A 485,000-nucleotide genomic window follows, 5' to 3' on the forward strand; every position below is an offset into this window, starting at 1 on the left:
AAAGATGCAAAATGACAAAAAAAAGACACAAAATGACAAAAAAAAGATGCAAAATGACAAAAAACCCACAAAATGACTTAAAAAAAGATGCAAAATGACAAAAAAATATGCAAAATGAAAAAAAACACACAAAATGACCAAAAAAATGACACAAAATGACTTAAAAAAGACACAAAATGACCAAAAAAAGATGCAAAATGACAAAAAAAAAGACACAAAATGACAAAAAAAAGATGCAAAATGACAAAAAACCCCACAAAATGACTTAAAAAAAGATGCAAAATGACAAAAAAAACACAAAATGACTTAAAAAAGACACAAAATGACAAAAAAAAGATGCAAAATGACCAAAAAAAAGACACAAAATGACCTAAAAAAGACAAAATGACAAAAAAAAACAAACACAAAATGACTTATAAAAGACACAAAATGACTTTAAAAAAAGACACAAAATGACAAAAAATGTTGTGTTCAAAATGATTTGGCGGCCCCCAGAAATCATCTCGCGACCCCAATTGGGGTCCCGACCCCAAGGTTGAGAACAGCTGGGTTAAAGGAACATTCCTCTGTGGCTGTGAGGCCAAATTTTCTCTTGACTGGAAGACAGAAAGCTCCTTCACTTCTGTGCAATGGAAACTAATGGAAAGAAAACATCCAAAATACACTTTAACCCATAATGAGTGTACAACCGTGTATCTTCAAAAGGTTTTTACACAGCGGTTTGTTCATATATCATTCATGATTTATAGATTTCATTCTGAAAAACATTGCAAAATATATATAAAAACAATGTTTTTTACCCTTTTCAAATGAAATCAAAAGTTGTAAACATCATCTCAGAGTGGCCTCGTATGAATGGATCTGTAATTATATTTACAAAAAAACCCTTCACATCTAAACCGGTTGTACAAATGAAAAACGAAAGCTAACTCATCTCATTCTCACGACAATTTCTTCTTGAAGTAATTATGTGACATTTGTCATATCAAAGTTGAAGACCGTTTTCCACTAAATTAAACAGTTTTAAAACATGGATTTTATATGACTGCCTTTTAGTAAAATTGAGATAAAGCAATTGTTGCGTATGGTAAAAGCATGCCATGGAGGAGGAAATGATTCATAGTTAGGAACAATGAATGACACAGAAGGGTAATTGCTTGTCAAGATGATGGCGGTAGGCAGGTGAATGAAAGAACACGTTCAGAATCGGTTAAAGCAGCACTGAACAGAATCTCACACGCACAGTTCAGATCATACAAAAAAGAAACAAAATGACCAAAAAAGACACAAAATGACCAAAAAAGGAAACAAAATGACCAAAAAAAGACACAAAATTACTTAAAAAAGACACAAAATGACCAAAAAAAGACACAAAATGACCAAAAAAAGACACAAAATCACTATAAAAAAGACACAAAATGACAAAAAAAGGAAACAAAAATGACCAAAAAAAGAAACAAAATGACCAAAAAAAGACACAAAATGACTTAAAAAAACACACAAAATGATCAAAAAAGGAAACAAAATGACCAAAAAAAGACACAAAATGACTTAAAAAAAGACACAAAATGACCAAAAAAAAGATGCAAAATGACAAAAAAAACCACAAAATGACTTAAAAAAGACAATAAAAGACACAAAATGACTATAAAAAACACACAAAATGACCAAAAAAGGAAACAAAATGACAAAAAAAGACACAAAATGACAAAAAAAAGACACAAAATGACTTAAAAAAGACACAAAATGACCAAAAAAAAGACACAAAATGACAAAAAAAAGACACAAAATGACAAAAAAACACACAAAATGACTTAAAAAAGACACAAAATGACTTAAAAAAAGACACAAAATGACTTAAAAAAGACACAAAATGACCAAAAAAAGAAACAAAATGACTTAAAAAAGACACAAAATGACAAAAAAAATGAGACAAAATGACTTAAAAAAAGACACAAAATGACAAAAAAAAAGACACAGAATGACTTAAAAAAGACACAAAATTTACAAAAAAAAGACACAAAATGACTTAAAAAAGACACAAAATGACCAAAAAAAGATGCAAAATGACAAAAAAAACACAAAATGACTTAAAAAAGACACAAAATGACCAAAAAAAGACACAAAATTACCAAAAAAAATATACAAAATGACTTAAAAAAGACACAAAATGAGCAAAAAAAAGATGCAAAATGACAAAAAAACCCCACAAAATGACTTAAAAAAGACACAAAATGACAAAAAAAAGATGCAAAATGACAAAAAAAACCCACAAAATGACTTAAAAAAGACACAAAATGACTTAAAAAAAACACAAAAATGACTTTAAAAAAAGACAAAAATGAAAAAAAATGTTGTGTTCAAAATGAATTGGCGGCCCCCAGAAATCATCTCGCGACCCCAATTGGGGTCCCGACCCCAAGCTTGAGAACAGCCAGGTTAAAGGAACATTCCTCTGTGACTCTGAGGCCAAATTTTCTCTTGACTGGAAGACAGAAAGCTCCTTCACTTCTGTGCAAATGATGTTGGCAAGGAACCACCTGAGCTGTACACAAAAGATTGAGTGTTTTATTGTTTCTGAGCAATCAAACTGAAACTGTGCACCATGGATACTTCTGAAACTAAAGCTGTCAAGCACTGCTTCATTTTCAATTTCCCCTCCTCTCTCCTTCTTCTTTGTTACTTCAGCGCTGTTGTCAGGAATGATTTAAACTTTTTCACCAGTTTCCTTTTCTTTTTTTTTTTTTAAGTTGGGCGACATTTATTTATTTCCTCCTCTTTTTGAGACAGAAATCCAGGCAGGTGCTGCCAAATTGCATCCCTTTTTCTGCGACGCGCTGTGATGTATGTTTATGTGAAAATGAGAAAAGGCTTGGAATGATTTCTCTGTCTTACCTACTGGAAGCGGATGCAAAGAGAACATGTGGCTGTAGGCTGTTAAACAAGGAGCAGCGCTCTCATAAATAACAAGAGGGAAGCTCTTCTTCAGTTCAGATCATACAAAAAAGAAACAAAATGACCACAAAAAAACACAAAATGACCAAAAAAGGAAACAAAATGACCAAAAAAAGACACAAAATTACTTAAAAAAGACACAAAATGACCAAAAAAGACACAAAATGACCAAAAAAAGATGCAAAATGACAAAAAAAACAAACACAAAATGACTTAAAAAAAGACACAAAATGACCAAAAAAAAGACACAAAATTACTTGAAAAAGACACAAAATGACCCAAAAAAGACACAAAATGACTTAAAAAAAGACACAAAATGACAAAAAAAAGATGCAAAATGACAAAAAACAAACACAAAATGACTTAAAAAAAGACACAAAATGACCAAAAAAAGACACAAAATTACTTAAAAAAGACACAAAATGACCAATAAAAGACACAAAATTACTAAAAAAAGACACAAAATGACAAAAAAAAAGACACAAAATGACCAAAAAAAAGATGCAAAATGACAAAAAAACAAACACAAAATGACTTAAAAAAAAGACACAAAATGACCAAAAAAAAGACACAAAATGACCAAAAAGAGACACAAAATGACAAAAAAAAGACACAAAATGACCAAATTCGATTTAAACTTTTTCACCAGTTTCCTTTTCTTTCTTTTTTTTAAGTTGGGCGACATTTATTTATTTCCTCCTCTTTTTGAGACAGAAATTCAGGCAGGTGCTGCCAAATTGCATCCCTTTTCTGGGACGCGCTGTGATGTATGTTTATGTGAAAATGAGAAAAGGCTTGGAATGATTTCTCTGTCTTACCTACTGGAAGCGGATGCAAAGAGAACATGTGGCTGTAGGCTGTTAAACAAGGAGCAGCGCTCTCATAAATAACAAGAGGGAAGCTCTTCTTCAGTTCAGATCATACAAAAAAGAAACAAAATGACCACAAAAAAACACAAAATGACCAAAAAAGGAAACAAAATGACCAAAAAAAGACACAAAATTACTTAAAAAAGACACAAAATGACCAAAAAAGACACAAAATGACCAAAAAAAGATGCAAAATGACAAAAAAAAAACGCAAAATGACTTAAAAAAAGACACAAAATGACCAAAAAAAAGACACAAAATGACCAAAAAAAGACACAAAATTACTTAAAAAAGACACAAAATTACTCAAAAAAGACACAAAATGACCAAAAAAAGACACAAAATTACTTAAAAAAGACACAAAATGACCAAGAAAAGACACAAAATGACTTAAAAAAAGACACAAAATGACAAAAATAAGACACAAAATGACCAAAAAAAGATGCAAAATGACAAAAAAACAAACACAAAATGACTTAAAAAAAGACACAAAATGACCAAAAAAAGACACAAAATTACTTAAAAAAGACACAAAATGACCAAAAAAAGACACAAAATGACTTAAAAAAAGACACAAAATGACCAAAAAAAAGACACAAAATGTCCAAAAAAAGACACAAAATGACCAAAAAAAGACACAAAATGACCGAATTCGATTTAAACTTTTTCACCAGTTTCCTTTTCTTTTTTTTTTTTAAGTTGGTGACATTTATTTATTTCCTCCTCTTTTTGCGACAGAAATCCAGGCAGGTGCTGCCAAATTGCATCCCTTTTCTGCGACGCGCTGTGATGTATGTTTATGTGAAAATGAGAAAAGGCTTGGAATGATTTCTCTGTCTTACCTACTGGAAGCGGATGCAAAGAGAACATGTGGCTGTAGGCTGTTAAACAAGGAGCAGCGCTCTCATAAATAACAAGAGGGAAGCTCTTCTTCAGTTCAGATCATACAAAAAAGAAACAAAATGACCACAAAAAAACACAAAATGACCAAAAAAGGAAACAAAATGACCAAAAAAAGACACAAAATTACTTAAAAAAGACACAAAATGACCAAAAAAAGACACAAAATGACCAAAAAAAGGCACAAAATGACCAAAAAAGACACAAAATGACTTAAAAAAAGACACAAAATGACCAAAAAAGACACAAAATGACCAAAAAAGACACAAAATGACCAAAAAAGACACAAAATGACTTAAAAAAAGACACAAAATGACCAAAAAAAAGACACAAAATGACCAAAAAAGACACAAAATGACTTAAAAAAAGACACAAAATGACTTAAAAAAGACACAAAATGACCCAAAAAAGACACAAAATGACCCAAAAAAGACACAAAATGACTTAAAAAAAGACACAAAATGACCAAAAAAAGACACAAAATGACCAAAAATAGATGCAAAATGACAAAAAAAACCCACAAATGACTTAAAAAAAGACACAAAATGACCAAAAAAAGACACAAAATGACCAAAAAAAGACAGAAAATTACTTAAAAAAGACACAAAATGACAAAAAAAAGACACAAAATGACTTAAAAAAAGACACAAAATGACTTAAAAAAGACACAAAATGACTAAAAAAGACACAAAATGACCAAAAAAAAGACACAAAATGACCAAAAAAAGATGCAAAATGACAAAAAAAGACACAAAATGACTTAAAAAAGACACAAAATGACAAAAAAAAGATGCAAAATGACAAAAAAAAACACAAAATTACTTAAAAAAGACACAAAATGACCAAAAAAAGACACAAAATGACTAAAAAAAGACACAAAATGACTTAAAAAAGACACAAAAAAGACACAAAATGACCAACAAAAAGACACAAAATGACCAAAAAAAAGACACAAAATGACCAAAAAAAGACACAAAATTACTTAAAAAAGACACAAAATTACTCAAAAAAGACACAAAATGACCAAAAAAAGACACAAAATTACTTAAAAAAGACACAAAATGACCAAGAAAAGACACAAAATGACTTAAAAAAAGACACAAAATGACAAAAATAAGACACAAAATGACCAAAAAAAGATGCAAAATGACAAAAAAACAAACACAAAATGACTTAAAAAAAGACACAAAATGACCAAAAAAAGACACAAAATTACTTAAAAAAGACACAAAATGACCAAAAAAAAAGACACAAAATGACTTAAAAAAAGACACAAAATGACCAAAAAAAAGACACAAAATGTCCAAAAAAAGACACAAAATGACCAAAAAAAGACACAAAATGACCGAATTCGATTTAAACTTTTTCACCAGTTTCCTTTTCTTTTTTTTTTTTAAGTTGGTGACATTTATTTATTTCCTCCTCTTTTTGCGACAGAAATCCAGGCAGGTGCTGCCAAATTGCATCCCTTTTCTGCGACGCGCTGTGATGTATGTTTATGTGAAAATGAGAAAAGGCTTGGAATGATTTCTCTGTCTTACCTACTGGAAGCGGATGCAAAGAGAACATGTGGCTGTAGGCTGTTAAACAAGGAGCAGCGCTCTCATAAATAACAAGAGGGAAGCTCTTCTTCAGTTCAGATCATACAAAAAAGAAACAAAATGACCACAAAAAAACACAAAATGACCAAAAAAGGAAACAAAATGACCAAAAAAAGACACAAAATTACTTAAAAAAGACACAAAATGACCAAAAAAAGACACAAAATGACCAAAAAAAGGCACAAAATGACCAAAAAAGACACAAAATGACTTAAAAAAAGACACAAAATGACCAAAAAAGACACAAAATGACCAAAAAAGACACAAAATGACCAAAAAAGACACAAAATGACTTAAAAAAAGACACAAAATGACCAAAAAAAAGACACAAAATGACCAAAAAAGACACAAAATGACTTAAAAAAAGACACAAAATGACTTAAAAAAGACACAAAATGACCCAAAAAAGACACAAAATGACCCAAAAAAGACACAAAATGACTTAAAAAAAGACACAAAATGACCAAAAAAAGACACAAAATGACCAAAAATAGATGCAAAATGACAAAAAAAACCCACAAATGACTTAAAAAAAGACACAAAATGACCAAAAAAAGACACAAAATGACCAAAAAAAGACAGAAAATTACTTAAAAAAGACACAAAATGACAAAAAAAAGACACAAAATGACTTAAAAAAAGACACAAAATGACTTAAAAAAGACACAAAATGACTAAAAAAGACACAAAATGACCAAAAAAAAGACACAAAATGACCAAAAAAAGATGCAAAATGACAAAAAAAGACACAAAATGACTTAAAAAAGACACAAAATGACAAAAAAAAGATGCAAAATGACAAAAAAAAACACAAAATTACTTAAAAAAGACACAAAATGACCAAAAAAAGACACAAAATGACTAAAAAAAGACACAAAATGACTTAAAAAAGACACAAAAAAGACACAAAATGACCAACAAAAAGACACAAAATGACTTAAAAAAGACACAAAATGACCAAAAAAAGATGCAAAATGACAAAAAAAGACACAAAATGACTTAAAAAAGACACAAAAAAAAAGATGCAAAATGACAAAAAAACCACAAAATTACTTAAAAAAGACACAAAATGACAAAAAAAAGACACAAAATGACTAAAAAAAGACACAAAATGACTTAAAAAAAGACACCGCCAGCTGTCTCTGAGGCTCACAATATTTACTTCATCCTGACAATTTACCTCAAAGACTCTCATCATTTGGATCACATATTCAACATCATTTTCAGGTTGTTGTTTTTTTACATTCCCCATGAGAGATTTTTTGATGTGATCTGAAAAGGAAGTGATTAACAACCAGTAACCTGAGATGACTTGATTTTTTTTTTCACATTAATATACTGAGAATCTGAATATGGGAAACCATGTTAAAGTAAAAATGAGAATACACTGTAAAAAAATAATCTGTTTAATTTACGGTAAAATACTGGCAGCTGTGGTTAAACACACAAAATGACCAAAAAAGGAAACAAAATGACCAAAAAAAGACACAAAATGATCAAAAAAGGAAACAAAATGACAAAAAAAAGACACAAAATGACAAAAAAAAGACACAAAATGACAAAAAAAAGACACAAAATGACTTAAAAAAGACACAAAATGACCAAAAAAAAAGACACAAAATGACTTAAAAAAGACACAAAATGACAAAAAAAAGATGCAAAATGACAAAAAAAACACAAAATGACTTAAAAAAAGACACAAAATGACAAAAAAGACACAAAATGACAAAAAAAAGATGCAAAATGACTTAAAAAAGACACAAAATGACCAAAAAAAAGATGCAAAATGACAAAAAAACACAAAATTACTTAAAAAAGACACAAAATGACCAAAAAAAGACACAAAATGACTAAAAAAAGACACAAAATGACTTAAAAAAAGACACAAAATGACCAAAAAAAGACACAAAATTACTTAAAAAAGACACAAAATGACCAAAAAAAGAGAATACACTTTAAAAAAATAATCTGTTTAATTTACGGTAAAATACCGGCAGCTGTGGTTGCCAGAACTTCACCGTAAAAAATACAGTGAGTGGATTTTCTATTCTAAATTTAAATGTAAATATCAGCAAAAACTGTAATTTAGACTGAATAATCCTGTTATTTTTAGGGTAATTGTGTCATTCAATCACACATCATGGTATTTCTCCATACATTTTGCATGAAAATGTTATATTTTTACAGCAAAACTGTGTGTTTCTTCCAGTTTATGACAGAAAAAAGTAAACGTTTTGTGCTATTCTTTGATTTACGGTAATTAAAAGTGTCTAATACGTTGATGTACAATTTTTAATTTTACGCCCCATTTCTGATGTATTTGACAGAGTTTTACTGTTATTTCTACAAACATTTTTGACAGTGTAAATAGTCTTCAGAGTAATTTGTTTTCCAACAAAACAGTGAGTTAACTATTCATTTTTCATGAATAGTTAACTCATATCAGTGTGAAAGTGTTGCTTTAAAACAACACTGCATATATATTTTGTATTATTTTAACAATCCCACATGTTTTAAATTAAATTATCTTCAGAAAACAGCATGTTCAAAGTCTTTTTAACAAGTGTGATGTTCTGAAATGCTCTTTAATTTAGACGTGTGAAAATATACAGCAGGTGTTAAATTATTCCCAGGGACATACAGTATGTGAGGCGTTCCCTATATATGTATCTATGTCTTGTCTCTGGATGAAGAAAGATTAAAAACCTGCATTAGATGATGTGAAACATTGTGATTAGCTTCCTCACCCAATAAATAAATGCTAATGCAATCAGAGTAATAATCATAATCACAACAATAATAAAGCTAAATATCTGAGAAAAGTTGTGTCAAATTAATAATAAAATGATGATGAACAATTCAAACCTTTTTTTTGTTCAAACAATATCTCATTGTACACAAAAGGAACCCAGAATGTTACATTTTATAACAGTTTAACTCTATGGAGAGTCATTTTGTGTCTTTTTTGGTCATTTGTGTCTTTATTTGTGTCTTTTTTTGGTAATTTTGTGTCTTTTTTGTGTCTTTTTTTGGTAATTTTGTGTCTGTTGTTGTGTCTTTTTTAGTTATTTTGTGTCTTTTTTGTCATTGGTGTCATTTATGTATCTTTTTTGTGTCTGTTTTTGGGTCATTTTGTGTCTTTTTTGGTCATTTTGTGTCTTTTTTTTGTCATTTTTATGTCTTCTGTGGGTTTTATTTTTTGGTTATTCTGTCTTCTCATTTTGTGTTTTTTTTGTCATTTTGTGTCTTTTTTGTCATTGGTGTCATTTATGTGTCTTTTTTAGCTATTTTGTGTCTTTTTTTGTCATTTTTATGTCTTCTGTGGGTTTTTTTTGTTATTCTGTCTTCTCATTTTGTGTCTTTTTTGGTCATTTTGTGTCTTTTTCAAGACATTCAAAGATTTTGAATGCTTAAATATCATCTTTGCCCTTTTTTCATGTGCTAATGTGCCCCTCTGATTAAACACTGGCCCCTCCTTGGCCCCCACAGTAAAACTGGTCTAGAACCACCACTGGTCAAGTGCCTCAGAATAAAGTTTAAAACAAACAACACCTGTTTCAAATAAAACCATATTGTTAAGCACGAGTTGTTTGTAGATTTAATGAGTTACAGATTAACGTGACATGTTCATCTGAGCTTCCTCCAAAGGCTGTGCAAATATTTTTATGAATGTTGCTCCCAAACCTTGATACAACTTTGTTTTGACTTGGGATTAATTATTGTTGCTAGCTTAGCCAACACATTCACATTCCACGTGGGACTCTTCCTCTTTGTGTTATTTAGCATGTAAATGAGGAGTCAGCTTTCACTTTGGGATGATTTTCTGCTCATAAACAATGAGACTTCTACCCATTAAGCACTGGAGTCGCTTGAATTGTTGTCAAACCCTGATTTTATTCCTCAAACCATCTCAGCCTTTGTTTTTCTGGTTTTTGATGGGATCCATTTGTTATGTCTGGGCATCTGCTTTGCAGCGTGGAGCCTCTGCCAGCTTTCAAGCAGACGTCTGCTTCTGGCACTGGCTTGTTGGTTCCTTGAGCGAATGAAAGCATGACAGTGCCTGTCATGTCTTAAATGTGTCAGCGGGGACTCATTAACTAAACAAATCTGTGCCATCGGCCCGCAGTCCAACAAGAGTTCCAGACTCAGAGACGGAGAGGGATTGTAAACAAAGGAGCAAACAGCTCCTCTCTAAAGATAGATTAAAATTCATTTTGTTCACCTTCTTATCTCGGCCAAGGGTGAGGTGATCATTATCCACGTCTCAGATGTGAGAGTCTGCAGAGGACAACAGCAACTTTGGGTATTTTTACACCAAAGCTGTTCAGGCTGCACACAGAAACAGGCCTCACTCCCACCTCTTCACATAACAACACCACTAAAGCACCAACCCTGAGGCATGTGTGTATGAGATGCACCAGGTTTCCCATTGACTTTCATGTAATACCATGCACAGTATTAATGGGTGGGTCAGACTAAGCCCTGGCTTTGACCCAGGAGATGTTATGGATGTGTCCTGTGTCAAACCAAGAGTCAGTGTTGTTCGTTTTATGTGTGGAAATCATTCATGGAAATTAGGGCTGGGCGATATGGCCCTAAAAGAATATCACGATATTTCAGGCTATTTTTGCGATAACTATATTCTTGACGATATTACGAAATACTTAAAAAGATATAGAAAATGTAATTTTTTTTGGCTGTATAACTAAATAAAAATCTAAAATGTAGTGTGAAGTGCAAATCTCAACAGTTGCCAAATACAAAAAAAAAATGTGTATGAGCAAAGAATAAAAATAACCATTTAGGGGTTTCGGGGGCATATTTTAATGACATTTTGTAAAGGAGAATAAAGGTTCTTGTATGTTTTATTTAAGGCATCTTATTTTGACAGCCTTCTTGTAAATTCTGGATTCTGTTAACACACTGTGCTCTTATTTTGAAAGCTGCATGTGTTTAGCGACAGAGACTAAGTAGCTTTTTGTGATTAAAACAACTTTAATTGTTAGCTAACATTAACCTTACGCCACTACATCAAGAAGTAGGAATGTTGCCAATATCATGATATGCATTTTTTTTAACCCAAAAAAAATATACTGATATTATCGTGAACGATACGGCACACCCCTAATGGAAATCATTATTTTTTTAAGCCCAACCTGTTCTTTTACCCTAACAATCGTTTCCTGTGAACAAGGGAGTTTATTTTGAAAAGCCAAATTTTAGTAGCGCAAAGTGACACACTGTCCACGATATGAGTTGGCATGAAGATGTGTTGGTCCATCTTGGTGTTCTGTGTTGCAGAGGCCAGTTGATGTCACTGATGTAAACACCTCCAACACTCTCCTCATGCAACCATCTTTGTTTTTGTTTTTTCCCAGTCCACACTTCACCAACCACTGTTTCACTCATGCATACACACTAGCACTACTAACTTACATACGAAATCTGCATAGGCGTAATATTAGCATCCATTCACATTGGAATCCGGCATTGCGGAACAAAATGGGGGGCACTGATGGGTGCATTCAGAACAGTAATGCTGGAAGAACCGCTCATTGTTGTTTCTAGATTCTACAGACTCTAGTAAAGTTGCTCTGTATTTTGCTGAACATGATTTGATGACTGTCAGACTAAATTGAGAGGCGTGTGTTAGTGTGGCTCCGTCTAGTTTTACTTGAAACGCACACTTCAATTATGGAGCATGAGGATGTAGTCGACGCGTGTCTTAAGCCGAAAAAATCCCACAGTTTCTTTCTTATGGTTTATTGAAAACTTTCTGTTTGAGCATTACAAACAATAAACTGCAGCAATCCAAAAAATACCAATAATTATGAGCACGGTCAAAAACTAGTGTGCTCTCCTCGTCTCCATAATCTTAATTAAAACAAAGTAAGCAATTATGACGTTACACACATCTCAGCCAATAAGAAGAGTGCAATTCCTACTAACCAATAGGCATTCTTACAACTTCAATAAAGAACTATGAACTATGAAATACAAATCTGAATTATTTATCAGCTTTTCCACAATATACAAAATGGCTCTAACAGCGTGTTTCTGATGATCCAGTCCACCTTATTCCTTATTAGTGTTAGTGAGTGTTGGCCCTACAAATAACATACGTCACATATTTTCTGTCTGCATTGAAACATCCCGAAACGTTTATTAACGCCCCTTTTACTACGACCGATGTCGGTAAAGTTGGGATCATTTGTTTCCTCATTACGCTTCCTGAATGTTCAGATTGAAGGCGTAAATATTGCGGCTTGGAGCGGCAGTCTGTAAGGGGCTACTGAGAGCTACACCTCAAAACTTTTTGATGCATAGTTGCTAATGTTCATTCATTCAAAATAAATTCATGGTTTCTATTGAAGAAGCCCTTTGTGTCGCCATGACTGATGGTTTAATGTCTTGTCTTGTGAATTGTTACCACCAAAGAAACATTTCCCTCTAATCTTCCGACTCTGTTTTATTTAAATTGAACCGTGAAAATGGATTTTGTAGCAGATATTTGCCTTTTTCCTCTTCCTTGTATCCTCATAAAGCTACTGTTTCTTCTAAAAAACAATTTGATAAGGCAAAACGACAATCAGAGATGAACATTTCATGTGAACATGCTTCTCCACTAGCTTTACCAATCCTCCACGCTCAGTAGGAAGTAAATAAGAAGTTCCTTTGGCTTCCCAGTGAAGGGGATGAGGTACTTCATCACACAGATAAGAATGCAGACTGTGACTCCGCTACAGGAAGGGAAAAGGTTTTTTTTTTCCCCTTTTGTGAAGTATGGATTAGTTCTGGTAAAGTTAGTATGATTTATCCAAGGCTGGGGAGTCGGTGGCTGTGTGCCTCGCTCGGCTGCTGTTTCCCTGCTGTGCCGCCTGGTAAGATGAATGGACTGGGATGTGTCGTGGTGTTGTATCTCGCTCCTCCATTACAGTGTGCGCGTGTTGACTTTGACTGGTAATTTTGTGTTCGGGGAGGGGGGTCCTGTGATCAGTGCTTGAAAGAGGTTTCTGGCCTCGGCACTTTAATATTCAGGACTCATCTTTCAAATGTTTGCATTAAATGATTAAAGAACTTCACGTTAGAAAAAAAGAGTGCATTCTCCACAGCTCTGCCTCTTTTTTTTGATCGGGGTTTGTACATGTTGTACCTGCTGCAAAATTGCATAAATTCTCGTGATCTTCCTAATTCTAAGAGAGATTTGTGCATCACCACCAACGTTACCCAACAACAAATATATATGTGAGTCTACAATGATGTTTACATGCATGTAAAGTGAACCTTGACCATTTATTGTTACTCTGCATCTTTTTCCTCTCCAGTCAGTACACTGCTGCAAAAGCCAACTTGTATTTTTTGGCCTAAAACAGTGATTTAATTTGGTAAAACTTGGAAATATAAATTACTGACATTTAGGGCAATAATGTAAGTTAGCACAACAAAGGAAGCCAGTTGTCTGCTCAAAAACAAGTTGGTGAGTTGTTGTTACTTATATCTTTAAGTTGGGGTTCACAACAAGGGACAATAGTTCTGATAACTCTTATTTCTTTGTTGGGAAATTCGGTCATTAGCGAAAGCTAGCGGCTAACTGATGCTAGCGGCTAACTGAAAGAAGTTTCTGGCCTCGGCACGTTAATATTCAGGACTCGTCTTTCAAATGTTTGCATGAAATGATTAAAGAACTTCACGTTAGAAAAAAAGAGTGCATTCTCCACAGCTCTTCCTCTTTTTTTTGATCGGGGTTTGTACATGTTGTACCTGCTGCAAAATTGCATAAATTGTCGTGATCTTCCTAATCCTAAGAGAGATTTGTGCATCACCACCAACGTTACCCAACAACAAATATATATGTGAGTCTACAATGATGTTTACATGCATGTAAAGTGAACCTTGACCATTTATTGTTACTCTGCATCTTTTTCCTCTCCAGTCAGTACACTGCAAAAAAGCCAACTTGTATTTTTTGGCCTAAAACAGTGATTTAATTTGGTAAAACTTGGAAATATAAATTATTGACATTTAGGGCAATAATGTAAGTTAGCACAACAAAGGAAGCCAGTTGTCTGCTCAAAAACAAGTTGGTGAGTTGTTGTTACTTATATCTTTAAGTTGGGGTTCACAACAAGGGACAATAGTTCTGATAACTCTTATTTCTTTGTTGGGAAATGCGGTCATTAGCGAAAGCTAGCGGCTAACTGATGCTAGCGGCTAACTGAAAGAGGTTTCTGGCCTCGGCACTTTAATATTCAGGACTCGTCTTTCAAATGTTTGCATGAAATGATTAAAGAACTTCACTTTAGAAAAAAAGAGTGCATTCTCCACAGCTCTTCCTCTTTTTCTTGAAGATTTGTATATGTTGTACCTGCTGCAAAATTGCATAAATTGTAGTGATCTTCCTAATCCTAAGCACATGTTTAAGTATGACTTACCCTGTGAATTTGCTGTAAAACTCATGTTTGCATGCTTTTTAAAAAACAGAAATCCAACCTAAGAACATACTGTACAGCACATGGTTTGCAATTTGCACATCCTGCAGTTCTGTAATAGTGTCACACTTTCAAAGCAGAGTAAATGTAATAACTTTAGGTTTCAAGAAGAAAGTTAGAGCCGCTTAATTTCCATGTTTAATGGAATATATGCTCTTGGAAATACAGTTAAAGGATTCTCGCTGCAGTGACACTATGCATTTGCCCCACTTTCATGTTTAAGCTTAAATCTGTTCAAGCACTCTATAGCAGGAGACAGATTACACACATGCTGAAATTTTCTTTTCCTATAGTCCATGACATTAATAATCATTACACATTTGTTACTTCAGGCTTGTTAGAAGTCCTTTGCTCATACATAAGAAGGAATGAAAAATCTCAGTGGTGTGTATACATATAGGAAGAAAATTGGTATTTTGGCTGTGATGAATGGATGCTGCTGATGTTGTTTTGTGTGGGCTTCTTTCATCCTGCCTTTAGAAAAGAGCCTTTGCATTTGCCAATTCAGCGTGGACAACTGTGATTTTCAGAAGGTGTTCCTTCGCCATATGCTTGCATTGTGTTCTTCTCTTTTTCCACATAATAGAAGATGCTGTGAGCGGGTGGGTCCTGTTTTTTTTTTATCGGAACAATGCAGATGCACTAGCTGCTGCAGCATCATGCTTAATTCTGCTCGTACTTTAGGTATCAAAGTGTCAACAGCTCAGCCCATATCAGCCTTGTCAACACAGTTTTCAATAGTTTGTATCTATGGCTGCATAAAAAAAGACTGCAGCGCAATGTGTTATGCTACTGCTGCTTTAAATGGATTCATACAGTGAATATTATGTGTTATTTGAGAGATTTGTGCATCACAACCAACGTTACCCAACAACAAATATATATGTGAGTCTACAATGATGTTTACATGCATGAGAAGTGAACCTTGACCATTTATTGTTACTCTGCATCTTTTTCCTCTCCAGTCAGTACACTGCAAAAAAGCCAACTTGTATTTTTTGGCCTAAAACAGTGATTTAATTTGGTAAAACTTGGAAATATAAATTATTGACATTTAGGGCAATAATGTAAGTTAGCACAACAAAGGAAGCCAGTTGTCTGCTCAAAAACAAGTTGGTGAGTTGTTGTTACTTATATCTTTAAGTTGGGGTTCACAACAAGGGACAATAGTTCTGATAACTCTTATTTCTTTGTTGGGAAATTTGGTCATTAGCGAAAGCTAGTGGCTAACTGACGCTAGCGGCTAACTGATGCTAGCGGCTAACTGATGCTAGCGGCGCTGCTTGTTACAGCTACAAGAGTAGCCATTAGCGTATCAATGCTAACTCAAAATTGTGGTCGCAACATTAGCTGACATTTCATAGCGGCGTTACAATCGTGCCAGAAGAATTCAGAGTTGAGCAAACTCAAAAACAAAACTTAAAATATTTAGTTTAATTGTCCAACTTAAAATTTTATCGAAGTTTGTTGCCTTGAAATTTTGAGTTCACCCAACTTTTCTTTTTTTGCAGTGTAGAAAGAAGATGAGTGAGTGGTCGCCCATATAGATGGAATTATTTTGTTTTAAGACACCATCCTCTGTTAATTGTGCTTTCATTTTCATTGTGATATGTTTGGAAGATATTGATGAAGCTTTGAGAAGATGAACATTTAATCTGTCAAGAATAAATCACATTGTCACAATCATCTCATGGAAAAAATTGTGGTGGCCCTGAAAATTAAGAAAACACAAACAAATAAAGCAACATCTTCACCAATTTGACTCTTCAGAAACCTGTAGGTAATGTCACAGAAAATACATCCATGTTGTTGTTTTTTACAGTCCATCCTCAAAAACAAACAAAACAAAAGAAACTGTTTCAAAGGGACACTGATAAGTGATGCACACAGCTGAGACATGCTGGTTTGAGGCTTATGACGTTATTAAATAGCTCAGAAAATCAATCCACACACTATTTAAATCTGCCAATATGTGTTGTTGTTGCAATATTATGATCTAAAAAACACCTTTGGCATTAAAATGATTATTATAATCATTATTTTTTCAACAATGCCTGAGGAAGAGAAGTTTCAGGCATTTTTTTTTAAAGAAGAAGTAAGAATTATTATTTTAGGTAATTTTTCTAAAGCACTGACAGAAAGCTGACTTCAAAAACTTATCAGAAGCAATGCATGTTTCAGCAATGTGCTTCACTTTTTTCGTGTCCCCTGGAAACATTTTCCGTTGTGTTTGAGCTTCTTGCAGCGCTTTTTCTAAATGCTGAACCGGTTATCTTCTGCTATCAAGTTGGTGAAGATGTTTCCTAATTCTCATGTTGTGTATCTCTTTGCATGTGCTTTCTTAAACTGCAGTGCACTGCAAAATAAAGAAAAGTTGGGTGAACTCAAAATTTCAAGGCAACAAACTTCGATAAAATTTTAAGTTGGGCAATTAAACTAAATATTTTAAGTTTTGTTTTTGAGTTTGCTCAACTCTGAATTTCTCTGGCACGATTGTAACACCGCTATGAAATGTCAGCTAATGTTGCGACCACAATTTTGAGTTAGCATTGATACGCTAATGGCTACTCTTGTAGCTGTAACAAGCAGCGCTGCTAGCATCAGTTAGCCGCTAGCATCAGTTAGCCGCTAGCTTTCGCTAATGACCGAATTTCACAACAAAGAAATAAGAGTTAGCATAACTACTAATGTTGTGACCACAATTTTGAGTTAGCATTGATACGCTAATGGCTACTCTTGTAGCTGTAACAAGCGGCGCTGCTAGCATCAGTTAGCTGCTAGCATCAGTTAGCCGCTAGCTTTCGCTAATGACCGAATTTCACAACAAAGAAATAAGAGTTCGCATAACTACTAATGTTGTGACCACAATTTTGAGTTAGCATTGATACGCTAATGGCTACTCTTGTAGCTGTAACAAGCAGTGCTGCTAGCATCAGTTAGCTGCTAGCATCAGTTAGCCACTAGCTTTCGCTAATGACCTAATTTCCCAACAAAGAAATAAGAGTTATCAGAACTATTGTCCCTTGTTGTGAACCCCAACTTAAAGATATAAGTAACAACAACTCACCAACTTGTTTTTGAGCAGACAACTGGCTTCCTTTGTTGTGCTAACTTACATTATTGCCCTAAATGTCAATAATTTATATTTCCAAGTTTTACCAACTTAAATCACTGTTTTTAGGCCAAAAAATACAAGTTGTCTTTTTTGCAGTGTGGGCCACCGTATGTATGTAAATGCTCCTCTGGGTCATCATCACAGACCACCTTGGAGAAGTTGCCAAACTAGTTACGAAAATCCAAAAAAAAGTGTTCTCATCAGGGTGTCACAAAGCTTCCCAGCTGCTGTGTTGGCTGTCTTTCACTATGATGCTCATCACGGGATAAAATGTCTCAACAGATGCTCGTTTTTGCTCCCCAACAACCCAACATTTGTGGGCCTGGCTGTCATTGAGCTGGAATCATGCTATGTAGTCTGATCTTAGTGTTAACCTTCATGAACATTTGTGAGCCTAGTTAAAATCTCTGCACACTGTCCAGTTTGGATTTGTTTCTTTGGCCAACATTTCCGCCAACGCACTAATTGAAAACAATAATAGATTGTACTGAAGGGCAAGCAAGGGTGCATGTCAGAGGTCCCAACAGATGGTTATTAGTTCGTGCAATTACAGAAGCAGTAGTGTTTGAGTGAGTTTAAAAAGCGGTACAAACACATGGTTTTCACAAGGTACAGGGAGGAAGAAGGGCTTTAACAACCGGGTGTTTTCATAAATGATAAATTATTAATGTATTTGTTTATGTAATCTATTTATTTAAAAAAAGTATTATTTTTTTTGTAAATATGTATTATTTAAATATGTATGTTTAGGGAAAAAACAAGTGTTAATTGAGTAATGGAGAAGGGGTAGGTTTAAATAAGCATATGCTTCATCCTACTCCTTTTCGGACATGTTGCGTTCACATTACAGCTTTTGTTTTGACTATTGCTATTTTATTTTATTTTATTTTTTTGTTTTGTTTTGATTATTCTCATTGGATGTATTTGTTTTTGTGTTTACTTTGTTCTGTTACTCGCACATGTTCGAAATAAAAGCTGAACTGAACTGAACTGAAACTGAACACCATGCATAAACAGGAAATCAGACTTTTCATGTTTGTAATACACACAGATATGGAAAAAGAACCCATCTAACAGAAAACCCATCATGAATGTTTCCTGCTATGAAGAGAAATGGTTTACATTTTTTCCCTATTATAATTAAAAGCTCCTGGGTCCTACTCTTAGCTAAGACAAAAGCTTTAAAGTCCTCTCTTCTCCCATGATGATCTCATTTTTGCAGCTCCCTCTCATTAAATTAAATGAGCTCTGGCTCAATATGTTTTTCAGATCCACCATCAATGTTAATAGCAGCAACGGTGAAACGCTTTGACCTCTTCTCCTGATAAGTCCAGCAGTAAAAAAATAAAAAAAACCCTGTGGAAACACTGTCAATCTCACAGCTTCTGATCAGTTACTCACACAAAAGGGAACTTGTTTGGAGTCAGGACTTCCTGTGTTCCTGTCCTGTCGGCCATTATTCACCGTGACAACTAAGCTACATGTAATGAACAACTTTGGCCCCGTGTTGGAGCCGAGGCTAGGCCTGTCCTAATTTGAGATAAAGATAGGTTATTGATCAATGGTCCTAAACTATTAGCTTTCTGCCTGGATTTCTGCTATGCAACAAACGCGATGGGCAGAATGCTGAGGTGGCGAGAAGAAAAGGCAGAGCTAACGAAGGCGCTGTGGATAAATTAGACAGGTCTGTTGGTCAGCAGAAGGCAAAAGTTAATTATTTTCACACATTTAAGATTGTTGGGCTTTACAAAGCTGCATTACAAAAGGGATCAAGAGGAGGTAAATAGAAACAAGATTAAGAGTCTCAGTTAGTGGCGCTCATGTATTAGCATTACATTTGAGCCGCAGAGGTAAGCATTCATCTCTCTGAAACATAATTACCTGTGCATGAAAAACCTAATGCAAAGGCACATGCTAATGCTGCAGCCATGCTAGCAGCAGAAAGCTAACATGCTCACAGTGACAATGCTAACATGCTGATGATTTGGTCTAAAGCCCCATCTTAAACCTGCAGCAAAGAAAACTGTCATTTTATAGTTTCAGGCTGACAAGTTGTCATTTTTATCTCCAGTACCCAAGTTGTGTAAACCAGCTATTCTAAACCTTGGGGTCGGGACCCAAATTGGGGTCGCAAGATGATTTCTGGGGGTCGCCAAATCATTTTGGAAGTCAGCTCTGTCTCCACTGTGTTAAAGTGTTCATGTGTTAATGTGTTTTAGTCTTTTTGGTCAATTAATTGGTCTTTTTTTGTCATTTTGTGTGTGTTTTTTGTCATTTTGTGTGTTATTTGGTCATTTTGTGTCTTTTTTTGATCATTTTGTGGTCAATTTGTGTCTTTTTTGGTCATTTTGTGTCTTTTAAAAAAATATTTTGTGGTCAATTTGTGTCTTTTTTGGTCATTTAGTGTCTTTTAAAAAAATATTTTGTGGTCAATTTGTGTCTTTTTTGGTCATCTTGTGTCTTTTAAAAAAATATTTTGTGGTCAATTTGTGTCTTTTTTGGTCATTTTGTGTCTTTTAAAAAAATATTTTGTGGTCAATTTGTGTCTTTTTTGGTAATTTTGTTTCCTTTTTTGGTAATTTTGTGTCTTTTTTTATTCATTTTGTGTCTTTTTGGTCATTTTGTTTCTTTTTTGGGTCATTTTGTGTCTTTTGTGGTCAATTTGTGTCTTTTTTTTTAAATACTTTGTGGTCAATTTGTGTCTTTTTTGGTCATTTTGTTTACTTTTTTTGGTCATTTTGTTTCATTTTTTGGGTGATCTGAACTGTGCATGTGAGATTCTGTTCAGTGAGCGGGGGTCACGAACAACATGCATGTTAAATTGGGGGTCGCGACTCAAAAAGGTTGAGAACTACTGACTTAAGTCATTAGATGACATAATCAAGCAGCCATGAACGTTTGTACAAAATATAACAACCCTCCATCTAAAAGACCTTTTTCATGACAGACATTTTTTTGTCAAAGCAGGAAAGGCTCAGGTACATTAACGATGGATGCATTCCATTAGTGAACCAGTCCCAGGGCTCTCATTGTAAATGGTCAGTGGCTGACTGGGACACTTAATGGAATGGAGCCATCGCTAATGCACATGTGAAGTCGTTGTTTTTAAGCCCAACCATTTTCTTTTACCCCAACCTTACACTGCAAAAAAAGAAAAGTTGGGTGAACTCAAAATTTCAAGGCAACAAACTTCGATAAAATATTAAGTTGGACAATTAAACTAAATATTTTAAGTTTTGTTTTTGAGTTTGCTCAACTCTGTATTCAGATTTTTGTCAACTCAACTGTAAGTTGAGTTGCAATCCACACACTGTATTTAAAAAATAAAATAATGAATTCAATATTATGATCTAAGAAGCACCTTTGGCATTAAAATTATTATTATTATTATTATTATTTTAACAATGCCTGAGGAAGAGAAGTTTCAGGCATTTTTAAAAGAAGTAAGAATTATTATTTTAGGTAATTTTTCTAAAGCACTGACAGATGGCTGACTTCAAAAACTTATCAGAAGCAATGCATGTTTTAGCAATGTGCTTCACTTTTTTCGTGTCCCCTGGAAACATTTTCCGTTGTGTTTGAGCTTCTTGCAGCGCTTTTTCTAAATGCTGAACCAGTTATCTTCTGCCATCAAGTTGGTGAAGATGTTTCCTAATTCTCATGTGTTTTGTATATCTTTGCATGTGCAGTGCACTGCAAAAAAAGAAAAGTTGGCTGAACTCAAAATTTCAAGGCAACAAACTTCGATAGGATTTTAAGTTGGACAATTAAACTAAATATTTTAGTTTTGTTTTTGAGTTTGCTCAACTCTGAATTTCTCTGGCACGATTGTAACGCCACTATGAAATGTCAGCTAATGTTGTGACCACAATTTTGAGTTAGCATTGATACGCTAATGGCTACTCTTGTAGCTGTAACAAGCAGCGCCGCTAGCATCAGTTAGCCGCTAGCATCAGTTAGCCGCTAGCATCAGTTAGCCGCTAGCTTTCACTAATGACTAAATGACTAATGAATTTCCCAACAAAGAAATAAGAGTTATCAGAACTATTGTCCCTTGTTGTGAACCCCAACTTAAAGATATAAGTAACAACAACTCACCAACTTGTTTTTGAGCAGACAACTGGCTTCCTTTGTTGTGCTAACTTACATTATTGCCCTAAATGTCAATAATTTATATTTCCCAGTTTTACCAACTTAAATCACTGTTTTAGGCCAAAAAATACAAGTTGGCTTTCTTGCAGTGTAGTCATGTGGTTCTATAGCCTAAAGCACAGAAGTTTATTTTGAAAAGCCACTGAGCATGTGACTAGTGGAAAGTGACACTCAGGATCAAAACTTAATTTGCATACTGTATGCTTTCATCAAAAGTAAAAAATAAAACAAAGCTGGAATCTATCAGACAGGGAAAAAAGCAAAACACTTAAATGCCATACATAAAGGATGATTCATTGTTCCCTTACTGTGAGGTCACTTGATTGATGGGCAACGTCCCTCAGCACTAAAGTAAAAAAAACACAAAAAAAACATCTCTGATCAGCTGCAGTCTACTTGGACTGTTGAACCTGCAGAGGCTGCTTTCATTTTATTGTGTAGTTCTTTAAAGGAGGATGTGAAATCTCCGATGAGAATAGTGGAGGGAGCTTTGTAGGACTTGTGACCTTTCCTTGTGTGCTGGAATATGTTAGCAGCAAATTAATGATGCAAATTATAATAGCTGTGGAAATCCAATAATTCTGGTCATCACAAGACCCTCAGGGCTCTTACTGTTCATCGTACCCTCTTCCAATCTGACTCTTTTAGCTTTATTCATGTCTTCCAGGTCGTTTTTCCGGTTTGAGTGCTAATTATAAAGTGTCACAGTGTCTCTCCCAGGCTTTGGAGCTTCCTCTGGCTCACGTGAGCTTCTGCAACACTCAGCAGGAAGGTTGAACTTGGCTGTGCAGCAGATAAATACAAAAAAAACCCTCTTTGTTTTTCTTTTGTGCGTGGTTAAGACAAACTGCGACCCTTATTACCACTCGTCCCAGAGTCCTTGAACCAGCCACAGAGTAGATAAATTGGAGTTCCAGGGTTCATATATTTTTTAAAACGGCTTCAAGAGGAAACTGTCCAGACACACCGTGTGTGGTTGTATATATATATATATGTGTGTGTGTCTGTGTTAGTGTTCATGTCTCAGGAGGTTCGGGTCCTCCTCACCAGAGGCAGGTTCTCCAACGACAGGTGGATTGTCCAGATTTGACAGCACAAAGAGGATTTAGCTGGCAACATTTCTGCTTCACACCTGATAACGGTGTCATTATCCCCAGTGAGGAGGTCTTTCCTTAGATCAGAGAAGAGCTCCTTCTCATCTGTGTTAACCCCTGCAGCTCCAGCACATTCCTCTGCACGGCCTCGGCACTATCTCGGAGCGCTTTAATCAATTTCCTATGCCGACCTGAGGACCTGCTGTTGTGGTTTTGTTTCTGTGTGTGTCCATCTAAAACAAGCTGCTGATGTGGGTTCATCAAAACACACCAGCAGCACTGCACCTCTCCTCTGTGACTCAGATAAAAGTGTGAGCCCTTTTCATTTTGATAAAGACAGCTATGCAAATACATGCAATCTGCTCTTTTGTTTGAAGGCCAGCGGGCCCCGAGATCAAAAACTGAGAGCACAAGCTGGGACTGTCTTTATTTTATTGCTGCACAACTGCAGCTTTACACAAGTGAGTGGAAAATAACCGGGTGTGAAGAGCGTTAACACTTTGGCTGAAAGAACATACGACATGCTGCAGAACAATAACATGCTCACATGCGTGGGCACAGCAGAGATTAAGGGAGATTGTGATGGAGGGGAAGATGGTGGGAGACAGAAAGAGAGAGAGAGGGGATGAGAGTTTGAGAGGGAGCGGCAGTAAAGATCAAACGTGGAGTGGTGATAAAAACGGGTATATAAAGGGAGAATCAAATGAGGAGTTCCTTGAGAGTGATTAGAGCACATACTGACGGATGATGATGATTTATTTTAGCTTTATATATCCGTCATCTCTTTTTCATCAGCTCTAATCCCTCCCATTCTTCAATCAATCAATCAATCAATCAATCAATATCCTTTATTTAACCAGGTAAAATTCATTGAGATTAAAATCTCTTTTTCAAGAATGACCTGGCCAAGAAGGCAGCACCATGATAAAATAAATATATATATTTTTTTATATTTATTTAAATTTTAGCTTAGCTGCTTATACTGTATTTAGCAAACTGTATTTTTGCACGTTTTTTGCACGTGTATATTTGCACACCTGTTTATGTATTTACACACTTGTATATTTGCACACTTGCTGTAACTGTTCTCTATGAGTAACAGCTACTAATGCACATGGACCATCCATTCACCTTCCTCTATACTACACTGCAAAAAAGCCAACTTATTGACATTTAGGGCAATAATGTAAGCTAGCACAACAAAGGAAGCCAGTTGTCTGCTCAAAAACAAGTTGGTGAGTTGTTGTTACTTATATCTTTAAGTTGGGGTTCACAACAAGGGACAATAGTTCTGATAACTCTTATTTCTTTGTTGGGAAATTCGGTCATTAGTGAAAGCTAGCGGCTAACTGATGCTAGCGGCGCTGCTTGTTACAGCTACAAGAGTAGCCATTAGCGTATCAATGCTAACTCAAAATTGTGATCACAACATTAGCTGACATTCATAGCGGCGTTACAATCGTGCCAGAGAAATTCAGAGTTGAGCAAACTCAAAAACAAAACTTAAAATATTTAGTTTAATTGTCCAACTTAAAATTTTACCGAAGTTTGTTGCCTTGAAATTTGAAGTTCACCCAACTTTTCTTTTTTTGCAGTGTAGGCTATGTATATATATGTAGGTGGAATATGTATGTATACATGTGTTGTGTTGTGTTGTGTTGTGTTGTGTGTATGTTGGCTGCTGGAACACCTACATTTCTCTGCTGGGATGAATAAAGTATTTCTTATCTTATCTTATCTTCTTAAGAACAATCAACCACAATGCTCATACACCACATTCAACATAAATTAAAGTACATACAAGATCAGGGACAAGACTCTATGAAGATTGAAATGAGTACAGTTAGAAATGTTGTTTCTTTTCCTTGTGTTGTTGTTTCTTTTCCTTGTGTTGTTGTTTCTTTTCCTTGTGTTGTTGTTTCTTTTCCTTTCATATGTATGTGTGCGTGTGTTTGGGTATGTAAATCAAAAAATCAAAATAAATAAACTGGTGACAGATGAAAGAATAAACCCTTCTCCCCTCTTTCATCCCCACCTTTCTTTCTTTCCCCTCAGCTCTCTGATGGATTCTGAACACGTGACGTCATCCACCGCCCTCCGTCTCTGTCGACTAATTGGACCCTGTCCTTTGCGTGGCCTTCAGGGACCCAGACATAATTAAAGCAGAGAGACGGGAAGTGTCAAGTTCAGCGCTGCTAACCACACCCTCTTAATTGGTGAGAGCGAGAGGCAGAGGGCAGGGCAGAGGGTTGCCGGATCGGTCGGATTTGGATGCCTCGGCGGCTTCCTCCAGCAGTTGTGACTGGCACTTGAATGTTACGTGTGGAGGAAAGTGATGGTAATGAACCTGGAGTGTGTCTGATGCATAATTACCAGAGAATGAGCATGCTGAGCCACAAGCAAAGAGATGATGTGGGTTTAAATAAGCTTGTGTTCAGGATGGTTATATTTGTGCACATTTAAAGGATGATTCTGGTTTATGGAGAGTTGTGTCCATCATTTCTATCAGTTACTGTAACATTGTGTAAGAGGCTTCTGCTGATTGATGTTGGGATCATAGCAAAGTCATAATAGTTTTGGATTTTTCATTAGCTTCACACTGCAAAAAAAGAAAAGTTGGGTGAACTCAAAATTTCATGGCAACAAACTTCGATACAATTTTAAGTTGGACAATTAAACTAAATATTTTAGGTTTTGTTTTTGAGTTTGCTCAACTCTGGATTCAGATTTTTGAACTTATAATTTTACATTGTAATAACTTTTAATCCTTACTTCTGCTAACTTCTGCAATGTGCTGTTTTGGCACGATTGTAACGCCGCTATGAAATGTCAGCTAATGTTGCGACCACAATTTTGAGTTAGCATTGATACGCTAATGGCTACTCTTGTAGCTGTAACAAGCAGCGCCGCTAGCATCAGTTAGCCGCTAGTATCAGTTAGCTGCTAGCATCAGTTAGCCGCTAGCATCAGTTAGCCGCTAGTATCAGTTAGCCGCTAGCTTTCGCTAATGACTGAATTTCACCGCTTTCCCGCATTTCCCAACAAAGAAATAAGAGTTATCAGAACTATTGTCCCTTGTTGTGAACCCCAACTTAAAGATATAAGTAACAACAACTCACCAACTTGTTTTTGAGCAGACAACTGGCTTCCTTTGTTGTGCTAACTCACAATGTGATGAGCGTTGTGGGACAGTTTGCTGACATTATCAGGTAATTAAATCTGATCAAACTACATCAGCAGATTGTCTTTGATTATAAGCAGCCCTACTGTACAATCATACAGGTTGTAAACAAGTCAACAGATCAGCCGTATGATCAAAACCATTTTATTTGGAGGTAAAACGCCTGGAATACCACTAATAATCTTTCATTGCAAGGGAAAACTGTGTGCACAAAAAATAAGCTCAGACTGCAAGCTAGACCAGGCAGTCAAGTCAAGTTAATTTTATTTGTATCGCCCAAAAACCTTCCAAAACACAACTCTGCCTCACAGCGCGGTATCATGTGCAGGATAAATGGTGCCCCGTAGCTTTAGACCCTCGATCTGGATCAGGAAAAACTCCCTAACAAAATGAAATGTGAGTCAACTTGAGTCTCTCCATAAACTCACATGGAATTCAGTGACGAGAAGATAGAAAACAGGAGCAAGAGAGATGGAAAATGACATGTAACAAAAGGTTCCTGGGCAGTCACGAAATCTGCCACCTGAAGGACCCAGTGATGTCTTCACAATGTGACAGTGTCCTTCAGCTGTCAGCGCTCTGTTCAGCTCTTCTGCTGCATGACTGCTGCCACTCTGCTACGCTAACAGCATGATGTCACTAGCTGCTGCTGCCACAGCTGCTTGGTCTTTGCTTGTGAGGGGTCTAGATGGCAAATATCAACCACAGACTGGATATAAATAATGGACGTAGTCACCGTGGAGGAAGAGAGGGATCTGATCTTATGCTGTACAGTATACAGTGATGTGCTACTTCAAACTGGCTGTTTATATTTAATTATATTGATTATGTACCTATTGTTTGAATAGTTTTCACACATTTAAAATATGAATGAAATTTGCATTCCAGCAACTATGACTTATTACTTTTGTCTAACTATCTTAACTCTTTCAATCATATATCTATTATTCCAGCTAAATATTTCAACCATTTATCCACTACTTTTAGCTAACTCTTTGTTCAACCATTTATCAGCTACTTTTACCTTTTTGACAATGTATTCAATACTTTTAGCAACACCACTTAATGGGAATCACAGAGCATTCTGGGGGAAAGCATACATAGCGGTGATTATCTGTCATTTTGTCAATTGTTTGCCCTACAAAGTCTAACTCATAGACGCCTCCAGTTCAGCGTTATACTCGTCGCCATCTTGTTTCCGATACAGGAAGCAGACCATATTTGGACTGTGGAGGAGGAGAGGGATCTGATCACTGACTACAGCCTCTCTACACCTCAACCTGACTGAGAGAAGCTGCTGCTAATTCATGTTAGCATTAACTGGAGCATTAACTGGGATGTTAGCTTTGGCTAGCAAAAAAACAAAAACAAAATGTATCTTTCTGACCTCAGAAAACTGAGCAGCGACTCCTTGGAGTGTCTGTTAGTCCAACCAAACGCTGAACAAGACATTTAATGAACAAAACGTTCAAATAAACTGTCATTAAGTGAAAATACAGTGAAAGGGTCAAAGTTATGAGACCAAACCGCTAAACGTCCTCTTTTCTATCTATATAACGTTATATATAACTTTATTGACACGTTGTCATAAAAAAAAATCTCTAGATCATGCAAACTGTGCATTTAGAGATCAATGCCTGCCCACTGAGGTCCATTAAATCTAAAGCAGATAATTACCACTGTAATGAAAAATATGACAAAACTTACCTGGTTGAGCTAACATTAATGCAGCTAGGACACGCTATCATTAACCAACAGAGAAGCGTGTAATGCTCTCTCCATCTAATCTTTAACCCTCAACCATGTTCATGAGCCTACGTTAGTGGCCTAAACATGCTGGAAACAAGTGGCCGAAACGAGGTTCCTTTGTGTTGAAGGAGCCAGCTGAGGTAGTTCAGCATCTGTTAAGGATCCTCCTGGGCTCCTCCAATTAGAGTTGCTCCGGACATGTCCAACTGGTGAGAGGTCCCGAGGTCGAGCCAGAACACGCTGTAGGCATTTTACATCTCATCTGGTCGGGGTCCCTGAGGAAGAGCTGGGAAATGTTGCTGGGGAGAGGGATGTGTTGAATACCTTGCTGAGCCTGCTGACCCTGCAACCCGGCATCAGTGGAGGAAAATGGATGGATGGATGGAGTCCTGTCCACACTGCAAAAAAAGAAAAGTTGGGTGAACTCAAAATTTCAAGGCAACAAACTCCGATAAAATTTTAAGTTGGACAATTAAACTAAATGTTTTAAGTTTTGTTTTTGAGTTTGCTCAACTCTGAATTCAGATTTTGGTCAACTCAACTGTAAGTTGTACTAACTTATAATTTTACATTGTAATAACTTTTAATCCTTACTTCTGCTAACTTCTGCAATGTGCTGAATTGGCACGATTGTAACGCCGTTATGAAATGTCAGCTAATGTTGCGACCACAATTTTGAGTTAGCATTGATACGCTAATGGCTACTCTTGTAGCTGTAACAAGCCGCGACGCTAGCATCAGTTAGCCTATAGCATCAGTTAGCCGCTAGCATCAGTTAGCCGCCAGCATCAGTTAGCCGCTAGCATCAGTTAGCCGCTAGCTTTCACTAATGACCAAATTTCCCAACAAAGAAATAAGAGTTATCAGAACTATTGTCCCTTGTTGTGAACCCCAACTTAAAGATATAAGTAACAACAACTCACCAACTTGTTTTTGAGCAGACAACTGGCTTCCTTTGTTGTGCTAACTTACATTATTGCCCTAAATGTCAATAATTTATATTTCCAAGTTTTACCAACTTAAATCACTGTTTTAGGCCAAAAAACACAAGTTGGCTTTTTTTGCAGTGCATGTTTCTGTTCTCATTTGATTTATTTATAGTGTACTGTACGTGCAGATCTCAGCAACTGACGGAGATTACAACGATGCTGCCAAATTGGCAAAGGTCCTTAAATTGTAATGAACCAGAATTACCCTTTAAACACAAGCATCCTGGTCTGATCTCTTCTGCTAACATGGCATTTAGCTTTTTCTCAGCCTTACCCTTTGCATGGTGAACCCTGGATGTGTCAGCCTTGTGTTAATGTTGTCTAAGGGCCAATGTATGTGATGTTTATCTGCACAGATGGCACATTCGGTGCCAGATATCATGACCAGCTAGCTGCACAACACAGCTGCCAACATGCATTAGAGTGGCCACTCACTGTCATAGACCCGTTGTGCTGTGGAACTGGAGCCTTGTGGCATTTTAATGGGACTTTGGAACCCCTTGTGTTGAAAACAAATAATTTAGCCTGCCCTCATCGCTATATTGATGATGTTTTATGTTGAAGTGACCTCCAGACTGAGTGATGGTCTAAGGCCCTTGCCGTTGACAGGGATTGGGCGATGGAGAGAGGTTAAGAGCTGTTATTATGTGCCCTGCATGAAACCCTTGCATCAATATTCATGCTGTGGGGAAACCCTCTAGAGACCGGCTGGCCTCCATGTGGATTTAATCCAATTTACCGAATGCTGCCTCTGACAAAACGCCAATCTCTTTTCTCCCCCTCTGAGAAAATAAGTGACCTCAACACAAGGTTCCTGGAACATAAAAGACCTCAGCCACACTTTCTCTTTCTTGTTATCACTTCTTTCACTTCCACCAAGTTCATAGCACCCAGAGACTAATGGAGTGGAGGTGCCTCTTGGTGCCTTCTAATGGCGAGCAAGAGGTGATCCACTGGTTGCAAACACATGTCAGATTGTATAGAAATCTACTGGAAGGCATTCCAACGATCAAAATGACATTTTTTTCCCAGGAATTTACTGTTTTCAGCTGAGCATGTCGGGAAAAATAAAGCTGTTATTTTCGAAAAGAAGAAAAGTTTTATTTTATTTTTTTTTCGTCTGGGCTGAAATAATCCCAATGTGTTGTTTTTTCAGTAATCCTAATATAGTTTAAATGGATTAGTTGTCATTTAGAGTTAAACATTTAAACGTTGCACTATTTTTTTCCTTCGTTACGAGACAGTTTATCAGTAAACGGACCTGTATTTCTATAATACAGTAGAGGTACTGTAAATTTTACAGTAAAAAGTTTTACAGTGTATTTAATCAGGTTGAGATGCAGCTTATTATAAAGAACATTTACGTTTGTTATTGTTCCTATGTTGTGACCTGTAGTGTAAATATTGAAGGTAGTAAAATAGTAAGTTAGGCGACATACTATAAAAACAAGAAGAAAAAAAAACAAGGCCAGACTGGAGGCCGACGTTCATGTCTCCAGTGAAAAAACATGATCAGCCAACTGTGTTTATGTTTACTTGTAAATTAACTTTGGTACTAAAACAGCATGTCTGCGCCATCTACTGAACTGAATCCAATAGTAAGTATGAACCCAAATACATGTGTTATTTCTAATCCTTAACCAAGTAGTTTTCTTGCTTTAACCGAACTATGTAGTCATGTTTCACACCACGTTTAAAACGGCGACCGTGCATCCGTTTCACGTTAGATGGGTCATATTTTGCAAGATATCACTCATGAGAATATGTAGCTTCAATAGAACATAATGTTAATTTTGTAAATGATCATTTCATTGAAAGTCAAATAGACGATAAAGCAGGTTATGTTAAGCAGGGTGGAGATATAATGATGTCTATCCATTTTCTTTACTACTTCGAATTAGTTATCATATGAGACGAGATATTATCTTTGATTTAGAATATTGTAAAATGGTATAAATGTTTTCTGAACTTGGCAGACTGTTCTATTATTGACTTTTACCCTTTTAGTCATTATATCCACAAAGATGCTTATTTAGCAAAACTCTGTGTGTAAAATATTCTGTGTAAACAACAATGAGCAACCCAACAATATCAAATCAAACTTTATTTATATAGCACTTTTAATACATAAAAATGCAACACAAAGTGCTTTACAAAAAATAAGAATAAAAACAGAAAATCAAAATGACAAAACCCACCCCTCATTCCCCCACATACACATCTGCAAGTATACATACACAAACATGCACACACACGCATTTAGCCATGCACGCACACACACAAACACACACTCAGACTCACACACAGCACATATTGATTGACAGTGTAGAGACATTACTTCGAATAAGTTATCATATGAGACGAGATATTTTCTTTGATTTTGAATATTGTAAAATGGTATAAATGTTTTCTGAACTTGGCAGACTGATCTATTATTGACTTTTACCCTTTTAGATTAGATTAGATTCAACTTTATTGTCATTGCACATGTCACAAGTACAAAGCAACGAAATGCAGATAGCATCTAACCAGAAGTGCATTAGGCAGTAATTGTGAATCATATTCCAATATATACAGGAATGAATTGTAAAAAAATGCAGTATATGTATATATAGGTATAGATTATAAATAAAATTAATTAGTCATTATATCCACAAAGATGCTTATTTAGCAAAACTCTCAGTGTGTAAATATTTTGTGTAAACAACAATGAGCAACCCAACAATATTGTTGCAATATCTCTAATGAGGTATTTTGTCAATCTTATTTGATGTGATATTTGATTTTCTCTGCCAGCCCTCCCTTGAATTGTGGAGGTTGACTTTATTTAACTTTGCACAGAGCAACCAGTTGCCAGTTGCCGTCAGGTTGCCAGTTGCAGTGGGGGTGGTTGAGTCCTCAGGCTCTCAGTCAGATCCACACTCTCGTCCAAATATCGTCACTTCTGGCTCCAAAAAAACAGGATGGCACCCGACACAAAGCCAAACTTAAGGCTTCAAACGACTCGTCAAGCCAGTGGGTGACATCACAGCCACCTTTTTTTTTTTTACAGTCTATTCTTGCATCACTCAAACTGGTAAATGCCAACCAGTTCGCTGGGACAATGTGGTGCTGGGTTAATGAGGTGTGACTGTGATGGGCTACAGGATCGCCTCAACCTTCCCCGTCCAAATGATCACTTGCTAATCACTAATGAACAGGAAGGTATGAAGAGGAGTCAGAGAACAGATGATGGGAAATAATGAGAATTAATGATGATACGGCATGAAGGGCAGATAGCACAAAGGGACAGAAAAGACAGAATGTGGGAGATAAAATGGGAAAGACGACATCACAGAACGCTCATAAAACTGCTTGTTTTAAAATAAAAAACAAGCCTCCGGTGGGTTAGAGTCTTGATGTGGTTGGAAACAGGCAAACAGCACATCATGAGACACTGTTGACTTTGATAGGCGCTATATGAGGCATCACACATTTCCAGCTAAATACAGAAACGACACTGGAAGACAAACCCTGAGTGTGTTTTTCTGCTCTGAAGAGGATGTGAAGACCCTGCAGAGCGAGTGGAACCCTACTGTGATTTAAAGCTCACACTATGTGCGGAAATACAATAAGTGGCTTTATTTGATCTAGAAAACACTCAGAGAGAATATCTATGATTCCAAGATCTTTAAATATTTCATTATATCTTTCCATTTTCTAAATCAGGTTACACTGTGAAAAATGTTTGTAGAAATTACAGTAAAACACTGTCAAATAGCATCAGAAATGGGGCGTAAAATTAAAAAAACTGTATATCACCGTAGTAGACACTTAGTTATCCGTAAATAAAGGAATAGTATAAAACTTAAACTGTAAAAATATTTGAAAAAAATATGTAAAATTGATCACAAAGACACAATTACCCTAAAAATAACAGGATTATTCAGTCTAAATAACAGTTTTTGCCGATATTTACATTAAAAGTGACAGTAGAAAACCCACTCACTGTATTTTTTACCGTGAAGTTCTGGCAACCGCAGCTGCTGGTATTTTACCGTAAATTAAACATATTTTTTTACAGTGTACACTTTAAAAAATGTCTGTAGATTTTACGGTGAAAAACTGCTAAACCACGACAGTAAAAGACCGTAAAATGATGAATGGGTTAATTCAGTTTCACTAACAATGAAACACCATAAATGTATATATCAGCCAAAAACAGTATTTTTTATAGTTTCGTTTTCTGAAACATACACTCCACTGTAAAATACTTTATTCATACAGTAAAAAATGTAATAAACTGGCAATCTTGAATATAAAATCAACATTTATTTATTCTCCTTGGCGTTCAGTCCCAGCTAGGCAAGAATCCTTGGCTTTCTTTTTACTTTTTTTACCCTTTTATTTGTCTTTTGTATCTCTAACTCTGTTTTGGATTGAGTTTTTATTACTATTTTCCTTTAAATATTTCATTATATGTTTCAATTTCCTAAATCAGGTTAGCTTTCATGATGAAATGGCCCTGACAATGGTGAGAGTTTGATAAAGAGAGTCTCTTAGCAGTTTGGATATATGTTAGATAGCTGCAGGGTTCTTCTGTGTAACGTAATAACTTACCTTAAAATAATCAATGCTCCCTAACTTAATTAAAAATATAGATTGGACTCTCAGGAATGATCTGCTGTCTGTATATTTTGCCTTTACGTTGCAATGAACGGGGTCTTGATCAGGCAAAAGAACTATATTTGGTAACTTCAGGTAATATTTCGAGAAAAAAGTTGCAAATTTACTAGATTGTTTACTAGATTGAGTGTCCTATTAAGGGTTAAAGTGGTGAATCTGGGAGAAAAAAGTTTTTTTTTTAGCGCAGATTTGCCACTTTAAATCTCTTAAATCTGCAACTTTTTTTCTTGTAGATTTGCCACTTTAATCTAGTAAATTTCCAACTTTTTTCTCGAAATATCACCTGAAGTTACCAAATATAGTTCTTTGCCTGATAAAGGGTTAGGACATAGGACACTCATTGAAATACTTGCAAATTCCAAATTTCAAACCTAGATAATATTGGAGGATATTACATACAGCCAGAATGTATTAAAAAAAACATATGAAAATAATATTTTGAGAAAAAAGTTTACGAGATTAAAGGGGCAAATCTACGAGAAAAAAATGCACAGATTTATGAGATTTAAAGTGGTGAATCTGGAAGAAAAAACTTGCTTTTTTCCCCCTTTTTTTCTCGTAAATCTGAAACTTTTTTCGCGCAGATTTCCCACTTTAAATCTCTTAAATCTGAGACTTTTTTTCTTGTAGATTTACCACTTTAATCTAGTAAATTTCCAACTTTTTTCTCGAAATATTACCTGAAGTTACCAAATATAGTTCTTTGCCTGATAAAGGGTTAAAGGACAAAACAACTTCAGATGCATCAAAGTTCAGAAGAAATTGTTATTTTTTCACACTATCAAAATGAGCGATTTTGCTTCATCCTATGACTAATTTAGCAAGAAGCTGATTTAGGAAATTAGCAAAGAAACCTGAGTGTAGATTTCTTAATAAAGGAATGATCTGCTGTCCGTATATTTTGCCTTTGCGTTGGAATGAACGGGGTCAAAGTCATGCCTCTTTGACTGAATAAATTGCTCCTGTGATGTTTTCTGTGATGGTAAAGATTTTTCCTCATTTCTGAAAGAAGTGGAAATGTTCTGGCAGGAATTACTTTGATTTATTACACCTCCATTTTCAAGCCACCTAGTTCACTTTGCCGAGGAGGACGGTGTGTGTTGTTAATGCACGGTGCTATCTATAAAAGCCACAGAAGGTCTCCCGCATCTGTTAGGTATTATGTCAAATTAGCATTTGATTAAATGAATTTTCTGACTAAGCAAACCACGGTAAGCAAACTATAGTCTGAAAATTGAAGAAATGCAAACATCATCCCCCAGGGACATGCAAATAGAATAGGAAGTGCACACTGGCTTTTATTCATTTCTATTGGGTGACAGAGGTAATTGAATTCAGTCTGGAAACCATTAAGATTATTTATGACTGCCTTTCTTCAGAGAAACATGAGCAGTGAAAGAGAGCCTCGTTTGGCTGTACATTTCTTCACGACCACTAAAGGCCAATGCAGCCAACGCATGAAGCACATATTGCTCACCCAGTGGGGGATTTTAAATCTCTTTTTCTTCTTGTTTAGAATAAAAATAGATTGTCTTCAAAGCAGCAGAGAGAAAAGACGACGCTCTGATCTGCTTAGTGCCTGCATTCAACTCTGTGTTCCTGTCAAGATATCCCAATCCCACCTGGCCTCGCTCGGTGACATCAGCCTCAAATGATCAATACCGCTGGTTAAATTTGGCACATTCGACACTTCTACGGCACGCTGGAACCTAATTAAGCTCTCAGTTACATCACAGCACAGAGCTTGTTTGTCTCAATTTGAATATTACACGACTAGTGATGGAAATTGTATGTATAGTTACAGTTCTCAAATACTTTACAGTTCCACTCCACTGTGATTTTTTAATTTTTTATAAATGTTTTTATTCATTCGACAGGCAAAAGTACATACAGTGAGAAATAAAGACTTTTTTTTCTTTTTCCAAAAACAAAAACAACCCCTTTTCCCCTCCTCCCCTCCTCCCCCCTCCCAGTCCTACATAGTCTTGTTACAAAACAGAGAAAATGAGAAATAATACACATCCTTCCTTTTTACCATCAGCAGATATAAAAATAAATGAGTACATGAAAAACAACAACATACAGAGATATAGCATTGTCCATGGGTTGAAATGAGGCAGAGAGAGAACTGAAATATGGTGAGAGGTTAATCGTCAGAGGTGAGCATTTAATTTATCCTGTGGTGTCTTCAATTTAGCTATGGAACTAATCATACAGCCCCAAACAGAAACAAATTCGCGAGATGATTTCTGGGGGTCGCCACATCATTTTGGAAGTCAGCTCTGTCTCCACTGTGTTAAAGTAGTCTTTTTGGTCATTTAATGTCTTTTTTTTTGGTAATTTTGTGTTTTTTTTTGTCATTTTGTGGTCAATTTGTGTCTATTTCTGGTCATTTTGAGTCTTTTTCTGGTCATTTTGTGTCTTTTTTGGTCATTTTGTGTCTTTTTTTTTGGTCATTTTGTGACTTTTTTGTCATTTTGTGTCTTTTTTTGGTCATTTTGTGTCTTTTTTTGGTCATTTTGTGTCTCTTTTGGTCACTTTGTTTCTTTTTTGTATGATCTGAACTGTACATGTGAGATTGTGTTCAGTGAGTGGGGGTCACAGACAACATGCATGTTAAATTGGGGGTCGCGACTCAAAAAGGTTGAGAACTACTGCTTTAAAGGACAAAACAACTTCAGATGCATCAAAGTTCAGAAGAAATTGTTCTTTTTTCACACTATCAAAATGAGCGATTTTACTTCATCCCATTACTAATTTTGCAAGAAGCTGATTTAAGAAATTAGCAAAGGAACCTGAGTGTAGATTTCTAAATAAAGGCTCTTTACTCTTATATGTGAACTGTAATCTTAAATTTAAATGTTTTAATTACTTAAACTTTGAAGCCTGAACGTTTCTGAGCCAACAAAGTCTGCTAGTTGATCTTAACATTAAATTTACAAGTATAAAAACATGAAACGAGTTACAACAGCTTCAAAAAATAGCAGCTAAAATCAGAAACCCCTGATCTTATTTTATTTTGCCCTTTATACGCTGTGTATAGCATGCAATGAGACAGCTCTATTTCAAGCTACACTGTCCCAAGGCAGCTGATACATGACCTGCTGTTTTCATAATAAAAAAAGTATGAGCACTCTTTGACTTTTAATATATTCATACATCAAGTTATTATTATTTTTTTTACTCTAACGCATGCATATGCAGGGTTTCTCTGACATACAATCAGTCATACAATCTCTATGTAATTTCCATATCCAGAAATTGGATGTGCAAATTGAGAAATCAACATTAGTGCTCCGTGAACAGCATAATTTGTTTCTACAATTACGTCAGCATTATTTAAAAATCAATGCTGAGAACACTTTGCTGGGCATGATGGATGCACTGTGTGCCTAATTCTTTTCCACTTTAGGATACGTCTGATGTTCTGTTTAGCTCTGACCTTTTTTTCTAGTTCCAGGGTGAAGGGACAGTAATTCAGAATCATTTTTCAAGGAGACATCGGTGTCAACCGGTAAATGCAGAATATCACCTTGGAACAAAACACCATTTCAGACAGGGTAAGAAAGAAAACTAGGGGGTCATCAGTGGCACGAGCATTTATCTAACTTTTCACTTTGAAAGCTTTTAAATTATTTCACCCACCCTTTCATGCAGTGTTTGTAAATGGTGTGTAATTTGGCAGAGCACAATATCAACCAACACAACCACTCCACGGCTGCCTGCAGAAATATAACAATCACCCACACAAAAGAACATCTCTGATAGGAGAATACTTGTCAAACTAAATTGCTGTTCCTTTTCTTTGCTGCTGTTTTGGTGATGGAGGAATCCACAAAAGCTTCTCCCGTGACAAAACTAATGGTGCGGAATGGCTACGAGCAAATATAAAGTACACGAAATGGGCCGCTGAGGGCAGATGATGTTAAACCGACTTGGAAGGAGATAACACATTTGGTTAACATGTGTTTCTCAGGTGCTTGGAGAAGTGTTTCCCAGAGTAGAAAACGGCTCAGTGGTATTAGGCAAAGAGCCAAGCAGACATTGGTGGAGAAGCAGAGGGACAGTTTGGGTGCAGCAGGAGCACAAACACCAGCCAGAATCTCACTTCTGTAAGGAAGAAACAACCTCCCCAGTGCACAAGTTAATCATGTAAAAGAAAAATGTTGTATTTTGCTCTCGTTCTGCCCTAAAAAGGGTTTATAAATCTTTGAGCATGCAGGATCTGTTTTGCATGCATGAAATATATAAATATATAAATATGAATGGACACATATTTACCTAATTAAATGTGGCTATGATGGCCCCCTTCTGTGTATCGTCACAAAAATAGATGCCTGCATCTCCTCCAATCCTGATCTGAACTAGGTTAAGGAGTGCTAATGAGGACAGAAACAAAACAACCCAGTTACCCACTGCTGTGGCGTTATCACACCCTTAGAAAAGATAATAAATATCACATTTTGATTAAAATTATATATTTGTATGTGTGTGTGTATATATATATATACTACTGGTCAAAGGTTTTAGAACACACCAACTTTTCCAGAATTTAATTGGTAAATTATGCAGTTTAATGTCTCAGTACACTCTGAAATTAATGCACATTTGCAACATTTAAAATTCCTTATTGAGCATGATAGTGTTTTGAAAGTAAAAAAAGATTCAAAGTCACATTTTATGTTGGACTAAAGGACTAAAAAAAAGACACAAAATGACCAAAAAGACACAAAATGACAAAAAAAGACACAAAATGACTAAAAAAAGACACAAAATTACTAAAAAAAGACACAAAATGACCAAAAAAAGACACAAAATTACTAAAAAAAGACACAAAATGACCAAAAAAAGACACAAAATTACTAAAAAAAGACACAAAATGACCAAAAAAAGACACAAAATGACAAAAACAGATACCCAAAAGACACAAAATTACTAAAAAAAGACACAAAATGACAAAAAAAAGACACAAAATTACTAAAAAAAGACACAAAATGACCAAAAAAAGACACAAAATGACAAAAAAAAGACACAAAATGACAAAAAAAGACACCAAAAGACACAAAATGACTAAAATCAGACACAAAATGACAAAAAAAGACACAAAATGACTAAAAAAAGACACAAAATGACCAAAAAAATACACAAAATTACTAAAAAAAGACACAAAATTACCAAAAAAAGACACAAAATGACTTACAAAGACATGAAAAGAATTCAAAAATGGACAAAATAGCCCAAGACTCCATAGAGTTAAGTTGTTAACCCATTTCTTGTTCCCTGAAAAAGGCCTACTTGTATAATTCTGAAATGTACATTATTTTCCAGTTTTGGTTAAGCTTACCTTTTTTTATTTACCTCTGGCAGTTCACCACTTACCTTTGGACCCTTTCAAGCTGTTCATTTGACTTGAACTGCTTGAATTTCAATAAAAAACTGGAAAATTTGGGGTGTTCTAAAACTTTTGACCGGTAGTGTAGATATATATATATATATATATATATATATATATATATATATATATGGGTGGACATATATGTTAACATGCTGAATGTGTGAAAAAAAGCAATATTTTTCTCATGCTGTCTGCCTGATTATAGCCGTATTCACCTTATGTCTGAGACGTAGCTCTCTTTTACCACCTGCCCATTTTAGTGCCTGAAAAGCCATCTGCTCTGATTGGTCAGTATTTCAGGGAGATGTTACGCCTGTGGCAGAAAACCTTCTGCCAGAAATCCTTCCTAACATGTGTTTATTGTTGTCAAATGGTCTTTATTTTTTAAAACCTCAACCATTCTCTCATCCTAAACCAAGTGGTGTTGGTGCCTAAACTGCACTGTAAAAAATATTCTGTTTAATTTACGGCAAAATACCGGCAGCTGTGGTTGCCAGAACTTCACCGTAAAAAATACAGTGAGGGGGTTTTCTACTGTAAATTTAAATGTAAATATCAGCAAAATCTGTCATTTAGACTGAAAAATCACTTGCCATTTTATCCCTATTGTGTCTCTTTTTGGTAATTTTGTGTCTCATTTGATAATTTTACGTATTTTTTTGGTCATTTTGTGTGTTTTTTTGATAATTTCATGTCTCTTTTGGTCATTTTCTGTCTTTTTTTTTGGTAATTTTGTGCCTTTTTAGATAGTTTTGTGTCTCTTTTGGTCATTTTGTGTCTTTTTTGATGGTTTTGTGTCTCTTTTGGTCGTTTTCTGTCTTTTTTTTGGTAATTTTGTGTCTTTTTAGATAGTTTTGTGTCTCTTTTGGTCATTTTGTGTCTTTTTTGATGGTTTTGTGTCTCTTTTGGTCGTTTTCTGTCTCTTTTGGTCATTTTAGGTCCTTTGTTAGGTCCTTTGGTCTGCTATTATTTTTAGGGTAGTTATGTCCTTGTGACATTATGGTATTTCTCCATACATTTTAAATGAAAAATCTAATATTTTTTACAGCAAAACTGTGTTTTCTAAAGTTTATGACAGAAAAAAGTAAAAGTTTTGTGCTATTCTTTGATTTACGGTAATTAAAAGTGTCTACTACGGTGATATTACATTTTTAATTTCACGCCCTATTTCTGATATAATTTGACAGTGTTTTACTGTAATTTCGACAAACATTTTTTACAGTGTGACTGTGACCTTAACTGTGACTGAAGAGGGAAAAAAACAAACAAAAATGCCATATTCAAGTCTGAATGGCTTGTTGAATCACATGTTTTCTCACCTTGGCAGCCGAAAGAAACTGACAATATTGTCTTTCTTCATAATATGAACCATTCAATAGCCTTTTCAGGTTTCATGAGCACTTAACACACTGTCTGTGACAACTGGTTATACTCCATCTATTGAAGAAATACTGTCAGGTGCTACCAGGTGGACCTTGAGCCAAGAATTAAAAAACAAAAGGAAAAACCTACTTCCTCTAAGGTTATGAATGCACATCTGCGCTAGAAAACACCTGAAAATTCTGTAGAAATCTATATTTTCTTATCATTTTAACCCATAAGAACCCACGGTGACACAGGTGTCACAAACATTTTAAATGTTCTAGTAATGTTCATGTATGTTTTCTCAAGTACATAAGTGTGTTTTTTAGTGTTCTACAGCTACAGTAGCTTGTTGAGAAGCCGTCCAATAAGGCAGTGTTATTTATATTTATTTATTATCGATTTATTATTATTTTGTTACTTAAAAACAAATCTGAAATGGAATTTGTTGTCTAACAGCACTATTAATGTCACAATTTTGATATATGTTACGGAGATGAAAACAAAAAAGGCAGATGGTTCATGGTTATTTGTTTTTATTTATTATTGATTTAATATTATTTTGTTAGTTAAAAACAAATCTAAAAAATAATTTATCGTTAAACATCGCTATTAATGTCACAATTTTGATAAATGTTGTGGAGATGCAAAGAAAAAGGCAAATTTGTGTTTCTGTAAGCAGAAAAGGTGTCTAGTTTATTCATTTAAAAATAAGAATTATTAATAATTTTCCTTTTTAAGGATTACTGGCTCTGGGTTCTTATGGGTTAACAAGTGAGATTTTAGCAGCGAGCACTACCAGGCCTTGCCTCATTTCTGTGGAACATTTCAAGTTTTGGCCCTCGAGTAATTGTGTGAATAATGTGTTTATTTACAGCTGCTGTGCCCAGTTTTGTTCTGGACTTCACAGGCAGCTGATGTTGTCCTTTTTCCGGTTTTCATTCTGTATTTCTCTGTCGCTCTCTCAAGTTTGGTCATTGTATTCATAAAAGCCTATCAAGTGTGAAGAACTGCACTCTGCAAGTCACTTCACTCCACGGTACATTGCACCCAGGAGAATATTTACCCTCGCTACAATCTGCAACAAAGGAACATAAGGCGTGCCAACCTTCAAAATAAAAGCACAACATGTCTTTAATAACGAAGAAAAGTCAGTAAATATGCAGCTCATGCAGCACTTTCTGAAGAAACGGTGCTTACTGTAGCTATTGAAGACTATTTCCGTCATTTGATGCTTAAAAAAATCTGAAATTCGACTAAACTTAGCGCCTTTGGAATTTATTTTGAAAGTCCAAACCGGACGTTGTTTGTAAAGGTTGCGCGTGCTTGTCGGCAGCAGAGCGCGTGCTGTGACTGTGAGGCAGGTGATAACAGCTGAGAGCTCCGTCTCTTCTCACCGCAGTGAAACGGAGGAGAAACTCCCGGACTTACCGGATTAATACCGGACAGAGACACTTTATCTTTACCGGACTATTTCATCTTAAAACGCGACAACAGAGGACAATGTTTCTCCTGCAGTACACCGGTAAGGCTGCTGCAACTCACCTCTCAGCATCACACGGGGACACTTTCACACAGAAGCAGAAATATTAAGGGGAAATGTATTAAAAGCGTTATGCACTATGCATCATGCATGAAGCATTTTGTTATTTTTCCCCATTTATTGCTGCTGTTTTATGGGGAAACCAGTAGTTTTAGCTAACAACTATTTTTTTTTAATCTTATTTTTGTTGTGAAAATCATATCAGTTGTTGCACTGCTGTAGCTCAATATATCCTCATTTAGAGCCATTTTGAATCTTTTCCTATACGTTCATTTCCTTTAATAAATCGTGATTACTAGTGACCAATAGTAAGCCATATATATATATATATATATATATACAGTACAGGCCAAAAGTTTGGACACACCTTCTCATTCAATGCGTTTCCTTTATTTTCATGACTATTTACATAGATTGTAGATTCATCAAAACTATGAATGAACACATGTGGAATTATGTACTTAACAAAAAAGTGTGAAATAACTGAAAACATGTCTTATATTCTAGTAAGCAAAGATATGTTTTCAGTTATTTCACACTTTTTTTGTTCAGTACATAATTCCATATTCATGTTCATTCATAGTTTTGATGCCTTCAGTGAGAATCTACAATGTAAATAGTCATGAAAATAAAGAAAAAAGCATTGAATGAGAAGGTGTGTGTCCAAACTTTTGGCCTTTACTGTATATATATATATATATATATATATGTCTGTGTTTGTTCAGGATTTTCTCTGTTCAAGACTTAGTATAAACTTAACTCCCTAATATGTGAAAGTTTATATCCCCCTAAAACTTTATTATAGGATTAGTTTACTTCACTCTGTAATGAAATTCATCTCTCTCATTTGACTTTCTAATACCGTTTATCCCTTTTCACATCCTGTGAGCGATGGGGGAACTTTGGGGGAGTGTGAACTAACTGTTGAAAAATCATTTGATTTGGCTTGTATTGAGATAAATAAAGTGAACTTTATCACACTCTGCAGCCATACATCTGATAGGCATGCATGGCTGCAGGATCCCAAACTTCTACTCTTTTTTTGGACACTCTTAACAACCCCTGAGTGGATTTCTAATATATTCTCAGACAGTAATAGATGTCTTTAACTGGGTAGTAATGTGTATGGAGAAACATTTCTTTCTGGGGAGGAACACTGTTTGGAAACTACTTAGCTCAGCCTTTATATGCCTTCTGGATTAAAGTCATCTAGGGTTTTAGGTCGGATGCAGCTGACTTTGTATTTTTCCTGCATTTATTTCCTAATTTTCTTTGTGATCCTTTTACTGTAGTAAAATAAAACTCTTTACCACGGTCACTGAGCAATTGGGGGATCATGCAATCCAAAAAACCTCCCACCAACTGTTTTATTCAAACACTTTGTTCACAGCTTTAGCTGCCTCCAGAGTTTATTTAGCTGTGATTTATTTAGAACTTACTCCAGGTCTCTTACAGCCAGTCTAATGATGGATAAGTGCTCATAATTTGATGATAATTTCCCCCGGTAACTAGCCAGCCAAATGTTGAGAATATGCAAGCAAACCTCTTTTTTTTGAGGGAGAATCTCTGCACACACAGCTGTGTAGTTCAGTCAGTTATACTGCTGACCTGTTGAAAACTCTTACGTTTGTAGACTCAATACTGTATTTCGCACACTTATGTTTTTATGATGATTATTATGATTATGAGTCTTACTCAACCTTCTTTGGGTTTGTCAAATCTGGGTTATCTAGAAGTGGCATGTTTAACCCATAAGAACCTATGGTGACACACGTGTAACAAACACTTTAAATGTGCTATAATCTCCCATATTCAGCTTTATGCTTCACATTTACTCATTAAGTTCCTTAGCAAGACTGTGTGACTGTGACAGGAAGTGACTTCTCCAAAATATAGGTGTGACTGGTAACAGAAATGTGAAAAAAGTAGCTGATTTCAAAAAGCTTATTTTTTGTTACTAGGTTAAGTTTAAACCCATTTAAATATTCTAATCCGTTAATGTCTTGTATTGCATTTAACCTGTTTTGACCATATTTACTGAACAAATTAATATAAAACAAGTAACAAAAATATAGCTGTGACGTATGTGTCAGAAAAAGGCAAATTTGTGTTTCTGTAAGCAGAAAATGTGTCTAGTTTATTTATTTTAAAATAAGAAATATCATAAACATAAATTCCATGAATGCCCAATGTAACGTTTATGTCTTATCACAGATCTTTGACATTTAGGGGTAGAATTTTTTTTTTAAAACATCATAAATGTGTTCTATGTGGTCCACTTGGTCTGTGGTATATCCCCCATGATTTTCCTTCAAGGATAAATAGGTCTGGGTTCTTCTGGGTTAAATAGAAAATCTGTGAAACAGTCCAGCCTTTTAGCAGATATGGAGTGTATAATGGCAAAATGCGACCCATTGCATTATGGGAAATGTATGAGCTAGAATTACAGGTGTGAATCCTCACCTAGACCAAACCGGACCAAATAGAGGTGGTCTCCATCTGGATCCACCTGAACCATGGTCCGATTTGTTTTTTGCATTAAATCATTTTTATGGATTTTTTGGGGGATTTTGAACAAATAACATGAATTTCAAACAGGCTATCGTCAAGTTATAAGACTAAATAATGTCATTGGTTGAGCCAAAGGGAGAAAGGGTGCAGAGAAGTAATCAGCAGTTTTAAAGTGGTAGTAAATGTATATTATAGATTTCAGTGTTCCTCTTAACACTGCAGCTCCTTAGGACCCGAATAAAGCTCCTACGTCTTGCTTCTTGACGTTGCAACAAAACAAAATAAGCTGCAGTAGCAGCTAACTCACAAGTGTCGGGAGATGCTGCAGCAGGTGAAGACGACAGGATGTATACGTGTTTGTGTAGTTCTTTAGTGCGCTAGCATCATTTCATTGTGGAACCAAAACTAAGTGGATCAAAGGTATACAATTAACCACAAACACTAGCATTGGTTTGGACTTTGGTTTGGTCTTTCAGGTGTGAAAACGCCCTAAAAGTGAGGAAATAACGGTTTCTAGCAGGTCAACTTCAGCTTTGTCGAGGTACAATACTATTGGTGGAATACCTGTTTACTTGTTTAGTCTATAGTGTCAGAAAATGGTACACAACACAAGTTTCTAGAGCCCATGATGGTGTCTTGTGTTGTCCAAAAAACTGTCCACTACTCAAAGATATTCAGTATAATATCATACCGAGAAAGAAACTGGTGTTCCAGTCTGAGAAGCAGTCTTTTTTCCCCTGCATATTTCAGAATTGTTGCCTAAAATTTTTCTGTAACTTGATTACGAGATTAACCCATTGACGCCTAAAACTTCCTGTAAAACCTCTGGGCGATTTTAAAATAACCCCCTAAAACCTGAAGTTTTTCTGGAAATTCAACAGAAGTGTCAACGCTTCTACTAAATAATAGATTTTTCAGCCTCTGTAGCAGATAGAAATGAAATTCAAAAAGTATTTGAGAGCTTATAGAAATACTACAAAACAATGTATCCGCTTTCCAGGCTTCAATGGGTTAAATACCTAATCGTTTTGCCTCCATTCATATTCTAAAATCACTGCTGAATGCTTTTAGGGTATGTTGTGTTTTACTTGAACCCTCTCCTGTATTTACATCAAGAAAAAGCAGGTAAAGTGAGTTCTAAAAACGAGGTTTTATGTTAATGTTTCCTGACTTCCTGGTAGCGATGGAACAAAGTCTTCCCCGGTCTCTCAGAATGTGATGGGCGACATCTTGCATCCATCACTATAAGTGGAGGCTGAGTGGCCTCAGGAGCAACCATGGTTGAGTTAAGGTCTATCATTCCCTGTGACAGCCATTTACCTCCACCCTGCACCGATCCTCTCTCTGATCAATGAGCAGGACATTGTTGGATTGCCTTCAGCGGGGAGGGGCTGTCAGAGAGGGCTGACAATAATACAGAGAGATAGAGAGAATGAAAGAGAGAGAGAAACTACTGGATATCTTCTCTGTTTTGCTTCTGCAGTGGCCCCAGGATAATGGTGCTAGTATAGCTAAATTAAAGCACAACTGAATGCAGAGTGAGATATTGTAGAGTGTGAAGAGATTTGTCAGCTTTGGAGAAATCTCCCTTTTAAATGAGGAAACGTAAGCTCAGTTTTGCTAACAATTCAGCAGTAAGTGTGCGTCTTGGAAAAAAAAAATGGCTATGGGGAAAAGAGGCAGCATAATGAAATGTGAAAATATGAGTCAGAGATAAAGGAAGCTCCCCTTCTGTGAGTACCGCTGGCAATATCACTGTTTGGGAATGGAGGATTCAGGAGGGTACGCTGCTGAAAGGCAGAGATGCTCAGCTCTAGTAAACTGGTTCTGGATCATTCAGCAGCACCTTGAAGGCCCGAGAACACACAGTGTCTGCCGGCTCTTTAACCTCAGCTGGACTCCTTCTTCATGTCTTTCTGTGGGCCAGAGTCTTCAAGAAGTGGTGCCAGTGCTGCTATGAAGAGCTGAAGGGTGAAGCTAAATAAATTATGCTTTTAAATTGGGTGCTTTAGACCAGTAGTTCTCAACCTTTTTGAGTCGCGACCCCCAATTTAACATGCATGTTGTCCGCGACCCCCACTCACGCACACGCACAGTTCAGATCACCCAAAAAAGAAACAAAATGACCAAAAAGAGTAAACAAATGACCAAAAAAAAGACACAAAAAGGACACAAAATGACCAAAAAAAGACACAAAATGACTAAAAAAGACACAAATTGACCAAAAAAGACACAAAATGACCAAAAAAAGACACATGATGAACAAAAAAGGACACAAAATGACCAAAAAGACACAAAATGACCAAAAAAAGACACAAAATGACCAAAAAAAGACACAAATTGACCAAAAAGGAAACAAACTTAGCAAAAAAGACACAAAATGACCAAAAAAGACACAAAATGACCAAAAAAAGACACAAATTGACCAAAAAGGAAACAAAATGACCAAAAAAGACACAAATTGACCACAAAATGACAAAAACAAGACACAAAATGACTAAAGAAAGACACAAAAATGACTAAAAAGAACACAAAATGACCAAAAAAAGACGAAAACACATGAATACTTTAACACAGTGGAGACAGATCTGACTTCCAAAATGATTTGGCGACCCCCAGAAATCATCTCGCGACCCCAATTGGGGTCCCGACCCCAAGGTTGAGAACAGCTGCTTTAGACCGTATGACTTTTCTGTTATCTTCAATAAGTTTCTCTAAGACACAGATAAACTAGCCTTGGTATGCTCTGCCAATGAAGAGCTGGAATAAAGATATGTTCCAAGAGAAACCTAGTGACTTTTTTAACCCTTCTAATGCACAACATGGGTCAAAAATGACTCATTCATCCAAATTTGATTTAAAATTAAATTACCTAATACTATAATAATAGTAATTTGTTTCAAATAGTTACTTTCTACACTCATATATTTCATATATTTGATTAGATTAGATTAGATTTGACTTTATTTATCCCACAGCGGGGAAATTTCTTTGTTACAGCCACAGAAAATCACACAATATTAAGATAAGATAAAAAAACAATCTAAGAAAAGACATTTAACAATATACAAAATAATAATAATAATATACTATATACAACTTAGTGCAAATTAAGTGGAGAATGTGCAGAGTGCAGATTATATGCAAAAATGTTTGACATGTTTATGTATCATTTTGTCACACATACAGCGTATCTGGAAGGTTTTCACAGCGCTTCACTTTTTCCACATTTTTTTATGTTTCAGCCTGATTCCAAAATTGCTTAAATTAATTTTTCCTTAAAATTATACACACACAATACCCCCATAATGAAATTTTTGACCCATGCTGTGCATTGGAAGAGTAGCGATACAAAAAGGGTTTTTATTAAAAAAGTAAGAAATGAAAACAAAATATTAGGATGTATGATGATCAAAAACAAGTTGATTTAGGAAAACCTGGAATACTGAATGATGAAATTAATTTGTTGCAAAGGTATAGAACATTAAAAACTCAGTCGGGTCACTTTAGACCATGGGTCTCAAACTTGCGGCCCGCGGGCCAATTGCGGCCCTCGTCACGATATTTTGTGGCCCCCACCTTGATATGAAAGTTTAATGTGAGTTTTATATGAATGACACTTTACTGTGTTGTGTGTGGAAGGTCCCTTTTATTACTTTTTTGGGGTAATTTTGTCTTTTTTAAATAATTGTCTTTTTTAATAATTTTGTCTATTTTTTGGTAATTGTGTGTGTTTTTTAAGTAATTTAGTTTTTTTGGGTCATTTTGTGTATTTTTTGGGTCATTTTGTGTCTTTTTAACGTAATTTTTTTTAACGTAATGTAGTGTTTTTTCAGTCATTTTGTCTTTTTCTGTAATTTTGTGTCTTTTTTTGGTCATTTTGATACTGCCTCCAGCGGCCCCCAGGTAATTTGAGTTTGAGACCCCTGCTTTAGACCCATGTTGTGCATCAAAGGGTTAATTGATAATTGTGCTGCTGATTAAAATCTGAAAATGGGAACAGACTTCGAAGAAATGCTCACACTCTCAGCCATTTACACAATCTGAGACCACCAAAAGAACTGAAGGCATGTAGAGCTGTCCCAAATACCAGGCTTTGAAACTTTGGTACTAATCCACAACAAATATTAGAATATTTGTTTTGTCAAAGTTTGCAAGATGATGCAAGCTCTGGTGGCTCCGGCATGGAGAAAAACAGAACACCACGGTTATTTTAAGCCTGCATGATGTTTTTTCATTGTTGAAACTGAGCAGCTAAGACTGGAACCGCTGGTGTTGAGAGCAAAAAGTTAGTGACTGCACCTTTTGATTTTCTCTTCACCAAGTGTGTGTGCACAAAGTCCCGCCCTCGGTGAAACACACGAATAAAAGGAGAGGAGAAAAACCAACATGGTCTCACAGAAATCCGTGAAACTGACACGGATTTGGCTACAATGCAAGTTAATGCCAGTCATATCCCGTGGCTATTCCAACATACAAAGTGATTATGTACATTCACTGAGTGAATATTTAGAAAATAAAACATATATTTCTCGCTAGAAATGTGATCAAAATCCATTTTTATGCAGAAACAAAGTTAAAATATTATTTTTTTCACTAAAAATGAGAGAACTGTCCACCATGTTTTTTGTTCTGACCGCTGGGACCTTGAAAGTCACGTGACTTGGAACAAACCAATAGGAACAAATATCCATGGAATAGCCACGGGATATGACTGTCATTAACTTGCATTGTAGCCAAATCCGTGTCAGTTTCACGGAAATTTGAGCGATTCCGTGGCTATTCCACGGATTTTGAGTTAAGCGAAATCCGTGGCTATTTCACGGATTTCTGTGAGACCAGGTTCAGAAAAACAGCTCACAACAAAATATGGTGAATATTCTCACACTGAGCTGAAATGGAAACACTGCAACATTTGTCCTTCGGTTTAATTAAAGGCATTGGTTTTCAAGGATTATGTTATTCTACATTATTGCAACAAAAACAAACCCTGACTATGGCAATCTAAAAAAATATCTGAATAGCTGAATACTCAGGTTCAGCCCTGGAAATCTGGCCGGAATCTGTGTGCAGATCTGCCTTAATTTCCAGTATGATGAACCACCCAGATGTCTGGTGCATGGTTATCATAAGGCTTTTGCTGCTCATTTCTATTACTTTAATTCAGAGGTGTAAGATTTATTTCAGCATGCTGGGCTGATAAGTTTAAATTTGCTGTTTTATGTTCCAAAATGCAAATGTTATCTGTCTGTTGAGGACATTTCCCTTTGTTTTTTGTTTTTTTTAATGCCAGTTTTTAACCTTTAATGAGGTGATTGTTACATTTCTTCACACCGGCTAGTCACTGTAGTCGCTTTACCCTCATGGTTGCTCTTCTTATGACATCGAAACCAAGGTTATAATAGTTTTGGATTTTTCATTAGTTTTAGTTTTAATTTCGTTGTGAATTTTTGTTTTCAAATTCAGTTAGTTTTAGTTAGTTTTTAAGAGGGAGTTTTCTAGTTTTAGTTTAGTTTTTATTTTTTGGAAAATGCTTAGTTTTAGTTTAGTTTTTATTAGTTTTAGTGTTAGTTTTAGTTTTTTTGTAATGGGCTATTTGTTGGGTGCGAAATCCAATAAAGTCACAATAAATGTTTCCTTTATTTCCTTTGTCTGATCCATCTCAGCCCCAATAAGTTTATTAAGTCATAAAACCAGATAGATGAAATAGATTTCATATCTTCATATTTCATATATTTCATATATGTATGAAGAAAGTTGACAAAGACGAAAACTAAGGACATTTTCACTATAATTTTAGTTAGTTTTAGTTAGCTATGTAACCACACAATACAGTTTCAGTTAGTTATTGTTTTTTTAAAAGCTTTCGTTTTTATTTTTATTTCAGTTAACGAAAATGTTTTTTCAATTCTAGTTTTCGTTCTTTCGTTAGTTTTCGTTAACTACAATAACCTTGCTTCCTGTGCACCTGCTTTAGGTGTTCTAGATATTAAAGAACTTCAACTTTCTTTTACTGTGTCGGCGTGAAGTAACTCTACTGTTAGTGGGTTTCCCCTTCAAAGCAAGAGGGTAATAATTTAAAGCAGAATCTGAGGAATATTTTAGAAATAAAAAGACTTATGAAGAAAGCAGAGCCTTCCTTCATCAAATTTGGTTCTTGAGGATACATTTTCATAATGCATTTACCACATGTGAAGGCAGCATTGATAAATGCAGTTTGAACATTTTTTTTTTTGCATCTAATTAAAGACAGACATCTCTTTTGAGCAGGCGAGCTGACAAGGAGCTTAAGTGAATCCCTAAACAGCTCTTCTTATCTTGTTAAGTTTCAGAAAAGCACCGACAGGAACCTTATTCCTGGGATAATGTCCTTTAAAGAACCTGGTCTCACAGGAATCCGTGAAATAGCCACGGATTCGCTTAACTCAAAATCCGTGGAATAGCCACGGAATCACTCAAATTTCCGTGAAACTGACACGGATTTGGCTACAATGTAAGTTAATGACAGTCATATCCCGTGGCTATTCCATGGATATTTGTTCCTATTGGTTTGCTCCAAGTCACGTGACTTTCAAGGTCCCGGCGGTCAGAACAAAAAACATGGCGGACAGTTCTCTCATTTTTAGTGCAAAAATCAATATTTTGACTTAGTTTCTGCATAAAAATGGATTTTGATCACATTTCTAGCGAGAAATATATGTTTTATTTTCTAAATATTCACTCAGTGAATGTACATAATCACTTTGTGGTGAAGATCTCGCCAGAAAAATATGACTGTCATTAACTTGCATTGTAGCGAAATCCGTGTCAGTTTCACGGAAATTTGAGCGATTCCGTGGCTATTCCACGGATTTTGAGTTAAGCGAAATCCGTGGCTATTTCACGGATTTCTGTGAGACCAGGTTGCCTTTAAATGTGCTTTCCTGCACAAACAGGTGAAATAAAACATGCTTATTTTGGTTGAGGCAGTAAGAAATGCTCATGGCTTGTTTGGCACTAAACTAGTTTGTAATTTTCACCCTGCGCCTCTTGTAATTGAGCACCTCATGCACATCTGATGTTCTGTTGTTACACCCACAAAAGCAATTGTTTGGAAAATTGTTTTTTTTCGCCCTTTTTTTTGACTTGGAGGGCGTTGTAAGAAATGTCCTTGTTACAGTGAGAGAGACATTTTTACATCAGAATTTTGGTGCATAATGGTGCTTTTCCCACAATTACAACCACTGCAGTGGACAGCTGTGCTATTAAGCTCTGTCATTGTGCATTCACAACTTTGTTGATGGGTTGCTCTCTCCTGGCTGGAGGTGGGCGGTGAGAGAGGCTTTGATTGCATCTATGTAGTGCTCTATTGTATTTTACAAAGTTAAACAAGTACATTATGTCATGCACTTTTCTCTAGTTTTGCTTTATCAGCTATCAGCTATTCTCAACCTTGGGGTCAGGACCCCAATTGGGGTCGCGAGATGATTTCTGGGGGTCGCCAAATCATTTTGGAAGTCAGCTCTGTCTCCACTGTGTTAAAGTTTTCATGTGTATTAGTCTTTTTGGTCATTTAATGTCTTTTTTTGGTCATTTTATGTTTTTTTTTTTTGTAATTTTGTGTTTCTCTTAGTCATTTTGTGTCTTGTTTTGGTAATTTTGTGTCTTTTTTGGTCATTTTGTGTCTTTTTTCGTCATTTTGTGTCTTTTTTTTCGTCATTTTGTGTCTTGTTTTGGTAATTTTGTGTCTTTTCTGGTCATTTTGTGTCTTTTTTTGATCATTTTGTTTCCTTTTTTGGTAATTTTGTGTCTTTTCTGGTCATTTTGTTTCCTTTTTTGGTCATTTTGTGTCATTTTTTAGTCATTTTGTGTCTTTTTTTTGTCACTTTGTGTTTTTTTTGTGGTCATTTTGTTTCTTTTTTGGGTGATCTGAACTGTGCGTGTGAGATTCTGTTCAGTGAGCGGGGGTGGCGGACAACATGCATGTTAAATTGGGGGTCGCGACTCAAAAAGGTTGAGAACTACTGTTATAGATAATGGTGCTAATTAGATTGAAAATGAACAGAAATGCTCAATTTTTGATGGAGGTGAGTTGGCAACCATTCCTAGTTATTGTTTTTAACACCTGTATTTTTTTCAGTCTAGAAATAACAGGCTTGCAGAAAGCTTTGAAGGGCTGTAATCAATTTCATAAAAAAAAGAAAAGTCACCACAGAAGGAAGGCAAGGAAGCACAGACATCTGCTGATTGCAGATTTGTGCAAAAGGTTAGCTGGAGACAACATTTCTGAGCTAACACGCTGAGCTTGGTCAGGTTTCTGAGCTCTGTCTAGTCAAATAAAGGCACCGTTACAAAGTGTCATGATTTAGCTAATTATAAAGAATGAATAATGCTTTTCTGCTGGGCATGTTGTGCAGGTGGAAGCCTTTTTTTTTAGCTTGTCATCTAAAGCCTTTTAAGGATACAATGAAAAAGAATAACGCTTTTATACTTCACCAATTGTAACACTCTCCCAGCGGAAATTAGATGCAAATATGGAGACACTAAAAGTAAATAGAGGTAATATATTATGCTGCAGCAATTGCTGTCTTGGTGTGTGATTTGACAGTCCTTTTGGAGCATCAGGGAATGGTAGAATAGTTTTTATTTGGAGAAACTGGGAATTCTATTCTGCGGCTCCCATGATATTTGAAACGCCGTCAGTATGTTTGTCATCAAACAACTGAATAAGTTAGGGTAAATAATGAAAGTAATAATCAGAAGTGAAATATTCAGATGAATAGCTCTAAGGGGCCATACAATAAAACATCACTTGTTGCTATCCCAGTTCATTACGTCTTGTAGAATTAGAGAAAATGCTTCATGGCTAGAAATGTAAATCTTAAATGAATTCCCACTGTTCTTCCATATTACATTAAGCCAGTAGTTCTCAACCTTTTTGAGTCACGACCCCCAATTTAACATGCATGTTGTCCGTGATCCCCACTCACTGAACAGAATCTCACACGGACAGTTCAGATCACCCAAAAAAGAAACAAAATGACCAAAAAAAGGAAACAAAATGACCAAAAAAGGCACAAATTGACCACAAAATGATCAAAAAAGACACAGAATGACCAAAAAAAACACAAAATGACCAGAAAAGAAACACAAATTGACCAAAAAAAGACACAAATTGACCAAAAAAGACACAAAATGACCCAAAAAAGAAACAAAATGACCCAAAAAAGAAACAAAATAACCAAAAGAAACCCACAAAATGCCTAAAAAAAGACACAAAATTACCAAAAAAGACACAAATTGACCACAAAATGTCAAAAAAAGACACAAATTAACCACAAAATGTCAAAAAAGACACAAAATGACCAAAAAAGACACAAAATGATCAAAAAAAGACACAAAATGATCAAAAAAAGACACAAAATTACCAAAAAAAGACACAAAATGATCAAAAAAGACACAAAATGACCAAAAAAACAAACACAAAATGACCAAAAAAAGACATTAAGTGACCAAAAACACATTAACACATGAACACATTAACACAGTGGAGACAGAGCTGACTTCCAAAATGATTTGGCGACCCCCAGAAATCATCTCGCGACCCCAATTGGGGTCCCGACCCCAAGGTTGAGAATAGCTGCATTAAGCAACCAGTATAATACTGCCCTCTCTACAGGACATTAAAATGCAAGTAGCAGCAGTCCTGTAATTAATCCTAATAAATGCTACCTTTGTAAAACATAGTTATTATTAATTGTGGCCTTCACTGTAGTGTAGAGGTGTTTATTCAGCTCTATAGTCGATGCTGCAGCAGACTGCATCATACTAAAAGGTTTATGCAGTATTTTGTCCAGCAGAGCAAATATATTATAAAAACCTTACAGTATAAAGCAGTTCAGTACAGCTTAATCATCAACCACACTCAAAAAATAACTCATTGGATGAACTCAATTAAATCGTGGGCAGAATTTCCATCCAACAAATATTTGTAGCCTCATTTGTAAACTCAAAACAAGTGCATCGATGCAATATAATGTATTTGAGTTAATGTAGCTCACTTTTTTACATTTGGTCGAACTCAAATTAAAAACATGTATGTATTGTATTTAAATTGAGTTACCTCAACTCATTTATGTCGAGGAGAGCTAAAATAAAGAAATTGTGTTCGTTCAACCTAAAAACATAGAATTGGAAAACTGAAAGTCATTCTTTTTGGGTTGAAGGGAAGGACAGGGGAGTCAATTAATACATTTTAGGTTACACTTCTTAAACTATATTTATTTTGTGTCTTTTTTTGGTCATTTTGTGTCTTTTTTTGTCATTTTTATGTCTTCTGTGGGTTTTTTTTGTTATTCTGTCTTCTCATTTTGTGTCTTTTTTGGTCATTTTGTGTCTTTTTTTGGTCATTTTGTGTCTTTTTTTGGTCATTTTGTGTCTTCTTTGGTCATTTTTTGTCTGTTGTGTCTTTTTTATTTATTTTGTGTCTTTTTTGTCATTGGTGTCATTTATGTGTCTTTTTTGTGTCATTCTTTTTGGGTTGAAGGGAAGGACAGGGGAGTCAATTAATACATTTTAGGTTACACTTCTTAAACTACTTTTGATTTGATTTTAATTGATATATTTTCATTAGACAAACAATACATTAATGTGTCACATCTAAGAAGGGCTTGAATCATTTTTTTGAGTGCACAGCCTCAGAAAAATAGCATAAAAAGAAATCTGCACCTTTGTGACACTGTCAAAAGCAACTCTTAACCCCCTTTTTAATTCCTAATCAGCAAGCCAGTGTAGAGAACTTTTTGAAATTAAAAAAGCTTAAAAAACAAATTGCATATTGATGTTTTTTAAGGTTGCTCCATGTTGGGTTTCATACCTCTGAATCACCGGATGCATCTTTCCTTCAAACCATTTACAATGGGGACATCATATCTTTGTGCCAGAGCCAGAGAAATAGCTGCATGGATAAAAAAAAAATGTCAGCAGAAATCTTGGCACAGAAATGTCAACAATATTGGATTCATGGATGGATTATAGAAGTGGATAGAGAGAGGAGGTCAAAGGTGTAAATGTGGACCATCATGGGATCTTACTGTGGAAGAAACATGTACAGTAATTATTGGAAAGGGTCAAATCATTCTTGATCCTGTTTGAATTGTTCCATGAATTGCACTTATGAAAGATAATGTGACTAATAGGTCTAAAACAAAATGTTATGACGACAAACTTACACTGCAAAAAAAGAAAAGTTGGGTGAACTCAAAATTTCAAGGCAACAAACTTCGATAAAATTTTAAGTTGGACAATTAAACTAAATATTTCAAGTTTTGTTTTTGAGTTTGCTCAACTCTGAATTCAGATTTTTGTCAACTCAACTGTAAGTTGTACTAACTTATCATTTTACATTGTAATAACTTTTAATCCTTACTTCTGCTAACTTCTGCAATGTGCTGAATTGGAACGATTGTAACGCTGCTATGAAATGTCAGCTATCCAGCTAGCCGCTAGCATCAGTTAGCCGCTAGCTTTCACTAATGACCGAATTTCACCTCTTTTCCCAACAAAGAAATAAGAGTTATCAGAACTATTGTCCCTTGTTGTGAACCCCAACTTAAAGATATAAGTAACAACAACTCACCAACTTGTTTTTGAGCAGACAACTGGCTTCCTTTGTTGTGCTAACTTACATTATTGCCCTAAATGTCAATCATTTATATTTCCAAGTTTTACCAACTTAAATCACTGTTTTAGGCAAAAAATACAAGTTGGCTTTTTTGCAGTGTACAACAAACTGCGACTTTCTTGACTTAAAAAATTATCTTTGATATTGACAACTTCATTTTAATTCAAGGAGCCATAGACCATGATAGAGACATCTGTAGAACAGGACACATCTTGGTCAACAGGAAAAAACACGACTGCACATATTTATTGGGTTGCCTAATCTGGAAAAAAGCCTGGGAGCTTGAAACCGTTTTGCTCTATTTGCCAGGTGGCCAATTCTCATTAGACTGAATAGACGCCCCATTCTTGGGTACACTGTAAAAAATGTTTTGTTTAATTTACGGTAAAATACCGGCAGCTGTGGTTGCCAGAATTTTACCGTAAAAAAAAAAAAGCGAGTGGGTTTTCTACTGTAAATTTAAATGTAAATACGATCAAAAACTGTAATTTAGACTGAATATTCCTGTTGTTTTTAGGGTAATTGTGTCCTTGTGACATTATGGTATGTCTCAATTAATTTTACATGAATTGTTTTACATTTTTACAGTAAAACTGTGTTTTCTAAAATGTTGTACTATTCCTTGATTTACGGTTATTTAAAGTGTCTGTTACGGTGATATGTAATTTCTTATTTTACGCCCTATTTGTCATGCAACTTGACAGTGTTTTACTGTAATTTCTACAAATATTTTTTACAGTGTACGGTAGCCAGTTCTGAATAATACATCCATGTTTGGATTAGATGCTCTGTACAAAATGTATTCCCAACTTTTATTCGGTTAACTTATTGAAGAAGGAAAAAAAACCAGCTCCTGAATTAGCATATTTCTGCAAGTGACATGATAAACGTTGCTCCTAGTAACGACCATTGCAACTGAAAATGAAGTCAGTGGGAAGTCAATCACTGGTTAAGGCACAACAAAATAACAGCCTCTTCCCAAAAAGAAATTGCTCAACCACAAAACCATATCAATCTGAATAATGAAGAGGAGGGAAAATGGGAATTCAGCCCGGGGCTCGTTTCACCAAATTTGCCACATTTCGAGTTGCGATTTGCAGCGTGAGAACATTTTCTTCCGTCTCATTTTGACACGTTTCACTCATCAAAACAAACACCATACTCACAGCACATGCAAAAGCATATGAGAGCCTCAAATTCATCATCCATCTTGTGTTTGAATCTCCTTTTGTGTCTGTCAGATTGTTCTTTTTGGCTGCCAGGTGAGATATTCAGCACATAAGTGAGATTTTTTTTTTTTTTTTAACCAGGATGAGAATCAGCTCGTTTCAAGTGCAGTGTGAAGGATTGTGAGGTTGAACATTGTGAGTGTCAGCAGAATCAGCACAAGCTTGGCAGCCGCAAGGTGTTTTTGGATCAGCTCTGGCGCTCTCCGGGGCTCCACCAGCTGATTGATGGAGCTGTTTGTTCCTAATCACTTTAGAGATAGAGTACCATGCAAGGTAGCTACATTGAAATTGGAACTAAGGATTGTGCAGCAGCAGGTTCAGGAGCTACACTAGAGTTTGGGCAATAACTTCACATTGTTTCGTTGCTTCTGCCCCTCATGCTGTTTCTCCCCGTGGCGTGCTTTTATTAGCTAATGGCTGTTGTTGTTTTAGTCCGCCGCTAATGTTCAGATGTCTGTGTTTGCCAGAAACTCCATTTGGGACGGTCTGATTGTTCAGCTTTGTGATCTTTTCGAGGCTCCCAAAGCTGAACAATCAGTAATATGGGGTCACTTATCTAATTCAACAGATAAGTCCATTTCAGTGGAGCTGGTATCAGTGCAGTTGCAGAGTGTGTGTGTGTGTGTGTGGTAAATCAATATGTGGAAGGATTGCCCATCCAGAAATGTTCATGAGCAAACAATCTACTGAGTTTGAAGGGGTCAGATTCAAAAAACAGTGAGAAAAAAGGCAGGATTGAAAAGGGTAATTTATTCACTGTCTCATTTTAAATCTCTTCTTAAAACCCTCCTCTTCTCGTTGGCTTTTAACACCACGTAGAGTGTTGATTTTATGATTGTATGATTTTTTGTTTTTATTGTATTCATGCATATTTTATTTTGTGCGGGCAGTACATTTTACATTTTATTTTATTTATTTTTATCCCATTTTTAATTTATTTTATCTTATTGCATCTTACAAGATATAAGATTTTATTTATTTATTTATTTATTTATTTTTATTTATTTATTTTTATTTTTATTTATTCATTTTATTTTTTATTTGTGTACATGCATATTTTATTTTGTGTGGGCAGTACATTTTACATTTTATTTTATTTATTTTTATCCCATTTTTAATGGCAGCCACAACATATAAGATTTTTTTTTTATTTTTTTATTTTATTTTATTTATTTATTATTATTATTATTATTTTTTATTTGTTTACATGCATATTTTATTTTGTGCAGGCAGTACATTTTACATTTTATTTTATTTATTTTTATCCCATTTTTAATGTATTTTATCTTATTGCATCTTACTGATCTATTGTTTACTACATCTCTTGTTTGTGCAGCACTTTGGAAACCTTGTGTTTGCTAAAATTGTGCTATATAAATAAATAAAGGGGATTGGATTGGATTGATAAGAACACACTGGAGTTTGGCTAAACAAAAAAAAGGTGTAAAGGGAAAGGTGGAAATAGAAAAATGAGCAGAAGTGACAGGAGGAGGTGGAGGAAGCTGGATTAGACGGTTCACCAGGGAGCGGCTCTGTGATTACACCTCAGCAGATTTTTCATTTCTCTTCTCACATATCATGTTGAAAAAGAAGCCTTCACTCTGCTACATCAATATCAGGATTCACCTCAGCCTGTCAGGATAAGCCTCTGTGTGGCAGGAAGGACAGGAGGAGCCAGAGATGGACGGATAGATGGAGCTAAACGTCAGGAACTCCTGTTGACTCTGCTGTTTTAACCCTTCTAATGCACAACATGGGTCAAAAGTAACCCGCATTCATTTCCCATGTTATTTAACCCTATAAAGCCAAGTGTATCATATTAGATACAGTAATTTTTGAGACCTCTACATCATCAAAAACCTGATGTATACATGTGTTGAAGATAAACAAACTGAGCAACAAATTGCACAAAAATACCAGATGTAGCAAAAATGATATGCAGGTTCCACGAGTGGATCATTGCTGCATTAAAAAACTTCATATCAGCAGATGTATGATGTTGTGTTATATGGGTTAGGAAAAAATATGTATTTTGCATGTTTGAGGAAAAAGGAAAAGTTAAAAATGTTGTTGTTTGATGTTTTTGTTAGTTCAAGAAAAACAAACTGTGAGCAACAAATTGCACAAAAAGACCTGATGTATCAAATATGATACAAATTAGAATTCATATATGCAATTTATTTATTTTTTAAAATTTCGTCAGCAAGTTAATAAGCACTCGGTTTTAAAAAAAATTGAATTTTCTGGCAATTATTTCATGGTTCAGGCTTTATAGGGTTAATGCTGCTGTGTGTTTCTGTGCTCCATCTTTTGATATCAACTTTTGTGGCCCTCGTGATGATATTTTGTGGCCCCCACCTTGATATGAAAGTTTAATGTGAGTTTTAAATGAATGGCCCTTTACCGTGTTGTGTGTGGAAGGTCCCTTTGGTTACGTTTTTTAGGTAATTTTGTGTCTTTTTTAAATAATTGTGTGTCGTCTTTTAATAATTGTGTCTCTTTTTTTGGTAATTTTGTGTCTTTTTTTTAGTAATTTTGTGTCTTTTGGTCATTTTGGTCTTTTTTTGTCTCATTTTGTGTCTTTTTACAATAATTTTGTGTCCTTTTTTGGTCAGTTTGTTTCTTTTTTTAAATAATTTAGTTATTTTTCTGTCATTTTGTGTCTCTTTTGATCATTTTGTGTCTTTTTTAAAAATAATTGTGTCTTTTTTGCTAATTCTATGTATTTTTTTTGTCATTTTGTGTCTTTTTTTAAGCAATTTTGTGGGTTTTTTTCAGTCATTTTGTGTCTTTTTGTCATTTTGTGGGCTTTTTTGGTAATTTTGTGTCTTTTTTTATATATTTTTTAGTAATTTTGTGTCTATTTTTGGTCATTTTGATACTGCCTCCAGCGGCCCCCGGGTAATTTGAGTTTGAGACCCCTGCTTTAGACCCATGTTGTGCATCAAAGGGTTAAGAGAAAATGTCAAAACCTGAACCAAAATGCAGGAGATCCCTCCCTCCCCGAGCTTCCTCCACCTTCTGAAATAGAGGTGGTGAAGGGAAAGCTGTTGTGGTCGCAGTGGAGCAGCGAGACTGTAAGAAATATTGCCGTGACTATCGCCTTCACTGCACACTGGCCTCCTTCAAGGGACAAAGTGATGCTGAGATTCTGCTGTGACTCTGGCATTTTTCTCTTCCCAGCAATGCCAGGATAAACAATTGGAAATAACACAACACAAGCTATGATGGATGACTGTAAGGATCAGGAACACTATGTCAGGTGGAGCCTGAGTCCACTGCTGCTGCAGCAGCTGGCCAGTCACTATAGAAACCTCTATACACGGGAATATGTACATAAATAACAGAAGATTAATACCATCAAGGAAACAGTTACAAAATTATATTAGTGGAAAAAATATTTATTTTGTGGAAAAAGAAATAGAGGTGATGCACCCCATTTACAATCTATTTCTTCAATACAACTCATGGGGGCAACACATGCAACCACACATGCCTTTATTAGAGAGCTTAAAACATTATATTACATTGCATTACATCACATTACATTACATGTCATTTAGCAGACGCTTTTGTCCAAATCAACTTACAATAAGTGATTCAACATGATGGTACTAGACATAGACCATAGGAACCAAGTGAAAAAAAACAAAAGAGCATTTTTATTTTTTTATTTTTTATTTTTTAGGCCCCGTTTACATGATGACGGTCTCAACAGAAGACGCAAAAGTGGCGTCTCGTCTTCACTTTTTATTCCTCGTTTAGACGAGCGTTTTCAGGAGGAAATCTGCTGCATACGGTGACGCAAAAGTGTGTGGAATTCAATTGTATGCAGCCAGGCGGCTAGGTGGCGCTGTGATAAACTATCACACAACGCTGCCATGTCCGCGTGCATGCGTAGAATCCGCCATGTTTGTTTATTTCCTGTCCTGGAGCATGTATGTGACGTAAACACATACGTGACGTGAGCAGATCAGATCAGAGTTTTGTGTCTTGTCAGTGTAGACGACACGCTACGGAGGAGAGGATTACACTTTTACACTTTGGAGGGTGGTTTCAGATTTTTGCGCTTTTAAGCCCCAAAAACGCCGTCACCGTCTAAACGAAAGGCACTTCCGATAAAATATTTTGACGTTTTTACCCGCAAGGGTCCTCGTGTAAACGGGGCCTTAATATATATATATGTTAGGTGACCATGACTTAACCCAGGTATTGTTGGAAGAGGTACTATAGGTCTTGAGCCTGCGGCGGAAGATGTACAGGCTGTCTGAGGTCCTTGCTAGCAGTGTTTAGCTCTTTTTTTATGTAACCTTGGTGGCTCTCACAGCTGATGCTCTCTGCTACGTGCATCACATTTACACAGTATGCAGGACAGACACACAGACACACAGCTGACAAGCTGGCAGCTAAACTACAGACGGAGACTCCAGGTGGACATGGCTGCATGTTTCCATGGCATTGAACACAACATCATGGCTGCATGACCAGTTCACATCTGTAGCTGAACACAGTCGCACAACATCAAGTCTTAACTTCACCAGACAGGTGAATTGAAGTTTCAGTTACCAGTTTGTCTGTCAAAAAACCCCCCTCCAAAATATCTTTATAAGCTTCTATGCATGGGACCACATGGTTATTACAATAGCAGCTACTTAAAACTGTAAATGCAATTAAGTCAGATTTACGTGACATTATTGTTGAGTAAAACCTGATATATATATATATATATATATATATATATATATATATATATATACGCACACTAAGAACTCTCATCTACTGTACTATTCACAGCTTTTAATTTGAAAAACTTTCTTTTTGGTAGATTTGTCTGTAATTTAGTCAGATTTACGTGACATTATTGTTGAGTAAAACATATATATATATATATATATATATATATATATAGTGTGTGTATATATATATATGTATGTGTATATATATATATAGTGTGTATAGTGTATATATATATATATATATATATATATATATATATATATATATATACACACAAAGAACTCTCATCTTCTGTACTATTCACAGCTTTTAATTTGAAAAACTTTCTTTTTGGTAGATTTGTCTGTAATTTAGTCAGATTTACGTGACATTATTGTTGAGTAAAACCCGACATATATATATATATATATATAGTGTGTGTATATATATGTATGTGTGTGTATATAGTGTGTATAGTGTATATATATATATATATATATATATATATATATACACACACAAAGAACTCTCATCTTCTGTACTATATACAGCTTTTAATTTGAAAAACTTTCTTTCTTTTTGGTAGATTTGTCTGTTATATTACTTAGATATTAAAGAATTTGTCATAACTACTCGTATCAAACTAAATAATACTTCTCATAGCATTTAAAAGTGCTGTATTAGAATCAGCATCCTCCACCTCTCAGTCCATTTGATGGATTTACTGACGATATTTATATAACATGCCTTTTCCTGAAGACATTGATATGTTGAACATTTTCCCTGTAGACACAATGGAGGAACAGTGAGGCTGTGGTTCAGTGGTTTGGCCCGGGAAACAGCAGCATCCACTGAGATTGCTTGTCTGAAAAGCAGCCATGTCTCCAACATAATAGACATAGGATGCCTTGAGGGGCGTTGAAGGCAGCTCGAGGATGAACAGGGACATGAACACTTGCATGATATAAAAATAGCTTGAGCATTGAAAAATAAACCATAGAGCCAAAGGAGAGGATGCAGACTTTAGAACCAAACATGTTGTGGTAGTGTGGCTGAGGCCTCTGGGTGCTGGCCATTCTTCTCCTCAGGGCCAGTTTGGCAATGAACGGAGAACATCCCTGCACGCTTTGCTGAATGATTTTTATTTTCCTCCTGGAAGTCAAATCACCATGGAAGGGTTGTTTGTGGAATCAGAACTACACCAGATTGATTTATTTAAAAATGAATGAAATATGGAGGAACCTTGGTGATTTTCCATTTACCTAAGGGGGATTTTCTGGGAATCACATATTGGAATTTTTGCCCTGTTTGCTGTAAACCAGGGGTGTCAAACTCTGGCCCGTGGGCCAAATTTGGCCTGCAGTGTAATATTATTTGGCCCGCGAGGCAATACCAAATTATTATCTTATTATTGTACTATAAAAGCTTGGTCATTTTGTGTCTTTTTTTGATCATTTTGTGTCTTTTTTGGTAATTTTGTGTCTTTTTTGGTCATTTTGTTTCCTTTTTTTGGTCATTTTGTGTCTTTTTTTTGGTAATTTTGTTTCCTTTTTTTTGGTAATTTTGTGTCTTTTTTAGTCATTTTGTGTCTTTTTTGGTCATTTTGTTTCCTTTTCTTAGTCATTTGTGTCTTTTTTTTAGTCATTTTGTCTTTTTTTTTGTCATTTTGTGTCTTTTTTTTGTCATTTTGTGTCTTTTTTTGGTCATTTTGTTTCCTTTTTTGGTAATTTTCTGTCTTTTTTAGTCATTTTGTGTCTTTTTGTGGTCATTTTGTTTCTTTTTTGGGTGATCTGAATTGTGCGTGTGAGATTGTGTTCAGTGAGCGGGGGTCACGGACAACATGCATGTTAAATTGGGGGTCGGGACTCAAAAAGGTTGAGAACTACTGGTCTAGAAGAACATCTCTGCACGCTTTGCTGAATGAGAGCGGATTTTTATTTTCCTCCTGGAAGTCAAATCACTATGGAAGGGTTGTTTGTGGAATCAGAAGTACACCAGATTGATTTATTTAAAAAAGAATGAAATATGGAGGAACCTTGGTCATTTTCCATTTACCTAAGGGGGATTTTCTGGGAATCACACATTGGAATTTTTGCCCTGTTTGCTGTAAACATTCTCCCTGTGACAGACCCTTTCATACATACAGAAGAAGCTTTATCTCTTATGTCCTATAGAGCGGCTATGAAGGATTCACTGTGTGAGCTGAAAAGAAGCCCTGTACCTGAGTGTTTACCGTGGCCAGAGTCAGACTTCTGCTGTTTGGATAACTTTGTAGATTTTTGTGCGTTCAGCACATCTTACTGACCAAAATTTGTCCGGTTGCTTTTTAAAGTCTTCTTGTGGAATGGATTGTGGTCAGCATTTACAAGGAAGTGATACATCACTGGTGTAACATTTCAAGAGGAGAGCAAAACAGCTTTCATTGAAGTTGTTAATGCATTTCTCTGTTTCACTTCTGACCAGTAAAAAGCACCTTCAAGTCAGCAGTATGCCCATACATCAGTCCCTCAGACTCTCTTTAACCACCTCATTTCTCCCGTTAGTAAGACTATTCTCACTTTCTATTACTTCTTACACCAGTAGTTCTCAACCTTTTTGAGTCGCGACCCCCAATTTAATATGCATGTTGTCCGCGACCCCCACTCACTGAACACAATCTCACAATTCAGATCACCCAAAAAAGAAAAAATGAATGACCAAAAAGAGACACAGAATGACTAAAAAAAGACACAAAATGACCAGAAAAGACACAAATTGACCACAAAATGATAAAAAAAGACACAAAATTACCAAAAAAAGACAAAATTACCATATAAGTAAACAAAATGACCAAAAAAGACACAAATTGACCACAAAATGATCAAAAAAAGACACAAAATGACCAAAAAAAGACACAAAATGACCAAAAAAGACACAAATTGACCACAAAATGACTAAAAAAAAGACACAAATTGACCACAAAATGATAAAAAAAGACACAAAACTACCAAAAAAAGACAAAATTACCAAATAAGTAAACAAAATGATAAAAAAAGACACAAAACTACCAAAAAAAGACAAAATTACCAAATAAGTAAACAAAATGACCAAAAAAGACACAAATTGACCACAAAATGGTAAAAAAGACACAAAATGACCAAAAAAGACACAAATTGACCACAAAATGATAAAAAAAGACACAAAATGACCAAAAAAGACACAAATTGACCACAAAATGATAAAAAAGACACAAAATGACCAAAAAAAGGAAACAAAATGACCAAAAAAGACACAAAATTACCAAAAAAGACACAAAATTACCAAAAAAAGACACAAAATGACCAAATAAGTAAACAAAATGACGAAAAAAGACACAAATTGACCAAAAAAAGACACAAAATTACCAAAAAAGACACAAAATTACCAAAAAAAGACAAAATTACCAAATAAGTAAACAGAATGACCCAAAAAGACTCAAAATGATAAAAAAAAGGACACAAAATTACCAAAAAAAGACACAAAATGACTAAAAAAAAGACCAAAAACACATTAACACATGAACACTTTAACACAGTGGAGACAGAGCTGACTTCCAAAATGATTTGGCGACCCCCAGAAATCATCTCGCGACCGCAATTGGGGTCCCGACCCCAAGGTTGAGAATAGCTGTCTTACACTACCCAAATAGCTTGAACTCTCGGTGTATATCACCAAATGAGGAGTTGTTTTTCAGTTGTTTGCTTTTGTGGCAGTTTTTATTTGTGCTTCCCTTCTTTATCTCTGTTTATGATCACTGTTTCTCAGTGGATTGTGTTTTATCAAGGATATAACACAGTACACACAACTTATAACTTCAAAGTTCAGCTTGGTACGCATGTTGCAGTATAGTACGCTGTGTCTGTAAAGCTCAGACAGGGTTTCCCAGAGGAAATTAGTTAGCGGAGGCAGCCACAGATGATAAAACATCCTTTAAAGTAACTTTCATGCAGACTGGATAGAACTAACTCCAGCCTTGTGTCTGACCCACGGCCCAGTGGGGACTTCAGCTCCTTGTGACTGATTTGTCTGTTGTATCTACTTTTGAAAATATAAGATTGACTCTTTCCTGATTTTATACATTTTTCTGCAGCATAGGCACGTTGGCAAGGATACAGAAAAGTTTCCTACTGAAACTTGCACACAGTAATCGTAAAATAATGTTTCTGTACATATTTTGTCCTCTGATTGTCTTCATTTTGCAAACATTGTAAAGGTACACAACCGGTCAAAAGTTTTAGAACACCACAATTTTTCCAGTTTTTTATTGAAATTCAAGCAGTTCAAGTCAAATGAACAGCTTGAAAGGGTCCAAAGGTAAGTGGTGAACTGCCAGAGGTAAATAAAAAAAGGTAAGCTTAACCAAAACTGAAAAATAATGTACATTTCAGAATTATACAAGTAGGCCTTTTTCAGGGAACAAGAAATGGGTTAACAACTTAACTCTATGGAGTCTTGGGCTATTTTGTCAATTTTTTAATTATTTTCATGTCTTTGTAAGTCATTTTATGTCTTTTTTTGGTCATTTTGTGTCTTTTTTTAGTCATTTTGTGTCTTTTGGTGTGTTTTTTTAGTCATTTTGTGTCTTTTTTTGGTCATTTTGTGTCTTTTTTGGTCATTTTGTGTCTTTTTTTAGTCATTTTGTGTCTTTTGGTGTCTTTTTTGTCATTTTGTGTCTTTTTTTTGGTTATTTTGTATCTTTTTTAGTCATTTTGTGTCTTTTGGTGTCTTTTTTTTGTCATTTTGTGTCTTTTTTGGTCATTTTGTGTCTTTTTTTAGTCCTTTAGTCCAACATAAAATGTGATTTTGAATCTTTTTTTAACTTTCAAAACACTATCATGCTCGATAAAGATTTTTAAATGTTGCAAATGTGCATTAATTTCAGAGTACACTGAGACATTAAACGGCATCATTTTCACTTAAATTCTGGAAAAGTTGGTGTGTTCTAAAACTTTTTTTTTTCCAGTAGTGTAGATGGAGAAATCTTTGCATTTATGGGTTATATACTGGCAACATTTTTCTTCTCCGCTCATTTTTTCGTCTAGTATTTGACAGAACTACTAAAACTGTATGGTCAAACATTTACTTCCCTGTAACTCCAAAAGTGTTTCTCTGTGATACTATTTTAAAACATGTACCAAAGAAGATTATAAAATAAAGATGGCAGCAAGAGAAATCCAGTGAAAGACATCAGCTCCTATGGTTCCTGTCAGGGCTCATTTATTCACCTCTCATGCTCATGTGAGTCCTTGCAGCCTTCTCGCCATGTGAATCCTCATCTACATTCACATTCCTCCTCCGCCTGTGGCTGTGCATCCAAACACCTTCCCGGTGGGGTTTGCTGTCTGCGTTTCACTGCACCCCTCATTGATTTGGCCTCGTCTGTGAGCCGAGGAGACCTCCACCTGGGTCAGCCCAATCTGAATCCCTCTTTAGGCTTCAGGCTGCAGGTCTCAAACAGTTCAGATGCCCCCTCTGATTATTTTCTGAGCCTGAGGAAATAAAACCAGTGTGATAAAATAAAATTACTCTTTTACTCTATGCCTAGAAACTGTCAATATCTTCCTCAGTGCACAAGTTTGGCCTTTTGGCAAGACCTTCACAAGCTCAGCAGGAAGCACGATGGAGAAAACAGCAACTTCAAAGCCCTGACGTCATTTGGCACTGCGACTGAAAAAAATCAAACTATGATAAAAATGCAGCACACTTGACCAAAAAAGACACAAAATGACCAAAAAAGACACAAAATTACCAAAAAAAGACACAAAATTACCAAATAAGTAAACAAAATGACCAAAAAAGACACAAATTGACCAAAAAAATGACACAAAATGACCAAAAAAGACACAAATTGACCACAAAATGATCAATAAAGACACAAAATGACAAAAAAAAGACACAAAATGACCAAAAAAGACACAAATTGACCACAAAATGATTAAAAAAAGACACAAAATGACCAAATAAGTAAACAAAATGACCAAAAAAGACACAAAATTACCAAAAAAGACACAAAATTACCAAAAAAAGACACAAAATTACCATATAAGTAAACAAAATTACCAACAAAGACACAAATTGACCACAAAATGATCAATAAAGACACAAAATGACCAAAAAAAGACACAAAATGACCAAAAAAATGACACAAAATGACCAAAAAAGACACAAATTGACCACAAAATGATAAAAAAAAAAGACACAAAATGACCAAAAAAGGAAGCAAAATGACCAAAAAAGACACAAAATAAAATAACTCTTTTACTCCGTGCCTAGAAACTGTCAATATCTTCCTCAGTGCACAAGTTTGGCCTTTTGGCAAGACCTTCACAAGCTCAGCAGGAAGTACGATGGAGAAAACAGCAACTTCAAAGCCCTGACGTCATTTGGCAGTGTGACTAAAAAAATCAAACTATGATAAAAATACAGCACACTTTTCTTATACTGGTCCAGGATTTAATTAGATGAATGTTAACTGACTGGAGTAGAGCTAAAAATAATCTAACGTTTCGGGAAAGCTAACGAACAATGACACACACACACACAGCAGGACTCCCCTCCCTCCTACACTCACTGCTTTTTTCCTTTTTATTTCCCTACATTGAGCATTTTGCACCCCCAATCCGCGACCCCCGCTCACTGAACAGAATCTCACATTTCAGATCACCCAAAAGAGAAAAAATGAATAAAAAAAAGACACAAAATGACTAAAAAAAAGACACAAAATGACCAAAAAAGACACAAATTGACCACAAAATGATAAGAAAAAGACACAAAATGACCAAAAAAGGAAACAAAATGACCAAAAAGACACAAAATTACCAAAAAAGACACAAAATGACCAAAAAAAGACACAAAATTACCAAATAAGTAAACAAAATGACCAAAAAAGACACAAATTGACCACAAAATGATCAAAAAAAGACACAAAATGACCAGAAAAAAAGACACAAAATGACCAAAAAAGACACAAATTGACCACAAAATGATTAAAAAAAGACACAAAATGACCAAATAAGTAAACAAAATGACCAAAAAAGACACAAATTGACCACAAAATTATCAAAAAAAGACACAAATTGACCACAAAATGACCAAAAAAAAGACACAAAATGACCAAAAAAGACACAAAATGACCAAAAAAGACACAAAATGACCACAAAATGATCAAAAAAAGACACAAAATGACCAAAAAAGACACAAAATGACCAAAAAAGACACAAATTGCCCACTAAATGCTAAAACCGGCCTGCCCGTGGCCTCCTGCAGGTGCCAGGTGCCCTGTGGGATCTGAGTCATCATCGCTGCATTCCTGCATATCATTCCTCCGGTTTGATGGATGTGCTCTCCACCTCTCTTTGTCTTTTAGAGTGACAATGCATGCTAAGTGCCTGGAATATAGATCATAGTTGTGCTCCTTAATTTCCCCTGTATCTGTGGAAGTCTCTCCATGCAGACCTTGGAGTCCTTGCTCCCTGAGGAGCCTCACAGCTGCAGTGGACAGCTCCCACGGTGCTGCTGCTCCGGTGGAGATAATCTCCTGTCAGCAGCCTGTCTCTTCCCCAGATGTCAACTGATGCCAACTGTTGTGTACCTTCAGTTAGCTCTCCCACAGTGCTGTCAGCAAATGCTCATTTTACCGTTTTCTATGCCACTGATTTTAGCATGCTATCACATGGAAAACTCCACGACATACGTTACTGCACCTCATTGTTAGGACAATTTGTGCAGAAAGGTGTAAATGTATTTAATTACCTTTTAATGCAGGTCCCAGATTTTGCAGTTTAACACAAAATGACCAAAAAAGACACAAATTGACCACAAAATGATAAAAAAAAAGACACAAAATGACCAAAAACAAGACACAGATTGACCACAAAATGATCAAAAAAAGAAACAAAATTACCAAAAAAGACACAAAATTACCAAATAAGTAAACAAAATTACCAAAAAAGACACAAATTGACCACAAAATGATCAATGAAGACACAAAATGACCAAAAAAGGAAACAAAATGACCAAAAAAGACACAAAATTACCAATAAAGACACAAAATTACCAAAAAAAGACACAAAATGACCAAATAACTAAACAAAATGACCAAAAAAGACACAAATTGACCACAAAATGATCGAAAAAAGACACAAAATGACCAAAAAAAGACACAAAATGACGAAAAAGACACAAATTGACCAAAAACGGACACAAAATGACCTTTTGATGTTGGTCATTTAATGTAAAATGATGTTTATAAGCGTTGCTGGTTCCATATTTAATGTTAAAGCAAAACATGTTTGGTATATATTAAAAGGTTTATTTGTTCAATGTTGGCCCGCGATTTTATTCAAGTTTTAAATTTTGGCCCATTGTGTATTTGAGTTTCACACCGATAATATAGGTCAAGCGATATATCTGTGGGTTTCTCTAGTTACAGTAACAGTGTGGAGATCACCAAAGCCTCTGGCCAGGTTGAATATCTGTGCAAACTTCCATAGCGAGGCATCTGATTGTTGCTGAGGAACGTATGTCAGGATAAAATAGGTGGAATGACAGCTAGCATGGCTAGAAGCATCTAATGCCCTTAAGTGTTACTCCCTGATAGCCTCCATATTTTCTGTTTTTCAAATCAGAATGTCAAGTTTATGTCTGTGATGCGGCTTTGGGCGATTCCTTACAGCTGAGTCTATGAAGTTGTTTAAATTTTCTTTTTCCTGGATGCTGTGGAAGCTGAATCTTTGTTGACAGACGCCAGCAGCAGCTGACTTCCATCATGGCGCTGAACACACCCATTACAGACAGGAAGCTAATTGGATTCACAAATCAGCTGACAGCTCCAGGTTTATAGAGGCATTGGGCTTTATGGGTCATATTTCAGGGGCTGTTGGGCAGTTTGTTAGAGGTACTTTGTAGGTAGCAAGAAACTGGCACATAAGAGAGCACCAGGGGAGCATCAGCATTCATTTCTCACCTTTTGTAGTCGAGCTTCTACTGAGTAAAAAACCACTGGTGAGCAATGAGTCACTGTGATAGCACTCAGCCCCAAAGAACCAAGCCCTGCATCATTCACTGGGATGATATATGCTTTTGAAGGCAATTAAACCTTTGACTTACTGTCTGAAATGAAGCCCAGGCTAAGTAATTTCTGATGGGGTTTTTACCAAATCCTCTTGAATCAAAGTGCGTTCAAAAAGCGCAATAATTGACTCATTTGTTTGCTGCAGGTCTGCATTGCTTCCCATTTTTCCCAGTTGCCACTTGCCATTGGGCAACAAGGTCACATTTACATTTGACTTTGTTGCCTTTCTGGTGGAAACGGTCCTGTAGAACCTGATAATGTAATAACCCCGATAATGTAATGAACTCTGCACTTGAGTCCATTGAAAATGTAATAAAACCCGATAATGTAATAACTTCCCAATAATGTAATAAAATATATCGTAATTTTTTGAGCTGGAATGAAAATAGATTGACTGATTTTTCAGCTTCCCAGAAAGCTACTTTGTCAAACATAAAATTTTATTAAATAATATTTATCATTTTTATACATTATCATACATTAAACAAACAATTCTATTACATTGTACAATGAGTCACTGTGATAGCACTCAGCCCAAAAGAACCAAGCCCTGCATCATTGACTGGGATGATATATGCTTTTGAAGGCAATTAAACCTTTGACTTACTGTCTGAAATGAAGCCCAGGCTAAGTCATTTCTGATGGGGTTTTTAACCAAATCCTCTTGAATCAAAGTGCATTCAAAAAGCGCAATAATTGACTCATTTGTTTGGATCAAATTACAAATAAGCCGCAGGAACTCACAAGTCATTTGCCCCTCTTTTTGTCCGACTGCAGCTCTGAGCTGGCAGGATGAAAGACATCAAGAGGAATCTCCTTCACACAGTTTTTTGTACTTCATAAAAGACTGAGGCCATGTGAAGTGAATGGAGAGGTCACAGCATATGGCCTGGCGCAGTATGAGATGACCCCTTTGTCTTGTGCTCTTTATTGTCTTGCTGCCAGAGAAATACTGGTATTGCATGTCCTCGATCACAGGAGAAGAAAATGTGAGAAGTAGCCAAAGAGTCCAGCTGCATCTTTACACTCTTTTACCACTTGATATCTTTGGTATCAAGTGGTAAAAGGGGCGCTTTGGTTGCCGTTTGTATCCTGCTGCATTTGCATCGGTTTGACACACAAAATGACCAAAAAAAAGACACAAATTGACCAAAAAAGACACAAAATGACCAAAAAAAGACATAAAATGACCAAAATAAGAAACAAAATGACCAAAAAAGACACAAAATGACCAAAAAAGACACAAAATGACCAAAAAAAGACACAAAATGACCAAAATAAGAAACAAAATGACCAAAAAAAGACACAAAATGACCAAAATAAGAAACAAAATGACCAAAAAAGACACAAAATGACAAAAAAAAGACACAAAGTGATCAAAAAAGACACAAATTGACCAAAAAAGACACAAAATGACCAAAGAAAGACATAAAATGACCAAAATAAGAAACAAAATGACCAAAAAAGACACAAAATGACTAAAAAAAGACATAAAGTGATCAAAAAAGACACAAAATGACCAAAAAAAGACACAAAATGACCAAAATAAGAAACAAAATGACCAAAAAAGACACAAAATGACTAAAAAAAGACATAAAGTGATCAAAAAAGACACAAAATGACCAAAAAAAGACACAAAATGACCAAAATAAGAAACAAAATTACCAAAAAAGACACCAAATGACAAAAAAAAGACACAAAGTGATCAAAAAAAGACACCTGGCGCAGTATGAGATGACCCCTTTGTCTTGTGCTCTTTATTGTCTCGCTGCCAGAGAAATACTGGTATTGCATGTCCTCGATCACAGGAGAAGAAAATGTGAGAAGTAGCCAAAGAGTCCAGCTGCATCTTTACACTCTTTTACCACTTGATATCTTTGGTATCAAGTGGTAAAAGTGGCGCTTTGGTTGCCGTTTGTATCCTGCTGCATTTGCATCGGTTTGACACACAAAATGACCAAAAAAGACACAAAATGACAAAAAAAAGACAAAAAATACAAAAAAAGACAAAAAATTACCAAAAAAGGCACAAATTGACCAAAAAATGATTTTAAAAAAGACACAAAATGACCACAAAAAGACACATGACTAAAAAAATACACAAAATGACCAGAAAAAGACACAAATTGACCAAAAAAGACACAAAATGACAAAAAAAGACATAAAATGACCAAAATAAGAAACACAATTACCAAAAAAGACACGAAATTACTAAAAAAAGACACAAAGTGATCAAAAAAAGACACAAAATGACAAAAAAGACAAAAAATACAAAAAAAGACAAAAAATGACCCAAAAAAAAGACAAAAAATGACCAAAAAATTATTTTAAAAAATACACAAAATGACAAAAAAGACACCAATTGACCAAAAAGACACAAAATGACAAAGAAAAGACACCAATTGACCAAAAAAAAGGACAAAATTACCAAAAAGACTAAAACACATGATGTATTTTTACTGTTAAAGTTGTTGTAGGACTGTTGAGTATTACTTGTTGGAATGTGGATCCCAGGAAGACTAGCCAAATAAAACAAAACAAACATTTTCCTCCTTTTATCCTTTTGTTTCTCTGAGATGCTGACAGCGATTCCACCAGTGGGGTTGAATGAGGATTAATTGTTTTCTGCAGGTACAGAGGGCAATAACAGCGCTGGGCTTTATTCGGCCCCCGCTGAGGTTCCATATGTTGGGTGAAATCTGTTCTTTTCTCCAGACGAGTTGGCTTGAACACGTTGCTCTGCACTCTGGGGTGAAAAAGAGCTCCAGACCAGCACAGCGTGGCTCGCCTCCCAGCAGAACGAGCTTCCAGACTCAGAAATCATGCCATCCACTTGGCCCAACAGTCTGCAAAGATCCAAATAAAGTATGAGATGACAGAGTTAGAGTGTTTCTGCTGCTGAAGACGTCAGGGTTTTGGTGCAGGAGTTCTGCAGGGCGTCACTCTAATGCAGTAGTTCTTCCTTTTTGAGTCGTGACCCCCAATTTAACATGCATGTTGTCCGCGACCCCCGCTCACTGAACACAATCTCACACGCACAGTTCAGATCACCCAAAAAAGAAACAAAATGACCACAAAAAGACACAACATGACTAAAAAAGACACAAAATCACCAAAAAAAAGACGCAAATTGACCAAAAAAAAGACACAAAATGACCAAAAAAAAGACATAAAATGACCAAAATAAGAAACAAAATTACCACAAAAGGCACAAAATGACTAAAAAAAGACACAAAGTGATCAAAAAAGACACAAAATGACAAAAAAGACACAAAATACTAAAAAAAAGACAAAAAATGACCAAAAAAGGCACAAATTGACCAAAAAATGATTTTAAAAAATACACAAAATGACAAAAAAGACACCAATTGACCAAAAAATACACAAAATGACAAAAAAAGACACAAATTGACCAAAAAAGACACAAAATGACTAAAAAAAGACACAAAATGACCAAAAAAAGACATAAAATGACCAAAATAAGAAAGAAAATGACCAAAATAAGAAACAAAATGACCAAAAAAAGACACAAAATGACCAAAAAAGACACGAAATGACAAAAAAAAAGACACAAAGTGATCAAAAAAAGACACAAAATACTAAAAAAAAGACAAAAAACGACCAAAAAAGGCACAAATTGACCAAAAAATGATTTTAAAAAATACACAAAATGACAAAAAAGACACCAATTGACCAAAAAAGACAGAAAATGACTAAAAAAAGACACAAAGTGATCAAAAAAAGACACAAAATGACAAAAAAAGGCACAAATTGACCAAAAAAAAGGACAAAATTACCAAAAACACTAAAAACACATGAACACTTTAACACAGTGGAGACAGAGCTGGCTTCCAAAATGATTTGGCGACCCCCAGAAATCATCTCGCGACCCCAACTGGGGTCCCGACCCCAAGGTTGAGAATAGCTGCTCTCACCTTTCCATCAGTAATCTCTGTTGCTAAGTGAAGATTATTCCTCTGAAGCCAGTTCTAATGAAAAGCTGTGCAGCTATTCCAGCTCTGTGTGCTTGACTGTAGCGAGGCCTTGAGGGCTCTGCTTTGCTTACTTGGTCAACTTTCTACTGTGTTTTCCCTTTTTCAATTTCTTCTTGTCCTTGCGGTGAAGATTGGTTTGTGACAGTTCCAAGATAAATGGCTTATGCCCCGTGGAACATATTTTATTTTGCTATGTCCAGTATATCATGCCAATAAATCAACAGTATGTGTGTAACCTCCCCGACGGTTGCCAGCAAAGCTTCGAGTATGCCAGATTTGGTCAACAGCTGAATGATAAATTCCCTTTCTGAAGGCCACAGGAATATGTGGGTGTTGCCGGGCTGATTTATTAAAGACAAAACGGATTGTGAGTGGAGGAGTTTCGTTACTGATGGGGTCGAGAATGATATCTGCCATTGCCGCTGGCAGATATGAACGGGGTGATGTCACTGTCGGTGTGCACGGGATCGTCTGATTGGATGAACTGTCAAACCGATGCAAATGCAGGAAGCAGGATACAAACGGCAACCGAAGCGGTTTGGTTGCTGTTTGCATCCTGCTGCATTTGCATCGGTTTGACACACAAAATGACCAAAAAAAAGACACAAATTGACCAAAAAAGACACAAAATGACCAAAAAAAGACATAAAATGACCAAAATAAGACACAAATTGACCAAAAAAGACACAAAATGACAAAAAAAAGACACAAATTGACCAAAAAAGACACAAAATGACCAAAAAAAAGACATAAATTGACCAAAAAAGACACAAAACGACCAAAAAAAGACATAAAATGACCAAAATAAGAAACAAAATTACCAAAAAAGACACAAAATGACTAAAAAAAGACACAAATTGACCAAAAAAGACACAAAATTACCAAAATAAGAAACAAAATGACCAAAAAAGACACTAAATGACCAAAAAAGACACAAAATGACTAAAAAAAGACACAAAGTGATCAAAAAAAGACACAAAATGACCAAATAAAGACACAAAATGACAAAAAAAGACATAAAATGACCAAAATAAGAAACAAAATTACCAAAAAAGACACAAAATTACCAAAAAAGACACAAAATGACAAAAAAAGACACAAAGTGATCAAAAAAAGACACAAAATGACCAAAAAAAGACACAAAATGACCAAAATAAGAAATAAAATACAAAAAAAAGACAAAAAATGACCAAAAAAAGACACAAATTGACCAAAAAAAGACACAGATTGACCAAAAAAGACACAAAATGACCAAAAAAAGACACAAAATGACCAAAAAAAGACAAAAAATGACCAAAAAAGGCACAAATTGACCAAAAAATGATTTCAGATGGATTTGCACTCAGCAGCAAAAGCATTTCGCCTCCATAAACCGAGTCAAACAATCTCCTCATCCGTTCTAATCTCAGCATGCTTCCTTCTCTTTATCAGTTTTACAACAACAGCATTGAGCACATGGCTTAAATCCCATTTCTCACTGATGATTATTTATGTATCCTTGCCAAGAGTAATTTAGTTCTTAATGTTAGAACCTGAGCAGATGATTCATATACTTAATTGGATATAAACTTAATATATAGTACAAACATAATTGGATGATTTGGACTCTCTGCTATGGCCCTGACACATTTTGCTCAGTCAATAAAATATTTAAAGCTGCAGATTGTTTCAGTTCAGCGTGATCATGTAACGCTGTCCCTTGCATTCACATCAAAGAGCTCATTAGTGAAACTCTACTTTTATCTCTGCACGACAACTGCTACATGGGAATATCTTTAGGGCTGCATATATACAAGGAATCCATCTGTACTCAGAGTTCTATAGTGGGACTATAGATGGTAGAATACAGTAGGAATCAAGTAAAGCACATGATGCTACAATGCTGGGCAGCACCTTTGGGTGGATGTTTATAGTTCTGCTGTGTTAACCCATTAAGGCCTAAAACGGCTGGAAAAAAAATGCCTGTAAAACCTCTGGGCGATTTTCAAATGACCCCCTAAAACCTGAAGTTTTTCTGGAAATTCAACACCTACTAAATAATAGATTTTTCAGCCTCTGTAGCAGATAAAAAAATGAAATTCAAAAAGTATTTGAGAGCTTCTACCTATATGTGGCTTTCATACGAAGTTGAGTTTCAACAAATCAACAAACTCAGCAAATGTTACATTTGTCTGAATAAAAAATCCTATGCATAATACTAATACATGCCCATTAGCAAGATGCAAACATGATATGACCACTGGAAGAACAAGACATAGTTCTCATTAGCCTACTGTAATAATAAAAAATAATAATTATCATAATAATAATAATAATAATAAATAATAATAATACAAAATGACCAAAAAAAGACAAAAAATACTAAAAAAATGACCAAAAAAGGCACAAATTGACCAAAAAAGACACAAAATGACCAAAAAAAGACATAAAATGACCAAAATAAGAAACAAAATGACAAAAAAAGACATAAAATGACCAAAATAAGAAACAAAATTACCAAAAAAGACACAAAATGACAAAAAAAGACACAAAGTGATCAAAAAAGACACAAAATGACCAAAAAAAGACATAAAATGACCAAAATAAGAAACAAAATTACCAAAAAAGACACAAAATGACTAAAAAAAGACACAAAGTGATCAAAAAAAGACACAAAATGACAAAAAAAAGACACAAAATGACCAAAAAAAGACACAAAATACTAAAAAAAAGACAAAAAATGACCAAAAAAAGGCACAAATTGACCACCGTGTTTCATTGTTAGTGAAACTGAATTAACCCATTCATCATTTTACGGTCTTTTACTGTCGTGGTTTAGCAGTTTTTCACCGTAAAATCTACAGACATTTTTTACAGTGTAGTGTGTGTATGTGAGTGTGAGAGAGACAAAGAAAGAGTGAGAATGTAAAGGACCAAGCCTAATTGTCGGTGGGACCAATTCACACACATTTTCCCCCTCAACTTAATATTACAGCTCTGGATTGAAGCCTCACATCTGTTCCTTTTTTTTTTTTACTCATTTTGTGTCTTTTTTGGTCATTTTGTTTCCTTTTTTGGTCATTTTGTGTCTTTTCTGTCATTTTGTGTCTTTTTTGGTAATTTTGTTTCTTTTTGGGGTCATTTTGTGTCTTTTTTGGTCATTTTGTTTTCTTTTTTGGTAATTTTGTGTCCTTTTTTTGGCAATTTTGTGTCTTTTTTTTGTCATTTTGTGTCTTTTTTTGGTCAATTTGTGTCTTTTTTGGTCATTTTGTGTCTTTTTGGTCATTTTGTTTCTTTTTGGGGTCATTTTGTGTCTTTTTTGGTCAATTTGTGTCTTTTTTGGTCATTTTGTTTTCTTTTTTTGGTCATTTTGTTTCTTTTTTTGTCATTTTGTTTCCTTTTTGGTCATTTTGTGTCTTTTTTTTGTCATTTTGTGTCTTTTCTTGTAATTTTGTTTCTTTTTGGGGTCAATTTGTGTCTTTTTTTGGTCATTTTGTGTCTTTTTTGGTCATTTTGTTTCCTTTTTTTGGTCATTTTGTGTCTTTTTTGGTCATTTTGTTTCCTTTTTTTGGTCATTTTGTTTCTTTTTTGGGTAATCTGAACTGTGCGTGTGAGATTCTGTTCAGTGAGCGGGGGTCGTGGACAACATGGATGTTCAATTGGGGGTCCCGACTCAAAAAGGTTGAGAACTACTGCTCTATGCTCACATACTGACTATCTTTTTACTGTCGTGGTTTAGCAGTTTTTCACCGTAAAATCTACAGACATTTTTTTTACAGTGTAGTGTGTGTGTGTGTGAGTGTGAGAGAGACAAAGAAAGAGTGAGAATGTAAAGGACCAAGCCTAATTGTCGGTGGGACCAATTCACACACATTTTCCCCCTCAACTTAATATTACAGCTCTGGATTGAAGCCTCACATCTGTTCCTCCCTATGGTACATCAGTATTCATCCTCACATTCAATAAGCTTAGTGTTACACACACATACAGCGTCCTGTAGGTGACCTTCAGCTCGCCATATGCTTGTGTGCACGCTGTACTGGCTGCACAGGAAGCTATACTGCTGAGATGGTGACAGCTTCTCATCCATCACGTCACCTATAGGAGGTTTTTTCCTTCTATGGGTGAAGAGGCTGTTTGTGTTTTCGGGTGTTTATAAGTTAAACGTTGTGGACCCTTTTAATACACGGGTCTCCATCTTTTATTGTTGTGAATGCAGTGAGGAGGAGGTGGAAGGAAAGAGGAGGTGGAGGGTGACTGAAGGATGTAGCGTACTTGGTGGTGTACTCTATGCCAGCTGTTCTCAACCTTGGGGTCGGGACCCCAATTGGGGTCGTGAGATGATTTCTGGGGGTCGCCAAATCATTTGTTTTAGTCTTTTTGGTCACTTAATGTCTTTTTTTGTTCATTTTGTGTCTTTTTTGATCAATTTGTGTCTTTTTTTGGTCATTTTGTGTCTTTTTTGGTCATTTTGTTTCCTTTTTTTGGTCATTTTGTTTCTTTTTTGGTCATTTTGTTTCCTTTTTTGGTCATTTTGTGTCTTTTTTTGGTCATTTTGTGTCTTTTTTTGGTCATTTTGTGTCTTTTTTGGTCATTTTGTTTCCTTTTTTTGGTCATTTTGTTTCTTTTTTGGTCATTTTGTTTCCTTTTTTGGTAATTTTGTGTCTTTTTTTGGTCATTTTGTGTCTTTTTTGGTCATTTTGTTTCCTTTTTTTGGTCATTTTGTTTCTTTTTTGGTCATTTTGTTTCCTTTTTTGGTCAATTTGTGTCTTTTTTTGGTCATTTTGTGTCTTTTTTGGTAATTTTGTTTCTTTTTTGGTCATTTTCTTTCCTTTTTTGGTAATTTTGTGTCTTTTTTGTCATTTTGTGTCTTTTTTTGTCATTTTGTGTCTTTTTTAGTAATTTTGTTTCTTTTTGGGGTCATTTTGTGTCTTTTTTGGGTCATTTTGTTTCCTTTTTTTGGTCATTTTGTTTCTATTTTGGGTGATCTGAACTGTGCGTGTGAGATTCTGTTCAGTGAGCGGGGTTCGTGGACAACATGGATGTTAAATTGGGGGTCGCGACTCAAAAAGGTTGAGAACTACTGCTCTATGCTCACACACTGACTTTAAACTCCTGCAGAGCAATCTGGACCATAGCTGGCAATGTCAGAAAACTTCTTGTTGTCCTTGCTTGCCTTATTGATGGATACATTTTTGGGAAATATGCTTATCCACTTCCTTGAGAGTTGGGTGAGAAGACAAGAAAGACAGACAGAGGCTAGCTGTTTCCCCCTGTTTTTAGCCTTTGTGCTAAGCTAAGCTAAGCTAACTGACTGCTGCAGATTGCTTAATATATGCAGAAAGAAGACTGAATTAAGTGTATTTACCAAAATGTTTATCTATCTTTGAAAGTTACTGTAGTTGCATTTTGCAGACTGTTTATTAGACAGACTCATTTGTAGTGTTTTGTGACCAAGAGATGATTGTAGAAGCTAGAAAATGGGTTTAATGAGTTAAACTTGGGTCATTTTAGGACATTTTTGGCATCCTTTAGGAAAGTGGTTGTATTCTGACCCCAATCTGATCTTCCTTGGCACAACAAAGGTACTGAATACTTTAGGAAAGCCTTTAAGCCTTCTTTTATTGCTTCATAATTTAATCATTTATAACTCATAATGGTTTTATAACTGCTGCACTAGAATACACGAGAAGCCCCCTCGGTGTGGCGGTGGCTTAACAACTCGTAAATAGTCTCCACAAAGATCTGGTGCCTGTTTTTCTTTTTCTTTTTTTTTTCACCTTGTTGGAAAAAGTCCACACTAAACCTGACATTGTTAACCCTTTGATGCACAACATGGGTCTAAAGCATGGGTCTCAAACTGGCGGCCCGCGGGCCAATTGCGGCCCTCGTGAAGATATTTTGTGGCCCCCACCTTGATATGAAAGTTTAATGTTAGTTTTATATTATATATGAATGAATGAATTTTATATGAATGGCACTTGACTTTTTTTGGTAATTGTGTCTTTTTGGTAATTTTGTCTTTTAAAAAAAATAATTTTGTGTCTGTTTTGGTAGCCTAATTCTGTCCTTTTTTTGGTAATTATGTCTTTTTTTTAAATAATTTTGTCTTTTTTTTTTTTAGTAATTTTGTGTCTTTTAGTAATTGTGTGTCTTTTTTGTCTTTTTTGATAATTCTGTGTCTTTTAATAATTTTGTGTCTTTTTTTAATAATTCTGTGTCTTTTTTTGGTAATTGTGAATTTTTTGGTCATTTTATGTCTTTTTAAAGTAATTTAGCGTTTTTTCAGTCGTTTTGTGTCTTTTTTTTCGTAATTTAGTGTCTTTTTTTGGTCATTTTGTGTTTGTTTTTTTTTGTAATTTTTTGTATTTTTTTCTGTCATTTTGATTCTGCCTCCAGTGGCCCCCAGGTAATTTGAGTTTGAGACCCCTGGTCTAAAGTGACCCGACTAAGTTTTTATATTCTATATCTTTGCAATAAATTAATTTCATCATTCAGTACTGCAGGTTTTTCCTCAAATAACTTGTTTTTGATCATCATACATCCTCATTTTTTGTTTTCATTTCTTACTTTTTGAATAAAAACACTTTTTTTTATCACTACGCTCCTAATGCACCAGGTCCTTTTTGACCCATGTTGTGCATTAGTAGCTGTTTATATGTTGTCACCAATTTAAAACCTGACAAAGAAGACACAAATATTAACTATCCTAGGTTGTTAAATTGGTGTTTTTCCAATGGAAATTATTATTTGGTGGCTCTAATAAGTCTCAAATGATAAAATATATGATTTTCCAATGTAATCTGGTGCTTCTAACAACTCTTTTAAAGTTAAACCTTCAAAATAAGACAAACATAGTTACACATACGCTCAAATTGTTAATTTAGTGTATCACTTTTTGTATCACTACGCTTCATTTTTGACCCATGTGTGTAAACTTGACGTAAAAACTATTTTTCTTTATAAAGTATGAAAGGAAAAATGGATATAATGATCTCTAATTTAAAAAAAAAGATATTTTAAAGACACAGCCAGCATGAAATAACATGGGAAATGAATACATATGTTGTGCATCAAAGGGTTAACCTGACTGTATCATTTCAGAATATTGAAAATGCAATGTGTGCCAATGTCATTGTAAAATGCCAAAATATTACATTTAGGCCACCATATAAAAGATGTATCGAGGTGTAAATATGCATTAACTCTAGGGCTGGGCGATATGGCCCGAAAAGAATATCACGATATTTCAGGCTATTTTTGCGATAACGATTATTCTTCACGATATTACAAAATACTTAAAAAGATATAGAAAATATGTTTTTTTTAGTCTTAAAAACGTTTACTCTTGACTCTTGAGTACGAGCAAATAATAAAAATATCCATTTAGGGGTTCCGGGGGCATATTTTAATGACATTTTGTAAAGGAGAATAAAGGTTCTTGTATGTTTTATTTAAGGCATCTTATTTTGACAGTCTTCTTGTAAGTTCTGTGGTGGATTCTGTTAACACACCGTGCTCTTATTTTGAAAGCTGCATGTGTTTAGCGACAGAGAGTAAGTAGCTTTTTGTGATGAAAACAACTTTAATTGTTAGTTAATATTAACCTTACGCCACTACATCAAGAAGTAGGAATGTTGCCAATATCATGATATGCATTTTTTTTTAACCATAAAAAAAAATGGCACACCCCTGATTAACTCCTTGCCAAATTATATCACCATTTCTAGAGAATATGAGAGACGTTGACCTAACTTTTGTAGCAAAACAATATTTAGTATAAACTTGATCTGTATCTAAACTTTGCGTGAAAAAGTGAAACCAGAAAGGAACAGAGCTCCAAAGGGTAAAACTATTGAACCAATACATAATAAGGAGTGTTTAGAGAGCAGCAGAACCACAGTGATTCATCACAGCTGATATAAAAAATGTTTGCTGTGTTTCCAGGTCATTTGCCCACTTTGGCTGTAGAGGAGGGCTTGTTGCAAAAAGCACGTAGCTTCCATTGATTGCAGGTATCAATAATGAAGGATATTTACCGCTGCTTATTAAATGTGCTGGAATTATTTCATAGAATTTCTGACAGTGATTGATGCAATACACTGTGTTGCACCCACATTACCTTCCTTGCTGCCTTGAGGAAAGATGAGATGACTTTGAAGATCTTTTCACAGCCCCAATGTGATGACACACCATCACATCAATAGAAAGAATGCCTACTGTGCCTTAATGCTGTGGCAATGTGCCTTCAAGGCAGCAATAACTCTTTTCATTTACACTTGTGCACACTATCTAGAGATTTCTTTCTGCATTCGTTTTTTTAGCATGACGTCAGATTTATTTTTGACTTTTACAGTGTTTTATTAATGCCCATAGCAACAATAATGGAGGAGCATGAATGTGTATACTGTAGTTTTTCCAAATTGAAAACCAAATGTTGATAGCTTCATCATGACCAAAAAAGACACAAAATGACTAAAAAAAGACACAAAAGGACTAAAAAAAGACACAAAATGACTAAAAAAGACACAAAATGACTAAAAAAAGACACAAAATTACCAAAAAAGGAAACAAAATGACCAAAAAAGACACAAAATGACCAAAAAAAGACACAAAATGACCAAAAAAAGACACAAAATGACCAGAAAAAGACACAAAATGACCAAAAAAGACACAAAATGACAAAAAAAAGACACAAAATGACTAAAAAAAGACACAAAATGACCAAAAAAAGACACAAAATGACCAGAAAAAGACACAAAATGACCAAAAAAGACACAAAATGACTAAAAAAAGACACAAAATGACCAAAAAAGGAAACAAAATGACCAAAAAAGACATAAATTGACCAGAAAATTATCAAAGAAAAAGACACAAAATGACAAAAAAAAACACAAAATGACCAAAAAAGACACAAACTGACAAAATGACAAAAAGACACAAAATGACCAAAAAGACACGAAATGACAAGGCAGCAATAACTCTTTTCATTTACACTTGTGCACACTATCTAGAGATTTCTTTCTGCATTCGTTTTTTTAGTATGACTTCAGATTTATTTTTGACTTTTACAGTGTTTTATTAATGCCCATAGCAACAATAATGGAGGGGCATGAATGTGTATATTGTAGTTTTTCCAAATTGAAATCCAAATGTTGATAGCTTCATCATTTATACATATTTGAATTAGGAGTTATAATGGTTTGGTGTAATCCTACTCCGTATTTCAGTAATTAAAGTAATCCAGAATGGTTTTACGCAGGCGTAACACAACAATATTTTTTCCATTTAACATGCATGTTGTCTGCGACCCCCGCTCAATGAACACAATCTCACACGCACAGTTCAGATCACCTAAAAAAGGAAACAAAATGACCAAAAAAGACACAAAATGACCAAAAAAAGACACAAAATGACCAGAAAAAGACACAAAATGACCAAAAAAGACACAAAATGACTAAAAAAAGACACAAAATTACCAAAAAAGGAAACAAAATGACCAAAAAAGACACAAAATGACCAAAAAAAGACACAAAATGACCAGAAAAAGACACAAAATGACCAAAAAAGACACAAAATGACTAAAAAAAGACACAAAATTACCAAAAAAGGAAACAAAATGACCAAAAAAGACACAAAATGACTAAAAAAAGACACAAAATTACCAAAAAAGGAAACAAAATGACCAAAAAAGACACAAAATGACCAAAAAAAGACACAAAATGACCAGAAAAAGACACAAAATGACCAAAAAAGACACAAAATGACTAAAAAAAGACACAAAATTACCAAAAAAGGAAACAAAATGACCAAAAAAGACATAAATTGACCAGAAAATTATCAAAGAAAAAGACACAAAATGACAAAAAAAACACAAAATGACCAAAAAAGACACAAACTGACAAAATGACAAAAAGACACAAAATGACCAAAAAGACACGAAATGACAAGGCAGCAATAACTCTTTTCATTTACACTTGTGCACACTATCTAGAGATTTCTTTCTGCATTCGTTTTTTTGCATGACTTCAGGTTTATTTTTGACTTTTACAGTGTTTTATTAATGCCCATAGCAACAATAATTGAGGGGCATGAATGTGTATATTGTAGTTTTTCCAAATTGAAATCCAAATATTGATAGCTTCATCATTTATACATATTTGAATTAGGAGTTATAATGGTTTGGTGTGATCCTACTCCGTATTTCAGTAATTAAAGTAATCCAGAATGGTTTTACGCAGGCGTAACACAACAATATTTTTTCCCACATCATTTGTTTTAGTCTTTTTGGTGACTTATTGTCTTTTTTTGTTCATTTTGTGTCTTTTTTTGATCATTTTGTGTCTTTTTTGGTCATTTTGTGTCTTTTTTTTGGTCATGTTGTGTCTTTTTTGGTCATTTTGTGTCCAGAATGGTTTTATGCAGGCGTAACACAACAATATTTTTTCCCACTTGTCCAAACACACAGGGAGTTCAAACATGATGGCATAACATTTAGCACAAATAGGTGGCTCTGCGTCACCATGCTATATAAAGACAATAGAGCCAGACTATTTAGCATATTAAGTTTAGACTACACAACACATTTCCATGCCTCGGGTTAATTAAAGTACGTGGATTGTCTTCTTCCTTCAAGATGTACTCTGACCTTTATAGTGTCCCCCTAACACTGGTAATTGCGGAAAAACAGTTTTTCTGTGTTGTTCTCATTATGCAGATGTTTACAATGCAGCGACAGCAGCTGAGGTGAGCCGGAAGTTGAAGTTTGTTGAGCAGCTACAGACTGAAAAGAATGATCAAAATACTATGTATTCATGTGTGAGTAGTGTGAGCGCTTATGCGCGTGTGTGTGTGTGTATCTGTAACTGTAATCACATCAAAGATCAAAGGCAATCAGATCAAAGCAATCAACAGAATTAACTGACACCTGTCGATTGTTCTGGAAGAGTGACAGCAGCCAGAGGTGGACAGACTGGAATTTCTGGCCTCGAACAGAAAGCATTTTTGACAAAACCATAATACCTATCATTGATCCGACTTCACTTTGAGCGTCCTGAGTTCTTCCTGAACGTCTACATATGTTATTTTTTTAAGAAAAATGAAAAAATAGCTTTGTTAGAGTGATCTAAAAAAACTGTTACATCTCCCTTTTTCAGAAATTTTCCTGCATTTTTAATATGGGAGCCAATGAGGCTGTTGGTGGTGTTGGTGCCGCATCTGTGCGTCCTACGCCCAAACTATAACTCTGACAGCTTTACCAGAGGATTGTAAGGGAGAAGACTAATTTTCCTACGTTTCTATGTATAAATTATTTCTGTAGAGTGGAATTTGCGGCCTGGAGCGCAGTTTTCAAATTTATTTTTTGACAGTTTTTTCTCTCCCTCTACACTCTGGCGATGATGTCACACACTGTGACACGAACATTCCGTGCAATACACACCCATTATAATCTCAGAATTTCTCCAAAAATGATCATGGTCATTGAACAGAGATTGATAAAAAACTATATGACCTATCGAAACGTGGATTAATACACCGATACACAAGACTTGTGTCTACTGTTTAAAGTTTAAACGGAGTCTCTAGGTGAAATTATGCCGTAGAAGTAGACGTTTAAAAATCTCCAATTATTGTTCTTTTTCGCTCATTTTTTTTTTGTCCGTCCCATTCATTTCAATGCAAAATTTTGGGCACAACGTGCGGTTTGATCGGGATCGGTGTGCTATTACTTTTTTCTACAGAATACGAACTTTTCGTTTTGTCAGGTCAAAATGTAAATCTGTCCATTTCTTATTAGACATAATACTTAGATACTATTGCCAGCAGTTCTTTGTTTAACCCATTGAAGCCTGGAAAGCGGATACGTCGTTTTGTAGTATTTGTATCAGCTCTCAAATACTTTTTGAATTTCATTTCTATCTGTTACAGAGGCTGAAAAATCTATTATTTAGTAGAAGAGTTGACACTTCTGTTGAATTTCCAGAAAAACTTTTTAGGGGCTTAGGTTTTAGGGGCTTATTTTAAAATCGGCCAGAGGTTTTACAGGCGTTTCAGGCGTCAATGGGTTTATGCTAATTAGCTCATTTTAGCATGCTAACAATCACAAACATACACATATACATGATTAAAAAAATCACTGTCAGGATGTTGATGTTTGCGTTTACCTTGTACGTAGCACATCTGTGACTGAAAAGCAGCCCACAGTTGGGTAAGAAAGCACTATAAACATTACATTTGCAAATAACTTCCGAGGTGAACTTACTTAACCTTTGGATTATAATTTCTTCAACAATATTTCCATGACTCTGGGTGTTCCCCCAAGTTTATTGTTTGCCTCCAGAGCAGTCACACCTCTGCGTTGATGTGGTTTTCATGTTAGCTCTTGTTCTACAGCAGGCACTCCCAGATCTGTTCACACAGCTTTTTGCTGGGGGAATCCATTTTTAGTTTCAGGGCTTTTCTCCAGCTTCACTTGTGTTAAAATAACGTGATTAAAAAAAACCCAAACATTTTGAGCTTGGTCGTATTAAATGCTGCTATTTCCTCAATTGCCAACATTTGGACATATTTTGTCAGAAACCCTAGTTAAATACAGGAATGAATGTATGGAGAAGTTTAGTCATGTTGTAGCTTCATGAGGAACGCCTATCTAATTAAAAAGTCAGACCTCCAGGCAGTGGATTCTGGCACATTGCTTGTTGTTTTCTCTCATCTTATCTCTCTGTAAGACCAGATAATTAATGGTGGTGTGGCAGGGGAGCCCACAGCCATTAATAGAATGGATTCGGCTTGTTTACCCAACTTACTCTTCGTCCTGGACTTTCTTAATGAGGATGTGGGCAAGGGCAAGCCATCATGCAGTTATCAGGCATTTGGGTCTGTGGCATTTGTCAGGAGCTCCTTGTAGACAATCACTGGGCTCTAGAGAGGAGTAATGATCATGGACTAAATATGATGGCATGCAGTAAGTATCTCTGTGGGCCAGAAGCTGCAGAGTAATGACAGAAATATTCTCCATTAGGATTAGCTTTGACACAGTACTTTTATTCTTGTTATTGTTTTTATTCAACCACAGTTAAATGAAAAGTAAAATGCATCAAGGCATAATAGTTTTAAGGACATATTCATTTAGAAATATATTGCTTTAGAACAGTAGTTCTCAACCTTTTTGAGTCGCGACCCTCAATTTAACATGCATGTTGTCCGTGACCCCCGCTCACTGAACACAATCTCACACGCACAGTTCAGATCATACAAAAAAGACACAAAATGACCAAAAAATGATAAAAAAAAAAAGTCACAAAATGACCAAAAAAAGACACAAAATGACCAAAAAAAGAAACAAAATGACCAAAAAAGACACAAAATGACCAAAAAAGACACAAATTGACTACAAAATGATCAAGAAAGGACACAAAATTACCAAAAAAAAGACACAAAATTGCCAAAAAAAAGACACAAAATGACCAAAAAAGACACACAATGACCTAAAAAGACACACAATGAACAAAAAAAATAAACAAAATGATCAAAAAAAGACACAAAATGACCAAAAAAAATAAACAAAATAACCAAAAAAGACACAAATTGACTACAAAATGATCAAGAAAGGACACAAAATGTCCTAAAAAGACACAAAATGGCCAAAAAAAGACACAGAATGACCAAAAAAGACACACAATGACCAAAAAAAGAAACAAAATGACCTAAAAAGACACAAAATGACCTAAAAAGACACAAAATGACCAAAAAAGACACACAATGAACAAAAAAAAAGAAACAAAATGATCAAAAAAAGACATAAAATGGCCAAAAAAAGACACAAAATGACCAAAAAAGACACACAATGAACAAAAAAAGAAACAAAATGATCAAAAAAAGAAACAAAATTATCAAAAAAAGACACAAAATGACCCAAAAAAAGACACAAAATGACCAAAAAAAAACATTAAGTGACCAAAAAGACTAAAACACATTAACACATGGTGACTTCCAAAATGATTTGGCGACCCCCAGAAATCATCTCGCGACCCCAATAGGGGTCCCGACCCCAACGTTGAGAACAGCTGCTTTAGAGAAGTACACACAGATTTGCCATCTAAGTAAAACAGCATGATATCAATGGTTAATTCAGTTGAATTGACGCTGCTTTTCATTTACTACTTGTTTGTTGATTAGTGAGGAGTTCGTTTCATTGGACGTGCAGCCTTCAGGTAGACGGACCAGCTGAGACAGAGATGTGAGGTCAGGCTCGCCCTGTTGGGAGTTTGCTGCTGAAATCCCAATGCAGAGCAACTATTGCTGACAAAAGCCTTTGAAGAGATGAGCTGTCAGACGCTTAGACAGTCTCACATTAACCCTCCTCACATCTGAGAGACAGGAAACTGTGCAGGCCTTTTAAAACAAATCAATATGAGGAAGAGAAAGTTGGCACTGCCTTATTATATATGTGGTGTTTAATGCCGCTGTACGCACATTACAAGTGAATTACAGTTATTTCGGGGCATATTGAGTGTGTGGTTGTAGCCTGCACTGCAAAAAAAGAAAAGTTGGGTGAACTCAAAATTTCAAGGCAACAAACTTCGATAAAATTTTAAGTTGGACAATTAAACTAAATATTTAAGTTTTGTTTTTGAGTTTGCTCAACTCTGAATTCAGATTTTTGTCAACTCAACTGTAAGTTGTACTAACTTATAATTTTACATTGTAATAACTTTTAATCCTTACTTCTGCTAACTTCTGCAATGTGCTGAATTGGCACGATTGTAACGCCGCTATGAAATGTCAGCTAATGTTTCAACCACAATTTTGAGTTAGCATTGATACGCTAATGGCTACTCTTGTAGCTGTAACAAGCAGCGCTGCTAGCATCAGTTAGCCGCTAGCATCAGTTATGTATCAGCTATGTAATGTCAGCTAATATTGTGACCACAATGTTGAGTTAGCATTGATACGCTAATGGCTACTCTTGTAGCTGTAACAAGCAGCGCTGCTAGCATCAGTTAGCCGCTAGCATCAGTTAGCCGATATCTGCTGGCATCAGTTAGCCGCTAGCTTTCGCTAATGACCGAATTTCCCAACAAAGAAATAAGAGTTATCAGAACTATTGTCCCTTGTTGTGAACCCCAACTTAAAGATATAAGTAACAACAACTCACCAACTTGTTTTTGAGCAGACAACTGGCTTCCTTTGTTGTGCTAACTTACATTATTGCCCTAAATGTCAATAATTTATATTTCCAAGTTTTACCAACTTAAATCACTGTTTTAGGCCAAAAAATACAAGTTGGCTTTTTTGCAGTGTGGATGTTAGGGAGGTGGGCTTGTAACCAAAAGGGGAAACATATGTGGAGAAAGAATCCATCGTTTCCTCCTTGGTTGTGACCTCTGACCTCGCCTCGGGGAAGGTTATTGTGCCTGTGTTTCTCCAGTGGAGTTCCTCATTGGGCAACAATAAGAGAGTAATTGCTTTGGGCAAATCCCAGATGTGGATGCCTATTATTACACTTTATAGCTATAAATAATCATAAGTGTGAACCAAAGACTTTGTGGAAAAGTAGCCTTAAACCATAAAAATATTAAGGTGAAAACACAAGCTGCTTTGTGTGTTTAGGGATTGATTATCTTCTAGTACCATATTCATAATTACAGCCCTTGGATATCATGTCTTCAATGCATTTAGAAAGAACTATGGTTTTTGAAGGTTAAACCTGTTTGGATTTTATTTGTTTTTAATGTTTAATTATTTAAAAAACATATGGCCTTCATTTTATACAACAGATTAGTTTGCAAGGGTATGAAAATCGGCAAACCACGCCATCGACTTCTTTGGCTGTTTAATTCAGTTTATTATGGTCTGTTTGTTTTATATGTTTGAACTTTGAGACAGTACTTTTATTTTATTCTTGTTATTGTGTTTATTCAACCACAGTAAAATTAAAAGTAAAATGCATCAAGGCATAATAGTTTTAAGGACATATTAATTTAGAAATATATTGCTTTAGAGCAGTAGTTCTCAACCTTTTTGAGTCGCGACCCCCAATTTAACATGCATGTTGTCTGCGACCCCCGCTCACTGAACACAATCTCACACGCACAGTTCAGATCACCCAAAAAAGAAACAAAATGACCAAAAAAGGAAAGAAAATGACCAAAAAAGACACAAAATGACCATAAAATGATCAAAAAAAGACACAAAATGACCTAAAAGACACAAAATGACCAAAAAAAGTCACAAAATGACCCAAAAAAAGAAACAAAATGACCAAAAAAGACACAAATTGACTACAAAATGATCAAGAAAGGACACAAAATGACCTAAAAAGACACAAAATGGCCAAAAAAGACACAAAATGACCAAAAAAGACACACAATGACCACAAAATGATCAAAAAAAGACACAAAATGACCTAAAAAGACACAAAATGACCAAAAAAAGCCACAAAATGACCCAAAAAAGTCACAAAATGACCAAAAAAGACACAAATTGACTACAAAATGATCAAGAAAGGACACAAAACGACCTAAAAAGACACAAAATGGCCAAAAAAAGACACAAAATGACCAAAAAAAGAAACAAAATGATCAAAAAAAGACTAGCAGAAACTGAGCTCATAGGACGTAGACCGTGTTCTGGCTTTGCAGGCTAAATCACACTGTGACTGTAGAAGATCGCTGAGGAGGCAAAGTGCAAAGTGTATTTGACAAAATTTAGCCTCCGTCACCATTAAACCATTCAAAATCGACCTTAACGTCCAGAATTACCTCAGAACTTTCTCTGCTGCTGCTTCTACTGATGTTCTGTGTCTTGGGGACATGAAAACGGAATTAAACCCAACCAATATCTGATCTGTTCCTTTTAGAAAAACCTGAATATTTTTCTGAGAAAATCTGTAACAGCCAAAAAAGGATGATAACTTCTAAGTAATGGGCTCCCTGGGTCCTTGCAGCGAGATGTTCTGGGCTTCGCCAAGTCAGATGGCATTCAGATCTCAAGTTTCTGCATAAAAATGGATTTTGATCACATTTCTAGTGAGAAATATATGTTTTATTTTCTAAATATTCACTCAGTGAATGTACATAATCACTTTGTATGTTGGAATAGCCACGGGATATGACTGTCATTAACTTGCATTGTAGCGAAATCCGTGTCAGTTTCACGGAAATTTGAGCGATTCCGTGGCTATTCCACGGATTTTGAGTTAAGCGAAATCCGTGGCTATTTCACGGATTTCTGTGAGACCAGGTTGTAATAAAGAAATGACCAAAAAAGACACAAAATGACAAAAAAAGACACAAATTGACCAAAAAAGACACAAAATGACCAAAAAACGATATAAAATGACCAAAATAAAAAACAAAATTACCAAAAAAGACACAAAATGACTAAAAAAAGACACAAAATTTAAAAAAAAAAGACAAAAAAAAAGACAAAAAATGACCAAAAAAGGCACAAATTGACCAAAAAATGATTTTAAAAAATACACTTTTGAGTTAAGCGAAATCTGTGGCTATTTCACGGATTTCTGTGAGACCAGGTTGTAATAAAGACATGAGCTCATCTGACCTCTGTAGCCAACTAGAGGCTTGAGGCTACATCTCCTGCTTGCGGTCTAATTGTCTTATGGGTAATGTAGGTGCTAGGTTTTGACAAGACCTAAAAAGACACAAAATGACCAAAAAAAGTCACAAAATGACCAAAAAAAAGAAACAAAATGACCAAAAAAGACACAAATTGACTACAAAATGATCAAGAAAGGACACAAAATGACCTAAAAAGACACAAAATGGCCAAAAAAGACACAAAATGGCCAAAAAAGGAAAGAAAATGACCAAAAAAGACACAAAATTACCACAAAATGATCAAAAAAAGACACAAAATGACCTAAAAAGACACAAAATTACCAAAAAAGTCACAAAATTACCAAAAAAGAAGAAACAAAATGACCAAAAAAGACACAAATTGACTACAAAATGATCAAGAAAGGACACAAAATGACCTAAAAAGACACAAAATTGCCAAAAAAGTCACAAAATGACCAAAAAAAGAAACAAAATGACCAAAAAAGACACAAATTGACTACAAAATGATCAAGAAAGGACACAAAATGACCACAAAATGATCAAAAAAAGACACAAAATGACCTAAAAAGACACAAAATGACCAAAAAAAGTCACAAAATGACCAAAAAAGAAACAAAATGACCAAAAAAGACACAAATTGACTACTAAATGATCAAGAATAAAAAAAAGGATGATAACTTCTAAGTAATGGGCTCCCTGGGTCCTTGCAGCGAGATGTTCTGGGCTTCGCCAAGTCAGGTGGCATTCAGATCTGAAGCTGACTGGCATAAATATAGAATCAGACACTTTATGCTCGCTTTGTTGTCGTCTTTGCCTAGCAGCAACTTCTCATCAGTTCTGTTTTTAATTGGCTGAGACATTTGCCTCTTTTTCACCCATTTTAAATGTGTTATGTCGGCGCTGGTCAGAGGACCTCGCGCTGCGCCGCCGCTGGCGTTTGGCTTGGTTTTACTGGATCATCGAGAGAAGAAGAGTCTTTAAGGCAAGTGAGCTCAAACCTGACAAGCCTCCATGCCATATCCTTATTTAGATGGCTCTTTGTCACTGTTAATTACCTTGCTTTCTGGCTGCAGTGCCACTGCAAAATAAAGAAGCAGGGGTTTGATGCCAACTGCTGCTCTTCTATTCTGTGCTCACGACAGCCTGAAGGGCCCAAAGCACTTTTTTCTCCCAACTGTAGTCACTCAAATGAACAGTTTCAGAGAAAACCAGGTCAATGTACTATGACTGCCTCTAAGGAGCTGAAACAACAAGATGCTATTTTTCCTTTTCAGTCCAGTGTTAAGAAAACACATCAGAAGATTTCACAAATTTAGACATATGAAACAGTTTTTGTATGGCTTTGTTCAGTGACACTACAATAAACTTCACATCCCTTGCTGTGCCACTATGACATTTCCTCCTATATACAGGCCCTTTGCCCTGTTAGTCTAGACGGATTTCAGAATAAAGGCCTTCTATAAGAAGTGAGGAGCATTTATGGGTACAAGTCAGGAACCGGCCTACCTTACAGATCTCAAGGGTGCTGAGTCCAAAAAAAATGGTTCCCAAATGAAATTTTGAGTTTTTGACCTTCTCATTTGTATATCAAATGGCCGCCAAATTGCCCATCTTGCTCAGTCATTGGACCATTTCCCCTTAGTTTTTTTTGTAAGTAGGCAATCAAGATGAGGAAATTAAGTTTCTGGATCTGTAGTCTACACTGTAAAAAAATTTCTGTAGATTTTACGGTGAAAAACTGCTAAACCATGACAGTAAAAAAACGTAAAATGATAAATGGGTTAATTCAGTTTCAGTAACATTGAAACACTGTAAATGCATATATCAGCCATAACAATATTTTCTACATTTGAAAATAAATAAATACATTACTCGACTGTAAAATACACTGGCACCGTGTGTGTAGCAAAAAAATATACTGTAATATATATATATATAAGGCATCATTTTTGCATTTATTTTTTGTAAAAATACTTTTTGTCACTGTTAAATGTACTAAACACCATATCTCTAACAAAAATATATACTGTAATATTTAATGGTAAAATCTTTAATTTATGCAGCATTTATAAAGTATTTTCTTGTCAATTATATTGCAGAACAGCGTTTCTTGCGATGGAAAAACTTGGCAATCTTAAACGTTAAATCAACAGTGTCTTAAAATAATTTTATGTAATATTAGAAAAAGTTGCACCGTATTGATTACGGTAAAGTTCTGGCAACCACAGCTGCCGTTTTTTTTTTACCGTAAAAACAACATTTTTTTTTACAGTGTAGGGTCAGAGCAAGAATATAGTGGAGGCTCAGTGCCTTTTTTATGTATATATATATATATATATATATATATATATATATATATATATATATATATATATATATATATATGCAAAATACCAATTGGAACATTTAAAAGTGATATTGATTGAATATTTATGTCGGCCTTAAAAAATGACACAAATAATGCTTAATTTCACCTTAAAAGTTGGTATTTTGCATATATATATATATATATATATATATATATATATATTTATATATTGATATGCAAATGAGAAGGTCAAAAGCTCAAAATTTCGCTTGGGAACCATTTTTATTTGGATTCAGCACCCTTGAAATAAGTAAACTAGGCCAGTTCCTGACTTGTACCCATAAATGCTCCTCACTTTGACTTTTTGGACGATTCCGTCTAGACTCTGTGTTCTGGCAGAGCTCCTTTAGCTTCTGTGTTCACTATTTCCTTCACTTTGACGATATTAACTACACGAAAATGAATAGTCAAGCTGGTAAAAACCACTGGTTCATTAGCCCATGCCATGAATCATTTAGCTCCCAGCGTCTTCATTTCATTTGTTTTAAATTGTGTTTTTCTCCTACTGTTAACAAATCTGTTATGCCACCCACGTCAGATTATGGTGGCGGAATACTAGCTTAGCACCATAACAGCCAACAGGAAAAATGCAGTGTAACACCATTCATCCTGACACTGCGTGAGACTATTAATACACTATATCACAGAGGACATGTTGTCCTCTACATAGGTATGAAAAGTGGGGATCAGGTGGCAGAGGTGTCATACAAACAGTGAATGCTTATTGTGGTGCATTCAGGATTGTTCTGCTTGTCCCCTTTTCTGTTTTACTGCCTCAATTTTTTTTGTTCTCTTTGGTATTTTTCCTTTTCCCACATCTGGTTCTGTCTCATAAGGCATGCAGCTCTAAGGTGGATGGAGGCTATGGTTTATAACGGCCATAAAATGGCACAGAGGGCACAAATGGAGGGCTTTTCCATGAATCACTGCTACATTAATTTGCATTGACCATCATAACTCTTACAGAGCCATTTCAGAGCTTTGCTACAGGGAATGAGCTGGAAGGTGCTTTATATTACAGTTCAGAGGATCAATTCCCTGTTGAAGTTCTCCGAAGAACTCTTCACAAATATAATTCTGTCACTCTGGCTTTTCCTGAAATTCAGATTTTTTTTTCTTCCCGTTTTTAAGGATGTTGTCTTTTTCTTCTTCTTTTTTAAGCAACATATCCATACAGTTATTCCAGTCCTTTCTCAAATAATCATCTGGCATGATTCACATGTCCCTGGGTGATCTTTTCTGACTGAAAAGAGGTTAAGCTGCTTAAGCTCTCTTTTTATATCAACACTCTTCTATTATTATAGTTTGGATAAGATGAGAAATAGGCCCCAAGTAATCCCGAGAATAATTAAAACTCTACAGCTCAGATTGCTGGGTTGAAGTAGTGTGACTTTCACCACGTCGAGTGCAGAATATCTTCATTACAATATTGCTGTAAATTGGGTTTTAATGGCAGATTGTATTATGAGAAAGGAATGCATCCGCCTGGATTGCAAGAATTAAATCCAAAGACTTGTTGAGAGTTTTCATTTGTTCCAATGTTAAAGTTCCTTTGCTTGTTTTTATGACAATGTCTCTAAAATCCCTTCTAGTAAATCAGGAGGTTTTATCCAGAAAACAATCGTTACATGCTCTAGAAGTTTAATCATGTGACAAAGAGAGATGCACCGATTGGATTTGCAGGATTGGACCTGGTTTACAGCAGCTATTCTCAACCTTGGGGTTGGGACCCCAATTGGGGTCGCGAGATGATTTCTGGGGGTCTCCAAATCATTTTGGAAGTCAGCTCTGTCTCCACTGTGTTAAAGTGTTCATGTGTAAATGTGTTTTAGTCTTTTTGGTCAATTAATGTCTTTTTTTTGTCATTTTGTGTGTTTTTTTTTGTCATTTTGTGTGTTATTTGGTCATTTTGTGTCTTTTTTGATTATTATGTGGTCAATTTGTGTCTTTTTTGGTCATTTTGTTTCCTTTTTTGGTAATTTTGTGTCTTATTGGTCATTTTGTTTCTTTTTTGGGTCATTTTGTGTCTTTTTTGGTCATTTTGTGTCTTTTCTGGTCATTTTGTGTCTCTTTTGGTTATTTTGTGGCCTTTTTGATCATTTTGTGGTCAATTTGTGTCTTTTTTGGTCATTTTGTTTCCTTTTTTTGGTCATTTTGTTTCTTTTTTGGGTGATCTGAACTGTGCGTGTGAGATTCTGTTCAGTGAGTGGGGGTCGCGGACAACATGCATGTTAAATTGGGGGTCTCGACTCAAAAAGGTTGAGAACTACTGGTTTACAGGAACTCAACTTATACACATCGGGTAACAGGAAGTAATGCTACATGATTAAAAATGGCACAACATGTTTTGTTGCTTGTTGGTTGGGGCTGAAGACTACAAGTTTGAAAATGAAAAAACCCTGATGGTTTGTAGTAATAAAGACCTCTGTAGCCAGCTGGAGGCTTGAGGCTACATCTCCTGCTTGCAGTCTAATTGTCTTATAGGTAATGTAGGTGCTAGGCTTTGACAAGAATAAAATTGCAATGAAAAAAATCTCTGGTTCTACTACATCAATTTAGATCCTTTTTCAACTTTCAAAGCAAGTAAGGCAATGTCTCTGGAGTAGTCCTTTAACTGGGTCTTTGACAACTTCTGAATTGATTTATTGCCCCAGTAAACCTTTTCCAAATACTGTACGTTTATGGTCTCAATGGCTGGTTTCAAGTCCTCTTCAATATAGCATGATGTTCATTTAATAAATTATGGTGCCTTTTAGAATAAAATATATGATAAATCAGGGTGTGGCTACCTTGTCAATGATAACTCGTGCACACACAGTGCCCCCGCCCACTCCACCCCGCCTATGTTTAAATAAAACATAGAAGAACCCTTATTCTCCTTTGCAATAATTAATTAAAATAGGCAATGATTACAATCAGTCTATATGATGGAATAGTGGCATTAGAAAGTGTGAGAGGCACCAAATTTGGGCTTTTATGGAAAAAAAAATCTCACGGACATGCTGCCGGACACCCCAAGCCAGCTGTTTTTCAACACTGTCTGGCTGCTCCATGTCTTAGTGGAAAGCCCTGCTGACTGTGAAAAAAATGTTATGTGAGGTGTTTGCTCACATTTAGCTCTCAAAGTGGACCAGATTGATCATATTGTACTATAAAATGTACAAAATTTTCTCCCAGGGGGCCCCCGGACCCCCTAGAAGGTTATTTTTTATTATTATTTGCTAATACTCAAGTAAGTAATTTTTTTGTATTTGGCAACTGTTGAGATTTGCAATTTACACTACATTTAGATTTATGATTGATTTTTATTTTGTTGTACAATTTTTATTTATTTATACAGACTAAAGAATAATTTCTATATATTTTTCAGTATTTTTTAATATCGTCAAGAATACGGTTATCGCGAAAATACTCTGAAATATGGTGATAATCTTTTAGGGCCATATCGGCCACCTCTAATTCCAATTTCTTTTTCGATGTTTTCCACTTCACACTGCTTATACTGGTGACATCCCTTTTTTGTGATGTTGGCAAATGTTTCATATCTAGTAATTTAGGCCAGAATATCACTGCATGTCTTGAGATCCATCTGTTGTAGTGGACTGTGATTTCACCATGAAGCTCAGTTTCAGTGGCTGGAGGTCAGATCTCCTGTATAATAGCTGAGCAGGCAGTGTGAAGGGTCTTCTTCGGGTCAACTCTCAGAAACAGCCCATGCTATTTTCCAGCTGCTGTTGGACAGGTGGGTTACCAGGAGCGCTCTGAGGCTTTTAGAAAGCTGGACATGTCTGTGGTGTCAGCAGGGTCAGTCCCGCCAGAATAAAACGTCCTTGCTAATCTCTCTGGCGTGTCCCCACTAATCAGCAGCATTGCATTCATTGATGTACATTACCCCAGTTAGACAGCACGGAAGCTTTTGAAACCTTGGTTAATGTGGATCTATTGGACTATGTTCTCTATTATTGAACAGTTTTTGCAAGGTTTTTATGCCCACTATCTGCAATCTGTGCAAAGTATATATCCTTCAGATGAACTATTCATCTGAATGTTACTTCAGTTCAAATAGCCAAGTTTTTACCTCTGGATTCTGGGCCCCTTTAAAGCACTTTGTTGTGTCAAAAGAATCAAATTATGCAGGTGTGAAATGTCAGACTAGCCTTGATGACAGCTATTATCATTCCAGTCAGTTCAATCACGGGGTATGAACCCCATGATCGAGTTTGGGGATATTGAAGGTGCAAAATATTGGTGTTGCAAGGTCCTTTGTAATGTTAGCTAAATTAGCTCTGACTGGCTTGGTTGCTTTTTCCTCAGCCGTTAAATTGTAATCTATGGACAGGCTGATTATCCTTCTTCTTTACTGCAGTAATGGTGTCTGTGACCGGGTCATTTCCTGTCTTGAAAGGTTGATTCTTTTTCTTGCCGTCCTGTGAGTGTGGCCATCAATTTAAATGCCATTTGTCTGGCTGGTGGTGAAATTGTAATAGATACCCAGAGTGAGGTCTGTTTTAAGCTTTTGGTCTTGTTATCCATCTTTATCCTCCTTTTCCAGAAGAAAGAAATAGTGCAAACAGCCGAGAATCCAATCTTAAGTGCTCTCCACAGGTATTTTTTCTTTTTCTGGGCCACCATACAGCATTTGTACCTCACATTTCCACCAACGGGTCAAAATGACAACAGCAGGAAATGGGGGATAGCAGAGGAAGCACCCAGCTAACTGTGGAGGAGAAGATTGGGAAGTGGTGAAGCCAGAAGGTGCCGAGAATCCAAATTCATCATCTGTTTGTTTGTGAGATGTGTTCAGTAGAGCGACACGGGGAGCCTGTGTTGGTTTTTGGACCTCATTTAAGCTCAAAAAGTATACTGAGGATTACTTCTTCCTGTTGTCAGGGCGAGCACTCTGACAGTGACTGTCTGTCCCCATTACCGCCGTCTCCACCGTCACAATGACACGCTAGGTTCTTTGTTTTTCAAATGTTAAAAATAGCACTGAACAATTACTCAAAATTCTATCGAAAATCACAATATGGACATGCAGTATCCAAACTGCAGGAGGCACAACATGTTATTGACAAATTATATGTCAAAATACCATTCTGAATTGAGTTTTAACCCTTTATCAGGCAAAGAACTACACTGTAAAAAATGTTTGTAGAAATTATAGTAAAACACTGTCAAATTGCATCAGAAATAAGGTGTAACATTTAAAATTGTATATTAGTGTAGTAGGCACTTAATTACCGTAAGTCAAGGAATAGTACACAACTTAAATTGAAAAAATATTTTTTTAAATATATGTAAAATTAATAGAGAAATACCATAATGTCAGAAAGACACAATTACCCTGAAAATAACACCCACTCGATTATTCAGTCTAAATAACAGTTTTTTTCCCTGATATTTATATTTAAATTTACAGTAGGAAACCCACTCACTGTATTATTAACGGTGAAGTTCTGGCAACCACAGATTTTTTTTTTACAGTGTATATTTGGTAACTTCAGGTAATATTTCGAGAAAAAAGTTGCAAATTTACTAGATTAAAGTGGCAAATCTGCACGAAAATTTTACCATGCAAAACCATTACTTTAAGGAATTTATGCATGCTGATCTCTTATTTTGGTAGAGATCTTTGCAAAAAAATGTCATATTTTTCACCGAAAATGAAAACAATAATGCAAAAATTATCATTCCCTCCTAAATTGTGAATACTATGGCAATTGCACCACAATTCTATACTTTTTCCACGTCTTTTACAGCCTGAGTTACAAATTGGTTTTAGAAAGTCTGAGGACAAAGTGGACGAATATTCAGCAAGAAGCCATCTGTTTGTCCTGCAGCAGTTCTGATTCACTGTAACATGCCACTTGGTTTATTTCTCTTTGTTATGTACAGAGCTCCTTTAATAATGATTCAGCTTGCCTTCTGTTCTCGCTGTCATAAAATGACTCACTGCTTCGCTTCAGCATGTAGTCCTGAATATCCAGGGCGTCTGCATAAATCGAATAAATGATTATGCCTCTTCGTCCGTCCACACAGGACGAGTGGACCGAGCTGCTCTCACTGCTGATTTGGTTACTGAGACACTGATGAGGTCAATCCTGACACATCATCATACAACTATAACTTATAAACTTAAGAACTGTTGAATCAGTGCTGAATGAAAGACATTTCAATTGCAGGAATATTATGTCTGGACACTCAAATGTTTCCTGAGTTCAGTAGAAGGTTCGGGGCTGCATGATTAGTTTCAGTAACTATTTACCTGCTTATTACACTGTAGAAAAATAATCTGTTTAATTTATGGTAAAATACCGGCAGCTGTGGTTGCCAGAACTTCACCGTAAAAATTACAGTGAGTGGATTTTCTATTCTAAATTTAAATGTAAATATCAGCAAAAACTGTCATTTAGACTGAATAATCCTGTTATTTTTTAGGGTTATTGTGTCATTCATTCACACATCATGGTATTTCTCCATACATTTTGCATGAAAATGTTATATTTTTACAGCAAAACTGTGTGTTTCTTCCAGTTTATGACAGAAAAAAGTAAAAGTTTTGCGCTATTCTTTGATTTACGGTAATTAAAAGTGTCTAATACGGTGATATACAATTTTTCATTTTATGCCCTATTTCTGATGTATTTGACAGAGTTTTACTGTTATTTCTACAAACCTTTTTTACAGTGTAGTTTCTTGATTAACCAAATAATCGCTTGATTGGATGTTGGAAACGGTGTGAAATGTCAAAGACAGTTTTTAAGAGCCAAAGATGACAGCTTCAGACAGTTAGTTGTGTCCTAACTACAGTCCAAAATCCAAAGATATTCAATGTATCATTTAGAGAAAATCCCAATGACATCATTTGTATTTCTATAAACTATCTTTTTCTGCAAAACATTTTATATTGGCTAATATCAGACAATATCGACCAATGACTGATGATTGATTAATTAACTAATTGTTTCAGCTCCTAACCTCCTGAGACCCAAGCTTTAGTTTGGTAAGTATTGTTAGTTTCTCCTGTATATTTAGGATTAGTAGGACATGATAAGTACAAAAACTAAGAATTATTAAAAACTAAGCGTTATTAAAAACTAAGCACGATTAAAAACGAAGCGTTATTTTACTGTAGAACACAATTAATTCACCAGCGTGTAAAACTTTTTATTTCCATACATTTACAGCTTCTCTTTGAAAGAACGATAGTAAAATCTATTCGTTGTCAAATGAGAACTTCCTGATTAGCAGTCGTAGCTTGTTGCTATTGCTAAAAAATAGTCAAATTTGTACAGAATGTCAAACTACAAACATTATTCAGCACAAATAAGCAAGTTTTAACCATAAAATCTGATCAGGTTTTGTACCTGGTCCACTTTTTTCTGGGGATAAGCTGCTGATTGACTTTACCAAGATGCTGCCATCTGATTTTTACACTCCTTGATGTATTTTCTAGAGTGTGTACTACTGAGGACAACATGTCATAGTTAAGCAGAATGAAGTATAAAGTCCAGCAAACCTAAAATGTAATGTCCACATATGAGGACGCAGGTTCTCAGGAGGTTAAAAAGTGGTGTGATTGGTGTCAAAATGTGAAGTTGTTATCAGAAGGTAAAGTCTAGTGGTTGTGGTGTCAAATAATAACACCCCTGAGTTTGAAATTTCATGGCTTGCATCTCAAAGTTTACAGAAGGGAAAGCTCATAGACTCTTATAGAATGACAAGCAGCCATCTGGCTATCCGTCTCTCCAAGCTTATTCACTAACTGCATACTGGAATAGCTTTAAAGGAGAAAGCCTCTGCTTTAGAAAGAAGGCTTTTGGCACTAAAGCTCTCCCTTGTGTCATCGCTCAGAGGTTATAATTCATTCCAATTCAGATTCCATCATACGTAATCATCACACTCGTATGGAAAAAAGAACTTAAGCTTATTGTACTTCCTGCCTGATTGAAGAGGAATGGCATGAAGGGTTGAGAGGGGGGAGGGGCTACAGAGGGGGGATTAGTACTTTGGTAAAGGCAAACTCTAAACAACAACAACAACAACAGTAAACATGGTGGTGGCCTGCTGCAGAGCGAGCCAGTCAAGCTCACAGCAAAGATACCAGACTTTGTGGCTGTTTTGGCTGCTGTCAGAATTTTAAGTCATGTTCTGCTTTGTGGCCTAGAAAGACTTCTTCTAATGCAAACAGCCTCAAACACAACTAGAAGGCCACTTGGAGAGTGCAGACCTCTGTCAAAGCCAATGGTGAATCTTTTGAAGTTTGTAATGTGAAAAGAACATAGATGTCACAAGTCTTTGTTATTTTTGCAAGTATTTGCATGATATTAAGGGGTGTAGGAAACAGATCCTCACACATTTTTGTCCATCGCATAATTACAACACAAATTCCCTATCTCACAATGTTAACAAATGTGAAAAAATGATTTGTGTATCTATAATTCAGATCCTTTCTGGGTTCTTTCTTGGCTCATGTGACACTTTTCCACCAACTTTCACAGATATCTGGCCAGTAGTTTTTCTGTTATCCTGCTAGCAAACAAACAAACAAACCAAGCTGACAACATGACCTCCTTGTTGGATGTAAATCGAACGGACCCTAATTAAAAATGTATAATGTAAAAGTTTGGCAAAGTGTTGGACTATCTTGGAACTCTTAGTGCAACTGCCTGAAATTAAAGACCTTATGAGGACTTTTGAGATCATTGCTGTGGACGTTTTTAGGATTTGCTACATATTTTATACTATCTGTATGTGTACTGTGCTGGACTGTTATATTTTTTAATTTTTTTAATAAAAATAATGTTAAAAAAATGTATAATGTATATATTCATTAGAGCTGAGACAAGTGATCAATTAATATATTGATTCAAATGCCAAATGTTAAATTCCAGCTTCTCAACTGGATATTTTTGGTGTTTTGGGCTGTTGGGGAATCTGTTTATTTATTTATTTGTTTGTTTTTTCGACATATTACTAGCATAACCAAAAATGAGTCAGTTAAATTGGAATAATCTTTAATTGCAGTTACAGATTTAGTCTTTATATATAGAAAATAAATACCTGCCAATTTATCAGTTACATTTTTAAAAGTCTTGCATATCAGAATCAGTATTGGCCTAAAAAAGCTCATCATGCTGTCACACAGTGGCGGTTCTAGACCAGTTTTACTGTGGGGGCCAAGGAGGGGCCAGTGTTTAACCAGAGGGGCACATTAGCACATGAAAAAATGGCAAAGATGATATTTAAGCATTCAAAATCTTTGAATGTCTTGAAAAAGACACAAAATGACCAAAAAAGACACAAAATGACCAAAAAAAGACACAAAATGAGAAGACAGAATAACCAAAAAAAAAAACCCTCAGAAGACATAAAAATGACCAAAAAAAGACACAAAATGACAAAAAAAAAGACACAAATCGACCCAAAAAGAAACATAAATGACACCAATGACAAAAAAGACAAAATGACCAAAAAAGACACAAAATGAGAAGACAGAATAACCAAAAACAAAATAACTAAAACAGACACAAAAAGACACAAAGTGACAAAAAAAGACACAAAATAACTAAAAAAGACACAACAACAGACACAAATATTACCCCAAAAAGACACAAATAAACAAGACACAAAATAACAAAAAAAAGACACAAATTGACCAAAAAAGACACATAAATGACACCAATGACAAAAAAGACAAATGACCAAAAAAAAACCACAAAATGACATGAAAAGGATTCAGAAATGGACAAAATAACCCAATAAGACTCCATGGAGTTAAACTATTATACAATGTAACATTCTGGGTTCCTTTTGTGTACAATGAGATATTGTTTGAACAGAAAAAGGTTAGAATTGTTCCATTGTTCATTGTTATAAATTGATCATTTTATCATTAATTCAATCATTATTGTGTAGAACCCCCACTGCTGTCATACTTTCCAGAATCGTTGCTCTATTCCAATATTAAGACTCTGCGTGGATCTGGTTTGGCATGCAAGTCAAGTTTTATGAAGCTAACAGCAGAATAAGAAAGATGTCAATCAATCGAGATTTACACATCAGCCCACTCAGCCCTGAGAGGAGCCACCTGTCAGGGTGTTCTGGGTGTGGAGGTGCTTTTCACCAACATAATGGGATTTGTCTTGGTTTTATCCATACCACTTGTGCATTTAATATGATGGATATCTTGCTGACACTCTATGGAAATCATTCTCCATTTATATAGTGATGTATAAATTATAAGCGTAAGGCGTTTGATTATATTTTACATTTATACTGAGTCTTTTTAGATGTTTAAAATTGGCATAAATGCTTTGTGGCTGATGTGACAGAAACTGAACCAACAGAAAACAGTGGACACAGCAAAAAAAAAAAAAAGAGGAAAACTCCGAGGTAGAGTTACATGAACGGTGGGTAATAAGAGAGTCACATGGTAATTTGAGTATTGTGCTAGCTTCGTGGATATTTGACATCTTTGGGTGACATTTTTACTTTACTCTATGCTGAATTGAAGATTATTTTGAATGAGGCCAGCATTTTAAAAAGCTTAGAGCATATTTTAAATGCATGAGCTTTCTTTAACAGAACAGATAAACTCTGTGTTCCACTTAGAAATAGATGTTCACTCTAATAGCTTCTATGCCAAATTGCCAGGGCACCTGTTGTCCAATTAACTCTGTATTTGTCGGGGTCAGAGGGCTCGTTCTTGACTTCTGTTTCTGTCTATTCTCTGCCCACTCTGTTATCACCAGTTACTGACTGAAACAATTGAAAAGTTTAAAGCAAATAGTGAAGAAGCATTATTCCAGCAGCAGTGTTTCCAATGAAGATAAAACCGATGAGAAACACATTGTGGATATTTGCACTTTTGATTATTTTTGACTATGACCCACATTAAATCAGATGTATATGTTCACACTCATTTGTTACAGGGAAATGGAAATAAACCAAGGTGGGGATTTAATACACTGCAAAAAAGCCAACTTGTATTTTTTGGCCTAAAACAGTGATTTAAGTTGGTAAAACTTGGAAATATAAATTATTGACATTTAGGGCAATAATGTAAGTTAGCACAACAAAGGAAGCCAGTTGTCTGCTCAAAAACAAGTTGGTGAGTTGTTGTTACTTATATCTTTAAGTTGGGGTTCACAACAAGGGACAATAGTTCTGATAACTCTTATTTCTTTGTTGGGAAATTCGGTCATTAGCGAAAGCTAGCGGCTAACTGATGCTACCGGCTAACTGATGCTAGCGGTTAACTGATGCTCGCAGCTAACTGATGCTAGCGGCTAACTGATGCTAGCGGCTAACTGATGCTCGCAGCAAACTGATGCTAGCGGCAAACTGATGCTAGCGGCTAACTGATGCTAGCGGCTAACTGATGCTAGCAACTAACTGATGCTAGCGGCTAACTGATGCTAGCGGTTAACTGATGCTCGCAGCTAACTGATGCTAGCGGCTAACTGATGCTCGCGGCAAACTGATGCTAGCGGCTAACTGATGTTAGCGGCTAACTGACGCTAGCGGTTAACTGATGCTCGCAGCTAACTGATGCTAGCGGTTAACTGATGCTCACAGCTAACTGATGCTAGCGGCTAACCGATGCTAGTGGCTAACTGATGCTAGCGGCTAACTGATGCTACCAGCTAACTGATGCTAGCAGCGCTGCTTGTTACAGCTACAAGAGTAGCCATTAGCGTATCAACGCTAACTCAAAATTGTGGTTACAATCGTGCCAGAGAAATTCAGAGTTGAGCAAACTCAAAAACAAAACTTAAAATATTTAGTTTAATTGTCCAGCTTAAAATTTTATCGAAGTCTGTTGCCTTGAAATTTTGAGTTTTTTGCAGTGGATGACTGTGCTCTGACCTCTCAGGTCCTTTGGATCCAGTTTTCTGGTCCTGGCTCCTCAGCTGCTCTGTTCCTCTCATTAACAAACCCTCTTGAACACAAAAACCACATTGACTTCAATGAGACGTCCCCTCCAACAGACTGCAAATGGCTTCACCCGCTATTAAACCAACAGCTGAGCTTTTTAACAGCCATTATCATAACAGCATCTGTGTAATGCTGACATGACATGCTGTAATAATGATACAGTGCCTGTCCATATAGCCAAGGTCCCCTTGTACCTCGGACTAATCGACGTTATCGTGGCCAGAGAGGTAGAACTGTATTTTTTTTTTATTATAGTGGGATAAAAACAGGACAGAGGGCAGATGGGAAATTCTGTCTGAGACCAGGCTAAGACTCTACGGGACCTCCGGGACTCTGGAGCTGCACTCAGCCTTTTGATTTTATTACCCCCTACCATGAGCTGCACTTCCAATAATTAAGCCAGGCTTTTTTGCCACATTCAAAGGGTAGAAACGTCTGTGCACAGCTACACATGTCTGCAGACTCTCTCTCTCTCACAGATCATGACATCTACTGATTTTAACATGACCTTATCTGCTGCCATGTTATCTTTAAGCGTACATCCACAATCATGCGTGCAAAATGCGGCTGAGTTTTGGGGCCTTTGACAGTAGGAAACAGATTACATGGCAAACCAAAGATTTATTAGTAGAGTTTAATGGAATAGAGATGAGTGGATGGAGGATTTAAATAAATTAACCTTCAGTGGATTCCCAGAGGCCCCGGGGAATGACAGAAGGGGGCTGAGGAGGAATTTTCTCCTTGTCACCGATGTAATGAATACTGATGACATGATTCTGGCTTGAATGCAGTATTTTCTTGTTCAGCCTATAAGTAAACATGAGCTTGTGTGGATGGACAAGCGACGCTTAATGACGAATATGAGATTGAAAATGAAGAAAATGAGCTTTGATGTTTTCAGGATGCTATGTAGCATGTTTCATCCACATGTTTTGGTATGCAGGCATTATCTACTGCAGTAGTTCTCAACCTTTTTGAGTCGGGACCCCCAATTTAACATCCATGTTGTCCACGACCCCCGCTCACTGAACACAGTCTCACACGCACAGTTCAGATCACCCAAAAAAGAAACAAAATGACCAAAAAAAGGAAACAAAATTACCAAAAAAGACACAAAATGACCAAAAAAAAGACACAAAATGACAAAAAAAAGAAACAAAATTACCAAAAAAGACACAAAATGACAAAAAAGACACAAAATGACCAAAAAAGGAAACAAAATGACCCAAAAAGAAACAAAATGACCAAAAAAGGAAACAAAATGACCAAAAAAGACACAAAATGACCAAAAAAGAAACAAATTGACCAAAAAACACACAAAATGACCCCAAAATGAAACAAAATGACCAAAAAAAGACACAAAATGACAAAAAAAAGACACAAAATGACCAAAAAAGGAAACAAAATGACCAAAAAAGACACAAAATGAGTAAACAAACAAAACACAAAATGACCAAAAAAAGACATTAAATGACCAAAAAAGACACAAAATGACCAGAAAAGACACAAAATGACCAAAAAAAGACACAAAATGACCAAAAAAGACACAAAATGACAAAAAAAAAAGACACAAAATGACCAAAAAAGACATTAAATGACCAAAAAGACTGAAACACATGAACACTTTAACACAGTGGAGACAGAGCTGACTTCCTAAATGATTTGGCGACCCCCAGAAATCATCTCGCGACCCCAATTGGGGTCCCGACCCCAAGGTTGAGAATAGCTGATCTACTGTGTGATAAAAGCAGATCATGTGGCCAAGTTGTGCATAGAGAGGTGTTATCTATGTGGACTTGTTGTGAATTCACAACAAAAAGATAGTTTCTTTTCCTTGTGTTGTTGTTTCTTCTCCTTTCATATGTATGTGTGCGTGTGTTTGGGTATGTATCCAAATGTGGGCGCGTGTATGTATGTATGTATGTATGTATAATTTCACTGTATAGGTAAATTATATTTATGTTTTTGTAATACATGACATGTTTAGACAAGGATGTTAACTTGTCATATTTAAGGCAACCTGGTCTCACAGAAATCCGTGGAATAGCCACGGAATCGCTCAAATTTCCGTGAAACTGACACGGATTTGGCTACAATGCAAGTTAATGCCAGTCATATCCCGTGGCTATTCCAACATACAAAGTGATTATGTACATTCACTGAGTGAAGATTTAGAAAATAAAACATATATTTCTCGCTAGAAATGTGATCAAAATCCATTTTTATGCAGAAACTAAGTCAAAATATTGATTTTTCACTAAAAATGAGAGAACTGTCCGCCATGTTTGTTGTTCTGACCGCCGGGACCTTGAAAGTCACGTGACTTGGAACGAACCAATAGGAACAAATATCCATGGAATAGCCACGGGATATGACTGTCATTAACTTGCATTGTAGCCAAATCCGTGTCAGTTTCACGGAAATTTGAGCGATTCCGTGGCTATTCCACAGATTTTGAGTTAAGCGAAATCTGTGGCTATTTCACAGATTTCTGTGAGACCAGGTTCATTTAAGGAGAGGGGGTGGGAGTTCATAAGTTTTACTTCTTCTCACTCCTTTTCGAATATGTATTCTGTCATGTTAAATGTTTTGCTTGTTTTCATATTCGAAATAAACTTAAATCAAAATCAAATAATTAAAACAGGCGCAGGGTGTCCAGAGCATAAGAATGAAGTAAGGCATTTGAAAACCTGCATGCAGTAATGTAAAAATATCAAACAGAAAGTGACCTTATGAATGTAAAATGTCAGTGGGGATCGTGTGAGTAGCCAAAAATATGTTTTTATCTTGGTAATACTGGTAGTTTGAATTATATGCTCTGAATTCGACACATAGTGATGATCGTGAAAGAAGCCTCAATTTTAAATGTCATTCTCTCAGCTGGGAATTTATTCCATTTTGCCAATTCCTGACACCAAAGCTATGTTTCCTTTCTCCTCATTTTTATTCACCTTCATTAGTGAGTTTATGGGCGGTTCATTAGAATCCCCTTACAGTGTTGGCAATCTATTTTAGGTTTGTACATCTTTGTCTGTAAGATAATTCCTTCTTCCTGTTTTATTTGCGTTCAGTATCTCCACAGCACAGAACAGCACAGCGAGTAAGCTCTGTGTTATATTGTCAATGAAAACAGTAGCCTTTCAGCATTTTCTGGATCTCTCTCTCCTCTTTACTTCTGCTAAAGCTGTACAAATGAGGCAGTTTCACACCAGCAATCTCATTCACACAGCTTCTGCTGTCTCAATAAATGGCCTGATACCATAAAATCTGCAGCCGGCCTCTTTGTTAACAAACAGCCCGTACAAAGCGCAGTTTATAGAAAAGCAGAGAGTGGTTTTACTCTCTGCTTTAAGCCTATTTTAACAGAAAGGTGTCCATTTGATAAGTCGTCACTATTGGCATGGAGGATGTTGCATGTAGTGGTGCATGTGGCTGACTGTGATACAGATGCAACAAAGAGAGCGTGTAGGCGTGTGTTTGTGTTGATGTATGCCTGTGTGTGTTTGTGTGGCACAGTTTGCCTAGTTGCATGCTCAAGTGAGTGTGTGTCTTTGTGTACTGTGTGTGTAATGTCTCTCGCAGCCTCGCTGTGTGTTTATAACGTAGAGTTGACAGCTGGCGCAGCTGAGATCTTTAGTTTTTCTGCATTCAGATCTCTGTGGAAAGAGTCAAACTGCACAACAGCAGCTGGTACAATTGCCAACAGATACCTGTCACCACGGGTTACGGTGTCACCATGGATACCCTGCTCTGCATATCCAATTCTTCAAGCCTTCATGGCACAGTGCACCCTTTTTCAGCATTTTACGTAATTCACCCATCCTGAATGCCTATTGAAAAGGCATGCCAATATATGTTATATTATACGTCAAATTAAATAATGTTCAGGCTGATTACGTTTAAGGCTCCAGTTGGTCTGGGACCTGTCACACTGCAAAAAAGCCAACTTGTATTTTTTGGCCTAAAACAGTGATTTAATTTGGTAAAACTTGGAAATATAAATTATTGACATTTAGGGCAATAATGTAAGTTAGCACAACAAAGGAAGCCAGTTGTCTGCTCAAAAACAAGTTGGTGAGTTGTTGTTACTTATATCTTTAAGTTGGGGTTCACAACAAGGGACAATAGTTCTGATAACTCTTATTTCTTTGTTGGGAAATTCGGTCATTAGCGAAAGCTAGCGGCTAACTGATGCTAGCGGCTAACTGATGCTAGCGGCTAACTGATGCTAGCGGCTAACTGATGCTAGCGGCTAGCTGATGCTAGCGGCTAACTGATGCTAGCGGCGCTGCTTGTTACAGCTTCAAGAGTAGCCATTAGCGTATCAATGCTAACTCAAAATTGTGGTCGCAACATTAGCTGACATTTCATAGCGGCGTTACAATCGTGCCAATTCAGCAAATTGCAGAAGTTAGCAGAAGTAAGGATTAAAAGTTATTACAATGTAAAATTATTATTACAACTTACAGTTGAGTTGACAAAAATCTGAATTCAGAGTTGAGCAAACTCAAAAACAAAACTTAAACTTACTTTGCAGTGCATTCCTTTATTTTACGTTTAATTACATTCTTATCAGTGGTGGGAAAAGTATTCTGATCCTTTACTTAAGTAAAAGTACTTATACCACACTGTAAAATTATACCCTTTATAATAATAATATAATATATATAATAATTAACCCATATATAATAATATATATAAGAATTAACCCATATATATATATGGGTTCCTTTTGTGTACAATGAGATATTGTTTGAAGAAAAAAAAGGTTATAATTGTTCCATCGTTCATCGTTATAAATTGATCATTTTAATATTAATTTGACACAGGGGCCACAGCAGGGGCCAAAGGCTTCTTCACAGGGTTTTCATTACAAGTCACACATTAAAAAACAAATCTGACTGAGACACAGGGTCTCAACCTACAGACAGAACTCCCATATAAAGAGCATATAGGTGCAAAAGTGCCAAGTTGTAGTCTAAAACTATGAACTAGAACAAGAGCAGCCCCACAGACTCAGAGTCGCCTGGCCTTTTATATAAAATACTTTTTTAGTAACAGCTTTAAGTTTTAAAACAAGTTTCACTTTGACAAATTGTGGACTGTTTCCCCCGAGGGAATAACAGAAAACTGTATGTTTAAATTGGCTGAGTACATTGAGCCTCAGTGTTCTGGTCTCAGCCCATGTAAGCAGTAATGATGAAGGTCAGAAAGCGCCTGGAGAAGCTGCGGCACCGATCCCAAAGCCAGATAATTCAACCAGATCATAAACTTTCTTTTCCTTCGTCACTGGTCTAAATCGTTACTAAAAAGTAAAAAAAAATGACAGGCAGTTTATTACTTTCCAGCTTTTACACTTTTCACTATACTTAGCTGTTAACTCTGTTTCCCCGACTGCTTATTTGTAGTTATTTCTGTCTGTACGCTTCTTTCATATCATCACCAGAGGCAGATGTTGTGTGGGCAGACTGAGAAACTATTGATAAATGTTCTTTTACATGTTCTCATTGTGGTGGCAGGCAGTGAGTATCTGGCTGCCCCGCCACCGGCTGAATGAAGCCTGTCCATCTGGTTGAATCTGCACATCTGGAGCTGAAACATCGAATAGATTCATTAGAGCAGTTTTTTTGCTATTTGATGGGCTGTGAGAACAAATTCATGAAACTATTTTTATTCCAAGAACTCCACTTTGTTTTGGAAGTGCAGTTTGTTATTCTGCCTGGTCATTACTGTGTTTTTTAAGGTGAGGCAAACATTTTTATATTAAAGTTACTTAAACAGCTGCCTCAAAATCAAGGATGCATTATATTTAGTAATATATATAAGTAAAATGAAATGACTACAGAATAATTTATTACAGTGAAGACTGCTTCCTGTCCCCTTAGCTCATGTGTTTAGGGCTATTTTATGGTCAAAAACAGTCATAAATTGACTTCTCATCCCGTTTTAAACCACATTTTTACAATACACTTTTTAGACCGATATATTTTTTGCTTTAAATGTCGGATTTTAATCATTGGACATCTGGATCTTAAGTTATTTGAGAAATAAGCTGAGAAAACTGCTGTATTTTGTGTTTTAATCATCTGGTCCGTTTGTTCTGGAGACGATGAGACCTCGATAATTTCCATCCTGGTAAAAACTGTCCTAATGTCTTGCATCTCACAACCTCGTTTCCGAAATATCTAAAAACATAAATAAAAACAATGCATCAAATTCAGAATATAAAAAGCGTTGAGCATTAGACATATTGTCTTTGTACATTCAGTTGAATGTAGGTTGTAAAGGATTTGGAAATAATTTATTCTGTTCTCTGCCAATGAGTTGAACAGCGTTGGAGAAACACTGGTTTTTAAGTTAAAATTGCTTTATTCAATGTTTTTTTTTTTTCAGGTTTAATCCTCCCTAGACCTATGGGATAGATTCATTAGAGCAGTTATTTTGCTATTTGATGGGCTGTGAGAACAAATTCATGAAACTATTTTTATTCCAAGAACTCCACTTTGTTTTGGAAGTGCAGTTTGTTATTCTGCCTGGTCATTACTGTGTTTTTTAAGGTGAGGCAACAATCTCTAGGAAGGGGTCACAGATAATAAGGTGTATGTTGTTTACTTCGTGCCACTGTATGAGTTCTCCCTTCTTATTGTTTCTGCTGCTAAAAATACTCAGGCACCAAGTGAAAAGCCAGGTTAATATCCTCATGAGGATGCTTCACATGCCCAGTGTTCCGAACCAGCTCTTGCTGAGCCGAATCAGTCCGCCACCTTGTTTATTCATGTGTTGGGGTCATCTGTCACTCAGCGTAGGCTACCACTTTACGGCTAGCTTGAGTTTACAGCATGGCCGACCTTCACTAATCTCAAGGAGCCGGACGCTCCAGGCTATGAATAGAGCAACGATTTGTTCCAGTGGTTGACTTATCTATCAGTAGCTCTTCTCACCTACACACTCTCTAATGTCTTGTGACTGAGTTAACCCATTGACGCCAGGAACGCATTTCTACCATTAAAGCCGGGAGCGCTGTTGCGTCACTCTACCATTAAGGCCGGGACAGCGGATATGTCATTTTGTAGTATTTGTAGTTTTTTTCCACCTATTTTTGGTCTCTTGGCCAATGAAATGCATCAGAATCATGATCAGAATACATGCGGGAGTGTCAAAATGCAATATGGGACTTTTCCAGAACTTTGAAATCATGGAAGAAGACGACTATAGCGGAGGCATATATATATATATATATATATATATATATATATATATATATATATATATATAGATATGTATATATATATATATATATATATATATATATATAGATATGTATATATATCTATGAGCGGAGGAGCTCAGCAGCAATTGACGGAAGAGATCTGATGAAAACAGCGCCGATGATTTTATTGATGATCTGGACTTTGAACCCTCGGAACCAATCGACCGGCATTTATGGATGAGGAATATGTTTTTAGACGACATATTTTCACTGAAGAACAGACAGATTTGTGGCCATCTGGAGATAATAATAATAATATTATTAATTATATATTTATATTAATAATAATAGGCTAATTGATTGTGATGATGATATAAGAAATCATGACTGTTTATGTCTTATATTACTTTATGCATCGTTGAGTACCCTGAAAAGTGCAATATATAAAATGTATTATTATTATTTATTATTATTATTATGATAATTATTGTTTTTTTTTTATTGCAGTAGGCTAATGAGAACTATGTCTATTTCTTCCAGTGGTCATATCATGTTTGAATCTTGCTAATGGGCATGTATTAGTATTATGCATAGGATTTTTTATTCAGTCAAATGTAACATTTGCTGAGTTTGTTGATTTTTTGAAAAACTTTATTGAAGGTTTGGACAAATAAACTCAACTTTGTATGAAAGCCACATATAGGTATAAGCTCTCAAATACTTTTTAAATTTCATTTTTATCTGCTACAGAGGCTGAAAAATCTATTATTTAGTAGGTGTTGAATTTCCAGAAAAACTTCAGGTTTTAGGGGGTCATTTGAAAATCGCCCAGAGGTTTTACAGGCATTTTTTTTCCCAGGCGCTTTAGGCCTTAATGGGTTAACTGGCCAGCCTCCAGATATGGGAGCATAGCTCCAGGCTGGTGCAGGAAGCTAATCTTGGAGCTATCACCATGCATGGTGCAACCAGAAATGTGTCACTTGAATATGACCAATGGCAGCCAACCTGGAAATGGGTTATCAGCCACTAGATTAATGTGAGTGGTTGCATTGCACAATGAACCCTCAGCTGGTGTGACTTACAGCCTCAGTGACAGATATAATTTTTGTGAAAAGCATGACTGTCATTGGCTCTGTCAGCCTCTGCCTGGACGTCTTTGTTCAGCGGCAGGAAGCAGCTAATTCAAGTGATGACAGAAAGGTCATAGATGGCTGCGTTTCCTTTCAGCTTCTTCATTAAAGGTCACGACCCCTCAGAGGAACTTATAGCAAATAGTAGCCTTTAAACACTGAATAAAGGATGACCTGAAAGTGTTAAAGATGTGCCCTTTGTTCTAATATAGGGCTTAAATAAAGCATTTAGTCCCAGTGGTTAGAGTCTAAAGGTAATATTCTGTCATTATGTCCCTTTGTGAACATTAAATATCCATGTCTATAAAGATGTACGAGGAGAATCATTCCAAATTACAGTTATAAAGGTTTTAACATTATTGCATTTGAATATTTAACTAGAAAGATGTTACATATGAAGCTTCAAACCCAGAGAATTTTGTAATTTGTAAAAAAACAATAGCTACTCAATAACATTGAGGCAACAGATTGCACGCAATATTATTAATTAAATCTAACTACGTTACAAGTTGAATTAATAACAACTTAACAGGAAGTGCCTGTCATTTAAAAACGGACTAATTCTATTGTGTTGGATTCATTCAAAATTCTCTTGATTTAGAATTACAGATACATAAAGATTATATTTAATGTGATCAAAATAAGTAGATTCTATCTCAGACATTCTTATATTAAAGTTACTTAAACAACTGCCTCAAAATCAAGGATGCATTTATATTTGATACATTTTATCAAATATATTAAGTAAAATGAAATGACTACAAAATAATTTATTACAGAAAAAAGAAAGCATTTTTGGCAAAACCATAATACCTATCATTGATCTGACTTCACTTTGAGCGTCCCGAGTTCTTCCTGAACGTCTACATATGATTTTTTTTAAAGGAAAATTAAAAAAATAGCTTTGTTAGAGCGATCTAAAAAAACTGTTCCATCTTCCTTTTTTCAGAAATCTTCCTGCGTTTTTAATATGGGACCCAATGAGGCTGTTGGTGGTGTTGGTGGATCATCTGTGCGTCCTACGCCCAAACTATAACTCTGACAGCTTTACCAGAGGATTGTGAGGGAGAAGACTAATTTTCCTACGTTTCTATGTATAAATTATTTCTGTAGAGTGGAATTTGCTGCCTGGAGCGCAGTTTTCAAATTTATTTTTTGACAATTTCTTCTCTCCCTCTACACTCTGGCGATGATGTCACACACTGTGACACGAACATTCCGTGCAATACACACCCATTATAATCTCAGAATTTCTCCAAAAATGATCATGGTCATTGAACAGGGATTGATAAAAAACTATATGACCTATCGAAACGAGGATTAATACACCAATACACAAGACTTGTGTCTACTGTTTAAAGCTTACGTCGCAAAAAATTCGTATTCTGTAGAAAAAAGTAATAGCACACCGATCCCGATCAAACCGCACGTTTTGATATATAATTTGTCCTGCAACTCTTCAAGTTGTAGGACTAGTAGCGGGACGAAATTGCGTCCGGAAGAGGAAGAAGAAGAAATCCACAGTATAACAGTAGTGCTCGGGGCTAGTGCTGTATGGGACCAGTGCTCGGTGCGATTGCCCCGAGGCCCTAATAATACACTAATACTCGATACTTTGCATCACCCAGCATATGTATTGTATTGTATGTATTGTATTCAATGTACAAACTATAGCAATCACTTATTTACAGGAATATTGCGACTAAATACAAGCTCTAACCTTCTAAACACAAATAATAACTGTTGAGAATAAGACGAGCTGAAGGAAGCTGAACTGAGTTGAGAGAATGTGCCCACTGCCGTGCATTGTTTAATATTTCCATTACATAAATAATATAAAATGAAGGTTTGACGTAAATATGTGTTGGCGGCTCTTCCCTCTCCCTGCTTCCCCTTCTGATATGTGCCTGTATAGCTAAACATATAATTATGTGTGGGCCCACCATCAGAATGTATGTAGTGATTGAAGTGGGTTTAAGTGCATTGCTGGTGTATATTTATGAAGATTGGTGCTGCATAAAGCATGTTCATTCTCATATTTTCCAACAGCGGTGCAGTGAAGTCTTGGTTCATGCATTAATTCAGACTCCTCCACTGTCCTTGATATTTTTTATTGTCAAAGAAGTCAAATCCTCAGAGCTCCACGGGCAAATAAGCACACAGTTTCTATGGGAAGTTATGTAAATAACAAAATCAAATTCACTCAATGACATGTAAATATTTTATGTCTTTGAATGGAGCTTTATCTGCTCCGGGTGGATGAACACACAGTAATCTGTGTGTTTTCTCACGGCTGGCTAGACTCTCTCACCATCAGCTGTCTCTCTCTCTGTCTTGGACTTCCAGATGCAAGAGTTCAACTGCAGATGCTGTTAAACTGGCACATACTTTCATAACAAGATTCAACATTTACACAGATAATTTACTCCAAATAGTCTAGACGGAATTGTCCAAAAAGTGAAAGTGAGGAGCATTTATAGGTACAAGTCAGGAACCGGCCTACTTTATTTATTTCAAGGGTGCTGAATCCCCAAAAAATGATTCCCAAGCGAAATTTTGAGTTTTTGACCTTCTCATTTGCATATCAATATGGCGGTAGTTGGTCGTTGGACCATTTTCCCCTTCGTTTTTTTGTAAGTAGGCAATCAAAGATGAGGAAGTTAAGTTTCTAGATCTATAGTCTAGAGTCAGAGCAAGGATATAGTGGAGGCTCAGTGCCTTTTTTATGTATATATATATATATATATATATATATATATACTACCGGTCAAAAGTTTTAGATCACCCCAATTTTTCCAGTTTTTTATTGAAATTCAAGCAGTTCAAGTCAAATGAACAGCTTGAAAGGGTCCAAAGGTAAGTGGTGAACTGCCAGAGGTAAATAAAAAAAGGTAAGCTTAACCAAAACTGGAAAATAATGTACATTTCAGAATTATACAAGTAGGCCTTTTTCAGGGAACAAGAAATGGGTTAACAACTTAACTCTATGGAGTCTTGGGCTATTTTGAATTCTTTTCATGTCTTTTTTGGTAATTTTGTGTCTTTTTTTGGTCATTTTGTGTCTTTTTTTAGTCCTTTAGTCCAACATAAAATGTGATTTTGAATCTTTTTTTTTTAACTTTCAAAACACTATCATGCTCAATAAAGAATTTTAAATGTTGCAAATGTGCATTAATTACAGAGTACACTGAGACATTAAACTGCATAATTTTCAATCAAATTCTGGAAAATTTGTTGTGTTCTAAAACTTTTGACCAGTAGTGTATATATATAAAAAAGACACTGAGCCTCCACTATATCCTTGCTCTGACCCTAGACTATAGATCCAGAAACTTAATTTCCTCATCTTGATTGTCTACTTACAAAAAAACTAAGGGGAAATGGTCCAATGACTGTGCAAGATGGGCAATTTGATATACAAATTTAGCTTGGGAACCATTTTTTTTTGGACTCAGCACCCTTGAGATATGTAAGGTAGGCCGGTTCCTGACTTGTACCCATAAATGCTCCTCACTTCTTATAGGAGGCCTTTATTCTGAAATCCGTCTAGACTAAAAAGAAAGCGGACAAATGATGCAGTAGAAAACACTTTTCAATGTAGAATGATAAATCATTTTAACAAGGAGAAAGGAAGACAGAGAAGCTGTAATGAACTGATCTGGTTCCTTCAACATGTTCCAGTGCTGACTTGATTTGTTTTGGGCTGAAAAAAAAAACATTCACTTCCCGGTTTTGGAAAAGCTACAGAGTGGAATAAACCACCACAAACATGCTTAAAGAGCTGAGACCCTGGAATGATTGCAGTGGGATATTGTGTCTCAAATGAGTCATCAAAGTGATGAAATATTCATGCTTTGGTTTGTTGATCTTGTGTGATGTCATCACAACACTTCATGATAGCATCCTGTTGATCAGAAAGGTTTTTGGGATAATTTGTAGTCCTTACTCAATTATTCTTTCAACATCTTGTTCATAAAGTGCCAAAAGAAAATTATAAAATTGACCATGACAGTTCGCCAAAGGGTTTATATGGAGATTTTAGAGCTGGGTGAAGTGTAAATATATAAAATGTTTAAGTTCATCCATGTAACTCATTGGCTTTCTTTTTGCATCACACTTGAAATAACCAATCTCCAACTATATTTCCTGATGATATTTTGCATTTCATCAGTTTTACTAAGACATTCGAGTTAGCATGTGTTGTTATAAATTCAGATTACAATTTCTCAACATAAGGGATGCACGATTAAACCGGCATGTTTTATTTTATACCGGCATTTTTTATTTTGTCTCTGCATAATGTCTTTTTTTTTCATCTACTGCTGATTTTAATGAGTTTTCTCTTTCTTGTTTCTGGTTTCTGTAGCACTTTGAGATTTCTGTATTAAAAGTGCTTTACAAATAAAATGTATTATTATTATTATTATTATTATTATGTCATTGGTATTGGCCGATAGAGGCCTTAAATTTAAATGTTGGAATTGCTCAGAAAATAAAATTTGAATTCTCTCTCTCTCTCTCTCTCTCTCTCTCTCTCTCTCTCTCAATCTCTCTCAGTTCAATTTCAATTCAATTCAATTGGCTTTATTGGCATGACGTAACAATGTATATATTGCCAAAGCAAGCATCAGAAAAAGGATAACATAGGGATAAGGATAACTCTCTCTTTCTAACAGCTTGCTCATTTTGTCAGACCAGCAATGCAGAAGATACACAAAGCTATTAAATTTACAATGATGTAGATTGCAAGAGGCAGGAAATACTCACAGTACAACCTGGTTACAGCGTGTTTTGCATTTTTTGTGCAACAGTTGTGTGAGGTGGTTGGCAGCAACTCCAAGCTTGCAGCAGTTGTACTCTGCCAGGAAACCCTGTATTTTTCACTGCAGGTTGGGAATGAGTTCCTCACGTGAAGGAGTCAAGTCTCTCTGAGTTGTTTTCAGATGTTTATTTGGACCGTACAGGACTGTTTTGGTGTCCAGGTAGCTGAGGCTGAAGCCAGACATCTAGATATACTAGAAGCCTCCTGGACACTCTCAAATTTTCCAGACACGTCCGACTGGGCCGAGGCCCTCGAGCGGACCCCGAGCATGCTGCAGGGATTACATATCCCATCTGGCCCTGATCTGCCCCGGGCCGCCCCGGGAGCAGCTGGTTAGGGAGAAGACTGCAGGCTACCTTTCTTATCCTGCCACCACCACGACATGACCAGGATAATGTGGTTTAAAATGGAGGAATTCTAACTAAAATAATCAAAACAGTTGCTGATCAATGTTCTTTAGATTAACTTATGAATAAATGAGGTAGGTAGAATATCTTTCAACAGATTTTACCTTCACTGATATGCTCCTTAACCCTTAATCAGGCAAAGAACTATATTTGGTAACTTCAGGTAATATTTTGAGAAAAAAAGTTGCTCATTTACTAGATTAAAGTGGCAAATCTACAAGAAAAAAGTCACAGATTTAAGAGATTTAAAGTGGCAAATCTGCGCGGAAAAAGTCGCAGATTTTTACGAGAAAAAAGTAGGAAAAAGGCAACTTTTTTCTCCCAGATTCACCACTTTAACCCTTAATAGGACACTCATTGAAATACTTGCAAATTCCAAATTTCAACCCTAGAGAATATTGGAGGATATTACATACAGACAGAATGTGTAAAAAAACATATGAAAATAATATTTTGAGAAAAAAAGTTTAAGAGAAAAGTTGGGTAAACTCAAAATTTCAAGGCAACAATTTTAGTTGGACAAGTAAACTAAATATTTTAAGTTTTGTTTTTTTAGTTTGCTCAACTCTGAATTCTGTTGTACTAACTTATAATTTTACATTGTAATAACTTTTAATCCTTACTTCTGCTAACTTCTGCAATGTGCTGAATTGGCACGATTGTAACGCCGCTATGAAATGTCAGCTAATGTTGCGACCACAATTTTGAGTTAGCATTGATACGCTAATGGCTACTCTTGTAGCTGTAACAAGCAGCGCCGCTAGCATCAGTTAGCCGCTAGCATCAGTTAGCCGCTAGCTTTCACTAATGACCGAATTTCACCTCTTTTCCCAACAAAGAAATAAGAGTTATCAGAACTATTGTCCCTTGTTGTGAACCCCAACTTAAAGATATAAGTAACAACAACTCACCAACTTGTTTTTGAGCAGACAACTGGCTTCCTTTGTTGTGCTAACTTACATTATTAAAAATACAAGTTGGCTTTTTTGCAGTGTATTGAGATGTTGTTGACTGAGGTCTGTTCTCAGTGTTATAAGTCTCCTGGTTCCTAATGCTAGCAGCCTATTAAGTGTCCATTAGAAGGTGCCTACTCCACCTATTAGTATGCTCAGAAGGCCATTATCAGCCCATTATATAGCGGGTCATGGTTTCATTTGGTTCAGGTGCTGAAATCACAGTTAAAAATGACTTTATAAAAGTGTCTTTTCCTTTCTAACTTCTGCTCCGTCACTAGATGTGAAGCCAGGTTTGTCTTTGTGATCCTTCCATCTTTCACGATTGACAAATAAATACAATATATGGCTGCATTAGCACTCCATACTGCATGTTTTAAATGATTTTTTAAATTGTATGTTGTAGTCTGGCATTGACTCCTCTTACTGATAAAAGGGGGGATCATATTCAGCAGACATTATCCCGAGTTGTCCATCTCTCCCACCCATTAGCCAGCTTAGATCCATTACTATTACACAGTGTTTTTTAATGATTTGTGGTTTAAGTGGTTTTCTTTACTGGTCATCTCTCTATGTATTGAGTTTAGGTGACTCCGTCCTGTAAATGTTTGTCTGCTTGCATGCAGGAAGATAGTGCTGATAGAGTTGGTGGTGATTTCAGTGTCCAGATGTGCAAAGCTGATATAAAGTATGTAATTTTTTGGTCAATATGCGATTTAGTCTTGTCAGATTCACAATTCATATCTCCAGGTTTCATTCAATACATATTTTCAGATATTCATTAAATATTTTCCTTGTATTCTCATGTTTTTCTTAGGTTTCCATTAAATATTCTATTTTTTACAAAAAACTTGGGGAAAATGGTCCAACAACTGAGCAAGATGGGCAATTTGGCCGCCATATTGATATGCAAATGAGAGTTAAAAACTCAAAATTTCGCTTGGGAACCATTTTTTTTGGGATTCAGCACCCTTGAAATAAGTAAAGTAGACCAGTTCCTGACTTGTACCCATAAATGCTCCTCACTTTCACTTTTTGGACAATTCTGTCTAGACTATAAAAGGGAGCAAGATGAGGTTATGGTGGTATACAGCCAGACCCAACACATACATTTACGCACTAGTATTATAGGCAATTAGCAATTTTTAGAAGTGGTGTTTACATCCAGGTGTTTTTATACCAAATGCAGTATGATGCATGAAATTATATGGCTGACTATAAATGACAATTGCAGAATTAAATTCCTCACTGTCCCATACACATTTTGGAGTTCCCTGAGGCAGAAAAGATTTTGTGTTGAAAATTGTAAAATAGCACATTTAATGAATAATTAATGCAGCAGCATAAAGACTCATTCCATTTTCTTTATCGTGCTCTGTGATATAGCTCTCATACATTTCACATTTAGAAAGCCTCCATCTCCAATAATGGAAACGTACCTCATTCACATTTCATTACACGTCTAAGGTTCCCTTAAAGCTGCTTTAATCAATATTTACAATGGATCAAATGTGAAAGGTAATGCCATTTAAAAGAGCTGCTTGTCGTGCCAAACCTTAAGAGAATTATAGTTTCCATCAGCTCGACTGTTTCAGCATCTTTTACCTCATTGTTTTAGATTTTTCAACCTGAAATGGTCCAATGACTGAGCAAGATGGGCAATTTGGTGGCCATTTGATATTCAAATTAGAAGGTCAAAAACTCAAAATTTCGCTTGGGAACCATTTTTTTTGGACTCAGCACCCTTGAGATATGTAAAGTAGGCCGGTTCCTGACTTGTACCCATAAGTGCTCCTCACTTCTTATAGGAGGCCTTTATTCTGAAATCCGTCTAGACCAGGGGTCTCAAACTCAAATTACCTGGGGGCCGCTGGTGGCAGTATCAAAGTGACAAAAAAAGACACAAAATTACTTAAAAAAGACACAAAATGACAAAAATACACAAAATGACCAAAAAATACACCGAATTACCAAAAAAAGAAACAAAGCTATTTTAAAAAAAGACAGAAAATGACAAAAAAAAAAAAAAATTACTAAAAAAGACAAAATTATTTTTTAAAAAAGACAGAAAATGACAAAAAGTACACAAAATTACTAAAAAAAGACAAAATTATTTTTTTAAAAAGACAGAAAATCACAAAAAATACACAAAATTACTAAAAAAGACAAAATTATTTTAAAAAGACCCAAAATGACCAAAAAATACTCACAATTACCAAAAAAGACACAAAATTATTTAAAAAAGACACAAAATGACCAAAAAAGACACAAAATTATTTAAAAAAGACACAAAATGACCAAAAAAATACAAAAAATTACAAAAAAAAGACACAATTATTTAAAAAAGAAAAAAGTAATTAAAGGGACCTTCCACACACAACACAGTGTCACAGTGCCATTCATATAAAACTTACATTAAACTTTCATATCAAGGTGGGTGCCACAAAATATCCTCACGAGGGCCGCAATTGGCCCGCGGGCCGCGAGTTTGAGACCCATGGTCTAGACTGTACCACCATAACCTCATCTTGCTCCCTTTTACAGTGTTTATTCTTCCTTTCAGAACACCTCCAGTCATAGTGGCACTGTAGGAAACTATCCATCTGTCTGGACATGGATGGAGAGAGCAGATAGAGATTTTAGTTTAGTAAAAACATCCACACAATGCACTGAAAACTGCACAAACATGCCAGAGTGCAGCTCAAAAACAGCAATTTTTCAGGGGTTGTTTCGAGTAGCAACGGGTTGTTTTTTGATGTTCAACACATGAGGGCGGGGCACGTATCGCTGCATGTTGTAAGGAAAAATCAGCCCAGAATGTCTAGCAGCATCTACTCCATCTTCCTTTTTCTCTTTCACAAACTCTGATCTTTTGGCCCCTCATGTTTCCTTTCTTTACGCTTTTGAACGCCTGGGATAGAATGTTGACAAAGATCAGCGTGTAGACAGACAGCAGTAATATCAAATCAGCAACAGAAGATTAACTGACACTTTGCTTGGTCTGTCATGCGGCACCAAAGAGAGAGGGAGAAGTCCCAGACAGATGGATGTTGATGGGCTGCAGACATCTCAGGAAAAGAGAGAGAGAGAGAGTGATGCAGTCGGAGGAAGGGTGAGCGTGGGTGTGTTTGATGTAACCCCAGACAGTTGCGTTATACTGACAGCAGAAAGGTGCAGGACTTTTTTCGGGAGAAATACGGGCAAAGGCTCAAGCATGTGTGAAGGCTTGCATTAGTATTCACATGTACTGTCAGAGGAAGGTTGGAGAAGAATTCTGTTTCCCAAAAAAGGGAAGCAACAGAGTTAATTTGAAGAACTGTGTTCACAGAGTAAACATGTTTTTTATGTCACAGATTCTAGATTTAAACACTGTTGCTCTCAGTGGATGGTTAGAAGGGGAATACCTGCCAACATGAAGGTGTTTCATTGTACTTTAATTTGTTCATTTCTTAATAATCAATGTGTTTATGTGCTAAAAAAGACACAAATTGACCACAAAATGATTAATGAAGACACAAATTGACCACAAAATGATAAAAAAAGACACAAAATGACCAAAAAAGACACAAAATGACCAGAAAAGACACAGAATGACCAAAAAAGACACAAAAGGACCAACAAAAAGGAAACAAAATTACCAAAAAAGACACAAATTGACCACAAAATGATTAAAAAAAGACACAAAATGGCCAAAAAAGACACAAAATGACCAGAAAAGACACAAAATGACCAAAAAAGACACAAAAGGACCAAAAAAAGACACAAATGACTAAAAAAAAGACACAAAATGACCAAAAAAAGGAAACAAAATGACCAAAAAAGATACAAATTGACCACAAAAAGGTTAAAAAAAGACACAAAAAAGACGCAAAATGACCAAAAAAGACACAAATTGACAAAAAAAAACACACACAAAATGACCAAAAAAAAAGACATTAAGTGACCAAAAAGACTAAAACACATTAACACATGAACACTTTAACACAGTGGAGACAGAGCTGACTTCCAAAATTATTTGGCGACCCCCAGAAATCATCTCGCGACCCCAATTGGGGTCCCGACCCCAAGGTTGAGAATAGCTGAGTTAGAGCTTAGCAAAATGGTAAAGATTCAAGTTGAAAAATCTAAAACAATGAGCTAAAAGATGCTGAAACAGTCGAGCTGATGGAAACTATAATTCTCTTAAGGTTTGGCACGACAAGCAGCTCTTTTAAATGGCATTACCTTTCACATTTGATCCATTGTAAATATTGATTAAAGCAGCTTTAAGGGAACCTTAGACATGTAATGAAATGCGAATGAGGTACGTTTCCATTATTGGAGATGAATTCTGTTTTCCCAAAAAAGGGAAGCAGCAGAGTTAATTTGAAGAACTGTGTTCAAAGAGTAAACATGTTTTTTATGTCACAGACTCGAGATTAAAACACTGTTGATGGTTAGAAGGGAAATACCTGCCAACATGAAGGTGTTTCATTATACTTTAATTTGTTCATTTTTTAATAATCAATGTGTTTATGTGCTAAAAAAGACACAAATTGACCACAAAATGATTAATAAAGACACAAATTGACCACAAAATGATTAATAAAGACACAAATTGACCACAAAATGATAAAAAAAAGACACAAAATGACCAAAAAAGACACAAAATGACCAAAAAAGGAAACAAAATTACCAAAAAAGACACAAATTGACCACAAAATGATCAATAAAGACACAAAATGACCAAAAAAGACACAAATTGACCACAAAAAGGTTACAAAAAGATACAAAAAAGACACAAAATGACCAAAAAAGACACAAATTGACAAAAAAAAACACATAAAATGACCAAAAAAAAGGATTAAGTGACCAAAAACTTTAATTTGTTCATTTTTTAATAATCAATGTGTTTATGTGCTAAAAAAGACACAAATTGACCACAAAATGATTAATAAAGACACAAATTGACCACAAAATGATAAAAAAAAGACACAAAATGACCAAAAAAGACACAAAATGACCAGAAAAGACACAAAATGACCAAAAAAGACACAAAAGGACCAAAAAATGACACAAATGACTAAAAAAAAGACACAAAATGACCAAAAAAAGGAAACAAAATTACCAAAAAAGACACAAAAGGACCCAAAAAAGAAACAAAATGACCCAAAAAAGAAACAAAATAACCAAAAAAACCCCACAAAATGTTTTTTATGTCACAGACTCGAGATGCTCTCAGTCGATGGTTAGAAGGGGAATACCTGCCAACATGAAGGTGTTTCATTGCACTTTAATTTGTTCATTTCTTAATAATCAATGTGTTTATGTGCTAAATTTGAATTGAAGTGACGCAGCTGTGATATTGTTTATGCGGATCAGGTGGCGTGCTACAATTTTGGTAATCATTTTGGCATGAAATTGGGCCTGTGTTTCTGCTTGCATCTTATCTCAAATGCAAAAAAAAAAAAAAGTATTTCTTGTTGGTTTCATGGCTGTAATTAGAGGACGTGCACACATGGATGTCTTCAATTCAGTCAAACTTCTATTCTTGTGTTTTTCCCCTTCTTCATTCTGATATTACAGCTGAAATTAATAGTCACTTAAACGCCAAGTCTATCAAAGAGAAATAATCAGAAAATACATTTATGTATAATTAGTAATAGCTCCAAAGAGAGCTGTGGAAAACCTGAACCTGAACCTTAACTCAAAATCCGTGGAATAGCCACGGAATCACTCAAATTTCCGTGAAACTGACACGGATTTCGCTACAATGCAAGTTAAAATATTGGTTTGTTCCAAGTCACGTGACTTTCAAGGTCCCGGCGGTCAGAACAAAAAACATGGCAGACAGTTCTCTCATTTTTAGTGAAAAAAATCAATATTTTGACTTAGTTTCTGCATAAAAATGGATTTTGATCACATTTCTAGCGAGAAATATACGTTTTATTTTCTAAATATTCACTCAGTGAATGTACATAATCACTTTGTATGTTGGAATAGCCACGGGATATGACTGGCATTAACTTGCATTGTAGCCAAATCCGTGTCAGTTTCACGGAAATTTGAGTGAATCCGTGGCTATTCCACGGATTCCTGTGAGACCAGATTGTGATATGCATATGTATGTAAATGTCCCCAAATATTACTAACTGAACCGTACATTTTTAGATCACTTTGGTAGGAAAAAAACACCTGTGCATAAAAGAAAACACTGTTATTGCCTAAAAGCAGTTACACTCGCCATGTAGCAGTCCATTCTGAACACATGGCCTGTTTCTCTGAGGAAGCCGGCTGGACTCTGCTTTCTGCCCATTAGGAAAGTGTCTGTGGCTTTTAGAGGAGTTGAGTGGCCAGTATTGAACGTTGCTCCCTCTCCAGCTGGAGTTTACTAATCAATTCATCCCATTAAGTGTATATTCAGTTTCAGACTCTTTTTCAGATTATTCTGCACTTTTACAACACCATGCTTGTGTCTTTAATCAATAAGTTGGACGAACCTTTAAGTGGTTGTGCTCAGGTACTTGCTCATGTCACAAGTGCTACACACCTTATAACATTATGTCTTTTTTGCCCAAAATTTAAAAATTTAACTCCACTTTAACCCTTTATCAGGCGAAGAACTATATTTGGTAACTTCAGTGGATATCTAAACTAGAACCACATGGATTTCTTCCAGCTAATCAGCAAAGATCAGACATCATGTCATCTGACCAATCAGTATGATAATAATATAATAATATTAACTTTATTCACCTTGACCTCCAGTGTAAAAATGAAAAATTTAGAAAAAAATCTGCAAGAAACAGTCGAACAAACAGAGTTATTCTTCAGTGACTTGTACCAGGAGAACTTGACTATGAGGGCATATTAGGGCCAAATATGAATAAAAATACAAACCCTGCACATTTACTAGATTAAAGTGGCAAATGTGCATGAAAAAAGTTGCAAATTTACGAGATTAAAGTGGCAAATCTGCACGAAAAAAGTTGCAAATTTACTAGATTAAAGTGGCAAATCTGCACGAAAAAAGTTGCAAATTTACTAGATTAAAGTGGCAAATCTGCACGGAAAAAGTTGCAAATTTACTAGATTAAAATGGCAAATCTGCAAGAAAAAAGTTGCAAATTTACTAGATTAAAATTGCAAATCTGCACGAAAAAAGTTGCAAATTTTCTAGATTAAAGTGGCAAATCTGCACGAAAAAAGTTGCAGATTTACGTGAAAAAACAACTATTTTTTCGCAGATTCACCACTTTAAATCTCATGAATCTGCACATTTCTTCTCGTAGATTAACCACTTTAATCTCGTAAACTTTTTCCTCAAAATATTACCCCCTTTCCCTATTCTCTATAGTTGAAATTTGGAATTTGCCAGTATTTCAATGAGTGCCCTATTAAGGGTTAACTGTAGCAGACACACGTTGTTGTTGATCAATACCTTTGATCTTTTAATTAGCTATCATTTCTATAAATTTGGAGAATTCCCAGACTGCTATTCAGTACAGGTACGAGATTTTTTTTTTTTTTTGACTGTTTCTGAAACCATTAGTTAGCAGCAGTGGTGGAATGTAACTAAGTACATTTACTCAAGTACTGTACTTAAGTACAATTTTGAGGTACTTGTACTTTACTTGAGTATTTCCACTTATGTAACTTTATACTTCTACTCCACTACATTTTGAGCCAAATATTGTACTTTTTACTCCACTACATGTAGCTGACAGCTTTAGTTACTTTTCAGGTTGAGATATTAACATTAAAAAAATGCAATCAATTTAAAATGATTACACATGTTTATAAATTAAACCACATGAAGTATATTAAGTTGTTAAAACTAGATGGTTATATATGTATTCTAAATATATTATTGTATTATTATTGATGTATTTATGTAAGCAGCTTTTTTACTCTTGTCCAGGTAGGTCTGAGTGGGTCCATTCTGCATAACGAGTACTTTTACTTTTGATACTTTAAGTACATTTTGATGTTGATACTTTTTTACTTTTACTTCAGTAAGTTTTGAATGCAGGACTTTTACTCGTAGTGGAGTAATTTCACAGTGTGGTATTAGTACTTTTACTCAAGTAACAGATCTGAATACTTCTTCTAACATTAGTTAGCAGTGCATTTACAAAGCCTAGATATATAGATAGATTGATAGATAGATGGATATATATATCAATCTATATAAAAACCTTCCACATATGCATAGAAATAGAAGTGAAGCCCACAGAACTGCAGTGAAATAATAATAAGATGGACTAGGGAAAGCCCGTGCAGAGAAAGCTTCCATCTGTCCTTGTCTCATAGTGAATGGAGAAGAGGCTCAGCTGAATGAAGGCAGCTATTAAAATCCCTTGTAAACACATTATGGGCCTGGTCTTGTCCAATATATAGAATGAGACATAACAGTGATATAGAGGCTGAGCTGCATCCATAAATGCATGAAGCCAATCTCATGTCAGCGTGTGCTGGCACCTTTCTGTGCATGGTGATGTGCAGTATAGTTACACAGAAGAAAAGTGACGGCGTAGATTGAACAGAGCACAAGTAAACATGTCATCTACAAAGAAAGAAAAGAAAGATGGCCACTTTCCAGCCACTTGTCAGAAGAAAAGAGAAGAAAAACAACGTTTTAACACTGTGAATATGATGCGTGAGGCTGATTTGTGTGACATTAGCATGCATTTCTTTTCATAATTGGACATAAACAGGTGTAAATGCATGCAGTATGACTTAAGGATGAGAAATGTAGCACATGGCATCACATTGCATGGAGAAAGAAGCATGAATGAAACAGTTTTCCTGATAAAATATGATGTACACTACCGGTCAAAAGTTTTAGAACAGCCCAATTTTTCCAGTTTTTTATTGAAATTCAAGCAGTTCAAGTCAAATGAACAGCTTGAAAGGGTACAAAGGTAAGTGGTGAACTGCCAGAGGTAAATAAAAAAAGGTAAGCTTAACCAAAACTGGAAAATAATGTACATTTCAGAATTATACAAGTAGGCCTTTTTCAGGGAACAAGAAATGGGTTAACAACTTAACTCTATGGAGTCTTGGGCTATTTTGTCCATTTTTGAATTCTTTTCATGTCTTTGTAAGTCATTTTGAGTCTTTTTTTTTAGTCATTTTGTGTCTTTTTTTGGTCATTTTGTGTCTTTTGGTGTCTTTTTTTGTCATTTTGTGTCTTTTTTAGTCATTTTGTGTCTTTTGGTGTCTTTTTTTAGTCATTTTGTGTCTTTTTTTGATCATTTTGTGTCTTTTTTTAGTCCTTTAGTCCAACATAAAATGTGATTTTGAATCTTTTTTTTACTTTCAAAACACTATCATGCTCAATAAAGAATTTTAAATGTTGCAAATGTGCATTAATTTCAGAGTACACTGAGACATTAAACTGCATAATTTTCCATTAAATTCTGGAAAAGTTGGTGTGTTCTAAAACTTTTGACCAGTAGTGTACTTTCGAGACACATGAAGCTAAACTATATTTAAGCCTAATACAAGGTACATACTCCTCTTTTATACAGCTTTTCACTGTTTTTTTTTTACCAAAAAATACTGTATTTGGTGCCAGATGCCTCTAAATGTTCTTTTGTTTCCCGGTCTCAAAGATTATACCAGTACTGGATACTTGTTGAAGCTCTAAATATGCATTTGTTTAAAGATAGTGACGGGAAAATTGATGTTTATAATTTAAAAAAAAAGGAAAAAAGCTGCCGCTGATTTGACAGACTCGCTCTAAGTACGTAACTTAAAATATAAATGGGGCAGTTGAACATTAATGCTCCAAATATTGCTTTTTAAACAAGATTTAAACCTGGATTATTATCTTATCTGATTGTAAAATAAGGAGCCCCTGAGATGGGTTAATGTCACGAGGAAGCTTAAAGATCACATTTGAATGAATAAATTCTGACCTTTCATTGTGATGCCACATTTACATCAATTATGCAAATTTTTAAATGAAAAATACAGAGATTCATCATCAATCCAATAAACGTTTCATTATGTCTGAGACCTGTGAGGGACAAAAATTACATCAGTCACTCTTGAACACAAGCGCACAGTTAAATGCAAAAAAACAATAACAAAAACATATTTTGGGGGGTAAAGAGGAAATTGTCTGAGTTTTATACAGAGGTTGTGTCTCATCCTGCTGTGAGTGATCTGTGATCTATTATTCAGGTCTATTTTCATCCACTAAGAAGCAGATGTGCAGAAACAGTTGTGAATTAAGAGTTATAGTACACTACTGGTCAAAAGTTTTAGAACACACCAACTTTTCCAGAATTTAATTGAAAATTATGCAGTTTAATGTCTCAGTGTACTCTGAAATGAATGCACATTTGCAACATTTAAAATTCTTTATTGAGCATGATAGTGTTTTGAAAGTAAAAAAAAGATTCAAAACCACATTTTATGTTGAACTAAAGGACTAAAAAAAGACACAAAATGACCAAAAAAAGACACAAAATGACCAAAAAAAGACACAAAATGACAAAAAAGACACCAAAAGACACAAAATGACTAAAAAAAGACACAAAATGACCAAAAAAAGACACAAAATGACAAAAAAAGACACAGAAAGACACAAAATGACTAAAAAAAGACCCAAAATGACAAAAAAAAGACCCAAAATGACCAAAAAAAGACACCAAAAGACACAAAATGACCAAAAAAAGACACAAAATGACTAAAAAAAGACACAAAATGACCAAAAAAGACACCAAAAGACACTAAATGACTAAAAAAAGACCCAAAATGACAAAGTCTAGTCAAAGTCAAGTCAAAATCACATTTTATGTTGGACTAAAGGACTAAAAAAAGACACAAAATGACCAAAAAAAGACACAAAATGACCAAAAAAAGACACAAAATGACAAAAAAGACACCAAAAGACACAAAATGACTAAAAAAAGACACAAAATGACCAAAAAAAGACACAAAATGACAAAAAAAGACACTGAAAGACACAAAATGACTAAAAAAAGACCCAAAATGACAAAAAAAGACCCAAAATGACCAAAAAAAGACACCTAAAGACACAAAATGACCAAAAAAAGACACAAAATGACTAAAAAAAGACACAAAATGACCAAAAAAGACACCAAAAGACACTAAATGACTAAAAAATGACCCAAAATGACAAAAAAAGACCCAAAATGACCAAAAAAAGACACCAAAATGACCAAAAAAAGACACAAAATGACTAAAAAAAGACACAAAATGACCAAAAAAGACACCAAAAGACACTAAATGACTAAAAAAAGACACAAAATGACCAAAAAAAGACACAAAATGACTAAAAAAGACACCAAAAGACACAAAATGACTAAAAAAAAGACAGAAAATGACAAAAAAAACACAAAAAGACACTAAATGACTAAAAAAAGACACAAAATGACTAAAAAAAGACACAAAATGACCAAAAAAAGACACAAAATGACTTACAAAAACATGAAAATAATTCAAAAATGGACAAAATAGCCCAAGACTCCATAGAGTTAAGTTGTTAACCCATTTCTTGTTCCCTGAAAAAGGCCTACTTGTATAATTCTGAAATGTACATTATTTTCCAGTTTTGGTTAAGCTTACCTTTTTTTATTTACCTCTGGCAGTTCACCACTTACCTTTGTACCCTTTCAAGCTGTTCATTTGACTTGAACTGCTTGAATTTCAATAAAAAACTGGAAAAATTGGGGTGTTCTAAAACTTTTGACCGGTAGTGTATATATTCACATTCACCATCTCTGTAGAATTACTGTATAAACAAGCAAACAATAGCTGATATTTTACACCTCTGGGTTTGAAAATAACAATATTATTGTGGCCATTACTCAAAGATGTGTCTTTATTTATTGCTCTATTCTGCTGCAGACTATTGAGTCTTTTAAAGGAACAGAATAAGCACATTAATAAGCTGCCAACATTAATAACACATCTGAGGTAAGAACGGGGAAGTGAGGCCAGCATCTCCGGATAGAAATATTTTATTGGGTGTTTTCCAAGTTTTGTATTTGTTTTTTTCTTCTTGATGCTCATTATATTCTTATTCTAGCTGCGTGTTAGACTTTACTGGTAGGAAAAATCTCAATTCTGTTTAACGACTAGACTTTTAATCAGATATATTCACATTATTGCAGACGTTATCTGCCTTTAGAGTGATAATAGACGATCATGCACTGATCTGACCCTGCAAAGGTACTCAGAAGGCTACTTTGTTGAGCAAATAACTTACATTGGTAACACTTTACAATAACCTTCATTTATAGATGGTAAATAGACCATTTATAAATGGTAAACAGGTAGTTTATTAATGTTTAATCATCTTTATAAACCGTATATAGGCCATTTAGAATGGTGAATAGAAAATGTAATAATGTTGAACTATAATTTATCAATGCCAAATAGATTTCTTTACCATAAAAAACATAATTATTAGTTTATTAATAGCTTTACACTCATTATCACATTTTTAACACCATATTAAGTATGTAAATAATTTCAAAATGATTCTTATACCTTTAAGAAATTGCTTGAAAACATTTAAAGATTAAATATGTATAGAATTTTGTAAATGGTTAATAATAATTGGTTTATAAACCATCTATAAACATCACTTAGATGGTTATTGTAAAGTGTTACCCTTACATTTAGAATATTTAACATTATTTTACATGATATCAACACATTTTTAGAGATGAACAATGAAAAACAATAAATAACGATAAAATAAAACTCTTTGACACCATTTCTAAATCATCACAACCATCATTTTCTGTATTTGTTGTTTAAAAAAAAACAATAAATACAGGTATGTCCGTGATAGGCCAATATTACCTGATATTATTAGCCAACTGATATATCAACGGGGCTCTGTTTGAAAGGGATTTGGTTCATTTGAGAGTTTAAAAATGTTTTTTAGTCAAAGGAAAGAGATTTTTCTAGTTGCAAAGTTACATAGCCTCTTAAGAAATAATGAATAACCAGAGTCAGGTCAGATTATGAAAGGCAGAAATTGCAGCACGCAGAGAAATTCATGAGTCAATTATATAAATCAGACACCTCTGTCAAGTACCTGCAGACATGCTATCAATGGTACTTTTATAGAAAAGTAAAATCTGTGCCCTGTGTGGGTTCAGGCTTTCTCAACCAGAATAACAGCTTTCAGAGTTTCAACATGGCCGCCCTGTGGTCAGCTCCCATTTAGGATTCCTCAAGTGTTTTTAGCAGGAGCCAAATTACTCCGTGGTCTCCTGGCCTAGTTAAAAATCTGTGTTTTTCTAAAGTTTTTCTGCAGACACAGGTTGTCGCCAAAGGGGCTGCAAAACCCAAGCTTCTGCTAAAGTTTGCTCAAATTACTAGATTTACTGAGAACTCAAGATCCAACGTTCAAGACCAGAGTTATAAACAGTCCCCCCTCTTCTCTGAACCAAACCCACCCACAGATTAAAACACTTGATATAGTTACGTAACTTACGTAAAAAAAACCTAAGTTAAGTAAAAAAAACATGTTTAACAGAATGGTTCTCCTGGGTGGAAGTCTTTTGACCCGTCCACCTCCCCTCCCTCCAATCCGCCATTTAAACTCCACTTTAAAGTGGCAAAACTGCACGAAAAATGTCGCAGATTTATGAGAAAAAAGTGGGAAAAAAGCAACTTTTTTCTCCCAGATTCACCACTTCAAATCTCATAAATCTGCGCATTTTTTTCTCCTAGATTTGCCACTTTAATCTCCTAAACTTTTTTCTCAAAATATTATTTTCGTATGTTTTTTTTTTTACACATTCTGGCTGTATGTAATATCCTCCAATATTCTCTAGGGTTGAAATTTGGAATTTGCAAGTAAGGGTTAAAGTGGTGAATCTGGGAGAAAAAAGTTTTTCTCTCGTAAATCTGCGACTTTTTTTCTTGTAGATTTGCCACTTTAATCTAGTAAATTTGCAACTTTTTTATCGAAACATTACCTGAAGTTACCAGATATAGTTCTCTGCCTGATAAAGGGTTAACTCACCTACAGATACATATTACTTCTGTGTGACCACAGCTGGTGATTCACCATGTCGGGACTCATCTAACATGGTTCTTGTTGTCGTCCTGCAGGGCTCAACACTCTGCCCTTTGACCCCACAACCAACAATGACCCTCTGCACTTCAGCAGCTCCAACGGGCCTCTGGTGGCCGAGTGTCCATCCCTGGAAAGCACCGCGGAAAATGTCAAGAAGAGGAAAAGAAGCAGTCTGCCTCCAGGTAGTTAAAACCACCATGACACTAAAGAATAAAGCAACCTGTCCTCTCTGCTGTTTCAATAATGCTCCAATAATATGAAGTGTTGTGCTACACAGGCTCCAGCCTGAATTACAGTGGCTCACTTTGTCTGGTTGGATGTTTCCTGATGGAATGTAATTTAAATGCTACCAGCATCAAATAACTGCTGGGGAGAGATAAACTATAATCCTGTTATTTTGAGAGAGTCTAAAAGAGGTAGCCTTGTTTGGTCTTTGCTGTTTTTGATTAGCTCGCTGTAGCCCGCGGCTCTGCTTGTCTGGACTGTTTGGAGGTCGCGCGGCTAAAACCAGGAATCTGCACGCTGGAGATTTCACATCCACCTGCCTCTCGCCATGCCAACAGCCCCGCCAATCAAAAACTCTCTCGCTTTCAACTCTCTCACGTGCCGTGCACTGACCTGTCATACAGAAATGACTGTATCTTTGTGTTCACATGCATAGATTATAGATAGATAGATAGATAGATAGATAGATAGATAGATAGATAGATAGATAGATAGATACACTGTAAAAATAATCTGTTTAATTTACGGTAAAATACCGGCAGCTGTGGTTGCCAGAACTTCACCGTAAGAAATACAGTGAGTGGATTTTCTATTCTAAATTTAAATGTAAATATCAGCAAAAACTGTAATTTAGTCTGAATAATCCTGTTATTTTTAGGGTAATTGTGTCATTCATTCACACATCATGGTATTTCTCCATAAATTTTGCATGAAAATTTTATATTTTTACAGCAAAACTGTGTGTTTCTTCCACTTTATGGCAGAAAAAAGTAAAAGTTTTGTGCTATTCTTTGATTTGATTTTGATTAATTAAAAGTGTCTAATATGGTGATATACAATTTTTTATTTTACGCCCTATTTCTGATGTATTTGACAGTGTTTTACTGTTATTTCTACAAATATTTTTAACAGTGTAGATAGATAGATAGATAGATAGATAGATAGATAGATAGATAGATAGATAGATAGATAGATGGATAGATGGATAGATGGATAGATAGATAGATAGATAGACTTTATTTATCCCAAGCCGGGAAATTACAGTGTAGCAGCAGCATTACACACAGAGACAATAACAACACAATTAAATAATTAAATAAAAAGAACAACCTAGGCATACTTCAAGCAATAGAATATAAAAACACAATAAAATGTAATGTAAAAATAAAAATAAAGTGTCTAAAGAAGGAGTATGTATTAAGGAGTAGAATAAAAATGCAGAATAAATATGAATATGCAGTATAAAAGTATAAAAATGTTGGTGCTATGAAACAAATAAGGTGCAATGAACAGTGTACATAAAAAACACAAAGTGCATTTTTTAGATTGCAGTCTGCGTGTGTGTGTCATGTGAAATGAGCATAAACAGGGCCAGGGCGCTGTCTAATTAAAGAAGGGCTTTCTAATTAATTGCATTATGAGCAGGAGAAAGAAGAGGACCCTTAAGACAGAGAGGTGTTGCTTCATGTTTTCATCTGCCGTGGTGACACTAATTGGTCTGGATTTATAATCTGGTAGAGATACACAGAGGCTCTAAATTAACTAATATCAGGACTAACTCCCTGCAGGAGCTCATGGTCCAACATGGCCTGTGGAACCTCGCACTAGTTGTTTTTCTCTCCTGCCAAAGATGGCCGCCAACCATGCAGCCAAAGATCTTTGTGTGCTTTGTGCCATTATAGATTTAAACCACATGCCATCACACTGTACAATAACAAATAGTCTGGTTCATTACATACTGTCGTTATGCACTTTATGTGTTTTTTATGCACACTGTTCATTGCACCTTATTTGTTTCATAGCACCAACATTTTTATACTGCATATTCATATTTATTCTGCACTGGAATTCTACTCCTTAATACATACTCCTTCTTTAGACACTTTATTTTTACATTACATTTTATTATATTTTATTGCCTGAAGTATGCCTCGGTTGTTCTTTTTATTTAATTGTGTTGTTATTGTCTCTGTGTGTAATGCTGCTGCTACACTGTAATTTACCAGCTTGGGATAAATAAAGTCTATCTATCTATCTATCTATCTATCTATCTATCTATCTATCTATCTATCTATCTATCTATCTATCTATCTATCTATCTATCTATCTATCTATCTATCCATCCATCCATCCATCCATCCATCCATCCATCCATCCATCCATCCATCCATCCATCCATCCATCCATCCATCCATCCATCCATCCATCCATCCATCCATCCATCCATCCATCCATCCATCCATCCATCCATCCATCCATCCATCCATCCATCCATCCATCCATCCCCAGAGGCAGAGATAACGTAGTCCACCTCACACTGTAAAAAATGTCTGTAGATTTTACGGTGAAAAACTGCTAAACCACGACAGTAAAAGACCGTAAAATGATGAATGGGTTAATTCAGTTTCACTAACAATGAAACGCCAAAACAGTATTTTTTATAGTTTCGTTTTTTGAAATATACATTACTCCACTGTAAAATACTTTATTCATACAGTAAAAAATGTAATAAACTGGCAATCTTGAATGTAATATCTAATCTTTTTACCGTAATATTTAAAAAAGTTGCACCGTATTTATTACGGTAAAATTCTGGCAACCACAGCTGCCGTTTTTTTACCGTAAAAACAACAGGGTTTTTTTTTTTTTACAGTGCAGGAGAATCTGAACATGACCATCTTTCTTTTAGTGTCTCCAATTATAAATGTTTCTCCCCATTCAGCAACAGTGTTGATGTTCTGAGTGCCTTTCCTTTAAATCTCCAATAAAGGTTTAATATTTTAGGCCACTGAGATTACTTTTAAATTCAAAAATATATCTTGCTTCTCCATAATGACAGTAAAGAAATAATGAAAATGATATTTACTACGAGCCCAGTGCATGCTGGGATTTGCTCGAGCCCTGTTGGACCCACAAGCAGAAAGCAATTTAAAACGAAGACGGATGGAGGAAAAATAAATACAGTTTTCACATTACTTCTGTGTTAGGGCTGGGTAATATGGATAAATCCTCAGTAATATCACTTTGTTAGTGGATAAAATAGCCAAAGAGGAATGTTTCTGGCTAATCCAGCAAATAAAATATGCAATGTGTCAAGTCAATTTTTATTTATGTAGTCCAATATCACGAATTTACCTCAAGGGGATTTACAATCTACACAGTATAAGACCCTCTCTGTCATAAGATAAGACCTGGATAAGATAAAAAACAATGTAAGAAACCTTAGAAAACACAAGAGGGACATAAGATTCAGTTATAGACAATCACATGACACAAATTCAAACGACACATATAAACACTTTGGTGCACTTCCTCTCATATATAAACACAAAATATAAAAAAACAATATATATATAAAGTAGCTTTGTTTGTTAATTTACAGCAGATGTTCTCATGACTTCATAAACTCAGATGTCAAAGGCTCAGTAGAAGCAGTTTGGCAATTTTTTTACTAATTTACACCACATTATCATTTATATCGTCACAGAAAAATTGTTGTTAGATCAATGTGTTACGACTCAATCTATGACTCTATTTACACTTGGTTTTTTTTTTTTTTGGTCATTTTGTGTCTTTTTTGGTAATTTTGTGCCTTTTTTGGTCATTTTGTTTCCTTTTTTTGGTCATTTTGTGTCCTTTTTGTCATTTTGTGTCTTTTTTGGTAAATTTGTTTGTTTTTTTTTGGTAATTTTGTGTCTTTTTGGTAATTGTGTGTCTTTTTTTGGTCATTTATGCCTTTTTTAATACTTTGTGGTCAATTTGTGTCTTTTTTTGGTAATTTTGTGTCCTTTTTGTCATTTTGTGTCTTTTTTGGTCAATTTGTGTCTTTTTTTGGTCATTTTGTGTCTTTTTTTGGTCATTTTGTTTCTTTTTTGGGTGATCTGAACTGTGCATGTGAGATTGTGTTCAGTGAGTGGGGGTCGCGGACAACATGCATGTTAAATTGGGGGTTGCGACTCAAAAAGGTTGAGAACTACTGTGGTATAGGAAAGTCAATCAAAGTCTGAGGCAGAGCTCATTTTAAGTAAAAGAGTCATGTTTATAATGTTGATGCATAAGAAAGCCACACACTGTTACAATGCAGATTTCACAAAGATTTTAATTTAATTTAAATAACTACCACTATTCTCCTTTGAAGAAGTAGTTTTTTGTGCTTAAACTTGTTTTAGTTTTGTGACCTCTAAATCTCCATGGATGAAAAGATGGTAAAATATTTAGATGGTCTTGTCTGGCTGGTCTGCAGCTCCTTTGTCTTTTACTTTTTTGTTGTTGGAGTTACTTTTTTCTTGGATAAGTTGCGTCTTCCTTCCATCCAGGTGCTGCTGTTTTCTCTCAGACGATACCACCAGTGGAGCCTTTAGATGAGTAAACTCAGCTGCTTCTCAGTTTTTGCTTTTTCATTTTTGCTTTGTTGTTGAAAAATTCTTTTCCTTCCCACGTTCTGTCCCTCTTTTGTTCAGAAATCTGAATTTGGAGGAGATGTGCACCTGCTGCAACACATCCAGTGAAAATAACTAAAAGAAAAGGGCAGCAGGCGTATTTATCAATGTGACCTAAGTAACAAAGCTTCACTGGGCATAATAATAATAATAATAAGCAGAGTCCCAGAGTTACAGTGTGCCATGACTCACCATGATCTGTGTCTGAAGGAAAACAGATGAGTTTAGCATGGTTTTCACTTTTAGTTTTTCTTTTAGACACTTTCTTTTTTAACCAGAGTGTCTTTTAGGGCAGCTATTCTCAACCTTGATTTCTGGGGGTCGCCAAATCATTTTGGAAGTCAGCTCTGTCTCCACTGTGTTAAAGTGTTCATGTGTTAATGTGTTTTAGTCTTTTTGGTCACTTAATGTCTTTTTTTTTGGTCATTTTGTGTGTGTTTTTTGTAATTTTGTGTGGGTTTTTTTTGTCTTTTTTTGATCATTTTGTGGTCAATTTGTGTCTTTTTTGGTCATTGTGTGTCCTGTCTGGTCATTTTGTGTCTTTTTTGTGTCTTTTTTTGATCATTTTGTGGTCAATTTGTGTCTTTTTTGGTCATTTTGTGTCTTTTTTTGATCATTTTGTGGTCAATTTGTGTCTTTTTTGGTCATTGTGTGTCTTTTCTGGTCATTTTGTGTCTTTTTTGTGTCTTTTTTTGATCATTTTGTGGTCAATTTGTGTCTTTTTTGGTCATTTTGTGTCTTTTCTGGTCATTTTGTGTCTTTTTTGGTCATTTTGTGTCTTTTTTTGTGTCTTTTTTTGATCATTTTGTGGTCAATTTGTGTTTTTTTTGGTCATTTTGTGTCTTTTTTTGATCATTTTGTGGTCAATTTGTGTCTTTTTTGGTCATTTTGTGTTTTTTTTTTAAATCATTTTGTGGTCAATTTGTGTCTTTTTTGGTCATTTTGTGTCTTTTTTTATCATTTTGTGGTCAATTTGTGTCTTTTTTGGTCATTTTGTTTCTTTTTTTTGGTCATTTTCTTTCTTTTTTGGGTGATCTGAACTGTGCGTGTGAGATTGTGTTCAGTGAGCGGGGGTCGCGGACAACATGCATGTTAAATTGGGGGTCGCGACTCGAAAAGGTTGAGAACTACTGTTCTAGGGGAGTTCATTTAAGCTCTGCCCATGTATTGCCTTTTCCCAAAACCACAAACGGGCAGCTGGAAATAAATAAAGTCCGTTTTTGTATACAGTGTGGCTTCAATGAGAAGATGTGTGTGTTTGTGTGTGTGTGTGTGTGGTCTGCTCAGATTAAAGCCTGTCAGAAAGCCTTAAGATCAAAGCCTTTGTGGAGTACAAATCTGATCTGTCACTGGAAAAGCCACCCCATTTTTCCTTCCATCTTAGAGATAGAGAGCAGAGTCACTCATCCATTATTTTTCTCTCTTCGCCACGTCGTCAACTTATGAACACCATTATGATGAAGGTGCTATTAAAGCCTGATAGGTGCGCTATTATCATGATGACACCTCTTGCTGCAGTTCATCTGTATAAATACAGATGAACTGCAGCAAATTCAGTTGTGAGTAAATTTACTCACAGCTTCGAGGAGAAACAACAGGATACCTTAAAGGAAAATGAGCTCAAATATTGTCAGAGAAATTGATTTAATGTCAATTTAATGTAAAACACATTTATTTTTACCTATAATGGAATGTACAGTGTTAATAAATTGCCTTGAAAATAAGGATGGCACAAAGCAACCTTTCTGCTGCACGTATTGAGGAATGCATTTGCTTTATGTTTGATTTTTATACACTACTGGTCAAAAGTTTTAGAACACACCAACTTTTCCAGAATTTAATTGAAAATGATGCAGTTTAATGTCTCAGTGTACTCTGAAATGAATGCACATTTGCAACATTTAAAATTCTTTTTTGAGCATGATAGTGTTTTGAAAGTAAAAAAAAGATTCAAAATCACATTTTATGTTGGACTAAAGGACTAAAAAAAGACACAAAATGACCAAAAAAAGACACAAAATGACAAAAAAAGACACCAAAAGACACCAAATGACTAAATAAAGACACAGAATGACCAAAAAAAGACACAAATGACCAAAAAAAGACACAAAATGACCAAAAAAAGACACAAAATGACAAAAAAAAGACACCAAAAGACACAAAATGACTAAAAAAAAGACACAAAATGACTAAAAAAAAGACACCAAAAGACACAAAATGACTAAAAAAAGACACAAAATGACAAAAAAAGACACAAAATGACAAAAAAAGACACCAAAAGACACAAAATTACTATAAAAAGACACAAAATGACAAAAAAAGACACCAAAAGACACAAAATGACTAAAAAAAGACACAAAATGACCAAAAAAAGACACAAAATGACTTACAAAGACATGAAAAGAATTCAAAAATGGACAAAATAGCCCAAGACTCCATAGAGTTAAGTTGTTAACCCATTTCTTGTTCCCTGAAAAAGGCCTACTTGTATAATTCTGAAATGTACATTATTTTCCAGTTTTGGTTAAGCTTACCTTTTTTTATTTACCTCTGGCAGTTCACCACTTACCTTTGGACCCTTTCAAGCTGTTCATTTGACTTGAACTGCTTGAATTTCAATAAAAAAACTGGAAAAATTGGGGTGTTCTAAAACTTTTGACCGGTAGTGTACATTAAAAGGCCTGTTTACTTCATTGGGTTGCTGCAGGTTGACTTGTTTTCCCAGTCGTTTATTTCTGAGACATCTAATATTCATCATTATTGCAAAAATCCAGATTTTGAAGGTGTTAAATAGATGCAGCACAGCGGTGCAGTTGTTAGCTCTGCTGTGGGTTTATTCCTTTGAACCTGTCGGCTTCCTGTGTGGAGTTTGCATGTTTCCCCGTGTTAGTGAAGGTTTTCTTTGGCTTTCAGTTCCAGTCTCATTACATGCAGGTTGCTGTAAATGTTGCTCAGATTGCCTGTAGGTGTGAATGTCTCTCTGTCTGCTTGCACGTGTCAGGCCTGGCTGGCTACCTGGTTCAGCATGTGACCGCCTGGTTCTCTGTTTTTAGCTCTTCTAGTGAGATGGACTGTTGATGATTTTATTCATGGTTCCCAGATTAGACATTCTAGTGACTTTGTTGACCTGTAAACTTTTGTTATTTAGCACCAGCATGTGTTCATTACCTTGGGCTGGATGGATGAAAAGATGATTTTAAGCGTTTTCTACATGCATTTATTTTAACTTTTCCAGCATCTTGCAGCTGTTTGTACCAAGGTTATAATAGTTTTGGATTTTTCATTAGTTTTAGTTTTAATTTTGTTGTGAATTTTTGTCTTTTGTTAGTTTTAGTTAGTTTTTAGAGTAAGTTTTCTAGTTTTAGTTTAGTTTTTAGTTTTTGAAAATGCTTAGTTTTAGTTTAGTTTTTATTAGTTTAGTGTTAGTTTTAGTTTTTTTGTAATGGGCTATGTGTTGGGTGCCAGATTCAAAGAGGTCATAATAAATGTTTCCTTTATTTCCTTTGATTTATCATCTCAGCCCCAATAAGGTTATTTTGTGTGCTTGCTTGCAAAAGCACACTAACTACTATTCACCGGGACTATTTCTACTTCTTTTTATTTTGTGTGCTTGCTTGCAAAAGCACACTAACTACTATTCACCGGGTCTATTTCTTATTTTGTGTGCTTGCTTGCAAAAGCACACTAACTACTATTCACCGGGACTATTTTTATTATTATTCTTCCGTTTCTTCCGTGTCATTTTTCGGTCGACTACTCCTCCCAGAGTTTTGGTCGCACAAACACAAAAAAGGTATCAAATCGACCGGCTTGCCCATGACAAGTGTGCTATGACTTTTATAAGGGTTTCGACAAACGGTTTCCAAATTATTGGGCAAAAACACGTCAAAAAATCCCCCCAATGTAACCCTATGGAGAGTCTAGAGTGGTGATGTAATCAAACAGAGTGTAGAGGGAGAGAAAGAATTGTCCAAAAATAAATTTGTAAACTGCGCTCCAGGCCGCAAATTCCACTCTACAGAAATAATTTATACATAGAAACGGAGGAAAATTTGTCTTCTCACTCACAATCCTCTGGTAAAGCTGTCAGAGTTATAGTTTGGGCGGAGGACACAGAGAAGTGCCACCAAAACGGACCAACTGCCCCATTGTGTCCCATATTAAAATCACACGAGGATTTTTTAAAAAATCAGATTTAAGAGTTTTTTAAAATCGCTCTAACAAAGCTATTTTTTCATTTTTCTTAAAAAAAAATATATGTAGACGTTGAGGAAGAACTCAGGACGCTCAAAGTGAAGTCAGATCAATGATAGGTATTATGGTTTTGCCAAAAATGCTTTCTGTTCGAGGCCAGAATTTTCAGTTTGTTCACCTCTGTCTGCCCCGGTAGCGGAACTGTCAGTTAATTTCAGTTGATTGCTCTGCTCTGATTGGTCGACTCCACCTGGCCACGTGGTTGCTTAGCTACCAAAGCCCCCCCCCCCCCCCCCCCCCCTAACACAGACATTCTAACTGATAACTGTCAGTTTACTCTAAGTAAACAGACATGGCGTTTTCTTCATAAAACATGAGACCTTATAACTTGACCATACATTGTCCAATCTGCCTCAAACTTGTCATGCATGATGATGGTTCATCACTTATCAGTTCTACGTAACAATAATTCATAAATTCCCGCCCTTTTTGATTAGCCACGCCCCCTTTTACTAAATAATGAACCGTTTGTCCTACAGACTTGTATGAAGTGTCTGTGAACTCAGCATAGAGTCCCTGTTTAACTGGTGATTGATAACCCCGCCCCTTTGATTAGCCACGCCCCCTTTTACTAACTAGTGAACCGTTTGTCCTAGAGACTTGTATGAGGTGTCAGTGTACTCAGCAGAAAGTCCCTCTTTAATCCCTGCCCCTTTTGATAAGCCACGAGAGTCACGGTCCAGAGGCAAGCACACAATCAAAATTTCTTTAGAAATTTTCTAGTTTTTATTCTTCCGTTTCTTCCGTGTTTTTTTCGGTCGACTACTCCTCCCAGAGTTTTGGCCGCACATACACAAAAAAGGTATCAAACCGACCGGCTCGCCCATGACCAGTGTGCTATGACTTTTCTAAGGGTTTCGACAAACGGTTTTCAAATTATTGGGCAAAAACACGTCAAAAAATCCCCCCAATGTAACCCTATGGAGAGTCTAGAGCGGTGATGTCATCAAACAGAGTGTAGAGGGAGAGAAAGAATTGTCAAAAAATAAATTTGAAAACTGCGCTCCAGGCCGCAAATTTCACTCTACAGAAATAATTTATACACAGAAACGTAGGAAAATTTGTCCTCTCACTCACAATCCTCTGGTAAAGCTGTCAGAGTTATAGTTTTGGCGCAGGACGCACAGATGCACAAACAAAACGCACCAACTGATTCATTGGCTCCAATATTAAAAATGCAGGAAGATTACTCAAAAAAAAAAATTTAACAGTTTTTTAAAATCGCTCTAACGAAGCTATTTTTTCATTTTTCTTAAAAAAAAATATATGTAGACGTTGAGGAAGAACTCAGGACGCTCAAAGTGAAGTCGGATCAATGATAGGTATTATGGTTTTGCCAAAAATGCTTTCTGTTCGAGGCCAGAATTTTCAGTTTGTCCACCTCTGTCTACAGAACTGTCTCCAACATCAGTTAATTTCAGTTGATTGCTCTGCTCTTATTGGTCGACTCCACCTGGCCACGTGGTTGCTTAGCTACCAAAGCCTCCCCCCTCCCTCCTCCAACACAGACATTCTAACTGATAACTGTCAGTTTACTCTAAGTGAACAGACTTCATAAAACATGAGACCTTATAACTTGACCATACATTGTCCAATCTTCCTCAAACTTGTCAAGCATGATGATGGTTCATCACTGACCACTTATACATAACAATATTTCATAAATTCCCGCCCTTTTTGATTAGCCACGACCCCTTTCATAACCAATGAACCGTTTGTCCTAGAAATTTGTATAAGGTGTCAGATTACTCGGCATGAAGTCCCTGTTTAACTGGTGATTGATTACCCCGCCCCTTTTTATTAGCCACGCCCCCTTTTAGTAACTAGTGAACCGTTTGTCCTAGAGACTTGTACGAGGTGTCAGTGCACTCAGCAGAAAGTCCCTGTTTAATCCCTGCCTCTTTTGATAAGCCACGAGAGTCACGGTCCAGAGGCAAGCACACAATCAAAATTTCTTTAGAAATGTTCTAGTTTTGTGTGCTTGCTTGCAAAAGCACACTAACTACTATTCACCGGGCTTATGTCTTTTTATTATTCTTCCGTTTCTTCCGTCATTTTTTCGGTCGACTACTCCTCCCAGAGTTTTGGTCGCACATACACAAAAAAGGTATCAAACCGACCGGCTCGCCCATGACAAGTGTGCTATGACTTTTCTAAGGGTTTCGACAAACGGTTTTCAAATTATTGGGCAAAAACACGTCAAAAAATCCCCCCAATGTAACCCTATGGAGAGTCTAGAGTGGAGAAGTCATCAAACAGAGTGTAGAGGGAGAGAAAGAATTGTCAAAAAATAAATTTGAAAACTGCGCTCCAGGCCGCAAATTTCACTCTACAGAAATAATTTATACATAGAAACGTAGGAAAATTTGTCCTCTCACTCACAATCCTCTGGTAAAGCTGTCAGAGTTATAGTTTCGGCGCAGGACGCACAGATGCTCAAACAAAATGCACCAACTGCCGCATCGGCTCCCATATTAAAAATGAAGGAAGATTTCTCAAAAAAAAAATATAACAGTTTTTTAAAATCGCTCTAACAAAGCTATTTTTTCATTTTTCTTCAAAAAAAACATATGTAGATGTTCAGGAAGAACTCAGGACGCTCAAAGTGAAGTCGGATCAATGATAGGTATTATGGTTTTGCCGAAAATGCTTTCTGTTCGAGGCCAGAATTTCAAGTTTGTCGACCTCTGTCTGCTCACTTTGATGGAACTGTCTCCATCGTCAGTTAATTTCAGTTGATTGCTCTGCTCTGATTGGTCGACTCTACCTGGCCACGTGGTTGCTTAGCTACCAAAGCCCCCCCCTCCTCCAACACAGACATTCTAACTGATAACTGTCAGTTTACTCTAAGTGAACAAACATGGCGTTTTCTTCATAAAACATGAGACCTTATAACTTGACCATACATTGTCCAATCTGCCTCAAACTTGTCATGCATGATGATGGTTCATCACTTATCAGTTCTACGTAACAATAATTCATAAATTCCCGCCCTTTTTGATTAGCCACGCCCCCTTTTACTAAATAATGAACCGTTTGTCCTACAGACTTGTATGAAGTGTCTGTGAACTCAGGACAGAGTCCCTGTTTAACTGGTGATTGATAACCCCGCCCCTTTGATTAGCCACGCCCCCTTTTACTAACTAGTGAACCGTTTGTCCTAGAGACTTCTATGAGGTGTGAGTGTACTCAGCAGAAAGTCCCTGTTTAATCCCTGCCCCTTTTGATAAGCCACGAGAGTCACAGTCCAGAGGCAAGCACACAATCAAAATTTCTTTAGAAATTTTCTAGTTATTCTTCCGTTTCTTCCGTGTCATTTTTCGGTCGACTACTCCTCCCAGAGTTTTTGTCGCACATACACAAAAAAGGTATCAAATCGACCGGCTCGCCCATGACAAGTGTGCTATGACTTTTATAAGGGTTTCGACAAACGGTTTTCAAATTATTGGGCAAAAACACGTCAAAAAATCCCCCCAATGTAACCCTATGGAGAGTCTAGAGTGGAGAAGTCATCAAACAGAGTGTAGAGGGAGAGAAAGAATTGTCAAAAAATAAATTTGAAAACTGCGCTCCAGGCCGCAAATTTCACTCTACAGAAATAATTTATACATAGAAACGTAGGAAAATTTGTCCTCTCACTCACAATCCTCTGGTAAAGCTGTCAGAGTTATAGTTTGGGCGCAGGACGCACAGATGCTCAAACAAAATGCACCAACTGCCGCATCGGCTCCCATATTAAAAATGAAGGAAGATTTCTCAAAAAAAAAAATTAACAGTTTTTTAAAATCGCTCTAACAAAGCTATTTTTTCATTTTTCTTAAAAAAAAACATATGTAGATGTTCAGGAAGAACTCAGGACGCTCAAAGTGAAGTCGGATCAATGATAGGTATTATGGTTTTGCCGAAAATGCTTTCTGTTCGAGGCCAGAATTTCAAGTTTGTCGACCTCTGTCTGCTCACTTTGATGGAACTGTCTCCATCGTCAGTTAATTTCAGTTGATTGCTCTGCTCTGATTGGTCGACTCCACCTGGCCACGTGGTTGCTTAGCTACCAAAGCCCCCCCTCCTCCAACACAGACATTCTAACTGATAACTGTCAGTTTACTCTAAGTAAACAGACATGGCTTTCTTCATAAAACACGAGACCTTATAACTTGACCATACATTGTCCAATCTGCCTCAAACTTGTCATGCATGATGATGGTTCATCACTTTTCAGTTCTACATAACAATAATTCATAAATTCCTGCCCTTTTTATTAGCCACGCCCCCTTTTACTAAGTAATGAACCGTTTGTCCTAGAAACTTGTATAAGATGTCAGATTACTCAGCATAGAGTCCGTTTAACTGGTGATTGATAACCCCGCCCCTTTTGATAAGCCACGCCCATTTTACTAACTAGTGAACCGTTTGTCCTAGAGACTTGTATGAGGTGTGAGTGTACTCAGCAGAAAGTCCCTGTTTAATCCGTGCCCCTTTTGATAAGCCACGAGAGTCACGGTCCAGAGGCAAGCACACAATCAAAATTTCTTTAGGAATTTTCTAGTTAACTCTTACAGTTCTTGGTGTTTTGAATTTTGGTTCTAGTCTCAGTAAACATATTTACCATGTGTTGCATGTTCTAATAGAAACACTGAATTATGAATGAAAAAAGTTGACAAAAACGAAAACTAAGTACATTTTCACTCTAATTTTAGTTAGTTTTAGTTAGTTTTGTAACCACAAAATACAGTTTCAGTTAGTTATCGTTTTTTTAAAAACTCTAGTTTTTATTTTTATCTCAGTTAACGAAAATGTTTTTTCAATTCTAGTTTTCGTTATTTCGTTAGTTTTAGTTAGCTATAATAACCTTGGTTTGTACAGTATTCACATTACTCACATTTTCTTCACATTAAATCAAATGATACTGCACTATAAAAATGATGTTTTGTGACAGCATTCAGCATTATTATTCTAAAAGACATTTCAAAATGTTCCACCTGTTTGTAAGTAGACTCGGTCGGTCACCCAAAATAACTGGAAATATCAAGTAGTTTCTGGCATTCAAACACAATAAACCAAGCTCTTTAGAAACCTTGAAAACAGTAGTTAAAATAGAACCATGAATGTCTTTAAAACACAGTGGGCCAGAAGTAGAAAGCAGCATAAAATACACTCAAGCAAAGCACAGGTGCCTCAAAAACTCCACACAAGTGCAGTACTTGAGAGAATGCTCTTATATCACAGGCACAATGCTGACAAATTAAGAAAAACCAGAACATTCATTATACAAAACATTGTTCAGCATAAGCTTAAATTGTTCAAGGGGCATACATTTCTCTAGCTGGAGGAAAAACTAAAGCGTATTCCCTGTATGAGGAGAATCATGAGGGAAGGTAATGTTTACCAGCTCAGAATTCATAAACAGTAATAATGCATACTTGTGATTCAGTATAGTGACCTACTGTATATGTTTAAGTCTTAAAAGTGATGATAAGTTAAATGGTAGCCGATTAAGGAAGGCTGCATGAATTAAAAAAGACAGTGTTGTTCCCTTGAGTGGTAATGAATGACCCTCCACCTCCTCATAGAGGATTTTTGGTCATTGTGTGTTTTTTTTGTCATTTTGTGGCCTTTTAGGTCATTTTGTGTCATTTTTTGACATTTTGTCTCTTTTTTTGGTCAATTTGTGTCTTTTCTTTGGTCATTTTGTGTCCTTTTAGGTCATTTTGTGTCTTTTTTTGGTCATTTTGTCTCTTTTTTGGTCATTTTGTCTCTTTTTTGGTCAATTTGTGTCTTTTTTGGTCATTTTGTTTCTTTTTTTTTGACATTTTGTGTCATTTTTGGTCATTTTGTGTCTTTTTTTGGTCATTTCGTGTCTTTTCTGATCAATTTGTGTCTTTTTGGTCAATTTGTGTCTTTTTTGATCATTTTGTGGTCCATTCGTGTCTTTTTTGGTCATTTTGTTTCCTTTATTTGGTCATTTTGTTTCTTTTTTGGGTGATCTGAATTGTGCGTGTGAGATTGTGTTCAGTGAGCGGGGGTCACGGACAACATGCATGTTAAATTGGGGGTCGCACCTCAAACAGGTTGAGAACTACTGTCATAGAGGATACACCTCCTCATAGAGGATCCATGATGTGTTCTCAAACTGTCACCTGGAATAATAAATCTACGAGAGTTGTGAGACACATTGAGGAGCTTGAAGTTTGGGGCGGTTGCATGCATGTATATTAAATCTAGGTCATGACTAAATACCTAGATGCAAAATTTATGACTGTGGTACTTGAGTCCAGTCTGGAAGTCTTGTACTTGGTCTCTGGCCTTGTTGGATTTAGCATTTTCTTGGTTTTGGGTTTGGAGATTGTTCAGGTTGTTCCTGGCTATTGATCCGGGATCAGTTGTCCAGAGAGTTGCCTTATTGGCTAAGTAAACCAAGATGGTGCGTTAGATTAGTTTGATGTTACAAGACAGATAAATCTTGTTTATAGATACTTCTCCAAACAGCCCAAACACACTGTTACATTATGCCGTTCGTTAGCCGCGAGCTAACATTAGCTAACAATTAAAGTTGTTTTGGTTTTAATCACGAAAAGCGACTATTACTTCCTGTCGCTAAACAATGCCGCTTTCACAATAAAAGCACATAATCCACCTCTGAATTTATAAGAAGACCCCTACTAGACTGGACCCCCTAGATGGTTATTTTTTATTATTTACTAATACTCAAGAGTCAAGAGTACATTTTTGTATTTGGCAACTGTTGAGATTTGCAATTTAAAGTACATTTAGATTTATGATTGATTTTGTTGTACGATTTTTATTTATTTATACAGACTAAAACATCTTTTTCTATATATTTTTCAGTATTTTTTAATACCGTCAAGTATATCGTTATCGCAAAAATTCTCTGAAATATCGTGATAATCTTTTAGGGCCATATCGCCCACCCCTAATAGATAGATTATTTTTGTCCATTCTAATTCCTCATTTAGCATTGTAAAGACACTCTTGCCTTTTATAGGATTGAATTTGCTGTGCCAAAGAACCCCCTCACAGAGCTGCTAGCATGGCTGTAGACTCTTGTCTTGTTTGAAAAGAAAGAATAAATAAAAGACCAAATAAAGTAGATCAGATATCAGCTGGACTTATTTATAACTGCACAGTAATAAAAGTTATAAAAATATCATCAAAAACCACCTACAGAACAAGAATGTGGTTGAAGGACTTTGAGTATTATTCCAGGCATATGAATGTATTCATTAACTGTAGTTGTTCATCTTCTACACAGCAGGATGTCCTTGTACTTACAGATACCACCTACGACTGGCAGGTGTCTTTTAAAGCTGATATCAGACCGCTGGGTAGCAGTTTCTAACAAAAGACTTTGATTAAGGATTCTTGAATAACTCCAGTTTTTTAAATAATCGTTCCAGCTCTGTGCTGTTACATTAACCACATGTTGTTTCACAGCACCAGTGTAGAGGACACGTGTTAAAGCAGCAGGAGCTGGAACTGTGGTACTTGAGTCCAGTCTGGAAGTCTTGTTCTTGGTCTCTGGCCTTGTTGGATTTAAGTTGGTAAAACTTGGAAATATAAATTACTGACATTTAGGGCAATAATGTAAGTTAGCACAACAAAGGAAGCCAGTTGTCTGCTCAAAAACAAGTTGGTGAGTTGTTGTTACTTATATCTTTAAGTTGGGGTTCACAACAAGGGACAATAGTTCTGATAACTCTTATTTCTTTGTTGTGGAATTCGGTCATTAGCCAAAGCTAGAGGCTAACTGATGCTAGCAGCTAACTAATGCTAGCGACGCTGCTTGTTACAGCTACAAGAGTAGCCATTAGCGTATCAATGCTAACTCAAAATTGTGGTAGCAACATTAGCTGACATTTCATAGCGGCGTTACAATCGTGCCAATTCAGCACATTGCAGAAGTTAGCAGAAGTAAGGATTAAAAGTTATTACAATGTAAAATTATAAGTTAGTACAACTTACAGTTGAGTTGACAAAAATCTGAATTCAGAGTTGAGCAAACTCAAAAACAAAACTTAAAATATTTAGTTTAATTCTCCAATTTAAAATTGTATCGGAGTTTGTGGCCTTGTTGGATTTAGCATTTTCTTGGTTTTGGGTTTGGAGATTGTTCAGGTTGTTCCTGGCTTCTGATCCGGGATCAGTTGTCCAGAGAGAGGCCTTATTGGCTAAGTCTACCAAGATGGTGCGTTAGATTAGTTTGATGTTACAAGACAGATGAATCTTGTTTATAGATAGTAGGGGTGTGCCATATCATATCGTACACGATTATACCGGTATATTTTTTATATGGGTAAAAAAAAATGCATATCATGATATTACATTACATTACATTACATTACATGTCATTTAGCAGACGCTTTTGTCCAAAGCGACTTACAATAAGTGCATTCAACCTGATGGTACTAGACATAGATCACAGGAATCAAGTAAGTACATAACTTTAAGAGCTAACTGTCATTGCTACAGGAGTGCTATATGTTAAAGAAGAAAAGAATAGAAAAGAAGAAGAAGAAGAATTTTTTTTTTTTTTTTTTTTTTTTTTTTTTTAAATATATATATGTGTTAGGTCAGTGGTTTTCAAAGGGGGGGCCGCGGCCCCCTGGGGGGCCGCCAGGGGGCGCTAGGGGGGCCTCAGAAAATTGGAGGGAAGATGAGAAAAAAAAAAAAAATCAAAAACAAATTATTTTTTATTTTATTTTTTTAATAACCATTTGACAAACTCAGGGGATTTCAAACTGACCTTTGAGGCTCTTCCCCTGTCTAACTACTGGCTACATGTAACGCCTGGATTCCACTGGATGCGTAACGGCTGCAGATCCATCGTCGGAGCCGTTACGCATCCATTATAATCAATGTGTGAGATTCCACCGACTGCAGATCCGCTGCGTAATGAGTCCGACAACGCAGGGCCATCCGTACGCAGGGCATGTCTTGCACAGACACAAAATAAAACACCGGTATATTTTCAAAATAAAATACCTCGGGTTCGCTAAGGAGGTCGGCCGGCTCGTTAACAAGCCGGCCGACCTCGTTAGCGCTCGTTAAGACGGAGTCGCTGGATTTGTCTCCAGTCATTAACGAGGAGATGTTGATTATCTTCCAGTTATATCAATTGATTAGGCGTGAATTCGCGAGATCTCGTGCGTCCTCGGGACTCTGCTGTCCGCAACAGCTCCGACACAGACGGATCCGGTGGGTGTTGACGGACTGCGTAGATACGCAGCCGTTGCGGACAGACCCCTGTCGGAGTCGTTACGCATCCAGTGGAATCCAGGCGTAAGAAAGGAGTATCCCACCTTGGCTGACAGGGCACTGAAATGCCTTCTCCCTTTTGCAACAACCTTTTGCACAAACCTACTTGTGTGAGTCTGGCTTTTCCACTTTAAAAGTGCTTAAAACAAAACATAGAGCACATCTACACATGGACAATGACATGCGTATGGCACTGACAGACATTAAGCCCAGGCTGGACAAACTGTGTAGGAGCCACCAAGCCCATGTAGCATTGTCGATGGGTTTGGGGGTCCGCGGCCTGAAGCTAATGCTATTTGGGGGGCCTTGGCATGGAAAAGTTTGGGAACCCCTGTGTTAGGTGACCATGGCTTAACCGAGGTATTGTATGATATCGACATCATTCCTACTTCTTGAGGTAGTGGTGTAAGGATTTCCCATTGATTACCTAGACTGTGCTGCGCTAACGTCACATTTCAAGCTACTGAAAGTATATCTACCAGTGTTTCCCACAGACCAGATAGCAATTTGTGGTGCTCCACTGACACCGGTAAAGTCCTAAATTCTTTAAATATATCACTTTATTGACATTTCAAACATTTTTTAGGTGAGAAAGTAGCCATTTAGATCCCCAGTGCGTCGTTAATTTGTCTAAATACCAGCTGTTTACACTTTTGTTCGGACGAATTCGGCGCTACTCAAGCTAGCAATCGTGAGCAACGCACTTCCGGTTACATTTACAAAAATAAAACGCCCTTTATAACGATAGAATTTGTGCTTTTACTTTGAAAACAGGAAGCGAACCTACCCTCGATGTAGCTAGCTTGAAGCAGCCGTTTTGCCTGCTCTCGTCCCGTTAACGGCATTTGCGGCAACCATTCAATATGCCTTAACGTTACTGGAGAGTCCTGCCAGCTCTGAGACCGGCCCGGTTCATTGTGAAACATTTATTTATTGATGTGAATGTCTTCTGTGCGTAGGCTAACGTTACGGACGATACCGTTTTTTTAATGTCCTAGAGAGGGGAAAAAATAACAGAATCATTTTGTGGCGGTCGGTCTCCATTATGTGGGGGTGCGCCACAGAATGGTCTATGTGTGGGAAACACTGTCTACACTATTCATAATATCAAGTTATTTGTGTTTTGTCTCAGCAGAGTGTCTGTCACCTCTCTGTCTTCCTCTGAGACATGCACGCCTCTGAGACTTTGATTAAGGATTCTTGAATAACTCCAGTTTTTTAAATAATCGTTCCAGCTCTGTACTGTCACATTCACCACATGTTGTTTCCCAGCACCAGTGTAGAGGACACGTGTTAACAACAGCAGTAGCTGGACGGCTAATAATAGCTCAGTAACAACTGAATTCCACTGAGCATTGTTCCATCAGGCTAATGAGTACGGCCCAGTAATGGCAGATCAATGATTACAGATGATTAGTGTTTCCCTGTGCCGGCTATGACTCCGCTGTCTATCTGTTGTAGCTGCTTGCTAAAGTGAAGTCTCTCCCTGAAGGACTGCTAGCTTAAATGATGGAGGTCGACAACAGCTGGAGCTGCGGATTTACTGGCTTAGAGGGTGTGATTCTGTGTGTCTCCGGGTTGTCTCCAGCTCCAGTCGGGTCCTCCAGCCCTCTGAGGACAACTGATGGAGCACCGACTCATTAGCAGCCATGTGGATTTAGTCTCGTTAAGGGACCCTAATGGATAGATTTATCTCATTACATTTGGCACTTCATTAGATACACATACTGCAGGACAAAGCCATGTGGTTCTACCCAAATACAGGCACAACACACACATACACCCACGCACACGCCACATGATGTACTTTTCACAAACTGCCATTCATTATGCCGGTCTAATTATGCAGACCAATGTACTACCAGACTGTATTTATGATCTAACACAGTGAGGAAAACATCTGAACATCCTGTCAGGAAAAACCAATACAGACGTAGTGTATTTTATCACCATAACAGCTCCTCACCAGCACCAACTCAGCTGTTGTTTGAGCTAACTGCTAATGTTAGCATGCTAATGTACACTACTGGTCAAAAGTTTTAGAACACACCAACTTTTCCAGAATTTAATTGGAAATGATGCAGTTTAATGTCTCAGTGTACTCTGAAATTAATGCACATTTGCAACATTTAAAATTCTTTATTGAGCATGATAGTGTTTTGAAAGTAAAAAAAAAGATTCAAAATCACGTTTTATGTTGGACTAAAGGACTAAAAAAAGACACAAAATGACCAAAAAAAGACACAAAATGACAAAAAAAGACACCAAAAGACACAAAATGACTAAAAAAAGACACAAAATGACCAAAAAAAGACACAAAATGACAAAAAAGACACCAAAAGACACAAAATGACTAAAAAAAAGACACAAAATGACTAAAAAAAGACACAAAATCACCAAAAAAAGATACAAAATGACTAAAAAAAGACACAAAATGACCAAAAAAAGACACAAAATGACTTACAAAGACATTAAAATAATCCAAAAATGGACAAAATAGCCCAAGACTCCATAGAGTTAAGTTGTTAACCCATTTCTTGTTCCCTGAAAAAGGCCTACTTGTATAATTCTGAAATGTACATTATTTTCCAGTTTTGGTTAAACTTACCTTTTTTTATTTACCTCTGGCAGTTCACCACTTACCTTTGGACCCTTTCAAGCTGTTCATTTGACTTGAACTGCTTGAATTTCAATAAAAAACTGGAAAAATTGGGGTGTTCTAAAACTTTTGACCGGTAGTGTATATTTACCATGTTGTGCTGTCTTATGTTAGCTTATTCGCACAATAATATTTGCTAAAAACAACCAAAATCAATAATAACCAATTAATCCTGAAGGGTGCATAAATACATCATCTAATCTCACTCAAAAACTCAAATGTTAAACCTTATGCCAGCACAAGTTATTAGTATTTACCCTCCAGGGTAAAAATAGATATCTGCTCTATATTTATTCCATCCAATAGTTGTTTAGATATTTCAGTTTGGACTGAGTGGTGGTGTGATCGACTGACATTGATTTTCCGAGTGGCACCATAGTATACAATTTTCCTGTCTGCATATGTCAAGGATGAAAAAACCCCAGCCCCATAGGTGCTGATTAACAGAGCGCAGATAGTAAAGATTACAGTAATGAGATCACAGGCAGCTGAATGGAGACTGTTTTATAAACGTACCTATCTAGCACTCAGAAATGGAACACCCATACATGTTCCAGGCAATGGTATAATTGAGACATTTCACCCCAGAGAAAGGTGATTTACCTAGCGACAGCAGTCAGGAAGGATTGACTCTCTCTCTCTCTTTGTTAAACGCTTCATTCACCATTTATGCTGACATCCAAACTCACATCTCTTCACAAAATTGGTGGTTTAGAACAGCTATTCTCAAACTTGGGGTTCCGAATCCAATTGGGGTTGCGAGAGTGTTCATGTGTTTTAGTCTTTTTGGTCATTTTGTGTCTTTTTTGGTCATTTTGTGTCTTTTTTTGATAATTTTGTGGTCAATTTGTGTCTTTTTTGGTCATTTTGTTTCTTTTTTTGGTCATTTTATGTCTTTTTTTTAGTTTTTTGTGTCTTTTTTGGTCATTTTGGGGTTTTTTTTGGTCATTTTTTGTCATTTTCATATAATTTTTTTGGTCAATTTTATTCTTTTTTGGTCATTTTGTGTCTTTTTTGATCATTTTGTGTCTTTTTTGGTCATTTTGTGTCTTTTTTGGTCATTTTGTTTCTTTTTGGGGTAATTTTGTGTCTTTTTTGGTCATTTTGTTTCTTTTGGTGGTCATTTTGTGTTTTTTTTTGTCATTTTGTTTCTTTTTTTGGTCATTTAATGTCTTTTTTTAGTCAATTTGTGTCTTTTTTGGTCATTTTGGGTTTTTTTTTTTGTCATTTTTTGTCATTTTGTGTCATTTTCATGTAATTTTTTTGGTCAATTTGATTCTTTCTTGGGTAATTTTGTGTCTTTTCTGACAAAGTAGTATCAAGTACAGTCGAAGATCAATATATAGCTGTAAAAGCCCTTATCTTAACAGCTGCTAAATTATTCATTTGTTTACCCTTTCACCTACAGGTGAGTGTCCTATTTTCTGCATAAACATAAGCATCATGAAACCAAAGTCCAACACATAAACATGACAGGTGTCATGTGATAGTGTAAGTCTTATCTGTAAGGAATTTTAACCAATCAGTGTAAAAATCAGATGGCTGCATCTCGGTAAAGTCAATTAACAGCTTACACCCAGATAAAAGTGGACCAGGTAAAAAATCTGTTTAGAAGCTATGGTTTAAACTTTAACGTTTAGGTTAATAGTTTTTGTAGTTTGATATTCTGTAAAAATGTGACTATTTTTTGCAATAGCAACAGGCTATGACACTGCAAATCAGGAAGTACTCATTTGAGAACGAATAGACTTTTACTATCGTTCTTCCAAAGAGAGGGCGTAAATGTAAGGAAATAAACAGTTTTATTTACAGGTGAATTAATTGTGTTGTACAAATAAACCCATTATTTTTTCAAAAACTACTTCCTGTTCAAAGACAATGCTTAGTTTTTGTACTAATCCTAAATATTTAGGAGAAACTAACAATACATACCAAACACAAGCTTGGGTCTCAGGAGGTTAAATGATTAATCAAAAAAAATGCAGGCAACAAAACACAGGTAACCAAAACTCTGTAGCTGTATATTTCAACCATGCAACACCAAAAAAAATAATTTGAATGATAAATAATTAATAGCTGGGAAGCGACTAATGAAGGTACCATGCATGCTTTAATAGAAAGCTTCGCGTTGGGTTTGTGACTCAAACACATTATCTTCTTTTCAGTTGCAAACTCTTTGTGGTTCATTTCTACAGAAGTTGTTAACTTTCCATTATTCACTCTTGCTCTCCTCCTCACCAGCCTTTCTTTTCAAACAACGCATAACAAAGAGCGCCTCGGGCCCCCTACAAACTGCTGGAGTTCTCCTTTTTTTTTTTCTTTTTTTGGTATCAGCATTTCACAGCAGTCCAGGATGGTCTTCTCTTTGTACTTGTGTTGTAATTAAACCCAAGCAGCTGAGCAGAATGAGCAGTTATAAAGCTGCAGGAGCGTGACTTCACTCATTGACTGGATCAATAGCAGCTACATGTGATGTGCTCTTGGTTAGCTTCACAAATCAGCAGCTGTCTTATTCCACACACACTCCAGAACCGTGCTTTTAATTTGAAAATGTTGCTCGACAGAAACCTCAGACTGGTGAAACTGTCTTTGCTGACAAGCTGCTTTTATAATGACTGGACGTAGACTTGGATATTAAACTGGAGCACATTTGAAATACAGTAGAGCTTCTATATTTAAACTGTATTTGAGGCTATTGCTGCAGTTAATTCAGCCTGGGATGATTAGGCAAATAATTCTACTTTGAGTATGTTTGAAGAAGAAAAACAACATGTTTTAAAAATGACAATACAGTCATAATACTGTATTAACCTCCTGAGACCCCAGCTTTAGTTTGCTAAGTATTGTTAGTTTCTCCTAGATATTTAGGATTAGTAGGACATGATAAGTACAAAAACTAAAAATTATTAAAAACTAAGCGTTATTAAAAACAAAGCATGATTAAAAAACGAAGCGTTATTTTACTGTAGAACACAATTAATTCACCAGTGTGTAAAACTTTTTATTTCCATACATTTACAGCCTCTCTTTGAAAGAACGATAGTAAAATCTATTCGTTGTCAAATGAGAACTTCCTGATTAGCAGTCGTAGCTTGTTGCTATTGCTAAAAAATAGTCAAATTTGTACAGAATCTCAAACTACAAACATTATTAAGCACAAATAAACAAGTTTTAACCATAAAATCTGATCAGGTTTTGTACCTGGTCCACTTTTTTCTGGGGATAAGCTGCTGATTGACTTTACCAAGATGCTGCCATCTGATTTTTACACTCCTTGATGTATTTTCTAGAGTGTGTACTACTGAGGACAACATGTCATAGTTAAGCAGAATGAAGTATATAGTCCAGCAAACCTAAAATGTAATGTCCACATATGAGGACGCAGGTTCTCAGGAGGTTAAATACAGTAGCTTTGTATGAGAACCACTGAGAGAAAATATTGGCTGATCTGAACTATTCAACAATTTCTTTCATTTAAGTAATCACAGGTAGATTTTTCTAGTTGTTGTTTGCAACATTTAAGTATCATTAAAAAAAACTATATTTAGATAAATGGGAAATCAGTGTTGTGCATGAATGTGCTAAAAGTCAATACTGTGGTGGCAATGAATGAATGCAAGCTGTGCTGAAAAGTGAACAATTTTCTATCTTCACTTTATTTGAAACCATACAGAGTAAGTATATAGTATACACTACTGGTCAAAAGTTTTAGAACACACCAACTTTTCCAGAATTTAATTGAAAATTATGCAGTTTAATGTCTCAGTGTACTCTGAAATTAATGCACATTTGCAGCATTTAAAATTCTTTATTGAGCATGATAGTGTTTTGAAAGTAAAAAAAAAGATCAAAATCACATTTTATGTTGGACTAAAGGACTAAAAAAAGGCACAAAATGACAAAAAAAAGACACAAAATGACCAAAAAGACACAAAATGACCAAAAAAAAGGCACAAAATCACAAAAAAAGACACAAAATGACTAAAAAAAGACACAAAATGACAAAAAAAAGACACAAAATGACTAAAAAAAGACACAAAATGACAAAAAAAGACACAAAATGACAAAAAGACACAAAATGACTAAAAAAAGACACAAAATGACCAAAAAAAGACACAAAATGACTAAAAAAAGACACAAAATGACAAAAAAAGACACAAAATGACAAAAAAAGACACAAAATGACTAAAAAAAGACACAAAATGACCAAAAAAAGACACAAAATGACTTACAAAGACATGAAAAGAATTCAAAAATGGACAAAATAGCCCAAGACTCCATAGAGTTAAGTTGTTAACCCATTTCTTGTTCCCTGAAAAAGGCCTACTTGTATAATTCTGAAATGTACATTATTTTCCAGTTTTGGTTAAGCTTACCTTTTTTTATTTACCTCTGGCAGTTCACCACTTACCTTTGGACCCTTTCAAGCTGTTCATTTGACTTGAACTGCTTGAATTTCAATAAAAAACTGGAAAAATTGGGGTGTTCTAAAACTTTTGACCGGTAGTGTATATGGTATACAAAGTATATAATAGTAGTTTAGCTCTACCAGCTGCTCCCAGAATAGGCTGTTTACAAAATAATCCATCAATAATAATCTATAATGTATATTACTAGAACTGTGTGAGGATCTATTCTACTTTGGCACTTTAAGTTCAGGTATTTATTAATTCTCTGATATGTCACCACAAGCTGTCTATTCATACAGCACCTGCAGATTTCTATTCCCATTTTTCAAATAACCTGTTTTCGCTCGGGACGTGGCATGCAATTATCTGTGTCGAATCATTAAAAGCTCATTCCCCTGTTTGTGAAAGGGAGAATTAACATTATTTTCTGAGACCGCACTGGGAGAGAAACGTAATGGATTATTTTGCAAGTGGTGGCTATAAAAAAATTGCTAAGTGTATGTTGTGGGAATCTCAAGCTTTCAAGACAGTCTCTAATTTGTGTTTATGTTCCTCAAAATGACAGATACACTTTAATTGCATATTAAAGTAATTCAGCTTTCAGTGTCTGTCTGCTGGCAGGATTTCTGTGATTCTTGTGTTTATGGTCCAGATAAAAATCTAACAGATTAATGTTTGCAACTTCCTTAAACACATTTATTATCTGCATTTCAGTCAAATATCACACAGTCAACATTAGATACTTTATACATCAACACATCTACAGCACAGTGTGCACAAAAGGCTGCAACTGATTATTTAAAGACAAATGAAATGGTTTTTTTTCCCAACAATCAGTCCGAAATCACAATCATTGTCGATTCATTTTCTGTTTATTATTTAATCTAATTTATAAATCAACTAATGGTTTCAGTATTAATACAGACATGCCATTCACTTCTACATCACATATGAAAAACATGTAACTGTTGTTATTTAAGACCTTGGGACGCTCATTTAACATTGTTATTTAGCCAAAAATGCATCATCATCATAGAGAAACGGCTGATTCTTATTCAGAGACAATCCAGATATACAATTAAATCTGACCTGCTGGAACCTGAAGCTCTTTAGCTATATTCTATTATTATTATTATTATTATTATTATTTAGAGATTATAACAACTTGATTTACTGTAAGAGACAACCAGCATCATAGCAAAAAAAAAATCAACAACAAAAAGTCCTACATAGTTACAGATCACTGTTAATTTTACTGAAGTAATAATTAATTAATTAATAAATTCAAATGATAGGTACAAAAAAATCTCCAATCTAAACGACAGAATAGGTCTTTTTGTCTATGACACTCATAACAACCCATGTGAGTGTTGAACGGAGCGGAGTGTTATAAAAATAGCACACACGTCATTATACATACACTGTAATAAATCATTCTGTAGTCATTTCATTTTACGTAATGTATTTGATAAAATGTATCAAATATAAATGCATCCTTGGTTTTTTAGGCAGTTGTTTAAGTAACCTTAATATAAAAATGTTTGAGATAGAATCTACTTATTCTGACCACATTAAATATAATCTTTATGTGTATGTAATTCTAAATCAAGAGAATTTTGAATGAATCCAACACAATAGAATTAGTCTGTTTTTAATTGACAGGCACTTCCTGTTAAGTTGTTATTAAATCAACTTGTAACATAGCTAGATTTAATTAATAATATTGGGTGCAATCTGTTGCCTATTGTTTATCTTTTTTTTACAGTGTACATGTACGGTTTGCGGTTATAAAAAAAGGCTGCAGTCTCGTTGAATTTAAGCTACAAAACCACTGATCTAGGTTTAAGGTGAAAGCCTCCTGGTAAGGCTTTATAAAAGACAGTAAATAAATGTAAATGCCAAAAGTGAAGTAGTTCCAAGGATGACATGACTACTGGGCATGAAAAAAACATGATGCACTGAAGTTCAGTGATGTTTAAATCACATTGTTTACTTTTTTTTCAGCTTAAATTTTGAATTTTTTTTGCTTTTTTTTGTAGTTTAAATATGGAAATGTAAATATGGGTTGTATTTTGCTGCCTCGACAAACAACCTATGGGGTCATTTATTAGAGGTGACCAGTCTGGAGAAGAAGAATCATTTTCTCATAGACTTATAATACAGTTTTTGCAACTAGTGGGATCGCCCCCTGCTGACCATTAGAAAGAATGCAGGTTTAAGGCACCTCCACATCAGCTTTACTTTTTAAAAACTTTAGGCTCTTAAGGCCGCCTGCAGGGCCTCCCCGTGGCTGAGAAAAAAAAATTATATATATTTTTTTTACATAAAAATTTTCATTTATCAATGGAGTAGACCAAAAACTATTTGTATCTTCAATTGTAAAATTGTATAGCCTTTTTACAGCATATTAATTTTTTTTTTTTTACATTTAAGTCAACTAAAATGTGCTTCATAGCCTACGAAAGTCGAAATCTTTACATTTTGCCAACTTTGAGTTTAGTTTTGAGTTCCCTTAGATAGACTAATTTTCAAACTCATATTAATAAATGCTCAATATGATGTTTAATAATGTTGGTAGGCTAATTTAGACTTATTAGGCTGTTTAATTTTAATTTTAGGCTCAATATAATATATATTTTGCGGCTCCATTCCGCGATTTTATCTTCTTTTTGGCCAACAGTGTCTCTTTAGTTAGTAAAGGTTGTTCTCCACAGTCTATGTTTCCATCATCATTATTACTACAGCTTCTTGTTTACTACGGCACTTGAGTGTAAACAAGTCGATTTAAGGAACTTGTTGACATGATTGATGCTGTTGTACTTCTTGGGAGAACAGTCTAAAAAAAAACAACACCTATACACAAGAAAAAAAGAAAAAAGAGAATTCAACATTACCCACCGACAAACAAACTGACTTTAATTGGATTTGCTCAATAAACAGACAGTTGCTGGAGTTTCTCTGAACAGACAGACTTGCAGCATGTGAACTTGAAGGTTTGCAGGTTCGGCTGATTTTAATTAGAGGACGAGTCATCGAGTGCCAGTCAGGCTCCACTGTTGTGACATATCCATTCAATGACTACAGCATTAATTGGTGAAGGAATTAATTCTTATTCGGAGGCACATTAGAAGAACTGAATGATAAGAGTCCTTTCATTTATTTTAATGTTTTCTCTACACTGTAAAAAATGTCTGTAGATTTTACGGTGAAAAACTGCTAAACCATGACAGTAAAAGACCGTAAAATGATAGATGAGGTAATTCAGTTTCAGTAACAATGAAACACTGTAAATATATACATTGTTTCAGCCAAAACTGTTTTTTTTTTTAAATACATAACTCCACTGTAAAATACACTGGCACCTTGTTTGTGACAAAATATATTATAATATATATACAAACCATCACTATAATTTTTGCATTTATTTTTTGTAAAAATACTTTTTCTCACTTTTAAATGGACTAAATACCATATCTCTAACATGAATATACTGTAATATTTAATGTTAAAATCTTTGTATTATGTGGCATTTATAATTATAATTAGTATTAGTATTTTCTTGTCAATTATATGGCAGAACAGTTTCTTTTGATTGAAAAACTTTTTTTTTTACAGTAAAATATGGAATAAAATGACAATCTTAAACATGAAATCAACAGTGCTAATATCATTTTACCGTAATATTAGAAAAAGTTGCACCGTATTTATTACGGTAAATTTCTGGCAACCACAGCTGCTGGTTTTTACCGTAAAAACAACAGTTTTTTTTTACAGTGTACACTGTAAAAAAAAAAATCTGTTTAATTCACGGTAAAATACCGGCAGCTGTGGTTGCCAGAAATTTACCGTAAGAAATACAGTATGTAAGCGTATGTAAATGTAAATATCAGCAAAAAAACTGTAATTTATACTGAATAATCCCATTACTTTCAGGATAATTGTGTCATCGTGGTATTTCTCCATTCATTTTACATGAAAATTGTTTATTTTTACAGCAAAACTGTGTGTTTTCTACAGTTTATGACAGTAGAATTTAAAGTTTTATGCTATTCTTTGATTTACAGTAATTAAAGTATCTACTACGGTGATGTACAATGTTCAATTTTACGACCTACACTGTGAAAAATGTTTGTAGAAATTACAGTAAAACACTGTCAAATAGCATCAGAAATGATCATTTTTAAAATAAAAATAAAAAGTATATTACCGTAGAAGACACTTAACTATCCGTAAATAAAGGAATAGAACAAAACTTAAACTGTAAAAATATTTGAAAAAAATATGTAAATTTAATGGATAAATACCATAATGTCACAAAGACACAATTACCCCAAAAATAACAGGATTATTCAGTCTAAATAACAGTTTTTGCCGATATTTACATTAAAAGTGACAGTAGAAAACCCACTCACTGTATTGTTTACGGTGTAGTTCTGGCAACCACAGCTGCCGGTATTTCACCGTAAATTAAACAGATTTTTTACAGTGTATTTCTGATGCAATTTGACAGTGTTTTACTGTAATTTCTACAAACATCTTTTACAGTGTAGGCTGTTAAGTTATAACTGATTTATATTCCCTGCTGTGGGTCACCTTGGGACGTGCTGTCCTGAGCTGCGTCCCATGTAGGTCAAAGATTGTTTTGTGAACACAGAAATAGTTATTTCAGCCTGCTGGAGGTGTCAGAGCCATCCATCATGTCAGAAATAAACCGTCCTGATATACACTACTGGTCAAAAGTTTTAGAACACCCCAATTTTTCCAGTTTTTTATTGAAATTCAAGCAGTTCAAGTCAAATGAACAGCTTGAAAGGGTCCAAAGGTAAGTGGTGAACTGCCAGAGGTAAATAAAAAAAGGTAAGCTTAACCAAAACTGGAAAATAATGTACATTTCAGAATTATACAAGTAGGCCTTTTTCAGGGAACAAGAAATGGGTTAACAACTTAACTCTATGGAGTCTTGGGCTATTTTGTCCATTTTTGAATTCTTTTCATGTCTTTGTAAGTCATTTTGTGTCTTTTTTTGGTCATTTTGTGTCTTTTTTTTGTCATTTTGTGTCTTTTTTTGTCATTTTGTCTTTTTTTGGTTATTTTGTGTCTTTTTTTTGTCATTTTGTGTCTTTTTTTTGTCATTTTGTGTCTTTTTTTTGTCATTTTGTGTCTTTTTTTGTCATTTTGTCTTTTTTTGGTTATTTTGTGTCTTTTTTTGTCATTTTGTGTCTTTTTTTGTCATTTTGTCTTTTTTTGGTTATTTTGTGTCTTTTGGTGTCTTTTTTGGTCATTTTGTGTCTTTTAGTCCTTTAGTCCAACATAAAATGTGATTTTGAATCTTTTTTTTACTTTCAAAACACTATCATGCTCAATAAAGAATTTTAAATGCTGCAAATGTGCATTAATTTCAGAGTACACTGAGACATTAAACTGCATCATTTTCAATTAAATTCTGGAAAAGTTGGTGTGTTCTAAAACTTTTGACCAGTAGTGTATGCGCCACCACAAGCAGCACAAACAAGCGTTTTTATATTTGTAAATGCTCTGTCCCCCATAGGATTTCTGTGATTCTTGTGTTTATGGTCCAGATAAAAATCTAAGAGATTTATGTTTGCAACTTCCTTAAACACATTTATTATCTGCATTTCAGTCAACATTAGATACTTTATACATCAACACATCTACAGCACAAAAGGCTGCAACTGATCATTTAAAGACAAATGAAATGTTTTTTTTTTTTTTTCAACCATCAGTCCAAAATCACAATCATTGTCGATTCATTTTCTGTTTATTATTTAATCTAATTTATAAATCAACTAATGGTTTCAGTATTAATACAGACATGCCATTCACTTCTACATCACATATGAAAAACATGTAACTGTTGTTATTTAAGACCTTGGAACGCTCATTTAACATCGTTATTTAACCAAAAATGCATCATCATCATAGAGAAACGGCTGATTCTTATTCAGAGACAATCCAGAGATACAATTCAATCTGACCCGCTGAAACCTGAAGCTCTTTAGCTATATATTATTATTATTATTTACAGATTATAACAACTTGATTTACTGTAAGAGACAACCAGCATCATAGCAAAAAAAAAAATCAACAACAAAAAAGTCCTACATAGTTACAGATCATTGTTAATTTTACTGAAGTAATAATTAATTAATAAATTCAAATGATAGGTACAAAAAAAATCTCCAATCTAAACGACAAAATAGGTCTTTTGTCTATGGCACTCATAACAACCCATGTGATATATTTGATAAAATGTATCAAATATAAATGCGTCCTTGGTTTTTTAGGCAGTTGTTTAAGTAACTTTAACATAAAAATGTTTGAGATAGAATCTACTTATTTTGATCACATTAAATATAATCTTTACATACATAGTTACAGATCACTGTTAATGTTAAAAGGTCAAAGGTTGTTTTGTGAACACAGAAATAGTTATTTCAGCCTGCTGAAGGTGTCAGAGCCATCCATCATGTCACAAGTAAACCGTCCTGATATATGCAGCACAAACAAGCATTATGAAATATTTGTAAATGTTATGTCCCCTATCTTTGGCATGTTGGCAGCCAAGAGTAGCTCAAAAGCATAAAAATTAATGGGCAGCTCATAAAGATTTCTGTTTGTAGCTGAAGCAAATGTACGACTGTGTCAGGACTGAATGTCCTTACGGCTGCAGCTGTCTCTATGACAGGCGACATAGTGACACACAGCAGTGACGCTGATGGATGGGAGAAACAGAATGACACAACAAGAGTTTCACAGATGAAAAAAACACATTTCGGCACTATTATGATCCCTCTCCAAGTCCCACTGCCCTGTCTCTCTCTCTTTTTGTTCCTTTTTTTCTTTCACAAATCCCAGAAAACAAAACAGGAACTCAGATGTTTTTCTTGACAGAAGTGATGATCAAGGCAGCCATGTTTTTGCCTCCATCATTAGCACAGGGGCTGAAGAAGGGAAAGATCTTCTCTGTGAAAAATAATGTACATTTCTGAATTATACAAGTAGGCCTTTTTCAGGGAACAAGAAATGGGTTAACAACTTAACTCTATGGAGTCTTGGGCTATTTTGTCCATTTTTGAATTCTTTTCATGTCTTTGTAAGTCATTTTGTGTCTTTTTTTGGTCATTTTGTGACTTTTTTTAGTCATTTTGTGTCTTTTTTTAGTCATTTAGTGTCTTTTGGTGTCTTTTTTTAGTCTTTTGGTCCAACATAAAATGTGATTTTGAATCTTTTTTTTACTTTCAAAACACTATCATGCTCAATAAAGAATTTTACTTGTTGCACATGTGCATTAATTTCAGAGTACACTGAGACATTAAACTGCATAATTTTCAATTAAATTCTGGAAAGGGTTAGGAAAGGCTTTTTGTTCCTTTTTCTTTCACAAATCCCAGAAAACAAAACAGGAACTCAGATGTTTTTCTTGACAGAAGTGATGATCAAGGCAGCCATGTTTTTGCCTCCATCATTAGCACAGGGGCTGAAGAAGGGATAGATCTTCTCTGTGAAGTCACAGCCGGAGAAGGAGAACATGCAGGCCCTGGTGTCCACGTCGTAGAAGGACACTCGGCCCAGCTCGTAGTCCACAAACACCCCGACCTTCTGGGGCATCTCTCTAACCTGGAGGGTAACGGCCGGGCCGGCGTTAGCCGTTAGCTCGTTTCCTTTTCTCAACCAAATGGTCCAGTATCCGTTCTTGGGGCTCAGTCTGATGTCTCCCTTCCTGTTGATGGACTGGTTAGCGATTCCTAAATCCCAGTTTGTTTTGCCTTTAACCTGCACCTCGTAGTAGAATTTCCCCGAGCAGAAACCGTCCTTAGCGAGGACATTAAGGACGTGTTCGAACCTCTCTGGTTTGTTGGGGACGTTCCTCTTTCTGTCTGCATGTGTGACTTGTTTCCCATCTGAGGAGATGTGGAGATGAGGGTTTGCTGTGTCAGGATCCAGACTCACGTCCACAGCATGGCGCTGCATCTCTTTCAAGTCTGGATCACACAGCATCCTGATCTCTCTCCTCACTGTGGTCTCCAGCCTGGCGATGGCGCCCTGCTCCGTGAACTTGTCGCTGTTGATGGTGACATCAGACCAGTCCTTCACCTGCGGCGCCGTGATGGTCAGAGACAGGATGTTCTCCAGACACATCAGCGCGTCCTCTTTGATTGACACTTTATTAAGCTGCAAGCTTCTTTCTTTAATTTGCATAATTTCTCCCTCCAGTTCTTTAATCACGCCTCTTGTCTCCTTTTCTATTTTTTCCTGCTTCGTCTCGATGACCTCCGTCAGCTCTGCTTGGCTCCTCCTGATGTAGTCCACCACCGCCGTCATCACGTGCTGGTTGCGTGACAGAGCCTTCTTTGCGTTTTCTCTGCTTACCTCCGCTGACTCTTGGATCTCTTGGATTTTCTGCTGACGCACCTGGATCATGTGGTCCATGCTTTCCTTTTGCATTCCCAGCTGGGTTTTCCTCACCTGCGCCTCCTCCTCCAGGCTGACTATCTTGTGGCTTTTATGGTCGCTGTCTTTACACGACTGGCACACGAACATTTGCTCCACTCTGCAGAACAGCTCCAGAGGCTCGTCGTGCGTCTTGCACATCCTGCTCTCCAGGTTCTCCACCGGATGGATCAGCTTGTGCTTCTTCATGGCTGGGATTCTGTGATGAGGCTCCAGATGTGCATCACAGAAAGACATGAAGCACACTAAGCAGGACTTGACTGCTGGAAGCTTCGCCCCTGTGCACCGATCACAGAGCACGTTTCCATTTCCTGCTTCCTCAGAGCTTCCTGCAGCTCCGTCTTCTACAGATTGCTTAAACTTTGCAGCAATTTCAGCAATGACAGTGTTAACCCGAAGCATCGGCCTGCTGAGATATTGCTCTTTACACAGTGGACACTGGAATATAGTTTTATTTGTGTCCCAGTAGTCTTTGATGCAGTCAAGACAGAAGTTGTGCCCACAGGGGATCGACACCGGCTTTTTGAACACATCCAGACAGATGGAGCAGAGAAAGTTGTCCTCAATAATTAGACTTCCTCTAGAAGCAGTGGCCATGTCTACAAAACACCAGATAAAAAGAGGACAAAAAGTTAGAGCGGTATAAAGTCAAGCTTGGTTTAACCCATTGAAGCCTGGAAAGCAGATACGTCGTTTTGTAGTATTTGTATAAGCTCTCAAATACTTTTTGAATTTCATTTCTATCTGCTACAGAGGCTGAAAAATCTATTATTTAGTAGAAGAGTTGACACTTCTGTTGAATTTCCAGAAAAACTTCAGGTTTTAGGGGCTGATTTTAAAATCGCCCAGAGGTTTTATAGGAAGTTTTAGGCGTCAATGGGTTAATGCTGTCTGTTTGAAATCACTGAAATAACCAAGTTAATACTAAAGACAAGACTGTAAACATGACAAACTGCAACTTTACCTGCTGTGTGGAAGAGTTTCACTGCCTTTCAGATCTGAAAAAGAAGGTAAAACATGCATCTACTTTCCTCCTTTTACTTTCTCTTTCAGCAGTGACATCACAGTGCCAGTCCCCTCCCATTTCCTTGTTTAAACTGGAGCAAGTTAACCCTTTACAGGCTGCCATTCACTTGTGATTCACTGGTTTAGAGCTTTTGTTTGTCTTCGTGATCAATTAGGGCTTAGTGAAGCCTCTTCCTCCATGCAGGAGCTGTATGTATGTGAGAACACAAATCAGTTGAACCAAACTTTCCCCAGCTAGCTTTTCACTACAAAGTCCAAGTGAGATGCAAAATATGTCCCCAATCTTGACTTCAAAGCCTTGCATGCAGCTATATGAGCAGTTATTTCTTTCAGGTGTGCATTATTCATATTATTCTCTGCACTTAGTTGCTTACTTGTTGATGTATTCACAATGTTGCTGCTTCAAAAATCCCTTTCATGTACCCGCATTATGCAGAAATGAAATGAAAGCTGTCAGACAGCACATCATGCTAAACTCTAAATGGGTTTGTGAGCATGCATGTGTGTGCATTTGCATTACATGAGTGTGCTTAGTGATGGCATCTGCATAATAAACTGTAAATAGTCTCGTCCCGGGCACTCTCCTCCGAGGAAACAAGGCTTTGAACACAATGGCTGCTCTGCAGCCTTGAAGGGCTTTGTGGCAGCTGAAATAATCTGTGCTGGTTGTGTAGAGTTCTGTGCATTAGCAGCATCCATGTATGATTGAATGTATTTCTATAGCTGCATGGGTTTATCAGCTAACTCCGCTTTGCAGTATTACAGCTGTGAGAATATGAAAATAGGCTTTACATCCTTTTTTAAAAAGATATGAGTGATACATTGTACTTAACCTTTCAGTGACACAAATTAATTAGCCCCCATGCAGTTTGGTTTGTCAGTTACACTGGAAATGTGTCTGTTTAAATTTGTCTACGTGGGCGTACACTGTATGCATCATATCTGAGTATTGCACTGCTCCATTATTCAACAGGCCTATATTTGCTGGAGTCTTTACTGTGTAAATGTGAATATCTGCAGCCTGCACCAGCTGTTAATGAATTCACTGACTGACAATATAAAGACATAATGTAAATGGAATGGGACTTTGAAAATCCAATCATAGGACTATACGATATATAAATTTGCCCAGTATTTTTTGAATTATGTATATATGCATTTTGATATGCAGAAGAAGAAGAAACTCCTCCCTCCCTCCCTGAATATGACAGGCCACCTCTGATCACAGCTCTCTTGAGCCACATCTTATCCGAGCCTCACCTCCATGTCTTGTCTACCATAAAACATTCAAACGACATTTGGATCAGATGGGGATTCCCTTTGATCCTGGTCTGTGTGGAGCTCCAGGACCGGAGCCTTTCTTCTCCTCTGCAGGCTCCGCTGATGGAGTCGGGGCTTTTCTCCTCCTCTTTTTTTTTTTTTTTTTTTTTCCTCTTCCTGCTTTCAACCCAAGCTTCCTCCCCTCTTCTTCATCTCTGTTCTCTGACCCGTTGGGCTCTCACTTGTAGCTGCTCCTCGCTCCTCTCACCTTGAATGCATGAATAAGAGATAAGAGGAGCTCAGAGTACTAGAGGACACAGACCTCCTCTATTAGAACTGAATGCCTCCTGCTAGGTGTCTGCTCTGTTTTAAACTGAGTGGGATTCTACAGTAAAGCCGGGTCTCTGTCAGACTTCCTGTGGGCTAATAGATAAACTGTGGAGCTCCGCAGGCTAAACTGTGTCATTAGGTAGCATCACTAGCATCCACAAAACCTAGAATCATTTATTATTTAAAAAGATTCTCATTAGCTGTCACCAAAAGTGGGAGGAGCTAGTCTACCTGGGGTCCACAAGACAAAACAAAAATCACTTAACAATTAAACATTGTAGACATTATTATATACGTAATCAGAAATCATTCCGAATAAGTTATTACATTCATATCTATTACATTAATTCTCACTTTCATACAGTAAATATGTTAATTCACTACTCTAGTGAACATACAAAGTGATTATGTACATTCACTGAGTGAATATTTAGAAAATAAAACATATTTCTCGCTACAAATGTGATCAAAATCCATTTTTATGCAGAAACTAAGTCAAAATATTGATTTTTTTCACACAAAAATTAGAGAACTGTCCGCCATGTTTTTTGTTCTGACCGCCGGAACCTTGAAAGTCACGTGACTTGGAACAAATATTAACTTGCATTGTAGCGAAATCCGTGTCAGTTTCACGGAAATTTGAGTGATTCCGTGGCTATTCCACGGATTCCTGTGAGACCAGGTTCAGAGGTTCTGTGGGAGCTAATAGCAGTTAGCCTAATCAAACTGATATCTGGCAGCTGTTCATCACTGCCACAGCTTAGCCAGGAAACAATGTTTTTGAAAACAAGAGAAGACAGAATTTTGTCCAAAAACAAATGTCTGGAAGATATTCACTGAGGCCCCGTTTACACGAGGACGCTCGCGGGTAAAAACGACAAAATATTTTATGTGAAGTGCCTTTCGTTTAGACGGTGACGGCGTTTTGGGGGCTTAAAAACGCAAAAATCTGAAATCACCCTCCAAAGTGGAAAAGTTGAATCGCAGGCTAAACTGTGTCATTAGGTAGCATCACTATCATCCACAAAACCTCTAATCATTTAATCAATTCATATTTTAAAAGTCATCTTAGGCCCCGTTTACACCAGGACGCTCGCGGGTAAAAACGACAAAATATTTTATCGGAAGTGCCTTTCGTTTAGACCATGGGTCTCAAACTCGCGGCCCGCGGGCCAATTGCGGCCCTCGTCACGATATTTTGTGGCCCCCACCTTGATATGAAAGTTCAATGTGAGTTTTATATGAATGACACTTTACTGTGTTGTGTGTGGAAGGTCCCTTTAATTACTTTTTTGGGGTAATTTTGTCTCTTTTTTGGTAATTGTGTGTCTTTTTTTTTAAGTAATTTAGTTTTTTTCTGTCATTTTGTGTCTTTTTGGTCACTGTGTATTTTTTTGGGTCATTTTGTGTATTTTTTGGGTCATTTTGTGTCTTTTTAACGTAATTTTTTTTAACGTAATGTAGTGTTTTTTCAGTCATTTTGTCTTTTTCTGTAATTTTGTGTCTTTTTTTTGGTCATTTTGATACTGCCTCCAGTGGCCCCCAGGTAATTTGAGTTTGAGACCCATGGTTTAGACGGTGACGCCGTTTTTTGGGCTTAAAAATTAAAAAATCTGAAACCACCTTCCAAAGTGTAAAAGTGTAATCCTCTCCTCCGTAGCGTGTCGTCTACACTGACAAGACACAAAACTCTGATCTGATCTGCTCACGTCACGTATGTGTTTACGTCACATACATGCTCCAGGACAGGAAATAAAGAAACGTGGGATTATTTCCATGGTGGGACCTTCAAGCTGCTCTGGCAGCTCTAATAAACTTACAGGCAGTGGTGGAATGTAACTAAGTACATTTACTCAAGTACTGTACTTAAGTACAATTTTGAGATATTTGTACTTTACTTGAGTATTTCCATTTTATGTTACTTTATACTTCTACTTCACTACATTTTGAGGCAAATATTGTACTTTTTACTGCACTATATTTAGCTGACAGCTTTAGTTACTTTTCAGTTCAAGATTTAACATAAAAACATAATTAATATGAAATGTTTGCTAACATGTTAACATGTTTTAAATTGAACATCATAAGAGTATATTAAGTAGTAAAAATGAGCCCTACCTTGGGAAAATTAAAGCGGTCCATACATAAATGCATCAAAAATAATAACCCAACAATATATTTTTAGAATATATGAAACAATCTGAGTGGGTCCATTCTGCATAATGAGTACTTTTACTTTTGATACTTTAAGTACATTTTGATGCTGATACTTCTGTACTTTTACTTCAGTAAGTTTTGAATGCAGGACTTTTACTTGTAGTGGAGTAATTTCACAGTGTTGTATCAGTACTTTTACTTAAGTAAGAGATCTGAATACTTTTTCCACCACTGCTTACAGGAGTCTTTCCACCAAATGTCCAGGATATGTACAGATAGTATTAGTGAACAGAGAAGGATCTGGAATTACCTCCATCACATTCTGGATGCAGCGATTGGTGGGAGGAGCCAGACGGCTGTGAACGAGACCTGGGAGATCTAGTGATGGAGGAGAACTTTGTGGAAGGAGTAGCTGATGAAAATGTGTGGCGTGAAAACTTCTGCATGCCCAAAGATGCTCTTATGGCTTTAAGTGATGCCGCCTGGCTGCATACAATCACATTTCACACACTTTAGCGTCACCGTATGCAGCAGATTTCCTCCTGAAAACGCTCGTCCAAACCAGCTATTCTCAACCTTGGGGTCGGGACCCCAATTAGGGTCGCGAGATGATTTCTGGGGGTCGCCAAATCATTTGTTTTAGTCTTTTTGGTCACTTAATGTCTTTTTTTGTTCATTTTGTGTCTTTTTAGGTCATTTTTTAAATCATTTTGTGGTCAATTTATGTATTTTTTGGTAATTTGGTTTCCTTTTTTTGGTCATTTTGTGGCTTTTCTGGTCATTTTGTTTACTTTTTTTGGTCATTTTGTTTAGTCGTTTTGGTCATTTTGTGGGTTTTTTTGGTCATTTTGTGGGTTTTTTTTGGTCATTTTGTGTCTTTTTTTGTCATTTTGTGTCTTTTTTTGGTCATTTTGTGTCTTTTTTGATCATTTTGTGGTCAATTTGTGTCTTTTTTGATCATTTTGTTTACTTTTTTTGGTCATTTTGTTTCTTTTTTGGGTGATCTGAACTGTGTGTGTGAGATTGTGTTCAGTGAGTGGGGGTCACGGACAACATGCATGTTAAATTGGGGGTCGCGACTCAAAAAGGTTGAGAACTACTGGTCTAAACGAGGAATAAAAAGTGAAGACGCGACGCCACTTTTGCGTCTTCTGTTCAGACCGTCCTCATGTAAACGGAGCCTTAATTTAGCTTAATCAGTGCAACCTTTGAAGGTTCCTGGACAATATATGTCACTGTTGCTAATTGATTTCCAATAATATATTCATACATTTGCATTAAGAAAGTCTGTTTATCCATTCTCATGTTAATATAACTATTAAATACTTGGCAAATATCCCCTTAAGGTACATTTTGAACTGATGAAAAGTGTTTGATGAATTTGCAATTAACTGTGGACAATAATGCAGTCAATCACAATTAAATATTTTTTAATTGATTGACAGCGCTAATTAAACACTCTTTGTTCCGTTTTCTCCCCACGGAAAGGATATTACTCAGTTACAGTATTCCAATTTGTTTGTTTATTTGTTTTCTGAAAAGCAACAGGTAATAAACCTAAAAAATTAAAGAATGCAATGTTTCAATTATTTGCATAATATAATCATCACAGCTCAATCACCCAATAACAATAAGCAACAATAATAAATAACATAACCCATATTTCATAACAAATATCAAAATATCAATCAACTATTAATAACTAAATTAAACATCATATGCATTAATCAACATTTTATATTTATATTTTAGAATTTCATGAATATCATAATAATAAATGTAATAATAATAATAATAATAATAAATCCTTTTTTCATGTACACACATCATATTCAAAGCCTAACAAAACGCCTATGCAAAAGCTGCATTAGTCTTTATCTGCTCCAAAAACTACAACTCCCAAAATGCCCCGCGGCAAACCAGGAAGTAAAGCGCTCGCATCAAAAGCCGGTCCCGGAGATTCATTCCATCAAAACACTCATAAAGTTAATAAAACAACCATGGATGACACAGATGGGATATCAAGCTATAAATACATATGTTAGCTTTATAGCTTCGCCATTTCTGGAACTTTTAACTTTGATTATTATAGTGTTAAAGTGTTCATGTGTAAATGTGTTTTAGTCATTTAATGTCTTTCTTTGGTTATTTTCTGTTTTTTTAGTCATTTTTGTGTCCTTTTTTGGTCATTTTTTGTCTTTTTTTAGTCATTTTTTGTCTTTTTTTAGTCATTTTGTGTCTTTTTCTGGTCACTTTGTGTCCTTTTTTAGTCGTTTTGTGTCTTTTTTAGTCATTTTGTGTCTTTTTTTGGTCATTTTGTGTCTTTTTTTGGTCATTTTGTGTCTTTTTTTAGTCATTTTGTGTCTTTTTTTAGTCATTTTGTGTCTTTTTTTGGTCATTTTGTTTCCATTTTGGTCATTTTGTGTCTTTTTTGGTCATTCTGTGTCTTTTTTGGTCATTTTGTTTCCTTTTTTGGTCATTTTGTGTCTTTTCTGGAACTTTTAACTTTGATTATTAGCGACTAAACCGTGATTTCTACCGGAGCATTGCATTATTTTTTAACGATCAATAAGGGAGCAGACGTCACACAGTGCACCGATGCAGCATAGCGACAGTAGACAACATGACACGTGCAACATGAAAGATAAACAAGAAACAAGGAATTACAAAAATGACAAGAGCTCACCAAGTGGCTGCAGACCGGGTTGGAAGTCTCTACCGTGTAAACGAATCTACCGCTTCCTTTTCACAGGGTAAACACCGGTCACATGTACGCATAGACACTCCTCTTTTAAAGGGCCACAACACTATTCCCCACTAGTCTGACTAAACATTTGATCAAACATGTAAATAAGAAATAACAAGTAGGGCTGGGCAGTGGCGGTTCTAGACCAGTTTTACTGTGGGGGCCAAGGAGGGGCCAGTGTTTAATCAGAGGGGGACATTAAAAAACGACAAAGATGATATTTAAGCATTCAAAAACCTTTATTTTAGCTTATTTAAGTATATTTGGAAGATACAAATACATTGATTGAAACAATGAGACTCACCAACTATAAGTTATTTTTGACATTTGTCATGTTTGTGACCAATTACTTTTTTATTTTATTTAGAAAGTTCAATACAGTGAGAATTATCTTTTTTATTTTTTATTTACACAAGCTTTTATTGCACAATCAAACTATTATACAATGTTCACATTCTGGGTTCCTTATACATATTGTTTGAACATAAAATAGGTCAGAATTGTTCCTTCGTTCATCGTTATAAATTGATTGTTTTATTATTAATTTGACACATTACTTTTCCAGTTTTTTATTGAAATTCAAGCAGTTCAAGTCAAATGAACAGCTTGAAAGGGTCCAAAGGTAAGTGGTGAACTGCCAGAGGTAAATAAAAAAAGGTAAGCTTAACCAAAACTGGAAAATAATGTACATTTCAGAATTATACAAGTAGGCCTTTTTCAGGGAACAAGAAATGGGTTAACAACTTAACTCTATGGAGTCTTGGGCTATTTTGTCCATTTTTGAATTCTTTTCATGTCTTTGTAAGTCATTTTGTGTCTTTTTTTAGTCATTTTGTGTCTTTTTTTGTCATTTTGTGTCTTTTTTTGGTCATTTTGTTTCTTTTTTTAGTCATTTTGTGTCTTTTTTTTGGTCATTTTGTTTCTTTTTTTGGTCATTTTGTTTCTTTTTTGGGTGATCTGAACTGTGCATGTGAGATTGTGTTCAGTGAGCGGGGGTCGCGGACAACATGCATGTTAAATTGGGGGTCGCGACTCAAAAAGGTTGAGAACTACTGCCCTAGCAGCAGCCCGTGCACCCCCGGGGGTCCACGCACCACACTTTGGGAACCCCTCTCTACAGTGTTGTGAGGGAGACTTGCTCACCTTCATCATTTCACTTTGTTTACTACCTGGTCAGAGCAGAGGGTTGTGTTATTTCCAACCCCCAGACAGTCCCAACAGTTCTGGAGGGAAGATAAATAATTAGTCATGAGATGAGTTTCTCCCTTCATCCATCAGCCCGGGGAACATGGCTGCCAAAGGAGAAGTGAAGCCAAATGAGAGTCCTCTCCCTCCAGTGTGTTTGTTCCCCAGACACTCTGCTTTAGATTTCCCTCCTTGATAGGATGACTTTGAAACGCTCAAAAAGCTCGCAAGAACGACTCCATCTTTGTCAGGTTGTTCGCGGATTAAAAGCAGTTTTTTTTATTATTATTTTTCCCGCAGCTCTTGTTAAAAGGAGTGCTTTTAGCAGCGGAAAGAAAGAGAGAGCGGAGATACTACTTCACCTTTTCATCGAAAATTGCTGGCAAAGTAGAAAGACTGAACCTGAGTTGCAAGTCAATTCACAGTACATCTTGTTTGAGGCCATTAAAACATTCAACTGTCACACTATATGTTTTTTCCACCCAGATCGCTTCTCATCTTGCAGTAATTCAACTGTGCGAAGAAGATTTTTATGCTTGAAGTCGTATGAGGAGAAACAGATAAATGTGGGACTCCAGCAGCCGGGGATGTATTTGTAGTTCATTAAGTGATCTATTGAAACCAAAATGGAAAATGAATACTAAATTCCACTCTGATAGACTTCCCTGAAAAAGCCCGTAGGTAGAGGAATATATTTGGTGTCTGGAGAATGTTTCTATAATGTCAAAGTGTGAGAAAACCTTTTGAAAGCTGAATGTTTTGTGAATCGTATCGCTGCTATTCTGCCGCATAGAAATCAAACCGGACATGTTCTTGAACCCTGCGTTGTGCCTGGAGATTTAAAGGATCAGAAAGCTTATTTCCTGTCTTTTTTTCTTGTTTAAGTCCTCTGGTTGACATAGAGCAGTAGTTCTCAACCTTTTTGAGTCGCGACCCCCAATTTAACATGCATGTTACCTGCGACCCCCGCTCACTGATCACCCAGAAAATAAACAAAATGACCAAAAAAGACACAAAATGACCCCAAAAAGACACAAAATGACCAAAAAAGACACAAAATGACTATAAAAAGGAAACAAAATGACCAAAAAAGACACAAAATGACCAAAAAAGACACAAAATGACTAAAAAAAGGAAACAAAATGACCAAAAAAGACACAAAATGACCAAAAAAGACACAAAATGACCCCAAAAAGAAACAAAACGATCAAAAAAAGACACAAATTGCCCACAAAATGATAAAAAAATACACAAAATGACCAAAAAAGACACAAAATGACCCCAAAAAGAAACAAAATGACCAAAAAAAGACAAAATGACTAAAAAAAGGAAACAAAATGACCAAAAAAGACACAAAATGACCAAAAAAGAGACAAAATGACTAAAAAAAGGAAACAAAATGACCAAAAAAGACACAAAATGACTAAAAAAAGGAAACAAAATGACCAAAAAAGACACAAAATGACTAAAAAAAGGAAACAAAATGATAAAAAAAAGACACAAAATGACAAAAAAAAAAGACATTAAGTGACCAAAAAGACTAAAACACATTAACACTTTAACACAGTAATTCAACTGTGCGAAGAAGATTTTTATGCTTGAAGTCGTATGAGGAGAAACAGATAAATGTGGGACTCCAGCAGCCGGGGATGTATTTGTAGTTCATTAAGTGATCTATTGAAACCAAAATGGAAAATGAATACTAAATTCCACTCTGATCGACTTCCCTGAAAAAGCCCGTAGGTAGAGGAATATATTTGGTGTCTGGAGAATGTTTCTATAATGTCAAAGTGTGAGAAAACCTTTTGAAAGCTGAATGTTTTGTGAATCGTATCGCTGCTATTCTGCCGCATAGAAATCAAACCGGACATGTTCTTGAACCCGGCGTTGTGCCTGGAGATTTAAAGGATCAGAAAGCTTATTTCCAAATGTAAAGGCTGTTGAGCTGTTTTATATACGCTCTTATTCATTAAGCGTGTGGCGACTGTTGGATTTATCCCACTATCTGAGACGGCCTCCAAACACCAGAGGAGTTAGTTTCTCTGATAGGCTGCTTCAACTCTTGAATTATTCATTTGTGCTATTTGCCAGACTCGGTGTCCGTGACTGAAAATTCGACAAGGATTGAATGATTGAAGACTCAATGAGGTAAAATATTTCTGATGTTACAGAGGTCGATGCCTCCTGTGAGTTTGTGGGTTGTTGAGCTTTAAAAATGCTAAAAACAGTAGATTTTTTGTTTACAACATTTTGGTTCAAGAACATTTTTGCACGAGCATAAACTCTGAAGTGCATATTAAATCTGAGATGGCAGCTTGTTTAAGTCCTCTGGTTGATATAGAGCAGAAGTTCTCAACCTTTTTGAGTTGCGACCCCCAATTTAACATGCATGTTGCCTGCGACCCCCGCTCACTGATCACAATCTCACAGTTCAGATCATACAAACTCAGTTGATACGACGAATTTTGGACAAATAATGAAGCAGACAACAACTAAAACATCTCTCTGACCAAAATGACTAAACATTACATAAAATTAAGCAAAAAAGACACAAATTGACCACAAAATTATCAAAAAAAGACAAAATGACCAATAAAAAACCCCAAATGACCAAAACAAGACACAAAATGACAAAAAAAAGGCACAAAATGACCAAAAAGACTAAAACACATTAACACAATGCACAGTTCAGATCACCCAGAAAAGAAGCAAAATGACCAAAAAAGACACAAAATGATAAAAAAAAAGACACAAAATGATCAAAAAAAGACACAAAATGACCGAAAAAGACACAAAATGACCAAAAAAGACACAAAATTACCAAAAAAGACACCAAATGACTAAAAAAAGGAAACAAAATGACCAAAAAAGACACAAATTGACCACAAAATGATAAAAAAAGACACAAAATGATAAAAAAAAGACACAAAATGACAAAAAAGACACAAAATGACCCCAAAAAGAAACAAAATGACCAAAAAAGACACCAAATGACTAAAAAAAGGAAACAAAATGACCAAAAAAGACACAAATTGACCACAAAATGACCAAAAAAGACACAAAATGACCCCAAAAAGAAACAAAATGACCAAAAAAGACACCAAATGACTAAAAAAAGGAAACAAAATGACCAAAAAAGACACAAATTGACCACAAAATGATAAAAAAAGACACAAAATGATAAAAAAAGACACAAAATGACCAAAAAAGACACAAAATGACCCCAAAAAGAAACAAAATGACCAAAAAAGACACCAAATGACTAAAAAAAAGGACACAAAATGACCAAAAAAGACACAAATTGACCACAAAATGATTTTAAAAAAGACACAAAATGATTTTTTTTAAAAAGACACAAAATGAGAAAAAAAAGACACAAAATGACCAAAAAACACACAAATTGACCACAAAATGATTAAAAAAAAAGACACAAAATGATAAAAAAAAGACACAAAATGACAAAAAAAAAGACATTAAGTGACCAAAAAGACTAAAACACATTAACACATGAACACTTTAACACAGTGGAGACAGAGCTGACTTCCAAAATGATTTGGCGACCCCCAGAAATCATCTCGCCACCCCAATTGGGGTCCCGACCCCAAGGTTGAGAACAGCTGACATAGAGTATAGGAAACTATAAGATTTTTATGAAGCCAAACTTGATGCTATTTCCCCTCTGAGGCTTGAGTTTGGTTTTACACTAAATGCTGTGGGTAAAATAGAAAGCAGCAGCTTTTACTTCTCTGTCTCGTTCTCATAAAAGCTTCTATCTTTTACCTTAGCGAGCAGCTACTTGATCTCCCATTCTGAACCGGCGATTCCTCTCCTCATTTCAGAGCAGCTGCTATTGAAACCCTCTCTTTCCATCCTCTCTTTTTTTTGAGTCATTCACCCCAACTTGAGCCACATTTAATGACTCGGAGCTGCAGCCTTTCCTTGGCTGTCACAGAGGGGCTTTTAACAAGGTCCTGCACTCTTTTTGCTCTTTCCTCCTCATTCTACTGTGCTGACACCACTTTCCCCTCTTTCTCCCTGTAATTTCGCCTTTCTCTGAGGTTAAAGTGTACAAGGGCTGGACTAGAGGAAGAGTGGAGATGGGAAGTGGTGAGTGCATTTATGCCTTTTATTAAATAGGAGCCCTGCACCTTTCTCAACCACTTTCAGGCCTGAGTTAAGACAGATTTTTCCTGAATTGTAATTGGCTTCATACATGGTTATATTTTAGTTTATTCCTAAATAAAAAAAACATCCATACGTCTCTCAAATACAGAGTTTGTGCTTTATAACTAGTTGATTAGATTAGATTAGATTAGATTTGACTTTATTTATCCCACAGCGGGGAAATTTCTTTGTTACAGCCGCAGAAAATCACACAATATTAAGATAAGATAAAAAAACAATCTAAGAAAAGACATTTAACAATATACAAAATATACAAAATAATAATAATATACTATATACAACTTAGTGCAATTTAAGTGGAGAATGTGCAGAGTGCAGATTATATGCAAAAATGTTCAGATTGTGCAGGTGTTTTGATGAATAATATACATAAAACATTCTACAACAATAACCAATTAATCATTTTCAAGACAAAATGACAAACAGGTTATTATTTTTCTATCATAAATACAGAAATTTCTTTGGGTTTTGGCCTTTTAAAGAAATATTTTTGTACATATGGCTAACTATTCTTTGTTCTGACACATTGTAACATTTTTTAAACCTTGTTATAATATTTAATTTATTAAAGAATCCATTGTTAAATTGAGATAATAATCAGCAGATTAATTGACAATGAGTACAACATTGCAGCATAATGAATATATATATATATGTATTTATGTAATATACACTACTGGTCAAAAGTTTTAGAACACACCAACTTTTCCAGAATTTAATTGAAAATGATGCAGTTTAATGTCTCAGTGTACTCTGAAATTAATGCACATTTGCAACATTTAAAATTCTTTATTGAGCATGATAGTGTTTTGAAAGTAAAAAAAAGATTCAAAATCACATTTTATGTTGGACTAAAGGACTAAAAAAAGACACAAAATGACCAAAAAAAGACACAAAATGACAAAAAAAGACACCAAAAGACACAAAATGACTAAAAAAAGATACAAAATGACCAAAAAAGACACCAAAAGACACAAAATGACTAAAAAAAGACACAAAATGACAAAAAAAGACACCTAAAGACACAAAATGACCAAAAAAAGACACAAAATGACCAAAAAAAGACACAAAATGACTTACAAAGACATGAAAAGAATTCAAAAATGGACAAAATAGCCCAAGACTCGATAGAGTTAAGTTGTTAACCCATTTCTTAGTGGATATATGTGCTTTATGAATGTGTGGAATATATATATATACATATATATGGAATATGAGGTATTGCTCAGTTATCATGGCCAGGACTCACTGCATGTGTTTGTGTGTTTAAAGATGAATGGGGATCTGATGTCCTTGGGCTTATATTTGTATTCATAACGAACAAGGAAATTAAAGCCAACTAAATCACCTCAGGCTCCGTGCATTTCAATTATAGACAGTATAAAAGAGTTATTGATCCATAGCAGAGGAGACACACTGAGAGGCAGAGAGATTTTTAAATACTCATCAGTCGTCACACTCCTATAAGGTTTGCTAAATCTGTTCTTTAATAGATTTTTAGGAGAAGGAGAAAGCCAGCGGGCTTCAGCCAACGGGTTAAACAGCACCAAGTGTTTGTGTTTTATTCTGAAATAATTCCCTTGTGTGTTCCCTTGTACTGTTTCTCCAGTAATCTATATTGTAGTGTCCGGCAGTTTTCTCTTAGAGTCTCCGGGGGTTTGTGGCGTTCCATCATCTTTAAGCTGCAGTAAAGAGCAGGAGGGGGGGCTGCTCAGGTTCCTTCAGTGTTCCACCTGACCATGATTAATGTGAGAAAGGCCCAGATCACACCTAGCCTCCCCCATCTCCCTCCCCCCCACCACCTCCAGCCCTGCTCTCTAATGGTTTAGCAGTGGGATCCAATGTGTTCAGCCAGCCGTGCAGCGCAGAAGCTCCAGAGGTCAACTAGCCGTCTCCCAGACGTGCTGGAAGACCCTCGAGCTCAACGGATGAATTTCTGAGCGGGCCTCCTGAGGACAGGCCCAGGGGCCCGGAGGTCAGGAGGGGCCAGAGCTTCAGTTGAATGGACTCTTAAAAAATTTTTGTTAGAAATAAACGAAGAGACATAAAATACCACAAAGACACACGCAAGCACGCACAAAAGACTTAAAACAACTATGACCATGCAACTCTACCAGATGCAAAAACCAACTTAAAACTAAAATTCAGGACAAGTAAAAAGAACTCCAAGGGACCACAAAAAGACTCAAACTTTGCAAAAGATGCAAAACAGCCATAGTGATACAATGCCACTTTAAAGAAGAGCAAAATTACTGCACTGTAAAAAAAAAAATCTGTTTAATTTACGGAAAAATACCGGCAGCTGTGGTTGCCAATACTTCACCGTAAAAATGACAGTGAATGGGTTTTCTATTCTAAATTTAAATGTAAATATCAGCAAAAACTGTCATTTAGACTGAATAATCCTGTTATTTTTAGGGTTATTGTGTCATTAATTTACACATCATGGTATTTCTCCATAAATTTTGCATGAAAATTTTATATTTTTTACACACAAAACTGTGTGTTTCTTCCAGTTTATGACAGTAAAAGTAAAAGTTTTGTGCTATTCTTTGATTTACAGTAATTAAAAGTGTCTAATACAGTGATAAAGAATTTTTCAATTTACGCCCATTTCAGATGTATTTGACAGAGTTTTACTGTTATTTCTACAAACAGTTTTTACAGTGTACAAAGATATAAAAACTTGGCTTCAAAAAGAAACAAGTTAGATCCCATGAGACACAAAATGGCTATGAAGAGACCATAGATTGTAAAAATAATGGATGTAGCGACCATGATGTCACCCATTGTTTTGTGGCCCGTTTGAGGCATCGAGTTCAGCGTTACACTCTTCGCCATCTTGTATCGCCATCTTGTTTTCGGAAACGGGGAGCAGACCATATTTGGACTGTTGAGGACCTCTCTACACCAGCAACCTGACTGAGAGAAGCCGCTGCTAATTCATGTTAGCATTAGCTGGAGCATTAACTGGGATGTTAGTTTTGGCTAGCAAAAAAAACAAAAACAAAATGTATGTTACTGACCTAAGAAAACATAAACAGCGACTCCTTGGAGTGTTCCAACCAAACGTGGAACAAGACATTTTTAATGAACAAAATGTCATTGTCATTAACGTCATTAAATGAAAATACAGTTATGCTATGAGCTCATAAGCTACGAGACAAAATAGCTATTCTATCCTATTTTCTACTTAAGGGTTCATTATCTTGAAGAAGATTTTTTACTAGCAATTGAGACCATAGTGTTGTCTTTTCTGAGGTAATAAATCAAGTGAGAAGTTTTCTCATTTTGTATTGAAATGGATGGACCCAAATGCTTCTGCAGCTGCAGTCAGCGCCCCCTGCTGGAATTTTCGGTAGAATGCAGTTTAAGGCACTTCCTGGTTTGCCTCCCTGCTCAGACCAGGAGGTTGCCGCCTGGGAGAGACACATTGTGACTACAAGGAGACAAAAAATGGCAACAAAAAGGCACAAGTTGACTACAAAGACACATAAAAAGTGATAAAAGAGACATAACTTGCTACTAAGAGACACAACATAACAGACATAACAGAAAGGTGTGCTCATGATAGTAAGTAAGCCATTCAATATGAAAAAAGACAAAACAAAATGATTTTTTGACTAAAGTAATCCAATCTTACTTGACTTAAACCAAAACGTCTAATTAGTCAGCAGAGAGGGAGCAGCCCTACTAGCATGATTTCAAAGTGATGCAAATGATGACAGAGATATAAAAACATCCCCATGATAACTGAGAACGATATGAGACAAAGAAGAACCACACAGAGAAACAAAACAAGGCAGCTGCATCACTTGTAGCTGTTTGTGTCTCTTCCAATATGAATGTTTGCTCTTCTGCAGGATGGGTGGGGGTCTTTTACATGTCTGAGCCCCGGGGCCGACTGGCTCCTAATCCATCCATGTCTACTTCCTTCTTTCATTCTTTATTTCCCGGTTTCTTTTTGTCCCTCTCTTTTTTTCTCTCTATATACTATCTTCCCTCTGTGCCATCTGTCTCCCCGCTGTGTCTCCTGTAATGCCACAGACGCTCTTTGTGAAAAATGGGGGAGATCACAGAGGATTTCTATCTATCTGACCCCAGTGTGCCCTTCATCTTCCTCTCACAGCTTGATCTATCACACACAAGTGCTTTTTATTGTTGTTTGGCAGACGGCTCTTGGCCCATGGCTGTACTTGTCTCTCTCCGCCCCTCTCATTATTACTGTGAGGCTCTGCTGGGAATAAGCCAAAAATATTAGCATTTTTCTCTTTATCATTTTTTTGTCATTGTCTGTAAAACCACGCTCCAATTCACAGTCCGTATTCTTTGCACATTGTGATACTAGAGTTTCATGATCAGGTTAAGGGTTTTCACAAAGACAATTCTGTCATTAAACATGTTTTTGAAGACACTGCAATCCTCTACCTTATTACCTTATTTATAGCCAGCTCTTAACCCTTTATCAGGCAAAGAACCGTATTTGGTAACTTCAGCGGATATCCAAAATAAAAAATAAAAACATTTAGAGAAAAAAGTTGCAAATTTACTAGATTAAAGTGGCAGATCTGCATGAAAAAAAGTCGCAGATTTAAGAGAAAGAAGTGGGGAAAAAAGCAACTTTTTTCGCGCAGATTCACCACTTTAAATCTTGTAAATCTGCGACTTTTTCATGCAGATTTGCCACTTAAAATATCTTAAATCTGCAACTTTTTGTCTTGTAGATTTGCCATTTTAAATCTCGTAAATCTGCGACTTTTTCACGCAGATTTGCCACTTTAAATCTCATAATTCTGCGCCTCTTTTCATGCAGATTTGCCACTTTAAATCTCGTAAATCTGCGACTTTTTTGCGCAGATTTGCCACTTTAAATCTCGTAAATCTGCAACTTTTTTCGCGCAGATTTGCCATTTTAAATCTCGTAAATCTGCAACTTTTTTTCTTGTAGATTTGCCACTTTAAATCTCGTAAATCTGCGACATTTTTTCGCGCAGATTTGCCATTTTAAATCTCGTAAATCTGCGACCTTTTTCGCGCAGATTTGCCATTTTAAATCTCGTAAATCTGCGACTTTTTTCGCGCAGATTTGCCACTTTAAATCTCGTAAATCTGCAACTTTTTTCGCGCAGATTTGCCACTTAAAATCTCTTAAATCTGTGACTTTTTTTCTTGTAGATTTGCCACTCTAAATCTCGTAAATCTGCTACTTTTTTCGCGCAGATTTGCCACTTTAAATCTCGTAAATCTGCAACTTTTTTTCGTGTAGATTTGCCATTTTAAATCTCGTAAATCTGCAACTTTTTTCGCGCAGATTTGCCACTTCAATCTAGTAAATGTGCAATTTTTTTCTCGACCCCATCTTGATATCCACTGAAGTTACCAAATATAGTTATTCGCCTGATAAAATGTTAAATGGCTCCCACCAAACAAACGTATGGCGGCAATATTTCCAGACTGGTATTTTAGACATGTGGTGCATTATATTCAAAAGCACTCCACCTGTTTTGATGCTTTTCTGCTGTCACTTTATCTCCTTGACCCTTTACAACAACAGATATCCACTATGCTGAGAAAATCTAATCATCTGCTTGACGAACTTCTCAATAAAACACAAATTGCAGCGTCTCCTCCCTTTCACTATGTTGTTTGAGCCACCCAATTTACACCTTTTATATTTCTTTTTAACAGCTTCCTCATCCTTTGCTATACTGAATATAATTTACACAAAATGACTCTTATGAGCCAAGTTTTCTAAAGTATATTCACACCTTTATATCAAAGAAAGTCACTGTTTTCATGCAGCATGGATTCTTCTTGAGATAAACTTGTTTGAAGCAGATAACACTGATATATTCTGTTCACCAGAAGCCAGTCATTGTCTCGCAATTAGCACCTTCAGTATCTAATAAATGCGAGTTTCACTTCATTAATTTAGTAGAAATTAATCTCAGAGAAAAGCGAGAGAGAGAGTGGAAACCTTCCATAACAAGTGTGCTAATTACCAACAACTAATGTACATTGTCCTGCAAAAGGCAGATATAAAACGGTCAAAGTGTACAGTCGTGTCTTCGGCTAATCTCCCCGGCAACTTGGCAGTGACAACAAGTCTCGTCTCTTTGAAGTGTCAGTTCATATATATTCTGAGGGCCGCGGGGTGTTGTAGCGCTGCGATGTTTGTATCAACACAGCAGTCACTTTGTTAACAGCCTTTTAACATTCCCCTGCTACAGCTTATGGGTTTCCTTTCCCCTCAGGTCTTTGTATAATAAGGAGGGGTTGTTCATTTAGTCTGAACCCACTACAGCAAATGATTAGACTGTTAACTGTTAAGGGCTGCTGTGCTGGTACAGTATTGACTGGAGGTGAACGGGCTTTCATCAGAAAGACAGACGGTAAATCACAGGGATTAGTCAACATATTGTCACATCGATGGACAACTCTGCCTCCTAGAGATTCGTCTTATATACCAGTAATTAGCAGCTGGAAATGCATTATCAACCTAATGAGAACATGCTTATCTATATACTGCCTGGGACAACCTGGTCTCACAGGAATCCGTGGAATAGCCACGGATTTGTTTAACTCAAAATCCGTGGAATAGCCACGGAATCACTCCTAGAATCCTAGAATCCAACCTAGAAATGATGAGTCACAGAGATACGTTAGCAGAACTACGGTAAAACTACTGGTTCAATTTTCATGAAACTTGGTGGAATGGAGATACGTGGGTCAAGCAAGAACCTTTTCCTCTCCAATTTGATTTTCCCTTTTTTTGTTAACATTGCAAGGCATTTATGCTACATTCATGTGGTGTCAGAAAAATGTATTTTTCACAGTCCGAAATCTTCCTTTCCCAAAGTAAAATGTACTTGCCCCTATACTTATTGTGCTATTTATTATATCTTATCAAATCACAATGGATTTGCTGTCAAACTTGCACGTTTGTTATATACAGTCACGGGAAAAAAATTATTAGACCATTGTTTTCTTCAATTTCTTGTTCATTTTAATGCCTGGTACAACTACAAGTACATAACATAATGAGAACAAGAGTAATAGCTCATAACCAGTGGTGGTTCTTCACAGGGGCCTCCAGGGGCCACTGCCCCTGTGAAGAAGCCTTTGGCCCCTGCTGTGGCCCCTGTGTCAAATTAATAATAAAATGATCAATTTATAACGATGAACAATGGAACAATTCTAACCTTTTTTTTTGTTCAAACAATATCTCATTGTACACAAAAGGAACCCAGAATGTTACATTGTATAATAGTTTAACTCCATGGAGTCTTATTGGGCTATTTTGTACATTTATGAATCCTTTTCATGTCTTTGTAAGTCATTTTGTGTCTTTTTTGGTCATTTGTGTCTTTTTTAGTTATTTTGTGTCTTTTTTTGTCATTGGCGTCATTTATGTGTCTATTTTGTTTCTGTTTTAGTTATTTTGTGTCTTTTTTTGGTCATTTTGTGTCATTTTTTGTCATTTTTATGTCTTCTGTGGATTTTTTTTTTGGTTATTCTGTCTTCTCATTTTGTGTCTTTTTTGGTCATTTTGTGTCTTTTTCAAGACATTCAAAGATTTGGAATGCTTAAATATCATCTTTGCCATTTTTTCATGTGCTAATGTGCCCCTCTGATTAAACACTGGCCCCTCCTTGGCCCCCACAGTTAAACTGGTCTAGAACCGCCACTGCTCATAAGAGTTTAGTTTAAGAGCTAGCCATTTTCTGTTGTCTTGATAATAAGTAAGATCATTATCAAGAAAAACATGAACCAACTGAACTCCAACGTATGAAAGGCTTGCTTTCCTCATGAACTTGCAGCTATTTTTTCTCATGAGTGCCTGATCGTTACTGAACAGGTTCAGTTCTAAAGAGAGAAGAGAAGGCCACAAAAGGTTTTCATTATTTTATTTTTATTTTTACCTATAGCCATATCCGGTTAGTGGGCAGTCTTTACTGTTGAGCCCTGTTGCCTTGGCCGAAATCTGAACTTTCCAAGCGTCCTTCTAGTTTATCATTTCATATTTTTCTTTAGTAACAGTACTTGGTTATGGTTAAGGAAATATCATTGTCTTAGAATCCAAAAAACACAACAAATAGCAGTCCCTCTGAATAAATGCCTTGAAATTTTGAGTTCACCCAACTTTTCTTTTTTGCAGTGTACGACACAGACAGTGACACCATGACATTTGACCAATCAGTATGATAATAATATAATAATATTAACTTTATTGACCTGGACCTCCAATGTAAAAATAAGTGGCAAATCATCGCAGATTTAAGAGATTTAAAGTGGCAAATCTGCACAAAAAAAGTCACAGATTTACGAGAAAAAGTTGGGGAAATCAACTTTTTTCTCACAGATTCATCACTTTAAATCTCATAAATCTGCACATTTTTTTCTCATAGATTTGCCGCTTTAATCTCGTAAACTTTTTTCTCAAAATATTACCCCCATCCCCCAGGTCCTTATGTTTTTTTTTTTTACACATTCTGGCAGTATGTAATATCCTCCAATATTCTCTAGGGTTGAAATTTGGAATTTGCAAGTATTTCAATGTCCTATTAAGGGTTAATGACCTCCAGCACTGGTTTGATTGAGAGGGTCATTTAATTATATCAAATCACTATTATATCAGTTTATCATTTCATATTTTTCTTTAGTAACAGTACTTGGTTATGGTTAAGGAAATATCATCGTCTTAGGATCCAAAAACACAAAAAAACAGCAGTCCCTGTGAATAAATGCAGGCAGTAATGTCATTACTCTCAAAATGTATGGAGCAAATCAAATCAAAGACATAGTGTGTAAACATTATTTCTAGGTAATGAGTTGTGAGTCAGTGATGCACACAATGTACATATTAAGCCCAAATTTCCTCCAGATTGGCTGTTAACTAAGTTTTAGGAGCATCACATCGCCTGATTAATTACCCGAACCAGCCACAATCTGCCTGCTGGACTCTCAGATGGATCTCTGGCATTTCTGGAGAACTGGGGATGTGTTTGTTTTCCATGCTCCAGTTCCCCATATGGCAGCTTGTTTTAATATTATTATAGTAATGTACATGGCTGCTGTGCTGCTGACTGATATGAAGAAAACTGACATATGTTTGCATCTTCTCAGCTCTCTGTGCTTCTCCTCTTTCTCCTTGAACAAACTGGAACAAACTTCTTGGTAACACTTTCTATGAAGACTACATCTATAGTGCATTATGAGCACATTCATAGTGAATTATAATGCTCATTATAATCAATCATAATGCATTATGACTGCATTCATAAACACATATAAAGCTTCATGATGCACTATATCAACAGTTATAAATATAGCTTATAATGACTTATAAATCCAAGTGTCTTATGAGTGCTCTTGACTGGTTATAAACTATCTAAACTACTCATAGGATGCCATAAGTATAAATAAATGATCAATGTATGTTTTAAGTAAAGTGAGGTTCATATAGACGCATCTATAATGCAGTATAGCTAACAATGAAACATCATGATTAGCTATGCTGCATTATAGATGCGTCTATATGAACCTCACTTTACTTAAAGCATACATTGATCATTTATTTATACTTATGGCATCCTATGAGTCCTTATAACAACTGATTGTTGAGGTGTGTGTATAGAGGGGTATGAGTAGTTGTAATGTATTATAAGCCTCATCAGTCAGCCTGTAGTTTATAACCAGTCAAGAGCACTCATAAGACACTTGGATTTATAAGTCATTATAAGCTATATTTATAACTGTTGATATAGTGCATCATGAAGCTTTATATGTGTTTATGAGTGCAGTCATAATGCATTATGATTGATTATAATGAGCATTATAATTCACTATGAATGCGCTCATAATGCACTATAGATGTAGTCTTCATAGAAAGTGTTACCAACTTCTTAAACTGTGCCGTAAGATTACTGGTGCTACCCTAATGCTCCCGATACACCAGAAGACTTAGAAAAGATTTGGAAAGACTCCTGGAAGACTATCAGCTCACATCTAAAGACAAGAGTTGAGAGTTATTAGTCCCAGCCTAGTCTCACACTGAGATTCTACAAAGACTGTCAATCTTGCAGGGTCACTATTTACAAGACTACAACTAGATTAAAAAAAAAAAACAACAACAAAAAGAAGAAGAGAAGACGCCACAAAATGTGGCAAAATTCTGTTTTTCTGACGTGAAAAGTTGACTATTTTACAGTAAAAATAGATAGAGTTCTGCTAACTCTTATTTCTTTGTTGTCAAATTTGGTCATTAGCGAAAGCTAGCGGCTAACTGATGCTAGCGGCTAACTGACGCTAGCGGCTAACTGATGCTAGCGGCTAACTGATGATCACAACAAGGGACAATAGTTCTGCTAACTCTTATTTCTTTGTTGTGAAATGCGGGAAAGCGGTAAAATTTGGTCATTAGCGAAAGCTAGCGGCTAACTGATGCTAGCGGCTAACTGACGCTAGCGGCTAACTGATGCTAGCGGCTAACTGATGATCACAACAAGGGACAATAGTTCTGATAACTCTTATTTCTTTGTTGTGAAATGCGGGAAAGCGGTAAAATTTGGTCATTAGCGAAAGCTAGTGGCTAACTGATGCTAGCGGCTAACTGATGCTAGCGGCTTACTGATGCTAGCGGCTAATTGATGCTAGCGGCAAACTGATGCTAGCGGCGCTGCTTGTTACAGCTACAAGATTAGCCATTAGCTCACAAAGCTGAAAAGGGTTTCTGTTTTTATCACATGTAAAGTTGACTATTTTACAGTAAAAATAGATATCAGGAAGAATAAAGGAAATGAAAATTTAGAAATGAATTCATGATATACATTATGTCCTATGTGTTTAATTGAATAGTTATATTTATCAGCTCTTTCAACTTTCATTTAGTTAATCACACATTCATCATCAATTATTTATTACTTATTTATGTATAAATTTATTTATACATTTTATCTTGGTCTCCTTACTGTTCTCTTTACTAAGAAACAGACCCCCAAAATCCCGCTTGTGGCCATAAATCTATGACATCACTATATTTTATTGAGGACTGAGCTTACTAACATTATTGTGATGTTCCTTTTTCCTGTGGAAGTGGTTTTACTGGTTTTACTGGCCGATCTGGAACCGGGGACCTTTCCCTCGCTCATCTATTGGTTGGTGATTGTGTTACGTCACTGAGACTTGAGATCATATCAAACACGTTTGATATGATCATAAACCCAAGACTAGGAAAAGACTGATATGAAACAGATTATACCTTAAACGTAACCATGGAGATGACGGAGCGCTGTGACTCCAGTAAGACTCCTAGATTTATTTTAAGACTTTCAGTTTTTATTCTGGGACTGGGGAAATCGTTTGCTGTAAGCCCAGCATTAATGACCTTCAGCACTGTTTTTTTATTTATTTTTTATTCATTTTTTCCTTTCAACAATTACAGTGTCAGGGCACATCATACATACATGGTCATACACTCATTCTTATATCAATGTCCTTATTGTTCAGTGACAATGGTGGCGTCCTCTTCTCATCTTCTGTAATCAGTCCATTTTTCACATTTATCCTCAAATTGTGACTCTTGTAGTCTCAATTTATGAGTGATTTTCTCCATTACAAGAATCTCTTCTACAGTGCACATCCACTGCTCCTCGGTCGGAGGATCTACCTTCTACCACATTCTGGTAATTGATTTTTTACTGGCTGACAGCAGTACTTTAACAAGATACTCGTCCTCTTTTTGTATTATATTCCCCAAATAGAGTATCTTACATGTTTTTGGTATCTCATATCCTATTATTTTTTGTAACCCCCTCCATATTTTATCCCAATATCCTTCTAACTTTTGGCAGGACCAGAATATATGTGTGTGGTCCGCATCTATGTGGCCACATGCTCTCCACCATGGCTGCTGAATAGATACCATCCCTTTCCTAATCTTTGGAGTTATAAAAAATCGGGCCACATTCTTCCAGTTGAATTCTCTCCAGATCCTCGAGCTAGTGGATGTGCACTCCTTCAGCACTGGTTTGATTGTGAGGGTCATTTGAAAGGAACAGACTGTTGTTTCTGATGCCTCCATCAAAAGGTTTAGTCCCCCCGAAGGTAACATTAACAGTTACAGATCCTCCTTTGTTCCATCTGCAAACTATAACTCCGAATGTCGTGTTATTGTGTCTTCCTATTCTATGATTTATGGAGACAGATTAGGAGATATGGTCTTGTGTTCTGTATGTTTTGTATGTATTTGTGTTGGACGACTGTAAAGCAAACTGACCCTCTGTGACATGAAGCTTGAATCTTGTACTTTGTAAAATTGCACAAAGTAACTCATATAAAGACAGTCATCTTCTTCTTCGAAAAACAAAACAACAACTTTAAAATTGCCAGTAAACAAAACTGAAGTAATATTCTGTGTTTATTTCCAGTCGTATGTTTTGACTTTGCAGAAAGGATCATTAAAATGTGCAGCGAGAGATAACACAACATACAAATTAATTAAGAGCTTAATGGGAACATCTGAGACATTTTTCCATACCAACTCCTCCTTTTACCCACTGTTCCTTTTCAGTCAGGGTTCAGCCGTTAACATCTATTAATAATCCTGTTGTATCTGAAGGCGGAGGTTATGATTCATACTAGTTAGTGAGAACTAACAGAGTTACAGCAGGAACACGGTTTATGACTGAAAGTATTGTTGCTGACACTAATCTGTGTTGGTAACATTGTGTTTTTTGGCCATTTAACCCTCTTTGGTAGGCATTGTGATACCAGTAAGGAAACTGGTCTTGTTTGTCTTAAAACAGACAAAATAAACGTCATTTGAAGAAATTTTATAATTTAAAAAAAAAACATTTTTGGACGTTTTTGGGGGTTTGTTGCTCGTAGGCATTGTACCAAAACTGTCCACAATAATTGAAAAAGTGTTGTTTTTTTAACATAATTTGATCATTATGTATTTAATAAACATGTGTAAAAGATTCAGTAGCTTCAACAGGGTACAATACAAAACATTTTAAATTTAAAAACTTCATAAAAGGACCTTTTTTAACCTGTTTCTTGTCTGAATGTTGCCTGGAGGCAACATTGAACCATTGACATGAAATGTCTTGAACAGTCTAAGTTCAGTTGCATTTTAACAAGTTTCCATTATTTAATTAGCAAATAAATTGCATGAAACTATCAAAAGATTAAGGTTTACTCAACTATCAGTAGGAGTATATTTTTTTCCAGATGGAAAAGGGCCAGGAAATTACATTTTGAGAGCTTATTGTGGCGCAAATAGCAAAGCTGTTTCCTTTGGAAAAGTCTGCAAAATAGGGTTTCAATATGGCCTCCTGGAGGTCATGTGACAAATTAAAGCATTGCTATTGGTTCCCTAGACTCTTCCCTCTTCTTTTAAAGTATCGCATCACTCAAAAAGATGCATTGTAGATATTTTATGGGCCAAAAATGGGCAACACCGTACCATAGAGGGTTAATCTATCTTGTAAGATCTGTGGACGTCATTTCAGCACCATGAATGGTTCAAAAAGCTTTAAATGCGGGATCCGTATTAGATGTTACAACGTTGTCTTTATTTTTGATTTTCATCAACCTCTACAATATTATCCATGGTTATCTCTAGAAACTGTTTGGGTTTTGGTTTGTAGTCTGAGTAGAATTGACCATTAAGCAAGTTTTTCTGATATTCTAGTGGTGTATCCAAGTTTTAAATTGTGGTATTATGACAACTTTTTCTGAGATTGTATCTAAACAATAAATCTAGATCATCTAGATATTTGCAAATCATACAAATAAATTATTTAAATGATGAAAGGGAAGACTTAACTCTTCCTCAAGGGACCAACTAGTTTGTTTGGAGGGAATACGAATACTTTATTTTTGGATAGGGACAGTGCACATTAATGAACATCGATAAACATCTTTGTAAATATGTCGGATTATAGCAAGGCTGCTAATTTGCATCCGTAGTCCCTAAAAATTTAAAAATAAATACAAATATAAAAGACAGCAAGTACATAGGTAAGATACAAATAGAGGAGACAACACACACAACGAACCTGGTCTCACAGGAATCCGTGAAATAGCCACGGATTCGCTTAACTCAAAATCCGTGGAATAGCCACGGAATCACTCAAATTTCCGTGAAACTGACACGGATTTGGCTACAATGCAAGTTAATGGCAGTCATATCCCGTGGCTACTCCATGGATATTTGTTCCTATTGGTTTGTTCCAAGTCACGTGACTTTCAAGGTCCCGGCGGTCAGAACAAAAAACATGGCGGACAGTTCTCTCATTTTTTGTGAAAAAATCAATATTTTGACTTAGTTTCTGCATAAAAATGGATTTTGATCACATTTCTCGCGAGAAATATATGTTTTATTTTCTAAATATTCACTCAGTGAATGTACATAATCACTTTGTATGTTGGAATAGCCACGGGATATGACTGGCATTAACTTGCATTGTAGCCAAATCCGTGTCAGTTTCACGGAAATTTGAGTGATTCCGTGGCTATTCCACGGATTTTGAGTTAAGCAAATCCGTGGCTATTTCACGGATTCCTGTGAGACCATGTTGCACACAACACATAGCAGACCCAGACAGGATATAACAGCAATAAAAAGTAATGTTCAAGTCCAGTTCGTGGTCACACTTTTGATGTGATTTGAGCACATATATGGCCATATATGAACAGTCTTACCACTGTTATAAGTGTGACTCTGGTGACATTCATCTCATCCGTCCATCAACGTCTTTTCTCTGCCGCTCTGATTCCAGTCAGAGCTCCAGTCAGCCACTCAGAGATGGAGAGGTCAACCATTAAAACAATAACAGCGACCTTGATTCTGATGGTTTTAAAGCTTAGAGCATGTGACCACAGCGACTCACCTCATGACTCTTTCTGCTGCTCGTGGTGCATTCAGGTGTTTTTTGGCTGACTGATGATAATGGACGGCTGCTCTCTGATTGGCCGGCTGGAGGTTAAACCATGTTGTTTTTCTTCTTCGTCTTGTAGAAGCGTCTGCGTTGTTGAGTTCCTCCATCATGTTTGATGACACGTGACAGAGCGTGACATGCCTGTCTCTGCTGATGAACACTGGTGTGTGACCATGTGTGCTGCTGATGCCTTCAGGGACCATAAAGTGCCACTCACTTTCTATGTCCAACCTTGGCATGTCAATGTAGCGTGCAGAAGAAATGGACACCTTCTGGCAGCTGCTTTATAATCACATTTGTGATTTAAAGTGAACACTGCCAATTAGTGGTCCTATGCTTTTATAAAAATAGAAAAATAACCTAGAAATGATGAGTCACAGGGCTGGGCATGGCTGCAGTGGGAGTTCTGGGTGAAGTGGCATGACTGGGATTTAAAGGATGTCTCTCTTGTATCTCTGGTTTGAAGGGGAGTGATTTTGGGGAGAGCAGAGCAATTTCTTTTAGGAATTATTGTAAGCTACCAGGGGGAAAAATGACCCGATCCAAGCCTAACCCTGAACTGAAATCACTGATTTAGTCTTCCCTTTGCAATTAAATTGATCTCAACTCACTTCTTTCACTTATTCTAATGCCTGAATATTTCAAATTGTAATAATAATAATAATAATAATATCATAATATGCTTCATTTGAATCGCAACCTGGTCTCACAGGAATCCGTGAAATAGCCACGGATTCGCTTAACTAAAAATCCTCACTGGCTATTCCATGGATATTTGTTCCTATTGGTTTGTTCCAAGTCACGTGACTTTCAAGGTCCCGGCGGTCAGAACAAAAAACATGGCGGACAGTTCTCTCATTTTTAGTGAAAAATCAATATTTTGACTTAGTTTCTGCATAAAAATTGATTTTGATCACATTTCTAGCGAGAAATATATGTTTTATTTTCTAAATCTTCACTCAGTGAATGTACATAATCACTTTGTATGTTGGAATAGCCACGGGATATGACTGGCATTAACTTGCATTGTAGCCAAATCCGTGTCAGTTTCACGGAAATTTGAGTGATTCCGTGGCTATTCCACGGATTCCTGTGAGACCATAGTTTTTGAATCTATAGGAAGAAGGAAGTTACTACTGTCATTGTGGTAATCTGTGCTGTGGTGTCTTATACTGCACAAAAGGAAAAGTTGGGTGAACTCAAAATTTCAAGGCAACAAACTTCAATAAAATTTGAAGTAGGACAACTAAACTAAATATTTTAAGTTTTGTTTTTGAGTTTGCTCAACTCTGAATTCCTCTGGCAGGATTGTAACACCGCTATGAAATGTCAGCTAATGTTGCGACCACAATTTTGAGTTAGCATTGATACGCTAATGGCTACTCTTGTAGCTGTAACAAGCAGCGTCGCTAGCATCAGTTAGCCGCTAGCATCAGCTAGCCGCTAGTTTTCGCTAATGACCGAATTTCACCGCTTTCCCCTCATTTCCCAACAAAGAAATAAGAGTTATCAGAACTATTGTCCCTTGTTGTGAACCCCAACTTAAAGATATAAGTAACAACAACTCACCAACTTGTTTTTGAGCAGACAACTGGCTTCCTTTGTTGTGCTAACTTACATTATTGCCCTAAATGTCAATAATTTATATTTCCAAGTTTTACCAACTTAAATCACTGTTTTAGGCCAAAAAATATAAGTTGGCTTTTTTGCAGTGTAACTGCTTTAAGGAAAAACAAAAGCATGGGTTGTCTGAGGACACAGAGCTGTAGCAGCCCAAACCCCTGACCACCCCGACTCCCAGATGGATCTGCAAACTTTCCACTGCTGCCATTAGACTCAGCTTGCTGTGTCTCTGGGTGCATGCCCTGGCTGAGTTAGAGTTGCTGCAGCGGCTGTGTCCCAGGCTGTGGTGGAGGGACGGAGGGCTGAGCAAAGCTTGCTAATGTTTGTGTCATTTATGGTCTGATAAACAGAGAGAGAGCAGAATGAGGCAAGCAGCGGCTGAGAGAATCAATAAACTGCATGCAGCTCCACACTGAAATAAGTTTAGCAAAAAAAATGAAATCATTAGTTGCAGTCAATGTTGATATTGTGGCAGCCACAACATATAAGATTTTATTTATTTTTATTTTTTATTATTTATTTATATATTTATTTATTTTTTATTTGTATACATGCATATTTTATTTTGTGTTTCAGTACATTTTACATTTTATTTTATTTATTTTTATCCCATTTTTAATGGCAGCCACAACATATAAGATTTTATTTATTTCTTTTTATTTTTTATTTTATTTTTATTTTTATTTTTATTTTTATTTTTATTTTTACTTTATTTATTTTATTTTTTATTTGTATACATGCATATTTTATTTTGTGCAGGCAGTACATTTTACATTTTATTTTATTTATTTTTATCCCATTTTTAATGGCAGCCACAACATATACGATTTTATTTTTATTTTTATTTATTTTATTTTTATTTTTTTTCAATGAAATGAAAAGTCCATTCCCAATGAATTGTGTATTTATTTACTGAAGGCTTTAAGTCTCCACATCAAACTTTAGCAATTTGCAGAGCAGATTTAAGGTGAGCTCAGAGAAACTTTCCCTCCTTTAGCAGATAAATGTGAAAACAAACGCTGCACATGCATCACTCTGCAAAGTGAAGCTCAAACATCCAAGTGGATTAAAAAGAAGAAAAACACACTTTTCACTGCAGACAAACAAGTCAACAAGTCAGGTTAAGATAAGCTGTGAGAATGAAAGAGTAAATCGATAAAGTGAGTTAAAAGTTCCATTCATTTTAATTCTACATCAAAAGTAAAGTGATTCCTTTGTGAGGTCAGAGTGAGATGATGAATGCGTCAGCATCAAAAGAGAAAGATGGAGATGGATGATTGGTTCTTGTCAGATAACATCTTCTGAGCCTGCTAGTCAACTCTAGAGCATGGCTGCTCTGACAGACTCACAATACTGCAATTAAATATAAAAGTTGGACATAAAAGTTTAGAGAGAAGATCAAGTTTTCTTTACAAAACACCAACTATAATGCACTGGAATCCTACTCCTTAATACATACTCCTTCTTTAGACACTTTATTTTTATTTTTACATTACATTTTATTGTATTTTATTCTATTTTTATATTTTATTGCTTTTATATATATATATATATATATTTTGTCTATCTATCTATCTATCTATCTATCTATCTATCTATCTATCTATCTATCTATCTATCTATCTATCTATCTATCTATCTATCTATCTATCTATCTATCTATCTATCTATCTATCTTTCTTTCTTTCTTTCTTTCTTTCTTTCTTTCTTAATGCACATTTGCAACATATAAAATTCTTTATTGAGCATGATAGTGTTTTGAAAGTAAAAAAAAAGATTCAAAATCACATTTTATGTTAGACTAAAGGACTAAAAAAAGAAACAAAATGACCAAAAAAAGACACAAAATGACAAAAAAGACACCAAAAGACACAAAATGACTAAAAAAGACACAAAATGACTTACAAAGACATGAAAATAATTCAAAAATGGACTAAATAGCCCAAGACTCCATAGAGTTAAGTTGTTAACCCATTTCTTGTTCCCTGAAAAAGGCCTACTTGTATAATTCTGAAATGTACATTATCTTTCAGTTTTGGTTAAGCTTACCTTTTTTTATTTACCTCTGGCAGTTCACCACTTACCTTTGTACCCTTTCAAGCTGTTCATTTGACTTGAACTGCTTGAATTTCAATAAAGAACTGGAAAAATTGGGGTGTTCTAAAACTTTTGACCGGTAGTGTATATTTTCCAGACGAAAAAGGCCGACGAAATTAAGTTTTGAGTGATTTTTTGTGGCGCAAAATGGCAAAGCTGTTTCCTTTGGAAAAGTCTGCAAAATAGGGTTTGAATATGGCCTCCTGGAGGTCATGTGACAGATTAAAGCATTGCTATTGGTTCCCTATACTCTTCCCTCTTTTTTAAAGTATTGCATCACTCAAAAACATGCATTGTAGAAATTTGACAGGCCAAAAATGCGTATGTTGCCTTAGGGCAACACCGTACCATAGAGCAGTAGTTCTCAACCTTTTTGAGTCGCGACCCCCAATTTAACATGCATGTTGTCCGTGACCCCCACTCACTGAACACAATCTCACATGCACAGTTCAGATCACCCAAAAAAGAAACAAAATGACCACAAACAGACACAAAATGACAAAAAAAAAGACACAAAATGACTAAAAAAAAGACACAAAATGGCCAAAAAAAGACACAAATTGACCAAAAAAGACACAAAATGACCAAAAAAAGACACAAAATGACTAAAAAAAGACACAAATTGACCAAAAAAAGACACAAAATGACAAAAAAAAGACACAAAGTGATCAAAAAAAGACACAAAATGATAAAAAAGACACAAAATAACAAAAAAAGACACAAATTGACCACAAAATGATAAAAAAGACAGAAAATAACAAAAAAAGACACAAATTGACCACAAAATGATAAAAAAAAGACATAAAATGACTATAAAAAGACACAAAATGACTAAAAAAAGACACAAATTGACCACAAAATGATAAAAAAAAGACACAAAATGACTATAAAAAGACACAAAATGACTAAAAAAAGACAAAATGACAAAAAAAAAGACACAAATTGACCAAAAATGCTGTGGCATGGTTCTCCTGTTTCTCTGTTTCTATTCCAGTTTCACACCGATACATTTAGACAGCTGCTAACTATCAACTAGTGAGCCAATTTGTCATCTTTTGAATTATCAAGTACGCTGAAGTTTCGAAAACATTCGCAGCTTTTTTTGATGTTTGTTGCAACAGATATTTACACTTTTGAAGGCGGCCTACACCTCCAGCTGTCCCCGTCACCAGATCTCACTCTCAATCAGCTGTTACCGTGACAATAGAATCAGAGATGTTTGGATAAAGCTGTTGACATTTTCTAACACAGTGTTTTCTTGGCTTCTTTTAATTTGATGATTTCTGAGCTGCAATTTGGTGCTAAAGCAGCACAGTTAGATAATTAAGGTTAACACACAATAAACGCCTCTGAATGCTTCTTTTCTTCTTTGGAAAATGTTTGTCCAAATTATGAAAAAGACTCATAATAACAACTTTTTGCCCACATATTTTTATTTTTATTGTAGCATGTGTAAGTGGTGATTTTATAGATGTAAAGGTATTACAGGTGGGAATCACCAAAGGCCCCATGATACTTATGAGAATTTATCCAGATATTTGAGTCACAAAACTATATTATTGCAATTTTAAACATTTTGCGATGGTGAGTATTGCAATACAATACATTGCTTTTAAACTGTTAACTGTTGTGTCCACAAAATTATATTAAAATGTCAAATAACACAAAATTCTCAGTCTATTCATCTCACTGATAGATTCCTGAGATCTTCTAGTTTCATATGATACCAATATCTCCAGTATATTTCTAAAAGTGAGCCAAGTATGGCCTCCGAAAACAAACAAACAAACCAAAAAAACGGCTAAAATACTGGCGGCCATAAATCAATATGATATTGCCATGCAAAATATCGCAATACTATCCCGTGTCGATTTTCCCCCACCTCTAAAAGGTATGCCATGTAAAAAAAACAAAACAAAAAACAAAAACAAAAACTAAACAATTTATGTATATATACATACACTACTGGTCAAAAGTTTTAGAACACACCAACTTTTCCAGAATTTAATTGAAAATGATGCAGTTTAATGTCTCAGTGTACTCTGAAATGAATGCACATTTGCAACATTTAAAATTCTTTATTGAGCATGATAGTGTTTTGAAAGTAAAAAAAGATTCAAAATCACATTTTATGTTGGACTAAAGGACTAAAAAAAGACACAAAATGACAAAAAAAGACACCAAAAGACACAAAATGACTAAAAAAAGACACAAAATGACCAAAAAAAGAAACAAAATGACTTAAGACATGAAAAGAATTAAAAAATGGACAAAATAGCCCAAGACTCCATAGAGTTAAGTTGTTAACCCATTTCTTGTTCCCTGAAAAAGGCCTACTTGTATAATTCTGAAATGTACATTATTTTCCAGTTTTGGTTAAGCTTACCTTTTTTTATTTACCTCTGGCAGTTCACCACTTACCTTTGGACCCTTTCAAGCTGTTCATTTGACTTGAACTGCTTGAATTTCAATAAAAAACTGGAAAAATTGGGGTGTTCTAAAACTTTTGACCGGTAGTGTATATATATATAAATGATCCCTTCAATCAACGCCTTTGACCCTCTTGAAACCCCCTGCCTTTATTCTTTTTTTTTGGCTGTGTTCAGGGCATTTTTGGGAAACAAAGCTACAAAAATTTTAGACTTCTCGCTGAATGCAAATGCAAATATTCCAAGGCAACATGCCAAGCAGACAGAGGCCATCAAACATGTGAAACTCTTTGTTTTCGCTTTCAAAGAGCTTTTTGGAGGGGCTACGTTTAAATGCTACATTTGCAAATAGTGAGAGACATTTCCTGCTTTGGACCCTTTATAAGATGTTTGGACTGATGAAATGTCTCTAGACTAAAACCTCTGCAGGGTAAGAGGGTTTTTGTTGCCTTTACAATAACACAGTTTCTGTCTCTTTTATCTGTCTCGCTGTAATCTCTTTTGCTACATAAAGAAACTTTGCACCGAGGCTTTCTTTGTGAAATCTCATTGGTTGCAGGAGGTGACCAGATAATGAGTTAATTGGTCTTGTGAAAGGGCTACAATTTATTTTATTGGTAAATGGATCGTGGAGGAGCCATTAGGTTGGAGACAGATCCATTACATGGCAACACCCTCTGAAGTGATGGAGGTGTCTGTAAAATTCTTTCTTTTACATATTTTATGTGACGGGGGAGAGATGTGACTGCTCATTGAACCCCACCCATGTGTATGAACACATTTCGTTAGCCTCATAGCATAATTGCCTAAGTCATATTTTGGCCAAATTGTGATATCTGCCTAACTTTACTCTCCTACCACTGCTGCATCTTTCTGCCTCATTGCCTATGTTCTCAGCCTATCAGAACACTTGTTAGAGTCCAAAATCACTTCCTGCCTTAGTCATCTCTTTGACATTGTGTGGCATTTTTGCCACTCCATACAAACATGGCCGACCGCATGACAAAGAGGTAATAAGTCTTCTCTTTGATTCATCTGGTAAGCTACTTCATGTTTCTTCAACTTTCTAGACAATAAATGTACTTTCAGTCAATCAAAGGGATTAGGAGAAGTGTGTTTTTACTTTTAATCACATTTCTGCAACAAGGAATGATGAAGTGATGTAAACACTAGCAAAACACTTTTTATTGTAAGTGTAAAGAGATTTGTTTTGACTAGAAATAAGACATTTTGACAAGATATAAGATCAGTATTCTTGGTTAGATTTTGAGTTTTTGCAGTGAACCTGTTCATATTTTCGGAATGGCGTTCAGTGAGCAGAAGTACTCTGTGTTCGTTCCAAAAAAAGACCAGTGTGATGTATGTATCGTTTTTTTCTTGTTTTCTGAAACGCTCAAATATGACTTAGGCAAATATGCTAAGGCAAATAGCTGAGGCTAACGATATGTAGGAGGTGTAGCTGTTGCCAGCCCCTCTGTGGGGCTCCAGTGGACTCTTATGTTGTGCTGAATCAATATCTTCGGCAGGATCCCATTTCTCTTATCTGTTTTTGTCTTTCCCTGCGAGCTCCTGGGAGCTGGGCTACCCGGAGACAGACACCACATCTGTGGTGAACGGATCAAATAGACACTCAGTCTGTAGTGTTGCCATGTTTCCTTGTAAAGTTGCACCGTGAAACATAATGAACACCAAAGTCAAAGTAACTTCTCCCAAGGTCTTGCACATGCTTTCCACATCAATCAGCATTGTTACCTTCAAGTTTGACATTAAAAGATGGGGAATACTCCAGCTGATTCCACTTCTCCAAGGTATCTTACCTTTCCCACTGACAACTGATAAAAGATGATTTATATTGCTCTCACCTTTGATGAAGCAATATCACACCGAATTGATTGAGGCTTTTCACAGGGAATTTGCAGGCTTTGACTATGCAGAGTCTGACTTTGTGGATATCCAAACTCTAATGAGAATGCTTTGTTTGGCTTTATGTTTGTGCTCACAGCTGAAGTCGATATGCCCTTGTACCTAAATGACAGAAATAGTTGTTGTTTGCCAATGGCGGTCTTGCATGGTCTCATTTTGAAACAGCTCATGTGGTTACATTTGCACAACTAAATGACTTGGTCATGTTTAAGCACAAAAATGTTTTTCATGATGTGAATTAATTATGTCTTGTAACATAAAACAGGGTTGTCACGATTCCCCAGATTGTAATTCACAATCATTTTAGGGTCACCATAACTTTTTTTCAGCACTGATGGCTATGCTGTTTGTTGTAAGACTATTGAGTCTTGAGTTGTAAAGAGCTCCATGGTGATATAACCATCACATGTATTTGGATTAGTAGTTTAATGTCTCAGTGTACTCTGAAATTAATGCACATTTGCAACATTTAAAGTTCTTTATTGAGCATGATAGTGTTTTGAAAGTAAAAAAAAGATTCAAAATCACATTTTATGTTGAACTAAAGGACTAAAAAAAGACACAAAATGACCAAAAAAAGACACAAAATGACCAAAAAAAGACACAAAATGACTTACAAAGACATGAAAAGAATTCAAAAATGGACAAAATAGCCCAAGACTCCATAGAGTTAAGTTGTTAACCCATTTCTTGTTCCCTGAAAAAGGCCTACTTGTATAATTCTGAAATGTACATTATTTTCCAGTTTTGGTTAAGCTTACCTTTTTTTATTTACCTCTGGCAGTTCACCACTTACCTTTGGACCCTTTCAAGCTGTTCATTTGACTTGAACTGCTTGAATTTCAATAAAAAACTGGAAAAATCGGGGTGTTCTAAAACTTTTGACCGGTAGTGTATGTAATCAAAGTAATCACAGTTTCTAAACCAACATCAACACACAAGCATAATCATTGTATAAAAATCATATTGCCTGATTAATATATAAATGCATAGAGAGAGAGATAGTACAAAGGCTGACCTTTGACAGACAGCAGGGAGTCAGAAAAAGCAGAATAATGAAATTATTTTAACAATAAGCAGCTGAAGATTTAACTATGTCCCAACTGTAAACCCCTCAATATGTTATATATGTTATAGATCCTGAGTGTGATGGGAATGTGCTTCACTTTTCTGTCTCTTAGAGGAGATACTCTGTATTTCACTAAGCTGAATTGCTGTTTGCTGACGCAGAGTCTTGAACCTTGTTCCTCCATCTGTAGGACAGTGTTTCAGCGCCCTGCTGACAGGGTTAGAGTTACAAGAAACACAAGAGTGAATCACTGCACAAAAACGAAAATTGCTGGTTCTACAGAAGTTTAATTGAACATGTCTGAACTTTTGTTTTCGAGCTGCCTTAACTTGTCAGCTCAGTCTGTTCTTTCAGTTTGTCTGCAGGAGAAATAAGAGAGAGAAGGTTTCCAAAGACTGCAGGAGCATATCAGCAGCCACTGAACCGAAAATGTGCATACACATTCATAACACGTTTTTCACCTTGAAGGAGAACTTCTTGCTGTTTTTGTACTGTGGTAGCTAAGCTGGCTGCAGCATTTATGTGTCTAATTTTTTTCCGTTGTTGGCTGAAATTAGCTGTTTATTTTTATGCTCATGCTTTATTGCTATGCATGCTATTGCATTACCTATGGTGTGTGTTTTCAGTTGATGAAGACCAGACTGAGGGTGATGATGATGTGTTGGGATAATTTAATAGACATGTATGTTAACTTGTCCATAGCTTTAACCCAGAAGAACCCAGACCCAGTAATCCTTAACCCATTTAGGCCTAAAACGCCTGCAAAAAATGCCTGCAAAACCTTTGGGCAATTTTAAAATAACCCCCTAAAACCTGAAGTTTTTTTTGTAATTGTATGTCTTTTTTTGGTAATTCTGTGTCTTTTTTTGGGGTAATTTTGTGTCTTTTTTGGTAATTTTGTGTCTTTTTTTGGTAATTCTGTGTCTTTTTTGGTAATTCTGTGTCTTTTTTGGCTAATTTTTGTCTTTTTTTTTGGTAATTCTGTGTCTTTTTTTGGTAATTTTGTGTCTTTTTTTGTAATTTTGTGTCTTTTTGGTAATTCTGTGTCTTTTTTTGAGGTAATTTGTGTCTTTTTTGGTAATTTTGTGTCTTTTTTGGTAATTCTGTGTCTTTTTTGGTAATTCTGTGTCTTTTTTGGCTAATTCTGTGTCTTTTTTGGTAATTTTGTGTCTTTTTGGTAATTCTGTGTCTTTTTTGGCTAATTCTGTGTCTTTTTTTTGGTAATTCTGTGTCTTTTTGGTAATTCTGTGTCTTTTTTTTGTAATTCTGTGTCTTTTTTGGCTAATTCTGTGTCTTTTTTTGGTAATTTTGTGTCTTTTTTTGGTAATTCTGTGTCTTTTTTTGATAATTCTGTGTCTTTTTTGATAATTTTGTGTCTTTTTTTTGGTAATTTTGTGTCTTTTTTTAGGTCATTTTGTGTCTTTTTTGGTAATTTTTTTGTCTTTTTTGGTAATTCTGTGTCATTTTTTTCCGTTGTTGGCTGAAATTAGCTGCGTGTTGTCATTTGTGTTTACTTTATTTTTATGCTCATGCTTTATTGCTATGCATGCTATTGCATTACCTATGGTGTGTGTTTTCAGTTGATGAAGACCAGACTGAGGGTGATGATGATGTGTTAGGATAATTTAATAGACATGTATGTTAATTTGTTCATAGCTTTAACCCAGAAGAACCAAGACCCAGTAATCCTTAACCCATTTAGGCCTAAAACGCCTGCAAAAAACGCCTGCAAAAAACGCCTGCAAAACCTTTGGGCAATTTTAAAATAACCCCCTAAAACCTGAAGTTTTTTTTGTAATTGTATGTCTTTTTTTGGTAATTCTGTGTCTTTTTTGGGGGGTAATTTTGTGTCTTTTTTGATAATCTTGTGTCTTTTTTGGTAATTCTGTGTCTTTTTTTGTAATTCTGTGTCTTTTTTGGCTAATTCTATGTCTTTTTGTGGGTAATTTTGTGTCTTTTTTGGTAATTTTGTGTCTTTTTTGGTGATTTTGTGTCTTTTTTGGTAATTCTGTGTCTTTTTTGGCTAATTCTGTGTCTTTTTTTGGTAATTTTGTGTCTTTTTTTTGTAATTTTGTGTCTTTTTGGTAATTCTGCGTCTTTTTTGGTAATTCTGTGTCTTTTTTTTGTAATTCTGTCTTTTTTGGCTAATTCTGTGTCTTTTTTTAGGTCATTTTGTGTCTTTTTTGATAATTCTGTGTCTTTTTTGGCTAATTCTGTGTCTTTTTTTGGTAATTTTGTGTCTTTTTTTGGTAATTCTGTGTCTTTTTTGATAATTCTGTGTCTTTTTTGGCTAATTCTGTGTCTTTTTTGATAATTCTGTGTCTTTTTTGACAATTTTGTGTCTTTTTTTTGGTAATTTTGTGTCTTTTTTGATAATTTTGTGTCTTTTTTTTAGGTCATTTTGTGTCTTTTTTGGTAATTCTGTGTCATTTTTTTCCGTTGTTGGCTGAAATTAGCTGCGTGTTGTCATTTGTGTTTACTTTATTTTTATGCTCATGCTTTATTGCTATGCATCACTCAGCAAACACTGCAGGCAAGATGTCCTAATGCCAAGCATATGTGCAAAGAATGAAGTGATGGATAGCTGCTTGAAATTCAGACAATTAGTGTGGTGACACTCGCTCATAAAAACACTTTATGGGTGTTTCTGCTGCTGCAGAGAGGATTGAGAGGCAACAACTGCAAGTGTGAAAGAGGATTTTGAGCGTTCTGTGGACTCTGTGGATTAAGTGGACTGATTTTATTAGTCTTTCTCCGTGAGCTGCTTCACAGTGTTATTTATTTAACCTGAAAGGCTACAGTTCTGTGTTAAAGAACTATTAGTATTGTTCACACATTCTATCAAATGTGCCACAAATCTCATATACAGTGCACAGTGTTAAGACAATTACTTATTTTTAGTTTTAACTCTGCAGCTTTTAGATTTGAAATGAAACAGAAACTGAAGTTAAAGTGACAATACTTGGCTTTGATTCAGAGTCGATGACATTTGGGCTGGGTCTTGTTTCTCAATACCTTTAACGTTTATAACCAGTCATAAATATAATGTTTATGTATCTGTTGTTTTTTGTATGTTGTTTGTCTTGCTATTGGGTCTAGAGCCTGTAATAAAGTTTATATAATATAATGAATCTTTGAGCTGAAGTGAACCGACATCACTCAGCAAATGTACTCAGAAGGCTGCTTTGTTAAACAAGTAACTTTTTTTAAAGAACAGTTAACATTTGAATAAATTATATAGCTAAATTACAACAAGTTCTCCAATCTAAACAACAGAATAGGTCGCCCATTCAGCACATATGAACGTATCACGACTAGCATTTCACGGCTAGCATTACAGCGGCGCGAGCTAAAGATAGCACCCACAACATTATACATACATGTACCATTCGCGGTTGTAAAGAAGGCTGCAGGTTCTGTGGATTTATGTTATAAAACCACTGATCGAGGTCTAGGGCAGTAAACTTCCTGGTAAGACATTATAATAGACAGTTTAAACAGTAAATATAAGTACGTAAATGCCGGAAGTGAAGTACTTATGAGTGACATGGGTACCTTAAGTCAGTAGTTCTCAACCTTTTTGAGTCGCGACCCCCAATTTAATATACATGTTGTCCACTGAACAGAACCTCACACGCACAGTTCAGATCACCCAAAAAAGAAACAAAATGACCAAAAAAGACACAAAATGACCAAAAAAAAAAGACACAAAATGACCAAAAAAACACACAAAATGACCAAAAAAAAGACACAAAATGACCAAAACAAGACATAAAATGACCAAAGAAAGACACAAATTGACCAAAAAAGACACAAAATGACCAAAAAAGAGACACAAAATGACCAAAAAAGACAGAAATCTGCTATTTTGATTTATCACTGCAAGATGGCGGCGGACGCATTGTAGCAGACTGAAAAATCTGTAAATATATCTCATATTCTCCTGTACACATGACCTATATTGACGTTTTTTGAGGTGAGAACATGCTGCTAAATCAACATCGGTACTGTAGCTGTATCAGTCAATTGCTGATCATTTAAATAAAGAATAAACACAAATTACAAAACAGTTGCAGACATAATTTCTGTAAAAAAGTTTGGTAACACTTTACAATAACCATCTAAGTGATGTTTATAGATGGTTTATAAACCATTTATTATTAACGATTTACAAAATTCTATACATATTTAATCTTTAAATGTTTTCAAGCAATTTCTTAAAGGCATAAGAATCATTTACATACTTAATATGGTGTTAAAAATGTTATAATGTGTGTAAAGCTATTAATAAACTAATAATTATGTTTGTTTATGGTAAAGTAATCTATTCGGCATTTATAAATTATAGTTCAACATCATTACATTTTCTATTCACCATTCTAAATGGCCTTTATACGGTTTATAAATGATGATTAAACATTAATAAACCATCTCTTTACCATCTATAAATGATGGTTATTGTAAAGTGTTACCAAAAGTTTTCATATCGGACAACATAATGATACTAATAGATACTGATTTGTCCTTGATTGCTCAAAATCGGCTAATAATATTAGTTAACCCATTAATTGGTCTGGTTATATTCTACAGCAAACAACACCTGCATTCGATCCTTTTAGGGCCAAAATCTAGAATAAAACAGCTACTTTTGCTATTTTTTGGACGATACCCAGCCCTAGTTGGAGTGCACATCTTCAGTTTTTGGGTAGAAATGGTAATTGCATCACTGTCTACTCAAATATTTATTGGGCAGGTGTGTTTGCTTTTTGCTTTGTGCAAAAAGAACTTAGCAAAAAGGTCTAGAGTTGATTTCAGGTGTGACATTTACTGTTTTAGTCTCTAGACATAAAGAATAAAGGGAATGTCAAAGCAAGAATAAATCCTGCATGGATAAAACATTAGATGTCTAAAAGTCAACCGTTTGGTAAATAGTTGGGACAGAGAAGAAAACCCACTTTACACCTGTCAGAAGAATCAAGTTAACTCTTCAGGCTCAAAGACGCCATAACCTTCACCAGTTTGCGATAAAAAAAAAAGTATTCTGTCTCTTGTGACTGTAGTTTTACAGGCAGAGGAGACAAAGATCAAGCTGAACCAGAGTGATGGAAACACAAAGAGAACTGATCCAAGTCAGTCAACCAGCTGATCTGTCAGATATGGTGGAGACACATTTAGCTATCGGTCTGTTTTACCTTTGGTGTGTGTTTCCAGTTGCTGAAGACCAGACTGAGGGCATGATGATGTGTTGGGATAATTTAATAGACATGTATGTTCACTTATCCATAGCTTTAACCCAGAAGAACCCAGACCCAGTAATCCTGAACCCATTCAGGCCTAAAATGCCTGCAAAAAATGCCTTCAAAACCTTTGGGCGATTTTAAAATAACCCCCTAAAACCTGAAGTTTTTTTGTAATTGTATGTCTTTTTTTTTGTAATTCTGTGTCTTTTTTTAATATTGTGTGTTTTTTGATAATTTTGTGTCTTTTTTGGTAATTTTGTGTCTTTTTTGGTAATTTTGTGTCTTTTTTGGTAATTTTGTGTATTTTTGGTAATTTTGCGTCTTTTTTTAATATTGTGTCTTCTTTGGGTAATTCTGTGTCTTTTTAAAATAATTTGTGTCTTTTTTTGGTAATTTTGTGTCCTTTTTGGTCAGTTTCTGTCTTTTTTTGGTGATGAGTCATCAGTTAGCCGCTAGCATCAGTTAGCCGCTAGCTTTCGCTAATGACCGCATTTCCCAACAAAGAAATAAGAGTTATCAGAACTATTGTCCCTTGTTGTGAACCCCAACTTAAAGATATAAGTAACAACAACTCACCAACTTGTTTTTGAGCAGACAACTGGCTTCCTTTGTTGTGCTAACTTACATTATTGCCATAAATGTCAATAATTTATATTTCCAAGTTTTACCAACTTAAATCACTGTTTTAGGCCAAAAAATACAAGTTGGCTTTTTTGCAGTGTGGGTTTAAACTTAGCCTCGTAACAAAAACTAAGCAATTTCAAAGTAGCTACTTTTTTACATTTCTGTTTCCAGTCACAGACACATTTTGGAGAAGTCACTTCTTGTAAAAGTCACATGACCACCACACCAGGATGTTGAGTATGTGTCGCTTCGGGATTTAATGAGTTAATGTGAAGCATAAAGCTGAATAAGGGAGATTATAGAACATTTAAAGTGTTTGTTACACGGGTGTCACCATAGGTTCATATGGGTTAATTTTGTATATTTAGAACTGGTCATATAGTCGCTGCACTCTGTATTTAATATGAAACTAAACATTCTAATATTGAAGTTGAATGTAAGCACTAAAACATCGTAGCCATTCTTTCAGTTCAGATCCAAAGCACCAGAGTATCGAGCCAACACAACAACAGAAATTACCTCTCCACTAATATATTCTGACTGTGCACTACTTTCCATTATGTTGACCATTTTCCAAGCCACAGTGTTTTACATTGATGGATGAAGTTCTTATGCAAACATTAGTTTCTGTTCCACGTCAAAATAACATTTCAGACTTGAGACTGCCTCAGATGTGTAATTCATCACAGTCAAAGAAACATTATTGGTAGGTGGTAATGCAGTTCAAAACATTCATATTATTATGTCTGAGTTGTTGTGTGGGAGCGCTCCATGATTTAAATCAGCTGTCAAAGACCATTAAATATATGGCCCGTGCTGAAAAATCTTACCTGGAAAATGAAAATGTAAAAGCATGAATAATGTGGCAATATGTAGGGTATTCTTACATTAAAGACATTTACTCAACTACTGTAATAAAGTTTGAGGTACTTGCCTTATGATCTGTTTATAACAACAACATTATTATTGAACAGGCAACCCAACAATATGATATAAAATGTTAGAATGTTTCTCCACTCTATAATACAGTGGCGGTTCTATTATTATGACAGATGATTAATATTTAATTGATCAATTTATAACGATGAACGACGGAACAATTCGTACCTATTTTTTGTTCAAACAATATCTCATTGTGCACAAAAGGAACCCAGAATGTGTTCACTGTATAATAGTTTAATTGTGCAATAAAAGCATCATTCTCACTATACTGCACCTTCAAAATAAAAAAAAAGGAGTTGTGCACAAAAATGAGAAATGTCATTGAAGTGCAAAAATAAATTATTGTTGGTAAGTCTCATTGTTTCAGTTAGTGTATTTGTATCTTCCAAATATACTTAAATTACATTTTTAAATGAGCTAAAATAAAGGTTTTGAATGCTCAAATATCATCTTTGCCATTTTTTATTGGGACGGGCCATCATTTAACATGTATCTTCACCTTATCTTTGAGTTTGATGACACTATCAGGTATATTTCGCGTTTGGAGGAAAGAGAATAAATCGACTTCTGCTGCCATTCTTTGAGCAGTTTAAGCACAGGAAGCACAACTACCCTTAATTATGCCAGTAGTTCTCAACCTTTTTGAGTCGCAACCCCCAATTTAACATGCATGTTGTCCGCGACCCCCACTCACTGAACACAATCTCACACGCACAGTTCAGATCACCCAAAAAAGAAACAAAATGACCAAAAAAGACACAAATTGACCACAAAATGATCAAAAAAGCCATAAAATGACCAAAAAAGACACAAAATGACCCAAAAAAGACACAAAATGACCAAAAAAGGAAACAAAATGACCAAAAAATAATCAAAGAAGACACAAATTGACCACAAAATGATGAAGACTAAAACACATTAACACATGAACACTTTAACACAGTGGAGACAGAGCTGACTTCCAAAATGATTTGGCGACCCCCAGAAATCATCTCGTGACCCCAATTGGGGTCCCGACCCCAAGGTTGAGAATAGCTGAATTACGCTACCTTTGATTTCTCGTGCTCAAGAGAAAAGTATCTCGTGCTCATGGGAAACCAACGTTTTTTTTTATTTTCACCATGTCCCTTTACGGGCTCCGTAGATATTCAATGTTCATACTAACAAACATTATTACATATTACAACATTTTTTGTGGAGCCAATTTCCACAATCAGTATTTTTACCTTGTGTTTTAAGTACATTTTGCTGCCGGTGATAATCTTGAAGATTTTATTTTAAATACATGTCTGCTAACTCATATACGCTCACAGCTGTTCACAATCTAATGGAAGGTCTTATTCTAACAACGCTTTCACAGAAATTATAATATTTATCTTGAGAAGTGATTTTACATTCCTGATGTCAGCTAACTCGTTGAATTCAAGCACACTGAGTACAATAATGGCTCTTTCATTCACCCGTTCTCATGTTTGATTAAACAGTTGAATGGTTCTGATGAAACAGGCTCTATTTCTTTCACAAGGAAACCCTCGCTGAAAGGCATCCTTGTAGAAATAATTGAAAATTTCGACATTAATGATGAAACATGTTCATTGCTCTATCAGATCTACATCTCAGGACACCTGGAACCATGACAGATATCATGACAAAATATGTGTCAAATGTGTTCACAGAGGGTAAAACTGCTTAGTTTATTCTCTGAATATTGTCAATGTTCAGCTTTGAATGTTGCATCTAGAAGTCTGGACATATTTGGGGCATTTTTAATAGGATTTTTAAATTATCCCACAGTGGCCATAGGTCCTGCAACACCCAATTAAAATCTGTTCTATTTGGAGAGTCACACATTGGGTCAGGTTCAGCTGTCAGAAGTTAAGAGGCTGCCCATTTCCCTTCTCCAGACATTTATCTAATATTTGCTTTAAAAAAAAAATCCTAAAACAATATTGAAAAGAGCAAATCCATACTGTAATGGTCAGATGCCTAATAAGCCTCAGAATCTCAGTCTTACACCTAAACTGTGCCACTACAGCTAGTTAGGTTTGGCAAGATTATAAGGCAAACAGATGTCTGGAAGGAAATGAGGATTTATTTATGGAATATGTGTCAACAAAGGCCTTTCCTCAGTTTGCAAATCTGCTCTATCTCCACTCCAGTTGGCCCAGAACTCTTCAGACAGACTTTTAACAAGAAAAAACAATTTAAAAATCGGATTTACTTGTTAACTTTTTGTTTGTTTTACAATTAGTTGCTTTCACATATGAAGTCTGGTGGACTCGGTGCAATTCAGTAGTGAAGTTGCAACTTTGTTGCATTTTCATTGGGTTTGCTTCCACATTGTGCACTAAGTATTGTATGCAAACATGTTTTATTTTGCATTGATCAGCTGTGGGATTGAATCCATTCTGTCGCTAAATAAGTTGAAGACTTTGTTGTTTTTTGTGTAGCCACAAAAACTGTGTCATGTGATCATCTTCCTATATTTCTATCAGGCCTTTACGTTGTCATTAGACCACGTCTGTCCATGAGACATTTTTCAAGCCTGCTTGTACCTTGCCTACACTGCAAAAAAGCCAACTTGTATTTTTTGGCCTAAAACAGTGAATTAAGTTGGTTTAACTTGGAAATATAAATTATTGCCCTATTATTTAGGGCAATAATGTAAGTTAGCACAACAAAGGAAGCCAGTTGTCTGCTCAAAAACAAGTTGGTGAGTTGTTGTTACTTATATCTTTAAGTTGGGGTTCACAACAAGGGACAATAGTTCTGATAACTCTTATTTCTTTGTTGTGAAATGCGGGAAAGCGGTGAAATTCATTAGCGAAAGCTAGCGGCTAACTGATGCTAGCGGCTAACTGATGCTAGCGGCGCTGCTTGTTACAGCTACAAGAGTAGCCATTAGCATATCAAAGCTAACTCAAAATTGTGGTCGCAACATTAGCTGACATTTCATAGCGTTTAGAAGTTAGAAGTAAGGATTAAGAGTTATTACAATGTAAAATTATAAGTTAGTACAACTTACAGTTGAGTTGACAAAAATCTGAATTCAGAGTTGGGCAAACTCAAAAACGAAACTTTAATAAAAATATTTAGTTTAATTGTCCAACTTAAAATTTTATTGAAGTTTGTTGCCTTGAAATTTTGATTTCACCCAACTTTTCTTTTTTTGCAGTGTAATGAGAATGTGCTGTGTTTTGTTTTGCTTCCTTGCTTTGGTTTGAACTGCGTTCTCGCCTGCAGCAAACTCAACTTTAGTGCACTTGGAGGAGAAACTGAGACCCTCTTTTTTCAGCAGGCAAAAGTTTTGGGTCTTTGGTCGGCACCAGAGTTCATTTGAGCATTCACACCAGTAAACACCAAACAGACCATGCAACAAAAAACGCCAGAGTTTGTTTCAAGCGGACCAAACAGCCCACATGTTACCTTATTAATATCATCTTTCTCGTCAGGATTTCTCAGCCTTGGATTGTGAGCTTCAAAGCCATGGGTGATGGTGATATATGGATTCAAAATTGGAGCAGTTTATGTTGCTGTCTGGTCTTGAAATTATTCTTAAAATGCAGAAGAAAATATATTTAGTAAAAAAAAGAATATGTGTTTTTCTCTAAATGCACACAGTTGGACAGACTTATATAAAGTCTCAGAGAAACCAAATCAGTGCACGTATGTGACTTGCATTTGATTGTATAGCTAGCTTTATGGTTTCTACACTTTCCTCTTTGTTTCTTATATTGTGTTTTCCATCTAGTCTATTTCCTGTTACTTTTGTTTTGAAACATGCTCTACAAATGAAGTTTGCCTGTTTGGTGATTGAAGTTTTCTGGCAAATCCCTGTAGTTTAATTAAAGGTAATTTGGAGGAGAGAGTGAAGAGAGTGAGAATAAAACCTGCTCAGCTTCTGTATCATTTGTTCTGAAATGAACTATCAGCACTCATTCATCTTAATGACAGCTGGTGTTTAGTGATAGAGTAGCCTCACTGACAGATGAGCGTTAATGGTAAAAGTGGCCCTGATCTTATTGAGAACTCTCTTCAGCCGCGTGGAAGTCTAGTTTTTAAAAAATATATAGTTGGCTTTAAATTTACAGCTGAAACCAGCCGTCAATTATCCATGGACTTACTTATCAACTGGAAAAAAACAGCATCTTGCTTTGCAATAATAAGGTTCTCTTCAGAAAGCGCTAATGATGCAGAACGCTGCAACAATGGAACATGTATGTAACACGTCCATTGTTCGCTCTGCTGTTTATTTCCAGACTCAAGAGTGAAGGAGCCATAATTGCGAGACTTTAAAAGCACTGACCTTTTTGGAATCAAATAACATATGACTTTGAAGTGGGGTCTTCAAAGGGAAGCCAGAGAGGGAGAGAGAGAAGAGGGAAACAAAGAGAGAGGGTATAGAAAAATACATCTGCAGCATATACGCCTCCATATATCTCCCCAGACGCCCACTTAGAGCAGGAGAGGACCTTTACTGGTCAATGTGGAGGCTGCTGATTAATTTAGCCCATTGTGTGCCACATCAAAGTTCAGACGTATTCGGCAACGTCCCAATTGACTCTATTTCTTCTATTAAATGGCCCTAAACTGTGCCAAAGAGACATTTGTAATAATGTCTTTGTGTCTTTCTCTGTAACATGGAAATCAGCGTGATTCCATTGATCTGACAATAACGAGGTAATGCTGCTCTGCTCATATCTCATCAGAGGTGGGCAGAGTAGCCAAAAAATGTACTCAAGTAAAAGTACTGTTACTTAAGATTATAATTACTCAAGTAAAAGTAAAAAAGTATGCAGTGAAAAGACTACTCAAGTACTCAAGAGTACAAGTACTGCGTTTTTTCCGGAGTTATTTTTGAAAGCAACACAAACGGTATAAAATAGTAGCAAACAACATATAAAACAGCAATCTTCAAACTAAAGATACAATATATTGCCATAAGTTGCAAAGGGTGGACCGACAGCATATTAAACCTATTAAATGGATTAAGAATGGGATGTCACTTTAGTTCATATGTGAGTCAAGATCTCGACATGTTTGGGGGCACAAAGAAGGCAGCGTTTTCTTTTGGACCTCTAAACTCAAACATACTTAGTATGTGAGGCCAGGGATGTGGTTGTTGCTCAGTGGGTTCTTCCATTTTCTCCATAAAATATTGGTGTTCTGCTCCTGTGAAAATAGCCACGGACACTTGTTCGGCGCGGAACCGGAGCCATTAAAAAGTGCGCGTTCACTGTTGCTATGGCTACGACCAACATGACAACACTTGTCATCTGACCCAAGTAGCTGCATTTGATTGGCAAGATCATTTCTAATGTTTTTTATTGGTTGAAAGCTGAAGACGTAGAAATAGATCTCGCATGTAATAAAAAAAAAAAGTAACTACCATCACGTAGCCAAATAGAACGGCGTAAAAGTACCGTTCCTTCTTCAAATATATACTCAAGTAAAAGTAAAAGTATGGTCCAAAAAAACTACTCCTAAAATTACAATTTATCCAAAAAGTTACTCAAGTATTTGTAACGGAGTAAATGTAGCGCGTTACTACCCACCTCTGTATCTCATACACGCAGTACTCCCACAACTCATTAAATAATTTTAGTGTGCAAGTGGAGGAAGACTAGAAAAGTTTGGGAATACCCTCCTGTCAGTTCTTATTTGTTAAGGATGGTTTGAAGACAAAAAAACCTCTAAAACATAACTGACACTCGTCCTTAGAGAAAAACATGTTCACGCTTTAACTTCTGTTTCTTCTTTGCATTGTAAAACTCAGAATGTGTTACAAGTTGGGCTTTGACTCTTCTTCTCTACCTGTTCTCTTGTTATGTTATGTCTCCCACGTAACCCCAAATCAACAGCTTATTCACTCTTTTTGTCCTTTTTGTTTTTGCCTCAGAAGAATTGTATTTGTCTGAGTGACAAGATGGAGGCAGAGTATTTTTCTCTGTTGCACGTCTCTGCGGGATTGTTTTGACTGACAGCCCTCTATGGCAGATTTTATGACAGCCGTTGTTCTTTTGACTTTATCTTTATTGTGCCTGTTAAAAGTTTGTTTTGTCCCTTTCATGCTCCTGGTTTTTTTTCTGCCATAAGGGATTTTCTTTGTCTGCATGGATCCATTTTGTCTCCGTGACTGACTGGCTGTTGAGCAGGACTGAATGTCATTGAATGCATCGTCCAGTCCCATTCTGACTCACTGTATGAATCACATCAATCACCTTAAATCTGCTGTCTTTAATTAGGGCCTCGGGGCAATCGCACCGAGCACTGGTCCCATACAGCAATAGCTGTAGGGACCAGTGCCAGAGACTCCATTTAAACTTTAAACAGTAGACACAAGTCTTGTGTATCGGTGTATTAATCCACGTTTCGATAGGTCATATAGTTTTTTACCAATCCCTGTTCAATGACCATGATCATTTTTGGAGAAATTCTGAGATTATAATGGGTGTGTATTGCACGGAATGTTCGTGTCACAGTGTGTGACATCATCGCTCAGAGTGTAGAGGGAGAGGAAAAACTGTCAAAAAATAAATTTGAAAACTGCGCTCCAGGCCGCAAATTCCACTCTACAGAAATAATTTATACATAGAAACGTAGGAAAATTAGTCTTCTCCCTCACAATCCTCTGGTAAAGCTGTCAGAGTTATAGTTTGGGCGTAGGACGCACAGATGATCCACCAACACCACCAACAGCCTCATTGGCTCCCATATTAAAAACGCATGAAGATTTCTAAAATAAGGAAGATGGAACCGTTTTTTTAGATCGCTCTAACAAAGCTATTTTTTAATTTTTCCTTAAAAAAATCATATGTAGACGTTCAGGAAGAACTCGGGACGCTCAAAGTGAAGTCGGATCAATGATAGGTATTATGGTTTTGCCAAAAATGCTTTCTGTTCGAGGCCAGAAATTCGAGTCTGTCCACCTCTGGCTGCTGTCACTCTTTTGGAGCATTAACAGCGGCAGTTAATTCTGTTGATTGCTTTGATCTGATTGCCTTTGATCTTTGATGTGATTACAGTTACAGATACACACACATGCACATATTTTGAGGTTAAAGGGCATAGTTTGAAATCTCTGAAGAATCTCATCATAGTGTACACACACCGGCAGTAGCCCCCGTGGCCCTTTCAGAATTTCCCCAGAGGAAATTTTCTAGTTTACTCTTAATTCCTCCTGTAGCAAAAAAACCCAAAACACTTTACACGGCACGGTTTGAGATTTTGAGCACGTATAGTTAAACATGCATGATTTAATGTGTGTATTGTTTTATTAATCTCAAATATAAGACACACTTCCCGCTGCCGTTCTGCTCCTGAATATTTCACCCTGATTATGAACACACAACAGGAACTTTTTCCAATTACTTTTACTAGGGGAGGCCTTTCTAGTCATCACTACAGTAATTACCTGTGTGCCTATCATTGTTCATCCAATATCTTCTCACACTGAGCTGCGACATATTTAATAGATATAGTAAAACCATTTTTTATTACGCCCTTGCAGGATTAGATTAGTATTTGATGCACCATATGTTTAGAGTCCATTCCTGAGAGTGTGAAGGAATCTTTTATTGACTATAAATAAATCCATTCTGGCTTGTCCATCATCTTTATTCAGGAAAATGAAAGGAAGACAAAAAGAGAGGGGGGGTTCAAGTCACACACACACACACACACACACACACACACACACTAGGGATGGGCTTTTGGAAGAAAACTGCCAAATCGAGCATTTATAACATATATATATATATATGTATGTATATATATATGTGTATATATATGTATGTATATATATATGTGTATATATGTATATATGTATATATATGTGTATATATGTATATATGTATATATTTGTATATATATGTATATGTATATATATATATATGTATATATGTATATATGTATATGTATATATATATATGTATATGTATATATGTGTATATATGTATATGTATATATGTATATGTATATATATGTGTATATATATGTATATATGTATATATATGTATGTATATATATATGTATGTATATGTATATATATGTATGTATATAAATATGTATATATATGTATATATGTATACATATATATGTATATACACACACACACACACACACACACACATATATATATGTGTGTGATACACACACATATATATATGTGTGTGTGTATATATATGTGTGTATATGTATGTATGTGTATTTGTATATATATATATATATATGTATATATGTATATATATACATGTATATATGTATATGTATATATATATATATATGTATATGTATATATATATATATATGTGTATAAAACATACATGGGCAGAATAACAAAAACAGTTAACTAATAAGTGTTTTTCTCAATAACATTTTTATTTTAATGCTTTATTCTAGGGCTCTTAAACACAAACAAGGCATAATCTATTCTATTACGTATTGCGGGGATGCGAAAAAAAAAAAGTGTTTTGTCTCTTTATTTTATAGATGTCTGATTCAATGACTGAGACAATAAGATGGACTATATAGATACTATATCCAGCTGATGTTTGTGGCTCAACACACACTTACTGCAAACATGCAATTACTGTCAGATGGACCGAGCCACGATGGTTGTTAGCTCATAACCCTGGTCTGAGCTGGAGGACCGGAGGGGAAATGAGCCTTGAGCGACAGCAGCAGGAAGTGGCTGCTCTTCCTCTTCCTCTTCCTCTTCCTGCTGCTGGTGTCCTGCTCCTGTCAGGATGGATGCTGACCAGCTCCAGACCTCCTCAGCTCCAGAGTTCTTAATTACCAAACACCTCTGTGACCCGATAATCACGTACAGCTTGTGAATGCACCACTGTGTGTCAGACTAATACTTGACTGCTTCTCCTGCACTCAGCGGCGATAATGAGACTATTTAAAGGTTTTACTGGTCAGCTGTGATTCACTCAAGTACAAGGTGAAGACCAGCCTGACAGACAGGTGTGTGGAATAAATTGGGTCTACTTCATTAGTGCATATAAAAATGAAATAAATTATAAGCGCCCCATCTGCTAATAACTTCTTCCCACTGTGAAATTGCCCCCTGTTGTTCTCAGCCCATGCTATGATTGATCAGAAGGCTAAGCACTTCTCTTAACACCTTCACCTTTGTCTCATCTTCCTCATTCAAGTCAGATATAATGTAGAGTAAGTGTCCTTATTCATAATTCTGACAGAGGGAGACAGGACTTCAGGTTAGGGTCTTGAATGACGAGCTTCATTTTGCAAAATTGACTGCTCGCTGTTCATAGCTAGCTCATTGCACAGCTACTTTTGATGGAAATCAATACTTGTAGGCAATTTGAAATAATTCAGTTGATTTTAATAATATTTTATTGTTGGTTTTTGGATTGTACGGTTGGAACTGTGCAACTCACAGTTACAACCTAATATAGAATGTGTCCATTGTATAATAGTTTAATTGTGCAATAAAAGCTTGTGTATATAAAAAAAAGATCATTCTCAATATGCTGCACTTTCAAAATAAAAAAAAGTAATTGTGCACAAAAATTAGAAATGTCATTGTTGTGCAAAAGTAATTATTGTTGGTAAGTCTCATTGTTTTAATCAGTGTATTTGTATCTTCCAAATATACTTAAATGAGATATAATCCCAAAAATAAAGGTTTTGAATGCCTAAATATAATTAATGGCGTTTTTTAATGTGCCCCTCTGATTTAACACTGGCCCCCACAGTAAAACTGGTCTAGAACCGCCACTGGTTTACCCTGATATGCTCACTCATGTTCATGCTGGATACTTTTCCAGTCTTTTACTATTCGGTGTGAAGCAGCTCTCCTGCAGCAGCAGCTGATAAAGTTACTTCATCAGGTCTAATCGATGGTTTAGAGTTCGGTGAGAGTGTGAGATGTTTGTCCCTCCTCCCACATTTTACTCCATCGACTTGGAAATTCAAAGAAGTTGCTTTCAGTCACAGGTCCAATTCTCTAATCTGCAGCTCCTGCTGCCCCAGACATGCTTTATGTCAGCCCCGACAAATTCTCTGCAAAGCATGTTATCCCCCTCGCTGCAGCACTGTCCACATGCAGCCTCATGTATTCCTGCTGGTTATGGAGCAGGCTGTACTGGGGAACAAGAGAAATTATTTCTGGCAGTGAAAAATATGGAAAACGAAACGTCAAATAACCTGAAGAGACTCCCTAAACACAGCTGCTTGCAGGTTCCTGAATTACTCATTTATAAGTTTTCTTCTTATTTACTGTTAAAACAAAAGATATTTGTGTCTTCAGCGTATTCACAATTTAAAGCAGTCGTAGGTGGAGTCTCCAGACTCTCGTTTCTCTTGCCGGATTCCTGAAGGTATTAAAAAAAAACCTTCCTGAGATGCTACTGTACCTGTGGTATAACTCATCAAAGACAAAACAGAGAATGAATAGAGCAGAATTACCTGTTCCCCAGTGTTCACGTTGCCTGAAGTTGCGTTTTGTCTTATCTAAGTCGGCGAAGAAGTAAAGTGAAAATAAACCCCCGTAAGCCATGAATTTTATTCTTACAAAGCAGTATCTGTTATCATCCTCTGTCTGTCTGTCTGTTTGTCTGTTTGTGTGTTTTTTAATAATAGTGTGTTGATTCTGCTGGTAGAAAGTGAGTCACCACTGCTTTTTCTCTAAATTTAATATATTTGCATGTATGCACTGCATGTTGAGAGATCAAGGGTGGTGTTTCTAGATAGATAGATAGATAGATGGATAGATAGATAGATAGATAGATAGATAGATAGATAGATAGACAGACAATAAAATATAAATAATACAATAAAATACAATAAAATGTAATGTAAAAATACAAATAAAGTGTCTAAAAAATAATAATAATAATAATGATAATAATAATAATGATAATAATAGTAATAATAATAATGATAATAATAATAATGATAATAATAATAATAATAATAATGATAAAAAATGATAATTCTAATAATAGTAATAATAATAATAATAATGATAATAATAGTAATAATAATGATAATGATAATAATAATAATAATAATAATAATAATAATGATAATATTAATAATAATAATACTTCAAGCAATAAAATATAAAAAAACAATAAAATACAATAAAATGTAATGTAAAAATACAAATAAAGTGTCTAACGAAGGAGTATGTGTTAAGGAGTAGAATAGAATTCCAGTGCAGAATAAATATGAATATGCATTATAAAAATGTTGGTGCTATGAAACAAATAAGGTGCAATGAACAGTGTGCATAAAAAAACACATAAAGTGCAAATTCTGCCTATTTGGCTGTCTGTTTATGATTAAGATAGCTCACTTTATGTCTGCTTTGACTGACAGAAAACTGATGATGAGTAGCTCGCTAGGTCAGTAATGTGGCAGCTCTGGAAGCTGGTTAGATCAGCAGACCAATCAGCTTCTTCCTGTGTTTGATTCTTCATCAGTAAACAGTCTGCCCCGGCATGTCGATGCCGCTGCCTCTTTAATGGATGCTTTTATTAAGGCTGATTAGATTAATTGTAGAGGATGAAGACACATTTGCTGTTAGTAGACCCTCAAGGGTAGAAGGAGAAAGGATCAATCAATCGTGTCCATCTCAAACCTCATAATGCACTGCTGATTGTTTGAAGTGCAGAGCTGGAGGAGATTTTTATTGATGTTAGAGAACTCAGGCTTTTCTCTCTCCATCTCTATTATCTATCTATCTCACTCACACACACACACACACACACACACACACACACACACAGAGATCCAGGGAATCTAAGTATCTGCGCCCTCTCTGCCTCCTCAGGCCAATGAAAAGAAGAGTCGTGCTGACAAAACAAAACAAGGAGGGAATTTGTGTTCCACTCATCTAAAAATGACCTATGATATAATAAAAGGGTTGTTTACCACTACAGAAGGGTATGCCTCAGGAAGTTTTTAACAATACACTCTAAAAATCTAAGACTACTTTCTCTTCGTACGTCATACGAGACAAGAAGCAGAACTTGCATCGTGTGTTTTTATCATCTAAGAAGGAAACAGCAATATATATTAGTTGTCAGGCTGTTCTAGCCAATGGTTACTGTGAGTTCCTATGAAATGTAATGCACTGAAGCATGAAGCACATATGTTAAATATGTTAATAGAGGAGGGGTCTTTGTGTCCTGTTGTTGGAAGTCATGTCCAGAAGTGTGTTTTTAAGCATGCCTTTGTTCTTTTGGACTAAACTTAACAAAGTGAGCATTAGCAACATGTTTAAAACAGCAGTCATGATGTTTTTACCAGAGATCATCTACAACATGTGTCAACGTGTGTGTGATAAGAACAGCACTTACATTTTCGTAAGAAATCCAACAAACCCCTTCCTGAAAAGACATTGCAGATTTAAATACGCACATTTTTGTTTTTAACCCTTTTAACAATTTTTAATTAACCCTTTTTCAGGCAAAGAACTATATTTGGTAACTTCAGGTAATATTTCGAGAAAAAAGTTGCAAATTTACTAGATTAAAGTGGCAAATCTACGAGAAAAAAAGTCGCAGATTTAAGAGATTTAAAGTGGCAAATCTGTGCTAAAAAAGTCGCAGATTTACGAGAAAAAAGTGGGAAAAAGCTACTTTTTTCTACCAGATTCACCACTTTAAATCTGATAAATCTACGCATTTTTTTCTCGTAGATTTGCCACTTTAATCTCGTAAACTTTTTTCTCAAAATATTATTTTCGTATTCCTGACAATATATAGAAACCTGAGAATATATATTAAAAGTCTGAGAATATATATTAAAACCTGAGAATATATGTTGAAAATCTGGGAATATATATTAAAACCTGAGAAAATATATTAAAAGTCTGAGAATATATATTAAAACCTGAGAATATATATTGAAGTCTGAGAATATATGTTGAAAGTCTGAGAATATATATTAAAACCTTAGAATATGTATTAAAACCTGAGAATATATATTAAAAGTCTGAGAATATATATAGAAACCTGAGAATATATATTAAAACCTGAGAATATATATTAAAAGTCTGAGAATATATATTAAAACCTGAGAATATATATTGAAGTCTGAGAATATATGTTGAAACCTGAGAATATATATTAAAACCTGAGTATATTAAAAGTCTGAGAATATTTATAGAAACCTGAGAATATATATTAAAACCTGAGAATATATATTGAAGTCTGAGAATATATGTTGAAACCTGATAATATATATTGAAAATCTCATATATATATATATATATATATATATATAATAGGTCACAGCTATAATTATCTGACCCCCACCAGTGTTATTATGCTCTAAGTAACACATCAAAGCAGCAGAGAAGGGGAGGATATAAAATATTAACAATGTTGTGTTTGTGTTTGTGCGTTTCTGTGTTTGTGCATCAGGAAGCAGGAGTGTTTGATTGGCAAGCTTCTATAGAAATATGTGCAGGAGCAGCTGTGTGTACCTACTATTTCCATGTGTGTGGGTGCAGTAATATGTTCAACAAATGACTGTGTTTTTATACACCTCCTACATTTGTGGGAAACTTAATTCCATCAGTAAATGTTTATTGCCAATGTTAATGTTACCATTTAAATGCGACTGGGTTTGCTGCGAGAGTATGTGTTCATTTCACATAGACACACACCACTCTGGCTCCATTTACATCTATGATAGATTGCTCTCAGTTTGGATGATCCAAGTTTTTTGTGCTGATGTCGAGTAGTTTCTCTTGCCGGGTTGTGCTGATGTGGTCTGCAGGTGAGGAGGATGTATAAAGACACATGTGCACACACACACACACACACACACACACACACACACACACACACACACACACACACAGAAAGGTCAAACAGCCATCCACTACCAGAGGCAGTTTTGCAATCCATGCATTTTATTATGCCTGCTGTGTGTTTTCATGATTAAGGATGCACTCGTACTCAGAGCCTGTGAGCTTTTTCTTTCCATGTTAATGATCAGACATCACCTTATATACATATCTATAACTAATATTACATTAAGTGCTGCACCCCTACCCCCAGTAAATGTAAGCAAGGGTAGACGCTAATATAATAATAATGATAATAATAATAATAATAATGATAATAATAGTAATAATAATATTAATAATATAAATAATAATGATAATAATATAATAGTAATTATAATGATAATGATAATGATAATGATAATAATAGTAATAATAATAATAATGTTAATAATAATGATAATAATAGTAATAATAATGATAATGATAATAATAATAATAATAATGATAATGATAGTAATAATAATATTAATAATAATGATAATAATAATAATAGTAATAATAATAATAATAATAATACTGATAATAATGATAATAATAGTAATAATAATAATAATAATAATGATAATAATAATAATGATAATAATAGCAATAATAATGATAATGATAGTAATAATAATAATAATAATAATAATGATAATAAGAATGATAATAATAGTAATAATAATGATAATGATAATGATAATAATAATAGTAATAATAATAATAATAATAATAATAATAATAATAATAATGATTTAGTGGCAAAAGTAAATTTTTGGTGGCCCAAATGTAAACTTAGTTAAAAACAATAAATCCTGAAAGGGCAATTAATCGCAACTTAACACTTTATTAGGCAAACAACCATATTCGGTAACTTCATCGGACATATTAAATAGGATCCCTTATTCTCTGTGAGGTGGTAGAACCACACGGATTTCTGTTGTTTTTGTTATATGAAAAACTCAATAAAGATATTGAACACAAAATTCAAAGAGATATCCAATACAGATATTTCCTGTTATTTTGCATTTATTATACATCTGTCAACATCATCCTCTTTTCTCTCTCTCTATCTCAGTCAAACTTTTCCACCTCCCTCCTCATGATTGAGGTTTGATATTGTGTTCTGGCTCATAGTGAGTGAAATGGTCCCCGTCTTCTCTCTCGGATGCCAGATTTACAGCCAATAGGCCTCTAAAATGGCTTCATTTCCCATCAGCCCCACCCCCCTCAGGGAGCATTTAGTGGAGCTAAAGGCCAATCAGGAGAGTCCAGGGGATCAGTAAAGCCTCGGTCTGAAATCAATCCTCAGAGTTCACCAGCTCATGACTCTGGGGCACCGGGGGAATCAACATCACATCGACAAATTCATTTTAACCAGACAGAGCTCCTTCACGAGGACCAAACGTCCTGTCAATGTCAATTATTTAACCCATAAGAACCAATGGTGACACCCTTGTAACAAACACTTTAAATCTTCTAGAATCTAAGAATAAACCCATTTAACACTTCTAACCCATTAATAGTTTGTCCTGTGTTGCATTTAACTTGTTCTGACCATATTTCCTGTCACAATTTTGATATATGTTATAGAGATGCAAACAAAAAGGCAAATGGTTATTTATGTTTTTATTATTATTAATTTGTTACTTAAAAACAAAACTGAAAAATAATTTGTTGTTAAACAGCATTATTAATGTCACAAGTTTGATATATGTTGTGGAGATGCAAAGAAAAAGTCAAATTTATGTTTCTGTAAGCAGAAAATGTGTCTAGTTTATTTATTTTAAAATAAGAAATATTATGAACATAAATACCATAAACGCCCAATGTAACATATATATGTCACATCACAGATCTTTGACATTTAGGGGTAATATTTTTTTTAAAACATCATAAATGTGTTCTATGTGGTCCACTTGGTCTGTGGTATATCCCCATAATGTTCCTTTAAACATATTTAGGTCTGGGTTATTATGGGTTAAAAAAAAGGAGATGGCATGACATAATAATACATGTGCAACGTATTCAGGACACCTTGTTGAATTTGCTGTATTAAATGTGCCAATCACAAGAAAAGCAGACAAATACAAAGAGGATTTTCAACTGCAGCTTCATTTAAGAACAATTTAGGATCAAACAGTCTGTCAGCATGCAGATAAAACAAAAAAAAAACAATGAGTACTGTATCTGAAGCTTCCTACCTGTTGCTTAAACTGTATTTTAAATAATGAATTCACCCTCTGGCTGCTGGCGATCTCAAGGCAAAGAAAATAACAGAGGATTTAAAGTAAAGGCTCTGGGGTTAAGACCATATTGACAGAAAGTCGTGTAGAGCAGACGGTTCACTCTAAAATGGAAATTAATTATGATCAGAGGCAAAGTAATCAAATGTAATATACAACAGGAAATTCCTTTACCACCTCAGGCAAACTACAAATTGGATATTTAGACTATGAAGAGAATATTTTGTGTTCTTCCCAGTAAATTGATGCACTTATTTTATTAGCAAAAATGATATTTACTGCATAATGTTGACAGTGTCCTGAAATACTGCTGACTCGGCTCACAAAATGAGCAAATACAAGCAAGTAGACGAAGCTCATGAGTTGACATTCTACAACAGGGGTCTCAAACTCAAATTACCTGGGGGCCGCTGGAGTCAGTATCAAAGTGACCAAAAAAAGAAAAAAAATGACAGAAAAAAAACTAAATTACGTAAAAAAGACACAAAATGACAAAAAAAAAAGACACATAATTACTTTTAAAAAAAAAGACACAAAATTACCAAAAAAGAGACAAAATGACAGAAAAAAACACTAAATTACTTTAAAAAAGACACAAAATTACCTAAAAAAAGACACACAATTATTAAAAAAAAGACACAAAAGTATTTAAAAAAGACACAAAATTACCAAAAAAAAAAGACACAAAATTACCACACAAAAAAAGTAATTAAAGGGACCTTATACACACAACACGGTAAAGTGCCATTCATATAAAACTCACATTAAACTTTCATATCAAGGTTGGGGCCACAAAATATCGTCACGAGGGCCGCAATTGGCCCGCGGGCCGCAAGTTTGAGACCCACGTTCTACAATATCTGACAAAGCAGGAAATGTAAGTCACAAAAAAAACCCACAAAGACAATGACGAGCGCTGGAGAATTTGTCTCTGCCTAATTAAATCTGCAGGGTAATTTAGCTCTGCAGGCACAGGGACGGCTCCTCATTCATCATTAGATATGTGACAATATGCTCTGATTTGCTTTGTGCTGCACCACTATGTTCATGTTTAATTTTTAGAGTTGAACTATTAAATCACAGGAAAGGAATATGACCTCTCCGGGGCTTTTTGGCAAAGGAAGGAGAAGAGTTTTATTGAAAGGCTTCATTTAGTGAAGACGTGTCGGTTCATCAGGTCGACTGGTTCTGACCTCACGGTGAAAAGTCTGACCCAGTGTTTGGCCTTGAGGCTTTTAGAGCTGAAAGTTTGTTTTCCAGGTCATTTGGCTCTGAACAGACTACCCTTTCAAGTACCGAAATTCTAATAATTCAGAAAAATATTAATTCATAATCTTTATCCACTTGTTTATTTTGTTTTTCTTGCCAGGCTTTAGAATAAACATGCAGGAGATGCATCAGAAACCTGAGCAAGGTCACACTAACTATTAACCCTTTATCATGCAAAGAACTGTATTTGGTAATATTTCAAGAAAAAAATTGCAAATTTACTAAATTAAAGTGGCAAATCTACAAGAAAAAAAGTTGCAGATTTAAGAGATTTAAAGTGACAAATCTGCGCGAAAAAAGTCGCAGATTTACAAGAAAAAAGTGGGAAAAAAGCAACTTTTTTCTCCCAGATTCACCACTTTAAATCTCATAAATCTGCACATTTTTTTCTTGTAGATTTGCCACTTTAATCTCGTAAACTTTTTTCTCAAAATATTATTTTTGTATGTTTTTTTTTTTACACATTCTGGCAGTATGTAATATCCTCCAATATTCTCTAGGGTTGAAATTTGGAATTTGCAAGTATTTCAATGAGTGTCCTATTAAGGGTTAAAGTGGTGAATCTGGGAGAAAAAAGTTGCTTTTTCCCCACTTTTTTTCTCGTAAATCTGCGACTTTTTTTGCGCAGATTTGCCACTTTAAATCTCTTAAATCTGCAACTTTTTTTCTTGTAGATTTGTCACTTTAATCTAGTAAATTTGCAACTTTTTTCTCGAAGTATTACCTGAAGTTACCAATGTAGTTATTTTCCCACTTTTTTCTCGCAAATCTGTGCGAAAAAAGTTGCAGATTTACGAGAAAAAAGTGGAAAAAAACAACTTTTTTCTCCCAGATTCACCACTTTAACCCTTAATATGGCAAGCATTGAAATACTATTAATAATATTTTGAGAAAAAATTTTACAAGATAAAAGTGGCAAATCTACAAGAAAAAAATGCATAGATTTAAAGTGGCAAATCTACAAGAAAAAAGTTGCAGATTTAAGAGATTTAAAGTGCTGAATCTGGGAGAAAAAAGTTGCTTTTTTGCGCGCAGATTTGCCACTTTAAATCTCTTAAATCTGCAACTTTTTTGCGTGCAGATTTGCCACTTTAAATCTCTTAAATCTGCAACTTTTTTCTTGTAGATTTGCCACTTTTATCTAGCAAATTTGCAACGTTTTTCTCGAAATATTACCTGAAGTTACCAAATATAGTTCTTTGCCTGATAAAGGGTTAAAGTATTAGCTGTAAACTGTATTCCTCCCTCTGAGTTTAGTTCTCATGATGTAACTTCAGCCCTCTTAATGACTCGTTCAGTGTCTCAGTCTCGTTCAGCATGGTGCTGCATGTTAAATCAGCTTTGGACAAACCAAACTCACCCTGTGTCAACCAGCTGAGACTCATCAGAGGAGATCTGTCCCAGATGATTCTGACTTAATGCATTTTGACTCATTATCAGGCAGCCACCAGACTCTGCCTCAACCTTGACCCTGTTAATACAGTCTGCCCTTGAATCTGCAGCTTAAAAGTCTGTGACTCTGTTAATGAGACTCACAGATTGACTGAAGGTCTTTGGTTTGAGTTGCATATTGCTGCTTGTGTCTGTTGTTCCTGACAGATGATGTGAGCATGATGAAATGAAAGCAAAAATATGGCTGATCAAATAACATCAAATAGATGCAGAGAACGGGTTTAATATTAAATTGTTTGCAGGATTGTAATGATGTTGGTTTGCTTGTTGCTTTTATTGAGCTGCCAGTGCTTTTGGTGCAGTGTGTGCAATTTTCCCTGCTTTGTTCTTTCTATAGAGACAAAAGTGCTGCTATTCTTCATCAATAGTTCATCAGCAAAGAAAAACACAGTAACTGGGTTGCAAAAAATACAGTTTTTATATCTTAAAGCAGCAAAACGAATGGATAGACTTAGTTTGTGCACCAGTAACACCAAAACCAGGAGTTCAAATGATATATGTGGTCAAAATAAGTGACCCATGATGTCTATTTGAACATGATGAATTGAGGAAGACATGTTGTGCCACTTTGTGTGAAAGTTTTCTTTTACATTGGTAGAGAGACTCGACGCGCAGATGCACATTTCATTTAAGAAGAAGCACTTCTGATATATTTTCTGAGGGCATAAATTAAACATTGACATTGACTTCTGTTGATAAATGTGTTGGAAGTAAAATAAATACTCTTTTAATGTTTTTACCTTGGGGCACAATGATAGAGATACAGGAAGTGATCTTAGCTCCAGGTCTACTTACATAGAACCATATCTTCAAGCTGTCAACAGATTGGATTTGCTGATCTTCATTGCCATTAAGTTTCTTATAAGATGACAGACATTCTTTTATTTGTTATGGTGTTTTTTTGCCAATATAATTTGAACTGTTTGCATGACATGCACAATCCCATTCTGCAACCCAAGAGCTCAACACAACAGAGAGGAGGCAACAACAACGATAACATCCTTTATTGTCATGTTTCACTCTGGACACAACGTCCCCCAAACCTAAGGTGAATATTTTGTACTATAGCAGTGCCAACTAAGTTGCCCAAGAAATGTCTCACGTGATTGCAAACTCAAACCAAAAGCAGATAGTCGTCTTACTAAAACATAATTCATGACTGAAGAAATAGTGCAAAAAAGCTTTCTTTTGGCTGCATTAGGTGGTTTTTGCCTTTGTTGGAAGTAAGTCTAAATGCACTAAATATAATATGGAAACACTCACATTTAACTCATGTGACTGATCAGCTGTTTCTGCTGTGTGCTTCTTTATGCGTATTTTATTAATTTGTCTTTGTCTCCAAACAGGATCAAACGTGGCCAATACTAGCCAATTACATATAAAAACAATCAAAATTTGCTAAATTGAGTAAAATTCCTGAAGACATCTCTCCATTTCTCTAGATGGGTTCTGTTTACTGATGGATATCAGCGGTTCTTAACCCTTTATCGGGCGAAGAACTATATTTGGTAACTTCAGTGGATATCAAAATGAGGTCGACAAAAAAGTTGCAAATTTACTAGATTAAAGTGGCAAATCTGTAACTAAGTTGCCCAAGAAATGTCTCACGTGATTGCAAACTCAAACCAAAAGCAGATAGTCGTCTTACTAACACATAATTCATGACTGAAGACTGAAGTCACTTTAGAATCACTCAGGTTGGCTGTAGGTGTTACTGGCAACATTTACTGGCATTTGTTGCCATTACTGGCATGTGTATACAGCAACCCAGCCAACTCTGAGCACCTTATTGCTGACAAATGGTACAAACCTTGTGAAGATTGATTCATCATGTTTCATCTAATGGGTGACTGATGCTTTGTATTCCAAAGTATCAGCCCCCACAAACGCACCACACTCCGCTCTGACTAACTCTCATCTGGCACGCACTGTTGTTTGTTAAAAAAGACGTAAGAAGAGTGGCGAGTGGGCTGATGGCAGGAGGAAGATAACATCGTCACGAGGTGAGAAATAGTAGTCAGGGACTATTTCTGGGCACGAGCCCAACTGGGCCAAATCCTGACCTCTTTCTGAGTCCAAATCAACTTTTTACTGTCATAAACAAGTAGGCCTTTTTCAGGGAACAAGAAATGGATTAACAACTTAACTCTATGGAGTCTTTGGCTATTTTGTCCATTTTTGAATTATTTTCATGTCTTTGTAAGTCATTTTGTGTCTTTTTTTGGTCATTTTGTGTCTTTTTTTTGTCATTTTGTGTCTTTTGGTGTCTTTTTTGTCATTTTGTGTCTTTTGGTGTCTTTTTTGTCATTTTGTGTCTTTTTTTGGTCATTTTGTGTCTTTTTTTAGTCATTTTGTGTCTTTTGGTGTCTTTTGTCATTTTGTGTCTTTTTTTGGTCATTTTGTGTCTTTTGGTGTCTTTTTTTGTCATTTTGTGTCTTTTTCTGGTCATTTTGTGTAATTTTTTAGTCATTTTGTGTCTTTTTAGTCATTTTGTGTCTGTTTTTAGTCCTTTAGTCCAACATAAAATGTGATTTTGAATCTTTTTTTTACTTTCAAAACACTATCATGCTCAATAAAGAATTTTAAATGTTGCAAATGTGCATTCATTTCAGAGTACACTGAGACATTAAACTGCATAATTTTCAATTAAATTCTGGAAAAGTTGGTGTGTTCTAAAACTTTTGACCAGTAGTGTATAAAAACAATCAGAATTTGCTAAATTGAATAGTTCATCAGCAAAGAAATAGTAGTCAGGGACTATTTCTGGGCACTTGCCCAACTGGGCCAAATCCTGACCTCCTTTAGAGTCCAAATCAACTTTTTACTGCCTGCAGGACAGCAGGCGGCCCATTGTTAAACCCTGCATTAGCTTTCATGCAGACTCTTATCCCTCCTTGTGTTGTATACCTGCACTGAAAGATTATGGATGTGCAGTAAAGCTTTATGTTTTCTCCGCCCTCTACATTATCACTCCTCTGAGTGTGCTGCCACCCAGTCAGCAGGACAGCTAATAGGCTAGTAAGCAGTTAACAGGCTCCTGTTGGGGACGTTAGCATAGCAACACCACAGCTATGAATGTGTTATCGGGTCTCGCCATGGCAACACAGAGCCAACTTTTAATGAGTGGGTCTGAGCTGGGACGTTGTTGTTGTGTCAGTGGAATTTTTTAGAAGAATATTAATTAGCAGAATGAAAGGCAACGTAAAGCGCCCTTGTTGCTATATGACAAGCATGCTTTTACTGCTGCTGATGCTTTCCTCTTTTGTCAAAGCCCATTAACAAAATGCAATGCTAGAAGCTTTAATTATTACAATTAGACATAAAGAGTCAAGCTGTCAGTCTATTTGAGAGGAGGTGTGTGGCTAAAATATCCTAATTATCATATTTACAGCCATGTGGAAATCAGCTAGCTTTTTTGTTTGTAAACATCTTTCTCCAGCATATTTTTTAGAAAAGCTTCTCGGTGTCAGCAGCAGAATGAAGCTGCTCATGTGAGTGTGTTGCAAACATCAACAGGACACACACACACACACACATAGGGATGGGTACCGAATGCGATACTTTCATAGGTACCGACCGAATTCCGTCGGTACTACCGAGTACTGATTCATGTAAAATCAAAACGGTACCATGTTTCGGTACCTAAACGACGTTAACTTTAAACTGATCATTGATTTCAACCAGTTTTCATTTGACGTCTTTGATTAACAAGCGTGCTGACGATCGCACTATTTTTTATTTTTTTATTTCCCTCCTCGTCTGGTCCTGTCTGCTCACCGCGGCCACTAGCTGCTGCCCTCTTCCACCCCGGCGCAGAGACGAACAGCCGGCTCTAGGCCTGTTAGCCGCCAGCTGCTAGCCGCCAGCTGCTATCTCTCCAATGTCTCTACCCGGGCTTGGCCTTCGTCTGTCTCCAGATTGGACCTTCCTTACTCCGTTTGCTCTCTCCATTCTTCTGTAGACCAGTCATTAGCAGCTAGCAGCTAGCTGCTGCATCTCTGGTCCTCCGCTAATACTCCGCTCTTCACCTCAGGAACATTACCCGCCACTTTACTCCAAACTGTCTCGCTGAAATTAAATCCCTCGGACTCCTGTGCATCCTCGATATGTGCACAGAGCAGCCCAACTCAACTTTGTTTATTCCAACCATGCCACGCCCACAATACTGTCTGACCGGTGCTGCGCCACACAGCTACGACGTCATCACAACAAATCACACGTGCACTTGCAACCTTTTTTTTTTCTCCTCTGTGCACTTGCCACCTGAGTGCTCCTCTGCATTCTTTGATAACGCTGCAACCTTCATGTTACAAAATGCACGTTCACTCAACAATAAAGCACTGCTCATCCTGGATTTTATATTGTTTTGATATATTTTTTAAAGTTTATATTTTGAGAAATAAATATGTTGAATTGAAAAAATTAGATTTTATTATTAAACAAATAAACATTCGGTACAAAAGTACCGAAAATTGGTACCGTTGAGTACCGGTACCGATTCCCAGGTACCGGGTATCGGTACCGTATCGGTTCAAATGTGAAAGGTACCCATCCCTATTTGCAAACATCAACAGGCCACACACACACACACACACACACACACATTGTGAGAAGAAGTAAACCAGACGTTGGGGGGAAAAAAACTTTTTTTGAGGTGTAAAATCCCAGTGTTGTTTGTATTACCAGTGAAACTAAGTGTGAGGAAGAGGAGGGAGGACCGGCTGGTTCTTGCTAATTTACAGGTCTGCCAGAGAAAACTCAACCGGCAAGAGTTGTAAGAAATACTTAAAGCTGTGAAATGAACTCCAGATCGGAGGAATGAGCCGCCGGTGGATGTACGATGTGTTCCTGTTGACTTTACTGCAGGGTTTTTATCTATGGGGATCTGAATATGTTTGCTTTTCTATGCAAGACTTAGGACTTGGCAGAGAACCATGAGCCTGAGGTTTTTTTTTGTGTGGCAGCTGATGTGTGTTTGTAGTAGGTTGAAGAATTTATGTCTCAGAAATAATGGCTGCATTTTTGTACTTTGCTCTGAGGCGATGTTACTGTTTTATGCCGCTGTGTATTGTGTGTCAAGTTGAACTCTGGTCAGGTCTCGTATTCATCAAACATGAAGACAAGAATTGCACAGTAAAGGGTCAACTTTGGAGTGGAAAAGTTGTTGAGTGTGTGTGGAATGAAACATTTATCAAGCAACTTGGGCTCAAATTGAAGTGCAGGAGTGAGATTCAAGAGCCGTTCTCAATCACAGCTCTGATCAAATGATTCATCACAGATTAATCAGAGAAGGAACAGGCAGCCAGCAACAGTACACTGTAAAAAATGTTTGTATAAATTACAGTAAAACAATGTCAAATTGCATCAGAAATAGGGAGTAAAATTAAAAATTGTGCATCACCGTAGTAGACACTTTTTATTACCGTAAATCAAACAATAGCACAAAACTTTTACTTTTACTGTCATAAACTGTAGGAAACACACAGTTTTGCTGTAAAAATATAAGATTTTATATATATATATATATATATATATATATATATATATATATATATATATATATATATATATATATACTTAGGTTTATAGCAAAGGATTTTTACTTAGTCCAAAATTTTAGCCATTTGCCTTTTATTTTCTCTGTTTCAGTTGCAGTATTCTGGGCCAGATGTTCCCATCCTCTGTTAGACTCTCTTTGTGTGTGTGTGTGTGTGTGTGTGTGTGTGTGTGTGTGACAGCATTGTCAGTCAGAGCAGCTGCAACCTTTTCAGCAGAGGTCATAGGTCACTGAGACAGGAAGTGCCGAGCAGCCGGGGCTGTTGAACCTCAGCGCGGTAGCTGCAGAAACAGCTTCTTGAAGAGGAAGCTATTGTAAATGCTGGAGCTGTAAAAGTCAATAGAAAGTCAGAGTGAAGGCAGTGACAGGCCTCTCCTCTCCTCTCTCCTGTGACAGAATAGAAATGAGGCTGGAGATCACAAAGCGCTCATGTCAATAAGGTATAAAGGTTTTGTCATAAAAGAAAGCCAAAGATCCGACACTTTAAATGTAATTCTGGTTCTGACCCTGGACTTTTCCTTTAACCCGTCTAAATGGATGCACATCTTTTCTGACATACTTGAATAACGATGTGAAAAAGGGGAATTTTAAAATCCCACTTTCTCATTCCTTTTGTGTCCCTCTTTCTGCAGACGCCAACTGCAACATGACCATGACTTCTAACTCCTTGACGATGCCCATGTCAGACCCCAGCGCCTGGGCAACAGCCATGAGCAACCTGGGGATGCCTCCGATCAGCATGACTGGACAGCAACTCCTGCCAGGTACACAGGAAACATGCTGCAAAACAGGCTGCACCAGAGCTGGGCAATAGGCGGCCCGCGGGCCACATCCGGCCCGTTGGCTGTCCCTGTCAGGCCCGCGTGAGGTTACCCAGAAATTAGAAATCTATACAACCGCAGTGCTTTTATTTTGCATTGAAATGAATGGGACGGCCGGCAAAAAATGAGCGAAAAAAGAACAATAATTGGAGATTTTTAAACGTCTACTTCTCCGGCATAATTTCACCTAGAGACTCTATTTAAACTTTAAACAGTAGACACAAGTCTTGTGTATCGGTGTATTAATCCACGTTTCGATAGGTCATATAGTTTTTTATCAATCCCTGTTCAATGACCATGATCATTTTTGGAGAAATTCTGAGATTATAATGGGTGTGTATTGCACGGAATGTTCGTGTCACAGTGTGTGACATCATCACCAGAGTGTAGAGGGAGAGAAAAAACTGTCAAAAAATAAATTTGAAAACTGCGCTCCAGGCCGCAAATTCCACTCTACAGAAATAATTTATACATAGAAACGTAGGAAAATTAGTCTTCTCACTCACAATCCTCTGGTAAAGCTGTCAGAGTTATAGTTTGGGCGTACGACGCACAGATGATCCACCAACACCACCAACAGCCTCATTGGCTCCCATATTAAAAACGCAGGGAGATTTCTAAAAGAAGGGAGATGTAACAGTTTTTTTAGATCACTCTAACAAAGCTATTTTTTCATTTTTCTTAAAAAAAAACATATGTAGACGTTCAGGAAGAACTCAGGACGCTCAAAGTGAAGTCGGATCAATGATAGGTATTATGGTTTTGCCAAAAATGCTTTCTGTTCGAGGCCAGAAATTCCAGTCCACCTCTGGCTGCTGTCACTCTTTCATTAACAGGTGTCAGTTAATTCTGTTGATTGCTTTGATCTTTGATGTGAGAACAGTTACAGATACACACACACACATGCACGTAAGCACACACACACACACATATTTTGAGGTTAAAGGGCATAGTTTGAAATCTCTGTAGAATCTCATCATAGTGTACACACACCGGCAGTAGCCCCCGTGGCCATTTCAGAATTTCCCCAGAGGAAATTTTCTAGTTTACAATTATAAATGTTAAAGTGATTTAGTGATTGGAGTATTTACTCCTTTTTTACTGCTATATTTGATTTACTCCACATTAACAGTCTTATCATAACATGTATTGTTATCAGTAGCAGCTCAAAACCAGATAATTTACTGTATTTCAGAAAGCGATTAAATTAATATTAAGCAGAATTTAGTTCAGAGTTTTGGTCCGGCCCCTGCAACCTTCGTGGTATTGGTCATGTGGCCCCTTGGGAAAATGAATTGCCCATCCCTGGGCCACACTGTTGTACTATGCAGTTAATATATTGATTCGGGGATTTCTGCCCCACAGCTCATAAAAATTAACTTGTTGGACTTATTTTGACGAGGATGTACTGTAAGTACGGTATAGCTGCCTACATGTTTCGAGGTGGGAGAAACAGCCGTTGAAAAGTTACAGAGGTTTCTTTTTTTTTTGGTTATTGCCTTGAATCCACAGACTTGCTGGGAAAAAATGTGTGTAGGAGGACATATGAGTAACAGCGTTTCCTCCCCCTCCGCTGCCCTCAGAGTGCCCTTGAGCAAGTCGCTGAGCATCAGCAGGAGAAGTCGTACTCATCATCGCTGGGCAGCTCCCCATGCGTCAGTGTTTGAATGTCTGGAGCTTCCCCTCCTCTGCATCCACTCCCCCAGGCAGTTATAATTAAGAATGTGCTGTTAGCTCATTTTCCTCAAGTAAAGGTTTGAAAATGCCAAATGTGTCCACAGGATGATGATGGTGTGTGTGTCTGTGTATGTTTTTATACCTAAGTGGGGTCCGTGGGGGTGGAGAGTCATCCTTGTCTGACTGTACAAAGTCCAGCTGGAGCTCAGGATGTTCTCATTATGTGGTAACACCTTCGAGGAGTTCCTTTGCTTTCCCACGACTCACCACAGAGTTAGTAGCCGTCATCCGGCCCCCAGGGGGCTGAACTGGTCCTTCCTGATTGGCTAAGCATATCAGTGTTCATTTTAGATTTAGTCTTTGTTTTCTCACAAAAGGCTGATTAGTTTTAGTCACAGTTAGGTCATTTTAATCCAATGCAATGCATGCTGCAGAACAGGCTACACCAGAGCTGGGCATTAGGCGGCCCGCGGGCCACATACGATACAATCTATACAACCGCAGTGCTTTTATTTTGAAGGCTGTTTACGTATATCTGCCTGCATGCATACCTACCTGCAAAGACTCGACTCTTTAACTCAGTAGTTCTCAACCTTTTTGAGTCGCGACCCCCAATCTAACATACATGTAGAAAAAAGGAAACAAAATGACCAAAAAAGACACAAAATCACAAAAAAGACACAAAATGACCAAAAAAGACACAAAATCACCTAAAAAAGATAGAAAATGACCAGAAAAGACAAAGAATTAGTTTAGATTTAGCTAACAACTATTACCCTAAGTCAGAATGTTTACTCTCTTAACCCTTTATCAGGCGAAGAACCGTATTTGGTAACTTCAGCAGATATCCAAAATAAAAAATACAAATATTTTGAGAAAAAAGTTGCAAATTTACTAGATTAAAGTGGCATATCTACAAGAAAAAAGTTGCAGATTTAAGAGATTTATAGTAGCAAATCTGCGGGGGAAAAAAGTCACAGATTTATGAGAAAGAAGTGGGGAAAAAGCCACTTTTCTCACAGATTCACCACTTTAAATCTCGTAAATCTGCAACTTTTTTTCTTGTAGATTTGCCACTTTAATCTAGTAAATTTGCAACTTTTTTCTCTACCCCATTTTGATATCCACTGAAGTTACCAAATGGGGGGTTAATTTTGTCAGCAATTTAGTTTTACTTTAAGTCCTGTGTGCAATATCTTTTTTATTTATCAAATTATAGTGAACATTTCAGTAAACCTACCTCCCATAACATTACATGTGATCCTTATCTGATGAAAAATGCAGGTTGAAGTTCTCCTCACAGGTCATGTCACATGTCTTCCTCAGTCAACCAAAGTCAACCCACAAACCTCAAACTTTTGTCTTTATCGTTGCATAATTGTCAGGACTGAGGAAGAGAGAGACTGATTGAGTGCCTCAGTGCCAATTGTGACTGTGTGTGTGTGTGTGTGTGTGTGTGCATGTTGTCAAGAGAGCGACAAAGTGACAAACTTCTTAATTTTTTTAAGGGCTTTTTTTTTTTTTGTCTTGCTGTAGAAGCACAGGTTTAGTTACCTTTGGCCAGAGCTGGCAGCCGTTTCTCTCTGTTTATCGTCTTTATGCTACGCTAAGAAAACTGGCTACTGGCAGGAGCTTCATATTTAACAGACTGATATGAGACTGCTGCTTATCCTTTGCAGGAATGATAATTATCGCATCTCCCAGCATATCAAACTGTTGCACTGAAAGACACGTGTTTGAATAGGGTGACCATATTTTGATTTCCAAAAAAGAGGACAATCGGCACGGCCTCGAGACACAAATTCAGACAGGCTTCTCGGAGGTTGATGAACACGCTTTATTATGCTTCAATGGTGCAAAATTAATTTCTGTAATAAAATAAAATGAAATCTGTAAAAACTTAAAAGCTCTCGTAGACTCTTTTCAAATAAATGAATAAATAATATGAAATAATGTTCTAAATATGAGCTCTTCTGTTAGAAAATCTAGCTTCAACAATATATCTCTTAATAACTGCAATAAGATAAATAATAGAAGAGTCTCACAAAGATACTAACTTAACAAACAAAAAGGATCTATACGTTTCATCTTTAGTTGTCTTTGAGCTTTGAGATCTCCAGCACCTTTATTAGACACTGAGACATTTAATGTGCCAGCATTGCACACGGTGCACTCCGCCTCCCACCTGTCCTGTGTCACAGCACATCCGCGAGGATCGGACCACATCCGGTATGATCGCGGTAGATTACAAAATAAAACAGATTTCAAAATAAAACACAGCGGATCGTCTTTTTCTGGCGAGATCTTCGCCACAAAGTGATTATGTACATTCACTGAGTGAATATTAAGAAAATAAAACATATATTTCTTGCTAGAAATGTAATCAAAATCCATTTTTATGCAGAAACAAAGTCAAAATATTTATTTTTTTTCACTAAAAATGAGAGAACTGTCCGCCAGTGGAGTGCCGTAAAACAAACGAATAAAAGTTTATTTCTCAGAATCGAAGGAGAAAAAAATGATACTGAGAGCCACAACATGAAGCTATTTTATTGTTGAATTATCAGTGAGACTTTGATGTGTTTGTGTTGAGAAATGTTAACAATGTCATTAAAAGAAATCCTTAAAATAGGGAGAAAAATACTTCCGTGCACAGGGTCCTCGGTTCTCCAATCAGATTGTCGCTGGCAGCGTCATGGAGGGCCGTGGTCGGGATATTATTGGAGTGAATAGACGGCTGTAAGCCTCTGCTCTAAGCCTTTCTCAGCGCCGCGAGCGGGTTTATATTGGAGTCAATTGAGAACCCAGAGCGTTTCACACAGACGTGGAAGGGTACCCTTTGCGCCAGTATGATACGTCTAGGGGTGTGACAAATCGTCGGTATATTACGCTTTGGGAATGCGAACGGGTTGCGTGTACTGGTCCTATGAAAAACAGTGAACACCGGACATTTTCGTGAATTTATAAAACCCGACCGGACGCCCCGGACAGGACGTAAAAAGTGGACATGTCCGTGCAAAAGAGGACGCTTGGTCACCCTATGTTTGAAGTCTCCGCCTGTGTTCATAGAAACAGAGTTCTGATGTAAAACCAGCGTCTGCTTCGGCCGGGTCGCTCTGGGTGAGCAGCTGAAAATGTGCCAGCATGTACAGAGTGTGTCAGCGTATCAAATGTGCCAAGTTTACAACAGAGGGCTTTAGGAGAAGATAATGTTTCTGCATGCTGATCCTTTCTGTGTAACCTAGCTCGCTGAAAGTCAACATATATAAACACGTACACATCCCCATAATCCCTCTAAGGCCTGCTTCCTTAGACTACGGTTCACAACCCCGACTGAGGCATGAGCAAATATCTTTTGTTGAAGAGTGACTCAGCGGGTATGGCTCTGCCCTGAGAACATAAATGCACAGTTACAGTACAATAATACACATACAATCTACAATAAAATGTTATTTGTACAAAAACCATAAACTTCAGTGCACAGGATGGTGGTTTATTTCGAGAAAAACGTTGCAAATTTACTAGATTAAAGTGGGAAATCTACAAGGAAAAAAGTCACAGATTTACGAGATTTAAAGTGGCAAATTTGTGCTAAAAAAGTCACAGATTTACGAGAAAAAAACACCTTTGTTTCTCGCAGATTCTCCACTTTAAATCTCTTAAATATGCGACTTTTTCTTGTAGATTTCCCACTTTAATCTAGTAAATTTGCAACTTTTTTCTTGAAATATTACCTGAAGTTACCAAATATAGTACACTGCCAGAGCCGCAATGAGTTTGTAGTAGGTGTGTGAATGATCAAGTCTTTTTGGTCACTTAATGTCTTTTTTTGGTCATTTTGTGGTCAATTTGTGTCTTTTTTTTGATCATTTTGTTTCCTTTCTTTGGTCATTTTTGTGTCTTTTTTGTCATTTTGTGTCTTTTTTTGGTCATTTTGTGTGTTTTTTGGTCATTTTGTGTCTTTTTTTGTGTCTTTTTTTGATCATTTTGTGGTCAATTTGTGTCTTTTTTGGTCATTTTTGTGTTTTTTTTTGTCATTTTGTGTCTTTTTTTTGGTCATTTTGTGTCTTTTTTTGGTCATTTTGTGTCTTTTTTGGTAAACACACAAAATGACCATGTCAATGCTTTACCATTTGGATTGTTGTGTAAATCAACTCCAAGTCACATGTGACACCCTGGACATCATTCATTCATTGGTATTATTTATGTAATTAACTGGGACACCCCCTTAAATGTGTGAAGACATATCAGGCTGATAACAATAGCATAATGTAAACAACACTGCCAGAGCCACAATGAGTTTGTAGTAGGTGTGTGAATGATCAACAATCAATATTATTGGCAGAAATTGAGTTTTGCTTAGGGCCCCATGGAGGCTTGGGCCGGCTCTGATACACATACAATCTACAATAAAATGTTATTTGTACAAAAACCATAAACTTCAGTGCAGAGGATGGTGCTTTATGTTTTTCTCTCACTAAGAAGAAGCAGGCATAAACAGCTCACTTTATTGCAATAAGAAAACAGTTCCCAGTTTATTAACATACTGTAATTTTATGTCTGCTATTAAAAAACATAATCTTCACTATGGGCTGTGTTTTACAGGCAGTTTTAGTGTAACAACAGGCGATACATCACCAATGAACTGGGTGTTGATTGGTACACTCCACTAAAAAAAGTGCTGAATTCTCTCTAATTAGGCGTTTTCACAGAATTTGATTTGGAGGAGCTGGTGTTGTCTGTCAGCGTGGAATAGTTTTTTATGTGAAAAATACTTTGTGAGTGTGTTTATGAAAGTGGGAGTAAATTCTCACTCTCATAAACTACACTTTTAACTCATCTACATTAATTTGCCAAGTGTCTCAGGGAGTGTTGCATTTATTACAAACAATATTGAGAGGAATATTAAAAGGAAAATCATTAAATCTGAATAATAAGACTCTTGTGAATGTAATTATTGTGAATATACTAGAAACTCAACTTTGCGAATCACAAGGTCTCACTACTGTACTACATTAACTTTATACAGTACAATATGTGCAAGGAGTCGATAATTCTCAGGACAAAAGCAGCAGCAGAGGAGCAGTTCTGACAGGTTACAGCAAAGAAATGATTTTCAACTTCAAGTTAAAGCACAAACTATACACTTTAGATAGCTGTGATTGTCCACGAGGATCTGTATGATGAAGATTTAGCCATTGGTTCATGTTTGCTCAGTCCACCTGCAAAAAAATGTATGAATTTATGAGGGAAAACATCCCGACATGTGGACACCCAGTGTATTCTAAACAGCATCATGTTGGCCTTTACTTTGGATTATATTTGGTTTCAAGAAGCTTTAACCTACACTGCAAAAAAAGAAAAGTTGGGTGAACTCAAAATTTCAAGGCAACAAACTTCGATAAAATTCTAAGTTGGACAATTAAACTAAATATTTTAAGTTTTGTTTTTGAGTTTGCTCAACTCTGAATTCAGATTCAACTGTAAGTTGTACTAACTTATAATTTTACATTGTAATAACTTTTAATCCTTACTTCTGCTAACTTCTGCAATGTGCTGAATTGGCACGATTGTAACGCTGCTATGAAATGTCAGCTAATGTTGCGACCACAATTTTGAGTTAGCATTGATACGCTAATGGCTACTCTTGTAGCTGTAACAAGCAGCGCCGCTAGCATCAGTTAGCCGCTAGCATCAGTTAGCCGCTAGCTTTCGCTAATGACCGAATTTCCCAACAAAGAAATAAGAGTTATCAGAACTATTGTCCCTTGTTGTGAACCCCAACTTAAAGATATAAGTAACAACAACTCACCAACTTGTTTTTGAGCAGACAACTGGCTTCCTTTGTTGTGCTAACTTACATTATTGCCCTAAATGTCAATAATTTATATTTCCAAGTTTTACCAACTTAAATCACTGTTTTAGGCCAAAAAATACAAGTTGGCTTGGCAGTACGACATGACTGCCCTGGATATGTTCACAGTCTGGTCAGGTTAAAGCACAAAAACTGCTTGGTTAGGTTCAGGAAAAGATCATGGTTTGGATTAAAATAAGTCAATTTTTTTTTTAACCTGGTCTCACAGGAATCTGTGAAATTCGCTTAACTCAAAATCCGTGGAATAGCCACGGAATCACTCAAATTTCCGTGAAACTGACACGGATTTGGCTACAATGCAAGTTAATGACAGTCATATCCCGTGGCTATTCCATGGATATTTCTTCCTATTGGTTTGTTCCAAGTCACGTGACTTTCAAGGTCCCGGCGGTCAGAACAAAAAACATGGCGGACAGTTCTCTCATTTTTAGTGAAAAAAATCAATATTTTGACTTAGTTTCTGCATAAAAATGGATTTTGATCACATTTCTAGCGAGAAATATATGTTTTATTTTCTAAATATTCACTCAGTGAATGTACATAATCACTTTGTATGTTGGAATAGCCACGGGATATGACTGTCATTAACTTGCATTGTAGCGAAATCCGTGTCAGTTTCACGGAAATTTAAGCAAATCCATGGCTATTCCACGGATTCCTGTGAGACCAGGTTGATTTTTTTCCTACTTATCTGGGGCCGGGTCGTGGGGGCAGCAGGATAAGCTATTCCAGACATCTTTCTCAGTGTTTTCCAGCTCTTCCTCTGGGACCGTGTGGCGTTCTCAGGCCAGGCGGGATATATAATCTCTCCAGCGGCGTCTTGTGGCTCCTCTGGGCCTCTTACTGGTTAGACGTGGTCAGAATACCTCCAGTGGGAGGAACGGAGGAAACATCCTGATCAGATGCCTCCAAATAACCTCAGATGGCCCCTTTCAACACACATGTTCTAACAGAAGATATATCAGGGCTCTGTTGTGTCCAGATTAGATTAGATTAGATTGGACTTTATTGTCCCTGAGGGAGATTTGTTTTCACAGCCCTTTCAATACAAAAACACACATATTTAACATATACTGAACAACATACAACACACATCCTTGCACACAACTGCATGTTAAGCGAGCTTTTATGTATTTTAGAGTCCTATAGTGAGTGCTAGGTGTGTGTTGGAGCTATCATTCAGGTCTGAAGGTTTGGCTGTTTGAAGATTTTGGATGCAGTTTGTGTGATTCTCATAAGATTGTTCTTGTTGGGTGTGGTCAGTATGTAAAAGTCGCAGATTTAAGAGATTTAAAGTGGCAAATCTGTGCTAAAAAAGTCGCAGATTTACGAGAAAAAAGTGGGAAAAAAAAACACTTTTTTTCTACCAGATTCACCACTTTAAATCTCATAAATCTGCGACTTTTTTTCTTGTAGATTTACCACTTTAACCTAGTAAATTTGCAACTTTTTCTCTAAATATTACCTGAAGTTACCAAATATAGTTCTTTGCCTGATAAAGGGTTAAAGCACAGAAGAACTTTAAGGGCAAAATTCATGTTTGAGGCTTCATTTGAAACGTAACATCCTCTAGGTTTTCGGAAAATGTGCTTGTTTGTTTTCAGCATGATGTTAAAACACAACTTAAGTTCAAAGAAAAAACTTGGTCTAACCCTAATCCATAGGTCCAGAACATTTAAGGCTTTCCCTAAACATATATTACATCATGATGAATCATCATGACACAACATTATGACGTTATCTATTTGTTCGTAATGTAAAAAGACAATGCTTATGTGATATCTGGCACCAGAGAGAGCAGCTCTGTCTCAGACTGCATCACTTATGGACTTTAAAACTTATTTTGCCATTAAATCCTTAATAAAGGACCCCCCTGATCCCGGGGGACGCTGGCCCCTTCTTCTCATGACGAACCCACTGAAACATTTCTGTATCAACTCCATCATTTAACATTATTACAGAGCAGATTCTACTGCCCGCTTTATAATATCTGACAGAGCACAAGCACTGAATAACAGGACACTCAGTAGTTATTCTTGTTTAATTCGTATTAGCTGACTTATAGTGTTTTGCTGGATGGGCTATTCATTTATTCATCCATAATTGGCATGAATGGTTGGTTATTTTATCACTTTGGATATACAAGGGTTTTTTTAACCTCTTGCAACACAGGGGGAAAATTGTTTTTATGGATCTGAAATGAAAAGAATCTCAACAACATAAAATAGTCTCTCTCACATCAGTTTACTAAATTGATTTTAGCTTCTTTGTGCATAACAGATGAAGATGAAGATTGCTGTATATAATGTTGGAAGTTAATGTAAAATGTCATGATATAAACTACATATCTGCCCAGCTTTTATGTTGCCTTGAGTTGGAAATTAAGCCAATTATAATAAATACATATAAAGGAATCGTTATGGCAGCTTCCTGTCAATAAATAAACAGCCACAGTTTCAGTTTTTCTCATGTTGCAGTAAATGACGGTCAAAGTTATGAATGAATGCTGTTTAATGAGCCTGAAACTCATGGATAAAATATGACTCGCCTTCCTTTCTTCTTCATGTCTTTTGTTCAGAACTCATGAGCTTTATGAACACATGTAACCAATCAGAGAGTGTGTCATTGATATGTCCTTATAGTCAGGCGGCTTAGCTAAATAAAGGGGACACGTCGGACAAAAGCACCAAATTTTTTCCACATGCTCTCTATCACCATAGGTTTCAATTTTTGGTAGGAGCCACTTCATCAAGATTGCAGATCGGAGATGGCAGCCATATGAAGTCTATGAGAACCGATATATCTTCCAAACCACTTCGAAGGTCAATCTTGGTGTCAAAATATACATTTACAAAGAATCATTTAAAGCTATTGAGGATATCACTAGATGATTATTAAAATAGGTCATATAAAGTGCATGTATTTTGAAAAATTGATAAAATGCACAAAATGTGCAAGTGGCTGTGGTGCAAGGTGCTCAGGCAAGAAGGCACACTGGAATTGCAAAGATCTTTGTAGTTGTAAATGTAATAAATAATAAAAGATCAAATGATCAAAAAATCACCTTGTGATGTTCTCAACAGCTTTAAATGATTCTTTGACCCAGTAAATGTAGATTTTGACACTAAAATTGACCTTCGAAGTGGCTTGGAAGACATGTTGGTTCTCATAGACTTTATATGGGAGCCATCTCCGATTTGCAATCTTGATGAAGTGGCTCCTACCAAAAATTGAAGCTTATGGTGATGGAGAGCACGTGGAAAAAATTTGGTGCTTTTGTCCGACGTGTCCCCTTGCTTCTTAAATCTGGTCCCAAGCTGCCTGACTATTAAGAGAGCACACACACCAGCTCATTCAGATGCATTGAGCTCAGCCCACACACACTTACAGCCCTTCGCTGACGTTACTTTCAGAACACATGATAAATAATTTAGAGCCAAGAGCTTTAAGATAAATGAAGCATTAGCATGTTTAGTATTTTCCTACGTCATTACAGCCTCAGAGAGCATTTCATTGTTCAGTATTCTGCATTGAGAACATTAGATTCAGTCTCAACCCATAAGAACCTATGGTGACACGCGTGTAACAAACACTTTAAATGTTCTATAATCTCCCATATTCACCTTTATTCTTCACCTTCACTCATTAAGTCCCTTAGTGAGACTGTGTGAATGTGACAAGAAGTGACTTCTCCAAAATTTAGCTGTGACTGGAAACAGAAATGTGAAAAAGTAGATAATTTTAAAAAGCTTATTTTTTGTTACAAGGCTAAGTTTAAACCCATTTAACAATTATAATCCATTAATGTCTTGTATTGCATTTAACCTGTTTTGACCATATTTCCTGAACAAATTAATATCAAACAAGTAACAAAAATATCGCTGTGACATATGTGTCAGAAAAAGGCAAATTTGTGTTTCTGTAAGCAGAAAATGTGTCTAGTTTATCCATTTTAAAATAAGAAATATCATAAACATAAATTCCATAAACGCCCAAAGTATCGTATAAATGTCACATCACAGATCTTTGACATTTAGGGGTAGAATTTTTTTTTTAAAACCATCATAAATGTCTTGTATGTGGTCCACTTGGTCTGTGGTATATCCCCCATCATTTTCCTTCAAGGATAAATAGGTCCGGGTTCTTATTCTTGTTCATGTTCTTAACATGCATGTTGTCGCTCTCTGTACAGAATCTCACACGCACAGTTCAGATCACCCAAATAAAGGAAACAAAATGACCAGAAAAGACACAAAATGACCACAAAATGACCCAAAAAAGAAACAAAATGACCCAAAAAAGAAACAAAATTACCAAAAAAAGACACAAAATGACTAAAAAAAGACACAAAATTACCAAAAAAAGAAAACAAAATTACCAAAAGAGACACAAATTGACCACAAAATGATCAAAAAAAGAAACAAAATGGCCTAAAATGACACAAAATGACCAAATAAGACACAAAATGACTAAAAAAAACCCACAAAATGACCAAAAAAAGACATTAAGTGACCAAAAAGACTAAAACACATTAACACATGAACACTTTAACACAGTGGAGACAGAGCTGACTTCCAAAATGATTTGGCGACCCCCAGAAATCATCTCGCGACCCCAATTGGGGTCCCGACCCCAAGGTTGAGAATAGCTGGGTTTCCTATAGTCTGCACTGTTTCACTCTCCATCTGTGATCCTTTTTTCTCTCCGTATTAGTCGTACTTGGCACATGCTTTTCATTCCCTATTATCACACACATGCATATGATTTTAATTTGAATCCATATTTTACTATTACTGATACTCATATATATGGTATTTACTGCTCTGGCACTCACTCCAGCCTCTGATTTCAAGAGAAGCAGAAACATGAGGGCCAGAGTACACTGTAAAAAAAATAAATTTTAATATTACGGTAAAATGATATTAGCACTGTTGATTTCACGTTTAAGATTTTTATTGCATAAATAAAAAAGTTTTTCCTTTAAAAGAAACACTGTTCTGCCATATAATTGACAAGAAAATACTTTATAAATGCTGCATAAATGAAAGATTTTACCATTAAATATTACAGTCTATTTCTGTTGGTGTTTAGTACATTTAGCAGTTAGGAAAAGTATTTTTTACAAAAGATAAATGCAAAAATTACAGTGACGACTTATAATATGATTATAAAAATACTGTTTTGGCTGATACATTTAAGGTGTTTCATTGTTACTGAAACTGAATTTATCATTTTACGGACTTTTACTGTCATGGTTTAGCAGTTTTTCACCGTAAAATCTACAGACATTTTTTAGAGTGTGGGGAGCTGTCTGTGACGGAGATAGAGGGAAACACTGTGTGGCAAACAATGGATAAGAGCTTAGCCGTGGTAATATATCTTCATTAAAGTCTGGTTCCTGAAGGGTGGAGCAGAGAGGACAGAGGGAGGAGAAGGAGATGGAGAGGGAGGTGGGAGGCTGAGCAGGACAGCTGTGGTTCCCTCATGGATCATCTGGGAGAGCAGCTGGTGTTCCCTACCTTTGCCTCCTCCTTCCTCCTCTCCTCTTCCCTCTTCCCCCTCATCTCTCTCTCTCTTTCTCTCTATCGCCAGCCCAAATTATCCACTGTCTTCATTAATGTCTCTTTCCAGCTGAGTCAGCCACTGTAACCCACAGCCACATCACAGCTCACGCTGCTGATTTGGATTTTAGAGAGCTGAGACTTTCACTTTCAGCTTTCACTCAAACAGAACATGTTATAAACTGAGTTGTGCTGCAAAATCAGCATCTTTTCTTCCCTTTTTTATTTGCTAATTCTGCCCTTATAATAATAATAATAATAATAATGCATCAGTTTTATATAGCGCTTTTCAAAATACACAAAGACGCTTTCCAAAGAAACACAAAGTGAAAAAGAATACAAATGGACAATACATACATACATACATACAAACACATACAAATATTCAAAAACAACAATACAGTGGATAGGAAAGAGATTGGAAAATGATTTATCAGGTGTTGTAAGGTGGGTTTTGAGTTGACTTTTCTTATATGAGTTACAACCACAACATATAACATTAACCCATAAGAACCCACGGTGACACCCATGTAACAAACACTTTAAATATTCTAGAACAGCTGGGTCTCAAACTCAAATTACCTGGGGGCAACTGGAAGCAGTATCAAAATGACCAAAAAATCTAAATTACTTAAAAAAGAGACACAAAAAAGACAGACAAAATGACTTAAAAAGAAACAAAATGACCAAAAAAAGACACAAAATTACAAAAAAACACTAAATTACTTAAAAAAGACACAAAATGACAGAAAAAAACTAAATTACTTAAAAAAGACACAAAATGACAGAAAAAAACTAAATTACTTAAAAAAGACACAAAATGACCAAAAAAAGACACAAAATGACCAAAAAAGACACAAAATGACCAAAAAAAATCTAAATTACTTAAAAAAGACACAAAAAAGACAGACAAAATGACTTAAAAAGACACAAAATGACCCAAAAAAGACACAAAATTACAAAAAAACACTAAATTACTTAAAAAAGACACAAAATGACCCAAAAAAGACACAAAATTACAAAAAAACACTAAATTACTTAAAAGAGACACCAAACCCTCCACAAAATTACTAAAAAAAGACAAAAAAGACACAAAATTACAAAAAAAAACACTAAATTACTTCAAAAAGACACAAAATTGCCAAAAAAAGACACAAAATGACAGAAAAAAAACTAAATTACTTAAAAAAGACACAAAACACTCCACAAAATTACTAAAAAAAAGACACAAAATGACAAAAAAAAGACACAAAATGACAGAAAAAAACTAAATTACTTAAAAAAGACACAAAACCCTCCACAAAATTACTAAAAAAAGACAAAAAAAAAGACACAAAATGACCAAAAAAAGACACAAAATTACAAAAAAAACACTAAATTACTTAAAAATGACACAAAATGACCAAAAAAAGACACAAAATGACAGAAAAAAACGAAATTACTTAAAAAAAGACACAAAACCGTCCACAAAATTACTAAAAAAAGACACAATATGACCAAAAAAAAACCCACATCATAAATATGTTCTGTGTGGTTCACTTGGTCTGTGATATATCCCCCATAACTTTCCTTTATGGATAACTGGCTCTGGGTTCTTATGGGTTAAAAATACAATTCTGGAAAGAAGAATCTAGTGAATGTTCTTTTAAACTTTCAACTGAACTGACTACTTACTGTCTCTTCCGAGGCATTAAGAGCTCAGCTCTTCATATCTGTCCTCTGTAGGGGACGTGACACTGAGGCATTTATTTCTAACACCATGATGAGGTCTAATTGGGTCCTAATGTGCTGTGTGAAGCACATCCTGAGCTTTCTGATGATGTCACATACATGGGGGTGTTACTGACAGAAAACTTCTTTTCAAGCATGTTTTATGGCAGAAAGGAAGAAAAGTGATCACGTTTCTGAAGATATATTGCTTCTGTTATTCAAGTTATTTATTTATGAGAGTCTTAACTGTTTTATATTATTTTTTTAGAAGTGCATGCTAATGTTGAGCCTTTTATATACATCATCATTTCTCTGTGGAGCACAGTGGGACTTGCTTCTTCACATTTCTTTTAACAATTTTTCATACTTCTGTAAACGGAGCATTGAGTGAGGCAGAGAGTTTTATTATTTTATTTTATTATTATTAGTCAGACATAGATCATTACAACACTCATGCAAACTTGCACAAACACTATGTATAACAAGTTAAAAGCATGCACCATAACTTTAACATTACATTTCATGAAAGTGAATATGATTATTTAATGTAAATGCACAGTGCTATAATGTAGTTTTTGTGGGGAAAGACCCAGAGACATTTTTTCAGAAACTAATCTTTGCAATATATTGCTTACATCCTTATTACTTAATTAGTGTAAAGATCAACTTAATAAAGCTTTTTTTTCTTCCCGGTCTCAAGAGAAATCTTTGCAGATGGTCTTTACTTATGTAGGTCATTATTAGTTTTCCCTATAATTGCTTTAATTACTTAAATAATCTATTCATTAAACATCTTCAGTTTAAACTGTTGAAACAGTACCATAATCTTTTGTGCTATCACTCATTTTTGAGGGCATTGTTTTTTTGTTTTTTTCCGTAAACGGAGCATTGAATGAGGCAGAAAGGGTTTTATTGAGGAAGAGTCAGATCATTACAACACTCATGCACACTTGCACAAACACTATAACAAGTTAAAAGCATGCACCATAACTTTAACATTACATTTCATGAAAGTGAATATGATTATTTAATGTAAATGCACAGTGCTATGATGTAGTTTTTGTGAGGAAAGACCCAGTTTCCACTGAAAGGGACATTTTTTCAGAATCTAATCTTTGCAATATATTGCTTACAACCTTATTACTTAATTAGTGTACAAATCAACTTATAATAAAGCATTTTTTTCTTCTAAGTCTCAAGAGAAATCTTTGCAGATGTCTTTACTTATGTAGGTCATTATTAGTTTTCCCTATAATTGCTTTAATTACTTAAATAATCTATACATTAAACATGTTCAGTTTAAACTGTTGAAACAGTAACATAATCTTTTGTGCTATCACTCATTTTTGAGGGCTTTGTTTTTTTGTTTTTTTCCATAAACGGAGCATTGAATGAGGCAGAAAGGGTTTTATTGAGGAAGAGTCAGATCATTACAACACTCATGCACACTTGCACAAACACTATAACAAGTTAAAAGCATGCACCATAACTTTAACATTACATTTCATGAAAGTGAATATGATTATTTAATGTAAATGCACAGTGCTATAATGTAGTTTTTGTGGGGAAAGACCCAGTTTCCACTGCAAGGGAAATTTTTTCAGAAATTAATCTTTGCAATATATTGCTTACATCCTAAAAATCAACTTAATAAAGCATTTTTCTTCTTCCAGGTCTCAAGAGAAATCTTTGCAGATGTCTTTACTTATGTAGGTCATTATTAGTTTTCCTATAATTGCTTTAATTACTTAAATAATCTATTCATTAAACATCTTCAGTTTAAACTGTTGAAACAGTACCATCATCTTTTGTGCTATCACTCATTTTTGAGGGCATTGTTTTTTTGTTTTTTTTCCACTGAATATATATCTCTATCTGTGCAGAACAGAACTCTATTATATAACCTTGTTGCTCATAAGAAAATCAGTGAGGTACTTTTGTCTCAGTGGAGCTCAGTATTATCCATCTGCAGACAGACGGACGGACACTTTGTCCGACAGGATGAAATCATTCTGTTTGAAGTACTCCTACCGGTTTCTTTTTCTCCAACTGTCTGTCCGTCTCTCTCCCTTTAACCATTTATGAAGCGGAAATCTCAGGTCAATCAAAGTTGACTGCTAAGTGCAGTCAGAGTTATGACTGTGCGTCCACCATCCCTGCGCTGGCTGCACTTAAACAGGCAGCTGAAAGGACGCCTCCGAGCTGTAAACCCGACCTCTGCTGAACTCCATCCATAATCCATAGGTCTGCTAGACCAAGGCAAGAGATGCGCGGTCATATCTCCAGTCTGTTAGCGCTGAACCTCCTGAACCTGAACAGTCACTCTGAACATACTCAGCACACTCAAATGCATGCCTCCACCTCTGAGCCTCACACACACACACACACACACACACACACACACACACACACACACACACACACTGGTCTTTGAACTCATCCAGATGAATTGAGTATTGATTCTCCATCATTTCCAACAGAATCCTGCAATTTGTTGACTCTGTGGAGAAAAGTCACTTTCCAGCTAAAACAGTGTGCGTGTGATTTATGTGAAGGTATTTCAAAATTTGGTAACGCTTTATAATAAGGTCCTTAATAACCATTAATTAACAAGTAATAATATCAATAAGCAAACAAAATAAGATTAATAAAGGCATGGCAAAGACATAATGGGTGGGTCATGGGTGTTTGTAATGCTATTATTAACACTTATATAAGCTTATAAACACACAATAATGTTAATAAGCATCTTGTAAGGACTTACAAGGGCCTTATTACTTGTTAATTAATGGTTATTACAAGGACCTTAATATAAAGCGTTATCGAGTTTTTGTTACTCATCTGCCTGCATATACACCAATACCGATATATATCTGCACTAGGCCAATATAGGCTGATATATTGATCTTCTCTTAACAAATAACAAGAGATTTTACGAGTCCATTTAGTGCTTAAAAACCAAGACCCAATCATGAATCTGAGTCCTTGAAGACAGTATAGTAGGTCTGGGTAACGCTTTATAATAAGGTCCTTAATAACCATTAATTAACAAGTAATAAGGCATTGTTCTCGCTTTAGATCCGGTAGTTGCAAAAAGCATAGTTAACTTATAGTTAACTTATAATAGATGAGCAATAAAGTATATTTTAATATCACGAGGCAGAGAGCATAACGAGCTATACAAGTTGCACACACACACACACACACACACACACACACACACACTGGTCTTTGAACTCATCCAGATGAATTGAGTATTGATTCTCCATCATTTCCAACAGAATCCTGCAATTTGTTGACTCTAATTTGGTAACGCTTTATAATAAGGTCCTTAATAACAAGTAATAAGGCATTGTTGAGCACTTTAAAACATTATTAAAAACCTATTTATTCTCCTTGGCGTTCAGTCCCAGCTGGGCAAGAATCCTTGGCTTTCTTTTTTACTTTTTTATCCTTTTATTTGTCTTTTGTATCTCTAACTCTGTTTTGGATTTTTAGTTTTTATTACTATTTTATTCTATTTTATTTTATTGTTTTACTGTTTTTAGTATTTTATTCTTTTTATTATTTTTATTTATACCCAGTTGTGTATGATTTATTCTATTTTAATAACTGTACAGCACTTTGGTCAACTGAGGTTGTTTTTAAATGTCTATAAATAAACTTTGACTTGACTTGACATTGTTCTCGCTTTAGATCCGGTAGTTGCAAAAAGCATAGTTAACTTATAGTTAACTTATAATAGATGAGCAATAAAGTATATTTTAATATCAATAAGCAAACAAAATAAGATGAATAAAGGCATGGCAAAGACATAATGGGTGGGTCATGGGTGTTTGTAATGCCATTATTAACACTAACAGCTTGTTAATTAATGGTTATTACAAGGACCTTAATATAAAGCGTTACCAATTACTTTTTAATCTTTTTGCAGTTTATCTGTACTGTAGTTTTTGTTACTCATCTGCCTGCATATACACCAATACCAATATATATCTGCACTAGGTAATCCATGCTAACCTCAGCTCTACCAGCTCTATGTCTGACAGCGAGCATGAAGAACCTTTTGAGTTTTTGGTTTTTCCTCACGTCTGTAGGAGTATTTTGGCTGTTATAAAATGTGTAGCGCAGAAAAACTCGTTGTGTATCTCATTTCAGAGTCGCCTCGGGGGCTGTCTGCTTTTAAATCTTTATTTCAAACTGTCATACATACATAGTATCAAAGAAAACATCAACATTTTACACATACAGCAGAAGCTTTGACAAAATAAAATCGAAGGCACTGCCAAACAGAAACAGACAGACAGACAAGTGCCTTGGTCACTGTCTTTACTTCAAACTGACAACATATATCATATCAATAGAAAACATCAGAGTCATGCACAAACAAAGGAAGCATTGACTGAATAAAATGAGAAACGGTGCCAGAATAAACAAGCAATAAAAATGTAACAAATCTAAAATAAAATGAATAACTCATGCCTTGGCCTGATGTTGACATTAACATCACAATCTGTAATATTTTACTGTAGATAGTATGCAATTCACCTACCATTGGTTTCATAAGGTCTTGAACATACGAATAAATCTTGCATACTATTTTAGCTTATAAGTAAGTAGGGTTGCAAAATTCTGGGTATTTTCAAAGTTGGAAACTTTCCATGGGAATTAACAGGAATTTGTGAGAATAAATGGGTAATTTTACTTAATTTTTTAATGGGAGGGGATGAATAATATTTAACTCAACAATCATGTTTCAAAACCTGTTGAAATGTCATGTTTTTGGATTTTGAATATTTCCAAAACTCCCAAGCTTTACTTCCCATGGAAGTGTCTTGTAATTTACCTGAAGTTTACCAGACATTTTCCACCCTTCGCAACCCTATTAGTAAGGAATTTACATGTATTTTTTGGCCTAAAACAGTCATTTAATTTGGTAAAACTTGGAAATATAAATTACTGACATTTAGGGCAATAATGTAAGTTAGCACAACAAAGGAAGCCAGTTGTCTGCTCAAAAACAAGTTGGTGAGTTGTTGTTACTTATATCTTTAAGTTGGGGTTCACAACAAGGGACAATAGTTCTGATAACTCTTATTTCTTTGTGGTGAAATTTGGTCATTAGCGAAAGCTAGCGGCTAACTGATGCTAGCGGCTAACTGACGCTAGCGGCTAACTGATGCTAGCGGCGCTGCTTGTTACAGCTACAAGAGTAGCCATTAGCGTATCAATGCTAACTCAAAATTGTGGTCACATTAGCTGACATTCATAGCGGCTCATTTCTTTTTTTGCAGTGCAGTTGCTACAAAGCCTCTACACTGCAAAAAAAGAAAAGTTGGGTGAACTCAAAATTTCAAGGCAACAAACTTCGATAAAATTTTAAGTTGGACAATTAAACTAAGTATTTTAAGTTTTGTTTTTGAGTTTGCTCAACTCTGAATTTCTCTGGCACGATTGGAACGCTGCTATGAAATGTCAGCTAATGTTGTGACCACAACTTTGAGTTAGCATTGATACGCTAATGGGTGTAACAAGCAGCGCCCCTAGCATCAGTTAGCCGCTAGCATCAGTTAGCCGCTAGCTTTCGCTAATCACCGAATTTCCCAACAAAGAAATAAGAGTTATCAGAACTATTGTCCCTTGTTGTGAACCCCAACTTAAAGATATAAGTAACAACAACTCACCAACTTGTTTTTGAGCAGACAACTGGCTTCCTTTGTTGTGCTAACTTACATTATTGCCCTAAATGTCAATAATTTATATTTCCAAGTTTTACCAAATTAAATCACTGTTTTAGGCCAAAAAATACAAGTTGGCTTTTTTGCAGTGTATAAGTGCGAGGGAGGTGTCAATCAAACAAAGTCTGTACCAACACAGTCCGGAGCAAACCTCTAATAATCAGGCTCAATAATTAACACCTGTGGGCGTATCATGGTCCTGCAGGGTCTTTAAATCCAGCAACACTGACAGAACTTTTGAGAAGCTGCGTGCTGCCTGTGGGGGAAGTAAATACCTCAAGTACTGTACCAGCTAACTGCTCGTTATGTCATAATTTGTCATTTTCCTGTTTCTACACATATAAAATACACAATGTAAATGAACATAACGCTGCTTTGTAGTTGTTGAAAGCCTGGTTCTCGGCCAGGCTAAACAAATGTTGGACTTATCTACACCGAACGGACAGAGATAAAATTGATATTGATCTGCTGGAAAGAAAACAAACAAGTGTATTTCCCAAAATGTCACAGTGTTCCTTTGATTTAAGAGTCCCGGCGTTGCATCCTCTATGATTTAATCAGAGCTGTCCAGACAGCTGCACCAACAGACTGCAAAGCACTTTGTCTATTCTGTTTTTGGATAAGTGCTATATAAATAAAGATGATTATTGTTATTATTAAAGTATCAGTGGTGCAGAGTGGACAGATAACATGACAGACTGAATAAAAGAGTTTGTTCTGCAAAAGTGTCAGCACCAAAAAAAGTCCCTAATTTGATTTAATTCTACGTTATCTGTCATTTCGTGTGAGTCATTTTGTCATTCTGTAACATAGCCATCTTATTTTTAGAATTTAACTGTTTTCTTTTCAGTGTGGCAGCAGGAGGCAGACATGGGATCAGTCTCTATCAGTTGGTTTATTTGTTTGTCTGTCCATTACAGCAGTCAGCTGAATTTGATGAATTTTTTTTTGTCAACTAAAGGTCAAAAGAAATCATCATATTTGTCACTTATTGGTGCAGAAAGGGACTGAATTATATTTGTGTATCTTTTTTACCTTTGTGCTCTACTTAATAAACAACTTAGGTCTGTGGCATCATCAGCAAGTGCAATGAAACGCTGTAGATTCATAAAGACAGAAATATGTATAAACATTCTTAACATCAGAACTATAATGTAGATCTCAATCATTGTGAAACTTGTGCATACACCTCATTTCCACTTTAAAAATGAGCCATAAAAAAATTTGGCGGCTGTGGCTCAGTTGGTAGAGTCGGTTGGCCCCCAACCGAAGGGTTGGTGGTTTGATCCCTGACCGTGGCAGCCTACATGTCGAAGTATCCTTGAGCAAGATATCCATACAAACTGACTCAAAAAAGAAGTATACACTCAGAAACATAATCCCTCTCAATTATCACTTATAACCAGTGGTGGACGTATTCTGATCTGTTACTTAAGTAAAAGTATAAATGCCACACAGTGAAATTACCCCACTAAAAGTAAAAGTCCTGAATTCAAAACTTCAAAGTAAAAGTACAATGTATCAAATTGCTCCCGATGCTGCGTTCATCAGTGTGTGAATGAATTCCCAATGGTGGCAGGTGGCACCGTTTAGGGTAGCCTCTGCCACCAGGATGAATGTGTGTGTGAACAGGTGAATGAGCGCAGTCTGTAGTGTAAAGCGCTTTGAGTGGTTGCAAAGCCACTAGAAACCCCACCCCATGTATTGCCTCTGTGTTTTATACTCTATCTCGCTGTCATTCATTGTTACCACGGCCACTAGAGGGCGGTGGAGGACAGTCTAAAACAGAAATCTGGGTCATATTTTGTTACCTGTACAAACGATCTATGGGGTCGTTTTTGAGTAGAGACCATTCTCAATTGTGCAAAGTTCTCCAGAAATGCCAGAGTAGCTGTCCACACTTTACAGCTGCTATGACTTGATTCAATCTTTTTTAATCAATATATTTTATGATTGAATAGTCCAAGAATTATTTGAATATGTTTTTTTATTACAACAGATCATTATCCATTTTCCTGTCATACTTTATGAATAAGCATAGTTTTTGTATTATTACATCAAGTTTACACACAAAAATGACCCATTCATCTAAGTTTGATTTAAAATGAAATTACCTAATACTATAAAATAATAATTTGTACTGTACTTATACTGAATAATACTAATAAATGATAAAATACATTCATTTCAAAGATGGATAATACAAAAACACTCAGACATACATGAAATAACATTGAAAATGGATATGGGTCATTTTTGACCCATGTTGTGCATTAGAAGTGTATACAAAAAGGTTTTTTATTCAAAAAGTAAGAAATTAAATGTTTGTTTATATGAAACAAACAAAAATGAAGGTTTACTCACCTATCAGTAGGAATATATTTTTTCCCTGATGGAAAAGGGCCAGGAAATGACATTTTAAGTGATTTTTTGTGGTGCAAAATGGCAAAGCTGTTTCCTTTGGAGAAGCCTATTAAGTTGCTATTGGCTCCCTATACTCTTCCCTCTTTTTTTAAAGTATCGCATCACTCAAAAACATGCATTGTAGAAATTTGACAGGCCAAAAATGGGTATCTTGCCTGAGGGCAACACCGTACCATAGAGGGTTAATACACATAAAGATGGCTTATCTGTAGTTTATTTGTGTGGGACGACACGGTTAGTTTCAACTTAATTCCTACCTCATTGCATTTTTATGAAACTATAGCTGAAAAGCCATTGAACCTGATCTTTATCTGATTTACCATGTTACTATTATGTAAAATGATGTATGTATGTTTTTTTTCTTCCTTTTTCTATATAAACTGCTATTAGATTTGAGTCAGTTTGTGTGAGACGGATGGAGTCCTTGTGGTCCGACTGGAGGCAGTATTTTGTCAGCACAGATGAATGTTATTGAATCCTTTCAGGTAAACTTGTATTCAGTTTGAGTTGTGTTGACCATAAAGATGAAAAGTCTATTGATTTCTATATGATAGATATCTTTATGGTCAGGGTTGGTGAATGGAGGTTGTGTATGTTGGCGCGGTGTTATTATTGGGATATTGAATGGAGTTTGTTATATCACTGAGTCATACACCCACACTGTGATGACAGCAGAGGAGCATGGAATAGCCAGAAAAATGGTTCTCCTCCATCTCTCCCCTCTCTGTCAAATATGATTACGTCTGACTCTGTCTGTTTGTGCGCCTCTCTTTCTCCTTTTCTTTCGCTCTCTCTCTCTTTCTCTCTCTGACCTTACGACCTTACAAGCTACCACTTATTATCACACACACACAGACACTCTCATCTCTAAATCTGGCAGGATTTATTCACTCTGGCAGCTATGTCTAAGACACTTTATCTCTGGGATATAATTTAGCTTTTTCAAGAGTTTTCAAGAGACTTTAGGACTCATAACTCATATTGTCCTCTGCAGAAAGATTAAGGCAGGTTTTTACATCCATGTTCTCCTCTGTCTTCTGGTCAACCTTGGCAACAATTTACCCTCTTAACCATCAAAAATACCAGATATGACTTCTTAACTTAACCCATAAGAACCCATGGTGACACCTGTGTAACAAACACTTTAAATCTTCTAGAATCTCCCATATTGCAAGACAAGAAGTGATTTCAATAAGCTTATTTTTTGTTACTAGGCTAAGTTAACTAACCCATTTAACAATTCTAATCCATTAATAGGGTCTCCTGTATTGCATTTAACTTGATCTAACCATATTTCCTGAAAAAATTAAAGTCACAATTTTGATATATGTTATGGAGATGCAAAGAAAAAGGCCAATGGTTATTTGTTTTTAAAAATCTGAAAATAATTTATTGCTAAACAGCACTATTAAAGTCACAATGTTGATAAATGTTGTGGAAATGCAAAGAAAAAGGCAAATTTGTGTCTGTAAGTACAAAATGTGTCTATTTTTTTTATTTTAAAATAAGAAATATCATACCATAAACGGCCATTGTCACATCACAGATCTTTGACATTTAGGAGTAGATTTAAAAAAAACAAAAAAAACATCATAAATGTGTTCTATGTGGTCCATTTGGTCTGTGATATATCCTTCATAATTTTCCTTTAAGGATTACTGGCAACAAATCCTTAAAGAAAACAACCTTGTATTATTCCTAATGACCAGCAGGGGGCGACTCAACTGGCTGCATAAAATAAGTCTGATTGTATACAGTAGTCTATGAGCAAATTAACCTACTTCTCACTTTATTCATTACCTCAGTAAACATTTTTCTAATTAGTTTATGGTTTCCATCGCTAGTTTAAGACTTTTTCAGAACATCATGATGCTCATTTAATGTAAATTATATTCATATCCAGGTCCAAAAACTGAGCTTTCCTTGATCTAAATATGTCCCTTGTAAGACATTTAGAGACCAAATATGAATAACAATAACTTAAATATTGTAATGACTGATTCACATAATATTGAAATACAGAAGAGCCTAAAATAGTCATGACACATCTGACAATTAGGTTGACTGTTATATTAAAGTGTTTCAATAGAGGGAAATTCACACTATTGAGAAATTTAATCATGACCATCTCTCTCTTTTCTCTGTGACTCCTCATTTGTCTCTAATGCCAAAGACTATTAAAAATAATACAATTATAAGGGCCTACACCTTCTTTATTTTATCTTTGTGTTTGGATCATGTTGGATTTTAATGAGGCTAGCATGCGTGTTATACAGTTATATATTTCTATAGTTTTGGATCTGGACAGTTTTTGTTTGTGGACCAGCACAGGGACATAAAGTTCATTCTTAATTCAAAGTGGACAGAACCTGCTCTTCCATTCTCATCTCCGTCACCTTCTCTGTTTTTCCCTGTCTCCTCATCTTGTATGAGTTTTGATTGACAGTACAAAATGAAAAGTCATTTTCTTGAGTCTCAGGGAAAAAAGTAGACACAGGGTCAGTTTATATTTTTATGTAAATGTTAGCAGGCCCTAGGACAACATTTTCTTCCAATGAAAATAAAAATATGTAGGCGTGAAACTAACTAGCCAGTGTCATGATGGATAAACACTGTTGAACAAAGCACGATAGCGCATAGCACACACACACACACACACACACAAAAGCAATAACGGTGGTGAGATGGTCAATATCTTTGCCCCACAAAAAGCCTAAAAAAACATACCAAGATGAACCTCAGTGACCTCTATGGTGGATGCCACCATGCCAAAAGTTATTGGTTTTGCCTGATGGTCCAGACATTTGACTTGTCTACTCCAGAGAAGTGTTGGAAAAATAAAAATGTGGACCACCAAAACTTTACTAGCAAAAGTTAGGTAGGTAGGTAGCTAGGTAGCCAAGTAGATAGGTAGCTAGGTAGGTAGCTAGGTAGCTAAGTAGCTAGGTAGGTAGGTAGCTAAGTAGCTAGGTAGGTAGCTAGGTAGCTAAGTAGCTAGGTAGATAGGTAGGTAGCTAGGTAGCTAAGTAGCTAGGTAGGTAGGTAGCTAAGTAGCTAGGTAGGTAGCTAGGTAGCTAAGTAGCTAGGTAGATAGGTAGGTAGCTAAGTAGCTAGGTAGCTAAGTAGCTAGGTAGGTAGCTAGGTAGATAGGTAGGTAGCTAAGTAGCTAGGTAGCTAAGTAGCTAGGTAGGTAGCTAGGTAGGTAGGTAGGTAGCTAAGTAGCTAGGTAGGTAGCTAAGTAGCTAGGTAGGTAGCTAGGTAGCTAAGTAGCTAGGTAGCTAAGTAGCTAGGTAGGTAGCTAGGTAGGTAGGTAGGTAGCTAAGTAGCTAGGTAGGTAGCTAAGTAGATAGGTAGGTAGCTAAGTAGCTAGGTAAGTAGCCAGGTAGCTAGGTAGCTAGGTAGCTAAGTAGCTAGGTAGGTAGCTAGGTAGGTAGGTAGGTAGCTAAGTAGCTAGGTAGGTAGCTAAGTAGCTAGGTAGGTAGCTAGGTAGCTAAGTAGCTAGGTAGGTAGCTAGGTAGGTAGCTAGGTAGGTAGGTAGGTAGCTAAGTAGCTAGGTAGGTAGCTAAGTAGCTAGGTAAATAGGTAGCTAAGTAGCTAGGTAGGTAGCTAGGTAGGTAAGTAGCTAGGTAGCTAAGTAGCTAGGTAGGTAGCTAGGTAGCTAAGTAGCTAGGTAGCTAGCTACATACTTTATTTATCCTGCAGGAAGGTCTGGTAACCAGCAGCTCAAAAAACATACAATCACAGCACTGAAGCTGCATTAAAGACTAATTTAAAAATACATACAATCAGACAAACAAAACATAGTGTAAACCTCCAAGTTATGTGTCCCTTTTGCTCTTTTCAAGCTCTTTACAGACGTGTCGGCCCATGTTCAGACTGCCAACACTAAGCTGGGGTACACTAGTCACCATAGCTGACTGACCAATTTTTCTGTTAGATTCTGTCCCGTCCTGAGCGTAATGGAAGAGGAAAGTGGTCGACTTGTGAATATGGAGCGGTTGTAATGTAAGCTACAGATTGGTCCTCTCTTTTGGCTCATCCTGCAGAATGCCAGTGTCTATAACAGGCCACAGGCTGTAATTTTGCGATGGTTGAAATGTTAAATTACAGAGGTCCACAGTGCCCTCCTCCCCTTGTATTGTTAATGTCCCCTTAATGTTAAATTGCAACTGCTGGAACTGGAGCATAGCCACTAGGGGCTTGCTGGTAGTAACCGATTGTTCAACTGAAGCTAACTGCCGGTGGCAGCACAGTGTAGTGTGAATGAATTAAACTGTCAACTAATTAGAGATTATTTAGCCTGGATGTACATTGTTATTAAAAAGAAAAGGGAGGGTTTGTTTGACAATATGCTCGCTGCCAGCTTTAAACCTAAACCAAATTTGATTTCATGCCTCATAACACTTATTTTCTTGGCTCCTTTTGTTTTCTTATGCGGCCCATTCATAGGTATCACCACTGTAATTAGTTATGCTCTATCAGTAATAGACCAGTTTCCCAGCCCTGTTTATTTCACTTTTAACTCAAATTAAATTCCACAAAACATAAAAAAGGCCTTGAAATGCTTTTTAATGTGGCTTTCTGAAGGTTGCAGATAGCCTTTTTATATTGTGTCAGACTATCCCTGTTAACTTGTGGGGCAAAGCACTGTCCCTTTACACAAAAGCACAGGATGTATTGACTCCAGACGGGAAATTCAATGCTCACTTGCCTTACTACACTGGGAGGCCGGAGGTCACAGTCAGCTGCAGGGGATTAAGTGTTTTTCATGCTTGCGGGTCCTGGTGTGCAGCTGTAAGACTGTAACCAGCAGCTGCCTTTGAGTAAATTATAATGAATAGTCAATGTATCTCTGCATTAGCATTCACTGTGAAATGGCAATTCTGTTAACTTACAGCACTCCGGGATATCAAGGGCATTTATGATAGCTCTCCTCATAGAAATAGATGTTTCTATTACAAGCAATAATGGCATTGATTGGCTGGTTTGCACTCTGATTAGAAGTGTTATTGGATGGAGGCTGTGAGGCAGATGCTTATGAGACTATAAGGAAGATATGTGAAGGACTTTACTATTCTCTGTTACACACACACACACACACACACACACACACACACACACACACACACATTCTTGTACTTCTATCTTTGTGAGGGCCCTCATTGGAATAGTGAATTCCCTAGCAAGGTTATAATAGCTTTGAATCTTTTATTAGTTTTAGTTTTAATTTAGTTGTCAATTTTTGTTTTCAAATTCAGTGAGTTTTAATTAGTTTAGTATTTTTTTTTTAATGCTTTAGTTTTAGTTTAGTTTTTATTAGTTGTAGTTTTTTGTAATGGGGTATTTGTTGGGTGGGAGATTAAAAGAGGTCACAGTAAATTTTGCCTTTATTTCCTTTGTCTGATCCATCTTCATTATGTATGAAAAAAGTTGACAAAGATGAAAACAAAGAACATTTTCACTATAATTTTAGTTAGTTTTAGTTTTTAACCACACAATACAGTTTCAGTTAATTATCATTATCATGTAACCTTTAACCCTTAAAACAAAGTCTGAAATCTCAACTTTGCAAAAATGTCCTCACTCTGTTGGTTAAAAACGTGTTCCGGTCCTCACTATGTAGGAAGTACAAGAACACACACACACACACACACACACACATTATTTTCTGCTGCCCACAGGTGCATCCAAACACACCTCACTCACTCAGTTTTTAGTAATTTTGAATGAACTAAAGGTCTAGGAGGAGGACAGTCTCCTGCTGGTGTCTCTGCTGTGTTCGCTTGACACACACTAGTTAAAATAAACACACACACACACACACACACACACACACACATTCTTATACTCTGTGATTAGATCTGCTGCAGCGATCAGAGAGAGACTGATTTAACTTATTTTAGGTTTATATTGTATGCTGTAAAGTCAGAGGACAAATGTAAAAATTAATGGTCGACATTCATTCATACGCTTCTACCAGACTATCACATAGAGACAGACAACCACGCTCTCATTCACTCCTACGGGTTATTTAGAGTCACCAATTAAACCTAAGTGCATGTTTTTGGACTGTGGGAGGAAGCCGGAGGACCCGCTGAGAACCCACGCTGACACAGGGAGAACATGCAGACTCGACTAAGAAGAGCTGCAGGCGGGAGTCGAACCGGCGACCCTCTCAGCTGTGAGATGCTGGCCACTACACCAGCTATTCTCAACCTTGGGGTCCCGACCCCAATTGGGGTCGCGAGATGATTTCTGGGGGTCGCCAAATCATTTTGGAAGTCAGCTCTGTCTCCACTGTGTTAAAGTGTTCATGTGTTTTAGTCGTTTTGGTCATTTAATGTCTTTTTTTGGTCATTTTGTGTCTTTTTTTGGTCATTTTGTGGTCAATTTGTGTCTTTTTTGGTCATTTTGTTTCTTTTTGGGTCATTTTGTGTCTTTTTTGGTCATTTTTTCATCATTTTTTGTCATTTGGGGGTCCTTTTTTTGCTTAATTTTATGTAGTTTTTTGGTCATTTTGTGTCTTTTTTGATCATTTTGTGACACTTTGTGGTCAATTTGATTCTTTTATGGGTAATTTTGTGTCTTTTCTGACAAATCCCAAAGTAGCAAGTTATTACTTTACACAGAGTCTCAGGCTTGGGGGTCGCGACTCAAAAAGGTTGAGAACTACTGCACTAGACCACCATGTAGCTTGCATGGTCGACATTGTAGTTCATAAAAATTTAAGAATTTACCAGGTACAATGTATGCAGAACAAATGTGATGATGTTGTATCTGTCACAATATGGAAAATCTATCTATCTATCTATCTATCTATCTATCTATCTATCTATCTATCTATCAAGAATTCTTCATAGTTAATAGAAATTGATGGGTTTTCAAGAGAGATTAGATAGTAAATGGAGTTGCAGATGGGGAGACAGTTGGCAGGCTGAGTAAAAGGCCAAGTTCCAGGATGCTTATGCATGTCTCTTCATCAGAAAATATTACCCATATTACCCAGCATGCCTCACAGCGGCTGTCCGTGTCCCCTCCGACCGCCACCCATCGCTGACTCCGCTGAGAGAGAACATTTTCACTGGAAATCACAGTTTGAGGAGGAAGAAAGGGCAGAGAGGGGAGTACAACAATGATACCCGGGAGCTTATGGCAGTCAAATTTATATTTTTATTAATTTAATTTCACGTCTGTGCTTCTCACACACACAGGCAGATTGAAATGTAGTTACATTTCATTTCATTTCACCTTTATTTATTCAGGGAAGGCCAATTGAGAGCAAGCTCTCATTTCCAATGGCGCCCTGATTACAGTACAAATACAATTTTAACACATTACACTACATATCCATAATAATATATAATCAACAGAAGCACAATAAATTCAATGAGTACATACACATTCAGAAATCATAAGATTAATAAGAATGTCTTTAAAATGATTAAAAGGAATCAGTGTATCCAACTGAAGCTGTGACAGTAAATTATTCCATTTAAAAGGAGCGAAATAAACAAAAGCAAATTTCCCAACCTCCGTTTTAACAGCAGGGATATTTAGAGCCAGTGGGTTATATGATATTATATTATCATATCTAAGAGCCAGTGGGTTATATGAACCAGTTGGAAAGTTAAAAGATCTGAAGCTCACTAGGTTCGATAAGTAGAATGCTAGTTTTTTCAGTAGTGCCTTATAAATAAACAATATACAGTGTTGCTCCCTTCTTAGAGCCAGGGAAGTCCAACCAACATTGTGATAGAGATGCAGTGATGGGTCATGAACCCATCGCCAGTAATAAATCTAATAACAGAATGATAAATTGTATCAAGTGGTTTTAGGACCGAGGGACAAGCATGCATATAAATAATATCACCGTAATCTAAAACGGATAGAAATGTGGCATGCACTATCTGCCTTCTACAGTGCTGAGGAAGACAGGATTTATTTCTATAAAAGAATGCCAATATAGGCTTCAGCTTCTTTAAGAGTTCTGCTACATGTAATTTAAAAGACAATTTATTAATTTATTAACATTTAACAAACTTCCGGGAAAAACTGTAATAAAGGCATGAGGGTGTACTGTATGAGTGAATGCTTCAGAGCAGCAGCATGTACAGTAATGATAGAGCAACCAGAGAATGGATTTCTTTTTTTTTAAAGGCACAGTCAAACAGTGAGCAAAAGAAAAGGAGATCAGAGATAAACAGACAGAGAGACCGGTGGCCTTGTGTGGGCGGACAGAGAACTAGAAGGTTTCTCTTGATGTTTTTGTTTAAGGGCACTTTCATGATCTCTGAGGCTCGCTGGAGTTTCTCACTACAGACCCCCTTTTGCACTGAAACCACTCAAACACTGGGTCAGCGCACCGTTAGTGATGAAACGCAAAACATGGCTTCCAGGCTGAAGCGGCTATTGTTGCCATAGCGATGAGAGAGCCGGAGCCAGCTGAAAATCCCCTGAAAGAAGATGAGACAGTAAATATAATATTTCATCACTATGCTCTCTGCACATGCACAAACTCTGACAGGACGTCAACACACACTGTTGGTGTGTTTGTGTTTGTGTTGTTTCAGGTGAGATGGACGATAAGTATTGGAGGAGTGATCACGAATTTAAAACTTTTTGTCAGATATGTGTTCCAGTAAAAGCATCATGCTAGCTTGGCAATATTTTGCATCATTTCACGACTGTTTAGAAGCCTCGCTGTCTTGGTTTTTGGAAGTGACCATGTTTAGACCAGCTATTCTCAACCTTGGGGTCGGGACCCCAATTGGGGTCGCGAGATGATTTCTGGGGGTCGCCAAATCATTTTGGAAGTCAGCTCTGTCTCCACTGTGTTAAAGTGTTCATGTGTTAATGTGTTTTTGGTCACTTAATGTCTTTTTTTTGTCATTTTGTGTCTTTTTAGGTCATTTTGTGTCTTTTTTTTTATCATTTTGTGTCTTTTTTTTTATCATTTTGTGGTCATTTTGTTTCCTTTTTTGGTCATTTTGTTTCCTTTTTTGGTCATTTTCTGTCTTTTCTGGTCATTTTCTGTCTTTTTTGGTCATTTCTTTTCTGGGTGATCTGAACTGTGCGTGTGAGATTGTGTTCAGTGAGCGGGGGTCGCGGACAACATGCATGTTAAATTGGGGGTCGCGACTCAAAAAGGTTGAGAACTACTGGTTTAGACGATACGTTAGAGCTGAAGAGGAGCACGCTAAGCTAGCTAGCTAGCTAGCTTGGTTAGCACGGTGCACCCATGATTTAAAATGAACAGTTGACTCCTTACAGTGCCTTTTAGTACAACCAAACATTGAACAAGACATTTTTAGGTATCCAAAATGTCTATTTTCCTCTAAACGGGACCATAATTTACAAATAAACACCATGCTGTATTGAGTAAGACTTGAAATTAGTGATAGAGACCAAAAACTAATTTAGAAAATGTTTGATAAATCAAGTGATATGAAGGCTCATTTTGTTATAGACTACTATACAATCCGACTTTATTTTGAAACCAGTGGATTCTCCCCCTGCTGCTCATTAAATAGAACGAAACGGTTAAAAAGTACTTTTGCATTGACTTCCCCCTTCAGACCCTGTTGCTGCCACATTGTGAGACTTTGGACTTAAAATTCTTTGACCGTCAGAAATTTGATGCAACCCGTCTGTAGTTGACCAAAGTTCTTAATCTGTCTCCACTCTCAGTGTTTAACTTTGGACTGAAACAGCCCAGAAACACAGTACAAAGGTTCCTTGAGAAAGTAAGACATTTCCTATTTATGAAAAATTGAGAGTCATGGCTGAAATGTCTCTGGGCTGTCACATTCAGACTACTGTGTGTGGAGAAATGTATTTCTTTGTCTCCTATTATGGATTTTGATTGTATGATTTGACAGCGTGATTGCTGACTGAAAGAAGCCCTCTCGCTTTGATTCTGGTGGACTTCAACTAAAACATGACATTTAGCTTGATGTTTCACATTGCTGAGTGTTTTTTTGTTTGATTTTTCTGTTGAACTCGACAGATTCTCTGCTGGAGATGTGTGTGATATGTGAAACTCCAAGTCACTCTGCTTGACAAGAAAAAAAACCTGCCAGAATATGCCCCAGAAATCCAATCTGATTCACCACTAAACATAATTTAACGCTTTTAGATTTTATTCTCGGGTGCAATTTTACTGATAATACTTGTACCGAGTCTTATTTTAGTCTTGTTTATATCATATTGACACATCAGTGAACTTTGGGGTTTTTTTCCTGTTGGATTTGGGGGTTTGAGCAACAACATTATGTTAAATATAAACAAATATTTAGACACATAAGCTTCATTTGAGGTGCATCATCCATGCGCCTAATCAGATTAGTTCTTAGTCTGAATGCAAACTTAATTTGCACTCAATCACCATTTAAGTTGTGAACACAACAGAAGCAATAAAAAAAAACACATTTCCTGCTGTATTTTTGCTTCATGTTCAGGAACATCAGCTTGCGGTCTGGGAGGATTAGCATAGCAAAGCAAAATACAGCAAAACAGATAAACAAAGTAGCAAAAGAGGAATGTGCAGGCGTGGAAGGAAGCTCCTACACAGTGTTACTGAGCTCTGAGCAGTCGGATCATGTCTGTTGGAAGTAGTGCTGACCTGAGTTCAGAGTGCTGGAAGCAGGTGAAGCTGAGACGTAACCCTGGAGATGACTTCCTGTCTGATCCTGATGTTTTCCTGGGTCAGACTGAGCCTTATTTAATGCTTTCTACAGAAAAGAAACACACAATATAACCGCAAACAAGGACACACACAGGAGCATATTTTGACAGGGGAAAAAAACACACTTATAATTATTTGTATGAATAAATGACAGACAGACACGGCACAGGTGGAAACACACCATCAGTCTTCATGCTCAGTTTATGAATGCTGTTCATAGCTCACATTTTCAGACAACCGGTCATATCCATTCAGGGTGTAACCCGTATATATATCCCACCAGTACCAAATGTCAGTGATGGTGAAAAGTCATGCGTGTTCAGAGTAACAATAACGTCCACATCCATTTTCTCACCCGCTCTGCTCCAGTGGCAGTGGCGGTTCTAGACCAATTTAACTGTGGGGGCCAGTGTTTAATCAGAGGGGCACATTAGCACATTAAAAAATGGCAAAGATGATATTTAAGCATTCAAAATCTTTGAATGTCTTGAAAAAGACACAAAATGACCAAAAAAAGATACAAAATGACCAAAAAAGACACAAAATTACCAAAAAAGACACAAAATGAGAAGACAATAACAAAAAAAATCCACGAAGACATAAAAATGACCAAAAAAGACACAAAATGAGAAGAGAATAACAAAAAAAAATCCACCGAAGACATAAAAATGACAAAAAAAGACACAAAATGACCAAAAAAAGACACAAAATAACTAAAAAAAGACACATAAATGACACCAATGACAAAAAAGACACAAAATGACCAAAAAAGACCACTCATTATAAGATTTTAACACCATATTAAATGTGTTAATGATTTTGAAATGATTCATATAACTTTTTATACATTTAAAGATTTTTTTTTATACATTTAAAGATTAAATATGTATATTTATAAATAAGGATATGCCAATGATGGAGTCTGCGGGTGGACAGGGCAAACCATCCAAAACGAGTATACAAAGAGCAGTGGTGGGTTTTAAAATGAGTAACAAATCTCAGAGCTCCATGGTGCTTTGAGTTTGGACTGAAATGAAGCTTTTTATTTGACTTGTTCTCAATTGTTGCAGCTCTTCAGTGCTAATAACGAGTCAACAATTAGGACAGTATCAGGTTGATGACGTGAGTTTGACTCCTTGTCACGATGTGAGTGTGCAGACAGGTCGTATTTTTATTCAGGAGCCAGATGGGAAGTAAAAAAGAGGCTGAGCAACAGAAAAACAAGTGGCAGTTTTTTACTGATTAGATAAACCAAATCATACTCAGAGGAAATAAATCAGAACAAATTTAACTGCAGTGTGAATGTAGCCTCGGTAAAGTTTTTTTTTTTATTCAAATATGTTTTTCAGTATAGTATTCTTTACTCCGTTGTGTAATTGTCACAGATATAAACACTTAAAATCCCAACCTTGTCTCAAAACAACCCTTTAATTGGAATAGATGAAGCTCATGAAAAACACATTTGAGGGCAGAGCAGTGTGATTATAATTTTATCAAATAAGTTGCCGAAATACACTTGTTAACTGAATATGAGAATAAGATGTTAAAGCATAGTATATATAGATGTAATTAGATTATATTCAAAGAAAGTATAACACATGTTACCCGGGAATCTTATAAATTAAGTAATCCCACTAAATTGTGAGGGAAATATTTTATTCCGTGATTTATGGTTGCAGGAAAAAAAACTTATCCTGACAAGCTCTAATACATTTCAATTTAGGGTAATATTGCTGACGTAAAGACTCAAAATCAGGCATTTTTACTGCATCATTTTGTTGTATTACCAACATGAAAGACCTGCATTTTTTATAGCTCAAATAACAAACAAATATACTCGAATAATTCCTTTTTTGTAGTTTATTTTTAAGGAACAATATGGGTTAAAGTCGTATATATTGGGTGTAATGTGAACCAAATCTTTATTTTCACAACATTTTGATGAGATTAGGCGTTTTTATGAGGCTATATGGCCGAGCCCTCGCTGAACATTTTCCAATCATGCAGCAGTGTTGTAGATTATTGACTTCTCTCAACTTTGAAGCAGCCACTCTTGTTGTTTTTATTCCATCTCAGTGCAGAACGAAAATCAACTTGATTGTGCAATAAATGATCAGTTGGAGTAAAGTGCAGTACAGTGAATATATTCTGTTTTCTGTCTTCCTTAGTTAACTTCCTGCTGCAGGGTAATGCTGTTGGAAGCTTAGACTCTCAGTCTAAAAACCTTACTCATGGCTCAGTCTGGTGCTGATTAGATACTCTGGGGCGAATTAACAAATAATGGATTGCAATTACTGATAGCATCATAAGCTGTGCATCACTTGCAACCGATATCTGGCCTGTCATAAGGTCCGATTCACAAAATATATTGTTCTACTTATACAAAGTTTTGAAACAGAGCACAATTTGCCTCCTTTTTAAACATGATTTGTTGGTCATTTAACCCTTTATCAGGCAAAGAACTATATTTGGGAACTTCAGGTAATATTTCAAGAAAAAAGTTGCAAATTTACTAGATTAAAGTGGCAAATCTACGCGAAAAAGTTGCAGATTTACGAGAAAAAAGTGGGAAAAAAGCAACTCTTTCTCCCAGATTCACCACTTTAACCCTTAATAGGACACTCATTGAAATACTTGCAAATTCCAAATTTCAACCCTAGAGAATATTGGAGGATATTACATACTGCCAGAAAAAACATATGAAAATAATATTTTGAGAAAAAAGTTAACAAGATTAAAGTGGCAAATCTACTAGAAAAAATGCGTATATTTATGAGATTTAAAGTGGTGAATCTGTGAGAAAAAAGTTGTTTTTTTCCCACTTTTTTCTCGTAAATCTGCACCTTTTTTTGCGCATATTTGCCATTTTAAATCTCTTAAATCTGCAACTTTTTTTCTTGTAGATTTGCCACTTTAATCTAGTAAATTTGCAACTTTTTTCTCGAAATATTACCTGAAGTTACCAAATATAGTTCTTTGCCTGATAAAGGGTTAATAACCTCATTGTTTTTATTAATTTCTCATGTCAAAAATGAGATGAGAGCACCGTGCTGCCACTGAATCCCAAAATAAATTGACCTTATATTGGTCCTCATAAATGCTTTTAATTTACCACCAGTTTTCTGAAGACACTAATAGTTTCACTCTAACTGCGTGTGGCTGTTGGATTTTTATTTTTTTTTTCAATGAGGCTCATTTGCATAGAAAAGGGATGATTTTGCACCAAATATATGCATATTACCTCATTTAAATTTGTGCAATCGGAGCACAGAGACGCGATATGCCTGGCAGTGAGTTAAAACATTTTTAGTTTTTGCCTTATTTACACATGTTTTGTGCAAAAAAAAAACTTGCAAACCTTTACTGAATTGGCCCCTTTGATTCTAAAATGTGAAAGGCTTCCAAGCAAAATCAAACCCAGAAAACAGCCAATAACAAGACATGGATTCAGAGATACAGAGATACAGGACGTCCTGTTGCCAGACTAATAATTGGATAAGATTTTATGGCTCTGTTTCTGTCTCACTGCTTCACTTATTTCTCTCCCTGCGTGTTATCCATCTCCCTCTCCTCCACCTCACCAGAAGAAGTCATCCATCGCTCTGCCATGCCATCAGTGTTTCATTATCACCTGCCTCCTCTCCCTCTATCACCTGGCTAAAGATGGATGTTGGGGTCATCAACAGGAGACAGAGAGAGCCAGCTGAACCACCACAGTATCGCAGCTCTTCATCTTTATGGTGTTTAGTTCAGCAGCATCGTGTCACTGATAACTTTTTCCAACGCTCCGACGGCTCTCCTGCATAATCAAACTATAATTTCTCTTCCTTTTGTTGACTGCCTCAAAAACAGATGCCAGAACTCTTGAGCGAACATTGCATCAGTGTTTTGTTGGGCTTTCATTTAAGTTTTGTCTCAGTCGACTTTTTGTCACTTGTGGGAATGGAGACTTCGCATGCACAGCACTTCATACACTCACATGCAAACAATGACATCCTTTCTCTGCTGCAGTCTGCTGCAGGTGCAGTCGAGACTCACGGGAGACGGCAATGTATTTCCAAATAAAAAATATAAAATAATAAATGCAGGGAATGTGTTCAAGGCTATGAATGTGATCTTCTGCATGCCCAGGTGCAGCCTTAATGAGTACCCGTAAATATGCTGTCTCTGTTTCCAATGGCTCTTTGTGATGTTCCATGTCATCATTGAAAGACTAATGAGGAAGGAGAAGGAGGCGAGATAGTGTGTACTAGTTTAAGACTGTGTGTGTGAGAGAGAGTTTTTCAAAAAGTGAAACCAGAAACCAGGAGAGAACGATTGGAAGAATGAGAAAAAAAACAAGAGACAAAGTAAAAATAGTTTAAATATTCATGTTTTTTTGTCAGATGATTTATTCATGAGTGCCTGATATATTCAGTTATTTATAAACTGTTGTGTGTCACCACTGTTGACAGAAGTGTTGCTCTGTGTTCACGGAGGAAGTACACAATGTAAAATGGAACATGAAACAGCCAGCATGTGCTCAAATGATGTCACAGTAAGGGTTAGCTGTGACTGAATAGCTGTTAGGAAACAAAAGATAATTTGGTAATGTGTGTGCTCTGTGTGTCACTGCTTCCCCCAGCAGCTGCTGCGCTATGTATTCTCATCCATGTTTCTCTCCTGACTGCAGATTTTGACCCCAGCCTCAGCCTGATGACTGGCATTACCCCCATAAATCCCATGATGCCCGGCCTGGGCCTGGCCCCCCCGCCCCTCTCCCAGGATGCACCACTTGTCAAGGAGATCATCCACTGCAAGAGCTGCACGCTGTTTCCTCCCAACCCCAGTAAGTGTCTCAGAAAGCTATCTCCGCTGTTTAAACCCATATAAACATTGCAGAAACATTTTGGAGCTGACCTGCCGTCAGTGAGCCTGCAGCATGTTTTATTTATTGATGCAGGAGCGTGCATCATCTCCACCAAATCTATGCAGATCGTGTGTGACGGCGGAGAAGTATTCTTCCTTAATGTCACCTTTAATACCTTTTAGTGCCTTTAGCCAGCAGAGTGGAGCTGATTTGCATTCACGTTTCATCAGAGAGGGAAGACGGGAGGGGAGGGAATTAAAGAAGGTGTGTGTATGCACTTGTGTGATGTCTGTGAATGTATAATTGGAGGAGTGACCTCTGTGAGCTCATAACACAGTGCTGCTGTCTTCAATATGCCGGGCCACAGAGGTGATAGACTCTGTCCTCCTCTTAGCTCAGCTCTCCCTTATCTCCTCCTAATCTCTCCAGCTGCTCGCTCTACTGTACCTGTATATATACATAGCTCCCCTCTCCTCTATCATATACTGCATCTCCTCCTCCCACCTCCTGTTTAAGGGGTCAAACCCACTTAATTACCTGATCACCTCTGAGTCTTCCAGCTACTACTTCCAGGTCAGAAGGTCGCTGTCAGGCTCTCACTGTTACATATGTATATGGACAAACACACACTCTCTTTTGCACACACATACCTGGACAAACACACACTCTCTTTTGCACACATATACCTGGACAAACACACACTCTCTTTTGCACACACATACCTGGACAAACACACACTCTCGACAAACACACACTCTCTTTTGCACACACATGCCTGGACAAACATGCACTCTCTTTTGCACACACATACCTGGACAAACACACACTCTCTTTTGCACACACATACCTGGACAAACACACACTCTCCTTTGCACACACCTACCTGGACAAACACACACTCTCGACAAACACACACTCTCTTTTGCACACACATACCTGGACAAACACGCACTCTCTTTTGCACACACATACCTGGACAAACACACACTCTCTTTTGCACACACATACCTGGACAAACACACACTCTCCTTTGCACACACCTACCTGGACAAACACACACTCTCTTTTGCACACGCATACCTGGACAAACACACACTCTCTTTTGCACACACATACCTGGACAAACACACACTCTCTTTTGCACACACATACCTGGACAAACACACACTCTCTTTTGCACACACATACCTGGACAAACACACACTCTCTTTTGCACACACATACCTGGACAAACACACACTCTCTTTTGCACACACATACCTGGACAAACACACACTCTCTTTTGCACACACATACCTGGACAAACACACACTCTCTTCTGCACACACATACCTGGACAAACACACACTCTCTTTTGCACATACATACCTGGACAAACACACACTCTCTTTTGCACACACATACCTGGACAAACACACACTCTCTTTTGCACACACACATACCTGGACAAACACGCACTCTCTTTTGCGCACACATACCTGGACAAACACACACTCTCTTTTGCACACACATACCTGGACAAACACACACTCTCTTTTGCACACATATACCTGGACAAACACACACTCTCTTTTGCACACACACATACCTGGACAAACACACACTCTCTTTTGCACACACATACCTGGACAAACACACACTCTCTTTTGCACACACATACCTGGACAAACACACACTCTCTTTAGCACGCACACATACCTGGACAAACACACTGTCTTTTGCACACACATACCTGGACAAACACACACTCTCTTTTGCACACACATACCTGGACAAACACACACTCTCTTTTGCACACACATACCTGGACAAACACACACTCTCTTTAGCACGCACACATACCTGGACAAACACACTGTCTTTTGCACACACATACCTGGACAAACACACACTCTCTTTTGCACACACATACCTGGACAAACACACACTCTCTTTTGCACACACATACCTGGACAAACACACACTCTCTTTTGCACACACATACCTGGACAAACACACACTCTCTTTAGCACGCACACATACCTGGACAAACACACTGTCTTTTGCACACACATACCTGGACAAACACACACTCTCTTTTGCACACACATACCTGGACAAACACACACTCTCTTTTGCACACACATACCTGGACAAACACACACTCTCTTTTGCACACACACATACCTGGACAAACACGCACTCTCTTTTGCGCACACATACCTGGACAAACACACATTCTCTTTTGCACACACATACCTGGACAAACACACACTCTCTTTTGCACACATATACCTGGACAAACACACACTCTCTTTTGCACACACACATACCTGGACAAACACACATATATGCATCAGGGTCTAAAACAAAAACAGGCTTGAGGTTCAGGACGTCACAATATACAAATCAAAAAACACAACAGCAAATCAAAAAACACAACAACAAATGAGAAAACACAACAAATGAGAAAACACAACGACAAATCAAAAAACACAACAATTTGTCGTTGTGTTTTCTGATTTGTTGTTGTGTTTTTTGATTTGCTGTTGTGTTTTCTGATTTGTTGTTGTGTTTTTTGATTTGCTGTTGTGTTTTTTGATTTGTCGTTGTGTTTTCTGATTTGCCGTTGTGATTTGCACTTCAGGGCCACTGTAGGATTGTTATTAGAAAACATCACGGTTTCTTACAATGGTTTTCACAATTTTTAATCAGGGAATTTATTACACTATGGAATTAATTGATTTAATTTGCTAAATACATGTCAAAAAGAGAGAAAGAGAAAAATGATGATAGTAGCAGACAAAATAATACAAATTAAAATATTTTAGAAATGTAATAAAATATTTCAAATCAAGCTAATGAACTTTATTGGGCTGGACCTTAACATTTTACTTTTTAAATATTTGTTCATTTTGCATGATTGGTTCCAATTTTAGGATTTTAATATCCATTTTCTTTTTTTCCCCCAAGCTGTGGAATATACTTATATAATGATATATCTGATGCCTTTACTTAAAATGAAAGGCAGTGTAAGAGTCTTGCTGTCAGCAGCAACTTTGTGCCAAAATTATATATCTGTCTTTTACAACAACTCCCTAGTCATTTTGTAGATATCCAAAAAGCTCCCACACAGCCAATTTAAGATGCTTTTTGGGTGAATATGGGACTTGAATTTTCCCTCTGACGGTTTTACAGCTCCTCTCGATGCTTCACAAACCAGCACACATTTGTTGGGTGTCTCTCGTTAGAGGAGATCTCACCACACACTCAGACGCTGTGTACCCGGAGATTCATTTTAACAGGAAACAGAAATCAGGACACTATAGATATTGTAGCTTTTCACAATTCTGATGGATATGAAACCATGACCTAGTGTGAATGTGGTTTATTCATAGCTACAGTCCAGTTCCCTGAGTGCCATTATAGGTGATTCACGCACTGCAAAAAAAGAAAAGTTGGGTGAATTTAAAATTTCAAGGCAACAAACTTCGATAAAATTTAAAGTTGGACAATTAAACTAAATATTTTAAGTTCTGTTTTTGAGTTTGCTCAACTCTGAATTTCTCTGGCACAATTGTAACGCCGCTATGAAATGTCAGCTAATGTTGTGACCACAATTTTGAGTTAGCATTGATACGCTAATGGCTACTCTTGTAGCTGTAACAAGCAGCGCCGCTAGCATCAGTTAGCCGCTAGCATCAGTTAGCCGTTAGCATCAGTTAGCCGTTAGAATTAGTTAGCCGCTAGCTTTAGCTAATGACCGAATTTCACAACAAAGAAATAAGAGTTATCAGAACTATTGTCCCTTGTTGTGAACCCCAACTTAAAGATATAAGTAACAACAACTCACCAACTTGTTTTTGAGCAGACAACTGGCTTCCTTTGTTGCTAACTTACATTATTGCCCTAAATATCAATAATTTATATTTCCAAGTTTTACCAACTTAAATCACTGTTTTAGGCAAAAAAATACAAGTTGGCTTTTTTGCAGTGTGTTAATTGGGTTAATCTTTCCACCATGTTCTGAAAGGAATAAAAGGAGCATTTTTCCATCTGCAGCAGGAAGCAGCATGTGCTGACCGTACCAAATAGCAGGTCAAGGAAAGTTAAACAGCCAATCTTATATAAAATAGAGCAGCAGAGAGGCTCCGGTACACGGTGGGGGTTTGTAATGGCTCCCATGGGGGTCGTTGCCCCTGACAACAAGTCCAGCCTTTCTTAAATGCAGCTGGTATTTATGCCATAATGCAGCGGAAAAAATCTTATTTCATATTTCAATAGCAAGGCCTCTAAACAGGATTAGATAACATGGCAATATATGATGTGAGATAATTTCTCTATAGCATTTATACTGAGGGTATTTTGCCTTTAATATCTCTTTGTGGGGCCTTTGTGGGTAATGTTGCAAAAACATTATCAGGGCTGCTTGATGGTAATATGGGGTTTATGGTATTTTTCATCTCTGCGATGGATTCTCTTGATTTGTCAGATGTGCAATTTCCATCCCCATTTGGGTATTATCTATATGGAAACTTAACATCTTATAATTTGATATTAATGTCTCCCAAATAAGTACTTTTATGTTTAACTTCAAAGGGGGAAATCTTATAAAAGCTTCTTAAAAACAGAGGTCAGTTTTAAATCAGATATAAGAGTCTTAACTATGGAACTATCTTTCTCATTTGGCTCAAATTACATCCTGACTAAAGTCCCACAGAGCATATTCTAAAAGAGCTTAATCTATGTTTTATAAATGTTTTTTTTTTTTTTTAAGATATGATAATCCTTTATTAGTCCCACAGCGGGGGGATCTGCAGAACTACAGTAGTAATTAGAAGGTAATGTGCAATAACAAGAAGCATCAGACAAATAAATAAATGAAGCAAGATAAAATAAATAAGTAAACTGTAAAAAAAGTAAAACATTATAGGTAGACAGAACTAACAATTTAATTTACAGTATTCCACATTATAAAGTTTAATATACATTGATATATGACATGAGTGAACTGTCAGTTTTGGTTCTTGAATTCTCATAGGAGCAGTGTTGATTATAACGTCTGACAACAGCATGAATTATTATATATATATATATATATATATATATATATATATACTCATAATTTAACATAATGAAATAGAGCTACTTGGTTATGTTTAGGCATCAAAACTACTTCATTAAGTTTAGAAAAAAGATCAGAGTTTGGGTTTAAACAACCACTTTCATGTGTAGGTGATGTAGACCATGAAGTATTTACGTACAGAAGTTAATTTTATGTGTAAACTTTGGTTTCACAGGGGACACAAACAGCCGTCTCCGATATCAAAGTCTTGTGTTTGCAGACTTTCTCTGTCTTTATACTACGTTGGCATTTGTTTGGCACATTCACCTTTACAAATAAAGAAAAGTAACAACTTTTAACATATTGTTGTGTCATAAGTCGGATTGCAACTAGCAAGCAATGGCTAAATAAAAATGTATAAGAGGTATTTTTTCTGTCAACGGGACCAAAGTTAATGGTAGTTACTGGCAATAGCCCTTAAGTAAGTAAACTTAATTCCAATAATAATTCTACCTACATTTGCATAAAGCCTATTTGTCGCCTCCCATGTTGATAAGCGTGTTAAATCTCCCTTTAAGGTACATCATGAACAATTAACCACGGACAATCAGTAATACGCATTTTAATTGATTGACAGCGCTTATTATTGTGTGATATTATTAGTATTCCTGAATAAACAGACAAAAGAAACACCCTTAAAATAAAACTTTTCCTTCCCACTTGCATTCTGTAAATTATTAAACGTGATGCTAGCGTTCACTCCCTCTGGGAGGAACTTCCGTCAGAGGAAACTGTCTGTCTGGAGGCTTTTTCAAGGCAGTCTCACATGTCAGACAGAGAAGACGTCAGTTTCAACCTCGACTATTAGTGAGAGCTGCTCTCTACAACCAGCATGGGAGTCTGCCTTTGATACAGAGTGTGTTTGAGTTCAGTGTTCACCCTCAGTATAAAGCATCACTGTCACTTTAATGCAGACAGAAAAATTCATCATACACGATACATTAATTAATGAACATTTCCCCGGCACCTTTAGGCTTTTACTTGTGATCAGAGATGAGTGCTTGGATGAAAATGAGCGTACCTTTCCACAGAGTTCAGTCTGATCCCGAGGCTGAACCAGGAGTCGGACTGCTCCACGTTCCAACACAAGAAGCTGCCAAAAACACTTATTATATTTATTATATTATTATATGACCCGAGGTTACATTCTCTCCCAGTGTGAGCTCTTTCACGTTTTCTTTTCTCTTTGTCTTCATGCAGGTGTTAAATCGAAGTAGGGCTGGGCGATATGGCCCTAAAAGAATATCACGATATTTCAGGCTATTTTTGCGATAACGATATTCTTGACGATATTACGAAATACTTAAAAAGATATAGAAAATGTGATTTTTTTTTTAGTCTGTATAAATAAATAAAAATCTAAAATGTAGTGTGAAGTGTAAATCTCAACAGTTGCCAAATAAAAAAAAAATGTGTATGAGCAAATAATAAAAATAACCATTTAGGGGTTCGGGGGCATATTTTAATGACATTTTGTAAAGGAAAATAAAGGTTCTTGTATGTTTTATTTAAGGCATCTTATTTTGACAGTCTTCTTGTAAGTTCTGTGGTCTGTTAACACACTGTGCTCTTATTTTGAAAGCTGCATGTGTTTAGCGACAGAGAGTAAGTAGCTTTTTGTGATTAAAACAACTTTAATTGTTAGTTAATATTAACCTTACGCCACTACATCAAGAAGTAGGAATATTGCCAATATCATGATATGCATTTTTTTTAACCAAAAAAAAAAATACCGATATAATCGTGAACGATACGATATGGTGCACCCCTAAATCGAAGTTAGCCTAGCCTTTAAGAGCCCTGTTATTCTTCCATTCAAGCCTTCACTTCCCCCTCTGTGTCACAAGAAAATGTAAAATAATAATCAAAAAAAAAAGGGATTCATATGCAGCATTTATATGCAGCCCGGCGGATCCAGATGGCACACACACTGCTAAGGTTAAGGACTCTATCTCCTATGGGCCTCTCATACACAAAATTTAAGCACTCATGCCACTTGTAAAGCACTTTGGATAAAAGCATCCACCCAATGGTGTGTTAAGATATAATGCAGGGCAGCCATTACGCTGCTTGAAGGGAATCTCTCACTTTAACCCTTAGCCTCCATCGTCTCCACAGCAGCATCTTCACATATCTTTGACATATTTCCTGCCACTGTTTATTATTCTCACTCACCTTTTCTCTCAAACCATCTATTCATTCCTCCTCCCTTTATGTCGCCTTTGAGGCAAGAAGTGCACCACAGATGAGAGCGGGTCAGAAAAGTTAGTCTTCAGAGGAAGCCAATTTACTCCCAACATGAAAGAGAAGCACTTTTATTCCCCCCTTTGAAAGATGCTGCTGTTGCCTTTTACAATAGACCAAGAGGGTGTCAAAACTGTCTTTTGAAACCAATAAGAAGACATTCCTCAATTGCACACATTTTTTTTTAAAAGAGAAATAAAAAGGGGGGAAATGCCATCTAAATAACAGTATTTCAGGCAGGAATTTAACAGCAATTTATCTGAACAGATGGGAAAACATTCACCCAGAACGAAGCGGGAGCCGTTGAGGAGATTTCTTGGCTCACTGGTTGGTTTCCGCTGTAATTTAAGCCTCTGGGGTTCTTCTAAGGGGGGCGCAGCGTGATAAAGCTCCACCACAGGGGACAACGCAGGGGGTCACAACGGATAGCTGACATGCGTCTTTCTCTATATTTATTTTTTAAAGGAAATATCACAGGGTGTTGTATAGGACGTGTGTGTGGGGAAAGAAAAAAAAAAAACGTGCAGAGAAATGTTGCTCTGAAGAGTTTTGTTTTTTTTTCCTGCTGTGTGTGAAGTTAGAGAATGATGGTGAGTCAGTGCTCTGTTTCCTCAGGTATTTGTTATGTGTCCAACAGGCGATAGCTCTGAGTGTGTGTGTGTGTGTGTGTGTGTGATGGGGATAGAGGGCAGCAGGTTGCATATGGCAGCGATCACAGGAAGCAGGACCCCCAGCTACTCCTCCTCGGACATTACAGGCAGCTTCCTCCTCATCGACCTTGAGCTGAACAGGCTGAAGCTCAGCATCTCTCTCTGGCTGCAACGCCTTCATCTCTCTTCTCAACCTGACTCTTTCTGACCAATGTCCTTTCTGCTGCACCAGAGAAACTATTCATCATGTTTTTACTGAGTGCAAGAGACTGACCAGTCTCTTCACTTCTTTAAAAACACTTTTTAGTTTTTTTAACGTGGTATTCAGTAAGGGGATTGTTATAATGGGGGCTGGATACCACAGAAAACAAAAGTCAAGTGGCAACTTTTAAATTTTATCAGTGCAGCAGCAAAGATGGTGATTTGCATCAGCAGAAAGAACAGAGATGGAGACGATGCCATCGCTGTTTTTAAAACCAACGTTTTTCACTTAAATTCATGACTTTTTTCTTGTTTGATTTGTATATATAGTAGATAGTTTATAAAAGCCTGTGTGTCAAGATTCAGGTCTTGTTTCTCCAAATAATCATAAAAGAGTCTTGTCAGGCATCAAGTCATTTACCATTGTGTAATAGTTGGTAAATTAACTGCAATACATCTCTGCCAATAGTGTTGGTTCAGTATCTATAGATCAGTATATACTTTGTTGTCTCCAACAGGCCAGAACACAAATATATACAATTTAAAAGCATGTATACCAGCAAAAATCTGCAAATTACATCACAATATTTGGCTTTTATGACTAAAATGATTTATGACTTACAAAAATTGTCATGTTTTCTGTTGTTTGACCTAATTATCGTTGATTCGGCTGCATTAAAGGACTAGTTCACGCAAAAACAATATAAATTGTAAATAGTACCCACCTCTATCCATTGTTTTCCCAAGCAAGCCCTAAACTAAGCTGATGCACTGTGACTTGACCAATTAGCAAATCAGCATATGGCATTATCTGATGACTCTGAGTGATTTTTGTGACTGGTGCTAGCTACTTGCATTGGAAAAAATTTGCAACAATTCAGTCAAGAGAGCACAATTAATGAAAGCATATCATTGCAAACAGACTTTAAGGGAGGCCACATAAAAGACAGCAAAAAACACATTAAAAAACCCATGTATACAATAAAATCATTCACCTAGAATATCATTTGTTTTGCAAAAATTTTTTGTTTTTTTAGATAAGCATGAGCCCATGACTGGATATAAAACACAGGGGTTTTCAGCATGTTTTTCCATTTGATATGCTTTATTTTTATACTCCACTCTCCTTAACACCATTCAATAGAAAGTTCACTACAATTAATATTGTTTTGGGGAGAATTATTCCTTTAATGCACAGTAGTTGATATGTTCCTGACAGTAATGGCTGTTATATAAATGTAATGGTAACACTTTACAATAACCATCATTTAGAAATGGTAAATACATAATATATTGATGTTTAACTAACTAAATAATTAATAAATGGAAAATATATGGTATATTAAGGTAAGTTTATAGTTACTTTACCATTAACAAACAATTAAATGATAATTAAAAGTTCATTAATAGTTTTAGTTGCACTCATTATAACATTTTTAACACCATATTAAGTATTTTAATGATATTGAAATGATTCATATACCTTTAAGAAATTGGTTGAAAACATTTAAAGATTAAATATGTATAGCACTTTGTAAATGGTTAATAATTGGTTTATAAACCATCTATAAACATTATTTAGTTGGTTATTGTAAAGTGTTACCAATGTAATAATAATCAGACAGTCATTAAGCAGCTTCTCCAGCAGCCTCTGGGTTTGTTTCTGTTCAGGGTTTGGACTTTTTCTTTGGACACAAAAACTTAAGATTTGATTAAACTTAGTCTCTGTCTCCTTCTTCATGACTCCCACACACACACACAGACACAAACCTATTCTGGTCTCTGGCCCTTTAATGCGGTAGACCTACATTTCATTAGTTGCTTCAGGGAATTACTCTGTGAGTGTCTTTAATGGTCATCAGTTCCTGCGGCGCTTCTTTTTTCCAACACTTTTTCATCGATGTCAGACTTGTCTGTCTGTAATTACCCTCAAGTAAAAGACCAAAGATGCCCTTCAGAACCCTCCTGTCTACGTGCTTATATTTCTAAAAAGTCCCCAATATGGATTTCATCCTGCTTTCAAAGCCAAACATTTGGTAATGCAGTCACATCTCACACATCTCTCGTGTGTCTGGTAAAAAAAAAAAAAATGTTCGTTTCTAGAGGCGGGCTTTTATGAAGCAAGGATGTCAGCTAAATGTCAGATTGTTACCTTGTTGTCCTGTTATATTGTCCTCCTCGCTCATCAGACCGACTCTGTCAGAAATTGTAATTTAATGCTGAATCATGCAATGAAGCGCAGCATGTTTTAGCTGACTGCAAAGTAAAAGCAGGGAAACTATCACCTTGGTGCTGTCCTACAGCTGCTCTGTGTGTGTGTGTGTGTGTGTGTGTGTGTGTGTTCTGTCTTTGTGAGTGTGTGCATGCTCCAGTTTTAATGCCATCATCATCGCCAAGGTCAGACGACGAAGGTGTTTGGGCCATGAGCCAGAGCAAGCTGTGACATGAGGAGGACGAAGCCATAAAGTGGCTTTGATGTGTTTTACCATAACTTTGCTACAGGCTCTGCAGCACTAAAGCTACAGGACTGGATAATGGCTCCTCTTGGGCCCATCATTTTAAATTTCATGTCCAACCTTTTGAGTGCTGAGTGAAAAGCACACTGTATTTTTTCTAATTAAGGGGATGATTGATGGGATGTCGTATGATTCAGGCTACGGCTTTATTGTCACGGAAAAGTGGTTTCAGCGGCTCAAAGCGTTCATGAATAAGTCCTACATTTCAGCTCTGCTTCAGTTACTTTTCACATAACTGCTGGGTGGAAGTAGCTCTGTGTCAGTCAGCAATGTCACTATACTTTTGTGATGGCTGCTGTATGAATGACATATTATATATCTGGTGTTACATTTCTCCTACTACATATAGGTACATATTTTCAAGCATAAGGAACATTTTAAGCCGAAGCTCAGTTCACTTTACCAGACTATTGTTAACATCTGTTGTTTCAGCCGTTAATGTTTGGTAGAGCACTATTTTAGTCAATATATCTTACCAGGAAATGCTTCAAACTTAATTCAACCTGATTGAGCCATCTCTACCTTACAGTTTAGGCTTTATGCTTAAAACAAACCCGCTAAATGTCATTGTTTCTTTATAAATAGTATGACTTCAGTTCGCCTCCAGACATGAGGGGGTGGAGTTTTCAAAGATAAATATCTTTTTTCAACATGTCTTACTTTCAGAGGTCTTAATGAACACAATTATGGAACAAAAAGTTTTAATAGGGTCAAATAATTCCTTAAAAACATGTTCTGCCAAACACTTCTTTGCTCTGTTTATGATAGAGGTAGTGAAGTCTAGCCAATATAATTCAACATGTCACATGTCAGTGTCTTTAAATAATATTCTGTTTAAAAGTCGCTCCAGACATGAGGGCTCTGGGTTATTGTTATTGAATTGCATTTTATTGATTATAAGTTACATTCATCTAAAGGAGTCTGATATAACATCTTTATAACATTTTTAAAGATTAAAATGTGAACTTTTGTTAAAATTGTGGTTGCAGTTTGTGCCATTCTAAATTCACATTACATCACATTTATATCCACAAGGCCACATTAGATAAACCAGGTAACACCAAACTTGAGCAATGTTTTTTTTTTTACCATCCTTTCTAGGTGAGTCAGTGCCAACGTTAAAGCCCTTATGGTTTAACATCAATCAATTTCCCAGGTTCCCCTTTGGCAGACGTAGCCAGTCACTCATATCATCCATGGAAAGCTTCCTCTTTCTGAGATTAGATCAGTCAACATTTATCTTTGTTCAGTGAGTAACGTCCTTCATGCTTCAAACGACCAACACAAAAGGATCAAGCTCTCTCTGGCCAGAAGGATTTGATTTTCATGCTAGGGATGGCGTGACGAGATTATCTCTGTAATATAAAAATGGTTCTAGCATATTGTCCCATGTTATTGCTTGTCATGCTATATTTCCATCATATTATTTGGCCATAGAAAAACCTTTCCCTCTCAGTGTATCTCATCATTACTTTTTAAGGGGCAGGTTTCCTTCACTGAAGAACCTGGCTGGCTTGTTATGGCAGGGAGCAGGGGATTTGGTAGTGTTGATAATTGGCCTTCAGTCTGGAGCCATTATGACCTGCTGAAAGAGGTCGACCTGCACCTGCTTCTCTAAGAATATATATGTGTGTGTGTGTGTGTGTGTGTGTGTGTGTGTTTACGTCAAGTGTGACATTAGGTACTTGGCACTCAGCAGGATGCAGGTGATTAGAGATTATCAGAGCCTGCAGGTAAATCGTTAGTGCAGATTTTCAGTCCACTGGCGGAGTTAATGGTCATACAGGGAAAAATTCACAATGCAGACAATCAGATTTTACAACACTTAAGCCCCGTTTACACGAGGACGCTTGCGGGTAAAAACGACAAAATATTTTATCGGAAGTGCCTTTCGTTTAGACGGTGACGGCGTTTTGGGGCTTAAAAACGCAAAAATCTGAAACCACCCTCCAAAGTGTAAAAGTGTAATCCTCTCCTCCGTAGCGTGTCGTCTACACTGACAAGACACAAAACTCTGATCTGATCTGCTCACGTCACGTATGTGTTTACGTCACATACATGCTCCAGGACAGGAAATAAAGAAACGTGGGATTATTTCCATGGTGGGACCTTCAAGCTGCTCTGGCAGCTCTAATAAACTTACAGGAGTCTTTCCACCAAATGTCCAGGATATGTACAGATAGTATTAGTGAACAGAGAAGGATCTGGAATTACCTCCATCACATTCTGGATGCAGCGATTGGTGGGAGGAGCCAGACGGCTGTGAACGAGACCTGGGAGATCTAGTGATGGTGGAGAACTTTATAGAAGGAGTAGCTGGTGAAAATGCATAGCGTGAAAACTTCCACATGCCCAAAGATGCTCTTATCGCTTTAAATGATGCCGTCTGGCTGCATACAATCAAATTCCACACACTTTTGCGTCACCGTATGCAGCAGATTTCCTCCCGAAAACGCTCATCTAAACGAGGAATAAAAAGTGAAGACGAGACGCCACTTTTGCGTCTTCTGTTCAGACCGTCCTCGTGTAAACGCAGCCTGAGACTGTTCTCTTTACCTAAATCTGACAAAAAATGTATTATCAGCTCTACCACTGGCGATGGGGAATTATATCAAAAAGCCCCGGAGGCATACAAAACAAAATATCTAACATAGTCCTAAATGCATGCACAGTTTACCAAAGGGTTCTACTAATAATATAACTATTATACATCATGTTATTTGCCCTCTGCTTTTCTTTCTTAATGTTTAACCTCCTGGCCAAATTATATGCTGTCATGGCATTATTGTCCGCCACTATGCTGATGATACTCCGCTGTATGTGCATGCAAATGCGGATGATAAATCCAAATCATTAAATTAAAGGCCTGCATGTCTGCTGTGAAAGACTGGATGTCACATTATTTACTGCTCCTAAATTCTAATCTAACTGAGAAGGAGCCGAGAAAGTTTCTGTTACATTTCATTAAACTGTATTTCTGTATTTCCAGTAATTCTAGTTTTTCCTTTTTTTTTTTTAAGAACGTTTCTCCTCATCTGTATCAAGGGTCTACGAACAATGGGTGTCATATGCTGTGCAGATTGCAAAGCCCCCTGAGGCAAATTTGTGATTTGTGATATTGGGCTATGTAAATAAAATTGACTTGACTTTCTCAGGTAACCTTTTATCATGATTTTATTGGTTTCTCACAGCAGATTCCTCTGCCTCAGAGCATGTCATTATAAGGTGTGAAAATATGTGGGAGAAATAGCACTACAAATGTCAAGAAGAAACACTTTCAGATGTAGAATTTGCATCATTACATTTTTATTTGCATGGTCTGGCTTAATTATAGTCATTTAAAAACACTCCGTCTGAGGGAGAGAACAGACAAATGCTAAAACTTTCTATATTTCACCAGGCTTTTTTTACTCTTGAATTAATCTATTTTAGTGTTGAAAATAATCTTTTATTTTTTGCTAGTTGATAGAATAAATGTGATGCAAAATTGAAAGCATGTCACAACCTATAGCAGACCTTTCCTTATTGAATGTTGACTTTATATTAAATCCAGGCAATAGAAAAAATAATTGACTTCATTGGAAGCAATCCAAAGAAAACCCAGCCCACTTAGCTGAACTGGAATCGGAAAGCAGACTGAATCCATATGGCTCTGCTCCAAATAAGCCTGAAATTTTCTGATGTATTCTGATATCTTTTATAACTAAAACTCATCTTGTAGCCTCTGATTTTTTTCCTGCATATTTTCTGGTGGTGGATTTATGCTGCAGTGGTGGACTCAGGGGAGGGGCAGGGGGGTTTACCCTCTCATGTTAGGAAAGTGCTGCAAAAGTGACCTCTTGGATGCTCCCATGGTAGATAAAACATGACAAAGTGCCCCGCAGGATGCCCTTAAACTGAGAAAACAGAATGAAATGCCTTCTAGGGTGCCCTTCCAGTAGAGAAAACACAATGATGTGCCCTCTAGGCCGCCATTCTAGCAGCAAAAACCTGATGAAGTGACCTCTGGGGTGACTGTGAATTAAAAAAAAGATACACTGCCACCCAGGGTCCCTCTTCAGTAGAGAAAACATGACTAAATGCAATCTGAGGTGCCCTACGAGTGGAGAAAATGTGATGCAGTGCCCTCCAGGGTGCCCTTCTAGCTGCAAAATCATGATGAATTTCCTTCTAGGGTGCCCGCAAATGAACAAATAAAAGATAAACTGACACCCAGGGTCCATTTCCAGTCGAGAAAATGTGCTAAGGTGCCCTTTAGGATGCCCGGAAATGGAGAAAACATAACTAAATACAATCTAGGGTGACCTTCCAGTGGAGGACACAGAATGAAGTGTCCTCTGGGATAGATGTAGCCTGAGTCAGCCACTGTTATAATAATATAATAATAATAATAAACTTCACTGTAAACAATTGTCTTGTAAATTAACAGTTAATACTGGCAGCAGGGTTGCAGCATTCTACTGTTAAAAAAAAGCCACATACTGAATTACAGTAAAATCCTGCATTTCATTGATTTTTACAGTAGACTAAAACACAGTTTAATGCTGAAGCTAGTTGCAATATTGTTGCAGTATACAATGCAGTCATTTTTTGTAAATAGAGCATATTACTGTCTGAAAGGCAATTAATATGAATTAAGCGCTGTCTTCACTGTAACCTCAGTCATTTTAATACTGAATGAGTTAGTTAAGTAAAATACAGCCATTAAAAAGTGTACAAGAAGAGACTTACAAAATATCATATATATATATATATATATATATATATATATATATATATATATATATATATTATATATTTTATGGGAAACGGCAAGCTAGCTACAAATATTGCCCAGAATGCATTGTTTTCTACAGTATATTACAATTTTAATGAAAAACAGTATGTTACTGTCACAATTTGGCTGTTTTCTTACGGCAATCTGTTACAGTGTTTATTTGTATAGCACTTTTCTTAACAAAGTTACAAAGTGCTTTACAGGCAAAAGATAATTACAGATTTACAGATAAGAGATAAAAACATAGTGGAAGACAGAAAAAATTACAATAAAACAACAAAGCAAAGTAAAGTGCAATGCAAACAAGTTGGAATCACAAATGTCAAAACATAGAAAGTCTCACAAGCTGGGGGAGAAAACAACAACCAAGAGATTAAGTAGTTAAAAAGGCTGGTAACACTTTATAATAACCATCATTTATAGATGGTAAATAGATCAATTATAAATGGTAAACAGATAGTTTATTAATGTTTAATCATCATTTATAAACCGTATATAGGCAATTTAGAATGGTAAATAAAAAATATATTAATGTTGAACTATAACTTATGAATGCCAAATAGATGGTATGTTAATGTAAGTTGATAGTAACTTTACCATAAACAAACAATTACATTATAATTATTAGTTTATTAATAATTTTGCACTCATTATAACATTTTTAACACCATATTAAGTATGTAAATGATTTCAAAATTATTCTCATAGCTTTAAGAAATTGTTTGAAAACATTAAAAGATTAAAATATGTATAGAATGTTGTAAATGGTTAATAATTGGTTTATAAACCATCTATAAACATCACTTAGCTGGTTATTGTAAAGTGTTACCAAAAGGCTTTGCGATAAAAGAAAGTTTTCAAAGTTTTTTTTATGCTGTGTATGGTTGGGAGCACAGTTTTACAATTAAAATAATGTTGTCTCTTTTCTTTCCTTCTCCATGTCTGGCAGACCTTCCTGTTCCAGCCACGAGGGAACGTCCTCCAGGCTGTAAGACGGTGTTTGTCGGCGGCCTCCCGGAGAACGCCACCGAGCAGCTCATCGTGGAGGTCTTTGGACAGTGTGGAGATATCGCTGCCATCAGAAAAAGCAAGAAAAACTTCTGCCACATCCGATTTGCTGAGGAGTTCACTGTGGACAAGGCTCTTCTCCTCTCTGGTGAGATTACTAGTTAAAAACCAGCGCGAACTCTTCTGTAAAATATACCTTCCTGTGTGATATACACTACTGGTCAAAAGTTTTAGAACACACCAACTTTTCCAGAATTTAATTGAAAATGATGCAGTTTAATGTCTCAGTGTACTCTGAAATTAATGCACATTTGCAACATTTAAATTTCTTTATTGAGCATGATAGTGTTTTGAAAGTAAAAAAAAAGATTCAAAATCACATTTTATGTTGGACTAAAGGACTAAAAAAAGACACAAAATGACAAAAAAAAGACACAAAATGACAAAAAAACAGACACCAAAAGACACAAAATGACTAAAAAAAGACACAAAATGACCAAAAAAAGAAACAAAATGACCAAAAAAAGACACAAAATGACAAAAAAAAACACCAAAAGACACAAAATGACTAAAAAAAGACACAAAATGACCAAAAAAAGACACAAAATGACAAAAAAGACACAAAAAGACACAAAATTACAAAAAAAAGACACAAAATGACCCAAAAAAGACACAAAATGACCAAAAAAAGACACAAAATGACAAAAAAAGACACCAAAAGACACAAAATGACAAAAAAAGACACAAAATTACCAAAAAAAGACACAAAATGACAAAAAAACCACCAAAAGACACAAAAAGACTAAAAAAAGACACAAAATGACAAAAAAAACCAACAAAATGACAAAAAAACAACAAAAGACACAAAATGACCAAAAAAGACACAAAATGACTTACAAAGACATGAAAAGAATTCAAAAATGGACAAAATAGCCCAAGACTCCATAGAGTTAAGTTGTTAACCCATTTCTTGTTCCCTGAAAAAGGCCTACTTGTATAATTCTGAAATGTACATTATTTTCCAGTTTTGGTTAAGCTTACCTTTTTTTATTTACCTCTGGCAGTTCACCACTTACCTTTGGACCCTTTCAAGCTGTTCATTTGACTTGAACTGCTTGAATTTCAATAAAAAACTGGAAAAATTGGGGTGTTCTAAAACTTTTGACCGGTAGTGTATATTCCTGTCTTTTTTTTATTTTATTTGAACATTTCATGTGTGGTCAGCTCTCTGTCAAACATATGGTTTGTTGTTTTTAAACCAAATCCCCACTTCTGTGCAATGGAAACCCCAACAAACCAGCAGCCTTGTTTTTAGGTGTGTATTGGTTTACATTGGGCTTAAAGGTCAGAGGATAACAGCTTTCTTTCCTACCTGCTAGGACAATATTGAATCTGTAGAGGCCGCTTGTATTGTCAGTCCACTGCTTTCAGTGGCCCGGCACTTCTTCACCTCAGGTGTAGGAAGAATGATGAGCTGTTAACCTTTACTCTGATGGAAATGAAAGGGCTGATATCCATCATTCAGCACTACAATTCTCCAGCCTCACACATTCACTCGAGACCATTTGACAGATGGATAAATAGATGAGGAGCGGGAGGAGCGGTGGTTTGGACAGATAGATGGAAAGTTTGCTGCCCTCCATACAAATTGTTTGAAAGTGAAAAACACTGGATATGTATTGTAGTTGAGAGTCCTTTAGATCTGGAAGCCAGAATGAGACAAGCTGTTGATATTCCTGAATAAAAAAAAAGTAGACAAGCTGCCCACTGGACTGAGGACTTGGCTGTTGTTATGATTACAAAAATAAAATGAAAATAGTGCATTTTAAAATCATCAGTTAATCCAATCCAATCCACTTTATTTATATAGCACAATTTTAGCAAACACAAGGTTTCCAAAGTGCTGCACAAACAATAAATACATAACACAATACAAAGAGATGTAGTAAACAATAGATCAGTAAGATGCAATAAGATCAAATAAATTAAAAATGGGATAAAAATAAATAAAATAAAATGTAAAATGTACTGCCAGCACAAAATAAAATATGCATGAATACAATAAAAACAAAAGTAAACATTTATTGTTAATGGGAGTCAGGTATCAATGAGAAAAAAAAGATAATTAACACCCCTAGTCCTGATATACAGCTCTGTTCCTTTTTTATTCCTTTTTTATTTAAATCTCTAACTGTATTAGAGCTGTACTGAATGTGGTTATTTTTCATATTCAAAGCATCTATTGAGGTTTACAAGAAGATTTGAATGTCTGTTGTCATTTCATGAGCTTTTTAGGCAAATGAATTAATTAATAAACCCACAAACTGTCAAATAACGAAATATTCTTACACCTTTTGGATTCAAGCGTCTCCTCTTAATGTCCTTGTTAACTCATGGTAAAACACATCAGAAACATGCTGTCAATCACTAAATGTGTAACTGTAAGAAGCTGATTTTATACTTAACAGAATGTGTAATGGCCAAATACTTAACACATGTATTAACCCTTTATCAGGCGAAGAACTATATTTGGTAACTTCAGGTAAGATTTTGAGAAAAAAGTTGCAAATTTACTAGAAAAAAAGTTGCAGATTTAAGAGATTTAAAGTGGCAAATCTGTGCGAAAAAAGTCGCAGATTTACGAGAAAAAAATGGGGAAAAAAGTATTTTTTTTCTCCCAGATTCCCCAATTTAATCATATATATTTTGAGAAAAAAGTTTACGAGATTAAAGTGGCAAATCTATGGGAAACATTTTCTAGATTTATGAGATTTAAAGTGGTGAATCTGGAAGAAAAAAGTTTATTTTTTCCCACTTTAAATCTCTTAAATCTTCAACTTTTTTTCTTGTAGATTTGCCACTTTAATCTAGTAAATTTGCATCTTTTTTCTCGAAATATTACCTGAAGTTACCAAATATAGTTCTTCGCCTGATAAAGGGTTAATCATGATCAGACCATATCACGCTTTAATTCTATTCCCCACAGTAACTGTGTTTACTTCCTTCAGAGACGTCAGAGACGGAGCAGTATGCTCATATTCAGCTAACCTTTAATTCACCTTGTCTCATTACAGAGTGGGAGACCAACGTTGTGTCATCTGTGTGTTTACATTCTGTTATTTATATGATGGAGAGTTCACAGCGGAGACAGCTGTACTAGATGTGTGAAACTGAGGGGAGACGTCCTTCTACGTGCTTAATAATGTTGTTTTTTTTGTAAATAATCTCGACCGGCATCAGAAACTTGAAGATGTTTGTGTCACAGCTTTAATAGACTCATCAAGGTCATTTTCTTCTTTATACTTTCAACAATTAGAGTCGTCAACTAGAAAATTTCCTCTGGGGAAATTGTGAAAGTACCACAGGGACTACTGCCGGTGTGTGTACACTATGATGAGATTCTTCAGAGATTTCAAACTATGCCCTTTAACCTCAAAGTGTGTGTGTGTGTGTGTGTGTGTGTGTATCTGTAACTGTAATCAGATCAAAGATCAAAGGCAATCACATCAAAGCAATCAACAGAATTAACTGACACCTGTTAATGAAAGAGTGACAGCAGCCAGAGGTGGACTGGAATTTCTGGCCTCGAACAGAAAGCATTTTTGGCAAAACCATAATACCTATCATTGATCCGACTTCACTTTGAGCGTCCCGAGTTCTTCCTGAACGTCTACATATGTTTTTTTTTTAAGAAAAATGAAAAAATAGCTTTGTTAGAGCGATCTAAAAAAACTGTTAAATCTCAGACAACTCAGAAATCTTCCTGCGTTTTTAATATGGGACACAATGAGGCAGTTGGTGTGTGTTGGTTGAACATCTGGGCATCCTACGCCCAAACTATAACTCTGACAGCTTTACCAGAGGATTGTGAGGGAGAAGACTAATTTTCCTACGTTTCTATGTATAAATTATTTCTGTAGAGTGGAATTTGCGGCCTTGAGCGCAGTTTTCAAATTTATTTTTTGACAATTTCTTCTCTCCCTCTACACTCTGGCGATGATGTCACACACTCTGACACGAACATTCCGTGCAATACACACCCATTATAATCTCAGAATTTCTCCAAAAATGATCATGGTCATTGAACAGGGATTGATAAAAAAACTATATGACCTATCGAAACGTGGATTAATACACCGATACACAAGACTTGTGTCTACTGTTTAAAGTTTAAATGGAGTCTCTAGGTGAAATTATGCCGGAGAAGTAGACGTTTAAAAGTCTCCAATTATTGTTCTTTTTCGCTCATTTTTTGTTGGCCGTCCCATTCATTTCAATGCAAAATTTTCGGCAGCAAATGGAGACCCTGACTACATTCAATACTACAACTACATGTAACATATGCATGCCGTCAGTATCACAGTCACAATGTAAGTAAGGCCCTGATGTCAATGTATGTAAGATAATATTAATGTCATTCTGTTATTGACTGACTCACAGTGTCACCTGCTTCCATCAGTTTGTTCCAGGGTCACACCACCGGACAGATTAATTTGCTCACATTTAAAATCCTTTCGGCCAATGGGACGCCGCTTTCACTGCTCCTGGAGAGGAAGCGGTCTTTCTGTTTGTCATGTGACACCAGCTTAGGATTTTTTTTTCCTTATTTTATCTCCATCCGGCAGCTTCTGCTGCACAGATGCTTTAAATCTCTCTATGTGAATTGCAGGCCATATATTCCCTCTTCACAAAGCTCATTTAAAAGACCAGCCACTGCAATAATACCCTCTGCATTATTTAATGTGTGTGCGTGTGTGTGTGTGTGTGTGTGTGTGTGTGTGTGTGTGTGTGTGTGTGTGTGTGATTTCATCTACCTCTTCCCCTCAGAAAGACTGGAGCTATAAGTCCATATATTAGCAAGATGACAGACCTGTGTAGCTTTCTCATAAATACTACTTTCCGTAACACTCTGGCCTCTTCTCACAAAACACACTCACACACACACACACACACACACACACACACACACACACACACACACACACACATATTCTTGTACTTCTATCTTTGTGAGGGCCCTCATTGGTATAGTGGATTCCCTAGCAAGGTTATAATAGTTTTGAATCTTTCATTCGTTAGTTCTAATGAGTTTTTAAGGTGAGTTTGCTAGTTTTAGTGAAGTATCTTTTTTTGAAATGCTTTAGTTTTAGTTAAGTTTATATTAGTTTTAGTGTTAGTTGTAGTTTTTTGTAATGGGGTATTTGTTGGGTGGGAGATTAAAAGAGGTCACAGTAAATGTTGCCTTTTTTCCCTTTGCCTTATCCATCTTCATTATGTATGAAAAAAGTTGACAAAGATGAAAATGAAGGACATTTTCACACAGATAGATAGATAGATAGATAGATAGATAGATAGATAGATAGATAGATAGATAGATTACTTTATTCATCCCCGAAGGGAAATTCGGTTGTCACAGCAGTCCGGTATTCAAGTACAATAAAATACAAGAGAATAAAATAAAATAAAATACTGAGGTAGCATAAATAAAAACAACAATAGAAAAAAACACAATAGAACAAGGACACTTAAGAAGTTTACTTTACGTTTACTTTACGTAAGTTTACTTTAGTTAGTTCTGTAACCACACGATACAGTTTCAGTTAATTATCATTATCATGTAACCTTTAACCCTTAAAACAAAGTCTGAAATCTCAAAAAAGCCTTTAAAGAAGTGAGGACCGGCCGAAATGTCCTCACTTTGCAAAATGTCCTCACTCTGTTGGTTAAAAACGTGTTCCGGTCCTCACTATGTAGGAAGTACAAGAACACACACACACACACACACACACACACACACACACCACTACAGCTGCCTCGGCACACAGAGGTCTCCCTCTATGAAATATTGAAGCGAGCAGAGAGCCCAGGTGCAGGTGAGCAGACTGAAGAAACAACCTAAAACTCACTCGCATCTTTCTTTCTTCTGCTCGCACCAACATCCAACTTTATCTCCACTTTCCTCTGATGATTGCACGCTCAAAATGTATTCAGAGGAAAGGTTGAGCCCTTGTTTGTGAGGCCTCCTGTCCTGTAAACCAGCTATTCTCAACCTTGGGGTCGGGACCCCAATTGGGGTCGCGAGATGATTTCTGGGGGTCGCCAAATCATTTGTTTTGGTCTTTTTGTTCATTTTGTGTCTTTTTTAAAATCATTTTGTGGTCAATTTGTGTCTTTTTTGGTAATTTGGTTTCCTTTTTTTGGTCATTTTGTGTCTTTTCTGGTCATTTTGTGTCTTTTTTGATCATTTTGTGGTCAATTTGTGTCTTTTTTGGTCATTTTGTTTACTTTATTTGGTCATTTTGTGTAGTCGTTTTTGGTCACTTAATGTCTTTTTTGGTCATTTTGTGTCTTTTTTTGTCATTTTGTGTCTTTTTTTGTGTCATTTTGTGTCTTTTCTGGTGATTTTGTGTCTTTTTTTTGGTCATTTTGTGTCTTTTTTTGTCATTTTGTGTAGTCGTTTTTGGTCACTTAATGTCTTTTTTGGTCATTTTGTGTCTTTTTTTGGTCATTTTGTGTCTTTTCTGGTGATTTTGTGTCTTTTTAGGTCATTTTGTGTCTTTTTTGATCATTTTGTTTCCTTTTTTTGGTCATTCTGTTTCTTTTTTGGGTGATCTGAACTGTGCGTGTGAGATTGTGTTCAGTGAGCGGGGGTCACGGACAACATGCATGTTAAATTGGGGGTCGCGACTCAAAAAGGTTGAGAACTACTGCTGTAAACAGCCCAACCTCTCACACATCATTCAGACCAATCAATTAACAAAACAAGTGTGATTGCACTTTACGCCCACACACACAGCAGAGTGAGCTGTGAGTGTCATGTGGGAGGCGGCGAGGTGATCCAGGGCTACCGCTCTAATTAGCGTTTCACACTTGTGTATGTACAGAATAAAAAGCTCTGTGGACAAGCTGGGCTCTTGTCTGTCTACGTGTTGGTCTGCACACCTGGCGTGAAGCTGCAATAACAGAATGCATGGTGGGAAAAAAAGAGTAGAGAGTCTATCTGGAGCCAAACGAGGACAAGCTGATCAGTTTAACCTGTCAGATGCATGTGTGGATATACACAATACTGATTCTGTGTGTGTAAATAATCTCGACCGGCATCAGAAACTTGAAGATGTTTGTGTCACAGCTTTCATAGACTCATCAAGGTCATTTTCTTCTTTACACTTTCAACAATAAGAGTCGTAAAAGGCTTTTGCTCAAATTGAAACTCAGTTAGATGCATCTTTGGAAATTCTGAATCAATGGTTGGGTAGCTTTAGCTTGTTACACCACAAGATTACTGCGAAATAGTTCTTTAACCCTTCATCAGGCAAAGAACTTTATTTGGTAAGTTCAGGTAATATTTAGAGAAAAAAGTTAAATTTACTAGGTTAAAGTGGCAAATCTACAAGAAAAAAAAGTTGCAGATTTAAGAGATTTAAAGTGGCAAATCTGTGCGAAAAAAGTCGCAGATTTACGAGAAAAAAGTGGGAAAAAAGCAACTTTTTTCTCCCAGATTCACCACTTTAAATCTCATAAATCTGTGGATTTTTTTCTCGTAGATTTGCCACTTTAATCTCGTAAACTTGTTTCTCAAAATATTATTTTCATATGTTTTTTTTACACATTCTGGCAGTATGTAATATCCTCCAATATTCTCTAGGGTTGAAATGTGGAATTTGCAAGTATTTCAATGAGCGTCTGGGATCAGGGAAATATGGCAAACTAAATTACTGACTTCTTCAATTACAAAACTGATGTTACTCATGTACTTATTACAAACGAGGACAAGCTGATCAGTTTAACCTGTCAGATGTATGTGTGGATATATACAATACTGATTCTGTGTGTGACTGGAGCCTTTCATCTGCCTGTTTGTGCTTGTTTTTCTGAGTCAGAGTAGGTGTTGATGGAAATTAATATTTAACCCTGATGTTACACTCATGCAATCTCTTAAATGTCCCAGCTGTCCACATGTCCCCAGCAAGGTTATAATAGTTTTGGATTTTTCATCAGTTTTAGTTTTAATTTCGTTGTGAATTTTTGTTTTCAAATTCAGTTAGTTTTAGTTCGTTTTTAGAGTGGGTTTTCTAGTTTTAGTTTAGTTTTTATTTTTTTGAAAATGCTTAGTTTTAGTTTAGTTTTTATTAGTTTTAGTGTTAGTTTTAGTTTTTTTGTAATGGGCTATGTGTTGGGTGCGTGATTCAAAGAGGTCATAATAAATTTTGCCTTTATTTCCTTTGGTTTATCATCTCAGCCCCAATAAGATTATTAACTCTTACAGTTCTGGGTGTTTTGTATTCTGGTTCTAGTGTAAACATCCCAGTCTCAGTAAACATATTCACCATGTGTTGCATGTTCAAATAGAAACACTGAATTATGAATGAAAAAAGTTGACAAAAACGAAAACTAAGGACATTTTCACTATGATTTTAGTTAGTTTTAGTTAGTTTTGTAACCACACAATACAGTTTCAGTTAGTTATCGTTTTTTAAAAACTCTAGTTTTTATTTTTATTTCAGTTAACGAAAACGTTTTTTCAATTCTAGTTTTCATTATTTCGTTAGTTTTCGTTAACTATAACGAGTCCTCACCTTTTTATTCATTTGTCCAGGTTACCGTATCCGTTTGGGGTCGAGCACGGACAAAAAAGACACCGGGCGTCTCCACGTGGACTTCGCCCAGGCCAGAGACGACCTCTACGAGTGGGAGTGCCGGCAGCGCATGTTGGCCCGGGAGGAGAGACACCGGCGCAAGATAGAGGAGGACCGCCTCCGGCCCCCCTCCCCTCCCCCCATCGTACACTACTCCGAGCACGAGTGCAGCCAGCTGGGAGACAAGATCAAAGGTTGGTGGACAGACAGTCAACCTGCAGACTCACCTGTGCTGTGTTCCAATCCCCATACTTCCAGTACTTACTATACTTACACTACTGGTCAAAAGTTTTAGAACACACCAACTTTTCCAGAATTTAATTGAAAATTATGCAGTTTAATGTCTCAGAGTACTCTGAAATTAATGCACATTTGCAACATTTAGAATTCTTTATTGAGCATGATAGTGTTTTGAAAGTAAAAAAAAGATTCAAAATCACATTTTATGTTGGACTAAAGGACTAAAAAAAGACACAAAATGACCAAAAAAAGACACAAAATGACACAAAAGACACCAAAAGACACAAAATTACTAAAAAAAGACACAAAATGACCAAAAAAAGACACAAAATTACACAAAAGACACCAAAAGACACAAAATGACTAAAAAAAGACACAAAATGACAAAAAAAGACCAAAAGTCACAAAATGACCAAAAAAAGACACAAAATGACAAAAAAGACACCAAAAGACACAAAATGACTAAAAAAAAAAGACACAAAATGACTTACAAAGACATGAAAAGAATTCAAAAATGGACAAAATAGCCCAAGACTCCATAGAGTTAAGTTGTTAACCCATTTCTTGTTCCCTGAAAAAGGCCTACTTGTATAATTCTGAAATGTACATTATTTTCCAGTTTTGGTTAAGCTTACCTTTTTTTATTTACCTCTGGCAGTTCACCACTTACCTTTGGACCCTTTCAAGCTGTTCATTTGACTTGAACTGCTTGAATTTCAATAAAAAACTGGAAAAATTGGGGTGTTCTAAAACTTTATACCGGTAGTGTAGTTTGAGTACGCAGGGTGTTCCGATTCTGATCGCGGTGAAAAGAAGTGAACCTAAAGGACCTGGATGTTGCCCTCATAATGGTCAAAACGCTGAGTGTGGAACGATGTACACGATACGCACTCAACGGCCGCCATCTTGTCTACGTAGCGGAAGAGGCGGAGCCGCTCAGCTCGAAAAAAATGTTTGTAATGGTGCAATCTCCACATTTGCTGCGTTAATGGAGCCATATTGCCGGATTGTAGAAGTAAAGATTAAACAACACAAAGGGTCATTTTTTCGCCGTTCAAAACAGGAAGTTTTTCACGGGTGACGACACAAAGTGGTCCAGAATACACATGATTACACATGACTGACACTAATCGCCTCTTTACAGTCCTACTCCTACAGGAGCTTTTCCCAGTCAAATGGTTGTTTAAATGAAAAACGTAATACCAGTCCAAGCGGATATCAACACTTTGTACTGTATGCCTCATTTTGGACAATTCTTTGGTGTTTTTTAACAACCAACCTTTTGTCTTTGTGCCAAATATAAAACAATATATCACATCTTAAAAGAGTGAACAGTATTTTATAAGTTATTGTTTGTATGTAAGGCTACTTGTTTTTCTTCAAATGTATTTTGTTCAGAAGGTGATGACACTCACCTGCTGAAATCTGCGTACTTAGTAAGTGTGGATAGTGTGCTGCGTTTAAGTACTCATGGAAGTATGGGGATTGGAACACAGCATGCAGCCACAGTGGACAGCTGAACAGCTACATGAAAAAGTTCAAATCATGACTACAGCAATCATTTATTTTTATTTATTACACCCAAACAGCACATATGCAACTTGCAAACCTTCACATTGAAGAAGCAGGAAGCAGCTAAAAGTGGCTTTGTGTCGATGCGTCACTTTAGTCCAGACTGAAATATTTTAACAGCTATTGAATAGATTTTTATGACCTATGGTACAGACACTCATGTCCCCTTCAGAATGAATTGTAATAACTTTGTTGATCCCCTGACTTTTCATTAAGCGCCACCATCAAAATTAGAATTTCTCCAGTACTTTGAATCATCAAGCCAAGCACTCAGCATACTATGAGATATTCTCTCAGATATGCTCTCTAAATGCAACCAGTCAGTTATCTTCTTTTTATGTGGCTACAGTTAGTTTCATTGTGTCCATCTCTCTGTTCACACTGAATCACACTTTAAGTCCTGTAAGCAAACCATGAACCAATCAGCTGTGTGCTCAAGATCAGACTGCATACACTGTAAAAAACGTCTGTAGATTTTACGGTGAAAAACTGCTTAACAGTAAAAGACTGTGAAATGATAAATGAGTTAATTCAGTTTCAGTAACAATGAAACACCATGAATGCATATATCAGCCAAAACAGCATTTTTTACAGTTTTGTTTTTTGAAAAATACATTACTTCACTGTAAAATACACTGTAATATGTATTTAATGTAATATATATACAAGTCATTGCTGTAATTTTTGCATTTATCTTTTGTAAAAAAATAATAATAAATGCATGCGGCATTTATAAAGTATTTTCTTTTCAATTATGTGGCAGAACAGTATTTCTTTTGATGGAAAAAGCTTTTATTTATACAGTAAAAAATGGAATAAAATGGCAATCTTAAACATGAAATCAACAGTGCTAATATCTTTTCACCGTAATATTTAAAAAAGTTCAACCGTTTTTATTACGGTAAAGTTCTGGCAACCACAGCTGCCAGTTTTTTACCGTAAAAACAACAGTTTTTTTACAGTGTACATAACCACTTAAAAGATGGCTGATTGGTCTAATTCCTATCTTACTAAGTTTCTACTTTTTAACAGAAAACACAGTTTTAGATTGTGATTTATCCCTAAAATAACATACAATAAGCATAAGGTTTTTGTAGTGAAATATGGAGGAAATATAAAGATAATTCGGTAACACTTTACAATAACCGTCATTTATAAATGGTAAACAGATAGTTTATTAATGTTTAATCATCATTTATAAACCGTATATAGGCCTTTTAGAATGGTAAATACATAATTTATTAATGTTTAACTAACTAAATAATTTATAAATGACAAATAGATGGTATATTAATGTAAGTTTATAGTTACTTTACCATTAAAAAGTATAATTAATAGTTTATTAATAGTTTTAGTTGCACTTATTTCAATATTTTAACAGCATATTAAGTATGTTAATGATTTTGAAATGATTCATATACCTTTGAGAAATTGGTTGAAAACATTTAAAGATTAAATATGTATAGCACTTTGTAAATGGCTATTAATTGTTTATAAACCATCTATAAACATCACTTAGTTGGTTATTGTAAAGTGTTACCGATAATTCTTCACTTCAGCCTTTTGAATTCCTCGTTTTGATGCAAAGCTGTCATTGTGGTTAAATAGAAACCGGCTGCCTGACAAAAGTTCATCATTTATTAAAGGGATTATCAAAACTGTTTTTTTAAATATTCATTTTATGTTGACTGACTAATTGTTTAATCAACTCGTCCTTTGCGCTCTAATTGGAATAAGTTAAATATTTACCAGTTCAACATGTAACCAGGTGCAGAGGGATGAAGGGACCTAAATATGTCGAAACTGATTCTAAATGTATTTGGAGGCAGCAGCGACAGTAATCTAAACACACTTGACATTTCATTAAGTGTTCCTTAGTGTCTGCAGCCCATTTCTCATCTGAGTGTCTTATACTTCTTGCTGCCTACTGAGAATTTAAAGTGACTTGATACTTGTTAATCATATTCCTTGACTGCAAAGGAGTTGTCCTATAATTTAAACATTTAAATGCTCTGTATAGTTGAGTATAGTTCCCATCAGCATGCAGAGCACATATCAGGAGAGGTGTGAGGATATCTTGTTGAGCCATTTAAATTCTTAATGTAATCAAACTTCTGTGGCAAGAGGTTCCTTGTTGATCCCCGGTGACATTACTCTCTCACTAAAGCCTTAAAAAGCCACTAGATCTGGATTGCAGGTAATTTTTTGGCCTTGCTTTTTTATTCATGACCAATAATTGACCACTTTGCAACTGCCATTATCACATATTTGTCAGATTTGTGGGGGAAAGGTCAGTGTCTTTCATTTTCTAGTGATTGGACCAACTTTTATTTGATTGTATAATTCACACATGTGTCTAAAAATCTGTTTGAGTCAAGAAATAAAAACCCTGAGAAAAGTCAGCCACAGGAAAATGATATTTTTTAAGCTCCATTTACTGGAATGTTTCATGGATTTAGTCTTTTTCTTACAGCTGTTCACAGAGATTCTTTGGATTGTTTACTCGATGACACACTTTGCAGCAAGATAGCGTCTCTTTGTCTGCTGAAATTGTTATGTTCTGGATGGTTTTCTGCAAGTCTTAAAGTCACTTGCCCATCTGTTCCTTGTCAGAATTGCTCTGACTTATGGATAAGAATAAAAGATGCAGGGAAACAAACAAGCAAGAAGTTTTCTATTTATTTATGATAAACCACGGTAATACGCTCTTATATTAGAATTTATGTATTTATGCTCAGATAATACCTCAGGTAGAGAACCATTAAATGAAAATCTGAATCTATCTGGCCTCTGGCCATTGTCAGTGATCGAATACCACTAATATTCCTCCAGATTGTCTATTAATAATGCCGCTGCAGGGAGCCGTGTATTATGAGACCCGACTCTGCCTATAAACAAACAGGAAGAGCCCACGGGATTCATGAGATAACACCTTGATTCAATATCTGCTGTGTGATAGATCATCATTCATGCAAGCCGTCTGATGGACCCCACTGTGTGTGTGTGTGCGTGTGTGTGTGTGTGTGTGCACATGTGCTTGTGTGTGTGTGTGCGCACATGTGCGTGTGTGTGTGTGCATGAGACAAAAAGAGAAATTGAGGGCATCTGCAGAACCGGCTTAAATAAATATAAACCTGAGCTAAGTAATGTTTATGTGTGTGTGTGCAGGTGATGCATGTGCACCATTATTTGTGTGTGTGTGTGTGTGCTTGTGTGCGTGTGCACGTGCATATGTGTGCGTGTGCGCGTGTGCACGTGCATGTGTGTGCGTGTGTGTGTGTACATGAGACAAAAAGAGAAATTGAGGGCATCTACAGAACCTGGCTTAAATAAATATAAACCTGAGCTAAGTAATGTTTATGTGTGTGTGTGCAGGAGATGCATGTGCACCATTATTTGTGTGTGTGTGTGCTTGTGTGCGTGTGCGCGCACGTGCGTGCGTGTGTGTGCGTGTGCGTGTGTGCACGTGCGTGTGTGTGCGTGTGCATGAGACAAAAAGAGAAATTGAGGGCATCTGCAGAACCTGTTTTAAATAAATATAAACCTGAGCTAAGTAATGTTTATGTGTGTGTGTGCAGGTGATGCATGTGCACCATTATTTGTGTGTGTGTGTGTGTGTGTGTGCTTGTGTGCATGTGTGTGCACGTGCATGAGACAAAAAGAGAAATTGAGGGCATCTGCAGAACCTGGCTTAAATAAATATAAACCTGCCCAGCTGTTCAATCTGTAAAGATGCTAAGTAATGTTTATGTGTGTGTGCAGGTGATGCATGTGCACCATTATTTGTGTGTGTGTGTGTGTGTGTGTGTGTGTGCTATGGAGGTCTGAGGTTGTGTGTTCTGACATTCATTCCCTGCTATGCTCTTCCAGCTCCTAAGCAGAGGACAGGACAACCACAGTGGAATAACAACAATAGAAATCAATAAAGTCTCCTGACATCATCTGATTATTCACCAGACAAAGCAGCAGCGCTGCTAAACAAGCCCGGCTTTGTAAACAGCAGCTATATAACACCGTTGTCACCTTTTCTGTCAAATTTTAGCGAGGGTTGTTTACCAAAGATATTTATAGGAAAGACAGAATGCGATTGATTTTACCCCGACACTGTTCTTCTTATTTAACCTCCTGCTCTTTTATGTTCGGCGTATGGATATGATAATTTTTCTCCTCAATCATCTATTTAATCCGCTCTGTTCCTTTCATCCCAAAATGACAGCAAGTTCTTGAAGTTATTTTCATCTCATCATCTTCATGTCCTCATTCTTTCTTCCCAGACGCTCCTGCGTGCGACCTGGAGACAACCCGGCATAAAGCTCCAATAGATGTTGCTCAGACAGCTTGTACAAACATTAAAATAATGCACAAGCATTAATTACATTTAGTGTCAGCTTTATATAGGTACAGAGCTTGGCTTGGAGCTGAATGTGGACATGATTTCTGCTTCTTGCCTCTTTTGCTAAAACACTTTTGTTGTGCGTTCGTTTTGAAATGTTGATGTTGAACATCTTGCATCAGAATAAGAAGGTTTCTACACACACAGAAATTGTTTACTTGTTTTCTGGTGCACACAATGGATAAACATTTAGAGGAACTAAAGACAAGGCAAAGTGTCAAGAACATGCAGTAAATATAGAATAGAAACATCCCAATAAAAGGGAGGTAGGGAGGGATAAATGGTACAATCAGGGATAATGTATGCTCATGTTCAGTTTGTTTGTATGTGTTTTTTATGATTGCACATGAATGCAAATATGTGCAAATAACTGTTATAGGATGATAAAGCTGTAAAGTTGTGTGCAGGATGTGCAAGAGTTGACATTATAGAGAATATGTGCAGTGTGCAGGGATTCTATGTGTTTGTCACTGACCATCAATGGCTCCAGATTAAATTTGCAGAGGCATCTTTCCCCTGCTCTTCATGTCCCAAACTCTTTCCAGACAAATCTTTAGTTGGCAGAGACGGCTCTGTTATCTTACTTCTGTGGTATTGATTTTGGCTACATCCTTTTCTTTCCTTTCATCCCTTTTTTTACTGTCTGCTCTCCTCCTATCTTGGTCAAATGACAGAGTTTGTAAAGACGCCATTTCCTTCCAACTACTTTCCCTTCTGACAGTAAAGTTACTGAGGCAAATTTTATCTCACCATGCTCATATTGACCCGGACTCTTTCTGTCTCCCTCTCTCTCTCTCTCGTCTCGTCCCTTCCTCCCCAGACGACAGTAAGTTCCCTGAGGCGGTGCGTGTGCTCTTGACCTGGCTGGAAAGAGGTGAAGTCAACCGCAGGAACGCCAACAACTTCTACTCCATGATCCAGTCGTCCAACAGCCACATCCGCCGGCTGATGAGCGAGAAGAGTCAGCACGACAAGGAGGTGGAAGAAGCCAAAGACAAGTTCAAGACTGCGATGGCCACCATACTGGCTCAATGTGAGTTTTCTCTGCTCAGTCACACAGTATTTTTATATTCAGTGACCATACTTGTATAATATGCATTTGCAGAACATGTGTTTTCATAGCAAATTACCTCCTTGTCCTCTTTGGCTCCTAAGAACATTTACCACCATCTCACATAACATTATTAACATCACAAACAATTCAAATCAGTCAAGAATTCCTTGCAAAAATGTTCCGTTGCATATATTTTTTCAATTAAAAAAGAAATCTAAAACTCACTTTTATACAGTTAAGAATGTAAGCAAATCATCTCAAAGTTAGTTAACAGCTTCACAGTTTGAAGAAATCAGGGACGTCTGTTAGATCTGATGGAGTCTGTTCCAGGGGCTGGCAGGGATCCTTTCACCATATGGAGTCCAGAGAATCAGCTCCAGACAGTCTGAAACATTCTCACCGACCGGAAATACTGTTTGGTTTTGGTGAAGGGTGGCACCTGGAGGCAGGACATCAAGTAGAAGAAATCCCAGTGTTGTGTTTACGTAATTGGGTTGTCATTTGGTGATAAAACACTGAGTCTCTCCTTTGTTAGTGTCTGTATTATGTATATTATCTAGGGGCCTAGAGCACAACATGAAAAGGCCCCATCTTCCCCATCTCCCAAGTAGCCACAAACAAAGATTAGTTTGAAGAGTAGGTAATATTTATTTACAACAATAACTTAAGTAAATACAAACATATTCTTCAACTTAGGGGTGGACTAAAGCCAAAATAACAAACCAAACAATCCTGTCTTAAAAATAAGAAGTTTACCTGAGAAACCAAAAGTTACAAAATCTTACCTCCCTACCTACTTAAACAGGAGAAAACGAGAAACAAAACCTGGCAACCCACCCTTACTGCTCAAACAAGGGAATTAAGTCCAAAACCACAAGTTAACTCAAACAAAAGTGTGAACCGGTTGGGAGATGAGGAGGATGAGGAAAATGCCTGCTGCCACCGGCGGCCGCCATCTTGGCTCCATTTAAACCAGGTGGTTCCGGCTGCAGCCAATCACGGCCCAGGCGTGGAACCTCTCCACCAATCACACCACGGCTATGACACACCCCAATCTGCATATAAAAAAGGAAAACAAAGACACAGGGCTCACATACAAATGCAGTTTGCTAATAATAACTATAATAATGACCACAGTCATAACAGTCTGTGTGTAAATATCCCTTCTTCTTTACTCTCGGATGTTTGTATTCTTCCAGTTTCGTGCCAGTTGCATTTCACACAATCAGACATCTCATTGACTTTGTATTTGGAGGCTGACAAGGTAAAGTCCGTTTAATGTCCTATCTGATTTATTGGGACACTTGCATTCACACATTCAGCTCCTTTGAATGTCTAGATGTCAGCATGTGTGAAAGGGGCTTGAGTCATGAGTCAAAGGAATGTTAAGAAAGCAAATAATTTTATTCTTTGTTAATGGCATCAGATCACAGAAAAGAACCTCAATAGGAGATGCAATTATTGCACAACTGTAGCACCACAAAGCGAATAAACAGATCAAAATAATAATAAAAGTCACACTGAACTTACTGGTGACGTACTGAACATTAATGAGCAAGTCTTTGAAATTTTATTTGAGCAGTCCGAGACATTTGGGGAGAAAAAAAAGGATCTTTGATTTCAGCTAATGCAGCTGTTATGGCTCACTCTGCAGTTCATGCTGGTGTGAAAGGGAAAGTCAGGACGAGTGTCAGGAAAACTTTCACCACAGTTTGTCAAGGATACTTATAAATGAAAACACTGAATGTCTGTTAAAATCCCCATTTGTGAGACATATGTTTCCTTCAGGGCAAAGTGAATGTGTCAGGGCTGAGACCAGCTCATTTTAGTTCCCAACTTGTTAACCTGGAGATATATAATAATAGTTTTAATATGTAAGTCTGCTATAGTGCACAACTCTCTCCAACCTTCATATTCACAGTCACTGTCTCTGACATTAAGTCAAGTTAAAAAGTCTTTCTTTACTAATCAAAAGCATGCTAATCATCTTTAACATTGAACTTCCTCGTCTGGTCTAATTTTTCAGTAAGCTGTCGAGAGTAAATCTGTCAAGAAAACATACTGATATTTTATTCTAAACGATATAAAGGATATATTATTTATGACATATATGAAGTAATTCAAATTAACGATAAAATCTGCATCCCTTGATTGCCAACCCTTTTGATTTTCCTGCTCCTCCTCCTGATGTTCTCCTGGAGATTCAAATCCCTCAAGTTCTACCCCTCGCATATAGAAATTTCAAAGTCTGCCCATCAACTGTGTTTTTCTTAATTAACATAGGCCGCCTTATTCGATATACTTCAGTCAGTTATGTTGCAAGAGAGAGCAACAGATAAGCACACACACACAAGCAGACAGACAGGTTTTAAATGTTTTTCTATATTGATTCTATTGCAATGCTAAAATACTAGCCACCAAACTACATTACAGCAATGTTTACACCGTTTGGATGTTACTTTATGTTTTGATTCTTGTAGGAATTAAGCTTGACTGAACTTACTTACTTTTTATTCGTCAAGTATTTAATTCACACAGGAGTATACAAAAAATGTGGTTATTTTTAGATAGATTAATATTTATGTATTGAAATGCCTGAAAACATGCTATATCGTTGTGATGTATCTATCCTTATCAAGATATGAAATTATCTTTATCCAAATAGAGGATTCTGGCCATATATCACCTCGCCCTGAGGTCTATAGTGATGTGGTGGTCCATAGAATAATTTCTATGAACATTTGAAAAGCTTGATGGAAACACCAAAATTTGATAAAACTTTTCGAAAATGTATATAACTTTCTTTACGCTTGCTGCAGGTGGTTTTTGTCTGTCGTGGCAATTTTGACAACTGCACTAAGTTAATGGGTGAGCTGGCCAAACACAAAGCACTCAATACTCTGTTCAGCAAGTTTTATTAGCACATTCGTGTTCCTTACACCGCACATTCCTTACACCGCACAATCCCGAATGGCTCTTTCACAGTACAACAAAGTCCCATACACCGCTCGACTTATATCTGTTGTATTTCCCAACATTGATTCTTCAACAAGTCTCAATGTGGCCCTATCTTCCTGCCCTAAACATCACTTCAGGACAGACCCCACTCATCTACCTGTTCCCCTCAATCATGGTGTTATCAGAGCTAAATTCACAGTCAGTTCCCACAATGCCTTGTGTCTTGAATATCAAGTAGGTCACCGCCTACTTCATGTCCCACCATGCAGGAAACACCAAATTTCCTTCACATGTCTTTTTAAAACAAAAAGATAATGCGCTAAGCAGGAGATAGACACACTTATTCCACATAAGTTCTGACGTAGCGAACATTTATTTCACACGACTGATCAGCTGTTTCTGAGCTGACACGAAAGAACAATTGTTGCCCAGGTGATGCAATTCCTGAAAATTTCTCTCCGTTTTCCCTCGTTGGTGGCCGAAGTTTTCCGATTAGCAACCGACAGCACCACCGTCACCTCCACTACCGTTTATGCAGCTCTGTTTATTAAATCTAAACCAGTTGATGGAAACGTCCGTAATTCACATTTTCTAAAATGCCACATTTCCAAAGTTTGCTTCAAAATTTGGTAACGCTTTATATTCAGGTCCTTGTAATAACCATTAATTAACAAGTAATAAGGCCCTTGTAAGTCCTTACAAGATGCTTATTAACATTATTGTGTGTTTATAAGCTTATATAAGTGTTAATAATGGCATTACAAACACCCATGACCCACCCATTATGTCTTTGCCATGCCTTTATTAATCTTATATTGTTTGCTTATTGATATTAAAATATACTTTATTGCTCATCTATTATAAGTTAACTATAAGTTAACTATGCTTTTTGCAACTACCGGATCTAAAGCGAGAACAATGCCTTATTACTTGTTAATTAATGGTTATTAAGGACCTTATTATAAAGCGTTTTCTTTGACTTTAATGGAAGCACAGCTAGTGTTTGATTAGAAAAGAGTAGCAGAATCGCATGAATACCGCCACAGAGAAATGCCCTTCAGATATAAACTGTCGGGCACTGACGCCTCATGTTTAAACAGCCTTGATGTATATTTCTAGAATAATTGTATTTATCGACCCTGTCACCAGTCCAATAACCAATCCAGCCCATCTGGAATCTTCCTGTTTCTCCCCATTAGTCACTTCCTTCCTGCCAGAAATAGCACTAGCTGGCTATGAACACCGTAAGGTTTTGATCAATGGATCATAAATGTTGTTGCTCTTTTGTTCTACTTGACATGTGTTGTGTTGACAAATTGCTTCTTAACACAGTAAATTGGCCACCAGTCATAGAAACTAGTTATTACCAGTGAGTTCACAGGTTAAGGAGCATGTGGGCCCATTGAGTGTGTCCCTCTCAATCGCACATACATGCACTGGCTAAGCAATTTATCCTATGTCACAGCCCCCGGGGAATATAGCACTATCTACACAATTTACCATTCAGTTATTGCTATACTGTGGGTAACAGGTGCAATCGACCATGCTACGCCGCAGTAATTCCCATGACACTCTGCAGTCTGTCGTTTCATCACAGGTCACCGCTCTGTACACGGCATATCAAATGCTCAGACACCCAGAGAGAAATACCACCACATAAATACGCTCTAACCCACACATTTTCACACATACACTTCTCTCTCTCTCTCTCATTCACTCACATAAACTCTCACACCGAAAGTATAATCCTTTACATTAATGATAAAGCCATTTTTTGAAGGGCACATATGTTCCAGGATAAACTGATCCTCTAAACACTGTGAGACAAAAATAAACTTCCAGCAGGTTCTGCCCTTCTGACGGCAGATGGATTGTTTTCATGCTCAAAATGGTTAAATTCAATATAAATCATATATTATATGATATTTATATGAAGTGATTCAAATAAACGATAGACTCTGCATCCCTTGATTGCCAACCCTATTGATTTTCCTGCTCCTCCTCCTGATGTTCTCCTGGAGATTCAAATCCCTCAAGTTCTACCCCTCACATATTGAAATTTCAAAATCTGCCCATCAACTGTGTTTTTTTAAATTAACATAGGCCGCCTTACTCGATATATTTGTCAATTGTGTTGCAACCTTCTTACTAACTTACTTACTTATTTGCTTACTTGCTTACTTGCTTACTTACTTATTTACTTACTTATTTACTTACTTGCTTACTTGCTTACTTGCTTGCTTGCTTGCTTACTTACTTATTTACTTACTTGCTTACTTGCTTACTTGCTTACTTGCTTGCTTACTTGCTTGCTTACTTGCTTACTTACTTGCTTGCTTACTTGCTTACTTACTTGCTTACTTGCTTACTTGCTTACTTGCTTACTTGCTTGCTTACTTGCTTACTTGCTTACTTACTTGCTTGCTTGCTTACTTACTTACTTGCTTACTTGCTTACTTACTTATTTACTTACTTGCTTACTTGCTTACTTACTTGCTTACTTACTTATTTACTTGCTTACTTGCTTACTTACTTATTTACTTATTTGCTTGCTTACTTGCTTATTTACTTATTTACTTATTTACTTGCTTACTTGCTTACTTGCTTACTTACTTACTTACTTACTTACTTACTTACTTACTTACTTAATTAAAACCCTAATCCTGCAGTAACTTATACAATTTCCAGGAGAGGTCAGGTATACATTTAGTAAAAAAATGAACCTGCAAGTTTTTAGTCAGAGTTCGGTCATAATAGATTAATTTGGTGACTGCTAAGCTGGAGTTCACAGATTAATGGACAGTTAAAGTGAATGAATTATACTGTAACATGAATCTGTGTGTTCTTGTGCAGAATGAACTATAGCGAGTAGGTATTAGTGAGTGCAAATTCAGTTCTTTTAAGACAGGTTTTATCTAACGTAACAGTGTTCTTTGCATTTGCAATTTAATTGGTTACAGAATATATATGATAAAGTAAAATACATATGTTGTGTTGTACGAGCAAACCTTTGGGGATTTAAGGTATTTTCTTTTACCCATTATTACTTGCATTGATTCAGCTGGTTTATCTTTATGTTACTCTACCCGTATGCACGCTGAACACTGTGTTCTCATTTTTTTTTTATCTTATCAGATGCATAACAATGTGTTGGACATGTGCGACATGACAAAAGGCACAACAAACTATGAATGGCTTGTTGAATAACAGAACACAACAATAGTGAGTGCCTGTCCCCTGAGATCCTTGATGCATATAGATCAGCTTGTTTGTATTGATATCAGCGTACGTTGTACTGGTTTCAAAAGGGCAAATTGAAGTGTGCAACAACCTCCGAGGACTTTCTCTTTCTTAGTCTCTCTCTCATTGAACCGTATGGGTCTTCTTCTGTCTGTCACTCACCCTCACTCTCTTTCTTTCTGTGTTCCCGCTCATTAAAGGCCATGCACATCCAACACAATAATCCATACAAACACTTATTTCTATTCATGAGTTTGTCTTTGCTCGCCGTAGTTCCTCCCATGCAAATGCCAGCACAGAGATTGGTCTCCCATGAGGCAGTTTTGCACACCACACCTGTGAACAAAAGACACATCCATATTTACCGAGCTCTGCTCCCTTCCAAGGACACATTATTACAGGCTTCCTCACTGCTGTCACCTTGATGAGAATTATCTTTATTAAAAAGCTCTTGACATTGTCCCTGTTATGATTATTTTTTTAAGTTGTCAATTTACTGAACGCCATAGCAATAACACACAGGTTTCAGTAAAACTTTCTGTCCGCTATGGAGATGTGACACAGTGGTGCTGCAACCAGAACTCCACCATATCCAGTAGAGCAGTAGTTCTCAACCTTTTTGGGTCGCGACCCCCAATTTAACATGCATGTTGTCCGCGACCCCCGCTCACTGAACAGAATCTCACACGCACAGTTCAGATCACCCAAAAAAGACAAAAAATGACCAAAAAAGGAAACAAAATGACCAAAAAAAGACACAAAATGACTAAAAAAAGACACAAAATTACCAAAAAAGGAAACAAAATGACCAAAAAAGACACAAAATGACCAAAGAAAGACACAAAATGACAAAAAAAGACACCAAAAGACACAAAATGACTAAAAAAAGACACAAAATGACAAAAAAGACACAAAATGACTTACTAAGGCATGAAAATAATTCAAAAATGGACAAAATAGCCCAAGACTCCATAGAGTTAAGTTGTTAACCCATTTCTTGTTCCCTGAAAAAGGCCTACTTGTATAATTCTGAAATGTACATTATTTTCCAGTTTTGGTTAAGCTTACCTTTTTTTATTTACCTCTGGCAGTTCACCACTTACCTTTGGACCCTTTCAAGCTGTTCATTTGACTTGAACTGCTTGAATTTCAATGAAAAACTGGAAAAGTTGGTGTGTTCTAAAACTTTTGACCGGTAGTGTATGTTGAATTTGTGTTAAATAAAGACAGACAGACAAAGACTTTGTCCATTCTAATTGTTGCACATCTTCCTTAAAATGTAAGAGTTATTGTCCACCTAAATGACATTAAACACATCACCTTAGTCAGATTTCAGCTATTACTTGGTTAACTGACAGCATTCCCTACCCCTAAACCACAGAACTCTTCATTATCAATCAGAAGAGTTCTAGATATTGGCTTCACCATCAGGCTGTCCCAGACCTGCCACTGCTTCGTGGTCATTTTGTGTCTTTTTTTAGTCATTTTGTGTCTTTTTTTGGTCATTTTGTGTCTTTTTGGTCAATTTGTGTCTTTTTTTTGGTCATTTTGTGTCTTTTTGGTCAATTTGTGTCTTTTTTTGGTCATTTTGTGTCTTTTTTGGTCATTTTGTTTCCTTTTTTGGTCATTTTGTGTCTTTTTGGTCATTTTGTGTCTTTTTTCGTCATTTTGTTTCCTTTTTTGGTCATTTTGTGTCTTCTTTTTGTCATTTTGTGTCTTTTTTTTGGTCATTTTGTTTCCTTTTTTGGTCATTTTGTGTCTTTTTTTAGTCATTTTGTGTCTTTTTTTGGTCATTTTGTTTCCTTTTTTGGTCATTTTGTGTCTTTTTTTAGTCATTTTGTGTCTTTTTTTGGTCATTTTGTTTCCTTTTTTGGTCATTTTGTGTCTTTTTTGGTCATTCTGTATCTGTTTTGGTCATTTTGTTTCCTTGTCCGGAGGCATTCCTCCATCTGATAAAGTGCTGACTTCCCATTTCCCACCTGTTTATGCTAACCGTTTAGGGAATACATTAGACATTATGGTCGTGTCCTTGTTAGCAGAGGAAATGATGAATCTGACCAGGAGTCTTGCTAGCACCCCAGGCTGTGTCGTGGCGCTAACCACAGCTAGTTCCTAGCATGTCCTGCTAGGCTTGACTGGCTTCCATCTAAAACAGAGGCGAGGTCTCCTGGGGGCTTCGCTCTCACCGGAGGGATTGTTTCACCACTCAGCGCTTCCAGAGAGCGGGTGGAAAAGGCCAGTTAGAGCATCCTCTTCTTCTGTTACAGGAGTTTCCCTCACATCCCTCTGCCATGGAAGAAAGGCTGCTCTGTGTTAGGTTTGGCCTTTATGCCCTCTTTCTGGCTGCAGCCAGGCACGTCTCACTATAGAGCTGGGCACTTGTAATGTATAAATACAGTAAGAATCTGTCATTTCTTCAGTTTCTTGCAGTTGTTTTTTTTCTAGGCAGTTAGATTTCTAAAATATATGCATTTTCAATTGACATCAAACAATATATTTCTGTCTTCTTAACCCTTTGTCAGGCGAATAACTATATTTGGAAACTTCAGCGGATATCTAAAATGAGTAATAAATTAGTCATTTTGTGTTTTTTTGGTCATTTTGTGTCTTTTTTTGGTCAATTTGTGTCTTTTTTGGTCATTTTGTTTCCTTTTTTGGTCATTTTGTCTTTTCTGGTCATTTTGTGTCTTTTTTGGTCATTTTGTGTCTTTTTTAGTCATTTTGTTTCCTTTCTTTGGTCACTTTGTGTCCTTTTTAGTCATTTTTAGTCATTTTGTGTCTTTTTGGTCATTTTGTGTCTTTTTGGTCATTTTGTGTCTTTTTGGTCATTCTGTGTCTTTTTTGGTCATTTTGTTTCCTTTTTTGGTCATTTTGTGTCTTTTTTTTAGTCATTTTGTGTCTTTTTTTGGTCATTTTGTTTCCTTTTTTGGTCATTTTGTTTCCTTTTTTGGTCATTTTGTGTCTTTTTTTGGTCATTTTGTATCTTTTCTGGTCATTTTGTTTCCTTTTTTGGTCATTTTGTGTCTTTTTTGGTCATTCTGTGCCTTTTTTGGTCATTTTGTTTCCTTTTTTGGTCATTTTGTGTCTTTTTTTGGTCATTTTGTATCTTTTCTGGTCATTTCGTTTCCTTTTTTGGTCATTTTGTGTCTTTTTTTAGTCATTTTGTGACTTTTTTAGTCATTTTTTCGTCTTTTTTTGGTCATTTTGTTTCTTTTTTTGGGTGATCTGAACTGTGCGTGTGAGATTGTGTTCAGTGAGCGGGGGTCGTGGACAACATGCATGTTAAATTGGGGGTCGCGACTCAAAAAGGTTGAGAACTACTGCATTAAACAAACACAAATACAGCCAGATATTGAGCGATAAAGCAGCATCATTCCACATTGACCAGCGAAGTAATCTGGGAATATATGTATTATTAATACCAAAATATATACGCACATTACATTTGTTCAAGGCTTAACTATGTTGTTCAATATAAGAGCCTCTATACACAGCCATAACATAAACACAGGTGCCTTGGAGCCAAATGGTAATATCAATACACCATAATTCAGCCTTGAGCTGATGCAGCCTTAACCCTGAACATATGAACAGAAGAAGGGAAGCTGCATGTCGTTCTGCAGAGAGCTTGTTGTTTTTATAATGTCATTGTGTTGAGTGATGGAGGGAATATATTCACATGAAATGCTGAACTCACCGTCTTCAGCTGGAGGCAAAGATAGCTTCCAGAAGTACGACGGTGGTCTCTCCAGTCAGCAAAAATACATATAAAGGAGGTTATCTTATGAATACTGAAGTTTACATGATTTGCATAATTGTACTCGATCTATGTAACAACTGGCATAACTGAAACATTAGGAGGGGAACCTACTGTATTCATTTGAATTAGCTTTGGTCTACCATAGTGCCATCATACAGGTTTCATTAGATAATCAGTCATCAGTCATGAAAAAAAACTTTCAAATATGTAGTTTAGTGCTGAAACTATGCTTTAAATGCTTTGTTTTACTCTCAATATTAAAAGATGTTGTGTTTTGTGATTGTTCCCACAAATACTGGATGTCTCTACTCACCTGTGAGAAATATTCGGCCCAGTTTTTAATGTTTTTAATTTGAGTCTATAAACCTAAGCTTGAATATACTTGTAAAATACACAAAATCCTTTTCAGGAGAGGTAAGGTATACATTTAGTAAAATAATTAACCTGCAAGCTTTTAGTCAGAGTTAGGTCATAATAGACTTTTAGTCAGTATTTTGTCTTAAATATTATTGTGAAATGTAATAATTATACTTAAAAATATAAGAAATACAAAACTGAAGAAAAAAACTCCCCTAATACTGATAATTTTTTATTAACAAATGTTTAGTAAAGTTGTCACTCGCTATTGTAGAAGCTACCTGGCTAACTTAGTAATTGTTCTCACCTGGACTGTAGTTTTTGGAAGGCTGGTGTCTGACTGATGGACATACAAAACGTACGTTTATTTTTAAAGAGTTTTGTATGACCTTAGAACAAGTGGACACTTTATGCAATAAACTCAGTTGTGTGACCTTTTTGTATTCTACACATGTACATGCTCAGTTTGAGCCTTTTTTTTTTTTTTGACAGTAGTAGTTTGAACGTTTTTTTCTAAGTACCTTATTTCATTTCTCTTTAAGCTTTGCTGTAATTCAGTATATTCCAGTGTGAAGCAATTGTTAGCTTTCAAAATGGCTTCACAAACACTGTGTGTCTTATGATTTGTTCGTCTGATCTGAGCTGCATTTTCTCCTTTGAGCAAACAACAATTTGCTGTTGTTGCTTTGTTCTATATGACAAACAATATCATTCAAATGTACATCTGCCTCTGTGAGTCGTGTCACAGGAGGAGATGGCTGAGGCTCACAAATGCAGTGTAATTTAACGTTTGGCTGGTAAACACATTGAACATTATGTCCTGTATCTCCACTGGCTCTCAGAATTAGAGGCAGATTCCTTATAAAGCCTATTGCTCTGTGTGACACAGAGGATGCTGCTTCTACAGCTCAAAGTTTTCTCCTTCGCCGTAGGGAAGACAATAAACATGATGGAAGTGTTTTGTTGTTTTTTGAGTCAACCTTCCATCTGCTGGTGCCCAAAACTCTGTAAGCTTTCATGCAATTTGCACTCGAAGAACAACATCTTATTTCCAATTTTATTCTCTGTTCACACCATAGAACTGCACATTCTGACTGATACAAGATGTAAAATACAGCTCAGGGGCCAGTATTTGCTGCTGATGTTTTCATTTGATGCTCTCATCAAGTTACAGCGCACAATATTTAGAAATAATGTGAAAATTAATTGGCAATGCTACACCTAACATTTAAAAACAGCAAATCCCACAGTACGGTTTATGATCTGATGCATTTTCTTCAAAGGAAAGAGTTTTATTTTCAAGGACAGTAGCCAGTTTTAGCTCTTTGCATTTTCCCAAAGCAACTACGGATCTCTCATGGGCTCGACTATTATAACCAATTTCACAAGAAAATAGTAATTTCTGTGTCTCCAATAGTTGCTCTTCTTTTCAATACTAAGTGCTGTGCAGAAATAGAGGCTAAAAAGAGAAGTGGAGGATTGGAAATCTTTTATGTCAAGACATGCTATGCTACATAGAACCACAACACAGTCAAACATGTTTTCTCCTCCTCTCCTAGTATTAAACCTCACGCTTCTATAAATTATATAATATCATTAAACTTTGAAGGCCCAAAGAACCTCGCACACGGTTTCTTCACACTCGAGAGTTTTTGATCCTACGCAGCTGTCAAGGTGACTTTTCCCAGTGTCAGAACTTTGCTGTAATAATACCATCAAAAGCTCACAGATAAGGAGAAAATATATTTGGACTTTCAGAGTTTTTGACTTGTCGTCCTTTCATCATGATGTCAAATAAGATAGAAATTCGCTAAAATGCGTTTGACTTTCTTTGTTATGCTATGTGTCTATATATGTGTGTATAAAAAAATATATCAATGTTTAATGATGTTTTGATCCAGCTGATTTAAAAGTTTCACTCCTAACACTTTTTTTCTGTTTTCCCCACATCAACACCATTTTTTTCCTCTCCACAGTTGAACAGATTGTGTCTGTATTCCAAGCTGCTTCCAAACAAAAAGCCTGGGACCATTTCTCCAAAGCTCAGAGGAAGAACCTGGACACGTGGCGTTCACAGGTTGAGGTTGGTGTTTTCATTTTCATTCATTCAGTCTTTTTTTGGTCACTTTGTGTCTTTTTTTGGTCATTTTGTGTCTTTTTTTAGTCATTTTGTGTCTTTTGGTGTCTTTTTTTAGTCATTTTGTGTCTTTTTTTGGTCATTTTGTGTCTTTTTTTAGTCCTTTAGTCCAACATAAAATGTGATTTTGAATCTTTTTTTTACTTTCAAAACACTATCATGCTCAATAAAGAATTTTAAATGTTGCAAATGTGCATTAATTTCAGAGTACACTGAGACATTAAACTGCATAATTTTCAATTAAATTCTGGAAAAGTTTGTGTGTTCTAAAACTTTTGACCATTAGTGTATATCTGTTCCTAAAGCCATCAGCTTCTGGATGAAGTTTTGTTTTCTGACGTAGTTTTGATGCAACTCTGCTGTCATATACAGACAGACAGGAAAATATTGCATGTTTTGTTTGGGCTGAACATAGAGGTTATCCATCTCATCATTTATTTCAGAAACTGACAGGGCTTTTCTTTTCTTTTTTTAATTTTCTGTCAGATAAATGCCACGTTAATTACAGTGAAGATTTGTGTTTAATGGAGTCTGGCTTGTTTCTAATAGGGAGTGCAGACCTGATTGGTGAAGTTTTGATCTGCTGAGAGTCTCTTAATGTCTGAGAGTTAGTGTTGTAATCAACAACAAGATATTTCACACACTCACAGAAACACTGCGTGTAATGTGTTCTGTCCACACGCGGGAAACGTGCGTCACTGCGAATCAAGCGTTGTCACTGCATGCTGCTGAAACATTTTCTCTGCTGAATGTCAATGAGGCCCGATTCTTTGTGAATATTCATGTACAGAATCAAAAGAGAATAGCGTTCGTTCTGCTCTATCCCCTGCAGAACTATGAAAATGCTAATACGTTTCCAGAAATAGATTTATGACATTAACAAGCATTCAGAGCCACTGCTGGGAGCTGTCCACATTACACTGTTGATACATTAATCACACTTTACACTTTAACCCACGAATATTGATTTGCTGTTAGGCCTCTACTCACTGCTGTTAACTCCCCAGAGTGGTGACAGTTGCCTTCGCATCAGACGTTTGGCCGTTCAGGGTGAATCTCTGTGTTTGTTACCGCTGCTGTTGAAAAGCCTCTCGTGCTCAACATAAGTGTAAATCAGCTCCTGAATTATTCTCCGTGTCTCCGTCAGGCCGGGTGTTGTTTCTATCACTGTATCTGTAATAAGACAAACAGCTGCACTCCAGACAGACTGCCGCACACTGCAGCTATAACTCAACACAACTTCATGGCTCACACAATTCATACTTGATGGTTTTTTTAGTTGCCTAAATGAAGCAAATCAAAAACCAATAACTCACGAACTAAATCAGAAGCCTTCTCTTCTTCCATTTCGCTATTTCTGTAAAATAAATGGTCTATTCTTTTACGAAGGCTGGTTCCCAGTGGTGGTTCTACACAGGGGCCTCCTGGGGCCACTGTGTCAAATTAATAATAAAATGATCAATTTATAACAATGAACAATGGAACAATTCTAACCTTTTTTTTGTTCAAACAATATCTTATTGTACACAAAAGGAACCCAGCATGTGAACACATTTTGTGTCTTGTTTAGTCATTTGTGTCTTTTTGTGTCTTTTTTGTGTCTTTTTTTGGTAATTTTGTGTCTGTTATTATGTCTTTTTTTAGTAATTTTGTGTCTTTTTTGTCATTGGTGTCATTTATGTGTCTTTTTTGTGTCTGTTTTAGTTATTTTGTGTCTTTTTTGGTCATTTTGTGTCTTTTTGTGTCTTTTTTTGGTAATTTTGTGTCTGTTGTTATGTCTTTTTTAGTTATTTTGTGTCTTTTTTGTCATTGGTGTCACTTATGTGTCTTTTTTGTGTCTGTTTTAGTTATTTTGTGTCTTTTTTTGGGTCATTTTGTGTCTTTTTTGGTCATTTTGTGTCTTTCAAGACATTCAAAGATTTTGAATGCTTAGATATCATCGTTTGTAATGCCATTATTAACACTTATATAAGCTTATAAACACACAATAATGTTAATAAGCATCTTATAAGGACTTACAAGGGCCTTATTACTTGTTAATTAATTAATGGTTATTACAAGGACCTTAATATAAAGCGTTACCGACTCTTTTTTTCTTCTTTAAACCACTTATTAAAGTAAAGGTCCCTTTTACAAAGTAACAATGCCAAACCACTCACAAGTTGTTTTTGTGTCTAAATGTAAGAAGACCTTGTGGCACTTTCAGAAAATAAAAAGTTCCATCAGTGATTTGTATAGTTTTTGAAAGCCACAGACGATCAATGTGCTACCATAGAAAGACAACAATAGACAAATCTAATAGACTAATCTTGTAAAAACAAGAAAGCGACATTTGTGAGTTGAATGAAAGATTAGATGTGTTGAAAACTGGAGAACCAAATTTTTTTTCTGTATAACACCGGTGTGCAGGCTTCTGCTGTGGAGGAAATCATCAGAACGGAAAAAAAGTCACGTCTCTTCTTGCTCTCACTGAGGTGAAGCCTGTTATGTCACTTCAGGGACACCAGTCCTCCCTCCCCTTTGACATGGCTCAGGAAATTGAAGTGGACAAATTGAAAAGATGGTTGAGGAAAACAAATGTGGAGATGTAACCACCGTGCAGTTATTGCACGTTGTTGGATTTTGTGTTGTTATTCTAACCAAGTGTTTGCTTAGAAAATGTCTCTTTTTTTTGGAGTATCCGTATGTCACACATGTAACAAACAGTTTTCCTTTATAATGTTTTATTCATGACTGCTTTGAAACATTTTAAAATGTTCAGGGGGTTCTTGGTGTTAACAGCAAGATGTCAGATTCATGAAGGATTACTGCGCTCTTTGATCGGTAGTTCTTTAACATGCTCAATAGCCTGTTTTAATCCTGCCGTCTTTTATCTGTTATATACTTTCACACCACATTAACCAGGCAAGAAAGGCCTTGTGCCCTCCAATGTGATAATAGAGCATATCCACGCTCGTTTTATGTGCACGTGTGTGAGAGAAAGAGAGAGAGGGAGAGGGAGTCAGGTTGAAAGGACAATATGATCTCTCTGCAGGTCAAACGGTATTTTTCACATTATTTCAAATTATTTTATCATGAATCTATTGAATAAACGCTGCAGGTGTTCATATTTTTCACTCCTTGGTGGATCCAATTTTAGTTTCAAGGGGTGATGCGTCACCCTGTTGTCACATGCAGCATGTATCTGTGTACGGTGGTGTGTGTGTGTATATTTAAAGGCTACATGTTAAACCCTGTTAAACCTTGAAGACACGAAACAGATGGCTGTCAGTGTGTGTGTGTGTGTGTGTGTGTGTGTGTGTGTGTTCGTGCTATGTGGGGCATTTTATCCCAGTGAACTATACTAAAACGCGTGTACAGTATAGGGATGGGTACCGAATTCGGTACTTTTATAGGTACTGACCGAATTCCGTCGGTACTACCGAGTACTGATTCATGTAAAATCAAACGGTACCATGTTTCGGTACCTAAACAGCGTTAACTTTAAACTGATCATTGATTTCAACCTGTTTTCATTTGACGTCTTTGATTTACAAGCGTGCTGATGATCGCACTATTTTTAATTTTTTTATTTACCTCCTCGTCTGGTCCTGTCTGCTCACCGCGGCCACTAGCTGCTGCCCTCTTCCACCCCGGCGCAGAGACGAACAGCCGGCTCTAGGCCTGCTAGCCGCCAGCTGCTATCTCTCCAATGTCTCTCTATTAAACCAATTAACATTTATTACCACATAAACAAACGAAAAAGTACCGAAAATTGGTACCGTTGAGTACTGATACAGATTATTATGCGCGCAGACATACAGTTCATCCATCAGCTGGGATGTACAAACAATGCCCAGGTGTGTACGTAGCTTGCTATAGGTAGGTTTACGCTGCCTGCAGACACCATAATCAAGTAGCCATGCAGACCTGTCCAGTGAATATTGATTAAGTAGCCATGTGCAAGACGCAGTCTCTTCACAATATGATTCCATCAGACCTCATATCTACACTGTTTAACCTAATTCCGCACCTATGAATAGGATGAATAGGATGAATACGCATGCCTGTATGCACGCCTATTCATCAGTCTTTATGCAGACACAGGCGAATCAGTTAAGGCGTTTTAGTATAGTTCGCTGGCATAAAATGCCCCTCATAGCGTGCGTGCGTGTGGTTTTTTGCACCAGTTTTCACATGTTATGGTTTGAAAAACATTTATAAGCATTTTAGAGGGTTTGCATTGAGTCCATACCTACTTCTGTCTTTGTGTTTTGCAGAAGATTAGAAACATGCACAACGAGCAGCTGATGGGCATCAGAGGAGAGGAGGAGATGGAGATGTCGGACGATGACATGGAGGACTCCTCGGCTTCCAACAGCAAAGACTCTGAGGACTCAGGTAAAGATATTTGGGCTCAGAGGGTGCTGTCACATCAATGTAATAAATCTATGTACACCAGGGTTTTAGCTAAAAGGTGAGAATGATCTGCAGAACTCAACTTAGCTTTGCAGCTTGATACACTAATTAATACATGCTTAAAAGATAAATAGATAATTACTTTGACACTCTCCTGAGAATCTTTTGCTTTCTCTTGCAAAGCAAAAGTTGCAAGCAAATATTTTCCACTCTCTCAAGAAAAATGTACTTCAGTAACATGCCACAAACTGCTCAACGGTTGTCTAAATTTCTGTCTTAACCAGTGTTATTATGGTAAGGATGACTTCTTCTTGTTATAACAAGGTAACTTAGCGCAAACGGTGTGTGGAAAATGGATAAATGGAGGATTATGGCTCATTTCCTACACAATTAAATGAAGTTCTACTTCATGCCCGGGTTGAGATGTGGTGAGATTCTGCTGTTATTGAGCAAAGTTTAATTTAATTGATTCCACAGTTTTGTTTCTAAGTAAACAGAAGCACATGGCTAATTATGCAGGATGATGCCAGGATTGAACAAAGTTGTGGTAGATCTGAAGAAGCTGCTGATTGAACTGTCCAATATTTGATGAATTTAGAGTTATGGACTGTTCCATGCAGCAGTAATATTACGATGGTAATGAGGCTTAAGAACAAGCCACAGTAAATATTCCTTGTGAGAAAGTATTTATCTTTTTTTTCCCACCCATCTATTTATTTTACTACCCCATGAGTGTGAGTGGCAGCTAAAATAACAATTTCCGTATGGTGCACATGTTGTTTTGGCAAACTTCTAACACTTTTATCCAGCAAAATGTTAATTAGGGACTGCATTCCTCCTGACACCCTTCATCATCCCTCTACTTTTTAATGGTCGCCTCTTTATGTATTTGAAGGTGCACTGAACTGTGTGATAATATTACATACTCATAGTTAGAATCAGTATATTGTAATTTGGAAACACGGTTAGTTTTCAATATACTGTTTCTAGTTGGATTAGAGATGGCAGAATGAGTGATTTTACCACTGAATTAATTTGGCTTCTGTTGGATACATTGGCCAAACATTTTATCAGCACTGTTGGATAAATCCCCAACGATACACATTTTTAGGTTTGTAAAAATACTCTGCAATGATGAATAGTTTATTTAATATTGTTTTCCCAGATAGAAATTAAGAAAAAACTCTGAGAAGGGGCTGGAAGTACATCTTCATTTCCTCCTTCACTTAGTAGTTACAAAAATATCTGCAAAAATGTTAGTGTGTTTTCACTTTCTATAAGTTTCAGATTTCTTTTACAGCTTTGCCTTTTAATAGTAGTGACCGTACTGTATATAAATAATGGACCGTGTCGTCACCCATTGGTTTGTGGACTTCCCATTTGAGGCATCGAGTTCAGCATTACACTTATGGCATCATATTTGAGTCAAAAGTCACGCGAGGGATAACACACCTGCACACGCATTTATTTTGTGTCACGCGCGCAGATTTCAACTGCCGCGCGCACTTGTTTGATCTAGCACTTTAACTACTGTATGATCATTTAAAAACAGGAAACAGCATTTTTTAACCTTTTTATTACCAGTGATGAAGCATAGAGTTGTGGTTGTGAACGTCATGAAACAACCGTTGTTGTTGTTTAGATGATGCCGCCGCTACCAGCTGTCAGCAGTAAACTGAAAAGGCCACGTGGAGGGCTGGAAAATGACCAATCATAAGAGGCCCGGGGTCAGCCTTGGCCCCGCCCCCAGGGTGTCAAAAGTCCTCGCTCCACGCGAGCAGAGCTCCACCACGAGCGAGCACGGGGGAGAGAGAAAGAGTTGTTGTGCGTGTTGCTGTTGTTTGTTTACTTGCGCGCGCCTGAATCTGCTTCACTCGGTTGCTGAATATGTGCGCGAAGATCAAAAAAGTGCGCGCGGCAGTTGAAATCTGCATGCGTGACACAAAATAAATGCGTGTGCACATGTGCTATTGCTCGCGCGACTTTTGACTCAAATATGACGCCATATAAACTCATCGCCTCTTTCTTTTTGTATGTTGCCATCTTGTTTTCGGAAACTAGGAGCAGATCATATTTGGACCGTGGACGTGTGAGAGGTGAATCTGACGGATCTGACGACACTGCACTACACACCATCTGCTAATTCATGTTAGCATTAACTGTAGCATTAACTGGGATGTTAGTTTTAGCTAGCAAAAACAAAATGTATGTTACTTACCTGAAAAACAGCCGATTTTAGATTAAATATTTGGGCAGTCCGTGGCATAGAGGTTAGGAATTGGGCTGGTAACTGGAGAGTCGCCGGTTCAAATCCCAGTACTGACAGGTCAAGGACTGAAGTGCCCTTGAGCAAGGCACTGTCATGGCAATTTTGACAACTGCACTAAGTTAATGGGTGAGCTGGCCAAACACAAAGCAGTCAATACTCTGTTCAGCAAGTTTTATTAGCACATTCGGATTCCATACACCGCACAATTCCTAAGCCCCATACACCGCACATGAAAAACACAGATACAAGTCACTTTAACAAAGTTCTGACATAAAAATAAGCAAAACTCTTTTTTCATGTTAGAGTTAGAGGTAAATGTTGGACCATGTGATTCTCATCTCTGCAGCACATTATTGGCTTTGATGGAATGTAACTAGTAAGGTACATTTACTCATGTACTGTACAGTTTTGAGGTACTTGTACTTTACTTGAGTATTTCCACTTTATATAAGTTTATACTTATTCATTTAGCTGACAGCTTTACTTACTTTTCAGGTTGTGATTTAGCATAAAACACATGATAAATCTAAAATGAATAGACATCATTTGTTTAATTTAACCTCATAACAGAATATTAAGTAGTTAAAACAAGCCCTTTCTTTACAGATTTACTGCTTACATAAATGCATCATTAGTAATAATCCAAAAATCTATTTGGAATATATAAAACATCCTGAATAATGAGTGCTTTTACTCCTGAAACTTTTAGTATATTTAGATGCTGGTACTTTTGTACTTTTACTAAAGTAAGTTTTGAATGCAGGACTTTTACTTGTAGTTGAGTAATTTCACAGTGTGGCATTAATACTTTCACTTAAAGAGGTAAATGATCTGAATACTTTTTCCACCACTGAGTATTGGTCTCTTCCTTTTTTTCAATTTGCTCATGAAAGTAATTCTTTGAGGTGTAGGAAACCACTTAGTATAGTAGCTGTAGACAAAGTGGGGTCAATCAAATTGGTTGCACCAAAAATTGCATTACAACTGTTTTTCACAAAGGAAAGCATTGAAATCATGGAACCATTGAAGCCTAAATCACACAAACACAGAGAGAGGCAGAGTGAATCGGGGCCTGCATTACCTCTGAAAAGAACCTGTAATCTGATATTAGAAACAGGCAACACAATGAGAGATAAAAAAAAAAAAGCTTTGCAGAACAGGAAATAGAGCTAATCTTTTGAAATCTCTTTTTCTGAGGGAAAGTCGCGGCCTTTAGGCTTCATATTGGGAGATGCTTTGTTATTATTACCGCAGTGAATCTGTGCACTGATAAATCTGATATGCGAGCAACAAAAAGGCTTCTGAATTAAACAGGGAATAACGCCAGCATTTGCTGAAGCTTCCTCTAATGAAAATATGTCATATTGGGGGCATACTTTATGGAATTTGATAAATTATGTAGCTGGGTTTACAGTAATTCAATGTACACACAGACACATGAGCACAAAGAAGCTGCAGCAGTGAGAGAATAAACTCTTGCATGGCTGCAGGTGAATGTGTTCGTTGGAGTTGATAACATTAAGGGGAAACAGGGGAAATTGGACAGAATCTGGCTAAACTGTTGGCTTTCCTTGGGCAGCAAGTTAATAAGACTTAATAATCAATACTGTCCTCTGCCCATCTCTGCCTCTCTCAATGCTGCAGGGAGAAAACACACATTTGCACACAAGCTGGCTCTTCTCATCTTTATATTATCATAATTTAATCATGTTTCCACACATATCTAGAAAAGAATACAAATACATTCATTTCAAAGTATTTCTCGACACACAAAACCATCCATATGACATCATGAATATCAGAGTATCACTGTGATATTTTAATGTGATTCACATGCTAATCACTCATGAAACTGAGTGGATATTGTTACCATCTAATCTATATCATCATTCAGCACCGTTCTGGATGAAATATTAGACTTTTTATCTTTGTATTTTTTTGTTATTTGACTGACAGCCATTACAACAGCAGGCTCAAATTGAAAATAATTTAATAAAAACAGGAAATGTAAATCGTGTCTCTCTCCGCCATCTGATGGAACGAGCTGTGGAATTGTGTATTTTACAGTTCAGCAGTGCTGGAAAGAATGAGTCGTGTTCACACAAACTTTCTTAAATTATCGTCTTGTCACTCTCGTTCAGGTGGAAATTACCCTTAAAATAAAACAACCTACAGTTCATGAAATATGCATTTATTCAAACTGTGCATCTTCGCTGATTTTGATTCACACCATGACAGACCCACAGGTGGTCCGCTGATTTATAAGCTGTGAGAAAACAAGAAATGAAAATGAGACTCATGCAGAAAGACAGATCTTAATATCTTAGAGGAGGGTAAAACTGTTACTGATGCTGCCGGTGGCATCAATAAAAAGACATACAGTGTTCTGGGAGAATAAAAAGGCAGTTTAACTTAAAGTTAAGATGAAAAAATGTGAATAAAAAAGTGTATTTGTGTGCGACAGGTCGACATCACGACACCATCAAGACTCAGAATATCCCGTATGGATAAATAGATTATAGGAAAGGTTATTTTGTAACCAGGCTGTTGATTTGTTTCAAGCAGCAGATGGAAAGCTCAGACTGGAGCTGATGTAATAGTATTGTTTCTAACAGTTGCACTGGTAAATAAAAAATAAAAAAACCTCTTGTCAGACAGTCAGTTTCAGAAAAATCGTGATTAAATGATATCATGTCATCAACCCTGTCCCTTTGGATGAAGTATAAACACTTCTTTTTTTATTATAAGTACAAAAGTAAGACAATAATATCTTCACAGGCAAAGCATTGTATGAAAAAAAATACAAATTACAAACAAAACATCATGTATGAACCAAATATAAACAACAAGCTAAGCCAATAAACAAAGAAACTAGAATATAATAGAAAATACATCAAAAAAGGATTAAATAACTGTCATTATAATGTTATTTATATATAATAATATAATATATATTATAATGACAGCATATTGCAGTTGTTGTTTTAGGGGGAAAACTATTAACTATGCCATGTGCACGTGATGATTTTGTGTGTGTGTGTGTGTGTGTGTGTGTGTGTGTGTGTGTGTGTGTGTGTGTATAAGGGGAATTTTAAAAATGTAAATAATAATACAAGTAATATTATATTTTTTAAATTAAAAAAATAGGTGACACATCAAAATATTATTATTAATAATAATAATTATAATAATAAAAGCAGTATATTTTAATGTAAAAAGATGGTAGTAATAAGGAAGAATTAAAAAATTAAATAAAAATAATGAAATACTCTAAAATCAGATAATAATCATAATTATTATTATTATAATTATTATTAAAGTAGTATATAATTTTGAAATTATAATAAAAGAAGTGACAGTAGTAGTACCAGTAACAGTAGTATTATAGTAGTACAGTAGTATACACTGCACTTCAAAAAAGAATGTCTAAAAACAAGATTAAAACACTAAATCTGAAGGAAATTATCTTGTTGCTTGACAAGATTTCTTTAATTATGATTGTTAAATCTAGAAATAAGCATGTTGAACACTTAAAATAAGAAATTAACTCTTAAAACAAGATAAATTATGTTACACTTCTAAATCTAAAGTTTTTTTATCTTGGTAAGAAACAAATAATTTGCAATTTATGTTGTTTTAAGAGTTAATTTATTTATTTTTTATTTCTATTTTAAGCATTCAACATGCTTATTTCAAGATTTAACAATCTTAATTTAAGAAATCTTGTCAAGGGAAATTATCTGTCCGTGCAGCAAGATCATTCCCCTCAGGCAGGGGCCAGTGTTAAATCAGAGGGGCACATTAAGAAACGCCATTAATTATATTTAGGCATTCAAAACCATTATTTTTGGGATTATATCTCATTTAAGTATATTTGGAAGATACAAATACACCGATTGAAACAATGAGACTTATACAACAATAATTACTTTTGCACAACAATGACATTTCTCATTTTTGTGCACAATTACTTTTTATTTTATTTTGAAAGTGCAGTATAGTGAGAATGATCTTTTTTTATATATACACAAGCTTTTATTGCACAATTAATCTATTATACAATGGACACATGCTGGGTTCCTTTTGTGCACAATGAGATATTGTTTGAACAAAAAATAGGTAAGAATTGTTCGGTCGTTCATCGTTATAAATTGATCATTTTATTATTAATTTGAAGCCAAGGGCTTCTTCATAGGGGCAGTGGCACTAACACTTCTATAAGCTTCTATTTTATATTAGCTAATTTTAGGGGCATTTATTAATATATTAGAGGATTTCAGATCAAAATCAATAAATCGGCTTTGTTCTGCTTCCAGTCGCACTGAGGTCAGTGTGAATTAAATTTGTGCAGGAAAGTTAACAGCAGAAAAAAAAGAAGGAGAATCCTATTGAAGTCAAAAGCCTATTTAGAGATAAAAGCCACTTTTGCCATTTTTCAAAAGGGATTGTATTTTAGTGCCTGCATGGGAACATAATTTCTTAAACGCTCTCATACTCTGCATTTGGTTCACAAATGTAAAAGGAGGAAAACGCTTCTTTGTCTGACAGTCTCTGGAGGGTTTCAGGACACTTTTCCTGTTATTGAGATTAAACAGAATTAATTTTGCGTTTCTTTTAGAGTTTAGAAAAAAGCTACAGTATTTTTAACTCGATACAAAATCAGTGGTTGATATGTGTGTGCTATGTAAGATATTTGTTCATTTATTAAGCTATTATGGGTAAACTTCCATCTTATATTTGCACTTTATTTGCACAGAAATCTCACTCCAGTCCCAGATAACAAGATAAGTTATTATTTTATGTGTATCTGCCTGATTTTAAACAGGTACAGTGGTGACAGCTTGGATGGTTCTTGGCACTTAGTGTCATTTATCTTGATTTGGTTGTTAAAACACAAGAAACGTACTTTAAATGTTCATGTCAGCCAGTTTGTGTTCAAAACCATCTGAAAGACAAACTGTTCCCCCAACAAAAAAATAATAAATTAAATAAAACTAATAATAAATAATGAAATAATAATTTAATGCAATTATTTTTTACTGATATTTTGATTCAGATGTGATTCACAATGTTGGAGGTATTGGTAATTTTCCCACAATTTTTCTAACTTTCATTTTACAGAAGTCAAGTATGTTTTTATAGCTATTTTACGAGCTTTGATTATTAATAACAAGAGTTTGTGGTTTCAAGAATATGTCAGAGAATCAAACATTAAAGCAACTACAACTCCAATTCCAAAACAGGCGGCATGCTGTGAGAAATGTAATAGAGTTTGGCATTTAGTTAGAAACTACAGCGATTAAATCCTTTCTTAACCGTCCAATAATGTGCCACTTTGTGTGTTTGTGCCCCGTATGAATCTGATGAATCTGTAGGTGTTTCCCAGGCTGAAGCCTTGAACTGTCATAGTGTTATACATCACTAACACCACATTCCATCCTGTTCTCCGTACCTTATGTATGTAATCTGTAGGTGTTTCCCAGGCTGAAGCCTTGAAGGAGGAGAACGACTCCCTGCGCTGCCAGCTGGACGCCTACAGGAACGAGGTGGAGCTGCTGAAACAGGAGCAAGGCAAGAACCAGCCGATGGGCAGCGAGGAGGACAGCACACACTCTCAGCAGCTCAGCTTCCTGCAGCAGGCTCTGCAAGGCATGCAGAAGGTAACTGGTGTTTAACTGAATACATTCACAAGGTCCACAGGGTGCAGATATGCATACAGATCCTCCTACTGCGCCTCTAAAAGATATGGCTCTTCTGTGATAAAACTGCAGTTTTCTGAAGACGGACTGGACTGGAAAAGAAGACCGATATTTTTCAGAATTTCTTGCATTATATCATCTCAGTAGATGTATCCTGTGATTCAGGTTTGAAAAAATGTTGCAGATTTAAGAGATTTAAAGTGGCAAATCTGTGCGAAAAAAGTCGCAGATTTACGAGAAAAAAGTGGGAAAAAAGCAACTTTTTTCTCCCAGATTCACCACTTTAAATCTCATAAATCTATGCATTTTACCCACTTTAATCTCGTAAACTTTTTTCTCAAAATATTATCTTCATATGTTTTTTTTACACATTCTAGCAGTATGTAATATCCTCCAATATTCTCTAGGGTTGAAATTTGGAATTTGCAAGTATTTCAATGAGTGTCCTATTAAGGGTTAAAGTGGTGAATCTGGGAGAAAAAAGTTGCTTTTTTTCCACTTTTTTCTCGTAAATCTGCGACTTTTTTCGCACAGATTTGCCACTTTAAATCTCTTAAATCTGCAACTTTTTTTCTTGTAGATTTGCCACTTTAATCTAGTAAATTTGCAACTTTTTTCTCGTAATATTACCTGAAGTTACCAAATATAGTTCTTTGCCTGATAAAGGGTTAAATAGTATCCAGCTGAACAAACCATTTAGTTTTAGGTTTGAGTCTTTTTCTTTTCATCCAAAACAGGCAGAAAATGTCTTTCCTGTGTTACATTTTCTTTATTGAGAATGTTCCTGCTCCCAGAATAATAATATGAGATCATTTGACTATCACACTTGATTTTCAAACAGTTGAAAAAAGTCGCTTTGCATTGAAAACAGGTGAGTTGTTTTAACTTATCAGGAAAACAAAAGCCCCATTTCAGTCACTTTACGGGTCATGACAACAAACCTCTGTCTGGTTTCTGTGTGGCTCCAATCAGCATTAGTTAAATGTTTCTGCTGTTGAAGTAGCTTCACTCTTGGCATTCCTGTGACTGTCTGTGATATTGTGACCCTGCAGGAAGTGTAAGGACTTTTTTAGTGTCAATCATAGCAGCTTCGGCTTATCACAGCTGATAGTAATCAAAGATTCAATCATGGATCCAATCAGAGTGTACTTCACAGCTCAGAGAAGCTGCAGGTCATCTTCAGGACTATCACACTCAACAATTACTGGATGTACAGAAACAAACTGTTGGCTTTCCAAATAAATAATTCTTTATCAACTTTTATCTCTCAGCACCTTCACTATCCAAGAGCTAGGTTAAAGTCACACAGGTTCAAATGAACAACACTCACCTGCCACTTTATTAGGTACACCTGTGCCATTGCTGGTTAACTCACATATTTAATCAGCCAATCACATGGCAGCAACTCCATGCATTTAGGCATGTAGACATGGTGAAGATGACCTGCTGAAGTTCAAAACAAGCATCAGAATGGGGAAGAAATTGATTTAAGTGGCTTTGAACATGGCATGAGCTGCACGGTGATGTAGTCGTTCACAGCAAGAGGGTTGCAAGTTCGACTCCAGCCGGCGGCTTTGTGGAGTTTGCATGTTCTTCCCGTCTCAGCGTTGGTTCTATCTGGGTACTCCGGCTTCCTCCCACAGTCCAAAAACATGAAGTTTAGGTTTAATAGGTGACTCTAAATTGGTGTGAATGAGAGCATGATTGTCTGTCTCTATGGCCAAAATCAGATGTTTAGCTCATCATCCAGATTGGAACTGGATGGCTCTTTTGAAGTCTGAACAGTCACAAATCACATGAAATCCGATTTTTGCAAACCGGATTGAAACCACCTTCAGGAGGTAGTTTCAAATCTTATTTGGACTGATGGTCTCAGTCTGAACCTCCAAACACTCAGATCGGTTCTGACTGTCCGTGACGTCACTCTACGCGGCACGCGTAGCACCGGCAGCGCGGAGACGAGGTGTCCACCGGCAGCCGCGCCCGACTCATGTGGTCCGACGGGGGCGCCATCCGCCCGGTTTCTCCCCTGGTGATCTGAGATATACTGTATACAATATACTGAGGTGACCTGCCTCCCTCAGGTTTGTTGTTGTTGTTCTTGTTGCTGTCGCAATTATATGACGTCTGACGTTCTGACGCCGTTACTATGGCAACCTGTCAGATCAGTCGATAATGTGGCCCAGTCTGAACAGAGCCATATCAGATTTGGACACTTGCTAAAAACAGTGTGGACAGTCAGCCCTAAAAATCTGATTTGAGTCTGAATCTGATCTGAATCAGATTCGCCTGCAGTCTCAACGCGGCCTATGTGTCAGCCCTGTGATTGGCTGAGACCTGTCCAGGGTGGACCTGCCTCTCACCCAGTGTCAGCTGGGATTGTTTCCAGCCCCCCGAGACCAGAATGCAGATAAGAGGTTATGGATAATGAATGAATGACCATGGCATTGTTGTTGGTGCCACACGGGCTGGCCAGAGTATTTTTACTGGGATTTTCACACACAAGACAAGGCAAGTTTATTTTCTATAGCACAATTCAACACAAGGTAATTCAAAGTGCTTTACATACACATTAAAAGAGCAAGACACAATTGAAAACAGTAAAAACAGTCAGTTAAAACAGGGAAATAGAAATAAAAATATAAATGAGATAAAATAAGATACAGCAGGATAAGAAAAGAGATAAAATAATAAAAAGCACAACTCAAACATTGGGTAGTTAAAAAGTAAGGGCAGTAGAGCAGATAAGTGTTAAAGTTTAGTTTAGTTTTTTAGTTTTTATTAAAGGATCCCCATTAGCTTGTGCCGTGGCAGTTGGCTAGTCTTCCTGGGGTCAAAACATTCCAACAAGTAATACTCAACAGTCCTACAACAACTTTAACAGTAAAAACACATTCCAAAATACATCAGAAAAGTGCAGCACAAAAGTTCATTACAAAATGCAGCACAAATTTAAAAGACAGTTTGTAGAATCAAACCATTGAATTATAGCCATTTGGATTAAATGTTTAGGAATAATTGGTCAGTTAAGAGTACGCTGCAGTAAACAATAGTGTCTTTAGTCCTGATTTAAAGGAGCTGACTGTTTGGGCACAACCATTTCTAGGGATTACAGAGAATAGTCCGGAAAACATAAAATATCCAGTGAGCGGCAGTTCTCTGAGAGACCAGAGCAGAATGGTCAGACTGGTTTGAGACGATAGAAAGGCAGCAGTGGTTCCAGCCGAGGTCTGCAGGAGACTGAATACACAACACGTCCAACCTTGAAGCAGAAGACCACTACACCACTTTATTAGGAACACATATCACCTCATAAAGTGGCCGTCCAAGGAGAGGATGAATGCAGAGTTGACCTTGGCAGAGTTCTGAGCTTTTTATGTGTCTTTTTGTTGTTGTTATCTCTATCGTGCAATGTAGTGAAACACATTCTGCTGCACAGAAATCATGTTCACACACCTGAGTGTCACCTGATTGATTTTCATTTTCTTTACTGTAGTTCAGAGGTGTCAAACTCTGGCCCATGGGCCAAATTTGGCCCGCAGTATAATTATATTTGGCCCGCGAGGAAATACCAAAATATAATACTACAAATCCCAGAATGCTCTGCTGGTGTTCTGGCTTGAACACAGTAGATCGGTGTGTAGCAAACTGAGCAACAATTAAAGTGTCTTTATGCACTTTTTCTTGCTAGTCCAAGGCTTGAATGGCTGCACATTCATTGAAGGATATTATTATTAGTCATTTGGTTTATTATTGTTATTTTATTCTTGCATTTATTTTTAGCCTGTGGAAAAAGATTACTGTTAAATTTAAATTTAAAGAAGGCCGCATATAAAATAAAGGGACATACATACGATTTTTATTTAAATTTTATTTAAGAAATGAATGCCATTGATGTGTTTGTTTGTTTTATTTGATATTTGATTTTGCATGTTTGCAATATTAAGTTATATCAAGCTTTGCTTGTTCCATTTCGTTTGAACTTGTTTAGGTCAATTTTTTCAATAAATATCAATGTTGGCCCGCGACTTTGTCCAAGTTTAAAATTTTGGCCCACTGTGTATTTGAGTTTGACACCCCTGCTGTAGTTGAATCTGAGAAAAAGTACGGTAACACTTTACAATAACCATCTAAGTGATGTTTATAGATGGTTTATAAACCAATTATTATTAACCATTTACAAAATTCAATACATATTTAATCTTTAAATGTTTTCAAGCAATTTCTTAAAAGGTATAAGAATCATTTTGAAATCATTTACATACTTAATATGGTGTTAAAAATGTTATAATGGGTGTAAAGCTATTGATAAACTAATAATTATGCTTGTTTATGGTAAAGTAATCTATTTGGCATTTATAAATTATAGTTCAACATTATTACATTTTCTATTCACTATTCTAAATGGCCTATATACAGTTTATAAATAATGATTAAACATTAATAAACTATCTGTTTACCATTTATAAATAGTCTATTTATCATTTATAAATGATGGTTATTGTAAAGTGTTACCAAAAGTACATATTGCACCTTTAAAACTAAATTATTTGCAGCAATAAACTAGTGTTCTTGTCATCTGATGCAGTGTTTGTTGGCTGCAGGCGTGTGTTTGCAGACAGGTCAGGATGTCATGTGTTAGTGTTTGATTGAACAATACAGTTTGGCATTTAGACAGAAATTACACCCAAACAGAGAGACTTTGTGGCCCCAGGACCCACATTTAGACCCACAGCTTTAAGCTATATTTAATAGAATATTACCCTCAGGAACATTTAGTTATCCACTTAAAAGAAAAGAAAACACTCAGACGGCAATCCACTTTCCAGATCACCTGCTGTGTTGTCAAATAGCCCCGGCTCACATTTACTCTTCCTCCAGCAAAGAAGATGTCACGGAAAATATTGTTTTCAAGGCAGAGGAGCTTTTTTTCCACTTCCATCTCATTTGACAAAGTGCATTGTAATCACCTTTATGAAATGTGTAGAAAACGTCAGAAGATAATTTGAACACTTTTCTCCTGAAATGTAGTCGCTCCTTGAAAATGCTGAAGTATTATCAGCACATAAATTCATCCCGTAGGAGAGAACTGATGTTCACCTTGAAGCAGAAAAGACATTTTTAAAACCTTTCTCCCACATGACAGAATACACATATCACATTTTGTCCTTTATCTAAATGATGGAAAGAGCAAACACATTTTCAGGATTATATTTCTTGACTGTTGACTGTTTTTCCACTTCCCACAAACACGTTCACACACATCAGGGAGCTGCAGAATGCACAATCTCCTGTTTATCGTGTGGAGATTTGCCTCTGGTGCTCGCCCAATAGTCTATTCAGCAGTAAGTCTTAATTAAAGCAAATTAGGCAACAGTTCTGCAGTCAGTGTTTTGAGTTAAGCCTCTAAATTAATGTTCTGCTTTGGCTTAAGTAGAAACCTCCTTCCACCAGATTTACACCACGCTTCAATAATAAGGTCTTATCTGCATTCAGGAAATGCTCAGATATAAACACACACTTTGATAAAATGTTTGTTTGCATTATCATATGACCTCAGTAAACTCAGAGGCAGCTGCGATTTATGCAGAAGATTGTCCTTAATGAGAAAATATCTTCCCATTGGATAGAAGGCCTCATTTCCATCTGACACTGAAGATACAATCTGTTTTAGTCTTTCTATATGTAGTCTGGATTACAGGCTTTATGTTTAAATCAGGAAGTTGTTAAAGGTAAAATACATAACTTTTACACATTCAAATGTCTAAAAACAACTTCACCTATTTTTTAAAAGTCATCTTAAAACCTATTTTTATTCCTTGGCTTTTAACCATGCATGAGACTCTGCTCTTGTTTTTAGTGTTTTATGGTTTGCTTTTATTTATTGTTTTTTAAATTGTCTTTTAAAAAGCAATGAATCTATTTATTTTAGTGTTTATTTCATGCTTTATTAATTTTTTTGTCTCTTGTTCTGTTTGTTTATGTACAGCACTTTGTTGCGGCTGTGGTTGTTTTAAAGTGCTTTACAAATAAAGTTGAGTTGAGTATTTATAATATTCCAAATGTTTCCAAAAATTATCATAGCAAGGGAAATACATAATTGTAATCAAGGTACCACCTTTCTTTTGGGCGGTGTGAAGAATCGTAAGCGTTGTTGTTGTTGTCATTTTTAACAATATATTTTAACGGGACGAAGGATTTTAGCCGTCAGATGTCTGGAACTTTAAGTTAACAGTGAAACAAGATTAACAAAGTAGCTCAGCTTGCAGCCAAACCATGTCAGAGAAACTCAGATTTTTAACATGAAATTGCTTTATTCAGGGTTTGTTTTTTGTTTTTTTTAGCTTTTTCAGTTCCCAGGGACTTGTTCGGTAAATTGAGTTTATGACTTAAGTCAGGTTTGTTTCAATGATTTGATTTGGTTGGTTATTTGGGTATTATGGCAACTTATTCTTGGAAACTTGTTGAATCTGCTTTATGGGATTGAGTTAACCAGAAATGATTCCCCCTAATCGAAATGAGCCTGGCTTATTTGGTAAACTTGATTTATGAAACAATCAGTGTTGGAATGTAACTAAGTACATTTACTCAAGTACTGTACTTAAGCACAATTCTGAGGTACTTATTTACATTTAATGTAACTTTATACTTCTACTCCACTACAATTTGGGGCAAATATTGTACTATTTACTCCACTACATTTAGCTGACAGCTTAAGTTACTTTTCAGGTCAAGATTTACCATAAAAACATTATATATTTAAAGTGATTAGACATTCGTTTTATTAAGTCTCATAACAGTGTATTGATAAGTAAAAATTAGCCCTATCTTTACAACACTAAATTCTGCTTACATAAAGTCATCAATATAAATAATTTAATAATTTATATTTTGAATATATAAAACAATCTGAGTGGGTCCATGCTGCATAACGAGTACTTTTACTTTTGATACTTAAAGTACATTTTGATGCTGATACTGTACTCTTTATATATACTTTATACTCTGATATTGTACTCTTACTTCAGTATGTTTTGAATGCAGGACTCTTACTTGTAGTGGAGTATTTTCACAGTGTGGTATTAATACTTTTACTTAAGTAAAGGATCAGAATACTTTTTCCAGCACTGGAAACAAAAAACACTAAAAGAATCTTAACCGGGAGAGCTTGACTACTATGGCAGCAGTGGTAAAAAAAAAAAAAAAAAAAAGAGTAAACTCCCATGATCCCACGCTACCTTCTGTTATTCTGTTAAGTGTCAGAAAGATAAAAACTGAACATTTGAGTTGTTGTTAGCTGTATTCTGTCTCTGGCCGAGGTGAACGACCTCAGAGATCAGCTTCTGTTCTTCAGCTCACAAACAAGTGCAGCACACATTAAATAAATTCACACCTGTCTGAGACTGCAGCAAGATCACAAGGTTCATTTATATTCCAATTACAGCCTGTGCTGTTACATTAACGTGCAAAGTGAAATACAAGCACCTCAAATAAAGAAGTTAATGTCACTTTTTATATGGTATTACAAGTCAGCCTTATGCTCATTAGCAAGTCATCATGTTCACATAACTTAGAAATAACTTCCTATATTCTGTATAATTTGTTGATTTGTTGTTAAGCTGAAGTAAAAAAAGCTGTATTTTGTTTTAGATAACTGAGCGGATACTTATCAAGCAAGAAGTATGTTTAACAGACTGTCTACAGTGAGACTTTTCAGCAACAACACATTGATATTTTAGGGCATTTGTTTGATTTTTTTTAATATGTGTAAAGCACTTTGAAATTGCCTCAGCATATAGGTCGTGCAATGTATACGTACACTTTCTTTTCTTTGCCAAATCATGATGAAAGTACAGTTATTTCACTATTATTTGCCTGTTCTACACTGGAATACTATTGTCATGGACTGGCTCAAAAAAAGGGACAAAAGAGGGAGAACATACAAAAAGGTGAAAATAATTTATATAACGAGGTGTGAACAATCAGCAGTGGTGGAATGTTACTAAGGACACTTACTCAAGTACTGTACTTATTTACAATTTGGACTTTATTTGAGTATTTCCATTTTATGTGACTTTATACTTCTACTCCACTACATTTTAAAAGGCAAATATTGTACACTAAGCTGTCAGCTTTAGTTATTTTTCAGGTCGACATTTAACAAAAAACATGATAAATTTAAAAATAATTATGCATTTTTATCAATTAAACCACACACAAGCAGTTATTAAGTAGCTTCTCATATAAATGCATCCAAAATAATAATCCAAAAATATATTTAGAATATATATACAATACAATCTATACAATACCAATTCACAAAAAAAGAAAAGTTGGGTGAACTCAAAATTTAAATTTTTGAGTTAGCATTGATACGCTAATGGCTACTCTTGTAGCTGTAACAGCATCGCTAGCATCAGTTAGCCGCTAGCATCAGTTAGCCGCTAGCTTCAGTTAGCCGCTAGCATCAGTAAGCCGCTAGCTTCAGTTAGCTGCTAGCATCAGTTAGCCGCTAGCATCAGTTAGCTGCTAGCATCAGTTAGCCGCTAGCTTTCGCTAATGACCGAATTTCCCAACAAAGAAATAAGAGTTATCAGAACTATTGTCCTTTGTTTTGAACCCCAACTTAAAGATATAAGTAACAACAACTCACCAACTTGTTTTTGTTTTTTTTGTGCTAACTTATTGCCCTAAATGTCAGTAATTTATATTTATTTATTTATATTTCCAAGTTTTACCAACATAAATCACTGTTTTAGGCCAAAGTTGGCTTTTTTGCAGTGTACTTTTACTTCAGTAGGGGATGTGAATACTTCTTCAGTACAGTAGTATCACAGTCAGTGGTGTGTGTGTGAGTAAATAGTTGTGTGTTAGCGCTGCATGCTAACTGAAAAGACAGCAGAATGCAAATAAAACTAACTGATCCGGGGAGAGCTGAGAGAGTATTGCCAGATATGAATATTAGATTTGTAGTTTTGCAGCCACCTGTCTACTTATCTGCATTGCAAGGTGTATACTAAAAATAAAAAAATATATATAGACAGAACTCAGACCATAACAACACCTAATGTAAAAATATTACGGAGTAATTGGATTATTCATTTTGCAGATAGCATATTTTTAGTCCTTGGTATGAATGATGTCCCAGATACGCAGAGGAGCTCATTATGTGCACGTCCAGGCCAGGCTGAGTCTCTCTCTCCCGTCTCCAGACCAGTTTTCACCTCACTTGACACACACACACACACACACACACACACACACACACACACACACACACACACCACATTAAAGCAGGAGCTGCTGAGGGAGTCCTGATTTGAACATCTTCCAGCAGGAACTTTACCTTTTGATTATCCGGAGGTAAGGTTGGGACATGAGCATTAATGGCTAACACTTTGTCTTCTTCTTCTCCTTCTTCTTCTTCTTCTTCTTCTTCTTCTTCTTCTTCTTCTTTGTGTGCAGCAACTGCTGAGAATGAGTGACGAGCTGAAGGAGCGAGAGGCAGAGCTGGAGAAGAGTTTAGAAGACAAACAGCAGCTGAAGAACAAAATCCTTGACCTCACGTCAGGACTGCAGAACCTGCAGACTGCACACACACCACAGGTCGGAATAACACACACACACACACACACACACACACACAAACCACAGGTCGGAATAACACACACACACACACACACACACACACACACACACACACACACCACAGGTCGGAATAACACACACACACACACACACACACACACAGACAGACAGACAGACAGACAGACACACATACACACACACACACACTTGGACAGAGGTGCACACACACACACACACACACACACACACATACACACTGACACACACACTTGGACAGAGGTGCACACACACACACACACACACATACACACTGACACACACACTTGGACAGAGGTGCACACACACACACACACACACACACACACATACACACACACACATACACACTGACACACACACTTGGACAGAGGTGCACACACACACACACACACACACACACTTGGACAGAGGTGCACACACACACACACACTGACACACACACTTGGACAGAGGTGCACACACACACACACACACACACACACACACACACACTGACAGACAAACACACACAGTCACACACTGACAAAGGCCAAACACACACACGTACAGACACACAGACTGACAGTGTCACACACACACACACACACACACACACACACAATCACATACACACAAACAAACAAAAATGTTCAAGTGTTTGTATAAATGGTAATCACAGGCTTCATTTGTGGTCTAGTTAGAAAGAAAATTACTTTATAATGACTTTCAGTGCATGACGAATATTACATATTGGGGAAAACTATTCAGCACAACACTGGCTTTAATTCAGGCGACGGATAATTTGTCCCTGAATCGACCCAGCACACTAGATAAAAGATGGATGTTTCCCCTAAAGGCACTGATAATGAACAAGTAATCAAGATCTTTGGTGTTAATGATGACTTTACAAAGAGAAAATTGAAACAATCTGAAGCACCCAAAAGACCAGGTTGTTATAATTAGACCAATAATTTAAGATCCAGGCTACAAAATAAAGGAATAAATGAAGAGATTGGAATCAAAATCAGGACAAAGGTTACATATGAGCGGGGCTTTCCCACCGCCACATGGGAACTCGCCACCTCGGGTCATTTTGACAGAAGGGAAGGCTGTTATGATGGTCACTCACATGAATGTGCACAGATTTTACTTTCTTTTTTTCATGCAGCAAAGCAGATTTTTAGATTTCAGTCATGCTTTACTTTTTGATTGTATGTTTTAATAAAGAAATAAATCATTATTCTGAATCAAAACTTGACAGGACATGGGCAGGGACACAGAGGACATTTTAAAGGAAATTTTAAGAGTTACTTAATTTAAGAACCCTTTAAGGCAGGGGTGGGAAATTAATTTCCCCAAGGGGCCACATGACCAATACCACGAAGGTTGCAGGGGCCGGACCAAAACTCGGAACTAAATTCTGCTCAATATTAATTTAATCGCTTTGTAAAATACAGTAAATTATCTGGTTTTGGGCTGCTACTGATAACAATACATGTTATGATAAGACTGTTTATAATGTGGAGTAAATGACCTTTAGCTTTACCTTTTTTGTGTTATATAGCTTGTTTGTATATTTTATAGGTGTTTTACAATGTTGTGATGCTTTTATTTTGAAAAGGTGCCGTCCAGTGTGAAACGGGTGCTTTCATTTTGAAAGGTAGTGACAGGAAATAACAGGTGGAACTGTTAAATGAAAAACAAACGGTAAATAATAACGAGTGCGTCGTAATTCATATAAAGTTGATATAAAGTATCAAAAAGGCTTCTATAGTGGCTGACAGGAAACAGGTTTGTTAAAGTTTATTTTATTCTGTCATATATATTAGTGGATATATTTGTTGTCTTAACTATAGTAAAAGTGCTTGTTAGCTCAATTGCTAATGCTAATGTTTCTTATTGTTCTTGCGGTGGATTCACAAGGTGACCAAGGAATGTCTTATTTTTATTTTCATGGAGCTACGATTTAAAATAAATAAATTAATGCTACTAAACATACATTCAAACCACAAAAACAATATAGAGCATGTATGTTATGCAGTAAACCAGTAGTTTATTAACTTTATGCAAAAAGCAATATGTGTTTTGACGGTTACCTAGGTAACCTGGGTAACTCAGATATACGTAAATCGCCTTCAAAATAAAAGCACTGCGGCTTTAAGGGGAATATAGGAGCATATTTTGCGCTGTGATTTCTCACACAACTTCAGACTCAAATCAAGATCCAGTCTGTAACTGTTGGCTGTGTAGAAGGAGGATTTTGAGGGCACATTAAATCCTTGAATGAACTTTTACTCTCAAATGAGATTTATTCTACAGTATGTACTTCTGAAGTGGAAAATGTTTGCATATCTTAGGAAAATGACCCCGGGTACAAAGATTTCCATCACTGTCAAGTCCTCCATTTGTAACACTGAATGTTGATGTTTTATCAAAAAACAGGAGATGGATTTTTTTTATTGAAAAAGGCCGATGTGAAGGTAACTTATTCAGGAATGATGAGGAAACATGAAATGGCCTTCGTTTCCTTGTGTCTGGGAGACAAAAGTGATGTCCCTGAATTTTAGTGCAGACAAAAGCTGAGAAGAAGTCAAACTGTCCTGAAATTTACAGTAAAAGAAATACTGAAATGTAGCGCTTTTGTAGTCAGTAAGAGACAAGCACAGTTCTCAAAAAGGCTGTAAAGATGTGTTCTTATCCCAGGTCACCTATTGACATACACTATTGGTCAAAAGTTTTAGAACACCCCAATTTTTCCAGTTTTTTATTGAAATTCAAGCAGTTCAAGTCAAATGAACAGCTTGAAAGGGTCCAAAGGTAAGTGGTGAACTGCCAGAGGTAAATAAAAAAAGGTAAGCTTAACCAAAACTGGAAAATAATGTACATTTCAGAATTATACAAGTAGGCCTTTTTCAGGGAACAAGAAATGGGTTAACAACTTAACTCTATGGAGTCTTGGGCTATTTTGTCCATTTTTGAATTCTTTTCATGTCTTTGTAAGTCATTTTGTGTCTTTTTTTGGTCATTTTGTGTCTTTTTTCGGTCATTTCGTGTCTTTTTTTAGTCATTTTGTGTCTTTTGGTGGTTTTTTTTGTCATTTTGTGTCTTTTTTTGGTCATTTTGTGTCTTTTTTTAGTCCTTTAGTCCAACATAAAATGTGATTTTGAATCTTTTTTTTACTTTCAAAACACTATCATGCTCAATAAAGAATTTTAAATGTTGCAAATGTGCATTAATTTCAGAGTACACTGAGACATTAAACTGCATCATTTTCAATTAAATTCTGGAAAAGTTGGTGTGTTCTAAAACTTTTGACCAGTAGTGTATGTATAAAGAGATTATTTGACTGCAGGTGTGCTCCACCACCTCATATGTCTTCATTTCTTGCCCGCCTATTTTTGCTCAGTGTGGAAACAGGGAAGAGGGCGGACACCAGATCCAGCTTCAGGTTCAATCAGCCCTGTAATTGGGTAATGATAGCACTAAAACGCTACTGTCAAGTGGCGCCTGATGACTCTGGTGGCCTTCTGTCTGCTCTCAGGTCATCTTTTTGATCCACAGAGCTGCTCCAGTTGGTTTGAAGGAAGGTTGCTCAACTGCAGAGATTTAAACTGTGTGGATTATATATTATATTCCCCTCTGTCCTATCTCACTCTCACTACTGCACTGCAAAAAAGCTAACTTTATTTTTTGGCCTAAAACAGTGATTTAAGTTGGTAAAACTTGGAAATATAAATGATTGACATTTAGGGCAATAATGTAAGTTAGCACAACAAAGGAAGCCAGTTGTCTGCTCAAAAACAAGTTGGTGAGTTGTTGTTACTTATATCTTTAAGTTGGGGTTCACAACAAGGGACAATAGTTCTGATAACTCTTATTTCTTTGTTGGGAAATTCGGTCATTAGCGAAAGCTAGCAGCTAACTGAGGCTAGCGGCTAACTGATGCTAGCGGCTAACTGATGCTAGCGGCGCTGCTTGTTACAGCTACAAGAGTAGCCATTAGCGTATCAATGCTAACTCAAAATTGTGGTCGCAACATTAGCTGACATTTCATAGCGGCGTTACAATCGTGCCAATTCAGCACATTGCAGAAGTTAGCAGAAGTAAGGATTAAAAGTTATTACAATGTAAAATTATAAATTAGTACAACTTACAGATGAGTTGACAAAAATCTGAATTCAGAGTTGAGCAAACTCAAAAACAAAAGTTAAAATATTTAGTTTAGGCTACTTGTCTAACTTAAAATTTTATCCAAGTTTGTTGCCTGAAATTTTGAGTTCACCCAACTTTTCTTTTTTTTCACGTCTCATCCTATTCTTAAATAAATACATTCATTATTTGCCCTCCACCTGCATCTTCTCCTCTTTTTTTCAAGGCTTTAGAACCATGTCATGACCATAGTTATTTCCATAAAACTTATCATTAACAATCGTTGATAAAGTAGGTCAGTTTCCATGTAGGTTTGATGAGTAATAGAATACAGTTATTTGGCGGAAGAAGCATTCAGATCCTGGCAAAACTCAGATCATTTGGTTTTATTTGCTTTTTTGCTTTCTTTTCTTTTAAGCATGCAACGCTAACATTTTACATGAAAAAAAAGTTTTTAGATCCCTTACTTTACCCCACAACAAGTAAAAGTCCAGCATTCAAAACTTACTTAAGTAAAAGTACAAAAGTATCAGGATCAAAATGCACTTAAAGTGTCAAAAGTAAAAGTACTTATTATGCAGAATGAACACTCTCTCTTTAACATTGTTAAATATATTCCAAATATAATGTATTCGTAATAATATTGATGCATTTATATAAGCTGCATGGTTGGTGTCAATGTATGTATTTTAACAACCTATTTTTTTTTTTTTAAATGCAGAATCGTTTTAAATTGATCATATTTTTTCATGTTAAATCTTAACCTGAAAAGTAACTCAAGCTTTCAGCTAAATGAAGCAGAGAAGAAGTATAAAGTTACATAATAGTCTAGACGGAATTGTCAAAAAAGTGAAAGTGAGGAGAAATTTTGAGTTTTTGACTCTCACTTGTATATCAAAATGGCCAAATTGCCCATCTTGCTCAGTTGTTGGACCATTTTCCCCAAGTTTTTTGTAAGAAGCCAATTAAGTTTCTAGATCTATAGTCTAGGGTCAGAGCATGAATATATATATATATATATATATATATATATATATATATATATATGCAAAATACCAACTTTTAAGGTGAAATTAAGCATTATTTGTGTTTAATTTTTTAAGGCCGACATAAATATTCAATCAATATCACTTTTAAATGTTCCAGTTGGAATTTTGCATATATATATATGCATAAAAAAGGCACTGAGCCTCCACTATAACCTTGCTCTGACCCTAGACTATAGATCCAGAAACTTAATTTCCTCATCTTGATTGCCTACTTACAAAAAAACTAAGGGGAAATGGTCCAATGACTGAGCAAGATGGGCAATTTGGTGGCCATTTGATATACAAATTAGAAGGTCAAAAACTAAAAATTTCGCTTGGGAACCATTTTTTTTGGACTCAGCACCCTTGAGATATGTAAGGTAGGCCGGTTCCTGACTTGTACCCATAAATGCTCCTCACTTCTTATAGGAGGCCTTTATTCTGAAATCCGTCTAGACTATAATGTAGAAATACTCAAGTAAAGTACAAGAACCTCAAAAATGTGATTTTAGTATCGTGCTCGAGCAGTTAATTACACTCCTGGAAGTGCCCGGGTCTCTCTGCAGGGACAATAGATATATATTTTTTGCTTCTTTAGTTGTTTCACCATTCTGCTGATGAGGATTTATCTTCCTCCTTTCATAATCATCCCTGCTGTTCTCTGGAGGTCTCTGAGCAGAGCTGTGTAGTCGTAGCAACACTTCATCATCTGGACCTCAGCAGAACTTTGTCCTCAGGTGACGTGAAGGAGCTGGCAGTACTTTATGTTCCACTTTTTCTGGAGTATCACATTAACCAACAGTTGAGCTGCACTAACACCTCCGTCCTCCCTCTGCACCAAGGTTATTATAGTTAACTAAAACTAACGAAATAAGGAAAACTAGAATTGAAAAAACATTTTCGTTAACTGAAATAAAAATAAAAACTAGAGTTTTTAAAAAAACGATAACTAACTGAAACTGTATTTTGTGGTTACAGAACTAACTAAAACGAACTAAAATTATAGTGGAAATGTCCTTAATTTTCGTTTTTGTCAACTTTTTTCATTCATAATTCAGTGTTTCTATTTGAACATGCAACACATGGTGAATATGTTTCCTGAGAGTCTACACTCCAACCAAAATTCAAAACAGTTAATAACCTTATTGGGGCTGAGATGATAAACCAAAGGAAATAAAGGCAAAATTTATTATGACCACTTTGAATCTGGCACCCAACATATAGCCTATTACAAAAAAACTAAAACTAACACTATAACTAATAAAAACTAAACTAAAACTAAGCATTTTCAAAAAAATAAAAACTAAACTAAAACTAGAAAACTCACTCTAAAAACTAACTGAATTTGAAAACAAAAATTCACAACAAAATTAAAAGTAAAACTAATGAAAAATCCAAAACTCAACTCAACCCAACTTTATTTGTAAAGCACTTTAAAACAACAACAACAGCCGCAACAAAGTGCTGTACATAAACAAACAGAACAAGAGACAATAAAATAAATAAAACAGGAAATAAACACTAAAATAAATAGATTCATTGCTTTTTAAAAGACAATTTAAAAAACAATAAATAAAAGCAAACATAACATAACATAAAACACTAAAAACAAGAGCAGAGTCTCATGCGTGGTTAAAAGCCAAGGAATAAAAATAGGTTTTAACCCTATAAAGCCAAGTGTATCATATTAGATACAGTAGTTTTTGAGACCTCTACATCATCAAAAACCTGATGTATACATGTGTTGAAGATAAACAAACTGAGCAACAAATTGCACAAAAATACCAGATGTAGCAAAAATGATATGCAGGTTCCACAAGTGGATCAGTCATTGCTGCATTAAAAAACTTCATATCAGCAGATGTATGATGTTGTGTTATATGGAAAAAATATGTATTTTGCATGTTTGAGGAAAAAGGAAAAGTCAAAGTCTTAAAAGGTTAAAAATGTTAGGTTTTATATGTTTTTGTTAGTTCAAGAATAACAAACTGTGAGCAACAAATTGCACAAAAAGACCTGATGTATCAAATATGATACAAATTAGAATTCATATATGCAATTTATTTATTTTTAAAAATTCGTCAGCAGGTTAATAAGCACTCGGTTTTTAAAAAAATTGAATTTTCTGGTAATTATTTCATGGTTCAGGCTTTATAGGGTTAAGATGACTTTTAAAAATGGACAGTGAGGAAAACAATTATAACCTTGCTCTGCACTTCAGCTGCTTTTAACATTTAATAGCCTTCACGTGCATCATTGTTCAGCTGTTGTCCCAAAACTTCATCTTCATTCGACTTTGTGCCCGTTTATTTGACTGACCTTTATTCGCCTGGCCTGTAGCTGGAACAACAACAGACAAGAAGTCAGTTCACTGGTTGGTCAGAGTCGAGGATGGCAGGTTATAAAAGTTGTATGTAGCTGGAAACAAAGTTATTGCAGCATCTTTGCTGAGGCTATAGATAATTTATGATAACTGACTTCCAAGTTTTATTGTTTAAATAATGCAGCGGCATCCTCATACATTTTTACATTGTTTTATTCCCGTTCTCGTGCATTGAAGACAGATGCAAAAGGAGGTAGAAGAATCAGAGAGAGAGAGAGAGAAAGAGAGAGAGAGAGAGAGACAGAGAGACAGAGAGAGAGAGAGAGAGAGAAAGACAGAGAGAGAGAGAGAGAAAGAGAGAGAGAGAGAGAGAGAGAGGGAGAGAGAAAGAGAGAGAGAGAGAGAGAGAGAGAGAAAGAGAGAGAGAGACAGAGAGAAAGAGAGAGAGAGAGAGAGAGAGAGAGAGAGAGAGAGAAAGAGAGAGAGAGAGAGAAAGAGAGAGAGAGAGAGAGAGAGAGAGAGAGAGAGAGTGTATAGGATGAGTTGAAATGTCTCAGCAAGGTTCAGGAGAAACAGCAGCATTTCAGCTTTCCAGGATCTCTCAGAGCTCTCAGTTCTCCGTCAGTGAGACTCTGACTAGCAGCAACATGAGCATGTCGGTCAGCGGAGACAAGACGAAGATGTTGTTCTTCATCTGGAGCTTGTCGAGTCGCAGCTTCATCACGCTCCCCTACCTCTTATTTCCCAGCAAGTGAAGAAAAAAGAAAAGAAAACCTAGACTACACATGTAGAGCACACCTCCACCTCCACCTCTCCAACTCCATCATCACACTCACATCAGCCCCAGTGAGTGTGACTACAGCCAGTGGCGGTTCTAACCAGGGGCCTCCAGGGGCCACTGCCCCTGTGAAGAAGCCTTTGGCCCATGCTGTGGCCCCTGTGTCAAATTAATAATAAAATGATCAATTTATAACAATGAACAATGGAACAATTCTTACCTTTTTTTTGTTCAAACAATATCTCATTGGACACAAAAGGAACCCAGAATGTTACATTGTCCATCCATCCATCCATTTTCTTCCGCTTATCCGGGGTCGGGTCGCGGGGGCAGCAGGGTAAGCAGGGCATTCCAGACGTCCCTCTCCCCAGCCACAACGTCCAGCTCCTCCTAGGGGACCCCGAGGCGTTCCCAGGCCAGGAGAGAGATATAATCCCTCCACCGTGTTCTGGGTCTTCCCCGGGGCCTCCTACCAGTTGGACGTGCCCGGAACACCTCTAACGGGAGGCGCCCGGGAGGCATCCTTACCAGATGCCCAAACCACCTCAGCTGACTCCTTTCGACGCGAAGGAGCAGCGATCTTGCTCTTTCGGTCACTACCCAAAGTTCGTGACCATAGGTGAGGGTTGGAACGTAGATGGACCGGTAAATTGAGAGCTTTGCCTTCCGGCTCAGCTCCTTCTTCACCACGACGGTCCGGTACAACGCCCGCATCACTGCTGACGCTGCACCAAACCGCCTGTCCATCTCACGCTCCGTTCTACCCTCACTCGTGAACAAGACCCCGAGATACTTGAACTCCTTCGCTTGAGGCAGTACCTCTCTCCCCACCCAGAGGGGGCAGTCCACCGTTTTCCGGGAGAGAACCATGGCCTCAGACTTGGAGGTGGTAACTCTCATCCCAACCGCTTCGCACTCGGCTGCAAACCGCCCCAATGAGTGCTGGAGGTCCCGGCTTGATGAAGCCAAAAGAACCACATCATCTGCAAAAAGCAGAGATGCAATTCTTAGGTCACCAAACCGAATCCCTTCCTCCCCCCGGCTGCGCCTTGAGATCCTGTCCATGAAAACCACAAACAGAATCGGAGACAAGGGGCAACCCTGGTGGAGGCCAACACCCACTGGGAACGTGTTTGACGTTGTGCCGAGTATGCGGACACAGCTCTCACTTTGGTTATATATGGACCGGATAGCTCGTAGCAACGAGCCCGGTGCCCCATATTCCCGCAGTACCCCCCACAAGACTCCCCGAGGGACACGGTCGTAGGCCTTCTCCAAGTCCACAAAACACATGTAGACTGGATGGGCAAACTCCCATGCCCCCTCCAGAAGTCTCGCAAGGGTAAAGAGCTGGTCCGTTGTTCCACGGCCAGGACGGAAGCCGCGTTGTTCCTCCTGAATCCGAGGTTCGACAATCGGCCGGAGCCTCCTTTCCAGCACCCTGGAGTAGACTTTTCCGGGGAGGCTGAGGAGTGTGATTCCACGGTAATTGGAACACACCCTCCGGTCCCCCTTCCCATTTTGAAAATGGGAACCACCACCCCAGTCTGCCACTCCACTGGCACTGTCCCAGACCTCCACGCGACACTGAAGAGGCGTGTCAACCATGACAGCCCAACAGTGTCCAGAGCCTTCAGCATCTCAGGGCGAATCTCATCCAACCCTGGCGCCTTGCTGCCGGGTAGCTTTTTGACTACCTCGGCGACCTCTGCCAGGGATATTGATGAGTCTTCCCCTGAGTCTTCAGACTCTGCCTCCTCTACAGAGGACGTGTTGGCTGGATTAAGGAGTTCCTCAAAGTGTTCTTTCCACCGTCCGACGACATCCACAGGTCGGGTCAGCAGGTCTCCGCCCCCGCTGAACACAGCTTGGGCCAAGCCCTGCTTTCCCTTCCTGAGACGCCCGACGGTTTTCCAGAACCTCTTTGAGGCCGACCGAAAGTCCTCCTCCATGGCCTCCCCGAATTCCTCCCATACCCGAGTTTTTGCTTCCGCGACTGCCGCAGCTGCAGCCCTTCTGGCCGAACGGTACCTGTCTGCTGATTCCAGAGACCCCTCGGCCAGCCAAGACCGAAAGGCCTCCTTCTTCAGTTTGACGGCCTCCCTCACCGCTGGTGTCCACCAGTGGGTTCTTGGGTCTCCAGGTACCGTCATCGTTGCCCACGTGAGCGTTGAAGTCTCCCAGAAGAACTACAGAGTCTCCAGGCGGTACCCCTTCCAGGACACCACCCAGAGACTCCAAGAAGGCCGGGTACTCCGAACTGCTGTTCGGTGCATAGGCACAAACAACAGTCAGAGACCTTCTCCTCGCGACTTGCAGCCGCAAGGAGACGACCCTCTCGTTCCTCGGGGAGAACTCCAACACAGCGGCGCTCAGCCGGGGGCTTCTGAGTATCCCCACACCCGCCGGCGCCTCTCACCCTGGGCAACTCCAGAAAAGGAGAGAGTCCAGCCTCTCTCCAGGAGTTTGGTTCCAGAGCCCAAGCTATGTGTGGAGGTGAGCCCAACTATTTCTAGCTGGTAACGCTCCACCTCCCGCACAAGCTCGGGCTCCTTCCCCGCCAGCGAGGTGACGTTCCACGTCCCCAGAGCTAGCCGCTGGAGCCGGGGGTCAGCACGCCCAGGTACCCGCCTTCGCCTGCTGCCCGACTCCCACTGCACCCGACCCCTATGCCCTACTCTGCGGGGGGTGGGCCCACAGGTCGGCGGATCCACGTCGCTTCTTCGGGCTGAGCCCGGCCGGGCCCCATGGACAAAAGCCCGGCCACCAGACGCTCGCCTGCATGCTCCCCTCCCGGGTCTGGCTCCAGGAGGGGGCCCCGGTTTACCCGTGCCGGGCGAGGTACACTGATTTCTCGTGATCCGCTTCATAGAGGTCTTTTGAATCGCTCTTAGTCTGGCCCCTCCCCTGGGACCACTTTGCCATGGGAAACCCTACCAGGAGCTATTGCTCCCGACAACACAGCTCCCAGGATCACTGGAGCACACAAACCCCTCCACCACGATAAGGTGGCGATTCTTTGGAGGAGATGTTACATTGTATAATAGTTTAACTCTATGGAGTCTTATAGGGCTATTTTGTCCATTTTTGAATCCTTTTCATGTCTTTGTAAAGTAACTTTTTTAGTCATTTGTGTCTTTTTGTGTCTTTTTTGTGTCTTTTTTTGTTATTTTGTGTCTTTTTTTGTCATTGGTGTCATTTATGTGTCTTTTTTTGTGTCTGTTTTTTGTTATTTTGTGTCTTTTTTTGGCCATTTTGTGTCTTTTTTTTTGTCATTTTTATGTCTTCTGTGGATTTTTTTTTTGGTTATTCTGTCTTCTCATTTTGTGTCTTTTTTGGTCATTTTGTGTCTTTTTCAAGACATTCAAATATTTTGAATGCTTAAATATCATCATAAACGGCTTTGGGGTTCAGAGGGTTAAATAGGCGATAATTAATATTTTTATAATGACAATGTATCAAACATTGTGACACTGGAAGTGTTCACTTTCTGTGATGAGAGAATCACCACCTGAATGTGCAGCTCCGCTCGGCTTTATGGAGCTTTATATTGAGATTCAGCTGGTTGTTTAGCTGTCCGGCCCACAACTTCACTGTTCGCTTCACTCTCACTGCTCTCAGAGTGTGTTTGGCCACAGCAGGCAGCTCATTTAAGAGAAAGAGCTCCATTTAACCTTCTGTACGCTAGCTGCTTAGCACCAAACAGCAGACAGACACAGTTAGTGACTAGCTGGTGAAGCTAATGAAGCATTTAGCTGCTAATCAGCCAGATGTTTCCCTCAGGAGCTGGTAGAGACCAAAAACAGAGCGTAAAGAGGAGTCAATATATCGAATTCATCAAGTGGACTCAAACAAAACTTTAAATAATACTCACTATATCCACTTAAAAGTACGTCTGTGTTGTTTTTTTGGACGATATATTCTCCCAGAAATATTCACAATAAACAATATCATCAATTATTACAGTTTAAGAAAATGTGATGCTGCTGATCTAATGATAATATATTGCATAATCATGCAATAACAACCTTCCAAATATATATGTATGTATATATATATATATACACACAACTTAAAGTAATCTACATAAAAAGAAGGACGAGACAATGAGCACATGAAAAAAAAAAACTAAAGCCAGCAGCTAAAGTTGTGACAAAGGGGCACAGCAAAACAAAAGAGAGGAAGTGCTAATGATGCTAATGATGCTAATGATCAAGCTGTTGTTTACTGTGAGCATGTGACAGCCTGATACACAGAAGTGAGCAGAGAGGAGGAAATCTGGATGACAGAAAGATACTTTATGTCTTATATAAGAGAAGTTTCTAAAAGGAGAATCGGAGCGATGGACGGTGGCCTCCTCTAGAGTCTAATCAATAGAATATATATATATATATATATATATATATATATATATATATACACTACTGGTCAAAAGTTTTAGAACACACCAACTTTTCCAGAATTTAATTGAAAATTATGCAGTTTAATGTCTCAGTGTACTCTGAAATTAATGCACATTTGCAACATTTAAAATTCTTTATTGAGCATGATAGTGTTTTGAAAGTAAAAAAAAGATTCAAAATCATATTTTATGTTGGACTAAAGGACTAAAAAAAGACACAAAATGACCAAAAAAAGACACAAAATGACAAAATAAGACACCAAAACATCAGACTCATCATCTCATCTCATCATGTAATGCACAAAAATGCTCCCCATCATAAACATCAGTCCCTGCTGGAAAACTAAGTATTAAGTATTCAAATACAGGAAGAAAAAAAAAAAAGGCTCGGGCAAGCGAATAATAGAGTGCACCAGCAGCTTTTACTGACACCTGTACAATTATGAACTGAAACCTCTCGTTCTTATTATTTCATCATCTGGTGGAGAATAATTTCATTCAACAGGTGGAAAGAAACAGTTTTCTTGTCATCCAGCAGATGTAAAAACACATTAATGTGAGAGGTGTATTATAGCAGCACGTTGTATTATAGCATCAGCTGTCCTGGCTCAGTGTGACAGTTCACTGCAGTGGTTACATATTCATCCACCGTGTGCATTCATGCCGGATCGTAGCTGTCAGCGCTGCATTATTTCCTAATACTGCATATCTGCTTAATAATGCAGTTACCGTATCTGTCCCATAGTCTCCCAAATCCACTCTGGAGATGTCATCTTTCATCACACAGCTGTCAGCGCTGTTGTCACGTTATCGCAGCCTTCAGCCATGAAAGAGAGGCTACTTTAATCATTTTAAACGTCACTGTGTCATCTTAAACAGCAGGTTTCTATTCAAACCTATTTAGGAGGTGTTCCTGTGTGGATTTGATTGAATAAATCTCTGACTCCAGGCCAGCTACTACCAAGCAGCGGACCAATTATTTTGCACATTTTATTATTTCTATAATGTGGGATGTAGCCGTTTAAACTGTTTTTTCTTCTTTTAATTCGGGCTTTGTCTCCAAAACTTTAACAGAAAAACTCTCTGCTTCTTATTTATGCTGCTGCAGACACTGTTCATATTTATGTGTGTGTGTGTGTGTGTGAGAGAGTGAGTCGGAGAGTTTTGGTGTGTCTGATTGCATTAGTGGGTGACTTGTTCCTCATTGACGTTTCCTCTCATTTTTCTAATTGACTCTAGCTGGAGACGTTAAAGCGAGATGACAGAGGGAGCGAACAGAGTGCTAATCAAGTCAGTGTAAGTGGGAAAAATCCTGAGCTCTCCCGACTCTCTGCTAAATATTTGTCTTCCTTCTAATTTTCTTTCACTTTTTTCTCCTTCTCGCCTCGCTTCCCTTAAAGAGACAGCTCATCCCAAAATAAAAAAATACATATTTCTAGTCTTACTTGTGCTGATATTTATCCATCTAGATTGTTTTGAGGTGTGTAATGATGTCATGTTAGTGAAAGAATTAAAGGAAGGAACAAAACAACACGTAGTTTCCTCTGTACTGCTATTTATCAATCTAGTTATCTAGAGATATCGGCCATAGAGATCTGCTTTCATACACATATGGAACTCTATGGCACTTTTCTAAATACTCAACAGCATTGTCTTTTTCCATAAATCATCAGCCTGTTACTCAAGACAATCTACAGACCTTGCTGTTAGCAGTTTAATAATAATAACCAAAACAATTCTACTTTACCTGTATGATTATTTAGTGCATTGTTAATCACAATACATATGGTTAATAATCAATTATAGACTTATGTGACCAGCAATAATAATAATAATAAGAAGGTTGAACAATTAAACTAAATATTTTAAGTTTTGTTTTTGAGTTTGCTCAACTCTGAATTCAGATTTTTGTCAACTCAACGCGATTGTAACGCCGCTATGAAATGTCAGCCAATGTTGCGACCACAATTTTGAGTTAGCATTGATACGCTAATGGCTACTCTTGTAGCTGTAACAAGCAGCGCCGCTAGCATCAGTTAGCCGCTAGCATCAGTTAGCCGCTAGCGTCATTTAGCCACTAGCTTTCGCTAATGACCAAATTTCCCAACAAAGAAATAAGAGTTATCAGAACTATTGTCCCTTGTTGTGAACCCCAACTTAAAGATATAAGTAACAACAACTCACCAACTTGTTTTTGAGCAGACAACTGGCTTCCTTTGTTGTGCTAACTTACATTATTGCCCTAAATGTCAATAATTTATATTTCCAAGTTTTACCAACTTAAATCACTGTTTTAGGCCAAAAAATACAAGTTGGCTTTTTTGCAGTGAAGGTAAAAAAAAGTGTATTTTTGATTTTGGAGTGAACTGTTCCTTTAACATCATTACAGGCCAAATATTCACAGAGACGGCACTTGTCACTGACTAAATCACTCCGACACAACTGGGTTAGATAATGAAGTAAATGTGTATTACATACTTGCACAGTCTCTCACCACATTAGAGAAGAAGAAGACACCTCGGCCTGATTAGACTCTAGAGGAGGCCACCTTCCATCGCCCCCATTCTCATTTTAGAAACTTCACTTATATAAGACATAAAGTATCTTTCTGTCCTCCAGATTTCCTCCTCTCTGCTCACTTCTGTGTCTCAGGCTGTCACATGCTCACAGTAAACAACAGCTTGATCATTAGCATCATTAGCACTTCCTCTCTTTTGTTTTGCTGTGCCCCTTTGTCACAACTTTAGCTGCTGGCTTTATTTTTTTTTTTCATGTGCTCATTGTCTCGTCCTTCTTTTTATGTAGATTCCTTTGTGTTTATTTTCTATTTTTGCCTTTACTTACAGCGCACAACTCTTTGCATGCTTATTAAAACACCCTCAATGTGTGAGCCTGTTGTTAGCCAGAGCCCTGTTTAGATTGTTCTGTAGCGTCTGTATTTAATTGAGGTGCTGTGTCGGTCTTTCAGGAGTGTTTTGTGATCTCTGTGTTTTTTCTCAGGATGTAACAGCGTCATCAGTGGTGTCCTGCAGTCAGGACAGGGAAGGTCCTCCAGAGACGAATCGTCCCAGTCCTGTTCACTCAGAGAGGGACGCTCTGCTAGTCGGTATGCTGTCTTACTGCATCTACTATACTGCATAACAATAAAGCATAAATCACATCAGATATTAACCCTTTATCAGGCGAAGAACTATATTTGGTAACTTCAGTGGATATCGAAATGGGGTCGAGAAAAAAGTTGCAAATTTACTTGATTAAAGTGGCAAATCTACAAGAAAAAAAGTTGCAGATTTACGAGATTTAAAGTGGCAAATCTGCACGAAAAAAGTCGCAGATTTACGAGATTTAAAGTGGTGAATCTGCGAGAAAAAAGTTGCAGATTTAAGAGGTTTAAAGTGGCAAATCTGCGCGAAAAAAGTTGCAGATTTACGAGATTTAAAGTGGCAAGTCTACAAGAAAAAAAGTCGCAGATTCACGAGATTTAAAGTGGCAAATCTATAAGAAAAAAAGTTGCAGATTTAAGAGATTTAAAGTGGCAAATGTACAAGAAAAAAAGTTGCAGATTTACGAGATTTATAGTTGCAAATCTGCGCAAAAAAAGTTGCAGATTTACGAGATTTATAGTGGCAAATCTACAAGAAAAAAAGTTGCAGATTTAAGAGATTTAAAGTGGCAAATCTTCACGAAAAAAGTCGCAGATTTCCGAGATTTAAAGTGGCAAATCTACAAGAAAGAAAGTCGCAGATTTCCGAGATTTAAAGTGGCAAATCTACAAGAAAGAAAGTCGCAGATTTACGAGATTTAAAGTGGCAAATCTACAAGAAAAAAAGTTGCAGATTTACGAGATTTAAAGTGGCAAATCTACAAGAAAAAAAGTTGCAGATTTACGAGATTTAAAGTGGCAAATCTACAAGAAAAAAGTCGCAGATTTACGAGATTTAAAGTGGTGAATATGCGAAAAAAAAGTTGTTTTTTTCCCACTTCATTCTCGTAAATCTGTGACTTTTTTCCACGCAGATTTGCCACTTTAAATCTCTTAAATCTGCAACTTTTTTTTTTTGTAGATCTGCCACTTTAATCTAGTAAATTTGCAACCTTTTTTTTTATTTTGGATATCTGAAGTTACAGGTTCTTCGCCTGATAAAGGGTTAATTACAAAAAAGCTGCGGGCACAGTTATTTATCTTAACATGACAAGTGTCTGTCACAAACATGTGTGTCCTGTTGATGGACATTTTAATGGGTCGGGTTGAGTCAAAAGTTGAGTGATTATATATTATGATTACCGCTCAGGAAGGAGACGGGCTCTGTGTCCCAGAGATGAACGTGCTTTGGTCCAAAATGTGCAAATCAACCCAAGAACAAAAGCAAAAGACCTTGTGAAGATGCTGGCTGAAGCTGGTAAAAGTGTGTCATTATCCAGTGAAACGAGTCCTGAGACATGGGCTGAAAGGCCACTCTGCCAGGAAGAAGAATTACTCCAAAAGAAACATAAAACAGACAGATTACAGTTTTTTTGTCAGACCACAGGACATGTCTCCAGACATTAAGGTCTTTGTCCCTGTGTGCATTTGCAAACTGTAATCATCAGTATGTTAGAAATGTAATTGTGAACATATTAGCATTTAGCTCAAAGCACCACAATATTAGAATAATTACCAGCAGCTGCACAGAGCTGCATGCTGAAGACTTGCTCTACAGCATTTTATGTCTTTTATTTCACCTATTTTTCTGCTGCTTTCAGTTATTTTATTGCATCTAATGTGATGATAGTGCTCTGGTTAAAATGTATCTAAAAATAAAAGAACATAAAAGCCTTAACAGATTATTATTCATACCACACTCACAGCAATTATGGCCTTAAAAATTATGATCTCAACAGAATTTTAAGATTTTTAATTTCACAAAGGAAGCACAAGCTACACACCTGTTGAACTGGATTATATTATATTGTAGCATTTTTCTAACTGTCCATCTTCACCACAACATGCAGCAGCAGTGGGATTTCTCTGATTTGCTTCAGTCACTTTGACGTAAAAACTTTGCATAATTACATAGCCATTAGAGCGACAGAGGAGAGAGAGAGCCCACTTTACTCATTAGATTACATAACACAATGTGACTTTATGATGATAGGAAACATGGCCAACATCTATCTCCCTCGTGTGCAATAAACTACATTATTTATAGAAGTAAACAAAGCCTCGTCCTATTTTGCTGCTTGTTTTCCGGCACGCTGCATTTTCACATGTTAATTGTCAAGGACATCCGTTGGCTGAAAGCATGAAAGATAAAAGTTGCTGCGTCTTGTTGAGAATTGCAAATTGTGCTGGAGTTTACAGAATAATAGGCTGTTCTGTGTCCATGCATTCGGCTCCAGTTTTGCCGTTCCTCCAGTGCCAAGCGTGCATCTGCTGCCTGATAGCAGCTAGTTAGGTAGTCAATGGTGCTTGTCCTGTGTTCCTGCCCACTCTGGCTGTTTGCTGAGGTAGAGGTGGACCACAGTTAAAGATCCCAACACCTTCTTATGTCACAATCACTCCTCTTGACGTCTTGTTTGATGCTGAGTTGAAGTGAGCACCGTGGGGAGAAAAAGGGACACTCTGCTCCTGGAGGAAAATGTTTCATCAGTAAACAAAGGGTTGAATCTCTTTGGCTTTTCTCTTTCTCTCCCTCCACACAGTGAATGTAGATGAACACAGTTGCATAATCTTTGAACTGCTCCCTTCTTGAAAAAGGAGACGAAAAAGTATAGAAGATGAAAGCTTTTTTGTTTGCATTGTTCAGCTGAAAGAGGCCTTTCCAGGACAAGTTGTGTTTCTGAAATAAGAATGAAAACTCTTATTGTGCTCCTGGAAACACCAACCACATCATCTGCTATACAATGATAGAAGTATGATTCTGTTTTATTATAACTTGGGTCTTTTGAAGACATTATGTTTCCATGGTTACATGATTTCACTCATCAAATGAACAGGGTCAAAGCTATTTAGACATTCTGAGATCCAAATTCTACTAAACTAAACAACATACAATGTGTTTTGTAATGGTGTAAATATAAAACATCACAATTTATTCATCATTTAACTATTTGATTTCATCTGAATGATGGTCTAAATGTTCCTTAAATCCTCATATACAGCGCCAAGAAGAAGGAGTTATCTATTTTATTTCAATAGTTTTCTGCCTGTTAATGGTAAAAAATTAAAATGTTTAAATAATAAAATAAGCATTAAAATTCACAGAATTCCCACGATGTCCCTCAATAGTAGCTACAATCCTGCATGTTAATTGCTGAGATGTGGAGATTCTGCAACATTGCTCAAAAGACATCAGGCCACGAGGAAACGCTACAATTCAGCTGAAAGTTGAATAATGGATAGAAAACTTTATAAAATATTCAAGGCTATTTTATCAGTAAATGTCTTGAACTTGGCAAAAACTGTGCTCTCTTATCACTCTCCATCACAGCCCTCAACAACAGAACATGGTTTTTGATTCAACTAAGTCATCAATATGCAACAAAACTACTGCATCATCACCCTTTTTAGCATTTAACGTACTTTACACGGATTTGGCTACAATGCAAGTTAATGACAGTCATATCCCGTGGCTATTCCAACACACACACACACACATACACCTGTGATGCGTCTGTGCAAATCGTTTATCATTTATGTTTTTCTTTGTTGTTGTTTGCGCTGTATGTCTACCGTCTCTACTTGTGGTCCACATGGTGCAGGGTATTTGTCTCTCATGTCACTTTGTTTGTTACGTCATTTCACCAATAAAAAAAATAAATAAAATGAAAAGTTTGAGGGGGCGCTAGTGAGTCAGTTTTCTGCGTCCATTCCTGCGAATACCAGAATACGTAAATTTCACGAGAGATGTATGTACATTCCCAAAATGATGAGTTTTTGAATATGATAAAGTCTCCAAAAAGGCAATTCATTTGGGAGATGAATAATAATAATAATAATAATAATTCCTTCAATTACAATAGGGTCTTCGCACCTCGGTGCTCGGTCCCTAAAAAAGTAATCCTGCTTTGAACAAGAGTAAACGCCGGTTCAGATATCTGATGTATGTGCTCAGCTTATAGGAGCCAATAGTTAAAGCCTCCTGAAGTGTTTCCCACCTGTAACGATACCACAGGTGTGTATGAGTGTGTGTGTGATGAGCAGGTGGCCTCTTGTTGAGTTTCCTCAGCTATCTCAGTATAAATGTGTGTGACGGATGCTGGAATGAGGCCAGATAATGGTCAACCCTCTTCTGTCTCACACAGCCTGTCGGAGGGGAACCTGCTGCTAAATCACTTATAGACGAGCTGATTGTGAGTCAGAGCTTCATGAGAGCAGCTCCCCCGTTCACAATTAATCTCTATAATTGCATGTGTGGTATAGAAAGTGTGCGGGAGTTCTTCAACTAAGAGAGACAGGGGAAAAAATAAACACAACTTTTTTTGGTCTGTCTTTTTTGTGGTTACTTACTAAATAACGCACAGATTTCAGAACCTGGTCTCACAGGAATCCGTGGAATAGCCACGGAATCACTCAAATTTCTGTGAAACTGACACGGATTTGGCTACAATGCAAGTTAATGACAGTCATGTCCCGTGGCTATTCCATGGATATTTGTTCCTATTGGTTTGTTCCAAGTCACGTGACTTTCAAGGTCCCAGAACAAAAAACATGGCGGACAGTTCTCTCATTTTTAGTGAAAAAAATCAATATTTTGACTTATTTTCTGCATAAAAATGGATTTTGATCACATCACATCACAGAAATATATGTTTTATTTTCTAAATATTCACTCAGTGAATGTACATAATCACTTTGTATGTTGGAATAGCCACGGGATATGACTGGCATTAACTTGCATTGTAACGAAATCCGTGTCAGTTTCACGGAAATTTGATTGATTCCGTGGCTATTTCACGGATTCCTGTCAGACCAGGTTGCTCATCAGTACGGTAACATTTACATCCACTAAGTATCTGGTCTAGGATACTTGGACATACAGCAGCTTCATTCGTGTGTTGCTAATACATCACACTTGAACTAAATTATACATGACTTTTTCTGTACAATGTTGCCTAAAACTGCCAAAATCAGAAACTTTGTCTCAAGTTCATCTTGTTCTGTAGAGAGTCTGAACTCTACCGAGCTCTCCCTGCTCGCATGCTTTGTCTGTTTACATTGCAGACACTCACATTATATTATATTATGAAGGTCAGATCATCTGGAGAAGCAGTTCTCAACCTTTTTGAGTCTCGACCCCCAATTTAACATGCATGTATGTCCGCGACCCCCACTCACTGAACACAATCTCACACGCACAGTTTAGATCACCCAAAAAAGAAACAAAATGACCAAAAAAAAGAAACAAAATGACCAAAAAAAGACACAAAATGGCTAAAAAGACACAAGATGACCAAAAAAGGAAACAAAATTACCTAAAAAGACACAAAATGACCAAAAAGACACAAAATGACGCAGAAAAGAAACAAAATGACCAAAAAAAGACAAAATGACTAAAAAAGACAAAAAAAGACACAAGATGACCAAAAAAAGACACAAAATGACGCAGAAAAGAAACAAAATGACAAAAAAAGACAAAATGACTAAAAAAAACACAAAATTATCAAAAAAAGACACAAAATGACAAAAAATCCCCGAAATGACCAAAAAAAGATATGAAATGACCAAAAAGACTAAAACACATTAACACATGAACACTAACACAGTGGAGACAGAGCTGACTTCCAAAATGATTTGGCGACCCCCAGAAATCATCTCGCGACCCCAATTGGGGTCCCAACCCCAAGGTTGAGAATAGCTGATCTGGAGAAGCTCCACCAAACCCTCAGCTGGTTCTTTTTACAGGTTTTGGTGTCTCCTAACTCCAAGCTGTGGTGAAGGATTATCTCTCTCCTGGCCCTATCAGAGTGGAGAGCAGATGCTTTGGTTGAGTTTGTGTTGAGTTTCAGTGGCACATGGCTTTGATGAGAGATAACGGCATCAAAGCCGTCATCAAACACTCTCCTCTAATCTGCAGCCACAATATACAAGAGCCTCTTAACAGTGTTAGGAGTCTCACAAAAGCCACTCCATGCATCCTCGCTTGTTTTTCATTCAGGCACGAGGAGGAAGAATAATACACACTGATTTCTGGAGCAGTCTGCCGCGGTTTAAAGACATGTTTGACAAGCGACAAGAACTTAATATCTGCAGCTTTGTGACGAGGTGTGTCTTTGCATTTTGACAGTTTAATTAACACGTCTGCGTGACCTATTTGTTCTTCCTCAGGGATCATTTCAACCTTCCTGCACGTCCACCCGTTTGGAGCCAGCATCGAGTACATCTGTTCCTACCTGCAGCGCCTGGACACCAAGGTAACACACACACACACACACACACACACACACACACACACACGTACAGTATATCCCAGACATGGTGACACAGATTAAATTTCCCTGCAGGGCTGACATATGGGCCTGCTGTATGCCAGGGTCCTGCTGGGCCATTTTAGTCTCCTGGCATGCAAACAAGCCTGGAGTGCAGACGAGAGCCATCAGTTACTCTGAGATCTTTTTTTTAACCTTTATTTATCTCCGCAAAGGTTTTCAGAAAAAGCATTTCAACATAAAGCTGCGCTGCTTCACACTAACGTACCTGTTCTTACCAAGGGTGTATATAAACATAGTCTAAAAAACAGAAGTCTAATGATGAGGTTTGAATAGCAGTTTAAGACAAAACAAAGGTAGCAAATGGCAAAGGTAGCCATAAAACGTTTTAATTTAATTTTTAACTTACACTACTGGTCAAAAGTTTTAGAACACACCAACTTTTCCAGAATTTAATTGAAAATTATGCAGTTTAATGTCTCAGTGTACTCTGAAATGAATGCACATTTGCAGCATTTAAAATTCTTTATTGAGCATGATAGTGTTTTGAAAGTAAAAAAAAAGATTCAAAATCACATTTTATGTTGAACTAAAGGACTAAAAAAAGACACAAAATGACCAAAAAAAGACACAAAATGACCAAAAAAGACACAAAATGACAAAAAAAAAAGACACCAAAAGACACAAAATGACAAAAAAAGACACAAAATGACTTACAAAGACATGAAAAGAATTCAAAAATGGACAAAATAGCCCAAGACTCCATAGAGTTAAGTTGTTAACCCATTTCTTGTTCCCTGAAAAAGGCCTACTTGTATAATTCTGAAATGTACATTATTTTCCAGTTTTGGTTAAGCTTACCTTTTTTTATTTACCTCTGGCAGTTCACCACTTACCTTTGGACCCTTTCAAGCTGTTCATTTGACTTGAACTGCTTGAATTTCAATAAAAAACTGGAAAAATTGGGGTGTTCTAAAACTTTTGACCGGTAGTGTAGGTCTGAGTTTACATGCTGCTTCCATTTAAAGTGTTGCAGCAGCAGAAATAGTTCCAGTGTAGTTATTACTTAAATCTTAAAGACCTCGCCCTTATTCTGTCATGGCTACTCATCATTTCAGGGATAAGGAGGAGCAAATGATAGCAGCTCATTAACATGAAAATTAGATAGTTATCACCCAATTATAATGCTTTGTCCTAGTTTGCATACCTTTTTGTTGTTGGTTGGTGATTAATGTCAGCAATTAGCCTCTTCACTGTAGCATATCACACCATTCAAAGACAATTGGCCATGAGAGACTTTTGTTTTGCACTCTGCACACTCTGGGTATGACAGGTTATAGCTGCTGTTATTATACTCGCTGTAGACATTTATTTCTTGTTTTCTAAGATTAAATTGGGACACAAATGTAGAAAAATATATTAATAATAAAAATAAATATATATATATATACACACACACACACATACATAAAATATATATAAAATAAAATAATTAAAAAATAAAAAGATAAAACATACATATATGTATATATACACATACACACCTACATATACAAATATACAAGTTCAGTTTTCAGAGCCCCACTGCCAAGCTATTTTACCTGTTAATTGGCTATTTAGTGGCTTTTGTTTACAAGTATCTGGGAGTGGCCAGTCCCTTTATAACTGTGAAATTTAGCTGGAAATTCTTTAGTGCATTAATCTTGTGTGGATCTAACCTGGCTCCTGGTCTCTGGTAGTATTTTTTGCTTTAAGATTGTTAATTGTTTAAGCAAACAAGTTCTAATTTCCGGTGTGAACAATGATCATTGCAGGAATATTCCAAATTAAGTTACGTATACAGATTTTTACATACAAAGTGTTACTAACAGCAGCTTTGTGTCACTCTGATTGATGTATTTTCTGACCACATCTCCAAATGTTGTCAGCTGAGTAAACTCTCTGTTGTTGCAGCAGGTTTAGTCCTGCAGCTCTTTTCTCCTGATGCAGGATGCAGCACTGTGACCTTCCCTCTGGTCAGAATCGTGTTTGTGTCGACCTTTCAGGCCTCGGCTGCTGCTCCCGCCTCGTTAACAGCCAGAACCTCAATTTATAGCGAGCTCTTCTTTGCTCCGATGGAGCCTCTCTCTCCGTTTCTGCCCTGTTGCCGTTATCACTTTCTAATTTTATCACACATCCCCACTTGCACAACTTATTGATGAATATATTCATGCTCTGCGACCGCCTGCTGCTGCCAGCCTCTGCCAGTTTAGGCTGTTAGTCAGCCTGATTTCTCTGAACAAGGCGACACATTGGAGTTGATTCCTGGTTTATAACTGAGCTGAGCTTTGTCGTCACCATCTCTCCAAGACCGCTGATTTTAAAATACACTACCTCCTGCTGCTCATCCCACTGCATGTGACTGACTCCTGCATGATGAAAACATCCAGATTATATCATGTTGTTCTTGTTTACCTTGATTTTACTAATAAAGGTCAATGGTTTCTCACGTGGCAATCATCCAAAGATTAATTCTGTCGGATCTGTTTGGTCTCCATCTCTATATTTTACAAGCAAATTGATGCAATGAAAAAAACTGTATGGGCTAACCATCTCCTGGCTCATGCTTTATGTTTATCCTACAGATATGAGTTATATTGATCTTCTCATCCAGCTTGTTGCAAGAAATCAAATAGGTCTAATTCATAAAATGTCAAACCATTGATTTCAACTTGTATGTGACATGTATATTCAGGTGTTTGTGTGTGTTTTGCATGCTGTAGGCATATACATACATTATTTAATATCTCAGAAAAATAACTTAACCACTGTCAAGAGCATGCAAACATTCATTCATTCATTCTCTGACATTGGCGAGAGGCCGGAGTCGAACCAGCGACCCTCTTGCTGTGAGGCAGGAGTTCTAACCACGACACCATTGTGTAAAAATTAAAGGAAAATGAATGAATAAGCCAATGAGATGTCTAAAAGAAGGGTCGTACTACAAAGCTACCCAGCTGCACTGATAATAAACAGCTTCATACTCCACTGTAACGTCTGTTCCTTAGTAAAGTAGAAAACTAACTGCTCATTTATGTGTAAACATGTAAAAAGACCTGTCAGCAGGTGAGAATCAGCACTATTTTGGCAATTTGACATCTCCCATTGAATGAGGTGCTGCCTCTTTCTTGAAGCCTCACAAAGAAGATAACGGCACACACTCCAGCCAAAAACTCTCTTAAACTCTCTTCCCTCCCACACTGAACCAGTAAAAACACTGGATCTGATCCACGCTGACCCTGGGAGAGAGACTGGTTCACTCTGGACAGATCACAGGCTGACACATGGAGACACACAACATTCACACTCTTATTCACTCCCACCAGCACTTAAGAGAGCAATTAAACCTAAACTGCATGTCTTTAGACCTGGAGAGAAGCCAGACTGACATGGCTAGAACATGATGGATTCACCTATGGCTAAGCCACACCCCCAAACACGATGAGCCAATCACAGTGCTCATAGCTAACTCAATACACTCGGACATTCTCTGCTTCCACATCCATTGAAATGCATTGGAGTTAGTCCGTTTTCAGACGTTTTTATGTGTTTTTTCTTGAGATTTTAAGTTTAAAATGGTCAAACGGTGACACGAGAGGCTGGGCGACGGGGTGTATTTTCTACCAACTTGTTAGTGTATATTAACGGATGAAAACAAGATAGTAGCAATGACCATAGCATATTTTAGAAGTCATGTCAAGTTTAAAGTAAATCATATTTCTTACCCTGCAGTGCATGAACAATGCTGATCCTCTATCTTGTTGTTGGAGATGGTGACGGCAACGAGATGCGGCTTATAACGTTTACATTGTGACCTGTAAACATTTGCCTGGAGCATAAACTTTTCAGCCACCTTCTCAACAATGCAATTACTCACATAACCCTCCAATGCATAATGAAGGCCCTTTTGATTACTTCGAGATGATATTTCATCTTTCTGTCTCCAAAAATGATTAATTGCCTCCTGTGAAATTTCTCCGACTGTGAAAGCTGCAATAGCGCCCATCACCGAATATTGACAGTTTGTCCGAGTGAGTGGAGGGGGCGGGGCTTAGCCATAGGTGAATTGCTGCATCCAGAATGTGATGGAGGTAATTCCAGATCCTTCTCTGTTCACTAATACTATCTGTACATATCCTGGACATTTGGTGGAAAGACTCCTGTAAGTTTATTAGAGCTGCCAGAGCAGCTTGAAGGTCCCACCATGGAAATAATCCCACGTTTCTTTATTTCCTGTCCTGGAGCATGTATGTGACGTAAACACATACGTGACGTGAGCAGATCAGATCAGAGTTTTGTGTCTTGTCAGTGTAGACGACACGCTACGGAGGAGAGGATTACACTTTTACACTTTGGAGGGTGGTTTCAGATTTTTGCGTCTTTAAGCCCCAAAAACGCCGTCACCGTCTAAACGAAAGGCACTTCTGATAAAATATTTTGTCGTTTTTACCCGCAAGCATCCTGGTGTAAACGGGGCCTAAAAACGAATTAAAGTTGCATGAAGATGAAACACCAAAACGCACAGAAAAAGCTTTGTTTTTAAGAACCCTGCTCATGTGCAGACGAGTCCTTCTCTACATGATGGTGCTGCATGTTTTTGTGCAGCTGTTTGCCTGTAAATCTGTTGTTTCAACACTGACTCCAGCAGCAGGCAGCACACAGAGTTTAGTCAATACCGCTGGCTGGACTCACTGACAACAAGTCCAATCCTCTCTGCTTATCTGCTGGCTCACACACACACACACCATGTCTATAATGATACAGCAGGCCCTATCTCCATGATGGACCTTAATGCATCCTGACACCAGCACAGGCCAGAACAACCTTGTTATTAATGCAAGACAGTGTGGCTCGTCCACGGTGGATTTCTGTCTGTGCTGTCACCTCTGTGCTTCTCCTCAGCCAGCAGCAGTAATCCTGTCACACAGCTCATATTGTCTTGCCCTTTCCATGTAGTTTAAGTGAAGGTGCGAGGAGAGAGTGAGAGCATGATGAAAATGAAGAGCAGAGGTGTGAATAGTGGAGGTGTGAGATCATCTGTGGGCTTTTTTTTATGTGGCGTCTGAGGCCCCGTTTACACGAGGATGCTCGCGGGTAAAAACCACAAAATATTTTATGGGAAGTGCCTTTCGTTTAGACCAGGGGTCTCAAACTCAAATTACCTGGGGGCCGCTGGAGGCAGTATCAAAATGACCAAAAAAAGACACAAAATTACAACAACAGAAAGAGACTAAAACTAAATTACTTAAAAAAAAGACACAAAATGACCAAAATAAGACAAAATTACTAAAAAAGACACAAAATGACCCAAAAAAGACATACAATTATTACAAAAAGACACAAAATTACCCAAAAAAAAGGACAAAAAAGTACCAAAAAAAGTAATTAAAGGGGCCTTCCACACACGACACGGTAAAGTGCCATTCATATAAACTCACATTAAACTTTCATATCAAGGTGGGGGCCACAAAATATCGTCACAAGGGCCGCAATTGGCCCGCGGGCCGCGAGTTTGAGACCCATGGTTTAGACGGTGACGGTGTTTTTGGGGGCTTAAAAACGCAAAAATCTGAAACCACCCTCCAGAGTGTAAAAGTGTAATCCTCTCCTCCATAGCGTGTCGTCTACACTGACAAGACACAAAACTCTGATCTGATCTGCTCACGTCACGTATGTGTTTACGTCACATACATGCTCCAGTACAGGAAATAAAGAAACGTGGGATTATTTCCATGGTGGGACCTTCAAGCTGCTCTGGCAGCTCTAATAAACTTACAGGAGTCTTTCCACCAAATGTCCCGGATATGTACAGATAGTATTAGTGAACAGAGAAGGATCTGGAATTACCTCCATCACATTCTGGATGCAGCGATTGGTGGGAGGAGCCAGACGGCTGTGAACGAGACCTGGGAGATCTAGTGATGGAGGAGAACTTTGTGGAAGGAGGAGTAATGGCCAAAAAAAAGGCACAAATTGACAAAAAAGACACAAATGGACAAAAAAAAGATGCAAAATAGCCAAAAAAAGACACTAAATGACCAAGAAAGATGCAAAATAACCAAAGAAAGACAGAAATTGACCACAAAAAGATGCAAAATGGCCAAAAACCAGCCAGACGGCTTTGGAGGAGACCTGGGAGATCTAGTGATGGTGGAGAACTTTGTGGAAGGAGGAGTAATGGACAAAAAAAGACACAAAATGACAAAAAAAGACACAAATTGACCACAAAAAGACACAAATGGACAAAAAAAAGATGCAAAAAAGCCAAAAAAAGACATAAAAAATAACGGAAAAAGACACAAAATGATGAAAAAAATACACAAAATGGCCAAAGACAAAAATTGACCACAAAAAGATGCAAAATATGCAAAAAAAGATGCAAAATAACCAAAGAAAGACACAAATTGACCACAAAAAGATGCAAAAGATGCAAAAAAAGATGCAAAATAACCAAAGAAAGACACAAATTGACCACAAAAAGATGCAAAAGATGCAAAAAAAGATGCAAAATAACCAAAGAAAGACACAAATTGACCACAAAAAGATGCAAAATGGCCAAAACCAGCCAGACGGCTGTGAACGAGACCTGGGAGATCTAGTGATGGAGGAGAACTTTGTGGAAGGAGTAGCTGATGAAAATGTGTGGTGTGAAAACTTCTGCATGCCCAAAGATGCTCTTATGGCTTTAAGTGATGCCGCCTGGCTGCATACAATCACATTTCACACACTTTTGCGTCACCGTATGCAGCAGATTTCCTCCTGAAAACGCTCGTCTAAACGAGGAATAAAAAGTGAAGACGAGACGCCACTTTTGCGTCTTCTGTTCAGACCGTCCTCGTGTAAACGTAGCCTGACTCTCTACCTGTGTATCTGTGTCTTTGTGCAGATTAACACCAGTGAGGTGGAGGCTCTTCTCTCCCGGCTGCCCTGCACCTTCAGACAGGAGCTGACCGGCGTCGGAGCCAGTCTGGAGAAACGCTGGAACTTCTGCGGCTTCCAGGGCATCAAGAGCACATAGGACTCTGCTGGAGACACTTCTGGGACATAAAAAACAGGACAGGTACATGACGGAGACTCTAATAATGTGGAGGAAGACGCTGGACTCCACCTGCAAAGACAAAAACACAAATTATTCAATGTGGATCTCAGATCAGGAAGAGGTGTTCTGTGAGATAAATATTACAGGTTTTTGTGATGGAAAATTAATCGGCAACATCTCTACGGTGAACAAGAGCCGGATGGATGTAACTCTATAGTGAAAGTCATCTCTCACTCTCATTTTTTTTTACTCATGGGATTCAATTAAAGGACCCTTCAGAGAGCCAATCTCAGGGGAGCGGTGGGATTGGTTTTATTTTTATACTGGAGCTCCAGTCGGCTCACCGTGCTGGCGGACCTGGACCAAAGGGCTACACAGGAAGGTCAACAGGGTCGACTTCCAACCTCAAAACTCTCTGGTTTTCTGTTTTGTTTTGCCTCTTCTTGGTTTTATACGATCATGTGAAATAAATTCTTATATTTCCTTCTTCTTTCTGTGTTGGCTAATAAAGGTGCACATGATACGGATGCAGGGATCAGGCAGATTTTGTAGTTTTTTACACTATGTGTTGAATCTTAATGAATATTGACACTACGGTACACAACTGATGTCTATATTCTGAAAAATTGGCGGTACTCATTTTTCTCTAGCACTGCAGGTACGGCAGGGTGGTGGTTTTAATCCTAGGGAGATCATTTCTGGGGGGTCGCCAGATGGTTAGACAGAAAAGCAATAAAAACATGCATTTCTGTGTGAGTTTAGTAGCTTTATATGTTCTATTCAACGCTTCACTTGTACATCAGGAGGTCCTGCAGGTCAGGGAGAGAAAAACACAGAATGCATCAAAAATCCTAACAGCAGCAAAGAGCTGGCTGCTCAAACTGAAAAAAAAATGTCGTCACAAATGAAGAAGGGAGTCTCTCTCTCTCTCTCTCAATTAAATTGGCTCTATTGCCATGACGTAACACTGTACATATTGCCAAAGCAAGAAAAAAAAAGATAGCAGTAAGGAAAGCAATATTTACAATAAATTATTATAATTCTATCATTCATTTTAACCCATTGACGCCTAAAACGCCTGTAAAACCTCTGGGCGATTTTAAAATCAGCCCCTAAAACCTGAAGTTTTTCTAGAAATTCAACAGAAGTGTCAATGCTTCTACTAAATAATAGATTTTTCAGCCTCTGTAGCAGATAGAAATTAAATTCAAAGTATTGGAGAGCTTATACAAATACTACAAAACGACGTATCCGCTTTCCAGGCTTCAATGGGTTGAAGGAATTAAGAAAAGAAAAACTAATAACAATAAGCAATATTTACAATCATTGAATTACAATCAATCTATCATTCATACAATCTAACCGTCCCAGCAAAGAAGAAGAAAGAAAAAATAAAAACAAAACAAACAACAACAACAACTGTGTGTCACTCTCTCTCTCTCTCTCTCTCTCTCTCTCTCTCTCTCTCTTGTGTAAATTAATCACCAACCTGGTTAATGTGGGTTATAACTCAAAAAGGTTAAGAACCCCTGCCGTAATAAACCGGGGTCAAACGGCAGCATACACCTGTGGTACGATGCAGTTTACCTGGAGCTGCAGTGTTGGAGGGTTACAGCAGATGGCGCCAGAAATAAAAGGATTTCTGCCCTCATGAGGTCAGGATATATGAAGATTTGTTCGCTCATTTCAGGTGATTTTTGAAGAGATGGAAAAAAAAAAGAGAATTTTTCATGGATTCCAACCCGGGTCCGCCGCAGCCAGGACCCAGCCTTAATGGTACCTGCTCTCCCAGTGTGAGCCACCGGGACGCCCCGATGGAAATGATTTTAACTCACAGGACTGATCAGCTGTTTCTGCTCGACTGACATGAAAGAACAATCATGAGTTGTCCAATTGAATCAAATTCCTGAAGATTTCTCTCCGTTTTCTCCCGTGGGTGGCCAAAGTTGTCAAATCAGCAGCTTTTTTTTTGTTGTTTTTGTTTCTCTCTATTTCTGTTACTGTTTACTGACAGATCAGCCGATAACAGGAACCTGCTGCCATCTTCTGACCAAAGGACGCTACTGCAGCTTTGTTTATTCGCTCTAAACCAGCTGATGGAAGCATCTCTCATTCATATTTACTTAAATGCGACATTTAAAAATTCGCTTTAATGGAAAAGTTTATTGGAAATGGAGCAGCTGTTGGTGGTAGCAGGAGCAACACATTAGTGGACAGAAAGAAAGAAAGAAAGAAAGAAAGAAAGAAAGAAAGAAAGAAAGAAAGAAAGAAAGAGAAAAATAATAATATAATAATAATAATAATAATAGAAATAGAAATAGAAATAAAGGAGAGGAAAATAATAATATATTAGAATAAGAAAGAAAGAAAGAAAGAAAGAAAGAAAGAAAGAAAGAAAGAATAATAGAAATAGAAATAAAGGAGAGGAAAATAATAATATATTAGAATAATATTAATTATATATTATATATAATAATAATAATAATAATGACAATCAACTGTGGCGGTCAGGAAGAATGAAGAACTAGAGAAAATCAGGTACAATAAATTATTGTCATCCAGGTATTTATTCTTTTACTCATTGGAGTTCAATGAGAGAATTAAATTTGATTTATTGTTCATGTTTTTCATTGTGGTATCAAATTGGGAGTCAAGAATTTTTCCCAGGTGTTGATGACAGAACCAAGGAAGTCATTCAGTTCTTCTTTCATCTGGAGTTTATGGATTCTTCTTTCAGTGGCATATGGGAATATGAGGAAAACAACGTTTCTTCAAGAATTCAAGCTAACAGCGGGTGAGTAATTTATGTAAGTGGTCATTTTAAGGGTGAATTATTTCTTTCATTGCAGTTTTTTGAATGTCCAACAATAGCAACAAACTGTTTTCTTCTGCTGCATCCATGATTATAGTTTGAGCCACGTAGCCACTGATGATAATTGCGTTCACTTCTTCATTGTACCACAGTGTGAATAGGAGCTTTAACAGCTGAAAACATAATCAGGGCACTCAGAATAGATGGTTAATGCCTGGAAAACATTCATGATGGAGCAGTTGATGCATTAATGGAGGAATAACAATTTTGAGGCAGAAAAATGCATTTAAAATGTGTTTGTTGGTTTTAAAAAAAAGTGATTTTACAGGAAGAAACAGATGAAACAAAATAATCGGACAAAGATCTAAAAGTGGTGGATTTTGGGGAAACTTCTTATGCTTTATGTCCAATCTCCACTTTATTATCAGTTTCATAAACAGGATGGGATGAATCTGCCTATTTTTTATACACATCTATCAGCAGCAAAGCCTCTCAAACTGTCCTGAAGATGAGCTTCTACTGCCATCTACTGGACACATTCAGCACTCCCAGCTGATGGTATTTGAGGAGGTTATCTTCTGTTTCCTACACTGCTGAGGTTCATTTTTCCCTAAGAGAAACCTTTTTTATCAGTGAGTAAACTGACATACACTACTGGTCAGAACACCCCAATTTTTCCAGTTTTTTATTGAAATTCAAGCAGTTCAAGTCAAATGAACAGCTTGAAAGGGTCCAAAGGTAAGTGGTGAACTGCCAGAGGTAAATAAAAAAAGGTAAGCTTAACCAAAACTGGAAAATAATGTACATTTCAGAATTATACAAGTAGGCCTTTTTCAGGGAACAAGAAATGGGTTAACAACTTAACTCTATGGAGTCTTGGGCTATTTTGTCCATTTTTGAATTCTTTTCATGTCTTTGGAAGTCATTTTGTGTCTTTTTTTGGTCATTTTGTGTCTTTTTTAAGTCATTTTGTGTCTTTTGGTGTCTTTCTTTGTCATTTTGTGTCTTTTTTTGGTCATTTTGTGTCTTTTGGTGTCTTTTTTTGTCATTTTGTGTCTTTTTTTGTCATTTTGTGTCTTTTTTTTTTAGCCATTTTGTGTCTTTTGTTGTCTTTTTTGTCATTTTGTGTCTTTTTTTAGTCATTTTGTGTCTTTTGTTGTCTTTTTTGTCATTTTGTGTCTTTTTTTAGCCATTTTGTGTCTTTTGGTGTCTTTTTTTGTCATTTTGTGTCTTTCTTTAGTCATTTTGTATCTTTTGGTGTCTTTTTTTGTCATTTTGTGTCTTTCTTTAGTCATTTTGTGTCTTTTGGTGTCTTTTTTTGGTCATTTTGTGTCTTTTTTTGGTCATTTTGTGTCTTTTTTTGGTGTCTTTTTTTGTCATTTTGTGTCTTTTGGTGTCTTTTTTTGGTCATTTTGTGTCTTTTGGTGTTTTTTTTGGTCATTTTGTGTCTTTTTTTGGTCATTTTGTTTCTTTTTTTTGTCATTTTGTGTCTTTTGGTGTCTTTTTTTGTCATTTTGTGTCTTTTTTTGGTCATTTTGTGTCTTTTTTTAGTCCTTTAGTCCAACATAAAATGTGATTTTGAATCTTTTTTTTACTTTCAAAACACTATCATGCTCAATCAAGAATTTTAAATGTTGCAAATGTGCATTAATTTCAGAGTACACTGAGACATTAAACTGCATCATTTTCAATTAAATTCTGGAAAAGTTGGTGTGTTCTAAAACTTTTGACCAGTAGTGTATTTCATGGATCTTTCATATTATATTCTAGTGGTTTCCTTGGGAGGCAGCGGTGAGGTGATGATGATGATAATTTATTTTGTAAAACTGATTAATGTCTTTTAGAAACATATTACAGTGTATTATTCATGATGCTTAGTGCAAGGCAACAATAGAAATGTTTGGTAAAATGGTTAATTATGAGCTTGTTGTCCAGTTGAAGAAGCTTTCTGCATTCTCGATATTGGAGAACATTAGCATTAGCTGCAGGTTCATAAAGAGAAACAACTTAGTGTGCTAACTTATCAATTTGAGACTGAATATTGACTCCATTTAATGTTTTATTGCTCATCATATTATGATTTACAGGTTACATTTTCCAGTAAAAATGTCTCTAATTTCTTATGATTTCTTTTAAGAAATCAAAGAGTTATTTCGTTCTGAGCCCGTAGTTATGAAAGGTAAAATAAAAGTGTAAAAATTGAAATGTTGTGCTAAAATAACAACAACTGATAAACAATTAAAGCAAACAGTGAGCAAATAGCTGCAGGATGTTTGTGTAAAACAAGCAATTTGAATAATTTTTGCAGATAATTTCCTGTGAATGTCGCTTCAGAGATTTGTTCTCTTGTTATTTCTTAGGAACTTTTAATTAAATTTTCTCTGTATTGTAGTTTTTTGTTTTTGTTTTTAACAATCATACATATTTCATAGACTTCTTCTTTTGCTTCTTTCCCCTTCTGACGCTTTTCTGTTTTAACTGCGTACTTTTCTAACACAGGACGAGGTTGTTTAGCAGTGAATACAGCCTATATATATATCTATATATATATGCCTCTTTATCTTGAATAATAATTAAAACTTCAGGGAGAACTGCTGAGATATAGGAGGACTTTATTTTTCTATTTAAGGTCGAAGGCCTTGTGACCCCCTGTGAAGCTTTGGTGACCCCTAGTGGGAGTTTGAAGTTTGCATTTTAAGTATTTTGCTTTTAATATTGAAGTATAATAAAACACTCACTTCCTTTTAAGTGTTTAATTGTGTAACAACAGCTTGATTTCATCCAAACATTACAATGCACAGAACAAATTACCTGTTTACTAAAATACTTTATAATGTTTTGTGTCTCTTCAGGAAGAAAACAGATGTTTTTTCACATCTGGAACACGTACAGTATGTTATGATACTTTATGATTTCAGCTTTATCAGTGTGAGGCGACGCTTCACTCTGCATCTTTTAACTGCGAGGAATTCCTCCTCACTTGGCTAAGTGATTTTAAAATATGTGTAAAAACACTGAAGCCAGTCAGACACAGACCAGGCAGCTCTCTATTACAACAACATCATGCTGAAATTAAATGAAATTAACATTTTTTTAAATATCACAAAAAGTGTCTGACATAAACTCCAGCTGTGTGAAGAAACTCCTTCATGACTATATTGTTGAATACAATAAAGATGCAGGAATGTTAGATATTAAAGTGATGCATTGGTGGTAAATGCATGACGGAGAGCTCCTGAGGGGTCGGCGGGTGAAGAGCAGAGTGTTCACGTCCAAAATATAGTCCAAAAGCATTTCAACCATTGAGTTCTGAGTCTGTTTCCCTTCATTATGTGCTCTCTGTTGCTCTACATGTGCTGAGCGTCCATGATGTCCAGATATTTGGCTTCGATGACTCGGGGAAGCAGGCTGGTCCTGAGATAAAACACACAGAGAGACCAGATGAGACTCAGCGGTTACATGTGTTGGATATGAAATAGGAGGTAAACGTATAAATCTTTCAGTCAAACAGCTTTACAAAAGTCTTTGAACTCCCAACCCCCAGCTTCTAAGGTTTTCTTTTAAAGATTTGCATGCAACAGAATACGTCCTTCAACATTTAGAGAGTAGGTTTCCAATCATGGAATCACCTGGAAATTGGTTAAAATGACTAAATATCCTTGAAATAATCTATGTGTCCTAATCTACTGTTGCACACACACACAAGTAGTAGGCTTAATACACAAGAAAACTTTTTTTGTAAACTAAAGTTAAAGAGTTATTTGTTTTGAACATGTTGTGTTATGTGGCTTTGGCTGCCAAAACCGAAAAGTTTTTACATAATATACATTACATTATTATTTTTTAACTTACAGATAGAATTTTATACTTCTGATTCCCAAGTGACAAGTTATAATATGGAGACAGCTTTTAAACAGTGAAATACAGAAAAGTCTGCTGAGAATTTTGTCTTTTTTGCGAGTTAGTTTCCTTCGCAGTGTTCTTATTGTCAATGTTTGTATAAAACTAATTGGTAACGCTTTATAATAAGGTCCTTAATAACCATTAATTAACAAGTAATAAGGCATTGTTCTCGCTTTAGATCCGGTAGTTGCAAAAAGCATAGTTAATTTATAGTTAACTTATAATAGATGAGCAATAAAGTATATTTTAATATCAATAAGCAAACAAAATAAGATTAATAAAGGCATGGCAAAGACATAATGGGTGGGTCATGGGTGTTTGTAATGCCATTATTAACACTTATATAAGCTTATAAACACACAATAATGTTAATAAGCATCTTGTAAGGACTTACAAGGGCCTTATTACTTGTTAATAAATGGTTATTACAAGGACCTTAATATAAATTGTACCTTGTTTTGTTTTGGATTTCTTAGAACATCGTACAAAAATTGCATGAATGAGCCAAGCAACAAACATTACCATACTACTGAAGTGTTTTGCTTTTGTTTAAGTTGGGATGAAAATATCAATTAATTTGACATTCAACCACTTGAGGACATGTTCCTAAACTAGCCAGCTTTCCTGTTGCACAAGTTTCACTTCAGCTGTCTTAGCTCCAGTCGGCTCCAAGAGGTCTGACAGGCCGCTGGCCAAACATTGGGACTTGAAAGTACCATAACTTTGTCGTGGGTCGGGAGTATTTGGGGTTTAAGATACTCCTAAGCTGTCCTGCATGTGATAGAGGACATAAGAAGACTTTCTAATCAACTGAAAGACAGTAGGAGATCATTAACTAAGGCTGGGCATATGTGTAACTTGGAGGGATGTGGGCTTTGTAAAAGAAGATGCCACCAGGCTTGGAATTTCGTCATTTTAGGGGCAAGGCCATTTGGCCTTCCCGTTCACATTTTTTTAAGGGCACAAAGGCCACATGACAGGGCATAAAGGCCGTTTGGTTAAATTACGCTGGTTTTACCTTTCAGATTAATATATTAACATTCTCATTCACCAAGAAACATTAATGCACAAACATATATTAAATATATTAGAAATAACCTTTTTGGAAAATGACAAATGAACCTGTTTTGAAAAGATGGCAAATGCATATATTTTGAAAAGATGGCAAAATGAATCTCCTGCCTGAGTTCATCTAAGAGTAAGGAAAGAGAAATGCCTCCTCCTGCCATAAAAAGGAACCTGCTGAGATGAAATCTACATCAGCTAAATGTGGAGCCCTTGTCCCTGAGCTAGGGAAGACGTTAGCGCTATCCCACCTAGCTAGCTATCGCTAGTTTTCAGGCAGCAAAAATGTAACTTTAAGGAGTCGACTTTAAATAGGCTAATACAATGGTAACAACCTATCAATAGTACTTTCTATAAAAACGTAAATGTTAAGTTCTGTCAAATACTACCACATACTTCAGTCACAACATATCAAAACAGCTTACCTGTGCTGTGCATCAACACATGGCTCATTAGAATATTCAAATTAGCCATGTGTTGATGCGCATGTCTGGAGGGACTGAGAGTGGGTCGGGTTTGACCATTAGGATGGCTGTATAATTCCATAAGCCCACCACGCCTCACTAGCATTGTGTTTATACTGGAACTTTGACAGGGGCGCAAAGGCCACCTTAGCCATAACTTGAACATTTTTTCACAGGGCATCAAGGCCAGAGTGCAGGCCATCTTGAAATTCCCACCCTGGATGCCACATGATATTATTGTACGGTTAACAGTGATGGATGTAGCTTTCATGATAGTGAACCTGAGACACTTCATCATGAACCTTGAATCAAAGAAAAGGAGGTTTGAAACTGGGGTTGAAACTGTCAATACTTGACCTACTGGTAGATTATATGACTGTAAGTATGTGCTTTCCTGTGTTGTGTACTGAGAAAAGTCCTGGAGCGGTGTTGAAAAAGGATTTCTTTGAAAGAGAACCCTGATTTCGAGCTCAAGCTGAAATTACTCCGACAATATCACCTGTTGTGTTCTCAGACTTTAGAAACCTCCTCCAGAGCCTCAGGAGACTTTATCCAAATGTTTTCACCAGTCAACTGATCTTCATGTGTAAACTCAGTGAACCTTGTCCTAATGTCAACCCTGTGTGGAGCTGTTTTAGGTTTCCCTGGTCCCGCTCTGCCCCCTGTTGGCCTGCTGGGTGGTCTTACCTGACAGGAACCAGCAGGATCATGAGGAGGGGGAACACCATCTTCATGTAGGGCAGAGGATACATCCCAAAGGCACACAGGATGATCAGCTGGATCATCTGCACCGCCGTGAAGTAATGGACTTTCCTCTGAGGCACGCGGCGGATGTAGTGAGTGGGAGGGTAGGAGGTCTAGACGGGGAGAGGAAGGGGTTAAAATCCTTTTAAATCACAATTTATTTATCTTTTTTTATGCTAACATAAAAGTAGATCGTCTAATATCCATTAGAACAGGGGTGTCAAACTCAAATACACAATGGGCCAAAATGTAAAACTTGAATAAAATCGCGGGCCAACATTGAACAAATAAACCTTTTAATATATACCAAACATGTTTTGCTTTAACATTAAATATGGAACCAGCAACACTTATATACATACAATATATAACTAAATAGTGCAGACATGCAAAATCAAATTTCAAATAAAAAACACATCAATGTCATTAATTTATTGAATAAAAAGTAATTTAAAATCTTATGCCTCTTTTCTATTTGCATCCTTCTGATTTAAATATCAAAATAACGTTTTTCAGCAGGTTAATACATTTAAAAATAAAATAACAATAATAAATCTAGTATTAGCGGTAAATGCGCCGTATAATACCGGCGGGTCAGCTTTTATAGTACAATAATAAGATAATAATTTGATATTGGCTCGCGCGGGCCAGAGTTTGACCCCCCTGCATTAGAAGAAGAAAAAGAAGAACATTACTTTATTAATCCCACAATGGGGAAATTCAACCTCTGCATTTAACCCATCCTTTTTATTTTTTTACACACAAGTGAACACACCATGCAAGGAGCAGTGGGCAGCATATTACTGCGCACATTACATTTTACAAGTGTAAAGGCACTATTTTTATATCTATTTTTATATGACAGTACCCTTGTTGTTGGCCAGTTTTCCCCTGTGTGCATCTTATTTTAGCTTTATGCTCATATTAATTCTGATTTGTACAGCAGAGTATTGCTGCCACCACACTCTTTTTATAGTGACACACCACAGTTGTCAAACTGATCCACACTGCAAAAAAGCCAACTTGTATTTTTTGGCCTAAAACAGTGATTTAAGTGGGTAAAACTTGGAAATATAAATTACTGACATTTAGGGCAATAATGTAAGTTAGAAATACAAAGGAAGCCAGTTGTCTGCTCAAAAACAAGTTGGTGAGTTGTTGTTACTGATATCTTTAAGTTGGGGTTCACAACAAGGGACAATAGTTCTGATAACTCTTATTTCTTTGTTGGGAAATGCGAGAAAGCGGTGAAATTTGGTCATTAGCGAAAGCTAGCGGCTAACTGATGCTAGCGGCGCTGCTTGATACAGCTACAAGAGTAGCCATTAGCGTATCAATGCTAACTCAAAATTGTGGTCACAACATTAGCTGACATTTCATAGCGGCGTTACAATCAGGTGTGTTGCAAAATGCAGGTAACCATAATAATTTGTAAATAACCTCTTAAAAGATTTCAGTTTATTTCCATTTTCTCTTTTTTTGGTTGGCTTTCAGTGTGTTTTAGGTAAATGTATTCTTTTTAGGGTTTTTTACACTTTCTCTCCACTTTCCTACACTGAAATATTGAGCATAATTAATTTGCCAGAAGAAGAGACAAAATGCACAATTTTCCAAGTTAAAAGATTAATTAGACTGATTAATTTTGCCAAATGTTCTGTAGATAGTGTGATAATATAATTATCATGAATTATTTAGGCCACAATATTCGTTTAGAGAAAATCTGACATTGTGACAGTGAAACTATACTTATACAAATTATTCTTATTTTTCTTGAAATAACAATATACCACCGTGTCTTGCTGTATTATGAAACTTTCCGCTTATTTTACAAACTCAGCACATGTTAGAACGCGTCAGTTTCATGTCATAACGACATTCTGACTTGTAAATAAGACTTTTCTCACATTAAGAAGATAACTGTGTATGTTTTAACTTTTCATGTTGTAGAAGTGCTTTGTTATAACAGCAACCTGTCATCTGATAACAACAAGTGTTCTTCTTTTCCTTAGAAACCAGAAACTGAGCAGAATTATTGGTAACGCTTTATAATAAGGTCCTTAATAACCATTAATTAACAAGTAATAAGGCATTGTTCTCGCTTTAGATCCGGTAGTTGCAAAAAGCATAGTTAACTTATAGTTAACTTATAATAGATGAGCAATAAAGTATATTTTAATATCAATAAGCAAACAAAATAAGATTAATAAAGGCATGGCAAAGACATAATGGGTGGGTCATGGGTGTTTGTAATGCCATTATTAACACTTATATAAGCTTATAAACACACAATAATGTTAATAAGCATCTTGTAAGGACTTACAAGGGCCTCATTACTTGTTAATTAATGGTTATTACAAGGACCTTAATATAAAGCATAACCAGATCATTTATTTTATGCAAAATACACCTGCCTACAACATTTATTTCCCTGTTATGATAAGTAAAGTAGAGTTTTAACAACAACAAACTCACACCAAACGTTAAAACAAGAAGTTTTTTTAAACAACAATATGTAATTTTCTTCTGCTAAGTCATAACAAATGAAATAATTGAATTCATTATGATATACGCGCTCGCCCATAAAGTTGGAATAATTTTGGTTTCAGACACAATCCTCTGATTATTGTGGCATCATCTTTATTGTAATAGGTTTTGAATAGATTTATTAATAGTTTTAATTAAAAAGTTTGAGAAGATATAAACATTATCTGTGAATAATAAATCAATAAGCTGTCAATAAACTCAATAAGATATAACACATACTAACTTGTTTACTACTCTACTTGTTTTAATGTGGAAAGTTACATATTTATACCTTTAAATTTGATGTGTTCCTTCCAAAAACGGAATATTTTTTATTCAAAATGAAAATTTCTCAGAATAATATGATATAATGTGAAAGGATCTTGTAAAAAAATGTTAATAAGCATCTTGTAAGGACTTACAAGGGCCTTATTACTTGTTAATTAATGGTTGTTACAAGGACCTTATATAAAGCTTTGTAACTTTCTCTTCCAGCTAATCTATGTCTGGATATTAAACTTTTTCAGACATGTACCATTTGGGGGCTGCCACCGTGTGAAGCTTAATGAACAAACAGAAGAAGACAAACAGATCAACTAATCAAACCACAGTGTCCTTCCTGCTCACCTGTTCCTTCAGCAGCAGGGCCATGCGGTCCACCATCTGGTTCCCATCCAGAGAAGTGGCGGCGATGTAGAGGAAGAGGCCGTAGAGGACGGGTTTGGGGATCCACTGCAGAGGAATGGGCAGCATGAAGGCCGACAGGCCGATCAGGATGTTGGCAGCCAGCGAGGTCAGACGAGTCTCCTTCACACTCACTATTCTGTTTCACACAAAGGACAAGAGAACATGGACAATACTGGTCTTAACCCATAAGAACCCAGACCCAGTTCTCCTTAAAGGAAAGTTATGGGGGATATACCACCATTTCTGATGTGTTTTCAAAAACCCTATCCCTAAATGTCAAAGATCTGTGATGTGACATAAACGTTACATTGGGCGTTCATAGTATTTATGTTTATAATATTTATGTTTATAATATTTCGTATTTTAAAATTTAAAAAAACTAGACACAAATTAGCTTTTTTCTCTGCATCTCCACAAGATCTATAAAAATTGTGACATTATTAGTTCTGTTTAACAACACATTTTTTTTTAGATTTGTTTTTAAGTAGCATAATAATAATACATCGATAATAAATAAATACAAATAACCATGTGTCTTTTTGTTTACATCTGCATAACATATATCAAAATTGTGACTTTAATTTGTTTAGGAAATTTGGTCAGAACAAGTTAAATGCAATACAGGACAATATATTAAAGGATTAGGATTGTTAAATGGGTTTAAACTTAGCCTGGTAAGAAAAAATAGAAGATTTAACATGTTTGTTACACGGGTGTCACCATGGGTTCTTATGGGTTAATTCATGAATATTGTGGCTAAATCACGTTATGGCCTTAGTGTGGACATGACTGACAGTGTTTTAGGGCCATTATAGGTTAAATAAGGGGAATGCTAGCCTGGCTAATGCTAACCAGACTAATCACAAATGAGATTAGTCTGGAAACCAGCCGTTCATTTCTCCGTAGAGGAGGTGTGGTTTACGATCCTCCGGAGCCGAATTTCTCTGATTATTATTATCATTTTTTAATGAGAATTAAATGGAATCTGTATATAGTATAGTAACACTTTTCCAAGTGGCTACAAGTTTCATGAATATTGGAACAATACAATTGGGTCTCCACATGCTATCCATATTGAACTATTTGCTATTACTATTTTTATGACAAGATAAGAAAACAACACAGCACTACACTATTAGAATAAAGTGATTTTGACAAAATATCACAATTTTAAGTTTGTTCTTCTAACAGAAACATGTGACCTGTTCAAGGATATGGATCAAAAGGGTTAAATTAGCCATAACTCTCTAATGTACAATAGTGACACAGATTCTAAATTACAGCATCTTCTAGCCTGGCTAACACCAGACTAATCACAAATGAGATTAGTCTGGAAACCAGCCGTTCATTTCTCCATAGAGGGGGTGTGGTTTACGATCCTCCGGAGCCGTTTATTGGACGCTTAGAATGTCTATCAAAGCGTCTGTAGGTAGCTCTTAGCCAATCAGATCAGTTATACCAGATGACGTAGTAGAGCAACAGAGATGGATGTTTGTTGTGTGTGTGTCTGTGAGAGAGTGTTGCTGCTGCTTTGCTTCTCCAGTTCTCGCTTTCTGCTAGATTATTTATTTTCACGCTTTATTCCCCCTCATGTCATTCTGCCACACACATCCACTGATTTTATGGGCGCTAGTAGCGGGGCTAGTAGCGGCACTAGTAGACAATTTATGTTTATGATATTTCTTATTTTTGAATGAATAAACTCGACACCTTTTGCCTTTTTCTTTGCATCTCCACAACATTTATAAAAAATGTGACATTAATAGTGCTGTTAGACAACATATTCCATTTCAGGTTTGTTTTAAGTAACAATAATAAGTACTAATAAATCAATAATAAATAAATATAAATAACACAGCCTCATTTGACGGCTTCTCAACAAGCTACTGTAGCTGTAGAACACTGAAAAACACACTTTTTTTTAACTTCTGGGTTAAACCCACAGCACAACTCCAAAGCCTCTAAATCTAAAGTTAAAACGGTTCAGACAAGCTGCTGTTTTCAGCCTGGAGGTCTTGTTTTTACTCCTTGTTTTAACTTCACTCACGTGGTGTAGAGGTGTCCGTTCTCTACGTGCTGCTCCACTTTGGCCAGCTGACGGGCGTGCAGCGAGGAATGTGGGAAGGCGGCGTGCATCCACGGCAGCCCGAGGCACGACATGAGGATGTTGATGAAGCCGGTCAGCATCAGGTCCCAGTGGAACGCCGTGCCTTTTAGCAGCCTGGTGCAGACGGTCACACATACAAGAGTGTCAAGTGGTTGGTCAATGAAACACAGCAGCAACATTTAACCATTAATCAGGCAAAGAACTATTTTTGGTAACTTCAGTGGATATTAAACTGGGTCCCCATGTCTCTCTGTTAGGTCCTAGAACCACATGGATTTATTCTAGCCAATCAGTAAAGATCAGGCTACGTCACAGACAGATGACGTTTGATGAATATTTCAAGAAAAAAGATTAAAGTAGCAAATCTACAAGAAAAAGAGTTGCAGATTTAAGAGATTTAAAGTGACAAATCTGTGCGAAAAAAGTTGCAGATTTACGAGAAAAAAGTGGAAAAAATACAACTTTTTTCTCGCAGATTCACCACTTTAAATCTCATAAATCTGCACACTTTTTACTCGTAGATTTGCCACTTTAATCTCGTAAAGTAATATTTCGAGAAAAAAGTTGCAAATTAACTAGATTAAAGTGGCAAATCTACAAGAAAAAGAGTTGCACATTCAAGAGATTTAAAGTGGCAAATCTGTGCGTAAAAAGTTGCAGATCTACGAGAAAAAAAGTGGAAAAAACACAACTTTTTTCCCTGCAGATTCACCACTTTAAATCTCAAAAATCTGCACACTTTTTCCTCGTAGCTTTGCCACTTTAATCTCGTAAACTTTTTTTTCAAAAAATTACCCCAAGAAGAAACATGGCCTCCAGATTTGTACATTAATACGAGATGATGCATGTTACAACACATGTTTAACCATTTATCAGGCAAAGAACTATATTTGGTAACTTCAGGTAATATTTCGAGAAAAAAGTTGCAAATTTACTAGATTAAAGTGGCAAATCTACAAGAAAAAAAGTCGCAGATTTAAGAGATTTGAAGTGGCAAATCTGCGCGGAAAAAGTCGGAGATTTACGAGAGAAAAGTGGAAAAAACACAACTTTTTTCTCGCAGATTCACCACTTTAAATCTAAAAAATCTGCACACTTTTTCCTCGTAGATTTGCTGCTTTAATCTCGTAAACTTTTTTCTCAAAAAATTACCCCCCTCCCCTGGTCCGTATGTTTTGTTTTTTTTACACATTCTGGCTGTATGTAATATCCTCCAATATTCTCTCGGGTTGAAATTTTTTCGAGAAAAAAGTTGCAAATTTACTAGATTAAAGTGGCAAATCTACAAGAAAAAAAGTCACAGATTTAAGAGATTTAAAGTGGCAAATCTGTGCGGAAAAAGGCGCAGATTTACGAGAAAAAAGTGGGAAAAAAGCAACTTTTTTCTCGCAGATTCACCACTTTAAATCTCATAAATCTGCGCATTTTTTTCTCGTAGATTTGCCACTTTAATCTCGTAAACTTTTTTCTCAAAATATTATTTTCGTATGTTTTTTTACACATTCTGGCTGTATGTAGTATCCTCCAATATTCTCTAAAGTTGAAATTTGGAATTCGCAAGTATTTCAATGAGTGTCCTATTAAGGGTTAATATCTCGTCATGGTTGGAAGTTGGGTCCTACTTGTGTTCTGGTACGTGTGTGAGCGAGATGACGATGTTCTGGTCGATGAAGATGAGCAGCGCCAGGAGGAAGCCCAGCCCGACGGCACTCAGCGTGTTCAGTCCTGACAGCTTGTCAAACGGAGGGAAGTTAAAGATGGGGCCATTGTGGACATTGAACAGAGGAACTGAAAGGAGCGTTGGACATATAGAAAACATTACATTTGATATCTCAGAGAGTTTTACAGTGTGTTATAAAAGAAATGCCTGAATAGGGACTTCACTGTGAGTTTAACCTGGAATCTTTGACCCACACTGTGCTGAAAAGCTCCCTGAAAGCAAATATCTACCTTATTTTCCCTCCGACGGAGGATTTATGAACAGTGAATGCTGCTCTGAGCCAAGGTTGTGACTTTAACCCTTTATCGGGCGAAGAACCGTATTCGGTAACTTCAGCGGATATCCAAAATAAAAAATAATATTTCGAGGAAAAAAGTTACAAATTTACTAGATTAAATTGGAAAATCTACAAGAAAAAAAGTAGCAGATTTAAGAGATTTAAAGTGGCAAATCTGTGTGGAAAAATATTTACGAGAAAAAAAGCTTTTTTCTCGCAGATTCACCACTTTAAATCTCATAAATCTGCGCAGTTTTTCTTGACAGTTCAGATCACCCAAAAAAGAAACAAAATGACCAAAAAAGACACAAAATGACCAAAAAAAAGACACAAAATGACCAAAAAAAGACATAAATGACCAAAAAAAGACACAAAAAATGACCAAAAAAGACACAAAATTACCCCAAAAAGAAACAAAATTACCAAAAAAGACACAATTTGACCACAAAATTATCAAAAAAAGACACAAAATGACCAAAAAAAGACACAAAATGACCAAAAAAGACACAAAATGACAAAAAAAAACCCCACAAAATGACCAAAAAAAGACACAAAATTACCAAAAAAGACACAAAATGACAAAAAAAACAAAACACAAAATGACAAAAAAAACAAAACACAAAATGACAAAAAAAACACAAAATGACCAAAAAAAGACATTAAGTGACCAAAAAGACTAAAACACATGAACACTTTAACACAGTGGAGACAGAGCTGACTTCCAAAATGATTTGGCGACCCCCAGAAATCATCTCGCGACCCCAATTGGGGTCCCGACCCCAAGGTTGAGAACAGCTGCCATAGGGTACTCTTCTATCAGGTGTTTTATCTGAGAGATCTGTACTCACGCTGTATGTCGAGGAACAGGTAGGAGCCGATGAAGGAGAATATCACCACGGAGATCGGCAGAGCGCAGTCAGACACCACCTCTCTGATTTTGGCGTTCAGGTACGGGCTGCGGGGGAGAAGAAGCGACAAATATCTCAACGTGGTGCAACTCTGATGTAATAAATCCTGAGAGTTTCCCCGACTGTATTTACAGTAGTTCCTCTCTTAGTTTGAAATGTGGAGCAGTGAAAGTTGAGGAGGGGAAAGAACAATGATTCCCCGGAGTCACACGTGGAAACACACACATTTATCTGCTTCATGTGTTACATTATTATCCTGCAGGCTGAAAGTCACCGCGGATGATTTGTAACCTTGTGCCCGACTCCTGGGATGTAAATGTCCCCGCTTTCCCAGGTTCTCCTAAATCCATACGAGTTATGAGACAATATATACAGCTGCTGCATGCAGTGCTGGAAAGACACATTATACTTATAATAATAATTAGGTATAAAACTTTCAATCAAGATAATATTTTTCGGTGTCTATAATGTCTGAACCAGTCAACCAGTTCAATTGCCACTATTTTTAATACCCACTCATTTCTAGTGGGACTGCAACGGGCTACTAGCCTGGGTTTACCCAGACTGCCTTGTGTGCTCAAATTTCATTTCGAACCTCCAGGCAGTCTGGAAACCAGAGAGGTTTCTTATCCCTGTTTTAGGATCCAATCACAGAACGGGGAGGGACGTCAAGACGATGACGTGTACTACTGGACAGACGGAAGCTTGTAGTTTTGTAGTTTTCTTACGGATCCAACATGGCTGCAGCCGACGCGAAACTCTCTTTAGCTGTAGACGGCAAAGTTTATTTTAAAAGTAGAACAACGTTTGACTAGCGCCGCTACTAGTGCCGCCACTAGCGCTGCCACTAGCCCCGCTGCAAGCGCCGCTACTAGCGCTACTACTAGACCGCCACTAGCGCCGCCTCTAGCCCCGCCACTAGAGCCGCTACTAGCCCCGCCACTAGCGCCGCCACTAGCCCCACTACTGGCGCCGCTACTAGCCCCGCTACTAGCGCCGCTACTAGCCCCGCTACTAGCGCCGCTACTAGCCCCGCTACTAGCCCCGCTACTAGCCCCGCTACTAGCGGCACTACCGCTCACTGCTGTAACGCCGGTGATCTGGTGTTAGCCAGGCTAACGGGCTACGTACCTCCTCTTGATGAGGTAGAGGGCGTAGCCGAGCCACAGAGTGCCCAACATCAGCAGCAGACAGAGGACGGGTCTTTCTCTGGTCGTCAGCACCAGAGACTCGGGCAGAAAGACTGACGCGTGTCCTCCCGTCACGTTGGCCGTCTGGTTGTTCATCTTCTCCAGAATCTCACTGATCTGCTGAAGCACCAACGTGCTGTTTGAGGTCGCCAGCGTGGGCGCGTGGTAGTAGTGTTGAAAAACTAGCAGGTGAGGGTGAAACAAGAATTAAAGGATGAATAACGGTGGGAAAAGATCATTGGTAACGCTTTATAATAAGGTCCTTAATAACCATTAATTAACAAGTAATAAGGCATTGTTCTCGCTTTAGATCCGGTAGTTGCAAAAAGCATAGTTAACTTATAATAGATGAGCATTAAAGTATATTTTAATATCAATAAGCAAACAAAATAAGATTAATAAAGGCATGGCAAAGACATAATGGGTGGGTCATGGGTGTTTGTAATGCCATTATTAACACTTATATAAGCTTATAAACACACAATAATGTTAATAAGCATCTTGTAAGGACTTACAAGGGCCTTATTACTTGTTAATTAATGGTTATTACAAGGACCTTAATATACAGCGTTACCAGATCATTTATTTTATGCAAAATACACCTGTCTACAACATTTATTTCCCTGTTATGATAAGTAAAGTAGAGTTTTAACAACAACAAACTCTCATGTTAAAACAAGAAGTTTTTTTAAACAAACAATATGTCATTTTCTTCTGCTAGGTCATAACAAATGAAATAATTGAATTCATTATGATATACACACTCGCCCATAAAGCTTAATAGTTTTAATCAAACATTTGAGAAGATATACACATTATCTGCCAAGAATAAATCAATAAGCTGTCAATAAACTCAATAAGATATAAAACATACTAGCTTGTTTACTGTTCTACTTGTTTTAATGTGTAAAGTTACATATTATACCTTTAAATTTGATGTGTTCCTTCCAAAATGAATTCCAGAATGTTTTTTATTTAAAATGAAAATTTGTCAGAATAATATGAAAGGATCTTGTAAAAATGTAAATGACTTAGATGATTTAGACTGATACTAATATGTTTGTCAAGTCCTTAAAAAAAAGCCAATTTTGGATTAAATGTTGAGGTAGAGAACTCAAAATAAAATGCACTTTAGGTCTTCGTTCATACTATTCCATCTTACTGATAATATTCCCCTTTAAGTGTTTATTCTGTGTTTATTTCCATCATTTGAGCACAATGTGGTATTGTATTTAGGCTTTGCTCAATCTGATGTAGTTTGGTTAAAAAACCAACAGCCCGAGGCTTAAAGAATCCATCACATGCTCGCCCATAAAGTTGGAATAATTTTGGTTTTAGACACAATCCTCTGATTATTGTGGCATCATCTTTATTGTAATATGTTTTGAATAGATTGATTAATAGTTTTAATTAAACGTTTGAGAAGATATACACATTATCTGTGAAGAATAAATCAATAAGATGTCAATAAACTCAATATGATATAAAACATACTAGCTTGTTTACTACTCTACTGTACTGTAAGTTACATATTAATCCTTTAAATTTGATGTGTTCCTTCCAAAAACGGAATATTTTTTATTTAAAATGAAAATTTGTCAGAATAATATGATATAATGTGAAAGGATCTTGTAAAAATGTAAATGACTTAGATGATTTAGACTGATACTAATATGTTTGTCAAGTCCTAAAAAAAAAGCCAATTTTGGATTAAATGTTAAGGTAGAGAACTCAAAATAAAATGCACTTTAGGTCTTCATTCATACTATTCCATCTTCCAGATAATATTCCCCTTTGAGTGTTTATTCTGTGTTTATTTCCATCTTTTGAGCACAATGTGGTATTGTATTTAAGCTTTGCTCAATTTGATGTAGTTTGGTTAAAAAACCAACAGCCCGAGGCTTAAAGAATCCATCACATGCTCGTCCATAAAGTTGGAATAATTTTGGTTTCAGACACAATCCTCTGATTATTGTGGCATCATCTTTATTGTACATTGTTTTGAATAGATTGATTAATAGTTTTAATTAAACGTTTGAGAAGATATACACATTATCTGTGAAGAATAAATCAATACGCTGTCAATAAACTCAATAAGATATAAAACATACTAGCTTATTTACTACTCTACTTGTTGTAATGTGGAAAGTTACAGTGTGTAGTGTGTTCCTTCCAAAAAAGGAATATTTTTTATTTAAAATGAAAATTTGATAGAATAATATGATATAATGTGAAATGATCTTGACTTAGATAATTTAGACTGCTACTAATATGTTTGTCAAGTCCTTAAAAAAAAGGCAATTTTGGATTAAATGTTGAGGTAGAGAACTCAAAATAAAATGCACTTTAGGTCTTCATTCATACTATTCCATCTCACAGATAATATTCCCCTTTGAGTGTTTATTCTGTGTTTATTTCCATCATTTGAGCACAATGTGGTATTGTATTTAAGCTTTGCTCAATCTGATGTAGTTTGGTTAAAAAAACTAACAGCCCGAGGCTTAAAGAATCCATCACATGCTCGTCCATTTGTATCTCGTGACAAACCCTCGTGAAGAAGATATAAAAAGAAGCTGTGTGAAAGACTACATTATATTTGCATTACAGGGTTGTTTTCCCCAGCACACAGGGGGCCGCTTTGATTTTCTGCTTCTCCTCTAAAGGCTGTGATGGATATGTATATTTGCTGGGCTACATTACCTACAACAAACGACATGCAGGACGTTTAGATGCTCCCCCTGCAGCGTGCAGAGAAAGCTCTGCTGCAGAAAGCATTCACAACATGTTTAATGTAGTGCGTCCTTGGCTCAACTTACTTTTGACGGTGCCTTTTACTGCATCCCCGACGAATGCTATGGAGATGAACAATGCAATGACTTCTTCTGTTGAGCTGCGAGATAAAAAATGTAAACAGAAGTGTGGCATGATCATTCATGTTTTATCAAAATAGTGTTTTTTTATAGAGACACAGTCATAACAGTCCATTCAAGGCGAAATAAAGGACCAGATAAAGAGAGAGCAATACAATAATTATGGCTTAAAACAGGAAGTCATAACAGATGCATCTTCTCTTATCAGTGACCTCATGGCCACGCTGGTATTTACATTTATTACAGGTGTGTGTGTGGCTTCTGTCTGTGATATGTCAGAGTAACAAATGTCGTGTTGTGTATTCACCGTTTGAAGAGTTTCATAAACAGGCTGACATTGAACAGGCCTCCCAGGATGAGGAACAGGCTGTTCCACAAGCCGATGCAGGCGTAGAAAGCATCAAAGTCGAGGTCGTAGTCGTCGCAGATTCCCCGGATCACTAAAAACAAACATGTATTTTATTGTATTATAATTAACAACATTTTCATAGCAACTGTCTGGTATCCGGGCTACTAATTTGGCTGTTTGAAGCTGCCAGACCTTCAGCTTCAAGCTGGAAATGTGATGCCTTTACTGTGTTTAACATGACTTTGAGTTTTGTTCCTTTTTGCAGTTGATGTGCTTTGCTGCAGTGGTTCCCAAACATTTTGGTCATTTAACCCATTAAAGCCGGGAAAGCAGATACGTCGTTTTGTATTATTTGTAGTTTTTTTCTCCTATTTTCGGTCTCTTGGCCAATGAAATGCATCAGAATACATGTGGGAGTGTCGCAATGCAACATTGGACTTTTCCAGAACTTTGAAATCATCACCAAAAAAGACACAAAATTACTAAAAAAAGACAAAAAAAGACACGTCTAAAAAAAAAGACACAAAATGACTAAAAAAAGAGACAAAATTACCAAAAACAGACACAAAGAGACACAAAATGACTAAAAACAGATACAAAATTACCAAGAAAAGACACAAAATGACCAAAAACAGACACAAAAAGACACAAAATGACTAAAAAAAAGGCACAAAATGACCAAAAGCAGACACAAAAAGACACAAAATGACTGACAAAATGAATGTAATTACGAGAAAAGATCTCGTAATTATGAGATAAGGTGTCTATTTTTTTTTTATCCAGTGAATGCAATGCGCTTCCGTACTCAGGTGGCAAGTGCACGGAGGAGAAAAAAAAAAAAAAAGGTTGTAAGTGCACGTGTGATTTGTTGTGATGACGTCATAGCTGTGCGGCGGAGCACCTGTCAGACAGTATTGTGGGCGTGGCATGGTTGGAATAAACAAAGTTGAGTCGGGCTGCTCTGTGCACATATCGAGGATGACGCAGGAGTCCGAGGGATTTAATTTCAGCGAGGCAGTTTGGAGTAAAGTGGCAGGTAATATTCCTGAGTTGAAGAGCGGAAAGTATTAGCGGAGGACCAGAGATGCAGCAGCTAGCTGCTAGCTGCTAATGACTGGTCTACAGAAGAATGGAGAGAGCAAACGGAGTAAGGAAGGTCCAATCTGGAGGCAGACGAAGGCCAAGCCCGGGTAGAGACATTGGAGAGATAGCAGCTGGCGGCTGGCGGCTAGCAGGCCTAGAGCCTAGCAGCTGGCGGCTAGCAGGCCTAGAGCCCGGCTGTTCGTCTCGCGCCGGGGTGGAAGAGGGCAGCAGCTAGTGGCCGCGGTGAGCAGACAGGACCAGACGAGGAGGTAAATAAAAAAATAGTGCGATCGTCAACACGCTTGTTAATCAAAGACGTCAAATGAAAACAGGTTGAAATCAATGATCAGTTTAAAGTTAATGCTGTTTAGGTACCGAAACATGGTACCGTTTGATTTTACATGAATCGGTACTCGGTAGTACCGACAGAATTCGGTCGGTACCTATAAAAGTACCGAATTCGGTACCCATCCCTAGTTACAGCTGATATATTCTGTCCATTAAATGATAATTTCTATTTTTTCAAATTATTTGACCCGTCAACAGTCTTTCCATGTATCTTGTGGCACCTGTTTAAATAGTAGGATCAATACACACCACTGATGAAGATGGCCAGTGGAGCAGTGGTCAGAGGAATGACCAGAGGAGAACCAGCAAACAAAGAGTAGATCACTCCTCCAATGCTTTGGCCAACAATGGTCTTCTGAACATCTGTCAAAAACAACAAAAGATCAGTGTTTTACATTAAGTTATGAGCAAGGTTATTATAGTTAACGAAAACTAACAAAATAACGAAAACTAGAATTGAAAAAACATTTTTGTTAACTGAAATAAAAATAAAAACAAGAGTTTTTAAAAAAACGATAACTAACTGAAACTGTATTGTGTGGTTACAAAACTAACTAAAATTATAGTGAAAATGTCCTTAGTTTTCGTCTTTGTCAACTTTTTTCATACATAATTCAGTGTTTCGATTTCAACATGCAGGTACACATGGTAAATATGTTTACTGAGACTGGGATGTCCACACACTTCAACCAAAATACAAAACACCCCGAACTGTAAGAGTTAATAACCTTATTGAGGCTAAGATGGATAAACCAAAGGAAATGAAGGCACATACCCATTACAAAAAAACTAAAACTAATAAAAATTAACCTAAAACTGAGCATTTTCAAAAAATAAAAACTAAACTAAAACTAGCAAACTCGCTCTAAAACTAACTGAATTTGAAAACAAAAATTCACAACGAAATTAAAACTAAAACTAATGAAAAATCCGAAACTATTATAATCTTGGTAATGAGTCATAAAAACAACCACAGGAGTTGATACCTATCTCTCCTCTTGTGCTCTCGTCATTCAACGAGCCGAAGGCGATCGCTGGCAGTAAGATGGCGATGTAGAGGAAGATGGCCGTGGTCGTGTATTTCAGCAGACAGCGGTCCTTCCCAGTTATACCTTCATGGATTATTTAAAACCTTATTAAACAACCACACAACAACAACACAACAATTTTCTTATATAACCAAATTGTCAGATGTGATCAGGTTCATTCTTATGAAACAAGGTCAGCTAATGGTGGTCAGATGATGTCACCATGTCCAGAATCAAATGCCTTAAAGAGAACAGTTAGTTATTGTGCTATCAGTTATTGGAATAATTGCCCACTGAATATACGTGAACTGAATAGTAAAGTATCTTTTAATTATTACTTGAGAATGCACTATTTAAATTTGTGAGTAGTTAATTAACATATTTACTGTATGAAAGTGAGAATTAATGTAATAGATATGAATGTAATAACTTATTCGGAATGATTTCTGATGACGTATATAATAATTTCTACAATGTTTAATTGTTAAGTGATTTTTGTTTTGTCTTGTGGACCCCAGGAAGACTAGCTCCTCCCACTTTTGGTGACAGCTAATGGGGATCTTTTTAACAATAAACAATAAACAACCAAAGCAGTCACACTTAATTAGTATTACAGGAAAATATCAGTACCGTCTGTGAAGTCTGAGGGGTAGAGCGGGAGTCGACGACGGAGGTCATCATAAACACCTTTTCCAGCTTTAAAAAATTCTTTCACCTGTGGAGAAAAAGACAGGTTTCAGCAATTTAAACTGGACACTGTAGTCTGTGTGAAGTACTGTTTTTAATTGGCATTTAATCATTTCATAAGTTGTCTATCAAATGATATAATATACCGTATAACAGTCACATGGGGGCATTTTTTTCCTGCATTGAGTACTTTTACATTTAATACTTTCAGTACATTTTCAGATTCCTTGCATTATTTTATTAAAGCATAGACTTTTATGTGTAACAAATTATTTTTAACAAGTCCTCCACTTTCTAATAATCAACACATGCTAACACCTGTTGTTAACATCAAAATAAGTACATACAATATATTTAAAGCTCAAAGAGGAAAATTGTTGTTTAAAACATACACTAATTCTGAATTTGATTCTGTTTTTATTTACATTTTAAACAGTCCCCCAACATGGAGACAATATTTGGAGTTGAAGTTGTAAGCTATCCTATTACAAGTGTTTTTCATAGGTAATGAAAGAGAGTTTACGCAAGTTTAAATAACTTGACCTTGATTATTTGTTTCACACAAGACACAAACAGTGTCCTCCTGGGTCAAAGTCCTTTGTTGCTCCTATACTACATCACCTAATGTGCTGCTTTGTCATAATTAGAAAGGATGCCTAGCCACCTAGCAACAATAAGGGTCGTAATAACCTGCTTGTACACAAAGTAGTGTTGAGAGACCTTTTTTGCTGCATATAGAGCTCTACTTTGCTGACACAGTGGGCTCATGGAAATAATTAAAGGACCTCTCTCCTCTTCACAGAGTTAATGGAGGTCTGAACACGACCTTACATCGAAAAACGCACGTTCAGACTTTGTGAGTGTGATAAGAGGATAAAATATTCCATAAAACAGAGCAAGTTAATTGGGAAATACATTAATTTTAATACATTTGCTGGCTGGATAATGGGTCTTTCTAAATGAGCATAACAAGTACTGGATTTTTGTCGAGGAACGTTGCTGACATTCAGTATAAAATTGGAAATACTAGAGTGTCCATCAGTACATGTTTTTGTTTTATATAACGTTGTAGTTTCCAAAAGGTTAAAAGGTTGCTTTGGCAGCAGCAAACCCACATTTAAATGCTGCTGTGAACTTGTTCAGGACATCAGGTGCAGCCACAACCTGTTGTTGTTGTTAACTTTGCTCTTTTACAACCACTACGTGCTTTCTCTCTAGGCAGTGTTTGGGTGTTCCCTCTTCTCCAGCCTCCTGCTGCGTGCACACATTTCCTCTTAATTCAAACACTGGACATAATGAAGTACTTCATCATTACATGGAGCTGTGCACATTCTGCTGCCAGAGCCATGGCAGACTTGGCAGCTTTTTCCAGTTTGCTGCCCAGCTGCTTCTCGTTCTTTGGGCCTGGCTGATAGAGTGTGGAAACAGGATAATCAGATAATCTGGCTCAACTACTTTACTTTACTGCATCACATCTTTATATGCCTGGATGGAGTGGGAAAACACGAGGGTGGTCTCCACATGTGCAGAGAGCGAACAGTCGGTAGAGAAAATAAATGTTAGTTTTATACGTAACAACTCCTCGTTAGCTGGAGTTTTGTTTCCGATTGTTTGTGTATTAGCTTTTTAGGTTTCTGCTTTTTTGCTCTTTAGTTATACAACATATTTAGCCGGTGTGACTAGAATCTAGACTTTGAGGGGTGGCAACTGCCCCTCTGGGTGTCCCCATGTTAAAAATGCAGTAAAAATGCCCTCTAGGATGCCCTTATGGTAAATAAAACATGTTAAATTGACCTCTCAGTGCCATTTTACTAGAGAAAAAGTGCCCTCTAGATTGCCCTTCTAGTGTTAGTGCTGCATGCCCGTGAAACTGTAAGGCAGTTTATGCAAAATGTGTCTTAAACAGTTCAGGGTTTTAGCAAAAAATGTGTTTGTTTTGGAGGTTCTGAGCAAACGATTGGATAAATGAGACTCAGAGTTAACAAATGTTTTTCTTAATTTCATCAAGAACCTTCTCTGTTTTAGGGATTCTTCGTTCACTGTGGAGGCATGAGAGAAAGACCGTTTTCTGCACAAATTCAAGGTAAAACAGATTTATATATATATATGATTTTTTGTTGTATTTAACCCTTTATCAGGCAAAGAGCTATATTTGGTAACTTCAGGTAATATTTCGAATAAAAAGGTGCAAATTTACTAGATTAAAGTGGCAAATCTGTGCGAAAAAAGTCCCAGATTTACGAGAAAAAAGTGGGTAAAAAGCAATTTTTTCTCCCAGATTCACCACTTTAAATCTTATAAATCTGCAAATTTTTTTCTCGTAGATTTGCCACTTTAATCTCGTAAACTTTTTTCTCAAAATATTATTTCCGTATGTTTTTTTTACACATTCTAGCAGTATGTAATATCCTCCAATATTCTCTAGGGTTGAAATTTGGAATTTGCAAGTATTTCAATGAGTGTCCTATTAAGGGTTAAAGTGGTGGATCTGGGAGAAAAAAGTAGCTTTTTTCCCACTTTTTTCTCGTAAATCTGCGCCTTTTTTCGCGCAGATTTGCCACTTTAAATCTCTTAAATCTGCAACTTTTTTTCTTGTAGATTTGCCACTTTAACCTAGTAAACTGTAAGGCAGTTTATGCAAAAGGTGTCTTAAACAGTTCAGGGTTTTAGCAAAAAATGTGTTTGTTTTGGAGGTTCTGAGCAAACGATTGGATAAATGAGACTCAGAGTTAACAAATGTTTTTCTTAATTTCATCAAGAACTTTCTCTGTTTTAGGGATTCTTCGTTCACTGTGGAGGCATGAGAGAAAGACCGTTTTCTGCACAAATTCAAGGTAAAACTTTTATATAGTTTTATATATTTATATTTATATTTATTTCACTATATTACAAAGTGTTTTTGTGGTGACGTATTACTTTAAAGCTAGGTAGAAATCTGAGGATATAAGCTTTAAATTGGAACAGTTGGAAAAACAATCTTTGTATTCAGTGTTAAAGAGCATAAACAAAGCTATAAAATGTTTTGTTTTGAAATGTTTCTCTGTGGTAATTCTGCAGTAATCATTTTGACAGAACACATAAAGGGGAGACTGAAACAGCAAATCTTAATTTCATCAAGAACTTTCTCTGTTTTAGGGATTCTTCGTTCACTGTGGAGGCATGCGAGAAAGACTGTTTTCTGCACAAATTCAAGGTAAAACAGATTTATATCGTGTTTTTGTGGTGACGTATTACTTTAAAGCTAGGTAGAAATCTGAGGATATAAGCTTTAAATTGGAACAGTTGGAAAAACAATCTTTGTATTCAGTGTTAAAGAGCATAAAAGAAGCTATAAAATGCTGTTTTGATTCGCAGCACAGGGTCAATATGTCACAGTTTGTTCACCGCTTCTTTCACACCTTAAGTGGTTTTCCCCTTCGTGGATCTGAGTCTTCTACTTCCTCTACGACCGGCTTCTCCGTGACGATGGCGAGCTGCTGCCGCTGGTAGACCAGCTCTTGTTTGAACTCCTCCTGAGTCTGAGCCTCCAGAAGCTTCTGTCTGAAGGAAATATCAGAGAACATCGAGGCGAATGTTCGGCCGAGTTCGATGGCCGTCTTGGTGCTTTTCTGGAAAGAATGAGGATAAAGTTACAACAGATTCAGGCACTGAAACAACAAAATATACCAGACAATCACCGTGATATTAAGAATTTAAAATGTTGATATTGTGCTAATAATACACAGACATTTTATAATGAATCCAGTGCCTCTAAAATAATTTATGTCAGTGCTCACTTTCTTTGATGTTCTGTCCACCTTCCTAAACGCATAATTAATTTACCCAAAAAGAGGAGAAAACGCACAATAAACAAAGTTAAACACAAATGTTCTATAAATATTGTGGTCATGTTATTATGGTATCTTCTTTTGGCCGCGACTATATATCAAATTATTCTTATTTTGTGAATTTTTTAACAATAATAATAATACATTTTATTTGGAGGTGCCTTTCTTGGCACTCAAGGACACCGTACAAAAAAGATAGAAAAGATTCAGCAGTAAAATACAATAAAATACACAGAATTAATAACAATACAATACAAAAGATAGATTGGACAGGGTAATTGTGATCAGAGGGAATAAGCAGTTTTAAACAGATTTTTATTGATATATATATAACAATAAACCCCCTTATCTTTTTTGTGGTATGAAACTTTCTACCTATTTCACAAACTCAACATTAAAACAACTTATATTTTATTGTCAGATTGACATAAGACTTGTTATTAACCCTCCTGTTATGTTGTTTCTCAGGAACAGCAATAATGTTCGTGGGCATGTTTAATCATCCAAAAGTGTCAGAAACCAGAAAATCTGAATAAACATTATTTATATTTCATTAATAACTCCATTACTAACCATTTCAATCAATATTTTGTGCAATGGTGTTCTTTACCTCTCATTGATCATGGTTCAATGAGGATAATTCACTCGTTTTTAATTTTTTTTAAATGCATGTTAAAGCTTTATGTACATTGGAAAGACCTACATATAAATTACAATAGTTTTACATGACTTTGAGTTTTTGAAAATTTTATTCACCTCTTCTTTTCAGGGTCAGATTGACCATTGAACCATATTTATGTAATATAAACATGCAAATATGTGAAATGAACCATTTTAATTTTTTATGTTGATTACACTTATTAAGCCAAGCAGAAGAAGTTTCATCCCAAAAAAATACTTTTAACTATTTATTTTTAGTTTTTTAAACTTTGAAATGGGTCAATTTGACCCGCAACATAACAGGAGGGTTAAGCAGAAGGATTCTTGTTTTTGTTATGTTTTTCTACAGATATCGTGATAATATCACCATCTTCCTTTGACCTCAATAATCATGTAGTAAATAATCTCATATCCTAGTGTGCATGTATTTACATATTTATGCATTGACACACATGCAACCTGACAAGTACCAGAGAGATTAGTCTCTTACGGTTCGGGGCGGGGCCAGGATGAGGATGACGTAGCGGGCCTCGCAGCAGTTCGATCCCCAGTTCTGAGGCCTCTCCAGCCGGGCGATGCAGACGTGGCGCCTCTGCAGGCTCCTCACATTGGAGCTGAAGTGATAGAAAATAATTTATTTTAGATCAGTGGTGTGTAAATGATTGATTGTGCAGCATACTGTATTGGCAGGTGTAAATTAGCAAAGCCAGAGCAAAATAACTTTCCTAATGAAAAGGTTTTTTTGTTGTATTTAACCCTATATTTGGTAACTTCAGGTAATATTTCGAATAAAAAGTAGCAAATTTACTAGATTAAAGTGGCAAATATACAAGAAAAAAAGTTGCAGATTTAAGAGATTTAAAGTGGCAAATCTGTGCGAAAAAAGTCGCAGATTTACCAGGAAAAAGTGGAAAAAAAGCAACTTTTTTCTTCCAGATTCACCACTTTAAATCTCATAAATCTGCAACTTTTTTCTTGTAGATTTGCCACTTTAATCTCGTAAACTTTTTTCTCAAAATATTATTTTCGTATGTTTTATTTTTTTTACACATTCTGGCAGTAGGTAATATCCTCCAATATTCTCGAGGGTTGAAATTTGGAATTTGCAAGTATTTCAATGAGTGTCCTATTAAGGGTTAAAGTGGTGAATCTGGGAGAAAAAAGTTGCTTTTTTCCCACTTTTTTCTCGTAAATCTGCGACTTTTTTCGCGCAGATTTGCCACTTTAAATCTCTTAAATCTGCAACTTTTTTTCTTGTAGATTTGCCACTTTAATCTAGTAAATTTGCAACTTTTTTCTCCCAGATTCACCACTTTAAATCTCATAAATCTGCGCATTTTTTTTCTCGTAGATTTGCCACTTTAATCTCATAAACTTTTTTCTCAAAATATTATTTTCGTATGTTTTATTTTTTTTACACATTCTGGCTGTATGTAATATCCTCCAATATTCTCTAGGGTTGAAATTTGGAATTTGCAAGTATTTCAATGAGTGTCCTATTAAGGGTTAAAGTGGTGAATCTGGGAGAAAAAAGTTGTTTTTTCCCCACTTTTTTCTCGTAAATCTGCGATTTTTTTCACGCAGATTTGCCACTTTAAATCTCTTAAATCTGCGCCTTTTTTTCTTGCAGATTTGCCACTTTAATCTAGTAAATTTGCAACTTTTTTCTCGAAATATTACCTGAAGTTACCAAATATAGTTCTTCGCCTGAAAAAGGGTTAACTCTACTAACCATGGTGAATGTTGTGTACTGAAGAATTAGTGAAAATAACACTCCTTCACATAAATATAGATGAACTCACAGAATACAAAGCCAGGACTGCTGGTAGCGAACACCAGTGGACGTAGCGGTCACACCCTGAATGGTCTCTGACAGGAGGTGAACTGTGGGAGCATAAAACATCTCAATTAGCTGCCAGAAAGAGTTCATATTTCAAGCAAACACTCCCACACTGCAAAAAAAGAAAAGTTGGGTGAACTCAAAATTTAAAGGCAACAAACTTCGATAAAATTTTAAGTTGGACAATTAAACTAAATATTTTAAGTTTTGTTTTTGAGTTTGCTCAACTCTGAATTCAGATTTTTGAACGTATAATTTTACATTGTAATAACTTTTAATCCTTACTTCTGCTAACTTCTGCAATGTGCTGAATTGGCACGATTGTAACGCCGCTATGAAATGTCAGCTAATGTTGCGACCACAATTTTGAGTTAGCATTGATACGCTAATGGCTACTCTTGTAGCTGTAACAAGCAACGCCGCTAGCATCAGTTAGCCGCTAGCGTCAGTTAGCCGCTAGCGTCAGTTAGCCGCTGGCGTCAGTTAGCCGGTAGCATCAGTTAGCCGGTAGCATCAGTTACCCGCTGGCATCAGTTAGCCGCTGGCATCAGTTAGCCGCTGGCATCAGTTAGCCGCTGGCATCAGTTAGCCGGTAGCATCAGTTAGCCGGTAGCATCAGTTACCCGCTGGCGTCAGTTAGCCGCTGGCGTCAGTTAGCCGCTGGCATCAGTTAGCCGCTGGCATCAGTTAGCCGCTGGCATCAGTTAGCCGGCAGCATCAGTTAGCCGCTAGCATCAGTTAGCCGCTGGCATCAGTTAGCCGCTGGCATCAGTTAGCCGCTGGCATCAGTTAGCCGCTAGCGTCAGTTAGCCGCGAGCATCAGTTAGCCGCTGGCATCAGTTAGCCGGTAGCATCAATTAGCCGCTAGCACCAGTTACCCGCTAGCATCAGTTAGCCGCTAGCATCAGTTAGCCGCTAGCGTCAGTTAGCCGCTAGCATCAGTTACCCGCTAGCATCAGTTAGCCGCTAGCATCTGTTAGCCGCTAGCATCAGTTACCCGCTAGCATCAGTTAGCCGCTAGCATCAGTTAGCTGCTAGCTTTCGCTAATGACCGAATTTCACCGATTTTCCCGAATTTCCCAACAAAGAAATAAGAGTTATCAGAACTATTGTCCCTTGTTGTGAACCCCAACTTAAAGATATAAGTAACAACAACTCACCAACTTGTTTTTGAGCAGACAACTGGCTTCCTTTGTTGTGCTAACTTACATTATTGCCCTAAATGTCAATCATTTATATTTCCAAGTTTTACCAACTTAAATCACTGTTTTAGGCCAAAAAATACAAGTTTTCTTTTTTTGCAGTGTACTCAAAGCGCCTCTAACATGTCACATTGCTCACCATTAAACTCCTTCCCTCCTGCGTCCGTGAACAACGAGTTCATGACTTCGTCGGGGTCGCAGCTCTCGTGGCCGTCTTCCGCCACATGAGCTAACATTCTCCTCAGGACTTCGTCCAGCGTGGAAGCCTTCTCGTCCAGGAGGATGCTGGCCTGGGCCAGGAAGCTGTCCAGGTCTCTGTGGGCCCGCACTTCCTCCTGGAAGTTCATCGGCTTCACATACTAGTGAGAGCCAAGAGCAAAGGCAAAATGATTGATGGTGTAATAATATCATAGGTATTCCGAGGTGAAAGGTTATTTTTTGTTTTTGCTGACTGGATGTTTCCTCCCAGTTCACTGCTTTGAGTTTTAGCTCAGATCAGAAGCTCAGTTTAAAGGAATACTTACCAAGGTTATAATAGTTTTGGATTTTTCATTAGTTTTAGTTTTAATTTTGTTGTGAATTTTTCAGTTAGTTTTAGTTAGTTTTTAGAGTGAGTTTTCTAGTTTTAGTTTAGTTTATAGTTTTTGAAAATGCTTAGTTTTTATTAGTTTTAGTGTTAGTTTTAGTTTTTTTGTAATGGGGTATTAGTTGGGTGCGTGATTCAAAGAGGTCATAATAAATGTTTCCTTTATTTCCTTTGGTTTATCATCTCAGCCCCAATAAGGTTATTAATTCTTACAATTCTTGGTGTTTTGAATTTTGGTTCCAGTCTCAGTAAACATATTCACCATGTGTTGCATGTTCAAATAGAAACACTGAATTATGAATGAAAAAAGTTGACAAAAATGAAAACTAAGGACATTTTCACTATAATTTTAGTTAGTTTTAGTTAGTTTTGTAACCACAAAATACAGTTTAAGTTAGTTATCGTTTTTTAAAAACTCTAGTTTTTATTTTTATTTCAGTTAACGAAAATGTTTTTTCAATTCTAGTTTTCGTTATTTTGTTAGTTTTCGTTAACTATAATAACCTTGATACTTACCACACTAAATAATAATTTGTAGGTCAATAAATCATCCCGTGTTAATTTGTGTTAAACTTGCTTTTTGTTGCACTGGTAGACTTTGAGGGGAGGCAACTGCCCCTCTGTTAAAAATGCAGTAAAAATGCCCTCTAGGATGCCCTTATGGTAAATAAAACATGTTAAATTTTACATTTTACTAGAGAAAAAGTGCCTCTAGATTGCCCTTCTAGTGTTAGTGCTGCATGCCCGTGAAACTGTAAGGCAGTTTATGCAAAATGTGTCTTAAAAAGTTCAGGATTTTAGCAAAAAATGTGTTTGTTTTGGAGGTTCTGAGCAAACGATTGGATAAATGAGACTCAGAGTTAACAAATGTTTTTCTTAATTTCATCAAGAACTTTCTCTGTTTTAGGGATTCTTCGTTCACTGTGGAGGCATGAGAGAAAGACCGTTTTCTGCACAAATTCAAGGTAAAACAGATTTATATCGTGTTTTTGTGGTGACGTATTACTTTAGAAATCTGAGGATATAAGCTTTAAATTGGAACAGTTGGAAAAGCAATCTTTGTATTCATAAACAAAGCTATAAAATGTTGTTTTCTGTGGTAATTCTGCAGTAATAATTTTGACAGAATACATAAAGGGGAGACTGAAACAGCAAATCTTACTTTTCTTGTTGTGTTCAAAAGCCCAAACCCAGGGAAGTCAGGATCTGCAAATAAAAGCCACATAGAGATATATATTTGGACACAAAGTCTGAGCCTCCAGCATCTTATCTTTGCTTCAAATGGTTCTTTAATATTCCTGGAAATAACTAAAACATCTCTCTTGTATTAATAGTTAATAGGGAGCAGTAGCTGCCAGTTAATGTCCATGAACTGTGTCTCCGTTAGGACGACTCTGGGAATCGGAGCTGGCATGCATGATTACAGAGGCTGCAAATTATTCTCAGACAATGAAAGTCACTAGACGAGAATGCAATGAAACAGAGCTGCAGAGAGCTATTCATCTGTTTTGTTGAAAGATGGAACCATTTGTTTTCTAAAATGTACGTTCTTAGAACAAATCACACCATGGACTGAACATGTTATTTTATTAAAACACACCTGAAGCACTGATCTGGGTCTGGTTGTCATAGATGTGATCTTTGTGTGAAGGTGAATCCTCCAGCTCGCCGTCCTTCAGCTCTGTGGAGAAAAACACACATGGTCACTGTTATAAATTCCCTTTGTGACCAGCAAATACACCCTATTAATCTGTTAATTTGATTATATTGATATTGTTGATTTAAACAGGTTAATAATTTATTCAGGCACTTTTTAGTTCAGTCTGTTTGAGTCGGGCAGTTTACAGGGCAGCTAGGTTTTTATGTTCGGGGTCCTTAGAATCAGCATGTGTTGAATAATGTGTGTGTACTGACCTGCTGCTGAAAAAGTTTAAGATAAAGAAGTTAAAGTCAAAACGGTGTCCTTATTCCCTAACCGGAGTACCAGCACAACACTTTCCCCCTATAGTTCTTTAATAGTCACAGTCAATATCAACCAGTTTATATATAGATCTGTATGGATACTCAACATTAACATGTTTTTATGTCCAAATTGTCACAGACTCCTAACCTTTCCTAATAAGATAAATAGATAAAAATTCGGTTGTCACAGCAGTCCAGTATTCAAGTACAATAAGATACAATAGAATAAGATACTGAGGTAGCATAAATAAAAACAACAATAGAAAAAAACACAGAATAGAACAAGGACACAAGTTAAAAAAAATCAGATCAGTTGGTATGATGGTTGGCAAGATGATGTTTATTATAATGATACTGATGATATAAAGGCAACAAAGCTATAGTGACTAGACGGTATATAATTGTAATAATAGTACACTATATAGTATATAATATGTAATAATAAATAAATAGTAACAATATAAAATAAAATAATTAAAAATAATTAAAATAATTATAAATAATTATAAATAAAATAATATGATATATAATATATAAATATATAATAATAATAATAATAATAATAATAATAATAATAATAAATAAGGCCGGTATAATAATAATAGTAGTATATTACAGTATATAGTAATAATAATAGTAATGTCAGCAACAGTATATATAATAATGATAATAATATATAAGGAAGCTATTTAAAAAGCATCCAAAGAACTTGTGGAGAAGCGGTGAAAATGAATAAGTTTGTACTTCTTCTCGTTCCTTTTCAAACATGTAAACAAGGTTGACGATTTATTTTGCTATAGGCTTTACATTTTCTGTAAATATTAATTGTTTTTATGATCATTTCTCTTTTCTTTTTTTAATATGTTTGAAATATGCGGCCATCAAAAGTAATAATAATAATAATAATAATACATTTTATTTGTAAAGCACTTTTCATTGTTAAAAGCAATCCCAAGGTGCTACAGAGTACAACAAGATTAAAAACAGGTTAAAAGGCCAAAACACAATGATACATTTAATAAAAGGCTTTTATAAAAAGAAAGGTCTTTAGGACTTTTTTAAAAGAAGTATGACAGTTTGAAAAAAATGAAAGTATAACCGTCCAAGCCTGGTTCAGGCTGCATGGGTCAGATTCACCACATGTGAACTCCACATGATGTGAAGCTGCAGAAGTGTTTGATTTATTATTTTGTGTGTAGAATCGGCTGTGAATGGGAGATGATGTTGAGTTCATTGATGTGTGGGGGTTAATGAGAGACTTAACCTTTCCCCTTCATGGGGGTTATACACTGGACCAGTTCATACTGGTGAAGTCAATGGATCCATTCACAACCCCAGTGGTGGAATGTAACTCAGTATTTAAAATGATTATGCATGTTTATAAATGAAACCACAGAAAAGTATGTTAAGAAGTTAAAATTAGCCCTACCTTGGTGACAGTAAAATGCATCAAATATAATAATACAATAATATATTTGGAATATATAAAATAATCAGAGTGGGTCCATTCTGCATAATGAGTACTTTTACTTTTGATATTTCAAGTACAATTTGAAGCTGATCCTTTTGTACTTTTACTTCAGTAAGTTTTGAATTCAGGACTTTTACACTGTAAAACCCAACTTGTTGTTTCAACTTAAATATTTGAGTGTCCATGCTGCAAAATAATTTTGTGTCAAGACAACAAAGACAGTCGAGTTGACTCAAATGAATCTTGATATTTGACTCAATATTTTAGTTAAAATTACTTTTTGCACCAATCTTTGTTGTATTGAAAAGGAAAAATGAGTTATAATAACAAACAAGCAACATTGGGTTTAACAGTGTACTTGTAGTGGAGTAAGTTCACAGTGTGTATTAGTACTTTTACTTAAGTAATGGATCTGAATACTGTTGACCAGTTGACTGACAATTCAAACACATACTTCAATTTGCTGTCTTGCTGTAAAATGAGAGCTTTGTGACCTGGCCGCCATATTTAGACCAGTCAAGCCTAAAGGAGTTGGGTCAAAGGGGGCCAATTCCATAACATGCACTAGTTTCTCATGACGTGTTTAAGGTCTGTATGTTATGTAAATATGTAACTGTATTCTGTGTTTGCTGCCTCTTGGACAGGGCTCCCTTAAAGAAAAAAGAGCTTCTTAATCTCAATGGGATATTCCCTGGTTAAATAAAGGTTAAATAAAAAAAATAAAAAAAGCCTACACCAAGCAGCGAGCAGAGCAAACCAGACTATCTTGGGTTCTGTCATGTCTTTCTATTTGTTTGCCAGATTTGTTGCATCTCCACCATTATACATCCAAGATGCAAATACTATGTTCCTTTACTTCTGAAGCTCTTACTATAAGCATCCACTGTTGCCATGGAAGAATTAGTTGGAAGCTCGCTTAAGATGCCTTGTTCATCAGTATCAAAGTGTAAATGTCTGGAGCAAGGTTATAATAGTTTTGGATTTTTCATTAGTTTTAGTTTTAATTTTGTTGTGAATTTTTGTTTTCAAATTCAGTTAGTTTTAATTCGTTTTTAGAGTGAGTTTTCTAGTTTTAGTTTAGTTTTTAGTTTTTGAAAATGCTTAGTTTTAGTTTAGTTTTTATTAGTTTTAGTGTTAGTTTTAGTTTTTGTGTAATGGGCTATGTGTTGGGTGCCAGATTCAAAGAGGTCATAATAAATGTTTCCTTTATTTCCTTTGGTTTATCATCTCAGCCCCAATAAGGTTATTAACTCTTACAGTTCTGGGTGTTTTGAATTTTGGTTCTAGTGTAAACATCCCAGTCTCAGTAAACATATTCACCATGTGTTGCATGTTCAAATAGAAACACTGAATTATGAATGAGAAAAGTTGACAAAAACGAAAAACTAAGGACATTTTCACTATAATTTTATTTAGTTTTAGTTAGTTTTGTAACCATAGAATACAGTTTCAGTTAGTTATCGTTTTTTTAAAAACTCTAGTTTTTATTTTTATTTCAGTTAACGAAAATGTTTTTTCAATTCTAGTTTTCGTTATTTCGTTAGTTTTCGTTAACTATAATAACCTTGGTCTGGAGTTGTGTCTTTGCTGCAGTACTTTTGTTTAAACTCACTTTACAGTGAAGTAATAATGAAGAGCGTTTCATAGAAACGACTGCTCTCCGTCTCAAGGTTAAGACTCAGAGCCAGCCACATTAACAGCGTCTCCAGTAAGGGACAATTTATTTCCCCTCCCACCACTCTGCCATCTGTTGACAAGCACACAGCTAGAGAGAGAGAGACCCAATAAAAACTCCCCCTGAAACCAGACATGCGGCAATGTAACAATAGCTGCTGCTCGTAAATTCCTTAATCGTATAGAAGATAAATATGGCATCTCTTTTTATAAGGGGGAGAAAAAACAGCGGCAGAATTAGAGAATTAACCTTAACCCTTGATGAGCAAAGCTTGGAGCTGTGATTATTCCTGCTTCCCATCATTGACTCAGAGATCATCTCCCTCATTATTTACCCATTAATTAACCTCTCAACACTCTGTGCTGTGCTCACCAGCATGTGAAATGGGTCATCAGTGAGCAGAGAGAAGTATTGGCATTAGCATAAATAGCTGTAGCAAGAAATTTACATGAAAAACGTCTGTATTCTGCCTCTTTTCCTGAGGGGGGGAAGACTGAATAATGTTCTCTGTGCTTGCAAAACAGATAATATAATGTAAATAAATAAAAGAACAAGACCCATGCTGAGAAAAGCCATGAAATGACATAATAATAATAATAGTGATTACTGCAGAGACGCACCCATCTCCTGGAAAACATATCCGTTCTTGGACCTCCCGGTGGACGGATCCTCTGGAGGAGAAAAGACAAATGTGTTATAAACGTCTTGCTCAGCTTTTATTATCAAACATTATTGTATGTGCATGTATTAACTCACAATCTTCAACCACAAGTGGAAAGGTTAGAACAAACAGTGTTGCATTATCATTCATTTGGAGTTGTGTTTGTTACCGCTTAACCCTTTATCAGGCGAAGAACTATATTTAGTAACTTCAGTGGATATCAAAATGGAGAAAAAAGTTGCAAATTTACTACATTAAAGTGGCAAATCTACAAGAAAAAAAGTAGCAGATTTAAGAGACTTAAAGTGGTGAATTTGTGCGAAAAAAGTCGCATATTTATGAGATTTAAAGTGGTGAATCTGCAAGAAAAAAGTTGCTTTTTTTCCCACTTCTTTCTCATAAATCTGTGACTTTTTTCCACGCAGATCCACCACTTTAAATCTCTTAAATCTGCAACTTTTTTCTTGTAGATTTGCCACTTTAATCTAGTAAATTTGCAACTTTTTTCTCGAAATATTTGGATATCGGTGAATACGGTTCTTCGCCTCTCTGCCAACTCAAATGGATCTTTCGCTGCTAAATGTTTCACCAGCGAGTTGCTAACTTCAGTCAGCTGTTTGGTGCTGAGCAGGTACAACATGGTCTCACAGGAATCCGTGAAATAGCCACGGATTCGCTTAACTCAAAATCCGTGGAATAGCCACGGAATCACTCAAATTTCCGTGAAACTGACACGGATTTGGCTACAATGCAAGTTAATGCCAGTCATATCCCGTGGCTATTCCAACATACAAAGTGATTATGTACATTCACTGAGTGAATATTTAGAAAATAAAACATATATTTCTCGCTAGAAATGTGATCAAAATCCATTTTTATGCAGAAACTAAGTCAAAATATTGACTTTTTCACTAAAAATGAGAGAACTGTCCGCCATGTTTTTTATTCTGACCGCCGGGACCTTGAAAGTCACGTGACTTGGAACAAACCAATAGGAACAAATATCTAATAATCTAATTAGATATTTGTTCCTATTGTAACCAATAGGAACAAATATCCATGGAATAGCCTAGTAGGTCTAGTATTTGGTTCTTATAATATATCGATGCCTAGACTCCAGATGCACACCAACATCATAACATCCTAAATACTACAACATGATCAAAAGCAGCTATTCTCAACCTTGGGGTCGGGACCCCAATTGGGGTCGCGAGATGATTTCTGGGGGTCGCCAAATCATTTAGGAAGTCAGCATGTGTTATTGTGTTTTAGTCTTTTTGGTCACTTAATGTCTTTTTTTGGCCATTTTGTGTCCTTTTTTGGGTCATTTTGTGTCTTTTTAGGTCATTCTGTTTCTTTTTTTGGTCATTCTGTGTCTTTTTTCGTAATTTTGTGTCTTTTTTTGGTCATTTTGTGTCTTTTCAGGTCATTTTGCGTCTTTTTTTGATCATTTTGTAGTCAATTTGTGTAATTTTTGGTCATTTTGTTTCTTTTTTCAGTCATTTTGTCTTTTTTGGTCATTTTGTGTCTTTTTAGGTCATTTTGCATCTTTTTTTGATCATTTTGTGTCTTTTTTTGGTCATTGTGTGTCTTTTTTGATCATTTTGTGTCTTTTTTTGGTCATTTTGTGTCTTTTTAGGTCATTTTGCGTCTTTTTTTGATCATTTTGTAGTCAATTTGTGTCTTTTTTGGTCATTTTGTTTCTTTTTTTGGTCATTGTGTGTCTTTTTTGGTCATTTTGTGTCTTTTTAGGTCATTTTGCGTCTTTTTTTTTATCATTTTGTGGTCAATTTGTGTCTTTTTTGGTCATTTTGTTTCCTTTTTTTGGTCATTTTGTTTCCTTTTTTGGGTGATCTGAACTGTGCGTGTGAGATTGTGTTCAGTGAGCGGGGGTCACGGACAACATGCATGTTAAATTGGGGGTCGTGACTCAAAAAGGTTGAGAACTACTGATCAAAAGCACTGACTAGACATCATTGCAGAGCTATTATGTTTTTTAACTGGCACAAACTGACCAGCACATGGTGATAAAACCATGTGAACCTGGACTCATGTTGAGTGACTCAGTGTGACCCTGTTGTGTCTCAGCAGCTCTCACTTCACACGCCACAGAAACAGTCATTCAGCAGCAGGCTGCAACCTTTCAGCTACTCCCATCGCTCACACGCTGAGTGACTGAGATTAAAATATCTGAGCGTGTTGAATCATTATAGCCAGTGTGAAGCCGAGCCGGTCAGACCAGGAAGACCCTTTAAAGTTATTACACTCCCGGCCAAAAGTTTTAGAACACCCCAATTTTCCCAGTTTTTTATTGAAATTCAAGCAGTTCAAGTCAAATGAACAGCTTGAAAGGGTCCAAAGGTAAGTGGTGAACTGCCAGAGGTAAATAAAAAAAGGTAAGCTTAACCAAAACTGGAAAATAATGTACATTTCAGAATTATACAAGTAGGCCTTTTTCAGGGAACAAGAAATGGGTTAACAACTTAACTCTATGGAGTCTTGGGCTATTTTGTCCATTTTTGAATTCTTTTCATGTCTTTGTAAGTCATTTTGTGTCTTTTTTGGTCATTTTGTGTCTTTTTTTAGTCATTTTGTGTCTTTTGGTGTCTTTTTTGGTCATTTTGTGTCTTTTTTTAGTCATTTTGTGTCTTTTGGTGTCTTTTTTTGGTCATTTTGTGTCTTTTTTTAGTCCTTTAGTCCAACATAAAATGTGATATTGAATCTTTTTTTTTACTTTCAAATCACTATCATGCTCAATAAAGAATTTTAAATGTTGCAAATGTGCATTAATTTCAGAGTACACTGAGACATTAAACTGCATCATTTTCAATTAAATTCTGGAAAAGTTGGTGTGTTCTAAAACTTAGAATATTAGTGTATATATATATAAAAATTAGGTAGATACGACAGTTCTGGAGCTGCTGAAGAGGATGGTGAGAAACAAGGCATGCTGAGATAATGAAACAGAGACTTCTCTGCTCTGGTTAACTAGACTCTGACAGCAGCTGTGTCTGATGTTTGTATAGTCGTCATGTATCTGCTCACCACCAGCTTCTCCTGGCCTCGGGCACAGATCGGCTCCAGGGGCTCCCAAGCAAGAATATATCTCAAAGCAGATTAGACAGAACATTCCCAGGCCTCCTCCACTTCACAGGAGTCTGCACGGATCTGCCTGATTGAGACCTTTACTGTCTTCTCTCATAGATGTCCCATTTTGTGTCTTTTTAGGTCATTTTGCGTCTTTTTTTGATCATTTTGTAGTCAATTTGTGTCTTTTTTGGTCATTTTGTTTCTTTTTTCGGTCATTTTGTGTCTTTTTTAGATCATTTTGTCTCTTTTTTTTGATCATTTTGTGTCTTTTTTTGGTCATTTTGTGTCTTTTAAGGTAATTTTGTGTCTTTTTTGGTCATTTTGTCTCTTTTTTTGATCATTTTGTGTCTTTTTTTTGGTCATTTTGTCTCTTTTAAGGTAATTTTGCGTCTTTTTTTGATCATTTTGTGGTCAATTTGTGTCTTTTTTGGTCATTTTGTTTCTTTTTTCGGTCATTTTGTGTCTTCTTTGGTCATTTTGTGTCTTTTTTGGTCATTTTGTGTCTTTTTAGGTCATTTTGTGTCTTTTTTTGATCATTTTGTAGTCATTTTGTGTCTTTTTTTTTGTAATTTTGTGTCTTTTTAGGTCATATTGCGTCTTTTTTTGATCATTTTGTAGTCAATTTGTGTCTTTTTTGGTCATTTTGTGTCTTTTTTTTGGTCATTTTGTGTCTTTAGGTCATTTTGCGTCTTTTTTGATCATTTTGTGGTCAATTTGTGTCTTTTTTGGTCATTTTGTTTCTTTTTTTGGTCATTTTGTGTCTTTTTTGGTAATTTTGTGTCTTTTTTTTGGTCATTTTGTGTCTTTTTCGGTCATTTTGTGTCTTTTTTTGATCATTTTGTGGTCAATTTGTGTCTTTATTGGTCATTTTGTGTCTCCAGGGGGCTCCTAAGCAAGAATATATCTCAGCACAGATTAGACAGAACATTCCCAGGCCTCCTCCACTTCACAGGAGTCTGCACGGGCAACAGGGTGCCTGCAGCTAATACAACGAGCTGTTTGTAGCTGAGGATGATTTACTCTGCCTGATTGAGACCTTTACTGTCTCGTCTCATAAAGATAAAGGTCAAGTTTATTGGAAATGCTCTCCACTGTATTTTATCAGCAGGATCAACAGCAGACACTGAACACTAACGCTGCACATTTCTCTCATCAGCTCCAACAGTGAAATAACTGTGAAGACATAAACGACATTTGTGCTTCAAATTTAACGACTAACAGGAGTGTCGGCGTGGGGATTTAGTTTTCTTTATCCATCATCGTTCAGTCAGAACAAACTGCTGCAGTAAAAGTTATCAGAGAGGATTTTTTTCAGCCGTTCTGCAGGTTACAAGTGCGCGTGCTGTGTGTTTCCTGTTGGCAGGGTTCGGTTTCTGTTATCTACTTCCTGTCACTCTGTGCAGGCTGTGGTGTTTGTGGTGACATTGACACGACTCCTTTAATACTTTATACCTTTACACTTATATAGAGACCTTTACTGTCTTGTCTCATAGATGTCCCATTTTGTGTCTTTTTTTGTGTCTTTCTTTGTAAGTCATTTTGTGTCTTTTTTTGGTCATTTTGTGTCTTTTTTTAGTCCTTTAGTCCAACATAAAATGTGATTTTGAATCTTTTTTTACTTTCAACACACTATCATGCTCAATAAAGAATTTTAAATGTTGCAAATGTGCATTAATTTCAGAGTACACTGAGACATTAAACTGCATCATTTTCAATTAAATTCTGGAAAAGTTGGTGTGTTCTAAAACTTTTGACCGGTAGTGTATATATATGTATAATTGTTTATAATATTTGTATGTGACTATATTGATTATTCATATATATATATATATATATATATATATATATATATATAAATATAGAGAGCTGTTAAGGGGTAGGACTCGATAAGTTTTTTTACTTCTTCCTACTCCCTATCGAGCTTGCAGAAAGTGTCTGTTTTCTCAATTTTTTGTTTTGTTTTTTTATTTATTCATCTATTAATATTTAAACTTGTTTTTTTGTTGTTGTTTTTTTACTTGCTTGCATGTTCGAAATAAAGACAGTCCGTGTGTTGTCAGGCTGATGTTTAACATCTTTAATCTACTAGTTTTGTCTGACCTGCAAGAATATCCTAACTCTGTGACTAACCAGTGATATAATTATAATTTCTGCACCTCACGGGACCAACCAGGCTGACTTAAAGCCTGAGGCGTCTGTTATTAACCCCTGCCACCCTGCTGTCTGAGGCTAGACGTGTCCTTGAGCAACAGGAAACACAAGAATTGTTGTTTGGTCTCCAGAAAGAAACAAGAAAACTCTGCTGAACTCTACAAGGTCACTAATCAGAGCAGAAGGGACAAACTGTTCATAAATATAGTAAAAGATTCTATTCTCAGCTACTTCCTACCAGATATAAAACTCTTCTGCTGCAGCTTAATCAACCTTATCAGCTGTGAACTTGACCACGGCTGCTGTACCATGAACAGTGTTTACTCTGTAGCTCACAATGTACACATTTATATATCGAAATACAGATCTTTTTTTTGTCATTTTGTGTCTTTTTAGGTCATTTTGTGTCTTTTTAGGTCATTTTGCGTCTTTTTTGATCATTTTGTAGTCAATTTGTGTCTTTTTTGGTCATTTTGTTTCTTTTTTCAGTCATTTTGTGTCTTTTTTTATCATTTTGTGGTCAATTTGTGTCTTTTTTGGTCATTTTGTGTCTTTTTAGGTCATTTTGTGTCTTTTTTTGATCATTTTGTGGTCAATTTGTGTCTTTTTTGGTCATTTTGTTTCCTTTTTTTGGTCATTTTGTTTCTTTTTTTGGTCATTGTGTGTCTTTTTTGGTCATTTTGTTTCTTTTTTTGGTCATTTTGTGTCTTTGTTAGTCATTTTTTGGTCAATTTGTGTCTTTTTTCGTCATTTTGTTTCTTTTTTTGGTCATTTTGTGTCTTTTTTTGATCATTTTGTGGTCAATTTGTGTCTTTTTGGGTAATTTTGTGCTTTTTTTTGGTCATTTTGTGTCTTTTTCGGTCATTTTGCGTCTTTTTTGATCATTTTGTAGTCAATTTGTGTCCTTTTTGGTCATTTTGTTTCTTTTTTTGGTCATTGTGTGTCTTTTTTGGTCATTTTGTGTCTTTTTAGGTCATTTTGCGTCTTTTTTTGATGTAGATGTAACTCTTCTGCTGCAGCTTAATCAACCTTATCAGCTGTGAACTTGACCACGGCTGTTTGCAGGCTGCTGTACCATGAACAGTGTTGACTCTGTAGCTCACAATGTACACATTTATATATCGAAATACAGCAAATAACAGGAAGGAGGAACTGCAGCTCATTCCACTTCAACACCTCAAAGACTGACGATAAGGACGGCCTGGTGTTTGGTTATCAGCTCCACTGGACCAGCAGTAATCTCAGTCACACAAGTTGGATTTCACCAACCAAAGAACACATGTGAAGGTGTTCCTCTTCACTTGGACATCAGATAATAAGTCAGAGTGACCTGCAGCATTAATCCTCCAGGAGTTTAATGGTTTCAGTGGAACATTTTTCTTTAATATCAGTCAGTTTTTCTGGTCATTTTGTGTCTTTTTAGGTAATTTTGCGTCTTTTTAGGTCATTTTGCGTCTTTTTTTGATCATTTTATGTCTTTTTTGGGGTCATTTTGTCTCTTTTTTTGATCATTTTGTGGTCAATTTGTGTCTTTTTGTCATTTTGATTCTTTTTTTGATCATTTTGCGTCTTTTTTGATCATTTTGTAGTCAATTTGTGTCTTTTTTGGTCATTTTGTGTCTTTTTTGGTCATTTTGTGTCTTTTTTTGGTCATTTTGTGTCTTTTTTTGTCATTTTGCGTCTTTTTTTGATCATTTTGTGGTCAATTTGTGTCTTTTTTGGTCATTTTGGGGTTTTTTTTGGTCATTTTGTGTCTTTTTTGGTCATTTTGTTTCTTTTTTTGGTCATTTTGTGTCTTTTTTCGGTCATTTTGCGTCTTTTTATGTCATTTTGTGTCTTTTTAGGTCATTTTGTGTCTTTTTTTTATCATTTTGTGGTCAATTTGTGTCTTTTTTGATCATTTTGTGTCTCCAAGGGGCTCCCAAGCAAGAATATATCTCCTTCCTCTTCACTTGGACACCAGATAATAAATCAGAGTGACCTGCGGCGTTAATCCTCCAGGAGTTTAGTGGTTTCAGTGGAACATTTCTCTTTAATATCATTCAGTTTTTGTAATAAGTCTGAGGATAATAGCAGCAAATGATGGGGATCGGGTCGGTTTTAAAGCCCAATTGTATCACATTATTCTCAACTTCAACTTGAAAATGTCTTCAATCAGAATGGAAAAAGGCAAGATTAGAATATTAGACATTTTTCTGCAAGATAATCTTCTTAATCCTTGACCTGAGAAAATTCAAGTAGGCTTTCTTAACCCATTAATGGCACTGAACAGAAAAAACAGTGTGTTTTTAGGCTTGAACTACAGCTTTTATTAGCAACTAATCTGCCAATTTTCTTCTCAAATAATCTATCAGTAGTTTGTTCTATATAATGTCATGAAATAGTGAAACATTCCTGATGTTTAACATCTTTTAAATACTAGTTTTGTCCGACCAGCAGCTTAAAACTCACATTTATTCAGTTTTTTCAGCAGCTAAAATGCTAGAAAAATACAATTTGATACTATTAGCTGATTATCAAAATACTTGTGTCTTTTTTTGGTTGTTTTGTGAATTTTAGGTCATTTTGTGTCTTTTTTTGATCATTTTGTGGTCAATTTGTGTCTTTTTTGGTCATTTTGTGTCTTTTTTTGATCATTTTGTGGTCAATTTGTGTATTTTTGGTCATTTTGTGTCTTTTTTTAATCATTTTGTGTCTTTTTAGGTAAAACTCACATTTATTCAGTTTATTCAGCAGCTAAAATGCTAGAAAAAATACAATTTGATACTATTAGCTGATTATTAAAATACTTTCCAATGATTTTTCTGTTGAATAATTGTTCTTATGTGTTGGATAGCTGCTGTTGTTGTTGTGGTTTTCAAGCGGTTTGATAAAAGAAGAAGTAGCAACTGGGATGATGAAATATATGACACAATAGCAGCATTAACTTATAGACTTCCCCCCTCAATACAACCCAAATATAAAGTATTTACAGATTAATTTCATGTATTTTTCTGGGACCGGCGTGCTGCAGCACAAGCATTAAAACAGATGCTAAAAATAATTTGGTGCTGCTGTTAAAACCTTCCCTGACAGACAGAAGTGTGCCATTTATTGCCGTATTGTAAATATTGACCCATATCCTTTTGACTTTCTGGCTCTCCCGGCAATAAAAGGCATCTTGCTCATATTCTGTGGTTTTAATATCAAGAATATGAAGCCGTAAAAAAGGCAAATATCACCATAAAAAGCAGGAAAAATAAAAGAAAATAGAAGTGTAATGAGATTATTGTACAACTAGAGATGCTTTAAAACACATTCACTGTTTTTCTACATGCTGTCATTACACACACACACACACACACACACACACACACACACACTGCAGAGAGGGTTTCTCCACGTGTTTGACACACTTGGCTCAGGTTGCACCATGAAAGAACTTCTCAGCCCGGTAAAACTCACCAGATGGCTCAAAATGGAGGACCTTTCTGCCTTCCATGTTCTCCAGGTTATTGTAGATGAGATGTTTCCAAAAGGTCAACCCATCATCCTCCTCTCTGCTCCCAAAACCTCCTGCACTCACTGAGATCTCCTCTCAGTAGCTCACACACACACACACACACATGGGGAGGAGGAGGCACCTCCCTGACCCTCCTCCAGGAGCACATGGGTTAGAGAGAGGAAGTAGGAGGGCAGGAAGAGAGAGAGAGAGAGCAGCTGTGGGGTTTTTCTGCTGGGTCCTTGTGCCTCTATATGAAGTGAAGTTTATGCTTTAGGTGGCTCTTCTTCTACTGTTTCTACTTTTTACAATAAAGTTCACCATGTAGCTAACTATGTAAAGTTTGAACTTTTGATCATTTTGTGTCTTTTTTTGGTCATTTTGTTTCTTTTTTTGATCATTTTGTGTCTTTTTTTGATCATTTTGTGGTCAATTTGTGTCTTTATAGGTCATTTTGTTTCTTTTTTTGGTCATTTTGTGTCTTTTTTGGTCATTTTGTGTCTTATTTTGGTCGTTTTGTGTATTTTTAGGTCATTTTGTGTCTTTTTTTGATCATTTTGTGTCTTTTTTGGTCAATTTGTGTCTTTTTTGGTCATTTTGTTTCTTTTTTTGGTCATTTTGTGTCTTTTTAGGTCATTTTGTGTCTTTTTTTGGTCATTTTGTGTCTTTTTAGGTCATTTTGCGTCTTTTTTTGATCATTTTGTGGTCAATTTGTGTCTTTTTTGGTCATTTTGTTTCTTTTTTTGGTCATTTTGTGTCTTTTTTGGTCATTTTGCGTCTTTTTTTGATCATTTTGTGTCTTTTTTGGTCATTTTGCGTCTTTTTTTGATCATTTTGTGGTCAATTTGTGTCTTTTTTTGATCATTTTGTGGTCAATTTGTGTCTTTTTTGGTAATTTTGTTTCTTTTTTTGGTCATTTTGTGTCTTTTTTGGTCATTTTGCGTCTTTTTTTGATCATTTTGTGGTCAATTTGTGTCTTTTTTGGTCATTTTGTTTCTTTTTTTTGGTCATTTTATTTCTTTTTTTGGTCATTTTGTGTCTTATTAGGTCATTTTGTGTCTTTTTTGGTCATTTTGTGTCTTTTTTTGGTCATTTTGTGTCTTTTTAGGTCATTCTGCGTCTTTTTTTGATCATTCTGTGGTCAATTTGTGTCTTTTTTGGTCATTTTGTGTCTTTTTTGGTCATTTTGTGGACAATTTGTGTCTTTTTTTGTTCATTTTGTTTCTTTTTTTGGTCATTTTGTGTATTTTTAGGTCATTTTGTGTCTTTTTTTGGTCATTTTGTGTCTTTTTAGGTCATTTTGCGTAATTTTTTGATCATTTTGTGGTCAATTAGTGTCTTTTTTGGTCATTTTGTTTCCTTTTTTTGGTCATTTTGTTTCTTTTTTGGGTGATCTGAACTGTGCGTGTGAGATTGTGTTCAGTGAGTGGGGGTCACGGACAACATGCATGTTAAATTGGGGGTCGCGACTCAAAAAGGTTGAGAACTACTTTGATTTATTTCAAAGCTTTTGTAGTTGCAGCGTCTTCTGAAACATGATCCATGTGTTCTGATGTTAATCCTGCAGCAGATGTCCCGTTTGTAAATGAAAGTACTCACATACCACAGAGTGCTGCAGGGAGGACTTATTGTAATGTAGGCCAACCCGGAAGTTATCATCGCTCTGGTTCCCTCCACAAAAAGCAAATGGGATTTTGAATTATTGCAGATGATAATAATAATAATAATAAGGCCTATGGCAAAGAAACGTTTATACTTACATGTGTAGTTCAAGAAGAAAATCCTCACAAGCAGTGGTGGAAGAAGTATTCAGATCCTTAACTGCAGTAAAAGTACTAATATCACACTGTGAAATTACTCCAGTACAAGTAAAAGTCCTGCATTCAAAACTTATTGAAGTGAAAGTACAAAAATATCAGCATCATAATGTACTGAAGTACTTAACCCTTAATAGGACACTCATTGAAATTCTTGCAAATTCCAAATTTCAACCCTAGAGAATATTGGAGGATATTACATACTGCCAGAATGTGTAAAAAAACAACATACGAAAATAATATTTTGAGAAAAAAATTTACGAGATTAAAGTGGCAAATCTACAAGAAAAAAATGTGCAGATTTATGAGATTTAAAGTGGTGAATCTGGGAGAAAAAGTTGTTTTTTCCCACTTTTTCTCGTAAATCTGCAACTTTTTTCACGCGGATTTGCCACTTTAAATCTAGTAAATTTGCAACTTTTTTCTCGAAATATTGCCTGAAATTACCAAATATAGTTCTTTGCCTGATAAAGGGTTAAAGTTAAGTATTTGTTATGCAGAATGGACCCACTCAAATTGTTTTATATATTCCAAATATATTGTTATATAATTTGTAAAGATAGGGCTATTTGATCATGTTTTTGTTTTGTTTTTACGTTAAATCTCTACCTGAAAAGTAACTAAAGCTATAAAGTTTCATACAGAGGAAATACTCAAGAAAAAAGTACTTGAGTATTTTAATTTTATGTAACTTTATTACATACTTCACTATATTTAACTGACAGCTTTAGTTACTTTTCAGGTTGAGATTTAACATAAAAACAGGAACATGTTCATGTGATGAGACATTTCTTGTTAGTTCAAGCACATAAAAGTATATTAATTAGTTAAAATCTATCTTGAGAAAATTAAAATGCTGCTTACATAAATGCATCAATAATAATAATCCAGTAATATTTTTGGATTACAAATAATAAACTGAGTGAGGTCATTTTGCATAACAAGTACTTTTATTCTAAATACTACATTTAGAAGTACATTTTGATGCTGATCCTTTTTTTTTTTTTTTTTTTTTTTACATCAGTAAGTTTTGAATGCAGGACTTTTACTTGAAAAAGTAGCTAATTTCAAAAAGCTTATTTTTTGTTTATTCATTATTGATTTATTTATACTAATTTTGTGCCTTTTTAAAATAATTTTGTGCCTTTTTTATAATTTGGTCTTTTTTATAATTCTGTGTATTCTTTTGTGATTTTGTGTCTTTTTTGAGTAATATTGTGTCTTTTTTTGTAATTTTGTTTCTTTTTAAAGTAATTTAGTTTTTTTCTGTCATTTTGGATCTTTTTTTAAATAATTTTGTGTAAATAAATGCATAAATAATAATAATCCAGTAATATTTTTGGATTACAAATAATAATCTGAGTGAGGTCATTCTGCATAACAAGTACTTTTTTTTTCATAATTTAAGTACATTTTGATGCTGATCCTTTTTTAATTTTATTTTTACATAAGTATGCAGGACTTTAACTTGTAGTGGACAAATTTCACAGTGTGGTATTTTTTCTTTTACTTCAGTAAGGGATCTGAATACTATTTTACACTGTTCACAAGTAAACACCAGGTGTGACACCAGATGTGTTGTATGAACAAACCAAACCACAATGACATTTAATTTCCTCAACATCTGTAGTTTCATTTATTAAGTATTAACCCATAAGAAACCCACAGTGACACAGGTGTAACAAACACTTTAAATCTTCTACAATCTCCCATATTCAGCTTTATGCTTCACATTAATTCATTAAATGACGAGAAGTGACTTCTCCAAAATGTTTCTGTGACTGGAAACAGAAATGTGGAAAAAGTAGCTAATTTCAAAAAGCTTATTTTTTATTACGAGGCTAAGTTTAAACCCATTTAACAATTCTAATCCGTTAATAGGGAACTGAACAAATTAAAGTCACAATTTTGATATATGCTATGGAGATGCAAACAAAAAGGCAAATGGCTATTTGTTTTTATTCATTATTGATTTATTTATACTAATTTTGTGCCTTTTTAAAATAATTTTGTGTCTTTTTTTTATAATTTTGTCTTTTTTTTGTTAATTCTGTGTGTATTTTTAGTGTTTTTGTGTCTTTTTGGAGTAATTTTGTGTCTTTTTTTGTAATTTTGTTTCTTTTTAAAGTAATTTAGTTTTTTTCTGTCATTTTGGATCTTTTTTTTAGTAATTTTGTGTCTTTTTAAAATAATTTTGTGTCTTTTTTATAATTTTGTCTTTTTTGATAATTCTGTGTATTTTTTAGTGATTTTGTGTCTTTTTTGTAAGTTTGTTTCTTTTTAAAGTAATTTAGTTTTTTCTGTCATTTTGGATCTTTTTTTTAGTAATTTTGTGTCTTTTTAAAATAATTTTGTGTCTTTTTTATAATTTTGTCTTTTTTGATAATTCTGTGTATTTTTTTTGTGATTTTGTGTCTTTTTTGAGTAATTTTGTGTCTTTTTTTGTAATTTTGTTTCTTTTTAAAGTAATTTAGTTTTTTTCTGTCATTTTGGATCTTTTTTTTAGTAATTTTGTGTCTTTTTTTGGTCATTTTGATATTGCCTCCAGCGGCCCCCAGGTAATTTGAGTTTGAGACCCCTGATTAAGGATTTTTTACCTGGGGGGCATGCTGGAGGAGTTATAATGTTGTGTGTTTATCTAACAATTTGGGAGACAAATATCATCGCCAGGGTGGAATATTAATATAAGAAGAAGAAAAAAAGAAATGACCTCTGCAGAGAAAATGACTTTCTGCAGGGAGATTATTTTGCATCCAAAACAAATAGTCCTTGTATAAGATGATGACTCTCTGTGTGGATTCCTTCCATTGAATCCCCAATTGCATGATGTAATTATTCACATTATACCTGCTTGTTATTTTTCTAGAAGTTACAAGCCTTGTAAAACTTTACAGGCTCTTTTTAATTGACATCAAAGGCATTACAGGGCTCAGTTAAATGTTTGTTTCATACAGGGCAGCTTGAACTGTGATGGGTGGCTTGATGCAAAGGGAAGTAAGTTCTCACATGTTGATTAGAGCAGTAGTTCTCAACCTTTTTGAGTCGCGACCCCCAATTTAACATGCATGTTGTCCGTGACCCCCGCTCACTGAACACAATCTCAAAAAAAGGAAACAAAATGACCAAAAAAGACACAAATTGACCACAAAATGATAAAAAAAAAGACCCAAAATGACCAAAACAAGACACAAAATTACCAAAAAGACACAAAATCACCCAAAAAAGAAACAAAATTACCAAAAAAGACACAAAATGACAAAAAAAAGACACAAAATGACCAGAAAAAGAAAATAAAATGACCAAAAACACACAAATTTACCACAAAATGACCAAAAAAAGACACAAATTGACCACAAAATGGTCAAAAAAGACACAAAATGACCAAAAAAGACAGAAAATGACCAAAAAGACACAAAATCACCCAAAAAAGAAACAAAATTACCAAAAAGACACAAAATGACAAAAAAAGACAGGAAATGACCAGAAAAAGGAAACAAAATGACCGAAAACACACAAATTGACCACAAAATGATCTAAAAAAGACACAAAAAAGACACTAAATCACCAAAAAAATACGCAAAATGACCTAAAAAGACACAAAATGACCAAAAAAAGAAACAAAATGATCAAAACACATGAACACATGAACACTTTAACACAGTGGAGACAGAGCTGACTTCCAAAATGATTTGGCGACCCCCAGAAATCATCTCGCGACCCCATTTGGGGTCCCGACCCCAAGGTTGAGAACAGCTGGATTAGAGGAGGACAACTCTCAGGTCAATCACCACTCGGCTCAAACAAAAAGTAAAAGCACAGAAATGACTTTTCCCTTCACGGCCATGAGAGGGCAGCACAGACTATTGTTCAAAAACAGGATGAAGAGACGGAAACTGACTCAGTTGAGAATTAAATAAGAGGAAATTGTATTTTTTTCATGTTGTGTTGTCACTTTAAAGGTCTCGGCTGGATATAAGTACATTTCCTCGGTGAAAGAAGCAAATTATAAGCTCCACAGTGATACTTAACTAAAGTGTTCTCACTCTGAAGTGCAACAAGTTTATCAAAGCAAGTTGTTCTTTTCTATTTCTGGAATTTTCTATTTCATGTCCTCTGTGTTTTGGCAATGTGAGGAACTTTTCACCCTGTTACAATAAAATAATTGTTGATTTAACTACTAAATTGTTGTGAAAATAGTCCGCCAGCATATTAATCATGGAAGATATTTATTTTGTAAGTAGGTAAATATGGCGTTATGTATTTTAGTTTGTTTGTTTTATGTGATTGAAAGGAATTGATCCGATGCTTTGTTTGTGTAATTAAATAATGTCAAATTATTAGAGTACACGTATATGTATGATGTACTGTTTTTGCAGGATACATAATAATTATGTCCGTAATCAAACACAAGCCAAAAACCTTGATTTAAAAAAATAAAGCCACATGTATGCATGTGGAGCAGAAACTTTTTCACTTACACTACCGGTCAAAAGTTTTAGAACACCCCAATTTTTCCAGTTTTTTACTGAAATTCAAGCAGTTCAAGTCAAATGAACAGCTTGAAAGGGTCCAAAGGTAAGTGGTGAACTGCCAGAGGTAAATAAAAAAAGGTAAGCTTAACCAAAACTGGAAGATAATGTACATTTCAGAATTATACAAGTAGGCCTTTTTCAGGGAACAAGAAATGGGTTAACAACTTAACTCTATGGAGTCTTGGGCTATTTTGTCCATTTTTGAATTCTTTTCATGTCTTTGTAAGTCATTTTGTGTCTTTTTTTGGTCATTTTGTGTCTTTTGGTGTCTTTTTTTGTCATTTTGTGTCTTTTTTTTTGGTCATTTTGTGTCTTTTTTGGTCATTTTGTATCTTTTTTTAGTCATTTTGTGTCTTTTGGTGCCTTTTTTTGTCATTTTGTGTCTTTTGTTGTTTTTTTGTCATTTTGTGTCTTTTTTTGGACATTTTGTGTCTTTTTTTGGTCCTTTAGTTCAACATAAAATGTGATTTTGAATCTTTTTTTTAACTTTCAAAACACATCATGCTCAATAAAGAATTTTAAATTTTGCAAATGTGCATTAATTTCAGAGTACACTGAGACATTAAACTGCATCATTTTCAATTAAATTCTGGAAAAGTTGGTGTGCTCTAAAACTTTTGACCAGTAGTGTATTTCTACATATTTCAGAACTTGTCATTCTAAATAACCTGCATGCTGACAGCTGAACCGACAGCTCAACATTTCCTCAGTTAACTCCTCAACACAAACATAAAAACATGCACGTGCAGCATGTACATGTGTTGTGGACTTTCATCGTTGCCATGGCGACGAGTCAAACAGTGACTATAGCATCACTAGCAACGAGGCCAGGGAAAGCAATGAAACTGCATTAATAAACTAATGTTCTGTGGTCAATGGGTTCATTGTAAGTGCACAATGAGTTTAGCTGAGTCCATTGTGAAACATTAATCAAACTGGGAGCACCTGAGGGGCAAAACGTGAGGAAAACACACACAAGAACACCTGAGGGGCATTATTACAGCAGCATAAAACATAAAACAAGCATGGTATTTGTATTATACAAGCAGAAAAACAGAACGTCTGACTAAATATTCAATTAAAATGTGCAGAAAGGCTCGCCGTCCAAAGTGTTTTCATGCTTCACTAATAGGCGCCATATAAGAGCTACTGAATAAATCTGTTGTTTTTACTGACTGAGAGCTATAAATGTGTAACAAAGTGCATGGAAAAGTTGACAGTGACCATTTTTTTGCAGTCAAACATTAAATATGTGCACGCGGCGACAGAATGTGCTACAAGATTATTGTTATGTGCACCGAAGAGCCAGCAGATTTCTCAAATAAATCATTGGATGCAGCTATAACACTTAAAACTGCAGTTTAAACACTTAAAATTGCAGCTTAAACACTTAAAATTGCAGTTTAAACACTTTAAATTGCAGCTTAAACACTTAAATTTGCAGTTTAAACACTTAAAATTGCAGTTTAAACACTTAAAACTGCAGCTTAAACACTTAAAATTGCAGCTTAAACACTAAAAATTGCATCTTAAACACTTAAAATTGCATCTTAAACACTTAAAACTGCATCTTAAACACTTAAAACTGCAGCTTAAACACTTAAAACTGCAGCTTAAACACTTAAAATGCATGCACTTTTGCAGCACATAACCAGTTATTCCCAGACTCTTAAAGCCATTGTTATCATACCTAAATTATTAATTGCAAAAAACTACAAATTTCAAAAAGTAATTGCAAAAAACACAATGTTCAAACCAATTTGACAATAGAAGTGTTTCTTTTAAAATATTAACTGATTTTTGGTTTAAATAAGTGACTGAAATGATGATTTTTTTCAATTCAAACATATTCCTAGCCTTGAAAAATAAACCCTGCAAACCCTTGAACATAAAGCTGTTTCTGTGCTGACTGTGTCATCTCTGAATGAATAAATTATTTTTAAATAAACTCGCCGCTCATCACAATCACACTGTGACCTTTTTCCCATGAAGGTCATCATATCTCCAACCAAACACTGTAAATCATCCTGAACAGGCAGAATGAAAAATGCATGCAAACAAAGATGGATTCTAGATTACAGCAGCATTATTTCATCACACATATATCTGATCTTATTAACAATATTTAAATAGAATAATATTTTGTAAATTAATCCAGCAAGACGTTTGGAGCGTCAAACACTTAATTTTGCATTCTGCTTTTTTAATGCAACAATTTGTGCCTTTTCTGCCTCAATTTATGGTGGAAATGACACGATACTTCCTGCTTCAATAGTGCAGAGTTGCTTCATCTTCTTTCAGTTTTACGACAGATTGCAGACATTGCTTTTGAGTTTACCAGAGGCACCGTGGTGTCTTTGACTTGTGTTCGAGCAGTTTGTGCAAATAAAAGTCCTCTGCTAGCTGCCATGTTTTTATGCAGAAAGACAAATGCACAAAATATGCGTCCCCTGTTCCCTCACCCCACAATCTACACGTATACTACCGGTCAAAAGTTTTAGAACACCCCAATTTTTCCAGTTTTTTATTGAAATTCAAGCAGTTCAAGTCAAATGAACAGCTTGAAAGGGTCCAAAGGTAAGTGGTGAACTGCCAGAGGTAAATAAAAAAAGGTAAGCTTAACCAAAACTGGAAAATAATGTACATTTCAGAATTATACAAGTAGGCCTTTTTCAGGGAACAAGAAATGGGTTAACAACTTAACTCTATGGAGTCTTGGGCTATTTTGTCCATTTTTGAATTCTTTTCATGGCTTTGTAAGTCATTTTGTGTCTTTTGGTGTCTTTTTTAGTCATTTTGTGTCTTTTTTTAGTCCTTTAGTCCAACATAAAATGTGATTTTGTGTCTTTTTTTTACTTTCAAAACACTATCATGCTCACTAAAGAATTTTAAATGTTGCAAATGTGCATTCATTTCAGAGTACACTGAGACATTAAACTGCATCATTTTCAATTAAATTCTGGAAAAGTTGGTGTGTTCTAAAACTTTTGACCAGTAGTGTATGCAATCATTTTATGACTAAAACGTGTGGATTATAAACTCAGACCATCACACAGTGACAAGGCAGTAAATGATAGTTGTTTGAACTTTTTCTGGAATGATATAATCCTTCCATGTGGTGTTTAAAGCACAAAGCAAACACTAATGCACATTCACAGATACTTTTTTTCACTCAGGTCTGAATTTTAACCAGCTTTTTACGACCCTTACCTTCAGAAAACCGGTTCACGGTGACCCCAGACATATCCTCTTCCTCCTTTTTGGTCTTCATCAAAGTGGGATCTTGCAGGGCGGCCAAAAATACTCTGGACTCTGCAATGAAAACTCTTGGAAAATGTGTTTCCTGTGTGAGAGTTGCTGCATGAGTGCCCGTGGCGGCAGGCCCTCAGGTAGATGGAACGGTCACAACCAATGAATAACACCTTAATGTCCTCCCGGCCAATCACAGCCAGGCAGAGTCTGAAGGTAATGAGGAAGGTGAAGGTGGACTTTGGGGAAAAGGAGGCGAGGACAAGAGACGGGGGAGGAAAGGAGTGAGGAAACTACTTTTAACCCCTGCTGGGGTTCTTTGATATTCTAATGCAGCGTTCCTGTGACACATTAACACTTTATTGTCATGTTAAACTATGAATGCAACCATATTGTTTACATGTATGCTTCATGGCTGTATTCATGATGTTTAAAGGCTCAATCCAAACATCTCCACATGAAACATCTCCTGTTAAAGTCCACAGTGGGTGAGCTGTGGTCAGTGGTGGTTCCAGACCAGTGTTACTGTGGGGGCCAAGCAGGGGCCACACTGCAAAAAAGCCAACTTGTATTTTTTGGCCTAAAACAGTGATTTAAGTTGGTAAAACTTGGAAATATAAATTATTGACATTTAGGGCAATAATGTAAGTTAGCACAACAAAGGAAGCCAGTTGTCTGCTCAAAAACAAGTTGGTGAGTTGTTGTTACTTATATCTTTAAGTTGGGGTTCACAACAAGGGACAATAGTTCTGATAACTCTTATTTCTTTGTTGGGAAATGCGGGAAAGCGGTGAAATTCATTAGCGAAAGCTAGCGGCTAACTGATGCTAGCGGATAACTGATGCTAGCGGCTAACTGATGCTAGCGGCGCTGCTTGTTACAGCTACAAGAGTAGCCATTAGCGTATCAATGCTAACTCAAAATTGTGGTCACAACATTAGCTAACATTTCATAGCGGCGTTACAATCGTGCCAATTCAGCACATTGCAGAAGTTAGCAGAAGTAAGGATTAAAAGTTATTACAATGTAAAATTATAAGTTAGTACAACTTACAGTTGAGTTGACAAAAATCTGAATTCAGAGATGAGCAAACTCAAAAACAAGACTTAAAATATTTAGTTTAATTGTCCAACTTAAAATTTTATCGAAGTTTGTTGCCTTGAAATTTTGAGTTCACCCAACTTTTCTTTTTTTGCAGTGTGGTGTTTATTCAGAGGGGCACATTAAAAAACAGCAAAGATTATATTTAAGCATTCAAACCCTTTATTTTAGCTTTTTTTTTTTATTTCAACATAACAACTATAATAACAACTATTTTTATTCGACAATGACATTTCTCATTTTTGTGCACAATTACTTTTTTTATTTTGAAAGTGCAGTACAGTGAGAATTATCTTTTTATATATATATATATACACAAGCTTTTATTGCACAATTAAACTATTATACAATGTTCACATGCAGGGTTCCTTTTGTGCACAATGAGATATTGTTTGAACAAAAAATAGGTAAAAATTGTTCCGTCTGGCTGTGGTTTTGCACATGTTCAGTATTCATACTCTTATTTATAATATTGTTGTTCCTCATGTTGCGTAAGCAGCCTTGTGTTACGTGTGTTACGCTCAAAAAGAACTCGTTTCTATGAAGTGTTGTCCAACATCAGGTGGAGGTCATAAGTGTTTATGGCTGCTCAAGGCCGGGTTAAAAGACTCATAAAACAAAAGTATGTCAAATTTTTATAGTCTGTACTGTCTGTCTGTACACTCATCAAAGTTTTACACACTTTTATTCACACTAAAAGTGAACAAATCACTGTAGAGGTGATGAGAAATGATCTTCAGGGAGTTCATACGGGGATAACTAAATAATGATATATATATTATTATATATATAACATCTGCTCACCTGGGCTGTCGGTTTTGGATTGGAAGTGTCTGAAGGTTAAAGAAATTGCTAGAAAACATCCTGACTGCAATTATGGAGTTGGGGAAGTTTGAGGAGTGGAGGGAGTTTTGGACAGTACTTCTCTTAATTTCCTTTTATTACTGTTGTATGATTACCTTATTTTATTTTGTTGTTGTCAGTAAATTCTATTTGATATGTTTTATTTCTGTTGTACAGCACCTTGTAACTTGTTTTTGAAAGGTGCTATATACATTTATATTTATTAAATTTTTATTAATTTAAAGTTATTATTATTATTATTGTTACAGAGCCTCAGAAGGCCTTTTACAGCTGTATGGTACTGGATATAATCTTCATTATTATGTGTGAAGTTAGCCACTTAAAGCCAAATCTTTACCTCAATTCGATTGATTTAGTCTCCAGCAGCTGTTTTGTTGTGTTTTTATTGTTGTGATTGCTTGATGAGACAGGGAAGACTTGTCAACAAGTCCTCCAAACTAAACCACTGCATATGTCATTTGTTCCTATCCTCTTCTGGTAAAAGGTCAATACTTTGCATTTTCAAAATGAAATGTAAAAAAAAAATGTAAAAAGCATATTTATTTTAGTTTTCAACAAGCAGACCAAACATTTATAAACATTCAAAAAACAACCAATCCTAATAAAACAACGTTGGGAAACAGAGAAAAATATATTTATTTATTTATTTATTCAATTAATTAATTAATTAAATGAATAAATACAATTATTTATTTATTTATTTATTTATTTATTTATTCATTCATTCATTTATTTATTTATTTATTTATTTATTCATTTAATTAATTAATTAATTAATTAATTAATTAATAAAACCTTAACAAAAAAATTCTTAAATAGAAGAATATATGCCATTGATTTTAAATAACATACGCAGAATATTCAGAAGACAATTTAAAATTAATATAAGAATATATGATTAATATAAACTTAAAAATATAGAATAAATATTTATACACACAAAGATAAAAATAATTTGTTGAGGAGATTGATTAATTAAGTGTTGAGAAGATATACACTTTATCTATCAAGAATAAATCATATTGACACAATCATTTAATGGATAGAGGTAAAATAATATTTTATTCCGACTTTATGGGCGCCCATGTATATACAGTATTAGTATATTTATATATACAATCAATCAGCTGGTGTTGCAGTTTTAATAAATAAACATTGTCAAACTATTGCAGTTCTGTTCTGGTCAAGTTTAGAAAAGGAAAAGAAAGTTTTGCATTAAAGGGGAGGACTACAGGATGTGAGGTATATTATACTAGTATATTAGTTGCATTAGTACATTACATTAACCCTTAATAGGACACTCATTGAAATACTTGCAAATTCCAAATTTCAACCCTAGAGAATATTGGAGGATATTACATACAGCCAGAATGTGTAAAAAAACATACAAAAATAATATTTTGAGAAAAAAGTTTATGAGATTAAAGGGGAAAAATCTACAAGAAAAAATGCGCAGATTTATGAGATTTAAAGTGGTGAATCTGGGAGAAAAAAGTTGCTTTTTTCTTGTAAATCTGCAACTTTTTTCGCGCAGATTTGCCACTTTAATCTAGTAAATTTGCAACTTTTTTCTTGAAAAAATTTCAACCCTAGAGAATATTGGAGGATATTACATACAGCCAGAATGTGTAAAAAAAAAAAAAAAACATACGGACCAGGGTGAGGGGGGTAATATTTTGAGAAAAAAATTCACGAGATTAAAGTGGTGAATCTATGTGGAAAAAGTGTGCAGATTTATGAGATTAAAGTGGTGAATCTGGGAGAAAAAAGTTCCTTTTTTCACACTTTTTTTCTCGTAAATCTGCAACTTTTTTCACACAGATTTGCCACTTTAAATCTCTTAAATCTGCGACTTTTTTTCTTGTAGATTTGCCACTTTAACCTAGTAAATTTGCAACTTTTTTCTCGAAATATTACCTGAAGTTACCAAATATAGTTCTTTGCCTGATAAAGGGTTAACTACATTAGTTACATAGATAATGTAAAACATAACATATATTACATACCTACAGAGGAGTTAAATTACATACAAACATGTCATTTATTTCTACCCGTTGAGATTGATTTTAAATAATAATTGCAGTCTTGCAGAGGGTTTATATTACACCAACAGATTTTATAAGGTGACTCATGTTTAATGTATTCATAGAAATATGTGTTTGTCACACAACAGGTGACACAGAATATGAGGCCCGTTCCTTTTTACGCTTTTTTTTCGAGCTCTCGTGTGCACAATGTGATTTAATTATCTCCATGCTAACATGGCATGTCTATACTGTAGAAACCATCTGTTCATATGTAATAAAGCTGAAGAAGATTAGATACACCTCGTCACACAGATGCTACTTCCACATGGAGCGTTCACAGACATTTAGAGCAATCATCTACCTTCCATCTAATCTGTCACTTATTGTGTCAACTTCCTCAGACAAACATCACATGCATCACAGAATCTATTCCCATTGCTCAACTTTTCGCTCCTGCTGAACTTCGTCTCCCAAAGATGTGTGTCAGAAGTTATTTTAGATGCAAATTTGCTCAATAATCACCTTTCCTTACCTGATTTTCACCCACTCCCACACTCTTCTTCCTCTCACCTCGCGGTGTAGGAACAGGTTTCCACAGCGCTAACAGAGTTCATGAAAAAAAAAAACAACAACACAAAACTAACTTTGAGTCATCACTCAAACTTTAAGTTAAATTATTTGAGAAAAAAGTGCCCAACATTATTCAAATGACACCTGGAGGAGTCGTTCACGGCAATTTATCAAATGGCTCACCTGTTGTTCATATTACAAATTATCCCAAATTGCAACAGCGCTGATTAAGTGAGAAGATATTTAGATCTGGCTGAACACCTCGGGGTGCTGGTGAAGATTATAAACCCCTCAGGAACAGAAGATGAACACTCTTTTAAAAGCACACGCACAACCATAAAGAGCTTTTGTATCAGCATCTACGGAGTTAAATTATGGAATAAGTTAAATGTGGAAGTACAGAAAAGCCAAAACATAAAACAGTTTAAAAACAAATATAAAGACATCATCTTCACAAAGTACAGAAATTTAGAAAAGCCTCTGTAACCTGGACATATGTAGACTGTAGTTTTGTAATACACATAGTAATTGTATTTATGTTTATAATATTTATATTTATATAGTAATTTACAATATACATGTATAGGTATTTACAATGTAATATAAATTGTTTATAGTATATATATATATATATATATATATATATATATATATATATATATATATAATTGTTTATAATATTTGTATATGACTATATTGATTATTCATATATATATATATATATATATATATATATATATATATATATATATATATATATATATGTATATAGATATAGAGACCTGTTAAGGGGTAGGACTCGATACGTTTTTTTACTTCTTCCTACCCCCTTTCGAGCTTGCAGAAAGTGTGTTTTCTCAATTTTTTTTTGCTTTTTTGTTTTGTTTTTTTATTTATTCATCTATTAATATTTAAACTTGTTTGTTTTTTTTTTGTTGTATTTTACTTGCTTGCATGTTCGAAATAAAGACAATCAATCAAAAAAAAAAGGACAAAAATAATCACAAACAGCTTTAATCTCTCAGAATCACAGAAGGTTTTAACACAAACCACACCAGAGTTAGAGGAGGAGGAAAACACCTGATTCATGACCTTTTAATCATGGTAGAAAGGCAGAAAGGGAATAAAATAAAGGTCTTCAAGGCCAAAACTATAGAGCTTTAACCCATAAGAACCCAGACCCAGTTATCCTTAAAGGATGTGTTCCACAAGTGGACCACATAGAACACATTTCTGATTTTTCTTTTCTTTGTTCCCCCATGCCTCTGGATAGATTGACATAAAACATGTGTCATCTGGGAGAATAGTTTGTGTTTAATAACAAAGAATAGTTTGTGTTTAATAACAAAAAAAAGGGCTGTGAATATATCAAGTTTAAAAGTTTAACGGCCATTTTTGTCATCCAGTGGAGTCAGACGTGGACGTGGTTAACACATTAAGTAGTTTTTGGTAATTTTTAGTTACACATTATCAACATATAATGAGTTAAAATAACACATTTGTGTGTTAAAATGGCTCACACTTTTATTTTGTTAAATTTGACACAACATGTTTAGTCCCTACGCACACTCACTACATGTGTTAAAATTCTGCATGTGTCATTTTTAACACATCTCTTTTTGCAGTGTAATATGCAATAATGAGAGGTTACTGTTAGGTAATTCTTTGGTTTGTGGGCTTCTGTTTTGAAACCTTTATTTTGGCGAGCGAGTGCAGTGTTTGGTTCAGACGGTGCAAACTGAGCAGCCAGTCGACTCCTCAGAGAGTTTATAAACGCTGAACATGAAAAATGTTATGATTTACTTTCCTGAGCTGAAAACACACAGAGAAAGGATCAAAGTTTAGGAGTCTATTTTTATTTAAATGAGACCAAATTTTAGAAAATAAGCATCATGATGTATTGAAGAAAGCTTGAAACTAGTGATTGAGACCATGAACTCATTAAGATGTTTTTAAGAATGCAGGTTTGAGACGTTGGTGTCATTGTTTCAAAAGTAAATACTCATCTTTTTAATTACTCTATTAACTCTATTAGTCTATTAACCTCTCTAATATTTGGACAACAGATTAGAGCATGCTGATATGTGTGAATGCATTAAATGCATGCATGGAGTTTCCACTTATATTTTAAAAGCTGTGATGTAATGCAGATGATGAGATGTAAGGTGACATGATAGTAAGTTATATTACATACGTTTTGGAATTTAAAAGACCACCTCATACAGTCAGGTCTCAGATCACACGTGACTCATCCTGAACGCACACTGCAAAAAAGCCAACTTGTATTTTTTGGCCTAAAACAGTGATTTAAGTTGGTAAAACTTGGAAATATAAATTATTGACATTTAGGGCAATAATGTAAGTTAGCACAACAAAGGAAGCCAGTTGTCTGCTCAAAAACAAGTTGGTGAGTTGTTGTTACGTCATTAGCGAAAGCTAGCGGCTAACTGATGCTAGCGGCTAACTGACGATAGCGGCTAACTGATGCTAGCGGCTAACTAATGCTAGCGGCTAACTGATGCTAGCAGCGCTGCTTGTTACAGCTACAAGAGTAGCCATTAGCGTATCAATGCTAACTCAAAATTGATCTCATGATCGACATGGATGATGATGAATTGTTGGTGTTGCTGTGGTGTTAACATGTCCCCCAGTGGGTTTCTCTTGTTAAATTTGGTCCCATAAGCAATTTTTGTTAGCAATATATGTCCGGAGAACTTCTCCATTAAGCCACCTATCCAGGACCTCAGTGAAAGTTAAATTGAAAACGGTTGGTCAGATTCTGACCAGTCTGAAGCCATCAACATGAAGCTAACAGCTAACGTTTGCTATGCTAGCTGCTGTTGTCGGGGGCTGTGCTCATGATGACAGCTGATAAATTGGCCTCACTGACGGCTAGTAGGGGGAACATGAACTACAGACCGGGAAAAGATGGAGGGAAGTTTGAGAACAGTTACAATATCTCTGTGGATATAAAACCCAGACATGGCGAACAACGACTTGATTCACCAGTCTGTACACACAGCATCCAGACATCGCTCTGCTAAAGATGAGACCCATACTCTTTAACCCTTTATCAGGCAAAGAACTATATTTGGTAACTTCAGGTTATATTTTGAGAAAAAAGTTGTAAATTTTAGAGATTTAAAGTGGCAAATCTGTGCAGATTTACGAGAAAAAAGTGGGAAAAAAGCAACTTTTTTCTCCCAGATTCACCACTTTAAATCTCATAAATATATGCATTTTTTCTCGTAGATTTGCCACTTTAATCTGTAAACTTTTTTCTCAAAATATATTTTTTTTTTATACATTCTGGCTGTATGTAATATCCTCCAATATTCTCTAGGGTTGAAATTTGGAATTTGCAAGTATTTCAATGAGTGTCCTATTAAGGGTTAAAGTGGTGAATCTGGGAGAAAAAAGTTGCTTTTTTCCCACTTTTTTTCTCGTAAATCTGCAACTTTTTTTCTTGTAGATTTGCCACTTTAACCTAGTAAATTTGCAACTTTTTTCTCTAAATATTACCTGAAGTTACCAACTATAGTTCTGTGCCTGATAAAGGGTTAAAGGCAGTGTGATACAGTTTCGTGGTGAGATGTGATTGTCATTTGTTGCACAGCACCTGTTGGTTGTTGTGGAGAACATATGGCGCCATCATATGAGTGTTTACTTTTTTCTTGACATTGTGCTCTCATCTCGTTGTGAAACTGTGTATATAACTGCTGTTTGCCAGTTTGTGTGGGAGCCATGAGTGGAACTGTTTTTATGTGCTGGTTGTTATCAAAATCTTTGCATCCTGCTATTATTTGACATTGAAGCCTAACATTAGGCTGGTCTGACTAGTATTATTTTACCCAAGATGATTTTATAATGTTAAATTCACACTTTAAAACATTGAACTTTATTAGTACATTCTGTAAGTCTTAATTTGTTGCCTATACTGATGTTTCATGTAACTCTAAATTTAATGTACAGCAGAAATATTATGGTAAATCATTACACACAATAACCATTAGAATCTATGGTGCCATGGGGTTTTTAACCCTTAATCGGGCACTCATTGAAATACTTGCAAATTCCAAATTCCAACCCTACACTGTAAAAAAAAATCTGTTTAATTTACGGTAAAATACCAGCAGCTGTGGTTGCCAGAACTTCACTGTAAAAAATACAGTGAGCGTATGTTAATGTAAATATCAGCAAAAACTGTAATTTACACTGAATAATCCCATTACTTTTAGGATAATTGTGTCATTATGGTATTTCTCCATTAATTTTACATAAAAATGTTATATTTTTATTTTAGCACAACTGTGTGTTTTCTAAAGTTTATGACAGCAGAATTTAAAGTTTTATGCTATTCTTTGATTAACAGTAATTAAAAGTATCTACTACGGTGATGTACAATGTTTAATTTTACCACCTATTTCTGATGCAATTTGACAGTGTTTTACTGTAATTTCTACAAACATTTTTTACAGTGTAGAGAATATTGGAGGATATTACATACAGCCAGAATGTGTAAAAAAAACATACGAAAACAATATTTTGAGAAACAACTTTACGAGATTAAAGTAGCAAATCTACAAGAAAAAAATGCAGATTTATGAGATTTAAATTGGTCAATCTCTGAGAAAAAAAGTTTTTTCCCACTTTTTTCTCGTAAATCTGCGACTTTTTTTGTGCAGATTTGCCACTTTAAATCTCTTAAATCTGGGACTTTTTTCTTGTAGATTTGCCACTTTAATCTAGTAAATTTGCAACTTTTTTTCTCGAAGTATTACCTGAAGAAGGAACTATAATAATGATGGTTAACCCTGGTTACACCTGACTGAGCTGAGTGTCAGTGTGGAGAAAAGAAGTGGCTCATAAATGTGTCTGTATTAGAGACTCATGGTTCTCCACACTTCAGAGCAGCAGCAGGATTATCAGCACCATAAGGATATAATAGATCATTATACCTTTACATGGATCTAACACTGCACACTACCAGATGACTCCAGCATGAGGAAGCCTTTAACCCAGGGGTGTCAAACTCTGGCCCGCGGGCCAAATTTGGCCCGCAGTGTAATTTTATTTGGCCCGCCAGGCAATACCAAATTATTATCTTATTATTGTACTATAAAAGCTGACCCGCCGGTATTATACGGCGTATTTACCGCTAATACTACAAATCCCACAATGCCCTGCTGCTGTTTTGGCGCGTCAATCAGGACAGGACCCAGAAACGCTCCTCTGTGACAGTCGTCATAGCAACCTCAAGCTAGAGCTGTCTCCCAGCTACCCCTTCCCAAAAATGGAGAAAAGAAAGGCAGAATTTATTAACTTGTTGAAAAACTTTATTTTGATATTTAAATCAGAAGGATGCAAATAGAAAAGAGGCATACGATTTTTATTTAATTTTTATTTAATAAATTAATGACATTGATGTTTTTTTTATTTGAAATTTGATTTTGCATGTCTGCACTATTTAGTTATATATTGTATGTTTATAAGCATTGCTGGTTCCATATTTAATGTTAAAGCAAAACATGTTTGGTATATATTAAAAGGTTTATTTGTTCAATGTTGGCCCGCGATTTTATTCAAGTTTTGAATTTTGGCCCATTGTGTATTTGAGTTTGACACCCCTGCTTTAACCCATAAGAACCCACAGAGACGCGGGTGTCACAAACATTTTAAATGTTCTAGTAATATTCAAGTGTGTTTTTCAGTGTTCTACAGCTACAGTAGCTTGTTGAGAAGCCGTCAAATGAGGCAGTGTTATTTATATTTATGTATTATTGATTTATTATTATTTTATTACTTAAAAACAAATCTGAAATGGAATTTGTTGTTAAACAGCACTATTAATGTCACACTTTTGATATATGTTGTGGAGATGCAGAGAAAAAGTAAAATGTGTGTCTCTGTAAGCAGAAAATGTGTCTAGTTTATTAATTTAAAAATAGGAAATATCATAAGCATAAATACCATAAACGCCCAATTTAACATCTTTGCGGGAGTAATAGAAATTCTCAGATCTAAGTTGTTTGATATACTATGGTTGACTAATAAGAAAATAAGTAAATAAATAATAATAATAATAATAATACATATTTATTTGACATTAAGTGGCTATATATAGAGATACAATTTCTTATTTTTGAAGTGTTGAGTATCAGGGGAGAGGCCTAGAGAAGTATTTTATACTTCAGCCTACTCCCTACTTTTCGAACCAAAATGATGTAAGGAAATGCATAGTGAATATTAAGTTTTAAGTAAATCTTATTACTTAAACGGGGCAGATGCATGTATATGTATAGGTTTATATATACTGTATGTGTGTAAATGTTTATATGTTTATGTACATCTTTTTAATGGTGTCTATGTGAGTATGTGTATGAATATGTATATGCATCTAGCCTACGCTGTTGTAGTTTATGTTGTTTATTTTTTTTCGGTTCGAAAAGAATTAATAAAATTAAAAATTAAAAATATATATGCCACATCACAGATCTTTGACATTTAGGGGTGGAATTTTTTTTAAACATGATAAATGTGTTCTATGTGGTTCACTTGTTCTGTGGTATATCCCCCATAACTTCCTTTAAGGATCACTGGCTCTGGGTTCTTATGGGTTAAATAATAACAGGCCTGATTTGACGTGTTTTGTCGAAGCGTTTGATTTAAATTCTTAGGAAAAATTATGCATAAAAGCCAAAATAGGTTTGTGAATTTCTTCTGATGTACTTTGAAATATTTTTTAAAGATAGACTAAAATATATTTTGTATTGTTAAAAATAGTGAAATCAGTTATATTGCTGTGCTCACCGCTGACCAGCTATTGGCTGTTTGGTTTTGACAGATTGGGTACAAACTGTGCTCATCTGCAACTAAACACAACATGATCTTTGGACTTTATGGGCTGATTTGCTCTCTTAAAATAACTTTCAGCTCTCAAAAGTTACTCTTTCTAAATGGGACTTCTGTTCATTTTGTGGAGTTAATAAAAGTGCAGCATTTATGTAGACAATCATTGTAATAGCTTCCTCTACAGTTAGTGAGAGTGACCTTATTTTGCCTTTTTCTAACCACCACTGAAGTGTTAGTTGAGAAGATCAAATCACAACAAAAACTAAACCATGTCCTAAAAAGAATCCAGAGGTACACTGCAAAAAAAACCCTCAACATTTTAAGGCAACAAACTTCAATAAAATTTTAAGTTGGACAATTAAACTAAATATTTAAAGTTTTGTTTTTTGAGTTTGCTCAACTCTGAATTCAGATTTTTGTCAACTCAACTGTAAGTTGTACTAACTTATAATTTTACATTGTAATAACTTTTAATCCTTACTTCTGCTAACTTCTGCAATGTGCTGAATTGGCACGATTGTATGTGATATTATTGCCCTAAATGTCAATAATTTATATTTCCAAGTTTTACCAACTTAAATCACTGTTTGAGGCCAAAAAATAGAAGTTTGCTTTTTTGCAGTGTAGTCCTCACATGCATGTAGCTGATCTATTGTTTGTTGTGACACGTGACCACGTGATACCACAAACAGTTTGTTTTTTTGGCGACAGCTTTCAGCTGTGATCCAAGGTCACGCTTGCAGATATGTTTGATAGTGTGTCAGTCTGTGGAGCTACAGGTAGCGTAGGTGTAGTAAGTAGAGTAAGCAGAGCCTCAAGATGATCCATGACATGTTGCTGTAAAATTAGACACCAAATGATGGAATGACTTGTATTCTCTAACCTGTTTGTGGGCTTTTAGAAGGATAATATACCATTTTATGTTAAAGTCACAATTTTATTTTACTGAAGTTGCTTTCTTCCCCTTCTCTTCACATGGTTGCTTATAAAATGCATTCATACTTTATATGTCTTTCTGATAACAATAACATACAATTTACTGGTCTTTTTTCCTTGCCCATTAGTGTTTGTGGCTATATTTAACCCTTTATCAGGCAAAGAACTATATCTGGTAGTTAGAGTCAGGTAATATTTCGAGAAAAAAGTTGCAAATTTACTAGATTAAAGTGGCAAACCTACAAGAAAAAAAGTTGCAGATTTAAGAGATTTAAAGTGGCAAATCTGCGCAAAAAAAGTTGCAGATTTACGAGAAAAAATGGAAAAAAAGCAACTTTTTTCTCCCAGATTCACCACTTTAAATCTCATAAATCTGCACATTTTTTTCTTGTAGATTTGCCACTTTAATCTCGTAAACTTTTTTCTCAAAATATTATTTTCGGATGTTTTTTTTACACATTCTGGCAGTATGTAATATCCTCCAATATTCTCTAGGGTTGAAATTTGCAAGTATTTCAATGAGTGTCCTATTAAGTTAAGGTTTCCCACTTTTTTCTTGTAAATCTGCAACTTTTTTCGCGCAGATTTGCCACTTTAAATCTCTTAAATCTGCGACTTTTTTTCTTGTAGATTTGCCACTTTAATCTAGTAAATGTGCAACTTTTTTCTTCGAAATATTACCTGAAGTTACCAAATATAGTTCTTTGCCTGATAAAGGGTTAATGATGTGTGATTCCTGTTGCTCACAAATCTCAGATTAATTGAAAGCGCTAATGGAATACAAACAAGAGATGAAACTAGGATCTAAAGAAAGAAAATTCATTGTTTTACTCTCATCTACTCTTGTGTGTGACAATTAAAGCTCCAGCAAAAGGAGCTGGAAATGTTAAAAGCGCTAATAAATTTTGTGTTTGCGGTTCGGTTCATGTCTGATAAGGAGGAGTGTGATGAAGAGGTCACCGCTACTTTGGAGTTAATGAGCAACAATGAGGTAATCAGTGACCCTGGATCTAGAGATGTTAGCTCTCTGTCTCCAGCAGGCTAGTTTGAACAGGATAATAGACCAGAGTGAGACTGAGACGTGAACTGTTAGCTTCACAAAAATGGGGACATAATGACACACATAGGTGACATATTTTCTGGTTGAGCGGGCCCGAGGCAGCCAGGCAGCACTAATAAGGTGACAGGGAGAACTGACTGATACTCATGTAGAGGTGGAGCAGGAGTTTCTGCCAGCCTAGTAACATGGAAGTCTTTTGTCTTTAATTCACAAAGGAAAATGTATCATTTTCTCTCTTTTAGGTTTTTATTAATAGCTTTATATTGAGGCACTAGTGTCCCAGCAGAATTATTTGTCTTTTAAAAAACACAAGAAGAAGAATACTGAATTATGTTAAAGCAAGTAAACACGTCTAACTGTAATTAACAGGTAATTAAATTAACATGTCATCATGAAAGAATTTTATAGATAGATAGATTACTTTATTCATCCCCGAAGGGAAATTCGGTTGTCACAGCAGTCCGGTATTCAAGTACAATAAAATACAATAGAATAAAATACTGAGGTAGCATAAATAAAAACAACAATAGAAAAAAAACACAGAATAGAACAAGAACACTTAAGAAGTTAAAAAAGAACATCAGTTGGTAGGATGGTTGGCAGATGATGGTAATAATTAAACTGGTGATATGATGCAACAATGCTATAGTGACTAGACGGTATATAATAATAATAATAATAATAATAGTACAGTATATAATATAATATATATAATATAATATGTAATAATAGATAATAAACAATATAAAAATAAAATGAAAAATATAAATAAAGTAATTATAAGTAAAATAATATGACATATAATATATAATAATAGTAGTAATAATAATAATAATAATAATAATAAATAAGGCCGGTATAATAATAATAGTAGTATATTACAGTATATAAAATAATTGATTATATAATAGCAATATTTGCTTTTAAAAAAGTCTGCAGCAATATGGTTTTGATTAGTTTCCAATAATCCTGCAATGCCAGAGAGCTGCAGTTTCCCCTCATTCTGTCACGACAGAACCATCTAACGAACTGGATGACAAAATACCACAGTCAGGACCATACACTGTAAAAAAAAGAAAAGTTGGGTGAACTCAAAATTTCAAGGCAACAAACTTCCATAAAATTTTAAGTTGGACAATTAAACTAAATATTTTAAGTTTTGTTTTTGAGTTTGCTCAACTCTGAATTCAGATTTTTGTCAGCTCAACTGTAAGTTGTACTAACTTATAATTTCACATTGTAATAACTTTTAATCCTTACTTCTGCTAACTTCTGCAATGTGCTGAATTGGCACGATTGTAACGCCGCTATGAAATGTCAGCTAATGTTGCGACCACAATTTAGAGTTAGCATTGATATGCTAATGGCTACTCTTGTAGCTGTAACAAGCAGCACCGCTCCCTTGTTGTGAACCCCAACTTAAAGATATAAGTAACAACAACTCACCAACTTGTTTTTGAGCAGACAACTGGCTTCCTTTGTTGTGCTAACTTACATTATTGCCCTAAATGTCAATCATTTATATTTCCAAGTTTTACCAACTTAAATCACTGTTTTAGGCAAAAAAAAAAACACAAGTTGGCTTTTTTGCAGTGAGGTTTCAGGCCCCTTATTTCTCTGAAATAATTCTACAGAGGACACATGTTAGAAAGTTGCAGGTTTTTTTAACAACTCTAGTCCTCACAGCATAGTTGTTCTTAATGCCTGCTTTTTTTGTGTGCACACAGTTTTTCCTTTTGCACTCTCAGTATGCTGCTACATGGTCAGTGTTGTTGTTTTTTTCATACTTGAAAATTGTTCACAGAGCAAAAAATGTAAAAACCTGCTGTGATTGTATTTGGAAGGCAATTGTTTCCTAATTCAATACAGTATTACATTGTATAGTAATATTAGTTACATTTATATAAATTCACAAAGAGCAACTACAATATGGTTTGATCATTTTATGAAAAACAATCTATTATTTTTATAAATGAACAAAAAATCATCAGTTTTTAATGATTCCACTTAAAAAAAATCAACCATTCAAATTCACACAGTATATAACATCTGACATGCTCAGATAATGTATCAAGAAAACAATATTTTTTTCTTTCACCTTAATGCCACTGAGCTGTTCCCTTCACCAACTCTTCTTTACATATTTTCATCTATAAAATGTAGATTTTTCATTTTTTTAATTGCTCATTTCATTCTGTTTGCAGTCTGACAAATGCTAAAGTATGTGTTAGAATAATTTAATAAATGACATTTGCATTTGCCATTTTCTAAAGGTATTCCTCCTTGGTCTGTATGAAACTTGACATTTCTTTATAAGCATGTTTGAGCACCTGTAGGCTCTCAGTGTGTGTCCCCCGGGGTTGCCATGACAGCCTCGGTTATTGCCGGCTGCTTTTAAAGCCTTTAATATCAGAGATATCATGTCAGCGATGAAGGCACACTGGATTACTCTCAGTGCACCAAGAGCAAGAGTTTGATTTCAGTGACAGCAACACTGATGTGGCTGTTTTCTAATAACAATTGCAAGATGTGAGCAGGTTTTGGTTTTGAGTTCTGCAGGACAGCTGTACTGCTTGACCACAGCAATGGGGGGCAGTACAACCCCAGTTTGTCAGAAGAGCAATGCCTCTTTTCTGTTCTTAGTCTAGACGGATTTCAGAAAAAAGGCCTCCTATAAGAAGTGAGGAGGGTGCTGAGTCAAAAAAAAATGGTTCCCAAGCGAAATTTTGAGTTTTTGACCTTCTAATTTGTATCAAATGGCCACCAAATTGCCCATCTTGCTCAGTCATTGGACCATTTCCCCTTAGTTTTTTTGTAAGTAGGCAATCAAGATGAGGAAATTAAGTTTCTGGATCTATAGTCTAGAGTCAGAGCAAGGATATAGTGGAGGCTCAGTGTCTTTTTTATGCATATATATATATACAGTACACGCCAAAAGTTTGGACACACCTTCTCATTCAATGTGTTTCCTTTATTTTCATGACTATTTACATTGTGATTCATCAAAACTATTAATGAACACATGTGGAATTATGTACTTAACAAAAAAGTGTGAAATAACTGAAAACATATCTTATATTCTAGTAAGCAAAGGGTGGTTACTTTGAGGAATCTAAAATACAAGACATGTTTTCAGTTATTTCACACTTTTTTTGTTAAGTACATAATTCCATATGTGTTCATTAATAGTTTTGATGAATCTACAATGTAAATAGTCATGAAAATAAAGAAAAACGCATTGAATGAGAAGGTGTGTGTCCAAACTTCTGGCCTGTACTGTATATATATCATATATATATATATGCAAAATACCAACTGGAACATTTAAAAGTGATATTGATTGAATATTTATGTCGGCCTTAAAAAATGACACAAATAATGTTTAATTTCACCTTAAAAGTTGGTATTTTGCATATATATTATATATATATATATATATATATATATATAATATATATAGTTGATCGGGTAAAATCTGTAGGAGGAGTTCATTAAAGTATGCGAGCTAGAAATGTAAAAAAAACAGCAGGAAATGCCATTTTCGATCCAAGATGGCCGACTTCCTGTACGTTTTAGGGTATGGGTTCTTGAGACTTTTTGGTGCGTCTTGCCATGGTACATGTATGTAGAAAATTTCATGTCTCTACGACATTCCTGTGCGAGGGGCTTCATTTTCTTGACTTTCAAGGGAGCGCTGTTGAGTCATTTTGACACGCCCATTCCTGGGACCACTAGAATATGTAAATACGTTAAAGCTGGTGGGTAAAGGTGCTTTAAAAAAAAATGGAAGAAGTCTCATATCACAATATTGAAGTAATCATGAGGAAAATAAGTAAAACAGGAACAATATCTCCCAAATATTATCCATGAAAGCCTGGGATAATACCCCCTTCTTGTGTTGTTTTGGGCAAAGATAAAGAATGCAGAGGTGGTTTTATTAAGGCTGACTGGATAAGGTGATTTGCTACCAATGGGCAGGTGTTGACTCCACTTAAATCTGGAACTAAAACTGTGGAAAAAGTTGTTCAGCAGTTAAGTGGATTTGTGCAGGAAAGAGACAGAGACAGAAAGAGAACATGCCAACCTCTAGCCCAGATCTCTGCACATACAGAGACTTCTCTTCAGGGCAAATAGCTGCTTGTTCTAGTCTGAACCGCTTTACTACCATGATAGTGACTGAGTGAGGGCATGGCTGGTATCAGAGGTGGATGTGAACTGACATCCCCATACACTCAACCCACCAGCCTGCTGCCTTCAGAATGTCTCATTTAGCAGCAGAGCAGAAACCAGACAGAAATGCTCCAAAAGATTACTGTCAGCAGATCTGTGCAAGCTAGGTCAAGACTTTAAATCGTTGGGATGGTTTATTTTCTCTATACGCATCTGTGGACTTGTGCATAATGTGCAGAGGTGGGTAGTAACGCGCTACATTTACTCCGTTACAAATACTTGAGTAACTTTTTGGATGAATTGTAATTTTAGGAGTAGTTTTTTTGGACCATACTTTAACTTTTACTTGAGTATATATTTGAAGAAGGAACAGTACTTTTACGCCGTTCTATTTGGCTACGTGATGGTAGTTACTTTTTTTTTTATTACATGCAAGATCTATTTCTACGTCTTCAGCTTTCAACCAATAAAAAACATTAGAAATGATCTTGCCAATCAAATGCAGCTACTTGGGTCAGATGACAAGTGTGGTCATGTTGGTCGTAGCCATAGCAACAGTGAACGCGCACTTTTTAACGGCTCCGGTTCCGCGCCGAACAAGTGTCCGTGGCTATTTTCACAGGAGCAGAACACCAATATTTTACGGAGAAAATGGAAGAACCCACTGAGCATTAAAGTGTCAACCTATTCTTAATCCATAGGGTTTAATATGGCGTCGGTCCACCCTTTGCAACTTATGGCAATATATTGTATCTTTAGTTTGAAGATTGCTGTTTTATATGTTGTTTGCTACTATTTTATACCGTTTGTGTTGCTTTCAAAAATAAATCCGGAGAAAACGCAGTACTTGAGTACTTGAGTAGTCTTTTCACTGCATACTTTTTTACTCTTACTCGAGTAATTATTTTTATGAGTACTTTTACTTTTACTTGAGTAATTATAATCTTAAGTAACAGTATTTTTACTTGAGTACATTTTTTGGCTACTCTGCCCACCTCTGATAATGTGTATAATCATACAGCAGTGTGGTGTTTTAACATGTGTAGCTCTGTGATGTCAAACAATATTGTGGGTGGTTAATCAAATTCCCTACCCTTTGCACAATCTTTGAAAAAAAAATAGCTTTAATTAATGCTAGCCTGACATCTACCTGGCTCTGTGAGTAATTCTGTCACATTGTCGACCACCAAGTCATCCAGTTAATTGGACCATAAGCTTCATGCTTCTCCTGCAGCTTCTAGTTCTTTTTAAACAAATGACAACGGGATGGAATTTTATTTTTAATGGAATTTTATCCAATTATTGCACTTCAAGCATAGACTGTATGTAGATGGAAGAGGTGTCTCCACTTCCTCCCTCTGTACAAAAATGAAATAAAAAATATCCAGGATCCGGGCGCTGCCATCTTCACTGCAAAAAAGCCAACTTGTATTTTTTGGCCTAAAACAGTGATTTAAGTTGGTAAAACTTGGAAATATAAATTATTGACATTTAGGGCAATAATGTAAGTTAGCACAACAAAGGAAGCCAGTTGTCTGCTCAAAAACAAGTTGGTGAGTTGTTGTTACTTATATCTTTAAGTTGGGGTTCACAACAAGGGACAATAGTTCTGATAACTCTTATTTCTTTGTTGGGAAATGCGGCAAAGCGGTGAAATTTGGTCATTAGCGAAAGCTAGCGGCTAACTGATGCTAGCGGCTAACTGATGCTAGCGGCTAACTGATGCTAGCGGCCAACTGATGCTAGCGGCCAACTGATGCTAGCGGCTAACTGTTGCTAGCGGCGCTGCTTGTTACAGCTACAAGAGTAGCCATTAGCGTATCAATGCTAACTCAAAATTGTGGTCACAACATTAGCTGACATTTCATAGCGGCGTTACAATCGTGCCAATTCAGCACATTGCAGAAGTTAGCAGAAGTAAGGATTAAAAGTTATTACAATGTAAAACTATAAGTTAGTACAACTTACAGTTGAGTTGACAAAATTCTGAATTCAGAGTTGAGCAAACTCAAAAACAAAACTTTAAATATTTAGTTTAATAGTCCAACTTAAAATTTTATGAGTCATTTACAGTTGTAAATCATGACATCTCTACCACTTCAACCGTGACTCCAAAAAGCTGTCTAAAACATTAAAAAAAAGAAGAAAAAATAACTTGACTCAGGGTTTTTTTTTATTTTTTTAGCAGCTTTCTTCATATTCTCCATTGCAGTTTAAAAGAGAAATAGAAGTGTATTGTGTAATGAGTTTTCTTTTCTTGACCTTACCTGTAGGGTTAATACAGAAAGACTCAGGTTATTCATCCTGAAAGGAACATTTTACTTCCTGAAAATTTAGGTATTTTAAAGTATTTTAAAGCAATCATGCAGCGGGTTATTTCGTGGACGAGGCTGAAGTGAAAGCTCAAATTGCAGGTTGATGAAACATTATCAAGTCCACTCAGAACTGTAAGTCACAAAGGGAAAGATGTGCATGAGGACAAGAAGAAAAAGATGTATTTGGTAGGATAATTGAGGCATGGCTGAGTTTTGTATGGTGTAACTCAACAAGGTCGATGAGTTTTTGATATTTTATACGCTGAGTTTCTGTACTTGAGGTCACCAGCTGCACACACACTGTGCAGGCTGACTCACTGAAGCTACTGTGGGTGAAGCAGAACACATTAATAATAAAATATTTAATGTAAAACCTAAGTCTCCATTCACCACAACACATATTGTATATATAAACCAGTGATGCTTTATGTATGAATGAGTTACATCTTTTTTTTATAATAAGATATCTGATAATTGTTAACTTTCACTGAATCACTTCACTTCCTTAACAGTATACTTTGCCTTGACTTTACATTTTTTTTGTATGTGGGTGGTTGACGTGACGCTCAATTTTTGTGTTCCCAGTGACAAATATTACTAAAATTTGATAATATTTCAATAAAATTAATGTTTTAATATGCAGTTCATTCTTCTACATCTAATCCATCTGCAAACAATGAGTATCGTTTTTCAACTATGCAAATATTCTGTTTTGAACATGACATTTGTCCACCGGTGCAACTGTCCTAGGTAGCATTACTTATCTTAAAACAACTGTAATTTAATGGAAAATGTATCTAAATACATTAAAATACTTGAATGCATTTCATACGACTGTTTACTTAATGAATCTAGAGCAGCTATTCGCAACCTTGGGGTCCAGACCCCAATTGGGGTCGTGAGATGATTTCTGGGGGTCGCCAAATCATTTAGGAAGTCAGCTCTGTCTCCACTGTGTTAAAGTGTTCATGTGTTAATGTGTTTTATTCCTTTGGTCATTTAATGTCTTTTTTGGGTCATTTTGTGTCTTTTTTGGATCATTTTGTGGTCAATTTATGTCTTTTTTGGTCATTTTGTTCCTTTTTTGGTCATTTTGTGTCTTTTTTAAGACATTTTGTGTCTTTTTTTTGTCATTTTATGTCTTATATGGTCATTTTGTGTCTTTTTTGGTCATTTTGTTTCCTTTTTTTGGTCATTTTGTGTGTGTGGGTTTTTTTTTAGAAATTTTGTTTCTTTTTTTGGTCATTTTATGTCTTTTTTGGGTCATTTTGTGCTTCATTATTTGTACAAAATGTGTTGTATCAACTGAGTTTGTATGATCTGAACTGTGAGATTGTGTTCAGTGAGCGGGGGGTCGCGGACAACATGCATGTTAACTTGGGGGTCGCGACCCAATAAGGTTGAGAACTACTGCTCTAGAGGATATAAGTGTTAAGGTCCCTATGTAGAGTTATTATGACACATTACATTTTGTCTGTAAAACTGGTGTCCTCCTGGAGCAAAACGCCATTATGTCGATATAAAACAGGCATTAATGTGACCACCCCATTACTGAGAGGGGTCCTTCCAGAATCAGGAAGGACAGAAGAATCTCTGGACACAAGATCACTTCTGTCTCAAATATTTTCAGAATATTAATATTTCCATGCAGTGTTGGAACTGGTCGTCTTAAGGTAGTCCTTTGGTACAACGCAGTTTAAGTATTGATCTGAATATTTTTATCAATTTACATTGATTGATCATTGAAAATAATGTAAATTGATAAAAAATATGCATAACTAATATGCCTTGGGCTTATCCATCTTATCTGTCCAACATTCTCTGAATTAAATAATGACATTCTTTATTTTGTTGCACCGGTGGACACATTTTAAGACTACCACACCAAAAAGTTAATAATATGCTAAATATATGAAGAATTAGAAATGGACACATTCAGTTATGAATTATTCACATATAAGGGAATATAATTGTATGTCATTTGACATATATTTTTGAATTATTCTTTTTTTCACTTTGAATTTGAGTTCACGTCAACCACCCATGTGTGTGTTTTTTTAACTGCAGACTAAAGTGGCTGTATATTTAAACTGTTACACAATAATTCCCTTATGTAAAACAGCTGTCCTGTCGAGATTATTGGGCGGCCGTGACTTCATGATGGTGGGACATGATTTAGGCCGAGGGATGATTGGTGATGACATTTTTGAAATGTCAAAAGGGGCGAGAAGTGCAGAGCTGCCAGCTGGCTTATCTGGAGTCTGTCCCTGACTGTAGTATCACACTATCGGGGTTTAGGTTTCATTTCATGGGGAGGTGGGGAGAACTTCCCACTGCTACTTATGGAGAAACAATAGATAGAAAATATCAGAGAGAAATCATACCTTTGTTTGAGCTGTAACTATACACATCCAGATAAAATAACTATACTTTATTCAGTGAGTGGCAGAATACCTGACTGACTGACTGGACATGAGGTGAAGTCAGTGTGAATCACAACGCTGATATTTTCAGATGCTTGTTTACAGAAACATGCCTGCAGCCTGTTAGGTGTTATGTTACATCTGAATATCATTGAAAACTTGCTGCACTCCCCTTGTTAGTTGCAGGCTATTAACAAGAATTACAAATACTCAAATCACCTTGTGAATCCACCGTAAGAGCTAACAAACATTAGCATTAGCACATGAGCTAACAAGCACTTTTACTATAGTTAAGACAACAAATATAGCCACTAATATATACGAGAGAAGAAAATAAACTCTAACAAACCTTGTGTCCTGTCAGCCACTATAGAAGCCTTTTTCATACTTTATATCAACTTTATATAAATTATTTACCATTCATTTTTCATTTTTACCTCTCTACCTGTTATTTCTATATATATATATATATTTTCTATATTTGATTTACTCCACAATAACAGTCTTATCATAACATGTATTCTTATCAGTAGCAGCTCAAAACCAGATAATTTACTGTATTTCAGAAAGCAATTAAATTAATATTGAGCAGAATTTAGTTCAGAGTTTTAGTCCGGCCCCGGCAACCTTCGTGGGTTGGTATTAATGGAAAATAATACAACAGCACTACAAACTGCAGCCCCCAAAATGACCATGAAAACCATATCTCCAGTATAAATATTATTTCTAGGGATCTTAGGTGAGGATATAGCCACATTCCTCTACTTTTAGACAGCATGTTAGCTCTACATGTTACTGGGAACCATGACACTGTATAAAAAGTGTCAACCAGCTCACTATGAAGTAGTGTGGCAGTAATTGTGACAGTGCCCCTGGGGGAGGGGCATTTACTCAGAAAAATGGCCTCCACAGGGAAAATTCAAGTACCGAGCAATCTAGCGAGCTCCCACGAGGCCACAGTGGGTTCCAGTGGGGGAAAGGCCAGTGGAGTATCGGTGAATAGTGGGCAGCTATTACTGGCCAGCTGCTCCCCAGTCTGATACTGGTCCGCTCAGGGACACGAAGGCCTCCTCTACGCTGCAGCTGCTGGCAACTGTAACAAGAATTCATTCAGTGTGAGGCTGAATGCTCACATGGAGAGTACACCTGTATACTCATGCACACATGTACATTACTGTAGGAACACTGAGTCCTCCTGCTGCAAAACACACAATCTGCAAAAAAAATCACCTTTTACAAGACAAATTTGTGCATGTTTATTCATGCAAACACACACAAAGACACATACATGCATGGACACACAGCGATTACAGACACACAAACAGATTTATTTTTATAAAGATTTTTTGGTAACACTTTACAATAACCAACTAAATAATGTTTATAGATGGTTTATAAACCAATAATTAACATTTACAAAGTGCTGTACATATTTAATCTTAAAAAAATGTTCAACCAATTTCTCAAAGGTATACGAATCATTTCAAAAATCATTAACATACTTAATATGGTGTTAAAAATGTTAAAATGAGTGCAACTAAAACTATTAATAAACTATTAATTATAATTTAATTGTTTGTTCATGGTAAAGTAAAACTTACATTAATATTCCATCTATTTGCCATTTATAAACGATTTAGTTAGTTAAACATAATAAATTATGTTTTTATCATTCTAAATGGCCTATATATGGTTTATAAATGATGATTAAACATTAATAAACGAACTGTTTACCATTTATAAATGATGGTTATTGTAAAGTGTTACCGATTTTTTTTATAAAGGATTCACTGTGAGTGTTGAGTCCCAATTCCTTAGTTATGACAATTTGCTGCATTTCAGTGTTTTATATGACTTAAAAACATTTTTATAGGAATTTGGGCTCTTGTTAAGGCAAAGCAAGACATTTGAAGAGTTCGCTTTACTAAATTATTATTTGATTTAGCAAAAAAGAGTCAACAGATTAATCTAGAATGAAAATAATAATTAGTGCAGCTCGAGGTGGCTTATATATTAAATGGAATCCCATTTATATAAATGTGTATTTGTATTTACACACATTCAAAGTATGAGACAAAATAGAGAGTTGTGTGAACCAGAAAATGTAAGAATATCAGTGAAATTAGCAGAAAAATATTTAATGCGTCAAGAAGGACACTTAAAAATCATGACAACACGTCAAAAACAGACTGGACATCACAAAAGACTCATGCACACATGTACATTACTGTAGGAACACTGAGTCCTCCTGCTGCAAAATACACAATCTACAATGAGAGGTAAAAAAAAAAAAAAATCACCTTTTACAAGACAAATTTGTGCATGTGTATTCATGCAAACACACACAAAGACACATACATGCATGGACACACAGCGATTACAGACACACAAACAGATGTCTGCAGACATACGCCTACATGCTTCACACACGCATCAGCACACACACAAGCATGCAAACACAGATGTCAGCAGACAAATGTGAACATACTCGTACATCTGGAGGAGAATATCTGCAGCTCACTTTGCTCGTCTGTTTTCAACTCGTCAAAGATTGAAAGGCACACAGTTTGGTTCTACAAATATGCACTACTACACTGCAAAAAAGCCAACTTGTATTTTTTGGCCTAAAACAGTGATTTAAGTTGGTAAAACTTGGAAATATAAATGATTGACATTTAGGGCAATAATGTAAGTTAGCACAACAAAGGAAGCCAGTTGTCTGCTCAAAAACAAGTTGGTAAGTTGTTGTTACTTATATCTTTAAGTTGGGGTTCACAACAAGGGACAATAGTTCTGATAACTCTTATTTCTTTGTTGGGAAATGCGGGAAATCGGTGAAATTCGGTCATTAGCGAGAGCTAGCGGCTAACTGATGCTAGTGGCGCTGCTTGTTACAGCTACAAGAGTAGCCATTAGCGTATCAATGCTAACTCAGAATTGTGGTCGCAACATTAGCTGACATTTCATAGCGGCGTTACAATCGTGCCAATTCAGCACATTGCAGAAGTTAGCAGAAGTAAGGATTAAAAGTTATTACAATGTAAAATTATAAGTTCAAAAATCTGAATTCAGAGTTGAGCAAACTCAAAAACAAAACTTAAAATATTTAGTTTAATAGTCCAACTTAAAATTTTATCGAAGTTTGTTGCCTTGAAATTTTGAGTTCACCCAACTTTTCTTTTTTTGCAGTGTACGCATGTACAAACAGTGGAACGGAGCTAAGAGGAGGTGACGAGGAGTTTTTATAATTATATCAAACAAAACACAATTCATAATTAAACATTACCCCAAGAGTACTTTTAAACATACCAAGCACTGTTTCTACATCAAAGTTTAAACCAAGATATCATATTTGAGTATAAAGAATTATAAATGTCACACTGTAGTGTAATATTGGCTTTGCATGTGATTTTCCTCTCTGTGAGGGCTGGACAGCAGCGGGATGTGACACAATGCCCTTCAGACAGATTATTAGTGCTGAGTTACACTGATTAAAAACCAAAGTGAGTAAACAAGCCCCTTTCTGGGGATTAAAGGCTCCAAGACAGAGGCACAGTATGCAGATACAATTTTGAGTCATATCTCACAGGTATTTATTTATTTTCAACAGTGTATAACCTGCTGAATGTTCCCTTATCCTCATTGCTGCTGTTATTAATTAAATCATCTTTCTAAGTCCCAAATGGGCCGGAGCTAATGTCACCGGTCAAAAGTTTTAGAACACCCCAATTTTTCCATTTTTTTCCATTCAAGCAGTTCAAGTCCAATGAACAGCTTGAAAGGGTCCAAAGGTAAGTGGTGAACTGCCAGAGGTAAATAAAAAAAGGTAAGCTTAACCAAAACTGGAAAATAATGTACATTTCAGAATTATAAGTAGGCCTTTTTCAGGGAACAAGAAATGGGTTAACAACTTAACTCTATGGAGTCTTGGGCTATTTTGTCCATTTTTGAATTCTTTTCATGTCTTTCTAAGTCATTTTGTGTCTTTTTTTAGTCATTTTGTGTCTTTTTTTGTCATTTTGTGTCTTTTTTTGTCATTTTGTGTCTTTTTTTGGTCATTTTGTGTCTTATTTTAGTCATTTTGTGTCTTTTGGTGTCTTTTCTGTCATTTTGTGTCTTTTTTTGGTCATTTTGTGTCTTTTTTTGGTAATTTTGTGTCTTTTTTTAGTCATTTTGTGTCTTTTTTTTGTCATTTTGTGTCTTTTTTTGTCATTTTGTGTCTTTTTTTGGTCATTTTGTGTCTTTTTTTAGTCATTTTGTGTCTTTTTTTGGTCATTTTGTGTCTTTTTTTAGTCATTTTGTGTCTTTTGGTGTCTTTTTTTGTCATTTTGTGTCTTTTTTTGGTCATTTTGTGTCTTTTTTTAGTCCTTTAGTCCAACATAAAATGTGATTTTGAATCTTTTTTTTACTTTCAAAACACTATCATGCTCAATAAAGAATTTTAAATGTTGCAAATGTGCATTAATTTCAGAGTACACTGAGACATTAAACTGCATAATTTTCAATTAAATTCTGGAAAAGTTGATGTGTTCTAAAACTTTTGACCAGTAGTGTAGGTCTGAAGATTTTCAAGCTTAATTTCCATTTCTTATAGAAAATGTCACAATCCTCTACATATTCAAATGGACATTCTAAGGAGAGATCTTGCAACAACATCCATTTGTTTTGCTTCATACCAGAGTAAACACTTTAACCTCTCTGTTGCTCTGCTGTTTAATAGTCATCATTACTAATTTATCTAGTGCATTTTTGATTTATAGCTCATACAGTACTCTAAGAGTGACACAAAATAGGTTTTGTATGTGATTGCAGGGGGTTTTAGTCATGCTTTTCATCACACTTGACATCATGTCAGAGCTACTAACAAGTCGTTATGTTGCAGAGGAAAGCAGTGAGACAATTATGTTGACATGTGTCACACATCCAGCCTGTGTTTTGTTGCAGTGTTTACAGCAATTAGCCAGAGGAATCAATTTTAAATCTTACAAAAGAGATGGGAAAAAAACAAACACATGAAACTGTGTAGCAGAAAATACTTCTTGACTAAAAATAATGAAGCAAGACCTTTCCTTTCATGATCAGACGATCTTTAGTGAAAAATAAAGAAGAGCAAAAAACATCCAGCGTAACAGCAAAACTCTGATGTAATCACGTACGTTACGTCTGCTCCTAGAGCATCTTGGGAAATTAAGTCTTTTTAATGTAACTCCAAATCAATGAAATTAACATGGTCTCACAGGAATCCGTGGAATAGCCACGGATTCGCTCAAATTTCCGTGAAACTGACACGGATTTGGCTACAATGCAAGTTAATGACAGTCATATCCCGTGGCTATTCCAACATACAAAGTGATTATGTACATTCACTGAGTGAATATTTAGAAAATAAAACATATATTTCTCGCTAGAAATGTGATCAAAATCCATTTTTATGCAGAAACTAAGTCAAAATATTGATTTTTTCACTAAAAATGAGAGAACTGTCCGCCATGTTTTTTGTTCTGACCGCCGGGACCTTGAAAGTCACGTGACTTGGAACAAACCAATAGGAACAAATATCCATGGAATAGCCACGGGATATGACTGGCATTAACTTGCATTGTAGCAAAATCCGTGTCAGTTTCACGGAAATTTGAGTGATTCCGTGGCTATTCCACGGATTTTGAGTTAAGCGTCATTTTGTGTCTATTTTTGGTCATTTTGTGCATTTTTTGGTCATTTTGTGTCTTTTGTTGGTCATTTTGTGTCTTTTTTTGGTCATTTTGTGTCTTTTTTCTGTCATTTTGTGTCTTTTTTTAGTCATTTTGTGTCTTTTTTCGGTCATTTTGTGTCTTTTTTAAGTCAATTTGTGTCTTTTTGTCATTTTGTGTCTGTTTTTTGTCATTTTTTAGTCTTTTTGTGTCAGTTTCACAGAAATTTGAGCGATTCCGTGGCTATTCCACGGATTTTGAGTTAAGCGAAATCCGTGGTTATTTCACGGATTTCTGTGAGACCAGGTTGGAAATTAAATGTCTCTTTCTAATCACATATGACACACATGAACTGTTTTTAATAATATTACTGTTAACTTATATTTTAACCTGTATTGACTTATTTATTCTTTTATTCAGTCAAATAAATTCTCAACAAACTGAAACCACCAGTAGTGAAAGTAAAGTGATCCAGTGGTAGATGGCGTGAGGTTCCAACACCCTTGAGCAACATTTGATTGTTGCTATTGATCGGTTGGATTCAGAGCCATCACTGGTAGAAGCTGCAGAGAATGGCGGGTCAAGGTTGATAGGGGTGAATGAATCCAAGCCCCAACACATGAAAGTTATTAAAAGTCACATTAGAAGGGAATGAAGCAAAGAAAGGAGCGTGGACAGCATAATATTTCTGCTTTTGTGTGTGTGTCAGGATATTTTAGCTGCCAAATTCATAATCCATATCATCCATCCAGTGCTGATAAACTAAATAAGTCTTTGTTTCAAAGCTACATCAGTTGTTTTTCCTCAAACAAGGTCAGAGACAGAACTAAACACTAAATCATATTAAATCTGAAACAGAGCCCTGCAAAGCCGTCATAAATATTTGAAACTCTACATCTTGCAATATCAGTCCATACTAGCTTCATATCATGAAATATCCAGCGAGTGGTGGAGTTTACACATATTCACCCACTGGACTAAAAGATTTAGCTTTAGTGATAGACAGTATGGTGGATATGTAATCTATATTTATGCATATATAATACGCAAATTTAGGGTTTTGAGCCTTACACTGATAAGTACATTTATGTTAAGGGCTTTAAAGCAGTAGTTCTCAACCTTTTTGAGTCGCGACCCCCCAATTTAACATGCATGTTGTCCACGACCCCCACTCACTGAACACAATCTCACATACACAGTTCAGATCACCCCAAAAAAGAAACAAAATGACCAAAAAAAGACACAAAATGACCACAAAATGATCCAAAAAAGACAGAAAATGACCACAAAATGTAAAAAAACAGACACAAAATGGCCTAAAAAAGGAAACAAAATGACCAAAAAAGACACAATATGACCAGAAAAGACATAAAATTACCAAATAAGGAAACAAAATGACCAAAAAAGACACAAATTGACCACAAAATGATAAAAAAAAGAAACAAAATGACCAAAAAAAGGAAACAAAATGACCAAAAAAGACACAAATTGACCACAAAATGATAAAAAAAGAAACAAAATGACCAAAAAAAGGAAACAAAATGACCAAAAAAGACACAATATGACCAAAAAAGACACACAATGACCAAAAAAAGAAACAAAATTATCAAAAAAAGACACAAGATGACCTAAAAAGACACAAAATGACCAAAAAAAAGACACAAAATGGCCTAAAAAGACATTAAGTGACCAAAAACACATGAACACTTTAACACAGTGGAGACAGAGCTGACTTCCAAAATGATTTGGCGACCCCCAGAAATCATCTCGCGACCCCAAGGTTGAGAACAGCTGCTTTAAATTTGGCAATTTCTCATGTAGGAACTTCAAGTTGTGTGGAAATACATTCATCTCTTTTCTGAATGTATTTCTGAGGGTGTTATTATCATCTCTGTCATGGCCTGACATACCTGAAATATCATTCTTAGTTGTTGTTGTTTTCATGTTTTTGTGTTGGCAACAACAACATCATCTCAACAATAAATGTCAACAACGGGGATCCCTACCCAGCTCCTTTTACAGGCTGCTAGAATTTGAACTTTAAATGTCAAAGTCAGTTTTTTTATCCACAACTGTGTGAAGTGTTCTCTGCTATGAAAATCTAAGTTATCATTATTATAAGATCATACATTTGGAATTTTCATATCTGGTTTCTGACTCTTTTTTCCACTGGAAACGGAAAATATTATTATTACATTTTGGCTGTAGCATAAAAATGAATGAAAAATCAAATAAAAAAAATTGCACTTCTAATTTGCCACTGAAAATATGTTTTGAAAGAAAGGTAGCACTGCATGGATTGTGTTTATTGAATAATGAAAACAATATTTAATGTTTTTATTAAATGTATCTTTAACACTTACTAAAAGTACATTTGGTTTTCCCTTCAATATGCCCAGCAAAAACAAAATTAACATTTTTTATTTTTAAATGTTTAGCCAATGCAAAGTACTTTGTTTAAGATTGTGTTCTTGGTTAATGTTAAAAAAAATTAAAAAAAGAACAGCCGGCCGGACAGAATGCTTCGTCTCTGGCTTCAAAGTCCTTTACTCAAAGCATTTTCATCCACTTTAAATCTGAATTAAATTATTCACTTCTCAGTCCCGCCACCTCATTTTGCCTCATTTTCTGTTACCATTCATACATTTCCTTCGCTCTATTTTTTGCATTAAGTTACATAAACAGATATACATTTATGAAATGCAAATGGATTTCTACTTGACAAGGTTTTTTGTGATTCAGGCCACAAACAAACTGTACTAAGCACATATTGAATGAGGATTATTATTATTATTATTATTATAAATACAGGACAACTGGACATGGAGCTATACAATGAATGAAGTTGTGAATTTGACATTCATTAAGCATGAATGTGTAAGTCAAAATACTTTTTGTTTGCATATTATAGGAGCTTGTATGAGGATTAAAAAAAACATCAAACTGTGGTTATAATTGGAGTGACAAGACAAGATTTAGGGGAGTGAAGCTCAGGTTTGACAAATCGCATCATGGGTCATCAGCGATAAGAGACGATACTAAACTATGTTTGTTTTTTCCAGAACGCTGCACACTGGAAATGAAAATGCATCACTCATGCAGTGATGAGTCTGAGATAAATCAGCTGAGCAGATCATATTCTGAGCTCACAGATTCATCACAGCAATCTCTTTCTCATCTACACTCGTCGGATAATGAGCCCAGTTCCTCCCTCCCCGTGGTGCTTTTATTTTGAAAGTCACTGCTCCGTCTATGTCCTTGGAGTGATATCAGCAAGATGCAAACAAAGTGTTGCATTCTTGACTCTTTGCAGAGAGCTTTATAGATCTATTCCCCCCATGCTGAGTAATAACTCCCCTCTCTAGTCATAATTCTGAGCCTCTGACATCTTGGATCCACCTGGATAATTTCCCCCTGAGCATGCTGGGTAACTCTTTTTATCAGTCTTCTGCTTTCCCTGCTTTGACTGAAATAGCTGTAAACTTTCTACCCATGCATGCATGTATAATATTTTAAACACAGTTGCATTATGTAGAGAGCTTCATCTTCTTATAATGATCAGAATGATCCTCATAGCGTTCCAACATACACTACTGGTCAAAAGTTTTAGAACACACCAACTTTTCCAGGATTGAATTGAAAATTATGCAGTTTAATGTCTCAGTGTACTCTGAAATTAATGCACATTTGCAACATTTAAAATTCTTTATTGAGCATGATAGTGTTTTGAAAGTAAAAAAAAAGATTCAAAATCACATTTTATGTTGGACTAAAGGACTAAAAAAAGAGACAAAATTACCAAAAAAAGACACAAAATGACAAAAAAAGACACCAAAAGACACAAAATGACTAAAAAAAGACACAAAATGACCAAAAAAAGACACAAAATGACTAAAAAAAGACACAAAATGACAAAAAAAGACACCAAAAGACACAAAATGACCAAAAAAAGACACAAAATGACCAAAAAAAGACACAAAATGACAAAAAAAGACACCCAAAGACACAAAATGACTAAAAAAAGACACAAAATGACCAAAAAAAGACACAAAATGACAAAAAAGACACCAAAAGACACAAAATGACTAAAAAAAGACACAAAATGACAAAAAAAAGACACAAAATGACAAAAAAAAAGACACAAAATGACCACAAAATGACCAAAAAAAGACACAAAATGACTTACAAAGACATGAAAAGAATTCAAAAATGGACAAAATAGCCCAAGACTCCATAGAGTTAAGTTGTTAACCCATTTCTTGTTCCCTGAAAAAGGCCTACTTGTATAATTCTGAAATGTACATTATTTTTCAGTTTTGGTTAAGCTTACCTTTTTTTATTTACCTCTGGCAGTTCACCACTTACCTTTGGACCCTTTCAAGCTGTTCATTTGACTTGAACTGCTTGAATTTCAATAAAAAACTGGAAAAATTGGGGTGTTCTAAAACTTTTGACCGGTAGTGTATGTTTTTTTTCTAGAGAATCGAGCTTGCAACCTGAAGATTAATTTGTAGCTCAGCAATGTCAAGTTGTTATGGTCATTTATCCATCATAAATAAAGTGTGTAAGGGTAAAGAACATTATGATATGAATATATGACGTCCATTTCCAGGCTCAATTATGTCTCATAAGTTGTTGGTGCAAAATTTTTGCCAGTTTTGTTTTGTCGAGAATTTATTTTTAAAAAATGCTCAAATATCCCTCCAAAAAAACACATCAGACACCAGACCTTGAGGCAAAACCATGCAAAAACAAAAACAATGGGCTGTAATTTGGTTTCATAAACCTTTGATATTTTCTGTGTTTTTGGTAATCGGATGGTTTCCACTTTTTATTCTGCAAATGGAAGAAAAGAGAGAAACCCTCCTAATACCAGAATACAGAAGAAAAGGACTAAAAACATTCCTTTTTAGCAAAACCTTTGGTTCCTCCCATCTAGATGGTTTTTAGATTATGCATGTATGTTTTCTGTTTTTAGCTGTTTTTTTCCCTTTTTTATCCTTTTTATAATTAGAATGCTATGCTTTTAACCTGTAGCACTTTAAGTTTCCTGTAATATAAAGTGCATAACAAATAAAATGTATTATTATTATTATTATTATTATTATTATTAAAAGCCATACATCCTCTGAATGATCCAGGTCTGTAGTTTGTGGTTGTGCTAATTAAACCTCACCTTTCCAGTGATCTCTTATTTATGCAATTCTAAGACTGTTGAGGGACGCCACTATGCAAAAATATTCAAATAGAGTCGGAGCTTCAGAGCTGAAGCAATTGGTTAATTTGACAGAAATGACAAATGACAGTCATTTTTATAAAGGATTCACTGTGAGTGTTGAGTCCCAATTCCTTAGTTATGACAATTTGCTGCATTTCAGTGTTTTATATGATTTTTTTATTTTTTTATTTATAGGAATTTGGGCTCTTGTTAACCCTTTGATGCACAACATGGTCTAAAGTGACCCGACAGTTTTTATGTTCTATATCTTTGCAATAATTCATCGTTCAGTATTCCAGGTTTTTTTCCTCAATTGGTTTGTTTTTGATCATCATACATCCTAATTTTTTATGTTTTCCTTTATTCATTTTTGAATAAAATCATTTTTTCTGTCACTACTCTTCTAATACACAACATGGTTGAAAAATGAGCCACATCCATTTTTTTAGCTTAGTAGCTTGTTAAGCTAATTTCTTTGCTAAGTATTTAGCTAAGTATCTTGCTAAGCTAACTACTAAGCTAACTTTTTGGCTAAGTAGTTAGCTTAGCAAGCTACTTAGCCAAGTAGTTAGCTATGTAATAATACAAAAACTTTTTTTCTTTATAAATTATGAGAAGCAAAATGGAAATAATGATCTGTTGTTATCAAAAACAAGATATTTAAAGAATATTTAGAATGTTCAATCATAAAATAAGTTGATAAATTAATGCGGGTCATTTTGGACCCATGTTGTGCATAAAAGGGTTAAGGCAAAGCAAGACATTTGAAGAGTTCTCTTTAGAATCATAGACTAAATTATTATTTGATTTAGCAAAAAAGAGTCAACAGATTAATCTAGAATGAAAATAATAATTAGTGCAGCTCAAGGTGGCTTATATATTAAATGCAATCCCATTTATATAAATGTGTATTTGTAATTAAAAACGCGTGGTAATAAACATATTGGTGTGAGGTTTCAAAGTATGAGACAAAATAGAGAGTTGTGTGAACCAGAAAATGTAAGAATATCAGTGAAATTAGCTGGAAAATATTTAATGCGTCAAGAAGGAAACTTAAAAATCATGACAACACGTCAAAAACAGACTGGACATCACAAAAGAGGAGCGCTGGTCTTGCTTAACCCTTTATCAGGCAAAGAACTATATTTGGTAACTTCAGGTAATATTTTGAGGAAAAAAGTTGCAAATTTACTAGATTAAAGTGGCAAATCTACAAGAATAAAAGTCGCAGATTTAAGAGATTTAAAGTGGCAAATCTACAAGAATAAAAGTCGCAGATTTAAGAGATTTAAAGTGGCAAATCTGCACGAAAAAAGTAGCAGATTTACGAGAAAAAAGTGGGAAAAAAGCAGCTTTTTTCTCCCAGATTCACCACTTTAACCCTTAATAGGACACTCATTGAAATACTTGCAAATTCCAAATTTCAACCCGAGAGAAAATTGGAGGATATTACATACTGCCAGAATGTGTAAAAAAAACATACGAAAATAATATTTTGAGAAAAAATTTTATGAGATTAAAGTGGCAAATCTAGGAGAAAAAAGTGCGTAGATTTATGAGATTTAAAGTGGTGAATCTGGGGGAAAAAGCTGCTTTTTCCCCACTTTTTTCTCTTAAATCCGTAACTTTTTTCGTGCAGATTTGCCACTTTAAATCTCTTAAATCTGCGACTTTTTTTCTTGTAGATTTGCCACTTTAATCTAGTAAATCTGCAATTTTTTTTCTCGAAATATTACCTGAAGTTACCAAATATAGTTCTTTGCCTGATAAAGGGTTAAAATATCTAACAGGCATATAGAGTTTGATAAAAAACTGTCATAATCGGTCTGTAAAATGACTAACCTTTGTAGCAGTGTTTGCTTTTATTGATCTTTTCAGCTCTCTTCAGCTTTATAGATGGTAATATTGGACCACCCACCACTTCGGTTCGGACTAAATTAAATCAACTAACTGATTGATTACCAAATGATATGATAGAGATATTCATCTTCCCCTCAGGATCATTTCTAATCACTGGTGACACCGTAACTGACAGTGACACTCCCATCAGCTTTAGCTGTAATTAGGGCCTCGGGGTAATCTCCCCAGCACTGGTCCCATACAGCAATATCGACGTAAAATTTTGCATTGAAATGAATGGGATGCCCGAAAAAAATGAGCGAAAAAGAACAATAATTGGAGATATTTAAACATCTACTTCTCCGGCATAATTTCACCTAGAGACTACATTTAAACTTTAAACAGTAGACACAAGTCTTGTGTATCGGTGTATTAATCCACGTTTCGATAGGTCATATAGTTTTTTATCAATCCCTGTTCAATGACCATGATCATTTTTGGAGAAATTCTGAGATTATAATGGGTGTGTATTGCACGGAATGTTCGTGTCACAGTGTGTGACAACATCGCCAGAGTGTAGAGGGAGAGAAAAAATTGTCAAAAAATAAATTTGAAAACTGCACTCCAGGCCGCAAATTTCACTCTACAGAAATAATTTATACATAGAAACGTAGGAAAATTAGTCTTCTCCCTCACAATCCTCTGGTAAAGCTGTCAGAGTTATAGTTTGGGCGTAAGACGCATAGATGATCCACCAACACCACCAACAGCCTCATTGGCTCCCATATTAAAAACGCAGGAAGATTTCTGAAAAAGGGACATTTAACAGTTTTTTTAGATTGCTCTAACAAAGCTAATTTTTCATTTTTCTTAAAAAGAAAACATATGTAGATGTTCAGGAAGAACTCAGGACGCATGACAACATTTAAGCTCTTTTTTTCCACTTTCAAAAATAAAACAGTAATGGCATAAAATGACTCCTCTGTAATTGTTAGCAACTCACAAGATACTGCCATGGAAATACTAAATGTACTATTTCAAAATATTCACTTTTACAAGAAATGAACAGCAAATGGCTCATGTGTATAGAAAGTACTGAAAAGTATATTTAATCAAATCAAAGGGATGCAGTAGAAAAAGAAAAAACCCTAATAATACTTGCATTGTCCTTTTAGTATTTGTCTGTTTAAAAAAAAAAAAAAAAGTGGTTTAGTTTGAAATTGCAATCATTGGTTTGTTTGCACTATTTTCTCCTCTTTCCATGGTGATCTTTGACTGTTTGTTAGATGTTTGTTTGTTTCTACCTCACATTTGTACACAACAAACATTGGAGGGTTAATGTGGATTGTTAGAAGAAATCAACCACTTAAAGTAATCACTTTTTTCTTCTGAGTATAAACAGAAACAAGTGAGACAGGCAGCTCATGGTGCTATTCTTGCTATTGATTCTTCTGAAGTAGTGCTAAATATAGTTAAAAGTGATAGTTATGGAATAAATTAAAAATTTAACACATACAGTCCTTGTAAGTAAGTATGCTGAAAGACCTTAAGGGTTGAACTTGTTTTTTATTGGCCTTAAACAACTTGAGTTGAGGTGCAGAAAAACAAGCTAAAAGTACAATAGTGAAGCAGTCGGGGAGACGGATCAATCTGAAAGATCTTCATTTACAAATGGCTCGATTATGCTGTAAATCCAACATGGTCTCACAGAAATCCGTGGAATAGCCACGGAATCACTCAAATTTTCGTGAAACTGACACGGATTTGGCTACAATGCAAGTTAATGCCAGTCATATCCCGTGGCTATTCCAACATACAAAGTGATTATGTACATTCACTGAGTGAATATTTAGAAAATAAAACATATATTTCTCGCTAGAAATGTGATCAAAATCCATTTTTATGCAGAAACTAAGTCAAAATATTGATTTTTTCACTAAAAATGAGAGAACTGTCCGCCATGTTTTTTGTTCTGACCGCCGGGACCTTGAAAGTCACGTGACTTGGAACAAACCAATAGGAACAAATATCCATGGAATAGCCACGGGATATGACTGTCATTAACTTGCATTGTAGCCAAATCCGTGTCAGTTTCACGGAAATTTGAGCGATTCCGTGGCTATTCCACGGATTTTGAGTTAAGCGTCATTTTGTGTCTAGTTTTGGTCATTTTGTGCATTTTGTGCATTTTTTGGTCATTTTGTGTCTTTTTTCTGTCATTTTGTGTCTTTTTTTAGTCATTTTGTGTCTTTTTTCGGTCATTTTGTGTCTTTTTTCTGTCATTTTGTGTCTTTTTTTAGTCATTTTGTGTCTTTTTTTAGTCATTTTGTGTCTTTTTTTAGTCAAATTGTGTGTTTTTGTCATTTTGTGTCTGTTTTTTGTCATTTTGTGTCATTTTTTAGTCTTTTTGTGTCAGTTTCACGGAAATTTGAGTGATTCCGTGGCTATTCCACGGATTTTGAGTTAAGCGAATCCGTGGCTATTCCACGGATTCCCGTGAGACCATGTTCTGTAAATCCTGTAATATTCTCACTTTAAATAATGCACCAGTAGCAGTCTTGTGAGTGTTAGATCAGGTAAACGTATCCCAGGTGTGCTGCGTCTGTCTCCCCACACCACTAACTTCAACAACACCAAACGAAGCTTTATTCATTTAAAACCAAAAGAATAAATGATGCTAATATGTAAACATAATGAGAACTTTTATTTGCAGCACCTCTAGTCCTGTTCACAATTCACCGGCACATTCCCAGAACAGAAAATGAATCATTCATAATGGTCTAATCTCAAACTCCGGGCTCCGTATTGGAGATAGTGACCATTCACTTTCAACACTCAGAGCCCCATATAGCAAAGTTCACGGACACAATGAGAAATAAAGAGTTATTACGCTCACAAACACATAGTACAGCAGCTACAGGTAAAGACTTACTGCTTTTCTGAGAATGTCCTTTCAAGTCCAGGAGCTTGTCTCAGCTGATGGAGACTTAGCACTGTTTGCAGGAACAGATAAAGTGGGGTGAGATAGTTTGAGAAAGGGCAACAGTCTTGATTGAGAGAACAATTATTATTTCATGGTTTATCTTATTGTACTCTGGTTTGTTGCACATTTTCTAGATAGTGCTGCCGGACATGTAAGAATCATGGCGTTAGTCCCAGATGTCTGAGCCAAATGGAGCTCTATTGTCTCATTCTCTGCACTATTCCAGTATTGATCAGAAATAATGGTTCTCTTTCAGTCACTTGAAGAGAGTGCTATTAAAGCCTTATATACTCCAGCAGCTTTCCAATCACTCTGTGTGCTGAGAGAAGGGCAGATGATGCAGAGTTCACTGGTTTACTCCTTACACAATTTCACATAAGAGCTTCTGTTGATAATACAGATCTTCACATGTACTGACATACTTCTTGTCTTTGTATCATACATATCTCCAGTATATTCTCATAATAACTCTTGAAAATGGATACAGGTGGATAGCTGATAGCTGCGTTAGTCCACAAAAGCGATACTTGAAATGAATTTGACTTCATTTCCGGCTTGATTTGATCGCAACGACAATGTACAAATGTACAGACTGACTGGCTCCGGTCTGCAGAGGTCTCCCACAGTCTGAAGAAGAAGAACTCTGGCAGGTGGAACTGGACCACTTAGACACAAAAATATAAAAACAGAATCGCTGTACATATTTAGAGGGAGGAGTAACGCCACACGGTTCATTTCCCCCAGAACTGCACCGCTCCTCCCATCTGCTGTGTACTAGGAGGGTCTTCAGCAGCTCCTGCTGTCTTTAGTGTCCATTGTTGAGCAGATGAAGGAGCAGCAGCAGGAGGCTGAAGGCAGCGTGGAGCATTAGGCAGGGAGGTGAAGCAGAGTTAGGGAGGCTGTCGGAGGGCAGGGTGGCCTGGCCCACCAGGAGTTCATTACCCAGCACCTGGAGGAGACAAACACATCAGTTAATGGACACTCTGGTTTCAATGGTCCTATCTTTATGACCTGCTAAGATTATAGTGGAGAGTTGAGTTGATTTCCAGTTATAATGGTCTGGTGCACAAGTTTAAACTGGTTTTAGATTTTATGCCGACATAAAACGAAATTTGTCATTATGACACATTTCAGAATTTCCCCAGGGGAAATTTTCTAGTTTATTTCATGTTATTGGGAGATTTTAAACTAAGATGGTGAACATGGTTCATGGAAGATCAGTATTTTAATACATTTAAAATGATACACAGTCATTGTGAGCGTGTTAACATGCTGATGTTAGCATTTAGCTAACTTTGATCTATAAATAATGCAGCCTCACAGCATGGCGGCACACTCTTACGGTGTGTTCAGACCGGACGCATAGCGAATATTTCGCGCAACAAGATTACATACAAAGTCAATGCAAACACGCGAATAGACGCAAATTTTTGCCGGCGGCGCGAATCGCGGGTTACGCGCGAGTAACGCAACGCGAAAATTCGCTACGTGTCCGGTCTGAACACACGGTTACTCATAATAGATCCTCTTGACAGAAAATAGACTTTTAATAGTCAGTAACATTTCAATGCTCCAATCTTGATGACCTGCTAAGCCAGCGGTTCCCAAACGTTTTTAGCCGTGCACCCCCTTCTACGTCCCAACTGGGTTGACGCACCCCCAATCCCCCACACCTTCAAAAAAAACAAAAAGATTTTTTATAGCCATATTAAAGGTGGAGGATGATGACAGGCTCAGGATCAGAGGCAGAAAGCAGATCAGTTGGGAAATGTTATAATATTTTGAGCTGCGTTGAACAAAAATTGCAGCAAGTTTAAATGAGCGTGGAGCTAAACAACCCCGTCATCATAACACAGGCTGGAAAAATGATACAAGAACAAGAAGATAACTTCTTCTACGCTTCGTTATAAGATCAAAAACAACCAAAAATAGATGCAAAAATGACCAAAGATGACACAAAATTATCAAAATAGACACAAATTGACAAAAAATACATGTAAAAATGACCAAACAACCAAAAAATTTATGCAAATATGACCAAAATAGATGCAAAAATGAACAAAAAATGACACAAAATTGAATAGCCTGTATTTATTAATTAATTAATAACACGTCTTTATTGTGTTGGGGGAAAAAAATTTAATTGTGTAATTATCAGACCGCCATTACATTTTTCATCTCGCGCACCCCCAGGGGTCCACGCACCACACTTTGGGAATCCCTGTGCTAAGATTATAGTGAAGAGTTGAGTTGATTTCCAGTTATAATGGTCTGGTGCACAAGTTTAAACTGGTTTTAGATTTTATTTGTCATTATGACACATTCTGGCAAATGAAAACCAGCCTACAGAAGCAACCTGTGGTTCAACCCAGGTTCACTGCTTATATTTACAGTGTTTTCCACATATAGACTAAAGCTGGGCAGGCTGCCGAGGTATGTTTACAGCTGTCAAAGTAATCTGGTGACACATTAGGAATTTGGTTTTTTTTTGTAATCCATCCTGGAGAAGGATGCTATCTGTGATCGACTATCTCCCCCTTGCTTTATTCCACATCCTCTGCAGTCAACACAGAGAGAGAGACGTTCTCTAGGTAAGTGGTGAACTGCCAGAGGTAAATAAAAAAAGGTAAGCTTAACCAAAACTGAAAAATAATGTACATTTCAGAATTATACAAGTAGGCCTTTTTCAGGGAACAAGAAATGGGTTAACAACTTAACTCTATGGAGTCTCGGGCTATTTTGTCCATTTTTGAATTCTTTTCATGTCTTTGTAAGTCATTTTGTGTCTTTTTTTGGTCATTTTGTGTCTTTTTTTAGTCATTTTGTGTCTTTTGGTGTCTTTTTTTTGTCATTTTGTGTCTTTTTTTGGTCATTTTGTGTCTTTTTTTAGTCCTTTAGTCCAACATAAAATGTGATTTTGAATCTTTTTTTTACTTTCAAAACACTATCATGCTCAATAAAGAATTTTAAATGTTGCAAATGTGCATTAATTTCAGAGTACACTGAGACATTAAACTGCATCATTTTCAATTAAATTCTGGAAAAGTTGGTGTGTTCTAAAACTTTTGACCAGTAGTGTATATCTACTGACCTGTGTTGGTATGATGGTGTCCAGGATGTTCCTCATAGTTTCTATGGGTTCTGGAGGAGGAGTTGTGGTGCTCCTGGTGTCTCTGCTGCTGGGACTCGCTGCGTCCGACTGGCCGACAGTCGGCTGCTGCTCAGATTCACTTCCAAACGTCATCAGAGCATTCCCTGAGAAATTAAAACAAATCAATTAAAAAAATAAAACCGTTGTCAGACTGAAGCAACATTGACTTTATAGATTCTCATCAAGCTCAACTCATGATCTCATGTCTTATTCAGTCTCGTCAGATGCCTCCAGTTCTGAAATGTACATTTTTCATGAGAGGTTTTGCTGGGCCAGCGAGTCAGCAGAGAGAGAAAAAAGAAAACAGAAAATACTCAGTATTCTCTTCAAGTATCCAAACTGCACCTGCCTCTCCACATCGACCTCATTAACTCATAGACCGTTTGCTCTGGCCAAACAACTCTGAGACCTCTCTCTGTATCTTTTCTCGGCCGGCGGCCCGAGGAAAGACTCGCCAAGGATCCAGCGAGCTAAGACGACCACGGTACATGTTTAGTGATAGATATATGCTCGCTGAGGTTCGTAATAAGAAACATTAATTATTCATTCCAGAGCAGAGGTCACAAGAGGAACGGAAAGAAGAGAATTAACAGTTAGAAGAATAATGACACAACAAATTACAATCCCTCATGTAGGACTTCTGGATTAAAGCACAATATTATGAGATGATCTCATGATCTGACCTTTAATCCCTGTTATTATTTCCATTAGTTAAGTTTCATTTATTTATAACTGCTATTTCTACTCTGCCCTACAAAGCAAAAAGGCAGTAACTGCATTTTTGGTCAAAAATGAGTTATTATCATTTTCATGACTTTCAAGGCATCTTCTGTTATGTGACAAAACATCTTATCTCAAATGTGTGTCGTTTTGGAGAGAAATGGTCGTGGTTTGTACAGTAACTAAACGGCTGATTACAGGAGAACTTTAAAGTCATTTTTCTCAGTTCTGCACTCTGCCTAGTTACTGCCTTTTTGCTTTGTAGGGCAGTATTGTTCCCTCACCTTCATGAATCTGTAATCAACATCATTAATGCTGTCATCAAAACTACCTAATGTGCTGCTTTAATTATTCTATTATTTCTTATTCTTATTTTGATACTTTGTTGATTTTAGCAGTGCTAAATTATCCACCATCTAAAGGCATATCAGTGGAACAGCGGAATATTTGGATATGTTTGATATTCAAGCTTTACATTTAACTCAAAGTTCCAGTGAAATGAGAAATGCATTTTATTTCTTAGTTTCTTTTGTTCAGACAAGGTAAGTAGGAGATGTTTTTATACCTGACATGTTTCGACTGACAACTTCAGTCTTCTTCAGAGGTGTCAGCTGATCGCTGTGACCTGTCTTTTTGTGTAAAAACATCTCCTACTTACCTTGTCTGAACAAAAGAAACTAAGAAATAATATGCAGAAGCAGACAAAATGAAATTGCTGGAAAGAGAAATACATTTCCCCAGTTTTAATGCTATGTGCCAGTGTTAATCTTTCCTTTATCTAACAGTACTCTGTAACTCCACATTGCAACTAAAGTCTAAGTGCACCCTCATTGGAGCAGTTCAATCAAATGCAAAGGTTTTGATTGGAATCTGTCTTGTTACAGTATGGAACTAAATACTTTTATTTAGGTTTTTTTTTAGTTTATGACTCTGGTGATCCCCTGAAAATTCATCCAGTGGCAACACTAAGTCAAACTTTCCATATTTGGAATTTATTTTGGTTTATGAACAAATACTTGGAAATCTAATGTCATGGCCATCAACCTTAGCTGTACTTTATGTTTAGTGTGAATTAGCAAATCGTTAGCCTCATAGCATATTTGCCTAAGTCATATTTGAGCGTTTCGGAAAACAAGAAAAAAACGATACATACATCACACTGGTCTTTTTTTGGAACGAACACAGAATACTTCTGCTCACTGAACGCTATTCCGAAAATATGAACAGGTTCACTGCAAAAACTCTAAATCTAACCAAGAATACTTATCTTATATCTTGTCAAAATGTCTTATTTCTAGTCAAAGCAAATCTCTTTACACTTACAATAAAAAGTGTTTTGCTAGTGTTCACATCAATTCATCGTTACCTTGTCACAGAAATGTGATTAAAAGTAAAAAAAACACACTTTTCCAAATCCCTTTGATTGACTGAAAGTACATTCATTGTCTAGAAAGTCGAAGAAACATGAACTATCTAGCAATTATGCTATGCTATGCTAACTAGCAATTATGCTATGAGGCTAACGAAATGTAAGTATACTAACACACCCAAACAAAGATGGTAAAAAGATAATACCTGATAAACATTGTCTTTGTGAGCATTGTTAACATGTTGACGTTAACATTCTGAGTCAGGAAGCAGTTACAGTAGAATATGTGTAAGACAGCAGGAAAATCACACATTATATAAGTATAATAGGCTTTACAAGCGATATTATATTATTTTAAGCTTTAGTAACATGAGCCACATTATAAAGGAATGTTTCTTAAAACACCGGTGCTTAAAAACAGGTAAAACAGAGAAATTATTAATAATCAGCAGCAGGTTTCTGAGTTTGCGCTCTAACTTTCTTGCATCAATTGCTTTTAAAAAAAAGAAAGTTCATCAGGTGTTTGTAATGAGGTTCTATAATTATACAATTACCTAACAATCAGAGAGTCGGCTTACTTATAATTCACTAAGACGTGACTATCTCAACACCCAGGAAGAATTACCAAGGAAACGGCGTGATTAATAAGGAGAGCAGGTGAAGTGAGAGTGTAAACGGAGAGACTCATGTGGAGAGGACATCCTGTTAAATGTAGAAAAAAGAAGCCGGATCTCTGCTTTAAATCATCTCACTGTGCTGCTGTTAGAGCCTGCTGAGAAACATCTGTCTCTCTGAGTCCCAGCAGCTCTGTCCTGCTGCTATCTTCTATCACACAATTTATTTACTTTGCATTTCATATCAGATCTGTTTTTATGTCCCATGTTGCAGGTTATCAGTGGAAATTATTCTGATTAGGGACCGCTGGTTCTGTTTTTCATATCGTAATGAAATTACTCACGCTCTACCAGCAGTGAAAGGAAATGATATGAAACAATTGAAATCTAAACAAGCACCTGAGGCTGTTGGGAACAGTATGTTTCACTTCTACTAATAGTTTTCCATTATACACCTGATTCTATGTCAACATCCTACTTCACTCACGCGGAGAATGAAAGTGTCCATATGCTGAGCCTTTCATCTCAGGTGAAGGTTTCATATGCAGCATAGACACAAAAGCGGCTTGATGTCTCATTTTATTTCTATAAATGGTTCAAAACTGGGCTTAAAGGAACAGTTTGTGATTTTGACACCACATATTATACTGTTTTATAAGAGGGATAATGCCGACTATGGATTATATAAACAGTTTTGTTTGTCAGGTGCCTTCAACATTTCTGACAGATTTTTCTGACAGTGATTTTTCTGCCTTTGAGTCCATTATGCTGCCAAGAAAATGTTAAAAATTGCAAACAAAAAACTTTTTTTGTAAGAACTGACATATTAGATGCATTGTGTTAATTGTCAATGTAAATGACAATCAATGATCTGTTGATCTTAACCCTTTATCAGGCAAAGAACTATATTTGGTAACTTCAGGTAATATTTCGAGAAAAAAGTTGCAAATTTACTAGATTAAAGTGTCAAATCTGCACAAAAAAAAGTTGCAGATTTACGAGAAAAAAGTGGAAAAAAGCAACTTTTTTCTCCCAGATTCACCACTTTAACCCTTAATAGGACACTCATTGAAATACTTGCAAATTCCAAATTTCAACCCTAGAGAATATTGGAGGATATTACATACAGCCAGAATGTGTGAAAAAACATACGAAAATAATATTTTGAGAAAAAAGTTTACAAGATTAAAGTGACAAATCTACGAGAAAAAAATGTGCAGATTTATGAGATTTAAAGTGGTGAATTTCGGAGAAAAAAGTTGCTTTTTTCACACTTTTTTCTTGTGAATCTGCAACTTTTTTCACGCAGATTTGCCACTTTAAATCTCTTAAATCTGCAGCTTTTTTCTTGTAGATTTGCCACTTTAATCTAGTAAATTTGCAACTTTTTTCTCGAAATATTACCTGAAGTTACCAAATATAGTTCTTTGCCTGATAAAGGGTTAAGGAATCAAGACTCAATAGTCTAACAATGGCATAGCAGTCAGTACTGAAAAATATGTTTTAATCGAAAATGTAATGGACTTCTGACCTCTGCAGGCTGTGTGGGGGTTGTTGTGATGATGCCAACGATGTTAAAAAGTGGAGGGCAGCTCTGATGTAAGTGAAACCAGATGACTAATCTCCATTTGAGCAGAAGATTCAGTCCAAAGAATCTTCTTTTGATAACTCAAATCATTCCCGGGTTGTTAACAAGGGTATTGCTAGCAACTAGTGACTCAAGTTGTGTTGTTGTTATCTGATGTAATTAATATGCGTGGAGCAAATTTCAACTTCTAGCGGAAGTGGCGAAGGGAATGAAAGCTTGACACCTTGGAGATGCATGATGCACTCAGTTTGTCTCATCTGTCCACTTGTGATCTGATCGCTGAAGATCTTTTTAAACCTGTGATCAGACTCTTAGACAAACTGTTCATTGTTGTCATCTGATGATGCAGTTTGTGTCCTTGGAGCTGAGAGACACAGAGCAGAGAAACATCTGCTGCCTCGCTGCTGTCAGACCAGTTTTCCTGTCGGGAAACTCAATTGTTTTGAATTGTCTGTGACTGAGTCATGACCAGAAACAGCTAAACAACTAAATGTATCCTGGAGAAAAACAACATTTAGATACCTTAAAAATGGTTAAACAGGACACAAAAAATACCATTCATACATGTTTTAACCTCCCTGTACAAACACAACCTGACTCCCGCAAAATATGTTGGTACATTCCTGTTAGGGAAGAAAGCTGCCAACTCCATTATCGATAACGCTAACGATCAATAATTGATTAATTACTTTATGCATACATATATACAGTACAGGCCAAAAGTTTGGACACACCTTCTCATTCAATGCGTTTCCTTTATTTTCATGACTATTGACATTGTAAATTCATCAAAACTATTAATGAACACATATGGAATTATGTACTTAACAAAAAAGTGTGAAATAACTGAAAACATGTCTTGTATTTTAGATTCCTCAAAGTAACCACCCTTTGCTTACTAGAATACAAGACATGTTTTCAGTTATTTCACACTTTTTTGTTAAGTACATAATTCCACATGTGTTCATTAATAGTTTTGATGAATTTACAATGTCAATAGTCATGAAAATAAAGGAAACGCATTGAATGAGAAGGTGTGTCCAAACTTTTGGCCTGTACTGTACATATATATACATATACATATATATATATATATATATACAGTCCTGTGCAAAAGCCTGTTTTGATAACTTTTATTTTGAAAAGACGAAAAGAGACTTGATCCTGTCGATCGTAAAACGAAATCAACTAAAGATTAAGATCAACTAAAGAACTGTAAAGATAACGTCAAGGAGTTCAATGTTTTATGTTTTAGCCTCCGAAGAGGCACGAGGTTAGTTTTCACAGTAATATTGCATATTTAAGTGTGTTGTAAGGTTTGGTACGGTAAGCTAGTTTTGCTCAAATTAATACCCTTATTCATGTATGGCCGCAGAACTGAACGCTCGGCTGTGTTTCAGTTACACAGTCATAGATAAAATTAAAATTAAAAAATAAACAGATCTTAATTCCGAAACTCCATGGTGGATAATTTCTTTTTCTTTTTTCTATTTGCTCTTTTACATATGTCTACCTTTCCCAGTTTGTTCAAAGTTCTCAAATGTAATACGCTTAACTTTCTGTATCTTGTTTCTTGTTTTGTAAACAAAAAAACTTGATTGTGAGTGGCAGAAATACTATTGTATATCGTCTGAAAGTAAGCACTGTATGATAATGCTCTCACAAAATAAAAATAAAACATGTAAAAAAAAGAAATAAACAGATCCATTAAAAATGCAATGTGATCGACCAAATTCTTAACGACCATTACTTGATACTCAATTAATTATTCCAATCACTAATCCCAAGTGTGAAGGAAATTTGGGTTTTCCTGCATGGTGGGACATGAAGTAGGCGTCGACCTACTTGGTATTCAAGACACAAGGCATTGTGGGAACTGACTCTGTGAACTTAACAATTGTAACACCATGACTGAGGGGAACGTGTTGACCAGTGGGCTCTGTCCTGATGTGATGTTTAGGGCAGGAAGATAGGGCCAGATTGAGGCTTACTAAAGAATCAATGCTGGGAACTGCAACAGACATAAGTCGAGCGGTGTATGGGACATGTGAAAGAGTCATTCGGGATTGTGCGGTGTATGGAACACGAATGTACTAATAAATTGTGCTGAACAGAGTATTGAGTGCTTTGTTCTTGGCCAGCTCACCCACTAACTTAGTGCAATTGACCAGACACTACACATTGTGCATTGAGTGAGACTCACGGAGGCAGATGTTGTCGGTGAAGAAACCCAGGAAGTTCTCACAGTCTTCTCTCCGACTGCCGCTGGCGGAGCAGGAGCACCACGGAGCCACGCTGGACGTGGAGTTATCCACGTAGTTGGGAGTTATTGTGCTTCCTGCAGAGAGACAGCACCAGGCCTCAATCACCATTAAATATTCATCCTCCTCTGAGTTGTTACACTGTATTCATAGAGTGTTATTATCTGAAACATTAATGGACGCTGCGTTTCCTATATGCTGACCTGCAGCACAGGCTGATAATATTCTAGTAGTTCTGCTTGGACTGGCTCTGCACAGACTTGATAATATAATAGAGAGTTGCTGCTGATGAATACCCCAATTTTCTCTTTTTCAGGTCATGGAAGTCTCTCGCATTGAGATTTCTTTTTCTGTAGCTGTTTTTTGCCTTCAACATAGTGGAGGTACGACTTCAAGTGCTTTAATAAATACAAGACAGGAATGAAAATGCCAAGTGTGTGTTTGTGCTGAGGGGCACCATTTGAGCTTCTTGAAATGCATTAGGTTAGCGCCTCTCTCCGCCGTGTGAGGAAAAGAAGTGGCTGTTCTTTTTTCCTTTGACAGACTGTTATAAAACAAAAAAAAACCCTTGCATTGTGTAAAGAGCCTCTGTTTCTCCTATAATGAGAGATTTTTATGCTTCTGTATCTAAAACCACATTGAACTTTTGTCTTTGCGTTTCGAATTATAAGTTTCATCTCAGTCTCCCACTCACTCTTAACCTGTTTGGTATTTATTTATTTCCCCTCTAGCTAGCTTTCACTCATTCTGCCTGTTTGTTGCTGCGCATTTTTCTCTTTCCTTCTCTTAACAGCATATGGCACATACAGTATTTCCCCTCAGATCTCTTTCCTCCTCCACCTCTATATTTTATTTATTGTTTCCCTTTCCTTTCTGGGTTTCCTCTCTGTGTTATCTTTCAGGTGTGCATGTTCCTACCTATGAGGCCTGTGTAGGCCAGGAGGCAGGCGCCATGGTTGCCCTGCTTGCAGCCATTGGCGGACGTTTTGGAGGGTTCGCAATCATATTGGAACTGTGCCAGACGAGACCTAGAGAAGCAACAGGCATTAGTTAGAACAGTAGTTCCCAACCTTTTTGAGTCGCGACCCCCAATTTAACATGCATGTTGTCTGCGACCCCCGCTCACTGACAGAATCATACACAGTTCAGGTCAGGTTCAAAAAAGAAACAAAAGGATCCAAAAAAGGAAACAAAATGACCAAAAAAGACACAAATTGACCAGAAAAGACACAAAATTACTAAAAAAAGAAACATAATTACCCAAAAAAAGACACAAAATGATTAAAAAAAGACACAAAATGACCCAAAAAAGGAAACAAAATGACCAAAAAATACACAAATTGACCACAACATGACCAAAAAAGACACAACATGACCAAACAAGACATAAAATGACCAGAAAAGACACAAAATAACCAAAGAGACACAAAATTACCAAAAATAGAAACAAAATTACCAAAAAAGACACAAAATGACTAAAAAAAAGACACAAAATGACCAAAAAAAGGAAACAAAATGACCAAAAAAGACACAAATTGACCACAAAATGATCAAAAAAAGACACAAAATGACCAAAAAAAGACACTAAATGACAAAAAAGACACAAAATGACAAAAAAACAAACACAAAATGACCAAAAAATACACAAATTGACCACAAAATGACCAAAAAAGACACAAAATTACCAAAAAAAGACACTAAGTGACAAAAAAAGACACATAATGACAAAAAACACACAAAATGACCAAAAAAAAAAGACATGAAATGGCCAAAAAGACTAAAACACATGAACACATGAACACTTTAACACAGTGGAGACAGAGCTGACTTCCAAAATGATTTGGAGACCCCCAGAAATCATCTCGCGACCCCAATTGGGGTCCCGACCCCAAGGTTGAGAATAGCTGAGTTAGACAACATGATAGCTCCCTATATTGTTTATGTTAAAAAACAACAAAAACTTTGCTGGTTCTTTTTAATACATTCTTTCTTCTCTAACTTTCATTTAATTAAGAGATTGCCCCACTGACATAAAGAAATATTGTTGGACGTGGTGGAGACTGAAAGCATTGGACTGTAATGTGAAAGTGATAGAAAGAGTAATATATTTCATCCCCCAGACCTGGGATCATTAGTAAAGCCCTTTGAGTGTAATGGGGCTGTGAAAAATAATGGCCATGACCAGAGATAGCAATGAGCGATAACTCTGATCCATCTGGCTCTTTATCTGTGCTAAATATTTAATGTGTTATTCCAACAGGCTCTCTGGGGTGTTCTAACCAACGGTGGTAGAAAGCTTTAGGGTAAAACAGCAGGCCATTTGGTTGATTGAATGGCTGTTTATCTGGTTTCTAAGAACCATAATACTTAACAGGACTGGCCCAAATATGTATGGTGAGTATATTTAAAACGTATATCCAAGGAGTACTTGGATAAAAACTGGGAATGGTGAAACATTGGCTTTGCTGATTGGGGACACGTTAAGAAAAGCGTTTATAGTTCATTAAGCAAAACAAAACTGGGGATTATGATCATATTGCAGCAATAAATTATCGAATCCATATGAGATCAAAACTCTAATACAGTATGTGTTACACTGTAAAAAATGTCTGTAGATTTTACGGTGAAAAACTATTAAACCATGACAGTAAAAGACCATAAAATGATAAATGGGTTAATTCAGTTTTAGTAACAATTAAATACTGTAAATGTAATGTAATAAAAATCTATCTATCTATCTATCTATCTATCTATCTATCTGTCTAATCATGGACAATATTTATTTTGTAAGTAGGTCTGTGTGGTAAATATGACGTTTTGCATTTTAGTTTGTTTGTTTTATGTGATTGAAAGGAATTGATCCGATGCTTTGTTTGTGTAATTAAATAATATCAAATTATTAGAGTACACATATATGTATGATGTACTGTTTTTGCAGGATACATAATAATTATGTCCGTAATCAAACCCAAGCCAAAAACCTTGATTTAAAAAAATAAAGCCACATGTATGCACGTGGAGCAGAAACTTTTTCACTTACACTATCTATCTACACATCTATCTATCTATGTTACAAATAATGAACATACATATCAAATTACAGAGCTTATTATATTATATTAATGTTTCTAAGACAAATCCCAACTATAAGACTTCATTGTGAAAATAGTTCATAATAAGACAGTTTGGTTTACAGATTCTGAAAGCTGTTTTTCAGTCCAAAATGAATATCTTCTATCTCTTTGTCTCGTCAGCCAGTGCAAACATCTGTAACTTATCTATCATTCTCACCTGCACACATAGTCGTTGTTGCAGGTCCTCATCTGTGTGATGCAGTTGGGTTTCTCCGTGCTTTCGTAAGAGCAACTGGGAACAATGGTCTGTCTCCGCCGCTCTGCACAGGCCGTGTCCGTACAGGGGCAGAAGAGCAGTTCATGAGTGTAGTCGGCGGGGACGCGATCAAAGAACCTGCGCAGAGCCTTGTTGCATTTAGGCCGGTTGCACAGCCCCGACTTGGCAGTGGGTTTGATACACGCTGAAACATATTCTGTGCGGAGCTTCTGGCACAAGTCGTCCACATTGCAAGCCTTGGCGGCATCCAGGCAGCGATTCACAGTTGTCATGCCAACATCTGAGTCTGTGGATAGAAATAAGGTCAAAGAAGAGCGTATATCAGTAAGAAATAATACAAACAGAGCAAAAAAGGATTTGTGTTTGGATGAGTAAGAGCGTATGCAACCCGTGGTATGCTCTCAGTTTATTTATACATGCTGAGATGTAATCTCATCTTATTAGAGGTTCACAAGTTCAGACGGGTAGTTTAGAATTAGAATTAAAGGTCAGCTGCAAGGTGGGAATGGATAAACAATAGAGGCTCACTTCTTAAAGACCAGAATAAGAAACTAACTAATCGGAAAGGAGTCTGGCCTCTCTTTTTTTTTTTTTTTTTTTTTTCATATATATCTTTTACGGAAGCCCTGAACCGCAAGTGAAGAAATTTTTTTTTGAGATGTTATCTTGTTATTTCGAGATCATATCTCCTTATTTCAAGATAATATGTCATTATTTCGAGATAATACACATATGTAAAAAAAAAAAAAAGAATTAAAAAAAAAAAAATCTTCCAAAATTTTTATTTTCTTCAGATATTATCTTGTAATTACGAGATAATATCTCGTAATTACAAGATAATATCTCGTTATTTCGAGATAACACACCTATGTAAAAAAAATAATAATTAAAAAAAATAATAATAATAATGAGATAATATCTGAAGAAAAAAAAATTTTTGGAAGATTTTTTTTTTTTTAATTCTTATTTTTTTTTTACATATGTGTATTATCTCGAAATAATGACATATTATCTTGAAATAACGAGATATGATCTCGAAATAACAAGAAAACATCTCAAAAAAAAATTTCTTCACTTGTGGTTCAGGGCTTCTGTAATCTTTATTGGGCAGTCAGGACATAATACATATTCAATCAGAAAAGGTACAATTAAAACTCAATAAATACATGTCTATAAAAAAAGAAAAGGTACAATTCACCCATTTTTCCCCCTTTTAGAACAACACCCCCTGCCCCCGAACCAGAGAGTTACATTCGCAAAAAATAAGCAAAAAATAAGCAAAAAAACAACAAATAGTAATGATAATGAGAAAATACAACTCTCTCCCCCTCAAAGAAAAACAGGAGGGGTGAACAGTAGCCAAATAAACAATAAAAAAATAAAAATATACATATATATACATACACACACACACACATCCACATGTATACATACATACACACATGCATATACATACACATAAAACCAAACAAATAATAATAATACTAAATAAATAAATAAAATAAAAAGGGATATTTAGTCTGGCCTCTCTTATGTTATGAAAAGAGAACACTTCCTTCAAATGAAAATAACGACACAAGTATAAATTAAATAAAAACACAATAACCTTCTGTTTAAAAATGATGATATTTGATATATTTCACTACCAGACACTACGACCTGCTATAACCCCTTTATCTAAAGTACACACTGCATTGTGACGTCTGTCCACTGTCTTTTTTTAAATCCTTAACTTTTGTCTGCTCATTAGTAAAACGTGCGTCACCACCATGTTGCCATGGCGATTTCTCTACTGTTCACGTGTATTATGTGAAATAGTACATTTGCTAAATCATAATTTGTTTTTTTATTAACCTTAAAATTTGATTTGTTTCAGGGGTTTCCAGTTTGATTACACCTCAACAACATCAGGCTTAAGTGTGTGTGTGTGTGTGTGTGTGTGTGTGTGTTCTTGTTCTTCCTACATAGTGAGGACCGGAACACGTTTTTAACCAACAGATTGAGGACATTTTTGCAAAGTGAGGACATTTCGGCTGGTCCTCACTTCTTTAAAGGCTTTTTTGAGATTTCAGACTTTGTTTTAAGGGTTAAAGGTCACATGATAATGATAATTAACTGAAACTGTATTGTGTGGTTAAAAACTAAAACAAACTAAAATTATAGTGGAAATGTCCTTCGTTTTCATCTTTGTCAACTTTTTTCATACATAATACAGATGGATAAGACAAAGGAAATAAAGGCAACATTTACTGTGACCTCTTTTAATCTCCCACCCAACAAATACCCCATTACAAAAAACTACAACTAACACTAAAACAAATAAAAACTAAACTAAAACTGAAGCTTTTCAAAAAAATAAAGGTAACACTTTTCAATAACCATCTAAGTAATGTTTGTAGATGGTTTATAAACCAATTATTAACCATTTACAAAGTGCTATACACATATTTAATCTTTAAATGGTTTCAACCAATTTCTTAAAGGTATATGAATCATTTAAAAATCATTAACATACTAAATATGGTGTTAAAAATGTAATGAGTGAAACTAAAACTATTAATAAACTATTAATTATAATTTAATTGTTTGTTAATGGTAAATTAATTATAAACTTACATTAATATACCATCTATTAGCCATTTATAAATTATTTAATTAGTTAAACAGTAATACATTATGTATTTACCATTCTAAATGGCCTATAAACGGTTTATAAATGATGATTAAACATTAATTAACTATCTGTTTACCATTTATAAATGATGGTTATTGTAAAGTGTTACCAAAATAAATACTAATCTAAAACTAGCAAACTCACTCTAAAAACTAATTAAAACTAACTGAATTTTAAAACAAAAACTCAAAATTAAAACTAAAACTAATGAAAATTAGTATAACCTAAAACTATTATAACCTTGCAAGGGAATTCACTGTTACAATGAGGGTCCTCACAAAGATAGAAGTACAAGAATGTGTGTGTGTGTGTGTGTGTGTGTGTGTGTGTGTGTGTGCAGCCTGTATCATTAGCCCCTTTTAGCTGTTTCAAACCACAATAATTACTCCCCTGTACCGTTTCTCCTTCACTTTTTATTTTTTAATTTTTATTTTTTACATCCAGAGGCGTAATGGGGGGACCAAGTCAAAAACTGAAATATGTGACGTACGTTATTTGTGCGACCATCATCAGAAACATGACTCCCACATGAGTCATATCTGTATGAATGTCCTCAGGCCAAATGACGGCGGAGCTCGTTACTGCTCTTTAGCAGACACATATTATGTAAAAAAAGGCTTTTGATTATTTGGGCTACTGTACTTCACATTAGATGTCCTGGACGGGTCTTCTTGGAACGGTTGGGAACCGAAATAGGTACTTTGCAGGATACCGACCAGTGATGGAAAATGTATTCAGATCCCTTACTTAAGTAAAAGTACTAATACTACACTGTGAAATTACTTCACTACAAGTAAAAGTCCTGCATTCAAAACTTACTGAAGTAAAAGTACAAAGGTATCTGCATCAAAATGTACTTAAAGTATCGAAAGTAAAAGTACATGCTACGCAGAATGGACCCACTCAGATTGTTTTATATTCTAAATATATTATTGGATTATTTGTATCATTGCATTTATGTAAGCAGCGTTTTAATTTGTAATGAGAGAAAAACTACTTAATATACTGTTATGAGGTTTAATTTAAAACAATATCTAATCATCTTAAACTGATCATGTTTTTATGTTAAATCTCCACCTGAAAAGTAACTAAAGCTGTCAGCTAAATGTAGTGGAGTAAAAAGTACAATATTTGCCTTAAAATGTAGTGAAGTAGAAGTATAAAGTTACATAAAATGGAAATACTCAAGTAAAGTACAAGTACATTAAAATTGTACTTAAGTACAGTACTTGAGTAAATGTACTTAGTTACATTCCACCACTGATACCGACCATATTATATTCATACAAAAGAGTACAGATTCATTAATTATTCTGTGCCAAATGTTGATACCTCAGAGCCGATCTGGGGGAGAGTGTAACTTTTATATAGAGTT

At 36.1% G+C, this 485,000-nt stretch overlaps 4 protein-coding genes and 1 long non-coding RNA gene across 6 annotated transcripts in view; 1 reads left to right on the forward strand and 4 right to left on the reverse strand.

The window, feature by feature from the left end:
• Positions 1-41,883: 41,883 nt before the first annotated feature.
• Positions 41,884-373,363, forward strand: LOC131981619 (ecto-NOX disulfide-thiol exchanger 2-like). Its single transcript, XM_059346003.1, has 16 exons — positions 41,884-42,041; positions 135,743-135,889; positions 238,189-238,320; positions 276,719-276,874; positions 282,857-282,865; positions 293,337-293,543; positions 301,992-302,225; positions 309,057-309,269; positions 321,582-321,688; positions 326,002-326,122; positions 333,882-334,069; positions 343,574-343,714; positions 357,634-357,690; positions 359,395-359,500; positions 365,702-365,787; positions 372,728-373,363. The coding sequence occupies exons 1-16, from the start codon at positions 42,020-42,022 to the stop codon at positions 372,857-372,859; spliced, it is 2,058 nt and encodes a 685-aa protein (XP_059201986.1). The 5' UTR covers positions 41,884-42,019; the 3' UTR covers positions 372,860-373,363.
• Positions 166,576-176,918, reverse strand: LOC131981618 (E3 ubiquitin-protein ligase TRIM21-like). Of its 2 annotated transcripts, none has more exons than XM_059346002.1 (4): positions 176,898-176,918; positions 170,403-170,436; positions 167,352-170,037; positions 166,576-167,085 (listed from the first exon to the last, which is right to left on the reverse strand). In XM_059346002.1, the coding sequence occupies exon 3, from the start codon at positions 170,033-170,035 to the stop codon at positions 168,395-168,397; it is 1,641 nt and encodes a 546-aa protein (XP_059201985.1). In that variant the 5' UTR covers positions 170,036-170,037; positions 170,403-170,436; positions 176,898-176,918; the 3' UTR covers positions 166,576-167,085; positions 167,352-168,394. The 2 variants fall into 2 exon arrangements, with proteins under 2 accessions (XP_059201985.1, XP_059201984.1); XM_059346001.1 differs by lacking the exon at positions 176,898-176,918 and adding an exon at positions 171,725-171,858.
• LOC131981620 (uncharacterized) lies at positions 330,101-335,317 on the reverse strand. The gene is made up of 3 exons (XR_009395317.1): positions 335,050-335,317; positions 333,862-334,051; positions 330,101-330,675 (listed from the first exon to the last, which is right to left on the reverse strand). It is a non-coding gene; the product is annotated as an uncharacterized LOC131981620 (long non-coding RNA).
• Positions 373,364-378,430: 5,067 nt separating the features above from the next.
• Positions 378,431-420,330, reverse strand: LOC131981617 (solute carrier family 4 member 11-like). The gene is made up of 20 exons (XM_059346000.1): positions 420,215-420,330; positions 411,489-411,539; positions 407,361-407,441; positions 406,923-406,966; positions 405,314-405,533; positions 403,935-404,016; positions 402,623-402,746; positions 401,044-401,253; positions 397,589-397,673; positions 396,917-397,042; positions 396,180-396,293; positions 394,458-394,590; positions 394,097-394,170; positions 391,222-391,462; positions 390,031-390,137; positions 388,808-388,973; positions 387,126-387,299; positions 385,019-385,214; positions 381,812-381,981; positions 378,431-379,106 (listed from the first exon to the last, which is right to left on the reverse strand). The coding sequence occupies exons 1-20, from the start codon at positions 420,249-420,251 to the stop codon at positions 379,040-379,042; spliced, it is 2,502 nt and encodes an 833-aa protein (XP_059201983.1). The 5' UTR covers positions 420,252-420,330; the 3' UTR covers positions 378,431-379,039.
• A 47,277-nt stretch (positions 420,331-467,607) lies between these two features.
• Positions 467,608-485,000, reverse strand: part of gfra4b (GDNF family receptor alpha 4b) — an 89,411-nt gene continuing 72,018 nt past the window's right edge. The window contains exons 4-8 of the mRNA XM_059346241.1: positions 480,892-481,237; positions 478,519-478,628; positions 477,543-477,677; positions 470,989-471,152; positions 467,608-468,846 (exon numbers count right to left, since the gene is read on the reverse strand). Of these exons, the coding sequence (XP_059202224.1) occupies positions 468,703-468,846; positions 470,989-471,152; positions 477,543-477,677; positions 478,519-478,628; positions 480,892-481,237 (899 nt within the window). The 3' untranslated portion in view covers positions 467,608-468,702. The remainder of the gene's footprint in view (positions 468,847-470,988; positions 471,153-477,542; positions 477,678-478,518; positions 478,629-480,891; positions 481,238-485,000) is intronic.

The sequence above is a fragment of the Centropristis striata genome, chromosome 12 (genome assembly GCF_030273125.1).
Source record: "Centropristis striata isolate RG_2023a ecotype Rhode Island chromosome 12, C.striata_1.0, whole genome shotgun sequence".
NCBI classification, from domain to species: Eukaryota; Metazoa; Chordata; class Actinopteri; order Perciformes; family Serranidae; genus Centropristis; species Centropristis striata.

Coding starts and splice junctions, on each gene's coding strand:
- LOC131981619 (XM_059346003.1), top strand. CDS start 42,020: ATGTTTCTCCTGCAGTACACCG. Junction 293,544..301,991: donor CAAGGCTCTTCTCCTCTCTG/GTGAGATTACTA, acceptor TCATTTGTCCAG/GTTACCGTATCCGTTTGGGG. Junction 302,226..309,056: donor GCTGGGAGACAAGATCAAAG/GTTGGTGGACAG, acceptor CTTCCTCCCCAG/ACGACAGTAAGTTCCCTGAG.
- LOC131981618 (XM_059346002.1), bottom strand. CDS start 170,035: ATGGCCACTGCTTCTAGAGGAAGTCTAATTATTGAGGACAACTTTCTC.
- LOC131981617 (XM_059346000.1), bottom strand. CDS start 420,251: ATGGAAGGCAGAAAGGTCCTCCATTTTGAGCCATCTG. Junction 401,254..402,622: donor TCCTGGCCCCGCCCCGAACC/GTAAGAGACTAA, acceptor CATTCTTTCCAG/AAAAGCACCAAGACGGCCAT. Junction 387,300..388,807: donor ACACACGTACCAGAACACAA/GTAGGACCCAAC, acceptor CGTCTGCACCAG/GCTGCTAAAAGGCACGGCGT.